Genomic DNA, 486353 nt, shown 5'->3' with positions numbered 1-486353 from the left:
AAGAGGAAAGTAGCAATTTGCTTGAATTATGAAATATGAAGACTTGAATCACAGGTAATCAAGACATTATTGAAGGCAATAAGGTAAAAAAGGAACAGTAGCAGTATTACAGCTCATGACAGTGAACACAACCAATGAATAAGAAAACTGTCTGTGACCAGTGTATTAATTAAAGTCTTTATAAAGTGATGAAATCTGGATAAAATTTTGAACACTTAGGTTCTTGATCTTCCTAGTCATCTTCACACACTTTCTGTATTAGTTTTTCCACACTGACAAAACTTAAAGGAACTTCAGCAGCCCCTCAGCAGTTACCACTTTCCCCTACAGGACTGGAGCCCTTGAATGTCCCAAGGACCACAGCCATCAAACCAAACAAAGTCCCTACAATAATTATACTTGGTTGTACTGCATTCTTCTTTATCCTGAATTAGTTTCCAGTCTTTGTTTTCTTCAACTTGTTTCTCAAACCTTACTTTTCAGCCAATCTCCATTTCCTCTTATCTCAAACTTACCCTCTTCCTATAATAAACCCCAGCCTCCATTTCCTTCATATCTAAGCTCTGCTCTCTCATCTGCTTCTTGACTGCTGTTTCTTTTATTTTGTTGGTTTCTGGCCACTGCATTGACTGTGAGCTCAAATGTCCATCCAATTCTGGATGTTGTCTATATTTCCTATCCACTTGTACATTCTAGATCTTTCTTCCATTTTCTGTCTCAATTTCTAATTTTCCTGCTCAGCCAATTCTTATCTTTCTCTGTTGTGCTCATGTGTCCCTCCTCCTCCCTACAGGAGAGGCTTGCCTTCAGGCCATGTTGTTCCATTGCTGGCGCCTGAGCAGAGCCTCTGTGAGCACCAGGGAGAAGATAGCTCGTACACACAGTCTGAGCAGCACCCCAAAAAAGCAGAGTCTGCTTGGTCCTTGGGCATGCCTCAGGACCTCTGGAAATACTAGCTGTCAAACTTGGCAGTAGTTTCATATGAACTGTTATTTCAAAGACAGAGAGGATAATAAAACTGTTTCCAGCCCCCTGCCAAACATGGTTTTCTACTTCTTGTATTTCTTCTATTTTGTCTTTAGACTTTTATATTGCATTTCCCACATGGTAGACCTTAAGAAAGTATTACAGCTTCTAATAACAGGATGGACTTCTAGAAATTTTAGCAAGTGTTGAACATCATGTTAATTCTTCACCTAGCTACATCCTTTTTTTAAGGTATTACGTTACTGTCAATTAAATTTTCTCAATCAAGTCATCCTGAGTCAGCATAGAAGATTTTGGCTCAATTTGCTAGTATCATCAATGTTTATAAATGAAGAAAATAAATCTTATAATAGGATGTATTAGTAACTGTTCCTGTGCCCACTCTTCATATGAATCTGAACTCCATAGGGAACTTGAAACACAAGTATCCCAGCACATGCAGCTACTGTGTCACAGCTAGCTGTACACGTTCCACTGATTGCAAGCATTTTCTTAATTCCAAGTTTCTGCCATTTTTTATGAAGTTGTGAAGAGTCTTTCAGACATAAGATATTCTCAGTCTTCCCTGAAATCAGGTCTTGCCATTTCTTACCTAGTACAAAGACCTAAAAATCTGCAAAAAGCTATATGAGCCAATTTATGCTGCAAATTCCCACGCCCAATTCCTCAGAACTTCACTGATATGAGAATACATGTGGTATGTTTTATAACAGCCACTTTAGTAGTTCGAAGTCCACATCACTCTCATGTACTCTCTTGTTTCCTCTAGAAACCAGAACTGCTGAGATGTTTCCTCCTTATCAATCTTATTTCTACAGACTTACCTTAAGACCAGTGCTGTCTTGCTTGTCCATCTTTTAAGCTTCTGTTTTTGTTAGTGCTTTATTTCCAGTGTCTGATCTGTCACCTCAACAGCAGTGCAGACAGCTCAGTTCTACGACACTCATTAGGAACAGTGCATCATCACATCTCTTGCTTTTCATGTCCTAAGTAAGTTAAATGTATACTTGTCAAAGTACGACTGCATTAATTCATTAATCACCTTGCATAGTTTACAAAGTCCAAGTGTACCAAAAAGCAATCTCAAAGGAGGATAATATGCTTAATACAAACACTTACCACAGAGGAATGGTTTTGTTTCTGTTGTTTCCATGGGTGGCCTGCAAAGGCATAAACATCCAGAGACCCAATCTGTTCTCTAAGATCTGTTATATCATACCTCATATCCAGCAAAATGAAATGTTTTTGGTGTTTTTTCCATCCATCACGTTTAATCAAGCAGAATCTACTAGATATTCATACAGAGTTCAGAATGAAAAAGCTCAAACTAATTTATATGTCAGGCACTAATCTGTTTTAGAGGGAACTCCCAGTTTCATTGTTTCATCGTGTCCAAGCACACTGAAGATACCGAGTTTCATAAGACTGTATACACACCTTTACCTTTGCCTTAGTGCCCTAGCAGACCTTCAAGAACTGATGATGCAGCAAAGAGAGGAGCAAGGAAAAAAAGTGGTAGGCTGCTTCTAGATTTCTCCCCATTTATATCATCATCAGCAAACCAACCTGCCTTCAGGCTTATCTTTATTCAATAAAACTAAAGGAGTAGTGTAAGTCAATCCAAGACCAAAGGCTGGCAGCAGATATATTGAACACACTCATCAGATGATTACTTATTTCAGCCTCTGCTTTAGCATGATCGGGAAAGGCATTGTGGCAGAATGTTGTTCATTATAGCACAAAATACAAATATTTTTTTACCATGCAGATTCTGAACTACAACAGAACAGAATTTTCTGCTTTGGTCTCTGCCTTCAACATACAGTGTATGAAGACAACCTCCTGGGAGCAAACTTAAGTCATGCTTTATTGCTTATTTCACAGTATGCATATATACAATGATTGTTCCAGGTCTGATCATAGTAAATCTTCTCTCCTGTTGCCCAATGCACACTGATATTAGAAACTTATCTGCCAGCAAAAGAGAACATTACTTCCCTCATCACAAATAGAATTTTTTTATTATTAAAAGATGATAGAACACAGACAGGGATATAAATGTCAGTCATTTACTTGTTCACATGATAAATGTGCTTCAACAGGAGACAAGAAAGAAGAGAATTTTGAATATAAGTGCCACATCTACACATCTTTTGAAAGCCTCCAGGGATGGTGACTCTATCACTTCTCTGAGCAGCCTGTCCTATTACTTGGCAGCCTTTCCAGGGAAGAAGGTTACCCTAATAAACAATCTAAGCCTCCCTGGCACAACTTGAGGCTTCATCTTGTCTTCTCTTGTTAATTGGGACAGAACTCCAACATCTGCCTCACTACAATCTCCTTTTAGGTAGTGAAGACACACACAAGGAAGATCCAGGATAAAAGGATAACATTGTGGTCTTTACCTCAACATCCAATGACTCATCAGGTAGTATGTGTAGCTAAACAGTATCACCTTTAAAAATGTCCACATTTCTGGGGAACCTTTATTGACCAATAACCCAATTCTTACTTCTAAGAATAAGCAGTCTTGAGGGTTTTGTAAAATCCTTCTCAGGGAATATTGCCTCTCTTCTGTAGCTCTCTCATTCCTGGTGTTTCTCAGAGTGGTCAACATATTTTTCAAAAGTACTTTCAGAGTACTGCTAGAAGGTAAGATTACTGTCTGACTTAGCTTCCTGGACTGTGTCAAATGACAGGCATGTGGATTCTTCAATGATATTTCTTCCAGACATTACCCCAGTGTTGCAGACATTTCTCCACAGAAATCCTTTCTTTCAGATTTCTGCGTCTTCGGGAGGCCAGAGGCCCACGAAGAGAAGGTAAACAATTATTATCAGCTGCTGTGGAATGCAACAGGGACACCTTGATTGGCTCATTTCCTATGTTTGTAATTAAGGGCCAATCACCAGTGCAAGCTAGGGGACTGAGTCCTTGAACACAACTTTGTTGTAGATTCTTTTCTATCTATTCTTAGCTTAGCTAGCAGCTCTGCAAAACCTCTCTCTATATTCTATTTAGTATAGTAATAATGTATTATATATAATATCTTAATAAATATGCCTTCTGATCAAGAAACAAGATTCACCGTCTCTCTCTCACCAGCCGCGCCCACTCAGGACGCTGTAATATCTGGTGACCCCTCGTGTAAGAGCAAAGATTAATCTGATAAGACCAGAGGAGCAAATTGCTGCACTGGGTAAAAATCCTGTATGTGTAGCATTTGATGGTTGCTCTGAAGTGATCAGAAAGTGGATTCAAGCCAGGAGCTGAAGAACTGAAGATCCTGATTTGGACAGAGTTCACAGCCAAGGCTGATCACAAGAGAATCTTTCTTCTGGAAAACCATCAGGAAAGATGATGGAAAAGAGCAGCAGACCTGTGGAGCTGGCCAGAGCAAGCTGGACTCTTTCAAAAGGTACTGTGGGCTTTTCTATCCCTGATGAACCAGCCCTTCGTAGCTTGTGGCTGTTCGTTTGGCAGACACATGCCTTGCCAGAAGAGATTCAATTCTCTCTTTCAGAGGAAAAGCTTATTGCCCTCTGGAAATATTGGTGCAGAGAAGACGGTTGCTTTTTGTCAGAAACAGATATCTATGGGTTCTTTAGATGGGCAAAGCTTTTTGGGTTCTTTACTGATATTCTGTATGCTTTAGATGCTTTTTGTCTGGGAGTGCATGGACTCCATTCTCCAGTTTGTCTGGAGCCAGGGACGTGTCCTGCCTTCTATCTACCCAGCATTTATAAAGCTTTTCCCAGTTCTGAAACACAGAGCAGCTCTTTTTCCATGGATCTCTAATTGTTATGGCCAAGCTCCGTTTCCACCACCTTTGGCAGAAGACGCGGTGGGGGAGGACATTTTTCTTCCCAGCCCCCCCTGCTTCATGGCGGGGGGGGGCGAAACTTCGCGGCGCGAAGAAGTTTTTTTACTCTTGCTACGGAGCATGCTCAGATGGAGTTTTCTCCTCCCCCCCCTTCTCTCTCTCTGGGGGGATGGGAGTGGCCGCTCAAGCCAGTGCCGGCCTCTCAGACTCCGCCTTCAGACATGGGGGCGGCACCGGTCTCTGAGGCTTCCTCCACGCCCCTGCTAGAGCCGTCACTCCAGGAGATCCTGCCCCCGCCAGAGCCTGTGCCTGAGACGGCAGAAGAGACAGCACTTTCTGCGATTGACCTGTTGCTAAGCAACAGCGCCGCTCCGCCGCTCCTCGTGGCTCCACTGCTGCCCGTGCCGCGCCTGCCGCCGCTTTCAGAGCCAAGGGACGCAGCAACAGCGTGTTCCCGCGCGTCCCCACTGCCTCCGCAGCGGACCCCAGAGTCAGCGGCAGAAAACGCCATTGAGCCCGCGGGACCCTCAGAGCAGCTCACGGCGGATCCCACGCTCAGCGCGGTTCCCTCCCCAGTTCCGGCTCCCTCCCCGCTGCTTCCACCGGACGTCCCAGCAGCCGTCCCGGAGCGGGGTCTCTCCTTCCGTGGAGCGGGGGCTGCCCGCCAGCTGACTGTTGTGGCAGTCCAGCTGCCTGTTTTTAAGATCAGCATTCTCGGCGGTTTGGGGGGTGGTTTTTCGGGGATTGTCCCATGGAGGCCGCCGCCTCTCTTGTGCCCTAGTGGCATGGGGGGGCAGGTGCATCCAGAGAGTTCTGCCTCTGATCCCCAGCCCGGAGGGGATGGGGATGATGCCACGGGGCGGATGAGAGACAAACCCGATGCATTGCAGAGGGAGAGAGCACAGTTGGAGGAGACCATAGCTGGTTTGCTGTGGGAAACAAACATCTCCAGACCCCAGATGGGATTGCTGGGGAAGGCTTCTATTTCCCTGCTGCTGGCATGCCTCAGTGGTTTAGGGGAAAGGAAGCATCTCACTACCCGTGCTGCCATTGTGCTGGCAGCAGGGTTCAGGCCTGCGGGAGTGCAGAGCCTTCCTCATGGGTTTGGCCTGGGCCGTTTGGCTCAGGAAATTTCTGGGCCGGGCCCACTGCGAGGCCTCCTTATGTTTTTGGGGATTCTGGTTTGTCCTACTGGTCCGGGTCCCCCTGTGTGAGCCAGTTTTGGGGTTCCTGGTCCAGCATGGGCCAGGGCCCCCAGGGCCTTTCGTTCTCTGGCACTGCTCTGCCCGGCTGCTGCTCTTTTGCTTTTCGATCAAAAAAAAAAAAAAAAAAAATAGAGGGCAGCAGCTCTGAAGTGCTGAAGCACTGAAAGGCCAGAAAGGACATTTCAAAATTGTTCAAATTGTTTTAAATTGTTTTAAATTGTTTAAAATTGTGTTAAGACTGTCAATGGTTTTTAATAACTATTGACGGGACTGTTTTGCAGAAGTCTGTTTCAGGACCAAAAGGACTCTCAGATATTCCAAGGGAAACAACTTCGGCTCTTGGACTGTTCCTGAAACTCAGCTGCATGGACTTGAATTCTCTTTGCATTGTTTCTTGCAATTTTCTTATATTGTAGGATTGTTTTAGTGATTTGTAAGTATTCTATATTTTATAGGTGAAGGAATTTCCTGTTCATTCCACATCAGCATTTTTCTTTTATTTTATACAATTTAGAAAGGTGAGATGTCGCAGACATTTCTCCACAGAAATCCTTTCTTTCAGATTTCTGCGTCTTCGGGAGGCCAGAGGCCCACGAAGAGAAGGTAAACAATTATTATCAGCTGCTGTGGAATGCAACAGGGACACCTTGATTGGCTCATTTCCTGTGTTTGTAATTAAGGGCCAATCACCAGTGCAAGCTAGGGGACTGAGTCCTTGAACACAACTTTGTTGTAGATTCTTTTCTATCTATTCTTAGCTTAGCTAGCAGCTCTGCAAAACCTCTCTCTATATTCTATTTAGTATAGTAATAATGTATTATATATAATATCTTAATAAATATGCCTTCTGATCAAGAAACAGAAGCCGCGCCCACTCAGGATGCTGTAATACCCCAGAGCTCTCAAAACCTCATTTTAAAACAATTTTCAAAATCTGTATTTTCCTTTCCCACCAGTTTTTTCACAGCACAAGCTGGGGTTGGTAGTGTGCAGATACTATTCAACATCTTATTGGTGACACAGATGCTGGGAGCAAGAGCACCCTAGCATGTTTGCCAGAGACACCAAGACGAGTTGTGTGGTCAAACTCACTGGAGGGAAGGGATGCCATCCAGAGGGACCTTGACAGGCTTGAGAGGCAAGCCAATGCAAACCTCATAAAGTTCAACAGACCTAAGTGCAAGGTCCTACACCTGGCTCAGGGCAATCCCAGACACACCCACAGGTTGGGCAGAGATGTAACTGAGAGCAGCCCTGTGGACAAAGATTTGGGGGATGATAGTTATGAAAAAACTCAGCATGGGCCAGCAGTGTGCATTTGCAGCCCAGAAAGCCGAATGCATTCCAGGCTCCATCCAAAGGAGTGTGGCCAGGAGATTAAAGGAGGTGATTCTGCCCCTCTGCTCTGCTCTTGTGTGACCCACCTGGACTCACCCACCCTGCATGCAGTTCTGGTGTCCCCAGCATAAGTAGGACATGGAGCTGTTGGAGCAAGTCCAGAGGAGGCCCATGAGGTTGGTGAGAGGACTGGAACATGTCCACTACAAAGACCAGCTGAGCAAGTTGGAACTGTGCAGCCTGGAGAGGAGACCTCATAGCAACCTTCCAGTATCTGAAAGGGACCTGCAGGGAAGCTGGAGATATCCCAGCCTGGCAGCGTTCTAGGCGAGATTGGAAAAGGCCTTGAGCAACCTGGTCTAGTGGCAGGTGTCCCTTTCCATGGCAGCAGGGATTTGAACAAGATTTTAAATCCCTTCAAAATTATTTTAAAGCCCTTCCAAACCCTTAACATTCTATGTGCTTATGGTATTTTTCTCACAGGGACTATACAGAAGTTAGAATTGGGAAAACAGAGGTATTCATATTCAAAGATGTGTCAAAGAAAATGCTTCGAGCTTTAGAGGAGACAAACAAAAACCTTTGAGCTTAAGACTGAAAAAAGAGCCCTGTCCACATGACTGATCTCTTTAATTTGAACTAACTGAAAATTATTTACCTAAAAATCACTATTCACAAAAAAAAGAAAAAACAATTTAAAAAGTTACCTACAAATCGAATGCCTGAAAATCAAGGGTTAAACAGTGATGAATGTACATGAAGCAGCACACTTCACTAAGAAAGAAGTCTGTCCTTTAGTGACAGACTAAAATAGAGAAAACCTGAATTTACTAGGGTATCTGTGAAGTACACTGAGCATACCCATTCTAAGAGTGGAATACAAGACTTAAAGCAATGCCAGATTATACAGTGCAAGAAGATGGACAGTTTCATGATTAATAATACTGTCTATTGTCGGTGCCAGCCTTCCAAGGGCTGAAGGCAGATTCCTGTTCATGAGACATGTGCATTTAATAACTGCTGGGTGCTCTGCAGGCAAGGGACAAACACTTGACTGTTGGCTTTCACAGGCTACCCAGCAGCTGTGGGGTCTGGGCAAGGGCTCCCCATCACGTACTGCCTGGTGGCCAAGCCATGGCAGAAAGGGCAGGGAACCATTTGGATTCACCTGCACGTGGCCTGCAGGCATGGCTTGGAGTACCCCGTGTTGAAAGCAGCAGTCAGTTATCAGCAGATGCTGGTGTCAGCTAGGCAGAGCACTGTTATGACAACTATTCTTTAAATAGTGTTTTGAGTAGCTATCCCATACTAAATAATAGAAATATACCATAATATTAACAGTCAAACTCATTAACTTGGTTGTTATTGCTGCTGCTCTAATTTCACCTTTAGGTACCCAGATTTCTAAAAGGAAAGTAAAGTAAATTTAAGCTTACTTCTATTCAAGAAATTAAGTTTACTCTTTCCTTACAGCAATCACCAATTTCTAAAACAATATTCTTCTCTTATAACCCAGTGTCTTAGTTCTTACATAATTTTTATACCAATCTGTTTGCTAATTGCTATAGTGTGCTTTTAAATTGTAGGTTTTTTTATCACAGGAATTAGCATAGGTGATATTTTAAGTTGTATTCTCTTAAATTCCTTCCTTATATGAAAACATCTTAAGTATTTTTCTTTTCTGAGGAAAAACTGACTAGCCTAGGAGACAGAATGAGTTTAGTTGCATCCTTGTGAAAATCACATCAAATTAGTGTGACTGATTTTTATTTTCATACGGTATTGCACAATCTTACTTCAGAATTATTTTTATGAGTTAAATTTCTAAAATGAAAAGCTGTCTTAGATGTCTCTGTATTTGCACATTACACATTTAGAAATATAGAAGTTTGTCTGAAGTACATTTTCCTCTTTTCAATCACAGGTTTCTCCAACTTCATAAAGGTAAAAGAAGAAAAACTATTACAGCATTCACAGATGTAATTTTTTGCGATTATTTGATTTTTTAAAAAAAATGTGATTTCCAACTGATGATCATGAAACCAAAGGATTTTGGTAGCTTACTTTATGCCAAAGTAGTTTTTACATAATAATTATGTAATCAGAAACAAAATAAGATGGTGCTTTTTGGGTTTTTTTTTTGTTTTTTTTTGTTTTTTTTTTTGTTTTTTTAATTCCAGGAATTAAAAGAAACTGAAAGCAATTTCCATACTCTACAAGTAGAAGCATCAAAAGAAAATATCCCGCATGCAGCATCAGGCTTCAGAGAGAGGTATTTGACACTTTGAGTAGATCCCATAAAATTTATTATTGTGTTTCAATTTAGGTAGAATGCATCTGTGTACTACTCAAATGAAGGATACAAAATTCACCTGTGGAAGAGAACAATGAATGGCTTATTTCCATTCATAGCTCTGCATGAAAGGCTTTTCTCTAGCTTAAACTTCACTGCAGATAGTACAATGCTATTTTTGTTTCATTTTCTCAACCTCATACTTGGTAAATCAATTAATCATATTCCAATCCAAATGTGAACTGCAAGTATTCACATAAAGAAAGTGGAAAAAAATTGAATGCTTAGCTAGTCCATATCCCTTCTTTCAAAGGTTCATTTTTGTAAAATAAGACAAAAAAAGCAGGTAAACAATCATCCACCATAACATTTTTTTAAAAAAGTAAACACAGAAATAAAAATTTAGCTTGCCTCCATCCTGCTTTCACATTTTTTCCCCTGGGAATGGTAACATATCACTAATAAAAAAAACTACTTCTTCCTTCAGTAGGGGAAAAAGTTATTGTCTGTATGGTTTTAAGAGGAGAATGAACAGTATTTTTAAAGTCCTTAGAAGTTACTAAGAAGTCATGAATACAAGAATATTTCACCAAGAACATTAAAACCATAATATACTACTGACTACAACTGCTATTTTCAAATACAACACTAATTAAAATATACTGTTAAAATATACTTTACATCACCATCAAATTCTCTAATACAAAAAGCATGAAGTAGGAATTTTATTCAGGAAATAGGAAAATAAGTATCTCCCTTCTCTAAATTTTTCTTCATACCCCGCAAATAATTTCTTATATACAAACATTTAAATACTTCTTTGTGAGTTAGTTTCTTTTGAATTAGCACTTACCTTTTTCTTCCTCATATTAGACATTTCAAGTAGCCTTCAGACACCAGCTGAGGTTTTCATCCAACACACAATCTGATAAAGCTTGTTCCCCAGTTCTAACTAAAGGAAACAGTGATACAAAGCAGTAACAACACAATCCCATGTATTAAATTGATAATTGGGTTTGGTTGACTGCTTTTTGGTTTTGGGGGGATGAGGAGATTTGAAGAGAATTAAGAGATGAATCAAAACTCCTTGACACAATGTTTTTACTCTAGTTATGCTGACAACCTTGTGTCACCTTATGATCAGGGACTTGAGTTGATCTGCCCTTATTTATGCATCAAGTAAGGACATGATTAGCATTCATGATGTCACTGCTTGAATTTTGAGTAGCAGTCTGGAGTAAAAGCATGCCCAAAACATTTTCCAGATTCATGGTAACTTGCTGTGAATGTGTATTGCCACCTAGAGTGTCAAAGTTATAACTGTAGGCATGGAAGTAATTAAGCCAGCCCAGGCATATTAGTTATTATGAAATGCTCCTTTGAGCACAAGTTTTGCTGCAGAAGCAGTGAGTCTGTGCAGTCCAACTCCTCTTCCCACAGTCAAGGTCAGAGGCTTTCAAAAAAGAATACCTTAATTTCCCCAAATGAATCTACTGCTCTGGTTAAAACATGCTGACAGATGCTGGACACTAATTAATCTTTAATTTCACCTGGTAACATATCCGTTTGCACACTTTTATCTTCTTTATGAAGGATCCTATATATTTTCCAAGTTCCTATATACAAGCATATTTTTTTAACATCCACTAAACTCCTGGCCAACAGGAAAAAAAATCAACCAGCAACTGTCAAAACAGTGAAAAACCAATTATTTTATCAACTATTTAGTTGATACTATATTCAAATTATTGTAATGTTGCTGTGCTGAAATGGAGCTAATGCTGAAAATATTGTCACTGATCTGCTGGCCAACTCACAGGCTGAGTTACTTGATGATCCACCTTCCATTCCCCATTTTCTCCCTTTCCTTCTACCACAGTCTACTGACCCAACACACGTTCACTTATGCAGCCTGTTTTTCTCAGTAGTTCTTCCCTTTCCTGATCTGGACTGAGCTCTAATCTCTTCCCAGAGACTTATCTATCTTAGGAACCATAGACATAATCCAACTCTTCAATAAACACAAATCAAACAATATAAATTAGGCCTTTAGTTTAGAATAATGCAAAAGACTTATTAATTGTTGGTCATGCTACTTTGCTGTTTGCTTTGAAACATATTTATCTTTCACATCTGACTTGCTATTATTCCTGCACCCTTACTGTGCAACTTGCTGATACTGCACCTGATCAGCCCGGGTGGTGTCTAGTTACCCCTTGCAAGTTCTTAAGCTTGTGACACTGGTCTTTCCTTTTAGAAAGAAATATTATAGAGAATACAAACTCCCAGTTAACTATAGAAAATATAAATCTTTTTTCATTCTGAAATTTAAAAACGTATCAAATTAAAACTGTCAGTCAGTATGCAGCTACTGAATTGCTGCAATGTGTGATGTCATTTCTTTATCCTAAAACGACATTTTCTTTTCACTGGATGTTAATGTATATGCAAATTAAAACTTACACTTACATACAGTTTATATACAGCTTTGGAATGAAAGGTCTCTAGAAAAATGGAGTCAGAAGTCAAGACCAGCAATTTGGCAGTTCAGTGTCACATGGCATCTGGAGACACCAGACACTGAGAAATGCAATTTCTTATACCTTTTGTCAGCTTTAGTGCAAAATTTATGTGATCTGTCATCACCCCTCATTACTGCTCCAGCCTTTTGCACAACCCAGACTCTCAAGAGTAATTTCAAACAGTTTTCCAAGGCTTTTAAATTTACTCTATTTGCAAAGAGATGAATGGAAAAAATGAATCAGCTCAGGAAACACTCTAAAAGTAACCATAACATTCCAGCCTGTAACAGAGTCCACAACTGGAAAAAACTATGAGGAAAGTGCTTGCCTACAGCACAATTGCAAATGAAGTAAACAGCACACTGCAAGCTTAATTTGTTGTAAAGGACTTATTTATCTGGTTATGGGATAGATAAACATGTATTTGAAAGACCATAATAAAACATCTTCTGTTCCATGAAAGGAGTGGAATGACAGATTTTAATCAAATGCAGGCTATTGCTAGGATGTACCTACCATGAATGAAGCACCAAGCTGATTTTAAATAAGCAGAGTGTTGCAAACATACTAGCTAATAATGCAAAAAACTGGATCCTGAGAAGAGTGGATGATCTGAAATATTATAAAACTCACAAATACAGGAAAGCATGTATTATAGAGGGTCGAAAACCCCTAATCATATAACCAATTCAAATACCTCAACAAATTAATAGATCTACTTTTTCACTAATTTATTTTGGTTATAGTTAACATGAAATAGCAGTTTTATAGCCTTCTTGCCAGAAAAGTAGTTTGTTTTTAAAAAAAAATTTCAAAGTATCTCCTAAAACAAGTTGGTGTATTTGAACTTAAACAAAATGTTAAAACTGAGAAAAATACATATTGTCCAAATATGTATCCAGCTAATCTGACAGAAGGTAGAAGGATATCCAAAGAGGCACCATGAACTGCTTAAGTCCCTAAGCCACCTCCTTTCTCCTGAAGGTTTGAGATCTTAACAAGCTAAATGAATAAGCAACAAATACAGATAACCTATGCAGCACAAACTGCAGAAAAAGTTTCCAAGTGTTTACCAAGGAAGCTGACAAGCTCACTATTTTAAGCAAAAAGACCTAGTAAAACAAAGATAGAGAAGCAGCAATCTTATGAAATAAAGTCAAGAGCTTCACATAGTAATAGTGACAAAATTTTCACATACACACAGGCAAAACTTTATTGTCCTTTAACAAACACATTATTAGAAAAAAATAAAATTCAAAAGTTGCCTTTTTCCATAGTGATTACAGAAAAAATACATTTTCTATCCTTAAAGACAAATCGTATTCCAAAATGTAAGTCTTCCCACACAACTTCAGTCTATTATTAAAGACGTCTTTCTAATTGTACTTCAATATGTAAATAAATTGCAAATCACAAACATCAAGTTCATATTACACAGCAAAAAACCACTATTTGAATGAACTTCTGCAAAAACTTTCTGCAAAATTCACAGTCTCTGCAAAAACCACACCTCCTTCAGTATAGTTTGAAAAAGTGTGTGTGGTCATTTTATATTGCACTAACTTTTCTTGACATATCTGCCCAAACCTGTCATTCAGATACTATCAACTGGTTCAGAGCAACATCACAAAGACTAAAAACAGCAGTAACTTTAAAATGAACCACAAACATTAAAAAATGGGTGCCCACTGCTGTCCATAATGCGAAAAAGAGAAGGTGAAAAAACTTTTTCACAATGAGAATGTGAAACTTTTCAGAACAGCAGCAGCTTTCAGCAGAAAGTAGCCCCTTTTCTTTCCCCTTCTCTGCCACACTCGGTTTTTGGTTTGCATAGAAAAGGGAATGTTTTGTCCAATTTTGATGGACTCATTTTTTGGTTTAGCTATTATACAGAAAAAAAAAAAAAGAACACATTGAAAATCACAAAAGTTTGTGTGCTTTATGATAAAATCACATGTTAAAATACTCCACTTTCAGGTACCACATGTTTTTTTGTTCAGGACAGACAAAATAATTCTGCACTTCAACATGTAACATATCCCCATTTTTTTTAATTGCATCCCGAAGTTCTCATTTTCTATATTCCTCTTTTAGTCTGCCTCCATGTCTTCAAGTATTCCTGTTAGACATTGTTGGCTCCTCCTTACTGCACACCTTCAGATAGCTTCCTCTTAAGTACCCAATATTGTTTATCCCATCCACTAAGGCAACTCAGATTTGCTTTTAAAGACTGCCACAACAGTTTCTCCAAGACCGCATAAGCATGCTTATTATTCACCCAAGGAACAAAACCCCATCTTAATGGAAACAAGTTCCCTGGGAACAGATGCACAGCTATGAAACAACTGATCAGGTTTCCATTTCAGTCTCTGCAGTATCAGTCCTTGCAGCAGTTTTGGCACCCGATGGAGTCTCTTCATCTAGGTTCTGAATATCAGACAAATCAATAGCAGGCAGTGGGGCTCTCCAGTACAGGAATGAGTTATATTGACAGAATTCCTCTTCTTGCTTTGAAAAGAGACAAATAAACAAAAAGTTAACAAAACATTAATGTCTATACCAGCAGCAGAAAATAATAAAAAGAAACTTTTTATATGAGAAACTGAAACTAGGAAGAGTTACTCAGCTATTACATATTAACAACTACTTTATGATTCTTAACTAGATCATGATTTACTTCTGCCTTTTCTAATAGTCTTGCAAAGAATTATGTAACAGCTTCCATATTCCACACATTTATTCAGCTTACGACTTTTGCACAGAAAAAAAGGTGTAAAACTTGTGCAATTACTGGACCTTGCATACAAAAATGGCTCACTGCTTTTTCTTCTTGTAATAGCATTCAATTTTCATGCACATTTAGAAACTGGTATTCAAAAGAATGTATTTAGCTACTTAACAGCAACTCAAAGGGATGATACATGCAGGATAAAGAAAGCATTTTAAACAACATTCTATTTCCTCTTTTCTGTATCCAAATTTTGTATTCAAGAGAGAAAGCTTAAGAATCACAGAATATTCTGAGCTGGAAGGGACTCTTAAGGATCAGCAAGTGCAGCTCTTAAATGAATACCTCATATGGGGAGCAAACCCACAACACCTTGGCATTATGAGCACAATGTTCCAACCTATCTAATTAGATAATATCTCAAAAAATTTTGGAGAAACAAACACACTCTCATCTACTAATTTAATATGGCATCACAATTTGAATTGTTTTTTAAATGTCTATGAGAAAGTGCAATGCCTGTTTATAGACATGTCACAGTTATCAATAATGGCTAAGCTGTACATGCTCTTATGGACATGATACATCTAGGCTGAGGAATGAATTAAGTGATTCCTTATGTCATGAGCATGTATTTTCTTCTGGTACATAAAAACAGTGTATGCTGACACATATATTAAAAAAATGCATTTTCATATTATATTGGGTTTGCATTTTTTCTAACATACAGTTAGAAGTTTTAAATATTTTACTTCACTGTCTCAGCTGTAATATAAACTGAACAGAAGTATTTTTAACAAATAAACCGGTGTAATTGTTTTGGTATTCCTGAGATACCAAAGTGCAGCCTGTGGGGGGTCAAAGCACCACTGCAATCTACGCTGTGACTAAGCCAACTTCAATGGGCCTCTACAGTGTGGCTCTTGAAAACATTAATTATTTGTCTGTTGGTTTTGCAACAGAATAAAAAAATAACCAGTAGCATCATCCCTACACCTTCACAAATACTGAAAAATTATGCTTTCCCACTCTTCCCAGAAGAGAGAAGTACATAAAATCACCATACTTCTCATTTAGAGAATACATTTTTCTATTTGTTACCACACAGACCTCTCCTGAACTACAATCTGTTGTACCAAGCAACATCTTCCTGCGACAAAACCCCTGCATGATTTAGAACCTGTAATAATTAGGAGAGGACGAAAGGTGTAGACATTTCATAGCAGTAAGATGGTTCCTTGCCTACAGAGTACTACTAATGTGGATTTCCTCACTGGGAAAGTCTGTCTTCAGAAAACATTAAAGAACAAAAGTTCCCATTAATTGAGACCAAAACCAATTAAATTACACCATGACACAAGAACAAAAGGACTGATTATACTGAAACTGGAAGAAAGCCAAACTACAAGTAGTTGCCCATTCTTGTAAACTGGAAGTTTTGTACTGCACAGCATTAACAATTGACAAGTGCGGAAAGGATGACTTTCCAATCTGTACTGCAGCACAGGCAATATCACTCACACAGAACTGTCCAGGGCAGGTGGCTAACAAATTATTTTAAAAAATCTCAGGCAGTGCAGTTTCAGAAACTGTCAACTAATTTTACAAATTCTCCTCTGCATTATTTGAATTCCCCTGACATTTTATTAATTTATTTTTTTTTTAACTGAGAGCTAAGTACTTAAAATCAGAACCCTGATGCTTTGTATGCATAAAGTGAATGACAGCACCCTTGTTTCAAAATTATTAGAGTCTAAGGGCTCATAAACACATACTCAATTTTGGACTAGGACTACATGCATAATTACTCTCAAAAGCTTTCAGGTTTACAGATCAGCAATACTGCAGTGTGAAAATGAAAAAAAAAAAGTACAAAAGACAGGCACAAATGCTAAATATTCATACCTAGAAGGCAAAATGAAACACCAAACATTCACCTTCAAGTAAGTAAGTTTCCACATAGATTTTGAGTAGAAATTCTATCAAGGCAGGCAACAAGGTAGGCAAGCTCAGAGATACAAAAGCCCAGCTTCTATAGACTAAGCTGCATAATATTTAAGGAGTTAGTTTTCCAACTCTAGTTGCAAAAGTATACTTTGAATTAAAATAACCTTTCTTCTCTGGCCAACTGCAATATGATGCTTTAAACTTTAACAAAAATACTGTGAAATTAACAGTATCCTGATCATACTTCTTAATGTAATGAAATACACAAGCCATAAACACCAAAGAATAATACCAACCTAGAGATTGTATTTTCAGAAAGGTTTAAAAATCATCATCAGAAATAGCATTATAAAGTATTTAAAATATACAGGTGGGACACACAAAAAACAGAAGAAATATCTCTAGCCCAAAGTGTTAATCAAGCTTTATTTTAAAACTAAAACATTTTTTACACAATACTGTGCTGACGAGAAACAACCTGTTAAAAATATTCTACATAAAGTACTAATCTTTACTGTGTGGAAATTCAAGGGGCTTGTGGCCTTCTGATCACTGCTAAAGCTTACAAAATTATGCCAAGTAACACCAAGAGCAAGTATACCTGTGATGGGAGTCAGACTGTACTGAAGAGGCTTGTTCAATTTGTTTGGTTACTACACTCGTGAATGTATGTGTTCCGTCTTCAAAACTAAAAGAAATGCTTGTGCTTAAAATGGCTGTATAATATTCATATGGCACAGAATTCTTTCTAAATTTCTTCCTGCCTTAATTTTACCATCCATCATCAATAAAACCCACTAACAAATCAATCAACCAAGAAAACACAAAAGGGCAGAGCATGAAAAACAAAAGCCACTGTTTTCTTTACAGATCGTATGTGGGTGTTATACTCTGAGAGGCCTCAAATTATTGAAATTAGAATCTACAACAGCCAATCAAAGCCCATCTAACCTGATCAGACTTTCTGCCACTTCCATATCACTGAGTCTAACACTTTGGTCTTTCAAGATCCAGGTGAGAGAAAAAGTTAGTTTAATATGTACCAAACTTCTATGTTTGAAATGTGTGAAATAGGATCACAATCTGCTTTGGTTGTGTAGAGTTTTTGGGTTTTTTTAATTACAATTTTCTTAGTATGTACCAAATTTTGTTTTCTGAACTACTGTGTAAAATGCAGTCAAGGCCAGGAAGAAAAACGTATATTATTCAAAGTTAACCAGAAAAGTCGTTTCAACATACTCTAATCATTACGACACTGCTGCGCTCCCTCAGACCACTGCCTCGGCTATATGTTTTGGTTAAAAGACAACTCTGGCATTGCTATTAAATGTCAAAACAATAAGTTAAGGAAGCTGACGCTGGAGTGAGCCTAACCCTCACCCTCACACAACAGAGGCGACCCCAGAATAACCTCTGCACGCTTCCACCGCACTGCTGGACGGGGAAAAAGCTGAGCATAACCTCGGGTGAGGTGGACAGGCTGTTTTATGGCACGGAGCGGGGAAGCAACCGGTAATGCTGGATGATACTTCTCTAGCCTCGAGGAAGACAAAAGCAAAAGGAGCTTTAAGATGCCGCGGCCACGAGGCGCAGATGAGCCCGGGCGGCGCTGAGCGTTCCCGGCGAAAGCCCGCCAGCACCCCCGGCGGGCACCCGCGTCCTGCAGACACGCTTCAGCCGCTACCGGCACCGCCCCCCGCTTCCCTCCCCGCGGACCGACTGACGCGGGCCCGTCCCGCACAGCTACCTCGGCGGCGGCGGCGGCCCGCTCTTTGCCCCGGTCGCCCGCGCGTCCCTCCGCCGCCGGCGCGTCCTGGGGCGCAACAGTCCCGCCGCGCCGCCGCCGCCCGCCGCCCGCGTCCCCCGGCTGCGCACGGGGGGCGCCGGGCCCGAGCCGCTTTCCCGGCGGCGCCTCCGCCTCCTCCAGCGGGCGCTTGAGCGCGGCGGGGCCGGCGCCGCCCGGCTCTGCCCGGGGCCGCCGCTCGCCCGCGCGGGGCAGCGCCGGCTCGCGCAGCAGCCGCTTCACGGGCACGTGGCACATCAGCGGCTCCGCGCGCCGCTTGGCCATGAGGGGCCGCGCGCCGGCGGCTCCGCGGGGCTCCTGTGCCCCTTCAGCGCATGCGCGCCACGCTCGGCGCAGCCGCGAGGGGCGGGGCTGCCCGCCGCACTGCCTGACGGGAGGAGCGGGCTGGCAGCGTCCTCACAGCCCAACCCTCACCCCGCCGGGAAGGGAGGAGCGGGGAGCGCCCGGGGAGTGCCCTCACAGCCCAACCCTCACCCCGCCGGGAAGGGTGGAGCGGGAAGCGCCCGGGGAGTGCCCTCACAGCACAACCCTCACCCCGCCGGGAAGGGAGGAGCGGGGAGCGCCCGGGGAGCGCCCTCACAGCCCAACCCTCACCCCACCGGGAAGGGAGGAGCGGGGAGCGCCCGGGGAGTGCCCTCACAGCACAACCCTCACCCCGCCGGGAAGGGGGGTGGGGGGAGCGCCCTCATCCGGCAGTGAAGGATGGAACCAAACACGCGAGACATCAAGCCTTACAGCAAGCTTTAATATCCAAAAAACCCAGTCCATTACACGCACTTTGAACAATGGGAAGTGCACAAGAGACACGAAACTTCCTATTCTTACCATCTCTGCAACAATTTTAGAATATAACACATTAAAAAATATACAGGACGTTTTACATTTATCAAATTCCAGATAGAGAAGTTTTGCACCGAGGATTATGCAGCATTTTTACACTTGTTACCATGTACAGTTAAAGAGTGACCTAAAATAAACAGTCTTAGCTGACGAACACCTTGAGCATTTCCCCCTGCATATAAAACTAAATAAAACAATGATCAAATTCTATAATACACAATTATCCCTGTGCATTACAGTACAAGTGGCGAATTCTAAAAACTCTTTAATGGGACTGAAGATAAAACGCTACTAACAGCTCATTCACAAGATTATTTTGCTTCCAACTCTTAATGTGACTGTTGCAATTTAAACGCAGAATGCTCTTGAAAAATCCCCTGCATTCTCTAGATCAGAAATAAAAGCATATCACTGTATTATACCACGTGCAAAAATATTTTCGGAGAACATACAAAAATGGCACCTGTGACACCATGGAATGGTATGGGAAAAAAACACCAGAACACAGGATATTGACACTCAACCATAAATAAGAGTTCCACTGCTTTTTTTTTTTAAAAACTGAACAGCATATTTCAAGTTACAGAGTGTATGGGGCAAAAACTGGGTAGTATTACAGACAGGTATGGTACTCAGCATCAGCTTAACTGACATTCAGCTAACCTCTGTCTTATTTCAAGAAACTTGAAAATCAAGTAAATTACTAATCATATTCTACCTAAGAGAAGAAAGCATAATGAAAGCAAAGAATCACAAATTTTCTCAAAAATTAAATGGTACAATGTAGAAATTAAAACATGTGTTTTTTTACTTTTAGCCACACAAGGACTTTTATTTTCTAACTCTTTGTTGAATAGCAGTGTTTAATCTTTTAACACATCTCCCTTGGAACAGAGTAGAACTTCGACAGTTCATGCACTTTTAGAAATAAGAGAGCTCAAAGAAGAGTAGTTTAAGCCAAACTTAAAAGCTTCTGTAGAGCAGAAGCCTCTGTTCTCAATCAGGATTCTGAGCAGACAGGAGCATAATAATACTGAAACATACACAAGCATGTGCTCTCCTATGCAGCGTTGAAAATATTTTTTAAAAAAAGGTTTGTTTTCCCTCCTTGCAGATTTTCAATTTAGGAATAAAGGCACAAATTTCCGGCCTTGATTAGAAAAATTGAAAAGCCAGTAACAGATCTATTAAAGAGATATGATTAGGACATCACCATGAAAGACAGGACAAAAAATAATCAGAAACAAACAACATACTGACCAGTGTCCTTTTAGCAAAAGCAGAAAAAAAATTCAGCCCTCATCATAATGGTTTTATATTTTAAACATATTTTTGAAAATGCATCCAAATGGCACTTAAGGTAATCAATATATTATGCAAACAGAATGCCTAACATGACACCTCATCTCAGACTACTGACTTCTAATTAGGGTTTTTCTCATTTCCTACATAACTTCAAAGTGACATGAGATTGTATGTGACATGACATCTTCTTGTATAGTATCATGACTTGTAGACTAAATATTCGCCTAAGCCACATCTGTTAGGGAAAAAAACACATTAGTAGGAGGAACCAAGAATTCGCAGGGGTAAAGTGAAGTTACAAAGAAATTGTCTACCATTTGGCCTGCCATATCCTGGCTCAGGTGGAAGTAATTATGTTATAGCACATATTTACATGTAACTTCACTGCTCCAACAGGTATTTTTGTGTTGTACTACCTACATGTGGCATGGATAACTCAGCTTATGTTTATCAACTTTAAAAGTTCCGTCTTAAATAGTAGAAGATGACTCAAAAATCAGTGTTATTTCAAGAAAGCAAAGCATCTAGCGCATTTCAGTTCCAACATTAAGATCAATCAAGACCAGTGTTTTCCTGAACTGAGGTTAACAGACTGCTTCTCTGTGATAGTCTGCGTTTTCTTCACTCAGTATTCTGCTTTCACATAGCATTTCTAATTTCCTATCAGTTATGGTTTTTGATTAAACCTTTAACAGTGATACAGCCAAAGATCAGAATTTGTAGATATCCTCCTTTACTTCAGTTGCACAGGAAATGCTCTAACAGTTCTGATAACAAATTTATTTGTTCAAGAATATTTTTACCACTTCCTAATAATTTTGGACTTCATAATTTAAGTATACATTTACAAACACTTCTCTAAAAGTGATACAGCTAGTACAGTAAGCACCTCCATGCATTCCTAATATCATCAAGTAGGAAAAAAAGCACTATAAATCTATGAAAAATGAGGCAGCATTTGCAGAGAATTAGCCTATTATGGCAAACATTACATTTTGTTCTCAAGAAAACACTTTTGCTTTTTTGTTTAATGCATTCCAAAGCACAAAGACAGTGCATGTGAACATTTAATCTTTCACAAGTGTATTATGAATATCCATGGCGCAGTAAATGTCTGAATAGCAACAGAGATATTAAGAAAATAGACACTATCTATATCCTCTTAGGAACAAGAAGGCACCACTGATTTGAGGTTGTGTCCATACATCACCAGACGATTTCATTCTCATTTCTAGCTTTCAAACCAACATTATTTTCTCATTAACCTATTCAAACCACTACTATTCTGGTTTTCTCACCACAAACAACACACATTCATAGTAGTATTTCATCATGGAGAGTTCATTCACAGTGTAAGTTGACAGTACAGATTCTTTCTCCACCTGAAAAGAAAGCAGCAGTTTCCAAGACAGCGGCACAGGAACTATACAAGAGAATGCTATATTGTTATTTGATTATAAGGCTTATCTATGCACTTCTTGTAAAATGAGAAAAGCAAGTAATTTGTAATAAACATAATACTCCTAGAAGTCATTAATATATATCATTATATTGAATGAAATTCAGGTGGTTTAATCAAAGCAGTTTGATTCATAACAATACTGCTTACTGCAAACCACACTATGTTCTTACCTCTATATGGAATCCATATTGCAGGATAACATTCTTTATATCCTCATAGCTTAATTCTATGGAAAGTTCATTTCCCAAGTTTTCAAAATGGTAGAGGAGAGGACCTGAAGCACAAAGATACAACAGAAATGGCTACCAAAAAGACAAAATATGTGTTAGAAGTCAAAAGTACACACTGATAGTGCAACAAACACTTTTATCAGATTCACATACTCAAAAATATGGAAGGTTCCCTGCCCATGAAGGGTTGGAACTAGATCATATTTAAGATCTCCTCCAAGCCAAACCATTCTATGATTCTATAAATACTGATAAAAACATATTGCTGTTACTTGAGTATGATTCCTATAATGAATACTAATTACTTTAGTTCTTATTCAACAATTTGCAACACTTCCTCCTAGATTTGGTTTTCTGTATCTTACCATTCCTTCAGTCAAGCATCACTGCTGTCTCCATAGCTAAGAATATTTAAATCTGCCTAGGAGCTCTGCTAGCACTCTGACTGGCTGGGACTGGTTGAGAGAGCAACCAATTGACCAGTTTTTACTGTGCATAATGTTTAATGCCTGTGTCTTGTATAACATTCTTTCACCATGGAAGACTCCAATCACATCACATTCCCAAAACTTCTGCTTCAAGGCAGAGTACCAAATAGACATTGGAAAAAAACCACAAAAAAGCAAGGATGTATTTTAAAGTTACATCGTCTTAGAAAAATAACAAAGATTGCCACAGAATACAACATTTGTCAAAAAACAAATACTTGATGAATGAATGTAAAACATGCCACTGGCAAGATTTACTTGCCTATTTAAAAATCACAGTGTTGACTTGATTGTAACTAGCAAACATCAGACCATATTTTGATAACTTCTGAGATCATTTCCAAGCCCTGTATTTTTTTAGCTATACAGTTTGCTCATAGACACAATTATTTGCACAGACTTCTCAAGTATATGATCAAAAATAAGTCAAAAAGAGCAGCTGGTCACACTTGCCTACATTTATCCATATTCCTCCAGGCTTTAGTATTTTCCATATAGTATCAATATAGTCAATAACATTATGTGCTGTATCTATGAAAAAGCAAGTTGCTACGCAGTCCCACGTATCTGCATGAAAAGAGCAAAGTATACAGAGATTAGTTTCAATGCTTTTAATCTTGAAAAAGTTAATAATTTAACCCTGGTATTTGTTGATACCCTCAGAATCACTATCAACTAATAGCAGCTGTTTTACAGGCAAGTTAACAAAGTATTTTGGTTTACATTAAAAACTGTTAACTTCGAGTTTATTTGGCCTGTATTCACATGTGTATATGTACACATACAAAGACTACAATATTACATACACTTACTACTTATGCACTTAACAAAACTGTTCATATATTATTTATATATTGTATCCTGTAAAATTATACACAAATGAAGCCCCAAGTGTGCTATTACTCACCTGTCCTATAAATTTAATTATGACAGCTGTTAAAAATACAACTGCAAAAATCCCTAATCATTTCAGGCCTCCCTAGTTAGTATCTAGAACAATACAAATCTGCACTAAAGTGTACTTTCATAAGTTACTTAGCTTTGAAACATTTTACTCAGTATCTGAACATCTCCCCAGCTGTTTTTAACTAGTCAATTCAACAGGCAGGATTTTTGAAGCCTATCTTTTAAAGCATGAGAATCCCTGTTTTCCCTAAACAGGTATTCTTGGATTAGCAGAAGTTTTAAGTCCTGTGACTAAAAAGTATTAGAAGTCTTAATTTATGCCAGTCTTGGATGTTCTACTGTTAAAGACAGAATCTTCAGAAAATTAAGCAGCTGTGGGGAAGGCTCCTGCAAGATCTGTTAGACAAGAAAGTGTCCACATTTGCTAAAAGTAGGAATGAAAGCTGATCTGGAGTAAGAAAGAGATCTATTGATACAGCTGGAGAAATATTCTGAGTATGAGAATCTTGCTACAGCTAGTTCTTTATACTTAATACTGGTAGACACACTTTGATTCTCTTCATAACCTGTCCCAAATACTCTGGCAGTCTGTACAGTTACATGGATAGCCTAGAAGTTTGCATTTACTCACTGCACTCAGAATAAATTTCCTGAAAATCCCCTGCTGTCATAGAGAAGTTTGAACCAGAAGGAAGACTGTGAGGATCAACATCTGGGAAATAAATTGGTCGTATCTGATCAGCAGATCTTCTGTTATTGCTAAATTGATGAATCCAGGGATAAAGCTTACATGAATTAATTTGAGAGCATCTGCAAAATATGAAAACCAGCAAAATTTGTTTCAACTAATTGTTTATCTAGAATCTAGAAATATAAGAGTCAAAGTTCTTGTAACAGCTCCATATTTCCCAGAAAATTTAATCTGGTTCACAACACTTTAGATCACCCATGATAACGAAGTGATCAAAAAATCTAATTTTAATCTGACAAAATCACTACTACAAAGGAACTGCCTTTTCCACTTTTAGAATTTTCTTTTATGACTTCTTGTCATTTTATCCAACTTATTTCTCTGCTGAGAACAAAACACATATGCTTATTTTGTAAGATTATTGAAGTTTGCAATCTGCTATATTCCACAAAGCTGAGACTTGCTGGATCATCTCTCTTCCTATTAAAAAAAAAGAAAAAATCAACCAAAAAACCAAAACCAGCAAACAAACAAACAAAAAGTAAAAATAGCTCCATGATTTTTTTTGAAATGCTTGTTATCATTCTGGACTTTTCTGAACCATAATTATAGGAAGTTTTGAAGCACTGCTAAACAAAAGCACTTTTCAGATGCTGACTGAAACGATGCTTTAAGAATTAAAAAAATAAACAAGCAGCATTTTGCATTAGCACAATAATGGTCATTTTAAGTTTGTAACACCTGGATCTTTGCAATCATGATAACTCAAGATGTCTTTGTAAAAACAGAGTTTCGGGATTGACATGACTAACAATTTGTATTTTAAAAAGTTATAAAACACAGCATTTAAGTTTAACAAGAAGCTTTTCCCACCATCCTGTAAATTAGTTTGTAATTAAAAGATGAAAAAAACATCTTCTTTCAAGGACAACAGAGGACACATCTGTCCCACAAAATACATATCATCAAGCATTTCATAAACTGCAAGCAATCTACTGGGTTATAGAAAGTGCACTATTTTGGGTGGTGATTAGAATATATTTGTGATACAGTGTTTGAAATATTTTTTACCTTCTCCATTTCATATTTCTGTTTCATTTTATCAGTTAAAAACTAAAACTTGAGCAGCAGTATATAGGGTTCATCGACTTTCTTCATGTATAAATAAATACCAGACATATGTAATTGGTTAAAGAAAGCAAACCCAAAATGAAACAACAAAAAAGCCCCCTAACCACTACAATAGCAATTAAAAGAAAAGATTAGAAAGGAGTTCATTGATCACATAGACTTTGAAACGGTTCCAATTTAATAGAAAAAGGCAATTTCTTTCATGTACAAGTTTGAAAACTTCCATTTCCAATTTCAACAATTTTTACTTCGAAACCAAGTACTCCAGTCCTTGGCAACTCCATTATTACAACAAAAGATGTGTAATACACATTCTATTATAAGCAACATATTTAAGTGTGACACACTTCATTATTTTCCATAGGGGTGGGGTATTCACTGTTCAACATTCAGCTTAAAAGACAGTTTTTGAAAAAAATGGGTAGGTCAAATCTCACTACTCACCACTGGTATACACATAAAAATGTAACTGTTTTCATCCTAAGGCATTAATAGACAAGCAACAAACACAACTAGTAGTCTCCTCCAAGTGTCAAGATTATTCTAAAATTATATTCTTTCCAAAAAGTAAAGAAGAAAAACACACCATGTAAGAACCTTAAGCACACAAGGGAAAGCTAAATGTCCCATACAATGACTGAAGCAGCCTTGGAACCACTGCAGGTTAACTAGACTAGGGCCACTTGATTCTCAAAGTAGAGTTTCCTCAACAGAATAACAAACTCTAAATAATTTCAGATATATATAGTGACCACAGTTACACTGTGACACACACTCTACATACCATACCATGCAGCTTTATCCACTGTAACAAAAGTTCACTATTTCAGAGATATGAAAGGTTTTTCAAAATGTGTAAAAATCAGCAAATATCACTTTGCACACAGAAGTATTAAGCCAATGTACCACATCTAGGAGCCTACTGTAGCAATGCTTGACATTAAAAACAGTACTTTGTCTTCCTAAATATAAAGCACTGTCAGAAAAAGAAGGTAAAGCTGTAAAACTCTTAAGTACAGACGAGCAAAATCCTCATGCTTTTATAAACTAAAAATAAGTATAAATTAAATTGAGACTACAGTTAAAAACTCACTGACAAATTCTTTTTTTTTTCTGACCACTCTTCTTTAGATACTATCTTCAGCTTATATGGATCACTGCTGTTACTTCCAGTTTCAGAAAAGCAAATGTGCATTTCAGAAGGCTAACCGTGAACAGCTACTTCAGACTTAATTGAAAGAATCTTCAAGTCCCTAAAACCTTCATAACAGAAGGTTACATCAAGCCCACAATTACATCTGCCAGAAAGGGATGCTTGGACTTCAACTAAATTGACTGCTGCTCAGTCATGCTAGCAGTATTCTCTTCCATGCTAACAATGTAACTGCTAAGATAAAGACTACAGCAGTTGCACAACACTCAATTTTCCTGTCCAAAATCTCATATTATTAGCAAATTTAATGTATATACACCTCTTCGCTAAATATTCTGCATAAACACTACATTCCTACATAGGAAACACTATTTAGCATTATATGCTAAATATAATTATTTCAGCATTATATGCTAAAATTACTACCGTTAGTGAAGCATGATTCTTTAGGATAATTTCACATATAGGCAAAGACTCTTTATTCACAGAAGCATGTCATCAGAGGGTAGGGCTGAAGTCAACTAACCTCTGCGACAGCTGACCAGTGCTCCAAAAGACAGGAAATTAAAGCTTTTATGCTGCTTTGAAATTCCAAAGCATGAGAGGAATAATGATTTTCTTTTAGTAGCTAAAAGGCATCAGTCACATCAATTGTAATATACAATTACACCACCAAATGAGTCACTTGAGAATAATGCAAGAAAAAAAGAACAAACGAACCTCCAGTAAACATTTATTATCATCACACAAAGCACTACTGCTATACGCAGATACTCAGCAGACACCATGCAGTGTTTTCCCCTTGTTTTTGAACAGTAAGCTGTGTGAGATGCAAGAGCATCACACTGCACTGTGGATAATCAGTCTATAAAACAGTCTCCAAAACAATATGGTAATACGGAAAAAAAGCCAATAGTTTAGGTATTTTCAGCAAAGGTGCATAATTTCAGACCTGATGAATGAAGTGTCAAATTCTGTCTTTGTGAACTTGGACTAATTGCCCCCCTCCTCCCCCCCACCCCAAACACCCTCCAGAACTCTTTCAATACTTGCCCACCTATAGCTTTGCCACTCTGTTTCTTAAGGGAACAGCTGCATGTGCTACCTTTTTTCTTCCCTAACAAAGTCATTTAGAAAACAGTAACTCCAATGCAAGTCGCAGAATACCAAATACAGAAATGTCACTTTAATTAAAACCTGTAACATGAAATTTACTACATTTAAATTTATTATCTGAGCATAACTGTGGAACTATTAACTCTTAACATCTTGCTCAGCATGCTTCAATTATTCTTTTTCTTGTCAAAACAGTGCCTAAAATTTTAGTACGGAAGGTGATGCTTTTTTTTTTAAAATAGGTATCCTCTGTTTATAATCACACCACTACATAACATGGACATATTTACTAGCCCATATTCAGTAATAGTAAGATAGGTGTCCATTTCACAGAAACAGATGTGAAATAAATCATAAAACCTAATCAAAATTTTGCAGAAAATCTGTTGTACAATTTAGATTTTAAATCTCACAACTTGAAAGCTATGCTTCCTGTAATTTTAATGACTCAGATACAATACTTCCTTCCCCATTTATCCCTAAGACTTTTTTCCTTAAAGCATTCTAAAAAGTGAGTATGTGTGCCTTGTAGTACAACTTATAAATCTATTATTTTGAGACATATATATTCAGATTTCTCTCATTTATAATTTTGCCTCTCTAGGTTTTATTCAGCAAGTAAAACATAAGCTATATACCTGTTGAGTACAAAGTTAGAAGAAAAGAGCATAAAGAGGCTCCATTCATTTCCTTGGCAAGCATAACCGAGCATAGCTATTTCCCACGCCAATCTACCTAGCCCAGCACCAGGTACCAGGATATTAACTTTGGAGAAATCCCTGCAACAGAACAAAAATAACAGTTAAGTCTTTATCTGAAACCCTTTAACACAACTTAAAGGTCCAGCCAAACATTTTTCCCACCATGCACTTAGATAATGTATTATGCTTCCTGTATGACTCACTTTTAAATGAAACCGAGCCTGCTCTGATCAGATTGGTTAATTGTACAGTCAAAATAATTTACAGAAATTACTCACAAGAACATATACAACCCTCATTCAGAACAGAGCATAAATGCTGTACACAATTTGTTTTCCTTAAAAGTTCTACAGTTACCCAGCCAAGAATTTCTCAAGTGAACTGAAGAATATCATCACTTAGCACAATGTATTTTTCTTTAAGCCCCACTGATAATCAGAAAGCATTCTAGACATATTTTTGTTACCTTGTAATAAAAAAAAAATCCCAAGTATTTTGACATAAGAAATAAAAACATAAAATCTGATGAACCATTCAGAATGTAAAAACCTTAAAGTAGTGACTGTTCCAGCAATGGTGAGTTCTGCATATGCTGCTCACTGGTTTTCCTAAAGTACTGTAAGTGACATATTTCCTAAATCAAAGTACATTGCAGCTCTCTAACCACTTACCCATAAATAGGCATCAAGTTGAAGACAACCAGAAAACATCCAGCAGTGTTTTCATTGAAATACTTAAGAGCAACTAACAAACAGAACTAAGAATCTCAAAAAGGAGTTGCTTCTCTTGGAGGCAGAGAAGGAAATAAGTACATATTCTGTCACACCTCCACCACAACGCAGTCAAACCTTCACTCACAAAACAGAAACCACTCGCATGCAAAACTGAAAATACTTAATCTTAACGGAAATAATTTTTCAGTCTCCAGTCATACACACGACTTCAAGAGTTCACAATTTCATACACCGACGTATGAATATTCATATACCTTCTGACACTGTTTTGCATATAACCTTCAGAGACAAAAAAATAACATCTACCAATGTATAAGCAAGTACACGAAGGAGGCCAGAACCAGCAGTTCCAAAGGATAAAAGGCACCAAAACACAAAGCCTTTGACTACTTCAAAATTCAGAATGCCAAGAAGGGTTCAGAAGAGTAAGGATGCTGCACAAGCATGAAGGTGATTAAAGGAGTTATATAAATCCTAAAAGCTGTACATTTCTAAACACTATTACCCAAAACCAGAAGTATTACTCTTTTCTAAAGGCCACACAATCTAACAAAGCAGTTTTAACAGTGCCTTCTGAGTTTTGATTTCATCATCTAATTAGTGAAGCTTCTGAAATGGAAAAACATCCCATTCATTTCCATTCCATTATACATTCAGGCTCTTTTTCTGACTTATCAAGAAGCTGGAAATCAAGACTTGGTTATTACTTAAGAGCACTCCTGTGAAGCAAGGATTCTCATTACCTCTCTTCTACAGGGGAAACCAGAAGCTAGCACAAAGTCCTACTGAAAAAAAAAAATACTTCAGGAGAAAACAACAGGCTCAATATGAAATTTTTGAAAATAGGGAACCACAAGAAGGAAAAAGAAAATGTGCGTTCTGGTAGAAGCCAGAAAAGCATCTACCTTACAGCTTTTCTTATTCATAATGGTACACCATTATTCCAAATGGATTTTCTAACTTAATCTACTTCTCCATTTCCTTACAATTTCACTTTATGAAATGCTTAGACTAGCTCTACACAGATTTTAGCATCCCCATGTGGACACTTCTGTGATAAATGGGATGATAAGCCATAAACTACTTTCACGATTACAAAACATTGATTAGAAGTCTTTTCTTAAAGCAACCTGGTAGCTAACTGATATTTAGGTACATTCACATTTGGAAATCTGCACCTTTATGCACTCTGAAAAAAGAAAAAATCTTTATCAGTCAAGTGAGTTGCTTTTAAATTGCCTGTAGTTGTCTTTATCCTTTCATTCACAATATACAAACAATATAAAGTTTTTGTACTTTTAAACAAATGTTCCATTCTCTCTTAGAAAATAGTTTTCTATTCTCTTTTTCGAGTGCAGACTTAACTGCACCTTCATTTGCACCTTTATTAAGGGATTAAATTGCTAACAAATTTCCAGAGTTTAATTTCTATCAGTTACTGGAGAATGCTCCTGCCACCAACTTCATTTCAGCAAAGAGCTCATCTAATAAAATACAATATACGTAAATCTCAGTCCACTAACATTCACACTTTCTGAGAGCCTATTTCTGAATTTAGAGACTGAGAAATTATGTATGTGGCTAACTTACTGTTGATAGTGTCCCCTCATTAGAAAAAAATTGTCTAACACTTTTTTCAAGACTTGAACTGTTTGCGACAAACTGTTAATTAATTACGTTTAATTCTGATTCCTTATAATAGCTAAAAATCTCTAACTGCACAGAAACTGCTTTTTTAATGGCTATAGTCCTTTAAGAGGCTAGAAAAGAGACCTTTCTCTGGTCGTTACATGATTACAGCAGTTACAAAGTTAACTAAAAAACCCCCAACAACTGTGGTAACATAATAACCCAAAATTATCCACAAGGAAAACTACCCTCCAACCAGCCAGCAAGGAAAGGATTTCCGTGCCACGCATCTAGCAGCGGTTAGGAACATAAATGAGCATCCAACAAGTACACACTGAATACCTGCGGGCCAACAGGGAAGCAGCACCAGCCTATTAATCTGACAGGTGCGGGGAAAGGTGCTGGCCAAGCAGCAGAGAGGGCTGCACACCACTATTCAGCTCAACTACTGAAACTGCAGAAGCCTCTTTAAAAAAACAATGGAGAAATATCAGAAACAAATCTTTCGTGCCCTTTTCACACTACATGTTTCAGTGTGATATATTTTCAGCTTTTAGAAGACTATTGATATTAATGAAGATTTAAACTTTTTTAAAGGTGTCCTTTTTAAAAGAGGGAAATCAAGCACTATAAAAATGGAGGCTTATTTCATGTGTATTGTGTTGTAAAAAAAAAAGTAATGGTGCTGAAGGGGTAAACATGCTTAGCAAAAAAAAAAAAAAAACAAAGGTGTCTGAACAAACACACTCCTCCTCCTCATTTCCATAAACTAGAAAGAGCAGTTCAATTTATCAAATGAAGTAATAAATACATATCTCACACTGAGATGGGCTTCTGATCAGTGGAAATACCAGCATAGGAACATACTGTGGGACTCCTTTCCTAGTGTTTATAAGGTCTGTAAATTTAAATAAACAGATCCAATTCTCAGTATTCCATATTTTGTTATTTTACTTCAACCATATTGTCGATGATTTTGTTTTTAAAGACAAGTGCTAAACAGCAAAATCATTTGAAGAGCAATTCTCTGAACTGGGCAGCTGAGTTTTATATACTTTCATTTAAAGACCTGCAAAGCACTGAGTGATGCAGTAACACTGACAATCTATTTGCTCTTAAATCCAATGTGTAAAGCAAAGTTTAGGCTAAGTACAAAGACCTGCAAGGACAAATGTATTTCATATAAAGTCAAATAAAATTTAAATAAAGCAGAAATTTCAACTCCACTATAAATGTGACGGAGCACATTCAAGAAGTATAGTCAAGCTCAGGCTCAGGATTAATAAGTTGTTTTTCATAGCAAAAGGAAACTAAGCTCTGACAATTTTTTTGGGCTGCTCTGTCAGCATCTTGGCAAATATATTTGATAGCTGGACAGCATGACACAGATGAATTTCAAGTTATAGTTCACTGTAGAGGCCTAGTTTATGAGAAAACTGGAAAAAATACCTAAGTACTTTGGTTTTGGCCATGGAATTAGCAAAAAAGTTAATTATTTCATAGATTTCTTTTGGATAAGAAGCTGATAATCTTTACATTGTTTCACCTAAGCAGGAAGAGCAACACCAGAAGTGAAAGGAAACCAAGATGATAAAAAGGGAAACAAAAAAAATTTATGAGTACGCTTATTTAGATTTTCAACTTAATACTCCCCTAAAAAATGCTTCAAAAAATACACAGATAAAGAAATAAAAAATGTATCTGTTTTCTCCTAAAGCAAGTACGTTCATTCTAATCCAAGAAACTTAAATAGTCCAGAGCTCCTACGAGCTGAAACATATATTTCAACATGAAGAATGCAAGAAATCTATAGTTGTTCAGGAAGACCTGATCTCATGGGATTTACTTAAAACTGCTTTGTTGACTCTGCTTACAGATTCTGTGTTAAGGTGCTAAGCAGAAAGAGGCAGGAACAGCTTTTGCCATTTAATTTACCTTTAGATGACAGCCTATCAGAAGACTAGACTGAAACACATGATACCACATGATAAGCAGCACCTACTAAATAACTATTCTGCTTTACAGCTGCTTTCAACCATTGCTTGCACTACTTCTACCTCCCAAAGAGCAAGCATATACAACACTTCCCTGCTTTTCCTGCTATTTACATACCAACTGAACCCATACACGTCAACTTTGCAAACTGCAATGCTATAAGGTGTGGAAGCACGGAGTGAAACATACTCCAGTAGTTTCAAAAATTTAAACTCCATCTTCACATTATTCCAATGCATGGAATTAATAAGATCAACAAATTATGTTAACTAGAAACAGTTCATTCCATTGAGTATTACAAATTTGACGAGTACTGCAATTCCTTTTATAAAGTAAAAGGTGACTAGCACTGACAGTTTAAAATTATTTATCATTTTCAACACAAAGTACATTTAGAAAAAAGTGGGTTTTTTTCACTCAGTACAGTTTTTCTCTTGCACTTTCATTTCATTCTTTCAGGAAACTTTAGTGCTCTGTGCTACAAAAGGAAACTCTAAAGCAATACAAAGCTGCATTCTGAGGTTCACTTACAGGCTGCTTTCTTTCACACATTATCTGTTGTTTATAGTGGGAGAGTCCGTGGTCAGTCCTCTCCCACTATAAACAACAGACAGAGTAACTCACTGTGTGCAGTTCAGGCCCCATCAATCTCTTCAAAATCCAAGAACTTGACCACTCCAAGATCACTGAACCACAGACTATGCCGAGCTAGAACAGATCTGTCAGGGTAAGACAGTCCAAATCCTGGCCCTATGCAGGACACTCCCAAGAGTCATACCATGTGCCTAAAAATATTATCCAAACACTTCCAGAACTCAGACAGGACAGTGCTGTAACCACCTCCCTGAAGAGCCTGTTCCAGTGTTCAACCACCCTCTGGGTGAAGAATTTTTTCCTGATATTTAACCTAAACCTCCCGTGACTCAGCTGCATGCCATTCCCTAAGGTGCTGTCACTGGAGAGTGAAGAGTTTGTATAAAATTTGTATAAAAAAACAGACTTACCAGCTAGCTACCCCGCCAGGGAAGTTATTTCTTGCACAAGGATGAAAAGGAACTGCCAGTTAAGCTTGGTAGTACATGACTCTGCTTGTTACCTCAAAAAGTACACCTAACCACGAGAGCCTTCCATCACCAGGAAAAATGAGTGAGCTAACATAGTAGCTAACAATATGTGAACTGAGAAAGGGTTTTACCTAAGTGCTACAACAGCTCCACAATGATAACTTAAGTAATACACATTTTAGAAATTAAAAAATGCTGTTCGACAAACTCAAACTTGTAGTAGAGATCTTTGATCTGTACAGTGATGTACTGAGATTTCAGCAGAGACAAAATAAAACTCAAATGGTACTTCAGAGCTACCACAATAGGGAGCAATGCCCTGTAAAGAAGCACAAAGCTGTCAACTTCAGACTCACCCCATCTGTTACCACATGTTGCTTCCTAATATCAGTGAAGGTTTTGAAATAGAATTCATTGATGACAAACGTAAAAGTCAAGATTTTCCAGCTTCAGTCATGAATCTCTTAAGATTTGACATAAGCTACCTCTGCCACAACCGAAATACATTAACAGATAGCAGACAAGAGAAAAAGTTGCATTGCTACTTTGGAGATTAGAATGATCTCTTGGAAAAATAACCATGAGTTTTCCTACACATCTACATGTCAGAAGTATACCTGCAGTATTTAATTCTTTTTTTTATCTTATGTAGGGCACCATTAGCACTAGAAAAATTGCAGAAAATTCACTTGCAGATGAAACATTCTAAAAGGTGTATGTATCTTTAGGTAAGTCAGTTCAAGGCAAAACAGGAACCATCTACGTCCCACGTTCTCCCACCACAAACTGTCTTTACCAATGAAACTAAACAATGGCCAGTGGAAGAAACTTTTTAAATTCACACAAGAGCATTATTAATAATTGCTGAGAGAGAAAAAACACAATAATGACCTGTTATATCAAATTTATGTAGTGGTCTGTTACACTTATGAATAAAAATTCTCAAATTTTCCCACTGTAAAAGACTACTAAGTTCAAACTAAAATGCACTTTAAGATGACTGGGTTGATAAATGGACAGAACCAATAAACATGGAATTCTTACAACACTATAACCTTTTGAGGCTTTACTAATATGCTTCCACTTAAATGACCTAAAACCCCTGCATCAGTGACTATTTTGGCACTGCTAACAAGCTAATACTTACAAAATGACCCTCACATGTGCAACTAAGCTTTAAGAATTGTCTTAGAACAACTGTCTGAAACTAAGGCTAGAATTTACTCTTTTCAAAGTAAATTCTTGCAATTAAGTGCAACTGCACTAAAGGTTAAGTCTTCCTCCTTCTTTCCACTATGAAGAGCAAAAGTCTTACTTCCTGCTGTCAGAGTCCTTCCTCTCATTTGCAGCAGACACACTGTGAGAATGTGCTAACCTGCAAACCTTCCCTCACTAAGCACAACTGAGCTAACTTACTGAAGACTCTTACTTGAAAGATTTACATATGTTGTTACACCTAGCTGCAGAACAACAACAAAAAATTATTACTGGTTTACCTGGTATTACTTTGTGAAGTTTACGATTACACTCTTTTCCAACATCTTGTATTAGAAATAAAAAAACTTTCTTGATTGAAAAATAAAGAAAGTTCATTTTTGAGTTCATAAAAAATTCTCTACTTTTGAAACAAAGCTTTTCATTACTCCATAAACTGTTTTAGATTTGTGCAACAGTGTAAGTCCACATAAATATAAGCTTTAAGACACTATTACCATCTTTCTTTTGGAAAGTTCTTTATAATTTCACTAATAATTGGCTGGTAGCAAGAATCCCGCTCTGACTTTCCCTCTTCACTCCAGTCTCTCACAAATTGCTTCAATGTGGACTTTAATTTATCCATGTCAAACGTTGAAGCTGGTGTAATCTTCCCACTTCCCTGAATAAAGTGGAGAGAAAAAAAATGTCAGTGGAAAATATACCAAGTATCTTGAGTCTTGCAGGGGGGAAAGCAAATTATGAAGAAAAAGAAGGCCATGCTGCAAGAACTGCTGTAAGTACCAGCTGACAAAGCACTTCCCTGTCACTCCTGAGACCTGGGCCTAAATCCACCTTAATATCTGGCCTCTCTTTGGCATTCAAAAGTCCAGTTTCCATACCAGACAAACAATACACAGCAAAGCACGATTGGTAGTCCCTATTCAGAAAAGGATCAGGGCTTAGCCAGTGCAGAGGCTGAACTGCATACCCTGAAAAAAGGATCCCTTTAGATACTGTAAGGCGAAGCTGAGAAGTTTACATTGGAGCTGCCCATTACTGTATCTTGCCTGTATAAAAGGAGGATTTCAGTTTCTATCTGTCAGTCCTTAAAGTCTTGGGGTAATTTTTTTTGATAGAAAGTAGGTCAAGTAGTAAAAAAGTGCATACAAATAACATTAAAATACTTACAATCTAGAATTGCAACCAATTTATAATTATGCATCATCTGAAGATATAAGATATATAAGAATCTATATAAAGACAGACAATATTACTTATATTCTATATAGTTAACAGAAAAAATAACTTTAAAATGTAATCAGGGTAAAGCTAGAACTCTGGAGTAAAAACAGTGATTTGCCAGATTCATAAGTGTAACTAACACAGTTTTCATAAGTGTAACTAACAGAACTAACAACAAACAGCTTCATTAAGCATCAGCTCTGCAAAATGTGAAAGACAGAGTGAGAAAAGTGTGAGCAAACAAGAATCAATAAAAAAGGCAAAAGAAAAGAAAGCTGTAGTTTTGAGGTATTAGTAACAAATGTAGAAAACCCCAAAGCATACAAGCAATCCCAAAGCAACTAATTTTGCAGCAAGAAAAAAGTCCATTTTAACATACATCTTCTCCATATTCCTTATTTTCAAACATATGAACACAGTCATTCACAATGGTTTGTAGTATTTCTTGATTATGATCAATGCACTTCCGGATCTTGTCAAGGTGAGGGAGAAATTGAGGAAGAAGACTCTGTTGGTTAGCTGGGAGAGACTTAAACTGCCTCTCTGTTCTGTTCACTCGTTCATGCATATTCGTTCTAAAAAGCAAAAGTTTTAAATATTTAGAAGCAATATACAGACATGTAAACAGTTCACTCTAAACTACTGCAATTAGAATTATTCTTTTTTTTATACACAGAAAGTGAAAGTTTTCCAGAATTTTTTTTTTGTTTTAAGCTCTAGTTCTACCTTACCACTCTATTTAACACATTCCAGTTTCAGAGGATTATCCTCTCCTCCTTACTCTTTCATCCTCAGCCACTCATTTCCAGAGCAGGTGATCACCTTAACACATGGATCCATAAAATTTAACAACCAACCATCTTCCAAGTGTGTTTCACAAATCAAATTTAAATTGAATGAATTTGAATGCAGTGGTAAGCTTCGGTTACAGAAATAACGAGATGTGGAGTGAGAATTGGGATCCTCAAAATCCACTGCTTCCAGGAGAACTGTGACAGTCTCAGCTGGACGATACCAGAGTTCTGGCAGTCACACTAAGATACTAAGCTACCTTCTTTTAACAGCATATTCCTCCTAAGTACTGTGAACCTGATCACATGACTGATGCAAGCTAAAAATAATTTTCCACTTCCCCAGGATAAAAGTTTCATAAAAATGGTGACTTTTCTGAGATTCTGCTAGATTTGACTTCTGTCTAAACTGAGAGAAGTATAGAAGTAAGGCCCTAGAGAGATAATTCAATAAGAAATACTGACCCTTTTGACCACCAAGTGATTTTAGTTGGTCAAGTCATACTGAAGTTTCCCAAATCTTGCGTCAGCATACAGCAGCACAAAGCTGAAAAACCTAGCCATTATGAGAGACAGCTGCAATTGCTGGTGCTCTAGTTACAGCCTCATTCTGGAAATTTGACCAGGTAGTATCTCATTCACGTGTTACTGAGAAGGGCTTGTTCAGTGCAATAGCTACACTGGTATAAAATTACATTCAAGGACCAGAAACAGAAAAAAAAAAAAAGAGAGAAAAAAATAAACTGATGCTCTACATAAAGCACATCAGCTTAGCTCAAAAACATCTTATTCTCCACCCTTTTATGCTAAATGACAACCATCTAGCAGAACAAGTAAGTGAAATCACAAAAACTACAAATAATTAAGTAATCTCATGTCTAGAAGACAAGAACAAGACCTGGGCTCATCTGAAAGTGTGTTACTGTCTTATTCAAACAGATGTTTCCAAGTTTACTGGAAATATCTGCACGAGGAAAGAAAAACTCCATTTATTAAGTACCAAGATATGCCATTCCACCAAAATTTAGAATTATTTCTTTAAGACAGAGATAATTTCATTGAAATTCTATACTGGAAATTTGAATCACATCTTTTTCTTATGTTTTTATGGAAACTAGCATTCAAAAGCAACCCACAGTCACATATCAGCAGAAGGCTGAGAAGGATATTCCCAGCTTCTAAGGCCTGAGGGTGCAATTATATCACTAATATAAATAAATTATAGGTCGGAATTGCACTGGTAGCAATCGGTATTAGATACTTTTAACTAACTAGGTCTTCAATACGTCCAAGCTGAATTAGAGAATTCACTTTGGAAGAGACATCAAAGCGTCACTCAGACTAACCTCCTGCTCAAACACTTGTCCTGGAAGACAATGAAACTTACATGGACAAACCTCAAACCGAAGAAATTATATAAGCATCACCCACTCCTACCAAGAACCTCACCACCATGTACATATTATTCCTGCGCTACACTGCCAAAAGAGGGTCCAGCACATAGCAATGAGCCGCATGATGGGGCTTCCTTAGCTGAAGTACAAACCTGCTTCCCAAACCTAGAAACAGGAAACGGTTTACCAAACACTCTTCCTTGCTGGACTTTTCCAGGCAGGCTCCACCACCTTGCAAGGCGAGTAACTTGCTTCCTTGTCTACTAAAACGGATTCAGTTATAAAACTAGGTGTCCCCACCACCGCTGGCTCATTTCTGTGGAGCCAGCAAATTGTGACTCAACAGTTGCTATTAAAAACGGCATCCATAATCCCTAATAATAGGTCTTATCTCTTCTGCAAAGTAAAATGTCTTTAAAGAATTCCCACCCATAATCGAAACACCATTCCGCAGGTGTTTGCCAGCAGGAGATACTATTGTTTTCTAGGCTGTTTTCTAGGCTGTACAGCGCCTCAGAGCATTTTATCTCCTAAGAGAGCTCAAGACACTCTTCTTAGTGTATCTTTTATGTCTTCAGCTTTCTTTTATGCTTTCTAACTGACAGGTATCGAGGCCACTGCGCTATCTCGAGAGGAAGCGGTGCAAAGCCCTTTGCCGAGGCGGGCCCGGCAGAGCGCGGCGCACGGAGCGCACACCCTCCGGCAGCCGGCCGCGCCAGGAGCGCCGCGCTCGGGGGCAGCTGCGAGCCCTGCCGGCCGCCCGGCGAGCCGAGGGACCCGGCAGGGCCCCACGCCCAGAGGGCAGGCCTCAATTACCCGTAATAGCGGAAAGCGTTGATGATCCTCCGAAAATGTTCCCGCTCCACACGTTCCTCCTCCTCCACCGCCCGGGCCGACGCTGTCGGCGGCGCCCTCGGCTCTAGAGGCGGCCGCCTCCGCCGCTCGTCGCTCAGCGGTGCCGCCCACTCCGCCTCGGCCTCCGCGCCCATGCCGCTCGCGCTCTCTCCCGACAACGGCAGCTGCTCCCGCTCCTCCTCGCGGCCTCGCCGGAGCCCCCTGCGCATCACCTTGGCGGGCGGCTCCCTCTCGCCCTGGGGACGCGGCCTTGGCAGCGGCGCTTTCCGGGACACGGCGCACGTGGCCGACATCCCCCGCGCCTCCTGCGCCCGCGGGCACGCCCGGCGCGCACGCGCACCGCCTCCCTTCCGGCGCGCGCCGGCGGCCCCGCGCAAGAGGGTATCTCGAGAGGGGGGCGGGGCCGGGGCGGGCATGCACATGCGCATCCAGCAGGCGGGGAGCCGCGCTGACACGCCGGTGTGACGGGGATCGGGAGCCGCTACGGAGCCAGTGTCACAGAGCTCGGGAGCCGGTGTCACGGGGATCGGGAGCCGCTGCCAGGCAGGGCGTCCCCTGGCATCACAGGGGACGCTGTCTGTGCCGCGGTGCCCGGCCCCGGTGTCGGAAGCGGCACGGCGGGGTGGGCCGCGAGCGGCAGTGATGCTGAGGCACCTCGGGCGTACCGGGAGGATGCATAGCTCCTCGGGGCTACCCGGGCACAGAAGTACCGGCTCAGCAGTCAAACGCCGCCCCTCCGCCCGGCTGCCGCTCCCGGCTGGGGTCAGGTGTACATCGGGCCCCGCTGGCAGCAGCCGGGCAGCGAGCTCCCCGTGCTGACAAGAGGCACTACTTCCCACTCTGCACCACGCTGAAGATGGATGATGTTTCCTGGGAGGATGAGCAAGGACCAGCTGTGGGCAGGGAAAAGCGAAGTGTCTAACTATGCATGAGTCACTAAATACTAGATTTCCCCACATAACAGACTTTGGCCTGGATGATGGGCACATCCTCCTCAATCTGACAAAACCTGTTTGACCAGGTGTAGACACCATGTCATGCAGCAAGCAGGTCACACCATACACCTTTGCACAGTGCTTTGAGAAGAGGTGGCTGATACAAGACTGCCTCATTTGTAGGGGCCCATCCCCTCAGTCTTAAAAGCCTAAAGAGCACTACCATTCCTTCTGTCTGTCTAAAGATGGGGCAGTCATTTAATAGTCCAAGTAAAGCAGCAGGAATAGGAAAGGGTTTTGGCACACTGACTTTCTCTCTGTGGAAGCAGGAGCATCAGCTTCCTAAAATAAACACTTTCACTTTACTCTCACACTGCTCCTGCTCTCTTGTAACAACAGTAACTGACCAGGCAGTGAATGGACACTGGACACTGTTCAGTGGCAATGCCAGAGAGAAACCAAAGACATACCCATCTTGATGGACAGAAAAGTCATTGTTCCCAAGTGGTTTGTAAAATAGGAAACACCTTGTGTGTGACAAAACCAACAGCTGAACCGTTTTGACGTGTGTAGTAATGGAGTGAGGAATCGGACAAGGATTGAGGAGACTAGTTTGGCTCCTAGCTTGTTTGGGACGGATTAGAGGATGGCGAAGGCAAATTCGGGTCTGATGTGGGGAGGAGTAACTAGAGGGTTGACTGGTGTAAAGTTTTCTGGGTCTCCTAGGAGGTTGGGGGAGAATAGGGACAGAGAGACAAGTAGGGAAAGTATTAGTGCAAATCCTAGAATATCTTTTATAGCATAGTATGGATGGAAGGGGATTTTGTCGCAGTCTGAGGGGATGCCTAGCGGGTTGTTTGATCCTGTTTTGTGGAAGAAGGTGAGAGGGACAAGTGTGAGGCCTACGATGATGAATGGGAAGAGGAAGTGAAGGGCAAAGAATCAAGTCAGTGTGGGGTTATCAACTGAGAATCCACCTCAGGCTCATTTGACTAATGTTTGTCTAATGTAGGGGATACATAGTCCAAAACAGAAATCCAGCTTTTAGACTTTCAAGGTTAGAGTAGGAATCATAAGTTCTGAGAGGTAAAAAGTTTGTTCCTACATCAGTGTTTATGAGTCGTCATGTTCTGTTATTTTAACATCAGAAAACCACCTTCTAAATATCAAATTAATAATATACTTGTATTTCTGTCCTTATATAAAATCCATTAGCCTTTTATTGAACACCACCATCTCTATCGCTCCACATGTCTGAATACATGCCAGACACTGAGCAAAGCTTTCTCTCACTTGTGACAGCCTGAAATTGCTGCCAGCAGATGATACCACTTCCAGAAAGTTATCTGTTCTTCAATAAAGGACCACAGGCTTCTGTCATGCAGCTCTCCCCAGCCACCTCACAGCTACCACAGCCCTGGCAATGCAAAAGCATTCACCAAGAGCAAACTTGAATTTTTTTTTTTTCCTGTCAAGGGCTGTACTACCTTCAAACCAAAAGCATTCTGCCAACATGCCAGGTAAGCTTTTATAATAGCACCTGAAATACTTTATCTACCAAACCAACTCTGAAGAGTTCATTATCTTTTGTGGCTGAGTTGCTGCAGCAACTGGCCAGAGCACACAACTTAGGACACCAGGTGAGCCTGGTCAGTTTCTACATCCACGCTATAGCACTGCTTGCTTCTTTTACTACTTCTTATGGGTGAAATGTCAATGAATTTTCTGTATCTCCTTTGAACTTGCTGGTTTTGTCTACCACCTTTGGCATTACCTCTCAGAAGGTCAGTGTCTGCAGCATAAAGTATCATTTCTACCTGTGTGAAATATTACCTTAATATAAATTGGTCAATCTGTTTCAAATGTGTATTTGTAAAATTTGGTAAATACTAGCTCTGCATCCACTCAACTCACAGCTTTCAAGATGTTGTAAACCATGGTCCATTTTCCCCTTGGTCTTCTCCACAGTGAGTGGTCCCACAATTTTCAGTCTCTCCTTGCAAAGCAGCGTCTCCATTCCCTTGAAATTTAGCTGCCCTTCTTTTAAGTCTACTATGGATTCCCTCCAAATGTAGAAACCAAAACTGCCCAGTTCTGAAAACATGGGTCCACTGGTCTTACACAGGAGCCAAGTAAGACCACCTGTTTTGTTTGCAAAAATAATAAAAAAAAACCCCACCCAATTTGATACAACTCCAAACTGTGGCAGGATTATAGAAGAACTGTGAAAGATCTGTGCCCTGAGCTCTTATTACAAGTTGCTGAAGCAACATGTTCAGTAACATGTATATTCCAATAATGATTTACAGCACAAATGCATAGATCTGCATTGGAGCTCATCTATCATTTTTCCCTGTAGGAGGATCTGACAAAACTGAGCTTCTTTCCTTAGCACTAATGTTGGGAATAAAGTCAGGTGATACCATTGCTCATTCCATTACCTCTTGTGAATCACCAGGCAGAGCAGTTGGAAGTGGAAGACTGTCCCTGTATGAGGGACCCCATTCTCGAGCAGCGGAAGTCTGTGAAGAGGAAGGACCAACACAATCCCCATCCACTTGTGCTGCTGGGAGACATGAGGTAGAGAATTTCTGCAGGAAGTCAAGCCCAGGAAGAAGGGAGAGGTGGAGGGAAGGTGTTTTATGATTTGTTCTTAATTCTCATTATTACTGATTTTATTGGCAGTAAATTCAAATAATTTCCCAAAACCACAACTGTTTTGACTGCATGTGAGTAACTGCTGAGTGATCTTCCTGTCTTATCTTGATGCAAGATAAGCCAAGATGCAAATCCATTGCATTTTTTCCCTTCTCCTGTAGAAGAGGGGCAAATAATAGAGCAGTTTTGGTGGCTAACCAAGGTCAGCCCACCACAGCCACTCCATGCATTAGCTAATCTCTTGCAATTGTATCCTTTCCAAAGGAAAATAAAAACAAAAATACAGTTTAAAGTCAGACAGTCCATCACAGCATATGAGCAAATGCAAGATGAAGAATTTTTAGTGCAAAATAATAAAACAAAATTGTTTTAAACACAGCTAAACACAGCTGTAATCTGATAACATCTTTTTCTAATACATAGATTTAGGACTTTTACTATAAAATACTACATTTCAATCACTGACTAGTTCAGCCATCACGTATCAAGTAATAAAATCCATCCTTTCCTTTCCATGTCTGTAGTTTTATTTTTATTCTGGCTCATAAAAATGCAACCAATTGTCTAGAAAACATAAGAGTTAAGATATTACTTATTCAGCAACAAACTATGATCCAATTTCCTAGTTTGCGTAAATATATATATACACAAATTCTATAACAAAGCTTTCACATTTGTCTGGCATTCTTGCTTTCTGAACATTCCATTCACAACATTTCAGTTTCATTTCACTTTCAATGTGAGTTACAAATATTAATAACAATTATTTCTTCCTTCTTTCTCCCTGAAGCATGGATTTATTATCTAGTCATCTGTGCCATCCTAGTCAATCTCTGCACAATATATGTATTTTATCTTGTTAATGATGCATCTCCATTCTCTACATCTTATTTTCCCACCTTTTTCCAACAATCTGAGTCCTCTTCAGGTTTGTTTTCATTTTCTTAACATCTATTCCCAACTGCTCTAAAGAATACACAACACAAAAATTACAGTGCAAACACCAGAGGTATTTAGCAAGTCTAAATAAGCTTAGCTGTGAAGTATTCAGTTACTGAATAAGCAGCATAACAACTTACATAAACTTACATATCTTACACAGCTAGTTTCTCTGAGCATGTTTATCAGTGATAATAAGCTCCTAAGAATATTAGAGGCAATCACTATCATTCCTATATGATCGTTTCAAATTGCAATCAAATCATCCATGTTCAGATAATGCTTATTAATCCAACAGAAGTGAATCTTTGTGGTTTAGTTTTATGCACAAAATCTTCATGTTTTAAAACATACACATTGAATCAGATTTAAAACTCAGCCAAAGCAGGATTGATTAAAGGAAATTTCAGGAACGCAGTGTTCATACTCCTAAATGGAGTCTCTGTCTCCATACCCAAGAGAGAGTTAATAATTACTTACAAAATCTCTTGTGTTACATGAAGTAGCATTATGGTCATACACACAGCATTTGCTCAGTTGGTTGGCTTGCCATGTATGACAGTCTTGGTGTTTTCAACTCATATCAAATGGAACCCAGGCTTTCTACATTGTCATGATGTGACCTGCTGATCTAAAATAAATACAAAGTACATATCTAATCTGCAGCGTTTGCAAACAACATCATTGTATATTAGTGATAATATAATTCCACTAACACATTTGTTTTCATTCATATTTTATCCCATATTCCTTCTCTTCCATGTTTTTATTATTATTTTATCATTAAGTAATTCAACTATGATCTTAGATCATCCCATTTCAAGGAACTCACAGTTTTAACTGAAATTGACTCAGAGTAATGAGCAAATGTGGTATTGTAGTACATAAAGAAATAGAAATCTCTATCATTCTTGTAGTACTTTCAAATAAAAGTATTAGCTTTTTGTTAACATGGAACAGGATACATAGATTCAATTTCCAGTAGCATTACTTACTTTCTTCCCTCAGCTTGTTTAATTCCTGTATTATATCACTATACACATAGGATAAAAGCTCCTCTTGGGATTTTGTTCCATCCAAATAATCTGAAGAAGAAAAAAGAAGTGTTCATGAGTTCTATGCCAGCTATCTGTAATGGAAATTGGCAAAGTTTTCAGTACTTCTATAGATGCCATCAGAAGAGAAGAAAAAAAAATCAAGAACAGGACCTCCCATTTTCCTCTTCCCCAAACTTGTTTTACATGTAAAAAACCGCAACATAATGGAAAATAATTCTAGTTAATAATTCATTTACAATTTTTTGTGGTACAAACTCTCCAAAAGGGTAATGGTAGTTATGTGAGGACAGTAGAGCAATGGAATAATTTGTCAAAAAGGTCCCTGTGCAGTAGATAATTTCAGGTTCCTCAGTTTCAGCCTTTGAGCAAGTTCCGGAAGAGCACTGCAGCTCTTATTCTTACTGCAGAGCAAGAAGCAGTGTGCTAATGATGAAGAGGCCACCCAACTTCCCTCCCCTTCCCTCTGGCCCCACTCCAGAAGCAGCTAGTCCAAGAGCTGTGTAAGTGTGAACATCACACAAACGTGTGGCACTGCCCCAACAGCTGGCCTAGCTTTGACACTTCTCATGCAAAACTGGTGACTGTAGTGTGGACAGTCAGCACCTAGAAAGTATCTTCAGTTTATTACAAGACTTCACCAGGATTTCAGTTTTGTTCTGAAGAACTCTGCCAGTGCATCAGCTATCATCTCAGAAGCTTCCTATTTAGACGTAAGTGTGTTATCTTGACAAGTTATCTTGTTAAGTGGACTTAATTAGTGATCAGAACATTTCCATTGTTTAACTTCCTAATTTTCATTATTAAATACAAAAATAAAATCCCTATAGGCTTGAAATATAAACTAACAGAAACATCAAAACCTACTAAATGCCACAAAAACACTTGAAGAAAATTTTGTCCCATTTTAAAAAAATCCCACAATTCAACAAAAACTGCACAAGTGCCATACTTAAGCATTTCATAAGTTTAAAATAAAGGATACCATACCAACTTGCATATTTGCATTCTCTTCCAATTCATTTTTATATTTCAAATACATAGGCCACACGTGTCCATCGAAGTACCCTGGTGTATCTGCTGGCTGGTAGACTCTGGTGCTACACAAAAATACATATGCGTTCCCATATAAGTTTTAAATTTTCCCCTAGTGTCAGCTGGTTAAATAACAGCTTTCATCCAAAATAAAAAAGAAAGGCTGGCTGTATTTCTATTGGAGCCAAGGAGGCTCCTCTGTTTTAATTCAGTCTGTGACACGGACTTCTGCTGTCTTTTGCTATCTTACCCATTCCTGCCAATCAAACCACATTTAAGATTAAGATAAAAGATAAGGTAAAAGTTTGGTGGTTTTAATTTTGTAAAAGGTATTGCAGGTAAATTAAACTGTATGGACACTACTACCAAAATACGCTACTTTATGTCTATTTACTAGGTATATAGATTTAAATTTAAGCTTTAAATGACTAGTTGTTTATCTAGACTCTTCCATTCTGGACACCAATGTCTTAGGTGAGTCTAGTGAGAAACCAAGAAAGTGGTATCACCCACAGCCAGCTGAATAGAAGATTTCTTCACTCAGCCAGCAAATTATGACATTATGCACATATATTATTCCAAGCATACAGTATTGCTCCAAATTGAGAGGCAAGTCAGACACTGGCTCAATAATCTAGTTTAGATCCACAGTAAAATTAATGGATCATCTAAACAAAACTGTACACTTAACCCAGACATGAACATTATTACTCTAAGAATAATCATCAATTAACTGTATTTAACCAAGAATAAGAGTGCTTAGTATTTTTTTAACCATTTCTCATTTTAGACATAATTTTACTCAACTATGCAATCAGGAATTAAATAATTTATCAGGACAACAAATTCTCTTTTTAGTGTTTGCAAAGCACTTAATACTTTAATAACCATGTGCTCTAAAATGAAAATCAAACCAAACAAACCTCAAACTAACAAAAAGAGGATAGATGTTCTTAATAGCTTACATTTTGCAAGCACTGAAGAAAAGCTAGCATAAAAGGACCACTTCAGTTCAGGGGGTGCGGTGACTCTTTTTAAACAAGAAGTCAATAATCTTACCTCCTTCTCCTTTTGCACTCTTCATAAGGCAGGGTCAAAAAATATCTTCTATTCCATAGCTCATTAAGGGGCCTAAGATAATAACATATTTAGTTCCCTCTTCAATTTTAGGGTTGTTTTTTATTTACCAGGTTACATATTACTGCTTACTCATAATTGTAAAGGAGAAAGCCTTCAACAATCAAAATATGAACATTTTTCAGATTGTCACAGGTATTCTCTGGCTCTTCTGTCACAACACCTGAGCTTGCTGGGCTTTTCATCCAATTGCGAATACTTGTCACCATTTCATCCATATAGAGGGCATCAAGTACTAGATGAAAACAAAGTTAAACATCCCTTAAAAACAAAGAATAAAAAAATAAAAAGAACCCTAAAGTATCCCTACATTAATCAGTAAGAATCAAATAATTTACATACAAATTTAAACAAAAGGGAACGGGATTATCCCAAAGATTATATCCGTAGTTCTGTGTTTGCTATTGATGTTTTACTGAAACCAAAGCTTGCACCAGTATTGGGGTATTTCTATTGGGTGTAGTCTCTCTGGACTTCACGGCATCTACTATTGTCTGAACAGAATTCACAGCTTTTCACTTCATAACAGAAACTTCAGGGACTGCTCTCCACTTACACAAAACTTATAAAAATTTACTAATCCTGAGATCTCCACCATTTTGTCAATAGTCAGAGGAGGGAGCAGACGCTCAGCATTTTTTGCTTTAGGTTTTTATAAGGTTTATCAGGTGGGCATAGAGAGAGTTAAAGGACCATGGTATACAATGCACAATGTAACATCTTTTTTTTCTGTAGACATGCAAGAATATATTGAGGAAGTATTCAAAGGTAGAAATAAGTTAGCTTTTGGATACCATAACAGCAAACACATTTTTAAAGACCTTTTAACAGCAGCATTAAACCTGGATATTTGAATAAGAATGTCCATTTTATCTCTCCAGTTTCACATTCCATTTACATGAAGTCTACAAGTTAAGTCAAAGATTGCATAGCTGGTAATGACCACTCTTCAGGTACAACTGAAGGGTCTGACCAATTTTCTCAGCGATACATTTTGTGATCACAAAGTATTATCAGAGATTAGCTATTAAGCAAGCAATTGTTTACAAGTAGGTATGACCTGACACAAAACACTGCCCTAAAGTGGATCTGGATCTACACATCACTAAGAATAAATTGAGCCAGCATTAATCATGAACTTAAAAATATATGTTCTTTATCTTAGATCTCACATCAAATAAAGGTGTCAGGATAAACCCAAGCTTTGACTGACTTGGAAAACCCAATATGAAATCCCATGAGCTCACCAGCCAAAGCAGAAAAAGGAGAGCCATTTCCGAGTGATGAGATTAAACTTATGCCAGTACTGCAAGCCAAGACTTCCAACTGAACAGTACCATTTGCTACTAAACCAGACACAAGTGAAGAAAGAGAGGAGAAGATTCAAAAGAGCAAATGAAAGACCAAGCCCTAGCGTGAGCTATTTACTTGTTAAGCAAGTTTGCTTAAATATGTCAGTGAGCTGAAGGAAATTAAGAGAAGGATTGCTCAGAAACAACCACTTGTTTACTGCCTAGCTCAGAAGGGAAGAGAGCGAGGGGATGGGGTGGAAGAAGTGTTGAAGCTCAGCACAACAACTTCAGTACCATGTTCAAAAGCAGTGCATCAGAATTACTGACCATCATATAGCTTAAATCCACGTTCATCTGTTTCTACTTCAGACTCTGGCTGAAGGAGGAAAAAAATTTAATTTTTTCAAGGTTGCTTTTATGACCATGCTGAGAGATACATACTCTGTTTATAAACGTAAGGGTTTACACTTTTGTATCCAATTAGTTAAATTTATCTGCAACATTAAACTGATGTAAACAACTGTTAAAATACACTACAAAAACTTTATTTAATCTAGACCAACAAACACTCCAAATCATATTACTTAAATTCATTAGAGCTATACTTGAGAAAACTGTGTGTCAAAACATAAGCTGTTTTTCTGTTTTGACTTAGAAGACAAAGAACTACTTATTGTTGTATGTGTGTAGGCTTAAGATAGTATGATTAAACTCATTAGCAAAAGGATCTTGAAAAATTCATCCATGCCTTATATTAAAAGAATGGCAAAGAAGAAAGGAAATTTCTATTGGCTGAGTATATCCAATAGTTTGGCCACTTAAATTTCAGTTACCACAGTGCTCATTTTATGAGTCTTATTAAATTAAATTACTTTAAAATTACTTTAATTTTTATTTTATTAAAGTAATCTTATTAAATTACTTTAAGCAGCACCAATTTTAAAAGTTCACCAACAGGAGAACTGAAAAAATAATTGAGACCTACTCTAGCCTCCTTTTACCTATCAGGTTTTTCCAATAAAACTGTTACCTTAAAGAAGTCATCTTGAGAGATTATATCACAGTTGGGAAGCATATTCTTAAGTTTTTCTGCTAGCGTTGTTTTCCCTCCATTTGTTACACTGTTAAAAACATTGCAAAAAGTTCACCAAGGCAAAATGTAATCTTTTAAACATATGTACAAGCTCACACATACATTTCTGTATAGTTATATGCAAATAAACAATACAACTTCTCCCAAATTTTAGTCACATTAAATACTCTCTACCTCTAGAAATTTTCTGGTATGTTTCATCAGTTTTCAATAATCAGTGCAGTAAATCAAGCAGTGCCAAGAAAGATGCTGCAGATACCTGCACCTAAGGTCTCCAACTGACACAGAACAATTTCTTGAGTTACATGCTATAAAACAACAAGTATATGTTGCATTTGTAATCCAGTTTGAAAAAAAATGTATTCAGAAATAGAAATTATATCACATCATTCTGAGAAGAAGACTAGTCTTAAGCTGTAGAGCAAATTTAATTTTGTATAACTTACCCCCCAAGGCCAATAACCAACACTTTCATAGCTTGTTTTCTCCTCAGTTCTTCCTTTTTCCTGTCAAAAACAACAGCCAGTGAAAAATCTTAATTCAGGAACAAGAAGGCAACTATGGTATTAAGAAATAACAATTATACAGTTAATTTATTTTCTTTCTGTTGTCCATAATTTTTCTTTTTGCAAAGGTACAGTCAGAATCTCAGCTGCTTGTTCTAATGCTAACCAAAAACCTGCAGTATATATACCCCATCTTAAATTCCAAGATTAGAAATTCCAAGGTACTTTATTTTTGACAGTATTTTAATAATTTGAAAGGAAATCTGGGAGACTTGATTCTAACAATGTTGGTATCATACAAGATCCTAAAGAAAAGCACAATCATTAGCTCAAGCCATAACAATATAAAAAAGACTAGGTAAACAGAAGTTGTGGTGGCAAAACAAACAAAATCATTAAGAAAGAAACAAGTGGCATGCTGAGGAGAAAGGCGTTTTATAGTTTCATGAAGACTTGTAACAAAGACTATGTTCAAAAACTCTTTTATGAACCTGGTATCACTGTGTGATTCACCACTCCCTTTCTGAGGGTGTTAACAGCACAGACCACACAAATCCCCTTCCTCTGCCCCACCACAGATTAATCTGAAAGCATTAAAACTACTGCAAGAGCAGTTTAAGCCATTCTAGCTGACTTAGCCCAGGTAGCACTTGATTTTCCCCTGAAAAGATCGAAGAGTAAACTCTAAAGGTTAATTTGTCCACCATATCCCTGCTGCTTCCACCATTTCCCACCAACTCTGAGGCACTGACTGCCTGAACACCTTCAGTACAGTCAGAGCTGCCAGGAGACACAATTACTGCCTTGCCCCAGCTCTCTCCCCCGAACTTTCTTCTGGAATGGGTGTTTGCGGAGTACATAATGAACTATCCAGGAAAAATACTGCAGCTGAAAAACAGTTCTGCAAAAGATAGGGGAAACAATGTTTGTTTTCAGTTTAACACATCAATTTATAACGATTTGCAAACACCCCTTTTTTCACCTGCTCTATCCTCCTAGGTCAAGCTTAAGGAAGTAAGACCTATGACACCTAAGACCTGAAAGGACTGAGCAGGTAAAACCCTCCCTACCTCCAACAAACAAGTATCTATACTGTATTAGGAAAAAGACTGGTACAGGGGATCAGTATGAAAACAAAACCACATTGTTTCTGTGAAAGTAAGCTTTAGACACATGTGGAGCCTGAAACAATATAATCGTCTTGCATTTGGTGCAACGACTGGAAGTTCCACTGTTTCACACATTTGTGATATGATTTTCGCATGCTTTTCCATGAATGGTTACGTTAAACAACCAAAAAAGACATATTGACTAGTCCAAGCCATCATCTGTATGACAGTCATTGCTTTGCAATGGTGCTGCTTATCTACAGTAGTTGGCATTTGTGAGTTTTTTAAGTTGGTACACATTGGTTTTCTAGGAATATTAAAATTTTCAAATTCAGTGATGCATTGAATGCTCATAGTACTGACTAACAATGCAAAGACGGAAGACAGATAACTTTTTCTTAAGAAGTGATGATACTCAGAGTACTTTAAAAATAGGATTAAAAAGTTGTAAATTTCTAAAAATCATCAGTAAGTTTTGTGTTGCAGAAGATTACCCTTTGTCCCACAAAGGGTGTTACGCAACAAACTGGACAAACACGTTCACCTTTGGACTTTAATTTATGTCATTATGCACATGCAAATTAATCCCAGTCTGCGGCAAAAAATACCATCATAAAAAAACACACCAACTCTTCTGCCGCCCTGAGTAGTGTGTAAAACAAATTTCAAAATCAAATTTGTCACAAATGCTGCAACACAGAAATCCTACGCTACTCTAGCTTGAGTCAATTTGTCTCTTTAAATAGAGCACAAACCCCATGGCATCGCTGCAGTCACCCCATTTTTAAGGGCATACCGCGGCAATGCTCCCACGCACGGAGCCACCCCCGGGCGTACCGGACCCGCACCGGGAACGTCTCTCACAGCTGCGGGCCCACACCGCGGGGCTGGCGGAGCTTCTCGGCCGCGCCTCCACCAGTTGCAGTTCCAACACCTTAGCGCCTCCGCAGTTCGCACTTTACTTCAACCACGCCGCGAGGGTGTTAGGAGCACATCCTTCCGCCAGCAGGGTTCCGCGCAGGCGGACCGCCTGCGTCCCGTCACGGAGCTGTGCGGGGCGCGCCCGCCTGCCAGCCGGGGCGGTCCGGCGCACACGACGCCCCAGCCGGCCCGCCGGGAGCAGCCCCCTCGCAGCCGCCAGGACCGCCCGGCCCGGCAGCGCGGCCTGGGCGACTCCTGCGGCCCGGGCCGAGCGCGGGCGGGGAAGCGGCGGGGCCCTGTCCGCGGCGCGCGCGCTGATTGGTCGCGTGCCGCCCGGCGCCGGCGGGGGTGGGCGGGGCCGGCCGGGACCCGCCCTTCGTCCCGGCTCCTGCCGCCGCCGCCGCTGCCGCCGCGCTGCGCCCGGGGACTGCCGGGCTTCGCACCGCCGCCTCTCACCGCCGGCCGCGCCCGGGCAGCCGATCGCCGTCGCGCCGCTCCCCCGTCCGTGCTTAGGCCAGCCATGTCCAAGCCGCCACCTAAACCGGCCAAGCCAGGTGAGGGAAGGACAGAGCGGCCTGGCCCGTCCTCGCCGTGCGGGGCGCGGGGCAGCCCGCTGCTGCCGACACGTGAATGGCTTGGGTTTCGGGTCTGCGCTCTCGAGCAGCCCGGGCGAGGGTGGGAGCGGGCACGGCCGTCCTTCCGTTCCGGACCGCACCCTGCCGCCATGAAGGCCGGCACCCTGCCCTCGGCGCCGGGTCTGGGCCCGACCCCGCGCCCGCTCTGGCTCGGGAGAAGGCTGGGGAATGCCCCCCGTTCGGAGCCATCGCCCAGGACGGGCTCCCCGTGTCACGGGCTGGCGGAGCCCTCCGGCCCCGGCTCGCTCGCCGGCAGCGCGGAGCCGCGGTGGCCGGCGGTGGCACTTGGCGCCGTGGCGTGCCCGGGCCCTGTGGCCCTCCGGGAGCTGCTTGCGTAGCCTGAAATGCACAGGAAGCCTTTTACCCTTTTAACTAACAGCGCTGAAGTGCTCCGAGGTTTGTCTCGTGATTGCTCGGATGGGCAATATACTAACGCATAAAACCAGTTTTATAGTGTAGTTGCATGCAACATTCTTCATCTTTACAGTTGGAATCTACTGTCTTCCCTTGTAGGACTCCTAACAGCCAAACTCTAAATGTGCTCTTGGAAATTCTGGTGTCAATGTGCACATCACCCTTTCTAGTGCATTTAGTCCTCAATGTGTAAGGTGTTGCACCTGTGTTTTTATCAGAAAAATTCACTGCAAAGCCAATTTTCTGAAATATTAATAGTAACCTTAGCTTCTTCTAAAAATAAATTGAAAAGCCATTGGAAGTTGCTCAGTTTTAAATCTTAGAATAGAAGTGGCATTTTTCAAGTAAATATACATTCTTCTGTGACAAATTTAACCATTAGCTTTAGGGTTTGGGGTTTTTTTTAAGTAAGGAATTGATCTGGAAAATTTAGTGGCTGTTTATCATGGTTTGTATCATCCATCACTGTAAGAGCTTAAATTCTTATTTAGAAATTAAAAACCCACTGTGACATCTCCCAAACCAGGACTGTCTGATACCTAAGTACATCCAAACTTCAACTTTTTTTGCACTTGGAATACTGTTTGAAATGCCCATGTAAAAAAATGCTTAGCCTAATTGAGTATTTTAACTAGACAGCTTATAAAACAGATTTTTAATTTGAAGTCACGTAAGTGCAGAAACAAGTTTAGACCATTTAAACCATCAGTCTCATCCTGCCTGCAGAAGCAAAATCTGCTAAAGCTCTCTGGCTGTAATTTCATCCTCATAAGAATTTCCTCTCCCTGTAGTTTGCTAAGCTGCTTTGAAAGCAGCTTACTTGAAATGAAAAAAACAGTAATAAAAGCATTGCTGTTGTGGACCCTTACCAAAAACAATCAGTACTGAGGAAGTCTGCAGGCTTCTGAAAGGATGTGGTGTTTCACAGCTGAATAGGTTTGAAAAATGGGATTTTCCTATGAAGTTGGTAACTCAGTTTTCTGTTTTTCAAGGAGATAAGTCAAATTTAACGTAAGTTTCTTAAGAGTTAGAGGCTGTAGGTCTGACTAACTTACAGGAGCTCTCAGACTGACTCAGACATGTTCTGTCAAAGCTAGGTTTCTCTCCCTAGTTTGGTGGGGTGCAGTTTGTGGTGTGCCTGATCTGATAAAATGTGGACTGTCATCAAAGGGACGTGTTCCCTACCCCCACCATCCTTTCTGTTCCATTTAGTTACGTGACAAGCTGATGGTGCTCTCTACTTTTTTATGTCCATTTATTTGTATGTCTATGTAAGGTTATTTTTATGTCTGATGAACTTGCTGAGCTGGTTTTCCAGCATGAGTGCTTGACACAGCAAAAGGAAATTCATAGGAGAAGGAACAAAGTAAGTAAGAAAGTAAGATTGTATTGCTAGCGACTTTCAGAGCCGATTAAGGGTAATAAGACTCATTTTTCCAAATCCCTGACTTTTGAGGAGAGAAAATTTAGTGGTGTCTGTTTTGTCAGATTTTTTCAAAGTAATTTTTCTGAAAGGCACTGCCTTCTCACATACTTAAATATTTCTGCAGTTGCATGTCTGACTTCTGTATGTTAACGCAGAATACAGATAGTACACCTTTGGTACTGTAATTGAATTTCTTGGGGTTATAGATAGATGTTATTTAAAGACATAAATATAGGAACTTCATGTGGTGACAGTTTCTACAGCAGTGGAAGGCTGTCTCTTTCAGTGGCATTTTGACTGCATTTACTCGAGTGTTTTGGTGCCTTTGGCCAAGCTGTGTTGATTTTTCTTCACTGGTTATTAGGTATCAAGTCTGTAAGCTCTGTCAGGAAACAGCAAGCCTGCTTGCATTGCTTATGAATTATGAAAGTGCAGGACAAACAGGAGAGAAAACCAGACATTAGTTTCTGTTATTCATTCCATTGTGTTTGGGAAATAGGAGATGCAGATTGGACAGAGAAAGAGGGAAATATTTTGGTGGTGGGGAAGTGAAAATATGTCGTGAAATAAATTTCCTTTTTAAAACACTGAGTCTTCACTGCTCAACTCAAGGATTTTGGACCTGAGTTTAGAGCTTTAAAAATGTGGGGAAAAGAGGTGATATGAAGGGGGAAAATCAACTAGCTGTGACACTGTCGTTTTCTTCAGTACATGAGAGCATTTTTTCTGACAGATTGCTTTTCTGTAAATCCTGTTGTGTGCACAGCACTTAAGGATTTCAGTTACAGAGATGGTTTTGAAATCAACATATGTTAGACAATTGTGTTTCTGAAAACTTGAGCTAGTCTTTTGGGTTTGTAGTCAGCCCTTGGGTAAGGGGACAAGATTGTTTATAGAGACTCTAAATGTCTTTTAGCTTATAGGGTTTTCAGGCCTTTTTTAAAGAAGTACTATACTTTTCCTGTGTAACTCTGTATTGTTACTGTTTTCTAGCTGTAGCTTTTGTTTAGACTCACTATCAAAAATAAAATGGAATGGAGTGGATGTTGAAAATAGCAGAAACATACTTTTTTTTCTTTCAGCATTATGCAAGAGTAGGGCTTCCCCTCCATCTTTTAAGAAATCTGTTGATGTCTCAAACTTCATTATTCTTTGCAGAGTTCATATCATGTTGGATATTAATCCTGTTAACAAACAGGATTAAGTCCTTTGGATTTGACAAGCTTTAATGGCTTCTCCTTAGTTGTCTGTTACTTAAACAGTGTTTTCTTGAAGAGTGCTAATTATCTGGTGATGCCTTTTTGATTAGAGCCTTATATAGTGTGCAGCAAAAGCTTTTGGGGAGACCGAAGGGGTGTACTGATATTTTTAAAAAGTCTTACTTTCATGTTCACGGTAAGGTTTGTTGATCCTGGCCTAGAGTTGAGACAACATTTATATTCTATAGAGAAAGACCAGCCTTTGTACCAAGGAAATTAGAGTTTTCAATTACTCCAGTTGACAGGGAGGCAGGAGGAAACATAAGGATTTAACATAAAGGGTTGCTACCTCACAATGCAGACTTGTTGACTTTTCTCCCGCTAGTAGCTGTCAGAGTTAAAAGTAGGATTCTTGACATAGATGCTTAGTTTGAGTCATAAACAAGTTCACCTTAGTTCTAAGGTGAAGTAGGAGCTGTGACAGCATTCACAGGAGCAGAACACTTGCATTGAGTCACATGCCTAAGGCCTCGGCAGTTGGCTTAAATTTGACATAAGTGATGGTGGTTTGGGTTTCTTCTGTACTCAAAGAAAGGTTTCTGTTAGCTAAGAAGATGTGAGCATGTGGATGTGGGGGATTATACTGCAGTCATCAGGTCTAAAGGGAGAAAAACGTCAGAGAAACAATTAAACAGTTCCCAGTCTGCTTTCAATATGAATTATAAACTTTCATTTCAAACCTCAAACCCTCTTATTACTGCAAGTTGCTGGGACCTCCAGCAAGCTTCCTGCAAGTGAAGGCATGCTGGTATTCATAAAAATGCAATTGATGAAAAACAGAGGATTTCAGATCAGGCTATGCCAGTGAGACTGTGTTCTCTTATATTTTCTGTGAGAATATTTTTACTTCTGATTTTCTCTAACGAAATGGCATTTGTTCCTTCCATTTCAGATACTGATTAGTGCAGTCCATGATTGTTCCTGGATACCTCAGTTTGTCATCTAGGCTGGCATCAGTTTGTCCTTTGCATTTTTTAGTATGCCCTTCTACCCCTCCCCCAACATGTATTCTCTGTGTTCACTTCCCCTTTCTGGTAAGCGTTACTTAGAAGTTGAAGATGGTTCTCTAAACACTGGAGGCTCCACCTTTTTCTGTCTCCATTGTGGCAATCCTTAAATGCTGTATTGGACTCTGCTGTGTCGGTGAGCAAAATGCCAAAGTACAAATGGCACTCCTGTCAAAAGTGTTTCCAGTACTTCTGTACCTGTTTGGAGACTTGTGTGCAAAGCACCTTGTTTTCCAGTTCCAAATGCTACAGGCTCGGGGCAGAGTCCAGAAAGCTTGCCGAGGAAAAGGACCTGAGGGTGTTGGTCAACAGCTGGCTGAGTATGAGCCATCCCAGGTAGCCAAGAAGGCCACTGGCATCCTGGCCTGCATGAAAAGTGGTGTGGACAGCAGACAGTACCTGTCCCCCTGTATTGGGTGGTGAGGCTGCACCTAAAGTCTTGTGTCCATTTCTGGGCCCCTCGCTACAAAAAAGACGTTGAGGTGCTGGAGAGACTCCAGAGAAGGGCAGCGGAGCTGATGGAGGGTCTGGAGAGTAGGTGGTGTGAACTGAGGGAGCTGGGGGTGTTTGTCCTGGAGGAAAGGAGTCGCGGGAGACCTTGTTTCTTTCTATGTCAGTCTGAAGAGAGATTGTTCAAAGGTGTGTGCTTTTCTCTTGTCCCAAGTGACAAGATGAGAAAAAATGGCCTCAAGTTGTGCCATGCAAGTTTAGGTTCAACATTAAGGAAAATTTCGTCACTGAAATTGATTGTCAGATATTGGAACAGGCTTTGCATATTTTCACCTTTTGGGACATTTGCTACAGGTAGGAGTTCAGGTTAAGTTGTTTTCAATCAAGTTGGTGCTTGAGTAACTGATTATGAACTGTTTCTGTCTAGCTTTCTGGCAGCAAGGAGAAAGGTGGCCCATGAGAGCCTAGGATTAGCTTGAACCATTTAAGAGGTTGACAGACTTGTGGTTTTTTAACTAACTGTAGACTACCATAGTCAATTCTGATTTTCTACAGCACAGAAATTATCCCTCCGTGTACTGTAGGCACTGACAATGCTTTGTGACACTCAGTGAGTCAATTCATCTTGAGTTAGTTATTGCGATTTTTATGGTAGTCTTGAGCTACTCAGTCTTAATATAGCTAATGAAAAGATGCTGCATCAGGATCAATATCTAAATAGTAGCACCTTATTCGAGTCAGTGAAATTTGATTATGGCAGTCTACAGCAGATGCTAACAAAAGACTCATATCAGTCCAATGGGGCCAAGCCTTGGTAAACGTTGATTTATCATTATTTTGTTTAAAATATGCGTGTTTTGAACCAAGGACTGTGTTGGGGTGGTTTTATGTTTGAGGATGTGATGTTAATTGACAGCTAATGAAATTCATTATCTCCCCTTTGGTGCTGAAATTTCAGCCTAACACAAATGCCTAAATAAGTAATGCCGTGCAGGTATAGGTCAGGTTTTGGTGTTTTTTTTCTTTTTTAGCTTTTCATTAGGTGGGTTGAAAGCAAATAAGAGAGTGGAGAATGTTTTGGTGGTAGAGGGGATTTTAATGCTAATGCTTGTGGCGGTTTGGAGAAGCTAGAGTAAAGGAACTGAAAGGAAGTGGGGAAAAAAAGTCACTGTGAGAGAAACAGTAACTCCTTGTTGCTGTGCTCCTTACTTAGCACTTCTTTGGAAGCAGTCTTCTGTTAATGATACTGCAATTGATTAAAAATAGACCTCAGAGTTGTAAGAAGAAAACGAAAATCTTTCAGTCTTTTTAGAAAATGGTGGTTTGGTTTTGTGAGGTCTTTTAATTACTTGGCATTGTGAAGCAGTGCTGGTATCTCTCTTCAGTATCAGAAGCTGCGTTTTTAAGCTGTCATTGCTGTTTAGTTTCTCTGCTTCATTGCTTTTATGCGCTTAGCAGGGAAAGGATCCTTTTAGAATTATGAGTTGCATGTTTCCCTTCCTCAGAAAGGCTGGAGAAGTTTATAGGTAAGTTATTCAAAATAAATTAAAAGGTGTGGGGTTGGCCCAACCTGACATTAGTTTTATGTTGCTAGCTACAGAGAGTGGAGGTTTGTACGCTAAGAGTATTTGTGTCTATTCAGTATGGATAATAAGTTACACTTTTTGCTTGTGAAGTAGTTGTTTTGCATACGTTTAATGCAAATTCCATAAGAAGGGAGAAGACAGTCTTATGACTAAAGTTTGGGATTTGTGAGACTAAAATATTACTAGTGACTGTCTCAAATTTGCAAAAGCAGGGTGTGCTTTGCTGATGATGTGGAAGATCAGGTGGAAAAAGTGTGAACTCCAGAGGATGGCCACAACAAATCAGCCCGTGTTTATCAAGAAACTGGGGTTTGAGCCAGATAAGGGAAGAGGCTATAAGTGTTTTATCATGTCTTCCCTTACTCATCTGGCTCAGGTGTGAAAATTCCCTTCTGTGAGGAAGGTGTCAGACATTCACACTAAGGCTGAAGATATTCATCCCTGCTGGTGGGGTATAACCAGCTCAGCTACACTGACTTGAAAGGCAGCTGTCATATCTTAGAAGGTGCCATAAACCATTCAGGCCCCAGACCAATTTCTGAGGCCTCCCACCAGAGACAACTGCGGATGATCCACAGAGAGTGTTAATTTAGTGTTATATCAGAGAGTGTTAATTTCTGCTCCCCCCTTGGAGATACCTGGTAATTCCCACCTGAACCTGAGCATATAATAATACATTTAACTTTGTGTTTCATGGGATTTTCCCTGTGGATCAAGGTTGTGGCTGTCACTTTGATGTGGACATCAAAATGGCTAGTCTTGTCCCCGGGTCCATAGGTGGTGATTTCTTTCTGTTATCTTATCCTTTCTTTCTGTATTTCTTCTCCTAACTTCTTCTGGAAATATATGGTAAACCAGATGAAAAAATTCCAATCAAGGCTTTAGTAAATGACCTGTATCTGGTTAAGTTAAAGTTTCTGAAGTGCCTTAGTTTGTGTGAATTTTGCTTTAAAATTTGTGAAGTATCTAATTCTACCTGAATGTTCTGAAAATTTGCATGTAAAGGCTTGTTATTGAAGATTTTTGTTCTTTCTCCTGTACACTGCTCTAAATGACTCAAACAACCTTCCCCTAAACCCACTGAGCAGACCAAGGCATAACAGGACTGAAAAGAAGACCCCTTTGAATCTGTCCCTATGCTTAGGAAAAGATTTGTTGTGGGACCTGTCACTGCCCTGTGCTTCCATGTGCTTTGTTTTTAAAAGGAAAACTCCTCTCATTAATCATGATGAGAATAAAGTAGTTAATGTGTGCCTGATGCCTTGAAATTTTAAAAAAGTACATGTGCTCTGTGTTCTAGTTACTTTGTCCTTTAAAAGTATGTTGTGGGGAGGTGCAGTCAGTCTACTTTGATAAGTTCAAATCTGTGCTAATTACTGGTTCACTGTCCTATGGGAATGTTGACACGTGGTTTGTACTAGAGAGATGGTAGTAAGTGGAAACAGAGGAAGACCTCAGGCACTTTCTATCTTTTTATGTCCTCCAAAGCAAAAATTACTGCCAATGCAAGCTCTGTCTGCATGCCTAGTGATAGGTATTGCTAGATAAAAAAACTCCCTGTGATTAGGCACCCATGTGCCTAATAAAATACAATTTCTCTTGTTTGCAGAACGAGGATTCAAGTCTGATGTGCCCTTTGCATGCTAACATTTTGTTATTTTAATCCTCTAGACTGTAAGTTGCATTAGAATTTGGTAACAAAAAAATCAAAATTTACAAATGCTAAAGTCCACTTGTTCTAAGCTCTTAAATAAAGCAAAGTGAACAGGCTAAATATCTTTTTATCAATAAATTTTTGAAATATCAATGCCAGTAATGAGCAGTGTTTAACTTCAATATAAAGTACTGTGAAATTAATATTAACGAGATCTGTTGTTCTAGAGATGCAGATCTGTACTTTGTATTTCATCACAGAAGAGTGTTTTAGCATGTGTTGGTCTGTCTATGACACTACAGTTGGACATTTGGGGAAGTAACTCCCTGTTTCAGGTTTATGCAATTTAAGAAAACCCCACAAACAAATGAAAAATTAATTTTGTTTACACAATGTGTTAGCCATACTGTAATCAGCATCGGTGTTTCCTATTTTCTTTGCCTCCACAGGTGTGATAGCTTTAGAAAATCTGTTGGCACATATGCAGTATGTTAGTATAAAAGACACATGAAACACACAAATGCACGTTTCTCCTTTTCCCTGTCTTCTGCCATCTTCTCATTTCCCCTTTTAATATTTCTCACTCTTCCCTTTTGTTGTCCATTTCCTCCTCTTACTTACATTAAACACTGAAGATGGGTGCATGATGGTTGCAGTCTCCATAGTTGTTAGTGTGCAGTTCTGTCTTTTGTTTTTGTGTCTTCTGTATGAGAAAGCCCAGGAGGAGGGTCAGTACTCCTGTCTTCCATCCTGTTGTGTCATTTCTTGTTCTTTGTTATTTTCTTTTTTGGTTTTTGGGTTTTTTTGTCGTTGTTGCTAGCTTCTCCCCAGCTGCAGTTCACGTTTCATGCTAAAGCTCTTTGGTCCAGGATGCATTACTGTGTGCTGTCCCTGTTCATCATCTCTGTATAGGTAGTAAACCACTCAGGTTTCATTCTTTTTAGCAGTTGCCGCAGTTGGAAGTATTTTGTTTCTGGGACAAAGGTTTGAGAAGTGTTGGACCTTTTATGTCTAGGAAATGGCTGCTATCTGAAAGAGAGAGCCAACCAATAAAGCGAAACCTAATTCCTGCTGTTAAAAATTAGAACTGGGATGAGCAATTACATATTGGGAAAAGAAATATGTACAGTATCTACATGCACTTGGCAAAGTGTTTACACATATTCATCTTATTTTTGTAGTTTTACGTACACTCAGTCACAAAAAAGCCTGAGAATAGAGAGCTAAGAAACGTCTTGCTTAGTTGTTATGCCTTGGCAAGTGTATCTTGGCATTACTGTTGCTAGGAAATATCCAGAAGCATTTGAAAATATAGTTTAAGAGCCACCCCAAGGGATGCTGCAAAATTGCAGTTGGGTACCATCCTCCTTTCTCAAGGTTAGCATATTCACCTCCAGAATCTCATAAAAGCCCTTAAGTTAGCATTCTAAAATGATTGCTTTTGTGGGTAGGATTTTAGATACTAAAGGGATAATAAAGACTACATCTAGTAGAAAAAAAAAGGACAAAATTCTAGAGATGATGGTTCTTAATTAGAAATGTAAAGGCTTGTTCTTGAGACCTACTCTGTCTTTACTTGCTTATCTCCGTTTAATAAACAACACAAAACATTGCATGTGTACACTTTATTTTACTGTATGGCCTTTGGTAGTAAGTTCATCAGTTTCTCTGAGTAGACAAAATAGTCTGGACCTAATGTGACCTAAGTAACACATTCTCCTGATAGATCAAACTCTGCAATTTTATACAAGTTAATCTATATAAACACATATAGTGTAAGAACCTGTGTGTAACCTACACTTGCAAGTTTAGAACATTTAAAAGTAAATAAAGGTACATACTTAGGACTTCAGATACCTAAAAGTAAACAATACAGAGCAGTCTGCCTAATATATTCCTCTAGTAAGTCCAATGGACTCCAGCAGCTCGGCTAATTAAATTATGTAACATACATGTTTCTTCTATATTTGTACTTTCTGTTCATGCTCTTGAAAAGTACCTTTTGAATTTTTAAAAAAGTTTGTAGGGAACCTTCTTTTTAATTTAAAGCTCTCTGCATTCAGGTTATTTTTTCTTGGCTTGAATGCTGGTGTCCGTCCCTTTGAAAGTGCCCTATTAAAGCATCTGTTAGCCACCTACTGGAATTGCAAACCCTATGCCTTGTGTTAAGCATCTGAACAGGACATCAGTTGTACATTAAATAGGGCTCTGTGACCATTTGTCATTTTTTCTTTATGAGTTCTGTGTTACTGCATTATTTTCCTAATAATGACTGCAAGTAAGTGTAAGAACATGTTGGTGTCATTGATCATTGGTTTGTTTATTTCTTCTTTCCTTAATTCTTTGTCATTTGACAGATTCGATGTTAGTAATCAAAGTACATACAAGAAGGTTCCCTACAGTATGAGTGTGTGAGTGTGTATATGAGTGAAATTACTCTTTTCCTCAGAAATCAATGACAGCACTTCTATTACCCAGTGAGCTGTAAAGACTGTATTAAGTGTGCAGAAGAGGCTGTTTAGATGTAATTGATCAGGTGGCCAGTTTCCTTCATAACCCATGTTGCTGGGTTTTTTAACTCACGATGCAGATACTCAGCAACCTGATGTTCTTTGATAGCACAAATTCATTCAGGAACCGGTGTTAAGCTTAAAGGAATGTATTTGGATTTAAAGGCATGGTACTGGTACTGACTTTTTAATTGGGTTGGTTTTTTTGTTTTGTTTTGTTTTTTTTAGGGCAGGTTAAAGTATTCAGGGCCCTGTATACGTTTGAGCCCAGAACGGTAAGTACATCTTTACTTCAGCAGTTTGAGAATCTTGCTTTTAACCTTGTCCATAATATTTCTTCAATTCTGCTATTATTGGCATGTTAGACTTACTGTACTTAAATTTTAATAAACTGTTGATGGATACTCATTCTTAATGTGAATAAAACTGTCTGATTAATCATAAGTCTCTTTTAAGAACAGCTCTGTTTAAAAGCAGCATGCTTTCTTCTGTAGTATGTTACCTACAATCAAGGATCAGAAATCTTGAATAATTTGTTTTTTCTTCCAAAGACAGCAATGATAGTTGACACCTAAGAGATCTGGAGAACTGGGACCAACCAAAAAGAGTCCCAAATGAAGTTGACAAACCTAAGAGATATTTCACTGCTTCCTATGCACAGTACTTTGTTGGAAAGGCCACAGTCTTCCTGTGTTGTTAGGAAAGTTAGTGATCCAGGAAGTTAGCTGTAAGTAAGTCGAACTATGGACTGTCAGGCTGTTGTCTCGGTGATAGAGAATTTGAGTTATCATTCTTTTGAATGAAGAGGTGAATGTATTCTGACTTATCCAGGCATTTGTTTTTCCTACATACACACATTCAGATATATTTGTTTCCTTTTTTTTTTTTATTAAAGCCAGATGAACTGTACTTTGAAGAAGGAGATATCATTTACATCTCAGACATGGTGAGTCTAAGACATCCCATACAGACTGAATATTTCTGAGATGCAATATATCCTATCTAAAATATTTTCCCTTTTTTCTGCAGAGTGATACAAATTGGTGGAAAGGAACTTGTAAGGGGAGAACTGGACTAATTCCAAGCAACTATGGTAAAGTCTAGAATATTTTTATTTGGTAAGATCATTCACAATTAAAGGAAATCACTAAATAAAAAGACATCATCTCAAAAATAGACCACAGTATTGGTGCTTAACAGTACTCCACCATGTATTTTAGAATACATCCATCTGCAGTAGCAGTTACCAGTGGTAACCACTGTAGGTACCACTACATCAGCAGTGCACAAGCTGTCTTGTATTTTTATAACCTAGGGACAGTTTGGGTTTGCTGAGTGTTCATGTTTCTGGTTATGCTCTTCAGAGATACTGAGATACTCTCAAGTTTTGAGGAGAAGAACACTTGGATCTAAAGGATGGAGTTTTGCTTGCCTTTTGTGGTTTTTTTAGTGAATATATTCTGCCACAGAAAATGTTGGTTTCTTGGGGTTTGCACCACGTTAAATATCCCGTGTGTGTTTGGACTGAATAGAAACAGCTTTTTCAGATTCAACGAAAATCACTGTTAAAAGCCATCAGTACAGACAACACAACACAATTCCTCCAAGTCCTGCCAGGAATTGTAGACAGAGTAGCAGTGTCTCATGACAGATTGCATCACAGCTGCCAATATGACTTAGGTTGATTCATGTTGTCCCTTCTTCAGTAGGAGACATTATGGTAGCAATGCTCTGTTTCCCTGCCCTGTAGTTAGTAGAAATATATTAATAGAAATCTGTGGTGTAATCATTGAGGCTGCATGAATTTTCACTTTAGTTTGTGACTTCCAAACTGACTCTACTCTTGCTGTCTGCCAGAGATCAGAGATCATGCACTGTTAATATGCAAGAAGGCTAATTTATACATGCTGCATATCTACATTCAAATTTCTTTTGAATATTGAAGTGAATATTGAAAATAAACCCAAAAATCTCTTAATTCATGTTCCCATTGAGATTATTTGTAAGGGTTCAGTTTTAGACCAGGGTTGGGGTGGTGTCTCTGTCCGCACATTTGCAAAAATTCCATGTATAAGCAGAACAGAAGCTTTTGCAGACCTTAAGAACAAAGAGTACTAGGAACACGTCTTCTTAGACCACTTGTGCAACGTGATGCTGTTTGAAGTTTTCACAAGGTTTTCTCTGAATTAGTTTCCCATACACTGGAAATTAAAGTGCGTCTCACTAGTCTGTCACTCACAAATCTGTTTTCATTTTAGAATCAAGTATGCTTTGTTTCCACACAGGTTTCAAGTACATGTTTCAGAAGTAGTTAGAATTTACTCTTTCGTTTCAGTGGCAGAGCAAGCAGAGTCTATTGATAATCCACTGCATGAAGCTGCCAAACGAGGTATGTTTGGTGTTTTAGTTGTGTGATGCCAAAGGATGATTTGCTTGTTTTCTACTGTAATAATAATGAGAGTAATAGTAATAATAATATATTTAGAATTAAGATGTTCTACTTGTTTTGGTTGTTTTGTTTCTTGAGCAAGTTTTTTGGTAAGTTTTATGGCTTTGAAAAGGTGAGATACTGCCTGGTGGAATTGCCGCTCTGTCTATACACAGAGGAATGGTGGTACCATCCATTGAACTACATATATAGGTATATATATATAGGATATAAAGGTCTTCTGGGAATAGGAGAAAAGATATTTGGTACTGGTTAGTATGACTTTGTCATGATTTGCTATGACTAGGTATGAGTGGTTGTTCAGTGAATTAAAAATTGCTGCTAATCGCTTCCTCTCTTCATAAGTTAATGGGAAGACTGACACCATTTAGACAGTACTATTTACCTGTAATGCTTCTCTTAACTTTGCAAAGAAAAAACAATAATCAAAACTGATTTTGTCTTTCAGGCAACCTGAGCTGGTTGAGAGAGTGTTTGGATAATCGAGTCGGTGTCAATGGTTTAGACAAAGCTGGAAACACAGCTCTGTATTGGGCATGCCATGGAGGCCATAAAGGTATCAGAGCATTAATTTGAAATTATTGTTGTCTGGTTTTCTTGTTATGCTTGTTAGGCTGATTGATAAAATTGTAGTGCTAAATAATAAAGCCAGTTTTTTTTCCATGTAATTCTATTTTTTATTTCTTTAATAAAAATCAGGCTAGGAGGTAGGTTCAGCTCTATCAAGTGCTGTGTGTTTTGTTGTTGCTCTTGAAGCAGGCAAGCTCATTAGTGTAACTTAGAGGAAAAGTGGAAGGAGGACAGATCAAAAAGAAATGCAGTATTATTTGGGGTACTTCATGCAGAAGCATTTTTTGTGACTAATTGTTGTTTGCTCAATGCAGTCTGATTTACAGATTTTCATTAGCTGATTTGATTGGTCTTTTGTTGAATCTTAACTACAATGAATGCAAAAACAGCATAATTCCTTTCCACTAAATTCTTCTCTTGCCATCTCTCCCTGCAGATGTAGTAGATGTGCTGCTTGCCCAGGCAAACCTAGAGTTAAACCAGCAGGTAGGTTGAACCCATAGACCCTTAGCGTAGAGGCGTGATGTTACTCACCTTTGGTAGAAGCTGAAAGGGTTTTTGCTGCATTTTAATCCTGTTGCTTTTCCCTCTAACTCCACAGAACAAATTGGGAGACACAGCTTTGCATGCTGCTGCATGGAAAGGTTATGCAGATATTGTAGAGATGCTGCTGGAAAAGGGTAAAGATCTTCACCAAGGTTTCGACAATCTGTGTAGAGACTAGATTCCTGAATGTTGTTTAATTTGTATTTCTTAAGTGTTTCTGTATAACTCAGCTACAGTCTTTAGCCAGCTCACCTGCCTGACTTGCAGGAAAAGTCTTGCAGAAAATTCTGGCAGCTGTTTGGAAGGTAGACATCTCACCTCAAGATAATTTCATCCTGCTTTACAGACAAAATCAGGCACTTTAACCCCAGAACAGCAATGACATCTGCTTCTTAAAAAGGAAGAGCAGCCAGCAAGTTTCCTAAACAACTGTAGCTTATGCAAGAGCATCCATAGCTTTTGGTCTGCTTCAGAGCAGTCAGTAGCTCAGATTCCCTTGTCTATTACTATTCTACCCACATTAGTGAAAGTCATATCATAATGGCATTGGTTGAGAAATAACTGGGATTGTGATTTCTGATTAAACTTTTCCTCATGAAGGGGCAAGAACAGATCTGAAAAACAACGAGAAGAAACTGGCTTTAGATATGGCAACGAACGCAGCTTGTGCTTCCTTGCTTAAGAAGAAACAGAGTGCAGGTATTTCTGGTTTTGTTTTTCTGATAATTTTACTTTTGGAGAAATAATACTTTAGTCAAATACCAATATACTGATAGCCATAAAAACCATTTGGGAGGTACGTGGGCTAAGACTTGTGTCTGGAAGGGCTTGCTTGAGAGAGTTAGTTTAGAGCTATGGTAGGAAGATGGTTTATCATATGCCATGCTGCTGACTCCACAGAAAATGGCACCTTGTATCAGCAAGAGGCATAAGAGTTCAGAAGAGTTCAGAAGGTGTGAAAATACTAAGGGAAGAGATGAAAATAGAAGACTGGCCCTTCAGACAAAATTAATGCAAGGATAGAAACTATTTTAAAAGTAACATACCAAAAGGGATAGGGTGCAAGAATAAAACAATGTTCTGTCTTTCTCCATGTGCTTGTCTGTTCTTCCAAACTTAAGCCAAAGAAGCGCCAACATATGATCCTCCTTTTCTTACTGCTAATTTTTTTCTTACTTTCTTTTTTCTATGTGTCTCTGAGTGACTGTCTAACCGAGAAATAAAGAATGCTTTCAGGTGTTAATTAAAATAGTCTCACTGCCTACCACTTGTCTTCATCTCTCCAAATAGCATAGTGTCCCTGTCCAAAAGAGTTAAAGAGGCTATTTTAAAAAGCTAAAGACTGAATTGTTCAGTATTCTGTAAGTACTATTGCCTGTAGCTTTCAGGAGGCTGAAGTAAGGGTGGAAACTCTTAAGTGGAATAAGAAATTACTTGAAAACACAGGCAGGGTTACAGTCAGGTTTGGTGGGATATGCAATACAGCAATTGCATCCTCACAGGCCTAGTGAGATCAGAGGGAATGCTAGCCTGTAGGGGCCTAGAGGTTATGGTAATTAAATGGAGGAATAGCTGACTGCAACTTTAGAAGGCCAGGAAGAGCAATTGCAGCAAAAATACTGTTCTGCTCTTTAGCAGAGGTGAAATCAGGATTTCCCAGAAACGTGGCAAATTTTTTCTCCCAATCTTAGTTCTTAAGAAAGGAGTATTAAAAAAGGGCAATATGTATATATAATATATATTATTATATATATATTATATAGTATTTTCCTAAAGTTACTTGATCCCTATTAGAAAAACTTTGTTCATCTTTGGTTGTTGATTGTAGGCACCTGGCACAGGTGCCTACAATCTCTCTTCTGATGTCCCAATAATTGTACCAATGTTTTATTTCCTGATGCTAAGTAACTAATCTACATAACTAATCTACTTCTTCACTCCCTTTAAATTAATTTTGTTTCAATGACTAACTGCTTTTTTGTCCTTAGTCCCCTTGTCTCTGTCTTAGTCATCAGTCTCTGGTAATTTCACTCCGTGTCTTTTTTCACTTGCCTTAATATAACAGCTGATGTTCTCAGTCTAATTGCAGTTTCAGTATTAGCATCTTTGTTCATTTTTCTATCTTAACTTGGGCTTTTATAATACTCTGACACCACCAATTCCTATACTTTCCTCACATTTTGTATTTTCTTGGTTATTTTCACTAATTTAATTTTTCTGTCTCTTGATTCTGCATTTAAATATTTCCAATGTCTGGATGTGAAATATTGTTCTTTTTCAGAGATTCAGTTCTATATCAGCAGTCACCTCTCCCTTGTTCCTGTTTACATATGGCTTCTATCACAGTCCATCTCTAAAACTGTTTTATTGGAGGAAGCTTACTTTGTCTCCAATGTTCAGATTTATGTTTTACTTGTACAGACAGATATTCAAATGCCAATTGCTGAAGTACATTTTAAAAAATTAAAATTATTAAAATCATGTCGTCGAAATATTAAAAGGTTGTGTTAATTGTGCCGCTAAACAGGGGAGCAGAAGAAATGTCATTTGTACTTGCTTGAAATATGGCCCCTTGAGCACAAGGCTCTGCAATTTCTTTTCTTCCTGTTCTCCGTTTGCTGCTTCTCCTCCTAAAAATGAGAAACGTTTTTTTCACTTAGCTTTTTTTTCCCAAAATGGTTGAGCAGGTTCATTTTAAACTTATTCATTATTCTTGTTCCAGAAATGTAGGATAACATGGTTGTCGCTTCTGTGAATTATGTCAGTCTTGTTGCCTCTGTGCCTGGTATTTTCAGTATTTTAAATTTTTTTAAATTTTGTTTTCTTTCCAGGTACAGTCCGAACATTGAGTAATGCAGAGGAATACCTTGATGATGAAGACTCCGATTAGGTTTTTGATTCCATATGGAAAACTATAACTTGCATTGCCTATGTCATTTTCAAAACATATCTTTACAACTGTAAAAATATCTCACTTAGAGTATCGCAGTATAGCATATTAATGAGAGGGTGAAATCATGCTTGCAAAGGAATAATCTTCATGTAGCCAGATAATGTCACATTTTAAGTTGGAGTTCCTTTTTGGAATTATCATAGAGAAAGTGTGGCACACCTTTAGCATTGAATATGGCAGAGGACCATCTTCTAAACTCACAGGTTTCATCTCAGGCCGTCCCAGCAAGTGCCTTGTATTTCTGGAATACTGAAAGGTCCATGTGGGACAGGAGGACACCACTGCTAACATTTCCCCAAATCCCTCTGGGTATATGTTCCTTCATGCAGCTAATACTGACAGTCAGTACTGGCTGGCAGGCATAAATGGAGATGCTGCCGTAGAGAGGGGCAATTGTTTGCCCGCATGGGAGACAGCATTGCAAGGTTTGGTTTTTAATTTTGGTAAATTTTTTTCCCTTCCTTCATCCCTCTTAAGTGAGATGCAAAATAACCTGAGACAATCTGCCTCAGGAGTGCTTTGTCTTCTCTATTGCTGTGGGCCCAGTCCCTGAAATGTAACACAGGTGAAAGGCTTGCTTAAGTCAGGTTTGCTTTAGAAATTCACTTGGACTTTGTGGCTTGATTATTTTGCTTTTTGAACTGTTATTATGCTGAAACCATTTGTAGTGAAAGGAACACAGAATATTTTTCTATTTATCCTGCCTAAAATTTTTTAATACAGATCTTTGCTTTTTTTTTTTGCAAGTGCTCTTATGTCTTGTCTTAAATTACCTCAAAGTTTAAGTGTGTTTGAAGTAATGAGGGAAGATGTGCATCAAATATGCCACAGGTATCTTTAGAAGAGACACCTGAAGCTGAATAAACATTTTTAAAATGTATTGCTGCTTCCTGTGAATTAAAGAAAAATGGAAAATAAATTCAGCTACTTTGAAGATTCCCTGCCAAGTTAAAAAATAACTTCCTTCAGATTGCTCAAGTAGCTGTAGCTGAATATTGCACATTACCAAGAGATACTTTCTTATTGTCATGGTAAGTAAATGTTACAAGTATTTGAGATACAATCTCATTTTCAATTTTTTATTGCTAACTTCTCTAATAGAGACTTCTGACAAATTCATTCTGACACAGCAGTCTGTGATACTAAAACAAAACCAAAAAATGGAGAAAAATAGGGACAAAAAAAAGCTCTTGTGAAAGACTGGGGATAAATGAAAAGCTCTTGTGGAAGTCTGGGGATAAATGAAAATCACACTAAGTATTTAAGATATTTTTAAAAGTCTAGAGCACTCCTAATTTCCAATTTTTAAAAATACATTGAGCCAGATTTTTTTTTTTATCGTCCTGCAAAGAACTAGATGCCAGTAAAGCTTGTTAAGCTCTTATCAAAGAAGGCAGTGTTTGATTGACCAGAAGTGTTTAAGATGGGTCATTGCACAAGCAATCATTTGCAGATGTAATTCTAGACTGTTTAAATGTTAAAACTATAGAACAAATGTTTTAGCCCTATGCAATACTGTGGTTAAATGAACAGTGATGTTTTATTTTGTGTGAACTTGAAGATCCTAGAGGGAAAGAAATAAAAACCAAAGCCACCAATTTTTCTCTCTAGCTTTCATTAGAACAGTTGTTGAACATAACTCATTATGTTTAAGACTGTTCTGCTTCTCATTTAATCAGCCAGCTCTTTTACTAGCTCAGCCTTTTATCATAGTTAAACCGCATGTTATGCTGCATACTGTTGATTAAAATTATGCAATTTCAAAATGCAAGCTTTAAAGTCCTGTAATGAGAGGCAAGAACCTTCAGGTATCTGTTGCATGAGTCTTTTTCCTGCAAAAAACAAAAAGCTCAGAAACTTAAAATTTTTCAGTGTCACAGGACATGGAGGGAATGGCTCAAGTCACTGTTTTTTCTGTGGAGCTTTGGAGGCAGTGTCTGTATTCATAAATAACTCTTGATGTAACGTCTTCTGCTGCCATGGATTCAGCAGCCTACAAGGAAGGGGTTATGCTCATGTCTGTGCAATTAACAGCTGCCAGGAGCCCCTGTGTTCTGCAGACAGATCTGAGTGCTGCATAGGAGTTGTGACAGAAGCACAAGTTGAGCCCAAGGATTGCACCCAAAGTCTTGCTGGAGTCCTGAAGGAAGCACATTTACATCGCAGGCACGCAGGGAGTGCTGTCATTTCTTTCCAGGACAAAAATTACTGCTTTTTGTTTTTTCCCACAACTTTGTTTTTCTTTATGAAACTGTCTGTTCATCTTGTGAAATACAAATCACTGTGAAAGCTTTCAGGCAATAAATTACTTTTTGTCTAACTCCAGGAGTAAAGTTTTGATTAAAAAAAAAAAAAAAAAAACAAAAAAACAAATACAACACAATAATTTTTTAAAAAATAAAAAAACCCCAAAACAAATGTCACACTAAAAGTTTTAACTGAGTGGCCCATTTTCTAACAGTCTCCAGCTTTTAACACGGACTTCTTTTTCCTGAAGACACTAATGTGTTTCTTGTGTTTGATGTTATATCAAGGACCAAAGATTGCTGAAAGTAAGTTAGCCTGACCTTGTGGTCATTTTATTTACATGCTACAAAGTCAGATGTTTGCACAAGCAGCACACATAAAAATTAAAAATTTGTTTGCCGTCATTGCCACTTTCTAAGGAAACTGTTGAAACCCCATGGAACAGAGTAAAAAATAATGGGCTGTCAGTCATCTGCTTCATGAGACAGATAAAAGCTGAACTTACTAGAAGTGTTTTAGGACAATATTAGTCAACTGTATGTACTTTGATCTTATCAGGAGTTAAAAACAAGCAGAAATTAAAAAAAAAAAAACACAAAACAAATTTCTTACAGCTAGATGAAATTACAGCTGGAGTAAGCTGATAATCTTAGTAGTTATGCAAACCTACTTGCTCTCCCTACTTTTCTTCTATGTTTGTACCACTACACTTATTTGACTTTAAGACTTTCCAAAGGCAGGTACATTCAGGTGTGTAACAATCAGAAAAAGAGGGGATTTAGGAACAGCGAACGGAAAGTTCTCAGGCTCATGGTATCTTATAACTGAACATTGAAGGATTTTTCTGTCTTTCATACTTCTGGTTAAATTAATGTGTGTGCCTTTCTATTGAAAATCAGCTGTGCTCCCATCAGAAATTTTGTACTGCTAGGGAATAGAAATTTCTGGATTGATTTGAGGCTCTTTGAAAAGAAATTAGTAAATTTTCTGTTGGCTTCATCAGAGGAATCAGATGCTTGATCCCTGTTTCATGGAAGGAAAAAGTGGGACATTTCTTGCATTGTCTTTAGTATAGTTACTGGATTCTTGATAATTTTCAAGTTGGTATACTGTTTTCCTAAGACAACCCCATCTTACTGAATTCCACTCATACACATCATGTCACCTGAAATGTAATTTGCCTAAAACAGAACAAGAAGAAATTGTTTTGAAGAACTTGGAACAGAAATCTTCATAAGAAATTAATTTGATACAAAATCAAATATCCTAATTTGCTAAATAAAAACGTAAGAGCTGGCTTGGTTTTGGTTGGTTGGGCTTTTTTTGAAGCTACACATTAAACCAATAGAGACTAAAAATAAGGCAATACTACAAAAGGAATTCAGAAAAAAGTGATTTTTACATCACTAATTCTGGAACAGAATGTGGACTGGTGGTAGTGTCTGCCTGTGGCAGAAAGAAACACCAAGGGTCCATTTACCTGCTGCCTGTTGTTTCCCAGCTGAAAGTTGATGCTGAAGATGATGTGTCCCACCTGCAGCCTTTTCTAGAAAGCCACATCAATATTTAATCCTCCTGCCAAGGTCAGTGGTCCTCCTTTGAGCTCTGTAGAGCAGTCCATAGAGCACCAGAGGGTTCTCCTGGAAGACATTCCTCAGTGGCTTTGTGACATTGCTAACCTGAGAGCAATGCCACTGGGAAAGTAGTGTGCTACAGCTAATGTTCACCCACACAGGTACAAAAACAGGGTTGTGAGCAACTCCTGAAATCAGAGGCTGAAGGAATCTCTTGCAGAGATGATGGTAATTTAGATGGGATTTTTAAAATGTGCAGCAGCACAGAACTTGGCAGGGTGCCAACACTCAGCTGTTATATGTGTCAAGTTTATGCAGCCAGAAAGGGTCTGTAACTTGCACTGTTCCCTTGTGAGTTGCTCCTTTCCCTGAAATTCTGAAGCATGCATTAGAGTAAATGTTTGTTCTGTTCTTTCTGTCTTTATCCAGAGATGGACTTCTAACTTCAAGGAAATTTATTGAGATTTAATATAAAACAGGTATGAAGACTCAAAGTGCCACAGGAAAATAGGACATTTGGAATTTTGATATAGCCATATTTCTGATTTGAAATCTCAAGCAAGTCTCAGGAATCCAGTGAAGATACATGGGCAGTGGAGGACCTCTGCTGTTTAGCTCAGCACATACCTGTATTAGTTTTCTTGATTTACGTTGCTTAATAGAGTATATTTTTGCTCACAGCTTTACTGCAGTCACACTGCCAATTAACTTAATGTCTACAGGGACATAGTGAAATTAATGACCATCTTCAGTCTGTCTTGAACATCTTCAGACATGCTCAACATAAAATTAGAATCAAATGCTCACAATTTATATTTAATTTTAATCCTTCCTGTTCAGCAGACAAGCACCAGTAGTTTCATAGTGTTAATAAATTACTCAGACTTCCTTAACTGAAAGTTCTATATTTTTCATGTAATTTCCCTTTTCTGGTAAAAGATGGCATATTTCATATAATCTGAAATTCATTAAAAACTAGTTTATATTCTTCTCAATCTATCATTTTTTCACTTCTTTTTTATATTTTTCCTGAAGATTTCTGTTTAAGCCATTATGCTGGAAAATTCCTGCTACATAGCTGTAAGTTTGAAATGGAAGAAGAATGAAGAAATAAAAATTATGTCTGGCCTACATGTGCTTACAATGAAAGCAAGAGCAATAAAACTTCTGTTGACCAGAACATTTGTGTTAGAGGTAGATTTAGCAGTGGCCATTAAAATTAGGAGAAACTTAGATTGATTAGAGCCTGAGCTAGCACTTACTTTAGCTTTGACAACTCCCATCTAATCAGAGAATGTGATTTCAGTTACAATTCTGTCAGTACTTTTCTAAAAGGTAGTTTCCACATGGAGTTTCACCAGTGGAGAGTCATGGTGTAATACAATTTCAACCAAATTTCATTCTGCTTAAAGATTACAGAGTGCTCTCTAGTCAGCCGAGAAGAATTCAAAAGTTCAAATCACTTCAGAGGCTTAACCACAGCAAATATTTTCTCATCTCTTGGACAATATCAGAAGAAGAGTTTTCATAGGCTTCTTCTAACTAGTGCTGAAAGTGTTTGAATTACTTTCAGTAGGTGCGACAAGATCATTCAAACTAAACGGGTTTGAAATGAAAAACCATTATTACAGAGGAGAAAATAAGTTGAAAGGGTCTGGTGGTGCTCATATTTAATTAGGAGCCACTTCCATTCAGTTTTAACTGAAGCCAGCCTACACCAGACACAGCTTCAGCAGTTTTGTAACCACTTAAAGGTTCTAGTTTTATTAATGTTGTTTTAGGGAAACTACAGTTTAGTTGTATGTTTCCGTTTTATGGGCTGTTAGCTGCTAATTATCTGAACTCTGGCTATGCACTTTTCCCTGTTGCACCAGTTGCTGCACCTACAAGCTATTACTCTTTCCATTTCAGTCTAGTACTCAGAAAATTTAAATGAAATTTAATGTTCTTGTGCTAGGCTTAGCTTTCCATTTGTTCAGACTGGCTGTCTGAAATGCACTGTAGCCATATCCTTACTGCATTTTAAAAGTATCTTGAAATTTTTTAAAAGGCGAAAAAATAAAGAAGTTTTTAAAAGCAAAACTCAAGCTTAGAGCACAGAAGCTTGTGTCAGATGCAAAAAAGTGAGACTGCAATATGGAATCTCTCTGGAAATGCAATAGAAAGGCCCACTATTTAAATACCTACACACCAATATAACAGCATTAATTTTGTGTAAATCCATACAGACAGCCTGAAATTTTTTTTACCTGCACGCACTTTTTTTCTTACCTAAAGCATGCACATATCTATTTTGGCTTTCTGAAATTTAGTTTAATTTGGTTTCTTAAATTACCGTTTGTCTGAAGTTACTTTATGATTTCCAGGATGAATTTGCTTTGGTCTTAAGTTAAAAGAAAGAATTTCAGTCTCATATGAGAAAAGTAAAAATATTTTTTCATATATCTGGTGTTTATATATACCTGTAATTTAATGCTTGGAGACATGAGTTGAAAAAAAATCTGCTTTGTACTTCATGTTTTAAGACACAAGTTGAAAAATTCTGCTTCTTACTAAGAGCTGTTGAGCATTACTAAAGTAATACTTCCCGCTTCCCTGTGTGAGAAGATAGTTTAATCCAAATTCTTGTATGATAATATATTACTGATTTTTGTTCCTAAATGTCTGAGGTTTATTATTTAATCAATCATTTTCATTTTATTTTAAGGAAAGTTATGTAAGCTAATTATTTCTTGCATGCTGTGCTCTAAAAATTGGTCACACATCTGATTTGATCTATCCAAGCACATCACTTCCATTACCTTTTGAAGTGGACTTTGCTAATGAGATAAATGGTTTTCTATTTGGTGATTTTTTAGTTTTCCATATCAACTCTGCAGGCCTCACTACATTCTCTCTGCAATTCTGTTTTGTGTGTTGAGCAGCCCCTGGTCATTGTGTGTACAAACAAACTCACTGTCTGTGCGCAGTGTCTGCAGACAGGCTTGGCAAAGTGCAGCTGCAGTCGAGGACACTGAAGCTGAAGAGCTGTGTCCAGTCTCTCAACTTCTGGTTAGGGGTGACATAACCTTCTTAATGTAAAAATAATTAGGCCTGATTTGTAGAGCAATGTCCTGATTGGTTCTCCTAATAAAAAGTCGTGTATCATTTTCCCGTATTGAGCAATTTTAATAAACACTTACATTTACCTGAATGTTTCCCCTGTGATTGCAGTGGAAATTGTTAATTTTGATTGAAAAAAAAAAGACCCAGGCACTTTGCAAAAATCTGTTAAACAATCCTTCAGTAGTTTACTTTCATTTCTCTAGAAAAATATGTCTTTGCCTACTTGACTGGTATTCTCATGATCTAAACTTGCAGTGAATGCAGAGCAGGGTGTGTAACTAAGTGTAACAAATGACTACATTTCCAGACTTAGAGTAGAAGTCCACACACGATCTGAAGTCAATCATATTGTTTCTACTACTCTTGCAAAACAGCTTTTTTCACATAAAGTATATAATGCTATATTTAATTACCTTTCTGTTTAGCCTAGCAAATGAAGAAGGAAATAGAAAAGAGAGGTAAGAGCCATGCCTTGCTTAGGTTTGTGGTTAATCAATTTCCTGCTCCCCAATGTTTCGAGATGCTCTCTCCTTAAAACAAGACAAAAACTTTTTTTCTACTAATTTGATTTCCAAGATGTCTACCAATTACTTAAGAAGATGACTTGGTTCTCAACTTTAAAGGCAGAAATAGACATAATTTGTAGGCAAGAGAAATCACTGCATTCTTAATCTTAATATTTATTGACATTATCTTAATATTATTGACATATGTAAGCATTTGACACAGTCTTTATGCAGCAGACACTTAACTGCACTGAGTTCTGCACTAGAGCAGGTGATTCTAGTGGGACAAAGGAGGGTTTGACTGGTTTTTGTGAAGCATCAAAAATCTGATAAAGTTTGACATGATATTCTGCTCACCCACCATCTGGACCATGAGCATACACATTGCCTTCTCATGATGTAACGTGCACAGCTTCACCACATGTCTAGAAAAAACATTATTTTCTGCTGCACTTTTCTTAAGCACGGGTTAATATTTGTGTTCTCATCCAGAGGCCTTTTGAGAAAGACACAGTAGACCATGGCCAGTATGGATGGTGTCACCTAAGCAAGCATGTAAAGGTATTAGAGTAAGCACAGCTCAGGATGCTGGAGAACCAAGACAGCTGTTCAAGGAAAAATTATTATATGACTATTATAATGCATTGATTTTAGAAGCCATGTTGAAGTATTTTCCAATTACTTAATGTGAAAGTCTATAAACATTCTTAACGATGAGTATTTAAAGTTTGAAGATAAGCCTGACTGCTAGAAAATTCCAGGGAGATAGAAGTAAATGAGTGTGTCAATACAAAGGAAGTAAAAGCAGCACACCTGCAGTAGGACTGCAGAAATTTGATACAATGGAATTTTTCAGTACAGGCCAGGATGACTCATTAAACTGATAGTGCTATTTGTGAAGAGGACCCATTTTCAGAACCAGCATATCTATTTTCATACTATATACAACATAATGTTGCATGATGTTCAAATATAATTACAGTGTAAAGTATGTCTTGCACCTCAGAGAAAGGTCTATTTTGGCAAACCTTTTAAATCCTAATAACTGTATAAAACCAGCTTTATAGGAATTTACAATCACTGTTGACCAGATCAGTGACTGCATTAGCAAACTTGTGAAATAGTAAATTATTATCCCGTTTCTTATTAATGAAGATTTTGAATTAGGAAATGGAGTGTATTTTAGAAAGCAGGGTGCAAAGTTCAGGACCTAGGAAGGAGAAGCAAAGAGAACACCACAAGAGAACAGTGAATGGTGATTTTGCTCAGGCTTCCACATATGAATTTCATCCTCTGTTCTTTTCCCAGTTCTTTCTAGTCCTTGCTGTGTTTGAAGGATAAGTCAGCCATTCTGTGTCTTTCAGCACACAGCAACTGAGGGTGATAAATTTGTTGTGGATTTGGGGGTTTTGTGGTTTTTGGTGTGGGGAAGAGGTTATGTCCAATGAGGATGAGATGTTATTCTGTTTTCACTAAATTATTGATTTGCAGCAGAAAAAGATATCAGTATGTAATATCAATGCAAAGCCAGCACTATGAGCTCACTTTAAAATCTTTCTCCACAAATGCTAGAGAACCTGTTGCAATCCAAGCAATCAGATTTTGTGACAGTATTTGGCTGATCTGCTGCAAAAGAATTCAGAAGTAAAATGAGAAAAAGGTCTGATTTAAAAAAGGACAAAAATACCCCAAAACTTTCTGATTCCCTTTTACTGGTATTTAAGTCTGCAAGACTGCCACACTTCATACATGACCATAGTCACATTTTAGAAATGACATTCTTACATGTGACTGTATTTTACCATTTCAACAAAATCTTTTCATACTAATATAAATTGTAAGTGTCAAACCTGCTGTTTCTAGTGTGATTTTACAGTGGGGTAGCATTTTTCTGTGATTGTGTATTATTGCTCTTGCAGGTCCATTTTTCTGCTAATTTTTAACTGGGTGTGTTTTTGCCCTCTTATACGCTCTGATGCATATTTCCACTGCAGCATTTTTTTTAAGCTGAAGCCAGTTCTTAGCTGAAGCTAAGAACATTCTTTAATAAATAAAAGTCCATTTAAGCTGTAGGATTCTCTTTCTTTGTCATTTTTATTTTTTCTTGATCACATCTTTTCCCTGTAAAAGATTGAAAACTTCTACATTCATGAAAAAAAATCAGATCAGCTTCCATTCCCTCTGTAGATATCCCTGGGTCACCATCCTTAAGCCAGCTAGCTCACACCTGGAGGTTAATAGCTGGGATTGTTTTTTATGTCTCACCATATAGAAACTTCTAAATGACTCAATAAACTTGATATAAACCTCTAGAAGAATAGCTTCATGTATGCTTGCTGCCTGTTTTTTATGTGAGCAGCAGATGACTGAAACCAATGGATTTGAGAGCAGACGTCTCCAACAGCTCTTTTGTGAAACCCAGCAATACAAAGTGTTATTTTGTACCATTTAATATGTTTGCAACACACATCCTTGGGCCTGTAGACAGCATATTCTGAAATCACCTACTTTTCCTAGAATCCTGGACGAAAACTCCCTGTTCCATTTTGGGATGACACCTATGGCTGCCGCGCAGTACACTAAAGAATATTTATTTTATGGCTCTGTGTCCACTATCAACTTTCCAGTATCAACTTTGTTTTTATCTGCTGCCCTACTGTGGGTTCACCTGTTCTGCTAAGCAGCATCAGTAACACGAAAGGTGACATCAGTCCTTCCTGACTTAGCTTCCAGTCTTTTCTTTTAACAGAACTTTTAACAACTTTACGTGAAAGATCTATTTCCATTTGTCTGAGAGGTCAATGTCATCACTCACTGATCAGACTTGCCTGCCAATATAAATGTCATTTACCATTTTGTAAAAGATGACAGAAACCACATGAATTCACCCAATGTGTTGCTAGGCTCATTTGTCCTCTGAATCACCTAGTTTACCTCACATCTAGATTATCTGTAGTGAGGTGAGGTGAGGTAGGAAATATCTGCAAGATTTCCTGTCCTCTTACCCGTGATATTGGAAGAATCTAAAGCTTGGTCCTCTTGGGTTTTCTCAGCCATGTGGTGGAAGGCAGGGAGGCTGGAACCATGGCAGGGAGGCTGGAACCATGGCAGGGAGGCTGGAACCACATTATCATTCAGGTCCCTTCCTAACCAAACTGTCCTCTGTTCCTGTGATTTGAAACCTGGGGTTAAAATTCCCAAAGGAGTTTTCACCCTTGCTGCTAGGAGACCTTTGGCCACCAGATGACTTTCCTATTCTAAGGTGACTGGTGTATATAAGAGTGAGATGAAGACCGTGGAAAGCAAAGTAGTTTAATTTTAAAATTTGGCCCAGACAATTGAAAGTCCTTTCCCATTCCTGGCTCACAGTTCTTCCTGCTTCCTAGTTCTCCCTCCTACATCTGCTCCAGTCCCTGGAAAGCAAATACTGATCCAGGGGCAAGCTGTTTATTCTCTGACTTGGGACACTCTCTTGCCTGAGCATACAGAGAGTGATAAGGTCCCCCCTGAGTCTCCTTTTCTCCAGGCTGAACACCCCCAGCTCTCTCACTTGTTCCTCACAGGGTTTGTGTTCCAGGCCCCTCACCAGCCCCGTTTCCCTCCTCTGGACGCGCTCAAGCGTCTCAATGTCCTTCCCAAACTGAGGGCCCAGAACTGGACACAGCAGCCAAGGTGTGCCCTCACCAGTGCCAGTACAGGGGCAGAATGACCTCCCTGCTCCTGCTGGCCACACCGTTCCTGACACAGGCCAGGATGCCATGGGCCTTCTTGGCCACCTGGGCACCTGCTGGCTCATGTTCAGCCGACTGTCAACCAGCACCCCCAGGTCCCTTTCTGCCTGGCCTCTGTCCAGCCACACTGTCCCCAGACTGCAGCATTGCAGGGGGTTGTTGTGGCAAGTAAATCTGTTTAATATAAAGTCCTCTCACTGAGGATGTATCAGATGTTAAACTGATAAGAATCTCAATTATCTACAGCTTTTCATAATAATTTCAAAGCGTGGTTCTTCTGCTTTGAAGAAACACTTAGAATGGTGTCAGTGGAATTATGTGAAAAGGGGCTGGTGCAGCAGCAAAAGAGCTCCAGGCAGAGTATAATGTATTCAAACATATCTACAGATAAATTGAGACATGCTTCAGATGCTGTATAGCAGCACAACAGTTTATAATTTATTGTCTTTATCTCACAGTTCACACTTGTTTTTTTAGATTTTGACAGACTTATTTGCAAAGAAAAGTTAAAAATATTCTAAGGATTACACAGTCAAGTCATAACCAACTTTGGGTGACAAACAGCACCTACATCTCCACATTGTGAAAGGAATTTGTTCTAATGGACTCCTTAAAGATTACTTGGTGCTTTTAAGTAGGGGGATTTCCTTCTGGCTTTTTCAATGAAAAAATAAGGCAGCTGGGAAATCTCTCTGCTGCTTTCTTTTCCCAGTCTTTCAATGGAGATAACAGTAGGTACCTGAAACTCTCAACTAACTTGAAACTAACAACAAATTTCTGATAACTAGTGGGCAGGAGCATCAGAAAGAGGGAGGACTAGAAATTAGTTAGTACAAAATGTCAAATATTCAAACAGTGCATTTTTAAATTTAAATGTAATTTAAAATGATGTAATGAAATTGTTGTACGACAAGGAGGGAAGGAGAGGATAATGCACAGCTAATGACTATAAAGGTCAGCTTGTGGTGAAATATACTCAGATAAAGCTCCTCTAAAAATCAGAACAATCTCAGGCACATGAAGGAAGAAAAGACTGTTTAAGGGAGCCTTCCAGAGTGCTTCTATTCCATTCAGCACACACTCTGTTTTTCCTTCTAAGCCTGAATTTCTACTGCCCCTCACCATGAAATCTGTTATTGTCTTTTTTCTGTAATTATTATCTTCTACAATTGATGAGACTATAAAAGCCATTTGCAATGCTTAATCTTTCCTTGCTTTCTTCTTCAGATTCCATATATGACAGAGACTGCCTTGTATTCTGAAGCTCAGCCTCAGCACAATCAGTATGTGCAGGTCTCCATGCTCTGTTCATGTCTTGTTTACAGGAGGGAAATATGATTTCCTCTTCTGCAGTGACATAAGAATGATGTAATAGTTTCCACACACTTTATCTCCAAACTGTGGTTATTTTTCAGTTTTTTTAAAACACTGAACATAAGTCTCCTAACATAAGGCTTGTGAAGCATTTGCACACTTCAGCATTTGCAAATTTTCCGTACCCCGTCTGCTATCAACTTTCAATCTTCCAACCGTGTTCAGGTTTTTAGAAGATTCAGTGGCACTCTGCTGTATCTATTCAAAGCAGCCACCTTGTGCTTTCCTGTGCTTTTCCTTTCAAATCTCTTTACAAAGCAGCTTCAGGAAGTGTGATCTAAAGGATCACAATAGACCTGTGTCTCTTTGGCAAGCTCCTCATGACAAGTTCCCAAAGAATCTCTTCAAGGAACATACAGCGAACTCAGAAACAACTGTTGCCATGATGAAACCTGGGGCAACTCCCTGACAGGTGGCCGTAGTCAGGTAGGAGCTGGTCTCTTCTCCTAGGAAACTGTAGGAGTTGCCTGGGGGGTCACGCACGGTCGGGACAGACGGAGACAAGATCTCTTTGAAGCCAAGTCGTATAACTTGTAGTTTATTAGAAAGGCCGTGGGTGAAGGGCCCTGCTGCGAGCTGCCAGCTGCAGCTTGGAGCAGGCCCGAGAGAAGAGAGGCTTAAAGTGTAAGAGAGTTAACGGCAAAGGTTTAAGAGCAGAGAGCATGTGGAAAGGAGGGAGTGAAGAAGTGCAGAGGGAAGACAAAGAGATAAAGAAAGAAAAGGGCGCGAAGAAGAGCACAAGAGCGAGCAAAGAGATAAGGGAGAAGAGAGATAAGAGAGGGCGAAAGAGACTGAAGTTCCCGTTACAATACAATAAATCATCTTCAGTGTTGAATATTCAGATTCTCATTAACCACTCTACCACAGCATATCTTATAACATTTCCATACAACCTATAAGAAACACTACATTACCATACTATGTTTATGTGTTAAACCCTAAATCTTATTCTCTGGGCCCCATCTGCCAAGCTGCAAGGCCTGCTCTGACTCTTAGGCCTGCCTGCTTGCAGAGGGAATTCACCAACAGGAAATTACTGACATAATGAGAGGACACAGTTGTGAGCTGCAACAAGGGAAGTTTAGGTTGGATGTTAGAAAAAATTCTTCACAGAAGGAGTGATTGCAGGCTGGAATCACCTGCCCGGGGAGGCGGTGGAGTCACGGTCCCCGGGCGTTTTCAAAGAGCACTGGACGTGGCGGCACTCAGTGCCATGGCTTAGTTGATGAGGAGGTGTTAGGTCACAGAGGGGACTAGATGACCTCAAAGGGTCATTTCTAACCTAGTTCATTCTGTGATTTAGCCAGCCTCTCTTACAAAGGACAGTTCTTGAGTCTGGTAAGATGATTGTTCTCAACAGAACACAAAAGCATGCCCTGGGTAAAAACCTAAATAAAGCTCAAGATAAGAGAAAAGCTGCTTGGGCTGAAGGCAGTGTCTGAATGTAACAAGGGGACTAAGAGGAACTAAAAGGAGAAATCTGGAAAAATTAAGAACTAATTAAGAAAATTAACACTTTTGATAAAGTGTTTTAATTCCCTTCTCAGCACACATTAGGGAGCCAAATGTACTCTTCTTGCATTAGGGTGTGTGATGACACCAGCAGGGTTTGATCTTGTGAATTGTATAATTATCAAAATTTCTATTTCTAGGAAAATATTAATTTAAGAATATTAAAACAATAATCTTCAAGGAAAGGAATCAGCAGTCGTTTCTTATGGGAAAGAAATGGGAAAGTGGAATAAAAGTTTTTTATCAGGAGAAACACTGACTATCCTTAAATCTTTCCTAAAAATCTTTTAGGCAATCTTATCTTTACAGATAAAAAAGAAAAGGGAAAAGAATCCACTTTCAGCATAACACATTTATAAAGCACATACATTATTTTCTGCACAATATTAAAACAGCTGTGATTACATTTATAGTAACTGATAAGATTCTTGCCTGAAAAGATAAGAGGTCAGCAGTTTAAAGGCTGACCTCTTATCTGGTTTTGTGGGGAATAAGTGGAACTTATTCCCCACAAAACCAAACCAAGGCAACAAAAAACCCCAAGGACAGGATTTCAAGGTATATCCTGGCTTGTTGTGCTCTACAGTTCCCAGGACATGTGATTCTTTGTGTTTAATTCTTTGTTAAATCATTACACCGTACCTTGTATTTTTTTTCTTTTTATTTTTTTCCTTCCTAGCTCTCTTTATTTCTTTCATCTTACAGCACACTTTTTTGAAAGAGTTAAGTTTACAGATGGAAAATGATGGTCAATGAAGAATTGTAGCTAAAAACATAGAAAACTTTATTCCATTGCCAGCTATCTGGATTTTGATGCAAGTTCTGTGATATTTGCCACTCTTCCTTTCAAGCCTGGGCTGATGGAAGTTAAAATCTTTTATAAGAACTTCAGTGCACTTTTTATCATAAGTTGAGACATTTCTAGCCCTCATAAAAACAAAACAAAACAAAACAAATACCAAGAAACAAACAAACAAACAAAAAGCCAACAACAAAAAAATGCACAAACCTCAAAAGAACAAAAGACGAACTGAAGGCTAAAAAGAAATGAAAAAAAATACACTATTTCCCTGCCAAATCTTTTTTTAAACAGGAGAAAAATGCTTTTCAAAGCATTTATATAATTCACAAAATATTCACCAAAAAATTTTAAAAAACTCCTCAAACAACTGCTGTTATCCCCATATTGCCACTGAATAGAAGAATACATTGTTTGAAATATTTTCTGTTTTCTAAGCAAACTATGGCTAAGCCCAGTGTGCAAATTAAGATAAAAATTAAGACATGCTTCCTAGCTGTGTAGCTTCAAGGCTTGCACAGAACAATTCCTATTTCCCATGGCAAAATGTAATCTCCAGGCAGAGGCCTTTGGTTTCCACTTGACCACCTAGCTCCCACAGGGAAATCCTGTGGGATTCTGTGGGATTCTGGGCCCTTACTCACAGAATGGTGCTGGTATTTCTCTATCACTAAAACACAAGTCTGAGCCGAGCATCAGCCCTGGATTCTACGCAAACAAAGCACTTTTAAAGACTGTAGTTTTGTATTTATAAAACCTCACATAGTTTTGCCCTGGATATACTGACCGCCATGCCAATGTTTTGGATTAGAATCTTGCAGTAGTTTCACTAGCATCATAACTCAGACCCAAGTACCAGATGCTTTTATCACATTTTGCATTTGTAAATGACAACTTCCACCTGTCTCATAGCCACTGTGATACAACATATATCACTGTGTGATATTTCTGCTTGTGGAGAAGACATATTGATGATGAAATAACCCAAGACAGCATATGTAGGACAGGAAAGGACTAACTTTGCCCTTACCCTCCTGTCAGGTGTTTGGGATGAGTTTAGCTTGATGTGGGCTCATAGTAAATCAGACTCTAAGAGGCTGTCAGGCCATCAGCTTTGCCAGTGGCCCACTCCTTGTCCATGTAATCACAGAGGGTGAGTTAACTGCCAGAATATTCTCTACATTCTTGTATGTGCTTGTGTCGTTCACATCATTGTCCTTCCAAAATGAGTTATGTCTCTAAACTAACCACAATATTTCAAGGGAATTTGACTGCACGTAGCAGTAGCAGATGTGACAGGGAAACTGACTCTTGCTATTTACTGGTACATCAGAAGGTGTCTGCACCATCGCTGTTTTCAGAAGGAGCATATACACATATATCCACACAAGCTCTCACCTGTTAGTGCACCGTTCATATACAAGAACAAATCCAGATTGTTGATGCTCTCCATGATAAGAAAGTTAAACTTTCTAGTCTTGGTAATGTTTATTGAAAGACACTATATCTGTCTCAGTCTGCAGCAACTAATCTCACCTCTGTCAAATGTTGCTATTTTTACATTTTGCTTAGTATGAGAAACATGTCTATTTACTATTTAAAATTTTTATAAAAGTTTATTAAGGGATAAAACAGATAAAATCCAGCGCTGGGGTGCTTGGCTTTTTGCCAAAAGCATACTGTTACCTTAAATCTTGTTCTCTATATACTGTTACATTACAGGGGGTATATGCATATGCATAAGAGCCTCTACATATCCAAACATTACTTTGAGTTTAGATGTTCTTTTGCTTAGTTTTAACCTTTGACTTGCCTTCACGCCATCTTGGAGAGTAAATCAACATATTTTATTTCTTCTTGTGGTTCCATCCTGTTGTATTTTCACTCCCTGATAACAAGGGTCAATAAATTCTTCTTTTCTTCGGTGCTCTGGTTTCCGTTTCCTTTATCTTGTCTTTCAGATGAGATAGCCCCCAAATGTGAGAAATCACCTAAATATTTTACACTATTTTCTGAGTTAGTTACATGAAAAATCATTTCAACATTTCAGTGTCTATTATCCTATGGTCTAAGATAGCATATCTTACACTTTTATTTATAAAAGCCATGCGGTGTATGCATAAACTGACAGATTACACTATATCAAAAGCAGTAATTACAAACTGTATTATATTAGGATTTGTGTGATAAATAATTACTTGTAAGACTAAAGTTAATACATAAATGCAAAAGCCAATAACTGTATTTGTATTTATAACACCAGCATTTAGAATCTGCCTACTTCTGTGATCTCATCTTCTTTTTAGGTAATTTTGATACTCATGCCGAATATGGAGTGAAGAGATGATTTCTTTCTGAAAGGCTTCCTTAATGGCAGAAGATGCTGATTTCTAAATCTCAGGCCTACAACCTCCCTAGGATGGCACTCCACTACACCTGAGAAGGCTGCAGTCAGTATCAAACTTGATCCTTGTGTGCAAGGTTCAGTTTACAGAGCAGCTCACGGAAGAGCCATTAATTGGTTTCCAGGTGTCCTTGTAGAGCATTCACAGAGCTGGCTGAGGTAAGCAGGCCTGGAGGTCCCCAGGATAATTACCTGGCTGACATTTGTGTCACAGCAGTGCTGAAGGGTCAGAAAGAATGAGACACAAACAAATCTCATGTGTAACCCCTTAAATACTGGCATGGCTTTACTTCTCACTACATCGTTCGTGTTTTCAATACTGCCTCTGCCAAAGCTCTTACTAAATATCACACGTCTTTATCAGCTGTTTTTTACCAAAATGCAAACTGAATATGCTCTAGATTTGGACAGAGACTTGTATTTCTTGCAGAATATCTGTGGCACATAATTTAAAATCTGATTGGAGTTTTAAATTGTGTTATGTAACCACCTTCATATTCAAGAGTTTTTTGGAATCTTTGTTCCCTACCTATCATGTACAAATAGGAAAAGGGAATAAATGAACTTGGAGTTCCTTAAGCATATGAGCTTCTGCAATGACCTGCTTACTTCTAGGGACATTTTCCCACTGGGGACTTGAAAGTTCAACTACCTGCATAAAATCAGAGCAATAAAATATGTACACACACATACACACACACACACACACACACACAAACATACACACACACACAAACATACACACACACACATACACTTTTATCAATGAGGGATTATCTCCAGGAGGATGTCTTCAAAATGATACAACTTTTAAAATTCTTTTAAGTAACTTTAGTCATGGGTTGCTCACCTCTGCCCAAGGGGAGGGGAATTGAAGTTTTTCTTCAAAATAATCTGTCCACTGATTGTTTGATATTTGCTGGGTGAAGCCCGATGGTCTTCAATGAAGAAAAAGGAAGATTCCTAGACTCTGAGAGTTTAACGTGTATAGGTTGAGACTAAGCAGAAGAGACAGAGGAGATAAAGGGACATTAACAAACATTACGCCACCCTGCATCCCCCCCTGCCATGCAGTTGGAGACACCTGGTCTGGGAAAAGATTGATAAGAGAACCAAAGAATGAGGACCAAATTAGCATCGAGAGTGGAAGGACCAAAAAACAATAGCAGAGTGAATGCTAAGAATTGTGTAATGCAGAATCAATAAACAAGAATTTCTTTGGAGTTTTTGTATCTAAATATGTGAAAATTCTGGTAACTAACCATGTGTGATGGAATGATTTCTACTGCACATTCTGGCATGTGGGGATGGAATGACTTCCATTGTATATCCTGGCCAGAATAAAGCAATTCCTGATTATCTAAAACTTATAAGATGTTGTTGGAGAATTTCTTTTATTCCTGCAGTTTCGCTGACAAATTTATGCTGCTGTAATTCTACCAGTATTTTTTTTCCTAGGCTGAAAAACTCTAGTAATGCAATAATCCATTATTTACAAAAAGTCTTCATTAAAAGCTGTTGGCTTTTCATGCAATTGCATGCTGTGGATGACAGAAACGCCAGAGAACTTCTATTAACTAAGTACTAAAATCTGTGTTCCCTTTCTTACAGTTGCATACCTCCCAGAAGCTATACAGTTTTCTATCAGTAGATGGCCGTGTCATTTTACAGCTATTATTCCATTATGGTTCTTTAGATGAAATGCTAAAAAGACAAAATATTATAGCTGGCCCAATGTGATCTCTTTAGGCTGAAAATTGTTATAGGTAAAGGAGTTCTAACTCTGCAGGGCAAAAAAAAAAGGTCTGCACAAAAAAAAGGAGGTTTCCAAAGTTCTTGCAGATGTGCCTCATATCAAAACCAGTGAGAAAAGTTAAAAAACTCTCCGTACAAACAGTTCATACTTCTCCAACTGCAGGCACTTTCATTTGGTTAAGATTATCATGCTGTCTGAAGTCTAAACCAAGGGATTAAACTAAACATGGAAGGACTAACCCATTAATCGTAGTCTTTCTGTCACAAGGCCTTCCTTCTTTAACCCATTAATCGTAGTCTTTCTGTCACAAGGCCTTCCTTCTTTTAAAGATTAGTTAGGTCAAGATTTTCTGTGTGCCTTCAATAAATGTTAAATATGAATCTGTAACCATTTCTTAAGGACAAGGTGATAGCTAAATACTCATTTAAAAAATCCTGGTCAGGCATTAGTACAAGAGGACCACTAACTGCTTTCAGATTCTTGAGGTTTATTAGAAATGCATCTAAAAACAAAGAAAAAACAATTGTCTTTAGCATTTCTTTTGCTCTGAATTGTGTTGGCAAAAAGACAGAAAGCTGTTCCTCAGACAAGTAAGACATCTGGTTGGTAATACAAGTCAGCCACAATAGAGAAAGCTCTGATCTGAGGCCTTTGGTTCCTGCTGGCAACAGATTTTATCCCAGGTCCAGAAAACCTCCTTAGTACAACAGCAAATCTCAAAAACCTTTTAATTAACATATGTGTATATATTGACTTTCTTACAAAAATATTTTGTTAAAAGTTCCTGCTTAGTGTCATGACCCGTTGGTACGTTGCGGGATGTTTGCTGTAAATTCTTGTCAGGCTGAACAAAAACATCAGACACACGTCAGAGAACTCTTGTGCTTTTATTGTAGCTGTAACTCTGGCAGCCAGCTTGCTCTTTAGACCAAAAGGTGTGGGCTAACAAGCCCTGAAATTCTTAGAATGTATTTTCTCGGAAGAAGTGGCTAGCAAGCCCTTAGTTTCGTACAGTATGCTTCAATCAGTTCTCAGCTCCCACAGCAAACTTGTCAAAGGTGCTGGCTACCAAGCCACAACTGGCAACCACAGTTGTTGGCTCAGGAGCCACAATACAGCTCTTCTTAAAGGTGCTGGTTAACAGGACACAATACTGCACTTCCTCAAGCTCCCACTCTCACAGCAAACTTTGGTACCAAGGATGGGGAAAAATATGATAGCCATGCTTTTCCCAGACAAAGCAAGGAAGGAGAGGAATAAAGGTGAGAAAGAAAAGCAAAGAATGAGTCCACAGCTACCACATTGGTTCTGCCATGTGGATGGACCAGAGATGGGGTAAACAATACAAGGGAAAGAGAAGAAAAAGAAAGCAAGGGGTCCTGATCCACTTAATTTTATATCTGACCTGATGCATGCCCCTTATGCAAACGAGACTTTTTCTGCTGTTTTGTTTATGCCTGCACAGACAGCCCCTTCAGCCCTCCCTCAGGGAGTGAGTCAAGAAAGAGGATCAAGCACAATGTCCAGGTGGAGCAGGAAGTTGGCTCAGAGCAAGTGCTGCCCCACCTTTGCAGGATCGTGGCCTCAAATCACATCTTTCCAGTTGTAACAGTCAGAATCTTTGAGACAAAACATGCTTGTGCCTGAACCTCCAGTTAGTTCTACATCGCATCACCACTTGTTCATAATAGGTAAGCATCCCAAATTGTGTCCAAGAATGCATATTTCTGGATAACAGAAATTAGGTCTCAATTTAGAATAATGTTATCTAACTGCAACATAACTTTATGTATTTTTTATACAAGATAAACACAGGAATGTTATTCTACAGTAAGCAGAGAAACATGTTAAGAGATTAGTTTCTCTAAAAGAAGGAAATATTGACAGCAGCACTTAGTGCCATGGCGGTAGTTTACATGGTGGTGTTAGGTCATAGGTTGGACTCAATGATCTCAGAGGTCTTTTCCAACATAATTGATTCTGTGATCCTGTGATCCTCCATTGTTGCAACAGCTCCAGGTCCTGGCTGTGCTGGGGGACCCCAGAGCTGGATGCAGCTCTCCAGGTGGGGATTCACCACATCAGAGAAGAGGGGCAGAACCACCTCTCTCACCTGTTGGCCACAGCACTCCTGGTGCAGACACAATTGCATTTCTGGGCTGGAAGAACAGCCAACTTTTGTCCAGCCTCTCATCCACCAGCAACCCCAAGTCCTTCTTGGCATGGCTGGTCTCAACCTGTTCATCCCCCAGCTTGTATTGATACCAAATACCCTGGGGTGATTCTTCCCTCTGCCTTCAATGGAGCCATGTGAACTGCATCAGCCAGGGTGCCCTGCACGGTTTGTGTATGGGCTGACGTCCTCAGAATGTGTGGAAATCACATCCTTGCACATGGATCTGCCTTCATGTTAGCATGTCTGAGCTTCCAGCTGCCAAATGGTGACAGCTGAACACTCACAATAGATGTCTTTTAAGAACACAAAAATAAATAAAGGAGCATCCTGGTTTCAGCCCAGGATAGAGTTAATTTCTTCTCAGTAGCTAGTACAGCACTGTGTTTTGTGTTCAGAATGGGAATAATATTGATACCATAGTGATGTTTTGAGGGTTGCTAAATTGTGTTTATCCATATAGGATTGGGGTTTTTTTAATAGAGGTTATTTTGTGTCTCATGCTGTGCCGGTGAGGAGGTACACAAAAATAAAATGGCAAAGCAGCGCAGGTGGGACAGGTGATCAATCCCACCAAAGGGATATTCCACACCATAGACTGTCATGCCCAGTATATAAATTGGGGTATTTACTTGGAAATGGGGCTGATCTGGGTTTGTGAACAGCATCTGGCATCAGTCAAAGAATTATGAGCAACTGTTTTGTGCTTCACTTGGTTGCTTATTTCTTTCCCTTTTAATTATTGTTGTTATTTTCTCTTATTATAATGTTTTACTTTGTTTTCAAACATTAAACTGTTCTTATGTCAACCTACAAATTTTGACTTGTGGGTCTCCTCCCTACTCACAGAGGTTGGGATTGTGAGAGGAAGGACTGAATGAGTGGCTGCATGGTGCTCAGTTGTCAGTTCAGCTTAAACAATGAGGAGATAACTCCCTTAGTAGATTTTTCTAAGATTTGCTGAATTACTACAAATAGACACTAACAAATATAATTTCTATTTACAGACCTCTTTGGCAAACAAACCCTATTTTCTACTCATCTGTGAAAACCCTATTTCCTCTCATCTGTGACAGCTTCCTTCTTTCCCTGTAGGTTTTAAGGAACTCCACCCAAGCAGAGACCCCATTTTGCATTGACCATTTCACCCCTTACAGTATTTGCTGGAAATGACCTCAAAGTTCCTTTGTAGGTGGGGTATGGGGGGGAAGTGCCAGTCTAAATTTCATTGGATGGAAGATAGTGTCATACATTAAAAGATCCTTTATAGACAAATCTTAACACTTGTGACTGACAACAAGATTCTGTTGAAGCAGGTATTAGCACAAAGACAAATGAGTCACACAAAGCACTGTACATGAGTCTCTTCAAATGATGAGCAAAAGTAGGATGCCCTGCCCTGAAGTAATCCCAACTTTTTATAAAATATAATTTTGTAGAACTTTAAGTCCCTTATTTGTCCTTTTTACAGCCACTTGCTGTCTGCATTGCATCACATCAGCCGCAAGATGCAAATGGAGTGCCATACCCACTGTGCAACAACCATTTTTACAGAGAAAAAGTTCTGCAACCTATTGCTCCTCTTTGGATTCACTATTGTCATAAATTAAGTTCCTGCCTGCTAGATTTGCATGTGAGGTTGATTACTTACAGGATGTTAGGCAAAATTATGTTTGCTCTTCCCCTTTAAAGTCTCATAATGCTATATTTCTGTGGGAAATGTCACATCTATTAGTGGTGGCAGGTGAAGCAAATTTCTGTTTTTTAGGCAGCAACACCAAGGCCTTTTGTCACTCCCATCCCACAGGTGCCTGACTGAGCATGGGCTGCTTCATGCAGTTATGGCCCACAGAGGAGGAACAGCAGTAGAGGAAAACCTACAAGACACACTGCACTGCACTGTAGTAATTTGTTAGAGGTCCTCTGATGATTGCTTAAAGGTAGGTTAGCTTTCCTTCCTTCCTCCCTTCCTCAGTGTCCTAAATTGGTATCTTTTGTCAAGAAGCAAAAATGCTATGTTCTGATGTAACGCTTTATTTCCACTCTGCCAATGAGTTGAGTATGGTTAAGTCTGAAAAATTCAGAAACCACTTGGACTTGAAACCTGGCATTTAACTTCTGAGACGAGCATAATTTTACCTGTTTGTCATTGTTCTTGCTGGGTACCCATGAGTGACCGCTCTGGCTGTTCGTCTCTGCACGGTCACGTGTAGCATGGCCTTGGGACAGCCTGCGCTTCAAAGGACGAGTCTGGACTCTTCAGATTTTCAGTCTTCAATATTGTTTATTATTTCTTATCTACAAAATTTTCTTCCAGCCTGACAGAGGTCTGACCAGCAAGGCAGCCAAGGGCACTCTGACCTCTCACTGGGTGGTCATCTATTTTTATACTAAAAACTACGTACATCATATTTACCTTTATTTCTCAACACCTTTCATCCATATTAGTAAGTGCACCTTCACCAAGAACCAATCCCAAAGTGCCAACAACACCACAGAAAATGGATGACAAGAAGAAGAAAGAAGAAGGACAAGACATGCCCTGATCCCTCCATCTTGTCTCCACAACCCCCCTGTACCAAAATCCTAAAATCTCTATTTCCACCCTGTAAATACTTAATTCTTACACCATTCATCCCCAAGTGACTCTCTTATCCTCAAACAGGTGGCACATCCCATTTGACCAGGTGGTTGGTCAAAATCCAACCACCAGGCACTTCTGGCAACATTCCAGGATTTCCGAGCCCCCCAAGGGCTGTCTCCGTAACTCTGGACATCCGGAGTGTTGTGCTGAGTTCCCACAATGAGCTGCCATGCAGCCTCAGCTGTGGAAGGGGCAGCCCACAAACTCCAGAAGCAGTTCTGCTTACACAAGCAACAAGTTCTCTCAGCATATCAGGGTCAGGGTTTGAATTGCAAGTCTGTGACTGAAGCTCTTGATGTAACAGCTCTGAGGAGCTGTTGTCAGAGGTGATTTGAAAGATGCTATTTAATCTGGAGTTTGAGCTCCCAAGGGAAGCACATGCAGGCCTTTCTTAAGACAGATGGAGAAGCTCTCACACTTCATGCCCACAAGGGGAGAAATGTGGTTAGGGTCTATACTGTACACACAAACCACAAAACACAGTTTCTTACATGACTAGGAAATTAGCAGAACAATTACTGAGGAATAACTTGGTCTCTCTCCTATCTGAAGAGAACTCACAAACTTTAATTACGAAGCTATTTCTTCAGTCTCAGTGTTCCTTGCAAAAAAAAAAAAAAAAAAAAAAAAAAAGAAAAGAAAAAAAACCAAAAAAAACCACACCAAAAAACCCTACATACCCTCCCAAAAGACCACCCCTGCCCCCAAACTCTTAACAAACAAACAAACAAAACACCCAGAAAAAACTTATTTGCTCCAAGGAAAGACAGTCATTAGATGGAACTTCCATACATCCTATCTCTCTTCTGCTGACACAGGAAAGAAAAAGGGTGTAATCTGTCCTTAAAATGAAAATTTAGTGGAGATGACCTGACATGTGGCATTAACATTCTCTGAAAAAATTCCTTCACCCAGGATTTTTCTCCTAGGAAGCTGAGAAGCCTCAGAGAAAAGGAAAACAATTTTAATTGCATTTGCTTCTCCTCTGTTTTGCTCATGTGGAATGAGTTTGGAGATTGTTTAGCCACAGGTGATTGTCTGATTGGACTCTGTTGTGAGTTGTTTTGACTCATTGGCCAATTACAGCCAAGCTGTGTTGGGACTCTGGAAAGAGTCACGAGTTTTCTTTATTATCTTTTTAGCATTCTGTAAGTATGCTTTCTATATTTTTTAGTATAGTACAGTATCCTTTAGCATAATATAGTATTATAAAGTAATAAATTAGCCCTCTGAGAACATGGAGTCAGGTTATCATTCCTTCATTGAGGCATTCCCTACAAATACAATACTGACACAATTTTTGCTCACAGAAGAAAATATAAAAAAATGAAGAAAGTCTTTATCTAGAGGGCCAAAAAGGATTTTAAACACAAGGAAGAAAGAGAAGAAAGGTGCAACATACATCAAAAGACAAATCCTACCTTAGGACACAATATTATATTGCAACTTAAAGTTTAGGAAGGGTATATGTCCTGTGGAGAATTTTATTAAAAATTCATGTGAGGTTTATCATGCACATTTATATTTCAACTTATGCTTGTAAAGATAGTACTGGAAAAATTAACTTAGAATCATCAATCTTGCTAAAAATCCATATGAAAATAGAAGCCACTAAAGGACAATTTACAGATCAAGAAAAGGTATATTGTCATTTTGGATGGGTTATCATATCACTGAAAAAATAAAATTGTTTGCAAATACAGTCTCATGTATAGCAGCTCCGCTATTGGCAAGGTGTCCAGAATGAATGCTCTAGCTTCAGCCCAGATCCTGTTATTCAAAACTGCCTTAAGTCATTGCCAGGGGTGCAGGGAATGAGTTTCTCTCTCCCTTCCAAGGAGAAGGGCAGACTTTCTGGTGGGGCAGGGAGGCGGAGGGAGCAGTGCGGGAGCTTGTCCCTGCTGGAGGGAGCAGTCTGCTGGCGTGGCTGCTGTCGCTGCCTGCAGTGCAGCTCTGCACTCCCGCTTTTCCTCGGGACTCTCGCTGGCCAGAGTGACCTCGAGAAATGTTAGAAAGTCTCTTTTCCCAGCCTGGCGCTTGAAGAAGGAGTCAGGGCTATTCAGTTCTCGGTCTCAAGGTTGTTTATTGTCCCTTCTCTATAAAATATTTTCTCCTGTCCAGCCAATGTCCGCTCAGCAAGACAGTCAGAGGCACTCTGCCTGCCTCCGGGGGGGTGTTATGGCTTTATACCAAAAACTACGTATACCATGTTTACAATTACTTCCCAATACCTATCACCTATGTTAGACAGTGAGCTTCTACTCTAATCCAATCTGTAAGTGCCAACATCACAGCAGAAGATGGAGGCCAAGAAGAAGAAGGAGAAAGGCTGGACACACCCAGTTCCCTCCATCTTGCCCCCTGAACCCCCATACCAAAACCCCTAAAATCTACTTTTCCACCCCTTGATAACTTCACTAATATTCTACTTAAACTGTTGTGGCTTGCTGATCTTCATCTAAGGTTGGTAATTTGCTCCATGGGTCATAACCAAAACCACAGGCATTTTGGGCTCTGTGCCAGGGTCTCTGAGACCATTGACAGGGGTCTTGGCTGCTCAGGACATCCAGAGGGATGTCCTGGGTCCTGACGGGTCACAAGAGGGGGACTTTTATGTGTCAGCTGTGGACAATCCTTTTTCCAATGCTTGCATTTATTACAGCATGCGCATTTGATTTCTACCAAGTCTTCTGGGGAAATTTGAGGTAGGTTGCCAATGTCCTCATCTCCTTCCTTTCCCCAGGGGCACCATTCCTTCCGAAATTCCTTCCATAACTACAACTACTTTTTGTTCCGTTATTTCTCACTCTCTTTGACTATTCTGATAAACTCCGCAAGCAACATCTAACAGCTTCCCTAAATCACACCTCTGCTGTTCCCAAGCCTTCTGCAGTTTCCTTCTAGTGTCATCTGAGGATTGCCCCAGATACTCTAATTGAGGTGGGGCATACTCTAATTGAGGTGGTGGCTAATTGAGTTTTTTCCTCCTCTTCTTCAGGATTCATATTAGTACATTTATTTCAGAGGACTTAAAAATCTGATAGTTGATTCCCTGCAATCCTGCTAAATTCCAAATTATTTAGACATATTGATAGCCTTTGGCATGACATGTCTAATTCCATATGATATCCATTGTTGATATCTATGTCATCTCTGTCTAAATATGGGCACATTAGGGTCCCACTCAGGACCTGCAATGCAAAAATTAATGTGCATCGTACCCAGCAAGTTACTTGATATAATTTGCTCTTCCACAAACCTCCTACAGCTTTTAACAACCACCTCTCCCTCGTGTACCGTCTGACAACATTTCGACCATTCCTAATCCTTCCAGTCAGAATCCTGAGTTTTCATCATAACTTCAGAAACTTTTGCCATTTTGTCTGGGTCAGCTCAGTAGGTGCCAGCCATTGCCTCCCAATTATTGAGGTCTGTTAGTGCAAATGTCACTTTTATTGTGGTTGAACTGTCTGTACCTACTTACTGCCTGATGGAGGCAGATACTATCACACCACTGTGTTTGGTTCTAGTCCTCCTAGTCCGGTCCTGGCCTAAAACCCTCTGCTCCTTGATACATCCTTGCCATCTCTAGCTTCTCCTCTGCTCCGCAAGAAAAGCCTCCCCAAGCACTGGGAGAAAAAAAAAATTACAATCTGAGTGACTGTGGTCTTGAATTGTGGACTCTGTATGTGTTTACAGATGAACAGTATGAAGAGAGAGAAAAAAATAATTATTACCTGTTAATAATTTCTTTACTGTAGAAGGGAAAGAAAAAGTATTTTTATTTTCATTAAAATTCAGCATGCACCAAAGTTCAAAACTAGAGCATGTTTCTTCAGTGCTGGAGATGAAGAGAAATTGATTATTTAGAATACTGATGTATGAAGCAAGGAGCCAGGCTAGGGATTTTCCTAACATGTAGAAACACACCTGAAGACAGCTAACAGGACTGTTATAAGATCATTTTGAAACATGATCACCATGAGCGAGACAGAAACATTTAAACACTCTGTCACTGCACAGGGGACATTTTAATGGGTCTGCAGAAATGTAAGCTTCTTTTCTCTTTAACTGATGGGACTTTTGTCTTCATCTCTACTTTGAAAATTGTTGTTGTTGTTGTATGAATTAATTACCAAATGCCTGGGGGTAAAAGGAATCTTTGGAACAGAAAGACAAGTAATCTTGGAGCACTCAAAACTCAAAAATCTCAACAATCTAAATTTTTCATGTCACTTTCCCATGATTGTAGATAGAAAAAACTATTATGCAAGCTTTATCATTATGGTGACATTTGTCATTACAGTACTTATTAAATATCTAAAGACAGAATTAAGTAAAAGATGAGTACCTATATTTATCTGCATTTGCCAGCGGAACACTTTTACCTGACAGGCCATTTTCTTCAATTATACCACATCAAGATCTGGATATTATATCCATAGTGCTTATATGCAAATATTTATTCTTTTATGACTACCTCATGGTAAATCTGTGTTATGGTGGGATTTTCCCACCAGTGCTGCTTTCACTACTAAAGCATGCTCTAGGTCCACCTGAGGACCTTTAGTAGTGAAAGCAACACTGAAATAGAGTAGGTTTTTAAGGAAACATGGAATAAACCCATAGAAGTCAATATTTAATTCCATACTTCTAGCAGAGCAAACCAAAGCAGGTTTACTCCAGAGCCCAACTCCACTTTTTCTTGTGACAGTGGGGTTATATCCACAAGGATCTGATGCAGATCTGATCTGATGGTTATATCCACAAGGATCTGATGGGAAGAGAATCAAGACACTCAAAACAACAGACCACACAATGCATAAATGCATCATTGCAGACATTTTAGATTGATGAAAGTACTTATCAGTTCGGACATAAAGACAGACATTATTCCTAGCTAATAACTTCTTCTTTCCTCACACTTGAGTGCTTTTGTTGCTGTCCATGAGCTTTGATTCTAATTTAACCTTCGGGCCTGCGCTTCATCTCAATTTATCAGAGACATCAGTTGTTATAACTGCATTTTGTGAAGAAGCTGTTTCTTCCTGCAAAGTCAGGGTTTTCCAGGCTGCATCTCCCCAAGAGTATTGAATATTTTCCCCTTATTAGCAGATGAGAAAAATTAGTCTTTTTTTTCTCTTAGAGATCTCATTTGCAGATAAGGTGCTTTTGATTAGAGCAAAAGACAGAACTGCACAGATATACATACAGATAAATAAAAAGGAAATGTTTTCTTTTCCTCTTTAATGCACAGAATATTCAATTAAACTTACTCCTCCTTGTTTATTTTCTCCACAATCTGGTGTGGCACACCCACGGGCTTCACTACCATGAACATTTAATGTAAGAAATTTTAAGTGCACTTTCTGTGCACCTCCTTGTCCTCATGTTCCCTTTAAAATTCACTGAAATAGGACATATTTCTTGGACATGGCAAACAGTTCTCTCTGTAAAGGAAAGTTATTGCTTTGTTTTAAACATAATTTCTGGTATTAAAATCTTTATCTTTCTTTAACTGAGGGACAGAGTGTTATTTTCTCTGCAAATGTGTTTGTTTACATCAATAAATCAGGACTGACTTTGAGTTGACTGCATATTGTACCCCTCAATGGAGATCTATGGAGGGATATTCATAATACTTGTGGACATCTTGCATTACACCAGTGAGATTTTTCATCATCAGTAGATGAATACCAAAAACATGGACAGAATAAAACATGGCAGATTTATGCAAAAGACAGATTGAAGTTGATTTACTTAGCAGTCTATTATTTACTATATCCATCCTCAATCTTCCCCTTGGGTATGTGGAATGGAATTATTTCCTGTGACTGTAAAATTAAAGGAAGGAAAAAGGAGGAAACAGAAAAAAGGAAGAAAAAGAAGGTCACAAAATAAAATGATTAAGAGCAGGAGGAGAGAGAACACTCTTCCTTCTGTCAGTTTGATAAAAAATAAATTTTTTCCCCTCACCAAAATCAGAGGGGATTGTGAAGAATTGGTAGATATAACATCTGGTTAGAAAGTCAGAGAAGAACAAAGGAGGAAAAAAGGTACAATCTATAATTTAAATGATCTGCCATTTATTTTAAAATATTAGACTTTTGCACTTAGGCACAAAACATTTGAAATTTGGGTCCCCCCAAAAGAATTATTGGGGCACAATTTTAGCAGTGGCAGCCCTAACAATGAATGAGGTTATACTTGTCAGAGTCCAAACCAGAGATCAACATGCACACCCAAGCGAGAAAAACAGTCTCCTGTAAGATCCACTCCTGGTCTGTGACAGAGGGGAAATGTCTGTGCCCTCCCAGACTGCTTCTTCCCTGTCAGTCTTCAAGTACCTGACGTTTTACTTCCAGAACTGGAGGAATATATGGAACAGGGTTTCCAAACTCACCTTTTTCCTGGAAGACAGGTACTGCATGTGCAGCACTACACACTGCTATAATTATTGTGTTGTGTGACACTCTTGTTCCTGGATACCTTTTCTCTAACCTATATAATCTACTTTTCCCCTTGTCAGCTGTTGAAGTGCTGCAGGGTTTATTGCACAGATGACTTTCAGAAAGTTAGCCACCTGAGATGGTGTTTAGCCTGATTCATCTTAATTTAAGCTGATAGAAAATCCTGCCCAGCCGTCAGTCATTTTCTCAATAGCTGAAACACCCAATTATTGTGACTAGGTTTAGTATGTTTTCTTGACCTAGACAAGGATAAAAGACTCTGCTATATTAGGTTTCTCACAGTATCATTGATCAACCAGAAAAATGGAAATTAATTGAAGAAAGAACTCAATGGGATATTTCATTTTCTCAGTAAGGAAGGTTACATTACTGGTCCTTCGTTTGTTTTGAAAAGAATCATCTGGAGTTCAGTTAAAACTATCCAAGCATGTTTTAAAATAGAAGTTATTTGATATTAATAGAATCAGGAGAGGCTAAATGAATAAACCCAACCCTTTAAACCCTTAGTTTAAAACTGGAGAGAAGCACTGCTCAGATACAAGCCCAATTCAATGACATTTCCCAGACTGAGAAGGAGTATGAAATTACAGCCACTCTTAGGAGTGCAGAGTCACCTTTAGTATTGGATTAAGATGAAAACCAACCCCAAGGTGCAGTGAGACAATGTAGCAGGCCAAATATGCATTTTTCCACGTTAAATTATGAAGGCCTCACACTTGTTCTGTGTTTAACAGATAACACTGTTTGGGCAGAGGTTTTCTGGGTCTTCTTTGCCTTTTCTTGCTTAGTTATTTCTTTTGGAAAAAATCTCCCCTGCAGACACAGTTAGAAGGCAGCATAACTCTCAAAATCACGTTGCTTCCTTGCTCTCAGAGAAAGCAGTAACCAAGTGAGCCCTGCCAGATCCATCTCTTGGGAATCGGGGTCGGATCTCTGCGGCTCTGGGAGGAGAGCGAAGTTTCTGCCTGATATTCTTGGGGAGCACACATGGTCTCAGGTTGACCTAATGTATTGCTATGAATCACTGACTGCCAGGCACAGGCAAGGAGCCAAAAGTCTCGTGAGACAATGGTAAGATGCAAAGAGTGAAAAAAAGCAATAGTATTTTGTTCTCTCACTGCAAACCACAAAACTTCCAAGTAAAACACACTTGAAGAAGAACAGTTTTAAAGGAAAACTACATGCAGAAGATATAGACACATTTTTTCTGTATATTTTACTGTATATAAACTCCTGGAAATTACCTAATCTTGTATTTTATTAAATATACTGTTTTCCTGTATATTATCACCTGTATATTATTTGGCTAAACTGGCTCTTCTGAGCTACTTTTAGCCAATTATTTTCTCACTGCTTACTGGTGTTTCATTCCCAGCACTTCCATTACATTTTTCAATAAAACTTTTGTCATGATAATAAACTTAATCTTTTCCTTTTGTTTAAGAAAAACTTTCCCCTAAGGAGCAGACTGAAGAGTATGAAGTTTTTACCAGTTAATAAAAAAAGCCTTCTGGAAAATATGTTTCACCTAATGTCAAAGGAATTAAAGATAGAATCCTTTATTCACAAACTTCTGCTTTGGTGATGCAAGAGAAATTCTGAACATCTGTAGATCCAGGAAAATTTCCTTTACACAGGGTGATCTCTAAGCTCACTAATACAGTGTTTCTCTATTTTTTATGGAAAAGTAAAGAAAAATCAAAACATTCATGAGTGATACAGACCAGAGCAATTGAAGACATAGTATGTGTACAATATGGACATGTTTACCACAGACCATATATTTGCAGAAGATGGTGCCTCCTCTGGTGTCTAAAAATATACCCAAAAGGGAATGAAAGGTCTTTCAGTTCCAGCAGGGAAAAAAATTACTGAAATAAACCCTTAGATCAGGAGAATCAAGAAGAAGGAATGTATAGCAAACACCACGGAAACATTTCCATTTACTTTTACACTGCTTCTCCCAGCGCATTTCTTTTGCCTCTTAGGATGTTCAACAACCCATAGGATGCTCTTGTTCTGTTTGAAACTAGAGAGTCACCAGTGTCCCAGACCATGGTCCTGAGCCATTCGTGGGCCAGGCTCAGCTAAGCCCTTTTGTCCTGCATTAGTTTGCTGCTGAACTTCCTATTGCAGACAGACAAGCACTTGTGCTCCGAGGCTCCTGTCTGCAGTGCTGCTCCTGAGCTCACGTTGTGAAATCAGGAGCTCTGGGAAAAGCTTTCTCAAAATAAACAAATAAAGAAGAGGCTCCCTTCTGAGCATGTTAGGCGATTTTCTGTTTGAACACAGGAACTACTACACTGTAGCCAAAAAAACTTCCCAAAGTGGGGGTGAGAGGAAGGAATAAAAGGGAGAAATCAGTAAAATGGAATTCAGAATTCTGTGTAGGTTAATGTTGTGTGGAAGCTTGTTTTAGGATAGTCTCAATGTATACTAAGCAAATAGTAGTCGCAGAAAAAAATGTTATGAAATATGGTCTGCCATGTTGCAAGTCAAACCTGATTTTACTCGCATATGTCTCCAAGTCTGAGGTTATAATTTAAATTACAGGTGGTACAGGTGGATTGTTCAGCCTTTAACTAGTGAAGAGATTGTAAATGCTATTCTAATACTCATTGGTACTGAAGCTAATTAAGTAATAGCAGAGATTTTCTTCAAGTTTATGGAGTATAATCAGTTCCCTTGTGTTCAATAAATGCCATAGCTAAAATGTGTGGTATTAATTTCACACTACAGCAGGAAATGGTGATTGTTGCCAAACATAATCATAATTCATGGCTAATTTTGATTATTACAGTCAGGTTCAATGCACAGAGAAATTATTTAGTCCCTAATAACTTTAAGAAGTCATAACCAGGCAATTAAAGGTTATGGCTTTTCCACCTCAACTATGCATTTCATGTTCTAGACCTGTAAGTGATCCAGAGGTAACACTGGATACTTAAACTTGCTATTCCAAAAACAACTGAATGCCGCTTGATTTTCTTGCATTTGTCAGGTGTAGGAAATCACATTAAGGTACGTGTGAGCTGTTAACAGGCGCAGGGAAGTTCCCATTCGTGGCAGAGGCTCTCACTGAGTCGGTGTTGTCTGGATTTTCCCACAGCAGAATGCTTCTAATGGAGAAGTGGACGGGTGCTCTCCTCCCTTTCTCTGCTCGTTGCTGATGCCAGGCAGACAGAATTCATTCTGATGGCAGGGCTTAATGCTGAGGCACTAATGGCCATTGTAAACGGCCTAGTAGGTGTTTTTCATTTTTAGAATGAATATATGTAGGCATTCAAATTAACTTCAGGGATCCTATTAAAAATGCACGCAGTCCACTGCTTTTACATGATGTAATTTTCTTTGATTTAGAATGAACTCAGAACTGCAATGTCATGGACGTCTTGGTCAGTAATATAAACAGCTTCACTTATTAACAGTTTTTTTGTCATAACAACCACCCTAGGTACTAAATAAATTAGTCCCAGGTCAAATCCAGTTTTCTGCAACATTATATATACCTTACTGCAGATGCTCACTCCAGACCAAATAGACCTCTTGCTTAAGCACTTTCATATTCCTTTGCAAGCATCTGTTCTTCCTTATGAAGACCCACAGGTGGGATTTTCATGTCCATGAACCCACAAGAGCTCACTGATCATCACCTTTTCATCCACTTTAGAGAAAACTAACCTATCACAATATTTTTTCCAAATGTTTGACTTTAAAAAAGAAAGCAAAAAACCCCAAGAGCACTCATGTTTGGTATGTGAATGGTAGATAAGTTTTGTTCATTACAGTTTCCATGTATTAGCAAGACAAGCATGTTGATATTAAACTTTGGAAACCCTATCAAGATCTTTGTCAAGAAAAGAGGGAGAAGGTTCAGAACAAAAGTACTGGCTCTAGGGAGCTGATGACCAAGGGGGATAGCTGTGTGTCCACATAAATGCATGGCATTAATCCTGCCTCAGTCCCTGAACCATGGGAGTAGCCAGCAGCTGGGGCTGGCAGTGTGTTCTAGACAGCCAGGCTCTGTGTGTGCTCCTGTGTGCACAATCACAGCTGTTTCACAGGCCTGCAGCCGTTCATCACACAGCTTTCATTCAGGCTGCCAACACTCACACCGCTCAAGTTTGTGAAATACATTGGTTTTCCCCCAGTATAATTCTAACCACCCAACAGGGGGTTCTACTCCCTCTGGGTGTTCCCAAGTAAAGTCAGCCCATGGCAGGGCTCCTCTCAGGTGATGGACAGCAGTGATCCAGGAATAGCATCACTTTATGGCACAATTCCCTGTCACGTGGAGAAATTTCCTTCCCCCACACAGAATTAACCAATATATTTAACAAAACATAGATACACATGGAAGATAAACTATACTTCAATTAGTGGGTGTGCAAAAAGTCATAATTCACAACAACAACAGAAGACTGAAATACTTTTGCAATAAAATTTTATTGCTTCTAATGGCAGTAGTGATTTTCCAAAATTTTTCTAAAGTATCTTATCTTATATTACTGAGAACAAATTTTAATTTAGAAGGCAGAGTAGAATAGAGCTTCCTAAAGAGACTTGTTAATTCAATGTATAGATACCTTTTTAGGAGAGAAACAATTGAAAGACACAGAGTAAATTCAGTGTGATGTTCTCTCCTGTGTAGTGCTTACAGTAATCAAGGCAGCAGTCTTGCTGAGGGGCTCGTCTAATGAAGTCATCCTTTGGCTTTCTTTTTGGTTTTGCCCTTTTAAACCTTTGAGTTTGCATATCAACTAATTATTCTACATAAGTGGAGACAGCTCCCTCAAGCACCTCTCTGGGAGACCTCTGAGTCTTGCCTTCAGAAGCCTGCCCCAAAAGCTACTGAGTGGTGGGAAAAGGTTTCTCCATACTGTTCAGAAAGATTGTACTTGAAGTGGTTGAAACCTGATAAAAGCCACAGGAAAGACTTACTTTAAGTAAAGGAAGTAAGAAGGAAATATTGAAAATATCATGGAGCAAAATTACTAGTTAAAGAACAACGAGACTTTTTTTCTGAAAGAAGCTGTCAAGGCGTGGTTTGGTTGTTCAGGTGTTTTCTTCATTAGTTTTAAATTTATTTGAATCTGCTGATGTAAATGGAATAACAGCAAAAGATTTTTCTAGAGAGCCTTACAGAGTGAATTGACGTTGTTCACTTATAGTCTGTGTGGTATCAAATCCAGTAATTACATGTACTGTGATGGAAGTTGCACATATGGTATGTGCAGATTAAACCACTTTACCACTTACTTAGGTTTTTTTTTTTTTTTTTTAACAGGAATGAACTAAGTATGCAAAACAAGAAATTCACTGTATGGGAAGAGTGGTTGCAGCTAAAAAATATTCATGAAAACCTTGTAAAATAATGCTGTCCACAGAACTAGAAACTGTTCTCAATTTTTTAAAGTTTTGCATGAAATAGACATATTTATGCTGGAGCAATGATGAATTTTTCTGAACAGAGAGACACCAAGTATTTTGTGCTCTATTATGCTTTACTAGATTTAGGCAGTTTTTGTCTTCTTTTTGAATTGGACCAGGCGAATTTATTTGAATTGTTTCTTCCCATACTAGCCAAAACATGAGTGTCTGATGTCTTCTGAAAGCAGAAGTGCGCTGTTTAGAGAAATATAAGTAAAATTATGAATGGGAAACATTGTAGCAGCACTCAGGAGACGATACTGGAAGCGGACGAAAATCCTGACAACAGCCACTCCCCTGACAAGACCCTGCTGGGGCAAGAGAAGCAGACAAAGCAAGGGCTAATACTTCATGTTTCGATATCATGACGTCTTTCAGTAAGCCAGCTCCCATTTCCCCAGTGTTGGATGAGGCCGCATCACTGCCGGCAAATCTGCGATCTTCCCAGAGGAGGGAGAGCGGCCGCGCTGGGGAGCTGCAGGAGGAGGTCGGTGCCGGAGAGTTCGCAGATCAACTTTCAGCAGAAAAAACCCCACACTGCGCTGTGGAGAATCAGAATTCAGAACCGCAGGATATCTTGCCTGGAGCTGTTATTAATCAGATCACATGCATTTGCCATCGTGGCCTTGTTTTGAAGAGAAAGCAATCCCTTGGTGGGAAAGGAAGTGAGGGTCAATAATAAAATCTACCTCGAAAAATAACATCAGCTTTGCAATAGGGTTTTTGCTTTTACATAGTTTACACAGGCAAATTACTTGACAAACTTCTTTCACAGCAGAAGAGCAGCCTTAGTTTGCTATTTTTGAGCCACTTATTCATCACAAGAGCTTTATCAAAATTATAATTTCCATTCTTCTGTGAACAAATGAAAAAAATCTGGTATCTGACGATAACAGAGTAACTAATTTTTGCAGCTGGCAGCACTGACTTGGGGAGAAGTTATGCATTATCTTATTTTTAGAGCAGACTTTTCATTTTCTCCACTGGAAATAATGAAATACTAAATATTGTATTAAAAAATAGTGTTTTGAAGGGAAGACAAAGAAGATCATACAATCTAACTCAAAACCATCACAGAGAATTCTTCTGGTGCTCTGGAGAGGCCAAAGAGAGTGAGGGTAGGGCATATCTACAGGCTAGCCCTCCTAATCTGACCCAGCACTAAAGAAATCAGTGTTTCCAGGGAAATAGCTTCTATGCCCTAAGAGCAGTGTGTGTAACAAACTCCAGCACAGCAGTTCCTCTCTGGTTAGCATGATCCACCACAGCCATTCCCTCAGCCAGGCTGCACACTCAGAGCAGGTGCACCTCGTGTTTATTTCACCAGAAATCAGCAGTGCCCAGTTTCAGCTCGCTTTGCTTGCTGTGGTGTAAAAGTCCTGCCTTCACCTGGGGTTCCTGCTGGTTTGCCTCTGCTTGGCACTGCTTTGCTTTCCACAGACATGACGGGAGTTTTCCAACAAGATTAAGTTCTTAACAAGGCTTCTTTTTTTTTTTTTTCATTTTGGTATTAAGGCTTAAATTTGACTCTTGAGATTAGAGAATTGTAATAGTCACGGATCAGGGAAATACGAAAAAGAAAGTTACAGCTGTTTGAACAACTAATACATTTATCCATTTCATTGCCTCCAAGTGTACTCACACAGCACCTTCATCAATACCTCAGACACAGAGTACAGGAAACTCCAATTTTCTCTTCCTCCCCCAGCAAGTCAGGGTAACAAGAACACTTTGTTCAAATTCAATATAAAGAAAAGGCAAACTAATAAAACCCCAGTGAAAGGTCTTACTCCTTATCAGCAAGGAACAAAGGCTTGATTCTATAAACTAGCTTCAGGTTTTTTCTTACCTGAGGTACAGGAAACAAAATTTGAGATCCACTAAAACACTTTGACTACCTTAACTGCAAACTAATTTGAAAAAGACCAGGAGTCATTCCCAGATGTCTGTTTAAACGGACCAAGGTCTTATCCCAGCAATTCCTCTGGGTAGCAGCACACGGTGCTATGGAGGCAGGCATGAGGAGAGGGTGGCCCTGCAGGTGCTGCTGTGTCCCCTCCAAGGTGCAGGGGCGAAGGCAGGGCCCTTCTGTGCCACGGCTGCTTGTGCAGCTCAGTCCTCCAGGCCCCATCACACTGGCTCCACTGGGCACTTGGACAATGCCAATCTGGATAAAGGCTCAGATTTACCCCTCTCACAACACCCATAGTGGAAAGATGAGACAGCAACCCAGGGATATTAATAAGGAAAGAAAAACCTACAGACATGGAGCTGGTTTAAGTCGATAAAGAGCTGTACTGCTGTTTGTAAATACAATCAGAGACAGAGAGGAAAGATTTGATCTATTAAAGCCTGGAAAATAGTGAGATGTTTTTCTGCTGCAAAAATGTAAATGTATGAAAGCATTGAGGCAGCAGGAATTGCCTGAGCTTTGAAAGAATCATTAGAAAATTGTGAGGCATCATGCTAACAGAATTTTTCCCACTACCTTTCCCATTGCAATATTATCTCTACTTCTAGAGATTTGTGGTCCCTCTTTAGGGTCCACCATAAGGCATTCAATGCCTACAGCCTATAAATAAAATCTATACATTAAGGCAAATTTCAGGGTTTGTTGCTAAATAAATGCTTTTCACATGTCCACACTTGGCTTCACAAAAACAATTTTTTCAAGGTTTGAAACAAGTGCATTCCGATATGAATGTTAAATAATTGATTACAAAATGTTCATTTGGTATTAAAAAATTATCCAGTTTTTCATATAAATCATCATTTATAGTTCCTATTCAACTGGATGAGTTAGACCTTATCCAGACGATAACTATATTTTCACAAACTTAAGGAGCATTTTGAGTTGGAAGGGACCCACAAGGATCATCAACTGCTCTTATCCTCAGGAGTTTCGTTGACTCAGCAAATTCTTCCTCTTACCTATAACAGGAATATAATTCTAAAACTAAATACCATTAACAGCAAAATCATATCTTCAAAGAAAAAAAAGTTATCTACCTATCTAACCGATCTATTTCCCTCCATTGGTAATGATGTAATTGTCCTAAATAATTTTTAATTATTTGTCTAAATTAATTGTAAGCAGTGCCCACCTTTAGGCAGTACTAGTTAAGTTTTTTCAGAGGCTCCTATTGTCACTTATGATATAAAATCACCAAAACTGTAAGTTTGCTAAAACTAACCCTGGCGAGCTTCAATAAACAGAGCCAAAGGCAGTTAAAGATTGAACATTTGGGACCTAAAATTTATGGCCCTTCAAGGATGTTGGAGTAACCAGAAGTTACAGAGAAGATTAAGGCCTGTAAACCTGGAGACTACCTGTCTGACAAAAAGATGAAAAAAAGACTAAAGAGTGCGGACCAAATTAGCATGAAGAGTGAGAAACCAACAACAAATAGAGGATAGAATAGTAATTAATGAAAAGAATTATGCAAATCAGAAATAGTAAGCATAAATTTCTTTGTTTTTTAAAAATGTATAAATAAGTGAAGAAGTTTTGTACTGGCGTGTGTGTGGAGAACTTTGTCAGCCACACACAACTCTTCACCAAGAATAAAGCAATGCCTTACTCCCTAAGAGTAACAAAGCAGTGCTAGAGAGTGTTCTCTATCCTGATGATTATGGAGGATTTCAGTGACAGCCCTGCCTGGAATGAAGTCGAATTTCTTATAATTCTGCAGGAGAAACCCTAATACTCTCGTGACCATAGAGATTCACAAATAAACAACTATATGTGTGGAAATTTTGGAAAGCTCATCCCATCTGTTAATTCATCTCATTTACATATAAGGGAGGAACAGCAATCAGGAAGCTGATTCCTTATCCCTGTGGTGATTCTCCATGAAAGGCCAGAGCAGATAAGGATAAGATGCCCACATGCAGCAGTAGCCTTCCATTTGGCCTTTTCAAGACTCCCTTTGGTGTCTGCATGCCAAGCAGCTGCATTAAAGGTCAATAGGGATCAAGGTGGCACTGAGTCACCCCTATGACAAGTCTATTAAGCACAATTCATAAGTGGGTAGGAGGATTTATTCCTAACTATCTTTAAATTCTGGGACATTTTTCCCAAATACTTAAGCAAAAGGAGCACCTCCAAACAAATGCTGGATGTATGTGATTTCACATTTGCTTTTTTGTATTTTTTCCTCCTATGAAGGAAGTTGGATATCCAGCCAAGGGGCAGATGTGAAGTTGAGCCCTGTATTTCAAGACACCTGTGTGCAGACAGTCTTTGTAAAGTGGAGAGATGTACATTCAAAAGAAATGGCAAACAATGGAACTAGATGAACTTTCATGTCCCTTCCAACCCAGACCGTTGTATGATTCTACATTAATCAACTTCTTCATCAAATATTAGTGCTTTATGAGAGCAACTGAAGAAACAGATATTACTTTTCAAATTATGCAAAAGCTTAATCTTATCTGGAACTGGTCAGATCTGTCCTGCTACAGAGCCAGCCCTCAGAATTACTGTCTGGCTGCCAACTGGGTGTGTTCACCCCACACTGTGGGCCCAGCCACGCAGACAGTTCCTAACCCAGAGAGGTGTGCGCTTGCCCAAGCCACGGGCTGCCAGATTCTGCAGGAGGGTGCTGGGGGAGACAGTGCCACAGGCGCTGCTCAAGTCCAGGCACACGCATCCCCGGGTTCCCCCCATGCCCCGGGCAGGTCACCTTGTCACAGAGGAGGTCAGGCAGGTCAGGCTGCCCTTCCCAAACCCCTGCTGGCTGTGCCTGGTGCTCTGATTGCTCTGTGTGTGCAGTGTGATTGCACTCAAGAGGATCTGCTCCATTATCTTGCCGGGCACCGAGGCCAGGCAAAGGCAGACTGATAAACTCCCACTTGTCCAGAGCACATTCATAAGTAGAGATGTGTATGTCTCACAACTCAGAGTATCAAATTAAAATTGCTAAAACCTTCATTATTATGCATTGAGATGCACATCACAGGTTTCTGATGATTCAGTTTATGAAGAAGTTTTGTTTCCTCTCATGGTAAAAGCCCTCAGCTTGCCACCTTGAGTGTCAGACTCAGAAATACCTGCCAGTTTTCACTGTGACAAAACCTACAAAAACACCCCTGGCCCACCACCAGTAACTTAATGCAATTTTCCTTTTCTCCTGGCAATGCAAACAAACTGCTTTCATCTCAGTCAGGTCTCCTTTGTTTTCTTCTTTTCCCCAATTGCAAGATAGTCAAAGGTAATGTGAACAATCATCATCAGCTGGTAAAGGCTAGGTTGGTTTAGGTAGAAGTTGGGTTAGTGAAATATTTTGATTGAATAGGATTTATATCAAAATTTTGAAGCAGACAGAATGAGTATGATGGACTCAAAGTGGGATAGCCAAAATTTTTTGCTATCTTATCCTGACATAATGTGACAATGAAAAACATTGAGTCAATGTGCATCATAATTAGTGTCAGGTATTGCAGCAAAAAGAGCACTGTCTTTCAAATCCTCCTCATTAGGCATTACCAGTACCCAGAAAACTATTCACAAAAAAAGATGTACAGTGAATTTAACTTTTTTTCTGGCCTGCTTTCAACAAAGATATTCACTATTCAATATTTGTTATTTCCCACAACCAGCCTGGCAAAGGCAATCTAATAGCTCTCATGTAACTCAGCTGCCACAACCCTTTGCTGGCCCTTCCCCAAAGTGCTTAACCTCCAAATATCAGCTGCTCTTCTGGTTAACAAGGAAAACAAGAGTACATCAGAGATTTACACTTCTCATATGCAAAATCAGAGTATGTGACAAACTTCTTTTCACTGCAGAAATTAATGATCCTGCTTATTAAAGGGAGGGGTTTATAACAGTTAATTGCTATTGGGTTTACTGTGTAAGAGGTATTTTAAGCACAGAAAAGAAAACAGGTCCTTGGAGGCTTTCATCTTAGCAGAACAACTTCCTTCTCCTTCCAATCACAAAAATAAATCTATTTTCTTGACACCTCATCTGTAAACAATCTGCAATTGTTGAGGCCTCCTTTTGAGGTGCCACGTGACCCATACACACCTGCAACCTGATCTGGTTACTGAAGTTCTTAGAAATGCCTCTGCCCAAATTAAGGTGCAAATGAGCCCATATGTCAGTGACAATAGTATGGGTTTTATTTGATAGTAAATATGGGGCGGAGAGAGAGAGAAAGAAACAAGAAATAGAAATAGATGGGGGGACAGAAGGGGGATGTCAGAGGCAGAATAAGGAAAATATCACCACTGGGTGGATGCCAACAGTGTTCCATTGATTCTGTCCCTGGTGGTGAAGGTTCCTCCTGAAAAGCACAGCATCGGATGGTAATGTACTGTGTGCTCTGGCCAGGTAGCAAAATCCAGGCACCTCCTTGCAGGGTGAGGGGGAGTTTGCCATTGTCTCTTTCAACAATCTCCACATTTGTTGCATTACATGCAGGCCTACGGTACAAGGCCTCAGGAATGACTCTGGGGGGCCCTTTGGGGAACCTTTGATGGATTAGGGCATCCCCTCAGCTGCCCCTCACATCAATGTCCCATGGATGTGGCCTTCCCAGGGCTGCGGGTTCCATAACCAATTTGTGTAAGGGAGGATTGGTCCCTTACACAAACTAGTTACAACACACCCAGACTTCCTCCCCCCACCTCACTGTGGAAACCTGCTCTGGTTGTAACTTCTTTATACAGTTTCTGTTAAAATGAGCAAAACCTTTTATCACTGTTTGAGGCAGAACTGTTTTGGTCTCTGACAACTTGTAGCGAAGAAAATTTGTTCAGTTGTTGAGTACTATAGTATTTCCAAAAGCCACATAACTTGCTAAAAGATTTCGTTTATTTCTTAAGGCTTGGAATAAGTTCCCCAAAGAGAAGGGGCAGGACTTTTTTCTTTTTTTTAGTACATTCAACACTCAATCTTTGCAAACAAGGAGGGCAAACCATTGAGTATAAGATCAACTATGCACAAATAAAGAAATAAACTTTTTTGATCAATGGAAAAGTAATGTTGTTTCAGTCTGTACAGGCGAAGGTTCACACAGGTTTTCCCTTGATATTACATGGCACGAAATGGATTAGATGTCTAAGGTTATTGCCTTTATGATAATAACAACCTAAAACCCTGGACACTATCACAGCCAAAAAAATTATGACTAAGTACATGCTCAAAGGTGACAATGACAAAAAGGTACCCTGCTGAACTCTTCACTGAAAACTGTGGGCCTAGAATAGAGCATAAAAACAACACTGACTTCCAAATAATTCCCATTTCCATAGCTACAGCCAGCTCCCCTGTCCTTTGCTTAAAAGACCTATGACAAAATTCAGAGGAACAAAAGGTTCCAGAAACATTTGTTGTGAACAAATACTTCACATTTTTCTTTTGTTTATCTCTAATGGCACTGTGTGCACTAGAATTGTGCACACAGCAAATGTGTTGGCCTGCAGTTCAAAATGTTGGGGTCTTGTGCCATCCCTTTGAAACCAGTCAGGTAAGCTAAAAACCTCTGGGAGAGTTACTGCTATAAAAGCCAACAGAAGGTTCGTCATTTATTTAAATTCATTGTTCTACTCTTCATAGTTCAGTAGGATCCTCATTAATATAATTGTTGGCAACTGAATAGCAGGAGTAAAATAATTAATTAATATAGCTATTTAACATGTTCAGCTTTTTGCCCTGACACTGAGGGTCCAAGTCTGCTCTCAGGCTCTCTGAGAAAATCCCATGGGCTTTGGTAGGATTCTATTGACTTTATGTTCTTGTTAATAACAAAGATGTTTAGTTTGCAGTTGGCTCACCTGAAGTATTTACTTCTTTTTCTGATGATTTTCTGACCATTTTGTGCAACTTGCTTAGTTAATCTTGCTAGAAACACTCAGTGAGATTCATCTGAATTTATATAATTAATCATGCTTACAGAGTATCCATTTAATAATTACTTCTTTTTAGGTCATTTATGTGAGTAATCCTAGTAAAATAAATTCATCCCCTGCTAGTCAATGCATCTGCCTCCATTCTGACTAGATCCTTTACATTCTTAGGTATTCTAAAAAGAGATTGAGTTTTACTACTACTGGGATGGACAAACTCCTCCTACACACCCTGCAGTGCACAAAGGAGACAGGTGCTATTCATGTAAAGTTAGCAAAACTTGTCTCCAAGCCTTACAATTGGGCTCTCCCTCCCTGGTGTTCCTTGTATCTGTTCCACACTGCCTTTTTTTTTTTTTCACCCTGAAAAAAAGAAAACCTTCTGTCTCTTCTTACTTGCCCTAGGAAGAAACATTTTCACAAGGCTATCCATCCAAAATCCATCCAAAGGGAAAGCTGAGTGATAGCTGTGTTAGGCAGCTTCATGGACTCCAGCCTTCCCCCTCCAACAGGAACAGGGTAAATCCCTTGTTTCAGTGCAGGGAAGGCAGCTGTGGCTCCTGGTGCACACCATTCATTTCCTAATGGTTTGTGTAGGTGGCTTGGAAAGCCTGGTGCTACATTTGTGTTAATGTGTGTGCACAGGCGAGCACACAGCCGTGAGGGAGAAACAGATCCTTCATGCTGGAATATCATTCCACATTCCCTAAAATCACTGCAGTGGCTATCAAGGAGGTATGTCAAATATCAGGGCTTCCCTAATAATAAAAAATAAAATAATTGATTGTATTGTGGGGAGGTAGAAAAAAGGGTAAAGGAATTTCAACATCCCTGAAGGGTAAGGTTAGTTCAGTGCTGAGGAGGTTGTTAGAGAGAATATAATTAGTGAATGTCTTAACATAGTAAAAAGGTTAAATCTTCATTACATTTAGAAATCAGTTTTGCTTCACATTTAAAATCTAGGCCATGATCTAAGGCAAATCTAAGCTCTCAATAGCTCAGTAGGAATAATGAATCCAAGGAAACCCTCTCCACACATCTACTGCAAAGCTTGTTCTTCTTTGTATGCACTGATTGTATCTTTTCTGACAACTAAGAGGGACAAAACCTGATCCACATCAGCAAAATTATATTCTCTGGTGCCATCTACCTAACTCATGTATTTCATTAGCATTCAGGAATGATTTGCAAGTTAATTGTGTTTGGAAATTCCCTTATACAGAAAAGTGTTCTGGAGTTTATCTCTCAAATCAATCCCTTTGTATGCACATGAGAGAGGCAATAATCTTTGGAAATGGCCAAGAATTTGAATTGCTTGTATCTATGATGATCTTAGCTTCTGGTGTAAGACTTGAAAATAATCCAATTACATTTCTTCAGGGAACAACATGGCATTATTTGGCTTCCTGCATGTGTGTGCAAGTGTCTGTGTGTGTCTGGGTGTGTGTACTCTCTAGAAAGCCAAAGCAAACACTTCAAAGGAAGAGAAGACAGTGTAAAGCAAAGAAGCATATTTCTTGGAAGAAGTATACAGATTGGGTACATTAAAATCAAATAATATTTATTGTAGCCTGACCCCTTGCAAAAACAAAGGGGGTGAACAAAAACACAGCTTGATGGTGAACACCTTGTTTTCTGCAAAACACCTTGTTTTCTGCCCATGGTGTTGAAGGACTGCTGGTCAAGGTGAGAAAGGTGAAATCATCTGTTTTGAGGTATTATCCCCTGCCTTTCACTAACAAAAGTAAGTTTCTTTCCACAGGACAGTCATTATTAATCTTTCAATCCTTTCAAAGATCCATGTAAATTTGCTTTACATATTGTTCACAGGAACTTCAGTCTCAAAATAATTCACAAGTATGAAAGAAAGAAGTAAAAAAGAAAGAAAGAAGAATCACATCAGGTTCCTTTCAAACATTTGACAACATCCTTGCCCCGCAAACTTTCTCAATACCTTTTCTTTTCCTCAAAAAGACATCATAAAACAAGACATAGATGAAGCAGGATTATCTCTAGTGTCAGAGAGATCTTGTTTTTTAGCTCATGATGAAATCTGCGCATAAAGATAGCAAAGGGGGAAAAATTACTAATAAACACCCACCTCCCTCCCCCAGTATTTTGTCCAAGCAGTAGCAGATATCACATGCACAAAGGAACTTTTTCCTTTTAGGTGTTATCTATATACTTTCAGTTGATTATAGACGTGATCACTGAGTTGTAACAAATAACACACTCCTAATTACACTGGCAAAGCACAGAACATTCTAATGGATAGAAATAGTCATGGTAGAGTTCATCTTGTCCCATTGGGGGAAAAGGAAGCAGGGTCAGGGTCTTTTCTAAGAATACTAATATGACTAGGAGGGGAGAGATTATTCCCTAAAAAGGCACTTGTCAGGCATATCCTCAGAGGCTTCACACCACTCCTTTGAAAGCAATGGTTGGTGAGACCTTCAGAGATCAGGGAGAGGCCACCTGGTTAGTCAACACCTGAGGCTGGCCAGCCAAAATTCCACACATGGCAGGAGGGGAGGTGCTCCCGTGGTCACTGGTGCCATCTGTCCCATCACTTGGGGCAATATCTGTTTGACTGGAGACAGGCATATGTGCAGTTCCTTCCTGTCACACAGTTTGCCACAGTGGGAATTTTTGTCTGGATGCACTAACCAGGATGTGGGAACCAGATCTCCCCTCTGCCAGGCCTGGAATTAGTGCCATCCTGAAACAAATTATTCCCTTCTGTGTTTGTCTCACTTTCCCACGGTGGCAGTTTATTTTACAGCAAGTTCCTACTGGGGCCTTGACAGTGTTTGAGACAAATAATTGTATTCTTTACAAGTGGTTAAACTTCAGGCTAAGAGGTTTACTTGTTCATAAGCACTTAATCTACTGTTAAAAAGCCATTTCTGATGGGGAAGGTGTGTTTGGCATATCCTTTTGTGTCCCTGTACTTCTTTTGCCTTTGTCTCCTGATCAAATCTTAAGCATCTTTAGAATTAAGTGTCCAGATTTTCTTTTTGATAGCACCAGTGTAACACAGAGAAACTGTGCTTCCCCTGGAGCCTTACCACTAGCAGTGTCATCATCCCCACCTTCTGACCCTGGCCCTTGCACTATGAGGAGCTTCCTGTGTAAAAAGCTTCCTGTCAGGAAACATTTCATACAATGGACCTCCATTTGCTATGGGGCATGGCACCAGGAAAAGTATAAACCAGGAAAATATTCCTACTGAGAAACACAGAACTCTTCTAAGTTTCACCTGAACTGAAATTCTGCTACCCAAAAGGGGATGGATGGATGGATGGATGGATGGATGGATGGATGGATGGATGGATAGATAGATAGATAGATAGATAGATAGATAGATAGATAGATAGATAGATAGATGGACAAACCCTGCAGTCTTCCTTAAACTTTGCATCTGCAATCTTCACTAGCACACCAGAAAGTAAGCCACAAGACATAGCTCACATATTTCTCACAAGATGCAACTCTTTTATTTTCATTTAGTATTTCCTACAATTTTAGTAATTAAAGAATAGAGTCATGTAGAGAAGACAAGAAATGTGAAAGATATTCAAATTTCATGAGAGAAAGAGCAAAAATACCTTCAAAAGTACATGAAAGGAAACAAAGAAAACAGTTTATGATGGTACAAATGATTACAAACTGGTCTGGAAATTCCAAGATGTTAACAAAGTCTGTGATTAGACATCATGTGTTGATCATGATGCCCCATGCCTTGAAAAAAGTCCTCATATCAAGACTGCTCAGAGCAAGGCCTGAAGCAAATTAACTTCTATGTCAAAAGCAGTTATCCTGTCTAGTCTCACTTGTATTAAATAAAGAATACAAAGTGCACTGCCCAGAAAAGCCAAGGCAGAAGTTCCTGGAACTGCAATACTGGTGTTACATTTGATATGGCACCCAAGCTCGATAATGACAACACTAAGAAGCATGCAGGGAGAGAAATAGTCTCATCCTTCAGGAAAAAGCTATCATACTTCAATACTTCACTTAAACCAGTTCTATAAAGTAAAAGCTCTTTCACAAGTGGCATTACTGACTCAAACTAACTCCTTGTATGAATGTTGGATATTGCAGGTGGAGACTATGACCAGCTAGGCCTGAATTTTTATTGGTTTTAAGTTGGACACTGGCAACTGATCTAGAAGTTGTAAAACTATTTTGATAGTTTGCATACACACACAAAAATGTCACAAGAAAATGTGTTGTAAGGGAGAGAGATCAGAGCTTCCATTACCAATTTCTTCCCTTTCAAAGCGTTGATAAACAGATTGGATAGAAACAAAACAAACAAACAAAACCAAAAAACCCCAACCAAACAAAACCAAAAAGCACTGCCAACAACAACAACAAAAACAAAAAAACCCAAACAACAAACCAACCAACCAACCAACCAACCAACCAAGCAACCAACCAACCAAAAAAAAACCAACCAAAAAAAACCCAGCCAAACAACCCAAACCAGAAAAACCAGTGCAGGTTGTAACATACTGTCATGTTAGCACTGACTTTTACAACTGTAGTGCACACTGCTTTCTGGACTTCATATTTTATAACCAGTTTCATCATCAGTGGCATTCAAAACTACAGGAATCATGATTCCCTTGTTTCTTTTTCTCTTCTAGTCAAATAATTTATATGAGCTTGACAATGCTGGTGGTGAAGCTTATTAAAACAGCTCACTACTATTAAAAACCCCAGTATAGCACAGGTCTGATGCCTTCTCTTACAGCAGCAATTAGCAGAGTAAAAGACAGCACAAATTTAATTTACCCCTGGTCATTGTGTTAGCCTCTTATTTCCAGTTCTGGGAACAGCTCTGAAGTGAACTGCCTTTTCTGCCAGCCCCTGCAGATCTGCCTCCTGAAGAACCCATCCATTTTCTTCTGGAATGAAGGTGAATTTTTTGTGCTTGTATTGGCCTTGAGCAGCAGCTTCGATCTTCCATGTGATGCATTGAAATGGAGATGCCAATTTAATTTGATTGCTACTCTGCTGGAAGAGTTCTACCTGCTTTCCTCACGTCACTAATAGCCTGCAGAGCATCCATGTGTCAGCGTAAGTGATCCAAACTTGGGTCTAGACAGTAACATATTTGAGGCGTCCAGAATACTGCCATTTTTCATGTTTTTTTATACCAATGAAAATAAATCCACTGTTCTTAGAAATCTTACATCTTGATACCTCCTAAGGCAGCAAAAAAGAAGATCTGGTATTGAGCTACCTCTGCTGGAAGGGTACTTTGTTTTGTCCAGATCACAAGGGTAAAGACTTTTTCTTGCTGCATAGTAGTCAAAGCATAACAATTGAATAACCTTGATTTTAGTCCACCATGGATAGGCTTTGATTGAAGCAGTAAAGAAAAACAAGTTGTCTTTGGGTGGTGTCTTTAAATTAATTTCTTATCTTTCTGTATCCCCCTGATAAAACCACTCATGTCTCTGTGCCTCAGTTTCCTCTCTATGAAAGAATGAATGCCTGTTAGTCTTTACTGTCTCAAACTGAAATTATACCTCAACAATGTTACTAATAAATAATAAAGGAAATTATTGCTGAATTAGACCTAATCTTTCAGCTGGCTATTTGTGTGTGTGTGTGTGTGTGTGTGTGTGTGTGTGTGTATGTATGTGTATGTGTGTATGTATTGTTTTGTTTAGATTTATTTTTTTTTAAATACTCATGCCTTCAAAAATCATTTGAAGAAGAGGAGTTTAAAACTATCAAAACAGTTTTTGAGGTGAATACAGACCCCAAGCTGTATTCAGACCCCAGGTGAAGCTCACCCCAAGCTCATTCACCCTGTGTAACTTTTGTCAGCCTGTGTGTTAAATGGACAAGGCACAGCCCTTCCTCAGACATTTGCTTAGCCTATTGCGGATGCTTGTTGATCAACTAACACCCCTATTTCCCTAATCAAGACACCTGAAAGCTACCAGCATGAAATCAGACTGCATGAATTGCCTTACAAAACAAAACAGTTCAAAGCAGCCTAAAGCCTCAAAAGACACCCCCAGAGCCTCAGCCCATGGCACCTGCCCCACCCCAGCCAAAGAGTGTTGCAACGCTGCCACAGCCCTGTGCAATCAAAGTTTCCTTTCAGCAGAAAGGAAGTCACTAACTGCAGCAGAGATGGAGTCTGAAATATTAGTGACTCTGTCAAACCAACATTTAAGGAGCAGACCAGCATCACTTCTGCAGCTGGCACTTCCAGGCCTTACTGAGCATCCACTCTAAGTGGAGAACCTGTGCTGACAAAGGGGTAGAGATTCAGAGCTGGCCGACAGTTCCGAATAGAAGAGATAGTTTCTTACTGAGAAACACTAGATATCGTGTTCTCACAAAGACATAAACTTCAGTGGTTTCTGTTAACCTTATCATGACTTTTAAATTTCACTTCTCACATCACTTCCTGGCTTTTCCACACAGATATTTATGTTACTGATGTTTACTCCCGAAGCTTATACCTCATCTTACAAAGGTGCCACAAGTCACACCACAAACAATGCTGCAAATAAATATTTCCATTTTCAGCAACTGGGTGTCATCAGTGAATAGGTGGGAATTTTATTTCTTCCCAAACTTCATGTCAAAACCCCCACAGCCCCAAGACATGAAACATCTAAAAGGTATTAAAAGAATCCATTCATCACAGAACAACAAAATTCTAGAATCTTACTGGGCAATCAACCTCAGATATCTTTTATCTGTGACTTCAGAAATACTAAGAATTTAATCTCTAGGCATTCACTTAACTACTGATCACACCTTCGAAACCTCTGGAGTTAAGGGGATATTTACGGTAGGAAGACGGACAAGGCGAGCCATACAACTATTTTCTGTGATCCACAAACCCCCAAATAACTTAAATAATTTCCTTAATCTGTCATTGTTGAACAAAATTGCTTTTACTTGGGGCTGATTTACCATGACCACAGAGTGATGACCTAAAACTAGTTTCTGAAATGCCTTTCACTCCAATGCAAGTACATTATCCAGGAAAAATGCATGTTCCCATTAAATAATATATTCCAGAAGAAAAACAAACATCCGCAGCAACTGATACCTTTTGCATCACAGTAGCTCCGTTGAGCTGTCTGAGTGCTCTAACTCCAAATGCTGCATTAAAATAGTCAAATGTATGAGTGGAGGTTTGGAGTGGGCAGTTTGTAACAGAGACAAAGAATAGTCATGGATCTTATAGAGGAATATATTTATGCATTCAAGTATTGCCAGGAAAAAGGGAAAGGAAGTGTCGGAAGGAAGTGTCGGAAGGAAGGAAGTGTCGGAAGGAAGAAAGGAAGGAAGGAAGGAAGGAAGGAAGGAAGGAAGGAAGGAAGGAAGGAAGGAAGGAAGGAAGGAAGGAAGGAAGGAAGGAAGGAAGGAAGGAAGGAAGGAAGGAAGGAAGGAAGGAAGGAAGTGTCGGAAGGAAGGAAGTGTCGGAAGGAAGTGCCGGAAGGAAGGAAGTGCCGGAAGGAAGTGTCGGAAGGAAGTGTCGGAAGGAAGGAAGGAAGTGTCGGAAGGAAGGAAGGAAGTGTCGGAAGGAAGTGTCGGAAGGAAGTGTCAGAAGGAAGTGTCGGAAGGAAGGAAGGAAGTGTCGGAAGGAAGTGTCGGAAGGAAGTGTCGGAAGGAAGGAAGGAAGGAAGTGTCGGAAGGAAGGAAGTGTCGGAAGGAAGGAAGTGTCGGAAGGAAGGAAGGAAGTGTCGGAAGGAAGGAAGTGTCGGAAGGAAGTGTCGGAAGGAAGGAAGGAAGGAAGGAAGGAAGGAAGGAAGGAAGGAAGTAAGTGTCGGAAGGAAGGAAGTGTCGGAAGGAAGTGTCGGAAGGAAGGAAGGAAGGAAGGAAGGAAGGAAGGAAGGAAGGAAGGAAGGAAGGAAGTGTCGGAAGGAAGGAAGGAAGTGTCGGAAGGAAGTGTCAGAAGGAAGTGTCGGAAGGAAGTGTCGGAAGGAAGTGTCGGAAGGAAGTGTCGGAAGGAAGTGTCGGAAGGAAGGAAGGAAGGAAGGAAGGAAGGAAGGAAGGAAGGAAGGAAGGAAGGAAGGAAGGAAGGAAGGAAGGAAGGAAGGAAGGAGAAGGAAGGAAGTGTCGGAAGGAAGTGTCGGAAGGAAGTGTCGGAAGGAAGTGTCGGAAGGAAGGAAGGAAGTGTCGGAAGGAAGTGTCGGAAGGAAGTGTCGGAAGGAAGGAAGGAAGTGTCGGAAGGAAGTGTCGGAAGGAAGTGTCGGAAGGAAGGAAGGAAGTGTCGGAAGGAAGGAAGGAAGTGTCGGAAGGAAGGAAGGAAGTGTCGGAAGGAAGTGTCGGAAGGAAGTGTCGGAAGGAAGTGTCGGAAGGAAGGAAGTGTCGGAAGGAAGGAAGGAAGGAAGGAAGGAAGGAAGGAAGGAAGGAAGGAAGGAAGGAAGGAAGGAAGTGTCGGAAGGAAGTGTCGGAAGGAAGGAAGGAAGTGTCGGAAGGAAGGAAGGGTCGGAAGGAAAAAAAGAAGGAAGTGTCGGAAGGAAGGAAATGTCGGAAGGAAGGAAGTGTCGGAAGGAAGTGTCGGAAGGAAGTGTCGGAAGGAAGGAAGTGTCGGAAGGAAGTGCCGGAAGGAAGTGTCGGAAGGAAGGAAAGAAGGAAGTGTCGGAAGGAAGGAAATGTCAGAAGGAAGGAAGTGTCGGAAGGAAGTGTCGGAAGGAAGTGTCGGAAGGAAGGAAGTGCCGGAAGGAAGTGTCGAAAGGAAGTGTCGGAAGGAAGGAAGGAAGTGTCGGAAGGAAGTGTCGGAAGGAAGGAAGGAAGTGTCGGAAGGAAGTGTCGGAAGGAAGTGTCGGAAGGAAGTGTCGGAAGGAAGGAAGGAAGGAAGGAAGGAAGGAAGGAAGGAAGGAAGGAAGGAAGGAAGGAAGGAAGGAAGGAAGTGTCGGAAGGAAGTGTCGGAAGGAAGTGTCGGAAGGAAGTGTCGGAAGGAAGTGTCGGAAGGAAGTGTCGGAAGGAAGGAAGTGTCGGAAGGAAGGAAGTGTCGGAAGGAAGGAAGTGTCGGAAGGAAGGAAGGAAGGAAGGAAGTGTCGGAAGGAAGTGTCGGAAGGAAGTGTCGGAAGGAAGGAAGGAAGGAAGGAAGGAAGGAAGGAAGGAAGGAAGGAAGGAAGTGTCGGAAGGAAGTGTCGGAAGGAAGTGTCGGAAGGAAGTGTCGGAAGGAAGTGTCGGAAGGAAGGAAGGAAGGAAGGAAGGAAGGAAGGAAGGAAGGAAGGAAGGAAGGAAGGAAGGAAGGAAGGAAGGAAGGAAGTGTCGGAAGGAAGGAAGGAAGTGTCGGAAGGAAGTGTCGGAAGGAAGTGTCGGAAGGAAGGAAGTGTCGGAAGGAAGTGTCGGAAGGAAGGAAGGAAGGAAGGAAGTGTCGGAAGGAAGTGTCGGAAGGAAGGAAGGAAGGAAGTGTCGGAAGGAAGTGTCGGAAGGAAGTGTCGGAAGGAAGTGTCGGAAGGAAGTGTCGGAAGGAAGGAAGGAAGGAAGGAAGGAAGGAAGGAAGGAAGGAAGTGTCGGAAGGAAGTGTCGGAAGGAAGGAAGGAAGGAAGCAAGGAAGGAAGGAAGGAAGGAAGGAAGGAAGTGTCGGAAGGAAGTGTCGGAAGGAAGGAAGGAAGGAAGGAAGGAAGGAAGGAAGGAAGGAAGGAAGGAAGTGTCGGAAGGAAGGAAGTGTCGGAAGGAAGGAAGTGTCGGAAGGAAGGAAGTGTCGGAAGGAAGTGTCGGAAGGAAGTGTCGGAAGGAAGGAAGGAAGTGTCGGAAGGAAGGAAGTGTCGGAAGGAAGGAAGGAAGTGTCGGAAGGAAGGAAGGAAGTGTCGGAAGGAAGGAAGTGTCGGAAGGAAGGAAGTGTCGGAAGGAAGGAAGGAAGTGTCGGAAGGAAGGAAGGAAGGAAGTGTCGGAAGGAAGGAAGTGTCGGAAGGAAGTGTCGGAAGGAAGTGTCGGAAGGAAGTGTCGGAAGGAAGGAAGGAAGTGTCGGAAGGAAGGAAGGAAGGAAGGAAGGAAGGAAGGAAGGAAGGAAGGAAGGAAGGAAGGAAGGAAGGAAGGAAGGAAGTGTCGGAAGGAAGGAAGGAAGTGTCGGAAGGAAGTGTCGGAAGGAAGGAAGGAAGTGTCGGAAGGAAGGAAGGAAGTGTCGGAAGGAAGGAAGTGTCGGAAGGAAGGAAGGAAGTGTCGGAAGGAAGGAAGGAAGTGTCGGAAGGAAGGAAGTGTCGGAAGGAAGGAAGTGTCGGAAGGAAGGAAGGAAGGAAGGAAGGAAGGAAGGAAGGAAGGAAGGAAGGAAGGAAGGAAGGAAGGAAGGAAGGAAGGAAGGAAGTGTCGGAAGGAAGGAAGGAAGGAAGTGTCGGAAGGAAGTGTCGGAAGGAAGGAAGGAAGGAAGTGTCGGAAGGAAGGAAGTGTCGGAAGGAAGGAAGGAAGTGTCGGAAGGAAGTGTCGGAAGGAAGTGTCGGAAGGAAGGAAGGAAGTGTCGGAAGGAAGGAAGGAAGTGTCGGAAGGAAGGAAGTGTCGGAAGGAAGTGTCGGAAGGAAGGAAGTGTCGGAAGGAAGGAAGTGTCGGAAGGAAGGAAGGATGGAAGGAAGGAAGGAAGGAAGGAAGGAAGGAAGGAAGGAAGGAAGGAAGGAAGGAAGGAAGGAAGGAAGGAAGGAAGGAAGGAAGTGTCGGAAGGAAGGAAGGAAGGAAGGAAGCAAGGAAGGAAGGAAGGAAGGAAGTGTCGGAAGGAAGTGTCGGAAGGAAGGAAGGAAGTGTCGGAAGGAAGTGTCGGAAGGAAGTGTCGGAAGGAAGGAAGGAAGGAAGGAAGGAAGGAAGGAAGGAAGGAAGGAAGGAAGTGTCGGAAGGAAGTGTCGGAAGGAAGGAAGTGTCGGAAGGAAGGAAGGAAGTGTCGGAAGGAAGGAAGGAAGTGTCGGAAGGAAGGAAGGAAGTGTCGGAAGGAAGGAAGTGTCGGAAGGAAGTGTCGGAAGGAAGTGTCGGAAGGAAGGAAGTGTCGGAAGGAAGGAAGGAAGTGTCGGAAGGAAGGAAGTGTCGGAAGGAAGGAAGTGTCGGAAGGAAGGAAGGAAGTGTCGGAAGGAAGGAAGGAAGGAAGGAAGTGTCGGAAGGAAGGAAGTGTCGGAAGGAAGTGTCGGAAGGAAGTGTCGGAAGGAAGTGTCGGAAGGAAGGAAGGAAGTGTCGGAAGGAAGGAAGGAAGGAAGGAAGGAAGGAAGGAAGGAAGGAAGGAAGGAAGGAAGGAAGGAAGGAAGTGTCGGAAGGAAGGAAGGAAGTGTCGGAAGGAAGGAAGGAAGGAAGGAAGTGTCGGAAGGAAGGAAGGAAGTGTCGGAAGGAAGTGTCGGAAGGAAGGAAGGAAGTGTCGGAAGGAAGGAAGGAAGTGTCGGAAGGAAGTGTCGGAAGGAAGGAAGGAAGTGTCGGAAGGAAGGAAGGAAGTGTCGGAAGGAAGGAAGTGTCGGAAGGAAGGAAGTGTCGGAAGGAAGGAAGGAAGGAAGGAAGTGTCGGAAGGAAGTGTCGGAAGGAAGTGTCGGAAGGAAGGAAGGAAGGAAGGAAGGAAGGAAGGAAGGAAGGAAGTGTCGGAAGGAAGGAAGTGTCGGAAGGAAGGAAGGAAGGAAGGAAGGAAGGAAGGAAGGAAGGAAGGAAGGAAGGAAGGAAGGAAGTGTCGGAAGGAAGGAAGGAAGGAAGGAAGGAAGGAAGGAAGGAAGGAAGGAAGGAAGGAAGGAAGGAAGGAAGGAAGGAAGGAAGGAAGGAAGGAAGGAAGTGTCGGAAGGAAGGAAGTGTCGGAAGGAAGGAAGGAAGTGTCGGAAGGAAGTGTCGGAAGGAAGTGTCGGAAGGAAGTGTCGGAAGGAAGTGTCGGAAGGAAGGAAGGAAGGAAGGAAGGAAGGAAGGAAGGAAGGAAGGAAGGAAGGAAGTGTCGGAAGGAAGGAAGTGTCGGAAGGAAGTGTCGGAAGGAAGGAAGTGTCGGAAGGAAGGAAGTGTCGGAAGGAAGGAAGTGTCGGAAGGAAGGAAGGAAGTGTCGGAAGGAAGGAAGTGTCGGAAGGAAGTGTCGGAAGGAAGGAAGGAAGGAAGGAAGGAAGGAAGGAAGGAAGGAAGGAAGGAAGGAAATATTCTTTCAGCCGTGCACTTTAGATGTTTAACTGCAAATGAACACTAGAGGGAAGCAGTATTTAAACCAGATCCTAATCCCAGAGCCGGGTGGGCCATCCAGGAAAGGAGAAGCACCAATTCTTCCTCTCACTAGTCTCAGTGAAAAAACCTTGTAATTTATTCTGTCCGATGTACAGCCTCCAAGCTATAAACTCAGTTATATATATGTTGTCTGAGTCCACTTAACTAGTTTCTGAGTTACACATCCTTGCTAAACTATACGTTTTGTAAGGCTGTTTACAAAGAAATCCAGTCACAACTCTTTTTTATTCCCATGATTTATCATTTTTGGGTTTTAAAAAAAGCCTTATATTGTAACTGAAATGTGTTTCACACAAGAAAGTTAGTTTTCCTTAGTTGAACTTCAATGTAAATTTGTTTTCTTTATACTCAGGTGCATTCTTCAACATAAATGAGTTTTGACATAATCTCAAATATTCATCAAATTACACACACAAAATCTTTTAGATAGTGAGTATAATTCACATTGCTCTTTCCAAACAATATTTTCTTAAAGTACTTGTGCAATTCATGGAGCAGAAATGCACAGGATTTCTGCTGGTTCAATCTAGTCCAGGTGCCAAATTTTCATTGACATGAAAGGGATTTAGATGTCTAACTAGCATGATAGACTTTGTTCTTCTTCCTTTATAAACCATTTACATGAGATCAAACTATTTTTGCTGCCTATCCATTGGTGCAAACTTCTGCAGACTCACTGAAAAATCCTGACGTCTGAAATATTATACACAGGGGGAGCATAATATGGGATGATTACAAATACGCTGAAATTTTGGGTTTGGGAAACACTCCTGACCACAGTACATTTGTCAGTCTGTGTCTCTTAGAGCTTCAGTTCCTTCTTTTCTGTGTCATGTAAGCACTCCCAGGAGCTCCGTTTGGGACTGATAATACTATCAGTCTATGAGGCACGGATCTTGTCTGAGATTTATCAGCAAAATGACACACATACATAACACAAGTGCCTGCCTGCCTGCTTTTTCACCTACTCCAGTAAGTACTATTAGTCTTCAGCTTTAAAGAGCAATTCAGCAAAAACATATTTAAAAAAAAATCAAGGGAGATTGCAAAATATCATGGTTCTGGCCCAGATCAACGGGAAAGGGCATGGGCAAGACATTCTGTTATTTGATACCACATTATGTCAGGGGCAGGGAAAAGGGACTGTCTCTCTCTTCGAAGAAGGGCGTTCCTTTCCGGGTGCAAAAAATGTGGCTGTGGTCAGGTCAGGCGGGCCCTGCAGTAAGCACTCTTGCATGTGCGTCATTCTCTCTTTTTGTATACTTTTGTTATTAATATTGTTGCTGTTAGTGTTTGTTTTCTTGTCTCAACCCACGGTCTTAGTCTTGTGTGCTCCCAATTCTTCTCTCCAGCCTCTTCTCCCCTGGGCAGGGCGAGCAAGCAAGTTTAGTTTGGAACATCTCAGTGGGAGAAGTAAATCAGGGAGTACCATTCCCAAATCACAACACAAAGGCAAGAAATTAAGATCATAAGATAGATAAGGGGAAGAATTTAAACTGAGTAGAGCAGAAGCCTCAGGCTGGCATTCTGAAAAGACTTCCCAATAAATTATTTAGTGCTGAGGATAATGCTGCCACTAAATATTGAAGATCTTTGCTCACAGACGTGATGAAAGACTGGCATCAATCAAAGTTAACTGTGGCATGATTTGTACCCTGGAGGACAGCCAGCTTGTGGCTCAGGTGTACCAAATTATGAGGCCATTGAGGACTGTGACAAGGACTGATTGACACAATTGTGCCAATGTTTGCTTATGAAGGCATTTTTGGTTTTGTCTCTCACCTATTTTTTCTTTGCTTTCTACATACAGTCTGTCCTTTTATTTCTTAATTGGAGCTTAATAAATATGCATACATCATCAAATTTCAAAAGCCAAATCTTATCGCTGAGGCTAATACTGATGGCATTCCCTTTTTCTCTGAGCTATCTTATCAGGACCCTTTATTCCTTTTTAATAGCCCCATACCTCCTTTGGAGAGGTTAAGGAGCCCAATTAACTTAGAATCCTTCTTTAAAATGGAATAACCCTCTATTCAGCTGATGTGGACCGAGAAGGAAATCCCATTCCCGGAGCATTACCACATTTACAGTTGATTTCAGTTGTTGTAACACTAAGGTTAAATATATAAAAAATGCCCAGACAGCAAAACTTCATAAACTGCACATAATGCCCACAAAGTACTCACAGTATTTATTGCATCTTATTAGCTTGCTCTCATATCCCTAGTTCATGCCAAAGGTTAATGGAAATCCCTAGTATTGGAGAGGATTTGTAGCCCAATGATGTAGAAGGGAAGACTGTAAGAATTGCTGTAAAATGTAAGCTTCATTTAGCTTTGGACACAGGATATGAAAAGGTCTCCAGCGCGTGCACCTCACTGGCAGTGTCAGCCTGCAGCAAGACCTCTTCTGCTGGGACACTGCACAGCAGCCAAGTAAAGATTCCTGGAAGATAAAAATGTAAGGAATTCAGTTTCTTCTTCTGCACTGGACAAAACAATGGCAATATAATTCTTGCAGTTCACTGTCTTCTCTTAAATAAAATAGCATGCTAATATCACATAAATGTCACCCAATGGTTGAGTTCTCAAGTTGTTCTCTAACTGGATCCCATAAGAGAAAAACCCCACATTTCCTCACCCTTAGGATGCTTCTCACCTTTCAAACACCTGCTATAAACACAACTTTGAAAAAGTCCTAGGGGTCTTTTGTCATAGGAGGTTTTAGGGATCACTATCAGCTTCTCTGTTATAATTGCACACCTGTTAAACCAGTTAGAGAAGAAACCGTTACTGTTATCCCAGGAATTTACATTATGTGACTCTCTTTAACACAAATGGTACAATAAATACCTCTGAAAAGATTCTTGCAAGGCATTTGGGAACTTGGAATTACTGTCTCTAACTGCTTTGCATTTCGCTTGCCGTCTCTGTTGGACTGGGACATAACTTTACATGTGTAGGCTTATGCCTTCACTTTTTTTACTTCAGTGGCAGAGGGTGAGTTGGCAAGCAACTGCATATATGGCACTAAATGTCTTTGGTATGGCACCACAGTATCAAGGGGTTGATTAGGGGGTATCTTACGTCTTTTGCTTCAAGTTCAGACCACCTGCTTTAAAAAGCTCATTTTTTGTCTTGACTGTTTTTATGTCTTCAATTTGTTCTTAGATGTGATGGTGACTTTTACACTTGGGTAAGTGACCGAGACTTGCTTTTCCTTCAAACAGATGCGGGAGCAATACATTCCCCCATGATAACTAGTACAGTCTAGCCCTAAACAGAGGAATTCAGCATGTGTAGAGAGACGTGCTTGTTGTCTCTCCACCTCGGTAAGTAGAAGTAATTCTACAATACTTCAGAGGGTTGAAGTATTAATAGGATATATTGATAGAATACCTGACTGAAGATAAACCCAGGAGAACCAGAGGAGGACCTAAGTGAGCCACGGATCTGCTCCTCAAGAATGCAGAGCTATGAAATAAAGTGCGCAGGTGGTAAGGGGGAACCCATGAGTAGTTTAACCAGTGACCAGCTGTTTCTCTAAGCTTGTGGATCAACATTCCCTAGTACAGCTGCCTTCTGCAGCTTAGATGGCACAGACTGTCATGAGTGTGCAGCTGCACCTGAATGAGCTGACTTCTCAAAAAAAATCAGTATCATTCACAATGCCCACAGTTACAGATCCCAGTCTTACTGTGATACAGGCTGAAGAAGCATATAGTTGAAGAGACTAGAAGTTACACAAAAATCCTTAACTCACTGAACTGTTTCTTGTCATTTCTTTCTTCCACACTATTGCCTACGCCTTGCTGTGCTTCAATGGCACTTGTCTGGTTCCACAAGTTGATTTACAAATGCTGCAGAACACCTTTTTATTATAAAACTTACAAATGGAACAGAGAATTAAAAGCTGAGGAGCATTTCACAAAAAAATGCTGATATGAGGTGTGGGGACATAACTGCACAACGGGTGGAGAGGGTGAAACTCAAAGACTGAACCCAATCTCAATTTAAATAGATGCAGAGATATTGGAAAATGTGTCACAACCCAGAGGTCTTTGACTCTACTTTTAAGTGAGTGTTTAACTCCAATTACATTGGTAACTATATAAAATCTGCTTGAAATTACATGGCTCCATTTTGTTTCAGTGAAACAAATTTTAACAAAGAAATGGTTATCACTTGGAATAAATGAGTTTTTCAGCTCTGAAAAGGAGGTGGCAAAAAACCACAAAACCAAACAACAAATAAGCTGTTGGGATAGTCGGGATAGGATAAAAACATATGAAGTGGATAGAACCACTTGATAAATGGGGATGCATGTTATAAACATAAATGGTCTGTCTATAAAACCCAGTTTCACTGTTAAGAAAAAGGTATCTTTTTTCCTTCTACAGATATACACTGGGGAACAAAATAGAAGAGACCAGGAGCAACAGAAGTTTAAAAAAATTCTAGAATAAAAGGCATGCTTTGCTTTGCTTTGCAGAAAAAGATACAGCTGGTTCATTCTGACCTGTGCTTAAAGAATGATTCATAGACGTGGATTGATTGAGGAATGAATGGATAAGCAGGTACCTCCTACCTTGCCCGTTTCTGCTTTTTTTGCTAGCTGTGCCTTCTGCGGGTAAACATGGAAGGCTTCTTTAGATATGAGAAAGCAGGAACCACTGGAAAATCACACAATCCATGTGGGTCTTTGAAGTGCAATGGAAGTAAATGTAAGTTTCTTTTATTTTTATTTTTTTTTTCAAAGCATGGTGTTTTCTAGAAAGCATGACAGAAAAATCTAAGGCAAAAGATACTGCAGCAGTTCATGGCCTAGGCAGCACTCAAAAGCAATGTATGAGGAAAACTATACCATGTGGTAGCCTGAACAGCTTAGTTAAAGACTCAATCAGAATCACCAGCTTACATCTTGTTTAATACAATTTTTACAGATGAAAGCACCATGCCACAAAATAACTGTGGATTGCATCAAAAGGAGGTAAAAACAAGAAAAAGGGAGGAAAAAGGAGTGACAGAAGAGAAGAACTAGGAAAAAAATCAAAGGACATAGAGAAATCTGAGGAATTGCAAAAGAAGAGTTTGTGAAAAACAGTGAAAGACTGAAAGAAATGTGTAGGATGCAGCAAACATAGAAGAAAAAGTGTACATGACTAACCAAAACTGCTGCCTGATGGCATTGGCATCTCTTTCAACCTCCCAATGGCTTAGCTTGAGGTGGTCCTGCATGCTCACTTCTCTGTTGCCCTCTGAGCCAAGGGGAACTGTCATGCCCCATCTCATGTTCCAGCCAGCAGTGGGCTCTCACAGATTCTCTATTTCTGTATAATCTAGAAGACTATGGTTATGAGCCACCTAAGTGGATACAAATTGTTCTTTTCTTTGGTTTTCTGCATACAGTTTGTGCTGTAGTTTATAACTGTGCATCACTACAGTTTGCTCTGCATCAAAGTGCTATTATCTATGCTGAAGTAGTGTAGAATGGCACCATGTCCGTGCTGCTACTTTTGCTGGATCAAACTGCTTCATCCGCTCTTTTCATTGAGGATGATGCCCTAAGTTTTAGCTTTCATATTTTCCAGATTCTGTACTGCATTAGTATATAACTCCGAACTTCATATAGAGTATTAGCAATTTCTCCTCACAGTTTAGTCAGACAAAACAATCCTTTTCCAGCCTGAGAACCAAGTACACCATTGCAGCTTCAGGCCCAAAAACTATAAACAACAGCAAACTAAGGAGAGCAATCTGGGAGGATGAGACTGCATAACTTGAAGCTGTAATTGGACACTTAACCCCAGTGTGTAAATGCACCAAAACCCATAAAAGTGTGAAAACCTGTGACTCAGTGTCCATCTTGGTCATAGCCATGGCCAGGATTTTGTACTGCCCAAGGTGTATCCTTTGAAGGCCTTTTTAATAAATACTTGCTTTATTCCTTTAACACTGTATAGCCTCTGTTCTAGGTAGTCTCTCTAGGCACCAAGGACTAATTTAAAATATAAATTTACTTTCAGTTCTTATATTGGGCTGTAGAGGGTAGTTCCTACCCTCTATCAATCCACTGTTCCTTTTGTCCTCAAAACAGCTATTGGGCAGAAGACAGACTAGGAATAGCTAAAATATTAATATGAACATACTGACTGCCTGAGGACATTAATTTGGATTTCTGTCCTTTTTAAAGTTAGTAATACCCTTGAAACATTCAGCAGCACCACTGTCTTTGAAGAGCACTGGCCAATGAATGAAATTTTCTTTTTCCAGGGGATGCATACTATAGCACAAGTATTATTTTGTTAGAGAATCACATTAAAAATTCTTATTATGTTGCTTCCCCTAATTGTAACAGTATTGTTGAATGTATGAAACAAGATAATGGACTGATACAAATTACTCCAAAACCAGTGCCATAACCATTGATTGTTTCTGACTGAAATGATACAGTTTTCCTTCATCCATGCATGAGATCTGCACTCTGTTTTGTTTACATCCATGTCCTTTAGTTCCTAACACCACTGACTCACAGGTGGCCCCAAGATAAAGGACAGAGAACAGATTTCTAACACTGCAAAGGAACATCTGTATCCAAATTTCTGGGTCAGCTCTTTATACAGAGGGAAACTAGAGGTATTTGCATTTCCCCACCTTCAGAACATTTAAGTAACCCTACTTTTATGTAACTCAAGTCCACATCTGCATCTGCCATCCAACACAGGCAGTAAACTGTCCCCATGCAGTAAACTTTTACTTTCAAAAGATCCATTCTGGGTAGGAATCCTATTGCATACATACTTTTTGTTTCAGTTAAAAAATGGCATTTTCCTGTGATTGGTAATTTTTATTTTGGAGGAAAATTATTACAGTTCACAGCTTTTATTGCTACAAGCAGAAGAGAAAAGCAAGATATGGACAGTTATATGTTAGAACAATAAATTGGGACAGAAAAGTCAAACAGGAAGATGGAACTGCTTCTTGCCTTCTGCTTCATAACTAGGCTGCCATATTAAATACCTTGGTGGAATAAACAGGGCAAAATAACCTCTTCCTATGGTACACTCTAGTCAAACCAGATAAGATAAAGAAGAGAGAATGAGAGGATTTTGCCAACACTTTCATCAGGGAAGCAGCCATTCCACTGTAACTTCACCAGAGACATTATGGCTGTGAGTTTACACTGCTGTGAGTTTATACAGTTATATTAATCAACACCATTAGAAATACGTTCCAACTACAGTTTTAACACAGAACAATATAAATGCAAAGTATTTTTATTATCCTTCCATCTGGTAGTCTTCAAGTGCTTTGCAGATGTTAGGAAGCCAAGCCCCATAATTCATGATGACATAATGTTTCAAAAAATCAAAGCAAGTTGCAATCCATGCTGCTTTTCTGGGTCAGATACTTGCTCAGGAGTTCACTGCATCAACGGGGCAGTTTAGTGAAATACACAGACCAGGAGTGAGAGAGGTTCTTCAAGAGGAAATGAGCCTTTTCTCTTCATCAAAAATTCTCCAATCTGTCTTAGAAATTATTTATATTGTCCTCAAATCTACACTACCCCAGCAACAGAGAGTGAAGGATAGAGAAGTCTCACTTTTCCAAGTTCAAACGGTGCTTTTCAAAGAGGGAAATGGAGGTAGAAATGTTTAGCAACTAGAATAATATAAAAACCAAAGAAATACTGCTGCTTCTAGAGGTACAAAAGGAGATCTCCTCTTGCTTTTGGCACTGGGATTTAATATTTTCCTTTACTCAGATTTTTAATATGTTCTGTTCAGTTCTGATGCCTGAGGAGTGTCCCCAATTCCTAGATAGTACTTAAAAAGAATCTGACCCACTGATTCTTTGGGAAAACAAGATAATTTACTTGCCCATACAAACCACAAACATAGCAAGGCTCTGTTAGGGATCCTGTGTACAACTGGTTTGTAAACAGAAAAAAGTAGTTAGAAATTCTCCCCACTTTTAAAACAAGAATATTGCAACAAAAAGGGCTTCTCTTACCCCAGGATATACAAACTCAGATGAGGTAAGGACACAGTGATGAGCAGATAGATTGTATCATATGAATGCTGCAAATTAGTCATTAGAAGATTCTAATGATCCCTCTTGACTTCCCTTTCAATTGCTACCAAGATAAAATGCCATTCTTGGAAGAGTGAATCTTGATAAAGATGTGGATGTGGAACAGTTGCCGCTGGATTTTAAACTCTTAGAAAGGTAAAGGGTGTAACTGCTTGTTGGGACCCAAGCCTGCTCAGTGACCTTTTAAAGAGGAATTTAGATTTAGATTTGTGATGTTCAGGGAAAACCGCAAATTTTGCAGGAGGTTGAATAAGAAATTTTTACTTGCAAACTTTAGAACATTAAGGTAGAAAAAGATACTTGGCAAATTTAAAACACCAAAGTAAGGCACTTCACAAAGCTGTGACTTCACATCATTAATTAATCCATCCAACTTTAAGTCATCCACATTTTGAGAAGAGGAAGTTAGAGGAAGAAAGAGAAAGAAGAGATAATAAATATGTGCAGCCATTCGTTTAGATCCAGAGCAGTCTCAGCTGCCTGTAAATCCAAGGCAGTGGGGCACATCAGTGTTACAACTGTGCCACTGCTTTTATCTGCTCTGGTCTGCAGGGCCCTCTCCCAGGCACCTGCCTGTGCTTTACTGTTCCCCAGGGGCCTGTGAAGTCTTGTTTCTCCACACAAACCACAGGACCTGTTTTGTTGCTCCACAAACCTGTGGCTACTAACCCTCCTGCTTACCATTAAACAACGTGACAAGATCTATAGACAAACCAACCCTCTTTCAAACCTACCTTCAAACAGAACAATTGCAACAACCACTTCACAACTTTGGCACAAATAGTTCTTCTAAAAATGCAATTTGAAATTTAAAACAAAAAAGCTCAGGTGGTAGTTTATAAATACTTTTAGATCTATTTCTGCTCATAAACCTGGAAATAATGGAATTAAAGACATATCTTCAAAAGCATGTGCATGTATTTGCATACAACATTTAAAATGTTTGTATTCCTGCATTTGGATAAAATGTGTTACCACATCAAAAGCAAAAGAGCAAATTGAGGTTCACCTTTGCAAATCTCAAGAATCTGATCCTTCTGGAGAGTATTCCCATGTATTCTTTGATATAACTGAAAAGGCCAGGATATACTGCTAATGATCTGTGTATTCAATGTTTCTAGAGGAATTCCAAAGAGGCATGGAAGTAGAAACTTACTACATAAGAAAACAGCAAGCAGTTAACAACTGAAAGAAGAGGAAAAGAGAAATGCAGTAGTCACTTATGCTCTGGCCTTGATACAGCCACACTAGTAGTCTCAAATTCTCTTCTATAGGAGGATTCACATTCTCACTTTCAAAAATGAGCTGCTAGGTTCACTTACTGTTGATTCATTTATGTTCAACACTTAGTACACATATTTCTTCTAATTTTCCATTATTTATATATCTTTATTTCCATGTAGCCTTTTTTCCTAAATAATCCATCTCTCACTATAATATCCATTAAAATTCTTAGGATGATTTGCACTGTGACCTTTACCACCTCAGTGAATGCTTTCTTGTGCCAGAAATCTGCATTCCTTTCTCAGTATACAAATTCCACTGCCTGAGCAAGGCTTGTTCACATTAAGCTCAAATCACAGGACTGAATCCTGCAAACCCTTCATATGCATAGTCATTCATAGGTCTCCTGTATATGTAAGGTTTAGACAATCAGGTTTCCAGTTTACATGCAATGCTTTTCTATTGGAAGCGTTTGGATTTCCATTTCTATCCTGGCTTTGCCTCACTGACATTTCCAATTCCATTTCTTTGTATGCAAAACACAAATTCACCCTGGGTTGAAACGTCATTAATATTTTTGTTTGCATGAATCTAGGGCATAACTCAAGTGATGCTACCAGGGTAACATTCTTAAATTATATTTTCTTTCTGCAGCTACTATTGGAGAAAGTTTGAATCGGTGTTATCCACCTAAATAACAAGCGGAATTTTAAAGCTCATTTCCACAGAAAAGGGTTAAATGTATTATTTTCAAATATCTGCAAGAGCAAAGACAGTATGCGTATTTTGAAATAGTAGCAGAATTTTGTATTTACATCAGAAGGACATTTTACATATGCAATGCAATATAGTCAAATCAAGGGAAAAATACTGATTATCAATGGACACTATCAGCTGTAACATAACTGGTAATTAAAATAAAATAAAGGCATGATAGTGAGAGCTCTATAAGCAGTGGAAGTTAAAAAATATGAAGAAGATGAAATAAAAGTGAGGTTCTTTTCAGGATGAAGAAATTACTATAAAAATTAAATTCAGAGAACAAGGAGGAATACATGTAAAATAAAGAACTCAGAAGGAATGCTTTAAGGTGAGAGGAAGGACAAAGGCAAAATAAGAAAAAGAGAGGAGACTGCCAGGTCGAGCAAAGGGAAAGGTCCTTGAGTGAAAGCAATGACTTTTTTTCCATCCTTTAAAAAGCCTGACAATTTCTTTGGCAGAAAATGCTTGGCAAAGGAGATAGGAATAGAGCAGGATGTTTTAGAGGAAATTCAGAAATAGCAAAGAATTGAAGGGACAAAGGTCATGCTAGTTCAAGAAAAAAGAAAAGTCTCAGAATATTCTGTGTTGGAAGGGACCCACAAGGATCATTTGGTCCAGTTCTTAAGTGAACAGCCCATATGGGGATTGAACACACAAACTTGATGTAAAATAAAGATATTGGTCAAGGGACAGAGAAATGGATTTAAAAACCTGAAAACTTTCTTGTGGAATTGGAAACTGCATGATGTTTACATTATCTTTCTTCAGCAAGTCATAGTAATATTAAAGTACATTGAAATCAAAGAAAAAAGGAGTGCTAAAATTATGCAAAGAATGGTGTCTTTTAAAAGAACCCCAAGGAAACAAAAAGGCAAGAGGAACAATGAAGGAGAGAAGATCAGGCAGGAGTGCTAACAAAATAGATGTAGAATAGATAAGAGGGTCAGAAGAAAGTCATTTAATGAAAAACTGCAGTATGCAGAAATCAAAATGGCTGGCATAGAGCATTGATCTGTCCAGGCAATGAGACCAAGAAACTGCAAGGGAGGGTAGGTGGGATACTGTGGAGTGACAAGGACCTTCACTGTGGAAGCCACCATTCCTTCAGCATGACTAGAGAGTTGAGGAGAGAGGGAGAGCCAGGATTACAGAAGGAATAGGAAGGAGACTCAAAAGAGCAGCAGGTGAGCACAACAGAGACAGATGAGCACAGAGGAACGAAGAATTTAGATATGACAGATCCTGTCTGCATTGATATATCATGTTACTGCTTAAGCAACTTGCAGTAGTACTTTGAAATATTTCAAAAAAGGAAGATAAGAAATTCCTAAAACATTTAAAAAAATCTTCCAGTAATCAAAGTCTATCTTGACTATAAACTGAGTTCATGTTTCAGGCTTTGAGTGAAAACCCAAAGTTATCTGAAATAAGGTTTTGTTGGTGGTTTAAAATATTTAAGGATTAAATGAAGACACTGTCCAAAAAATAGTGCACACACCTAAATACATTGTAAGGATAATGTGGTCTCTTTGAGATGCTACCACAGGGATGATGTGAAAACATCTGATGAAACCTGTAGGGTTCTCAAGCACATCTTAAAAGGGAATTGCATGGTAACTAAAAGTGCAAGAGATTTGACACAACATACCACATCTTAGTGCAGAAGAAATTACAAATGTTCATTTTAATGACAAATAATTGAAATCTACTATTCAGCTTTGTAATACTAAATAATAAGTTATCACAGATGCATTAAATCTCATTCTTTTTGTGGCTCAGAAAGGAACCAGCACACAATCAGTACACAACCTTTTCATTAAGCAGAGAATTCCTGGGGTGTTTTAAGAATTCAGCTGTGGCAGAAATAAAGGACACAAGCAGCAATCTGATGCTCTGTCACAGACAGCCTGTGGTAAGCCTTTTTGAATCACAACTCCAATACCCTGTCTTCCATCTGCACTGAGATACATCCAAAGACATGGTTATTCCTGCATGAAGGGTCTGCATTTACTAACCATTAGCTGCTTGTTCCTTCCAAAATCTCTGAAAGAAGATGAGAACGAAAACTGTCTGGTTCTTCAGCATTGCTGTTTTTCAGTGTTTATCAACACAGTAAGTATTTTGCCTTTTCTTTTCCTCTGGGAAACCATTTGATTTTGTAACTGTAGCATGTTTTTTCTGGACAGTCCCCCACTGTAAGAAACTAGCAAAATCAGTAGAAGGCTGTCGTGGTTTGAGACATTGACTGGAAGTAGGTTTTTTTTGGGGGGGGGGTATGCTGTGGCCACCAATAGGTGTTCAGATTTTAATATTGGCACCTGGTTTAGCCACTGAGGTTCGGACACACCTCTGAGAACACACAGGGGTTAAAAGCAAAGCTGCTCCTCTGGGAAGCTCTCTTGGGACTTGGAGGGAAAGAGGGCGGATCTCCCTCCCCTGTCCAGCTGCTGCTGCTGGGCGGGCAAGGGGCAGCCTGCGGTAGGCCTGGGGCTGGACAGAGATGGGGGGCGAAGAGGCCCTTGAGGATGGAAGGGTGGAGGAGCACCAAGAGACATCGGGCAGCCACTCCTCCGCCTCCCAGGGGAGAGAGAGGGAGAGCCGGCGTCTGAATTTGATAGCGGCCAGCCCAGGAGGAGAAGGGGGGAGTGCGGCGAGAAGGTGCCCGGCAGGGCAGCGTGGGAGTGCCGGAGCTCTGGGACAGGCAGAGACTGAAATTTTTAACCCTTTTCTTGCATGACTGAAACCTTGCAAATGCTGATCCTCCTGGAGCTGAATGAGAAGAGAGATAAGAGATGAGATAAGAGAGGATGGGCCACGAGGGAAGTGCAGAAGACTCTTGAGTGGGGGGAGAGATGATGGAGTGGCCTTTTGGCTGGACTTTTGTTGTGTGGCCATAGACTGAACCACTTTTTTTTCCCTGTGACACAGAGACTGCATTTAGGGGGAGGCAGTGCCTCAGAACCAGGAGGGTTCAGTGTGGGTACCCCTCGGCCCCAGGGGGTGCAAAAATTTGTGGGGGACAGATGTCCCGAAGGAGAGACTGTGGCTTTTTTGGAGTGAGACAAGGCAGCCTTGAGAGACAACCCTAGAAGCAGCTCTGGTCCATGCACAGTGGTGAGAGCACTGGGCATGGAAGGAAGATGTCACGATGGCAAAGGATTTTCCGGGCGGTGCTGAGTGACATGGAAACACACGAAGTTTCAACGTGTTTCCAGGGGAAGCCTATGGTGCCAGAAGGACTCCTCTCCTCTTCATGGACTGAAGATTGAGTATTCTAAAGGGTGGTGCCGGACTGAGAGTTGGTGATTTGGGGGAATGTATTGCATTGGGAAATTTGGTGGGGGGGTGGGGGGAGGAAAATGCTTTTGTAAGGTTTTCATTTTCCTTGGTTTTTTTTCCTTTTCTTGTAGTTTAGTTAATAAAGTTTTCTTTATTTCTAAGTAGGAGCCTGCTTTGCTTATTCCTGGTCACATCTCACAGCAGACACCAGGGAGCACTGGCATTGTGCCAGTGTCAAGCCATGACAAAGGCTCTGACATAATCTTGACTCACTCTACTTAGGCTTGATGCTGCAAATTAGCTTGCAAACTCCAGGGAGGCCCTCCAATCCATGATGGAGGCTTACTCCCCACTATTGACCTCAATCCTCATTCTACAAAAGACTGCTGACTAATTAGTGATTGGGCATGAACATCAAATAGCCCACTGTTTTTGGTGCTAATTTATAAACAATAGCTATTAAAGAGGAACACAAACTCAATTTCTGAGAGGCTTTTGAAATTATACCAAAGTTGGCCAGACAGAAAGTTTCTAACACTCCTGAGTATTAGAAAGAGAGCATACTTTATTGCAACACACTGGTCACTGAGAGGATTCTTCCTCTAGTCAAGTGCCCCAAGCACCAGGTAAGCAGATCTTTTATCGTAAGTAGTGATTACACACTCATCAGCTATCCCTGGTTACCTGATGTACATGTATTACTGTATTTTACATGTTGTACTTACCAGAAGTCCTTATGGGGTTCTTTGGCTTCTGTCTTTAACATCCAGTGTCCTTTATAGGTGGTTGTTCCTCAACCCCTCCTTGTGAGTAAGTGCAAAATCATTGTTTTCCAAAACTTCTGCTGTGTCAGTTTTGCAGAGCTGAGCTGGCATCCTGCTTGTGTTTGTGTGAACTTGCACAACTCCTGTTTGCCTAATCCGTTATCTATTTCTCCAGTGTTGTGCTATTCTGTTTGACTGTCCTTATGAGAGTAAAATGCTGTTCTGTTCCACTGCTCCAGTCTCCTTTTTCGTGAGACCATGTTCCTTATGGGAACTATTAATATCTGTATTTCATTTTTAAGCATAAGGCACTACAACAGCTATAACAATGAATCATGATGCAAGATAAAACATAAGCAATTATTAATGGAGATTATTATAAACAAATGTTTTAACCAAGCCCAGCTGGGTAGCCGTGAAGTAAATTGGGTCCTCCTGAGCCGCCTTCAAGAGCTCACACAGTGGCTTTACTTGCAACCCATAACTGCTGATCCACAGGTGACACCATCAGACCATCCCAAGAAATGCACACAACTCTCTTACCATTTGTGGCTGTGGAAGCTGGCCAATTGCTTCTTTTGTTCCTGTCCCAGCCTCCTTTGTCCTTGGAGGATTTTGATTACCAAGTAGATTAATGTGGTCTGGACTATTTGTGCTTTGTCTTTAAATACTCTGGATCCACTTAGTCACAGAAAATTCAACAATGCCACACTCTGACCCCAACACTGCTGTTTAGTTTCAATGGCTATCAGAATGTCATCTACATACTGTAACAAAACTCCAGGAGGGTTCTGGTTTTTCCATTCCTCCAGTTCTTTTGCTAATTGATTTCCGAACATAGTGGAGCTATTTTTAAATAACCTTCCTGTGGTAGTACTGTCCAAGTTAGATCCTTCTCCCTGTGTTTGTATTTTCCCATTCAAAAGCAAAAAGCTCTTGACTTTCAGTATTCAAAGGGACACAAAAGAAGGCTTATTTCAAATCTAATGCTGTAAACTATTTTTATTTTTCACTCAGGCTTGTTAGCAAGGTATAAGGACTTGGGTGTATATCTTCTACTAGGTATAAGGACTGCCAGGTGTATATCTTCTACTATCTGATTTACAGCCCTAGCATCCTGTACCAGCTGGTAATCCTCTCTGTTTGCCTTCTTAACTGGAAAATAGGGGTATTAATTTTGAATTCACAGTTCTTCAATAGGCCACATTTTATAAATTTTTCCACAAGAGAAAATAACCCCTTATGACTTTCTCTTTTCAAAGGAGATTGCTTTAGCCCTATTAGTCCCGCTCCAGGTTTCAACTTCATTCTTCCAGGCTCTGCTCTTCTGGATTGCCCAGACACCTCTCCAGCCCAGACTATGGGAATCACTGCATCCTCAAGTGATACTGGCAGATAGACCACATCCAGTTTCAGAGACTAGTACAAAAATAGAGGCTTCCACATAATGAGGTTGAGAAATAATAACCTGTATTTTGCCATTTTAAAATTTGATTTCAGCATTAAGTTTTTCCAATAAATCTCTCCCAAAGAGATGCTTTGGTGAATTGAGTAGATACTAAAAGGGTGAGTTTGTTTTCCTAATTCAAAATCAATGGACTTGAAAAACAGCTGAGATTTGCAATTCCCTTTTGCACCAATAATTGTTATAGAATCATTATTCAACTTTCCTTTTATTGTATTGAGCACAGAGTAACTAGCTCCTGTATCCACTAAAAATTCTACCTCCTCATTTACCTCTCATTTCCCAGCTTCGCTGTAAGCAGAGGTTGTGCTAGGGAAGAATCCTCTGGTCTCCCACAGTCATCATGGGTGATGGCCATGAGAGGCTTTTATGTTCCAACTGTGGACAATCCTTTTTCCAATGCCCTTCTTTATTACAGTATGTACATTTGATCAATACCTAGTCTCCCAAGGGGAAGATTCAAGGTGACCCCTTCCTTTCCCCAGGGGCATCATTCCTTTGGAAATCCTTCTATAATTGCAACCTTCTGAGGATTTTTGGAGGGTTTTTTGAGTATTAGAAGGTGATTCCAGCCACTGACTACCAATCATAAAAGTCTGCTACTGAAAATGAAACTTTTAGCATCTACCATCCAAGGGAGTCAGCTACTATCATATCTCTTGAGTTTAGCTCTAGTTCTCCCTGTAACAAGGCTAAAAACCTCTGCTCTTGGATACATTCTCCTTATCTCCTCTATCTTCTCATCTATATGTGCTAAATCTGCCTCTTTGTGCACCAGCTCCTTTGTGATATCAGTCTTGGCAGCCTGGTTATCTGTTCTCCTCTCTAAGCTGTGATTAGGACTGACCATAAGATCTAAATCATCCTCCTTACTGTGGAGATGTTTACAACAAATTTGTTATATGCTGCACGTAGAACAACAACATTTTAATGATTTTCCTTGACTCTCCCTTTCAAGACCCAGCACAAAAGAGTCTGAGGGAGTTGAATTCAAGCCACAAATTTTCTGCCGTTTCATCTGATTCCAGAAAGTGAAGAATATATCAGCATACATAACCTCATCCCATTTCTGTTCCCATCTTAAGAACAATATTAACTGTAACATTGTTCAAGGTTCCATTTTGTGGCCACTTTTTTCCCAGAGCATAGTTTGTACAATGGCCACCATTGATTACAAAGCTAAACTGAATTCTCCCTGGTAGACGTTTCCCCAGGGGACCGACATTTCTCCAATGTCAAAAATGCAATCAAGTGTGTCAGAATGCCCCCTTTAGGCTGTCCACTACCCACTTTCGAATAGTAGACACATAATGTTACAGTCCAGGAACAAATACAAACACAAAACTATTATCAGTTGAAAAAAAAACAAGTCAGATACCAAATTTCAGAGTACCAAATAACCCTCACACTGTGCTGGAAGACCAGCACATCTTATATGGACAGGATTCCCAAAAGAATGCCTTATTATTGAATGGGATCTTACCCATGTCCCAGACTGATCGGAGGTTCTTCTCCTGGTGCCAGCATGAAGATTCAGAGACCCCTCAGATCCACAGAAGATCAGGGGAAGTTTCTCATCTGAAGTTACCAAAAATATCAAAGTCAGCTAGTCTCTCATTTTTTTTAACAAAAAATGAAAGCTGAAAAATTAAATCCATATGACAATCTTGAGACTTATACAGAGTTTCTAGAAAATTAGAGAATGAAGAACAAAATCCAAGAAATTACCCTATTTCTTAAACACTCAATAGTTAACAAAACATGATTTAGGAATTGAGACAGTGGGGACGTACAGAGTCAAAGAATATTACTAAAGACACCACTGATCTGCTGTTTCTCTTACAAGGTCTCAGGCAGGTATTTTGGATAACCAAATGTATCAGTAATGAGTACCCCAATAAAACCCCAAGAAGTGGGAGCATCCAGAGGACAGCATAGGTGCAGTACAAACAGCAGCAGCCCTAAGTGACAATGAAACCTGTAAGCATGCTGATGGGGAAAGGGTTGGTGTCACATAGCCCTCTTCTCTCTTCCAGTTGTGTACAGTTGGTGCACTAGCAACAGCTCTGCCACATTTCTGACCCTCTAGGAGCTACATTAGCTCACCAAGCCACATCTCAGTTATTTGTTCTCTAAAAATCTCACAATTCCCAGGAACAAGAGAACAAAAGATCTGAAATTGGACAAAAGGTCTTTCCAGCATATCCATTCTGTCTTCACAGATGGTCATACATGACTGCCTAGGGAGAAAATACCTGAAATTCAGATAAAGAGTGGCATTCAGACCACAGATTTATTTTAAGAAAGGCAACATCATTTATCCTCCATTATTTCAGCTAAGCCAATGGATTTGCTTTTAATTCTCCCACTTCTCCTCCCCACAGAAATAAACTTTCCTATTACACAAAATAAAAAAAAGTCTCCCAAAATTATAGTACTTTTAAGTGTGCCAGTTCAAAAGTAAACCAGCAGGACAAACGAATCCCACACAAACACCTTGAGAGAGATTTCAGGTTGGAGTTACAATTTAATAGAAAGGTAACAATAAATGCAGTGATACAGAAACACTGGCTTAAACACACCAAGTCAGAGTACAACCTGGCACCCTGTTAGCAGTCAACCACCTGCTTAAGCAATTGTTGAAGTGAAGGTTGCAGGCTTGTTGAAAGTGGTGGTTCTGTGGAAAGCCTGGTCCTCCTGTGGAAGTTCAGGTCCTCCTTTGGGTCCACGGAGGGTGGTGGTGTCCCAAACCCACAAAACTCAAGAGTATATGCAGTAGAGCTCAGATGGTACCTGCCCCAGGAGGAGGGAGTTCACAATGGAGTGATGTGGTCCTGTGAGTTGTGGGGTATTTTTGGAGTGTCTTGAGGGTAGTTTCAGCAGCCTATTCTGCTGGTGTCTGCTCTGTTCATTATGGCCCATTAGCAGAGGTGACCCCATCAGGATGGCTGCTGCTGCTGCTTTCCCCGCAGGAGCTATCATGGGAGGAGTCACAAAGACACAAGAGTCTTCTCAGGGTTTGCCTCTTCTCATCTAACATCCAGCTTGTAGCCTGAGGGATCGGGTGTGCACGGGGCAGCTGCTGTGAATGACCCGTCATTAACAGTGCATCGGAAATTATGTAGATCAGAGTAGAATACACAGTCTGGTTACACCCATATTGGCACCACTAAGGAGGCCATCCATAGATATTCTGGATACTGAAAAATATGTGGAGCAATCAGCAAGATTGCACACGTGCAGCATCGTGCTTTTCAAAGAAAACAAAAGGAAACAGTAAACAGAAGTGGCCTGCCAAACAAAGCTGTGGACCAAGTAGCTATGCGTGATCTGTATCACCAGAGCTGCTTATCACTGTCATCACTACAAAGCCAGCTCCAGACAAGAAGAGCATGCTGGAAAAACAGAAGTTCTTGCAGAAATTTCAGCCTACATAGTAAAGATTAGAGCTTCGGCAGTTTAGAAAATGTTCCTGAATTTTCTATAGAGTGTCTTGTATCATAGCTTGGTCTTATCTTGATAAAATAACCTACTTACTCTTTTTCCCCATCCAGTGCTTCCTGCCTTCTCTTACGACTACAAGTTCTTTAGGAAAATGTGGGTGACATTTGTTGCAATCATTCAAGGGCTTAAGGTTCTTGCAAAAGATCTGGTTTTATTTCTATTTGGTTTTAATTAGCTGTGCACAACAACAAAGAGAACTTTACAGCCCCCAGTCCACAACCTCTGTCTGGCAACTTCAGCCTTTAATAGTACAGTCCACACTGCCACAGCATTCTCTCAAAGCTAAGAAAGTAACATTTTAAAATATACACAATAAAAATACTTACATCAACCTCATTAGCAGAGAAACTCTTCTCTCTGTAACAGTTCTGGTCAGTCATGTTTACAGTATGGTACACACTTAGCACCATCTGTGAACTAGCTTATCTGAGAACAACATATCTGTGACAAACCAAGGCCATTTTAAGATGAGCATGTTAATTACTGGTGACTAAAAAGTGTCAACCAAGTCAGAGTTTATTTTCCTCTTGTCATGGTTTAGGAACGGTACACCCAAGTTAGTACTACAAACAAAACCATCCTGCTGCTCACTCCCCTCTCTTCTCCCCCTCCCCACTGCGGGTGGCTGGAGAGAAGAATTGGACTTACAAAAGTTAAAGATCATGTGTTGAGATAGGAACTATTTACTGGAAACGACAACAAAACAAACAAACAGCAGCAATACCAAGAAAGAAAGTGTACAAAAGAGAGATGAGATTTTTGATTCACATGCAAAAAAAAAAAAAAGCTCACCACTGAGCCCGAAACAACAAACAATGCCCGACAGTTCTCCCTCCTGCCCTGCCACCCTGTTTTGTAGAGGGGACAGAACACCCTTCTCTCAGAAGTGAGAGTCCCCTTCCCTTTGCTCCTCACAGTGGTGTGAGGTAATAGAGAATAACCTCCACATCCTAGCCACATCCCTCAGCAATTCTCCTCCTCTGACTACTGAATCAGAATGCCTGCAGTGAAATGGATTGGGAAACCCATCTGAGATTAAATTAACTCAGCAAAGTAAAAGAGAGAAAGAGAGAAAGAAAGAACAGCTTTAACACCTTTAGGAAGAGCAAGAGAAACACCAAGGAAGAAAGCACAGGCTGGTTTGGAGTGTTCTTGCAAGACTGTCAGTCCATGCTGGCTTACTCTATTTGTGAAATCTTGGAATTGAGATATGAAATACGACATGTTTCATGTCATATTAAATCCACTTTAACTGTGGTATGCCCCCAAGTAGGGCAGTGCTATACTGTTTGCTTACATTTCTCCCTTTTCTTTTGCTGGATCTTGACGATGTGTGGCTATAACATACAGCATCTTTAGGAAGGCCAAAGCCCACCTGGAGTTGAGTCTGGCAAAGGATAAGAAGGGCTTCTAGAAATGTATCAGCAGCAAAAGGAAAATGTAGGGCCACTGATAAATCAGGTGGGCATCCTGGTAACAGAAAACACAGAGAAGACAAAATTATGAGGGGTTTTCTTTGCCCCAGTCTTTACTGCTGAGGATAGCTTTCAAGAGTCCTAGACTTTGGATGTAAGAGAAGAGGGCTACAGAAAGGAAGACTTCCCCTTGGTCACAGAGGTCAGCTTAGAGACCGGCTACACAGATTAAACACAGTAAATCCACAGGCCCTGTTGGGATGCACCCATGGTGCTCAGTAAACTGGAAGATGATGTTGGTCTGCTACTCTCAATCATCTTTGAAAAAGAATGGGAGAGGTGCCTGACAATTGTAGGAAGGACAAGGTTACCCCCATCTTCAAAAAAGGCAATAAGGAGAACCTGGGAAACTACTGGCCAGTCAGCTTCACATCCATCTCTGGTGATGGAACAGGGAATACTGGGACTCATCAAGATACATATAGAAGAAAAGAGGGTCAAAGAGGGGAAATCATGCTTGACAAATATGATAGTCTTCTATGATAGCATGGCAGGATGGGTTGACAAGGGGAGAGCATTGGATGTTGGCTACCTTGACTTCAGCAAGGTTTTTGGCACTGAGTCCCATAACATTCTTGTAGATAAGCTTAGGAATTGTGGGCTGGATGAATGGACAGTGAGGTGGATCAAGAGCTGTCTGAATGGCAGAGCTCAGAGGATCATGATCAGCAAAGTGGAATCCAATGTGAGTCAGTGATGTTCCCCAGGGATCAATACCAGGTCCATCTTGCTCATCTTGTTTTCCTGGATGAAGGGATCAAATGCACCCTCAGAAAGTTTGCTGATAATACAAAACTGTGGGGAGTGGCTGGTGCACTTGAAGGCTGTGCTGACATTCAGCAGGACAGGCTGGAGGAATGGGCAGACAGAAACCTAATGAGGGTTAACAAACCTAATGAGGTTCATGCACATGCAGGATCCTACACCTGGGGAGGAAGAGCCCCAAGCACCATTGCAGGTTTTATCTGCTAGAAGGACGAGGGAGTCTTTGTGGATAACAAGTTGATATATGCCAGGAGACTGCCCTTAAGGCCAGGAGAGCAAACCTTATCTTGGGGCTCATCAGGAAGAATGTGACCAGCAGGTCAAGTGACGTGATCCTCCCCCTCTACTTGGCTCCAGGTAAGGAATATTGTGTCCAGCTCTGGCCTCTCAGTACAGGAAAGAAAAGGAGCTAATGGAGACGGTCCAGTGGAGGCCACAAAGATAAGGAGGGGTATGAAGTATCTCTCTTATGAGGAGAGACTGTGGGAGCTGGTCCTCCTTAGTCTTGAGAAAATGAATAGGGGAATCACATAAACAGATACGAGTATCTCACAGGCTGGTGCTGACAGGATGGTGTCAGACTCCTTTTAATGGTGCCCAGTGACAGGACAAGGAGCAACACCCATAAACTAAAATAAAAGAAGTTCCACCTCAGTATGAGGAAGAACATCTCTACATTGAAGGTGGCAGAGCACCAGAACAGACTGCCCAGGGAGGTTGTGGAGTCTGCTTCTAAGGACCCGTGTCCGTCCCACATAGACACATTCCTGTGTGCTTTAGATGACCCTGCCCTGGCAGGGGAGCTGGACTCGATGATCTCCTAAGACCCCCTTTCAACACTAACAATTCTGTGACACCGTGATTTGTCTCACAAACTTCAGGGAAAACTTTTGCCACAAGTACACCGGCTGTCAGCTTTAGGACAGCCTGCCCTGCTTCTCCAGAAAAGGTTCACTTCTAGTTAAATAACTAAGAAACAGAAGTGCAATTACAATTCTGGTGGTTTTTTGTAATCTGGAGTATAACTAACAGTATAACATGCTGAAAGCATGTGCATTTATTCATTTTATCAATTGAGCTTAAAAACCTACCCTTATATTGACTTTAGCTTCCTGAAATATATTTAGGAACCTCAGAGTTTCCCTAAAATGCTAGCAATACTTCTGAGAGCATGTATGTGGTTGAGCAAAGTATTGGGGTTTTTAGCATGTGAAATATATTGCCTGTCTGGGCAAACTCTCAAATATGGTGTGTCTCCTCTTCCAAAAGGGAAGAAAGAGGGCCCCACCTTCCTAATGGTAATGCATTACATTCTATTTCCTACATATTTATTTCTTGGTAAATGAAATCTATACACAAGTGAAGGACATCCACTTTTTCCCCCATTTTCCACTTTTGTCCTCTTAGCCTTCTGATTCCTCAGCCATGCTTTCATGAAAATGGATGGATTAGGGCATATATGCTGGATCCAAAATATTGTGGATGCAAAAGAAAAAATGGTTTGGCTAGTTCAGACTTACTCTGTGGATCCAAATTTGTTCAAAACAAAAGTATTTAAAGGATAACATTGTCCTGGCAGATTTTCTGGCAGATCACATATCACCTGTCCTCCTGCAGTGACCATGAAGCCAGAATAAATACTGTACTGTGTATTCTAGCTGATTTGACAGAAATGCAGTCATACACTCAGGCCTGAGCCAGTCCAAATGTGTACTAGGAGGGGATCTAGTTGTGTACAGCTCTGGTATTCCTGAACCAGAGCAAATAAAACTAACTAAATCCTCTTTTAATCCTCCACCTAAAGCTTCAGGGAATTTTTAGGAGTACAAATCACACAACATGGCTTGTTTTGTCTTTTTTCAGTTATGGGCAGAGTGATTTGTATGAGGTCCTCAAATCTGTCTTCAGTTTTTCTGGGGTCTTCTACTGACAAGCTCCAGGGTTCAGCATAGAGTACTATAGCAAATTCCTGCCTATCCAAACATTTTATTTCCTTGTGCCTACAGTGAGGAGAAGCTTAGCAGAGGAAACCTACAGTTTAATTGTTTGCTTTCAGAGGTTTGGCTTCTCTTCAGTGTAAACAAAACACTTTTTAGGTCATTTGTTGCCAGAAACAATGTCCAAAGTAATTTAATAGATATTCTAATCACCGTCAAATTAATAGTCCAATAATTTCCCATATTGCTTAGCAGTCCCAGAGAAAATGCCCTAAATTAATGGTGCTGTTGTTATTCTCAGTGTCTGGTATGCTCCATATGCATACACTTAAGCACTAAAGCAAATGCTTGCTAAGTCCCAGTTCACACAGCCCATGCTGCTCTGCTGGGCTCTAAATGTGCACTACATGCAATCCTGTGTGTTTCTTTACATTTCTTTTTGTGTAACAGTTTTCATTTTCTCCACTTTACTGGAATACTGACTACCAACCACAAATTTTCAGCAGGGTATGGGGAAATATCTTTAGTGATTTTCAGGTATTTCCTCTGTCTTCTCTGTAGTACCCAGTATTCTGGAATGTTTGAAATTTGGCCTCCTCAGGGGACTCAGAATCTAAAATTTCTAAATCAATCTGAGTCTGCCTCACAAGAAGAAATTGTGAAATTTCCTGGTTTTCTACTTCCTTTCTGAATGCTCTACACCATCCATATATTTTTTTCAACTTCTACTGGGGTATATAATTTTTCAGCTAGAATTAATATTCTCAATATTCAATTCTGCCCTAATTCTAATTCAGAATTATTACACTTATCCATTCCTGAAGATAATGGGAACTTTTGTGTTCTTTGCTGCTTCCTTTATTTTCAATCTAAAGAAAATTGTATCTTCTTTGGTTATCCCCTTTGCTCACAGAATAATTAAGGTGCGAACACTTTCTAAAGTTTGTTCCTTCCACTCAGTTGTTTTCCTAGATTTGTTTTCTTTGTGGTACATCCAGGTCTCAGTTTTCCCCAGAGACAGCAGTTTTTGCATGACATCTGTTTTATTTGGTGCTCAGATTCAATTTAAAGTTCCAAGTGAAGATGGAGGAAAACTCCATCAGAAGGGGCCAGACAAGCAGCCACACTGAGCAATACAAAGGATGGTAAATGTCATCAGCAGAAACAGAAAGGTAAAATAGAATCAAGCTTTATTCTGGCTCAGCCTTGCAAGCCTGCAATTTATGGAGGCTGCGAGGGCACAAAACAACTGCAAACGCATTCCTGAAGCTGGTCTCTCTGCCTGTCTTCTGCAACTGCTCATTTATCCAGGAGAACTGAGGAAGGGTGTCATAAGTAAAGCCAACACCAGTATAAAGCTCTCAGTTTCACAGGTCAGGCTACCCTAAGGGTGCATGTTAGTACAACAGTGGGGAAAGAAGGTTAATATCACACACTAGAAAATATTAACTGAGGGAAACCATACCTTATAGTAGCTCGCATATTCTACATTCAGTCTGATTGTAACCTGACTCTACATCAGTATTCACTACCAAAGGCCACCCTGTTCCATAACTCTGATATCCATGATCACTTGATTATGAAAAAAAAAGATATTCTTTTCAAAGTACATTGTTTCAGTGTAAAGGGCCTACACAGGCACCAATATGTGCCCTATAGGCTAGTAGGGAGCAGGGGCTAAAGGATGTAAAAAGGGATGTGATGACAGGAACGGAACAAGGCAAATCCAGTTGACATTTTGAACATGCTTGTATTTTGATGTATAGTCAGGAAGATTGGATGGGAAATGCCATTAGCATAGGCTTTCTTTCTTTTTCTTATTAATTCACACTAATTCCCATCTCTTGACAGTCTGGATATTTCACCACAGCAGTTTCTTTAGCTTTCTATTATAGAAAGCCAAGAAAGTACAAAAATGCACAAAATAAAGAGATGAAAAATAGTTAGTTGAAAGTTTTCAATCTTTTAAAGAGGGTGGCACCCACTGCATCTTGGGTATTTTATTTTAGCATGCTTTCTTTTATTTTACCCATCTTCAATATAAGAGATGGTCCTAAAACATTAATCTCAAATGTAAATCTTAAATTTCCTAAATTTTGGGGTGTCTGAATCTAAGGATTTGATTCAGACTGGATATAAATATCCTTTGGTATGAATCTTCTATGTTGGAGTATGAGGTGCCTGGAACTAAGCTTAGAGGCATCTCAGTCCAATGTACACACACAGAATGAGAAGAAGACTAGAATTTTAGAAGGAACCCAAATACCATTTAAAAACCACTTTGAATAATGCAACGGTGTGCTGGGTCTGGCTGGGATGGAGTTAAATTTCTTCACAGCAGTAAGCATGCTTTTTGTGACCAAAACACTGCTGTAGACTCACCCACAATTTAGTTACTACAGAGCAGCGCTTGCACAGCATCGAGGATTTCTCTGTTTCTCACTCTGTCTGCTATGGGCAGGGGCCAGGGATTGGCAAGAGGCTGTGAGGGCACACGGCTGGGGCAGCTGACCCAAACAGACCAAAGGGATCTCCATGCCATCTAACATCATAGTTAGCAACAAAGAATTGGGGATGAGTCTTTTCAAAGTACTCATTACTCAGAGATTGGCTGGGCATCAGCCAATCTTTTTGGGATGGGGTGAGCCACAGCCTTTTAATCACATAGGTTTTCCCTTTTTTTGCACCTACCTCCCCCCACCTCCCTCCCGCCCCCCCCTTCATTTATTAAACTGTCTTTATGTTGATCTATGAGGTTTTTCTCACATTTGCTTTTCCAATCCACTCCCCCCTTCTGATGAAGGGGGAGTGAATTAGCAGCCGGTGGGTGCTTAATTGCTGATCAGGGTCAACCAACCTCAAAGATTAAAGCATCTAATTTTTCAAAGAGAAGAAAGGAAAATGGAATTATTTCTGTGCTATATTTACCAAACAGAAGTAGAAATGAAAGATAAAAAACATTACTCATTTTTCAAACCAGAGTATCTTCAGGGACCATACTCCATCGCTGTATAGGTGACAAACATTTCTCACAGGTGCCTTTTCTTTGTTACTAGACACTATATTTGGATAACCCTATTAGGTTTTCTCTCTGTAAACATGGGCTTCCTAAATATGAGCAGAAGTTTTATCACTGCTCATGTCTTAAGAAGAGATTTTGAAAGAGGCTTATAAATCTTTTGCTCCTCTACACCAAATGCATTCTCCAGACACTAAGTTTTGTAACACAGAATTAGGCAGGGAGTTGTGTTTTATTGTCCCAATTTTAAAAAATCAGGAAAAAACCACGGAGTTTCCTATGCAAGGCCATAGTAAACACTAGAGTCAGGCCTGCCTAGCTTTCCTTTCTCTAAACCCTGTCTCCAGGTCTGTGGATGACAATCTTGATTCTGACAATAGCCAAGATAGGTTTCATTATTTGTTACTTTGGGATTCCTGAGATAGTAGAACTTTTGGAGTAGTCTGTTTGATAGATGTTTTCCATCTACAACATTTTCTACAATTATGTTAAAAATCCCTTCTGACCACCACCTCTCTCTTGCATGACTGTATACCAATTTGTGTAACTCAGAAAGGACACAGAGGTGCATAGTTTAATTTTGTTTATTTATTCCTGCCAATTTAACCCTTTCTTCAATAATTAAACAATGGGACTGTTTACCCTCTCTCCTAATTAGTCACTGGCTCTTTAGACCGAATGGTAATGATCGTAAGAGTTTCTTTATGTCTTTCATGTTATAGTAAAGGACTCAGAGATATTTTTTTCTCCTAAGTCGTTGTTGAATTTGACATCAGGACTATTCATTGCAGAACTAGCTGCAATTAGAGCAATTATGCAGATCACATGTCTTTCCAGTTTAATAGCTGGCTTTTGTTTTGCTTCCTTTTTTCCTCTCTCTCTCTCTTTTTTTTTCTTTCCTCCTCTTACTGCAGCTTCTCTAAACCTAAGAGGAGGATAAGGAAAGACAGACAGACACTGAAGTGGACCACCTACTGACTAGGTCCCACCATGGAACTGGATAATTTGTTAAATACCTTTGTGCTGGAGGAAATTCCTACGGGGTGCTTTGGATCTCAGCTTGCCAAAGGTCATCATCACAACATCACCCCATGCTCTCTTTCTGCTTCCCAGGCAGGAAGGGGATGGCACACTCTGCAAACACTGATAAATGTCTGCTCTCTGCAAAGCGATTTGCAGTGGGTAACTAAACCAAACCATGAACAAGATGGGAAAAAGCACACACAAAAAAAGCAAATATAAAGCAGTTTGCATTGTAAAAGCTGTAGAAGGAAAAGATCTTAATCTCAGGTACCTGTTTATCTAGGCCCTGCCTCACAAAGAAAAAGCCCAGATCACTAATTAAGCCATGCATCACAATATAAGCTTACAGAGCACCTGTCACAAGTGTATCCACAGGCACACCAGATACCTCTATGCATGTGAGATCCTGATCTTCAAAGAGCAGTATAAACAAATTTTAAAAAACTGCAATCCTGCATGGCAAAGTCACAAGCACAATTCTGCTCCTGTATCTCCAAAACAACCCAAAAACCAAAGAACCAAACCAAAACCATAAAAAAACCTTACAAGGCTGGGTGTTGTCCTCAAATACTTAATTAAGAAGAAAATTAAGAGACCATAACATTACTTATTGCCAGTTTTTTCAGAATTGCTTTAAGAAAAGATCTCATACTCCCTGTGAGGCAAGCACTAGCATAATGTCCAGGCTTGAATATTATACAGATAACTTCACAAACAAGTAAGTAACTCTGACACATTTTCTAGCACACTAAAAAAATGGAGTCAGAAAATTGACCACCCCTAAAAAGATTGTGCTGTAAAAAGACAAATAATTGTTGGCATATCAATTGCATTTTATAATTGCATCCAAACTTTCAAATACACCTAAACTTAAATCTGATGGCACATATATTTTACAACCCATTTGAACCACTTGGCTGCACGGCAGAACTCAATTAGCCACAAACATTATGCATCAGTTGCAAAACATTTGAGACAACAATTCCATATAATAAGAGCAGAACTTTGAAAAATTTCCCTTTTACATTTGTGTAAATTTTCTGTAGACATCAGGTGAAGGTATTTATGAGATTAAACAGGATAGGTTCTATTATTTGTTAGTTCTTGAGGCGCAAAAATATACCTAACATGGGTGTGCATGTTATGCAGCCTTTTATCTCCTCTGTCCTGCTGCCTACATAGCTCACACACAGGGGATACAACCCCATCCAAAGTGAAATGAATATTATATATATGAAGTTCTAACAATGAGCTGCTGCACTCACATTCTCAGAACCTCCAGCACAATCAGCCCTTTTGTACTGTCTTGCTGGAAGAAACAGATTCAAGAAGGCTCAAATTTCACTACTCACTCTCCTGCTGAGAATGTAGTAAGAAATACATAATATTGACAGTTTTACATCTTAACAACTTGAGAACCTGCAGCTGTCTTTTGAGAGAATTTGGAACTAGTATAAGATAATGCCAGGGAAAAATTAAGGAGGTTTTCAGTAAAATCAGTGGGGTATAAAGGTGAGCAGCAAACTCTCCTCTGTATGTCTCCATATCTTCCTATTTTGTAAGCTATGCAGAACAACTGCATGAATAGGACTGAATTTACTGACAAATACATTACACACATACACACACACACACACACACACACAAGCACATGCATAGGCTTTCTTAACTTGGCCTGCATTTGTATATGGCACTGGTTTTAATGGCCTTTAATATAATTACTCTCACTAATGTCAAATGGCTTTTAGTCAGATCCCTGATCAAACAGTTTGACACTAATGAGACTCATTACATTAAGGACCTCCTAAAAGTTTGAGTTAAAATCTTGAGGTTTTTTTTTTTAATGATCAAATGATCAATAGTAAAATCACATGTGAAACACATAGAATAATGATACTGCCTCTAGTTAGATTTCAAAGAATTTAAGCATTTTTGCTACTTTGGCAGCCAATGAAGGACATTAGTTTACCATAAATATTTTAAAAGGGCAGGGTAAGCTTTTGACTTGTCATGTCTAAAGCACAAGATGCTCTTCATCTATTTGTACCTTCTGTTTACTCAGGCAAACAAAATAATAGTTACGTGGAACTTTCAGTGTTACAATAAACAAGGTCTGCAGCACAAGGAAAGTTTTAATTATGTTTGCAATACAGAGTTTCACATAGGCAAGTATGATGGGCATGAGAGGTGGCTCGCAGGTTACCTCAAGTCACCCCTTGTTATTTCCACGGTCTCCTAATGCAGACAGGAGGAAAAGGACAAGGAGAAATGCAATACCACACATCAAATATGTCTTAGATTTAGCTGCATTGTTGCATTGAGGTACTATATACTCCAGTTAGTTTAGACCCAGTATAGTAATCTCCTTCTGTAAGTCACCATTTCCTGGTTGCTCCAGGGGCAGCATAGCAGTCTAGTTTTCCTAAAAATGAGTTCATGGTAAAGCCAGAATTCTTTTCAGATAATGTCAGTTTTTCACAGAACATCCAGACCTGTTTCTGAATATAATTGTTTTCTGATTTTTTCTGAGTTTGTTTTATGTACTTTTACAGGTAATTTTCCAACATATTATGCAACTTGTTATCTCAAAAAACCCCAAAAAGCAAAAAACTTATTTGAACATCTGGAGATTAAAATCTGAATTAACAGTCACATTTTCATCATGTTTAGAATCTGTCGGCCTCTGAGTTTCACTTTCTTTCCTTTCCAAGAATAAATCTGGTAATCTCTTCTGAGTTTTATTAGGTCACTTGCGAATGGATTTCATTAACTAAGAACAAGTTTCCTTGAGACATTTAGTTGCTACAGCTGGCATCCACGTGTTAACTTCTCATCCCCACAGCATCTCCATATGACATTAAGAGATGAAAAGCTTGCCAGTTCTGTTATATTGTTTCCTCTGTTTATGTTTTCTGTTATGTCCTCACCTGTGGATTCCTGATGCTAAACAAAACATGTTCTGTTGGAGAAGGAATTATTGTTTTCCTAATGCTTACAGCAGTATTCAAGCATCATTTCCTGTACTTGAGGCAACAGTAAAAATATTATTCAGAAATGCTTGCACCACCTTCGTCATCTTGAGACCATCTTGCAGCAGTGTTAACAAAATGTGTCCGTGCATCCAAAGACTCTGAATTAGGAATTAATACATTTGGACCCACTCCAGAGACAGCCAGCACTGTGGTTATGACCTGAATCAGTGACCTTCTGCAGGTGTGCTGGGAACACATCATCCCGGTTCAGTGACCCAGATACTTCTCACTATTATATTCATGGAAAGGTGGATTATTTTTTTCTGATGGCAACAGAGAGTGACATACAGCTATGGTGTTGATCAGAAAACTGTCCAGAACTGGAGTTGACCAAGCAACTCAGATCATAAAATTGACTAAGTGAGCACATGACACAGTCCATTGGCTGTTGCTATATTCCTCTGCCACAGTGCAAGTAACAAGACTGAATTCCTTCTACTTTTTACTAAATATCTACCAGAAATTGTAATTTCTTATTCATTATTTTAGTGCTAGGAGTGATTATACACTTTTCTGATTTGGTTTACTTCACAGATGGATGGATAGATAAAGTAGAAAATGGCACAGGGTATAACAAAATCTGTATGTGCACAAAATCTAAATGGCACAGGGTGCAACAAAATCTATTTGTGCTGGCAAGTCCTAACTGTTGCTATAAATCAGAGTGTATTGCCTCTCTCTCTGATGGTACAAACACAACCCTTCTAGTTAGAAGCCTCAGTCTTTATCTTTCAGGAGGAGCTAGCACAGATTTTGTGGTGCTAGGTGTTTAAGGTGTTGTCTCTCAGAGTGACATAGACCATGTCCAAGGCACATTCCCAGAAAACAAACTGATGATTAAAGAGCTCATTTCCTAGGTATAGCTTCAAAATTAGCTTTTAAAGGTCACTTTCATAAAGTGTGTATCTGTGAGCAATGACTTGGTTGCATTGGTTGCAACCAATGACTTGGTTGCATTCAGGAAGTGCTCATGAAAGGCTAAGGGAACTTAATGAACTGGTATTTTGGCAGTGGTGATGAACTATATGCTATACATACATTGTTATAGCATACAACTATATGCTATTCTTACATAGTGAATATTCAAGCTGAGAGCTGCGACTCCAGAACAGACAAAAATCCATTCACTTTCCAACAGGCAAACATCACATTCAGGGTGGCTCTCCACAGATGCTCTTTTCTTTTAATGAAGATTTTTACAGTGTCTTTTGGAACTGTTAACAATCAGAACTATGCAGTCTGTATGCTAAACAGGTCTCTGCACCATATTTGTTTCATGGAATAATCAGCATTTTGCAGCATGAAGAAAAAAATGTAGGTGCAAAGGGTCACAGAAGCATCAGACTTTTAACAAGTATATTGGCAAATGTTCTCATTTGCACTGTTTGCTTTTGAGTTGTTCAGTTGCTGAATCAAAATTTAAAAACACAAATATGTGGCTCTGAATTATCCAACTGAGGAAACTCAGAAGAGACACACAAGAGACAAAGAAGAACTAAGGATGATGCAGAAGGGAAGAAAGAGTGAAGTGTTTATGTGTGCAGAAGAACTTGATGTAATTTAGTACCAGTGTTTTATATTTCTTCCAGAATGTGTGAAAATTTTCTGGGAGCAATCTAATCTTCTCATGAACTTTGCCAGTTTAATTTCCTAAGAGCAGAGAAAGACAGCAAAAACTGTCTTTTCCATCACTCACAATAAAATCCAAACCAAAAAGACTTTATTTTAAAAAACCAGTTACATAGAAAATGTACTTTATTGTGAATATCACATCATTTGCAAATGTGTGAGCATTTAACAGCAAGAAAATTAATACACAAAGAGATTGTAAATAATATATTAGCCTCATAGTAAAGCTGCACAGTATTCTTATCAGTTATTAAAAAAATATCCATTTCAGTCTTAAGTTGGACCAGGGGCTAAACTTCTCTAGCTTTTTTTTTTTTTAATTACTTTAAAAAAATTAATTCCTTACCTTTTCTCTCTCCTGTGCTCTTCTTTCTTACTCTTCTAATAGAACACAATGTAACAGAATCAAAAGACCATCTAAAAATTATCTGTAGATAAGAAACTAAGAATTTACCTAAACCTAAGATGATTTAGGCAAATCTATATAGCTTTGTGGCTATGGAGTCACTTGTGAGCTACCATCATTCTCCAGCCACTACATTTCACACAATGAACGCACAGGTGAGCAGAACTGGACACACAGGAAGCTTACGTACAATACAGCATTACCAGAACTTTCTGGGAGAAATGAATTGTCTGAATTAATGAGCAGCAAAGCACATCCAAATCCTTCTTCTCCCTCACCAGTTACTTCCTCCAGTGCTGGTTTACACAGACAAATCTCTGTGCTGAAGACTCACCAGTGTTGCAACTTTTGGTCCAGAGTTACCATTAACCATTAGGGTTGGATTCTGAACTTTGAACATGAACTACCAGTTATGGAGCACTAGTTTGTTCTCTACCAGGTAGATTATGATACCTTAGTAAGCATTTCTCAGCAATGCTATATTATTTGCCATCATGATCAATAGTATCCATGAAAACTTGCAGCTACAGTGGCTCTTGTTTTTCATGGTAAACAGAGGTAAGCGCAGAGAATAACGTAGTGTGAGTAGTATCTATGGAATAGAAGTCTTGGGGGACAATGAAGGAGAAAAATGATGAGCTGGACAAAAAGAGAAGAGAAAAATCTCTCCAGCAGCAGAAAGACAAGCAGAGAAGGAAAGGCTGATTGATTGCAGTTATGTGGGGAAAAAAAGAAAATTGAAGAAAAGGGTATGAGTATATGAAGAAGAAAATTTGGAAAAGGAAAGCTCTGTCATCAATATATTACTCTGTCCTTTGCATTAAGTCAAAGGACACAGAGAGGCCTTGACAGAAACTGTCAGTACACCTCTCTCTTTAGCAGGCAGAGTGGAGGCATCTGCAGAGATGTGCATTTCCTCTATTAATTTTAACAAAAGCACCAGAATTGTAAATTCCTTAGTAAATTGACACAGTAAAATGAGTTTCTGAGGTATGCAATCAGCATCACCTCATTGAAAACAAACACCTGCCACTCATAGTATCAGTCTTTGCAGATGGGCCATTCTTTCTGGTGTCTATGTTTCTGCTCTCCATTTCCATTCAGACTTAAAATCTGACAGGATGTATCAAACATAATTAATATTTTCCCATTTTTGTTTAAAACTAATGAAAATGAAAGAGAACTTCCATTTTTGCAGTCTTGGCATTGGTTTAATTACTCCACAACAGGGTAGAGCACACAGAGGTTTCCCTACTCTTATGATTGGTAAACTCTTTAAATTCTTCACTATTCAGGAGCAAGTAAGTTGTTGAATGGTATCTTATGAGAAAAGGCTATGCCACAGGTCTTGCCTTGACCTCCCTGAAGAGATTTTGACTGAATTATAACTGAATTATTATTCAATCACCTAGAAATAGAGGCTGTATGTCCTAATGTACCCTTTCCCAACTTGTTCCTTGCCTGGGACACAGAGTATAAAAACCTGCCATACTTCCTAAATAATAGGCTGATGTTCTTCCAGCCTCCTTTTCCATTAACAAACTCACCACTTCCAGGTCACATCTTCTGTTAAGACACTGGCTGTAGTAAATAAGCTCTTTTTCAATTCAAGGATCAACAAATTACACTGAGCAAGTTTCATGCAAAGAAATGCAGGCATATAATCCAAAGGAATTATACTGGGTGGACTGGAGAGTCCCAAGTTAAAAGGGATGCTCTTAAACTATAACTTCTACACATTTTTCTGTGGAAAAGGTCTTCAGGTTTTCTTACAGATTAAAGACATGACCTCTGCTTCCTCTCACAGAAAAGGGTAAAGAAGTCTAAATATAATCCATTATCATCATGAAGTTAGTTACTTCATGAACCTATCATGACAATAGGAGCTTCATGGAGCACCTGAACAAAGATAAGGGAACAAGGACTCAGAAGATAATTGCAAGTCTAAAGAAGCAGAATACTAGCTATACTAGTGGAGGGTCTATAGTAGTCTCTGAGAAGGATTGGGGCACAACTGGAACCAGCCCAACCGGAGCTCATGAAATGAGAGCAGGCCATGACAGAACATGTGAGATGAATTTTTTTTTTCCTTCAGGTAAGGACATTTAGCTACTATTCTTTATGTTTTTGAAATTGGGTTGGATTCTCACTTGCCACTGGTCATCCTTTTAGCAAGAATATTATCTCAGCTGTATGCTACCAAGAACATATTGGTACAAGAAAAGAACAATAGTATTTGATGGTTTCTATGATACTATGACAGGAAAGGAAAATACTACAGATACTTGCAGTACAGCTGAGTGAATTTTACAGAATAGGGTAGCTACAACAATTCTGACTCAGGGGGCAATTTAGGAACAAGTTAGCTGGAATGTTAACTCCAGTTAACTTGGGTGAACAAAAGCCTCATCTTCCACATGAATCAATTCATTCAGATAAGTAATTTCAGAAAAAAAAAAAATCCCCAAAACTTTCCAACATCATATCAAAGAGACTTGTGGTATTTTCCATAGCTAAAATTCATAGCTAAACACTGAAAATGTAATTTTTATACTTACTTTTTTCCACATATTTGAGATTCTGTGATTGAAACTTTACAAGCCAATGAGAAGTTGGAAGGGGAAAATGTGCAGTTCTTCTGAAAAGAACTTAGGGTTCACTGTCAGGAACTGAAGACAGCTGAAAGAGATGCCTGCTTCCACCATCCTTTTCTCTCTATGCCTTTGCCATTCATTCTAGGTATGCACTGTGTGTTGCCAGTAAAGTTAGTATGGCTATTGGCACTGTCAACTAGATCTCTGAAATAAAAATTGAAAAAAAAAATAAAACAAAAAGAGAAAATGAATATATAGAAAAATAATAATGACAGTTTAGATTAAAGCCCAAAGAGATGCATTTGCACAAATGAGAAGATGGCAAATAAGTATGCTGGCACAGGCAGCAGTACAAGTCTCTTCAGATGGTGTAACTAACACTAGCATAGTTTCAAATTATGCCTGCCAGTGTGGTAATAACTATAATTAGGAGAGAGATATTCTTTCAAAAAATTACAATAAACACAATCAAAGATGTAAAGGTAAGAGTGACATTCTGTTCATAGGGGGAAAAATAGGCAGTACAGCCTTATTCATAAAACTAAAAGGAAACCCACATCATACCTGAATAAGGCAGTATCAGTCCAATTATCAGCGACTAGGAAAAGCCCAGACACACACCTATTCCTAGATCCAGACATAAATGCTTTACTACCAACAGACAAGAAATAAAGGATCATTCTCTTTGATCCCTTACACTGAGCTTCTGACACTGAGCTCCGGGAAAAATTGAGGCTTGGCCTGGAGCACACCCTGACAGAGGCCAAATACCCATCCCAACTTCCTTCTGTTCATTGCTTTGTGCCGCCCCAGCTTCTTTATGCCAGTTGAGTACTTTTACCTGTCCTGTCTCTTATCTCCTCTACATTCAGGACAAAGGGCTTTCTTCCTTGGCATTCCCAGAAAGTTCAATAAAGTCTGCTATCAATTATCATGTTCACTCCCATAGTGACTAACAAGAAGTGGGAAGAGAAATAAGAGGTCATGATTTGCTGTGGACTGCACAAAGGGTTAGGTATACAGACCCTACACACACTGGGAACAGTGAGAGGTATCTCAGTGAGGGGGGTGAGCAACCTCAACTAATTGGCTGCTGAATGTAAAAAAAAGTCTAATGTACAGGTGAAAACTCTCACTCAAAATTTGGACCCACAAAGGTGGCTTTTCATGAGAACAGTGAAGTTTCTTAAAAACCAAATAAAAAACCCCAAAACTTAGTTCTATTCAAAAGCATTTGATGTTAATACGTAAAATCAGAGGCAAGCCTGAAGCATGGAAAACTGGAGATCAAAGAACTGTGTACCAGCAAATTGGATCGTACAGTGGCTGGTGTCAAGTGACCTAGCTGTACTGTTTATAAAAACCAGTAAAAACAGTTTATGCTTGAAACTAAGGAAATCTAAATTCTCCTTTGGATTCCAAAACTATCCATCTTTCTAAGGCAACCTCCAAACATCTCCTTGACACAACCTCCACTCCTTGGGAGTTTCCTTTCCTTCATCTACTATGGTCCAGACTCTTCCTCTCAAAGGCTGATGAACATATATTTCCAGTTTATTCTTAAAATAGTCTGTGTTCTGGAACATCTTCAGGGGCCAGCACATCTGCTTGCAGGACTTCTTCCTGGAAGATACTGAGCTGCCACTTTCCTTAAATTTATATATTCTATGTGGTTTCCTCCTTAATTATGACTCTGGGCTGCCTAACACATCTCTGGAGCACTGATCTGTGAAACATACAGGAGTGCTAGAAAGCTGACATGAAGCACAGCACCATAAAAAGGTTGCCAGAGCTGGTGAGCCAGAGGGATTTTCAGGCTGAGAAAGAACTAGAAAGGAAAGAATAATTTCAGGACTGGGTAGGCAAAACAGCAAAACAAGAGGCAATTAGAGCACATAGGAGAGAAGCAAGAACAGCCACTGAGGTCAGATTCTGGATCACTATTGCTTGGGATTAACAATAGAGGAGGGACTCACAGATTAGTATTAATAAGTAAAGGACGAGAGAGACCTCTGGAAATTTGCATTTTGAGCAGTCAGACAGATACTGACTTTTGTTATAGAAGAGAGGCAAGAAGGGGGTGGAGGGGTGTATGTGTCTGTTAACAAGAGGCACCAGTGTGACAATAGTGATGAAGTGAAGAAAATTAGTGCCCTTGCCAAGAGCAGATAAAAACTTTTCCTGTGGTGTACAGACAGACAAGCTATCAGGTCTCCCACAGAGTTCAAAAGCAAGCGCAGCTACCAGCTACATACAGTCCATATCCAGCAGGTACACTGAATAAAACTCCCACACTGCTGCCAGTCCCCTCAGCCTCTCCAATCCCCTGCTATACTTACTGCCTGGCTCTGTCCGAAAGCAACAGAATATGGCATGGCAGGAGTTTTCACCTCTTCACCTCTTTTTTCTTTTTTTTTCTTTTTTTTTTTTTTTTTTTTTTTTAGGGGATGTAAGGAGTGAAGTCCCTATGGATTTTGCTATGATTAGAACTTAGCAAAACTTTGCAGTCTGGAGTTCATATTGAAACATATTCAAATGTTTCACAACACAACCAATGTCCAAATGTTCTTATCACTAGCTATAATTGCCATCTAACACAGTGGCCTCAGCAAAGAGGACTATAATCACAGAGAAAAATGCCTCTGGGGACTATACCCCTCCTCCTCCAGAGGCTATTTTTATGTACAGTAAAATTTCCACAACGTTTTTGTTATGCTATGCAATAATATGCAGCTTTACAAAAAGATACTTGGAGACAACGATCTATTTATCAAATCAACTGATTCCTAGTGGCTTTGGTGCCTGTGTATAAAACACCATCAAAGTGAGACAAGTTGGAAGTAAGTACATGACAGTATGGCTTTTTCTTTGTAGTGTGCGCATTTTGTCCATCATCTATAGCAAAAACAATAGTAAAATTATCTGAGAAAAGACCAGAAATTAAATTTTTAATATACCATCTTCAGAAAAACAAACTGGGGTTGCATAAGGTTCAGATTTTGTGACCCATTGATTGCTATTTACTTCTGTAGGGTGGATATTCATGATAAAGCATCATTTAAGCCCTCCAGATATAGGATAAGAGCTGACTTGTGTAATTATCATTGAATCAACAAAAAAGGAGGGCTAATTGCTGGAGCATATTTAATGTCATATTCAAGGAATGTGTATTTATGAATATTAGCAACAATATTAGCTGTTAGGACTCCCTGGTCCTAACAGCTACAATTCATACGATGGCCTGCTGAATCCAATGAGAGTGTTGACTGTAGTTTCAGTAGAAGAACAATTTACTCAACAGTAAGCCACCATCTGTGAAATCCTAGGGAAGGCAAGCCATGAGGTCTTAAATGTACAAAGAGAACTTAAGCGTACATTGGAATATACTGAGAAAATGATCACGCAAACTACAAAAAAAACCCCAAACAACTAACAGAGAAGAAGCAATCTCTGGCAAATAAGTTCTTAGAAACGTCAAACAAACACGGAAGTAAAGAATGCATTTTCCTCCTTTCTACTCTTATCAAAAGATGTGGGAAGATGTTAATCACCACTATAATACCCAAGTGTAAAGGAAAAATTAATGAACCTAAAGCAGAGAAACACCTGAATTGGAAAACATAGCTTTCGGCGTTTTACTACTTCTACTTTTCAAGGGAATCAGCTGCTGTTAACGGTAGAGGTGTTTCCTCCACATTTTGGTGGAGGAAAAATGGAACTCCATGTTATTCTTTGACCTTCTGTAAAGTATGTAATTTCTCATACTTCAGCAAAAAAGCGAGTAACGGCTGCCTGACTGGCAAAGTCAGTCACCTTTGCTGACACCTTTTTCTCAGAGAAAAGTCATGAATTTACGTTAGTGTACTGCAATGGTACTTCTCACGTCCAAATTCCTTCAAAACTTGCAACAGATCCTCACAGTAGGTCTGTTGGACCAATCATCGTAACGTTCAGGCAAAATGAAGTAGATGTACAGGTAGTCCAAAGTTATTATGGTGGCTCAAATGCACAGACCATTAAACAAGAAGCTTGGACTGGAGTGGACACGAGTTTTCTCCCACCCCAGCCAAGCACCAGCTTGAGACAGCTGCTGATGACCAGCAGCATCTTCTCTAGGCCCAGAGGTGCTCTGTTTTTGGAAGCAGGTAGGAGATCTGTGCCAATGCTGCACAGGGACATGGATGAGGGAGCAGTGGGAGCTTTGTCTTCTCTGACTGGGTCTGGAACACCAATCCTCTGCCAAAGCAGCAGACACCCAGTTTTCTTTTTTGAAGGTGGTGACCACGGACAGACCGGTTGCACTAAAGGACGATGTAGGTGAAGCGCAGCCAGCAAACGGGCACACAGTAGCTGCCGGAGAGGCAGCTAGTGGGGCTGTTCCTGTCCTGCCTGGCAGCCGAGCAGTTTCTCCTGGGAACGGCAGGCCAGGGCAGACCCGGCCTACCCGAACAGCTGGGGCTCTCCCTCGGCCCCTCCTCGCCCGGGGCGCCCCGCGGGCGCAGGGCCGGCAGGCCGCCGCCGGTGCCGAACACGAGGCCTTGCCGCAGGCCTCGCACCTCGCCGCGCCTGCTGCAGCCCCGCCGGCGGGGCGGCGGCCTCCGGGGCCGGCAGGGGGGCAGACACAGCGCCCGGGGGCGGCGGCCGACGAGACCAGCAGTAGCCCGGGGCCCAGGAGCGCGGAGAGCGAGGCAACCCGGCGCCGGCTCGGCTGCCATTTCCCCTGGCCTTCGGCGCTGCGGGAGCGAGGGCGGGGAGAGGAGGCGGAGGAGAAGGAGGAGGGAGGGGAGAGGGAGGTGGCCGAGTCGGAGTGCACTGAGGCTACGAGCTGCCAACACTCACACATCGCCTGCCGTCGCAGCCGCGCTGCTCCCGGATTCCGGAGAGAGGGAGCGAGTAGAGGCGAAGAAAAGCCAGACGCGGGAGAGGAGGCAGAAGACCGCTGGCAGGGGGAAGGAAGTCAGAGAGGAGGGAAACGTAGGGAGAGGGATAAGGACCCCTCCTCCCCGCGGAGAGACGACTTCCCATGTAGCTAGGGATAGAGGGGGAAGCTGGCGCTCAGGAACAGTGAGAGAAGCTCTCACAAGCAAGTTACTAAATTCCGGGAGAGCGGCGGGAAGAGGGCACAGCAGCAATCACTGATCAGAACCACTATTCCCAGCCCCTCATCATTTAACCCCCGGGTGGTTCAATGCACTACTCCAAGCTCTTCCTAGTTTCTTCCTCGGGCTAACTTCGGAGGACGTACCGCCGGAGCGGCCCGGAGGGGAGGACAAGGGCCTCGGAAGAAGGAAGGAGAAGTTTTGTGGGGGTTGCGTGCAGAGGAGAAGATGGGCTGGAAGCGCCGCTGTTGCTGGGGAGGCGGAGGCGGCGGGGACCTTCTCTGCCGGCTCACCCTGGTGCTGGGGTTCCTGCTGCCCGCCTGCAGGACGCGCCTCTACACCAACCACTGGGCTGTGCGGATAACCGGGGGGCTCCCGGAGGCCAACAGGATAGCGAGCAAATACGGATACGTCAATATAGGACAGGTAACGCTAGTCACAACTACTTCCTAACGGGCACCGCCGCTGCGGCCGCCCTGCGCCGCCGGGGCAGGGACAACGACGAGGGCAAGGGACGGGCGGCCCCGCGGCCGCTGCCCGAGCACGGCCCCGCCGCAGGCCCCGCCGCCGCCGCGGGGCGGTCAGCGGAGCCGCCCCGGCTTCCCGCCGGGGGCCCCGGGAGGTGATGCGCGGGGACAGGTACGCCGGAGAGCTTGGGGTCGTGGCCTTCCCCTTCAAAGCCAGGTGTGAAACGGGGCGCGGGCAGGGAGCCGCCCGCGGGGCGGGAGGGGGAGGGCATCGCCGGGGGGCGTCCCGCCGCGGCTCTGCGCGCCGCCTCGCTGCGGCTGAACTTTGCGCTCCGCAGCGGACAGCCTCCGGTGTCCCCTTTCCGAGTTGAAAAGCGCTGGTACAAGACGAGCTCGTCCTGCTGCGAGCGCCGGTCTCTCTCGCCGGCAGCCAGGACGTGGCAGCCGCGGCCGCCGGCTGGGCGCGGAGGGCGTCCCGACCCCCGCGCTGGCGGGGCGTGCGGAAGGAGGCGGTGGCAGGGAGTCCCGCAGCGCTGCCAGGCGGGCGGCTGCCCGCGGCGTTCCCTGGGGAGGGAGAGCGCGCCGCTGGGGCCGAGGCCACACCTGGGCTTGGCTCGGTCCAGATATCACCACGTCAAAAAATTCTTGGATACAGTCAGGTTCATAAACTGCAAGTTAGCAAACACCTGGTTCTTACTGGATTCCATCACACTGAAAAATGCCCCTCTTCTACAAATAGGCACAGTTATCTTTAAAATGTCCTAACATCACTGCTTCTTAAGGAGTTTATACTCAGCGTTCTAGGCTTTCCTCGCTGTTGTTCTCAAAATCTAAGTTGCATATGTCGGGTTTACAAGGCGAGTGCCTACAAAATAAACAGTCCTGTTGCATGCTTGGGTGCAAACATCCAAGTACATTCTTTGTATACACTAGTTTATTCTACATGAATTGAAAGGTTAGAAATGAACATTTACAGGTACAGAAGGCTTCCTTTTGTGCATGAGAGTTACAAAAACGCAGCTGTGTTTACACTCCAGGCGTTTCATATCAACCAAATCAAAGTAAGGTCTGATTATTATTGTGTTTTAAAAAGGGTTCCCACTTACTACATCATTGAATCAAAAGTTTAAAGTACATCTCAATGTTCCCACTCATTGCAAGCCTGAATAAGACAGCTGTGTGGTCAATTAAGATAAATAATTTACATGAGAAAAGCTGGAAAATGTCACTGGGGTAGCACAAAACATGATGTGTAAGGATGCAGTTGCTTAGTAAAACTGAGTATCAACTTCTCTCGTGGAGCACTTAAGCAGGCAGGCAATACTACTTCCAGCTGGAGGCAGTAAAATTTGGGAGGAAGATTGCATGTCAAAATTGAAGTACTACTTCGGAACTAAAGTTTAGGAATCAAAATTTTTTGCATCAGCTTTCTTTTTAGTCTAACACGTTTTATGCTCAAGATGTTTGTGTTCCTATCTGGGCCCTTATAGTGCCAAAATTAGCAACAGCTAATTAGTGTCAGCTGCAGGATGCGCCTTTCCCCATTTTTTCTTTTGTCAGGCTGGCTGGTCAGTTCAGAGCCTGCCTTTTTGTACTTTGCATATGTAAGCCCCATCTTGAATTAAGGAAAGAATGCAGTAAGCTTCTGTTGTTTCTTATGTGTCAGTGAAAGTGTCTATGTACAGCTATGAAATATACAACTATGAATAATGCAGATTAGAAATACAGATGAGAATGAGAGAAAATAGACACTATAAGTAATTGAAAGCTGGAAAGTACTTTATTAGGTATATGGATGAAAAAATACTAGACTGTGTGTCTAGGTAAAGACGGGTAAATGGAGTTAAGGTATTAACTTTTGGAGAATAGGAATCAGGAACAATTTGGACAGACGAGGTGGGCTTGCCCATAGTGAGCTTTTTTCATAGATCTAGAAAAGCAGGAAAATATTTCATACAAAACAGGAAGTGCAAAAAGAAGATAAGAATGGGGCATAATCTTCTGGTTATTACTGAGTGACAATTGCAAGCAATTAAAAAAATTATTTTGTGTGAGATGTTGAAAGATATTTTCTTCGCTGAATATGCTCTGAAAACAAGAGACACCAGTAAGCAGAATTTTCTCATAGAGTTACACAATAGGCATAATGTTTTGGTTGCATTAAATTTATGAGCTCATCTTTAAAAAGAAAGTGCAAAAAGCCAAATCAAAATTCCACTGCAGCTGGTCCAAAGGACCAACTAACAAATTATCCGGAAAAATAATCTATTTAAAATATTCAAGATAAGAAGTAGTGAAACTGTATAAAAATGAAATTTGCAAACCAGGAGCATTCTGACAACAGTAAATTGCATTATTAGAGCTGCAGGAAACTGGGGGAAAAGAGGGGTTCTGAAGGGCTTGTTTCCACTGACTATAATTTTGTGTTTGTGGAAAAATGGCATTGAAAGGTTCATAAAGTTGATCAGTGGAGACAAGATGGTAGACCCAGGAAGGCTCTGAATTGTAAATACTGGCTAACACCCTTCTCCCAGTTTTTGTTATTTAGTGCATTCCTGGTGACAGGAGGAATTTAACTTACTGGTTTTTTGATGCTTGTGTGATTTGGAGAATATCCAGTTGAGTCTTGAAATACCTCTTGAGTAATTTTCATTGCCGTAGCAAACCTGCAACGTCTTGCTGAATGACTGGACAAGTGAATCAGAAATAGATGGCAGAAGGGGCTGTTAAAAGAGGCCTTGAGATGACCTGCTGGTGAGCAATTGAGAACTCTCTCTCACAGTTTCTGGTAAACTTTTATTGCTCTCAGACTTCTGTAGTCTTCGTGTCTTACTATGAAAACTCAAAGCTTTAGCTTCTGTATTCATTGAATAGAAGAATTTTCCATTAAATTTAGGGAACACAGCACAACAGAGAAAGAATCCTCTTTATGTTTTTCCAGGCTACATGTTCTGTTTCCTGTTTCCTACAAATTGCTCTGACATACTTCTTGTTTATCTTGTATTTCCTGTATTACCAATGAGAGATATGTCTTCTGTGTTTCACTGGACTTCAAAATTATACAAACATGTAATATCAGGACTTAAATGCATAGAGTTGACTTCTTTCCCCCTTTTCCAATGTAGGCTTTCTGACTTACCCTTGAAGTGCAATTAGTAATTTCTCTAGCATGAAGAAGTGTTGCATAGTTCTTTTTGCACAGGTCTTCTAAGACAGTGGTCTGGACCTGCAAGCCCTCTGGGACTGTGATAAGATAGCCTAACATAAAGCAGCTAGGGAGTTGTTCTAAGTTCCACACTGGATGGAGCAATTTGGGCTATAGTGCATCCCCAGCACCTCTTTGCTGGCTTGCTTTCTATTTTGCAGTGGCTACACAAAGCAGACCTTACCTTAGGGCAAAGTATCTGTCACTGACATTTAGGAACATTTCTTTCACTGTTGGCAGCTGTCAAGGGTTAAGCATATCGTCTGTGTAGCATTTTGTACAGTTGGTTTAAATATTGTGGCTATTTGCTGTCATCAGGTGCCAGGAGTTTCTTGTTCAGGCAGTGGATTTTCCTTTAAGATTGAGGAGCACAGGAAAGACAAATGGTTGGTACCCCAAATGTGATGGAAGAATGGAAGAGATAAAGATATCTGCGGTTGCAACGAGAGAAATGCTGCAATAGTAAACTTCAGATCCTGTTCTTCCTTTCTTCTTTCTTAATTCTAGGCATGAGCTGAGGGTGGGTGAGCACTTTCCCACATCACATCTTTTTTCTCCTGATAGTATTTGTTCAGGAATTTTACCTTTTTGATCTCTTCCAGAAGTGAGTAGCCTATTCCCTGCTCTTTGCGAGTGACTGTCCACCCAATCCCTACAGTTTTCTTCATACAAAGAATAGACACTATTAGCCAAAAGGCACATAAGCATTTTTAGCTTGAGGAATCACAGTAAGATAAACAGATCTGGCTTTCTAAATAATGTAAATGCTGATATCACTTGCCAGTAAGTGTTTTGTGGTGGGTTTGTTTGTTTGTTTGTTTTAACTGGGAGTATTATTTGAAGCCAGCAGATCACACAAAAGTTTAGTAAATAATATTTCAAACCTGTTCATTTCAACAGTTCATTTCAAACCTGACATTCTTTTGATGTCACAGAGAAGATGTTGTGTAACAAGGTCAATTGATAGAAAGAATGGGAGGAATGGCTGTTTTGCATTTTACAAATCTATTCCTGATGGAAGGCAGAAGTAAATTTTGCAAACTAAGTATTTCAAATTGCAAGACAAGGAAGCAGTTAAGGAAAAAAGGAACTTAATTTGAGATAAAAAGCCTAAACTACGGTGGTTGTCTTCAGCAAAGGAAGGAGCTTGCTGCCAAAAGTCTCCCACCACTTTACAATGATGTCTCAAAAAAGCAAGATGATAGGCCTTTGTGTAAAGTTCAAGCACCCCATAATATAGATAGATAATAGAAGAATCATACCTCTTAAGAGCCTGTGTGCTCACAGTATTGCAACAGAGTATGCCTTACTAAAATTTAATACTTGTAATAATTTTAATGAAGTCCTGAGTACTAAGGATGCAAGTATCAGGACAATGGTATCAAAAGAATTAAAGATAGGTGTACTCTAAGTTGTATGCATATGCAGATATTTTTACATATCAGCAAATGCAGATAGGTAAAAGTACACCAAGGAAAACAGAATTTTCTCTTTTACATAGAAGGAAAAAAGAGCCTTAAGGGGTGGTACAGAATAATCACTGGGAGACAAATATTTGGAAAATATAAGTTCTGAAAAACATTTTTTGCAAATGCTCAAAATGCCACAGAACCGGTACACCTGAACATATTGTAGTCTACAAAGGGTATACCATGGCTATTTCTTCATATTTAGTGGTAGTTTTCTCATTTCTGCAGTTAAAAATGGGAGGAAGGAGGGAGAGAGAGCACATTGTAGTTCTAGTAAATGTGAGCTTTTCATTAGGAGCTGGGTGAAGAAAAGGAATGCTTTCTGATCATGCAGGCAATCTAGCAGCATTTGTGTGTTGTTATAAAATGAGGGAAGATGATAATCTTGTGTAACAGAATAGTGGTCAAACTACAAATTGTGTGATGATTTTTTTATTTAAAGCCCTTAGGCAAGCACAAACTAAATTATATTTTTAAGAATAACAAGTAGTAGCTAGCTCAATTTACAAATGACAATATTTGTGCAAACTGTTTCTCTCAATCAAAGTGCAGGAGTGGAGCAGACTGAGTTCAATGGAAGAACTGGAAGAAATCTGTAAAATGTATTGATGTAAATCCATGGTGCAAGATACCTCTGGTATGACAACTGTCATGTCATGGTATGACAACCTCTGACTGACAATGGCTAAAGCTGTAGAAGTGAAGGGCGAGAGGGAAATCACTGCAGATTGGTTTGTCCACTGTAGTGCCTTTAGGAAAACCAGCTATGCCCACATGTTTCCTGGCTGATATGTAACCTGTTTTTGAAGGTCTTCAGTAATGAAGTTCCACAGTGTCAATGAAGCTAGTGGTTTTAGTGGTCTCTTATACTCTTTGCCCTGGTGAAGTCAAAACTGTATTAGTCTTTCTGCAATTCAAAGCTGGTGTTTCTTGTTTCTCTATGAATGTAAAGAGTAGCAACATCAGAAAAGTTGTAACATTTCCCTCTTCCAGACTTTTATGTTTTCGATCCAAGTTCAGTCCTTTCCTTTGTTTTATGTCAGTGAGGCCTTTCACTGACCAGTCATGCCGTTTGACTCTAGTCTTTCTAAGATGATCCTCATATTGAGCGAGGAGCTGCCAGAGCATTACAGCTGAGTACAGCATAAGGATTCCTTCAGCTGTCCTCAGGAAAGCACTCCTATTTATGTAACCCGTTATGGCATTTGTCTATCCTGTAGCCATATGCATTCTTGACAGAGTTCAGCCTGTGATCTGCTATGGTTCAGAGGTTGATTCTGCCAAATTCCTAGCCCATTGTTTTCCAGTCTGACTTTATTCAGTAGGTTGCTGCTTATTAGGTGTAGTACTTTGCTTATGCCTTTGCTAAATGTTGTCCTGCATTTCCAGACCATGTGTTATGGTGCCAGTTTGTTTTGAATTCAGTTCCTGCCCCTCAACATACGAGCATATAATCTCTGAGTCTTTATTATTTTAGTAGGTGTCTTTTCTGTGCCGGTATTCAGGTCACTAGTTGAAATATTGACCAAAACAATTTCAAGAGGAATTCTAGCTGGTAATTGTTTGCTGCCCTGCTGCAATAAATAGATAAATCTTATGAAGTTTTGACCTACTGTTCCATAGTTTAATTCTGTGCCCTACTTCAGGAATTTGGTGCTATTACTCAAGTAGTACTTGAAGATAGATACAGTTTTTATTTTGCCAAGTATCTACTCAAAATAAACATAAATAATGTAATAAATATAAAAATCTGAAGAATATTGGATTGAACAGAATCATGAGTGATATGTACCTTAAGGTGTTCATAAGTGGATTTTTAACCCCAGTTGCAAAAATGATTTCTTTTTCCTCCAACTTACAGACTAAATTTAGTCACAGCCAGTGTTATATATCTGCTCTTGTGCTTCATCTGTCTCTCTGTGACATTTTCAGGGTCAGCCTTTATTTTGCTTCTGTAGCTTCTGGTTTCCTATTAGGAGAGAGAAGATAGACCTCCCACTCCTACAGTCATCATAGTTACTGTGTTTTGATTGACATGTGTTTGCCTTGACCAGAAATTATGTCCTGTTTGTATATAACCTCCCCACTCCTTTGTACTCTTTTGCCATAAATAATGCTAGTTGTTCAGGTAAGACATTTCCAGTGTCCTATTTTCTTGTTTTACAGCTGTGTTCTGTGGTCTGTGATTGACCAGTACACCTTTTTCTTCTCCTCCAAATAATCAATTGTAAAATCAGCAAATGGGGAAATACATGATCAACCATATCATGTGGTACTCTTTGTCACCTGCCAAACGCAGGAAAATATATGATCAAACAGAATCCCACTTGCCAATGATACATACCTTAAGACAGTAAGTGTTTATTTGGCAACATACTGGGCTCAATTTGATTGATATTTCCAGAATGAAAAACTGTTTGGAATGAAACATTGGCAAGTCCAGCAGAGTATGAGAATTACAGAATGAAGTCCTGCCAGAACAGCTTGTTGTGGACATTCCTGTGTATTACAAGATGTTGCACAATGGAGGTGAGATTATGAAAAGCATGTTAATCAGGCAAGAGGGAATATACAGTTCTAAACAAATAATGAAAGAAAAAATTGTATGCACAGACTCTTCCAAAGAGAAGAAACCTGATCCCAAGGGGGATGGTATGCTTTTTAATAAGGGATAGCCATCAGGCCCATCTTTGCTCAAGTTACTTTTTTTTTTTCCCTTCTTGTTGTTTTTTTTTTCTTTTTTAGGATATTTCTGTGCCAGAGGGAACAGGCATCACTTAGGTTTGTGTTCTGGGGTCAGATTGGAGTTAAGAGATGCTGCAAGTCACAGCTAAAACGTGTGCTATATATTTTATTCAAACTAGAGCAAAACCAGTGGGTTTTGCGTAAGAGTGCTTAGAAGGCACTGTAGTGTTACAGAATAGTGCTGTGTCTCTGAAAGTCAATTAGAATTAGATAATGTTGTCCTTTTGGAAATATATAGTTTAATCAGTGGTAGCATGTAGTGATACTGAAATCAGCTTGAAAATAAACTTTCTACCACAATTTGAAGTGTTGGAATGCAGGCATTCTTTATTACAGTGCTGGACACCTTCAGAGGATTTTTCCTCTGTTTCAGTATGTGTTGTGAAACTTGACAACAAGCTCTTTATTCCATCATGATCATACATATTCATTAGAATGTAATTCCTAGCTAATACATTTGCTTCACTTCTCCTAGAACCAATTTACAGGCCTCCACCTGTTACTAGAAGTCGTTTGATGGTCCTCGAGCGTTTAATAAAGGGATCTCTGATGGTTGTATTCACTGAGTGTCCCCAGTATTGTAAACCTTGCCTGGAACTTCTCTGAGGGCATGTGCAGTTGTTTCTTGTAACTTTGCCACAAAACCTAGTAGGTTCCTTATTATATTTTTATCCACTGTTTCAAGCTATGTTTAGCATCCTGTATGCCTACTTTTACATTCTTTTATCTAATTTGCTAGTTAGTCTTCACGCTAAATATAAATATTTTGCAATTTCAAGGGAACTGAAAATTTCCATTTTCTGTGTTGTCTGTCAGTAGTTTCCCCTCTGGATAAACCTAGAGAATATTCCCTTTTCTTTGTGGAACAAACACATGTCTTAAAAACAGACAGGAAAGAAAATGCATGCTGTGTTGCACCTTTAAAGCCAGTAGTATGACATCTAGGGCATAGAGAAGTAGATCCTATAACATTTTTGTTCGCCTGAGCACCCTTATTGAAATAGGCCCAAAAGGATGAAAGGCCGATAGAAGATCTGTCTAGATGCCACTACCATAGGCATGGGCAGTGGTTTTAAGTTACTGCCCTGTGCAAGGAAGAAGAAAACAAGCATCCAGTGCTTCTCCCTAACACTGCCTTCAGCTGTTTTCAGATGGGGAGTCCAGCCTGAACTGGATATTGTTTCTGCATGCTTGGAAATCCACAATGTTTGCTTTGTCCAGATTCTTGTTCAGTCTTTGAAATAAAATGAAACTTCTAGCATCCGCAATATTCTGTGGCAAGGATTTTTAAGGTTTGCTACTCTTGTAACAAACTCTTTGCTAACACTACTACTCTTTCTTAAGACTGCTCTTTTGCTTGTTACTTACTAGCTTTGTTAGATGGCTACTGAAAGAGGTGGTGAAAGAAGATTTTTGTCCACTCTTACACCATACTTGGTTTTTTAGACTTTGAATATTGTCCCCTAAATTATGTTGTATCTAGGCTGAGGGGTCTTAATTTACTTTTTGTTATTGGTCATAAAACTTCTGTTGTACCATATCTTTGTCCTTTTCTTCTTCTCCTACTTGGAAACTTTTTCAGATCTCCCTGTTTGAATAGAGGGAACTAGAGCTGCACAGTATTTATTGTGAGAAAACCTTGCATTATTCTCATAATGCCATGTACTCTGCTTTATCCTTCATATGATAACTAATGTCTAGTATATCATTTACTGTGGGGACTTCTGCTGAGTTGAGTTCCTGTGGATTAGTCCGCCATAACCTTGAGGTTGTCACTCTTTAATGGTACGGTACTGGGCAGCTCTGAACAGTGCTTTTTAGTGTGACATTCGGTTTGTACGTAAGTTAATCTACTTTTGTCTATACTGGATTTCATTTGAAATTGTTGTCACTCAGTTTTGCAGGGTCCTTCTGCAGTTCATGCACAGTCAACTGTTGCAGTTTTTACATCTGTCATGGCTGATTTCTATACCTCATTGCTCACTCTTTTTCCCATGCATATATTTTGTAATGAAATAGTGTAGCTTCCAGAAGAGATTCTGCAATGGAACACAACAGAACTCCATCTGGAACCTCCACTCATTGCAAGAAGCTAATTGCTATTTAATAAAAAAGTAACAAATTTCTCCTAAGCTTTGCTTTCAGTTTTTTTTCTTTTGTTTTGATTGCTTACTTCTGCGAAGACCTTTTGCAATGGGTTCTTAAATTCTCAAAAAATTGTCAAAAGCCTTTTGGAAGTTCAACTAGAGTGTAACTATTTACCCATCTCTATCTATATGCTTGGCCTCTTCTAAGAACAGCAATAAATTTGTAAGGCAGAATTTTCTTCTGTTTAACTATTTCCAAAGCAGTGACTTTCTACCCAAGTGTCCCTTAATTATCTTATTTCTTAATTTCTATTCATTTTTCTAGTAGTGACTTGTAGCTCATCTCACATCTCCTTTTAAAAGTTGACATCACATTTGTTACGCAGCTGTTCTGAAAAGTGAAAACTGTTTTTAAAATGAGATTTTCAATAACTTTAATTTACTGAGTGTTTTTATTCAGTTATTCCACCCATAATCTTTCAACATTGTGAACTGCAGAATGTCAACTATTGTATCTTGAGTAACTGAGCTGAGCTGAACAGAGGCAAACAAATCAATCAAACAGTAAACTTTGAAAAAAATGGGATGCTTTTGTGGATATGCTGCACTCCAATGAGCCAAGCATAAATGAGCAACTTTAAGCTGGGGAAGTGCCCCTACCCCTCTTGAAAATTAGTAGACTCCTTCTCTGCAGGATTGGGCTGCAGCATAAGCTGTTTTCTCATGAGCAACTAAGCCCCACCTTGCACAACTGGCAGTTTTACCAATGGGGTGTAGAGTGAAACTAATGCAGATACACACAGAGTAGGTGTATGTAAAAGCAGATTAACTTCTTTTGTTTTTAAAGTATTATACTCCATGAAGTATTCATGAAGTAGCAGTTTAATAAAGTCTCAGTAGTCTCTTAGTAAGAACATTGAAAATGTTTTTGCATGTACCCAAGTTAAATCAGTAAGGTTGACAGACTAGATGTATCCTGTCACCACCACACAACACGAGCTCCAGCCCTAGCTAGCATGGCAGTATTAATTGTGATATTCTGTACAGTTTTCTTCCTTGCTCCTTTGTAAACAGAATAATTTGCTTTCCATGAATTGAAAGTGCAATAGTATTTTAGCCGTACCTAACTGAAATAAAAGTTAACTCCTGGAGGATACATGTATGACAATATCTGGAATTGCTTGGACACTTCTGACATGTGCCCATCACCACATCCTGTCATTACTCCTTTCTGCCTGTCTGATCAGGCTGAATGTTTTCTTCAGCTTGGAGTAGTTTAGATTTCCATTGTCAATGAACAACACACCCCTACCCACAGTCAGTTTTAGATCAGTGCATGATGAGGATTGCCAACTGACAAATCACAAAACCATCATCTGGAATTAACAGAGTTGTGGAGCTTTGTTTTCTACTAGAGTTAACTATTCCCTGACCCAAAAGGGCCCTGGACTCTGTTGGCATCAATAAATGGTTCTACCATTGCAACAGACTGCTCTTTTGGAAGCTTTCTTGTATATAAATGTCATTCCAATTGTGTGAAATTTGAGCAATTTCCATTTCTTGCCTGGAAAACAGAAATATTAATCTGACAAACATTACTGCACAGTGAGCAGTTCTAGTGGTGGTTGAAATTTGTATAGTTATTCTGATGTTTCTTGTCTTGTAGGACTCTGACACAATGTTTCAAAATAGAAATGAAAATCCATTTATAAAGAAAAATATATTGTTTTATCCAACGCATTGTTGTCATTTTAGCTATCTTTTTCCTATTTCAGTATTTTGGTATCAATATCAATGTATTAAATAAATGTAGAGTAGAAACTTTTATCCTTTCTCCAAGAAAAAATACTTTCAGACATTCTCTCAACCCTGAGATTGTAAGATTCGGCTTTCCAAATGCGAAGATCACCAAAGAATGTTCTTTATATGTGTGTAATAGATAGGGTCTGAGAGCTGTAACTTGTTTATCATTAGTTTTGGTAAATATAGATGTTTTGTAATGAATCAAGTGTCAGATGTCTTTGGCTTGTCTCTGTAGTGTGAAGTAATTTGGAAGCTTAAGTTAGTTCTTAGCTTAATGAGATTAACTACACTTAATCAAAAATATGGGCCTTGCTGGGGGTCTAGGTTAAAAAAGGATTACGTGTAGTTACCATTAAATACAATAAAAGATTCCAGTGAATCCAGTGAAAGCTTAATTGAATCTTCTAGGATTTTGAAAAATGGTACAGCAGGAGAGACATGTATATCTAAATTAATATCATTTTTGTGTCACTTTTTTGTCTATTTATTTTATTATTGTGACTGCAAATAGCAGCTTTACATGGAATATTGCAAGTCTGTGCTAGACATATGCTATGCTAGAATAGAGTTCTTTGGTATGCTGTAATACTTTGCAAATCCTTACTAAATGTTACTTATGATTATGTAGCTGTTTTATTTCTTACTATACTTGAACGGTACATGGCACAAATATTTTTTTGGTCTTATTTACTCACTTACTTGCTTTTTGTTTTGGTGTATCTTTAGATGCTGTCAGAGAGAATTTTTGTTTGCTTACTATTAAACTGTTACATGAACAGGTGATTCTCTAGTTGTCTTATCAAAGTCAATGGGCTTACAAATGGAGACATAAATAAAGAATACTGACAAATCTAACTTTTACACAAAAAGAGTATAAACTTTTTAAAGTATAAGCAATAACCAAGTAAAATAGATGAATATGTCAGTAACCTGACGTTCTGGACCAGTTGCATGCTTCTCTGTATTTGATTAAACATGTTGTACAGAGTGGAAGATACCAGATTCTGCTGGAGTACAAAGCTGAGGAAGTGTGATCTAGGTTAACTGTATAAGAGAGTTGGATTTACTGCCTACACACCCCACATAGATGAACTTAACTCAGTCTTAGATATTCCCATGAGCCACTTCTTTATAACTCTTTGGTAAATTATATCGGTAATAGAAGAGGAAATTGCTTAAATCAAGTCTCATGAGAAAGTCAGTTCAATGAAAACATTGTACTTCCTATGACCAGTAAGAGCTGAATTCAGGTTTGTAAGACAAAGTACAGCATGAAAAGGTTTATTGCTGGCAATATAAATGTTCGCTGTAAACAGTATGACTAGTGTAAGTCACCACATTAGTCATTTTGAACGGTATAAATTCCCTTGCTATTAATGTGCTTAGGAGTTTTATATTGATGTTTAAATAACTGGATGCAGATATAACAGTATTTCTACTGTTGTAGAAGAACTGCCTGGTTCTTAAATCTTTTACTCATGCAAGTAACTCCATTAGGTTAGACTGCTCTTGATTTATACCTCTGAAATTCATTAGTTTCAACAGTTATTTCTGACTTGCAGTTTTGTAAGTGAGAAGGTACTTGATCCCATGGGACTGGGTAGATGATTACAAGTTTCAGGACAGGGATGATGCCTATGAAATATTTCAGAATCAAGATTTAAAAGGAAATGAATATGCACTTTGTTTGTTGTGACAATTTTCTTGCAGTAGTTAAAAAAATAAAACCTGTTAGCTAACCTTTATGCTTTTCGCATGAGTGAAGTAGCCTGGTCAGAACTTCGTCAAGCCTCGTTCTTATGCTTTATTATAATTACATGTATGACAGCACAGGTGAAGAAACAAACACATAGCTAGTAATGTATGGTATATGGCGGTTCTATTTGTTACTTCAACAAACATTCATGTCACTGCATGAGTATGCATCCTCGTTTTACATTTGTTTTGTGATGCAATATAAAATAGGATTGGAAGTCAATGAAATAGAGGCAAAGCTCACTTCAGTTAATGCAGTATATAATTTAGACATTTTAAATTACAGATTATTGAGTTAGGAAAGGGAAAAAAAGATTTCAGAAGGCAGTGGCAGTTTAGTTGACTCTTCAAAATTAAAGGTTAAAGGTATTTGTTTCCTTTTTGATGGCTTCATCAAAATGATGACTGTGGTACTGAAACAAACATGACCATATTGCCTAATGGCTTCTTTGCAGATAAAAAATATGTTTGTTATGACTTGAACTTTCAAATTCATGATGACTGCATTGAAGTTGCTTTAAGTACTGCAGAGGTTACTTTTGTTTGTTCAGCATAATAAAAATATGCTTTGTTTCACTCCTTTTTACTTGCAGAAACAAGGTGGTGACTCACTGGGATTCACAAAAGGGGGCATAAACTACCAATTTATATTATGTTGTTTTTTGTGTTGAAAAGAAATTATAGAAAAGATGAATGAGAATGGAGGAAATAATTTATTTCCTTTTGAGCATTTTAATGAAAAATGTAATGTTGCCTGGAACTGCAAGCCCATGGTCACAGGTTTGCTGTGTAACATTGCATTACTTTATTTGGCAGGGATGTGAGCTTCCCAGTTCCTGCAGTGCTCATGAGGCAAAGCTTGCAGTTGCAGTTATTAATGCCTGTAATTACTGCACTTGAATTTTAACATTTCACGTGACAAATGTGGGAATGGCTTTCTTCACCATCTCCCCCCAGAGGGATGTTTTAGGCTGATATATCTGTTGGAGTCTACAATTCATAAAAACCCCTCTACCACTGTCTGTCCAATAATAAAGGACCTGTGTTCATTAATTTTTAGCTATTTTTTAAACATCATTCTAGTAGTCACAACCTGTTTATCAGTCCTAGAGAAGAGGTGGCTGAAACCCCTACCAACCTTCAAAGAAATTTTTCAAGTACTGTAGCGACATTTTTTTCAATTTAATGCTTGAACAATCAACACAGTGCCCAATTTATCTTCAGCTTCTCTCTTTTTATTCATTCTTAACATCTCTGATGGCATATCTGTATGCCCTCATCTATAGGGAAGTGTTCAAAGGGTGCCAATACACAGCACAGCTCAGATATTGTCCTCCCATGAAGACTGATGCATGTTTTTCTCAGAGCTGAAGCTACAACAGAGATGGGTAGGGGTCAAGCTCAAGCTCTACCTGTGTCATAACTTTTGCAAAGAATATATATTTACTGGGGGCTCCTGTTACCTGCAGCATGAAAGGCTTTGCTTCTCATCCACGTAGGACTCAAACATCATTTTCACAGTGTCTTTATTCAGGCAGCTTTTCCTTGGCTTTATTTACCTGATGGGGGTCTTTGGGATTTCTGTTTTTGTGATGTGGCTTCAATATTGCTTTTTTACTTGCACTTTTAGAAGTAGCACCATTTTTAATTAAATGTGATCAAAGCATAATTTATTTTTAAAAAATCAGTTAACCTTTCCCACTTTTCAGAACTCAGTAAGGCAGAGTTCATAATTTCAATAACAACAGGATTTACACAAACATATAATCTAAAAAAAGTTGCTACAGTCCTGTTAGAAAGGATTCTTCCTCCTGCATAGTAGTGTACATTCAATTAATAAATTTTAGTGTGATCTAGCATGGATTAGAATTAAGGCTATGATACAGTTTGAACTTATTCTTTTTAATACCTAAATTAATCTTACCTGCTGATTTTTACTAAAACTTGTTTGTGTTAGAAACTTTCTGGGTTTTTTAAATGATGTAAAACACTTTATATTGCTATTTGGTTGTTAGGTTTTTTTCTCTTTATTTTTCAGAGTAATTCCAAGTACTAAATAAAGTTGCCAAGAGAGCACTAAAGTACTGTAATTTCAAAAAGCAGAGTTTCATTTGACAATATTTGTTTTAAAATACAACTGTACAAAGTAACCTTTATGCAGAAAGTGTGATGTAGGAAGCTTTTTCCAATTCACCTCAACTTTTAAAAGTTATGGATCAGTTAGGAGTCTCAGAGGAAACATAATTCAGTTTATGTTGCTAAATCTATTTTATAATATATTTTTAGTTCAGCATTTCTCTATATAGAAAAGTAGAACTTTGATTTTTAAAAATAGTTTAGAAAAAATCTAACTAGGAATTTGGAACACCACATTTAAATGTAGCTTTTAGTTTACATTAAATTATATTTTAGAATTGAGACTATAAATGTGCTATAAAAGTTATGTTCTGTAATGCAGTAGAAAGCCCGGAAAAGTAAAATTATGAGAAAAACTATTTTTATAGATGTAATCTCAAATCAAATAAATCAACTATCTTGGTTTGAGACAATGGGCACTCTGAAATGAGTAACATACCCCTTGATTCCAACCAATCGCTTTCCACCAGTAAGGAAAGAGATATGAGTAGATAGAAGTGAAAAAATATGTCCCAAACCTGTTTAGTAACAGAATGCCAACAGGCAAGGGAAATAAAAGTAAGTAACTTTTTGACAGCAAACTGATAAATCTCACAACCCCCAGGGAAAAAAGAGAGGCCCCAGTGCTGGAAATGCCCTTTCACAAGACGTGTCCAGCTGGAGGACAAGGGGGAGGTGATGTCACACCTCCATAGGCACTCTCCGGACAACCACATCTTCCCCTCTGGAGCGGGAAGCCAACAGCTTGAGCTGCCTTGACCAGCAGGCACCTGTGGGACTTGGCCAAAGGCAGCTCAAAGCCACCAAATGCAGCCTCTCCAAGATGCGCAACACCCCCCCAAAATTAAAAGAGAATCCAAAAAGGAAAGGCAAAACCTTTGCCTGAGCAAAGACCAAACAGCCCACGAAGCATATATCACGCGGCAAAGAGCCGAAAGCTGCCCCTGAGAGAGGATTTTAAAATTGCCCAAGACAATGTTTCCAGGCACATGCACAGCATACCTGCTTTGTGGAATCTTACAGTAACAATTTTTGGGCATAGATGGATATGGAATACAATAACATAACTGTAAAAAATCCTAACTTAGATACTGAATTAGAATGATATAAAAAATTATAACCGACCTCAGAATATCAATGTGTTTTAATCCTACTAACAAATATGAAAATTAAAAGGCTGGAGTTTATTTTTCAATTGAAAGAATTAATGTGTTACTTTTTTCTTAAAACAAAATAAAGCAGCATGTAAGCAACAGAAGTGACAATATCTTGAAGAACATAAGGCTGAGCTACTTTATTTTAATGGTTGTTACTAATTTTCGGCATTAGCTATTTGAAAAGCCAAACTAGCTCCAGGCAAGTGCCCAGACAACATTTCTCCATTCAATTAACTGAAACATAAATGAAAAATACAACAGAAGGCTAAAATGGTGTATTTTAATTCAGTAAGGTGATATGCTTTCCTCTTGATTTGAACTTGAATGAAACAAACTCATTCATTTGAATGAGAAGAAATGCCAGTAGTTAAATGGTAAAGTGTTGTGTTCCCACCATGTTGAAGGGAGGCCGTACGATTTACTTCTATGGTATTGTGATGTTTCTGCCTAAATAGCCATGTGGTTTTTTTTAACTTCACTCTTTTGCAGTTTTCTTTATTTTTCATATGCAGATGGTTCAAAAGGGAATCTTAATTTTTCCACTTGAACCGTCCTGTCCTCCAGACTGAAGATTCAATAAACTGGGCTAGAACTCCTGCTTACAGTATAGCCTTTTTTCCATCTAAGAGACTCAAAAAATTCTTCAGGAAGAAGGGGTGTATGTAAGACCAAGCCCAACTTGGGCTTGTTCAGTTTCACTATTCAGAAGCAGCAACACTTTGCAGATATCATGTCCATTTAAAACAAACCTGAAGAAAAGGGAATATGGGAGAAGCAGATATGAATCTTGAGAACAAGGTTCCTGCCTCTATTATACAGAGATATCTCCACAATATGAGCAGTTGAATTTCTGTTAGTTAACCAATAAAAAAAAACTTTAAATTTCATATTATGTTTGGGAGAGACAGAGCCCTCATCTGAGTCTGCAGCTCAGATGTCTGAGCAGCTCTGCTGCTCTCCTTACGGTGATCGGTCCTTCAGCCTCAGTGTGCTGGAGATCTGTCGGGGCTGACCCAACAGTGGGGTTTTGGAGAAAACAGCTGGAGACTGAGAAAGTGTGGTCACTACTGTAGTACCTTACAGTGAAAAAACGCTATCCTAGTCCCCCCAAAACCTCCACTACACAGTTCTATTTCTTGCAGTATAAGTTGAGTTTAGGTTACAGGTCTGGAATGAACATGGACCTTTACGAGGTATGGGTGCTTTAATTTGGGTGGATCAGTGAACAGCTAACAGCTTCTGCAGAGCTTTTTTGCCCCTAAATGGTGAACCAGAATACTGGTTTTAAGATGCTTAAGACTTGCTTGTCTGGAGTGATTCAAGAAGGAAAGGGAGTGGCAGTTTTCTGCAGTATCATTGAACACCGTTACATGATAATGACGACGAGCCAACAGGGGTCAAAATTAAGGGCTATGAACTCTCCTTGTGAGATTTCAGATTTACATTTGAAGTTCATTTTTTTGCCTGGTTTTGTTAGACCTCTTAAAATCCCTACGGGCTCACTATTCAAGCTTGTCTTGGTCCCTCTTAATGGTATCACATTTGTCTGCTGTGTCAGCTGCACCACTCAGCTTGGTGTCTTCCAGGCCATTCTGTCATTCTGTTATTCTTGGTGTGCTGGTTTTACCAACAGGGAACTAAACTCCAAATATGCCACTTGCGCCCACCCCTTCTGATGAGGGAGGGACAATAAGGAGAGATAATGTGATGAAAATAACAATTTACTAAAATCACAATAACCACAGCAGTATCAATAGTAAAACGTATTCAAAAAGAAGGTGTCTTACCCACAAAAGAGCATTCACCACCAGGAACAAAGAAAAACACTTCTCAAAGATACCACTAGGTGTGGTCTCCAAACAAAGCCAATATGGTGAGGAGAGCTTCCACAGCATAGTGTTCTCTCCCACCCTTCCACCCAGCCCAAAAAGAATGAAAAGCAGGGACAAAACAAAACCGGGAGGCTAGTTCATCTGGAAAAAGGAATTGTGCAGCTGCTGGCCAAGCTCAGTCCTCTGCACTTGCTTGAACTGCCGCCTCCCACTCTGCTGCCTGGAGCTGCCCACCTCAATACTGCAGCTCCCATTGTAGAGCTACAGAGGAAAAATGGGAGAAGGGAAAAAAACAGGTGGGCAGCAGAAGAGACCAAGTCCTCCATGGTTTAAGAGCATAGTCCACTCTGCTTTTGTGACCAAGGCAAGAGTGGTAAATTCTCAGTTTCTGGCCCTGGCTTTTTCCTGCCAAAGCTCTGCCCCCCAAGCATGATGTGAGTAGTATCAAATGAACCATGCTAAAAACTCCACCCCCTTTTCTCTTTAACTGGAACACTATGAAAATGTTTTAAATATTGTCACATTATACAGAGTACACCAGAAATTATGTTTTGGAGACAAATGAAAATGCTTCAATCCAAAAAGAGTGTAAAAGTTTGAAATAGAGTTGAAATTACTTTGTTAAAATGAGATGATAAGGGTAAACTTCATAAAAATTCTTCATCTCTCTGTTTTTGATATTTTCTTCTGCCAAGGACTTTAAAACTTAGGAAATTTTTTGCAGTTCTAAAAAATGGGAAGTGTCATACCTTCATCTCCATGTGAAATACAATCCTGTGCCTATTTATAATGACTTATATTCTCTCCACAGGGGTAGCTGATGTGTGTTTCTTTGGCTCTTTTCCTATCTTACTGAGTTTGGAATTATATCTGTACCTATCTGTCTTCCTTTCCAAATCCATTTAGGAACAAATTCATTAAAGTTCAGGAGAAACAGGTAATCTTACAGTATGTCTTCCAGTTCACCAAATCAGCAGCATTTTGTTTACTACTCAGCCCTCTGGGAGAAGAGCACTTAGCACCTAGATGTTCAGAAGATTTGCTTCTTAAAAAAAAAAATTGTTTACTGGGTAAGAAGCATCTCTTAGGTTTTTGCCCAGTAGCTGGAATGATTTCCCTACTCTTGTTCAGCTACATAGAAGTTTCAGTCAGTTTAGTTTCAGAGCTTAGTCACATAGATCAGTTTGGTGACCATATCATGTGAATAAACATAGTATAGTATGTTTAGTTGTACTATAAACATAGTACAACTAAAGTGTATGTATAGATCTGTTGAAAATGTTTGTCTACAAAGACTACTTCTAAAGATATTAGGACTTCTCTACACCCACTATCCATTTTTTTTCCTTTGGCCAGGCAATATTTCCTTATTTCTTTTTTAAAGAAATTGTGCCCTCTGTGTAAAAAAAAAAAAGGAGAGTATAAGGATTTCTCAAGGATATATGAGTGAAACTGTCAGCAGTTTGTAGCAGTAGTAAAGTAGTTAGCTCTGGTGTTTCTGTCTTCAGACTGCTTTTCTGTGAGAGTGCCTCTAGGACCTGGGAGTTAAAAGTATAAAAAACAATTTAACAAGAACATACACAATGAGAAGTTTTATTGTGCTGTAGTTACATGGTTTCACTTCCTAGTGGTCCAAGAAATTGGAAGGTCTAAGTAAATTCCAGTTAAGGTAAGAGAAGGCAAAAAAGCTTTTAGTAATGCTGGTGTTACTTTGCTGTGAAAGCCACTGGCATTTAGTGAATATGAATTTAATTACACTTAAAAGATTTGGGCTTGTTTTAATTCCTTGTCAGTTATGAACTAAAGCTGTAGACCTCACAATTCTAAATGATCACTATTATTATCAGAAAATCAATGGTGTTTAGAAGACATTGCATTGCAATTACCACACATTATTCCAAGGGCTTAATTCTGTGTTCTCAGCCCAAGTTCTCAGAGGGAGTAGATCTGAACAAGGATTACAAAGCTTCATGCTGTCCCCCTTGGAATGGAAGCATGCAGATGCCTCCAATATGTTCCATGAATGGCTAGTTCTGCTAAACTGTAGAACCTCCAGGAGTACAGTTAAGTAAATTTAGGTAATCTCCTAAATTTGCTGGTTTGGATGCCCTCAGAGTGGTGAGCTAGAGTTAATCTTCAGTAAGTAACTAAATAAATAAACACCTTTAACTAGTGCAAGACAAAACACTGAGAGCTGGATGATATTGAGACCTTTGTAGCACAAAACAGGATGGATGCTTATTTTTGTTGAAATATGGCCTTTCTGTTTAAACAGTTCTGTGATGTTGTAAAATCCAGTTGCCTGTCTGAGCTGAGTCTTTTCAGTAATGTGTGCCTTCATAGACACACAAAGTAGTGGGTTTCTAATGCACTCTGAAGGCAGCAAAGTCTATAAAAGTTCAGTTACCTTTATAGGTTACTGATGGGGTGAGTACGCACTTTACAGGTCTCTGAAGACTTTCGAAGCAAGACTAGCATCACTTCAATCTTAGCTAGCACTAGCACTTCAGTCTTGGTTGAGACTAATGATAAGTCCAGGAAACACCCAGAAAGTAACTGATTACATCCCTCTGTCTCAGGGAAGCATGCCATCTCTTGCACTTGCACTAAGCTTGGCAGCAAATTTCAGTGGTTGTTATAAATAATAGAAATGTAGAAAGAGTTCAACAGTAACATGATGCTAGTGGACTGTGCTACAGGCTTTTAAAAACAGAGTAAACTTTAGTTGCTGTAGTCAAAAGTAATGGAGTAGAACAGAGTAGAAGAGAATAGAATAGGATAGAATAGAATTGGAAGGGATCTACAGTGCTCATCTAGTTGACAAATTCAGGGCTGACCAACAGTTCCAGCACGTTATTAAGGGCATTTTCCAAATGCTTCATAAATACTGAGAGGCTTGGGGCATTCACAGCCTCCCAAAAAGCCTGTTTGACTCTCCTCTTGGTAAAGAAAGTTCAGTGTGAACCTCCTTTGATGCCATTCTGAACCATTCTGACACATCCCTGAATCCTAGTGAGAAGAGATCAGCAGCTTCATCTCCTTGTCCCCTCCTCAGGAAGCTGTATAGAGCAATGGAGTTACACCTCAGCCTACCGTTCTCCAGGCTCAGCCCTACTTCACAAGCTATGCCTTCCAGGTTATTCCCCAGCTTTGTTGGCCTCCTCTGGACGCATTCAAGGAGCTTTACGTCCTTCTTAAATTGTGGGGTCCAGACCTGCAGAGAGTACTCTAAATGAGGCTTACCAATGCTGAGTATGATGAGATCACCACCTCCTTTGTCTGGCTGGTTATGCAGTATTTGAGGTACTCCAGGTACTGCAGTTTGGCCTCGTGGTTGCCCACATACATGGCTGACTCACACTTAGCTTCATATCAGCCAGCACCCATAGGTTGCTCTCTGCAGGGCTGTGCTCCAGCCACTTCACTCCTATTTTACACTTGTCCTGGTGTTACTTAATCCCCAGTGCAGAATCCAGCATTTCAGCTTTAAATTTCATCCTATTAATCATAGCTCTGACCTATCCAGATGCATCTGCAAGGCCTTTAGTCTCTCAAGAGGATCAACAGCAGCTCCCAGTTTGGTATCATCAGCAAACGTGCTAATGGAGCATTTAAATCCTGTATCCAGATTGTTGTTAAATATATTGAACAGAGCTGGTCCTAGGACTGAGCCCTGAGGAGCAGGACTGTTGACTGGCCACCAGCCAGATGTAACCTGGTTCGCTACAACTGAGCTCACTTGTGTTGTGGAGGTGTGCCAGTTCAGCTGGAATTGCGTTTCAGAGAGAAGGCAGCATGAAAATTACTCTACTACTGATATACTCATTAGTCTTAGACAAACCAATTCCTATTTAATTTATGATAAACTAAATTGATTTGGACTCGATGATCTTAAAGGTCTCTTCCAACCTAGAATTTCTGTGATTCTGTGATTTCTGTGATTTAACGGAATGTTTTGGTATTTTTGTTACACTAGACATAAGTTACTCTTCCAAAATAAAGATATTGATGGGCCACCCACACTGACTGGTGTTAATATCCTAGATCCAGTTTTTTTCTGTGAAGTGAATTAATTTAAATTGTTGCTTTTTTCTATCAATATCAGTCTTTTCTTTGTAGTCTACTTTCAAATTTTCCCAAGATTTTTGTTTTCTAATATTCTAAATATTCTTGGAATTTGTGAGTGACTTACTTCCACTTCTCTTCAAGTCGTTACTGCTGAGCTCTCAAGTTTCCTGCATGTGTATTCTTATAGATGCAAATTAAGAAATCTGAGGGGTTTTTTAAGGTGAAAGTTTTTAAGTGTTGCTCCATCCTCTTTGGTGATATCATTTACCTCTATTTGGAAAGCCAAGCCTGTTTCATGAAGTCACTGAGTTTTAACTTGAAATTACAGTAGTCTCAATTGTCCCTTTTTTGCTCATCATTGAGGAACTTGAAACTAAATCAGGAAATATCTTACAAGATTTGCAGTGTGCTAGTAGGTAAAATTCCAAATGAGCTGGAGGGGCATTCTCCCAAAGACAAGGAGATTGAATATTTGTAGGTGAGTGAAACTGAAGTTTCACATTAAAAATGAAAAATGAAAGCAGACATATTGATGACTGTGGAAAGGAAGATTTATTTTTCAAATTGTGAACGCCATGTCACTTCAGTATTTGTATTTCTATTGTGTACTGAAGAGATGAGTAAGAAGCATTTTTATTGCACCATTTGAAATTTGCATATTATCCTATGAAGTTACTATTTCCATCTTTCCTTCTTGTACTTTTTGCTCTCATTCGATAGAAGAGGAAAACTATTCCTGTTGTGTAGTCCAATGCTGTGAATGTCCTTTTTATAGTTTAATTATGTAAGTAACCAAGTCTAGTGTGTTTTACAGTACATTTCGTTAAGCAAACTAAATGGAATGCCATTTAATGATTTTTATACTTTCTGTTTGAGGACAAGTTTGGATATAGATTGATATAGAATTACCTGAAGTACTGCATATAAATTAAACATTAAAAAGGTAGATATAGCCAGACTAAGCAGCTCAGTTATAATCTTTGGTTGTGCAGTTACTGCCTCAAGGATACTTCATCTACTTCATATCATATGTCCTTCTTTTGAAAGATGATCAGTGGGTTCAAGTAACATTTCAGCTCAGAGGAAATTGCATAATTTATAGACTTTCCAAAATGAAAAACAGGAAACCAGTTTCATTAAATTAAGTCTTCCACTCCTTTTTTTTCTTTTCTGCTCTTACAGATTGGAACATTGAAGGACTACTACCACTTCTACCATAGTAAAACAATTAAAAGGTCAGTTCTCTCAAGTAGAGGTACCCACAGCTTCATTTCAATGGAACCAAAGGTAAGAAAATCCATGCATGTGTCTGAGGAAAAAGCCTTTGCATTTTTTATATGAAATACTGTACCAGAGGACATTCACCTGAATGGCATATAGCATTACAAGAATTACCCTATCTGTTTTCTAAGGTTCTACTTCTCATTAAAACAAAGTGAAGAAGATACCATGCTATTAAGTATATGCTATTCTTGGAACAGAAAGTGCACGATTGTTCCTAGATGAGTACTTGAATTTTGATAATGCACTAATTACTGTGCTTCTCTGCAAAACCACACACACACGTAAGATCTATGTCTGCAGATTTCTTCTGTGAAGCAACCAGCTTTAAAAATAAAAATGGGCAATGTGGGATGGTACACTGTTCAGAGGAAAGTTTCTCTTGCTTTTTTTCTTGCCTTCTTCTGGACTTGGTCTACAAGGGATTAAAAGGAGTACTCTTTTCTGTGGCCCTTTTGGTAGTTTAACTGATCTTAATTTTAAGATCTGCATGAAAAATGGTGCCTTTTTTTGTAGCATACACTATAATAGGTAGCTGTCAACACAATTTAATTACTGCTTATAGTTAAATATAATATCTTCATGTATCCTACCCACAACACACTTTTGTTTGAATTCTTTAGTTTCAGTGATTAGTAGCTTATTCACTGACTGCAGAATTGTATTGCCTCTGGTTTTCTTTTAGAAAAAAAGTTTATTGAGGATCCCATTAGCTTTTTTATGCTGTTCATGCAATGAAATCTTGCCAACAAACCCCCAGGCCCCTGGTGTGGTAATAACAGAGTCAAGCTTTTTTAAATTATTGGATGATGAATGTTCTCTGTGAAGGGTTTGTCAGGTTTTACTCAACAAATCATTTATGAGAAGTAAAAGTTACTGGTGAAAGAGTTTGAGCACTGTACAAATTGAGCATCATAGAGGAATACTTCTGCCATCTGGAAAACTGTGTTTAGGTCTGAAGTTCCTCTTGAGGATGGGACAATACTAGGAATGTGCACAAAAAAACTCTGCTCAATGCTCTGTTGATAGGCCTGAACTGCTTAACCCTTTGAGAGCACCAGCAGCTCTGCTGAGCAGTGTATACTGAGGGTTAGCATAAACCCTCAGTATACTGTATACCCTTTTATACTACCCTGAGGGTAAGTATAGGTAAAAATGCAAAAGGAAGAGTAAGTGTTCACATCTGCATCAGTCCATGCTCTTTCCATATGTACAAAGTGGAGCAATTAACACACCAATGCAGGAGTTGCATGCATGTACCACTGTAAACTGTGATGTTACACCCAGCTTCCAGATACTCCATCTGCACCTCTGGCAGGCAGTCCAGACTACTTTGGCTAGAATAGTGAGAGACTGAGGCAGAACACAGCAGAAAATCAAAATGATCATTTGTTTATTATGCTGTTTAGGTCTTGTCTCCAATCTGTGCTGCTTTTGGTATAGACTTTCTAAATTTCAGAACCGTTACGTATCACTTCAATATTGAGAAGTTCTAGTGAGGGTTGTACAAGGTACCCAACCCTGTTTATGATTCTGTACCCAAAGAGAAGCTGATGTTCTAATAACTATATCTGGCAAGAAGTGTTTGTGTGATTCACTTTGTGACTGCTTCACTGAACCTAGGTTTGGGAACTCTTATGTGGCTGCGGACATGTCAGTAAATGGACTTGTATTTGTAGCATAAAGGCAACTTTGTCCTCAGTGTGTATAACATTTAATGATTATTAAAGCAGACTGGCAAGTTAATTATTCTATATAAGCTAGTTCTTTTAAAACAAAAGGTGTAATATTATATATAAGGCACATTGCATTGCTGTGAGAATTTGCAAGTACTGCACACTACTGTATTTATGAGTGGAATGGTATCTAATGCAAATATTTGCTGCAGATTAGTCAGCGTGGCTATTTGGGAACAAAGAAACACTGAGGTTTCTTTACTTTCCAAATAATTTAATGGTAATTAACTTAATGCTGAAAAAGCTCTCCCTTTTACATGCACGTGGAATTAGCCTGTTCTGTGTTGCATCAAACATGGATCATTAATTTGTTCCTTTACAAAATTTTTAAGGATGGAATTCTGATTGAGTATCCATTTGTTATGTAAATAGCCTGCATATAATGGAAGAAATGATGAATTTTAGTATTTCTGAATTATTTTAATGGATAGTGTTTGATGTCATTGTGTGAATGCACAATGAAAGATGTAGAACTAATAGAAAATCTTGTTTTTGTGGATTTAAATTAATGAATTGTTTTGAAAATATTTTGTTTGATTTTCTTCTTCTGGAAAAGCCTCTTGACACTGTTATAAACAATATGAATAAATGCAACGGGGAACATAATAACTGGAGTGTGGCACATATTGCTGTGGCCTAGTTAACAAGATGGGGGTTGATCAAAGGTTGGACTTGATGATCTTTGAGGTGTTTATCAGCCTTTTGTGATTCTGTGATAAACTGAAGACATGTGGGTTGCACATTTTGACAGTTTCCCCAGCGTTAGCCTGTATTAACCTCATATCATCTGTATTTAGATGAAAAGGTAAAGGATATGCAATATAACACAGTTTTGTCAATTGTCATCCACATCCTTACCTCGCAGTGCTACGTGTTGTCATTTAGTGAAGAAAAAGATTAAAAAATTTTAGGAAAAGATGAATGAGAAAGGCTGTAATTCCCTTAACATAGATTGTAATGGAGAAAATTTGAAACGTGTCTTTTTTCTCATCATCTTTCTCAGCCAGTGAATAGTTATGTGGTGTTCTGCGTGTCCTAATGGGAAAACACAGAAGTGGAAGAAGTCTGTGGATTTAAAGGAGAGGCCAAAGCCAACTGAATGAAATCTATTAACAGAGGTTTCTGGTCTCCCTAGCCAGATGTGCTGTTTGTGGTTGGCCTTTGACAGGGGTCAATGAGAGCACCACACCACAAATCAAAAGCTTTTTTTAGCTTCACAGTTTGATCTGCAGAGTTATTTTGGTAATACTACAATGCATGAAACAATAGGAGTAGGAGCAAAAGATAAGTGGGAAGATGTACAGAATGAGTCCATAGTTGAAAGGTATCAGGAAGCTCTAATTCAGCTATTAAACAGTTGAGTGTATTGATGGTAGACAATCTACTGAAACCAGACTATTACAGCATTTCTAGGACTGAGAAGGAAGAGCTGAGGCATGCCTCTGGGTTTGCTGCAGTAGTGAAATCAAGAGTCATAAAGTGGGAAATATTTTAAGCAAAGATTGAAACTGCAGTCTGAAGGCCAGATTTTCATTAATAAAAATAATAAGGGAAACCAGGTGGAGCTTTTCTATTAGTAAAGAGATTGCAATTCCAATGAAATGTGAGAATTGAAGTGTGTATGCATGACAATAGTACATGCAAATTAAATGCACAGCACAGGTGGAATTTTTATTTTATTTATCTTTTTATTTTGAACTGTTACATAAAATGAAGAGTTTTTAGTGAAGAGCTGTGATAATCAAATTTGTGATTCATATGGCAAAAAATATCCCACAGAATTGGTAGCATAAATAATCCTAGAAGATGACTGTTCTTAAGGTAATAGACGGCAGATAAAAGATTGATAATATACTCAAATAGATGTACTAAAGTTTGTTCTGTTTTTCTCATGAGGTCCCCAGAGTTTCCCATCACAACAGAGATCTGAAAAAGACATCTGGCCCCCGTAATGCTAAAAACCAGGGAATGAATAATTTGTTTTCCTGTTAAGTATGACATCAGCCAACTTTGGAGCATAGTGCATCTTTATCAATCTCTACTAAGATGGCATCTCATATTTTTCTAATTTTAATGAATTTTGGGTAGGTTTATTTGGGGTTGGAATTCTGTTTGATGGGTCATAAAAACATAAAGACTACACAAGATAGGACCAGAAAGATTTACAGTCTTATTGAAATAAGAAATAAGGCTACCTTTACATAAGGAAGATACTCTGCTTGAGCACAATTTTGCAGTAGTGTCATGCCTTTGTCAGCTGTACGCCAGGATCAGAATACCTGGGAAAACATCACTCCCAGACACTAATATTTTATGCAGCCTGATCTAAGCTCACACAGAGTGTAGGAATATGATGGAGGAGAAAGCCTTATCTTTGCAAAATCAAGATAAACAGAACTCATGGTACCAGCATGTAAAATGCTGGCAAGCATAATTTCTTTGATTTCACAAATGATATGGGCTGTTTTCAGAGGATAGGAAAGTAATGCCAGAAGCCTGTCCTTATTATTGGTAGAACAGTTATGTTCATGAGATTGCAAAGGGAAGCAGAGCTGTAGTAGCCATGAGTAACCTGGGGCTTTTAAAGCCATCACCATGGATTTGAAGCTTGGAGAAATCAGATGAGAATGTTGTTATGGGTAAGGTGGTAGTTAGTTGTTAAACCTTAGTGAACAAAAATATTTTGTTAGGCATACAGGATAACACAACAGTTAAACAGGGGGACTAGGTAAGTTACCGATGTCTGCATGGTTAGCCATAAAATGTACAAACACACAGGGACCAATAATCAGTAAGATGCTACATGGTTGCAAAATAATAGGAACCGTCATGCTCTTTTCATGTTCAGAGTTTGACTGGAAGTTTAAGTAAGTGCTTAAATAATCCAATATTTACCACTGGGGTCCCTGTAATTAATTACCTGAAAAAGCTTGTACATGAGCAATCCTTACATCTTTAACTTAGTAAAAATCAAGAATAGGTTTGGCTGTTTTCCAAGAGCCTTCTCCTGGGTGAGTTAAAGCATGAACTGAATCACAATGAATCAGAGGAAATTGCAGTATCTCTCTATGTCACCTGCTTCTGGAGTATTAATTAGTTTCATGTAAATATGAGCAAATAGTCCTACAACTAGGATTTTTTTTTAGGGCTTTTTGAAATATGAAGTTGCTGTTCACTGATAAGAATTCTAGTAGATCCTGCTAGTTATTCTAACTGTTCATTGTGCTGTAAATTTTGTATTATTTGGTTGTTTGTTTGTTTTCTTTATGGTAATTAAAACCTGTACTTATAGGGGTGAATGTCATGTTAGTTTTAGTTCAAACTATATTCATCCCTGGGAAATAAGTGTTGCTTCAGCAGGAATCAAGAATATGTTTTGCGTGATGAGGCTGCATCACACTTGTTTTTATTCATGACTCAGTAATGACGATTCAGCAGTTCAGAATGCACCTAGACCTAGAATAAAGATGGAGATAAATCCCAGTGAGTATAGCAATAAAGGAGCTGCATTTTGTAGCAGGTTTTTCCCTTATCACAGAATTCTATAATGGTTCAAGTTGGAAGAAACTTTTTGGAAGTCGTCTAGTCCAACCTGCCTGCAATGAGCAGGGACATCTTAAACTAGATCAGGTTGCTCAGAGCTCTGTTTGTCCTGACCTTGAATGTTTCAAGGGATGGGACATCTGCCTATTCTCTCTAGAAAACTTGATCCAGGGTTTCACCACTCTCATTGTAAACAATTTCTTCCTTCTATCTAGTCTGAATCAACCCTCTTTCTGTTTAAAACCATTTCTCCTTGTCCTGTAGCAACAAGACCTCCTAAAAAGTTTGTCCCCATCTTATTTGTCCCCTACACATACTGAAAAGCCTCAATAAGGTCTCCCTGGAGCCTTCTTTTCCTGAGGATATACAGCCTCCCCTCTCTAAGCCTTTCCAAACAGAAGAGGTACCTCAGCTCACAAACCATTTTGCAGCCCTTCTCTGGGCTCAATCCCAGCAAGTTTTCTGGTACTGAGGACCCCAGAGTTGAATGCAGCACTCCAGGTGGGTTCTGCAGCAACACAAATGTTCAGTGCCTCACCCTTTTAATCAAGTTTTTGCAACATCACAGAAACCCGGTGCTGGACCAGAGCGTTGTTTCTTTCTCAAAAAGAACCCTGGTAAAAATCCTGACTCTTCTCCTTGCCATCCTGAGTTTTATCAGGTTCCTTCCTCATCTCTTTACTATCTTAAGAAAATAATTATATGAAAATAATTAAAGACTAGAATCCTGCAAAATAATGTTTTCGTTTTTTCCAATGGGTGGGAGAGGAGGATTTAATTCCTCATTTGCTGCATTAATTAGGAAGTCAGCAAGTTAAAACCCCTCAACTAATCTGCAATTCTTTTCCAGAAGATAACAATGAGATTTTAATTGCCAAGGAGTTTTGTAAAATGACATGACAAGTGAAAAAATGGAATCTAATCTAATACTTCTTTTTAATGTACTTGAAATTAGATATATTGAGGGGTCAAATCTCCTTTGAGGCAGATGCCAACAACTGATGAAATCATGATGAAATCATGTGAAATCATGATGAAAGGGAAATCTAAGTGTAGGTAACTGAATGCAGTAATATATTTCAATAAAAACTTCCATATTCCCCAACAGTGAATATTTTCCTCTTCTAAAACTATTACACTGAATTCCTGCTGGCCATTTTGGTGCTTCTAGTAGAATACATTAAAAGGTAATTCCACTAGGAAGCTTCAATGACTGTTTTTTTTGTTTGAGTACAAACAGCAAATCAGTTATTAGTTAGACATTAAAAAAGCTTTTGTTCTTCAGAAATAAACTTGTCTCACTAGTGCAACAATTAACTTCATTAAATGTTTCTACCTATTGTAAATAAAGAGAAATTACCATTATGTGACAAAATTTGTTGGCTGAAGAACAGATACTTCCTCTTATAGAAGCAATGGATTTGGCCAGTAGAATAAAAAGGGAAGGCCCTATATATTAATGTGATATTGGCTTTTCATTTTTAGATTACAGTCACCCGAGGTTCATTCTTACCCTGGTTTTGTATCCTCCACAGACAGAACACTGTTCCCTGTGCAGAAAACACCAAATTTTAGGTTGCTCTTCTTCCTAATGTTGGACCAGGTGTCCAACAGTGCTGGACAGCTGTCAGTAATCCCATTCCACTGCTCATCAGTCTTTAGGCATTGTGGTAGAGCTGCTATTAAGGTCTCTAGCCTACATGGTTAATGAGAGAGATTTTGGGTGACTCTAAAGTAGCAGGCAAGGACTCAGCAATCTCTTCACAGAAGTAACTAAAACTTTCTGGACCAGGAATAGTGGAAATGATACAGATTTTATTTGTCTCTGACTTTGATGTACTTGGAGCCTTCTGGTTTTAGAGAGGCAAAAGCAAAAGTCCCCATATATATGCAATGACCTGGGCCTTTGCAAGGGACTCATGCTATTAAGAGAAAAAATATATATAAATAGTCTATTCTGAATTTTGCAGACCAACATATGTCTTGAGCATGGTAAGTCTCAACGATTTAAAAACATTGGCTGAATTGTAGCTGGATTTTAGCTTAGAACTGTTCAAACTATAGGGGATTTTTCCTTTGAGAAATCATGTTCCTTACCCTGTCTGCACTTGGTGAATCTGGGGCTTGTGGCAATTGAAGTCCTTGGCTTTTGTTTTGTAGAGTGTATTCTCCTTTTAAAATTATTTCCTACAAACATGTTGAGCAGAGGTTAGGACCAGTGACATTATTTCCAACTATAGCCTAGATCTTGTTACAGAAACTTGTTTAAGAACCTTAAAAATATATAGAAATATTCTTTAGGAATAACTGGGGGGAAAACTCCCTTCAGGGCATGCTTTTGCTGTGTAGGGAACAAATACTTCTGAAAGTTGATGTAATGCAATGCTACGTTCACATAGTAAGATGAAGATTCTAAATGTAACATACCTCTTGAATTTGGGGGCAAAGTGGGGAAAAATGTCTTGTACTTTTCCCTTCACTGTCACTGTGTTTCCCTTCACTGTCACTAGAGGAACCTCAACAAAAACATATTTACGTACCTTAGGAACTGAATGTAGGGTTCATACGTGATAATAGTTACAATTTTCTTGTGCAAACTGCTGGAGCTGCAGTGCTAATCCCAGCAATGGATAAATTCAGAAAAACATCTTACTAGACCTAATTTCATTTAGCATTTGATATCTTGTTTTACAAAATTAAAGTACTTTAAATACAGATAATTAGTCATCAGTACTTCTTTTGGTTCCTTCCACCCTTATATTTTATAAGTGTTAAAACAGTCCAGGATATCATAAGTGCACAGTTGACTGTACATCAGTAAAATAACAAAAACAAGGAGGAAAAAAGACTTTGTCCATCTGTTGCTTCATCAGAGAACGTGTTAGCATCACACATGTTAGCATCATGGAGTTAAAGTCTGGAGAAGTTATTTGAGCAGCATACACATCAGTATGGTGCAGCACACTGTGAGAGTTAGCAGCTGATTTGAGCAGGGACTAGTAGAGTTTGTAGCTGCTTTTGCTGAGAGTGCAAAAGGTATGTGCAGCATGCAGAATGGCAAACTTAGACATCTTTGAGTTGGGTGACTTGGTTTGGTTAGAAGGGACCTTAAAAGTCACCTCGCTCCAGCTCCAGTTTAGATGCTTTTCTGTCCATTCTGGGATAAGATTTTCTCTGCACTACTCATGTCAGAATGCTTTCTTGCTTAATGGCACATCTGTCTGGTTTCTTTTCCTATGCAAACTGGAAACGGTCATCCTCACTCCAAGTGAGACCACTATTGGAGGGACCTACAATGCATATGAAGGCAGATCACAGACTTGTGCAATGTTATTTTATAAGTGCAAATGCCATTTGAAAACAAACTCATGAACAAGAAACACAAGGAAATCCATTTGGAACCTAAAAAGGAAAAGGGTGTTACATTCCTCACACAATTCAGGAAGCACTAAAGGATTTTGCTCAGCCTTAATGATGGCAAAAGCACTTTAGGTAAATATATGTGTGGGAAATTGAAAACCTTAAGAAGACAATTTCATCATAGCAGTTACAAACATGTAAAAGCAGAAGGTTGTAAAGAAAAGATATTTGCAGTCCTCAGTCCTTAGATGCTAGTAGATGTTAATACTTGAGTTTCTTTACAGTTCCAGTAAAGCAGTACTTGCTCCTATGTTTTTTAACAGCAAAGTGCATTTATAGGTAAAAAATGATAGGACAACTAAATATTTTTAAAAAAACCAAGGGGAGTTAGTCCTCTAATTTTTAATCTGTGTTCTAAGAGCTTGATAGTGAAGACAGCAGCTCTGACAGCTGCAGTGGTCTTGTGTTTCACTAAGTGTGCTTAAGCTGTTGTTAAAGTCAGTTTGCATTGAGAGTGTTAAGAAAGACAGCAAATTGGTGGTTTGGCTACTGGGCTGTAAAATTGCTGGGTGTCAGAAAGTGTCAGAATAGGAGGAACTGAAGAGAGCCTAGTTTTGAACTGTGGAAAGATGCAGCATTCTGGAAGCAGCTGATCCTGTGAGGCCAAACGCCAAAATATCAGCAGGAAAAGAAGGAGAAATGGAAAGAAAACACATTTTGGAAAGGCACATCTCAGAACTGACTGTATAGAAATTTAACAAAACAGCTTCTACACACCATTTCCTGAGGAGATCCAGCTTCCTCTGATGTTGATGATACAGGCTGTATTGCAGGACATTCATAAAAAAATGAATTAAAGTTTTTTTTCTCTCTCTCTTGCACTTGGAAAACATTGTGGCAGCAATGTGTACTCCCGACATAATGGCTCAAGATTTTTATGCATCTATCTTTCTGCTTCTGACAGGCAAGACCATAATATTTAATTCCAGTGCTTGTTATCTCACCCAGCTATTCTAAATGGTGGACAGCAAGAAATCATGAGACACATAGATAATTTGTCATATCTGGGATTATTGACAGGTTATTCACAGATTTTTGAAGGCAGGAAAAGGGAGCTGGAAAAACATCCTCCCCAAAACAATGCAAAAGAATCTCCCCTCTACCCAATTTTTTGTAATCCTTTCTTTTAGGATTATTTTGAAAAGCCAATGTCACTGAAAAGCCAGTCATCATCCTTGGCTGATCTGCTTACTCTTAACAGATCCTCACCAGTTTTAATGGTTCAGAGGAGGTGCCAGGCAGCTGTGTCCAGTTCACAGCTCTGCTGCTTGAATGTGTGCAGCCTTGATCAGACTACTTTGCTCCTTCCTGCTTCCGAGTCAAAACAGGGACAAGGCTGGAAGCTATAATAAAAGTTGAATAAAAATTCTGTCAAGTGGCAAATGCACACCAAGTGCTATGTATTTAATTCTGTGGAATTGTATTTCTCTTGTAATTACAAAAAAACCTACATTCTCCATGTAATCCACTTAAAGCAGTTGTATCTGTTGGTGTGTTGACTATCACTTATGTAACCTGTTTTTAACCTACATTATTGTTTGACCTTTTTGTTCCGTTTAAAAAAAAAATAATTATTTAGAGAGAGAGTAAATGCTGGCACTCTCATTAGTACTGAAGTTATATATAAATATCTATAAAGGCCAGAATAGTGGTTTAACTTTACTTTGTAAATGATGCAGATTAAAAATTTCTTTTTAAGTAGCTGTACTAAATTGTGACTCAATTCACTGTTTCATCTGTAGCTGTTATAACAACTTTGTGTTTATATATACATATATATGCGCGCGTGGGCACCCACACACACACGCACACACACACGCACATGCACACACACACACACTTTGTATTTATATATACTTTGTGTTTTATATGTAACAACTTTGTGTTATAACGGCTTTGTATAATGAAACCAGAATTTCTGGATTCCAAAGTTTTTTTTACTTCCAGGCTGTTGCTAAAAAACTAGTTCTCAAGAATGCAAATGCCAATAGACTCATAGCCTGTGAGATCAAAAGGAAATATTTTGATCATCCAGTCAAATCTCTTTTATTAGATGTCATGTGGCATCTGAATTAATTTCTATTTGATGCAGAGTGAAGGTTTTAGAAGTATTTTCAATTTTAGTTAAAAATCTGCCAGCAATACAAAGTATCCAGAAGTTTTAAAAATGTTCTGGTTTTGCTTTATGGCCAGTTATTTAACTTCAACTTTCAGACAGCTCACATTCCTGTAACTATTTGTGAGTTTGAAGAATCATATTGTACAGCAGTTTGGTGACCTGCATATTGTTTGGACACTGTGACCTCAAAAACTTCCTTGTCCTCAGCTAAGAAGACATCTGAATACCACTTTCTTGTGGATCTGTTTTTGTCTTCATCATATTTGGGCTTCTTTCCTGGGTCCTTGCCTTACTGACACACTTTCCTTGCCTTACATCAAGGAAACCAGCAGAGTTTTGCAGCCCTGCTCAGTGAAGATGTTTGTCATTTTATGAGCCAAATTACACTTTGAAGAGAGTCTGAAGAAGGAATTTTGATAATAGTTGACGTTGTGGGAGCCTGACATATCATCTCTCAACTTTCACACTGTCCTGGCGAATAGTGGAAAGGCAGTCAAGTGATTTTTAAGCTGTTGCCTGATGCTAATATATGTTTGTTTATGAACTAAAGTCCAGCATGTAAAGGAACTGAATGAATGATTAGAAATAAAATAGTACTAGTAATAGGAAGATTTATGAAAACCATTGCAGTTTTTGCAGCTTCTGAAATGTCTTCCCTCATGAAAGCAGACATCTTCTGCAGCACATCTGAGATTCTATCAAACAAAACTTCAGTTTGTATATTTCAAAAGATACACGTTTGTACATTTGAAGTTTATCTTTGTTAGAAAAAAGTTGTTTTATTAGTATAGAGAGTATTCCTATATTGTAATTATATGAAAAAAATCACATTTATATTAGACCATTTAAAGTCCTTTTCTCCTAATGAAAGACAGTGTAGAAATAGCCATAGAGATTGCTATCAAATGAAGTAAATATAGATGAAAGAAATTTTGTGAAGACTGTAGACACCACATTGCAACCCTGGAAGTCATGTGACTGGAGACCAAAAAGATCTAGTATATGCAATTTATCGCATAAATCATAGCTGTGGATATAACAATCTTTATTTTCTTTTTCTCAATTTATAATATGACCAGTGTTGTGAATTAGGAGTGACTGTTTGTGGACACACTTCAATTGCCAGAATGTGCACAGGGACCGTCCTGAAGCTGCAACAGTGATGTCACCCCTGGTTCATCTGGAGCTTTAAAATAAATGAAAGTAATCAGCCAGTTTGTTAATCAAGCATAATTAAGCATTACTCCAGCCTTTCTGTTATCTGATATGCAGAAATTGAGAGATATGGCCTCATTGGAGGCTGGCTGCATGTCTCTCACAGGTAGTTTTTGTCAGTTAATTTTGAATGGTGATGTTCATTTTGATAATGATGTTTAAGAGGGGTAGTAATCAAGCTTTTAATATCAGTGAAGTTCACTGACAAGTGTAAGACTGAGTTTCAGGGCAGAAAAAGGCAGCAGTTCCAAAGGTATCTGCTAACATTCTCCTCCATTGACCTGAACTGGTAGATCAGAGACAGAGTGGCCATGAAACGGTGGTGTTCCCCAATGCTCAGTGTTGGGATCAGCCCTATTTAGTATCTTCCTCGACAAACTGAGTGATGGGATCAAGTACACCCTCAGCAAGTTCACAGATGACACCAAGCTGGGTAGGAGTGTTGTTCTGCTGGAGGGTAGGAGGGTTCTGCAGAGGGATCTGGTCAGCTGAATCAGTAGGTTGAGGCCAATTGTGTGAGATTCAATATGGTGAAGTTCTGGGTCCAGCCCTTGGATCACAATAATCCATTGCAGCACTACAGGCAGGGGGAAGCGTGGTTGGAAAGCTGCCTGGTAGGAAGGGATCTGGGGTTGCTGTTGGACAGTGGCTGAACATTGGTCAGCAGTGTGCCCTTGGTGGCCAAGGCCAGTGGCATCCTTGGTTTATATCAAGAACTGTGTGGCCAGCAAGACCAGGGAGGTAACTGGTGAGGGCATACCCAAATCCTGTGTTCAGTTCTGGGTCCTTCACTTTTGTAGAGACACTGAGGTGCTGGAGCAAGTCCCAAGATGGACAATGAAGCTGGTGAAAGCTCTAGAGAGTAGGTCATATAAGGAGCAGCTGAGGCAGCTGGGGTTGTTTAGCTGGCAGAAAAACAGACTAAAGATCTTACTGCTCTGTATAACTACATGAAAGGAAGCTGTAGGAAACTGAGGGTTGGGCTTTTCCCCCAGGTAACAAATAACAGGATGAGAGGAAATGGTCTCAAGTCGTGCCAAGGGAGGTTTAGATTTCATATTTAAAAAAAAGAAAATATGGAAAGGTTTGTAAAGCATTGGAGCAGACAGCCCAGGAAAGTGGAGTCACCATCCCTGGATATACCATATCCCAGAGTCATAAGCCCTCTGGATATGACACTAAAGGACATGATTTAATGTTGAACAAAGTGGTAGTGGTAGATGGTTGGACTTGATTATTTCAAGAGTCTCTTCCAGCATTATGATTCCATGATTTTAAATAAGAGTAGTAATCAAGTACTACAAAGGCATCTGAAATGCCAAGGAACTAGGGAAATGGGATGCTGTAAAATATGCCACTGATACTTCTATTAAATGTAAAACGCAGCAAAACTCTAAAACCGAAGCTTAGTATACGCACTTTGCCTCAATTCTGAATTTTAAATACTACTTCTAAGTATATGCTATAAACAGAGTCAGCTTGGAAAAAAATACTTTATCCTTTTCCTATGATTTAGAATAGAAAATAGCAAGACAGACACAATCAAATAAACCCAAATGAAATCAAGGTTTTCTGTGATTTAAAGTACTCTGATCAGAAAATGGCTTAATTTGATATTTAGTATATGTTCTGTGACTGAATTTTTCCATGTCAGACTTATGTGACAAAACAACATTAAGCGAAAGTGCTGGAAATAGGTTATTTGTGATACTTCCTTACATTCTATTAAGGGGGTTCTGGTCAGTGAACAGTCTACTCAGGAGGTGTATTTACTATACGTCCAGTATACCACTGATGGATATTACATATCACTTAATTATGGAATACTTTTACTGTCTTGCTAACTCTCAGTGAATTTTCTAAATGACAGTTGAAACCATGGGAAACTCTTGACTGAATCAACACTTTTGGAATTACCCTGCTATTTTTGACATTTGAATTTAATCCTGTGGTAGAGATTTGTTTTCCTAAGATGTAACAAAATGAGTTAAGGCCACCCTAAAGTAGGCACATGCAGATGTCTGAAGAACTTAAATGATTTATGACATGAGTTGAAGGACTAACCTAAGAAAAGAAAAATATCACATCAGAAATCTCAACAGGTTTTTTTAATATATAAAATAATTGCTACAGTAATACAGACATGAAATCCAAGATATTTCAGCTGTCTAGGATGCCAGATGTTAGATTCCAAAGCTAATGAAGTTTAGAGAACTCAAAGTTGTATCCTCTAGTGGACACTGGATCAGCCTTTTAGTTTATTAAGAACATGAAGTTTTAGGGAGTTGTAACATGAAAGTTTACATTCAGAGTGATACTAATACTAATCCTCCCACTGTATGGAAATGGTGAAAAGATGGTTACATTATCCCACAACTAGGTATTTCTAGATACTAGTACTGATTGTATTCAATGGTGTAAGCAGAGCTTTAGGTACTGTACCAAACAGACCTATCAATTAGAGTTCTCTTAAAATTGTGTTCAGAATCATGAGCGTGTAGGTCTTGAGTTGTTCCAAGGTGAAGTGTTTGACCTATGGCTAAAAAATATAAACTACCTTGTATAAATATAGAAGTTGCTTTTAAGCTCATGCTCTAAAGACTTTTCCTCACTGTTCTAAGGCTGAGTTATTTTAGAAACAGAATCAGAGCATCCAGGCTGGTTAGGCCACTTCAGATCTGAGGAAGGGAAAAATCCCCAACTGCTTTAGATGCTTGTTCTTTGCTTATGACATCTGGGGCTGGTGCTGCTGGAAGCCACTGTCCAGGAGCCCAGACTCCCTGAAATTTGTCCTCAGCTCTCCCACAAGGCTGCTGTTTGATTTCAATCCTGTAATTTTGAGCTCCTTTATGGTCAGCTGTGGTACAATACACTAGAAGGGTGGAGGTTGGGCAGTGGCTGTAGCCATGTTCATCATCAGTTACTACAACTGTGTCTGCGAGTAGAAAACTTGTCAAGACTTCCCCAAGGAGAGAAAACGTGAGTCCTTTTGCTTCAGATTTTTCCCTGGTTTTCCAGTCGTACAGAGATCCTTGCCAGCAGCAGATATGCTGAGCTTCTCCTGAGTTTCAGTGTGATGCTTTTGTCTTTCCCAGCAGCTCTGGCTGCTATTAAATTACCTCAGTACAGAGCCTGTCTTCCTTCATCACTAGCCAGGTTGTTCCCTTTTTTCTTCACAATTTATTCCTCTACAGTCTTATTCATAAAGGAAGAAGACTTTTTTCCACATAGTTTTAGGCTGATATGTATGGGTTGAAGAACACTTCAGTCCCATTAAAATCCATAGCTGTGGATTCTTGTAACTCATGGATGTGGAACTATGGCTATACTGCTACAGTTGATCACAAATACATGGCAAAGCAGATAAAACCACTTAAGTCATACCAGGACTGACTGGTTTTTCTGTGGCTATGAGGTGGAAAAATGTGCATTGAATTTCAGCTTTGGTCCATGGGAGACACTGCAGTAGCTTGGCCTGCTGTTGCGCAAGATGTGTTTCTTTGGAGTTAAGTGGTAATTTAAAGGATTATCCGCTGTCTTTTCTTCTCTGCTTTTTTGGTTTCTGCTCTGCCTATATTAACATCTGTTTCTAATTTTATCTTGGTTTTTTTTCATAATCTGTAACATAATTTTGACAACTGCTTTGATTGTGGATTGTCATTGACCCTTGCTGAAGAAACAGTTTCTTTATTAGCAAGAATGCATCATATAGCACTGCTGGAGTCAATAACTTTTTATCTAACTTTAGACCCCTACATTTGTGAAATGGTATCTGCAGTAATTTTCCATGGTCTTGACATATGTCAACATCTACTTTACCAATTATCTTCATCTATTTTTATGGTGAAAAGGGGCTGTTGCTATTGTGAGTCGAAGAATAATAGGCTAAGAAGATAGCTGAGGTTTTAATTGTGATCAAAAATGACACAAAATTCTTTTTAGGATGAGAAGTCAAATTTTTGAGGGTCTCACTTTGTGACTGAACATAGTTAGCAAGAGGTGTGTCAATAGTCTTCATCATCTTTCCTGCACTCCTGAGTAATGGCTTGCATCTCTTGTTCACTAACCTAGGTGCGGCCCTTGGATATTAATATGTCATCCTCACTTTACCCTAAGTCATTGACCTTTTGTTTTCATTACAAGGTGAAATGGAAAAACAGAATGTTGTCAAATTATACACTAAAGTAGAGCTGGTAGCACAGAAAACTTAATGACAGGACAACTAAGATGCTTATTTGTTTTATTAGAAACATAGAATCGTAGAATCATTTGGGTTGGAAAGGATATTAAAGATCATCTCGTTCCAACTCTCCTGCCATAGGCAAGAACACCTTTCACTTGACCAGGCTGCTCAATCCAATGAGTCCAATCCAACATGGCCTTGAACACTTCCATGGATGGGGGCATCCACAGCCTCTCTGGGCAACCTATTCAGTACCTTACCACCCTCTGAGTAAAGAACATTCACATTACCTAATATCCCATCGAAACCTACTCTCTTTCTGTTTAAACCACTACCCCACATGCTAGACTGACTCCCTGATTGTGAGACCTTCCTATCCTTCCCATAGGTCCCCCTCGAGCAGGAAGGTTGAAATAAGATCTCCCCAAACACCTTTTCTAGGCTATACAATCCCAGCTGTCTCAGTTCTTCCTCATAGCAGAGGTTCTCAGCCATCTGACCGTCTTCGTGGCCTTCCTCTGCCTGTCTTATGCTGGGGAGGTGCTGCATCCAGAGGTGGATGCAGCACTCCAGAGGGTAAAGTAGAGAAGTATCTTCTGATATAGCCCAGCATACAGCTGGCTTTTTGGGATGTAAGTGAGAGTTGCTGGCTCATCTCCAGTTTTTCATCCACCCATATGCAAAGCTGCTCTCAATCCACTCATTTAACCTGTATTGAGGTTTAGGATTACCCTGACCCAGGTGCAGGACCTCACACTTGGTCTTGCTCACCTCATAACTCTGCCAATGTCCCTCTGGGTGGCAGGCAAATGTCTAGATGGAATAGACTACAGAACATTTCAGCTGTAATGGAGCTACACTGACCACTGGAGGTACACTGTAACTGTTGGAGCAATTTTTTTCCCATGGCCTATTCTGGGACAGAATAGCACAGTCTCATATTTTGTCTCGGAGTGGGCTATCCTCAATTCTGTCCTTTTGTAGCAGGGTCTTTCAGAACTCACATGTAGGAGAGTTGAGGACCCTTAGGCAAGTAAGGAGTGAAGTGTGGCAGATGCAGCATGAGGCCGTCTGACTGGGAGGGAGGGAGGGTGCTTGCCCGGAGCAGTCTGTCTGCAGACAAACTCCGAGTGACTGCTGCATTGCTCTTCAGTGCCTGCTCTCCATGGGGTGAGGTAGCCCCTCTTGATCTGTTTACTGGGCATTACCTTCCATGTGCTCTGTGTGTGTGTTCTCTCTCTTTTTCTCTTTAATCTGTAGTGTTCCTGTGGCGCCTCCTCCCTTGTTATCTGAGGAGGAATTTACAGTTTCTTCTTACAGGTGTAGGACAGATGGAGGTGAAGGAGGCAGTACAAGGGTTACAGTTACAGTTTCAATTAGGAGTGGCAGCCGAAGGATCTCTTTTTCACAGACTCTAGATCCACACCTTCACATTGAATTTTGTCATAAAAGTCACAGATTCTGGTATGAAATTTGTAACTTACTTCAGAATTAGAAAACTTTTCACCCCAAGCATGTTTTTCTTCAAAATGGGAAGGAATACACCTTCAGCTTGCCTGTAACTTCTGCTGTATAGTAGTGGCATTTTCACATATTAGAATTGACACATTTTTAATAAATCTGAAATGTTTATATAAGCAGACCCTGTCATAGTATGTTTGAAAAAATTATCTTTTCCAACCAAGTTTGTATGTGAAAAATCATGCTGCTTTGATAAATTGGTGGGTTTTTTCCCCCGCCATGTAAGGTTTTTTTCATCTATCATATTTTATTTTCACAGTTAGAGCTCTGGGTAAGAGAGGTCTTACTGCAGCATATCTACATGAGGTTTTTTCCCCAAGAATTCTATTGAATCAATGAGGCTAAAAATGGTAGAAAGTAGTTTTGATTCATTTCATTAAGAGGTAACATTTCATTTCAAATAAATGTCACTTAAAGAGAAAAAGAGTGCTTGAATTAGCTCAGACAGTTTTATTGCCATAGCAGTATTCCATGCAGGTCTGTGAAGAAGAGCTGGATCATGCACAAAACAATACTATGAGTGCTGAATTGAGGAGACTGAAAAGGGTGATTTTTAAAAGTAGTTTGGTCTCCAGTCTGGCTTGACTTTGATTTCTAGACACTTAGAAAATGGAACTTTTGAGGCTAAGGTCAATGGGAAAATGTCTTTTGTTACTTCTCAGTAAGTGTGACTTTATGGAAATGTTAAAATGAACTTCATTGTTTGCATAGACTCACCTTTTGGCAAGAAATGAGAATCTGTATAATTAATTATTCCAGAAATATTATTTTTATGTAAATGAGCTCCTTTCATACAGGATCAAACAAATCCAAAATATCCCAGGCATTCTACAGTAATTTGTGGATGAGTACCCATAAAATACTCAAAGGTAATGTGTTACAATAATAATATAACTTTTGAGTCTTGACCTTGTTTTCATTAATATAACCTAATGATTGTACAAGGTAGAGTAAACTATTCCATTTAAGTGGCAGTGATATTTTCGGTAAACAAAATTGTATGCATTGCCTTGTCAGATGAGTATATTGTCTTACAATGATGTTTAAATTAAGTTCTAAAAGGTTGCATCAATATAACCTGAGAATAAAAACAATTCATCAGCAGATCTCAACATAAGGGATTTGCTAAACACCTTCCAGGCAGAGCTATAATTAGGATGGTGATCAGGCATGTGGGATGTTTCAGGTTACTCTGTCTAACATCCTGCACTGTCTCCCTCATTGCAGTGCATGGTCACTGACTGAGAGTGGTTAGTTTGACTTCCCCCTTTCACTCATGTGGCTATTTGTACTATACAAAATGAGTCCTAATGGTTTACACTAGGTTCGTCTAGTTTGAAGAAAAGGAGACTCAGAAGCAGCCTCACTGCCCTGTACAGCTTCCTGAGGAGGGGCTGGAGAGAGGGAGATGCTGGTCTCTTCTTCCTGGTATCCAGTGATGGGGGATGTGGGAATAGTTCAGGGGAAGTTCACACTGGACTTCAGGAGGCATTTTTGTACCAAGAGGTTGATCAAAGAGATCAGTCTTCCTAGAGACATGCTGGATGCCCCAGGCCTGTCAGCGTTTAAGACACATTTGGACGAGGCCCTCAATACTGTGCTTTAACTTCTGTTCATCCTTGAATTGATCAGGCAGTTGGACTAGATGATCAGTGTACCTCCATTACAGCTGAAATGTTCTGTAGTCTATTCCATCTAGACATTTGCCTGCACTACCTTTCCATATGCATCCTTAGGCGAATGTGTCGTTTGCCCATATCTTTATTTGTATGAAATTAAACAGCTATTTTACTTAGAGCAATTCTGTGCATACATAAAATTATCATTAAGTCTTGTGGGAAGACAAGTTTTGTTTCTTTTACTGGGTTTGAGTCTGATCATACAAGCTGCACAGTCCTTCTGCAAAATTACTGTTTCATATGTTTCCCCTAATTTTGCTGGGAGCTGAGGAAATAGGAACTATGGGCAAATTCCAGCATGTAACGGGGGCATGCCCTGCAAGAGAGAGTCTTTTGTTAAAAGCTAGTGGAGAAAATACAGAAAAATATTTACCTATATTTCACTAAAATATAACCACCTACTATACTGCAGGCTTGCAGATTAGCTCAGTTGATACAAAATCTTGTACAAACACATGCATATATGTATACTGAATAATCTTTATGTGTCAAATGATGTATATTCCAGTTTATATAGGTATATATAAAATGGAAGTATGCAGTGCTGCAATGTTTATGATTGCTTGGACTGATAATATTCTCCATAATATTGTCTGAATTAAATGGAGAAAAGAAATTATTTGGGCTTTTTTTGAGGCAGCAATGCATACACCAGTCTCCACCAGTACTATGCTGCCTTTATATTTAAAACTTTTTATTGATCAGCAGATATTTGTCACTGAATAGGCAGTAATCAATGGAGACAACGTCGCAGTGAATGAGTAGAGAGTTTGGCTAAGAGTTTGTCTAGTCAGGAAAACTCCTTTCATTTTATCCATATGGAAATGGCATTCGGTTGCTGAAGTTCTTCTTTAACCTGTGTATTGCGCAGGCTTCAGGAATATGTTTACTTCTTTGGCTCCATTAAAAAGTAAGGGTGTTTTTCCAAAACTTCTCACAGTTGCTCATTGTAGTTCCTATAGAAGCCTTGACATGTGAGGGTCCCTGATGCCAAATTAGATGTCCTGGGTCTCTGATTTATGGCTCCTCTAGGCAATAGTAGTGTTGGTGAGTTCTTTCATTAATGTTCATGCATCTAAACTAAAGGCAGCAGTGGCAGAAGGTTTAATCCGCTTCAGCTGAGTCTGTCTCATTGGTTTGTCTTTTTGGACACTTCTGCAGCACTATCAGATCCTTAGATTCTGTTTGTGGTAGATTTAATACCTCCCTGCAGACTCAAGATAGAAGTTACCAAGCGTGGCGTGATGTGCTCTGTGTGGTTTTGGCCTGTAAAATGTTGAAATTTGTTGACTTACAACTTTCTCAGGGTGGTTAACATACTCATGTGGTTAATCCCTTCAGCAAAGGGCAAATCAAGATAACAGCAAATATTCTTGCAGCATAGAAGCTTTAGACCTCAGTCAGCTGAACGTGTTTCTAGCACTGAGACCCAAATCTCATAATGAGACTTGGAAGGTGGATCTGTGTAAGCCCCGAAAGGAATGGTTGATTTTTCAGACCTGTTGAAGCTTTTTTGTCATCTACCCAGTGAGGTGGTGGAGTAATCATCCCTCAAAGAGTTCAAAAAAAGACTGGATGTGGCACTTGCTGCCATGATCTAGTTGAATTGTTAGAACATGGGCTGGACTTGATGATCTTATAGGTCTCTTCCAGCCTTGAATTTCTGTGATTCTGTGATTCTGTGACTAAATAATAGTAATGGAAGGAGTAAATCCCATTGTCTGTGGCAGTCCAGGCAGGTGGGGAGTCAGAGACTAAACAATACATAGGATGCCAGTCTCTTTTTTTTTTATGTGTTGGTAGGCATGGGCTACCTGAAAAAAGAGAAGTTTTGAAGATCAACAAGCTGCTGTTGTGAGGGGTCTGGAAAAGAAAGCATATATTAGCAGCAAAGGTCAGGAGAACAGGGTTCATTATTCAGTTCATTATTAGAAATCAGTCTTTTTCATGGAGGAGAGAGGTAGAGAGTCTTGTTGATCCCAGCTTAAAGCAGCCATTAGACTTAGTGCCTACCAAAGTCTTTTGATTTGACTTTCTTTGGCCTTTGCTCAGACATGCTTTGTGTACCCTACAGGCCTCCAGTCTCTGTTACATCCAACGGCCTGAGACCAATTAGTTGTCACCTCTTGTCACCTGGATTCAGTCAGATCTGAAGGGAGCAGTTAGCTCTTGTCATGTTGTGGGGAATTTCAAATGGTATTGGAAGAGGGGACAATAAGCAAGAGAGAAACAATGTCAAATTTCTCCATTCTTATAGAACCAGAAAGCGACTAATGATTGTTCCTAGAAGATTTAACAGAGAAACGAGTTTCAGTGTCGGTTCTACCCAACAGTCTGTGTTCTTAGGCTGCATAATTTAGCCTCTAGAAGAATACTTTTGATCCTGAAGTTAGTTCTTGGGAAGGAGAAAATTTCATTTCATCTTTATGAAGAAAACCATGAAAACCATCCAGTCTCTATAAGGACTGCTGTAAGAATCCTCTCTGGACAAATTCAGACATGTCTTTCTCCATGTTTTTCTGACCAAGAAGTAGAGGCCAGAATGTTATGGTATGTTCTACCTAAGGATTTGAAGTTCTGCTGTGAATGCACAGTACAGAGATTAGCCTGCTAAAGAAAAATATTAATACTGTCTCTGACCAGTGACAAATATGTGAGCTGAAAGTAACTTCTTTGATATATTTTTATGTTTGTGTGCATACACAGATATTCAAACATCGCAAATAAAAGGTGCAAAGTTGGCTGCTAGGAGAAGACGACTGTCTTACTTGGAGAGATGTGAATTAATTTTTGTAGCTATATCCCTTGAAACAATTCAGCATAAATATATAAGCTGCTAGATGTGTGTGAATACAGCATGGGCTTTTTCTGTGGTTAGTTAATATTATTGACATTTATTGAAACTAGCTCCCTTTTAGAATAGCTAATACAGAAATAGCTGCAGAGTCCCCTCTGATCTAAGGTTGATGTCACTTTTGGTGTTGCCTTCCTTTGGATGTGTCATGAATGTTTGAAGAGGTGTCAGACACACAAAAATAACTTTCGGATTTTTAACCCCTAAATTTCTTTTCCTGTTTCAAACTCATTTTTGTGTTTGTTTTAATTAGAGCTGTTGCTCAGTATCACGCTGTTGCTCAGTATCCAGTATCCTGTTTCTCACAGGGGAGTGCTTAGTAAAATAAAATTCCAGAGTGCCTCTCTGAGACAATCTCGACACTTTACTTAAAATGAAGTTTAATTCTGGGGGGAGTTTTTTCTCTCTGAGTTGTGAAGATGATTTAGATATTGGTCTAAAAGCAAAACTTTTGAATGTATTTTTTAATGTTTTTGTTTTCTGGAAGAGAAAGATAGAAATAAAAACAAACTCATCCTTTTAGAAATGCACTTAATTCTTCATTGTAATATGCTGTTAGATTTTGTGTAGGAGTTGTTAAAAATTCAAGAGAAGAGTCAATCTGGGAAAGAAAAATTGGAAAAATAATAGTATTTAAAAGGTAATACCCAATGAAGTCCTTCTAGCAGGGTATTTAAGCAATTGTTTGGGTAGATTTGTAATGCTAGCTAAATTGAATGTATTCCTTAGTGAACAGTATTTCAAGATGATCTGCACAATTTCTACTGCCAAAATGAACTCTTTAATACGAAATATGCCTTGGAGTGTGGTAATGAGAACAATCCCAAGTTTTTGCACATTTCTTGATAATCTCCACAGAACTGTAACATTCTCCGTATGTTTTCCTGGTTGGCAGGTGGAGTGGATACAACAGCAGGTGGTTAAAAGAAGGATAAAGAGGGATTATAAGCCTGGTGGTACCCAATCCACTTATTTCAATGATCCCAAGTGGCCAAGCATGTGGTACATGGTAAGTACATGTAGGGTCATTGACTCCGTTTAATGCTAATGTTTAGTTGTCTGGTTTGATATTATGAAAAGGGGAGGAAGAGTATGTTCAGAAAAAGCAGATTTGGGGATTATTATGTAGCTAATAAAAGTCTGTTAACTCCTTAGAAGTATTAAAAAGAATTTGTGGTGAGCCGTGCAGTAGGAAGCATTTACTGATGCATTTATTCATTAATTATTCCTATGGAAAGATATCTTACTTACTTGAGGATAAATAAGCAATGAGAATGGAAGAACTTAGCCACAACGTGTGAGAACCCACTTGTATTTAATACATAATTCACTGTCCCCAACATAAATGTATTTTGCCCTGAAACAGAAGAAGTCCACCCGCACTGACCATTCATTTCCTGTCTGACAGAAGTTGTATTTTTCAAAAAAAAAGTTTGGTTTTTTTTTTTTTCCTAATAAAATCACAGTTAAAGTCTGGAGAGAAACTTTGTACTTATGATGTTTTAAAAAACATCCTCATTTTTGCCAGGTGAAAACCTTAGCATTACAGAATGGTTTGGGATGAAAGAGACCTTTAAAGGCCTTCTAGTCCAACCCACCTTTCAATGAGCAGGAGCATCTTAAGCTAGATCAAGTTGCTCAGAGCCACATTCGACCTGATCTTGAATGTTTCTAGTGATAGGGGACCTACCAGATCTCTGGGTTACCCAGTCCAGCATTTTACAACTCTTCTTGTAAACAATTTCTTCCTTAATTCTAACCTGAATCAACCCTCATTTGGTTTAAAGCCATTGCCCCTTGTCCTATAGCAACAGGTGCTGCTAAAAAGTTTGTCCTCATTTTTCTTAGTGATCCTCCTACAAATATCGAAAGGCTGCAGTAAGGTCTCCCTGGATCCTTCCCAGGAAAAACAAGCTTAATTCTCTCAGTCTTTCTTCATAGGACAGGTGCTCTGATAATAGATAATTACAGCAGTTGCCTCTAATTTTATCAGGAAGATAGCAGTCCCTATTTAAAAAATAGTTGTGTTGTCTAACCACACTACCCACAGCTGTGCCAGAATTGCCAGTGTAACACTGAACAGACTTTAGAGCATCAAATGGACTTCACTGCTTTTTTGTACAACTTTCATAATTCCTCATTTCTGTCCCAGTGGAAAAAAAATCCTTACTTTCAAACCTTCTGGGAAGAGACCATTCCTGAATGATTGCATTTACATCCACTGATAACTCTGTGTATTTGCAACATCACTAGTGATAGTGGTTTGATGACATTTTGTTGAAAGAGATGAGTAAAGTATTAGTGAACATGCTATCTCATCAGGGTGAATAGCTAAAAATATGTGAGTGGATTGACTTTAGGACTGACTTGAGACATAAAAGATATCCTCATATGACTGTGTTTATGATTGTTACCATAGCTGCTTTTGTTAATCTTTCTTAGCTTTATAAGATGAAGGGGAAAAAATGAGTTCAAGGTTGGTTAATGGTTTTAGTCTTTGCTGTGCTGGAAGAGGTTTTTAGGTTACTGGCTGCAGACATGTTGTTGAGAAAGTAGTAAGAGTAACAAGAAATTACTCTTGAGTAATTTCTTGAGAAAGTAATAAGTAAACTATCATATAGAGGGTTGTATTTTGATTAATAAGTAACTTTGTTGTGGGCTAAGACTGATACCTTTGCCCATTGAACTGGCACAATTTCTAACAAGGCCATAAGTGCAGTTCAGATTTGTTGACAGAAGTCCTGTTATTCAAAGACTTTGTCAAGCCATACCTGATTAATGTTTTTCCTCTCCAAGGCTTTTCTTCACAAGTACCACTTCTTGTAATTTTCATTTTCTAGGCTAGAAATAATAAATTTATTTATTTTTGTGTGTTATCCATGGCAAGAAGTTGCAAGAGAATCAGGCATTCTTTCTCTTTTGAGCCATCACAGCACTTCAGAGAAAGCAAAAGTTATTTTCTTCTGACTTCCCTCCCTCAAAGCAGGGAAAGTTGAACAAAACCCAACCATCTTTAGCATAACTTCTGAATCTTCAGGCATCTGTGCTTAAGAGTAAAATAGAATATTTTTATAGACTTATTAGCATATGAAACTTAACTAATCCAACTGTTACTCAAATGCCCTACAGAATCAGGTCCAGTTTGATCAGAATGGACTGATATCAAAGGAAAAAAAAAATCACTAGTTAGCATCCTCTTCAAAATTTTTGCCATTCCCAGAGCTCAGCTACCTTTGTACCATCATGTTAAATCTAATAAATTTCTTCTCTTCCACTGGTGTTGACAAAATAACCTTTTAGCCAATAGCTGGATGAACTATATACAGTCAGTTTGACGATTTTGGCTGAAAGAGGTTGGAGTCAGTTGTTCTGTATTTTTTTCAACTTGGAGCTAACAATAAGCAGAATGACTGAGGTAACTTTGTGCCTAATCAATTTCACTGTACCTGCCAGTTGTTTAAATGAATTTCTTTATCTAATCTGCAGAGGAAACTATAGAATGTAAATATATATATGTTTAAAAAAGAGAGGAAGTAAATATATTTAAAAAATAGAAATACATGCAAAGTTGTGGTTAATATAAATAACTTTGGTAGATTTCAGTCAGAGTACTGTTGTTGACCATTTCTTTTTATTCCCAACTTCAAGAACAGCTCCATAGTGTTAGGCTGAAACTGGAATCACACAGGCATAGAGGCACAGATTTCTACAGTTGTAGTTTACCTCTGCTGTGATGATGGGCTCCACTGGATGGGGTTTTTAAAAATAAGAAAAACATTTTGGATAAGCATAATGAAAACACTATTTTTTTTTTTAACTTCTGAAAACATACTCAAATAGAAGTTGGTAAACCTAAGAAAACATACAGTGCTTGGCTGTGCTGTTTCTCTGACAGGTTATGAGACCTAGTTCTGTGGGGTTTTCACAGAACTGGAGTGAAAGGAGAAGCAGATCAACAATTGTGAGGTGTTTTGGGTGTTCAGGGTGGAAGAGAATTATAGCAGCAAGGCACAGTAAAACCATGCGACTGAGCCATAGTGGAAATGAACATTTACCAGTTACTTGGTGAATAATAATAAAGTAAGTTATTGAACCAAACAGCTATTGTTGTGCAATTACAGAAGTAGAGTGATAGACTCTACATCTATAATTGTGCAACAATAGGGTTTTTAGAAAGTTGTTGAAGGTAAAAGATTTGCTGAGAAGCCTCATCAGTCAGTATTTATTGGTCATCAATCATCACATTTTTTGGTATATTTGCACTGTAGCATTTCTGATGTAAACAGGCGAAATGTACTTTATACCGCTATTGAGAGCAGGCCACACAAGCTGGTGTGTACTGAATTACTTGCATGTAGGGCTTGTTGCTTGAGCTCTAATGCTGAAACCAATACCTAGGGAAAATTGCTTACTTTTCACTTTCAGTGGGGATTGTGAAGCATGCATTGCTTTGAGCTTCCATGAAGTGTCTGGTGAAGCCAGTTACCTCATTTCTTTAGAAAATTCCTCCAGTATGCTACATAGTGCTCTCCAGTTATAGTTGTGAGTTCCCAGGTGAGCTGTTCATTCACAGGGAGGGACAGACCCTCTGCTCTGATACAGTATAGTTGACTCTGGATGGCAGCCAGAGCAGGACTAATAAACCTTTATCGGTAGTGAGTAATGTGAGTTTGCGAAGGTCCTGTAGCCATGAAATAAGGTGGAGGTGACGAGTTAGACAGGTGTGTTGCCTCCCTTGTGCTGCTCATGACATCTGTAGGAAGTTGGCTTACCTTGTGCCTCTCCTCCCAACTCAAGCAAGTGGCAGAGCAGAGAAAAAGATTTTACTTCCCTGGCCTTGTCCTTAATGAGGACACCTATGGTGGATGGGACTGTGAAAGGAGTCAGAGGGACAAAGGAAGGAGTCACAGAAGCCTGATAAGATGGACTGGAAAGAAGCCAAGGGAGAAGGAGAGGTCACAGTAGGTCTGAGTGCTGGCCCAGGTACAGGGAGGCGGAACTCAAGGAAGAATTTCCTTGAGTTTTCCTTGAATTTTACCTGCCATATGCTAACACCGCAGCAAATGAATACATGTCACTCTCCTTTGCGACCTCCTAAAAGTTTGTTTGAGAACTAAGGAAAAGCCTCACTCTTTTTATTGCCCTCCCAAGTACTGTTCTCTCCTTTCATCTGTGCAGTGGAAGCCAAATGGTTGTTCTTTCTGAGTTGGCACGGCATGCTTGAAAGTGTTTTGAGTATTTTGTAACTTGGTTTGGTTGTTGCATGCACTTTCATATTTTTGGGTTTTATTGCATGAGAAGATCAAGCTTTTGGTGTTCTGTAAAATTCAGAAGATGATCTGTGGCTTAACTTCAGCAGAAGTGCTGCTCAAAAGAACCCTCTGCCTGCCACACATTACTTTGCAAATCTGCCTGTGGAAACACATATTTTGTTGTTCTGTGTGGACAAGGCAGAACAATAACATGAAATCAAGTAATTCATAATTTGACCTGAATTAATTTCCCTTTGGAAACACTTTAGGTAATCAAAAAGCCTATAGAAGTGGATTTATCCATGCCTGCTGAAAAAAGATTATGAATGCAGATAGTTTAGCAAGATTAGCAAATAGTTTGAAGGCAGAACAGACTAGATAGGCTTCTTGGTTTGTTCCTTTGGGATATAGTTCTCCTGGATAAGCACACCTGGAAATGCCCAGAAAACAAAAAATGGAAGCCAGCACCTTCTGGGGGTTGTGCCAGCATTTTCACTGAAGCAAGAAGAAGCAATACCAAAATTCCTTCCACACTTGCTTTGGGAGAGCTTTTCCTGTGTGTCAGAGATTTAGTAATACATCATACAGCAAAAGCACACATTCTTCTGCCTACTTACTACTATTGTATCTTCAGAGGCAGAGCATCCACTCTTATCTTTATGGAATTTATTTGACATGATTTTTTTTTTTATAAGCAGCAACTGAGTTACATTAAGAAACTGTAGGTACTTGTTTGTATAATATTCTTCGTGAAATATCACTTGTGTATAATACTGTGTTTTTCTGCACTGCCTTTTTCTGAGTAGTTTTTGCAGTTAGTAAAGAAATGATAATGCCTCAAAATCTTTGAATTTCTAACAATATTTGATAAATATCTGATTTTAGCTTTTGTATGTCATACTGGGACACATTCTGCTAGATTTCAGTTTTTATCTTACATTGCACTTCAGCAGGAAAACCACTGATATAAACAGAGATGCGTAATTTCCTGGAAGTACATTTTTCCTCTTTACAAAGGAGAAGGAATTACTGCTTTCTAAGAGCAGTTTTCAGGAGCAGCTGCTTAGTTAACTATCTGCTTTTCAGATTTTTAAAAATCAAAATTAAGTAATGCCAAATAGCAAAACAATTTCTTATGCCACACAGTACTGAATAATCTATTAATTTACTAAAAAAGGGAGAGGTAATTTAATTAATAGAAAAAATTCTGATTTGTTTCAAACTTTATATCTTGTTTCGCTGTTGTTCACATACTAAAATTGCAGATACTTCTGGAAAAGTGTATCTACTTAACTAATATTTTATACATTATTTCACCTAAAGAACAAGCATCAGGAATTCAAAAATTACCAAAATACACAACGACAGTGTAGAATTAATTCTGAGGCTTGCCTGTCTTGTGGTCTGATTGATAAAAAATTAAATAGTGTGACATATGCAAGTGTAAGGCAATTTCCTAACTGTTCAGTCCATAGGATCAAGGAGAGTCTGAATAATGCTTTTGATCATATGATTTAGGTACTATTGCGAGGGGCAGGAAGTTGAATTTAATAATTCTTGTGGGTTCCTTCCAACCTGAGATATTCCATGATTCTTTGAGGAGAGCTTGATCTGTGTCAAAGAAGAAACTGGAGAACAATATTTGGCTCTAGAATGTTACGTCTTGTACTGGTCATTATAAATCAGTATGCCCATTTTAACTGAAGACACATTCCATATAGAGCCCATGGAGTGAGGTCATCAACACTCCAGCTTTCCAGATTCCAGCATCTATGTTCAATTGTGTCTTCCTTTATATCACATGAGCAAATGTTGTGACTAAAATTACCAGTTTGCAGAGCACCTTAGCTCTTGCTGAGCCTTTTTCAGCATTAATTTATGCACATTTTTTGTCCATGTTTTTAAAAAACCCACAAAGCGGATGGAAACCACCCCCCATCCCCCAAAAACAGAGGAAGCAAATGCACTGAGGACAGACACTCCAATAAAGTGCATTCTGCACTACTTCATTAAATGTAGGTCACCCTTGGCATTACTTTTAGATAATTCTGATGTAGTGAAATATCTGCTGTGCATTACTTCTGCTACTCTAGCCCTGTGGATAGGATTTTCTTCCCAACCAACAAAGAGCAGATAGCAGGAGAGACTACCAGTACACAAATTCTATCGGCACCATTTTGGAAAGAAGTCCAGCAGCTGTTTGCATATCTGCATGACTTCTAATAAGTTTTGATGAAAATTAATCTGAATAAATTAAGTAAGCATTTTGTACAGGACACTGACAGAGCAGGACCTCAAGTCTCCTCAAGGAAAGGCAGGTAGAGTTCTTTGAAAAATACTCCAATTCTAGTGTGTAGAGCAATATAGGCAGTATCTATGTTTACTCTTTTGCTGAGATTATAAATTCTGCAGAACTGGCTGTTTCAAAATGAACTCATTTCCAGCTAACAGCAGAAAAGAATGTGGTCAGGGAGAGGAAATGTGCAGGAATGAAGAGCCTCAGATATCCCCAAGAGATTAAAGTGTGAATCGTTTAAGGTATTAATACTACTTTTGTCTTACCCTTTCTATAGTGATAGAGTTCACTAAATCATGAATAGCATGCTATCTAAGCATCTTTCCTGTATTCATTGATTTTTATGTGAATTTCTAACAAAAAAGTAAGTTTTTTTCAGTTTTCAAAACAGTTTGAAACTATATTAAACCCATGTAGTATAAACACAGTCGCTTAATGACCAGCAGATACATGATAGACTAAATATGAAGTGTATCACAGGGTTTTCCCTCTCCTGTGTCTTCTGTTTATTAATAAACTAAAGACAGTTTATTAATAAACAGTGAACTAATGTTTGGGAGTAAAAAACTCCTGGTTTGGGTTTTATGAATACCAGCTCCTAATCATACAATTGTATTTGGAGCCAGAAATCCCATTTAGAAAAAAAATAACATAAGTTAAGCACAGAAAAAGCATTTCTGAAGTTACAAAAAACTCTTCCATAGCCTGGTTGAAGTTTGAATCACTTTTTCTCATTATAAGTCTCCTGGTCTGGCTGAAAATAAGCTGTTGAGGAAAGTTTGTTAAATGCAAGCTTTCACATGCTGTGTTTGGATGAGCTTTATATGATACCAGCTGCTGAAGCACTAAAATCCATATAACCTTTATTAACTAGGACCTCGTCTACACATGAATTGAAATGCAGATTAAGAAATTAATGTAGCCCACTTAGAAAGTGTTACAGCCCTTACATCTTGGTAAGGAGTCAGTCTGCTTAGAGAAAATATGATTCTGAAAAGAAAAATCCCAGTTCTTGTAGGCCACTGAATTGGTGCTGGAGAATCAACACCCTTTTCTGATGATGAAATTTCCCAAAACAGCACACAAGCTTGAGGCTCTGTGTTCACATCCTACCACCTACAGTATCTTTACCCCTAGCTCCTCAATCCTGTCTCCATGCTTTGCATCATCTCTTATGAATGACAGAGAAAAAACAAAATAAGAAACAAGCAAACAAAAAACCCTAACTAACTAAAGAAAAAACACCAACAAAAACCTCAAAAAGAAACTAAACGAAGATAGATCAAAATTTTCACTAACAACACTGAGGAGTTGGATTGGTCCAGCTTTCTTGGGGATCTTGACCCTCAGTTTAGGTAGCTATCTTGTTAGTTTTGATTTAATTATTAGATCTATTTGCTACTCTTAGGTGGTTGTCCTTTTTACATAATTTCCTCCTGCAATTTCTATCTGCTCCCACTCCAGACTGGTGATGGCATACTATATAAGAGGGTAAAAGTATTCTGAAATTGAAAGCATTATTCTACTTTGCGCCTGTCCTTTAAAAATGTTTGCCCAAACACACCATAACATTGACCCATTGTCATTGATAGTGACCAGTGAGAGGAAAGCAAGTTCTGAAAGGTTCCTGCCTTTTAAATCCACTCATACTGGCATGAGATGTGGTCTGTTTTCACTGTCTGGCTGCTGCTGCTCCACCAGTATTCAAAAATTGCAAGTATTGATCTCACTAGTGATACCCAAAGACCACATTGTGCATTATGTGAACTATAACCACAGACACATTCTGATTCTAATTCAGTATTTATTCTTCTGAATTAATCTACATGGGTGGCCAAATGCACTTTTTAAGCTTGGTTTGTTACGATGCCAAGGCCTAGAAAATATCTTCAGTGTTTTCAATATTTGAATGATTCACACACAAGATTTGTCCCATGGTCTAATAGGAGAAATCAAACTATGCCTGAGCCATGCATCTCTTCTAATCTCCTGGCATGCAGAAGTTCTAAATACGAGTGTGAGCATGAGGGGAATGGAGGTTATGACCCATGTTGCCTCCAGGCAGGCACCAAGCAGCAGAGGTCTCCTTATGCAGTCGTGTTCTTTGGGGAAGGACAGGGACAATTTACATGTCAGTAGATGCGTTTAGATTTTAAGAATAATAATAATTTAAAAATTCTAACTTATCAGTTATTCTAAGTTATTTTTCTTGTAGGCATTTGTCAGTAGGGATACTACTTGGAAATGGATTCATACAGGAAAATTCAATTAGAAGGAATGCATGCAATGACATATGAGGTGAATTTTCCCCATTTGTCCTTTTGGTGGCAAGGAGATTCTAATCATGCTGCATGTATTTGTTCATTTCATTCATGTGTTACATTGAGAGAGACAAGAAGGAAAGTACTTACTGTGTATTGAAAAGTTCTCACTTAAAATACTGTATCCATGTTAAATCCTGGCATCCATAAGTCAAAGGATGAAAGATTAAAGTGACTAAACAGGGGAAAAAGTGGCTAAATAGAGGGAAAAGAACATCTGTTTTGGCTGTTCATAAAAATAAAAAGAGATCTTTAATAATAAAGTGCTGCCTGTATGTTGTATTGCATAAAATAGTTTATTTAGTTGTTGTTTTGCACTGAGCGATTGGAGATTTGCACTGAGTAGTCTTTATATTGCACTGAATACTTTATGTTATATCACATGGTTTGTTCTCCTCCTCTCTTATCACGTGGTTTTTTCCCTCACCCACCCCTCTCCCCAATACCCTCTGGGGGTCTCTCCTCTGGTCAGACCTCCCCTCGCCCCTCCTCACTGGTATCCCATTGGCTGTGGTCCTCTTCCTCCACTCCCCATTCCCCCGGGATAAATGTCTCCCGCCATGAGGCAATGCTCTCTCTTCTACCTCGGCATCGCCTGTGTCTCCTCATAAGTCAATAAACAGAGGACATTCGTCCCCATGTGGAGAACAGCACTTCTGGCCTTTTGCCTTTGCCCATGTGAGATCCTGTGGGCTGGGGTCCATAGCTAGCCGGACTGGACCCCAACAGCCCGCCCAGACAGGGATTCTTGCACCCATAATGGTATTGTTACTGAGAATGTGTGCAGCAACATGTACAGGCACAGCATCAGATCCCCTACACCTGGCTGGCAATAGACATCCACCTGAATGCACTGCAGATCAAGGACAGATTTAAAGATATTCCTAAACGTAATGTACAGTTCTAAGTTCTGTTGATTTTTCCCAGTGTCCTCCAAGCCAACGTTAATTGGCTGCTAATTGGCCCAAATTTTGTGTTTTAATAAGCCTGTCATTACATTAGTTGGTTTTGTGGATTGTTGTATGTCAAATCGTCCATCTCTAGAGGAATTGATGAGGATGTCTGTAACAAGACTGAAATGGTTCTTCAGCTGAATTAATAGAAAACAATAGTATTTGTTATAATTTTTATTTTATCTATTTTTATTGTTTTTTAATATTTATATTTATATTACACAACTTCAATGTTATAAAATGAAAACTTTTTTTTGTTTTTTTTTTAAGAAATCTTTTTTCCTTGAAGACTCATATCAATAGCAGAGCAACCACACAAACCTGACTTTTTTTGTTTTAAAACAATCAGTATCTATGTAGTGATGCTTATCAACTAAAACTTCTAAAATTTTGCTCCAGAGGTAATTAAAATATTTTTTCAAAATTTTATTCAACTTCTTTTCAAAAATGTTGTCACCCACTCTTAAATGGAGCTGTGTTGCATTAACTTTGGCATAAAATAAACACCATTGCTTTCTAACTAGTTCTCAGAAATAAGAGAGGCTGGGTGTGGGTGGGCCTCATTTCTGATTAAAATGAATTTAACAGCATAATTCTGATTTAGTTCAATAAGAACTTACAAAAGCAGATTCACAAACAGGGAAATTAGTTATTGCAGTGCTGTAAGTCTGCTGGACTTCAATAGAAACTTTCACAAACTTAGAGTCACCAATAGTGCAGTTTATTGGAGCAGCAAATTATAGATTCTTTTAGATTACTGGTGATAAATTCACTAGACCTGCAAACTGTACTTTGTACATGTACTATATATACAGTCCTATGTATAAGTATTCCTGAGTATATTCCAACTCAGTTGGAGGTGCAGAACTCAGCCAAAGAGGTGCTCCTGCTCTTGGGAGATGAGCAAGCCCATTTACTTATCTGCAGAGTTGATTGTATTCTCATCCTCTGCCCTACAGAATTTCAAATGCCAATGTATACTTTCTGCAATAGTGAAGGTGAGACTGCATATTCTGTAATTTACATCACAAATGGTGGTGATGGGCAGCCACTTTATATGTAAAGGAGATGTCCACAGTAGCTCAGAGATTACAGACTATGGGTCTTGTGCAAAGGTGGAGCAGAACAGATGATGATTTAGCATCAATCACTCTCCCCACTGGCTGATGGCAGCATTAGGGGTCATTCTCTATCTGATAACCCAACACTCCATCGGCAGGCCATCATGGCCTTAGCCACACATCTCGGCTTGGCTGTAGCCCTCATTCCTGCAAGATGGCCAAAGGGGGAAAAGTACAAATCAGCTCATTTGGTTGTCTCATGTCAATTCTGTACTTAGATCCCCACAGCTACTCATCTGTGAACTGACAGGTGCATTTGAGTGGCGTGCTGCCTCTCCGAAGGCACGATGAATGGATTCCTGCTCACTGCAGTACAGTTTGACTAGATGACCTTTAAAATCATCTATTTGACTTTTGACATTCTTGCTTAGCATATCTGATTGAGATTTAGTCACAGTAATTAATGTTTCTTTGTGTATTCAGAGTGGAATTATTCATTATATGCTTATATTTAAGCCCACACCCAACTGCATAAACTGAATATTCCTCTCAAATTATTTGAAGGTAGTTAAATAGCAGAAAAAAGCTTAGTTCTCCCATATCATACTTCTTACTGAGGCTTCAGAGGAGTTCCTGACATTGAGCTACATTAGTCTCACAGAAATCAGCATCAGGATCTCAACTCCTTTGGTTAATTCTCCTTTAGTTTGATTAAGCCTTTTCTTGATGATTAAAAATCTTACAAATCTTAGTTGCATGTTTATCTTGGTCTGTACTAACCTTGTTAGGCCATTCTTTACTAGATTAAATAAATATTCCCCCTTCAAAAATATAATTGTTTTGAGTTATTTGCATGATGCAGTCAAGTCATGTCTTGACCCTCTCAGATAAAATAGGTTCTTTAACTTGTTAAGAATCACTGTAAGTTGTGTTTACACTACTTATTTCAGACAAGAAGCATCAAGAAAACAAGCAACAACTCTGTGTTCATTCTCCAGTAACATATCCTGTAAAACTTCAATACTGGGCACATGCATGCATTGTTCCAAAAATAGCATCACTACTGTCATTAAGAAAAACATCTTTACCCACTTTTTGCTATTCCACTGCTTTACCTATCAAAGAATAATATGTAGCTTCATAGAGCATCTTTTTTAAGCTGCAGATGACTGTCTACCTTAAGATTCTAAAAGGATCTTAAATCCTTTTAACTATTGCTGGTTTTCTGTAGATTCGCATTTTAACCCTTGCTATAGGCATAATTTTTTGCATGATTTTATAGAAAACTATATTATAAACACTCTGCTTAAGTAGGTTCACCTTCATAAGTGATCCAGATCACTGTGTCTGTTGCTCTCTGTACTTTCTGCCCCACTAACTTTTCTGTCATCAGATTTGAGTGTGCTATATAAGAACACTGTTTCAACTTTCCTGAGCTACAAGTAAACAGTGGAGCCTCTTAAGATTTGAGGCTTAGTAATTGCAATGTAATTGTAATTCTAAGCAATTGTAAATTGTAATTGTAATGCTAAGTAATGTTTCCTTGAACAAACTTTATGTTAAGGAGTCATAATGGATTCAAAGTACAAACTGATAGTCTAAATCTTCTGCTAGCTTCCTTATGAGTGGATATGTTAAGTGCTTACAGATTCATGCCATATCTCTAATGGACCCAAACACCTCACTACAGTTTTTAAGGGAGAAAAAACATTTGTGTAGAATGGTTGTTTTCATGGTAGAACATGGGAAAAATGTAGTTTACTGGAGGTACATTGTATTTCCCTGATAATTCCCCCCTTTTACTTGGAAGAACCTTTCTAACTTTGTAACATATTTTTGCTCATTCATTTTAAAATCATCTGTGCAGTTAAACAGCAGACTCTTTGTAGGAGAAACAAAGAGGGAAAAGATGATCCATTTACAGCTCAGATTTGAAAGTAGTGTAAGGTATAAAAGGTAACTGACAGGAATCATAGAAGATAATGATGGTAGGAGAGACAAGGGAGAATGCAGAAAGTGTTATAAAAAGTACAGAGAATATTTAATAGCAGTAGTACAAGAAAAAGTGATGGACACAGAGAAATTGTCAGCAATCATAAAATTAAACTCATACCTTTAGTTTATTTATGATTGTATATATTTTTTCCTTCTGACGATGCTCTAATCATAGCTTTCTTTAGTTCTTTCTTTGAGTGTTTTCTCTGCAGACTTCCTGGATTTGCAAAGATACCTGCAAATTCTGAAAGTTATCATGAATGGATATAATTTCAGTGCAAAGACTGTGTTATGTATAGTATAAGCCAATAGTATTTTCCTCCATTTGTTGTTAGACAAATGATATTTGATACAAATAAAAGGTGCATACACTGAGGTTGTATATTTTCTCTGTCTAAAGGAATACATTCCTCTAATATTAGTTTAAAACTGTGTTCTCAGATTAGTTCCATATATTCAATCACTTTGTTTGCAGCTGGCAAAAGTTCCTTCATAGCACTGTTGAGATGAATGGTATCTATGTGTCTTTAATGCTAAAGTCCGGATTTAGATTAGCAGCAGCTCCCCAAGACCCTTAAAGCTCAGTAGACATTTGTTTGCATCCAGTTCTCCGTAAAAATAGTGTTTTCAAATACACTGGACTTCTCCAGAACCTTTCCCAATATTTGTATTTTCTGAGTTAGCTAGAATCTTGACACTGTGCTGAGATTTCTGTAAGATTCTTTGCAATTCTGACAATGTTTTCACATTCATTGTCTTATTTTGCACAGTCTTTCTTGCACAGTTATGTCAAAAATCTCTAGAGTAACCTTGCTCAACATTGCAAAATTTGATCATCTGAGTCAAATTTCGTGAGACAATTACAAGAATAATTGTGTGATACTTCTTTATCATATGCAAAACTTTTTGGTGTTTCTTAGTTGGGTTTTTGTTGATGTTCTTGAGTAATCTTTCCTTTTACTTCCCAGGCCTCCTTTTCCTTCCCAGGCCTCCTTTTCCTTCCCAGGCCTCCCTTCTCTGGGCTAGTTCTCTCATTTAGACCTGATGATCTCAACTGCAAATTATAACTATCCACCCTCTCTAGTGATTTTGCCTTATCTTCCCAGGTTTCACTTATACTACACAGAGGGCCTTGCATTCATCAACCCTAGCATGCTCAAATGGTGAAAAGCCTGTTGATGCCCACGGCATTTACTTCCCTGTAGGCAAGCTAAATTAGCAGCCATCCATCTTAGTCTTAACCTCTACCATTAATGAATTTTCACAGCACGCATTTCCAGTGTTAGATGAAACACTTTTATAAGGCTGTCTAAGGAGGGCATGAAGTGATGTCTGCACTTGTGTCTCAAGGGAGTGTTTTCATGATCCTAAAGTTTGTCCTCTGGCAAGCTATAGTCTCCTCTGATATACCTGAACAAATAATGGACCAAGGCTACAATAACCTGATGGCTGTGGTTCTTAGAGAAAAGTATGCTAGGTATCAAGTAGCATAGATGTTTGTTCCTGTACTGAATGCACTGTGAAACAGTTTCAGCCTGAGAAACAACACATGCATTCTCCATTTGTAGTAGTGGAATATGGGGTTCTCTTCATATTCTTACCTAAAAATGCCCTGTATTTCCTACCTGCTTTTGTTCCTTGAGAAAGAATAGGACAGGTATCTTTCCTTCAGCCTCCTGAACATGTCCTGTTGTCTCACATCCCTCCCTCTCATTGTCCCTCTGTCCCTCCTTCTCCTCCTCCAGGACATCCCATTGAGACCAGATGTCAGCAGGGTATTGCCTCATGGATCAGAGGCACAATCAGACCACAACATAAAATAGAGAAAAAAGGACTGCAGCATTGCAAGAGTCCTTAAAAGTTGCATACAACTATTCAGAGTCAACATCTCTTCATCTTTTTCCTTGCAAATCCTCTTAGTCCTGCAAGTTCATAACATTCTTAACAAAAAAAGTTTCCTGGTCCAGCCCATATCAGTTCCCTGTCTTCCCCCAGCGTCCCAAAATAGTATATTCTTCTTAAGCACCACTCTTCCTTTTTCACTGTAAAATGAAAAAAGAGGGAAAGAGAAGGAAGAGTATTTGTGTAAGCCCCAGGCTCCTCCCACTCAGTCAATCTCTTGGAAGGTTAGTGCTTAATTGAAGCCATCTGCTCAGGGCCTTCTTTCCATGCAGTTATTGCAATTCTGTAACCTATGTTTACTCGAGGTCTAAATAAAACCACCTTCCTCTTCCAAGCCCTGTAACAAATGGATGTAGAACTAATGGTCTTTCATTGAAAACATCCTAAAAAGTAAATTGTGTCTTTAGTTGTGTGCAAGAATCTTTAGAAATTTATGAAAACTATTTTAAAGCAATCTTTGCCATCTCTCTAATTGTTTTCTTAGAAATAATGAAAATATCCAGTCTAGCTTGAAGAGAGAGAGAGAGAAATTTGTTCCTACTAGAGAACTGCAACTGCATGAACTGATGCATAAATAAAAAAGCATTTTTGGACTTTCTGTAAAACTGCCATATTTTTCTTTCTTTTTTGTGATTTAAGAGGGGTGAAATAAAAAATGAGTCAAAGGCCATGTAAAATGGAAAGCATTGTCTCTCTGAGGACTCATTTGTCCTTCATGAATACTGAATCCCCAGGCTTGGTGGTGCACTGCTGAGGCTGTTCTTCCCACATACTCTCTCTAATTAGTAAAAGGAGTTCCATACTTTCAAGACTTTGGACAAGGAAAAATGCATTTTCATGCTAACTAGGCTATTTATATGGTATTGATGGTATCAACAGGAGCAGCAGCAGTAAGTCATTGTGCAGTGATCTTGAGAAAAGATTGCCACATACATACCTTTCAGTGCCTGCTTCTTTCCTTCTGGCATTTTTTGGCAGTAACCACAGGAAATTGTTTATTTTTTTCTCACTCTCTGCCCATAATGTTCTGCATGCTGTTATATTTCTCCCAGTGCTTCTCAGGGAGAGTCCATACACTGACACATACCTTTATGTCAGCATATGATCTTTGACACATGAGCAGTGATGCAAGGACATACAAGGTGCACCAGGTCTAATATGCTGTTTATTATCATCACTGTTGTTGTTATCATTATTATGTTGTAGTGACCCTTTCAAAGTGGTTTAAAAAAGTTTTTAAAAGAAACTTTTCATATTTGCCTCTTAGTGGAGGTGGCAGTACATGCACAATAACCACAAAGCATTTTTAGCTGCTTTTCTTTCTCAGCCTGGAAGGAATCTCTCCTGTTGCCACCACATGGGAAAGAAATGGGACTAGAGGCAGATGTCCTGTTGGAGACACAGGTTATGGCTCATGTCAGAGGAGGTGATGTTAGAGGCAGTTGCAGCTGGGAGAGAAACTTTGCTGTCTGAAGTCCTAGAAGCAAGGGAGCTTCCCACCCCTAAAAAGAGTGCACTGTCATCAGCCTGTGTGAAATGGACATAAAGGGCTTCCCTAAATTAGTTCTTCTTTAAGCCAGCACACAGTTTACAGAAAAAAACCACAAATATTGCTTTTAAAAAGTGCCAGTGATGAAAAAGTGATGGACTTGTCTTGAACACAAATTTAACATGTTATGAATTATTCTGTTTTTGTTAAGAATAGCAGTTTGATCAGCACCAAAAAAACCCCCCAAACATTTAAACATATATTTTTCACTGTGAAAACCCATATATGTAGGTTTGTAAGTTATTCTTTTCTCTCTGTAGTCATGAAATACTCTTATGAAGTAAGAAGCCCTTTCATATTGATTTTCTGTTCTTCTTCATTGCTTAAAGAGGCAAAAAATAATGCATGTCTGTGATTGTTTTATTGGCCTCTAAGTGTATTCTTTGTTAATAAATCAGTAAGTTTAAGAATCAAATTCATCTCTAAAGTAAATTAACTGAACCCTCTGAAGCTGCATAAGCAATAAATCGGAATTAAATATTTAATATCATGTGGTGTTGAAATATTTCTCTTGCTACAGGTACAGATTTTAAAAAGTAGCAATTCAGCAAAGTATGACTCCAGAAGTTGGATGATACTTCCTGCAAAAGAATCTTGTATTTGAGATTAATCAGGCTCTATATTATCTGCCTGCTCCTGCTATATCTTAAACATATAGAGTGCAGCAACAATCAGAAATTATTTAAAGATGTAACTCAGAAGGAAATACCTTTTGTATACAGTTATCAAGTGCTTTTTGTCATGCACTAAGTATCAGATTATGCCTGAGAAAAATAAAGATCTGCAAGTGTTCCTCCTTCTAAAAATTCCTCATTGATCATATTTTTTTTTGTGATAAAATAATTTTAAAAAGTGAGAAATACTTTTTAAAAAGAAACATTATTTTAATAGTCTGTTTAGAAAATGTAGCTTTCAAGTGCATACTCTTGGCTTTTTGGAGAAGCCAAAAAGTCATTTCAGTAGATCACATGTCTTATGCCCATTTTAATAAGGACCCTAGCTTTCCAACTGTCTTGATTATTACCTTGCTTGCTTCTTTGATTCCCCTTTAAAATTGGATCACCTGAAAAGCATAATATTTTTTTCCAGGAAAAGAGAGAATAATTGGCAAGTTTTAACTTTAAACACTGCACAAATCCATACCTCAGAAAGTTGAATGTAGCATTAGGATGTCCCCTCTATTAAAAAGCATATGACCTTTGCTGCCTGTGCATTTGCCTGGACCCAAGCTAGGAGTGCCAAATGCCCCAAATTACATTCCCTTCACAGAAGAGGGAGAGAGCAATTTCTTTAACTGCACAGAATGTCAGAATCACCCCTGTGTGCTCCCTTTCTCTCTGCTTGTGTTGCTCGAGGTCAAGGCATAGGTCCTTGACTGTCCTTCCTCTACGAGCAATCTTGTGCAGTTTCTGTCTTCTCCACGCTTGCAAGTTAGTAGCTGACAAACCTCTGATGCAGAGAACATAACTGTAGTATTTTTGTTTCTGTATGTGTCAAAGACCATTTCACTATGACTCTAAGGAAACCAGACTTTGTTGTTGTTGCTGCTGTTGTTCTTCTCAATACCCAGAATCTATCTTTTCTAATCCCTAACTGGGATCTAGTATTTCAGAGCTTTCCCATGATCAGAAGTATAGGTATTCTAACACTAAATGAGAGCTGGGGCTTGTCAAACTCACAATTGGTTACTCTGATTATCGTGTTGTGTTTCTTTATATCCCCATAGATAAGGACTGGGTCTTGCCTAAGAACTCCTTCTAACTCAAAAACTGCAGGAAACCAGTGCAGTGAAGGCATGAAGTCATGAACTGTATGTCACAGAATTAGAAACTTCTGTTTCTATCCTGGTTTTGTAGACGAATAGGCATTGCTAAGCAAGACAGAACAGAATTTTACAGTTGTAATTTGATTTTAATCTTTGTAATTCCAAAATATTTTAATTATTGATATGTTCTTGATTCTTTAGTTAACTGTTCAGTTTTGTTCCTGATCTCTAAATGGACATACCAAGACTCCAACTACAAAATTAGTGCAGCCAACACATTAAGATAATCATCATAAGGTAGTTTTTACAGACATTTCACAAAATAAGCGTGTCTTGGTTTGAAAAGACAGGTGTCAGTTAAGGAAGGCAGGAGCCTCCCCTGAAACAGAAAATGCAAATCCCCTCCTCCAAATTGTTATAATTTTGAAATTAAGGGGGCTCTCATGCAAAGGTATGGGAGCAGGAATAACAGTTCTTTATTAGGGAAGGAAATAATAATAAAATAAAAATGTAGTATTACGAAACAACACTGACAGAGTCAGAATATAACCTGACACCCTATGGGTCAGGGTGTTGGTAGCAGTCTGATTAAATGGTGGCTGCAGTCCTCCTGGAGTAGCAGATGTGGTTCTGTTGGAGCAGTGATCCTGTAGAAGAGTGTAGTCTTCCTCTGAAGATCCACTGGAGAAGACAACTGCTTCTCTGGGAATCCAGTGGAAAAGGTTGTCTGTGGTATTCCAGATCTCTGATTATATCCAGGTAGGAATGCTTGGCTCCTGCCCCTGGGAGTTTCTCTCAATAGGATGATGTAATTTTATCAGTCATAGAGTGACACTCAGTGGCCCATGAACAGAAGATATCTCCCCTGAGGGAAGATGGCTTGTGGAAGAGAAAAAGAAAACTGACTAATTAACAGAAGATAACTGCTCCATCAGATAGGAATAGAATACACCCCCCTATTTCCTAAGACAAAGCATGAGAATCCATGCCCATGTCTTATACTGTCTGCAACATGCAAACTTCAGAAAATCTTTCTAAAGTTATGTCTATTTGTTAATTGTGAAAAGGCAGGCTCCCAAAATGTCTGTCCAAAGGTATCAAAGATATATCTAGAACAAGATATATTTTGTCTTTTTATGCTCATAAGTGTTGAGTTTCAAGTATGGGAAAAGTTCAATATTTGAAATTTTTCATACAATATTCCCCCTTCTTCTATGTGTACTTCGGAGGTTTTTCCACCTTGTACATAGTTTTTATGAAATACCATTGGTTGTATAATTGGCATTTTCAAATTTAACATTCCAAAGAAAAACATCATGATTTGAATGCCCTTTTAAAATCGTAGTAAAATCTTTAAAATCTTAGTGGAATTACTCTAAATAACGGGGCAAGAGTTTGTTTATTCCTTTCGGTGGTATTCTCCAGGCTATGGATGAAAGCAATGTATGTTGAAGTAGTGCTGATTTCAAGAGGTAGAAAATACAGTAGAATAGTCTATTTTATACTGTTTCCTTTAAAATTCAGAAAACAACAGTTCAAAGATTGACAGATCTAGTAAAAGCTTGCAACCACTGTATTTGTACATGATCATCGCAAAAAAATGTTTTCATCCTAACAAAATTCTTATTCAAGTAAAATTTTAACAAGAAAGAGTATGGAAAATTGATTGAAAGTAAACCATAAAATTCAGTATTTGCTCATTTGATACAAAATTCAGTCACTCTGGATCATGGAACGCTTATTTTCATGACAGATGTTTAGTAGTTCTTTATTTGCGTAACGCCATAAATTGAAAAACTGCTTCCAAATTAATTAAAACCAGCCCTCTGCTAGCAACCTGACAATGTAATTTGGATTGGTGGTAGAGAAGCAGCAGGTGCTTAAAGAAAATTTAAGGAAATTTCCTTGCAGGAAGTGTTTTTTGAAGGGAAGAGGAATTTTTACCCAATCCAGCAGCTAAGCACCACACAGCTGCTTATTCACTCCCCCAACAGAGGGATCAGAGAGAGAAATGAGAAGGGTAAAAGCAAGAAAATATATGCATTGAGATAAAAAGAGCTTAATAGGAAAAGCAAAATCTGCACACAATAGCAAAACAGACGAGGGAATTCATTCACCACTTCCCAGGTGTTCAAACATCTTCAGGAAGCAGGGCTCCATTGTGTAAAAATTACTTGGGAAGGCAAATGCCATAACTTGGAACATTTTCCCCTTCATCCTCCCCCTCCCCAGCTCTAAGTAGTGAGCATGACATCTTATGATATGGTCAGTTGAGTTCACCTGTGTCCCAGCTGTGACCTCACCCACCTTCTTGTCCACCCCCAGCCTCCTCACTGAGAGAATGATGTGAAGAGAAAAAAAGGCTTTGGCTCTGGTAACCACTTCTAAGCATTAACAAAAACATCCCTTTTTTATCCCAGCTCTGTTCATCACAAACCCTAAACAGCCCTATACTAGCCTAACTGTGAAGAGAATTAACTCTATCTCAGCCAAAATCAGTCTAAGGGGACAGAAAAGAGTGCAAGTGAAGCCAAGTAATAGCTGGCGTATTAGATGTTGTGGTATGTGGAGTGGCATATCTGTACCATATACCATAAAAGATAGTACTTGAAGAGTAATTCCACTCTCAGATTCAAAGTGTTCTTGATTAAAGACCAATCAGACTGCTCCAAGAGGAAAATGCCCATTCTGATTTATCTGGAGAAATACAGACACAAATATGAGGGAAAGTCTAATTTGTGATTAAAATACAGAAATCTTGGATCAGATGTTGAATTAAACAAAACTGGTGCTTCAGTAAAAGACAGTATTGAAAGAGAAATAAAGGCTAGAAACAGGGCAGAGATTAAAAAATGCATAAATAAATAATTGAATAGAAGAAAAAACAGTAGGGAGTAGAAATGAAAAAACCCAGATGCTCTTCTAAATAGGAAAAGAGAAGTTGTTTTTTTTTGTAATGATAATAACTGAACTTGTCATCTGTTTTGAATGACTCCCATTTGGATGCTTCTTTATTGCCTTTACATTTTGTATTAACATTCCTATGTTAACTTACGCTGTGTGCTAAAGTTAGAAGTGGGCTCACAGTTACAACTGCTTTACCCTTCCTTAATCAATTTGACCTCGTGTGTCTCTTGAGAGAACCATCAGAGCACACAGTAAGGCAAGATGTCTTTCATGGCTGTCTCCATGCACGTAGCAAAGGCCCCTTCAGTCACCACCACAAAAGAAAATATTCAAGTAAGACAAGTGAGGGCAATGGACTCATTAAGGGAAGTACTGGTGACCTTCTGGCAGAAATCCAAAGAGCTTGCAAAGGAATGGGGAATAAAATACCCATATGCTTGCTCAGCCTGTGTGGTTTAGCTGGCATGAAAGCAAAATAACAAGCTCATCCCTTAGGAAGAGAGGACAAGACATTAAGCAAAGCAGTTGAGGGTCATTTGGCATTTCAGAAATGGGGATAAAGGCATAGTGTAATGGTCCAGTAAATCTGACTGGAGGCTAGAGCCAGGAATCCTGATTGGCTGTTGTAGCTCACCCTGTGGCCGAAGGCTGGTAGTTCCATCTTCCTGTCTCTTTGTCTTCACATCAGAACATGGCAGGGATGTTACTAAAAACTTTGGCAGGTATTTTCTGATACTTAATTTAGTAACATTTTGAAAAAGACAGATGTACCTAGAAACATTAAATTTGTTAAACCATCTTGTTTGTACATTAGAAATCCTCGTGTGTACAACTATTACACTCAGACAGCAAGTTTACACTGTAATTAATTTCATAAAGCCAGCAGTATGAGTATTTCCAAGCAATACAGAGAACAAAAGCTACACATTCCTTGGAACTGGTCCCTGAAGTCCTTTGTGTGGGGATGGATAGACAGAGCGAGACACATATTTGTGGGCACAATGGAAAAACCCTGAGAGAGACTTTATATTATGTATAATAATATAACCTTGCTCTAGTAATAACAAATGACCACTCTTAAATCTTCTGATTTGGGTGGTAAAACGGAGAAAAAGAAAGAGAAGGAAAAATATGATTTAATAGAATCAGTTTGCACATAGGTTTGCTAATGGAGACTGAGAAAGTTTGGTGACTGGAGAAGACTAAGTCAAGGTGGAGTACACCCTCCAAATCTATTTACTCCATAGAAGCAGTAGAGTGACAAGACGAGAGGCTGAAGTGGGGACATGAGGTGGAGACACAGGGAATGAGGTGGAGCATGTTCTACAGCCACTGGTGGCTCTACAGCCATCATTTGTTATAATACAAATTTCTTCTTTAATTTCTTTTTTCTTCCTCCCACGCTTTACTTTTATTCTTTCCTGTACCCCCTCTTTTTTCTGTTTTTGCCTATTGCTCTGTCTGAGCCTGGCAGAGCTGCAGGAAGGCCGAACTCATGAGAGAGGCTCATTGAACTAATTTCACAGGGGAGGGCTCTGCGTGTGGATTAGAGAGTGGCTAATGGGGCATTACAAATACCTGAGGGTCATGTCTCATTGCCATGGCAAGCCAGATTTCTTCACATGAACTGGGTGCATTTGTGTCTAGGAAGAGGCTTTCAGCTTTAATGTACGCTAAACTCTTCCTCCATGATACTGGACTTGGTTGCTCTGAAAGCTGTACCCCAGGCTGCTGTCAATCAGCACTATCTACAATTCATCCAACCCCCCAAGATGCAAGTTTTTCAGGGTGGTGTTTTCATTACAGGTTCTTAACTGTGGCTCATCTCCTGCTGATACTGCACAAAACATGCCAAAAGCCTTCTTTTGTAGATAGAAATGAATCTTGATTGGTTTCCAAACATTCTGTCAGGAAATTGTACACAGCATATAAGCTCTAAAAGGCAAGGTGGTTCTTTTTTTTCCATTAGCATTTCATACAGGCATTTGTCTACTTTTATCCACATATGGTTTAGTTTTTTTAAAAAAAAAAAAATTCAAATATTTCAAATTCAGTACAGCTGAATGCTTCCTTTTGTATTGCTTAGCATGAAGAGTAATCAGAAAGAGAAATAAGTGGGACTAGCAGTTTTTGTACAATTTGCATTTTTTAAAATTGTTTTCTCTCTAAATAAAGGTGTTGATGTTGTATAGTTCCTATTCAAATCAATATGTTCATGTGTGATTTTAAATAGTAATGTTAATGTCAGTAGGACAGTATCTCAATCCCTCACTGCTCAGTAACCTCCGATATACAACATCTTTGTCTCCTCTTCTTTCCCCAGCACTGCAGTGACAACACCCACCATTGCCAATCAGATATGAATATAGTAGGTGCTTGGAAGAGAGGTTACACTGGAAAGAATGTTGTGGTCACCATCCTGGATGACGGCATTGAAAGGAACCACCCAGACTTGATGCAGAATTATGTGAGTGTCCACAGGAGCCCAGATTTCCTGCTTTGTTATTACTCAAAAATAATTTGCTGCTTCTAGAAAGATGGAGAAAAAGAGGAGGGAAGGGGGAAGAATCATGCAAGTGTTTCCTCAAATGTTAATACCAATGGGTAGAAGGAAAACAGGTTTTGATAATATGCATTGTTTTAGTTAAGACTGTGTTTCATCTGAATGTATTTAATATCTGGATGCTTCTTGTAGCTGAGTCCTGAATTTCTGAAGAACTGGAACCAATTATTGGATATTTTTTTTTCTCTTCTGCAATTTTTTTTACTTAATATCTTCACACTCTCAGAACTTAGAAATGGAATACACTGCTTTTCAGCTAACACATACAGCTGAATTCCATATTTGGCCAGTACATTTAGTCAGTGAGACAGAAGCTTTTCTCAAAGACAGAAATTTTACAGTAATCCTTCCATGCATTAATTTTTAAAGCTGTTTGTCATACTGCTAGAAACAATATGAAAGGAAAATATGTGACCTTTCATGATTCACTGAGTTAAGAACAGGTATAGAATATTCTGTTCTAGAATATTCTTTCTAATAACTCTCTTTTAACTCTACTGAGTCCCCTCACAATTTGTGATAGAGCTGCATCCATTGTTTTCCATGTTCTGTGTCCCATTTTGCCTAACAAGATTTCTGTTTGCTTGTGGTTCACCATATTTAGGTGACTGATTTAATCTGTCTTGGAAGCTGATAACATAAGGAGAATCTTCTTCTCTAGTGGGTTAGTTCCTGTGTTGGTGTCAGAGTTTGAAGCTGTTCAGAGCATCAGGTCCACATTTTGCTGGAGTGATTTGTCCTATCTTTTGGAAGTAGGCATTAGTTGAAGGCATGTAACCGTGAGGACCTTATTATTTGTTTGAAATAAAGTGTGCAAGGTGTACTTCTACACAGAGTAATAAAAGAAGCAAATATATTTGGATTGAGCTGGAGTGGTGAAGATGACCAGTTCAAGGCATGCACATACCTTAATTCCCATTACAAATGTAGATCTTATTAAAGAGCCCTAAACAAAGGCTTCTTGCCAGCAACTTTACTTCTTGATAGAGCATTAAGAGATTGTGACAAAAACATCTTTAACGACCCATTAAAAACCACAATGGTGTCCAGTTTAAAGCCACTTATTTTAAATTAGCCATATTTACATATGTATCCTTCCCTATGGTACATGTGGAACTAACATGTGAAAACAACTGGGGGGCAATTGCCTAATTTGTCAATGTATGCTTAGTCCTATCACATGACACATCTTTCATTTTAATATCTTATATTATTTAAATAAAGCAGATAAAATTTTACCTCCTCAGTGAATGACTCGGATTATATCATGTCACCTCATTCCAGTACTGCCCTACCACTGAATTGAAAGCAACAATTTCTATCCTTACTGCTCCTCTCTCCCTTTCCTGATGCCAGCTAGGAATTCCCCAAATTCACAAGCAATACACCTTGCTTGTTTGATCACATATGTGTTCTGTATCTCAGATTATAGCTGATGGGGCTGCAAATAGGAATATTTGAGGTGGATGTGTAACTGGTTTTGAATAAACAAGAGTTTAAAAATTGCTGCTTGCCATGTCAGCACAGCACATGTCACTGCATCGATTAATGAGAGCCATACAAACCAGCAGCCGTTCACTCTATGAACTCTTTTTAGCTGTAAGACCCATGATAAATATGGAACAAAAGGACAGATATCTTGCAGATATTTGAAACAGATATACTCTCAAGGAAATGGGGAAGCAGTTTGTGTTGCTTTCCAAGATGTAATTTTATAACAATATTCTTAAGAAAATTATATTATTCTTATTTCTTGAAACAATGTCTGAAATTTCAGTCATAGTCATGAAGATAATTTTTTGAATCTTAAAACATTCAGCAAAATCTCAGTTTTGAGAATGAACTTTCTTAACTTCCTAAAGATTTTTAGAAGAGAAGTAGTCTTCTGGTTAAATGAAACACCATTTTCTATTTCTTCCCTAGTGCTGGACCTATACTTTTTCAGAGCATTTTTTATCCTTATGTGTTTTCCAAAATTAAAATAAAATATATAATTTCCATATATAATGCTTTCCTAAAAGACAATCACCATAAAACCACAGGAGTATTAAGTTAACTTCTTTACTCTTTTGTAGGAACCTGCTAATGAATATATAGGTCACAGGAGTAGATGGCTAATTAATTAGCAACTGGTTTTCTTTCTTCTGTTGGATACAGGATTCGCAAGCCAGTTTTGATGTAAATGGAAATGATTTTGACCCTATGCCTCGATATGATGCCAGCAACGAGAACAAGTAAGGCACTATGACACCCTTCACATTTCCAATCTGAGCCACCAGATAGAAAGTACCAATTACTCTATGAAACTCTACAAAACTTTATTCCTCATAAAACAGAATGATCTGCATTAAAATCTTTGTGAAATACATGTTTTTGTTTTTTCCATGCACACATATGACTCTTTGAAATCATTTGAAACTATCTGAAAATACATAAAAATTGTTCTGAGAGTTCTGGGCATGTGAAATGAACCATTTTCAATCCCTTTGGGAGGCAGAATGTATGGGATGACTTGCTTTTCTTAAATATAATGTCATTGAATTATTAGGGTGTTATTATATGTTACAACTGTCCTAGTTTCTGAGTCTCTTGAACTTTGTAGAATTTTTTTATTGAAATAGGCAAATTAGTGGAGATTGTTGGGTTTTTTTCCCCTGCAACAATGTGATGGAGATAAAGTGATGGAGATTTTTCATTTGGAGTTAGATAAAATCACAGAAGTGGGAATTCTGGCAGGTTATATCTGTGTCAGATGACTAGTTTGAGATATCTCAATGAATGACATATTTCCCCTACAGAGTTCTGCTTTCTGATATTTCTCATTCCATCTTGCTCTTTAGATGTGCCACAGTTAAGGCTTGGAGAAAATCAGGGAGGACACTTCGCCTCAGGAAGTGGGCCACCTTTCTGTTCAGTGGATATTTGAGGGCAGTTATTTGTTGATAACATTTTATTAGCTAGGTACTTGGCAGAAAGAAACAACTTTCTGTGGAATTGCATCTTTTGAAGGAAGGAGAATACTCTTGTTTCAATATGTTGACTATACATTTTGTTTTCTTGAGGTTTGGGTGCTTGTTTTTGTTTTTTTTTTTTTAATTGTGAAAAGCATTTAATGCTTTCACAGAAAAGAAACTACAAATGTTGAAACCTTGTCCTTTACACAACTAAAATGCTTTGAGGGTTGTGTTGTTTCTTTCCTACAAACAAATTTTGTCCAGAAGAATGCAGCAGGTGAAAGCTGGGAGTCAGTTACAAAACTTAACGTTGATTAAACTGCAGAAACAAGTTGGAGCAACGTTGAATCACACTTAGATGGGAGAATCCTCTCCTTGTCAAAACCTTCTTCATAAAGGCAGGAAAAGCTGTTACATCATAATAGGACAGGCAGAAGAACAGGGCCTTGTTACTTGCCCTCTGCAAATACTCTTCAGCTGAGCTGCTGTGTTTGCATCACAGCACATCCCTCTCTTCTGCTGTCCAGCACACACCTATACCTACACACACCTCAGGGATGCATCCTGGCTCATCTGTGAAAAGATGTTCCTCTTCTTGGACTTGGGGCGTAACTTGGAGACTTTGAAATTTCAGTGGACTTCAAGGACTTCTGGGTGCAGCAAGAAGCCACATACTTTTACCTGTGAAATTGAATCTTTTTTCTTTGACTGAGAAGAACTGAAGTTACTTTCTTAAAAAGCATGTCCAGAAAAGGGAGTCTGCTTTCTGTTTTACTAGTAGTTAAAGTTTTATACAGAATATAAATTTGGACTGCTTCTTTTATGTCCTAGAGCCTAGAGGGTTTTGGTTTTCATACCCTGCCTCCCCCTTAAGTACTTTACCTGCCCAGCTTCCAAGATTCTGCACTGAAATGTGGGTGATAGGAGGGCAGAAGCTGTGCTGTACTGAGCTTTGTCAGTGTTATCAGGAGGTGCAGTGTCAGTGTAGAGTCAGCTTTTGGACACCAAGGATACATGAAGCATGTTTTCAGTGCAAGATTATTTGGCAGCCTAACATCTTCTAAGGACTTGGAGGCTCAATGTTTCAGTTGGCATACGCACAAAGTGTGATAATCAGCAGCTAACCACCTTCAGTGTTTGCTGCTCTTGCCCTTTTTCCCTAGTTGTCCCTAGACTAAACAAAGAGTTAAACCACTGCATGATTACTGAAAAGCATTACTAATAGCCTGTCTATATTTTTTGTATCTAAAATACCTTCAGAAATTGGAGCAGGAATTCAGATTGTCCAGCATACATGGCCGTTTGGCACTAGATACTCAAGTTGTGTCAGAAGTCGAGCTAAACACAGGCAGGGTACATTCTGAAAGCCATGCATTACAAAGAATTCATAATGTGTAGATCAGTTTGGTTGATTCCTGCTTCCTGCGGTAGCAGCTGGACAGACAAAATTGCTTTATAGGGATTTGTGTTTTTCAATGAAGGTGGGATGTACAAATGCGCTGTAATTTTCATGATGATGTAGTTTATTCTGCCTCATTTCATAATCCAACTTTAAGGGATGGAATGATAAAGAGCAAAAGGAATTGCTATAAAAATAAACAGGTGTCTGGGCGGTTCTGCATGCAGCTGTGAAACATCAGAGTATTGGATCTGTGTGCTAGCTTTTCACTTTTAATTAGAGTGAAGACTTTCTGTTGCTGAGACTTATTGGTGAGTGAAAAGGGGCAAGAAAAATGATTGTAGATTACTTTAATGTGAGTACCAGCATGGCACTTTCTAAAATTACATTTTGGAAGTTCTATGTTAAATCTTCTATTAGCTAAGGAGAACAGGAGGGTAGGAAGAAACATTAGACTAGTATTTCAAGGCCTGTAGTCAAAATGGGTGGGATGATAGTTTCTTTAACTACTATGGTATGTAGGCATACTGCCAAAAGTTTCCTTTGGTTTCTACAAATTGCCAGCAAATCACAAAGCTTCTAAATGGTACAGACTTACACTAGAGTTTCCTTTTGCTCAGAGGCAGTCAGCTGTGGATGAAGTAACTTGTGCTATGCAAGGCATCTTGTTTTGGTTTACTGCTTTATTCTTTTTTCTGTTATTCCATTGCTATTTGTTAACATCTATGTTTATAAAACTAGGCATTATCGGTCTCAGGTCCATAACAGAATGCAAATGGGATCACTGAAATGGTACTGTGCTTATTGTATAGCCTCAGGCAAAAACCAGAAATGTTCATAGTATTTTTTGATTTTGACCAAACAAAAATTACTTCTTCTGTTTCATAAGAAATTTCTTAGGGATCGTATTTCAAAGCTTAGATTTTACTATGGTGATGGGTACTTTTATAAAACAGAGGGACTTCTAAAAAAACTCCTTTAAATAATACCAGTTGACTTTAATGCAGTTCTTATTAAACTTACATAAGAAAAAGTAAAAGGAGCTGTTATTTCTGTTTTGGAGATACTGAGTCACTCTTTGGATGCCTCTTCAACATTTTTCAATGATGCATCCCACTACATAAATAATTTATTTCAATAACCTCCTAAATTGCTTTTTAATGAGTGTAAGATTTTGAGAGACAACAATTCTTGTCATTCAAAAGTTATTAGAAACAGAATTTCTTATGTCTAAACTTTGCAATATGGGGAGAACTTCACAGCATTTCTCACAAACAAAAAGTTAGTGAGTTGGTGAGTTTCAGTCCTGTTTGATCCAACACACTGGCATTGTCTTGCCATGGCATCCATTATGATTCATTATTACTTCCATTTGCCAGTCACATTAACATAGATGCCAAATAAAACACCAAAATCTTAATTTTCTTCATAGAATGACAGACTGCTGGTTTATACTCTCTGCTTAGGGTGAAGGCCTGTAGTACCTCCAGAGTCATTTAATCATATTTGGTACAAGATACTTGACAGGCAGATCATCTTCTGTTTCTGCCTGGATAATCAATAGAAGAAAATTGAAAAGCTTTTTGCCTGCTGTGACACTCTTCAGTGCAGATACCTGAAGAACTGAGCACAGCAAACACAGAGAGCCTCAAGTCTCTCACTGGTGATGTGAAAGATCATTTCAAAAGGTTCCACAGCAGCAGTGTGACAGAAAGGAATGCTAAGAACTGGCAGTATCTTTCTATATAGTTTGAGTGCTGGTATGCACCTGTTGCTATTGATTTTAAATTTGCTGTATTGTGTCCTGCAGACAAAGCAGAAGGGAAGATAAACTATAAAGAGAAGCACTGCTCTTTCTTGTGCTTTCAGTTGGAGTAAGGTATTAGCTCTTAGGTAAAGGCTTTTTTGTCAGAGGGAATCTCATTTGTTTTTGGTATTCTCCTGGTACCCTGACTTTTCAACATGACATTCTCCTGCCTCTGGAGGCTGAAAAACCAAAAGCATAAAGTGGTGTTGTCAACTGGCTAAGTGCAGTCTTTAATGCCAGAAAAGCATCTCTGATAGCTCAGAAATACTCCTTAAGGGGGAGGTAATTTAGGCTAGAGAATTCACTTAATGTGTATATGTGTTTCAGATCAACAGAATTAAATACTTACACTGAGTCTGGTATTGTTGATTCCAGGTACCAATGACTAAATGTCAGGTGTCTAGTGTATCTCAGTGTCACTGCAAATTTCATGGACTTTAGTTAGGATTCTTAGGAAACTGCAGATTTTGGATTGTTTTCTCTAACTGGTGATGTGTTCATTTGTGAAAACCAGGGTCTGAACCAAGGAGTCAGAGGTCATTGGTATAGAAGCTGCAGTCAATGACTGCAATCCTATTTATTGTGTTTTATTGTGTTTTGGTTGTATTCTGGTTCTAAACTCATTGCTGTTATGGCCACATCCTATTGCGCTGCAATTTTAGCAGATGTTAGTAATGAAGTTCAGTCTGTTTCAGCTTACAGACTGAGATGCCACTTTTTGTAAGGAACATTGTTGGCGATTTATCAGCTAATCTCCAAGTTACAATCGATTGACCAGTCATGGTTTAGAAGTGGTATTCCACAGTTTACCATTCTCAATAAATACTAAAGACCTTGTGTCACTCCTTTCACTTCTTCCTGCTCCCTTGCAGTGGGGCTAGAGAGGAGAATTGGAGACACAGGAGGTGAAGATCATTGGCCGAGATAAAAACAGTTTACTGGGAACAGCAAGGAAATAAGAAGGCCAATAAGAGAGTGTGCAAGATAGGTGAACAGTCCACATGTGATTGCTCACTGCAGACCCCAGCACTAGACATCGAAGTTCTACAAACCAGCAGTCCCACAAACAACACCCCTTTGAACAACACTCCTCTCCCCTTCATGGCTCAAGGTGGTATCAAATAGCTGGTGGCCTCATCCCTCCTGGCTGCTGCAAAAATTAACCCTCTCCTGGCCAGAACCAAGTCATGACCCAACTAAGTGCCATGGGGCATGATGGTGCGTGGAGAATATCTTACTGCATGACATACCAGATGTTGCCAGTAGTTGTTGCTTGCTTGCCATAGTTAAATGTTCCAGGGTAAAATTGTAAAGATAAGGAAGATAAAATTTGCAGCTTGCAGAATTGTACTGTGATGAAGTATAATAATTTTACAGGTTCATTTGGAGCAATTTTTTCTTCACTTTCTGTTTTAACTGTTACTTAGAGTCTTTGGGTGCTGTTATACAACATGCTTATCCTTCAGATTGCTATACTTCAGGGGCAATCATCATACATGCTTTATTTCTTCTCTCTCAGGGTTGAACTGAAAACATGTGGATAGAATCTTTAAGCATAAAACTTTATTTTCTTGAAAGGAAATTGTTGTAAAAACATGGAGCACAAATTGTTACTATATATTGCATTTGATAATGTTTTTCTTTTAATGCAAAACAGGTGTTTAACCTATAGGATGAGATGAGGTGTGCAATAAAACAGAACAGACAACAAACTAACAGTTGATGTCTTGAAGTTCTCATGCTTTGCTATTTCAGAAGAAAATGTTTGTCCATTTGAAGTTTTCTGAAAGACTTGCTGGAAGCTGAGGACAATTAGCCAGGCTAGAGGAGGCGCAGTCTCTCTTAAGTCAATTCACCTACCCATGGTAGGCACCCCTCATCACTGGTGTTTGATCAGTCCTTGATGACAGCATTTCATATTCACAAGGCACAAAAAATTCATTGGACTACAAGCCTTGGTTAAGTAGCCTTTTGATCCAGGTTCCAGCTTCAGTAGTAGAAAATCTTATCATGAAGGTTTTGTCAGACTGCCAAAAATTGTCCTTTTGTTAAACTCTTCTAATCTGCTCACTATGTTATCACACTGTGTTACATAGTGCTGTCTGACAACCATAAGTGTTATATTTTATAATTTTTGAGAGCCATAGAAAGAAAATTTTTGAGTAGTCATTGAAAGTGAGAGGAGTGAAACAGAGGAATAAAGAAAACACAAGTTCCACTAGAATTTCAGTTGAAATATGAAAAAATAGTCTTTTTTCTATACCCTGGTATCAGTCACTGAGCAGTATTGTTTACTACTTAACTGGTGTTTGAGGAACAGTGCTCTTCCTTTGTATGATGTATAAGACTCTCATGGTCTCAAAACATTTAACCACAACACTTAAGGAAAGCCTTCTTTCTGTTTCTAATTACTGAAGTACCAGACAATGAGCTCACAAATAAAATTAAGTTCTGAAGCATTATGCAATTGCTTCTAGTGCTTTTATGTAAATTACTGATCACAATGAGTCAGATATTCCCTTACAATTCAAAGTTAACAACAGGAGGGATACAAACTTTTCTGAATTCTTTTCTATCAAAAGTTAGATGTGAAAGGCTTTTTTCAGATGTTCTTTTTCCCAGATTATTTTTTTTTTAATGCATGTGTCTGTATTTTGAGGTTTTGAACTTAGCAGGGGGGAATTTGCAGCTACAGTAGGCTGGTCTTGATGTGGTAAAATGACAAACCACTTTCAAGTTGCATGCATACATACATATACAGCTGAATAGAATTTTAGAGCACAAATACATTTTTCTGTGCTTTCCACTTTTCAGACAATATAGGTATGGGAGAAAGTTAAAGAGTGAATCCATGGTCATGGATTTTGCCAGATGATTTCACAGTTAGTCAGCACAGTCAAAGGTAGTGCAAAATGTGGTTCATTGAGATTTTTCAGCTGGCAGTAGTGTAGCATTGATTGCTCTTCTAATGTTTGTGGCATCAAGGCTGACCTCTAATTATAGGTTTGACAGAGCAATTCTGAATCCAGTATCAAAAGCTTTTAAATGGAAGCATTTTATAAATATATTATTAATGGCTGAACTTTGGCAAAGTTATGATAGAAATGAATGTCTTAATGGCATTACTAGGGGTTTTTTATAAGAAATTTTCAGATGCTGCTTTTCTTTACAAATTAAAATATGTGCATTTATAAGGTTATTGCCGCTGGCAGGTTTATTTTTATAGCCTTGATTTATATTTCTGTGATTCTGTAATTTTTCTTAAAGATATGGTCAGATTATTACCTCAGACGTTTTATCCAGGTCAGATTACTCTCTCAAAGATGAATTGTCTTTTTCTTTTTCCTGAAGGAAAATAATCAAGATAGAGAAATTCAGAAATAGAAGTAAAGGAATGCATATCACAGATGTAGATTGCAGTGATGAGTACAACCTGGTTTAAAAATTACTTGTACTGCTGTATAGACTCAAAGCAACCATCAAATATCTGGTGTTAGAAAACTTAGAAGGAGACTATGGCTTGCTTACTTAGCCAAAATGCGTGATGGTGAGGCTGTTGGCTAGGTTTGTCAAGGAATGGCTTGGTTTGTCAAGGAATGGCAAAGACAGTGTAGTGAGAAGGTATGTTTTACTTCTCCTTTCAGCCCAAACTTCTGTCCCTGCACTTCTCTTCTTAAACTCCATGAACATCAGATGAACAGCTGCTAACTTGTTCTGCACTGAAGTGAGTGTGTGAGAATTAGACTTCCAATGCTGAAACCCTTTTTCCAAGTAAAAGGAAACTTTACTGCTGCTGAATCAATTACATAAGTTTCATTAAAAAGCAATTACCAACACAGATGAGAGTAGGACTTGCATTTATTTCAGCAATTTCCTCATTCATCTTTGAAATGCATCTTTAAGGAGAAATGGAAGGTCCGTTTAATGCAGAACAGCATCAATTGAAATTTAGGATTAAGCACAGTACATATCTTGCACAGCACAGTTGAAATTACACTCAGAATTTAAGATGGGTAGGAAGTATGTCTCTGAGTTGGAATATGTTGCAGATCCAGAGGTACATAGTCTTAATTTCTTTAAAATATTTCACAGCAGTCATCCACTATGAAAAATGGAGTATGCAGACTAGAAGAAGATCCATCCATGACCTGTGTGCACATCACTGTATTGCTCCTCCTTTTTGTGTTGTGACTTTGGTGTCCTTGCATCTGTCAGTAGCTTCTTTGCATGAAAGAAAATTTTCCCTAAGATGGTTCCCCTAAACTGGTCTTGGGATCTCCAGAGGCTTCTAGGACTTCTTTTCCTGCAAAGGACATCTAAGCATGAAACTCCAGATTTGCATTCTTGTATTCATAAGATATTTTTCATTTCTGCTTAGGTCTGATTTCAGTAGAACTGATGAAAAACATTTTTGAAAAACATTTTTTTCTGTGTTGTTGGGACTTCCGTTACACAGAAGTGTGGAGATTTTAAGTTGTCTGCCTGGACTGCAACAGAGCCTTTAATACTGTCTCCCATGTTATTCTCCTGTAAAAGCTGACAGGTCACAGCTTGGGCAGGTGCCCTCTTCTCTGGGTTGAAAACCTGACTGGCTGTCCAGGCCCAGAATATGGTGGTGAATGATGCTGCATCCAGGTGACATCTAGTCACTAGTGGTGCTCCCAGAGCTCTGTGTTAGGCTCAGTCCTGTTCCATATCTTCATATCATATCCTGTTCAATATCTTTATTGATGATTTGGAAGAGGTAATGGAGTGTAAACTGGTAATTTGTGGGTGGTGCCAGGATGGGTGCATGTTGATCTGCTGAAGGGCAGGCAGGCTCTGCAGAGGAATCCGGACAAGATGGATTGATAATGTGAGGCCAACTGTGAGGTTCAACCAGGCCAAGTGCCAAGTCCTGCCCTTTGGTTACAGCACCCCATGCACCACCACAGGCTGGGGACAGAGTGGCTGGAAAGTGGCCCAGGCAAAAGGACTGGGGGTGCTGGTTGACAGCCACCTAAACCTGAGCCAGAGTGTGGCCAGGTGGCCAAGAAAGCCAAGGGCATCCTGGCCTGTGTCAAGAATAGTGGTCAGCAGAACCAGGGAAGTGATTGCCCCCCTGTGCTTGACCCTGGTGATGCTGCTTCTGGAGTTCTATTTCCAATCTGGGCCCCTCACGTGAAGAAAGACAATGAGGTGCTGGAATGCGTCCAGAAAAGGGCAGCAGAGCTGATGGAGGGGCTAGAGGCTAAGTCCCGTGAGGAGCTGCTGAGGGTAGGGGTATTTAGCCTGGAGAAAAGGAGGCTCAGGGGAGGCCTTGTTGCTCTCCACTATTGCCTGAAAGGAGGTCATAGTAAGGTGGGGGTTGGCTTCTTCTCTGAGGCAACCAGCAACAGGATGAAGACATAGTCCCAAACCGCACCAGGGGAGCTTCATGGAGGACATCAGAAATAATTTCTTCACGGATGGGATTGTTTAAACATTGGAAGAGACTGCCTAGAGCGGTGGTAGAGTCAGTTTCCCCAGAGGCATTCAAGAAAAAGCTGGATGTGGCACAGAATGCCATGATCTAGTTTACATAGTGGTGATCAGTCAAAGGTTGACTTCACTTGTCCTGAAAGTCTTTTCCAACTTAAATTATTCTGTGAAAGAACATAGACATTGGTTTACATCATGGTTCTATGTTTTGTACTTGTGACCAGAACAGTGTTGATAATGCATATTTTAGCTGCTGCTGAGCTGTGCTTACAGAGCACCAAGGCGTTCTCAGTAACTCACACTGCCATCTCATTCAAAGAGCCTGATCAGGGACAAGAGGCTCAAAAGAGGCACAGCTGGGACAACAGGTTCCAGCTGGTCAGAGATAACCTGTGGCTTTTAATAGTGTGCTCCGAACTAAAGCTGGGGAGGTTATTGCCAAAGTAAGTGTTGATGGGAGAGTGGCTGGGCATTAAGTCTGCTTGTGGTACATGCTGAGTAATTGTCTATGGCTCACTTAATTGTGTTTTACTTCTTTTCTTTGCCTTTATTTATTGAACTGCTTTTATCTAAAATGATAAGTTTTTCTCTCATCTGTTCCTTCAGTTCTCCCACCAATCCCAATAGGAAGGAGGAAATAACTGACTGGGTGGGAGCCAGCTGTCTGCCAGGGTCAATATCTCAGCCTTTTAATAACGTACTAGATCTCAGGAGTTTAGTAACTAATAGCTTTGGAAAGCTTCTTTATGGCAACAGATATCTCAAGCATTATTCCTGCAAGCTCAGTTTCAGTGATAAGTTGACCAAGGAATCTTTGGTAGTATAAGCTACATTTTGCATACATAGTAGACACATTCTACAGTCCAGGGAAATATTCAAACATGGAGCTGGTGCAGAGTTGCTGATCCCACAGTTGCTGTGCTGGTCCATTTGTCTTTGTAAGCATCATATAAACATAATGTAACTGTCAGGGCAATGGAGGTGGAAGAAAAAAAAAGAAAAGTAGAAAACCAACTTTACTCCTTTGATTCCTTTAACTCATATAATTTCAGGTATTACATGTAACAACAGCAGATACACTTGTCAGAGGAAATTGTGGTGTCTACAGATATATAAGACACTTCAAATACATAGGAAACTATCTATCTCCAAACCAGGTGAAGGACCCCTGAAACCTAAGAAATCAACTTGGCAGCTATAAGAACAGATAGATGAAAATCTTAAACCCAGTAAATCACATCACTTGGTTTCTTCATGCTCAATTAGGTTGCAGTATCAAGTCTTCTAATTCACAAAGCAAACATCTACCATAGGCAAGAATAATGTGGAAGAAAACATTCTTGCTTCTCATTGAAATTTTCCTGCCTCTCACTGGCTTAAATGTTGTTAGCTAGTTTGTGCAGGGTTGCTAAGAAACTTCAGTCCAAAGTTTTATTCCTGGCTTTGTTTACAGAAGTTATATGGTGATTTGCTTACAGAACAAAGAAAATTGTGTAGAACTTAAATATTTGTTCTGAAAGTTTTAATTAAGATGTGGCTATTCTAATAGAGGTGTTTCCTTTAGTCTCAGATTTGCAGTTCAAGCTTTTGGTACCTCTTCATTAGAATGAGAATGGAAGTCTCTTCTTACATCCAAAAAGTATTACTTTTTAAATACTTTAGATGTTATAGTAAAAGTGATGAAATTAATGCAAGTACAAAATGAAATTTGTGTGGTTTAATCACTTTTACAAAAAACAGATGAAAAACTGCTTCACCTGTATCCATCTCAACCAAAGCTTTCTTGCTGCACAGATATCGTAGTGCAGCCAGTATATAGTAACCTTTCCCAAGTATAAGAGTGTTCACTGTAGGTGGTACCTTTGGAATTTTCAGCAGCAACTTTCTAACAAGCTTTATTCATTGTGTCCAAGAGTTTGTTTTCTAAGGATATCTTGGGTAAATATGGGTGGACTTTCCTCGGAATATAAATATATGGCATAGCCAAAATAATAATTCTGTCATGTTCCAGTTCATACTCTAAAGGTTTCAAAGACTATTGAAAATTTTAATAGATCATTGACTTTGGATAGCCATATTCAGAAACACTGATAACAGTTCATTAGTGAAAGAGGATATAAACCAGAAGATTAAATTTATAGGAACCATTCATAAAGCATACTAAGAGTTTCTGATTTGTGTAAATGAACATTGGGAGTGACACTAACTTGGTTTGCAATCTGAGGCCTTGTTCCCAAATTAGGATTAATTTTAGACTCAAAAGACAAAACCTGAAACTATGTTCATTATCCATATCTTTTTGTGAAGAATTACTGTGAGAGATCATTTTTCAAATCTCATCCTGAATATACATATATCAGGTATATTCATTTTTCATATTTCATTTTCATTTTTCGTATTTCATTTTTGAGACGAACAAGGGTAAATTAAAATGAAGTAAAATATTGTTAAAATAGTATAAGAAGCTGTCTGCAAAGATTTTTTCTCATTTAATACACTTTCTTTACTTACGTGAGAGTTTTTGTCAAGTCTTTCAAGAAAACTCTTAGAGGGGCAAGTGTATACCCACCTTTCTGCCTTCTTCTCCCCAAAGAAGCAAGGTATTTGTTTTTTGTGGAAATACTGTGGATTTCAGCTAGAGAGACCTGAAGTCCTGAATGATCCAATATAGGTTACTTTACTGCTGTCATCTTCTGGCACTTCTCTGATGTGAGAGAGGGCTGGTATCCCAAAGAAGGAGGAGATGTACTGAGAAAGTGGTTTATTCTGTTTGTTATTTTTAGCAGTTGCCTTGGGAAGTTTCAAGGATACCTTTATTGGGCAAGAGTATAGTATCACCCTGCTGTTATTCAAAGTTAAGCAAGTAATGTTATTAGGATACTGCAAGATCTTCAGTTCTAGGACTGTGTTCTAGTCACTGAGGCTGTTGTAAACTCAGAGGATTAGGAACAGAGAATTTAAACTTTATGTTGAAGCAGTAATCCCAAGTATAAGGAATTAGCTAAATTAACTATTTTTAAAAAGTACTTCCATTTTTTTCTTTGTATAAAAACACATTCCTGATTTTGTCCTTTTTCCCTCATTAAGATGCATAATGTAGTTGTTCTCCTTACCATTTTGCTAGCCAAGATTTGAACTTAAGCTTTTTTTGGTCTTTTTTTTGGTACGTCATGAGCAAAGTGATAAAGCTATCTAATCTCTGAGATATCAGAGCCACATCCAGTCTTTTCTTAAACACTTCCAGGGGTAGTGACTCCACCACCTCCCAGGGCAGCCAATTCCAATGCCCATCACTCCTTCTGTGAAGAAATTCTTCCTAATGTCCAGCCTAAACCCTTCCTGGTGCATCTCAAGCCTGTGTCTTCTTGCTGTTGCCTGGGAGAAGAAACCAACCTGATCTGCTACATCCTCCTTTCAGGGAGCTGTAGAGAGTGATAATGTCTCCCCTGAGCCTCCTTTTCTTCTCTATTCTTTCAGCTGTACAAAAAGAGACTGCCAGAATTGCTTGTAGCATCCTTGTTCTAGGATTTTCCACCCTTTCTACAGCCTCTCAACTAACCTGGTTGAGAGGTTATAAAAAGAACTGGCATTTGGTTATAAAAAGAACTTTTTGCTTATGTGGCGGGGGAATCTTGAAGTCTAAGAAGCCTCATATGCTTCTATTTCAAAAGCAGACAAAGTAGTGCTTTTCATTAGGTATATCTAGGTAGTCATATACTCTTCCAAGGTAATACTAGCCTTGATGTTACTGTTGAATAAGTTTAATTCCAGAACACAGGAGCTGATCTGTGCAAGTTTTACTTGCGATTTGCTTTTGTGACTTAAGAGCAAGAGTTGGATTGCCCACCTTGAGAAGGTTACTGTACAGTTAGTATGAAAGTCAGTATGAGAAAAAAAGCTCAGCTGAAAGTTTTGCTGTGTTGGTGAATGAACTGTTGTATTTCTTCCTACCAGTGATTTTTTTCCTTCCTGAAAAGAGGCTGGATAAAAATTTTGTCTTGGATTAAAGTATATTATGACATCAGTAATTTTTAAAAAATTTTTCATACATTAGACTCTATACTTGGCTAAATATAAATTATTTACTGATTTTGTTTGATATTTTTATTCTACATCTTATTTCATTGGCTCCCTCAGACCATCTATTCATTGTTTGTTTTGAAAAGAAAGAAAAAAGGCATATTTGTTTTATATGTTCAGTAATTTTCCCACTCACAAAAATAACACTGTAAAAGGCTAATGAAAGTGTAGAGGCATATTCCTTTCCTAGGCTTGCATCAGAACTTCACAGTTGTGACAAATTGACTGCTAATAGCGAACAAATGCTGAGAGTGGCAAGTCAGCATTGCTGCTACCCATGCTGTTAAGTTTAAAATTTGCGTGTCTGACGTGTGAAGTGTTCCATGTGTTTGTTTTAATGCTGTCATCTTTGATTTTGTGAGAAATAGATGAGATATTTTCAAGTTGTCCTAAAAGCAACTTCCCATAATCATGCAAAAAGTCATTAGCCCTGGGGACGTTGACTGGAGATCTTCCAGTCCTGTGCTGTAACCACATTACAACACCGTGATGCTGAGAAACAGTATTCTGCCTGTGATGACACCCAGGTCTTTGGCATTTTTCTTGATATCTCACATTAAAGATTTGTGTAACTTGTTTTTCATATTTACTCTGTCATCTTTCTCCCCTGTTAATGTCCAAATATCTCTCCTTTGGGAAGTAGTTTTATTATTGCTGTTTTTCAGCTGTAGCAGATTATGTTCTGAAGGCAAAATATTGATATTTTGCCTGTCTGTGCTTTTAATGTGTGACAGTTCCTTTTTATGTCCTTACTCAGATGTACCTAGAAAATAATCTCAACTTCATGTCAATTTGGAAAGTGTTTTCCACCCTCCAGATTATTAGAGAACATTTATAGATGAACAGCTCTAAAATAATATTTTTTCAGTGCTATGTAAGACATAAGTCTGGGATGCAGTAAAGTGCATTTCTAATGATTGCTGTTAAAACATGTTTTTTCTCCAGCCCCAATAAGTTATTACATTGTAACCCTTCAGATACCACACTTCCTGTTGAGGATTATATTGCAGTTTAGGAGATAACTTTAAAAACATTTGAATGTTTAAGTGACCAAGAGTTTTGCGAAAAATAAATTCCAGCTCAGGAATTTTCCTGCAAATACCAATAGATACCCAAATTTCTATTCTCTCTCTTTCAAGAGGACTGAAGTTGTTATAATATTTAAAATTCCTTTATTCCTATAATTTTCAATCTCCACCAACCACATAACTTAGTTCATGCTACAGGCTACATCCCTGGGATTCTACTCTAATTTATAATAATGACTAAGTTGGATTTTTATTTCTTACTACTAATGTACTGTCTTTATGCGTAGGAAGTTTCCCTCTCTGAGAAAAAGGGCATACCAAGAGGGCATGTTAAAGCACATACAACTGTACTCTAGAAATGTAGAAATACCTACAGACATCAGCTTAGTGCATGTAATTCATTAATAAATCATTCCCTGCCTGGTGAAAGGCATATGGCTAAACTGCAGCTTCCCAGACAGAGACTGCATTTGCCCAGAAATCCCTCGTAGGTACCAAGTTTGGGAAGATGTCACGGCAGGAAGGTCTTTCAGTAGAGAAAGTGAGCAGAACTGGTGTTGCGCACATTACTTGGCCATGGGGTAACCATCATGTTAGATGATACAGTGGAAATGTAATCTTTTTGACAGGGTCTGTTGGATGTAGCTACCAAAGTAGCAGGTATCCGTATATTCCATCTGGAGCCAAGGGGAAGTTCGAGCTATTTGTTCCATTCTTCTCCATGCGTGGCTTTTACCCATTCACTTTCTCTACCAAAAGACATTCCTCCATCCTTCCCAAACTTTGTACCTATGAGGGATTTGTTGGCAATGCGGTCTCTGTCTGGGAAGTTACAGTTTAGCCACATGCCTTTCACCAGGCAGGTAATGATTTCTTAATTAATTATATGCACTAAGCTGATGTCTGTAGGTATTTCTACATTTCTAAAGTATAATTGCATGTACTTTGATGTTTGAGTGATAATACCTCAAAACTTGCATGTGACACCTAACAAAACCATAACAAAAAGAAGGGATATAACATCTTGTAAAACTTCTTAAGACAGGTCTTTTCATTTCAGTATTAAGACATTGTTAAAAGGCATTACTTCAAACACAGAGCTAGAAGACTATTTGGAAATACTTTAAAATAAAAAAGGGATCTTTTCAAAACTTGTTTTCCTATGTGATTTTTGAATTATTTACTTCAGGCTTTTCAAATTAATTCTATAAATTGGTACGACATTTATTTGCCAATTAAAGGAAGCAGGTTTTTTTTATCAAATTAAGCCGAATTAGGCTTTAAAATTAGTCTTCATATGAAAAATAAACTTCAAATTTAGTCTTGAAAAATTCTCTGGTCAAGTTTGGCAACCAAATAATGAATTGTGACAGATCAATAGAAAATTTCTTGAGATAATATTATTGTGAAATCTTGAGCCAGCTTTAGAATTAATCAGTTTCCAACTTTTCAGTTTGATTTCGTGAATAAATTACACTTTTCTCATAGGTTATGTATATATTGCCTGTCAAATAAACTGAATTATGGTCTTTGACATTTTAGCAGTTTAGCATTGATCATTTATATTGCTTATTTTTTTGTTTCGTCTCTTTTTTCCTAGTCCTAGATTTACATTAATCCATTCCAAACAAGTCATCTTAGTGTCTCCCATCTAAATGTCTTAAAAGAGTAAGGGCAAAAAATTAATAATAAAGAAATAAGGAATAACTCTATGCAAATGAGCTGTACCAAAGGAAAGCAGCAGTGATTCTTGTCTGTAATATGAGCATCAACTTTAATTAAAAAGCACATGTGTTGTCCAAATGTGTGTGCAAGCAAGTCTGTCAACCACCACCAGGAGAAGAGTGTCTGTGTACACAGCTGATCTCAGCCTCTTCTGAAGTGCTTGCTGTGTAGTTTTTTATTTCTCCTTTTGACTTAAACTTCTTTCTTTTTGGCTACTCAAGCCTTACATTATCTTTCTGTCTACGTCCTATCAAGTTCCCATCTCTTTTGTTGTGTGGGCTGGAACTCTTATATCTCCTCTTAATAACACCTCTCTGAAGTTCCCTGCCTGCTCCATCTTGCTTGTGTCACATTTCTGCAATGGAGCTGCTAACTGCTCAAGGATGAGGGCATGACTTATTAGTAGAAAACACCCTGTGAAATCCATGTTAAAGGCAAAACCTGCAAATCATAAGGACAGCTTTCCTACCGTGGGTACAATATGGATGGCCACCGTCACCTTGTAGAGTGCATGGAGCAGGGCTAGGCAAAACATCCCACTGTGGCTTTGCACAGTGGGGAAGGGGCTGAGCAGCCACTGAGCATTTCTTGTTTTCCTTCAGCAGCTTCTTGACATTGAACACTTGCAGCTTAGCTCTGCTTCCAGGCACAGAGCATACCACTCATGCGACGGGTACTTCTGACATTTTTACTGCTCCCAGAGAGGCAAATAGGCTTGCAGGGTTGGCCCAAGGCAGGACCAAGATGTGCCTGAACTTTGAGCATACCTGGCATACAGTCTTAGACTCACCTCTAAACACCAGTGTGTGCATTGGTGCAACCTCATCTTCCTCATGCCATATTGTGCATAGTAGAGGTTGGATGAACTCACACATACCAGCAATAGGAGTAGTTGTTGGATAATTCTGGACAAACATTTTGTTTAAATGTAAGATTTTGTTCAAAATTGAGAGCCAATATCTAAGACTCCTTACTGTTGCTGTGAATTACGTATCATTGCTGTATGTCTTTATTACAAACTGTGTTTCCAGTAGGCATGAAGAGTTTAAAGTGTTGCTGATAATATTAAAACATGTTCAGAGGAATATTTTAACATGGGTATACATTACTGTGAGGGGTTAAATAGCGCGATACATAATGAGTAGTTGTTCATTTAGCACCTGAGGATAAGCAAAATCAAAGCCTTTAATCCCAATGGTTTGTGCTTACTTGGAAAAATGTTTGTCTGACTGCAGGCATGGAACCCGTTGTGCTGGAGAAGTGGCAGCCACGGCAAACAACTCACACTGCACAGTAGGAATCGCCTTTAATGCCAAGATTGGAGGTATGTGAAACAATCTCCCACAGAAAAAAAAGTGTAACCCAAAAGCCATTTGTGCTAAATGGTACGTTCAGACATTTCTCATAAGAGAAGGAGATTTGTATGAATAAGCCTCCCTGTGTTAGCTGTAAAGCTCAGTTTAGAGTGGTCGTTCAATATCAGTACTGAAGGAGTTTGTCTGTGGTGGCCCTTTTGCAGTGCTCTCTGGAACACTGCCTCCCAGTACACATCAAAAAATAAAAGGTCAAACTTTTGATGAAAACATGACCCCAGAATTAGGACACAGGGGTTTTCTCACAGATTCAGAGCTCTTAAGCCATGAACTTTGACAAACCATGAGTAAAGGTACACATCAGTTACATTGCCTTACATATTGATCCCAAATGAAACACTCTCAAAACATAATGCTTTATTTTTTGTCTGTGGTTGGTGAGAATTTTCTTTTGATCCCTATGGGTGGTAAGATTATTGCCTGAAAATCAATGTATGATCACATATTTTTGTTCATTCAGCCAAGAAGTTTCAAGTATTTTCTGTGAATTCTTTGTCATTGGCTTCTAGTGAAGTTTATTCTGAACTTTTTATTAAGTCATGGGATTGGTATATTGGCTTTCAGCTGAAAGTCTCATAGCTCAAACTCAGTAATTGTTGCCTTTTGAAACAGAGCCTAAAATAGAGCCCATCTGTAAAAATAGAAACATGTTTACCTATTTGTACACCAGAGGACAGTTCAAATATACAAGCGGGCAGAATTGAGACCATCTTTTCGTTATTAAAAATACTGCATCTATTCTCTGCTGGATCAGTACAAGTTTGATCCAAATCTCATGTAAGCACAGATACATTTCAAATTACCCAAAGCACACAACTTCATCCTCACGTCAGCTTTCTGTTTTCCTGCTGGGTAAACAAAATTAGGGTAGATAATCCCAGATCCAGGATAGGGTTACAATGATGCAGAAAAAAAAATTCCCTTGAGGTGAAGAGCCTTCCTGCACAAAACTATCCTGTCAGAGTAGTTTAGAAAATCAGAACTGCTCAAGTAAGGAAGTTTGTGACAGATGAACAGGTTGTCTCATGTGAACATGTCATTTAACTGTGAACCAGCAGTTATGATATCAGGTCTGTTGAGTTGTCAAACCAAAGTCAGAAGAGAGTTGGTGTACAGTTGGAAATAAGAGATGCCTTCCGGAGAAGTTTCATTTTTAGGTAGAATAGTCACACAACCTGCAACAACTTTGACATGGCTTTGAAAAATTCTCCAGAAGTAACAATGACTTCTTCATAGTTTATTAATTATTAAGCATTTTATTTAAGCATTATTAATTATTAAACGTGCAATAATAATAAATATCCTCCAGGCATATTAGCTGACTCACAGTTTTTTCTAAATATAGTGTAAAAACTGATTCAGATGGACACAGTATACAGGTAACAGAAACAGTAAAGCCTAGATACTTGTGCCTTTTTATTATTTATTCCTAAAAGAAAGCTGGAAATTAGTAACAGTATATTAAACCTCACTTGAGGTGCCACCTTTTAAAAGGATCAGCATTTGGAAATAAGACTTCAGGAAGCTCAACAAATAATCTGCAGAAAATCAGAGTTAAGAGGAAGTTCCAGGGAAGATAGGTTAAGCTTCCTCTTCCACTAAATGAATATGTTTGAGATCTTTGCTGCTGCTGACCTCTACTTGGCATGCCTCATTCCTTTCCTTCAGAGCTGCCATAACTACTCGTGTGAATATACTGTGGTTGTGTCAGCTCACTTGTTTCCCAGGGATTTAAAGGCCCTCCTGGGGTATTTTTGGAGAATAAGCTAGAGTTGAGGTAAAGCAATTACATTCTTATATAGAGGAGCACCTGCTGACAATGATGTTGGATTTGGTCCACCAAGATAAGTATCTTTTGCTTCAAACCAGAAAGCATTTCTGAACACATAAGGGATACTAATGTATCAAGCAGAAGGGAAAAAAAATCTGTCCCATCAATATGCCATAAAATACTGGCAGTTGAACAAATCCAGTTAATGATGTTTCTGATGCTGAGTTGTTAACAAGATATCCATTAATAATGCTAATTTTCTTCTAAATAGCGTACTTTTGTACTCCTTGTCTCATTTCCAAATATTTAAGAACATCTGATGACCAAATTTCTAGGAAAGTCTGAGCCTTCTTTTAAAATAGCATAAATGGAGTTGTAACTTATAGAAAAGAAAATTTTAGTAAAATTGCAATCTGAGTCTTTAGTTTTTTTACAGGTTATGACAAGTTTCTTATAAAAAATTGTATAGGTTTCTGTGCAGCAGAGCTACAGATCCCTCTCACTAAAAGACAAACCAGTTCACCAAAGAGATGGATCTTTTTTTAGATTTAAACTCTGAAATAATCATTCAAAACAAATTACCACATACAGAGCTTGTGAGATTTTTTATAGGAAGGCTTGGTTAGTTTGCTGTTATTATTGCAAACTGATTGTGGAAGTTGTAAAACATCTCTGGGGATTTGGGTGCTTAGTTACTTGGCTGGGCTCAAGTCCTGATGGGAAAACAGTTACACTGAATTATGGCACAACAGATGTATATTGTCTTCAGTTGACAAGGATTAGTTCAGCTGTTTCTTTAAGTTTAAGTCAGTTGAATAAAAACAAGCATTTTAAAAGAAAACTTCTTTCAGCTCAGTTTTGAATGTTTCCTATGATTCATTGAAAATTTGTTCTGAGTAAAAAGCCAATTACATTTTGCAATTACTGCAAATGTTAGAAAAAGTTTATAGGGCTCTGAAGTCTTGGAACAATCTGCAAACACAGTCTGCTAATTGCCTTTTGGATAGCTTTTGTTGTGCTATCACCACATGCCAAATGCAGTTTGGCGGATGTGTGATCAGCAGACATAACCACGGCAGACTTTGGGGGGCGGGAATAGAAAGGCAGGGAGGAAGGAAGGAGCATATTTTCAGTGCAAATATCCAGTGAGATGTCTGTTGTTCAGAGTCATCTTGCACAGAATTACAGAGTCATTTCTGTTGGATAAGACCATGGTTGTCAAGTCCAAATTTGACTGATCACCACCACTTCGTAAACTAGATCAAAGCACTAAGTGCCGTGTCCTGTTGTTTCTTGAACACTTCCAGGGATGGTGACTCCACCACTTCCCTGAGCAATCTGCTCCACTGCTTAAACAACCCCATCCATGAAGAAATTATTTCTGATGTCCTCCATGAAGCTCCCCTGGTGCAGTTTGGGACTATGTCCTCTCATCCTGTTGCTGGTTGCCTCAGAGAAGAAGCCAACCCCCACCTTACTATGACCTCCTTTCAGGCAATAGTGGAGAGCAACAAGGCCTCCCCTGAGCCTCCTTTTCTCCAGGCTAAATACCCCTACCCTCAGCAGCTCCTCACGGGACTTAGCCTCTAGCCCCTCCATCAGCTCTGCTGCCCTTTTCTGGACGCATTCCAGCACCTCATTGTCTTTCTTCACGTGAGGGGCCCAGATTGGAAATAGAACTCCAGAAGCAGCATCACCAGGGTCAAGCACAGGGGGGCAATCACTTCCCTGGTTCTGCTGACCACTATTCTTGACACAGGCCAGGATGCCCTTGGCTTTCTTGGCCACCTGGCCACACTCTGGCTCAGGTTTAGGTGGCTGTCAACCAGCACCCCCAGTTCTTTTGCCTGGGCCACTTTCCAGCCACTCTGTCCCCAGCCTGTGGTGGTGCATGGGGTGCTGTAACCAAAGGGCAGGACTTGGCACTTGGCCTGGTTGAACCTCACAGTTGGTCTTGGCCAACAGCTTTGCAGCATGTGTGTCCATTGCTGGCTAGAGAGAACAGCACCTAAGTCACAACCTTGTCTGTGTTGCTTGAAAAATAGACCGCTTCACCATTACAAAAAAAAAAAATAAATTAAAATCATGTGATTTACTTTAGGTGACAGTGGCAGCATTTGAGATTTGAATTATTATTCATTGGTTTAATATAATATTTAGACTGGCTAACAAAGTCATAAAGGAACGCTTTATTTTCCTTCTTTCAAAACCAGCATACCTTTATTATCTTTATTCAGAATGAGAGAGATACTTTAATATACTTTAAAGGAATTGAGCACACAACTTTCACCCGTCATTAATTTTCTATGGTGAGAAGAAAATACAATCCTAGAATCCCAGAGTTGGTTTAATGATTCTTTTTCATAAAGCAAAGTTCATAGTGAGATCACAGTTTGTACAAGTTTATTATCTCACAAAACATAGGCAACTTTTGTGTGAACTGAGAAATACAATCACTTTTCATTTTTAAGTCAAATAGAATAAGGGGGAAAAAAGTATTAATATTTTTTCAACAAAGCAGTCCTTATGCCTCTTGTCAGTTAAAAGTTAAAGTCTTGGTAAACACACAAACTTCTTTAATCTGAGCTCATAAGCAAAATGCAGTGTGTCTGTAATTAACAACATGTAAATTTGGCTTAAAAATAGGAGTAGCCTTTTAAATCAGAAAGAACATCTAACTTGTAAATTGTGAGAGTGATCATCCCTCTATCATACAATTTTATTAAATTTTTATTTAATATTTAGTGTCCCTTTGATCACATGTCTCACTAGCTGTGTGTAGGTCTTTTTTCTTGTTTAAGTTAAAACTGGCATTGGTAGTTTTCTCAGATTTAACCACAAAGTCTTACAGATAGGAAAAAACCCACCTTCTGTATTTTCTCAGTTTTCAGATTTTAGCATGCTATATTCAGCCTAGTAAACTTAAAACAGTGTGAAGCATTGGCACATTGACTTGTCCAAACCCACATGAATGGATTCTTTTAACATAAAAATTCCAGATTATACCTCAAAAAAGCTTCTTCTGAAGAGAAGGATGTTCACCATATTGTAATTTCAGGTTGAACAACATTACATATTTGTTCAAAACCTCTTGTAATTGCCATGCTACAGTGTGTGGTAATCATTCTGTACACAAGAAGGTTCTCCCCAGTTTTTTGATTGCAGCCTCATACAATGAGGAAATGATGCCAAGGTTACTTGTCTATAGGGATCCTTTTATTACATCTGTTAACATGATTGAAACTGTGAATGACTCAAGAAAGGTAATGCAGTTTCACTGTTGTATAAAATTGTTATCTTTGAGTGACATAAAAGCATTTCAAAATTCAGGTATTTTTAAAAATTTTATTTAGCGTAAAACTTTGTTGTTGAAGTTTGAAGACTGTATAGTGGATAAATTACTTATAATTTTTAAAACTTGAAGAAGGGTGAAAATATTCGTATCTTCTCATATTTTTCCATCTAGAGACATTGGGAAAACAGATACCCAAACAGATTTTGTTGGTGGTGGTTTTTTCTTTAACAGTAGGAATTCTTGTAGTTATTCAGTTCAGTGTCATACACAACAATTTGCTCTGTGGGGGGAATAAAACAAAGAAACATTTTGAGTTTGTCTGTACAGTTCATTGTATTTTTCATTCTGAAGGTGTACGGATGCTGGATGGAGATGTGACAGATATGGTGGAAGCAAAGTCCCTAAGCCTTAATCCCCAGCACATCCACATCTACAGTGCCAGCTGGGGGCCCGATGACGACGGTAAGACCGTGGATGGACCCGCTTCTCTAGCACGTCAGGCCTTTGAGAACGGCATCAGAATGGTAGGTTGGCTTCACACGTGCCTGGATCTGCTCTCATGTGCACCTCTAAGGGTACCTGTGTCCACTGCATGCAAGTGCTCAGCATGGGGAGAGGCAAACGACTTGGAAGGAAAGAAGAAAACTTCCTTTGCATAAAATTGGAAACACATTTTTCTTTTGTAGTGACCTGATGATCACTGTCATCTGAAGTATGAGCTCTGTTCATTTTCATCTGGAATACATAATCCTCAGTGTCTTTTAAAACTGCTCTGAGGGAGTGATGTAATTAGAAATAAATTGACTGAGAAATGCTACTTTGCACATCAGGGCTAACTCATCAAATCTGAGGTGCAAAGAAATTTTAAAGCAAAACCTTTGACTGTGTTTCCTTCTTTCTTCATTTCTATTTTGCTTTGTTTTGCATGATTTCTTAATGTAAGTTTGATGATTTTAATAGGGAGCTGGGGGGCAGAAAAAGGTCTATACCCATGGTTCTTTTACCATTTATGTCTGGTCTCAGAGAATTTACAGTACTGTAATGAGGGGAACACTAATGGAACTGCAAGAATGCAGGGGATCTTGCTCCAGGAAGTTTTTTGTTTAAGCATATATATGTGTTTGTTTAAATGTTGTATTTCATGTAGGGAACACAACTGTGAAAAGTTCAGCCTGAATTTCTGTACCAGAAGGACTCAGCCGTTTCCTCATTGAAATCTCAAGTTCTCAAACTAGGGATAAATATGTGGAATAACTTTCCAAGAGCGTAGATCTTGCCTACAAGCTTTATTGTTCCACTGTTATTATGAGCAGTAATTTGAGAAGATACCCTACAGAACCCAGATGAATTTCATTTTACCAGCACATTGTTCTGTATGTGAAATAAGCACCAGTCTATAGTGAAAACATAGCATTTAATTTTCAGAGGTAGGCTTTTTCTGATAACAATGCAGAAAAAGGTTGGTATATTTTTTTTGAGCAATAATAGAAGTCATATTTGATACAAGTCGAATTATTATGTTTTACAATGTAACTTTCATGTCATTTGATCAAACTTTATTCTGCCTGAAGCTGCCCATGAGGTCTTGAATAGATCTAAATATTTCCATGTATTTGGATATTTTATCCGTCTCTGACTACGAAAGCTTCATTTCTACTCAAGAAATAGAAGTACTTTTAAAAACTTACATTAAAATGTACTGCTACAAAATACAAAACATTTAAAGTTAACCTCTAATTTTCATTCTTTAAAATATAATATAGACTGAAAGATTGTAAATGCATGTTTTAGGAATTACCACCTTCCCTGTTAAGCTGTTTCCAGACCAAGAATTACTTCAAGATGAACTCTTTTTTTTAATAAGTAATGTCTTTCTGTATTCAGATAAAGGTACTTTCTCTGTATTTCCTTATATGTAAGGTTTTCTGTGTTGCTGTTCTGGTGGCCTGGAAAGGCCCAGGGATGGCCTTGGAGAGCCGACGCTTCAAAGGACGAGGAGAGACTTCTGATCTTGTCTCGGTCTTGGTGTTTATTAATTGTTTATCTAAAAGATTTTCTTTCAGCCCGACAGAGGTCTGCACAGCAAGTCAGCCATGGGCACACTCCCGAAGCCCCCGGGCGGTCACTTATCTTTATACCCTAAGTTACGTGAACAATATTTATCATTTTTCTCCAATACTTTCTACTCTTATTAACCTGTGCACTTCTAGTAATGACCAATCCCAAAGTGCCACCACCACCACAGAAGATGGAGGCCAAGAAGAAGAAGAAGAAGGACAGGACACGCCCCAATTCCTCCATCTTACTTCTTTAGACCCCCCTGTACCAAAATCCTAAACCCTGTGTTTTACACTTTAACTAACTTATCCCTTCACCATTCACCCAGTGAATTCCTCCCAGTCCTCATACAGGTCTCATCTCCTGTGTAGGATCAAAATCCTGCCACCAGACACTTCTGGCAACATTCCAGGATTCCCGAGCCCCCCAAGGGTGGTCTCGGCCTCTCTGCACCTCCATCCTGAGGTGCTGAGATCCCACACTTATACTGTCATAAGCTGTGTCATTTTAAAAGATGAGGCAAATGGAAGAAGAAAAGATGAATTTTCTTGGACTGAATATGCCAGAAATGGGCTGATTATTCAAGGTCGTGTTTACATACTCAGTCAAACATAAATTTCCCTGAGGAGTCATAATAATTGTGCAGTAATAATAGGCAGACAAAAATGCTTATTGTGTTGTATACAGATCTTTACTCTCCTTTTTCAGAAATATTGAACTGAACAGCAACAGTATAACATCTGTGGCGTAAATTGAAGTAACATTGTGTCTTGGTTTTGGACAATTAAAGTGGGCGGACACTCCAGTTACCTTCCCTTTTAGTTTTGACACTCCCCATTCACCAATAAGGAGAGATGAATGCAAGAAGGTATAACTGTGAAATAATAACAGTTTAAAACAGTCATTAAAAAATGAAATAGGAACAGGAAAAACTGACTGTGATAATCAGTAGTTATAATGTTGCTGAATTTCATGGATTCCTCATGGACTCCCCAAAAACAAAGAAAAGCAAAAACAGCAGAGAAACTCTCCCCTGAGATGGCACTCTCCATGTATGACCATGTGTGTGGAGAGATAAGGGGAAAATGGCAAACAACTGTTACCCCCAGGATGGTTCCCTCTGCAAACAGCCTGGGGTGGAGAGAGAGAGAAGAGAGGACAAGAACAGCACAGCAATCAAACCTGAGCAAGTAAAAATCTCCCTCTTCTCCCCAGATATCAACCAACGGGGAAAAAGAACAAAACTGAAAGAAAACCTAGAGTCCCTGGGTCAACAGCTGGAACTCATGGAGGAACTTTGCCTTCTCTTTATCAAAAATAGCAGCAGGGGCTTGGACAACTTGTATTCCACGCCCTCCTGCTTTGACCAGGCACTGCTGGCAGTTTGGGGCAACCATATGGAGTGGGGGCTGTTCTATTTATCTTGGCTTGGTGGTGTGGCTGCTGTCTGCCTTGTGCTATCTCAGCTCACCCAGCAAGATCAAAAGAGAAAGAGCACTTTTTCCTGAATGCCCCCAACTTTCAAAAAGGACTAACAGACAGCCTGACCTCACTGTTCCTTTTCTGGCCACTGGGTCTCAAAGAGACAGCAGCAACTTTGGGCACAGATAGATATGGAATACAGTAACATTTTGGGTTACCCAGAACACATCAGTGCAGGAAAACCTGGCAAAACCTTCTTTCAGACCTACACAAAGTCTGAAGATTGATTATTCTTAATCTATTATGCAAGTATCCACACAATTGTACATTATAATTTTAAAATGGAACAGCAAAAGGAAATGCCAAGATTTTTTAAAAACATCTGAAAAGGAAATTATGCCTGGCTGGCTTTATTAGGAAAATCAAAGGTAGTGCTGAATAATAACTTTGATTAGATCATAATCAAGCTCAATTATTATTTTAAATTTATTATAATTATTGTATAAAAATGAAATGGATGCAAGAACCATCCATTGTTGAGTTTCCTGAGAGACTTGGTTCCATGAAAAAAGCACCTGAAGCACATATTATTCCAATTAACAGCTTGTGCTCTGTGTTTCACAACTATTATTATTTTTAAATCTGTTGAACTAATATATGGTTACACCTTTCAAATCCTGCATAAAATAATAAAGATGACTGCATAGTTTTTGTGCAGAATTACAGAGAGACAACACATATCTTGAATTGAAACAGACAAATCTGTTTAAAGAAAGGCTGCTAAGGAATAAATGAATTCATGAAATGAACATGTAAGTTAAATATACCTAAAAATTCTGCCCAGGATCAAGGTAACGAAAAAGGAAACCAGTTTTTAAAACTGTCACAAGTACTATGATTTTATGTCATCTTTAAGGGTATTTAATGTAATTTTATTAAATTTGCATACTTGAGTTCAAAGAGAAGCCTTGGATATTTTACTGTCAAACAATTTCTGTGCAAATAGAGAACTCCCACTATATCATGCTTTCAGTTGAGAAGATCCTTTTCTTGAAAATAGCATAGTTGTGTGGAAAATTCTAGATGTCTGTGTTTTAAATACTAATGCATTAGAACTTGTAGACTGAATAATATCAAGAAAGAATCCATTGTAATTATGCAGAATTTGCCTGAAAAAAAGCCAAACAAATGGTGGTATATCAAAAAGTAACATATTCAAGGAAAGATTAGGTATCTAATGTCACATTTCACCCTGTGCTCAAGAGCAAAGCTTAGCATTGCATAATGTGATTGTGGCCAAATCATGTCATAAGACTGTGCTGAATCGGGGCAAAATGGAGAACACAAAAGCCTTCCTTGATTCATAAATATGAAATCTAAGTATATTTTTAAGATGCCTGTTGGTGTCTCACAGTCAATAAGCACAATGCTATAAGCGCTTGATGGAGTTGAGTTTGCTGATACATGGCTCCGCCATGCAGCGTTCAGACTAGCTCATTTGTATTCATACAAATAAGTCTGGTATTCTGCAATGGTGTCAACATTGTTTGGAGAGGAAAGCATTTCAGATATTCAGACTTGTTCTCTCATTGTTGTTTGGCAAAGACCAAATAATCAAGTTTCTGGGTATGTGAGCACTGTAGATATTGAGCAATTTAGCAATCTTCAGTATGAAACGTTCTCCAAATAGCCTTCATTACCATGCATGACCAGGAAAAAGTGCTTCTTTTTGTAGCAGTTCTTGAGGACAGGATGTGCCAAAGCCATATGTGCATCAGTGTGTGTGGTATGTTACTGAAGCATCTGAAGCAAAGTTTCTCTGACAAAGTAGAGCAGGAGCAGACCATGGGCAATAAAAACACACTACAACACTGACACCTGAAAAGCAGACAATCCTTACATTGAAGGATTACAAAGAGCTGGTTATCTCACTCTCCAGTGTCTCACCAATTGCATGTTTTATATTGTTTCTGTAGTACACATCCTTGAAACACATAAGGAAGTGTATATAAATCAGCAACTGGTCAGGTCATCCTTAATACAACCTAGAGAGGGTGGAGAGGAAGGGAAATCTGCATGGAAACTTTGGGCACAAGCACCTTCATCTTATTGCTGTGACACCACTCTGTTTAGTGAGCTGGACTCAAGCCAAAATATTTGATGGACATTAATGATCAGATGCTTTGTGGCTGAACCTCTTGTGCAAACTCAGCTTCATGCCTTCCCACCCATCATCATTGCCCCTTCTCATCTCTTTTGCTTCAACAGCTTTGGCTTCAGAGCGTTTGTTCCAAGTGCTTACTGGGTGCAAGCACTTAAATCACTTAAAGTATCCGACCCACATGGAAGAGTGAGGGAGAAAGAGGAAGAAAAGGAGAAATCAAGAAGAAGGATTTAACAGTTATTATTATCATCATTATCATTACTGTATGTTTCTGCTCCAAAAATGGAAGAGATTTTTCATCATTTGCAGGTGTCTAGGCAGAGGTTTGCTCCCAGTGTTCTACCAAAGATGTTTCTATTACATTTATTTGTCCTGTCATTATCTCTCCGCATTATTCTCAGGAGGATGTGTTGCCTACACCAAGAGGAATTATTCCCTTTTACTTTGCCAGAGAACCGCATTTCAGAAATCTAAGGCAGAAATTACATCAGGAAGACTTCTAGTCAAATGTGTCAAAATGGCTGGGTTTGAATACATTTCATGTGGTACCCAGCAGATTTTTTAAATTATTTTTTAAACTGTGTATTGTGTGTTTTCACCTTGTACAGCTGTTGTTTAAGTTTAAATAACACATATCAGTGTTTATGCGTGTCTGCGATCTTATATGGATACGTTTTGCATGCACAAGACCTCCTGCACATTTCCAATAAGTAGGCAAAAAATACTTGTTGAAAATCAATCAGAGGAGTTAGCGCTGTACTTAGGGATGGTCTTAGAAGATATGACTTCCAGTATGCTGATATAATCTCGTGCTAGGTCTTGGCATTTATCTATAAATATATATATTTGCATATATACTATGTATCCTGGTTGCATCTATGATATAAAGTGAACATGAACATCTGATGAAAAACATGAAGTATATGTCTATATCCATATATTTATCTTATCTATATTTAGATAAGATCTAAATATAGATATATAGATATAGACGTATGCTTCAACATACTAAGTTAAACTTCGATTGGCTCTGTGCTAGAAGTGGATGCTGATTACATAATAGAACTTTAAAAGTCCTTCAATTTTTTATCATTCTATTTCTTCTTGCTGATGTCACAAGACATAACACCATTGGCTTGATATTCATAGTTCTAACATCTAAGCACCTGCCTTTTGTCATAAGCCCAATCAGCAAAATTCCATCCAGTTGTTGTTTCATCTATATCCCTGTTTTCCTGATCCATCTATTATTTTCTGGTTTCTGTACATCTTTTGAGAAGAGCCAGTCTTAACTGAAATCTCATGTCCATGTTTTTGCAAGGCAGTAGCAATCTTCACTATTGACAATAATATAGCTTATTACTCATCTAAGTCTCTGACTTTTATTTCCACTGTAAACTGCCTCTTTTGCTGTATTTATGGTGCATCTTATGGTGTTAGAAAACTTGACATCTAATCATTACAGATTTTGAGCAAGGGATCTCTTAGATAAATTGAATTGGACCATAGGACATAAGAGAGGAAATGACAGCATAGGTCATCCAGTACAGCTTTCTACCACCACAGGGATTGTGCCATTTAAATACATTGAGCCTTTTATGTTGAATAACAAATCAGATTCTTTTCCCCTCTGATTCTGTTGGTAGAACATTTCATGGCCAAAGTTAATTATTGGTTAGAGATTTTCTTTTAAGTAAGTTACAATAGGGTTTCCTCATGTGCAGTTTTCTGCCCATTTGTTCCTGGATATAAATTGTGCCTCATCTTAAATAACTTCCCTCCCTCCATTTTTTTGTTTCTGATACATTTTTTGATTAGTCTCCTTTCAAATTTCATTTCGATATGATAGACATGCGACATTCACTGGTCACTTAGAAACTACTCTGTCCATCTCCTTGCTCAATAGAGTAGTGCTTCTCCACATCTTCCAGACTGAATTCTTTATTTGAATGCACGTGATGGTGATTACTAGACCCACTAAGGTGCTCTTTCACTTTTAGGTCAAAATACCTAATAACTTTGTTTCCCGACCTCATCCTTGAAATACTCTACCCAGAATTTCCTTCACCTCTATGTTTTTCTAGTAAAGCCTGAATTATTTCCTGTACAATAATTTCCAGTCTCACCTTAATATTACAGTAATGTTCATTTTCTTTTGTTTCATTACTGATTTTTTGCAGGGCTCATCACATCTTTGCAGAAGCCTCACAATCCGGCTCTAATACATTTCTCTGCATAAAATAAGTTACCAGACAAAAACTTCACAGGTTTATCTGAAATTCTGAAGTGTTTGTTGCATTTTGAGCTTTTGTAAAGAAATGCAGGCATCACTTACTGACCTTTAAAATCTGTTCTGCAATCTTAAAAGTGATGTTTTTGTATATTAAGTTTCTTTCTGTTAGTCAGAATTTACAAATCAGATTTCATTCTTTCTGTTTTCTGGCATTATTATTTCCAGTGTGGATGCCAGAATGGGGCATACAAGTTTAAGGATTTTCCACGCGTGCATAGTATTGCTTCTATATTCCCTGGATGGGTTCATATAGACCTGACTTACTAATTCAATGGACAGACTATTTTAGGGTAGCTCATTCCCAGCTGATTATCTTCCATAGCCCTAAACTTCCTAAGCCACCACTTTGCAAAATTTGTTCACCTTTCTTTATTTCTTACCAATAAGCCTAATTTCTAGGTCTGACTGCCTTCTATTTTGCTGATGTATTTCAGATGCCTTAATGACTTTACAGATGTGGTTTAAACTTGATATGATGTAGTTTTCTATGGATGGGGGTTGCCCAGCAAAAATTAAGTTAGGTGATAACACATTATTAAGCTAATAATAGTAATCCTTTGCTCTGCTGTTTGCACACAGTTATCAACTTCTTGCATTCAAACAAAGTAGAATATTGCCTTCCAGTAAATGAAATAATATTTACGCTCAGTGATACCTGAGCCTTTATTTTGTTTGGGAAGTATGTGAACAAAGTGTGTGAATCAAATGTATGCAGCTAACACCAAGACAACCACAACCCACATCTGAAGTGCAGAGAATAGATTTATTCCATCGCCTCACTGGCTGCAGAATTACAAAGAAACAAAGGGATATACATACATTGCTGAGCTCATTTTAGCAGGGCCTGACCCCTGCATTACATATCAAAGAGCCTGGAGCATGCATAAGTCTTCACCAGGCTGTGTTTTACAATCTCAAAACCTCTTATCTCCCTTCCCCCCTTACAAAGAGGCCCCCAGCCTACAGGAAGAATGCTTTTAGGTCTTTAACAACATTGTGTTATCTACTCTGTGAAAATTTAATTTCTTCTTCAGCAGACAGAAAACAACCCAAAGCAAACACAAATACGTGAATTCTCTCACACTGAGTATTTTCTAACATCTCCCAGGTGCAAGGTTGGTCTCTGAGCAAAAACAATTCTGAAAAGAACTTACTTTACTCTCTCTCCTCACCTATCTTTGGTTTTCAACCATTTCCGCTCCACACAAAGCTAACTTAAAATCTCACTCCTTTGCCTTCTGTGAAAAGATGAGCTTTTATCATAATCAGCGTGTAGTACAAAATTATGCAGAAAAATAATTAATATATCAGAAATGTTCTTACATTGCATTCATTGAAATAAAAGAATCCTGAAAGATAGGAAAATTTGTAATGAGAGTTACAGGAAAATATAACCAAAATGTCCATTTACCTTACAATGTCACAAAGTGTACTGAAAATCAAAACTGTTTGGTTACCTCATCCCATCTCACACATGCATAGAAACTGTTGAAACAAGCCAGAATAGCATTGCTGGTTTTGGACTTGCCAAAATGCCTCTGGTTTTACATGCACACCCTGAAACAGGTGATATATTGAACATTAAAAAATAAACAAAACCAAAACCCACTCCATTCTTTTTGTGGAGTAAATCTTAATTTGAAAAAACAATACTGAAAAACAGCTTTGGCAAATTAATCTCTTTCCATACAGTGAAGTATATAGATTTCAGACCATGCCTTTTTGAAACATGAATCTGGTTTCTGTGTGTGAACAAATCACATATACATTTCACTCATATATTTGAACAGTAGTATATATGTATTTCTATGTGTCACATAGGAAAAAAGAGATTTCTGGAAAGGAAATCACTGGAATTTTGGCGTCAAAAGTTTTCTGTGCAAAGAATTTAACAGTTTAAGGCACAAAACTGTGAGGGCAATGACTTTCCACACAGCCTGTACGTTGTTTCTTAAATGAACACTGTGGGAGACAAACTGAGCAAAGTTGTTCCCTAAGTCCTCAGTCTGCAAAAGTAGAAGTGAAGCAGCCGTATTTTCATGTTTATCTAGAAGAGAAACTATTTTTGCAGAAAATAGGAGGGTTTTTTTGTTAAACCCCAGAGTTCAATAGACATCTCACAAGGAAGAGTCTGTTGTAAGTCATGAAAGACAGCTGTGTGGATCTAGTGGCCCTGGGCTCCTTTCTAGAGTGATTAATCAGATAGCAGTATAAAGGCAATGAGAACTGCCTGAACCCATCCCATATAATGGGTGTTTGTGTATAACATCAGTCGCATACCCAATTCTCACACTGATAGCTTTCCTGTGCACTGCTTGTTTATTTTGGCTTTGCATGCAGGGACAATTTCACCTCTGATTAACCAGAGACTCTTCGGACAACAGAAATTTTGGCAAAGCAAGCTCTTGTGTTATCACATTGTGTTTGCCATAGACAATTTGTTTTATCCTGGTAACAATAGTAATGATACTGTAGAGAGAGAGCCTCAACCATAACTTGCAGTCCTTGAGCTGGCTCTGTTTTGTTTAGGTAAATGAGAAATTCATTCCAATATTCCACATGTTCATATTTCAGGTTTCAGCCAACAGTTCTTTTGGTTGCACTTCAGGCACTAATTATAGCTCTGTGGGGAATATCTTGGAGCTATTTAAACTGCTTTTCTCCTGAAGAATAAAGTAAAAAATACACTTCATGAAGCCTACATATTGAATTGTTCCACTGATATGTCCTGATAATTAGTGTGTAAATAGGTACATGCTTGTGGTTATTCAATATTATGTGTACATTAGAATGTTTTGTAGCTTCAATGTTTCAAAGGTACCATATCCTAAGAGATAACAAAATACTTTTTTTCCTCTTTTTTTAGCATGGTTAATTATTTTGTCTTTTGTTTTCTTAATTAAGGAGCTAGTTCAGAAGTAGCCAGTAACCTTTCTTAGCAATCACTTCCCTTTCCAAAAATATAAGATAATATTGTTTTATGTAGGTAGTCATATATTTTTGCATTGCATATATATTATGTGTATATAGATTGCTGTGTTTCAGAAACAGGAAAGATTTTCTTTACTTCCTAGTTTTCCTAAGAGTAAAAATGTAACTTCTAATTTTAAAGTACACGTCTATTTTTGTTCATTCCCCCAAACATGCATCTTAATTTATGCATACCTGTTTGGCTAATTACTCATCTCCTCATGGATACTGTGGGTGTGCATTTTTAATAAATAGAGGCACAAACGTTATTTTTCTGAAAGTGTGGAGACTCAACATAATTAATGGCCTGAGAAATATTTCCTTTTGTTTGTGAATTTTTTCTTTCATATCCAAGAAGACTGTTAAAAAAAATCTGTTTGGCTGTCTTCTGGTAGCAATTTAGAATTGCTGACTTGGACTCTCAACATACCATTATCTGTTTTTGGAGAGATGCCTACTTTAAAATTCAGTGCTGTGCAGTCTGCAAAAGAGTCTTTTAAGAATGTTGTGCCAAACTATTTTTCATTCCCAGATAAGAGGTTAAATGGACTGGTAGAAACTCAGCAGGAGCTAGGGGCTGCTACTGGTCAAAAGCAAAATGCTGACAGTGAGCAGCTTGGCAGTGCTGTGTCCCTGCATAGGGCAGCACTGTCCAGATCCTATAGAGTGCAGAAATCAGCAGAAACTGGAAGAAAGGGGATGTATCTTACAGGTGGATTTCTCAGGATGCTGTGATCCTTGGTGCTTGGCACTACAGTGATTGTACTATGCTGCAGCTAAAAGCCATGCCTGCATAGTAGGATTTTTAGGTCTCCAGAATGCTGTCCTCTGTTCTGCACATTCAGTTATGAACATTTCCTCTTTAGGAATTAAGGAAGAAGTCATACCATGGGCTTCTTTTTCCAGCTTCCACTTCAGGATCAATTTCACTTTCTGGCAGTAGTTTTTTGTTCTTGGAAACATGAAGTAATTTTAGGACAGTATCGGGGAGAATAGAGGAAATTAAATGTTTAGGCTCTAGGTGTGGATAGAGTATCCTTCTTTCTCTCTCCATTTTATATATTCATGGTTTGTTTTCTGCTCTAGTGTGCAATTTCCAGCATACTGGTGCCACATTATCTCTCCCTGGCTGCCACCTCTGTAGCTCTTAATTACTCCAGTTCAGCTGTTCTGTCCTCTGCTTTTCCTGCTCCTTCACATTTTCTTCCTTGTTCCTTGGTAAATTTGATCATACCTATCAAGTCAGTAACTCACTTCACAGTCAGAGAGGGTTATTGGGACACTTGATTCCTGGGCTGGAAGTAATCAGGATTCACAGGCTGGATTAAGGCAACTTGACTTGTAAAGCAGTGAATGAATGTAAAGTCTAAAATTTATAAAATAGTGTGATTAAAATTTACTCGGCTGGCTCTTGCTGTATCTACTGCATCTTTATTATTTTTAAAAAGTGCTGTAAGCATCTTAAAAGTGTGTGGGACTGCTGGTTGTCTTTATTTGAATGTGTGAAAACCTCTACCTTAAAACGGTTCCTGCCAGTACTGCTAGTTCATTCACTCATAAAGATGTGGTGCATACACAAACACACGCACTTGGAGCAGGGGATGTTTCTGTAATAGTATAAGGAAATTCTGCAGATGTCATTATAAGCGTGTTCATACTGGCTCTCATTCTTGGCAGACTTGACCTGTCCATGCTGGTGAACTGGAAAAAGCAAAAAGGGGCTTTTGTATCATTTACCTGCTTGCAATTTGCTGACCAAGGAAAAGGAGGCATTAGCAGAAAAAAGACAGAATGGCCCAAGATTCTTCTTTCATGCTTTTACAAGTGCAATTTCTGCCTTTGGGCCTCTTTGAAAACGACCTGAGTCCATTTCATTTAAGCTGTCTGTTGAGTACTCTGGCTTTGTCTAGAAAATGTACTAGAAAATTGTACTGTGGCTGGGTCAATAGCAAGTCAGAGGCATCAGTGAAACAGTTTTGTTTTGCATAATGGGACAGTTGATTTTTTTCTTTTAAATGATACAACATTTTATGCAATTTAAGAAAGTAGACAAGAAAAAAGGATAACTTTTCATAGTGGTCTGATTTGGTGCACTGACAAGCCCAAGTGTGGAATTATGGATGCCATTCAGAGTTTATAGGAGGCAGCCCCTAGCTGTCATTGCAAATGGAAGAGCAGGAACAGCTTTGTGCCTAGAGGGGAGGGAATTAAATTTTAAAATCATAAGACAAACATTGGGCATACTTTGCTGGACATGCATTCAACACTGGTCTATACCTCTTCTATACCAACTCTTAGTTTTGCTCAAGTTCTGTCCATATGATTTGTACATGCACCTTTGCTATTGGCTAATAAATGACACATGGCTTCTTGTCATCTTATGGCTTGACTTTTTGTCTGATACCCTTGGGCACCTGGCAGATGACAAATGATAGATTTAGATAAAAAATAAATAAAAGCTACATAGCATGTACATAGCATTGCATGTGTGTTTGCCTTAATTTTGTAACACAGTCCAACTATTATTTAACTGTTTATTTAGATGATACCAGCTGGGAATAACATTCACATACAGTAGAACAGCTGACACTCTTGCTCTACTTACTTGGTGGGCATAGTTACTAACAAGTTTGTATTTTCCTAAGCATGTTTGGGACTGCTTAATTGAGAAATTAATTAATTTTAGTCAAGTTCATAGAATCATAGGATTATGTAATCATCAAGGTTGGAAGAGGCCTTCAAGATCAGCCAGTCCAACTGTCCATGTACCACTACTTCTGTAGCCCCTCAACCATCTATATTGCACAGCACCAGATCCAGACTTCTGAACACAAGTGTTGAAATTAATTTGGAGGGTTGAGTTTTTTATTGTTTTTAAGACTGCCATTTGCCTTCCAAATATCTTTTAGAAACAAGATGTCTAGCATGTTTTCTGATCTGAAGGTAATGCTGTTGTTTTCTGTGAACGGCTGGGCTCATGTATATGTGCACTTTTGCAATGCATTAGAGGAATGGCAATTCTCACTTTGTATATAGAAAGTACTCTTTTCCATTGGTCAATGCATCTGGTATTTACTTTTTATTGCAATAACAGAGACATTGATCCTTTACATATTTGCAGGAGTCATTAGTTTTAAAGATATATTAGCCATAACCTGTTTACCAAAAAAGAACCTTAGCATGAAAACATAAATCCAGGGGCAAATGGCTATTAGTTTTAAGGCCTTGCCCTTACAATCAAAAATCTAAGTTGATGTTTGTCATGTTTAAATTATAAATACATTTCTAAACTCCATTGGCATGTTTTCACCATTTTTTCAAAATTTTGGCCAAAAATTATTCAAATACCTTTTTCTGCAGCTTGTTCATTATTAGCACAGCAGCATAAGTACACATCTAATGAAATAGATTACACAGAGAAGAGATTGCACAGAGAATAAACACTGTCTGTGCAAACAGACTAATAATACAGTCATACCCTGCAGTGAAAAGGTTTGTATTGCATGGGACAAATCATGTTATTCTGCTGTTTGCATGCAGAACCATCTGATGGTAACAGCAGAAAAATGATGGATAGACTGCTACTAGTAGGACATTTTTCTTTATGCATCTTTTTGAGAAGTTCTTTTACAATTTTTTAATTTTTTTTTCTTCTTTTATAAGTGGAAGCTATGGTTTGATTACCCTGAATTCTCATTTCTTTGTCTTGGTTGTATTGTTGGTTATATCAAATTTCCCATGGGGTTTAGCCATAATATACTGCTTTCAAGGCCTGTGTGTGAAGAAGAAAGGTGGAAAAGGGAGCTGTAACACTTCATAAAGGTTGTCTTGAAAACAAAAAACAAAAAATAAAAACAAAACAAACCCAAAAAATTGCAATATTTAGACAGATTGTGTCTGGCGAATGTGGATCTCACGTACGTTAAACTTGGTACCTTGGGATTTTTCTCACTACTTGAAATGTTTCTCAATGAAAATTTGAATTTTAGAGACATAACTTCATTTAGACATTAGTCAAAAGAATTAACTTACTTTGCTGGAAAGTCTTTCCAGGTAGTATACTTTTATTAAACTCACAAATTATCTCCATGATAATTGAGCAGCCTCTTGGCAGTCTGGTGAAGGCCTAGATGACTGGGAAAAGGGAAACATTGTCCTCATCCCCAAAAAGGGTAGAAACGAGAGCCCTGGCAACCACCAACTGGTCAGCCTCACCTCTCTTCCTGGGAAGATTATGAAATAAATTCTCTTAGAAGCTCTGCTAAGACACATGGAGGTCAGGGACATGATTTGGGATAGCCAGCACAACCTCACCAAGGACATTGGTATTATTATCTGGTGTTATTTACTGTCTTCATTAATGACATGGATGAAGGAATCTAGTGCATTTTCAACAAATTTGCAGATGACACCAAACTGAGGAGTGCAGTCGATACTCTTGAAAGATGAAACCTGACCCAGAGTTACCTGGACAAGCTCAAGAAATGGGCCAGTGGAAGTCTTACGAGGTTTAATAGGACCAAGTACAAGATGATGCACTTGCATCAGAGCAACCCTCAATGTCCATACCAGCTGTGGGATGAAGAGATCAAAAGCAGTCTTACTAAGGACTGAAGAGCAACTTGGGGGTGGTAGTGAATGAGAGGCTAACATAAGCCAACAATGTGTGCTTGCAACCCAGAAAGCTCACCCAGTATGATACTTTACTACTTCATCTGAGTTTTCAGCATTACTTTCTTGGTACATCTGGATAATATAGATGCAGACCAACAAACACTGTATAAAAGTTGTTTCTAAAGCTGTGCTCATACCACTCATTTTCTTCATTTTTCTAATGTCTGATTCTGAAATCTGCTAAATCCTGTTCTCATTTCAAATTCTTCTCAGGGTAGTTGGTTTTTTTATTTTCTTCTTCTCATGAGATGTCTTTTTGGGGAAAAAGACCTGGCTATTAAGCAGTTGAGAAGAATTATTAATCAAATCTTTTGTACTGTTTCCAAACAGGGACGAAGAGGCTTAGGTTCAGTCTTTGTTTGGGCTTCTGGAAATGGTGGAAGAAGTCGAGACCACTGCTCCTGTGATGGGTACACCAACAGCATCTACACTATCTCCATAAGCAGCACAGCTGAAAGTGGAAAAAAGCCGTGGTATCTGGAAGAATGTGCATCCACACTAGCTACAACGTACAGCAGTGGAGAATCCTATGACAGGAAAATAGTATGGGTTTTATTTGTTTTTTCATGTATATGTGTTCGTATTTGGCACAGTGACTTTGGGGGATGGAGAGAAAGGGAAACCATTCACACAAATATCTTCCTTTTGTTTTAAATCTAGTTATCAATAGTTTTTACATTTTACATACATATTAGCAGTTTACCTAGATACCTATTTTCTCATATTTGTTTTGACACAGCACCAGTCCTCTTTTACATTCAGTGACTGTCACTTACTACTCATATTGCTTTCCATTCTGGAAATATATTGGAAGGAAAATTCAGCTCAGTGCTCATCTTTTCTGTATTGCTCCTCTTCTTATTCCTAAGCAGACAGCATCCATTTTACCTAATGTTCCCATCTTTACTGGAGAATGAAAATAGTTTTAATTCTGTTGGATAATCTGTTGATATTATTAGTATTTGTACATCCTATGTGCCTTTGCAAAATGAATGCATTCCCAATACTTTCCAGTACTCAACATTCTACTCCTTTTAACCTTTTAGTCCTTTATTCTCAGGTGGATGAGGTTTGCTAATATTGTCCTCTTCTCTGCTTATTTATTCAAGTGTTTAACTTACAGAAATTTATTACTTCTGGATCAGAAAACTGAAGGATTTGGAGGGGTTTTTTTCTTCCTTATGTTTTCTTAAGGACTCATCTAACCTTTCTCTCTGGTCCTTAGCATATTCTTCTCTTGGTGTCAATAAAGAGTTACAAATATTTGGTTCTATGTTTTTTCTTTTAATACTGTCTGCCTTGTCTTTCAGGATTCTGGGATGCTGGCCATCCCTTCTTGGATTATTTGTTATTTTCAGATGGTCTAATTTTTGTTTTAAACTTGTTCTGAGATCTTTCTTCATTCCAGTGATTTTTCTGTTATTTAGTTGCTGCTCCTCACTGTAGTCTTCTCTCCCTTCCTGACATGTTTCTTGTTATCCCTGATAAATAATAATAAATTTTAAAATTACTGTATCTACTAGGAGTCCTCAGTTCTGTGGTTAAATTCCCTTCACTTTCCTTTAAAAGACGTTCACTAACTTCTTCATGTTTCAGTGAGACTAACAAGCTGAGCAGATGGGATTGTGGTCCTCCAACCTGACCTCTTACTTAGCCAAGTCTGTAGAACTTCCCTGAGTCCTTTGAATCCAGCAGTTGCTGTCAAGTCAACAACAATTTTTATAAGCAAAATCAATATTGGTCTCAAAGTTTTCTGTGACAAAAAATTACCTGAAATTTAGTGTAAGTGCTTTTAATTATTCATTGCCATTAAAAGATCTCTCTTGTTTGCTCTCTGGGCCCCTTTAGCTTTGATTTCTAAGCATTTGGTGTCACAGATTTCATTGCTAATATGAAGACCACTCCAGTTGTCTGTCTTCTCTCTGCCAATGTAGTTCAGACAGTTAATCCCTTTTGATAATGGAAGGTAAGCTTCTTGTATCATCCTGTCTAAGTCATATTTACTTATAAACCCTATTTCACATTACAAGCTTCTAAAATCTAAACTAGACACACCAGGCAGGCAGCAGCAGTATTCAGTGACAAAAGCACTGGAAAATGGGTGCCGGGTCAGTTTTCTTCTGTTTATATACTGACCCTGACTGAGACTTGTTAGCTTCACTGTCATGTGATGTGTTTATCACTGTGTGATGCCCAGCCCACTTTCAGAGCTGCTGCTTCTCTTTTCCAAAGCTGGTGGTTCAAGGAAATATGTAAGGGTAGTTAGGGTCTCCTTATCCCGCTGTTAACAACTGGCTGGTTTAGTACTCACCTTCAGACCAGCTGTCATCAGCACTTTGTCATTTTCCATGTTTCTCCTATGCTCATCTGAAGGTGCTGGTGTTTTCTTCCGTGTCTTTGGTAAAATCTTTAGGTCATACTGTGGCCAAGAACCAAATTGTAGAAGACAATTGGTTAGCTCTTGAATGATAAGTCATTTGGAATGACTTATCACAGGAATCCTGTCAGAGGGGGGAGGCCTGCAAGGGAGAGTAGGGCTAGGAGTAGTGCATTTAAGGATGGGATTTTGGTTCTTGCAGTTATTAGGATGGATAGTTTCAGCACTTTGATTGTGTTTAAGGTGAGGAAGACGGTTGCGGTTATCATGGCGTACAGGTAGGAGTTGAGGAGGGTGAGTTTAGGGTTGTAGATGATGATAATTGCTATTCAACCTAGGTGGGAGACAGAAGAAAAGGCTAGGATTTTTCAGATTTGTGTTTGGTTGAGGCCCATTCGTCCTCCAAGGGCTGCTGAGAGGATGGCTAGGGTGGTTAAGAGTGTGGGGTTAAGTGAGGAGGAGGTCATGTAGAGTAGTGTGATTGGGGGAAGTTTTATGAGGGTGGGTAGGAGGAGGCCAGTGGTGAGAGGAGAGCCTTGGAGTACTTCTGGGAATCAGAAGTGGAATGGTACTAGTCCTAGTTTAATTGCGATTGCTGCAGTGAGAACCAGGCAGGATGTTGGGTGGGTAAGTTGGGTGATGTCTCACTGTCCGGTGTACCATGCATTGGTTATGATTAGAAACAGCAATCATGTCTTCCATATGCTATCTTCTATATGCTATAAGAGTGTATATAATTTCTCTGCTTCTAATTTTTATTCATGCTTACTTTTTTGGACCATATAATTATCCCAGTTTAAATGAATGTATTATACATCATGTACATTTTAAATCTCTTAAATTTTAATACTTTTTAAGAAAAAACACTCTGTATTGCGTGATGTGTCTTGTAAAATCTTGAGTATATTACTTTTAGCCAAATTGATGGCCAGAAAAAAAATACTACAGTACTTTGGCACATTTCTTTTCCAACATCTTATCCACCATTGAGTATACTACTAGCTAATTAATCTATTAGTAATTAGTTTAAATTCTGTATCAGCTGTTTTACACTAGATAAAAAGGTGGCAAATAGATGACATTAGTAGGACAATACTGCTTACCCTTTTTAAAATAATGACACTATGCAGATTTTCTGTCAGTCTTCTGGAATTTGTGCAGTGTTCAAACATTTGCTAAAAAAACACAGTAGTTCCCTTTTCAGCTCTTGTAAGAGGCTTTAGCACTTCTAATCTTTCTAATATTAACTTGTTATTTAAAATAGGGATAAATAGGACGATGATTTATCATCTTTCTATGCTCTGAAAAATTAGACTTTTTTTTTTCCAAAAAGAAACATTCCATGAAATAGCTGTTTACTGTAAACTGTTATCTTTGGACAATTAAAACAGTATTGTTTTGGGGATTATTTTGCTTGTGACGTATTTGAAAATAAAACACGTATTATTTTTTAGGGTTCACCATTTAATCTTATCTTTCCTTATTGACTTTCTGCATCTTTTATCCTCAAAAGTAATTAATTGCTGTTTCTTTATATCCTTGCTCGTGTTTTTAATATCAAGTAGTATATCTCTGTATTTCTCAGTCCTTATTTGTACTTTCCTACATTGCCAATTTAAGCTTTGTGCATTCCTCTGATTTCTTAATAGATGTAATTTTCTTGATTGTCATCCATTCTTTTCAATTAATGCACACTTTCTGCTTTCACAGAATTACTATTTCAGTAAGAGAACATTGCTAATTTCTGACATTTCACTCTCTTACGTCTTGTACTAGGATCAAAAACACCTGGAGGTGAGGTGATCTCACCTTTGTTGTTAAAGACTTCTCATGAAACACAAGCATATAATTTTTTAGTTTACTGAAGTATAGTACCCACCACTTCTGGAACTTTGCAGTGTGCTAATACAGGCAGGGTAATCTCTTATTATAAGATTTTTGAAAAGTATACCTTACAAAGGAGATAATAATTATATGTATATAGAATGCACATAAATTACCCCATAATTAGAAAATTAAGGAAGATAATACATAACATTGCATAAACATTATTGAAAAGAATTTAAAATATTACTCTAAAAATTTTGTTAACTGGAGTCTCCCTTGGAGATCTCACATTAAATATCAGAGATAAGTAAAAATAATTTTTAATTTAATTCCATGAGTTCTATAAGCACTGTTTGTTTTTACTAAACAGATGAATTGTTTTTACTATTCAGATCAGCAATTCAGTTCCGTATGCCAGTTTTAGTTTAGTCCTACAGTGTGCATCATTTTGCACAGTAAATGGCAAAAGTCTGAGTAGCCATAAGAATTAACCCAGGTCTGTTGACCATTTGTTTACCCGAATGTAATTTATCCTTGACTACTCTTGTGCAAACCAACCTTCCAGTTGCAGTTGCAAGAGTCACTGATCCCAAATGCTTGACAATCAGACTATAAAAATTCCTACCAAGATTCTTTTTCCTGCACTTTATTATCACTTGACTTTTGAAACACACAACTCTTCCATGTTTTACTGGTGGTACTTGGTATTTAAAGCCATGCAAGGCTGTTCCCTTTCCAGATACTTTCAACGATGAAGTGATAAGCATAGTGGAGATAAATAGCTTCTGTTTGTGTTGTGTGTAAACCAGTTGTCCACATAAGGGATAAGTATGTGACTCTATTATGCTACAACCCAGTGAGAAATTCCATGAAATTGACACTAGCTTTTCAAACTGATTGTTGAGAAGTCCTTTAAGCATACACACCTTTGCATGGAGACAGGAATATTGCTATTACCTGTGTGGCTCTCTTGCTTATAGTCTGTTTTAAGAGCATTAATGATTGTATTGCTATTCTTGTCTCAAATTCAGTCCTCCTAAAGTCCTATCACGTATCATTTACCTTGAAAGGAAGTCTTATTTGAAACGAAAAGTGAACTCAAGACAGAACTGAATATTTCAAATAATAAGCTTTTTAAACTGCTGTTAAGTGCTAGAAGAGTCTAGAAACTATGTTTTCACTGATGTACCATGCATCCTTTTCCCTGCATTATATCTCACACTTTTGTTTAAACTGGTGCTCCTTTTGAGTCAGAGGTTGTCTTCATATCTTTCCACAAGAAACTGAGAGCTTGCAGCAATTTTAAGGAGAAAAATAACAATATTAGGTGAATAGAAAGATTATTATCAAATTTAAATTATCCAAATTCTATTATGCTTATAAATTTATATGCAGTTGACAAACAATGCAGGGTTGAGCTCTATCCCAAAATTTGAAGAGTAACAATACTTGATCAGATCATAAGATGATTTTGTTTGTTGGAGTGAGACTCCTACATTCAAATAGGATTTACAACCAACATCAAATGAACTAACTTTTTCTCTTTCTTTTTTTTTTCTTTTTTTCTTTTTTTCTTTTTTTTTTTTTTTTTCATGTAACACAGCACAGATTTCAGTATCATGTGAGATTCTACAGTGTTGTGGTACAGAAATACTTACCCAAGACTTAGGAACAGTGAATGAGTTACAGTTGTATAATGTCATGTTTCACAGGTCCTTCCTGTTTTTCCTTGCAATTCTTTACCTGAATATCTTTTTTTTCTTTTCCTCTCTGTTTTTCTATCCAGTAAGTATATGCAGAATGTATTATAAGGTAAATGAAAAAACAGTAACCAAGTATTACAAACTCACTTTGTAGACTAAAAATTGTTATAAAAATGATTCGATTTCAATATGGAGTAATAGGATCACAAACACTTTTATAACTACACAAAACACTATTTTTTCTCTTTTTATTACTATAAACTTTTTATAATTCCTTGTTAAAAATATATGATGTAACATAATTTTAGAAGATTTTCTAGTCTTGAGGGGTTTTCTTGTCATATACAATGACAGCTTAAAATATTTTAAGCTAACAGTTACAGGTAGACATACCTTCCTGGAAGAGTTCCTTGCTGTTGAGGAAAGTACACCAAGTGTACTTGACTTTATACTGTACTGAGTTTTATTGCAGTGATAGCCTCTTATGAACCAAGTTTCCACCCTCTGGATATATTAAAAGCATGCATATATTCCAAAGATGCCAATAGATGTATGCCTTTTACATAGACTCTTATGGAAAAGGACTAGAATTACTTTTAGGTGTTTTCAAATGCAGCTGCAAAGTGCTGGCACAGTTATAGGCATAGAAACTCTCACAGAGACAAATGGAGAGTAGGTAAAGACTATAAAATTATAGTTCTTTAGAGATGTTGCCTCTCATACTCAGTGTGTACAGAAGTATTCACTAGTCATATGCAGTTATCAAGGTATTTTTTCATATTATTCTCTTCTTTGCTACTTTGAATGCCGTAGGACCGTGCTTAAAGATAGGTTGCCCCTGCCAGACCATGTGGCTAGGACAGGTTAAGCACCATGTAATAGAGGTATCTATATGGTTCTTATCAAACATATTGCACAAATGAATTTCCTTTGAATTTGTTTTTCAAATGATTTCATAACATACTAAGATTTTGATATCAGAAACTTCCCCATAGATATGATTTATAAGCCTATTAAATTACTTATCTCCTCTAAATAATGTGTCTACTTCATGTTCCACCTGTTTTGTTGTCTTTTGATAAATAGTAATTCATCTGCTGATGTTCTGTCTCTTCTTGTTGATAAACTTCTATTCTCAGCAAAACTTAAAACTGAAACAACAAAAGAAAGCCCATCCTATCTCCTGCCAGTTCTTAAAACACAAAAGCCTGCTCTCCTTCAGAAACTCACTCAGGTTATCAAGATATGCACCCGATAATCACAGGGCACAATGTGACATCTTCTCTTCTGGGTACATACAGATGCATAGGCTGTGTAGAATATAGAATAGATTTTTGTTAAAATCTTTTCATTTCTAGGGACACATTCACAGAAATCAATATGTCTTGAAGAACTGTAGCAGAAGGTAAAAGTTATTCAATCACTTTGGAAAACTCATGTCATGAAATATGAAATACAAAGAAATGCAGAGGCTTGAGAGAGGGTATGTGAGCTTGTTCTCTGCTAAGAGAAATCCCATTTTTTACTTTATTCATTAATTTCCCAGTTGGTAAAACTATGGGAAGATTGATGATTCAGCCTTAATAATAACTGTACAAAATTGACATCTCCTTCAGAAAGCAAGTTGCTCAGAGCAAGTTGCTTCTATGAAACTGTTACAGTGTGTCTAGATTTTTTCCTTTAATAAATGCCTGTTTTTTCTGAAAACTTTGCACCAATGCCTGTGGGAGGTATTACAGTGCGTTGCAATGATTTTTATAATTTATCTTTGCTTTTCATCAAGGTGTCTGTGGCTAATTTCATGTTGATTAAACTAGACAAATACCAGAAACTTTATCATTGTCTTCAAATAAACCTCATTGATTCAGCTTATTTAGAAGTTGTTGTAACTCTTGGCCCTAGAAATACTGCATGGACTTTTCTTGCAAAGTTGAATCAGCATTTTTGCAGATCAACGGCTGTGTTATACTCAATGAAAGATTTAAAAATTTCTCCTTCCCCCCACCCTAACAATCAGAATGACTGCTAATATGCTCTAATGGCAGCTTCATGGTGCTATCAAACACTACATCTTTTTATTGTGATTGATGATCTTATGTTGCTCAGGAATTTGGACATAATTTTTTTCTTGAAATTTTCTCACCTTGTGGTGATCATGTACTCTTTTTTCTTGGGGTAAATGCAACAGTTCTCTGACAGTCAATCCATAGTGCTGAAAAACATGCCTCGGATCTTGGAGGTAATCTACACTTAAACATCTTAGCTCCTGTCAGCAACTTTCCTTTGAATTAGTTCAAATGGCGTTCACACATACAAAGCTTTCTTAACACATTTTCAGTTGAAGAGTCTGCTGTAAGCAAGACAAGCATTCAAATCACTACCACAGTATCCATTTAGAAGAAGTTAGAGAGATGTCAGGGCTTGTTGTGCTTGATATCTGTAGTGACAGGACAGTGAAATTTATCTGGAAGGACAGTCTTCCAGAGGATGAGAAACAAGGATAGCACAATTCAGGTGAGTTTCACTGTATTGACAGAAGTCCACTCCTGTGACAGCACTTTTTTTTCCTGCCCGAGCTCCTGGATGCTTTGTTGCCGTTTATGCTCTTTGCGGTGCCACTTTTATGCAGGGCATAAAGTACCAGGATATGAAAGACATGAGCATGTATTAATCCCTTTTCACTCTCTCTGTTTCCTGGCCTTCCTTCTGGTCCTTGCCACAGCTCTGACCAGTATTTTCCAAATGGGACATCTGCATCTTATATATCTCTGGGTGCATGTCATCATCTAGTATTCAGACTTCTTAATTCCACCTGGAAAATCCCCACTTGAATTTGCACATATAGGCAATGCAGTGTCAGGGCTGTTCCTGCTGCAGTTTCCTCTCTTTGTCACAGTTCATTGTCACAACACTGATAATTTTCATAATCTAAATGAATAGACAGTCAATAGGTGAGGGGGCAACAGAGATGGAAGTTACACAAACATTTTATTTATGGGGTTTCAACTTCTAGCCAATGACAGACAGAAGAAATTATTTAACAAGATGTGCACTAATGAAGAATATTATATAAAAGGGGGGGAAAAGTTCTGTTTAGACTTCAATAGTCAAGAAACCCAGCCCCTGGTAAGTTTATTCATTTAAGGATCCAACATTATAAATGCTTTCACGTGTCTTATTCAATTTTTAGAAGCTTCCATATTGTTTCACTTGCTCCCTAATGGTTTTCAGCATCTTTTGGTGCTGTTAGCTCCTTTTCTGTTAAAAATCTTCTGTGTTAACTTGCATATGCTTACATGTTGTGTGAATTTTCATCAAGTGTGAAACCTATCCTTCCTGCACACATTTGCTTATATTCTACCCAGATGAGATGCAGCTGTTTTTTTAAATCACATTTCATGTATCTTGAGGCTTCAGAGCTGTGCTCTGTGCTTTTTTGTGATTTTTTTGATCATCTGATCCTCTCCTTCTCCCACCTTTGTGCAAATCTGTGTTAGAAATTAAGTACAATACTGGTGAATTAGAACACAATAATTCCATGTTCTTAGATAAAATGTTATGTAAGCAACTTCTCTGCCCCTCAGAGGGGCAGTGACTGAAATTCTCAGATTAAGTTTGGACATCACAGGTCATGCACCTTCATGGAGTTTCCCTGCTGTAGACTGCTGTCTTCAAACAATTGTTCTCCAGTCTGCATGGGTTTTGCCTGAGCTTCTGCTAGGTAGAAGTGACATCCTACCTCTGCTGCATTGCTCCTGCAAAGAACTACTTCTTCAGGAAGACAAGCACAGAGTAGAATCACTTTAGATTGACATTGCCTTGAAAGAAATAAGGTTTAGAATAAACACATTTTTGTGTGTTTTTTACATTCTTACAAAAATCATCTGTCTAAAGTCATTATTGGATAGAAACATCCTAACACTAAGTAGAAGGCTGTATGTCTAGTTGGTATTGCACGTTATAGTTTGTACATGCACTTAGATTACATACAAAATTACATATGTGCAGCATGTAATTATCTATACATAAGATGTAACAATTTAAAACTGAAAACATCTAATTGGCTGGTGATGGCTGGGCCAAATTTGTGATCACATCAGGATTTTCTGATTAATTACTGCTTAATTTCATGTGATTTATTGCATAAAGAGTAAATGAAAGATTAAACATTTTAGCATGAGCAAAACTGAATTCTCTTGTGTCACATAATTCCACTGTGACTTCAGGCAACCTAATAAAACCCTCCATACCTCTATATAGTCTCTGAAATGTGCATAAGCAGGCTGTATATAAGATTTAGTTCCTTCATGTTTGTAAAGCACTTTGAGATTCTTGGAGGGAAAGTCCTCTGTAAATCCATATAGAATGAAAGAATTGCAGTTGTGCAGTTTCAAACCCCTCTGCATGTTTTTCTGGTTTAAAAGTGTCTTTTTGATTGGAGCAATATAGAGAATACTGTCTAAATTCACGAGTGACTTCAAGTTCAGAACGTCTAACATCATGTATCTTCCTTTGCTTGCAATTAAAGAAGAAAATACCCTTCACATATATATGACTCATTCAAGTATACGAAACATGCTCTGATTTCTGAAGTTGTATTCTAATTTCACACATTCAATTTCTTCCAGATTACTACAGACCTGAGGCAGCGTTGCACAGATAGCCATACTGGAACCTCAGCCTCTGCACCTATGGCTGCAGGCATCATTGCCCTGGCACTGGAAGCAAAGTAAGATCTGAGATATATTCTGAAACAAAAATTAAGCATGCAGGAAGATATTTCTTGTTCATCCAGCACCTTTTTGCAGACTTCACACAGTGCTTTGGAAACTTTCTTGTGACAATACACTGTGACCTCCTAAGGGGAGGAAAGATCTCCATGCTTACTTCACATGAAGGAAGGCTGGCACTGTGCAGATACTGACAGAGTACTCAGTGTTGAAGTAACATGAAACACTGTTGAGCACAGGTGGTTTCCATTAAATTATGTATAGCATCCTCTCAATATCTTACAGTTCAGTCAGAAAGCTGCCTAGGTCTACTGTACCCTGCAGGGTACTGTAGGTCACCTCCTCCATTCACCAGGCTCTTCTTAGCAATGTCTCTTCTTGAACACTGAAAGAGGTTTGGGAGGTGTAGGTTAACCTGAATATAAGTAAATGTAGTATGTAAAATAAAATTGTGATTTCTGCATGCTGACACAAGTCTGTTTTTTAACACAGATCAAGTTCGTCAGCTCTAAAAATCACTAATAGTGTAGCTCCATAGTCCTTGTACCTTTAGCTCAAAAAATTTCCAGTCTTAAAAGCATTTTTTTAGTTGCATGATTTGGCTCTTTATGCTTAATATGTATCCACGATGTGCTTCATGGAGCAGCAGAAATGTGGGTGATCTTGAGGTAAATCTGTATTTAAGAACCTTTTGCATTACTTTGTACTCTGTTGGATAAAACCTGCAGGTCTAAGATGGAATGCTTCACCCCAAATCCTATTCAATCTTTTTAAGTTCTAGGAGATTGATTCTATTAAATTCTGAAGAAAACTAGTTTCCTGTGGGGTCAGCCATTTTCTTTGAAGGAAGTAAGAAATTTGCACACAATAGTAGATTCAAATTGTGTGTAGTTTGTAACACTAGAATTATGTTTTCATCTTTCATGTTGCTTTCTTTGAAGACGGCTTGACCCAATATTTGGCACAGAATACTTTTTGCCATTGAGTTATAAGCATAAGAATTTTGTAAATAAAGACCTGACATAATCATAAGTAGTGTGGCACGTGTAGCATTATAATTGTGTGTTCTTAACGCAGTTATCAGAGACAAAGATATTTAGGGAAGTTAATATAGTGTTATTGTGGGAAGTTTTTAACTTTTAAATCTCCTCTTAACCCCGGTTTTAAAATCCTTAAGTTCATTTCAAACAATCTGCAAATGCAGATAAGACTCTGTCTGTGTACATTCCAACTTGCTGTAAGTTTTTCTCACTATTCTCGCTTAATGAACTGAAATTGGTAATTGATTAATTCTGTTTTGTTGTGGTTGAAAGATTCAGAAAAGTTATATCTTACAAGACCTGCAACAAAGCAGATTGTGACATCTTAAAACAGACTGAGAAGCTTACCCTTTTCTCTCAGTGACTCTACCAGGGGGAAATCCATATTAGTGTATATGGACTAGCATTTTTTTCCAAAACTAATAGTAGCTATAATAGACATAAAGACAAAACTGTGGTAAAGCTTTATGTGTGGTGATGGAAACAAAATGTGCCAGTGACTAAATATCCTAGAAACACTTTTGTATTTGTAGTACTCCATTGCATGGTACTAAAAAGGGTTTCAGAGTGAAAATGTGTTGACTTTGCCTCCTTTTAGAATCTGTTCCATTTCATTAAATGGAAGGTTCTGTTTCTAGATCTTAGCCTTTGTATTAGGAATTATATTAATAATACCAATATCATAGGAATTATATAATACCATATAATATGGGTAATATAATTATAATAATACCATAAATATGGGTTTTTATTCATTTCAGTTTCATTCATTAACTTTTCTCTCTTATGTGCTCTTAAAATCTGCCACTGCTGCTAACCACAGCCACTAAATAAAACAGAAAAAAAAAAAGTAGTTAAAAAGCAGAGAGAAACTAGGGAGAAAAATAGTTCTCATGCTATGGCTTCCTGTAGAATGGTTTTCTTCACCAGTTTGGAGACATCTTTGGTGTTGTGACATTATAGATCATGAAATACAGCCTTTAGTATTATAGGGAGATCATATTGTGATCTATTAAGTTTTAATGTCTTGGGTTCTTATGTATGGAATCTGTTTAATTTATTTCATGCAGTTTCTGGATTTCTTATTCATGTGATTTGAAATTTCAGGTTGTATTTTTCACCAGTGATGCCTCTCAGTTTAGGTGACCCTAGGTAAATATTAGGAAGTTTTGAAGACATTGAAGTATTTTCTACAGTACTTTTAAAATGTGATATAAAGGACACATGATATTGTGTCTCAGTTAACTGCCTATTGGAACTATTTTATTTCAAACAGAGTTTGCATTTTCATAAATTCTTCATTAGATTCTGTATTAGTGCCTCTGCTAATGGCAGTGTTTATGTGAGATTTTTTAAAAGACAAGTTGGAGAAGGGTTTTGCAAGGTAAACTATATTCTTTGTACAGCAAGCTGCTTAAAAATTAGAGCACTTAGTCCTAAACACTTCTTGACTATGTTTGTAATAAGGTATTGTTTCATTCCACTTTGTGCTGGAAAACACAGCACTTTATACCATGGGTGGGTTTTGAGTCTGTGGAAGTCATAGAACTTGCCCAGTGGGTGAGTTCTATTCCTGGGAGACCATCACGAGTTGAGCAGAGCACTAATATTGCCTGGGTGTGAGTTGGAACAGCCAAGAGGTTGCTTCAGCTCACACACAAAGGTATGTTCAACCAAACAAAGAAAAAGCAAGACGTATGTCTTGCTCACACTTTCTTTGACAAGCCCCTATGGTAGGATTGGCAAATAGCTGATGCAGGATCTCTTATCTGCCTACTGATTTGAACCCTCCACTTAGCCATTTCTTCCAACAGGGATTGCTTATGAAATCCTGGTAACAAGTTGTTTGAGGGTGTTGTTATGCATAACATGGTCACATTTTTATTATTTTCATCTAGTATTTGAGTATCAAAGTGGCACATTTTTCCTCAGGTATCAGAGAATTGTAACTGAGTTTCGGACTGCTTGTTTGGAATCCCTGAGGTTGCAGTGCATGGTTGCAAATACACAACAACTATCACACAGACATATCTTAATTTTCATGTTCTGCAGTTTTCTTTTATGATATTTAGGGAGTAAATTGCTTTTCACATGTACGCAGTAGATGTTTCCTAGTACCTTAATCAGATCCTGTGAATAAATGCTTGTGTGTTGCACTTAATCATTACATAATGTCAAAATCTTCTAATTGTAAATGAGAAAATAAGTAAAAACAATTTAGTGCACAGAGACAGCAATTTTCTTACTAAAAAGAATATATTTTCATTGCATAGTACCATCTGTTGTTGGTAGCAGAGATACCTTTCTCATTGATAAAAAGGTTGGATTTGGGATTTGAGGAAATCAGAGTCAGGAGAGACAATGGCCCTGTATTTGTTCCAGAGACCATTGTGCCATGTTCCTTGAAGAAGCCAAATTTAAATAAAAACGCTTATGTTGCTGACAGAAGAATACATTATACATCCCCAACTGAACTGTGTGTTCCTGTCTGTAAGCCAATGCATATTTTCCAGCATGTGGTGTACAATAAACTAGTTTCATTAGTAAGAAGCAGCAACTGAAATGGAAGTATTAGTCTCCTACCTTTCTACCATGTGGTATACTCAGTGGTAGAGCCTTGGAGAGAGTCTCAGTCTGTTTTAAGATGTCACAATCTGCTTTGTTGCAGGTCTTGTAAGATATAACTTTTCTGAATCTTTCAACCACAACAAAACAGAATTAATCAATTACCTCCATGATTCTCTTCACTTGAGTGATATGGAATCTTAGAATTATTTCATTTGGAAGGGACCTTAAGGATCATCTCATTCCAGCCCCCTGCCATCAGCTGAAACACTTTTCACTAGACCAGGTTGCTCAGAGCCCCATCCAGCCTGGCCCTGGAACAATTCCAAGGAGAGGGGTGCCCTCCACTTCTCTAGGCACCCTGTGCCAGCGCTTTACCACCTTGCCAGCCAAGATGTAATCTAAACCCACTATCTGAAAGAATGTATCTTCTCCTCAAAGGAGAGGTGCTTCATCCCTCTAATAATTTTCCTGGCCCTCTTCTGGACTTGCTCCAAAAGATCAATGTCATTCCTGCATTTGCTGTTTTTTGCATGAACCAAGGCTAGAACAAGGTAGTTCTGGGAAGAACAAAAAAATTTTAGTGAATTTGGATAATAGACAGAGAAGTGATAATGTACCACATTCTTCTAGAAGACAGTACCACCAAGTGTAATCACTGAGATAAAAGGAAAATGGAGTTCACATTGTAAGGGGTCAGCAGTGTCAGAGTTAGTTTGGATTTCTAGCAGCTGAACAGATATTTGCATACTTCCCAGACTGATTGATTTTCTTACAGAAAGGAGAAAAGCAGTGCACCAATCTAGCAAGGTACAACTTTGGATACAGAGAACATATTTCTGTGTTATCAAAGTTATGAGGGCTTTGTCATAAATATAGTCAGAGGTTAAAAGTGATGAGACAGCTGAGGTAAATTGAGGAAGTGCTGTCAAGTGTCCTCTATAGCTAGAATTCGAGTGCAGGAGGAGAGGTTATCATTTACTGCTTTAGCTAGGTCTTTGCTTCATTGATTGACTGACTGTTGTGGAAGGCCATGCTAGAATGTGTGAGTTAAAAATCTCCTTCTGAATTTTTGCATTTTTTGAGTAGTTTGCTCATAATATTGAAGTATTTGAAAAACATAACCATTAATAAATGCTCACTTTAGATCTTGAGGTTTAACTACCTATGCCAATTGCGGAATTTCAGTTACTATATTGACGTTGATTTGGGTGTACTTTAGCTCCTGTTCCTGTGTTCAGTTACATAAAAATTTGCCAAAGAATAGCCATTCAGGCTGAAAGTTTCCATTTAACTTGCATTTAAAAGGTTTTAAGAAAATTCAATTTAGACATTTCTTAAACTCCAACAAGGTTAAAAACAAGTAATGTCTGATTGTGATGATTTTTAACTCCTTCATTGAGTTTTTCTGTGTCTGTGCTTTGGAGCAACAGCTAGAAGTAAAAGTAGTGGATAGCTGTTGTTCTGGTGCCAGCACAATGCCTTTAATTTGTATAAGCTTTTCAGAAATCTCAGTTGGCATTTTCTCAGTTGAGACTTTTAAGCTCTATCCCCTGTAGTTTCTTGGCTCTCCAAGTGTTTTCCAGCATCAGCTTTTATAGGCTAGTCTCTCAAGTTACTCTTGAGATGCTTCTGGCTGTTCACCTTGAGAGCAGGGATCCCAGCTGTTCTTCCTGTCAGTTCCTTGTGGGAGTAAAATGACGAAGGTGGAAGAGGGGCAGTTTGACTGAATTGCAGTGTCTCTGTAGTGAGTCTTTTGGAAAGCGGAAGACAGGTCAAAAGGCCTGTGTACTATAGCTAATGCTAACCATAGCTTCCTTTATTAACCTAAGACAATGTTAGCCTTCTCCATCTTCACAGTCAAGCTGATTCTAAGAGTGGCTATTAACCTAAGGTTTTGTTGCTGCTCTTTCCATGTTGTTATTAAGCAGACAGTGAGCATTGTCTTTTGGACAGTCTTATTTTACTGTTCCTTTGGAGATGACACAACAAAATATGTCATTCAGATGCCTTTCTCTCAGGGGTTTTCTCCTCCCAATTTCATCATTATCAGCTTGCAAATAAGGTCATTGTGTGTTAGGTTTTTGGCACTTAAGATTTTTTATCTCTGTGTGCACTGCAGATTTGACACAGGTACACTAGAACACCGTTGCTGGTGGATGTATAGCTGCCTACCCCACTGTTCATCTAAAGGAATACATCATGCCCTATCACAGCTTGTCTGCATTTTATCCTAAAAACCAGTATAAAGATAATGCAAAAGATGGATTTTTTTTCCCCTTTACAATAAGAGTGGTAAAACATGGAAACACACTGCCACAGAGGTGGTAGGTGTCCCATGCCTGGCAACACTCAAAGTCAGTTCAGACAGGGTTCTGAGCAACTTGGTCTGGTTGAACATGTCCCTGCTGATTGCTGGGTACTTGGGCTTTTAAAGGTCCCTTCCAGCCCAAACCATTGTGTGATTCTGTGGCTGCAGATTCTATGGCAAAGCTTTTCAGTGCTGCCTCATGAGGAGATCAGGATGCATTGCGGAAATTGTGGACATGTGGCATGAATATAAACTGAATGTTGTGAAAGAGATCTACAAATTGATTAAAATGATGTTGTACAGGACATTGTAGAAGCACAAACCCTTAATGTGCCTTACTTCTGCCATGAATTTTTTTAATCTTTATGTCAGTAATTTTTACTGGCCCAACTGGATAAACAATTACTGTCATTCTACTCCAGAAGTCTAGTGTGAGAAACTGCATCATAAGTAAAAGAGCTACCTATAGGCATAGTACTGTTTTTTAAAAATGCTCAGGGAGAGAAGGCATCTGTTCTAATTAAATACAACAGAATATCTAAATATGTTAAGAATCTGGTTTAAGAACCAAAGTTTCCCTGGTTTTGAATGACTGCATAGTCCTGGGCAGTGTAGGCAGCCAATTCTGGGTCTTATAAATTTCATTCTGGTCTCTTTTCAGCTGAGGGGAATTATGGAAGGGTGTGCAATAGGGACAGATAATGATGCTCTGAGAATGCTACTTAGTGCCTGGTGTTCTGCACCACAATGCTTTTTTCCTCTTCATTGTTTACTGGCTCAGTTTATTATTCCCTCTACTACACTGCATTTTTAAAGAGAATACTATTCATCTTCTTGCAGGTAATAGAAAAACTGGAAAATTGGAAGGAGAAAGAAAAGATAGCTGAATGTTGGCACCTTTAGATCGCCTTCTAAGAAAATAAATTCTCCCTGTTGTAGATATAGAGGAAACAGGAAAACTGCAGTCCCTGAAGATTTGCCCTAGTCCTAGAAGATAAATGTGTATTAATGTCACAGTGAGGATAGAACCAGCATCTTTTTCACCTTGCAGGTGGAGAGGTTATTAGGAATCCCTTAAAGGAATACTTATTTGTGTAATGAGGCCCTTGCTTTGCAACTCACCAGCCATCCAACTGTTTGGAATTCTTGAAGAATACTCATAAACTCTCAGTGAATTCCAAGACTGGGATAGTAGACAAATTAATAGCAACAGAAACACATGGAATAGCTTCAATAGGAACTGAAAGTCTAGAGGAATTTCCAGTTTGAGCAGCAGTTAGTGAGATTTGGTAGAGATTTTCAGCAAGCCAAAAGTTTGATTTCTTCTCCTTTGCACTCATTAGGATACAGTAGTTGATGGTCGTAAAAATTGCCTCTGTGTGAAATGTACTCATTCATCTTCCCTTAAGTTTCATATAACAGAATATTATCATATATTGTTACAGTCTGCTTATGGCAAACCTCCCAGTTGTATGAATAATATCATACAGCTTTTCTGTAAAATTGGAACATGTATTTTGAGTGAAGCAAAGGAAAGTAGAGATGATAAATGAAAGTTGTTTTGCTTTGGATACTTTTCAGCTTACATGACCTTGTATCCTTACATCCTGGTAAAATGTCTGATGTGTGACTTTGTTTTATCCCTATTTCATAGTCCATTTCTGACCTGGAGAGACGTACAGCACATTATTGTCAGGACTTCACGTGCAGGACATCTGAATGCTAATGACTGGAAAACCAATGCAGCTGGTTATAAGGGTGAGAGCTTTCTTTCTTCTTTGCTATCACAAGCAAACTAATATTTGATAATTTTGTTTGACACTATGCTGTGCATAGTTTGGAGACCTTTCAGCCTTGATCTGAAGGGGCCTCTCTTCTCTCATACAAGGAAAACCTTTTAGAATGACTAATGCACAAAACTGTTGAGTGTGAAATGCATTGGCCCGATCTTCTTAGTTCCTTTCAGTTCCATATCATACACACTGCTGCCAGAAAACTAAGCAAATTTTTGGTGTTTTTCTTTTTATATCTAGTATTCTGATAAAGTAGTATAGAGTTGAAGATGTAGCAGTTCTGGATTCCAGCCATGTTCTCACTCAGAATTATTGTCAGTTTCAATTTCAAATGATGAAACAGTATTTTCAAATTTCATTTTTATATGATAAATCTTACATTATTTATATGTGAGAATTCTGTCAGATTTTGGATAAAATTGAATTTTGAGCTGTCATGACTATTCCTGAGACATGTAATCATTTTTCAATGACCTGTCGCGTAGATTTCTAAAATTTTGTACTGTCTCTAAAATTTGATAAAAGCTACATCCTAAAACATTTTTTCACTTTTGTAATGCAAGCAGAAGTAAATACTTGTGCCCTTAAATAGGATATATATTTTTAGAATGGGTTAAAATGGAACCTTGAATCTGTACATTTTATTTCAGCACAGTTTTTCTTCTGATTCCCATTCACTACGTTCTTTCTGCTTTCACTTTGTATTGCATCCTAAACAAAACCCTGGAATGGCTTATTTCTGGTTCTCTTTTCATAAGAATTCCACCCAATACTGACATACCTCTTATAAGATGAGAGTTGATCTGTTTGTGCTTGAATCTCCTGAGATAAAATGTAATATAAAAGAGTTATCAAATCTTTGCCCTGGTTTCACTTTAAAACTGAAGCCTGTATTTAATCTATTTTGGATCAAGGCACTGCTACTGTAGAGCATCTTTAATATATAATTCTGACCTATGCCATTGTTGCAATGGCATAGAAACCAAACCAAAAAAAAAAACCTTTTTATTTTTGGACCTAAATCAGTCTCTAACTACAGAGAATGTGTTTAGAAATAGATATTTGATCAGGACCTCCTAATCATATGAAGGTTCTGATGTTCAAGAGCCTGGTTTTATCACATTTACAATTGTATGCCACACAAAAAACATAAATAGATACTTCCTTAATTGCAATAACATTACAGTATTTGTTATTGCAAAACATCTCCCAGGATTTAAAAGTTTTATCAGGAGATGGTGACTCTATCATCAGTTTATTGGGGGTATATGAGGGTTAAATACTACTTTTCAAGTAACATAAAGCAGAGCTAATTTTTTTCATATCTTACTTCCAAAATTCTATATTTTTAATGTTTTTCCACTTGTTGCCCAAGAGAGGCAAACACCCTGTGAGTCATTTCACAGCAGCTGTCACTCATTATCAAAAGACAGGTCACACTAAGGTCACACCAGCAGCAGCACTGGCAGCAGGACTTGCACTGTTGAATCACTGTGCTACCACTGCTAGTTCTGAATCCTTGGAACCATTTTTCTATGCACTGTAACACATATATAGTAAGCAAAAGGGATGAAAAAAGGTTTTGTCTCCACTCATGGAAAGTCACAAACATAGATAAGCTCAGCTTGGTAACTTGGATTCAGGAAAAACAACTTGAACTGGCTGAACTCTGCTGTAGACTCTGTGGTGAAATTGAAAAAGAGGAAGATGGGCTAAATGCTTGACCTCTGCACAGCTCAGGAATCAACCTTAACCCAAATAAAAGCATTAGTTTTAGCTAAATTATTTTGGCAACTTAGGTTGAACACATGGTTCCAATAAAAATACATCTCTTTTTAAACTCCTGTTGGTTTTGGAAGAAGGAGAAGCAAAAGATTTAGTTTAAATCACAACATCCGAACTTGAATTCAAAAGGGGATTTGCACACCACTGCTGGCAAGACTGGAAGAGGTTTTTTTATTGCACGTGGCAATATTTAGTATAATATTACACTATTATCCTTCACTAACGCCAAGAGTAACAATTAAAGTATGGTTTTTCATAGATGAACTACTCTGATCAGACTGAGTTCCTTAAGGAATTGTATCATAATCTTGTTGATAACAAGATCCATGGTTCTTCCACAGCATGTTCTTAAGAGGGGGTGAAAGATTTTTTTAAATTATCTACAGCAGACAGTCACAAGAAACAATCTACCTATCTTCAGTGCATACTGCTGGAGAAAGAGGAAAACAAGAATAAAGAGAAAAACAGGTCTGCTGCTTTAAAAATAAGAACTGAAAGGGTGAAAACCAGCAAAAACCTGAAAAAAACCTTTCACTCAACAAAGAGTCAGCAAGAGCTGGTAGTTGAAAGTGGGTCAGCATGCCCACTTTCAGAGGGCTGTTTTGCTGGTCTGCATGGCAACCCTCTCCCTTGCCATAGTCCCTGGCAGTGTTTTGCCATTGCAGAACACACAGAAAGAGCTCACAGATGTCATTACTGGTTTCAAGATCTCCTTTTTTTACTCCTTACATTTATACAAAGAAGGATTAATTCATGAAAAACACTTAGGACAGCTAGGGATTTGCTAAAGCAGTGCTTGTTATTTGTTTAATTTTCTGGCAAGTAAACAGTGCTCATTAAATTCATGTCAATAGAATTAACTCAGGAATGAGCAAGAATTTTTACTTGGTAGGAGTTTTTTTGTTGTTTTCTTGTCAGACAGCATGCATCTTTTCTCAGGAACTTGTTATTTTGTAGTCTAAAAAGAAAGACTTGAATACTCAGGCTATTCTCTGTTTAGTCAATTGTACATATAATTTGTCAATAGAGGGATTTTTAATAATTAAAGCAGTTAATTAGCTGATTTTATGAAAAAACACATGAGAGCATCTGTTTTTGTGAAGATATCAAAACTGTTGATCTGTTTCTGCTATGGCAGATTGGATGCAAATCCTTGTTCTGTCATCTGTTTAGTCAACAACAGAGCATGCAAGTGCATTCATAACAAGGAAACTGCATTAATGCTGACTTGTCTCTGAGTGGAAAGATAGAGAATGAAACACTGCAGTTTTAAGAGCAAGGATCAAATCATATAAACAGTTCTTTGTCTGCAAGTGAAGGTCCACATACTGTGAAATTCTGTCTGGAGAAATAGACCATTCATAGCGAGTGCTACTGATTTGCAGGGAAATTTCTGGAGAATGTACTTCACTCTTCCTGGCTCTGAAGCACAGAAAATAACACTTCAGTATGCTGAAATAAAATTCTACTGAAAAATGACATAAAATGAAATTAAATTCTACCTAGTTTTTTCATTTTTGGGGCACTCCTGAGCCCTAGAGGAGACACTTTTTCCTAGAGAAACCAAATTGCCTCAATTTCCAGGGAGTAAAAACAGAGTTATGTCACATCCCTTTAGTTTAGCTAAAGTATCTGCTGCTTTCATTGAAGAGTGACCACTGAAAAGGATTAGGCACTTAATGTTTTTGAGCCTTTTAATATAATTGCTTAATATTTCATAAAACTGGTGACTATATTAGTTGTGAGCAGAGCATTCGCAGAGCATTAATCTGGGAGTGAGAATGAGGTGAGTATATATGGGCTTCTATTCAGGGGACCTAGACTGGACAGATTTATCAGTAGCCAGGCAGGAATTCAGAAATGAGGAAGATATCTTTACAACATGTGCATTTCTGAGAAGACAAATAAACTATTCATAAACACTGTACTGCATGTTTTCAATAACTTTAAAATGTAAATAAATTTTAAATTATATTTTTAATACATTGTCAGAAGCTGGCATAAGACTTTTGGAAAACAGGGAGCTCATAACTCATTGTGGGATCTCAGCACCTCAGGACGGAGGTGCAGAGAGGCCGAGACCGCCCTTGGGGGGCTCAGGAGCCCTGGAATGTTGCCAGAAGTGTCTGGTGGCTGGACTTTGATCCTACACGGGAGACGACACCTGTATGAGGATGGGAGGATTTCACTGGGTGCACGGTGAAGGGATAAGTTAATTAGAGTGTAAGACACAGGGTTTAGGATTTCTGTACAGGAAGGTCTAAAGAAGTAAGATGGAGGAATTGGGGCATGTCCTGTTCTTCTTCTTCTTCTTCTTGGCCTCCATCTTCTGTGGTGATGTTGACACTTTGGGATTGGTTATTACTAAAAGTGCACTGGTTAATAAGGGTAGAAGGTATTGGGGAAAAATAATAAATATTGTGTACGTAACTTGGAGTATAAAGATAGGTGACCACCCCGGGGGTTCTCAGAGTGTGCTCATGGCTGACTTGCTGTGCAGACCTCTGTCGGGCCGAAAGAAAATCTTTTAGATAAACAATTAATAAACACCAAGACCGAGAAAAGATCTGAAGTCTCTTCTCGTCCTTTGAAGCGCGAGCTCTTCAAGGCCATCCCTGGGCCTTTCCAGGTCACCTAAACAGCCGAGAAACCGACAACTCATAAATGGTTATGTCAAACAATCAAAGCTGTTCATCTATAAAAAGATTTCTACTCTTACAGATACTTCCTGGTATTTTCACATGGTACCGTCAGCCAATATCAACTCATACACTCGTAACGCTCATACACACAGTGGGTGGAGCAAGTGAAACTGAAGTTTTGAGTTTAGCTATTGTAATATGCCAGCTTTCTTTAGTTGTCAATAAGACACCAAACACATGAAGTTGCATTGGTCTGTGTAGGAGAGAGGAATACCTGCTACCTGTGCTAGCGAGACTAGTGGATTTTTGTCCTTGAAATATTAAAGGATGACCAGCCTGGCTGAACAGGTAGCTTTGGCTGGAACTCAGGAGAAAATAAAGGAGTTTATCATCTTAGGGAGACTACTCAGGCAGAATATTCAAGAGAAGCACAAGGATGTCATGAGTTTATGCATTGAGAAAACTGGAAGGGCCAAAGCCCAACTAGACTACAATTTGGCTCCTGCAGTAAAAGGCAATTAGAAAATGTTTCTAAAAATACATTGTATTGTACAAATACATTGTATTTCTATGAATACAATGAATAAATGCATTGTTCCTACAAACAAAGGGAGGGTTAAGGGCAGTCTCTATCCTTTATTGGTTGCAGGGGGAAAGACAATAACAAAAGATGAGGAAACGAATGAAGTAGTTAATACCTTTTTACCTTTTAATACCTCTCCTATAATAAGACTCATTGTTCTCTGGGTACCTAAACTGGAAGGTGGGAATGGGAAAAAGAATTAAACCCCCATAATCCAAGGGGAAATGGTCACACCACTTAGATACATACAATCATAGGTGGTCAGTTCTGTATGGGATCCACACAAAGGCACTGAGGGAGCTGGTGCAAGAGCTCACCACTCAGTCATTTACCAACTGTCCTGGTTAACCAGAGAGGTCCCAGTTGAAGGGTCTAGAAAAAGGATCTGTCAGTCTGACCTCTGTGCCAGGGAAGGTCATGGGCTAGGTCATCTTGAGTGCCATCATGTGACACGTACTGAGCAACCTTTGACACTGTTTCCCACAGTATTCTTCTGGAGAAACTGGCTGCTCATGGTTCAGATGGATGCACAGTTCACTGGATGAAAAAATGACTGAGAGCCCAGAGAGTAGTGGGGATTGAGTTAAATTCAGCTGCAACTACTGGTATTCCCCAGGACTGAGTACTGGGGCCAGTTCTGTTTAATGTCTTTATCAATAACCTGGACAAGGAAATCAAGTGCACCCTCATTCAGTTTGCAGATGGTACCAAGTTGGATGGAAATGCTGATCTGCTGGAGAGGAAGGAAGGATCTGCAGAGGAATCTGGTCAGGCTGGATTAATGGGCCAATTTGTGAAATGCAGCAAGGTGGCATTCTGGGTTCTGCACTTGGGTCACAACAACCCTTGTGCAGCACTTCATGCCAGGAGAACAGTGGCTGGGAAGCTGCCTGACATAAAAGAACCTGGGGTGCTGATCAACATTAGCAGAGTTGGAACATGAGCCAGTAGTTGCCCAGGTGGCCAGGAAGGCCAGTGACATCCCGGTTTGGATCAGGAATAGTGTGGCCAGCAGGACCGGAGCAGCCACTATTCTCCTTTACTTGGCAGTGGTGAGGCTGCACGGCAAGTCCTGTGTTAAGCTTTGGAGCCCTCACAACAAGACATTGAGGGCAGAAGCATGTCCAGAAAAAGGCAACAGAGCTATTGAGTCTGATGAGAAGCTGTTGAGGGAGCTCTTGTTTTTTCTCACATGTAAGAGGCCAAGAACCAGAAGAATTGTGACAGGGAGGTTTAGATTGGATATTAGGGAAAATTTCTTCTATGAAATGGTTGTCAAGCATTGGAACAGACTTCCCAGGCAAGTGGTGGAATCGCCATCCCAGGAAGTGTTTAAAAGATGTATAGATCTGGCATCTGGGGACATGGTTTAGCAGTTGACTTGGCAGTGTCAGGTTAGTGGTTGGACTCAATCATAGGATTTTTTCCAGCCCAAATGATTCTGTGATTCTAAGTCGGCTGACAGCAAACATATTCTTGGAAAAGGCAATCTAACTCTGTATACATGATTGTCTTTAACAGATTGGTGGATTTAAAGTCTGAGAGAGATATTGTCCTCACATAGGTAGGCATTAGCCTTCTGTTAGCTGAACTGATTAGATTAATCTGAACTTTTTGCATCATAGCTCCTGACTGAAAGTTGTTTGAAGTCAGCGCAGTATTTAGTTTAGCACCAGGAAAGGATAGAAGTAAACAAGCTACAATTATAGCTTGTCTAACAGTGGCTGAAAGTGTCTCCCCCAGCGCTGATAGGACATGTATGATTGGAAGGATCTGTGTCCTCAAGAATCTCATCCACATTTAACTACCAGATGAGTCACAGATCAACATCATAACCTTTATAAGTGCTTCGTACAGAAATCCTTGCTGCAGCTAGAGAAAATATGTGTGGTTGGATTTGGAAATTAAGATAGCTGAGGAAAGGTGGAATAAAAACATGCGTGTTTTAGCAGCAACTCTAAAATTACTAAAATTATAGTCTTTTCACTGGATGGTCACTGTGATCTTTCCAGGTGATTCTTGTTTACTTATTGCATACAGCAGTTCAATTTCTGTCTATAAATAAAATTTTCTTTAACTTAGTATTAAAATTGCATTAGGGTTTTTTCAGGTATGTTAAACCCAAGCAAATTGCCAGGTAACTGAGTTCTGCTTGCCTTGAGTAAGAACTGAAATACCTCTTTAGGATTTGGGAAAGGGAGCTGGAAAATATCTTGAATTATGCAGCCTAAATTGTAATTTTTTTTTCTTCCTGACAAAACTGAAGTTACAGACAATATTGTTTCCAGTTGAAAGACATATAAGGCCAGAAATTTGTCAGTATAGTTCCAGAAATGAGGATGTACAAAGTAGGAGAAGGAATCTTTCAGAGAAGCCAGGCAGGCATTATTACTTTTCCCAGCCTCAAATTCTTCATCATCAGTGCTTCTCATTTACTTTTTGGATCTGCAACACTGATTTCTGTTCCCTCTGAAAAGTAAGGAATGAAGCTGTAAAAATGTAAAAACAGAGTTCAAGCAGAAGCTTCAAGCCTGAGTTGGGATACATAAAGGAAAATGGATGGACATCCATCATGATTTTGTCTTAGAGTTGATTGCTTTCCTGGGGTCATATATTGTAAGTCAAAATTACACATGTTCTGAAGTGTACATTAAATGGCTCTAAACTGGGAGTAACAGCAGGCAAAAGGCAAAATTAGGCTTTAATGTTCTTCTATAATTGCACTCAGAATTGTCACCAAAGCATGATCAGCATAGGAGACAAAGAATTTAAATTAGTGCCTCAGCTCAACAACTGAGATAACTTCCTGTCTGTTTGTCTTAGATATAAAGGTATACACAATTTCTCTGCAGCTCTCTAGTATTCCAAACATTGCCAAGTGGGCTGACAGCTCTAACAGGATGCACACCATGAGAGTGATAACCTTTGACATTGTTTCCTTTTAACAAGCCCAACTCAGACATTTATGAAAACCCTGTAAAGAACTGGGGCACAGGGAGGAAGCAGAGGTTTGAAAGTCTTCCCCTGTGGACTTATAACCATAAGAGTCTTGCACTTACTGTGAAATGTAAATTTCTATTTTGCAGTATTAAGAAAGAAAAACTGGGATCGATAAATTTCAAAAATTACTGATAAACTGATAAAATTCTCCAAAGCAGAAGGTTTTAATTGCAGACATTGAACACTGATTTTTAAAAAAATGTCCTTGGAAGTTACATGACCTCTTTATGTACTAATTATCAATGTGGTACGCTTGTAAGAATGTTGTAAGCAAATATCTGTCCTGCTTGTATCCATCCGTAGCAATAGTGAACATCTTTTGAGTGTGGTAGGTCTGTCTTTTTAAAAAAATGACAAACAATTGCCTTTATGAACACCAAAGCTCTTCTTCACTGCTGTTGCATTGCTATAATGCCTTTCAGTAGTTACAAAACTGGCAGTTGTTTTATTATCAGAGTGTGTCCACTTTAATGGAACTAGGATTCAGGCCAGTTGGGAAACAGATCACACTATCTTCAACGAAGTATTTTAATGTACCCCGTCAGGATGTAGAATTTCATGTAATAATAGGGAAAGATAAGGGTCTACATAGGACAACTCAGCTCAGTTAGATGCCTGAAGTTATTTATAACAGTATCCTTTTTGCCCTCCAGAAAAATCAGCTTTTGAGGATTTGCTTTTAAGTCAGGGGATGAAGAACCTCACCCACCACTCTGACATTACTGGCCAACTATTTCTGTAAACAGTAGCTGGCTTACTCTTTAACTTCCTTTTGCTTCAGGTTACTGATCAGCATCTACTACATAGCTCCACAGGGATACTGTGAAGTTGGCTTAGTTAATTAATAATTTATCTAGTTATTCTATTCAGCATCATTATCATTAAACAATTTGCAATGCACTTTTTCTGTGATTTACTGCATGTTTGTATATCCTTTTTCTGACAAAATCTGAGGGAGCAGAATGCTCAGTCAGGAATTAGTGTAAATATCCTGCTGGAGTTCCAATACTTCAGGACACACAGAGCCTCAGAGTGGAATGGAACAAGAGGGATGCCATGTGTCTGATACATCTGACAGGACAGAAATGCTATCTATGTGCCTTCTGCTAACAATCTGTCAGGATTTCCAGTTACAGTGCCTTTGACTCACCTGTCATTATCTGTTCTGAGATGAAGACTAGAACAGACACTCTCACCAAAAGAGGTTTTTATTGTTTGATAGAAGGACATTGTATTTGTCCACTTCTGAGATATCAAGGAATCCTAAATATATCTCCTAGGGTGAATTTCCTCCTAATAGAGGAGATGGGTGCATTATTTTGCAAGGTGTTGCACAATGTAGTCACAAAATACATTTTTTCTTTAAAAAAAGTTGCAAACCACCATGTTTTCCAGTGCTAAAAATCCTCATGCTAAAAATAAAAATTGAAAAAAAACCCAATTCAGTTTAAAAAGAATACCACTAGTTAAAAAACTATAGCTTCTATTACTGCAGATGCTCCTTAGCCAACTTTATTTCAGCAAACATTTTTTTCACCCTTCTAAACCCATATAACCTTCAGATTTATTCCATTCACATAAGCTGTCTTATTTCAAGTGAATTAATGTCTTCAGTAAAGGCTTTATGATTTACAGCCAAATGCTGCTGCAGAGAAGTCTTAGAATCCTGCTGCAGAATTTTCATAGCAATCCCCAGTCAGCAGTAGTCAGGTTTTCTGTTTCCATCACAACTCTGCTGCTTCAAAGGCAGAGAAGTAAGCCAGTATCCCTGGTCACTCTGCCGAGGTTTTCAGCAAAGCTCACTGGTGTTTTCTCTGACTCTGGGTAAGATATCCCCATATGCAGGGCACAGTCTATGTGTGAACACCATCTGTTCCGAAGACTTCATTAACTTGCTTTACTCGCTCCTAAACAAGCTTTGAGAAGTAAATCAGGAACTGTTGGCATGGCTGTGCTTGGTACTCATGGATGCTCACTGCTGACCTCAGACCCGCTGAATCCCAAGACTGAGGCCCTCTGCCTGGGAGCTGCTTATGCTCATGAGAGGTGGGAACTATTTGGGTGGCATGTGCTGTCACTACCAGCAGAGCCTGACTCTGGGAGACCAAAAGGGTGCTTTGCTCCTCGTGCCTTATGTCAACCAGTGTCTCTTTAATAACCACTTGAGTTTTAAATTCCTGAAATAGATAAAATAAGTAAGGATCTGAAGGAAAATAGAATCTTGTTATTTAATTTCTCAGTGTTTTAAGATGGTATGTTCTAAGGCTATTTTTTTAATGACTGCAAAGCCTCATAGCAGTGTCAGAGTTACACACAAGCTACTCAAAAAGGTAGACTGGTTAGTGGAGTTTTAGTTTCTAATAGCTATCCTGCTAGCTTTTCTTGGCGGTCTGTATTTTATTTTATCAATTAATAGGAGCTTTTTGGCAAAAAGAAAAATGTAAAATCCAGAAGTCTCTTCTTTTTTGTCAAATCTATTATCAGGTAAAGCCACGGTTAGTATATTACTGGAGAAATTATTTGTACTATTGCAAAAATCAGAAACAGACATAGACATAACTGGAATCTCAATAAAAGCACTTTTGAAGTATTCTGTTAGCACCTTTCTGACTATGAAAATAATCAAAGCCTTGGAGCACCTCTCCTATGAAAAAGACAAGGAAGGGTGGGGTTGTTCAGCCTGAAGAGAAGGCTCCAGTGAGACCTTGTGTTGGCCTTTCAATATATAAAAGGTTTCTAGAAGAAAGACAGAAAGAAATTTTTTAGGAAGGTCTTTTGTAAAAAGACATGGGGCAATAGTTTTAATTTGAAAAAGAGTATATTTAGACTGGACATAATGCAGGACATTTTTATACATGGTGCTTGGTAACAGTCAACATGGCTTTACACGGGGGAAATCATGCCTGACAAATTTGCTGACCTTCTGTGATAGGCCTACAGGATTGATGGATAGGGGCAGAGCAGAGCAACTGACATCGTCTACCTGGACTTGTGCAAAGTATTTGACATTGTACCACTGAATATCCTTTTCTTCAAAGTGAAGAGACATGGATTTGATGGATACGCCACTTGGGTGAAAAACTAGCTAAAAATGGCCGCACACTCAGAATTGTGTCCAGTGTCCACATGGAAACCAGTGACAAGCAGTGTCCCTCCACAGTCAGCACTGTGGCAGATACTGTTCAACATCTTTGTTTTTGTTGGTGACAGGGACAGTGCAATCAAGTGCACCCTCATCATATTTGCTGACAACATGAAGCAGTGTGGTACAGTCAACACACTGGAGAGAAGGGATGCCATCATAGGTCCCCTGAAGGGCTTGAGAGGTGGGTTTGTGTGAACCTCATGGAGTTCAACAAAGCAGAGTGCAAGGTCTTTACACCTGAATTGTGGCAATGCCAGACACACTCAGAGGTTGGGCAGAGAAGTGATTGAGCCCTGTGGAGAGGGATTTGAGAGTAACTGTTGATGAAAAACTCAACACGGGCCAGCAGTGTGGAGTTACAGCCCAGAAAGCCGATCCAATCCTTGGCTGCATTTTTAAAGGAGTGTGGCCAGCAGGTCAGAGGAGGTCATTCTGCCCTCTATTCTGCTCTGGTGAGATCCTACCTGGAGTGCTGTATACAGGCCACAATATAAGAAGGACATGGAACTTGTTGGAGCAAGTCCAGAGGAGGGCTGATAAATTCATACAAGGACTGGAGCATCTTCTCTGTGAAGATAGGGTGAGAAAGTTGAGGCTGTTCAGCCTGGAGAAAGGAAGGTTGTGTGGAATCTTAGAGCAACCTTACAGCATCTGAAGGGGGCCTACAGGGAAGCTGAAGAGGGACTCTTCATCAGGATCTGTAGTGATAGGACAAGGTATAATGGGAGAATATTGAAAGAAAGGAAATTTAGATTAGATACTAGGAAAAAATTCTTTACTGTGAGCGTGGTGAGACACAGGTTGCCCAGGGAGGCTGTGGATGCCCAACCCTGTCAGTGTTCAAAACCAGGTTGGATAAGGCCTTGAGCAACGTGAGGGGTAAATTTCCTTGCCCATAGCAGAGAGTATTGGGACCAGTTGATCTTTAAGGTCCTTTCCAACCCCTTAATATTCTGTGATTCTATGATTTGAATGGTGAGGTTTCCCAGAGTCGCTGTGAATGCCTTATCCCTGGAAGTGCCTCAGGGCCAGATTGGACAGGGCGTTCAGCAGCCTGGTGTCCCTGCTCATGGTGGAGAGGTCAGACTAGATGAGCTTTAAATGTCCCTTGCAACCCACATCATACTGTGCTTCTATGATCCTATGCTGTAGAGGCCCTTCAGATTCTCATTGTGCGTCTTTGTAGCTGCCACTTTTTAAACAAATCTGTTGGGCAACTGTATGCTTTTCACAACCTTCTCTAGTGTGGTGATAGGTGTAAGAGCACAATCTTCCCACTTCCATACTGAGTCTATAAAAATGCCTGGATTTCAGGGACTTTGAGGAGCAAATACTTTGTTTGCTGTTTCATTTGGTTTTAGGTACAGAAATTGAGGAATTGTTCTCTGTAGAATACAGAAACACAAATAATGTGCTTAATTTGAAAACCATGAGTGAGTTGGTTTTAAAAGCAATAATGAAAAAGCATCTTTTTGCACACTTGTGTTACTGGCCTGTAAAGCAGTTATGTGTTTATGAAATCACACTCAGTTGTCACAGGTTACTGGTGCCAAGTTGGCATGAAATAGGAATACGGCTGAAACAAGATGAATTATTAAAGATCAGTGTTGTCTTAGAGAGGACATGACAAAACAAAACAGTTTAAGCTGTGTTATCATGACATTTCTCCACTTTTTGTCTAATTCTTGTTATGCAGTTGTTTATCCTTGTTGAAATATTTCAGTATTCCAAGCAAATGACAGAAAAGCAATATGAAATTGTTAAAGCATTATAGAATTAGTTCATTCTATTTGCAATTAAAATGTCAAATGTAAAAGATTGGTGTAGATCAGTCAAAAGTATTTATGGGCTGAGAGTAACTCAAGAGGCTTACATATTCTAGACCTGCTAAGCAATATTTAAGAAACCATAGTATTAATGGACATTTTAGTCTCCTATTCTGTCAATCTCATTTTGAATCAAGTTCCTATTGTGGCATAAATACACAGATCATTACAGTTGACATACCAAACAGATTAATCTAGTTGAGGAAGCTGCATATTCCTCATTTGTCACACTGAAATTATTACTATTTCTCTCCTGATTTGGCATTTGATATGTGTATACAAAATGTTTATATTTCAAATGCTGCTTTCACAGTACATAGGTCATGGTGTATAAAATGCCAAAAATATAGTAGGGAGAAAATTTTATGCAGGCCTTTTGTCACATGAGTAAAATAGCAGGGAAGGCTTAGTGTTTAAGTTACTGATGAGACATCTTGATGACAGGCAATGAAACTGCAGCCTAACAAATCAAGTTTAGCTACACTGGAAATGTTGTGTTTAGTGTCTGGGCCAAATTTTTCTGAAGTCTGCATGATTCTATGTTATGATTTATGAACACCAGCTCTTCATATTTCTCATAGTCAAGTCAAATGGGATATGCATCCTAACTTTAGATTTGAGGGTAGCTTTGTATGTAAATGAGAAAGTTTCTGAATTTTCAACAGCAATTTCAGACAAAAGCAAGGAGATTATGAAAAAGCTGGGGAAGTCTCTCCAGCAGCTCAGAAGGCCTTGTTTTCGCAGTGTACTGATGAAGGAACTGCACTAGGGGTAAATAAATGGACTTAAGCCATGACAAATGTTGTTTCATCTTTAAGATGAAAACATCTTTAAGAAAGATTAAAGAGATCAGATAAAACTTAGTATTTACTTCATGTTGTGGGAGGGAAGTTTTTCTCTGAAACATGCCCTGCACCTGTAAGACTCTGTGTAGGCCTGTGATTTTGCAGAAATAAAATTGATCAATTAGTACAGCTGCCTGACAGGAGAGAGAATTCAAGATAGCTCTACTGATGCACACTTTGGTCACACAAGGAGATCACATTTTCAACCCTTCAGCTTAATAAAAGCAACAGTCTAGTCCTCAGCCACCAGCTTACATTGTATCATATTATTATATTATATTCATATTATATTCATATTTCGTTTGTGAAGGAAAAGTACCTTTGTACAAAACAGCCCAATACCCACTCTGACATATGTAATGATTCCTAGCAAGAGCTGAGCCCAGTAGCAATTCACAGCAGTGGTAATGCAGAGCACATAAGTAGGTAGATGCAAGGTCTGGTGGCATTTTACACTTTGCTCTCTGCAGTCATCATGACCTTTCAGACAGTGCTTTTGATTAATCTGGGTTAACAATGTCAATTCAGTATGTTTTGCATACAAATCAGAGGCAGTTCCAGGGCGTTTCTTAGAAGACATTTATAGCTCCATGTAGACCACCAGGCTATTGTTAACCTTTGGGACAGGCATCTTGGCATATAGCTCATGGGAATACAAGGATGTACACAGATGAAGAAGCACAATCTGAAGATAGCAGAGAGAAAAATCTCTTTTCTTCTCTAAGACACAACTACTTTGTTTAACTATGTGATTATCTCCTAAATTGCTGTAATTTGGTCTTTGAAAATTATGGGCCTCTGCTTGTACCTTCAGCTGCAAACCAGCCCATTGGATCAAGGGCTTTGAATGGAAATGTTTTGGACAGCCAAATGTCAGTCTACATGGGAGGATTTAAAAGTAACCCTCTCTGTCAGGAAGTTTTTTATTTCAATGGGAAGGCCTTTCAAGGAAAAAAAGTATTTCTTTTTCAACTGAAAAAACCACATCAGCTGCAGAACTTATCACTACACTGCTGCTCTCATGCAAGACATTTTAAACATTGAGTCATGGACAAATACCACAACCACAAAACCTTGAGTGGTAAGTTTTTCTCCTGGATGACAATTCTTCCTAAATTCTGTCTTCCAAGTATTTGTTAGGGTAGGGAGGATAGAAAGTTCACTCCATAGATTTTATTTGCATTTTTAATGTGCATACTAGGGAAAAAATTATATGGGTAAATAGCTTAAAAGTTACATAAGTTTCCATTTGAAGGTCACTGACTGGTGGTGGCAATGTTACATGTTTTTCTGCCCTTATTTCTTATCAAGAAAAGATGAGGTGCATTGAAGAATCCTTTTCAGCTGGCAGTTTTGGACAGTGCTAGATATTTGGAAGATGTAATCCTTAAGCTTTGGACTGTATTTGTTTGAGAAGGCGGGTTTTTTTTTTTTAGGTAGAGTCCTTTGAATTTTGGTTTGGCAATATAGAGAATGCTTTCACAAACCCTCTACAACATGCATTTGGAAGGATTTATACCATGCTTTGTTGCATTGCTGGTTAAATTTGCACTTACAATTTTCTGTGAGTTTCTGTGGTAGCAAGAAAAACTGATTTACTAATATTTGCAATCTAAACTCCTCCTGTGGAAGCTTTTTTGTTTCACCTTCTGCTGTTGGAATTTTATCAAGAGCACCAGTTTGTCACAATGGCACATCATGGCTAAAAGCTCTTCTAATTCACCAAAACCCTTTTGCAAGTCTCTATTTCAATTGGAATAGCAATCAAAAACACACAGCTGATTCAGTAAGTGCTTTTCACCCTCATCAAGCAGACAGGTTTAGGGAGAGGGTGGGTCTACCTAGTTGGTTGGGCAATGACAAACATACCATATACAGGAAGAGAAGAACATTCACTAGTGCTGCTTACACTCAGGGAAGTTCAGAGGATACGACAGCTACAAAGTGGTCTGTTCATTCTCAAATTTGTCTCAGTTAGCTTCCCAGAATACACATGCATGTGTTTGGCATTTGAGTAATGGAAGTAACCTTCCTCTCATTCATTATGCTCATATATCCCTTTGTCATACAAAAGGGCTAATTGAGGCACATGGACTCAGGGCAGCCAGAGGCAATTTTAGTCACTGGCATTCTGTAGTTTTCATAGTAGGCAGTGTAGGTAGTGCCTCATGCCACTTCTGTAATAAAGCAGTGAACAGATTTGTTGAACAAATTAGATATTGTCATTACTGTTCTTGGCAATGAGATTTTGGAGCTTTGAGTGAAAGTAAGAAAGAAGAGAAAAGAAGTAACTCCTGTTAGGATATGACACTCTGGAGTTAGTCTATGATGAAACCCAAGGGTTTATGCTATAACTGTATCCATTCTGTTTGTACCTTGCAGTGAGCCACCTTTATGGATTTGGACTGATGGATGCTGAAGCAATGGTGACAGAAGCAGAAAAGTGGACAACGGTGCCTCCACAGCATGTGTGTGTGGAGAACACAGATCGGCAAATCAAGTAATACCCGCTACCAAAACTTTTGCTGGCTTAAATTTATGGAAAAAAAATTGGCTATAATTTACCCCTCCCTTGCATTGCGTATAATGTATCATTTTTAAAGCCATCCAAGAGAGTCTGTCACATTTACACATGTAGTGCATGGGAAAAGGCCCTAGTTTAAAGAACATTGCAGAAGGTGAAGGTGTAAAACAGTCCAGACTGGGTAATGATGGATTTTTATGTAGATGATACACCAAAGAATATTTGGTTGAATGCATTTCAATCACCTTTGCAAGAAGAGATAGATTTAACAGTCCAGGATGTAAAAAGCAAATATGCTTTTGAAACAATGTGATAATGTGTCTCTCCAATGGTCTTAGGAGGGTCTCTAGTTCAGAGGCCAAAACTGAACTGCTTTGCACTTGCTAAGTTAGGGTCTCTGTAGAACCAGGCTTAAGAGCAAAACTCTGTTATGTGTACTCCATGGACCTAGAGGCAGCATCAAGCATGAGGTGGACTTCCTCATGCACTAAGAATATTGTTTGCTAATTATATTTGAAAGGCTTGATCTGTAACTGGTGTAGTCTGCAAGGATGTCATACCAATTTAAACCAGCTGAGTCAGATGCCTTTTGGTACAGTTAACATGTAATACTTGCTGTTACGTAAGCTAGGATTAGCTATGCCAGGCATTTCCTGGGGTTTAGCAACCAGCTGTGATCCCATGACAATCTCAGCATTTCTCAGCTGGCCACTAATCTACAATAATGCTCTGTCCCAAAGGCTTATTCCTATTTTACCTTGTGTATGTGCTTAACAGAAACCCAAGCAGTTGCCATTAGTCATTATCTGCAGTGAAATAATTACCCTATAGTGGTATTTTCAGCTAGGAAGCACATGTCAAAACTAATGATTATAGGCTATTGACTTTACAGTTATCAAACCCTGTCATTCTCTACTGAGCAAAAAAGATGGGGTTGTATATTTTACACAAAAAGCAAGAAATGCTAATGTTGTTTGCTATGCTTCTGTTATAGAACAATACGACCTGACAGCATTGTCCGTTCAATTTACAAAGCCACTGGCTGTTCAGATAATCCTAACCACCATGTGATCTACTTGGAGCACGTTGTTGTACGTATCACTATTACTCACCCTCGACGTGGAGACTTGGCAATTTACCTAACCTCTCCTTCTGGAACTAGGTCACAGCTCTTGGCCAACAGGTATAGTATGACAACCCAATTTCACAGTACAGTCAGCATGTAGAGCCTGCATAGACATGTCCATGTCAGCAAAGAGCAGTCAAGTCATTACAGCAGTGATACTAGAAGTCATAGGCTAATTACTTTTTCGTAGAGAGATGGGCAGAATGAAGTACAAATGAACTCAGAGATGAATAGAATACAGTCTCAGTATTTAAAAGAGTATGTTAAAACTGTTGAGCTCCAAGACAAAGATTAGTCAATTTCAATAGTTCTTGTGTGGCTCACCATTTATTAGATTGCTGGAAAATGTGAAGAAAACAGATTCAGTTCAGCTTCATAAGGAAGCTGAATCAAAGTGTTTATACATATTGCCACTTATTTTTCGTTTTTCTCTTTTCTTATCGTTTTTTAAATAGCAATGAAAGTCAGATAGAATAGTGTATATTTACCACTATTTTTTAAATCCCTGATATTACCTGTTTCCAAATCCTTTTTTTCTAAGTAAACATACTCAATCCATGAAAGGCTTATATGACAGTGCTGAAAAGTAGCACTAGCACTTGAAATTAAAGGCTTCATTTGTAAATTGCAGATTAAAGCTTTTAAAAGTTAGCCATCGCCTTCAAAAATTTTTAAAAGTTAGACATCAGTTCAGTGATGGATACTTGCTTTCAAATGTCCAGCCATTTTTACAACAGCTACTAAGAATGATCAGTCTTCTTCCCCATCACCTCTACGTTATGCTCTTGGAGAAACTGTCATAGTGTGTCATATTGTCTTTTTTATTCTGATTATTGAACTCAAAGTATCTCTTTGTCCAATATATCATTGGACAAATAATAAGTGGAGGGAATCATTACCAAACTGGAAGATTTCTCAGTCATGATTCTTTTTCTCTGATCTACTAGCAGAGATTTTCTTCAAAGAAAACATCGGCAGTCTTTCCCATGTAAATCTCACTAAATCCATGGTCATCCACCTCCTACCAGACGTGGTTAAGGCATTAAGAAACATCAGAAAACTTTCCAAATTTTACGCCAGTTACAAATATGCAAATAAGTTACATTTACAGTAAGAAATGCTTGTATACTTCTCCAACTAGCTAGAAATCTTCTTCCTCATGGGACCATAGGTAATTCTTGTTCCTTGATGACTTGATGTAGATGACTGCCATTCTGCTTGACACAGAGCATGGCTCCCACAGAAAAGTTTATGTTTACTGATGTTATGTATCAGAAACTGCAAAAAAGGCCATCTATCAAACCTGTGTTGTGAGAACTCTTCTGCCATCATGCTTAAATCTTCACAAAATTAATATCCCTCGTCCTATTCTTCAGAGCTTTTAATGGATTGAGAGTGGCCTGCTTTCCAGACTGCTTTTCATCCATGCTTCCTCAGTCAGAAATGCTCATTATCTAGATCTGGAGACTTGCATGTCCTCCTCTATCTTAATGATATCTCAATGAACCATGAATGCACATTTTCATTAGAGATTATGTTAAATTAAAAGAAAAGGTAAATTGAAAATGTTCTTCAAGCTGTAGACACTAATTCACCAAATGGAGAGGAAGTTGTCCTGGAAGTTTGGGCTCCTCTAGAATATCTCCTGTGTTCTATTGTGAGTTCTGTCATAGGTTGCTAATAAAGCACTTAGGCACACATATCCATGTCTTCCTGCTGCACTACTGCACTGAACAAAGAATTTGTCTTCTGCTAATGAGTGTGAGACAGGTTTCTCCTATTAGTTATGAAACAGGGTTTTGTTTTTCTGTTTGAAGAAATCCTTCTTTAGTTTTCTCTTCCATTTGCATGCAGTAGTTCTTCCTCAGTTCAAAATGAAAAAACATGAAAGCCATCCAACTAGGTATCCAAACAAAACAATCTTGTGTAAACCCAGTGGTCTTAACGCAGCTAACTTTTGGCTCTAGGCTGTCATGTGCTGCAGCTGACTCACAGCAAGTGGGAAATACATTCCAGGATTCACAGTTCACCTCTGGTGATGATTGGTGTGTGGGATAGGTACAAAATTTAATTCAATCAGTGTCTTTGTAACCCCTGCACCTTAAAAAGAATTATTTTCTGTATGGGCAGAAGAGAAACGGTATGCAAGTATATGTAATAAAATAAGAGGATGTTCAGCTCTTTCTTATATGTTAGTATCAGAAGACTAAACAGAAAACAAAGAAACCTTAAAGGTCTTTTCACATTTTGTTACTTCCCAGGAAACAAATTATTCATGAGAGAGCTTATAGAGTCTCACCAGAAATTCCCTTCCCATGGAAACTTCAGAAATATTCGGACTTGCCATCACATTGGGCTGATGGGTTACTAAACAACTCTGGGCTTCTAATATTAGGGATAAACGTATCTTGCAAATGCTAGGTCTGAAAAACCTAGAGCCTTCATGAGGCCTTTCTTAGGGTAAAGTGAGGGATATGAACAAAATACTTTCTGAAATGATGTTTCAAGGCTTACTTCATTTATCCTTGCTGTAAGAAGTCATACAGCTTAGAGATAGTAATTTCTTGACACTAGGAGTATGCTGTGTGTTGTCAACGTATATGTTTTAGAATCATGTTATGAACTAAAACTTGAAATGGGATGGATTTTCCAGTATGAAAAATTAGTTATGAGGCATTTGATTTTTAATGTATCAGTAATACTGAATATCAGTGAATAAATGCATTCAGTTTATAAGCATGCATACAGAGATACATTGGCAGCAAATGGTCTGGTTTTTCTGCTATAGGCAAAGGCTCCAGAGGCTGTTGTACATTGCTACTACCTGACTGGGATGTTTTTCTCAGATATACAAGACTTTTTAATGTACATGTACAGGATTAATAGCAGCAATACCAGCTGTTTTTACTGAAACCCGGGAAAGTCCCATTGTTTTACAGTTACTCATTTGGGTTTAATTTGAAACAGTTCGCTTGGTAAAATGTTTTTAAATCCAAAAGGTATATTTTACATGTGCACTTCTCCACCAATTCTGGAAGAAAAGTAATTGTGTGTAATTTCTGGTGCATTGACAAGTAGTTCCCTCAAGGCAATATTTGGCCTTTTTTCTGCATATTTTATCCTTAATGTTGGCACCCCCTAAAATGACTTCAGTAAGAAAACTTGTTAGTCTGAGATGATGTGGATTCCTTTGCAGGCATTTGGTGGATAACACTGTCACTGGTTTAAGCCTTATGTGCATTCTTCAAAATCTGCATTACAGGGAACATCTGCTTTGTTGTTTGGAAAGTACTAAACATGATTACATTGGATGCACTGCACTAGAGGAAAATACAGGCTGGAAGTGTATTGGCTGGTGTGAGGATGAGGCTAGAGTTAAGTCGAAGGGGGAACAGTATCCTCTTTCCAAAAACAATTGGCCAGTGGATTTGGCAGTGTGGGTTTCTGAGTGTTTTTTGAGACATACCAAGGTCAGTTCTAACAAACATTCACTACAGGCAGGCTATGGAGGAGAAGCTAGATACAAAAGGAGTAGGAGAAACAAACTTAGGGCTCATTTGTCTCCCACTGAAGTCATGGCTTATTTAATTCTTGCCCTTTAAATTTAAAGCAGCTGTTGCCATTTGAACTGCGTAACTGAAATATTTCAGCCACATGGTGGCAACTTTCCAGGCCACTAGCTACATAAGCTTATATAGCCGTGGTATTAATAATACTTCTCTTCAGTAACAAAAGAATGTATCCTCATGACCATCTTTTTCCTATCATGAAACCTTAGACAATCAGTAAATTTTAATAATATCCTCCTCTGCAGAACTCTTAGACCAAATCCAGGTTATTCTTATCTAATCTTACTCAATTGTTTGCTTCATAAAATGCCTCGGTGATCTGAAATAGGGCAAAATTTTCTTTATAAGTATGCATCTTTTTTCCAGCTTGCATGTTATACTCTTATATTAAAGAAAACTAACATTTTAATTCTAATAGGATGAAACATAAGGGCCAACTTCATGCTGAGTGTCACTGAAAAGGTCTCTGATGTGGTAGTAATCTAAGTCCACAACGAGCTAATAACCCTGTGCTTGTACTGTGTCTACAGGGTGAAACAGTTCTTGGAAAACCATTTCTCCCAACTCATACTTGCTGTGTTTTGTTTCATTCATGTTAGCTGTATTTTTTTTTTCCCTTTGTGGGGTTGATGAATAGATATCCCACTACCAAGCATCTGGCTGACCAGTGGAGTGTGTGGAGCTCCTCAGCCTGACATGTTTGCAAGTAATGATGGATCGTTTAATGTGGATATGCTGGGGACAAGCACTCTGCCTTTAAAGATGGTGATTGCCATGCTAGCCACTGTTTCAGGTTGGCAGGATTGTACACTATTGTTCATGTTACTCCAAACAACTTTATCATGATAGTTCAGAGATAGCCATTGTTTCATAAAACTAACTGTGATAACCAGATGTAACATGGAAATGAAAAAAAAAGTTTGTATGCGAATACTTTAAATATGTTTTCTTTAGCTCCAAATCCATAAATTTTAAGTGATCTCCCGTATGTAGGTAAGAAAGCTTCTGAAATGCCTAGTGTGTTCTCTGACCATTTATTTTTTCCCAATACTTCAGTGCAGATGTGCAGTAGGGTCTGGCCGAAGCTTTGGTTAAGTCAGTTTGAGCTGTCTGCAATTTCTCAGGGGCTACATCTCACAGGGAGCTGATGATTCAACCCTGTGGAGAAGAGATGCTTTAAATAGAATAGTTGACCAAAGCCCTTTCAGGTGCGCAGCTTGGGAAGGCACTATGTAGTCTCTTCAAACTGTAAGTGCATTTGAAGTCTGGTGGCTGTGCAGACTTCTGGGCAAGGACCACTTGCCCATGAGGCTGCCAGTTTGTGTGCTGGAGCACATCATAACAAAGACAGCTGCTGTAGGAGAAGAAAATTCTTACCTCTTTCCAGCTACTCTACTGCAGCTGCAGCCACTAGCTAGTGCAGGGTTTCCATGCTCTTAATGCATTGAGTTCAGTGTACAACCATTGCTCTCAGTCAGGTGCAGCTGCACCTTCTCAGCTGAAACAAACAATCTTGATAACTGAAAAAAGCTCCTTTTATGTGTTTACTTCTTAGTGTTCATAATGGGTGATGCTGGTGTTGCTAAACAAATCCACAACCTTCACTGCCTTTCCTCACATGAAATTAAAAATTGAAACAAATTCTTCCAAGCATTTAGGAATTTAAGGATTCTTTGCTGAAAAGCTGAGACATTTGTTTGTTGGGTTTTTTAATGCTATTAGAAAGTGGCTAATTGCCTTCCACTGGGTCTAAAGTTTGATCACAGAATAATATTTCTGCTTAAATTATGTTATTGAAGAGAAAGGTTATGCAATTTTTAGGCTGAAGTGGTGGCAGTGGAAGAGATCAACACTCTTGAATTTGTTTTAAGAAAAATAGTCATTTTATTCTACACTAGTAGTATAACATATATTCTTATCTAGACACACATATGGTATGTTATGAGTATGGCATAAAACTCCTTCGAAAGAGAAGAGCAAGATTTTTTTTTAAATTTAATGCTGTCATTCATTGTAGACAGCAGCTTATAATTATACAGTCAATCATTCAGTAACATCCACTCCATGTTGAGTGTTCTGTTTCTAAGAAAGGTCCCCTGAGTAATTGAGTAACAGAATTGGCATTCTGTTGTGGTTATGTTAGCAAATAAGTTTTGAAAATTCAAATGTTTTCAATCACTTTGGTCTTTAAAAGCATGTTACATTCACAAGTGCAGCTATATGATCATGATCATAAAAAACCATCAGCTTATTCTAGTTAACTTGTTTAAGTATTTTAGTCTATAATAATCTGTAATAATCAATTAGCAGTTCATCAGACCATGTATTAAATTTTATTAATCCAGGATAATCTGTGTCATAAGTGTTTTTGATAGGAATTTTGACAAATTGCAAAATTAAATTCTGGACTGGCTGCATGTTCCTTAAAAGATCCTATGCATTTCTTTCTGAATGAGGAATGTACATCTGAACATTTGATCATTTCATTAATTTATTTCACTGAAAGTGAAATCCCTGCATTGTCTCATAGGTTCGTTGATTTGAGAGTTTAGTGCATAAACAAAGCAAAGCAAAAGTACTTGGACAATTTTGTATGTCCAAAATACATACACAGACTCAGAGTCAGTATGTTTCTACTTTGTTTTTTACTATTCTTTTGACCTGTCTCTAGCTTTTTGACTTATTTGTAGAATCTTTTGTGGAACCACAGTTCATACATTCAAAGATTCCAATTTAGACCTTATTTTATAAAATTCAAATCTTTCTCAAAGAGATATTCTTTAAAAAAACAGTAAATTCTCTCAGAAGTAATATTACCCAATTTTCCCCATTTCCATGGATGAAAGCTTACAGTTCCAGTCACAGTATATTATAGGTAACTGTGTTTTTAAAAACAAGACACATGGACTTTTTTCTCTTCTACCCAAAATTACTTAAAAGAATTATTAAAATGGATATCCAACAACACTTTAAAATTTCAAAACAAGACACACCTAGTTATCCAAAAAGTAATGTGGAAAATATCAGACTAAGTACAGTAAAAATAAAGAGAAACTTATGTTTCTAATGTATATGAACAAGACCTCAGTGAATACAAATTTGTAATTGCACAGTACTTGCATAATACTATATAATTTAGTTGCTATAATGGCAAAGATAAATACTGGTGTCCTGTTGGATTGATGAGGTGTTTAGAAAGTAATACATAATCTATCAGAAAACAACAGTATGGCAATTCAAATAACAGTTGGAAATAGTCTACATAACTTAAATTGAACAACCTACTTGCATGCAAATTCTGGATAATGACTGTGTAATGATTTCTACCATTTCAGGAAATGGTATGTGCCATACCTTTGTGAGATTTCCTGTATTCACACAACTGATTTAACAGTGACATGAAATAGGCCCATTCTGCAACCCAAATATGTCCACATACACTCTTACAGGCACATACACAGAAGCACAGAACTGTATCAGAAGAAAATCTCACACAATTATCAGTGAAAATGAATCCCAACATGTATTTTAATTTTGTTTTATAAGTGCTAAGGTATTCATTTAAAATGGGAAAAGGTAGCCCAAACTGAATGACAAGTTGAACATGAGCCAGCAGTGCCCTGGCAGCCAGGAGGGCCAAGCGTGTCCTGGGGGGCATCAGGCCCAGCATTGCCAGCCAGGCAAGGGAGGGGATTGTCCTGCTCTGCTCTGGGGCAGCCTCACCTCAAGCACTGGGGGCAGTTCTGGGCATCAGAGTGTAAGAAGGTTATAAAGCTGTTAGAGAGTGTCCAAAGGAGGCTGAAAAGATTGTGAAGGGTCAGAAGGGAAATCCATACATGGAGTGGCTGAGGTCACTTTTCATGCTCAGCCTGGAGGACACTAAGGGGAGACTTCATCACAGTCTGCATCTTCCTTCTGAGGGGAGCCAAGGGGCAGACACCAATCTCCTCTGTGGTGACCAGTGACAGGATCTGAGGGGATGGCCTGACATTGTGTCAGGGGAGTTAGGCTGTGTATTAGGAAAAGATTCTTCATCCAGGGGTAGTTGTGCATTGGAGCAGACTCTCAGAGATATGGTGTAATCCTTGGGGCTGTCCTGTGTAGTGCCAGGAGTTGGATTTTGATCATCCTTCCCAACTCAGGATACTCTCTGATCCTGTGATTTTATGTTTGAAATAAAACCATGAAAATCAGGTTTTGGATGAGCCCTATGAAGTATGGACCAATCCTGTAGGTCCATACAAGAAGTGTTGGACGCAGTACCTGACCCCATGCCTCTGACTGACCAAAGCTTCCCGCAAGAACTATGGCATTTTATTTCTATCCAGTGTGGCAATATCCACCAGGAATGTACCTGCACAAGCATCCTGTTTTCCTGTTTGCTGAATTTCACAACCTTTTGAGAATAAAGCTTGAAACTAGCTTGGAAAAGAACAGATTGACCTGAATTAAAATATAATATTTATGCTGTCTAATGCTAGCCTTTTCTCTGTTTTATGGAAAAGCATTCTCAATCCATTGGATTTTCTACTGTAGAGATTCTTGTCTTCTAAAAATATTTAATTGCAGCTATTAACAGTGGAGCTTTCATACATAAAGATCAAATTTAAATAGTGATAGATATTACACACACATATGTATGTATATACCTGCATATATAAATTGACATGTATACATATCTCTGTGTGTATATGTAATCAAAAATATATATAAATAAAATGCAGAAACACAAATATATATACACAAAAATATATATAAAAATACATATATGTGAATGTATATTTATATTTTTTTTTTTAAGTTGAACCACATGATTTTGTTGGAGGCAGCAGTCCTACTGAGAGTGCTCTTCTCATCAATAGTTTTAGGGTACCATGCAACACACTGTGAACACTAAATTAAAGTGCAAATTCTCTTGTGTCTAATCTCCTGCCCGGAAGGGTCCTCCTTCCCTGTCTCACAGAGGATCACAATCACATTGCAGTATCTGAAATAGGCCTGGATTATGATAATTTCTAGTACAGGGAGACCAAAGTTCTAATGTCTTCAGCCACAACCTAAGTAATTAAGTTATGGTAATGGTATTGGTTTGATTAAACTATCAGATTTCATTAGTCTCTCAGTTTTACCCAAACTGAATTCTGTGAAATGTTTGAAGAAAATGATACCTTGATTGTTAAAGGATTGAGGCCAATGTCTCAGTTGCATATTATTTCTTCACAAGAAGCAATGTATTGAATCACTATTGTCTTAAACTTATAGATTTATTGGGTTTAAACCCCTTTTAACTATTCCAATCCAAAGCCAAAAATAAACGTTACTGAGATTTTCCAGCTTACAAGTTATTTATAATTACATCATGCTGTTAAAGCAATGGAATTCTGTATTATATGCAGGTTTTCCAAGACCCAGAAATCATATTAAAGAGCATTAGCAATTATGGTGTTATTGCAATGAATTTTCTTGCCATTCTCTTTTTCATTATAAAAACATGATGGCATGTAAAGACTCTCTTCCATCAAGCAACAAAGAGCTGTTGAATGTGCTTGTAATCCGTGTGAGAGAACCATCATGAATAATGTTATATGAAGGTACAGATGAACAAACTGGCTGATTATTTAAGAGTTATTATTCAAGAGTTTGCACACTTGGAGGCATAGCTCCTCAGGAAAAAAAGAATGTTTGCTTGAAATAATGTCACCATTTGTTTTAGGCTATTTGATCATTCCATGGAAGGATTCAAAAACTGGGAGTTTATGACTACTCACTGCTGGAGTGAAAAAGCAGCAGGTGATTGGATCTTGGAAATCTGTGACACTCCATCTCAGCTGAGAAATTTCAAGACTCCAGGTAGGACTCTAACATTTATGTGGGCTGTGTGAATTCTGAAAAGTGCTTGCTGTTTTCCACCTTTTATTTACAGCTGGAACATCTCACTGGTTTTAGTGTGAAGCCATAGCTGGAAAAAGCACTATCTAAATTTGTTATCAGCACACTCTTCATTTTTATGTTACTGTTATTTACCTTTTAAGATACATGGTCCACTTTTGTTCTGAACTTATTTCTGTGCTTTTTTTAGATGATCTGTTTAAAAAAAATTAATATACAGATCAGTCTTACTCCATCACTGTTGATAAAATTGAATGAGAATTTTGATTCTTTATTTCTACTCTACTTTAGCTGTGTTATGTTCCAATAGCCAGTCTCAACTTTTAAAAAAAGGTTCTTTGTCCAGCCATCAAATCTATTGTCCTATTGCCTGACTCGCTGGTCTACATAACCTGAGTTTAGTTTTTTAGGATAGTAAACCAGCAATCATAAGCCAAATTTGAAAAGCTTTTACACAATATGTGGTCGATATGGTCTAATGAAAACCAAGATAAATGATGATTTTCAAAATTTCTGAGCAGAAAACATCTTCTAGACTCTGGTAACTTTTTACACCATGGCCAGTGTTATTTAAATGTTAGCTGTATAATCATGTGGTTAACTTTAGGCGCAGCATTTTGAAAATCTTGATTATCTTCCCCTAGAGCTCTGAAAAGAAACACCAATATTGCCAGTGTTTTAAATTTCACTTTATCACCACTGGTGGCTTCTCACCATAGCTTTCCAGCTATGATTTGATCTTAACCAAACGATGTTAAATGCACCACTAAATGAAAAGCAAGGTTTCCAGTACACTAAAAAAGGGGTACTCACTAAATGTCTTTGGAAAAGCAGCCACAGAGAATAAGCAAAACTAGTCAGAGATTCAGGAGGAGGTTTTGTGTTTGTGGGTTTTTTTTAGTTTTCAATGCTTTAGAATTTGATAGACAGGGATGTATTAAGCAGCAAATAAGTAATTTAATTTTAATCAAATTACTGAAAAGAGACAAAAATCAAGTATTTTCAACTCCATTTTACACTTGTCATTCCTGACACATCCAGGAACATCTCTGGTGTGAAGGACAAGTTAGAGTAGCTCTTCACCTTTGTGTGTACTGGAACCCATTGGTTCCTCCAATAAGGCATCAAGGACAACGACAGAGCAACACATTTCAGCTATTTCCCTCTTCCCTGACACACGCCTTGCACTAAAAAAGAGGCAGCATGGAGCCATTTTGCAAACTTTTATTCTGGACAATCCTCCAGCTATATTGTACAGGCCTTTTACACTACCAGGATGATCTCAAAGTGGCCTGCTACATTTCCAGCTTTACATTTCAAGGTCTGTTCCTGCACAGTCCTACACACTACAACTACATATATAGTTATATAGGTTTATTGATTTCAATACATTATGTATAGTCTCTCAGTGCTACAGTAGCTAATCTAATGGAACTGATTTCCTTTCCTCCATCAGAACTAAAGCCTAAAGATGCAACTCTGGAAAAGGCACAGTAAGGCTAGGGGATTGGGAGAAAGGGGTCTGTAAAACCTAGGGGTGTGGAGGAAGCTGATTTACTGACAAAATCCTGCTGGAGAGCTTATCCTCTACTTTTTTTTTTAACCACAATGTGAAACACTGCTTGAGACTAGTTTGGTTTTTGTGTGCATTTGGTTTTCACAAGATGCAGTGTGGTTGTGAATTTGGATCCTGGTTCATTGTATACTGTCTAGTAATGTATCCCCCATCTTTCTAGAGCAGTGGTTGCCCTCTGATGAAAGCTGTCCAGTAACTCTTCTGTTCAAAAAGATTTGGAAGTGCCTGCCATATGTTAGTGGTGGATAAATTCAGCTGTTTGGGCATATCGGGATTAGTCTCTGCACTGAAGAGAACATGAAGTAAACAAAAGGTGCTTAAACGTAATTTATGCCTGGTGCCTCTCCAGTTCATGGTGCCTCTCCAGTTTATCACCATAGCCTGCAGTTTATCACACTGATATCATCATCATGCCTGTTTCTTGTTTGTGTTCTGTGCATGTGTTTACTCAGCTCTTGAAAGGTCTTATAATTTAGAGTCACCATTTTTCTGTAATCAAATTAAAAAGGACCCAATGTGTAATCATATCCCTGCATTAGCAAGGTAATGCCATATGTATTACCTGAAAAGAAATTAAGAGTCCAGTTCATGATAGTAATGCATGTGATTTCTACATTTAATTCTGAAGAGTTTATGTTTGCTCTGAAACATTGCAATATACCCTTTCTTCTATAGATACAACATGGGACTTTTGTTACACATTCTAAATACAAGCAGGGAAAGGATTATTCTAGCCAGATTACCTGATGGAATCAGCCAAAAAATGGGGAAAGAAAGATTTTGGCTTAAATGGGCATACTTTGTTTATTCATTATAAAAGTGTGTGTGTGTGTATATATACTTAGTTATCGAAAATATTTTCATTGTGCAAATTAAACCCACCTTGAGGCAGTCCTAATTTATTTGCTGGCAAGTCACATGAATTTTTCCCCTCCTTATTTACTGAACCATTCTTAAAAGGCAACTAATCTCCTGGGAGACCCTACATTATTCCCCTTGCTGTCCTTTTGCATTATATATGCATTCAGAGTAATCATCCTTCCTGCAGTGATGTTAGTACAAGATCTTCTGTATGTGTAAAATCCAAATGCAATGTGCTGTTCCTTAGGAGCATCTTTACCTGTGGTTATTTGTAGTAGGTTCTTGCAAATACTTTTACCAGTGTTCTGGGAGAAATAGAAAAAATTATATTTTTCTATCTGAGTGAGTTTTGGCTCATAGTAAATGGGGATAAAAAGATCTGAATAACTTAGCAAAACAAACAATTTTTTAAAATTGCATCCAATATATTATGATTTGTACGCTCAGGAAGTGGTTTAGAACACAAAAAAAGGCAGGGACTGGATATGAAGAAGATGTATCTTTGAAAGGGCTATAGAGATGACTGCATAGTTGGTTAAAAATTATCTCCCTGTGTGACTTCATTTTAAAAAGAAAAGTGCCATTAAGGACATAGTTGGATCAGTCTAAGGAACATCAAGACGTAACTTGATTCCCACATGTCTTTAAAGGAAGAAAATGCATAATTTGGATCTTTTTAATCCAATGGGTCTTTAGGAGTTACATGTCTGTGGGTAGGAAAAGAAATTGAAAACAAAGTGTATCCAGTTTTACCACGAAGGTAATTAGCCAACAGTTTAACAGCAGGTGTGGTAGATTCATCAGCTGTTAATTTTTTAAATCAAGATCAAATGTTTCTTTAAAGAAAGTAATAATTCAGATGTAAAAAGTTGAAAGCTACTATGTGACACAACTGCCACATGATATAGTTTCTGGTTTGCAGTTTCTACTCAAAAACTGAATATACAGCAGAGAAGGTTTCATATGAAGTGTAGAAATTTTTGTCTCAAAAAGATTAAATTGGATTGGCAAGAGACATAGAGATAACAGAGATTTCCATCTTCAGCCCTAGTATAAGTTATTTAAAATAATTAGCTTATGATCTGTCAGGTAGTGTATTTGGGTATTGTTGCTTAATGCTAGAAGTATGCATGTACGAGCACAGAGATACTTGTCTTTGTCATGTCAGTGGAAGCTACCAGATGACACTGGGAAAAATCTACAGAAAATCTTGTAAGGGTCAAATTAATTTGATTTTATAGATTGAGAAGTCCAAATGAATAATATTTCAAGTTACTGAATATCATTAAAATGAAAGAAGAGGAAGATTGCTTGAATTTAATTTTACATGAAGTATACTACATTATTTTCTTGAAAAGTGTCATACCTGGATTACATTTCTTATTAAATAATAAGTTCTCCTTGCAAAGAGTTTTAACCACAAAACAGCCTCCAAATCAGGATCATTGAAATTCTCCCTGCTTCTCTGATTTCTCATTGTTCTAATGAAAATTTGACACTTACAACTAGCTCTTCCAGGACAGAGTAACATAACCAAGATGATGGGCTGATACCAAACTTTGTTTGCACCTTTTCAAGTAGGGATGTGGTTTTTATGCATCTTTTCTTTAGGCATTATTTCAGGCCTGAATGCTTTTGCTCTTTCTCCAAATTTTTACACCTAGTAGTATAGAAAGAAAGCTGGGGACTGAAAGTTCACCCTTTATGTTCTGATAGCATGAACTGATGACTTGATACACCTTTATATTCTTATTCTTCCCCAAAAAAACTTACCAGAAAGTCAGATAATGCTTCAGGTGGTCCGATGTTTTTTTTTGTCTTCATTCAAATATTACAAGGATAAAATATCAGTGACGATTGCAGACAGTGGAGTAATATATTTGCCAAATAATTGGCACAAATAAATTAGAAATTATGCTGATTTGAGGGGGACAGTGATGTTCTTCCATGGAAATTTTATGAGGAGATGTTTCTTGTTCATCAAGTTGTGTCCTAAAAGTCAATGAAATCCCTTCCTTAAGTCAAAATTCTGAATACAGCTACTTATCTAAAAGATCTCAAATAATAATTACTTGGACAATAGTGTTCTGAGGGGATAGTGAAATCCAGAGCAAAACCACATGTACATATTCCAAATAACTGTATGCCCAGATAATTTGTTTGTTGTTTATATTGAGTTCAGCCCATGGGGCAAACCTTTTCTAGATTACAAGATATTGGAGTGCAATGAAAATACAGTGTGAAGATATGATTGAAGAAAATATGCTTTCTCAGCTTATATTAAAACAATTATTGCACTTACTTGAAAAGCAATGTCTTCCATACCTACTCATAATAACATGCTTAAAAGTTGCATACTTTTGTAAGACACAGAGAAGAGTAGTTCTGAAAACAGTTTTATAATACTTAACTTCCAGGCAAATTGAAAGAGTGGTCCTTAGTACTGTATGGAACATCCATCCAGCCTTACTCACCAAGAAATGATTTTTCCAAAGTGGAAAGAGTGCGCTCCAGTCCAGTTGAAGACCCTACAGAAGATTATGCAACAGATGACTATTCAGGTGCGTACATTCATTTTCTCTGTTTGTGCATTTAGTGAACCCTTAACAGCTTTAAGGATGACCTGAGAATTGGCACATATAAAATGTTCAGTGAATTGGATTCTTCACTGAAGATGAGAAGTACTTGTTTCATAATTGAAAGTTGGGTCTTTGAGTTTGCATGCATTGAGTTATGTATTTTCAAGCTACTCTTAACATGCTATGAAGAATGTACTGTTTTGCATATAAGGATATAAAGCTAGGTGTATACTTATGCATATATATATGAGAAGAACATTATCTTCTACATGTGTGTTGTTTCTCACTGATCCCTACAGAAGTTTTTCAACCTTGTCATTAGACTTTAGTAGAGTTAGATTTTTAGCACTGCAAAATAAGTCAGTTTCTTACATGCAATCCAGCATTAGCAGTACCATGTGATGAATCTGAAGTATATCTCTGGCCAGCAAAAGGGAGGAGAAAGTTCAATTTAGTATTTTCTATTATTCCATTCTCCTTTCATAGCTTGTCAGTTGTGCAGTCTCTATTTTAGATGGACAGCTGCAGAACTCCTTGTTTTGGTAGGTAATGGAACACTACTATCTCTACTGTAAAGGTCACTAGCTTAAAACTTCTTAAGTTTTTATATGAAACAAACTCAACACATTTCATTCAGGAGAGATCAAAGATCCTGAAGGCTGTAACTTAGCCCACAGTCATTGTTCATCTGCATAAAGGGCAAGACTTGATGGTTCTCTCTTCCCATAGAAGGAAGTATCTATTTGAAAACTGTAAGAACTAAATAATCGAAAATACTAAGTTGGAACAGATCCAAAGCATAATCAAGCCTAATATGAGTGCAGGTAATACAGGGGACTGACTTGGGAATCAGCAAGTACTAGCTTAGGCTTTTGTAGTGTGTAGGAGCAGAGGGCATCAAGGCCCTGGTGTCTGGTTCATTGGCTCATGGTAGCCACTTGGACCAGCTGATACTCACTCGGGAACCAGGGTAGCCACTGATCATGATATTCATCATTGTCCTTCTTTTTAGAAGTTATTTTGCTAATCATTCTTAATTATGAATTACAGAGGTCTTTATACATTTCCACATGAAGTGAGGATGTCATACTTGTTTGAAAAGCTTGGCTTTTTTTCTGAATTTTTGAAGTCAAATCTTGTGGGTATTCAGGAAACCTCCTTGTCCAACCATCCAGGAGCCACTCTGGATGTCATACTCTCAACACCTGAGCTAGGACCAAGGTCCCTTCATGGACATACACCCACACTCACATAATCAGGCCAGGCTTCCTCACTAGCTCAACCCCAGTTTTCCCTTAGCAGAGTCTCAGACTTCCCAGTCCTTAGAATAACTTAATCTTGGTGCAATAACTAAATAACACAATAACAGCTTGAGCTGAGTGCCTCTAAGGAGAGACACTGAGCAAGGGAAACCGTGGGCTTTTGTACCCTTAGAAACATGAAAGTCTCACGGTTTCTGGCTCCTGCTGTGTCTCTACATGTCTGGTCACCTGAATGGTATGTCGTTTTTTATGCATAGGGTCTGTGCAGCCTCTTGCTTGGAGCTTCTGCCATCCAGAGCTCAATCTTGAGCTCGCAGTGCAAGTAGCAAACCAAGCTACCTGTGCTAGGTGTAGTCCTCAACAGAGGGAAACAGAGTAATTGCATTCTGCAATGAAATCATGTGTTTTAAGATGTCCCTTAAATGAGAAGTTTTAACCCCTTTGTCGCTCTGTACTCTGTTTTTATTACAGGTCCCTGTAATGCAGAATGCAGTAAAGTAGGGTGTGATGGGCCAGGACCAGATCATTGTACTGACTGTCTGCACTATTACTACAAATCTAAAAACAACACAAGGTAAGAGCAAGAGAAAAAAACTTCATTGATTTCTTATTTATGTCTCTTAAGTTTCTTTCCTCTTCTCTTCTTTACAGTCATGGATAATTAATTTTCCCCTGATTTTGAAAAATTTTCTTTGGAGTTTAAAAAAACCCAAATCCTAGCTAACCAGTATTTAAAAAACAGCTTTGGAAAACCCTTCTCTGATTAAATCCCCACCTCTTTTTTTTTTCTCCCTAAGAAGCTTTCTCTATATATATATGTGTTCATAGATTCTCATAGCTACTACAGCTGATGTAGTGATTTCGTGAATAAGATAGGAAGAAATGTAGATGGTTGAAATTATACTGTAGACTGTCTGACATATGCTGGTGAGATAGCATGTGTAGGGACATAAATGCAAGAGATCAGCTTGATACAGTGCTTTGAAGGCTTATATCTTAGTAAGTACATGATCATTAGAAAAGCAACAATGCTGAGAAATACTTCTGCTTTGCAGTCATGGTCCAGGAATGTGGTGGCAGGCTATTTCATTAACAATTCTGCCTTCTCTTCCCTGCTGTCTGCAGGATCTGTGTTTCGACCTGCCCACCTGGTCACTACAATGCAGACAAGAAACGATGTAAAAAATGCTCACCCAATTGTGAAACCTGTGTTGGAGGCCATAGTGACCAGTGCATGACCTGTAAATCTGGCTACTACCTGAATGAAGTAACCAATAGCTGTATTACCAACTGCCCTGACGGGTTTTACCTGGACAAGAGTTAGTATTTCTTGTTGGTTTTGTATTGTGGGCTACAGAATTTCATCTGGGGAGGTTGCTGGAATGCTTATGAGCAGGAAAAGTGTATGTTGATCTCTTATCCTTTTCCTTTTATTAAATTGTTGCCAAGCATGATCAAGAATATCCTGAATAATCTTCCTTTATTTTAAAAACCATGCTTATTGCAGGATGTCTTTTCAGCTGGGGGTACCTGGGAGTAACAGTAGCAGAACCAGGGCAGTTCAAGAGCAAGTCAGCTGAAGGACAGCAAACGTTGTCATACTTGGGGAAGGGACAGACAGCACCCATTCTGACGTGATTCCCCATTCAGCCAGATTGTATGGCCCCAGAAGTGAGAGCTGAGACACTGGCCAAGGCCAGTGAACCAGAGCTCTGCCAAACCAGGCTGTTCAGATGTAACATGGTTGCAAATAATGTTTCAGACAGACCTAAGCACCTCCAGTGATGTCACTGCCCAAGAGCAGCAATCCTCAGCCGTGACAGGTATCTGCCTTCAGCTTCCTCCTGTGATTGGCAAGTACACGGTCCGTGTTTAATTTCCAGCTTTGGCCAACAAAAATACATGTATTCAAATGGGCTTAAAACTACAGTGACATCTGTTATCTTTAGACTCCCCTTAGGAGATAAATATGTTCTCAGGAGCTTTGTTCATCTAGGTACCTAACATTCTGCTTTCTCCAGCATGAAGCTGTGTGCATTTTTTTGAGAATTAGAAAAACAGGTCCTACCCTAATTCCAGCATTTTCACTGTGTGAAAACTACAGTAAAGAGAACTCTTTCCCGTCCAAATTAAGACGGATAGATGAAAATTTAGGATTAAATGGGGAAATTGAGATTTTCTTCTTAAAATGGTCTGTGTCACTCACTGCATGTCAAAAGACAGCAGGGCTGAAGAGAGAGAAGGGGTTTTTTAAAGAAGGGATCTCCAGAGATAAAAAACCAGTTGTTAAGTAATTTATATATTTACTTTGTTAAGATCAGATCTGTTTATGCAGGTGTGTCTTTAGCACCAAATCAGGAAGACAGGACAGACTGCTGGCATGGAAGGTGTAAGATTGCAGGACAGTCTCCAGAACATATGGCAATTATTAGTACATATTCTACTATATGGGAAGGGGACTTAAGTCCATGTTATAAATAGTGAATGTAAATTTTAAGTGTTTATGAAAAATTTTTAATGGCCTCAAAACATATTTTTTTCCTGGGGTGCAACTATAACTTCAGATTTATGGAAATATTGTAAATCATTTGATATTTGATGGAAAAAGGTAATGATAGGCAGCATTTTGCTGGTTTAGTCTAGTTTGATGTTGATGTCAAACTAGAAAGTAGTAAGTCATGTAATAATATATTCATACAATTTTATCAAACAAAACTGACCAAGGTTTTCTGGGTTGTTTTCTTTTTTTCTCTTGTAGATAAGATTGTTTGTCGTAAATGTAGTGAAAACTGCAAGACCTGTGTTGAATTCCAAATCTGCACAGAGTGCAAGCATGGACTAAGGTAAGGAAATTATGTATGCCTCTAAACATAGTATTTGACGAGGTAGACAACTCTGGAGATGCACAATGAAGAACATCAGATAGCTGTTTAACCTTGCATGGCCCTCATTTCGTCTGTTCCAATGCTGCTTAGTCTGTAATTGTGATCCTGTGTGCCTATTTGGCTGACAACAGATTTTTAGAAGGCTTTTCATATCAGGTAACATAAAAGCCACAGTCATGTGGAAAGCTGGCTTCTTCAATTTTTGACCTACATTATGTCAGTGAAGGATTATTTCAGAAGTAGAGCTAATGAATTGTATTAATCTTTCTGATTTATTAATTTGGTAGTTAGAAATTATTTTCTTATCTTTATTGTATTTCTTCACATAGCCAGCCATTCACTTAACTCAAGCACTGAGGCTCAATTCTATTACAGTACAGTGATCATGTATTTTAAACAGCAGGTGAGATTTTTTTCCTTCAGAGGAGAACTTAATTATTCTTTAAAATTATAGATAAACATACAAAGCAGCAGCACACATTTCAAGCTTCTTTGTAAAGAATGACATTCTGGTCCAAGTAGCAAAGGCCAAAAATCATATAATATTTATGACAGATTGTATGCTGGCTTAGTGCCACAAAAATATGAAGTCAGTATTCAGTATCTGTAGGTATTCTTTTGAATACAAGTATTGTGTTAATGTTTCAACACTGAGGATTCCTATTGCATTAAAGTGGTTTTTCATCTTTTAGTAAAAGCTTTTGCTTCTAGAACATCAATAGCTGAATTCCTTTATTGAAATGGAATTGCTAAAAAATTTAAAACCTAACCTTCATTGTTTCATTTGTTCAACCTAACCTTGTTTTTTGGGCAATTTTAGCAAATAGTCATTTTTGGTAACAGTTTTTAAAAAATGTGTGTTTATTTCAGATTAATGGAGCCTTTCAGGACATATATTTCACATTCCATAGTTGTTCCATACTTTCTGCATTTTCTTGGCAGAAGCATCAATGAGCAGGGCCTTCCTTGAGTGGGTCTTGAGAGACCTGAATTCCAGATCTACTCCGTTACTGGCCCATTAAATAAACCTGGGCAAATTATTTTCTCATCTGTAAAAACATGATAATGCTATGTTTATTGTAAAGGTCTTTGAGGTTTTTCACTGAGGAAAGACAAGAGAAAAGCAGAGGTTATGAAGTTTTGTTCTATTCCTAGTTTATTTTCTAAACTGGGACTGAATACACTCTTGAAAATTGTCACTGGTGCTGAACTTACCTGGCTCTTGCTGGATCCAATCTGTAAAAACATGGTTAGCACTCAGAGTGGGAAACCCCAGAGCTGATGAACATTTTTGGAGAAAGTGTTAAATTGGATGAATCCTGAGATTCTGCAGAAGATGGTAAACATGGCAGAGATATCCTAGTTTAAAAAAATTAATTTCAAACAAACAAAAAACCCCCAAACCCCAGCAAACTGCTATAGGCACCATATAACATGAAAGCAATAAACAACTACTTCAAGAAATACATAAAAATGTGACTTATTACTCATATTTTGTTCTCTCTCAAAAGTGCCTGCAGGCAGAATACCTCCATCTGTAATCTCAACAAATCTCACAAGCCACACAGCATTTAGTTAACAAGTCCCTTAGCATTTTTTTAATGCTGACCCTGTGCCAAATTCCTCGATAATTGCATTTTACATGCCTAAATTTTTAGTGCTGCTTGTCATTGTTAATTTTTCTTCTGTCCCATATTACTTGGTAGTATTTATAAAGAGTTTGTAAACAGCTTCTTTACTCCACCATGGGGAAAACTGCTTTGCATTCACTCTTTAAGTGATTGGTGTCTCTAAATTTATGAAATATGACCATTGAAGGAAGCTGATGAAACGTAATATATGGGTTATTCTTTAATTAAAAGAAAATTATTGGCTTGTGCACGATCTTCTTGTCCTCTGTTGCCATTATCTGCTCTGTCCTTTTTTTCCTTTTTTATGATAGTTTGCATGGCACCAGATGTGCTATCCGCTGTGAAGAAGGAAAATACCATAATGGCAGAGAATGTGAGCCATGCCACCGTTCCTGTGCAACATGTGCAGGTACCCCACTGACATTTGTCTGCATAATTTTCATTCCTTATGATTTTACCTCTGATTTTATTCCACTATATACCACACTTACAGTATAGCATCATTGTTTACATGTGAATCCTTCATTCTGTTAGTAGCTTTTAATTACATTTCAAATATGGCAAACTTCTTTCAGCTAGCATAGAAATCTAGGTTTTTAATTGAAAGAGTTCATAAATTCCTCTTTCTTTTTTCTTTTTTTTTTTTCTTTTTCTTTTTTTTTCTTTTTTAAATTTTAGTAGAACTTACTATGATTTCCAGTAATGCCTTCCATTTTCTTCCAGGAATGGAATAATGACTGGTAGATTTTGTGGGAGCTTTAGAACTGCAGCCATGTATTTCAGAAAAAGATACACTGAAATGATGTAATTATTTATTTTAACAATGTACCTGCCTTCTAAACATTTCTCTTCTGACTAAGGTGCTGGAGTAGATGCCTGTATAAACTGCACACAGGGTTACTTTATGGAAGATGGAAGATGTGTGCTGTCCTGTAGCAGTGGTTATTACCTTGATCACTCTGCTGAAAGTGGATACAAAAGCTGCAAAAGGTATGATCAGTGGGTGATATATCTGATATTTGGCAGTATATTAGCTATTACTGTGTTGGAAATGACCACACTTATTAAAGATAAAACACTGTTGACATCAAAACTTAAAAAAAATACTTAATGCTAAGTAAATAAGAAAAATATTTTGGTTTTGTTGTTATTATTATTACCATTATTGTTATTTTATGATTTTTATTCATACAGGTCCTATAAAAGTATTTTTTCTGGTATATGTGTGTGACCTTCACTTTAAAGTGAGCCTTAGTGAGCCTGTAAGTAGATTTGCATAGAAGCATAAAATTTACAAATCTGACAGAGGATCTGCATTTTTTAATAGCAAACAAAAACAATCAAACTACAGGTTTTTTCATTGCAAGTTAGTTCCTATTTATAAAGACCATTTCAGTTCTTCTGCTGCATATTCACAAACATAGTGCAGGTGGATTCCAAACTACTGTCCAGAGTAGCTTACCTGACTCAAGTGCACAAATGACTAGATAAATTCTGGGCAAAGTTGTGCTGTGCAAGGAAGGAACATTTTCTCTATTCCATACTTTGTTAAACAAATATCATTTGTTGCCCTTTGGAATAATTTATTGTTGACTCAGATCTAAGCTCAGGGCAGAAAGGGAATCCCTGTGTGTTTCAGTGTGTTCTACAAAAAAAGGCAATCAATATATAATGAAAAGACAATGGAGCTAGATGGGTGGTGAAGGGACTGGGCACCATGTCAGTCATTTCTGTCCTGTGGCCTTAGTTCATGCCTTTAACATGCACATGTTTGCACCATCAGCTTGATACTTTTGCTGATTATTTATGCATTGTTGCAACACACTAGAACAATACAGCTGCCTAGTAAAAACTCTGGAATAGAAATTTGTTGATGGAAAGAAACAGGACTGAGTTGCAGGGGTAGTCCATTATTTATAATCAAAATTAGTAGTAGTAACATTATAGTACCTTGTACCTCTAGAAAGAGCAAACAAGTGCTTTGCAATACAGAAGAGGTGTCCTAGCAAGTGTTGTATTTGGTGAGGCCAGAAGGCCAACTCCTGCCATTGTCTTTCAGATGTGATGCCAGCTGTTTGGATTGCAGTGGCCAAGGAGACAGAAACTGTACAAGCTGTCCAAGTGGCTATAACCTAGACACTGGTGTCTGTGTCATTGGAACAGTATGCAAGGATGGTGAGTGCAAGTCTCTGAAAAGATCCATTTTATCACTGCCAGCTTCTTTTTTTACATGTACGGAGTTCGTTTGGCCTGCTTTTCTTCTTAAGTATGGTGTACATTACTTTTTAAAATTTTCAGGTGTGTGAAAAGGAGAAATTTACATTTGCATGTGCTAGCAAGATTAGTCACACCCATTTTACCTGAATTTTCCTAAAATAATATTTCCCCTTGCCAACAACCTACTTTTCCTTCCTTAGCATTTGTTCAAAAGCTTTTGCTTTCAACAGATTTTTATATGAGGAACCCTAGAGTACTATTAATAGAATTACATTTATCTATCTCGGCACTTTAAACTCTGAAAATGCTGGTAAGTAAAAACAATTTAAAGCACCCGCAGGATTGCTTGACTTGTATGAAAGGGTAGTGAGAAAAAAGGGATTCTGAAACAGGGAACATACAATTTAGGGTGGAGATTTGAACTTCCTTCAAATTCTCTGTAACAACCAAGATAGCCTCCTTACTGCATATGATTGTCTTAATTATTCACTAATAATAATTCCTTTTAAATGTCACAATTACAGAAACATTTAGATAACATTGTACTTCCCTAAACATGTTACCGTGTGAATTACTTGTAAATAGAGCCTAACAAGACCAATCCAACAGGAAAATCATATCAGAACAAAGTCTGGGAAGATACCTGACATCGGGTATAGTAAAACCTAACAGTGACTCTTGGGTCCAGCTTATTTCCACTGGATTTACTAAGAGTTAAAGAAGACTGTAAAAAGAAAAAAGAAAGAGCACAGGCATGAGTCTTATTCCTGTGGACCTTTGCACTTCCTGTTGGAATATAGGCTCCCAAACATTGAAAATTATCCTGTTCATTGTAAAGTTACATTGCAGATATTGGTGAACTAGTCATGAGCCCTTTTCATGTCTGGACATTGGAAGAGTTATTGTCTTAAGCAAGTCCAGAAGAGGACAGATATACATAGACAAATTCAGAAGTGTAATCGTAATATGGTATTGCAATTGATTTCTGCAATGCAAACATTTGAGATACCAGTTTTGTCTTTGTACAGCTGCATAAATCCATCTTCATTTGTACACATGCAGCCTCAATCACACCCCTGTAGTTCCCACAGGTGAGGACACCCCATCTCAGTACTGTCACCACCATTCTTCCAAATGCAGCTCTCATGGAAGGGCAGCACATGGATGTGCAGGCCTTCAGGCACTTGCAGTGCACCATGCAGGATCACACCACACAGCACATGTTCTCAGCAATCATGGGCAACAAGGAAAGTCCAGGAGGGTGTGGGGTTTTTTTTTCTGCTAATTTGCAAAAGCAGAGATTTCAATGCCTTACAATGAACTCACTCTATAGGATTTGCATTTCTGTTGAGAATTTTTTACTCTTTTTCTGTGGTTTTATTGTTTTATTCTTTTAATTCATAAAGATTGAGAACAAAATCCTTTGCTGTAAACATCACTGTATTCTAATTATTCTCTTTCTAATCTTTTTTTCCTTTTCATAAATGGATACCAATCATTCCCTGTTGGACCACACAATATCTCTTCCTGAAAAAAAAAAAAATGCTGTTGACTGAAATTCCTTTTGATGGACCAAATTTCCTACTTCCTGCTCCTGAATGGTCTCTTCAACCAAATCTGCATGTCTGACCAATTAAACCTTCCTCCATTGTACACGCCGTGCTCTCCAAACCTTCAACCTCCCCTCCTTCTCTTGCTGCTACCCTCTGGAAGCCACGGAAGAGTCCTGGGCCGAGGGAGGATTCTGTATGCTGGTGAAAAAGAACAATCTCTGCCAGAGGAAAGTGCTTCAGCAATTGTGCTGCAGAACATGTAAACAAAAGGGGTGAACTGACACCTCCCAGCATCCTCCTCCTCCTGTTGACTTACAGATTAATTCATATTACTGAAAAAGGAAAAAAAAAAGAAAGAAAAAGAAAGCAAGCCACCTTTCTCCCTCTCCCCCCTCTTTGTCTGGGGAGATGGCGAACTGTTTGTTGGAACTTAAATGGAAAAACTACAACACGCCTACCTTTCATAACTGGGTGTCTAGAGCTGAGCATCCAGGATCACAGAGTCAGTATTGTGTGACCAAAGCATTTGATGCCAAAATTAACATTTAACTCTTGATTTGATTTCCTGTCAACGTTAGGATTATTCCTGTTTTTTGAAGGCTCTTTTTCTTCCCATCTTTCCTGCTTCTTTCCACTTCAAGATGTTTAAATAGTGTTTCAAGAATACAACACAAGTTTACATGGATTAAAACTAAACAATACAAAAAAATTTGCATTAGTCTTTTTTTGTGCTGTATGTATTGACAGGGGGAACTTGAGTTCCTGAGGGGATCAGAAACATCATTAGTGCAGGACTAAGTTCTACCCCTTTTCTAACACTATTTTAAAAAATGGAAAGTGAACATTTCTGCACACCTTTCCTACTTCCTCTGCTGTATGCTTTTTTTTGTATCACATGCGGTATGTATATATGTTTGCCCAAAATGTGGTTTTGGTCATATAGATTTCATTTTTAGACAGGTGGCTTATTAACAGATATGCTAGGATTTTTATTTTATTTTTTTAAATTGTCAAAGCTATTTCAAATAAACATAAGAAACCCATTGTTCCTGTAGTGGACAAATTTAGAATATACTACTTCTCTTGATTTGCATAAGTGAGAGTAATGTATATGCTCAGCAGTCAGAAAACATTGCTAACATGTAAGAAGTATTCATAAATTATTGTTGTCTTGTATTGTTCATTTAAAAAGGGGATATTATCATACAGATATGTGGAACTGTTTCATAGTGCCCATATGTAAATGCCAGTGTGACTATATACAACAGGATGTGTTTACAGGACTGGATTTATAATTGTGCCAAATACACCTCCAGGAAAAAATTGCATATAGGGCAATAAATCAGTGGTTCTCTTGGTGCCATGATGGGACTGAATCTGCCTTTAACTGCTCACAGTAGAAATTTCAGCAGGAGTAGTCCTGCTAAGGCCAATGGAGTTACCTCGCTGTAAAATGGTCCTGAGTGATAAGAGAAGTGGCCCCAGCCTCACTCTTTTTCTACCCAGGCACATGGCTGCCAGTACAAATTTCTGTTTAATTTGTCTTCTTCAGCTTCACTCAGCATACTGTTCAAAAGACAGTCGTTTCACATAAAACAGCAAATTGAACTTCAAAGATACTGTTTACTGGGGATAATACTTAAAACATGCAAAGTGTCTTTCTCAGTTAGTTTTCCAGAACACACAAACAGAAAATGGATTTCAGCTGTTTAAGCATGTAAATCCTGGAAAATAAAGGGGATCAAAAATGACTGTGGATGTTTTACAAACTAATTCAAACCTTTAGAGGTAATGTCCTCTTAGCAGAGAGCAAATAAACTATTTCAGTATGGTTCAGTATGAGAGAGTGCAGTTAAGCTCCTTTGGTGCCCATTACAAATTTCCTGATAAACATTCAAATTTGTGCTAGTTTAACTACTAGTCTGTTACTGCCTCATTTCTCAGTATAGCGTGTTTAAATAGAACATAATGCTTTCAAAGTTTAAGTTAATATTATATATGTTATATATAAATATATATTCACTATTGAGATTTAATTATGTAATGGATTGTAAAGAATCTGTTTGGATACTTACAAATGTCTCTAACACTATTATAGAGAAGAAATTAATAACTTTGTTTTCTTTTAAAAAAAACTGACATTGTTATAACGAAATCCATTTTTACTGAAAAAATACTGTACATGTGTAAAATGTTCAGTTGTTATTTGTAAAATAGGGTAGTTCTGTTGTAATTGATACTGGCCAAAATCAATGTTATTCCATATTTTATTTTTTCTATTAAATTAACCTAAATTCCTGTTCTTTTGGTCTGAAAAAACATGTTGCTCCATATATTAAACATCTTTGTTGAAGGATGTAGGTAGCTCTGTGGTATAGAGCACTTAGATATCTGGGGATTTAGTTACAGACTTCTTTTAGTTTAAGTGATCGAATTTGTGATTTCAGAAATACCTGGTTTAAGTGGAAATCACTTTTTGTGTAGTAACACTAGAGCCATATGTTTGTGATGGGTCTAATCTGTTGTGTGTTCAGGATTAAAATCAGAATTTGCAACTACCTAATGTCTCAGGCAGTTGAGAAGGAAGGTCTCATCTCTGCAGTCATGCAGAGAGGCCTCTTGCACAGCGCGGTGTCAATGTCTGTTCTCGTGCTCGCCTGCAGTGCCACTCAGGGCACAGCCAGAGTGTCCCTTCAACAGCACCTCCTGTGCCAGCCCTGCAGGGTGAGCTCCTTCACTGGCACCAGCTGATGCCCCTGTCCATTCACCACTTAGTCCCACAGCCTGAGTGCAGAGCAAAAGGGCAGTTTGTCCATATGTTCACATGGCATGTTAAGCACATTTGAGGCCATGTAAGGAATTTCCTGGAAAAAAACCCCACCACTTTTTGGCCTTAGGCATCTCATTGTCACTGACCTGTTTTGACCTGGTTTCAAAACAAGGAGTTAGTCATCATTCCCACAGTTTCCCTGTGAGTCCCCAGAAGCATGCATATGTGGGATGGCGCATTCTTAGCAGTAGTTTAGTGAGACCACACCTGGAGAAAAGGTTGCCTACCTTAATAAAGTGTTGTATGAAGAACTGCTTGTTTCTGCTCCCACCTCACCTTCATCTTCCAAATGGGCAGACAAGTAAGGATAAATCTGTGATTTAGGCTGAAAACTGGAATTTTCTGGTGTCAGCTCAGACTTTTTGGCGATCCTTCTTTGTTTTGCCTTAATAGCTGTTGTCAGAGACATGCAAAATTTGTAAGCAGCCTCTATCTAGTACTTGCACTAGAGGATCACTGCAGCAGCAGGATTGCTATTGAAACTTAGCTTGTTCCCAGCTGCAGAGTTTTCTTAGGTGATTGCTCCTCCTTATCCGATTCAATGTTGAGTAGTTTGGTGTGATCGGTATATCACACTTGATGGTGTGCAGAAAGGATACAGACTATTTCAAAAAAACCAGAAGATACTGAGTATGAACAAAATAATAATTTTCCCTATGTCAGGGAAGACTGTGTATGGCATCATTTTAAATCTGCTCATCAATTTCATTTTATTTATATCACAAGTCAGAAAGAAATGACAAATTGAAGATGCCACTATAGTTAGAACATGGTATTTCCCAGTTCAGGGATATACTAGTCTAGGAGAAACCTTGATTTAAATGCAAATTGGACACACTTGTAGACCTTTTCTTCACTAAAAGTTCCAAAGTTTTTAAATAAAGACAACTATGGTCAAAAAGCAACAAAAAAAAGTAGTCATACATGCTTAAAAAGTTTACCATGCCCCAGACCTTCAGAACATCCTGCAGAAGCCTGTTATGTGAGAGTGTCATGTTATGTTTCCTTTTCTGCAATGGATTTCCAGCCTTACTCCCTTTTCAGCTGCAGCTCTTCACCTCAGCCACACACCAGTACTGTAGGATCAGATGCCAGAAGAGGTCAATGGCAATCTTGTGCTTCTGACCAGCAGCTCCTGGGATGTTTGGCTTAGCCCCTGCCTGCCCACCCGCACCTGTATCCATTGGCACTCCCTGCCTCGTCCTGGGGAGGCTTTGCAAACTTTCTCTCTGTGAAGCACGCTGTTTTCTAGTAAAGATTTCCCTGTTAGACCTTACAGGCTACCTCAGTCTCTGCTGTGACTGCAGCTTTCCAATGCCATGCCCAATTCCTTGCCACTGAACCTTTTATGTAATAGGCTGCTGCTTGTGGCACACTGCTGATCCCAAGAGGTTTGACAGAGGTGTGAGCCAACCTATGTGCAGAAGCACTAGAGATACCTACAGCAATTTCACCCCTCACTAAATGCAAGTTACAGCTGTTGATGACCAAGTTAATTCTCTTCATAGCCATCTGTTACTTTTTAATGAATATATTCAATGAACTGAATGGTTGTAAGAAGGCCTATTATAAATTCAAGATTCCTGTAAAGACATGTAAGAGATTGCTTGTATGAGTCAAAGCTTTTAATTTGCAGTGCAACTTGCTGAACAATAACTTGTCTATGATTCATTACCATGCCTTATATAAGATATGCCATTGTACTGTCAATGGTACAGAATGAACCAAGAAAATTTTGCCATTAGATTTTTGTGCAAGATATTTTAAGCAAGCATTAAAAAAGTTTTACAGCATACAAATAAAAACCCTAGTCAAGTTTTCATCAAAAGGAAACTGATGCACAACAACTTGCATGACCTTTTCCAGAATAGGGAATTCAATAAGTAAAAAAAAAAGGGGTTGAAAATATATTTTTGCTGAGCATTTTCTTTACTAGAGAAAAAAAAACTATTTCTGTTTAATGTAATTTTAATTACATGCCTTACTTAAACTAATTTGTGAGATTTCAGGGTTTTATTGAAATATATTATTATCTTATTATTTACTACCACCTGTCATGATGATCTGTTGAGGCTTAAATCCTCCCCTTTAGCAAGAATTATGGAGTTGTGAGTGTAGTGTCCCTAAGAACAAACTGCAAATTGAAATTATACTGAATAACTTCCTTTCTGGATTGAAAAGAAGTGTTTGTGCATAAGAACAGAGACAATTGTTACTTCTGCAATAGGAGTTGTAGTCAAAGGAAAACATATTATGGGAAGGAAGCTCTGACTATTTTTTAAAAATAATTGGAGTAAGCAACAAGTGCAGGCTCTTTGTGCTGCACCAAAGGCTGGACTTTGTTGGGTTTTGGCAGCAAATTCATGAGCAGGTCATATATTTGCTGCCAAAGATGACCAGGGAAGCTTAGAAGAATGACCCTCATACAATCATCTATTGGTTTTTCTGAGTGTTAATGGGATGGATTTGTTGAAGGTCTTCTGGGAAACCAGCAAAACTTTTCAAAGCCAAAAAACACTCAACCATCAGAAAATGCAGTAGAGAGCAATGAGGTGATTAAGGACCCATTTTCCAATCAATCTGGCAGTGAGAAGCCAGAACACTGATGAGCAGTGAGTACTTATTTACCCAAGGAGAATTGATGGCTCTATCATGCAAATTCAACAGTAACACTGATAATGTGATTTAAATATAATTCAGATAATACAGCATAACTTTGGCATTTACAATTGTCCTTGGCCTGCCCACTGCCCTCCTTCTGATGCCTACAGATATTCTTTGAGATGTGGGTTGGAAGGAAAGTCTAGCTCTGTCCCCATGGATCAGGTTGCTGTCAGTGGTTGTGCTTATGACTTTGCTAATGGACCATTCTGTGCAATGCCACTGGATAAAAATACAAAAATAACTCAAATATTCATTCCCAAATAAAAACTAGCCCCTTTTCATACTACAAGAGCAAGGCCATACGAAAATGAAGTTGTGTAAATGTTGGTCTTGCTGTGTCTGCCTTTTAACAGAGCCTCTCTGAACACTTTCAAGGCTGAAAGGAGGATTTGAAATTAGTTCCTGCTGCTGAACAGTGCCACAAACTCTCTTTGCAGGTGTATCTGAATTAGAAGAGCTGTGTCATCAACATGGAATATGTGATTGTTAAAGGGAATGTAATCTGTAATAACTAAAAAATATCCAGAGGTGCTTATAGCAGAGACCAGGAACCAGGGAAGATTTCAAGCAGGGGAAGATCACCAGTGTAAGTGTATTGAGGAGGCCGAACACCTACAGAAGAGAATAGTTTACACTTTTATATCCTAATTAAAAGATTTAATTTGATCTGCTCCTTACTTCCAAGGACGTACTTGAATCTTTATGGAAGGTTTCTTTCAGGCTTTAATATTAGTCTTCATCTCTGCAAATTAAACAGAAATTGCATTTGATTAATAGTATGCATCTATTGTACTAGTTGTTACATCTTGGGACAATAGTTGTCCTGCTCAAATCTGCCCAATTATCAACAGATCTCTGCTCATTTCCTCATTAAGTTAGGATGTCCAGTAATAACAGCCTGTGCAGGAGTTTCTTAGCTTAAGATGGATGACACCACTGAAATACTGCACCAAAACATCCAGCTCTTCTCACTTCAGGTTTGTGTCTATTCAAATCAGACTACAGAAATCCTGCAGTGGTCAGAGAAGGCTCCCTGTACACAAAGTATATACTCCTTGCTTTATAACAGAGGAGAGAGACACACTGTTGTTACTTTGGTTGCCTCTGATTTGTGTTTTCCTCCAGCACTGAGAGACTCTATCTTTAATGTACTCCATGTGCAAATAATGTCAGCTTTACTCAAAGCATACTACATTTGGGTTTTGTATTTCACGTGCAACTACCTAGCTTTCCAAAGCAGTACGATCAGCACTGTGCAGTAGTTTTCAGTTAGGTTCAGGTGTTTCTGTTCCACTCCTCTTTAGAAGATAGTCAGCTACTGATTATTATGAAGAATGGGAAGATTGAAAACATAAAACAGGAAAATTTCTAGCTGGGAAGCTCAAGAAATGGACAGGCTGAGCATATTTTTCCCATTGTGAATCTAAACTTTTGAGAGTGCTTTAGTATTTCTCCCTCCTTCAACAAGTGATAACGGTACAAACCAAAGCTTTATTGATATAGATCCACAGAGATTGTTTCATTTCCCTTCCCCCTTTCTTTTGGGACTGTCAGGTTTCAGGCTATAGGTGAGCAGCAGAACCCATTGCCAGGCTCTGACATAGGTGTTTACACAGGCACGAGGAGAAACCATGAACCTAGCCAGCTTATGCTTCCAGGCAGCCACATAATTAGAACAAATGCGGTTTTAAAACAAATTCTTAAAATACCTAAAAATTTAGTCGAAATGGAGATTCAAAGGTTAAAGGTGATTTCTTTAAAAAAAAAAGCCTTTCTGGGGTCTTTTTTATGCCCACTGAGTACTGCTGAGGGCTCTGGCTCTTCAATGGGTTTCTAACAACAATTGTATTAATACCACATAGAAATGGGGGTGAGAAGTACACATTGCAAAGGGAAGGGAAAATCCCTTTGTGTCAGAAATAAATAAGGCAGCTTTGGCTAATGTGAATGGTTTTATTCTGCAGGGAATAGCATAGAGGGCTGTGTAAGACAGCAGATCTGATAAAGGCAATTTCTTCACTCCTGACCATCATGATTACAGCTAACCTGAGTCTCTCTGTGTGATCTCACCTAATCCTGCAACAAAGGAGCCTTTCATCCTAAAATCATTATATCACACTCAGCACACAGCCATTCAGGGAAGAGATGTTCAATCCTTTTCAAGGTTCTGCTTTACCCCTTGGCACAAGAGGGAGATTTAGTGACTTAGGAATCAATATCCTATTTTCAGCCTTCTCATTTGTCACTGCCTAGAGCACTTCTGAAAAGAAGACTTCCAATGCTGAATCCTTCTCATCACCTCAAATCATAATACCCAAAAGTTTTGTCCCTTCTGCACATCTGAATAGAGAGACAGAAATTTGGACATTGTGTAATTAGCAGGAGACTGAAAACTGAAGCTAGACAAATAATTGGAAACCAGATGCAAATTTTGTACAACTGCCAAATCTGAGGGCAAAGGAAATGTCTTCATTTTGAAAATGTTACATCATGGACATTATGGCAAGATTTCTTTCTGGGAGCTATAATCTCTTAAACACTGAGAGCTTGGGCTAAGCAAAGGAGTAACTTTAAAAAGACTCTTTAGAGTGAATTTACATGTATTTTTATATGCAAGTTAGTTTTAGTTATCTACTTACGCTTTATGAGTAAATGTTTCTTCAAAAAATTCAAGGAGCAAGCCAGACAAAATAAAATGTATCACAGCCAAACATGAGAAAAAGCAGAGAGCTCTGTAAGACCAACTTATTTCAGTTCTCACAGCTGATGGATGAAAAGCAATTCTGAGCAGTTTTTATCTGCTTCGTCAAACCTTTATAACCCATAAGATAACATACAAAGAACCCCAGTATGAAATCTATATCCAGATTTTCATGAAAGTAAACAAGTAAAATGGAGGAAATAAGGTCATTTTTTCCATTGATTTTAAGGAAAAGCCCTTGCAGCAATGCTATAGACAATAAAGAACATTTTAAAACTAGATAAAGTTTTGATCAAACAAAGTGGAGAAGTAACAAACGACTTGCAGTGACTAAGTCTCACAGAGGGACTACAAGAGAAAAGGACTTATGGCAGCCAGCACATGAAACCTCCCTGCATAAGTGACAAGGACATTCACACCCTGATCTGATTGATCTCCTGAAACACCATGTGCTGCCACAGGTGTTGGAAAGCAAGAGAGAAAAAGTGACAAGCTAAAGGTACACGTGATGCTGTTTATGGAAAAACATAGAACGCCTTGGCAACTATGACCAGTGCTCCAGACTGGGACCCAGGAAAGACAGGCTCTAGTTTGCTATTGCAAAATAATTTGATTATATTATTGCAACTCAGGTTTCTACCTCCTTAATGGGAGAAATAGTTCTTACCTCACTTTAAAATGCATCATATGAACTGATAGGAACCGAGCATTAAGTGTAGGGATTTTGTATGCAGTTAAAGGCACAACCTGAAACCTGATGTAGCCCAAATACGGAGTTAAACATTTCTAACTATGGACACAAAAATTATACATTAAAATCTTCCTATTATGAGAAATCAAGTCTGTTAACATATCATTATTTCCACAATATCTCAAATTCCTTTTTATTCCAAACACCGTGATAGATGTTTTTAAACAAGGTAACAAGGTAGCAGAATTAACACAATAATGAATGATAAATATCAGATGATCCAAAGTAACTGATGATCATTGCCTGATTGAAAGCTACATGAAGACACATTGTTGAGAGTATTTATCAAGTATGTTAGATACATATTTTAATACAGAAAATAATAAAAGGACTGAGGCTTTGGCAGCCTGTATTTATCTAGGTGAATTGCTCACAAGGAATTCTGGCAGATGGTTGAACTGCCCTGTGGAATAGTTTAAAAGTCTTTCTTGAATTCCAGTGTTAACTCTTTGAATATCCACCAAAACTTATTTTGTTAGAGTGTTAGATCTACAGTTCTAGATGTGATTTGCAATTCAGATGGCCAAATATGTAAGTATTTTATGGTGCACATTCTTGTAATAGTATTCATTAAAATCCTTCAGTTCAGAGCCACAGAACTGGTCTTCCTGGCACTATTCCAAGCACAGCTGAAATGAATTACACCACTTCCAATGAAAGGAATAACATAGAAAGAACTAAACCCTTTAAAAACTAAAGTACTTCTGCTATATGTGAATGCATAGCTGAGGTGTATGAATTATTAGCTTAGGTACAGTGGATAGGCACATAGGATAAGCATTCAGGTTGTGAGTGAAAATAAAGTAAAGCAGAAATAGAAAAGTTTTCTAATACATATCACAAAACATCATCAGAGAAACAATAATGTGATAAAGCCACTCTGACAGATTTCCCAGTGATGTAAATCCAATAGAAAAAGCCTTCAAACATTAAACCTGCAAAGGAAAATCTTTTCAGATACTGCATTTTTTTTCTTGGTTGTATTATTGTCCAAATATATATGTCTGTGTGTCAATAGATAGATAGATAGATAGATAGATAGATAGACAGACAGACAGACAGATAGATAGATAGATAGATAGATAGATAGATAGATAGATAGATAGGAATAATATATATTATATATATATTATATATATAAAATTTGTCTTAGTTTCAGGCAGGACAAAGTTAATTTTCCATACTATCTGGGAAGGGGGCATGGCCAGACCCTTATATTATTGGATACCACCTCACATCACTTTTGAGGGGCAAGCAAAGGGACTTGTTATCGCCTTCCACAGGCAAGAGAAAGGGTGGAGGGCAAAGCAGTCCAGTATTGTTTTATTTTCCATGTAATAATTTCAACCTTTAGTTATTAACATCGTAGCTGTTACTGTTTTATTATCTCATTGCTGCTTCCAGTAAATTGTTCATATCTCAGCCTGGGATTTTCACATTTTTGTGCCTCTAATTTTCAACTCCATCCCTGGAGGGGAAAGGGGGAGGGGAAAGAGCAGGGGAAGGAAGGAAAGCAAGTGGTTTAGGTATCTGGCTTAGGTAAATCTCAGTGAGGTCAGAGAATTGGGGAGTACTATTCCTAGACCAGGACACAATTATATGTTAAAACTCCATAAAACATTTGAGAATGTGGGATTCCATGTTACATCCTCTGGCTACATATCAAAAAGGCTCGAGAGGTTTACATTAACCATATCTGTCTATGGCCTGAAAGCCACATCATTTTTTTCTAGAAGGTGAGAATTATAAATATTTGGTATTATGATAGATATGCATTAATACAACAATGTTATCTGGGCAACATCTAGAAAAATTTAGAATCCTACTGAATTGTTTGTCTGACAGCTTTTCTAATGTTTTTAGGTTTAGTCCACTATAAAATAATTACTCATAAAAGAGGCAGTGTTGCAGTTCAGAAATGCTGCACCAGTTCCATGGAACTAGTCAGTTTACACAATTCAAGTTTTGGCCTTTATGGGCATGCAAGGGATTACAGAAATGCATGGAAATAGAAACATGGATATATAGAGAGATATAGAGATAGATGTATACAAATAGCTCTTTGGATAAGGAGAACTATAAAAATGTCTGAACGTGTTTGCATTCAAAGACTTTTGTTTCCCTGATCTCATCAGACCAGCTAGCACTGATCCCAGACCAGCCTCTGAGAAGCATTATCTTCATGGTTTATGTGGTTATATCTCTGGCTTTTGGTTTGTCTTTTACTTTTTTCCTCTCTTTAGAAGACACACAAACCATTACAAAACAATTACATCTCTGCCTACATTTTGGGTACCCCAGGTTTCACCCAGGGCAGTCAGTTTGCCTTTACAACTTTGCTGTTCCCATCCCCTTAGGTATGTAAGTACTATCCTAGCTCACATCTCATACCAGAGGTTTCAACTATTATAATTTTTTTATTGCTGTTTAATATGTAAAAACACAACTGTTCAAAACACAACAGACAAAAAACATAATTTGCAGTATTTCAGAAAATATTTCCTCCCTACATTGTTTTGAGTTGGTATAAGTGTTTGCTTGTATGGTGCCTTTGCTCTTCAAATGTAAGGAACTGACTGCAAGTGAGAGCCAAACCCCAGTCATTCCATATTTGTGTTTTGATTCCTAAAGTTCACTGTATTTGCCAGATCTGGATTTTCCAGCAGCAATGCAAGTGGAAAGAGTTGCTTGATATTGAAGTATCCATAGAAACTGCAGGTTTTATGTATTATATAGGACTTTTTGTCCAGCCTCTTCCATTACTCAAGAATGAAGGAACAGCCAATTCCTTAAATATATACACTCGGTTATAATAAATTTTCCCAAAACAAAGTGACATAAAAGATCCAATGTTGAGCTTTATAAAACTGCATGATAAATCAATTTACTGTCCCCACATGATGCTGCACAGAGATAAAGTATTCATACTACTTACCAAATCTCTGCCCTAAGAGTTAGTAGGCATGCAGCTTACCAATTTGTACCAGTGTTTTAATTAATATTCAGTAAGTAAAGAGCCAAACTTTGCACTTCAGCAGCATGGTAGTAATCGTGTACTCATGATCTGGAAATGTTTACATCTTTATCTCAATTGTGAGGTAGAAATTCGTATAATATAAAATCTTTTTCAAGTCAAAATTGTGCACTTTTGCACCAAGTTTCAATCCAGCCAAAATTAAAGCCTATGTCCTTTAGGAAGGGAGTCTGCCATCAGCAGCCCAGGGCTGAGACAAGCTATGCTACAGCTGGAGCTTTGGGAAGCACCAACAGGTGATGGAAGCTTGCTGAAGTCCATCTCCTCACGTAACATACCCACACCCATGACAGCAAACTCTCTAACCTTGAAAGCGAGCTCAAAAGACATGACATAATGAATACCCCTCAGCAGCACTAATTTTGATGTAACTAGTGAATCTTAAGAGTCTCATTACTTCAACTGATGCAAAATAAATTAACAAAAACAACAAAACCCACTCTTTCTCAAATTCATGTGGAAAAGAATAAACAAACAAACAAACAGGTGTGATTATCCTGGTTCCCCAAGGGAGCCAGTACTTGTTTTCCTGATGTCACAGGGAAATGTGCTCATTTCAGTTATTTAAAATAGATCCAATTCCTCTTCATCACTATGTTTTCCAGCCTGGAAAGATTGGTTCTTTCTTCTCTTCCTTTTGTTTTTTGTTTTTTCTAATTGTGAGAAGGTTGATCTGAAATAAACCATTTTTCCTACCAGGGGAATATCTTGATGATTCCCAAGAATGCCAGTTGTGTGACACATCCTGTCAGAAATGCATTGGACCTGAGCCAGACAACTGCATCAGCTGCCCACTCACAAGGTAATTGTCTCCCATCACCAGTGCAGTACAAAGATCTCACATTATCATCTGGAGAAGGGGCTGTGTTCTTTTTAGCAGAGAATAAGGAAGCAAGAAGTGTCTAGGGCAAAAAAATCCACAGGACTTGAGAAAAAAATTTTTATGTGAACAAAATAGCTGGCTGCACAAGCAATTAATGTTTAGCAGCATCATTCCCACAGATAAAGAAAAAATTCTTTTCTATATGTAAAATAGACTTTCTTTCATCTTCATCCTTTTTAAACCATAATTCTTGGAATCACAACTGGTAATTTTAATGACAAAACTTAGGGTATCTGTAGCTCTACACAGCTATGAGGACTGGCTCAAGGCATGAGCAGGGATGCTGAGGCTAATTCTGGGAGACATTCATAGCACCTAAAAATCATTCCCTAGCTGAGGTGTTGTGGGCTAGGCCAATACTTCTAACCTGACATGAGGATTGAAGACAACAAGAAGGAAGTTTTCCACAGGGCTTCACAAATCAGAGCTTTATGTTTAGGTCACGTCACTCCTATTCCAGAAGACCACTGGTTTTATACACGTCCTGTGCACAGCTCTGTTCTCACACAAATAACTCTGGTTCTGTTGCATTGGATTGTTTTGTAGCCAGCTGGTGTTTCCACTGGTATGAAAACAGGATCAGATCATCTAAGGCAAGGAAAGAAAATCCCTAAGCAATTCTGCAGTTTGCCCTGAAAATATCTATTATATGACTATGCCAATGAAAGACAAACCAGGAGCAATGGAGTCCAAACAAATTTGTAAGTGAGGAAGCATTATCAAATTCTGTGACATCAAAAATGAGACCAGAGGAAATCTGGACAGAAATTTGGACTGTGTAGTGGATTTCTCCTATTCACAATGGCATTTAAATTAGATTGCCTGTTGCAACTTATTTTGTGAGCCTCACATGCAGGTATTTACAAAGCAAAGAGGTGTTTGCAGTAATGAGGTCTCAGAGACCTTTCGGAAGGATGTTGTTCTAACCACTATGATAAATTCTCTAAAAATTCTGAATTTTGGTATTTAAGGTTTCAAAAAATTTTATAAGACCCTTCTGTACATTATGAAAGCTGCTAGAAAAAGTCATATTAAATGGAACAGTCTATTGTGAAAGAAATAATATTACAGAGAAACCTTGCCAGAGGCAAGAGCTCCTTATGAAAATTCAGGATAGATGTCAATTTATTTTAATAAATAAAATTTCTGTCAGATTGTTTGATACATGAAAATGCTGCTACCTGGGTTTGTCTTGCTATTTTTGATTTTTTGAAAGAAAAAATAAGAAACTGTTGGTTTTTACCCAGACAAACTGATTATCACAAAATTTCTTGTCCATCTGTTTATAGTTTGAGCCAGGGTTAGTGACAAGATCTGACCAGGTGTTTCCCATTAGGGGAAACATAACAAAGAGGAAGAAAATGTAGTTTACCACTGTGAGAGCTGCTTTTGAGGATGGCTATCATTAGAGCTAGCACATGTAGTTGAACTAATATTTGCATGCCATATAAGCATAGTGCAGCTACCTCCAGCACCTCTGTCACATTTCTTCTTTTCTTTCAGAATAAATCTGAAAATGATCATAGCAAATGAAATTTATGGAGATGTATTGCAGATATTCTCTAATGCCATTGACTGACTCCAAGAAAACATGCCCTATCTTAATAGAATGGAAAGCCTTTTGCTGTCTAGGTGCAATCAAAGTCCTGTACTAATGGCCTAAATGGCACTCAACCTCTCTAGAAACTGAGTCCCAGGGCCTCAGACAGCAAAGTGGTGAAAGCAGTTACGTGTAGAGGATTACAGCATTTCCTTTCCTATTTTCTTAGGAGGAACAACACTTGAAACAGTTGAAATCTAGCCAACTTGTTTTCTGTTCTTTCAGTAGTCTTTGAATGATGCACGAATTGATGCATTTCTATTTTCTCCCAAGCAGATTAAAACATTAGACATTAAGAAAATGTGAAAAATGGACCATAAATTTTCATCATAAAGAAGGATTCTTTAGCAAATATTTAATTATTCAGCAAAAGGAAATAATTTAGCAGCCAGACTCCTACATACTTATGGATAGATGTATGTCCTGATTCCAGCCAGGATGGAGTTAATTTTTGCAGTAGACAGGAGCATGGCTAGGGCTGGAGGTTTTTCCATGCTACCTGACCTAATTTCCAGGGGAGGGAGAAGGGGTCCCTTTACAGCCCGGAGCTTTTGTCAGGGGCTCCACGACACAGAGGGAGTGCAGGCACGGGAATCATCCCACTGCAGTGCACCCCACTGTTGATATTCTTGCTGCCAGTCTTCATTTGCATTTTTCACTGCTGTTTCCAGTAAATTGTTCTTATCTCAGCCCATGTTCTTCACCTTTCATGCCTCCTGTTCTCCTCTCCATCCCACCTCGGGGGACAGGGATGGGAGAGTGAGGAAGAAGCATGTGGCTTGGAGTGTTTCGGTGGGAGCACTAAATCCCATTGCTAAATCAATTTCCCATTGGGAAATCTCATTGCTAAACCACAGCAGCCTTGTTTGGCATCCAGTGTGGGGCATGAAGGGTTGATGTAACAACAGACCTGAGCATTTGTCTAATCTGTGGAACCTGACCCTGTCTGTGCCTCCATATGTGCTCGAGATGCTCCTCGCTGTGTTCTGTTTTGGAGCAGGGAGGAGGATCAGGATTGCTCTCTTGCTGTTCTGTGTGATAGCAGCCTATGACATAACAACATCAGGGGAAGTGAGGGTTATCTGGGATGTGCATCCAAAGCTCCTCTTCTACCCTTATCTCAGGGAATCTTCTACCTTTATCTACTTTTGGGAACTCATGAATAGTCATACCCAGCCTGTGGGAGAAAAGGACAGGATTATTTTCCCCGTGTTTTCACCTCCTTTTTCTCCATCAGAATTTTTTATTTCCTTTGGATATTAAAGAATGCATGTTCATATTTCTGCATCTGGTATGTCTCCTTGGTGTGGTCTACACCATGTTTAGGGTCAAGAAAGCAATTTCTGGGAAGGTCATTCAAAGATTTGCCCTGCATGTGGGTAGATTTGAGTGGCATAGAATATGGGACAAAATGGCACTGTTTGGGGGAAAATTCTCTCTTACAATGGTTTGGAAGTTCATCCTCGAACAACTACAGGACCCTAATAAACTGAGAGAATATTTGCAAGAAAAATGCTGGAGCAACTCCATAGATGAGCAACTTATTGCAGTGTGCTAGACCCTGGCTACTCTTTACTGGACACAGGTCAACATCAGACAGTGCCCTCAGGGAAAGGAGGAGGAAATCAGACCAACCAGCACCACGGCCACTCAAATTCCAGCTGAAACAGGGGAACAACGCACACAGGTAGCAGCTGCCCCTATACTACACAAAAGTAGAAATCCAAGACCAATTCAGTTTGTTTTGTGATGAATGAAGAGGAATCAGGAAATCCTTGTGGAAAGATTGTCCAAGACTGGTTTGGAAGTCTCAAGAAAGTTAGAGAGTCCCATGCCCCACCAATACAGAGCAGAGCCTCTGCTACCCGGAGTAGGTGTCCCACTGTGTGGAAGAGACAGTACACACAACAAAAAACTCCTGTGTTTTTTCCTGTGTGACTACAGAGAAGACATGAGGAAGTGGGATGGAAAACCCCCTTCTGCCCTGGCCACATAGGTACCTGAGCTGAGAGGAAGAGCAACCATCACAGGAAATTCTTCAAGGATCAATGCCACGCCAGTTCCCACTGGACAAGCACTCAGACAAGAGCAAGAGAGATGATGTTACTTCCAATCCTCTTGAAGTTCTCCAGTGGATATTTACAAGAAGCAAGCAATGAGTACCATGACCAGGCCTGGAGGGCCCTGTCTCCAGCCAGGGGGAGGAAAAGGACAATCAGACCTATTGGACTGTGTGGATCCCATGACCTGGCATAGAGTGTAAGGTTGTAGCTGGCACTAGTGCACAGTGTACCCTGATGCCATCAAGATATTGAGGGGCAGAATCCGTCTCTATTTCTGGGGGGACAGGGGGATCCCAACACATGACCGTTCTGGAAACTGAAGTGAAACTGAAGTGACTGGGAACAAATGGCAAACACACCCCACTGTGACTGGCCCATGAACCCTAATTCCTGATGTAGCAACCAGCTGACAGCACACCAGCCCTCCTGTCCTGGAAGGTCTAGGATGGGCAGAACCCACAGTCTTGGGCTAGATGAATTTCACAGACATATTGGAGGGACAGCTGTTGACGATGGAAATTATGCCTGTGCTCCTGTGTGTATACATATATATAGTGTGTGTGTGTATATATATATATATATATATATATACGTACATATATCTGTTTGTGTGTGTGTGTGTATAACTGGAAGGTGTCAGATGGGCAAGACACAGATGATACAGAGATGAATCATGTCCTGGTTCCAGCCAGGATGGAGTTAATTTCTGCAGTAGTCAGAGGAGGCAGGGTCAGGACTTGGGAAGATTTTCTAAACTGCTGCACTGTTAGTTCCAGTGGTGGGGGAAGGGGTCCCTTTCCAGTGGAAATTTCTTGGAACCCCCTTTCCAGGGGTCCCTTTCCAGGGCAGGTATTGTCAGGGGTTCCCTGCAGTATAGTTGTGAGCACTGGCATGAGAATTTCTCACCTGTTGTGAGCTTTATAGTAATTTATACTGTTCCTGTTTCTGTTCATCATCTTATTTCTCTGCTGTTTCCAGTAAATTGGTCTTATCTCAGCCTCAGCCGGTGATCTTTACCTTTAGTCCATCCAATTCTCCTCTCCATCCCCAGCAGAGGAGGGGAACAGGCAGCTGAGCATGGTTTGGAGTGTTTCAGTGGGAAAACTAAATTGTTAAATACCATTCCTAAGTCACAACAACATGTAAGACTAAAAACACAGTTCCTGAAGGCCAATATTCAGACAGATATTTGACTTCATGTACAAGGTCATAGTACTCAAGCCATAGCACTTTTTAAAGGTTTAAAAATCTTAAAACAGACGGGTTATTCCTTCACAAAGACCAAGTATTTCTTCCCTTTTAGAAGACACATGGGACCACTGTCAGAGACTGTGACCATAAGGACATCTAGGTAAAGGACCAAAAAGTGGTCTTTGAAGTCTAAGATTCATGTTTAAAACATTTTCATATAGTAAATGCTATGAATAAAATCAGGAAGACAAAATCTTGAAGTTCAAGGATTTGTAAATAGAGTGAGAGAAGAATTTATTGAGTTTCTTTTTAGTTTCCTTTAGATTTAAAGAACAAACAGTGGCTAGATTGGTAATTATGCCTCTGTCTTCTTTAAAAGAGTCTTTGATGACGGGGGCTGTGTTGTGCAGTGCCCCAGGGGAAAGTTTGAATTCAAGCAGCACTGTCACCTGTGCCATCACACCTGCCTGGACTGCGCTGGCAGTGAGCCTAACAAATGCACCGCTTGTGGAACAGGTAAGTGAGATTTCATTTTGCCAGCTTTTCCCCTCCCTTGGCCTCTAAATTCTCTTTTCCCTCAGCACTCAAGGGCCAGTTGTTAGATCCAATAAAATGAGTAGTGCTTTTACTACCAATCTGTATCACAATCTTCTTGTGACTCGGAACGGGATTGGAGCTTAATTTTTTTTTTTTTTGAAGTGCAAGAAAACACAACTATGTATTGTCCTTTCAACTTAATGCATTTCCCTTGGTGTGTTTTCAATAGGAGCTCTGTTAACAGAAACTGAAACAAAAAAAAAAAAAAAAAAGGAATAAAAACCTACATAGCTTGCTTCTGGAAAAGAAAGCTTCATACATGCTTCCCCCACCCACTGCACAGGATGTGCTACACTGAAATGGAGCCAGTTTGCTCAAGCAGGCAGGGAGCCAGGCTGCTTTCCTAAGCATCCCTCTGGGAGAGGCTAAAAAATAAGTGTGGTGGGTTCCACTGGATGTTGCTGTGTCCCTAGAGCTGAACAAACAGGGTTTGCAAAGAGAAGCTTATCACCAATACACATTTTTATAGACCTTAGGTTGAGAGGAATGCTAATGTAGCTAATTTTGTGGAAATTCCAAAAAGCCACTCTTCTCCTTTTGAAATTCTGTTTTAAAAATTATTTCCTGTTGTCTCTCTAATGCCTGATCAGCAAAAACCTGAGGCCATTACCTCCAAGTAATGGAGGTAATGTGCAACTAGTAATGTGCAACTAGTCTGAACTGTCCTTGGAAATGAGTATTTAAGATGTAATTTATAATAGAGAGTAATTTTTTATGAGCTGTGTTCTGAGGGTTCACAATGGATTCACAGCCTTTTCATTTCAGTTACTACTTCATTTCAGTCCTAATCAACCATGGCATGGACTTCATTTAGTAATAAGTGTCTAAACTACAAGTAAACGCTCATATGGCTGCCTTAATTAGTCGTACTGATGATGAGACTGACTATCTTACTTTGGGAAATCTGGCTCAGTAGATGAAGTTTTCAAACGGAACTTCAGGTCTAATGTGAGACCAAGTTTTCATAATTGTTCCCCAAGTCTCTCCCTTATGGAGGACAGCAAGATATATTTCTGTTTTTCTGTAAATCAGGAAAGATGCTGATGAGACTCACACCCTAAGGAGGCAGGAAAATTAAAGATTTGTGTATGAAAAGGAAAACAAACAAACAAACAAACAAACAAATTTCAACTTGTGCTACGGTGCAGCATTGTTGCCTAGTATAGATGCTTTCTCTGCATTTTCAAAAATAAATTCTGGTCAGCAAATTCTTGCTCTGCACTTAAGGCAATGAAATACACTTTGCATGGCTGTATGTGTACTTTCTGCTGTGGGGTAACTGATTAGAAATCTCCCCATGCTGCAGCACATGGCACATGAAGTTATCTGAGTTTTCACAGGCTTGACTCAGCAGGATTTGGAGCAGGGCGCCTCCCAGTTCTCATGCATTAGAGAATGTTTGTGCTTTAATAGCTAGTAGCTGCACATCTGCTATTTAAATTCAAATCTAGGTTATTCCACTAAACTGATTACAGTTTAATCTTCTAGGGACACAGATTGACTCTTTCCAAAGGTGAAGTGAGCCATTTTGCTTTACAAAAAATAACTGTATATTTATTGTACATTTGCAATGTATTGCAAATACTTGCCTGTTCTCTGCAAGAGAACTCAGTGGTGGAAAAATCTTGAATTTTTTTTTATTAGATTGATGAATGTAAAGAGTAATTGGTCTCTCGCATGACATTTTATATGCCATAAATCCCCAGGAATGTGAGAAGTTTGAGGTCCTGAGACTTTTATACATCTCATTTGGTGTAAAACTGTAAAATGCAGCAGTCAGTATCTCTACTGCAGCACTACAACTTCATAAAGCTCCTTCTCATGCCACAAATGCCCTCTGTGGCTGACAGCTTTTCCCCATTTGTTTGCCACAGACAGCAGAGGGGTGGAACGTTTCCTGTACCATGGGGAGTGCAGAGACCATTGTCCTCCAGGCCACTTCCACTTGGAGCACACCTGCGTGCCTTGCCCTGGCCACTGCGAGGTGTGCCTGAACTCCAGCCACTGCAAAAGATGTTCCAGAGGCTACTACCTTGCTCAAAACGTGTGTGAGAAGCACAGCTGTAGACAAGGTAAGTGTCCTTCAGTAGGAGATAACAAGCACTCTATTGAAACTATTACAGAAATCTGCTTGAGCATATTAAAAAATGTTTTGAAACACACACCTGACTCTGAGGTCCTCAAGTACCAGCTCTGATCCTCTTCTAGTATCATGTTATTGTAAAGTAAGAATGTTTTCCTCAAATTGAGTGGGTTATGCAAAAACAAATGAGAAAACAAATTTCCATGGGTCTTTCTCCTTTTCTGATTTGAATCAAGTTTATTTCCAGGAACCTTGCTGAGTGGTTCCAAATGTTGCATTATCTAGAATTAAACTGATGATTTGCAAAACACAGGTGAAGTGGAAGATCCTGACTCTGAAGACTGCATACCATGTTCAGATGGATGCCAGAGCTGCAGACAGGGTAAATAATCCCTTCATCAACCTTATTGTTATTCTAAAGTAGTGACAATTTAGTTCCCCTCACTCTTGTCATCATCTTAAGCGCATGCTGCTGAGCAGCTACTTACTGGTGCAGGTGGTTTCTCAACAAATAATTATATTCCATACTATATTTATTTTTGAAATAAATTTCTAAAATTTATATTCAGCATAAAGAAGAATAATTTTCTAATAATTTAGCTATTAAAATTTGCAGAACTTTTATTTTTTTCCTGTTTGAATGCCATACTCAGACTGAAAGACTTACTGACTTTAGAAAGCTATTGAACTATTATCAGACTCAGAATTTTCTATGCCTCAAAACAGATTGCCACCCTATCCTTTTTCTTCAGGAATATAGGCATAAGGACAATCTTTTAATTTCATTCAAGAGCAAGGTATTGCAATAACAATGCTGCTGCCCTAAAAAATTCCTTGTATACATTTCTAGGATGGTACAGGCTAATTCATCCATGTGCAGTTTATTTGGTGTTCCTGTTGAAACGGAAAAGAAAGGAAATGCACTGAGTTGAAAATGCAACCAGCAGTCTTAAATAAAAAGAGGGGTTTGGGATTCAGGTGGAATCTCAGCTTGCCATGTGGCTGTTGCAGCTGCCCTACAGTTTCAGGGGGTTCTCCTCCTACCCGAATATCCAGAGAAAGTGAGACTGTTTGCAAGGAGTCAGCAAGTGCAGAGGGTGCAATCACGGGTGAACGCTTATAGTCCCATGGAGGTCTGCTAAGAGGGTGTGGAACTCCCCTTCAGGCAAGCACAGATTCTGCTTTGTCATGTTCCAGAAGTGAAAACCTTGGATACAAAAAATATGCCCTTTCCGTAAAAACTGTATTGCTCACATTCAGAACTACCATCCATGCTTGGGACATTTTCTGGATTTGAGTTACCAGTTCTGAAAAACTTGGAACAGCACAGTATTGGCATGCCACTGTCTGCAACAAACTCTAAACCACAACTGTCTGTGCAGCTCTTCTTCTGGCTGCACTAACTGTCACATAATTCATCACATAATTCCTTCTTCCTGCCAGTTGTCCAATCTAGTGTGTGATACCATAAAACATTTCCTGTGATGCTGGTGACCAGCCATTCCCTGTGAATTCAGCCAAGCCCAAGGTTTTCCTCTGTGACTACAACTGCCCCGTCCAAATTGTTGAATGAAGAGATGGTTTTAACATGAATGCAACTACACTGTGTTCTGTTTTTGTATGGTGTGTTTTCCAGATCCATGGCAGCTGCCTGCTTGGCAGAGCGGAGGAGAAGTTAAGGGAGAGTTTATGTTTCAATACCTATCTTTATTGGTGCTATCAGATGTCACTTCCCCATGCTAACATTTTCTGTGATTTTTACAGTGATTGTGACTTCAAATTACTTGGTTTTTTTCTGAAACGGTGTAGTGGCAATCAGTGTTTTGAATTGGGTAGATATTTAATATGTATGAATAGATGAATAGCAACTTTTTAAAAAATATAATAATTTCAAGTTATTCAGAGGAAGATTTTCTTTATTATGAACTTAATAGGTGTTCATAAGGAGACTGAAAGGCTGTTCATGGTCAGCTGGCATACAGAAAAAGGGGCTGTACTCTTTTGCCTTTTTCCTGGGAGGGTCACCAGTCTCCTAAATATTAATCATCCATAACATTACATACTTTCAACTTCTTGCACTCAAAGTTCTGATTTAAAAGAGGGCTTTTAAGAGCTTCAACATTCAGTACAATGGCTGCAGGTAAAACAAAGACTGAATTAATTTTCACTGCTGTATAAAGTCAGAAGTATTAAGACGCCAGAGTTTATTTACAGGCATTCTATTAAGGAAAGATTTTGGTGCTCATGATGCATATATTACTGAGAGTCAGAGGTTGGTTTGCTGTTCTACTTGGAAAAGAAGAACAGTAGTGGCCTAAAAGCACAGTCACAAGCAGATTTTCCAAACTATAATGTGTTCTTGAATTAAATAAGGACCTGTCAGCTTTAACTTAAAATAAGTCAGGTAGCTATGGTAGATACCTATATCTACCTACATTGTATGGCAAATATTTGCTTGTATTTTCGCTTTTAACATTCAGTGAGTTTTCGGGCATATCAACAACTTCATTCTTAGTTAAGTACAGTAATGACTTTCTCATGTCTAATCAGAAAGCTGATGTATTTAGAAACTTTCATAAAAAACATGAAAAGCAAAATTTTTAATTCCTGTCTCCTACAAGAAGTTTATTATTTTGCAAACTCTAGAGAAATTACGCTGCCATAAAAATAACATAAAATACTACAATTTCAAGGTGAGAAAATAAGGAACGTGCTACATTTAGTTTCACAGTTTCATAGTCTTTCTACAGACTCCATTTTAAAGCTAAGTGGATGCTGCATGGCCTTGCAGTTTCTTTTTCCTATCTTCCCTTTAACACAACAGAATAATTTATTCTAGGAACTGTAGAGAAGGTGTGGGAAAAGTTCAATGCTATGAAAATTTCAGGTAAAACTGCAGTGGGGAAAAAAGGTAGTAATCATAGCAATTGGAATAAACATTTACATAGTTCACATACCGAAAAGTAGTTCTTCATACACACAGCTGCAAATATATTTTGTGCATATTTATGGATCCTCAGCTGACTGAAGACCATTCTCTCATAGAAAATCATTCAGCACCTGCTTCTTCTAAATGCTTTAAGATCCTTCAATATAAACTCTAAGAAGTAAAAATAAATAACTTCTTCAGTTTATGCTGAGCACAGGGTCACTTACAGAAGCTTTATTCCATTTAAATTCTAAACATTCTAAACCAGCAAAATGCAAAGCATTCTCTTACTGTCTACAAATTACAAAGATTATTATATTTTTCTTTTTCCTTGTAGACAGAACTCCAGTTTTTTGGAGGAATATATATTCATATTAAGGTAACTGAACTGCCTGTTTTCCTACTGGCTTGAAAGAGTTTTGCTCAAAAGATCATTTTCACAAGGCACAAATGATAGATCAAACCACCAGCTGCAGCCTCTGGCATTGTTGTCCTGCTTTGCGCAGACAGGAAAATTAATAATATTTGCTTTCTTCTGGCCTGATGCCATATGCCAGCAGAATAGAGCAAGTCTGCATGGGCAGTCGCTCTCTTTGATCAGTAGTGACACTACATCCAGATTAAGACAGAGGTATCATACTTTTGTAATGGTTGCATGCTTTGCATCCCATATCAGGCATTTCAGAGAAGAAAGTAAAACCCACGCAGTAAGTAACACTGCAGGTTTTTCTTCACCAGGAGGAATAGTAAAGTGTGAGGATACTAAAATAGATAATGTTTGTTTGTAAGACCTCCTGGAATCCTCAAGGAATGTAGTCAAATCTATTTGGTTTCCTCCAAGTTTGGAGTGGGTTTTGTTTTAAGGCACCAGTGTGGCAATATATCTTCATTGTATCAACACTGAAAGTCTAAGAGCAGACATAGGAACTGAGGGAGAAACTAAATCAATCACAGGTAAGTCTATGTAGTTAAAATACAAATTATGCCTTCTTTTAAATTCAGTTATTATCTTCTTTCTGTTTCACTTCATTAATTCAGAGGCCACTAATATTTTAGGATGTAAAGAATCTTTAGTGCTCACAGGTACCATTCTGCCTGCAGACACTAAGTCCTGCATGTGCTGATAGGAGCTTTGCCTTAGAAAGCACTAACCTCCAGAAAATCTACAGCTTTGTGTGCACAGTGTCCAAACAATGGCTGTGCACATCAGGGCTCACCTCCTCTCTTTGTCCTGCCCTCAGGCTCTGGGGTGCACTGGCTCTGTAGATGCCACAGGAGCACAATTGTCATCCTCGTGCACAACTCCCCACGAGACCTGAAAGGCACAAGACTCTAGCACAGGCACAAGCCAAGGCTTAAGGGTGACCTCAGTACCTATGTTTAAATTCTTAAGAACTTCAAATAGATCCCTATTTCGGTGGAAGCAAATATTGGACAGACCAAGTGTCCAAGAAAGTGTGCTCGATACATCACAAGTCCACACAGCCAAGATTATCTTTATGATACCTTATGTCTTTGGTACCTCAGCTCCTGTAACCCAGTTTTGGACACGCTGAGTTTACTTTTCAGAGCAGCAATGAATGGCTGCTCCCTCTGATGCAGAAAGCTGGGAACTGCAGCTTTTCATTACCTTTGGCCATCAGGTTTTGATTAAATTTTAATGTCTTTTTTCTGGTGGGTGCCAGTAAACATCATGAAGTCTACAAAATTAAGTCCAGTTTCCTCAACAAAAGCAGCTTTAGAAAGACAAAATTCTGCTGCAGAAAATATTAAGGAAGAGGATTTTCTCTATGCCATTGCAGCATTCACCTTCCACCTCTCAATGCAGGCTCACTTAGATATCATCTAGATAACTGCAGGATAGCATTCATATTTTCTCAAGACTTTTAAAACCATAATGAACTTCAGACACCTTCTTCAAAGCTAAACTTTCCTTTTTAGAAAGCCTGTGGCTGTAAGCCAACACTCAGAACAAGAGAAAAAAATAAGGTAAAACTGTAGATTCTGAGCCACTTATAGTAATTATTCAAAGAGAACTTCAGAGTTAATAAAACACAAAAACATAAAAGTCTTGGCTCCTAGTTCTTATGTTTAAAATACATGTGGACTAAAGTGTTTTCTCAAACAACTTTAGCTCTCTCTCTAATCATACAATTTGCATATGCCCTTTTGCACTTACACAATGAGCAGATACCAAATTTGGCTACCTTTGAAGGTGATAAGTGACAAAATTCTCTGATACGCCTTATCTACTGGCTTGCATATGTACATTTCACAAGCAGAAATTGCCACACCAGTGACTAATAATGCTGAATAAATAGACACACCTAGCTCACTGAGCAGGTGAACATTTGCAGCACAGGGACCTCTCACAGATAACTCATAGGAACCAGTGGAGGAAGGTCTTCCTCTCAGAATTGAGTCAGGCATCCTCTCAATTTCCACTGCCAGTCTTCCTGACAGTTTGCTCCCAAGGAGTCACACGTTCCTGAGCCAGTTCTTAATCACTTCTGGGCTCTCTTCCACTCACCTCACCCAACCTGTGGAAGTAAAACATCTTATGTTATGAATAGTTCTTATGGATTCCTACAGAGTATTTCATCTCCATGCAGCAAAATACAGTATATCCCAACTCCTGATCCATCCAAATTTCCACAGTGAACACCATGACATGGCTTTGCAACCTTTGCACTAGGACTGTTTTCAAAGGCTAACACTGACAGTAAAGTACTCCTCAATTGGGTGCAGAGTGAAAAGTGTTCAGCAAAGTTATAACACTTTTCTCTTTCAAAGATATCTTACAAAAGAAATTGAGAAAACCCAAGGAGCCATGTCCCCGAGAATAAAGGCCTGCCAAAGAGGCATTTAGGCCCAAGCGTGGCATTTAGCCTCTTTGATCTAGCAAGGTAAATTCTGAGACACTCTCAAAGGTCATCCAGAACCTAACTATTTAATTTGGTTGAGGTTACAAGGTCTATGTGAAAAACATAAAGTTATAAAGGCTGAAAGTGAGAATAAATAATACACAAATGATCAACAAGATCCATTATACAGCATGGAATAGAGGAATATGGAGTTTATAAAGCTGTGGGAGTGAGAAGAGAAGTATTTGGAGAAGATTTAAGGAAGTGTGAGGCAGCTGAAAGTGCAGCACTGTCCACGGACTCAGACTTACAGACACAGATTTATCATTACATGATAAAAGAGTGAAAACTCCTCTGGTTCCCATAGCAACCTAAGAAAGAGAAAGGAAGACTTCATTTCTTCAATCCGTCCCTGATGATGAATAGACTTTGGCTTTCAAGACAAAATTATCATAAGGATCTCAGAGTAAATCTTCCACAAAAAAGTTAGTCTTGCAGAAGGGGTTTAAGATTTTCAGATAGTAAGACTTTTTTTCTACAAGCTTCTGTGGTGGTAATATGCAATCTGTGCAGAAACAAATGCCCAACAAGTTTTGGAACTTTTCTCTGATTTTCAGTCCTGACATTTCAGGGTAAGCAGAACATTACATTGGAGCATGCTGTCTTCCCTTGAGTGTAGGTAAAAGAGAATTTCGTTCCACATTGAAGATATAAAGTGCATGTATTGAAAAAAACTTTCTTTCTTTGATTTTTTTTCATTTTCTGAGAAAGAAAAAACTATTTCCTGTGTAAAATCTGGGCTTGGGAAAAATCACTGGAAAAGCTCAAGATATGAGACCAAACCTTGAATTCTGCAAGTACAGAATATTCCAAATTTTACTTTAAAGTTCTCCATAGAAATAAGAGCATAGAAGAAAACTACTCAGATTAGACCAGAAATTCACCTAGCTCAGAAGCCACTGACCAAACATACTTCAAAAATTACATATACAAACAAAGCATGTATTTTTTACTCCTTCAACAATTTGCAGTTCAGAAACTTCATGAATCAAAACAGTCAAGAAATGTTAACTGCTGAATCTTTTTGCTGGAATTACTGAAGAAAATATACATTAAAACAAATATAATCTAAACCATCTGCAGACCAGATCTTCTTTTCAGGGAAGTTTGCTGCCTCCTTGGGGCCGAAATCAGGAACCTCACCAAAAAAATGAAGGGGTTAATAGAGCCTTCGAAATACTGCTTACTATTGCTCTCACAGGAGTGCCAGTGATATTTCAACAAGAAGCTCAAGGTTAATGAAAAGAGATTTCAGGGCACTGGAAACATCAAGTGCCAGACCCTGTGCTTTGGCCACAACAACCCCGTGCAGCTGAGAGAGCTGGAATTGTTTAGCCTGCAGAAAAGGATACTCAGGGGGAACTTCTGAACTCTCTACAACTGCGTGTAAGGGCGTTGTAGCCAGGTGTAGGTCAGCCTCTGCTCTCAGCCAGCTAGCAGCAGGATGAGAAGATGTAGCTCTTGTCTGCACATGGGGAGGTTTAGATTGGATACTAGGAAGAATTTCATCACAGAAACTGTGGTTACACCTAATGGACAGTGTTGAAAGCGAAGGGAGACAACCCATCCTTTGATTCAGCATCGAACTCCGGTTTATTGATCTCACTTACACACTTTTATAGTGGTGTCAATTAAGCTCATGCATATTGCAAAATCTGAGCTCCTCATAGGCTACAGCTAAAACATTAATCCCTCCTTTTGTTTCCAATACCTGTGGTTTGTTATTGAAACCAAGATTTTTGTTCTCACCCTGATATGAAGGGTTCTCAGCCTCCATGTCTGTTCCCAAGGACAGAATGTTTACCTGTTATGAGAAGACTGTCTGAGAATCCTGCTGTTTATAAAATGTGCCTGAGAACCTAGTTATTTACAGATACGGGCTTGAGAACTGCTGCTTTACAGCTGCCTTTTACTTTTCCATCAGCTGTATATTTTCATGGCCTCTTTCTTTAAGCCATGTCTGAGCAAAATTCTCCAACAGGACAGGGAGGTGGTAGAATCACTATGCCTAGAAGTGTTTGTGGAAAGACAACATGGCATCTAGTGTTGACAGGGTGCTTGGTCAAAAGTTGGACTTGCTGATCTCAGAGGTCTTTTCCAAACTAATTGATTCCATGATTCCTTGATTCAGAAGGGGAGGTGGCACTCTCTTCAATTATCCCAGAAATGAAGAGCATAGTCTCTAACAAAATTCTTCTGGACAAAACTTCCAGCACACAGCTGGATAAGCACATCATGGGGTGGGTGAGCAGTTGGCTCATGGGTCAGGCACAAAGGGCAAGACTGGTGGCCTGTCACCAGTGGGGCTCCACAGGGCTCCATTCTTGATCCTGTACTCTCCAACATTGCCATAAAGGAGCTGGATGCAGGACCAGAAGCGATCCTAAGCAAGTTTGTTGATGATACAAAACTGGGAGGAGCTGTTGAATTAATCAAAGGGAGGTCCTGCAGAGACACCTCAATGACTGGGCAATAACCAACCATGTGAAGTTCAGCAAGGGAAAGGTGCAGCCCCCCTTAAGGACTGTGAGCAGTTTGGGCCCCACAAAATTAAAAAGACATTAAGCTATTAGAGAGCATCCAAAGGAGGGCCATAGGCATGGTGATGAATCTGGAGGGGAGGCTTTATGAGGAGCAGCTGAAGCCAGTTGTTTTATTCAGGCCAAAGAAGAGGAGACTGAGGAGAGACATGGCTACAATCTACAGCTTCTTCATGAGGAGAAGAGGAGGGCCAGATATCGAACTCTTCTCTGTGGTGACCAGTAACCAGTGACAGCCCAAGATAATGGGCTGCGATGGTGTCAGGGAAGGTTTAGGTGTGATATCAGGAAAAGGTTCCTCAGCCGGAGGTGGCTGGGCACTGTAACAGGCTCCCCAGGGAAGAGATCCAAGCACCAAGCCTGACAGGGTTCAGGAAGCGCTTGCACAACACTCGGGCACATGGTGTGAGTCTTGGGGATGGTGCTTTGCAGGGCCAGCAGTTGGACTCAATGATCCTTCTGCCTCCCTTCCAACTCAGAATATTCTGGGATTCTGTAATTCTCTTTATAATACAGAATGCTTTCACCCAGGTTGTTCTATTTTCTCCCATTCTGCTGCTTCTGGGATATTTTGTTAAAGGGGAAAGAAATAGTGAGTAGAAGATGATAGAAGAAATTTTATAAAAAATGTTCCTAATTTTGGGAGTCACATCCATAATTTTATGAGTTTTAAAATTGTGTGACACTTTCCTGTTCGTTCAACACATTTTTTAAATATAAAAATTAGTTTTCTGGTGGGAAGGTTTACCCAAAAGGTTTGCACTACCACTATCTCTTCCACCATTGCCCCCTCTCCAAATATAAAAACAGTCTTGTCTAGCTCAGGATTTTAAAATTTAAACTGATTAGTATGCTTCCAGAGGCGTCAAAAGTTTTTAACTTACCTTTGCAACAAATAGAGAAATAGGATGAAATTATTGCTTCAGATAAGTTGCAGTCTCTTTTTAACAGTTTCATTTGACCCAACCTGAGCCCCTGTGAAGGTTTTGCTTTTCAGATCACCACTTCCTAGGGACTTTGCTCCCTCCAGATACCTGGTACCTAGATTGTGCTGAGGACTAAAAAGCCACAGGTTACTGTGAAAATACAGTCCAGGATCTGTGGAAGATTCCATCTCAAAATAAATGTGAACAGAGATTCAGAGACAACAATGTTCTTTTTATGACTGTAATTATTTAAGTGTTAGAAACATTAACATAAAATTGCTGTCAAAAAAGTTATTTTTGGCACTCTGGTTTTTACTCTGAAAATTATTTACATAATTTTATATCTTAAATTTCAGATGATCCAAGAATTTGTATAACATGCATTCAAAACTATTACATGTAAGTATAGCTGTATATGTATTGCTCTTCACGACTACACATTTTCTGAAGCAAAAATATGCACTTTACTACATAGATCTGTGCTGTGTACATTGTCTCATGCTTTAAATTGCTTGTGTGAGAAACAGTAAATGGGAAAAAGACTTGGGAAATGTCAGAAGACTAGCTAGTCAGTCAGTATTGAGACCTGTTAAAACTTATGGACTGGTGGGACCTTCAGATATCAGAATATGGAACAAAAAGTGTCAAAAAGTTAAACAGTGCATATGGACTTGGAACAAATTTGCTTTTAGTATGTTGTGTCTAGTTCTGGTATGTGAAGTTCATAAGAATAATAAATGTATGGAGTTTATGCAAATGAATAAAAAAATTAATTTAGCACTTACATGGAGAGAAAAGAACATTACTGCTTTTCAAAGACAGTATTCATAGATCTCTGAAAAATTGGAAAAGAAAATGTTGACTAAGTTGACTTTATAAACAAAGGCAGTGGATTATGTTTTTACACACAATCAGCTCTTTAAAATCATGATATAATATTTTTTAATGAAGCATGTATTCAGGTTTCTGCCTACTTTTGAAAAATAAAATAAAATTAATCATATTTAAGAATCCTGAGATTAGGAAACACGACTTTGCTAGATGAATAAACAACATAACCACAACTACACTTTAAATCCTCATTATAGGAATAATTTCTGTTCATTATGCTAATCATGCTTTATCATTACCATCCCTAGAAACACACAGAAAGCAAACTCAATGACCTTCAAAATAAACTTACTAACGGTGTTCAATTTATCTTACAGGTATGAGCAGCATTGCTATAAATACTGTCCAGAAAACACCTACAGAGATGAAAGTTCTTGGCAGTGCAGAGATTGTCCTAGCAACTGTGACAGCTGTGACAAGGACGGGTGTGACTGGTGCAAGGAAGGCTTCTATCTCTCAGGTAAGCAAAGTGCTAATAATGGCATAGTACACAAGAATATTTTAGACTAGTTCTTTTAAAAAATGCTCTCAGTCCAAACTCTCAAATTCATGAATCTGTTCTATGGGAGACAGTTGGAGGCTCTTTGCAAAATCAGGCATTTGCCTTAATGTAAGGTGGGTACGTTACCCAGTAGCATAATTTGGTTCAAAGGGTCTATATAGTTAAATTTCAGCTCTTTCAGGCACGTTTTAAAAATGCATTTGATTCAGACTTTGTGAAAGGAGGGGTTTTTAACTACAGAAAGACATTTAAATGTTTTCCTACTATTTGCAAGTCCAGTTTTACTTTGACTTTTAAACACTCTAAAAAAAGCTCAGTTAAAACCACCAAGTTCCACACCAGAATCACACAAGAGTAGGAATCTCCCAGCTTTTTATGGAAGCCATAAATCAGGCAGGTCTGGTTCAGACGTGGTGCCAAAAATGAACCACAGGAATTCCTGAGGTTACAGTATTTTCTTGCCCTGGCTGTTGAAAGTGCCCAGTCGTGGCACCTTGCTCTGTGAAAAACTCTGTGATCAAAACCAAGGGTCTATGATCTCTTTAAACTGAAATTAGACAAAACTCAAAAAGCCATAAGTGCTACAACTTCCAGAGGTTTTGATGAGGTGTGCAAAACCTTAATCTGGATCAGCTTTAAACCTGAACTTAACTTCATATTCAGCAGAAACTGGAATCCTATAAATTTGCATATGTCTAAAATTTGCAATATCTAAAAATCTTAAAGGCACCTAGTCTTTAATTTTTTATTGAGACAGTGTAATTGTTAAGAGTAAACCATAAAACTTTTACCCAGGCATGGACTTCCATTAGATTTGTATGCACTCATATTTAGTACATTGATTAAAGCCAAGTTAGAGGTATATATAAATGTAGATTGGTTTGAAGTTTGTGGAGTTTCTCATATGCAACTGAACTGAATTTAGATTTCATGGTAAAAAAAAAAGAGTTTTTATAGCTGCAAAATTTTTCATAAGTTCTTACATACTGCTTTCTCTTAAACCGTTTCTGCTGGAGACAGAGGGATGGACAGGAGTCATTGTGCTTCCAGGCTCTGTTTCTGTTGCAGATGGCACCTGTGTGAGTGAGTGTGGAGATGGCTTCTTTGCTGATGGCATCTCTAGAGAGTGTGAGCCCTGCCACAGGAGCTGTGTAACCTGTGCTGGGCACAGCTACAAGGACTGCACTGCGTGCAAAGACAGTTTCCAGCTGTCTCATGGGCAGTGCCTGAACCCAAGAAATTCTCTGCCAGGTGGGAAGTTATGGAGGGGTAAGTTTGAAACAGGTCTCATAATCTTCTCTGTTTCTCTGAAGGCTACTAATTTAAAATTTAGAAAGACTATAGCAAGATCTTGCAGATTGCTTGAAACTGGACTTTTGTAATTTTAAAAGTATACTGACCAAACCCATTGGTTCCACAAACTGAAATTCATTCTCCTGCAAATAGTAGAACATGTCCATACAATGTAGGTGTTTCTTAGCTATCTTATCTGAATAAAGATTAAAAATATAATTAAGAAAAAAAATTTAAAATATAAAAGATGTGTAAGAGATTCAGTTATGGGGAGTTAAAAAACTCTGGGTGCATTGAAGATCAGGTTTTAGACCAGCTTTGTGGCCATTTGTTCCCTCCAGAGAAGTCAATATAAGTTGGAAGAAATAGAAAATAATATTGTGTGTGACTATTTGTGTGTGTAATGTGAAAAAAAAAATCTATCCTCTCTTTTTTCCTTTCTCTGTGTACATCTGCAATGCTTTCTGAGAGACCAAATATGAGCTGTAGGGCTACATTCTGACTTTCTGGTCCCATGCTGGCCATTCCACATCTTTGACAAAGTAATTACTTTTTTCTTGGTGGTCTCATCCATAGCATGAGGGGAGCAATTCTCTGTTCCAAAAAAGCTCCCAAAAATCCAAAAGGTATTTGGAACAAAAATGCCTTTATTTAGGGATGTTCAGAGGACCACTGCAATAATTTAAAAAATTATTTTCCTTCCTATCTATCTATCTATCTTCAAATGCAACCTAGTACTGTCACAAATTTCTTATTTAAAAAGTTTTAAATGAAGAGGGCATATATAGACTATTTCCTATGTTTTCACTTGAATCAAACACATCCAAGAATGACAATCCTTAGATCAATATGATCTTGTATTAGAAACTAAAATACTGTAATTAATACTTTCAGAAAAAATTTTGACCATTTCAATTAATTGCCTATCTGTTGGAGAAATTGCGTATTATAGATTATAGGAATAACTTTTCTTCAGTTCAAAAAAATATCAGAGAGACATAAAAATAAGAATATCAATAGAAAGTTTGTCTCCTACTTGCATTTTCTTGCGTTTAATCCACAGAAGCAAGTTTGGGGTTTTTCTCAACTTAAGACTACATATACATCAGTGCCATGAAAAGACCATATCTGTAGTATGATCTATCTATTGATTATCTCTTTCTCACACTGTTGAACATGGTGACTTCTTGTCAACTTTTTTCATTTGAGCAGACATCTGATGCAGTTCTACATAAATGAACATTCCTGTCCTGTGAAACTTCTTTCTCTGTCTTGCACACCATTCACTTTCCCTTCCAGTAGCAAAAATACATCTGTCTCAGGGACATTTCAGACTGAAAGGCATGTCTCACTCAGAGCTGTTCTGGCTTGGACATTAATGACTGTTCCAAAGACACAGGATTCCTGCTGCAGCTGGTGATGGGACCCCAGGGAACACGGCTGGTGGCTGTACAGCTCCTCTTGGACAGCCCTGCAGGGATTCCTTCCGTGTGGCAACTGCTGTACCATGTAACTACCGGGAAAGTGATGTGAAGCTGGGGATGTCCTGAGCCTTTTCCCCCAGGCTTCCACATAGAAGTAATCTTTGAGTCAAAACATAATGAAGTTGTCACTGTGTTTATTGAAGTTACATCCTTTAGTAACTACATTTATTGACATTTTCTGAAGCTTCCCATTCAGAGACTGTAGTCTCATACAGTTCTCATCAAAATAATTGTCATTGTTTAAAAACAACGCAACTTGAATTGTTGATTTTTATTTTGAATATCACTCACTCATTTATTTTGATGATTTCATTCAAGGGGCAGATGTCAGCTGAGTCCAGATTTGCAACCGTACTGTGTATGCTGGAAATTCTTGTTGCATGCTAAAGGTCCTCAACAAAAAACATAGGATCCAGGAAGGCAGAGAGAAAACACATTTAGCTCTAGCAGTGCATCACACTGCTAAGGTTGCTCCTGGTTAGAGATGGCAGTGCATTTCATACCCTGATAACATTTTGATATACATGGATCATTTTAAAAGGGAAAAAAGAAAGCAAACTAAACAACCAAAACCATTCTGTGTTTCACAATTTGTCACAATCCTTTTCTTTCTAATCCATTTCTTCTTATCTAAATGTTCCTGAAAATCAATAAAATTTAAGGAATGCAGTCACTATCATTGTCCACACAATTCTGTAGGATTAATACAAGAATGGATAAAACCTATCTCTGCTCCTTGAAATTTATATGAGTGAGTATTCTGGCTCTCATACCTGTACAGAAAACATCCCTGGGTGAAGAACATATAATCCCTCTCCAGCTTATTTTAAGCATACCTGTAGGTCCTCCTCCTCTTCCATTGTATATTTCAAAGATATACCTAATATATACAGATATACGGAGAAAATAATTTTTCTTTCATAATTGAGGGCAAAACCAAAGCATCCTTCCAAGTCTTTCACCATCTACTGTGGACAAATGTATCTGGGAATCTTTTATCTCACTTTACCTTTTTTTTGATATGGTGGTTTTTTATGTACTCTTTGATTTTATTCACAGTTACTTTTTCTTACCAAAATACAAGGAGACCTCCACCTCATCTGTTTTCAAACTCATTTTCCAAGGGTAGCCTGTCATGCAGCATGGCAGGCATGACTCAGGTAGCTTGTCCAAGCTGTAGGGGTTATTAGAATAGTTCCATGATTTTCACCAGCCCTACATGAGCAAGGTTGTGGCTGAGGTTTGAGTTTTGACTTGCATCTTCTCTGGCTCTTCATCAGTATAAGCTTCTTACAGTGCATCTTCCTCAGCATGCTCAGCATATTTACCTTACTGCAGCACCGTGGTAGAGCTGCCTCTGATCTTCGGTGGCCTGAATTAAAGAATCTGATTTAAAAATACAGGCCAGATGATTTCTAGTCCTACCAATTTGGGGAATTGAGCTGGGTCTGAGGAGGTTGGGATTAAATAAACAACCTTGCCCTTGCCACGGGAGTGAAGGAAGGAGAGCACCAAATGCATCCCCAGTACATGGCCTGCTCCAGGCTTGCAGGAGGACAACTCAAGTAGGAAGACAAACAAAACTTCCTCATCTAATAGTTTACATCAGCTTTTACGATGTTACTCTTCCATTTACTCTTTTTCTTCAGAAATGTACTAATTAAGAGTTGAGGTATCAGACCTTGAATTGCATGACAAACAATGAAACAATTTCTCTTTGGCCCTCCCAACCACATTAATTCAGTGGGTTCCACTGTGGGTTTAGTGAGTATGTTGACATACCATGGGAACAATGTGACTTTTGGGAAACGTTTTGCTGGTTACAAGGCTAACATAGTTTAAAGGGCAGTACATCAGAACCCTCCATGGAGAAAACAAGTCAGGGTCTGACTGCCTTTGCAAGTTGAGAGACTAGTCCATTTAGGTTAGAACTAAAATCATTGTGAATGTGGAATATTTTCTATCATGTTCAAGGTTTCACTTCCATTTTTTTATGCAAGGATAAATTATAGACCATCTCACAATTTTTTTATGAGCAAACACTTCAGCATTCAAAACTATTAAAAAATCTATTTAAATTTCTATTTACTTTGCTGGTATACTCTGCTGAGCAAACTAGTATATTCTGCTGAATCCCTGAAAGGTCATATTCAGGTCTGAAATAATGCAACATCATTATATCTGTTACTCAGGCTTTTAAAAAGACAGGGCAAGCCAAGAAAAGGAGAAAGGGAAAAAACTCAACAACTGAACTCTAGGTTTCCAGCATGAAATATCTATATTTTCTCTCATGTACCAGATGATCAATGTGGAAGCCAGGAAACACACTAGTATAAACTTAATTTACCAAGGGAGCACATGGCCCCTTTTAACTGGATTAGATATTTTGCGAATTATGATGGGGTCTTTGTTTTGCCATGTCACTAAAGGGCTGCACCCTTAAAAACAGTCATTCCTTGGTTTAATATGCTACATTGTAATGAAAATTAAAAATGGGAAAAAAAGAGGTACGGAATGGGATCAATTTCTAATGATGGAATGTGTGTTTCTTTACATGTAGATAAATAGCAGCAGTTCACTGTTATGTGCCATCCCCAATAATAAGAGCAACCTCCCACAAGCACCATTAATCAGTTGTATTTTCCTTTACTAAATAAAAAGCAAAATAAAATCAGTAAAAATATACTGGTTGTGAGAAAACAATAATTAAGGCTGTAAAAGGACCTTAATGCAGTTCTGCATATATACATATAAAGGTTTCAGAATATGGGAAGGGAAAAAAAAGCAATGGGCTATGCAGAATACAGGAGAGAAATCAGAAGTAGGAGGGAACGGGTAACAGTCTTTAAACATGAGAATGTTTTGCCATTTAAAGTGCAGAATTGCACCACCATGGGAAGAGGTAGAAGCCCTTTTAATCACCATCCAAATGTGAAATTTCAAGTTGCTAGAAGCAAGCAAAAATGATCCATTATCAAATATGTTCTTATGCATGACAGTTTCATGTTCTGGTTATTTGTTTGTATGTTTTATTGATACCAATAAATTCTGGTATTTATTTGTAAAATAATGTAGTTGTTACAAGACAACTAAATTGATAACTAATGGTTATTGGGGAGTGTCATTTACTTCCCAGCACTCCTATAATTTCTTTAAATTTACAGTTCATGTAAGTCTTCACAATGGGAGAAGTTGAGCATTTTATTACATATGTTTATAGTTTTCAATATATTTTACTATATTTATATAATTGCTATTACCTCATGGGGACATGTAAACTGTTTCGGTTTTTTTTATTCATGGTTGTATTAGTTTTGCAAGAACAGTGCCATGCAAAGAATAAAATCTAACAAGCTAAGCCACGCTTCAACTGGATCACATTCAAACCATGTATTACTACACAGCATAAAAGCTAGACAGGTCACCTTCTAAAACGAATACCATACCAGTAAGAAACAGTACTCCATTCTCTTCTGCATCCCTCACTAGAGTAGTTGTACTACGGTCCAGTAACAAAATATATTGTAAATATACAAATCCTTTCAGAAAATAATATCTAGGAGTTACAAATATTACAAATGTACACAGAGACCTAGTTTGATAGCAACTAAAATACAAGGTTTTAAATCCCCTCTTTACTCATAGAAAAGCAAGAATACATAGGATTTAAATGGAAGGAAATAAAACATCTTTTGCTTCCTGATTGCACTACCTGGCCTAATGATCCATTTTCTAAAAGAGCAGGGAGAGAGAGAGAGGTGGACATCACAAAGGAAATGGGAAACTAAAAAGAACTCTTATAACACCATTGTGGTTCTGAATGAAATTAAGGAGGGATTATAAATGCTTTTGTATGTCAAGCCGTACTTCTTTATATATGGTCATATCTCTGCTCACATGCCTTGGACTTTGTAGAGGGTTTCAGCTTTTTTTTTTTTTTTTAATAAACTTTACATTTTCCAGAACAAGTGGTGAGCATGTGAAGAGGACCATACTTGTTTTCATATGAACCCATGGTTTTCACCCTAAATATTTTTGAGAACTTATTTAATTTTTCTCTGACAGCAGATTGAAAAAAATGTTGAGATCTCAAAGGAACATAACTGAAGGAAAAAAAAAAAGGAAATATGGGGACATTGTGTTAATTGGAAATAAAATTTCACTCCTTCTTTCCTTAATTAATTTTGGGGTCACATCTTACAGTGGCATTTCAAGAAAATCTACCATTGTCTCACTCATGATGCATGATCCCAAATGAGAAAAAAGAATAAGGAAAAAATATTTCACAGTCTTTCTGCACACTTCCAGTTTTATAATCCCTTGAATAGAATGAATGGACAAGAGCACTGTGGCAGCTTCAAAGTTGCAGTAAAATTTAGCTCAAGAAATAATGAGGATCAGTTTTTCAGATTCTATAAAAGAATAACAGAGACTTAGCTGGGCCAAAGATGTTACTCATTCTGTGAAAGACACAAGAATAAAGATGGTCTTGACTCAGATTCTGACCCGAGTTTAAATAAAGGCCTTTTGCTTTTGAAAATAAAAAAAATGGATGTTGATTTTTTTTAAAAAGTAATAGAAGTTTAAGGATAAAAGCAACTCAGTAGATCTCCAAAGATCATTCATTTTGTTGAACACTCAGGTCTTTTCTTTCCTCAGGTAAGGAAAATATAACCCAACAGCTTAAACCCAGTAATTTTCAACCTTTCCATTTGCAATCAGTCCAAAGACTGAGAAAGTACATGTTGCACGACCATTTCTTCAGCTGTATGAGGTTATTCTCTGGAAAGATCTTACATTTAAAGTGAAGGAAATTTACATTTAAGAAGTTCATATTATTCTAAATGTGTGCTTTATTTCAGGTTTTTTTGGTAAATGAAAACCAGTCACAAGAAAGACTCATTTTACCTATGCAGAATTTTTTTTTAAAATAATTTTTACAAATTTCTTCTGTCAATATTTAAATTGGGAAATTAAAATTCTTATATGTGACTGGAAGTTAAATGTTGTTTCTGTTGTCTGCAGAAGCCTAATTGCTTATGTACATTCCCCTCTGGTGGCAACTAGTAACTATTACAAAAAAGAGGACATAGTGCAAAAGGGAAAGAGAAATAAAAAGAAATAAAAACTAGTTCACAAAAAGAAATCTTTATTTTGCATTGTAAGGCTTCAAACATTTAGAAAGAATGAGCTCCTTTAAATATTCTTCAGCAGTAGTTAACAACTTAATTTCACCTGATCCTCTGCTTAATTTCACCTGATCCTCACTCAAAAACAACAAAAGAGAGAGGCTCTGTAAAAATAAAGTTAGGATAATAGAAAACCTTAAAACAGCCAACTTTTCTGGAGTATTTCTTGTGTTCTTGCAGTCAACATTAATGACACTTCTTAATATTTTGTTAAATACTGATAAGTAATGAAAAACATGAAGCTAAGGAGTGGTGTCTCCAAAAAAGTCTTTGACAGTGAATCTCAAAAAAGTAAGCAATTATCTATTTGAGGATTATTTGCATAAGAGAAATAAAAATGCTTTTAAAAAGGTATTCAGCAGGGGGAAAAGAGCTGTAGAAATTATGCTAGCAAGAGTCAGTGTTAGTGTGGGAATACTTACTGGACCCTTAGTGTTTGATTTGTCTGTCAGCGTCCCAGGAAAGGTGAGACCCTTGTGCACTCTGCCAGTGTCCCGGGGGGAACCTTCACTGGGCAGTCCTGCTGGGTGGGAAGGTGGTTCCACTGACTCAGTCAGGGAAACCAGCAGTGTAAGGGAGACCCCTCAGCAGATCTCCCTCCTTTGGACTGTGTTACCCACTGCCAGCCACTGCTAGTGCCCATGAAGGACACACACCGACAGTTTATGGAGTAACACTCTTTATTCGTGTAAAGTTGTGACAGCTTAAGGTTCAAAGGCTGTGGTGATAGTGCCTGACTGAAAAGAAATGTGTTCAAAGGAATCCACAGACAAGCTGCAGTTCCCAGTAAACCAGCAGAGAACAGGATTCTTGCCCAACAGGAGTCACTGTGGGGGAGAAGACCGGTTCAGCCCTTTGGCTGATCCCAGCAGTTATGATGGACTCTTCCCTACCTTTTCCCCCATTCTCAACTTAATTTTGTACTATTTCTCTGTGTTTAGGTGCATCTTGAGTGACTCTAGTCATGCATACCTTTGTTACTGATTGGTGTAATGTTCTCTCACTTTACTTTTAAAGATGCAGCTGTATCTGGAGAAATTTTATATTGCACTAGTTGCCAGGAAGAGTAACAACACAACAGGCTTTCATTATCCTGTAGAAGCAGTACTCACAAGTAGTCCTGGTAAAGAGTGACTAACCATGTCCTTGCTGAATGACCTACTGTTAAGCACCCAGACTGTGATTGGCTGCAATCATTACATTAAGACTCTTTTTTTACTTTAATGAGTTTTTGAGGCTTCTCACCCAATGGTAGTGTCAGATGTGGTTATTACATACTGTTGTAGAACAACCCCAGTCACGCTGAATGTGGACCTAACTTGTCTCATTCATATCTTTACTATTATTGTCTCTTCTTGCCCTGTGGTATTGATAGGGGAGCCCTGGGAAATGTTAAAAATAGTCTTTGAAGAAGTTAGGCTTTGTGTTTTCTCAGATCACTGCACCTGCATAAGCAGTATGATAAATGATATAATTGTTAGACGTGATGATTGTTTAGTAATTAAATATGATTATTATATAATTATAAGAAGAATAATGAGAAACTATGTTGGAAATCTAAAGGGGGGCTATGTTTAGCTGAAATTTATGTATACAATAGAACAATATAAGTTTAATAATTAACATGAACGTTATATAACGATAGAGTACAAAAACATGATCATCTCAGATGTGTAGTTGGAATCAGATTTGGGTGGAAAAACTACCCCGATTCCCAGAGCTCTTAATAAAAAGCACCACATATAATCACTTATGTGATTATGTGTTTTTGAATGCTAACAGTATGGTACACATATACACACTTTGTATATGTGTACCATATGTACACACACTATCGTACAATTTTCATCTGCTTAGTATAATGCCCATCATTTCACCTTATGGGAAAGGGCTTTATTTAAGTTTCCTGCTCTCTTGCCTTGTCTTTATACTTGAAGCATTTGCTTCCATGGTTTTCATTCAAAATTTCAGTATTCTAAACAATCTTACCATAACAGGCAGAACAAAAGAATTTTGTGATATGTTGCATTTGGTTAATCATGACTGTCATCAATTAACCTACAAAAATCATACATATTTAACTGACAGGATGAGCTGGGTATGTTAAATGAGGTGCACAGCTCAACCTGCAAGTAACTTTTGGCTTTGTCTCTATTTTCTCTTTTCAGCAAAATCATGAAGTTTCTGTGTGTTGTCTGTTTGTCCATAATTATTTTTTCATTAGACCTACATTTAGCCATTGTTGTAATTTGCTGGTATCAAAATACAGAGCTGTATGCGGGGTATATGGTCACATTGCACAGCAGAGTTTTTTCTGTTAGGTATGATGCTCCAATGTCCTTGTCATTTTTTAGCTGATGGTTCTGCAAAGAGTAATCAAAATTTGCTTTTCCACAGTCATAAGAACTCCACTTGACACTCATTGGGCCCCCTTTTGGAGGGAAACTGCAGGCAGAAGTAAGTTTGGGGAGAACTATTTAATAGGTGTTATTCTCAAACCTTGATAAGTTAGAGAGATAACCAATCACCAACTCTATGAATTTTGATTTGGGCAAGTGCTGGATTCAGCACCATGGGACAGTGCAACCCCAGCTTCTTATACAGACTACAGAACAAGAGGCTGAAGAGAAGTGCTGTGGGAAGGGACCAAGGTACTCAGACTGATGGCAAGCTGAATGTGAGTGAACAGGGAGCCCTGGCAGCCAGCAGGGCCAAGTGTGTGCTATAAGCACAGCAGTGACAAGTGGTCAAGAAGGGGATTGTCCTGCTCTTCTCCACACTGATGCAGACTCAGTTTGAGGACTGTGCGCAGATTTGGGCACCACAATATGAAAAAGACAATAAGCTGTTAGAGAACATCCAAAGGTGGGCCATGAGGATGGTGAAGGGTCTGGAAGGAAAGCTTTACAGGAAGAGACCGAGGTAATCTAGGTTTGCTCAGCTTAAAGTCGAGGAGACTTCATTGTGGTTTTCATATTCTCACAAGGAGAAGTGGAGCAGCAGGTATGGAACTCTTCAGTCTTGTGACCAGTGACAGGACACAAGAAAAAGGCATGAAGCTTAGTCAGGGTGGGTTTACACAAGGAAATATTTTTTACCCAGAGAGTGATTGAGTACTGGAACATGCTCTCCAGGGAAATGTACACAGCACCAAGTTTGACAAAGTTCAAGAAACATTTGAACAACACTCTCAGCTGATGACGTGTCCTGCACAGGGCCAGGAGTTAGATATTGATGATACTGATGGTCCCTTCCAAAGCAACATATTCTATGATTATATGATTTCTACCTCCTTCTGACTCAGAACTTTTAAGTTACAAGGTAATGGTGGTCTACAACAATTTCGTTCAGAATGTCCAAGAAGTATATCATTAAACCAAGTCCCCAAATGTACATACTTTCTAGATCTTTCTGTTTGCAATCTATTAGTATAACATATCCATATTTGGGTTTGGAGCACTACATTGAAACTAAGATTATTGGGTTAACTATTAACAACATTACTATTATTATTCTGATTTGTGATGAGCAGTCCAGAACAATGCCTTAGTGAACATGAGTAAAACATTCATATTTTCCTTTAATACAACCCATAACTTATCATTTAGAAGAGAGGAGTCAATCATTAAGTTCTTCAACTTTGTGAACTCCAAAAATTCGCAAAGATGCATTTTCAAAGTGTCCCTTCTAAAGGGAGGAGAAATTAAGAAAACCAGATGGTAAAAAAAGGAACTCTTTTCCCTTTCATCCCAGATGGAAATAGAAAATTGCTGTCCTGTGACTCTTCGTGTTTGACCTGTGAGAAATCTGCTGATGTGTGTACTTCATGTCTGAAAGGTAACATTTCAGCTTCCTTGGATAAGTTTGCAATGACTATAGTATTTCATATCCAACATGCTTCCAGAGAATGTTTTTATCAGTGGTCACTACAAAGTCCATTAACAGCTTAAGAGGCAATCAGCCAATGAACAATTGAATTCAGGCTACAGCAATATGGGTCAAAATATTGTTGGTATTTGTTTTCTTTCCTTTCAATTAAAATTTGTCAGATATCATGCAGGAATTACTGAATAGGGATTTCTTCAGCAAGACATCCTAGATAATCCTTATGATTCCTTCTGTCGATGTCAGTGAGGTCTGAGCAAAATATTCTGGGAAATATCTTAAGAAAGCATGTTTTATTCATGCTTGTAAGAATCAAAGTTGAATTTTGAGAAGTTGAAAGCTTTTTTTGTAGCCATCCAAGGCAGAAATCTTTTAAATGTATGTCTAATTGATGTCTTTACCCCCCTGGGTTGCTCTTCTGCCAGGAAAATTTCTTATCCATGACACCTGTGTTTCTCTGTGCCCTTCAAAATATTTTGGCAACATTGCAAGCGGAAAGTGTGAGGAGTGCGGGCAGGATTGTGAGGTGTGCTCTGACCAGTGGCACTGTCAGAAGTGTCAGGCTGAACAGAACCAGCTGCTCTTCCTCCACAAAGGCAGATGTTTACAGGAGTGCCCTGAGTAAGTAACCCCTCTTATATTATCCCTGATCTTTTCTCTGTGTTCTCTTTAAAGTTCAGATCCATTATTAAACTTTCAAGGAAGAACTTTATGTAACACATGCTACCAGAAATTAAGGTAAATGTCGTTTTTCAGACTGCCTGAATAAACAGTATTTTCTTTTGGTTAGAGAAAAAGTAAAAAATTCAAAAGTGAAGGTAAGACATTAAATCCTATGAAAGATGGAACAGCTCTCAAGGACTTTAATAGGAACATGGTACTTCATGGCAAATGATAATAAAAATTCTAGACATCGTCCAGTTTGTTCCTTCCTCCTCCAAGTATTACATAGCAGAGATATACACTCAGACAGTGAACATATTAGAGTCCTGATATGTAAATACAGTGCTTAATGATGTGTGTTTCTGTCTTTAGCTCATATTTATTTTTATACACTTTTACGTGTGAAATTTAAAAATATTCCCATTTGACTGCAATAGATATTAGATCAGGCACATGAGAAATTCAGGTATTCTTTTTTCTATGTTTTTTTTTTTAAATCAGCATTCATCTTATATATATACACATAAAACCAATGCTATGCAGAAAAAAAGTCTTGCTTGGTTAACCCTTTTTCTTCAGAAAATTGTGAAGCTTACACTTTTCCTGCAGTCTCTGCCACTGCCTTCCTGGTAATTTTGCTGAATATGTCAATGAGGGCCAGTGGAACAGGTTTTCTTCATGAAAAATCACAGTGAGTGCAAGATAATTGCAATGAAGCCAACTCTACTTCAGAAACAATTTTTAATATTAGAAACTGAGGCATACAATCATTAATTGTGTTTTGACATCAATGTCTCTTGTCAGTACTATTTTCCCAGTTATCCCACCTAGAGTCAGCATAACAAAATTAAAACTTTATATAGTAGTAATTTCAGATGTTATTATCCCGCTTTTTTTCCCCTAATTCAAGACTGTAAATAATAGCTTCCCAGCAATGAGCAAAATTCACAGGGTTTAAACTCCAGTTTCAGACTCTGAGGTAAAGTTCTTGAGACACAACTACTCTCCACTGGAACAAAAAATGAGACTATTTATTAAGGGGGTTGGCTTGGATTTGGGGACATGTTTTTAAGGGATAAAAAAGGGATAAAAAGATTTTACTTGCTGCACAATTAATTTCTGACAGAGGAATTTTGAAAGACTGGGCTAACCAGGTACTCAACATTGGAACAAGAAAAGAGGACAGGACTGTAAGAAGCAGTTACAGAACCTTGAAAAAAGTTGGAAGATAAAAAATACGAGAATAGGTGACAGGCATGGCTCCTCCTATCTTTTCTCTAACCTTGCTTCTAATGCATCTCCCCAGACTTTCTTTGGAAAAACCATGTCAAAGAACAGAAGGAGAAGCATTCTTCAATCAAAAGTAACAAATTTGTTAATATAAAGTACAGATTGTGGGAATACTTTCTGTCCCAACTTCTTATTTAGTTTTCATCCATGGCTCTGTGGATTAGCAACCATCTCAAAATGTCGACTTACCCATCCTTTAACCTTTCAACAATTTGATTCTGAGAGTGTAGACAGATTGAATTCAACATCTCCTCTATGCATCTTTACCTGAAGCAGAGGTGCAGATTTTTTTCTATATTTATGACTAGTATTCCCAGCAGCGGCTCTCCATATTTGCTCTCACACCACAGATACCAGCAAAATGTACTCCCTCTTTGCCATCTCTTGCCTGCTGTCGCTAAGGCAAGGTGTTATGTCAATATCCTGCTTTTCTTTATTTTCAATCCCTGCCCTCATTCTTCCTACCCTTCACATTTCCAGAGTTGTCTCTTCTCTTTCTCCTCTCTAGAGCCACCAAGGTTACTCTTCTCTCTCTTTCCTTGATATCAGTATTGCAGGTCAGTTGCACAGGACTAGAGACTGCATGTTTTCCTAAATGTTATATATCTTTCTATCTCATATAAGGGGGAAATTAAGACCAAATAGTTCAACATCACTTAGACAGCAGGTACAAGAAGAAAGGAAAGCCTTCACATAGCACTGACCATGTATACTTTCTGCTTTCAGACACAGGGGAAGTTAAGTGGAAGATGAGAAAAAATTGTGTGAGAAACCTGCTCAATCTAGCGAAGTGTATGTGCTGTGAGAGTCTCATTTAGAGTTGTAATTCTCATAGCCTGGAGTGACCAACAGTTTGTTTTGTGTTTTTTTTCATTCCATAGGGGATATTTTAATGATTCTGAGACTTGCAAGGAATGCAGTGGATCCTGTAAGACATGCATGGGAAGTGCCACCCAATGCCTTTCCTGTAAAAGTCCTTTGCTTCTGGAGCACTGGGAATGTAAATCTACTTGTTCAGAGAAGCATTTTGCCTCTGAAGGAATCTGCAAACATTGCCCTGAAATGTGCCAGGAATGTATTCACAATGAAATATGCACAGGTATTACAAAGAACTGCTGTTGTGTAGAATAAAATCCACCTGTCTGAAGGGAGACAGAAAACCAAATCCGAATTCAGTAATGCGCAAAGAAAAAAAAGTTATGTGCATATCATTGTTAATCTCTAAAATAGATCATGATGAGACTAAATGTACAGTAACAATCTGTAAAGATTTCACATTGCTTTGCCTGGTCCTGCGGTTCTTCAGAGACATCTGCTAGTTTGATTTTATTTTTGATCTAATGTATCCAACGTTGAAAACTTGGATATGTGCACCAATGTGAAATACAGAATGTTTCTTTCCTAGCATAGTTGAATTTCACATCTCTTTTCCATTTTTGCAAATGACCACTCCTGTTAGAGAAAGAAACCCCTGGAAAGAAAGGTATTAGGAAAGTCTTTGTTACTCAGGTGTGGCTAAATGCAACCCACCCTCCAAAATTACCCCTCACCCCACCCCCCCCAAAATATTAAGGATGGTTAATATTGAGCAAGCCATTCTAGAAACATAAACATGGATGAAATAAAAAACCAACAATCAACAAACCAAACTATAAACAACCATATTAAACCCAATACTCACAATAAAAAACCAACTTATTCACAGCTCTAGGCAAAGACAACCCTTTAGGTCAATACACTCTAGGTAAACTCATATTTCAATAATAAATGAAACAAAACTTCAGATACATTCCCGATTTTGCAGGAAGTTCATAATGCAGAAAAATGTCAGAAAAAGGCCATATTAGTGTCAAATGGTTTGGTTAATATCACCAAAGCTGAGCAAGTGACTTTTTTTTCAGAGTTCCTTGCTGTAACACAGAAGATACCATTTGAGGGTTGGGCCAATATAGGTCTTTTGGCGGAAAAATATTTGAAAAAGGAGGTCCTACCTTCTCAAGGTGTTCTGATGACTTCTGTGATGACATACAATCCAGAATGCAACGTTTCCTAGCACCCACCTTCTCTTGCACTTAGGTCAGAATTTGCTGCCCACTTGCTTACCGATGTTCTGCTGTCCCCTGCAGAGTGTATGGATGAGTTTTTCCTGCACGACGGGAAGTGTGTACAGGAATGCCCTTCACGCTTCTACCCTGAAGACAAGCACTGCTTTCCCTGCCATGCCGACTGCAAGGACTGCAATGGGCCAGAGTCTGATGACTGCACAGCATGCACTTACAGCGTATTTTTCCTCTACAATGGCATGTGTTTTAAAGAGTGCCCTGAGGGGAGTTACTATGAAGAAGCCACCAAAGACTGCCAAGGTTGGCAACTGTTGTTTTCCCCAGAAGAGTACTGAGATGCAAGTGGGTCTATTTAAGGGTCACCCCCTAAGGGCCTGCATGTGACAGCTAATGTTGTTACCAGTGTCTTGGAGTTGAAGAGGACAGCTAAGGCAGAAAAAGAATCTGTCTTATTGTAGATCAGCAAAAATTAAAGAAAGCAGAGAGGGAGGTAGCCAGGATACTTATGTTTATTATTCAAGGCAACCATTGTGGTAAAATGCAGAGAATAGCTACAGAACCACTGAGAATTGCTGGAGACACTATTCACTGTTGCAGTGAAAAGCAGTGTTGATGCAAAAGCAAACCTAAGGAGCTCCTTGCATAAGATTGAAGATTACTTCCCACAGGCTTTCATCCTGAGAAAAGAGCTGTTCCTTCAAAAATTAAAACTGTAATAACACTCGGAGATAAATTCAGTAAAGGTGAAATTCCTACTGTTTGTCCTTTTCAGCATGCAACAGGACATGCCAGACTTGTTCCTCTTCCACCACCTGCCTAACTTGCAGAAATGGGTGGATATTGAACCATGATGGGCACTGTATGTTATCTGGATACTGTCCTCCCACTGAGTACTACCTTGAGGAAATTCAGACCTGCAAATCTTGCCACAAGAAATGCTTCCACTGCTCAGGACCTACTGAACACCAGTGTCTTAGCTGTGCAAATAACCAGTATCTTCTCAGTAAGTATCTCTCTACTCTCTCTAGATTTCACTCTACACAGAAAGCATGGAATAGACAAGTTTTTGTCATATTTGCAAAGCATTTGTCTGCATCAACCAATCTAAATACTGTAAGGAGGACATGACAAGTTGTTAAATTGTGCAGAGATAATTTCTTCAGCAGGGCTATGTGGAAACTTTGTGAAGCAGGGCTTGCTGGGGCTCACAGGACTAATGCAGGATTTCTAAATAGCAGCAAACACCATGACTGAACAAAACGTGGATGTTTCACTTAGTTGCTATGTACTCTTCTATTGTTTCCTACGAAGACTTAAGAGAGCTATCCTTAGGTTTGTTGTTGTTGTTGCTGCTGTTAATGTATCTATAAAACATGCACATTTTCATGTTGCTTTCTTTAATCCCTGCAGCAATCTGATGAGCAAAGGAATACTTAACCAACTGTTAAAAGGGATCACTAAGACAGCATCTAATGGGTGGCTAAGATGCAAAATTACTTTCCTAACTTTGGAGGTCAGAGTAGGTTTAAGACTGTACAGTCTCAGAAACAAACAGGCAAAGAATTCTAAAATCCCCATAATAAAACATTTCTTCTCTACATATTCTTCTAAAAGCAAACAAAAATTTTAGAAAATCATTGGGAGAAAAATGTAACAGAAAAAATATTAAATAATTCTTCATGCAAGAAAGAGCTAAAAACCAGTGTAAATTAAAAGTGAATCTAAGCTTTTTTAGTCTAATTCTAAAGCAGATTTTACATCCCTGTATTTCTGAGACCTGGCATCAGACTTACCTTTTTTATCTACACACTCTGCTGTTTTGCACCATTACAAATGGTAAAGTTGATGGACAAATGCAGATATTGGAACTGAGAATAAAATGAAAAAACCCTGAACCTGAAAGTTCCTTTGCCCAATTGCAACCCAAACAGCAAAATTATCAAGACAAATATGTAGCAAGCACAAGCAGCTTGTAATCTACTACTTTATTAGCTTTATGCACTTGCAGCTAATTCCAGCACTACTAACTTCTCATTCAGGATTCCTACTACAACTGAAAAAAGTGGGACTTATCTGGCTTTGCAGCATTAAAGACACTTAATTCGGTAACATAATGTAGAAGCCACAGACAAGGGTAAAGTTCAGTAAACAGATGTCATTAAATCTCAAATTTACCATCAGATTCATCATCTACACAGAATGAAATTAGATTGATGCTTAGAGTGAAATATATGGAAAACAGCAATGCAGATAAAAACCTGCCTTACTACTTTTGATTATACAAAGGAAATCACATCTGCTGTTCATTATTACGCTACTTTATTTTTCACAAAGATAAAAATTTGCCTATCTTGAAGAGCTTGCCAATATGCATTAAACAAAGAAATGAGGACTAAAGAATTTACAAGAATCAAAAAGAAATTACTGTTCCCCAACACTGGGTTTTCTTGTTCTGATACATTATCTCTCAGCACCTCAGGCTGTTTGCTCTAACACAGCTGCACGAGATGTTTTATAGTAGCAAATACTGAATACGATGTGCTACTTTGCATTGTTGTCTCTGCAGACAGAACCTGTGTTGAAACATGCCCAGATGGATATTATGCTGACAGCACAGAGAGGCAATGTTCTGCATGCCACAGCACCTGCGACACTTGCACTGGGAAACACAGCTCACAGTGCCTTTCCTGCAAACTGGGTTGGTACAGACAAGGAAAAGGATGTGTAACCCATTGTCCAGCAGGGTAAGGCCCAAGATCTTGTGCTAAGAGCTGCATCACAGAGAGAGCTTTGAGAAATTAGAGCATTCCATGTCAATCTGAAATAGGACTGTTTTCAGGAGAAAATTTCTTGTATTATCACAGTACTCTAATGGTGGAAAACCTCCTTTCCCTGTAGAAAACTCCAAAATTGGTGCCCAGATGGGGACTGCTTAGATGTGGTGTGGACATGCTCAGAATATGCTCTTGGCTATTTCTGTACAGTACAGTGTGAAACAGAACAAGTATACCAAGTTATAGGTCAGTCAGCCTGAGCACAGGCAGAAGAGCCTCCAAGCACAACTCTGGCCTCCATTTAACGAGGAGAAGTTTGGATAAGGTTATATTTTTTTTTGCGTTGAGTTAATGCTTACAGTGGGTGATAACAAAAACCATTAAAACGTCTTTGAACTGAGCACTCATAATTCTAGAGAGAAGTTTTATAATTAATCCATTTCAGTTCAAAATGTGAATTCAGTGTTTTGGGAAATTCAGTTTTGAGAAATTCAAATTTAGAATGTTAACCTATGATTTCTCTTTCAGGTCCATTTAAATTAAAACTAGAGTTCAATGGATCACACTGGCTGTCCCTCCCATTAAACTGGAAAACTCTAATGACCATATCTCAGCAAAATCACACACACCTTCTCTACTTCCAATACTTTGTATCTCAATTCAACTCAGATTTTAGAAATTTTTGCTGTAAAAACTATACAGAGTCATGCTTTGTAGCTGAATTCCAATGGCCGAAGGGAATGAAATTAATTCAATTTCCACTGAGATTACAAACACCTGTGTTCATTTTAGTATGATTTTTATACATGGATGTAATCACGATAAAAAGCTAAGGATTAAAAATATGTTGGTTTTTCTATCACTGCTGGCCTTTATGCCTATCTGATCTATCGCAGGTATTTTGCACAAAATTCCACTGGATCATGTGAGAGGTGCCACAAGAGTTGTAAGGAGTGTACAGGGCCTCGAGCCACAGACTGTCTTTCCTGTAATATGTATTTCTACCTGCTGCACGCCACGAATGAATGTGTTAGCTCTTGTCCTCAGTACTACTATGAAAACAAGGACAACAACATCTGTGAGAGATGCCACTCTTCCTGTTTAACTTGTGACGGTAAAAGTATATGTTCTGCTTTGAGCAAAAAAAAGGGGTCATCAAAACACCTGGAATCTCAGCTCCATGATCTGGGAACACTTCACAAAGATACTAACCACATATAGTGCTACCAACCTGTCCATGACTCTGGGTGTCCATCACCCACAGTGGGTGATGTAGACCTCTCCCAGGGGCTGCTGAGCTTTTCCTGTCTCTTGGTGACTTGTTGCACACATGCTCCATTGATTCATATCTACTGCATTGATAATTGAGGTTAAATCAAGTATATGAATTCCTGCCAAGCTTTCTTCAGAACTGCTTCCAGCAGAGAGAACAAACAGAGAGACAGCACTTAACAGGGAGGGTTAGGACCAAGTCACATGTTGCCAAGTCAGTGAATGGAAAAAAATGGAGAACGGTAATGAATCTACCATCAGCCAGGCCTCTCATAAAAATGCTCATCATAAAAAAATGGGCTTACAGAGACGGACCCCATTTTTCACATGAATGTTAAGAATGACTGAAAAATATCTCACTCCTTGAGCTGCCCTACTGTCTGTTACTCCATGAAAGCCAAGGAAATTAATTCCAACTACACATCATTACAGTCTACAATGGGAAGAGTAAGGACCCATAAAGCACATCTCTAGATTGAAAGGAAAATGGAAATCAAAAGCACAGTGATGTTTGTTGCTTTTAATATAGTTATGTATTTCACAAAGTTAATTTTCAGAGACTGTCTATTTTGCTCTGTGAGACAGTGGCTTTAGTTTCTCAATTTTCCTTATTAAACCACTTCTGAAACAAAACCCATTAATCCTCTTGGACCCATTTGGTGTCCTTTTTTACCTGAACAACACAAGATTATAGCTAATGGGTTCCATGCTGCAGCTTAGAAGAGCATGCATTGTAACACACAAACTGTTTTGGATAGTGGATTGCAACAAAATTATATATGAAGCACTTAGAATGAAGCCACATTCAAGAATGTTTACAACCTAATTGTGTAACAATATTATGAAAATTAGCAGAAATATGTTTGTTTTGACTTGCAACAAAAAAAGATAGGCATTTTAATTTACAGACCACCTCCTGTGTTTTTCACATTCTTTGGCATAAATACTACAGGACAGAATTTTTACCATCATTAAAAAGACAGAATTATAAAACGCAAGCCAGTCTGAAATGCATCTGCATTGCTGGTATATCAGCAAAGAGCATGGTGTCTCTTTGTCAAGAGCAGTAAGGAAAATCATGCATTGCACAGTAATTTAGGAAGTCCTCTGTGTTATAGAAGGTTTCTTTCTTCAGCAGTTTAATGTCTGCTAATGTCAGTTCCTTGCATTTTCATTTTCTTCCTTTCAGACAATGGCAGAAAATGTCTGTGTGCAGGGAAATGGATGGATGCATCTTGACACTTAGGACAAACCCATCCCCTCAGTGTTTCACAGAAATACTGCATGCAGCATCTGTCTTTAAAAAGAGTCTTTGACACACAAGGTGCATATGGTCCTCTGGCTGTACCTAGTGAAAAATGGTTTATTTCTTATGCAACTAAACAAGTTATTTTTCTATTCAAATATAAACATTGCTTAATTCATGGTTGTCTGAAAATAGTTAACAGGGCAAATAAGTATGGATTTTGTGAAGGACAGAATTTGGAGAAAGTTCTCCACATTTTACCTCAGTGCTCTGATCTAATTTATTTTCCTGAATATATCAGAGTTCCCTGTACAACTGATTGTGAAATCATCTTTTCATGACTATCAAAACACTTAAGAAATAAATTTTGTTTGCACATAAAACCCCAGGACTAGGCACAAGCTTTTTCTAATACCAACTGACAAACATACTTTTGCTTCATAGCAGTGGTCAGTATAATTTTTAAAGGAAGTTAACTGACATTTCCTGTTGTAATATTGTTGTTTTGTTTGCCTGTCTAGGGAAGGGAGCACTCAGCTGCACATCTTGTGTATGGAGCTACAGTTTATTAAATGGAATGTGCAACTCAGACTGTTTTGTAGGTGAATACAAAGTCCAGGAGACTCCAGGACAGAAGGTAGCTACTTCAAGGATTTTTGTACAAAATACAAACATCACGTGGCTCTTCTATGAGTTTTTAATGGGGCCTATCTTTAAGTATGCTTACTTTTTTCTTCTTTTAGCAGAGGAAGCCTTGTTTCTCTTTCTGGGGTTTCCTTATAGTCAACAAAGATATCAAAACCACATGAACAAATCAGTTCTATTAATGATACAGTGTTGTTTTCTTCCAATATAACAGATTTCCTCTTGGATTTCTGATGCTTTTTCTGTAAGAAATTCTTCTGCATTTTTGATTGACAGTTTTTCTGGCCGAAAGCTCTAGTAGAAGGATAGGCTGAAATTAACACAGCTGTATATTTAATTGAATAGGATAAGGTTTGGGTCTGCACCATAAGCCTGGGCATTCCACCTTCCCGATTTCCACACCAATTGCCTTCTAAAGATATTCAAGAATATAGCAGCAAGGCATGCCCGGGATGCTACAAACCCTGGAGTCTCTGTCCTATAATATCTTCTTGACAGTCCTACTTCATAGCACTGATCTGAGAAAACAGCATTATTTGAGGCTGGGGACCACACAGGTGTGCAGGTCTTTGCAAGAGCTTTGACTCTAAGAAATTAACAGCAGCTATGATCCTGCAATCTTGCACTGGTTCTTCCATCCAGGATGAACAGCCTTGCAATCCTAACTGCAAATGTGGTGAAAGTTTATTGGAGTCTCCAGATGTTCACAGTGAAGACGTGCCATGGCCAGGAACTGTGAGCATTGCAAATACTGAAACCACTGACTTCAGAGCGTTCTGCAAGGCAGGTGTGATCACAGTGACCGCTGGTAGTCTCTGTAAACAGAGGTCCCCAGAAGCCTGGACTTTAGGAAGAGTATTTGAATCTAAGCTGTTTCCATAGGAAAAAAAAGCCACATAATTTAAGAGTAATTGGTTTTGCTAAAAAATTTCCAACCACCTTTAATCCTTACTTCTGCTTCTTCGGGGTAAAGAGAAAATTCATACTCTCAGCTTTTACCCAGAATATTTCATATTGCTTCTTCCACATCACTTACTTTTTTGGCCCAAAAAGCTTAAAAGAATGAGTAAATTTTAACACCCTGCTTAGCTAGGTGAGATCTCTAAGCTTTTACAACCCTTTACATCCCACAAGCAGATCACTGAGAAATCAGAAAACAGGAAATTTTGAATTTGGTATTGTATCCTCACATTGACACTCATGGTGCCTAGAGATGACAACCACGATGGTCAATGATAGGACAGAACTACCAGGTCAGGTACAAATCACACAAAATTGGAGGTGCATTTCTTGTGTTCTGTGTTTAAAGGAGAGCAAACCCAAGTGTGAGAGATGTGACAGCTCATGCGTTGAGTGCAAGGGACCTGGTCCTCTCAACTGCACAGTCTGTCCAGCCAGCATGCAGCTCTTCCTGGAGGAAAGCCGCTGCCTGCCCTGCTGCAGCAACACTGACCCAGCAGAAACCCCAGAGTGCTGTGACTGCAGTGAAACACAAGGTAGGACCACGCTGAAAAGCAGGAATAGTGCTAAGTGTTTTATGGTTGATTTTGCTGACATTATGCTGCTTGAAAACTGGACTAGAGCAAAAATGTACTATTGATAAACAGTGTGTTCCTACTGCTTCATCGAAAATCGGGAAGGTTTTACTCAAATAACAACCATTATGTCTGGTGTTGGAGATGCCAACTTCTCACACTCTCAACTACTATGTTAAATGGCCTGGCATTTCATAAACTTACTGGTTTATGAATTAGCTTACTTCAGTGAAGAGACATCTGAATCTCATTGCATTTATGTGCCTGCTAGCTTTTCAGCTTCTTTCTCATTATTTTAAATAAAATACTAAACAACAGATAGCCCAACAACCTTATTGATATACTTGCTGCATAAGAACACCAAAACTATCATTGTGATACCAGAAAAGCTAGGTGTTTTGTTGACTGCTATTACTGCACCAGACACACTGTACCAGACTTTTAAGACACACACACACAAATGCAAGCTCATTTCACCCTTTTTTTTGTTGTTCTTTTGTTTTTATTTGCTGTTGTAGATGACTGCGTATTACAGACAACTCTACCACCTGGACAAAAAAGCAAAACTATTTTATTTGTTATCACTTGCATTTTGCTTCTGCTTATCATTGGAGCCATTGTATTCATCTGGAGAAAGGCACGAACCAAAACCCAGCCTGTCAATAAAGGACGATATGAGAAGCTGACAAATCACTCCAAAACCTTTCCCTCCTCTGCGAGCAACTATCACAAGAATCCCAGTCACCATGAGGATCAAGTGATTGAATACAGAGACAGAGATTATGAAGATGATGATGATGAAGATGACATTGTATACATGGGCAAGGATGGCACAATTTATCACAAATTTAAATATGGACTTTTGGAGGATGATGAGGAAGATGAGCTAGAATATGATGATGAAAGTTACTCATTTAGATAACTTTTTACTAGTTTACTCACAGTAAATTAGTCCTATTCTACTGTTTTTCCTATGAAATTATAGCTATTTAGTTAATATGTTTTGTTACTGGATAACACTCTGACCTCCAATTTTTTTGCTATTAATTATTGTGAAAGAAGAATAATTTCTAGAAGTATTTCTAGAAATTCCTTTTTTCTAAATAAATCTTTTCTAGGCTGTTAAGTAGCACTACGGATACAATCTGGTTAAGAGACCAAGTTTCTATGCATTTGTGTGGAGAATAATCCTTTCCCAATATGTATTTGTGTAACTAACACAAACTCTTCTTCAGACCTTTTTGAAGAACCCTGCCAATCACTACTAGAAATGTGATAAGCATGATGGGTGCATCTACTTGATGAATGCCACTGGGAGAGGATGCCAGTAGTTCACTAATTTGTAATTAGAGTTACTCAGCAATTCATAATAGAAGAGGCAACTTGGAGGAATTTACTTAGATTTTATTCATAATCACCTGGTGTTCCCTGAACATAATCTTCATAATCTTTACAGCATAATTTCCTGTGAATTCATGTATCTATGACGTGATATTTTAAGACTTAGGATTCTAACTACTTCTCATAACTATATCTTATTCACAGTTTGTATGAAATAGAAGAAAAATATTTTATATATCAGCCTCTGATCAATCTTTACTGCAGAGTTTGTCAAAAAATCTTGCATTTTACAGATGAATTCCTTGGTTTACAACAAAGGGCAATATTGTCTATAAGCATGGCACACACACACCAATTCTGCACCATGAGCAGGTGGTGTTTATACTGTAAATGGCTCAGGATGCTCAGATAATGGCAAAGGGGATATTTGCACTTTTCTGGTAATTTTTATTATTATTATTATTATTACATAAATAAAAATTTACAATTCTGAAGAAAAGAATGGCTGTTTGTTGTGAATAAATTCTTTAGCCATCTTATATACGCTGTTACTTATTACATTTCATTAAATCTCAGAGTTTCTCTAGGTTTCCAGTAAGGAGTTGCTCTAAAAACAATAAGGGTATATATATATAGACTTACTGTTTACAAGGAATTGTGTAAAAATACGAGCTTTCCATGACTCAAAGCATCAGTGGAATTTTCAGTATTATATAAGCCTAAAGATCTAAGGATAGTTCAATCTGTAAGATTAAAGATGTTTTATGGAGAGGTTTATTGCTTCCAATTTTAATTTTAACCTTCTAATCATTGCAGCTTCAGTAAGAGAGAGGAATTAAAGGTAATGTGACTTCACAAAAGCTGAAACAAGTACCTAAGTTTAGCAAAAGCTATAATACAGCATTTGACAGCAAGGAACTTCAGAAAGATACATGTTATCTTTCACTTTAAAATCTAATAAAACAGAAGAGGAAAAGAAGAGTGAAAAATCAGTTTGAAAGGTGACACTGCTATCCTGGTTTTCTAAACTTTTTTAAATTAACAATATGCTTTATTCTTGTTGCTAATGGCTTATAGCACAACTCTGAGGATAAGCTTTGACACACTTCCTCACATTTCAAAGGCCTATTCTTAGCTATGCCTGAGCAATCTGAAACCACAATGATAATGTGCATTTTCTTTATGGGCTCACAGATTATGAAATTATATTATTATGAAAGGGCCAGATGACCCTGGAGGGGCAAAAAATGATTGAAACCATGGTGCCATAGTCAGGACTTAGGTTACTCAGCCCTTTTCCCATCCCTGGCTTCCTGAGGGCAATGGGGCCCATCTGACAAAGCAGGGAAAAAGAATCTTTGGTCAGAGACTTGCCAAACTCCTCAAGAGGGCTTTAACTTAGATTTGTTGAGGAAGGGTGTCTGTCCATCCCAATCCTGCCAGTCAAATATCAACACCTTTAATCAATGCCCATCATCAACATCTCCTATAGCATCAACATCTCCTATAAAAGAAGATCACTTTCAATATTTTTGCAAGTGTTAAGTTTGAAAATAGTACTCAAGAAGACACAAATTTAGGAACCTGTATTCCTTTACAGTGTCTACAACTAGAAATCTCTGCTAAGAGTCTAAAAGAAGACCAAGAAAATAAAAGCACAAGGAAATAATTCTAGTCTTGCTTCTAAAGAAACTTCATGGAAAACCGGTAGAACCAAGTAAGACATTAAAAAAATTACAGAGAACACAATAGTACAAAAAGGAAATTCTGTTTTTCTGAATTATTTTATACCTTCTATTAATCTAAGTTCCTTACACTTTTTCCTGAAATAAAGGCATCCAATTATTTTTTAATCTTTTCTAGTCCTTTTTACCTATCATCACCATTTCCCAGCTCTGACTCCCATTGTCACAAACATTCACAAAGTTCTGGTCTCCTGGAAAACACAAATCTTTCTAATTATTCCTCAAGACTAACAGATACTAGAACTCTTCTAAATACCACACTAGCAAGTGCAGCCTTCTGTTTTAATAATTTCTCTTTCATCTTTCTACTTTGCGTTTTTGGAGGATACCTATTCCATATTACAATCAGACTGCAAGATATGTGACCCAGCAAAAGAATGATTTTACCTGGTCTCCTGAACAACAACAAGCTCTGTTCTGTGAGCTGGCCCATTCCTGGAGTTTCCTGAATTTTCAAGAAGCCTGTCCCCATGCACTTGGCTTCTCTGGACAGTCTGTAGCACAAGATGTGGTTGCAAGATTTTTTACCTATTTGTTCCTCCATTTCAGAGAGTATCACAAATGGCACTTTTGTAAACCTAACATCAGTGAGTCTTAAAAGCTCATCTTTGCAAGGAAAGTACTGTTCACAGAACTGACAAAATACAGTTTTCCCTACATTTTAAACATTCATTCATTAAAAAGCACACACACAAAACACATCCAGTTCACCATAATTTTATTTTACTCCATTTTGGACAATGTACTGCATTCTGTCCAGACCTCTGTAAAGTGGGAAAATTTTGCTATTCTTTTTTCTCTGGAACAAATTTTCATATGGATATAAATAGTTCCTCTAATTATGCAGCCCATTTATTTTGTTTAAGTAATTTCAGCTGTACCTGAACTCATTTTAATAAGAATTATAATGGCATGTGCTACAGGGTTTCAAGATTTTTTAATTCTGTGTGGGAAGTTGCTCACAAAATGAGTGTGTGGAGCCATCAGAAAATATGTCTCATTTTAACGTTTATTTTTACTGGCTTACTGCTACTACTGAGCATTTAACAACAGCTTCCAGAAAACATTATGTATGAAGTATGTCATTCTGAACTGGTATATAGCAGCAAATGATGGTGACCAAGAATTAGCAAACCTAAGCACCGCTGTAATTACATATTCCCATAAGTGAAAGAGTTGCTACCTAAATCTTACCTTCTTCCAAAACTACTTTCTTTTTGTCAGGTCACTGGAAAAATGGGAAACAGTATTTTTCTGTTAACTCTTCCTGCAAGCTTCAATTGTATCTCCACTGTGTACATTTTAGGTTTCAATTCTCCACTCGCTGATGTGCATTAAAGCATTTACTTGCAGAATCTAACTGCATTCAAACCGTTTTTATTTTATGTTACACAAATCACACTGTCATTTTTCAGAGAACTGTTCTGTTCATAGGCTTGGCAAGAAGGGTTTTTCTTTTTAATTTATGATGATGAGCAGAGAGGAGCAAGAAATTAGCAGGCAGACCTTGCAAACATAGGGAGTCAGTCACATATATAGTTAAGCACTTGCATGAACCTCATCTATGTTCAGACCTGTACTGGTTGCCAACTTTTTGATGAAGTCTATTCAATCTAGACTTACAATACACACAGGAAATTCCACTATAACTGGTACTTCACTAAGTTTTATAATCCTTGCTTTTCCTTATAAATAGAAGTTCTTATTGAGTTTGAATGCTTAATACTCAGGACTTTTGCAATTAGCTAAATATTACCTAAATATTACACACAATTAATATTTGCACACCACCCTTTCTATATACACTTACTTACACCTATAGAATAAAACTCTAGTTTAGAGTGCTGGCTAAAGTTTTAGTGCTGGCTAGTTATATAACATCTAAAACTCTAGTTTTAGAGTGCTGGCTAAAGTTTTAGTGCTGGCTTAGTTATATAAAGTGCTCTTTGCTGTCACAGACATATTTTATGAAAAATCCTTTTGCCAAGGTTTTTTCTCCTGAGAAGCCTCAGAGGAAAAGAAAACCAATAATTATCTGCAGCTGTGGAATGCAACAGGTGCATCATCTTTGATTGGTCTGATGTGGCTGCTTTTAATTGATGGCCAATCACAGTCCAGATGTCTTGGACTCTCTGGTCAGTCACAAGATTTTATTATCATTCTATTCCTTTCCTTCCTTTCAAGCCTTCTGATGAAATCCTTTGTTCTATTCTTTTAGTATAATTTTAATATATAATTTTCTTTTAATATAATATGTATCATAAAATAATAAATCGGCCTTCTGAAACATGGAGTCAAGATTCTCATCTCTTCCCTCATCCTGGGACCTCTGTGAATACCATCACACTTGGCTTTCTGACACAAAGCAGTAATGGTTCAATTATCTTTACTTTCAAGAGGTTATATAAGAAAATAATTATATCATTTGAAATACAGCATAATATTACAAATGCATTATGTTTTTATCCTCATTCATATGAAATCCCCAGGTTGTCCCTATCTACTTACCAAGCCACTTGTCAATTGCATTCTCATACTTTTTTTGGTCCTTTAACCAGTCTTGATGCCACCTAAGGTTTGCAATAACACTTGAGTAATTTTGACCCAAACTTTGTTTCCAACCGATAAACTGTTGCTTGTTGTACTCATGAACAGAAGAAGAAACCTTTGGATAGTTTACTATAGAGCGAAGTATTTTGTCCAAAGAATGTACAGTTACTGGGAATTTTATGGCAAGATTTGTAAGCTCATCTGGATCAGCAGTAAGGTCTGCAACAAACAAAAGTCAGTTAAGATTCAATTTGCACTAAAGTTAATTAACGAGCCAGTCAAGATATAAAAGCAGCATACCAAAGAGTTGGGGCAGTACTGAAGAGCCATCCGAGTACGTGATGTATTTCCACTTGCCAGTTCTCAGCATATACACAGAGGAATTCACATTGCACCCGTGGAACTCACTCAGCACCCACGAGGGCCGAGGTCCTCTGGGTGACACCTCACTCTCAGCCTTTTCACGTAGCAGCGGTATAAGAGAATATCCACTGAGGTTCTGTGGCACAGGAATTCTTGCTATATCTAAGGAAAGACAGACAAAACCAAAATGTTACTGCAGTTTTCAGTTTTAAAAAACTCTAACGCAATGCAACCGATGTCTGAATGTTGATAATAAAATGTGCTGTCCTAATTATTATCCCAAAATACATAATAAAAAATACCTTAAGGAATTTCCCAAGGCAAGCTGCCCAGCATCTTGATCAAATATATCATCTATGTATAACTTAAACCTTTAACAGAAGTTCGTGAAAATTATCACAATAGTCTCCTTTGACAGTTGGTGCTGTTTTATTCCTTAATCACGTTTGCAAACATTTCTCCTTTGCTCTGACTATATCAGGCAGAAGAAAAAGAATAATACAGCATGAAAGGGCCCTAAAAGCTTCACACCCAACATGTTGTAGCTGTTTATTACTTGAACAATAATGGTGCTAAGCTCATCTGTAGCATTCTTCATTAGTGAATAAGGAAATGCTTCATAAAAGGTGGCCTTTATTATCAACTATAATTGGTGGGGACACTTGCTTCTCTGGCAGGACTGGAGAAAAAGATGGTATTTGAGGTGGTATAATCAAAGTGCATGTACAGAAAACACTGGATGACTCCACAGCCTACCAGATGGCCACTAGGAGATGCTGTAATATCCATAAGCTCTGCAGCATCAAATTATACCACAAGTTTCTCTAGCTCCCAAAGATCAGGTTAAAAGACTGAAAAGGTTTTTCAGAAACATTCTGAAAAACATAGCTGAGAGTCCCAAGCATGTCCTAAAAACCATGTATGACAGTACTGCTATTTTTAATCACCCCACTACACATTGTTTATAGTAATTCAAAATTCAAAACTTTCCATTTCACAAAGCACCGTGGCAGTATTTAGTCTGTTCTGTGTTGAGTGGTCATACTCTGTGCTTATAAAGTGCTCAAAGGTGACTCTTTCCTTCATCAGCACAGATCTTCCTCTTTGTCCTCTGCCCAGCCAGCATCTGACAAAGTACTAGGAAGACCCACAACGTGTAAACCCAGCAAGCAGCTCTTGATCATGCATGGGCAAAAAAAATTTTGAACAAATACACACGACATTCCAACAAACGAAAAAGGGATATGGGCTCTTCTGTCATCCTAAATCAGTAACACTATTACTTGCAGTAACTGGATTTTCTATGTGTGAAGCATGTTCCAGCCATTCAGCAGCTCCTGCTTTTCCAATAGGGAGCCAAAGGTATTTCCACACTGACCAACAATGCTAGTGCTGCCTGGAGATTATGCTACATCCTGTTACAAAAAGCAAGAGCTGTTTCAGGTCCAACTGTACATTCCTATCACACAGATTCTGCTGGAATCAAAACATTTGCACTTATTCTCAAAGCCAGTGCAGGCGGCAGTCTTGACCAAAGCATTTGGATGGCATCTTAAGAGAGATTATTTCCCTGTGACAATCCAAAGCAAAGCCATTAAATTTCTCACAAAAATAGACTTGAAATCTGTTTCCTCACTAGTCAGCAGCAGCATGCAGACTGAGAACATAATACTTTATAGAGATGGCTCTTCAGGTTTTCATTTTCATCATACATGCCTTTTTGACATTGAGAGTACAGAGAAGGGAAACTGCCAGAACAGAAGGAATGAATTATGCAACAAAGTTCTGGGGAAAAAAAGCTCAAATGAAAAACCCCCAGGGGGAAAAGACAGAAGGATGTTAAACCATCTGACCAAATATGTCACTTGGGAAAGAGAAATAAATAAGAGATTTTTAGCGATTTACATAGGATAACATAAATTGTATAAGATCCACATGTAGTACAGATATATATACATAACAAATTGATGCCAAAATTTGGAAGAGAAAGCCACTCAGATTTTATATCCTATTTTTCCCTGGATAACTGGTTCAAAAGTTTTGAGAAGACATAAACAGATAAATAACTTCTGTTTACTTTTTAGAAAATTAACCTAAAACAATATAGAAGTGAATTTTTCACTGATATTTTTTGCTGGATGTACAGTTTTATTCACTCATGTTCTCCAAGTATTGCAGTGTACATGTGACACAAGCCCTCCAGATTGGTTTGAAAAAAATATTTCTTCTGATAGGGAGCCTAAAAGATCACAGATAAAGCCTCAAAAGAAAACTTTACCTGATATTTAATTCCAATTAGAATTGTCTCTTGCATGATTTACCACAGATAACTGTTTAAAAATTCCCTCCTAAAAGTGATTTCCATCTAAGTAATTTAAGTTCAGTTCTTTTTATTTTCTGTCCAATACTGAGTATTTTCATATCTCATAAGGTAAGAATGGATATCCATTATCACATCTTTATACGTGTGTCCAGATCATTTTTACATTTCCTATACAAACCTTTCATCACACTTCTTCCACATGACCCTTCGTAAAAGACATTCCTTTACTAAGTTAGTGAACCTGTCCTCCTCCTTTCAAGTTTAATCTCATCTTTGGATGCATTTACACTGTAATTTCTACAGTAAACTGTTGAGTGTGAAGGCTAGCAAGGATTATTCATATCCAAAATGGGCTTTATTCCTTTTTTTACTAACAAATAATCCTATATATATAGTAAGTCAATGTAATTATGTGGAAGACAGTTACAGTAATAAGGAAGACAATCAGTTTCTTTATTTTTTCATCCATTTTTTACTTTTTCTGTTAAGTCCATATACATGGTCCACAGATAAATTATCTCCTGTAGTGTTACTGTGTTGTGCCTCAAAGTCGAGACATCATTCTGACTATTATGATACAAATGCAGAATAGTAATGGTAACAGGGAAAAAAAATTGTCACCTGGAATTACTTAACTCACCAAGCATAGTAGGATAGATATCCACAAGAGATACTACGTTTGGTATTTGTTGCTGTTCTCTTAAACCTGGTCCCATAACTAAAAGAGGAATGTGGGAACTTCCCTCATACATGCTCATTTTATAAAACTGACGGTGTTCCATAGCAAGTTCTCCATGATCTGCAGTGAATATAACAATTGTTTTTCCAAGAAGCCCAGTATCTCGCAGAGCTGAAATAATCTCTCCTGCAACATCAAAAAGATACTGAAAAAGATACATTCAAAATATTTCTTTCAAGGTCTGTATCTGCAAAGCAGCATGCAAATTTCAAGGAATTCTCCTAATCCAGTGGAGGAAACTCTTCTTTTGTTGCACATATATTTGTGCAATGAAAAGAGAACATATACTCCTCTATTTTTGTACGTACATTTGTGCAACAAAGACAGGGCCAAGATCAATGAAGATGGTAGTTAAGCAAAGCACTTAGGCATCTTAAATATTGAAACTTCAGGATGACTCATGCCTAAACATACTAGTTAAAAGATGTTATAAAATTACAACAGCAGTGCAGTTACTTTGCAATCCCTTATTTCCTAAACCTGTAAGGCTTCCATTGTTTCATTCATAAAATGAGGAGGAGCAATTCTGTGTCTTTTAATTCACTTTGCCAATCTAATACGGTGTCCTGGTTTAGGTCATATGCCTAAAAGATTAGCTTATTTGGTCATTAATTTCAAATTCTTGTTCATTCATGGTCACTTTTCAAATCAAAAAATAAAATGCTGTAAATTAAGACCAACTTGCATTGTAAATTTTCTATCTGTAGACCTGCCTGCAATGTCTGAAGAATTCTAAATGTACAATTAATTATTTCTTCACAACTTTCAATAATGTGCTTTTAAGGCACATTCCAAATGTAACTTTATTCTTCAGTCAATGTGTAACAATTGTTATCCAGTCTACACATTTGAAATCAGCTTCTAAGGAAAACAACTTAAGCCCTAAAATTCATCTTTTCTTCCACCTCAGCTTTTACAGTCCCCTTCACCAAAGTGTCTCCATTATTTCAGTTAGCACTTAATCAAAGAGATTTAGTTTCTCTTGTACATGGGTATCCTGGGTACAGAGGAAAAGAAGGGTGGAATTTCCAGCACTATTTAATAACATTACCACCTATGTCATGGAGGGGGCATGGTTTTCAGCAGGAGACACTTAGGTGTGTTGTAAGCGATTACCTTCGTGCAGGAAATGCGTGAACTGCTCCCTTAACTGTTGCTAAAATCAAGGGAGGCTGTAACTGTTTCAGAAACTCTGACAAGCTGTAACTATTCCTGGAGCAGCAGGAAGATGCTGCTGCCACCACTGCTGCTAGTGCTTCTGCCACTGCTGCCACTGTCAAGGCCAGCACTTACAGAACCCTTTATGTGGATTAATTAGGTCTCCAGGCTTTGTTTTGTCCCTGTTTTCCATTGTTTCCTCCAGGCTGGAGAAAGGATAATAAATTGCAGAAACTCTTTTGCCTCATTGCTTCCATTTTTCAGAGCTGCATGGTCCAGTGTGGAGGAGATGGAGATGACAGGTGCCATCTTGCCTTTGTCTGGGAAAACCACACTACATACTCTCTTTGGGGGGTATTTTTGCTTTTTTGTTGGTGAACACTCTTCCTCTTGGTGGAGCATGCTCCTTTTGAGTCCTCTTTTATCTATACAGTCTTTATTACAAGTTTTTTGGTAAAATTGTTGCTCCCACTTTTGGTCTCTCCTAGTATTTCCTGTGCTGGGAAGGGGATGGAGGAGGAGGGGCAGCTTGCATGGGGTATTTTTCTCAGTGGGTTTTAAACCAGAGCAATGGATCATGCCATACTTTGCTGCAGTCAATGGCTTTCTACAGAGCTTCAAATTACTGGCTGTGATTACTTTTCAGAGTACTCCCAACTCACCTAAAAGGGTATCCTCTCATTTATCATATAGATTGAATGAGCAACTTCCACAACTTACTCCCAGATGTTTTGTTTTCTATTTTTTTCCTCCAAAGATCAGCCCTATCAGCACTTTCTTTAAAAAAAATCAGAACTAGAAAATCCACTGTGTAATAAAACATTACCTACCCAGCATGGCATCTGTCTCTGCACACATAGCATAATAAAATGCTCTAATATTTCTGACTTCTTCCTTTGTAAACTCTCCTGTGCAATTCTTGGTGTACGATGAGTAATAGTCTACAGGATGCATCTCTGAAAGAGAAGACCACTTGGGTATTTTAATAGCTTCATAATTTACCTAAGAAATAAAGAGAAAATGAGCATTACTTTAGCAACTGAATTAAACAAGTTTTTTAATACAGATTTAATTTCAAAAAGTATAGCATAAATTCACAGTTCTCAATTTATGGCCCAGGAAACAGTAGCTGCTTATTTGTTACACCATGCAGTTACCTCCTCCATAGCTCACCACAGTTCCACAGGTAAATTGTTTTTTAAAAACCTATGAAAATCAACTAGAAACTAAGGCTAGGAGCCACAAATATGTGCTTCACCAACTGCTGTATATTTTTAAGAGACATATCACAGAACACTCTTCTAGAGTAGGTACAGAATACCAGCAGAGAGTCTTTGTAACTGTAGAATAAGTATAAACCTATGGATCTAAAAGATTGGATGTTATGTGGGACTAGAGAACAACATGGAAAACCATGTAGTCTGGGAAAGCCTCCAAGACAGTGATGACAAGTCTTGGCAACTTAATAAAAAGAACTCACTACATTAATCCAATTTTCCAGAACTTTCTACATGTTTATGTTTCTACATATGTCAATCCATTTAGTTATAAAGAAATGTAACATCAGTATGAAGCCAAAATGCCAATCTATTTGTATATTCAAACTACGCGTAGTCACAGATATTGTCTGCTTCAGTACTGGCTTTAGAGTCGTGAAATTTGACATACACATTTAGCCTTGGCTGTCATACTTGTAAATATTCCCTTAAATAAAAGGGAACTTGAGGCAATTTCCTCTTGTACCTTCACTTGTTACTTGGAGGAAAAGCCAGCCAGCTAAACAAGTTGATATATCTGCAAGAGTTCTACTGCCCACAGAAGTAAAACCTGGCTTTGTGACAGTCAAATAGATACAACAAAATGTAAGTTTCCTTAGGATCTATAGAAAACACACTGCTAGAAAAAATCATTAAGATAAAATAATAATGATTCAGTCATTTTCTTACTGCTCAAGGTCCTTGGCTACATTTTGGAGTTACATTTTGGACTTTGCAAATGGTATTTATTAGCTGCTTAAGAGAGCAAAAAGTGTTCCTTTCTAGCCATGACTCTTCTCTACAGGACTTCAGTCTAGTTTTAAATATTCACAAAGCCACAATCCCTTTGTCTGTCTATGGTAATGTCCTGGGTTACCCAAAATGTATTCCATATCTATCTGTGCCATAAGATTGTTACTGTGCCTTAAAGACCTGAAGCATGGCTGGAACCAGAACTGCAGGGCAGCTGGGAAATGCCAGTCCCTTTAAAAGGTCAAGAAACCCAAGGCAACTTCCTCTTCTGCTGAAGGAGGAGACTCCACTTCAGAGGGGCCTGATATGGGTGAGTTTCTGGGCTTCCAACTGTAGCAACTTGGAAGAACTGCATTTAGTGAACAGAAACTGTATTCCCAGTGATCTTTGCAAACTCCATAGGCAGTGAAGCTTGATCACGGGGTGATCAAGCCCATCAGTGTCCAGAGACCAGTTTCCCCTTCTCCCTTCCCGAGCACACCAGCAGATCAGAAGGCACCAGCATCAACACCAGTAGAATCCAGCTGGTGCAAGAGGAAGCAGCGAACAGCGGTGCTGACCCCACATGTGCCAGAACTTCCCATCTGCCACTAGACCTTCATAATCTCCAACCTTCCCAGGAGGGTTTGCTGCCATCCATCCCCTTTGTCTCTTGGAGTGCATGGTGGCAGGTGCCACCTTGGAAAGAGCCTGACACCACTTTCCCTTTGCCCCCCGCAGACAGTCAGCAGTGGGGGGCTGTCAGATTAGAAGGGAGCTGCGCCCCACCAGTTTGGGATCTCTTTGTTCCTGTGGAGCTCTTGGGATTCAGCAAGTTTGCATCTAGTGATTATTCACTGCTATTTTTTGCATGTTGCTGTTTCACTTGTTAGTAAACTTATGTTTTCTAATGTTGTATCTAATGGTATTGGTTCCTTATTGGTGGAAAGGGATTGGTTGAAACTAAGGGGAGAACTCATTTCAGAATGTCTACCTCTTTGAATTGTCTTAAACCAAGACACATAATTCACAACTAGGAAAGAAGCCACATGCCCTGAAAAATGACAACTTGTGCGAAACACAGGGGACCATCTGGTTGACAACACAATGTTTCACAGACATACATGTTGATACTCTGCTCTGTATTACAGCCCAAATAAACAGGACATTTAATTCAGTTATTCACCTATGTGATCAAACTTCTTCATGAGATTACCTCTGTGATTTTAAAAGACTGTTTCTTCCATGACCAAAAAAGAGCTACATTGCAGAAGAACTGGCCAATGGTCAGTAAATGGTAATATGTGGCACAAGGCAGTATGTATACACAGTGGTGGGAAGGAGCCCAGCAAACTGTGCAGTTAAGGTATTCTGACTGGATAAAAGATGGCAAAAATTTGTCAAAGATGTTATAACTGTTTGTGACTCAAAAAAAGCACCTATGCTTCCCAAGATACATCTAACCTAGCAATCAGCACCCAGAAAGTTTTCCTTAATAACTAAGCCAGATCTCGCTTTTTGTAATTGAAAGGGCTTTTTTCCCAAGTTCTTCCTCTCCCCACAAACTTCTCACCATTCCCAGAAGAACCTACAACCCTCACTATCATGACAAAAAATTCACATCTCTCAACCTTCATTTGTAAACCTTTTTTTTGTAAGTATTTGTATTTTTGGCACACCTAGATAAAGATGTTTAGCAGTTTTGTTGTGGAAAAGGCCACAAGTTACATAAATTGCATACAGAGGATTTTTTTGAAGTATAAAGTCTTATCAACCTAATTCTAATTCTGCAGCTGCAGAGAGTATTAATGCCTTTCTGCAATTAAATCTATTGTAGTAAATTTGTATTTTAAGGCAGTTAATGTCAACTGGAAACTATACAAGACTGAAAAAAATATCTCTCTTTGGAATGGAGTGCTATATTTTAGTTTTACACATACAGACATAAGAACACTTTCTTGTGCTGGAAAACATACAGTAGCACAGAAGAAGTTAACAGAAAAGGAAGACTTCTGTTGTGTCTTATGTTGCTTTATGTTCTAGGTCCATAGTGCAGAAAAAGTCAATCTTTCACTGTAAAACTCAGACAAAATTATTACATATAGCATCATTTCTAACAAGCAAAATACAGAATGTTCATAACATTAAGCTTCAGACCATTACCAAAATTAATTTACAGCTAAGAAGAGCAACAATCTCATTTTTCTTAATGTGTTTCTAGCTATTGAACTCTGTACTTATCGATTCAATGACTACTGCTAACAAACCTTTTCCCACAACAGAGAGAAATTTGTCACTTGTATTTTCTTAGCCTTTAATCAGAAATCTAATATCTCATTCAAGTATTTTCTTACTGTGTAGTGATATATCAAAACTGGGTCTATCTTGAAAAATCAGGAATAAAATATTGTATTAAAATACAGTTATTAATAAATTAGCATTTAAATTTTATATTCACATACCTTTTCAAGCCAATAGGGAGATGTTAAAAATGTAGAGGATCCAAAATTTTCTCCTGCATAGGGTGATGGATATGGGTGTGGTAAATTTAGTCCCAAGTAAAGAATAAAAGGTTGAGTAAAGTTAACAGCTTCTTCCTTTATCCAATTTACTGCTTTATCAGTATTCTGCCAATCTTTTTCCATTACTCTAAACTGCTTCCTATGGCCTGTAAGTTTCACCATGGGTCTTCCTTCTTGTCGGAGCAGGAAGTTAACATCCCTAGTCCAAGCTTCCACACGGTTACTGAAAATACATACACAAGTCACACACTCAACAGAAAATGTTTTCTTCACTTTTTCTCCAAGCAAAAAGCATTATGAATTCCTGAAGAACTTCCCCTATACTTTCAGTTGCAATCTATTTGCAATACCTGCAAAAAGGAGAATTGTTATTCAATTGAGCAATAATGATTGTGCATCTATTTTATAATCAGACCTTCAGACTTTTTATGTCTGCTTCTGAATCTTTTTTCTTATTTATTACCCATTTATGTCAGAATGGCTCTTGTCACATCTACAAAATAATACTTAGAAATACCATTCCATCTTGTGGACCTCTCTCCACTTTTTGGCACAGATTCACACACTATTTATTTGTAAACTGGGCCAGAGATTTTTATGTGAAAGAGTATAGTGGGAAATAACTTTACTGGTGAGGCTGCCTTTAGAAACAACATTCTGGATGTGGCTTGTACTATTAATTAAACACACTTTAGACAAAAATATGTAAGAATTATTTCTCTTGTATAAATCCTATCAAACAATAATAGAAAAGAGTGTAAAGAAAGCAAGAAGGAGGGGAAAACGGCAACATTTTAATGACAAAATATTTTTGAACATATTTTCTAACGTCATGGCAATTGTTGTCTCTCTAAAACACTAAAAAAAATCTGAGCCGCAAATGTTCTTGTTTCTTTGCTAGAGTGAATGATGGTGGACATTGGTAAGAGGCAGACCACCTAAAACCTTGACTAATCTTCATCTTGTTCATGGCAACTTCAATATAACCAAGAAATTACAAAGGAAAGTATAAAACTGCTCAAAGATTGATCACATTGAAACACAGCATTATTACTGTTTAAAGAGCATCTAACTAGTTTTATCCCCAAAGGAATTTTACCAAAGCACTTTAACTTCTAGAAAAGCTATCTGCAACAATTTTTTTATTGTTTTAACTTCTTGTTTAGGCTCACACTCTCAACCTACACAGGCTTAAATAAATTACTTAGAATAATATAAGGTATCTGGTTTACAGAGAAAGCATGTTTCATAAACATTAAAATGAAATTATGATAAAGGAGTGTGTGGGTGTGTCTAATTGTACCTAATGTCATAATACTGATTTATACAGAAAAAAAAATACTACGTAGGCCATAGGTCAATCTGATTATCCAGTCAGTCTGAGATTAGGATCAATTTTAAAGAACCAAATCCCCTCATAACTAAAAAGGAAGCATTAAATAACTCTGACCTGTTTGTCATTAAAGAAAAAGCTTCTCTTTATTATTATTTTAACAACGGACATTATTATTAGTCAGTGAGACAGAGCATGTTCATAAAAACAACACAGAACGAAGATTCCCCAGCAGCCCATGGAGAAGATGGTGAGGAAGGCTGTACCCCTGCAGTCCATGGAACAGATATCCACTTGCAGCCTATTAAGTACCCCACACCAAAGCAAATGGATATCCAAAGAAGGCTGTGATCCTGTGGAAAGCCTGCACTGGACTTCCAGCAGGACCTGTGGACCTGCAGGGAAAGGAATGCAGGCTGAAGCAGGTTTACTGGCAGGACATGTCACCCCCTAGGGAGACCCACACTGGAGCAGTTTGTTCCGGAAGGAGTGAATCCCATGGAAGGAACCCATGCTAGAGCACTTTGTAAAGAACATAAGCCCATGGGAAGGACTCACTTTGGAGAAATCAGTGGGAGAGGGACCCCACACTGAAGCAGAAGAAGGTAAGGAGTTTTCCCCTAATGAGGAGTGAGTGGCAGAGACAATGTGTCATGAACTGACCACAGTCCTCACTCCCAAACCCCTGTGAGTAGACGTAGTAGAGAATTTGGAAGTTAAGCTTGGGTAGAAGGGTGGTGGAAAGGTGTTCTAAGATTTGGGTTTACTTCTCATTGCCTTACTCTGGCTTCTAATTAGCAATAAAAGAAATTAATTTTCCTAAGTTAAGTCTGTTTTGTTGTGTACCTGAGTGATCTCTCTCAGTCCTTAACTTCATCAAGTCGTTGTTTTTTCTCCTTCCTGCTCACTGGAGGAGGTGGAGTCACAGAACAGTTTGTTCTATCATGGTGGCCCTGGTGTGTCCATCTGGGGTCAACCCACCACAACAACACAAGTCTTTGAACACTTACAGCCTTCAAAAAAAACCCTCAAAACCTCTGACATTTTGTGACAGTAGGCTTAATATTTAATTATTATAAATAGGGGGTTTCATTCTGCTTTTCCTACACTGTTAGTATTACCAGGAAGTCAGGAAGTCTTAAGGCAAGGCAAAAACAGTTTATGAATTTCACTTAGGGAGCAATAATACCAGTGTTAGAAAATAACCATTCATGTTGGGCAAACCAGTTTCTGTATTACCTTTCAACTACAGGTAAAAGCCAAAGTACAGCTGCAAGAGATAGACTTGCTTCTCCATGAAGTTGCAAGACAGATCTCTGCCAAGCACCCAACACAATTTCTTTTAAGTTAAAGCTACTATCATTTCACCTGGAGACTGAAACCACGCGACAGCACACTACATGATTTGCTCACTGCTGCCCATTTCACAGCAGGAGAATCTACCTGATTACCTTACTGAATGATGTCCAGAAGTAAAGTCCAATTTCCCAAACTTCTGCGTACGGTAGCCATGCTTCTCCATAAGATCCATCCATGTTACATAATCTGGATCTAGACCTTTGAAGTTATTCCAAGATTCTGTTATATGAGTGAAAAGACCACTCCACATAGCTGGGGGAAAAAATGATGAGTGATTAGTACTCCCCACCTATAAGGTTGGGAAGGGATTAATCTTCTCATTATTACAGAAGTAGAAAGTCCAAACTGTGATACAATAGAACAAGGAATACAAAGTATTACTCTTACAAATCTTATTTCATTATCAATACAAGTTTCAAAATTTACTCGAATAATCTCCAGAATTGCAGAAGAAGGTCCTGTCTTTCCAGGTACTATGCAATCATTAAATCAATCTGTAATTAGATCAGAAAATATTCTTCTTGATTTCTCAAAGAATCTGTTAGCACAGATTCTGATTAAACAATGCCGTATTTACATGTGTTTCAGAATGTTAGTTACCCTTATTACAGTTAAATTTAATGCAAGTTTAAAGTTAAGTATATTTGGGGAGAGAATTACAATACAGTATTCTCATAAATACAATATGCCCTCAATTTTATTCTTTTTAGGTAATCTACTTCACTACCACTTGCAGAAACAGAGTGAGAACATTAAAGAAGATACCAAGAAGAAAGGCAATCAAGGCAAGAGTTGCAAAGGAACTACGAGGAAAGATTTTAAAAGTGAATTCCTATTTCATTGCAGCTTATAAAGAATCATTCACTCTTTCCAGTGCTAATTCAGAGTTAAAGGTAGTTCCAAAATAGAACTAAGTCACTTCACAAGCAATAGAAATATCCTGTAAGCAAAGTGCATCAACCCCATATGGCAATACCAGTCCTTTCCCCACCCCAAAGCCCTCCTTCCCACTATATCTCTTCTGGTATCATCCCTGACACCTCCACAATAGATGTACCCTCAGCTCCTTGAAGGTATCCAAGCTCCTGGCTATGCAAAAGATATCCTGCTGGTTCAGAGCCCCACATATGAGCTCAGTAGTCACAGCTACCTACAACACTACACAAGTGATGAGTTTAATTCCCTATGCACTTTCTTTCTCACAGGAGTACTAACCTGCCATTTGCGCAAACTTCTTAAAATTTAATAATATTAAGTATTGGTCTTAGCAATAAAAAATGGCTGAAAGACTCAAGCATCAAGAAAAGGAAAGGAAGGCTGACTGTTTGTTCATGTAACGTCACTTAAAATGTGACCATAAGAAAAAGAAATGGGGACTAGGTAATCAATAAAGAGAATATTAAAAATGTAACACTATATATGACTGTCTTTGTCTGCTGCTTCTTTCAGTGTATGCTTTGAGAAGGAGGAGGACCTCTCTATAGCTAGATCAAGGAGTATTTAGATTTTACACAGATTAAGCAGGGTCTTTTCAACAATTGAAAAATGTTTTAAGATGTAATCTTTGATTAAGGAATATAGTTTCCTTCTATCTTCCTAACAAATTCTGCAAGTGGGAAATTGAACACAGAACAAGAATTGCATTAAGTAAAGAAAAACATGGCAGTATTCAATTAAAGCTACTGAAAGATGCATCATGTATCTAGAAGACAGTGGAAACTGCTACCACTTTATTCAGTTATTATTATTTATCACTCTTTGCTGAATACAGGAAAGATATTTATTAACTTTGTACTAGGAAGAGAGAGTAGTTCTGAGCATAGTTTCAGCACTGCAGCAGAACAAATTGATGATTTATCTACAAATCCTGAAGATGTTTTAAAATCTGAAGCTTCAGTCCCAAAAAGATTTGGGAGCTTAGACTTAATTGAAAAAATGAGAAACAAAAGAAAAAAGGAAGAAACATAAGAAACAGAAGAGATAAACAAATGAAAGAGAAGAATACCATAAGAATTCAAACACAAGCTAAAAAAAAAAGTATCTTATTGAAAAACAAAACAAATCCCTCCCCACTAAATAATTTCAAATTTCCCATAATTACCACATATTTAAATTGACATATTGCAAGCATTTGTCTGGTGTTTTGCTTGGTTTTACCTGCACGCGAAGGACAACAAATTGGAGAATTGGTGTAGGCATTGAGAAAGAGAGTGCCACGTCTTTTCATAAAATTTATGGAAGGTAAATCCACAGTCTGATTTCCGGGGAAAAATGTCAAGCGTCCATCCTGCAATGAGACAAAAGCAACAATGCAAATGTTGCAAACTATCGGCCACATTAATTCATGTATTTGTTACCGTGGACTGGTGTTGCTCAAATGCTGCCGATTCTATGCAGGTTTGGAAAACAGTGTTGAGAAGCCCTAAGTAGGACAATATAAAAAGGATCACTTTTGAAAAAGTGCAATGGAAATATTAACTGGGCTTCTTTATAGTAAAATTAATTCCACTGCATCACTATACATATTCCAAGCTCCAGTTCTTCAGGGGTGGGGTTGTACCATGACACATTCAATGGGAATAGGTGCAGTGAACAATAAGGCTGGATCCCAATTTAGAGGTGTGCACTAGCACATATTTCTGTGAAACCATCATTGATTCCTCCTCCTTTCTAAAGGTTTATCCATACTACTTCTCTGTGAACTTATTTGAAACTATGGACTGGAAAAGGGATCAGAAAGCTAAAGAAAGGCTATTCTCCCACAGAAATCTCACCCACAATGATTCCCTTTTGATACTTCCATAATGCTAATTTTGATGCTTTCATAATGCTTATTTCATTTCAATAACCTATTTGTTTAGACAGTTTTTTCAATCAGTAACTGAAAAAAGATTAAATATTTTGAATAGGTAATTTTACAGTAAAATCATCACATGAAACCAGGTTTCATGCATATTTCATGTCACTGTGTTTCATCTGTCACTTTTATTCCCTTCCTTGGTTGAATAAGATGAGCCAACACAGCCCTAGCCTGACTGGCTCTTCAGTGAACAGATAGACAGCAGTACATCTGCAGTTTTAACTGCAGAAAAATGTAATTCCCAGCATTCGGTTTCGGGCAGAAATACTCTTGGATAACCCAGCAATGTAGAGAGTCACTTCATTTGGCACCAGTAGAGCTAACTGCAGCATCCCAGCCTCTGAACTCAGCTCATATCAGAACATGCTAAATGAGCAATCACCTAATCTCGTATACTACTACAAATGGCATCTTGATCAAGCACTCAGTAGGACAAACTGGAAATAAAGCTGTAATACACAATAAGAACTTGAACAAAACTTTGGACTGAAAGCGCTCTTTAGAAAGTTGTCCTGGTTCCAGCCAGGATAGGGTTCATTTTGGCAGTAGTCAGGAGGGGACAAGGCTAAGACATGGAGGTTATTGTGTAACACATGACATTTTCCAGGAACAGGGAAAGGGGTCCTTTCCAGGTCAGAGCAGTGTGGCAGCCAACAGACACTGTCAGGCTCTGCATAGTATAGCGGTGAGCATTCAAATGTGAATTGCTCACCACTCTTGTACATTTTTGTTATTCATGTCATCGCTGTTACTGTTCTAGTAAATTGTTCTAGTTCTGCCGTTTCTAGTAAATCGTTCTGACCCCAATCCATGACCTTTATCTTTTGTGTCTCCAATTCTCTGCTCCAGCCTGCCGCAGAAGAATGGGAGGGGGACAGAGAAGTGAGCAAGTGGCACACGGTTTGAAGTGATTTCAGTGGGAATACTAAATTAGAGAATACTACTCCTAAACCATGACAAAAGTACTCAACTGCTGCGCAGTCCTGTCAACAACACACTATTAAATTTCTCCAACAAACTCTTGTTTGAACAGCTGGAGACAAGAGTTTCTTACATTGATACTGTGATACCATATTCAATGACACAGCAGCAAAATAACTCCGTATTCTTGGTGTCACAGTGCACTTAGGGTACTGTAACATAATTGTTGTTTCTACAGATGATAGGGTATTCAGTGAAAGTAGTAAGGCTGAGAAGGTGGAAGCTTAACAACTATTTCAGGAAATCCATCCCCTAAGAACTGTGTAGGATTTCCAGGTTTTGAAATACCTAAGGAAATAAAATTACTTCAACACAAACAAGCACCTTTCATGCAGAAACTTGAGCTGCATTGCAAGCAAAGCCTGTCATCCATCACACAGTAAATTTCAAGTAGCAATTCAGGAGCTGAATTGCCTACTAGCACATTTCAGCAGGAAACCCTTTGAATAGCACAATGCCTGGTGTGACACAGCAGCAGAAAGCTGGCTGTTCAAGTAAGAGGTCACTGTTCTGCAGGCCAAACACAATCCAGCATCACTGTGAAGAAAATTCTTGTCCCACTTGGCAAAATAGCTGTGATTCGTTCATAGGCAGTGTGACCCACAACAAAGGCAGGCATACTTTCTAATAAAAACCCAGACCTTTTAACAGCTTGCAGGACTTCAGCTTTTTCCCAGAAAAACTGCTAGTTTCAACAGTACCCCATCCTTCCTATTGTCTACTAGTGATGTAATCAAAATGGTTAATCTATTTCTACCTTCAAATCAATATCAGAAAAAAAGCTTACACAACACATTTCTTTTACTCTTCTTTGTATGCACTATGCAAAGATGACACTTTTCAAAAACAGCACCCTGCTCTTAAGTGTTTCCATAAGAATTCCACAAAAATTGTGGGTTTTATCTTTTTCTTTTTTAAGGGTTACCTCATTAATCACTGTAATACAGTTTACAAGAATCTCCCCGCTTAAAGGAGATATATAAAAGTTCACCTAAGGTTTGTTTACAGCCTCTGCTAACATCTGGATATAAAATGGACATTGACTAACCCTCACGATCTTGAATACTGTAATTTTAACTATTGGTAAATAGACTTCCATTAAAAGGTGAAAATCTGGAGAAAAAACCCACATATTATTTTGGAATATTAAGAGAGACTATTTACTGAAAATAAAACTAACAGAGAATAGAGTCAAAGGAAGGAAAGTCAATAAGGAGCTATTACATAAATAAAGAAGAAGCTATTTCTTTGTCTTTGAAATCACAATGAATGTGTTTAAAGACAGGGTTTGAAAAAAGATAATACATGTTTACCAAATATTTAGGAGAAAATCATCCCAAGAAAAACAGGCAGCAGACAAGAAGCTTTTACCTGCGCAGTCAAGGAGGGAAGACCAAGAAGGTTAGGGATCAAAACTTCCTCATAGTTAAAGAGAAGTGATGAAATGTGAAAGCACCTGGAGCTTAACACCACAGAGCTTATGTTTGATTCTACAAGGTGAGTTCAGGTGAGTTAGAGAAACTAAGGCTCCCTGGAGTAAAACACACCAAAGCATTCTTGGTATGCTGGTGGGCACAATGAGACAACTGTGAAGATACACGAAGGATTAGTATTTGTGAGTGGGAAAATTTATTTGTCTGAAGGGTAAACCAAATATATTAATAAATCACTGATGATTTATTAATATATTTGATGAATATATGTGATGAAGCTGCTACATGCCTACTGCTAGAGACACACGCCTGACAAGTTTACTGTGTTGTTATACCTTACAAGAGCCTCAATAAACCAGTACTTGGCACTCAGTAAGTCAGGAATTTCATCTGTGATTCTAGAAATTCGCTATCCCATTTGTTGTGGAGACTTAACAGCCATAGGACTTACAATGGGAAGGGTAACATGGTTTAGTGACCTTGCTTGCCATTAGGCTTTTCAAGCGAACCGAAGAGCATTGACTGTACACACCAGCCCTGCTCCAGGGACAGCTGCCCGGCCAGGGAGTCCTGCTGGCTCGTCCCCCTCCCGGGCGACAAGCTCTATGACCCCAGACCAAGGGAGCCACCTGCGCAGAGGTTTTCGGCTGCTGGGAAGCCCCTGATGCGAGCAATGCGCACCCTTCTGGGAAGCGGGCCGCGTCTGCGTCGGAACACTGGGGTAAACGGTCGGGGTGCGGCTGTCTCGTCGCACGGCGGGCGCGCTGCTAACGCTGTTGCTGCTGCAGCCGTTGCCGCTGCCGCTGTTGGTGCTGCTGCAGCTCCCGCCGAGCCACGGGCGGCCCGCGCAGTGAAATCGCGCTTGCGCATGCCCGTGCCTCTGGCCTAGGTAATACTTCCATGGGGCCGCGGTGTCTCATCCTCGCTAGTTCCGTCCAGGCCACCGCCGAGGATTTCCCCCCCCGCCCCGCCCTTACCTGTCAGCGTGTCCTTCCACGCCCCAATCACTCACCAAGGAGTCGCAGGCCACCAACACCACGTTAGATCGGTGCTGGTCCCCGGGGACGGCGGGCCGTGGCCTTGCTCCCGACCCGGCGGCCATGAGGAGCAGCGCCACGCCAGCTAGCCCCAGCGGCCCGCCGTCTCGCAGCGGCCCGCAGTCTCGCATCGCCCCTCCACCGTGGCCCCCAGCTCTCTAACCGAGGAGCAGCAGCTCCGAAAGCAGATTCCGGGGCTCTGGCCACAGCGAAAGATTTGGCCCAGCGCACGCTACCCGCTCACTGCGGCCTACAACTCCCACGATGCCCAGTGCGGCGGCCTGCAATTCCCAGCGCGCCCCGGGAAGCGGGAACTACATCTCCCACGGTGCCCCAAAAGAAAATGGCGGCTGCCGCGGCGTGTCACTGCCCCGCGTCGCAGTGTGCATGCGCCCTGGTGGCGGCTGAGGTGGCGGACGCGGCGGCGGCTGCAGGTGCGGCAGCGGCGGGCGGCGGGCGGCGGCGCGCCCTGGGGCCGGGCTCGGTCCGCCCTGGGCGCCGGGCTCGGGGCTCGGCCCGCCGCGGCTTTCCCTGGGTGGGGGGCTGCAGGCGTGGGTTGCCTCCGCAGGCGGTTCGCGGCCCCGGAGGCCGGGCTGGATGGCCTTCCCGGTGCCCAGGTTTGCGCCGCAGGGTGTTTTGCCTGTAGGTGACTGTGCAGCTCAGGCTGGACAGTGCCCGCGGTGGGGTGCGTTTGTGACGGCCGAAGCATCTGTTCCCTCGTAGGAAGCAAATTTATCTCCAGGAGCTGCTGAGCGATTCAAGTCCGACAGATTTCTTTATAGGTTCCGAGGAAATCTTTGAAATTCGATGTCGTCCTATGTCCAACCATTCCTTTATTTTTGCTTTGCAACTCCTAAAAAGTTTTTTTGTTCTTCAGCTGGTGGCGTTTTTCATCTTTTTGAGTCCTGGCAGCAGTAGTGTTGTTTCTCAGTCTCATCCTATCTCGGCAGCTTTGACTGTGGTGTTTCTAAAGTTCATTTTGGTGTACAACATACACCAAAACATTGCAAGATTGTGTTAAAAAGCGTCAATGCCTCTTGCTGTGTTCTTAAATGCTTTTTCTTTTTTGATTCGTGGCAGTAGTCAGAGGCAGAATCTGCTGTGACTGTGTGTGAAGGGCGGGCCGCGCCGAGGTGTGACAGATAGCCACGGTGCTGCTGTGAACGCTCACAGAGAAAACCCTGATTCTTAGCAGCCTCTGGGACACATTTCTCGGGCCATAGGTGTCTTAAACACGGTTCACTGCTTAGTTTGTTTTTAAAAAGGATCTGCTATGTGTGGCCTAACTACAGGCTCTCAAAACACCTCTTCCTTAAATTTATCTTAACTTGTACAAAAAGTTTCACTCTTGGATAGCTACTTTGTATCATGTAACTCTTTGGAATAATGAGTGAATTCTGCATTGGAGCTAAATCATAGTAGTTTCAACTATGCCATCTTTTTCATTAGTTTCTGGTGCTGTATGCATTTTTGGCATACTGCACTAAATTTCTCTGTTTAAAATAACCGCTCTGCAATAAAGGTATAAACATTTTGTATGTGTCAGAATATCTGTTTTTACAAGAACTGATGATATGTCCTTTGTATTTAGCAGCCACAATGTCAAATAAGGAGGTGAAGGCAGCGTTGAAGAGTGCTAGAGATGCAATAAGAAATAAACAGTACAAGGAGGCCTTAAAACATTGCAAGGTAATTAATTTTATACTTGGAAGGCAAGTTTGGGGCTTTTTGCACATTTTGTTCTTTTTCCCATACCTCCACAGCTGTATAATTAAGAGTACAGAATGTAGAGTACCTTATTGATGTGATAGTTGAGATGGATTTTCAGAATTAACTTAATTGATTGTTTGTGTTAGTTTCCCCCATGTAAACTTTTATTCCCTTTTTTTTTTAATTTGCTGACATGTGGCCGTAAGAGAATTAAGTCTAGAATGATAGAGATAAAAATCCATTTCTAATCCAGACCTCCTAGGAGTGCTTTAATTGCTGAGCTACAGCACTAACTCAACACATGAGGTGTGAAGCATCCTCTAGTATAAGAAACTGAAGTTACTAATCTCAGTGTCTTCCTTAAAATTACTTAACTCCTAATATTGCCATATAAAATAATTCACCAAACTGTAGTGATAAAACTCAGTACATGAATGTGTAAGTTACATTTCTTTAATCAGATTAATGTGTAATCATTTCTTTAATCATTTTTTGCTTAAAATTGTGTGGTTTAGGCAGTCTTGAAGCAAGAAAAAAATAACTACAATGCTTGGGTATTCATTGGCCTGGCAGCTGCTGAGTTAGAGCAGCCTGATCAGGCCAAAGGAGCATACAAGAAGGCTATTGAACTTGAACCAAACCAGTTACTGGCATGGCAGGTATGTGAATATCCAATTTTTGTTTCCCTCAAAGGTATCACTATGGAGTTAAATATAGGAATAAAGCAGAGTTAAGACTTGTATCTTGTTTTCTTGAGGCCCTTAAGTTCCAGAGAAGCTTTGGAGTAGATGGGGTTTCCTGTTAGTTGTGTGTCCAATGTAAAATCATGGTGAACTTTATTTTCAGTACATCTGAGTTTGTATTTCTTATGTAGACTACACAGCGGTGAGGCATGCAAGGGAGAACACTAATTGAAACAAATACAGTAAATTTGTCCAAAAATTTCTATGCTTGTAGCTCAATGAACACCTGACAGTTCTTCTCTTACGGATAGAAAATGTTTTATCTGATGCTTTCAGCATCAAGTGGATTGTTAATGAATGTTATTGTTACTTGAAATCAAAAAGTTTACATTTAAAACAGCTGTGTGGTGTGTGCATTAGAGCCTATTGCAATGTAGATTTACAACCTACAATTTTGTTATGTATTAATTCATGAAACATAAGGTTTCATATTATATATCTGTTGCTGATATCAACAGTCAATGTTTCTCTAAGATAATAAAGTTCTTAGTATTTTCAGTATAAATGGTATTTTAAAGTATAACTGTTGGGGCTTGAATTCAGTGTATGTTGAAATTTCCTCACTTTTGCTATTAGGTTCTGGCTTTCTTGATACAATACTTGGGTGTGTATATATGTTGTTATGTATTTTGCATATTACATATACATATATATGGTTATAAGGCCTAGTGAAGTTTTATACTGTCTTTTGTGCAGACCAGATCAAGTAACCGATACAAGTTTCAAAAAATTGTTGTTATTAGTAAAGAAATTGAAGAAAGCTTTTCACTTAAAATAAGTGGATTGAGTGGGCTGTGCAGAATTCTGCATAGTGATTACTGCCTTTACACTTGACCCCACTGAAGGCAATGGAATATTTTTTGTATACAGAACAGGTAGCATTCTCATAAAACATAAGCATTGTCATAAAATCTTGCTTCCTTTACTTTTTTTTTGTTGGTTTTTTTTCTTAAGGGATTAGCAAATTTGTATGAGAAACCCAACCAAACAGATGTCAAAAGAGACTTAGCAGATGTGTACCAAAAACTCTTGGAACTTCATGAAAGGTAAAGAATATTGAATGCTATAAATTCAGTCTAAAGATCTCTAGTTGGTCAATGCCATTGGAGGTATAGAGTATAGACTTTGAGTTTTTGAAGCCTTCTCACATCAGTAGTTCAGCCCTTGTGCTAAGGTTTTCTCTGCTTAGGTAAGTTTTCTTTTTCCTGTTCCTTTCGGTAGAGCAAAAACTCTCTTAGCTTACCCGTACTTGAGGCTAGTAGTTTATGGAATTCCATGTTATCCTATTCCTGTCCAAACTTGAAGCATTTGTCTCTGATAGGTGATTGCCTGCATTAATAAGAAGGCTTATTTTTCACTGCTTTAAGATCACAGAATATGTGTCATGCAATCTGTAGAGGCACAGTTCTAAACAAATCTAGCTCAGCTGTCACTGTAGCTGACTGGAGTGCTTGGTTACTTTGAAAACTGATCCAAAAGTCCATAAAAGTTTTTTTTTTTTTTTGTTCAGAGCAGCAATGAGTAAAACTTATAGGGCAATTTTTAGTATGTAGTCCAAATATGAGTTTGACAACTGAACTTACTGAAAATTATTTGTCAGAATTTGAAAAGCATTACACTGTTATATAAAAACTTAGCTTGTTTTGGGGGGATTTTCTTCCTTTCTAGTGGTGACAAGCAGAAATGGTGTGATATATGTAACAAGCTTGTGGAACTATACCATCAAGAAAAGAAATATTTAGAGGTAGGTCAAGCACTTTCTTCTAACAATTATTTTCCGTTTGATCTAACTTTTCATCAAGGAACCCCCATTCTTATGGGCCACAGACCACTTAAGATCTCCTTGTGGACCACAACCAGGAGGAACTGATTTTAACTGTATTTTGTCTTTTCCACTGGGTGAGACTTAGATGCAATCCATTAAACTGACAGAAATGGCAAAGACTATTATTTTTGAGAATGAAAGGGCAGAATATCATCCTTCTGTTGTATTTCTAGAAGTCAAAAGTGGTATCAAATGCAGTATGTGTGAGTCAGGTGTCCTTTGCCTGGCTTGGCCAGTGCTGTGTGTCCGATGAGCCTTTCACTAGTGGGGTGATCCCTTCCTAGGCTATTACTGAAGCTTCGTTCTAGAGGGTAAGATGGGGTATGTACACAACCTGAACTTGATTGCATATGTCTTCTGTACTGCATTCCCAACACAATGATAAGGACACAAAAAACCTCTTCAGAGCAACACAAGCTTTGCAGAAATCGACTCTAGTCAGTACCGGGAGGGGGAGTTGTCAACAGTCATGTTTCCTGCGATCTCTGTAGTATTGTTACAGAATGTCTATTTTGGAGGTATGCACTTTGCTCTTTCAAAAGGCTGTTTTCTTACCTGGTGGTGCATGATTGTATTGTATGTCATCTTCCCACCTCTCCTCCAGCAATGGAACATGGAAAATTTTACATAGCACGGAGCATGGGGCTGAAGGCTATCAGTTAACTCCAAAGCCTCATTGTATACCAGCTTCTTAAACTAAATTTAATGCTGATAGTTTAGCATATGAAGGCAGACTTACTCTATATGGAACAAGAACCTGAAGTTAGGCTTCAGGGTCCTATTTTTTCTTTCCATTTCTGTTGACTTTTCCATGCTGGAATTTCAGTGTGGACTGCTCCTTTTGTTCTCTTTCTGTTTGTAGTGCCCTAGATATTTAGGTTTACTTTTACTGTTGGTTTCCTCCAAGAACCAGAGTTAGAATTCATATACTCTTGATGTTCTCTAGCTTACTTACTGTGGAAGGTAGAGAGGTTGCACACAATGCATTGGGACTTGCTATTTATTTAATCAGAAAGCAAGTAAATCTGGGTTACTAGGTAACTGTAAATGTTACTATGTTGTCTACCCTAGAGTGATAGAGTTTGATACCAAAGGGGTAACCCAAGAATGAGGAGTTCTACTGTGTGTGTGCACTTTTGGCCAAGAAACAGGGTGTACAGGATCTGCTTTCTGAGCAAGGACAAAAGGAAGATAAGGGGAGGTCATCTGGCTTAGGAATGCAGCCACTGCCTAAACAAGACTATAAAAGACTGAACCAGGGGAGGGATTTATGGTAATAAGCAATTATAATATGTATTATGACTGTGTGTAAACAATGCACTTGCAGAGGATCGGAATGCACACCAGGCAGAGCAGTCCCCCATGCATCCCTGACCCAGTAAATTAAATAATGCTGATTTCTTAAGGCTGCATTGGTATTAAGGAGTTTATTTACCCAGTTTTCAGTGAATTTTGGTGACAAGTTGACTACTTATATCGGACTTTCAGCTCTTTAAAGAGTAATCGGCATGGGTCATTTGTTCCTGTTTACAGGTGGCTGAAACTTGGCAGAAACTAATAAGGATGAAACAGGAGGAAGGTGCAGAAAAGGCAGAGCTTCATCAGCTTTGGAAGAAGATGATCCAGTTACTGAAAGACAGTACAAGGAACAAGGATAATAAGACTGGGCAGTTGGTAATGTTTCTCACTCCTTGTTCAGCTAGGTACATATATATGTCCAGTGCACCTAGTAATTGCAGCCTGTTTGTCTGAGTTGACTGTCTCAATGTTCAGAGGTACTAAACTTCTGAGGAAAAGTTGGGCAGCTTTACATTTTGACAGAAACAGCAACTGTGCAGCAGCCTGAGATGAGCCTTAGGTGTAACGAGTCACCTAAGTTCTTCACAAATTGTTCTAGCATGGTTTGTTCTACTGGGTGTAGTCCTTCACTAGCAGATTTCTCCAGCACGGGTCTTTTTCTTACTCTCACATATTCTTATTTCTCTCTCTGCCTGCAATTGCTATTGCACTGGTTTCTTCCCCTTCTTGAATCTGTTATTCCAGAGGGACTCCCAGCATTGCTGATGCTCTTGACCTCAGCCAAGCATGTCTGTCTTGAAGCCAGCTGCATCAACTCTGTTGGACATGGGGGAGGTTTCTAGCAGCTTCTCATAGAACCCACCCCACTTAGCTGCCCTCTTGCCACACATAACCAATACAGATGTTCTTCAAAAAAACAAACTCCCCCCTACTTTCATCCAAGTAGGAAGAGATGGATTTGTGAGGTTTTTCTGTTTCTTTGTACATATGCTTTTTCCTAGACAGAAATATTTTGGATGAAATTTTCTTTTCTCCTCTAGGTATTAAGCTTTAACTTCTTAGGAAAGTGACAAAGCTGATTGAAACCAAACAGAATGATCATGAGTCCTCTGTGGACAAAGTTAATTTTGTTTTATCTGATTTATCTGTTCTTGGAAGATGAACTTCCTTCAGCATGAAAGGTGGAAATGTATCACCTGATAGCAGTGTTTCAGAAAGGAGAAAATACAAATTGAAGTTATTTCAGATAGCAGAAAATTGAATCTGTATCTCTACTTTTAAAAAAGCAAAGGCTTTGACTTCAAGCTAGTGTAGAAAAGAGGAACTGCAGGCAACACTGCTTTTTTGGAAAGGAAAAATAACTTCAAAATATTTTTTAAATAGCATAAACCTCAGGAATAAGTTTCACATGCAAATCCACAGCTTATTGCAGTTTCAAGTAAAGCACTTGAATCTGGAACCCTGCGGACCTGAAAGCAACACACTTCAGTATTTCTGTAGTGACAAGCTGTGTACAACTTTGTTTAGCATGGTTGTCTGTAAGCCTGCATTCTGGTGCCTGTGTTCCCCAAAGCGTCAAGAAAAAAAGATTAGACTAGACTTCTAGATTTCTAGACCAGAGTGGGGCGAGAGGCTGACAGCTAACCTTACAGGATAGTAACCTAATTTCCTTCTTTGAATTGGGATTAGGTTTGAAGAACAATCTATGTTCTTAAAAATTTTACCTTCCTTGTACCATCTTATGTTTTGTGGCATCATATTATTGCTTCATCTTGTACTAGACAATTTAGATGCTTTAGATGCTGAGTGCTGCTTCATGATAAGAAACTTGCTTCATGTCTTTCTCTGTTCATAGCACTAGTGTAAACTTTTAAAGTAGGATCTAGGTAATAACATATAAGTACCCACTTTAATATGGAAGGGCTGGAAAGCATGTTATCTCCTCTAAGGAGCAGATAACTTTAGGTTTTCCAAGTTTGGAGGAGACTGAGGGGTGCCTCTATTGTCTGCAGTTTCCTGAGCAGAGGAAGTGGAGAAGGAGGTGCTGAGCTATTCTTTCTGGCATCTAGTGATGGAATGTGTGGGATGGGTTCACCAGACTTGACATGTGGCATCATTTCTTTACCAAAAGGCTGGTCAAGCATTGAAGCAGCCTTCCTAGAAATTCAGTTATGTCCCAAATCTATCAGCATTCAAGAGGCACTTGGTCATTGCCCTTAATAACATGTTTTAGCTTTTGGTCAGATCTAAAGTGCTGAGGCATGTGGACTAGATGATTGTTGTATGTTCCTTCCAACTGAAATATTCTATTCTATGAAGATAACATTTCCCTAGAATATTTGTTTTGCACTCCTGATTTTTTGTTATTTCAGCTTTTGACTGCATTTGAACATGCACTGCATTCTGCTGACACTGTTCCTGGTGAAGACCACCAAAATCTTTACAAAGACTTCATACAGTGCTTGTCTAAAGTAAGGTTATGTCAAAGCATCTTTCTAGTAAGAAAATAGATCAGTTATTTCACATCTGAGAACTCACATAAATAACTGTTTACTCTTTTTTCCTTTCTAGTTTCCTCATGAAGTCACTAGGTTGGAAAAGGCTTGTGATGACATGATGGCTTTGTACCCTTCTATGACTTACCCTTTGGAAGTACTTTGCTTGCACTTTGTTCAGTCAGGTGAGTAGGATGGATTTAGGCATTTTGAGGGCTGAAATTTTTTAAATAGTTGATTTAGTTGACAAACTGTTTGCAAGTTTTTACCTTTCACAAGGACTGTACAAGTACTTTCTTTACTTCTGTGTTATGTTTCTGAAAATAAAGTGTTTGGTCCTATGACTTGTCATTTCCTTGCCCTGTAACTGAGTAGTGACTGTAAGTGACAAAAACCTGCTGTAAGGGAAGTCCAGCTCTTTGAAGTTTCAAAGAAAAATGCCTCACTTGAAAGCAGCCTCTCTGGATAAATGAATAGTAGCTTCTTGACCTTTTAAGAAAAAGTGAAAGAGTGTTAGCCAGTGCTCTGAGGTTCACGATGAGCTATGCTGAGGTTATTCTTGACACAGATTCTCTTCCATCACAAAAAAAACCCACAAAAACCCAAAAAAACCAAAACAAAACAAAAACAAACAAACAAAAAAACCCCACAAACAAATAACCCCCAGATAAGCATTTGTGCAACTATGTTAGAGAGTGTGCCTTGTGAGTAGGGAATAACAGATCTGTTTAGATATATATTCTGAGTAGAAAAGGAGACTCTTTGAGGGGAAAAAGACAAAACCTGGTGTGTTCAGAAGTGCAGGGATCTGAAACTATGCATTACAATTTTTTAGTCATTTACTAAACAACATTGCAATAGCATTGGACACTTTCTCATAATTTTCAAAGGTAATTATTAGAATTTAGCTTTTTGTTTTGTTATTTAAGTCATCAGAAGTTATTTTGTTTCTTTTTAAAGCAAGGAGACCAAGTCAGGAAAAAAAACCCTCTAGAAATAACTTTCATCTTAGGTAGAAAAAGGGGTTTTCCTGTTTTGAAAAAATGGAATATGATAGCAAAATACAGCAAGTGAGAATTTTTCACTTTGTTTTGGAAGCATGAAGACAAATGAGGCCCAGACTCACAATTTGTAAAATATTTGAAAATGCTTTACATTTTGGAGAAATGGGCAGAAACTAATTTTCAAAAGAAAAGGTTAGTGCAGTTCTTGTATACTAGCACTCTGGCAATATCTCATCGTCCTACAAGCTTCTTGTAGGGGAAGGATGCTGCTTGTGTTTTAGAAAGGCTGTTTCTTTAGGTCTGAGTCATGTGTTTTAATCCTTCATGTCCTGCACTTCTCACAGGGTTGTTAATTTAGGTGCATTGTAAAGTCACCTTTAGCAAATGCAGATGAAATCAACTGTTATGCCACATAAATCAATAATTCCTTAAAGAAAATAATAGCTTGAAGGTTGTTGCAACAAGTCACAAAGTTCCTGTCAGTATTGCCAAGTCTACAATTGCAGCTAAATGCAGGCATCAAAAGTTAGTGGCGTCAGTTAAAATTAAGCTAAAACATTAAATGATATGGTTTCACAGCAAGGTAATTTCAAAAAGCTTATCACAGCAAATTAGCAGGTACACAATGTCTCTTCTGGAAGAAAATTTTATTGATTTATTTGTGACAGATTCTGGCATGTACACTTTCAGCTGAACTTACATGAAAAGCATATTATTATTTAACAATATTTTATATTATTATATTAATTATTTATTAATAAAGGGAGTATACCTGGAGTAATTTAGCAAAAGTGATTATTCAGGTTTCAGACTGTCAGTTTATTTTGTGGACACAGTACTGAGTATTTAGGTTACTTCTTGGGTTTTGGTTCTTTTATGGGATAGGGATAGTAAGTGTGTAGAGCCTTTGGAAAATCACTTTGAACTCAAAAGGATAATGATCATTTATATGAATAAGGTAAGCTGTTGCAGTTATTCTTTTAATCTAAAACCCTACAAAACGTGTCTTTTTCTGAAACCAGGTACTTTACCGGAAAAGGCCCTGACCTGTTTCTCTAAACTTTTGGAGATGGATGCAAGCAGTGGTCCAGGCATCATTGGTTTTGGTATAAAATGCCTCAAAGAAAATAAATACAAGGAGGCTGTTAAGAGTCTTACTGAAGGTAAATGTGTAGTATGAGATGTGAGTAGTCTGTAACTTGAACACTAGATTATGTTCAAAATTTAGGGAATCTTATACTTGCGTATTAGTTTGAAAATTCTAAGACCAGCTAGATTTTAAAAGAATGCTGAACACTTCATCTGATTTGTTTGAAATATAGCTTTAAGTGTAGCATCTCTAAAGCCTTTCATTTGTGTTATAGTAAGCTCTGTAGTGTTTGAAGGTAAACCGTTTTTAATCCTACTGTTATTGGGAAAATAATTATATGAAACACTAACTGGAACAATAGCAGTAAATGAAGGAATGTGAAATTTATGAAGTAAAATGTAATGCAACCTCTCTAGTAGAGTCACTGCATTTCTCTGCTTGAGCAAAGATGACTTTTCTCTGAAGTTACTTCATTTTCAGTTGGGTAAAGACTCACGCTGAGTATTTAGAGAGAAATATTGTAAGAGTTTTTTTCTGTTTTGTTGTTCTACAGTAACTATATTTGCTGAAGACTTGGCTTACTCATCTGTAAATTGACTTGCTTGTATTGAAATGGCAAAACTCTTTCTAAAATACTCATTAAGTATACTAGTGGGAAAATGAGACTGCCCACCCTCACTAGCTGCTGTGGCAGCTAACAGTGGAAACTGGGTAAATAATTGGGATGTATGCATTCATGAGTCAGTTAGACTATGCTGTGATGTCCTCCTGCATCCATTCTTCTAGATTTAGAATAAGATTGTTTCTGAAATTTAATTTTGGAATATTCTACAGTGAAACAACATCTTGCCTAAAATATGAAATAAAAGTTTCATGTGCCTAAGAGCACATGAAGAGGAAAAGGTATTCCTTGGAAAACAAATTATTTTTGCTTAAATGACCATGTTTTGAAAAAGATAGTATTCTATTTTAATTAATATTAAGTTGTTTTTCTGTTTTTACTTTTACACATAGACTTTGCTTACAGCAGAGGGAATGCAAAGAGAAGGCTCTTGGTATAATGCGTAAATGTAGAAAGTTTGAAAATCATGTCTCTTCCAATGAGCTATGTGTTTGTATCTTAGGTGTTGAGGCTTCCAGGCATTACTTGGTAATTATACATCAGAAGACAGAAATTCAGTTTTATTAGCAAGTCTTAATTAAGGCAGATTCATCAGAAAGTTTCAGTATATATAATGTTATATGCAAAATTGAGCCTAACTTACATGCTTTCTGCTTTTTGCCTTGTTGCATGGAGGCTTCTGTGTCCAAAACAGTCTAAAAAAAGACTCAGAAAAGATTACGGCAAGTCTTAACTATCTGATTGATAATATGTTTTTGATGGCATTATATGGAAATAATATGTATCTACTTGCTATGTGTTTTTGCAACTCTAAGCAATTTTTAAAAGTGTCTTTTTTAAACTCTTACTAGGTTTGCAGAAGACTAAGCAGTGTCCAGCTGCATGGTATTATCTAGCAGAGGCACAGATGAAGATCCATGAACACAGGAATGCTGTCCTGTCCTGCAATCAAGGTAACTGCCTGCTACTTTAAAGAGCAGTTCCAGTGCTGCACTGCTTTATGTAGTCCAGCCAACATGGCCTTGGTATGGTAGGTCTGAGTTAGCAGTAGTCACAGTCCCTTGCTTCTTGCAGTCTCAAGCTTGTGCTGTCTCTCTTGGTTTATGAGAGCTGAAAAGCACCTTATGGTGCTTAGTCTCAGGAACAGAGAAAATACTTGGCTAAGTGGATCCAGAAAGCTGTCTGATGGTTAATATTTGGAAGGTTTACGTTTTCTGCTGTGCTGCTTCTGCTGGTGGTTGACCAATGCTGGCAAATGACAGATAGCCTGAAATCACAAGGTAGGTGTCACAAATATTTAGCCTGGCAGATAATCATGTTTTAATGTGAAAAACAAATTTTTAATCAAATTAAGGTAAAACGCAGAAAGGATGTGTAGTATAGCTGCATCTGAAGAAACTCACTGAGTATAAAACTTCATCTTTGCTAGCTGGCAGCGAGGGCAATTATTGCCATCTAGGATGCATATCTCAACTGAACAGGGCCACTCTCTGGTGGTTATAAATGAAGGGGCAGCTGAAGTGGACTTCTTTTGTGGCAGGGAGAAATGCAGTGAAAAGTTTTTAAGAAAGACTGGAAGAAGTAAAAGAAGCCAAACAGACCTGGCCAAATAGTTATGGGAAATCAAGCAAAAGTAGTTACTGGTGAGGGGAATTCAAAAGACTTATGAACTTGAGTGGAGGAAAAATGAAAGCTGAACAAAATAGGTTCGAAAAGAAATTTATTGGTGAAAGAATGAAAATAAGGAAGTTCTTTTCCCATCTGTGTTCAGTGTGGAAGATCTCGGGGTGACTTTGTACCGTGACTTCTTTTCAGCAGATTGATCTAACAACTTGTCTATGATTACAGTGTTAACAAGGGCATGTCTAAAACAAGACAAGGAAACATAGCATAAAGGAACTATGAGATACCAACTTAGGAATTGACTGAGATGAAAATACTGAAGTTTTAAGGGGTTCCATAATTGATTACTGAAACTGTCTTGGCACCCAAATACTTGAAAGTAGGTGGCATGGCTCTGAATTTTAAAAAGGAAAGTTGAGGGAAAACACTGACAGGTCTGGTATATTTAGTGGTTGAAATAGTGTAAACTGAAACAGTAGAGTTAAAGAATTTATGTAGAAAAATGTTTTGGGGTAGACAGCATGGTCTTTTGAGAGTTGCTAATTTAGAACTCCTTCAAGGAGCTTATGAGCTCATAAATAAAGGAGGTTTCCAGGTGGTAATTGGTAAGATCCCTTACTTGACTGTTAGTAGCCTTGGTTTAAGAAGCAAAGCTGTAACTTTGGGTTTTTTCTTGTAAGTTAAAAGGTAGAGCACAGTATAGTAATTATGTCTGTTTTCAAGCTGGAAGGAGGTATCCCTTGACATTTTCCCTGATACCTGTGCTGTTTATGAATGCTGAGTAATAGGGTTATAGTTTGCTGCTATGTAAAGTAGACTGCAAAACTTTTAGATGTTTACCAGAGTGCATAACTGAGTGTCAAGACTATAGAATTTTATTCATTATTTTAAATGCAGAATAATAGAGTTGTGGGAAGAAGTGTTCTCACAAAGCTACCTGACACTCTCACTGAAGAAAAGTGCAGAAGGTCCTCATTCGGTATGAAAAAGTAGGACTGTTTCTTTCCCCTGGTGTGCTTTACAGGCAAGTCAAATATTAGCAAGTTCAGAGAAGGGAATCGTTAGTGAAACGTACCATCAACACACAGTAGCTTTAAGAACTTCAGCAGCTTAATAAAATCCCTGTGTAGTTTTGGTAACTATCTACTCCATTTCAAAAAGAAAATAAGAGTAGAAGTTAATAGACTAGAAGTGAGGTTGGTCACATGGGCTAAAAACCACAACATATGAGAACAAGTAAATAATCTGTCAAGTCCTTTTCTAGCCTGGAGAAGAGATCATTTTGAACTCTGTGAAGATACAAATGATGTGGAATATAAATAAAGATTGAGTGTTTTGTTTTCATATGTGAGGTCTGGCTAGTGCCAAATGCAGCTAAAATGTCAAGCTCAGAGCAAACAAAACAAGTTTTGTTTTTCAATGCAAAAAGTTAAGTTCCTTGCTGAAAAGTGCTGTTGATGCAGAAATTTCACTTGAGTCCAAAACGTGTAGAAAGTCAGAGATAATTTTGAAAAAACGTTGCTTTTTACTTGTCCTGTCTTAGTGACTGTATCAAATGAGACAACAGCTCATTGTACATGAAAATAAATACAATTAATTGAGTTACTCAGGAAGTTCTTGCCTTTAAAGAATGGTGGTGCTCAACAGAGATGCCTTCCATCTCTGAGGTGAGATGATACTGTGTATTCAAAAAGTAATTGGAACTCTGTGAGGGTTACTTTGTAACTTTTACAGGCATCAAGGTAAATCCCTGTTTTCAGTAGTATTCTTTCATTTGAACACTGAAATGCGGAACGATTTGTCTGTTGAAAGGTCGTTTTTTCCTTAGAACTCTAATGAGCAAAATTATAGCACTTAATTTTTAAAGTCAGCAGCTAAAAAGCAATCAGTATACATACATCTGAGATGACCTCCTAGAATTGACTAAATTGTTAAACTTGAATGGATAGAAATTTTACAGGGCAATTTGTTATTTATGGGGGAGAGCAGTCTGAATGGTGTTCTATTAGGCAGAAAAAATATAGTTAACAAGGTTTTAGAAATATTTGGAAGAATGCTGCTCTGTGTACTTCTTCTTTTCTCATTTAACTTGATGAAAGGTTCTTCTTGTCAACAGCTCTTGAGGCTCTTGGAACTCCTGAGGGTCCTAATCTTCAGTGGAAGAACCTTGTCTTTCAGTTGAAAGCAGAGACTTTGATTAAAATAGCTGATGCTGATGCTGCAGAAGAAGCCATTAAAGCACTTGAGCAGGTATTTTTATTGACTAAAATGTTTGGGGTTTTTTTTAATATTACAAGGTGCCCTTATCTTTCTGTACTTAAGGTAAGTATTTCTACCCTGGCCTCCTTTCAACTTGGTGGTTTAGACCATTCCTACCAGCTGTCATGTAATTCAGACATGTCTTCCATTCCTGTTTTTCCAGGCTTTGCTGCAGCTCTTTTTCATTTGCAGTTTTAATTTTGGAAGCTGTCACTTTTGACTTTGCCTGGTCTTGCTCACTGTTGCTGGTTCTGTGCTGTTACCCATCTTAATTTGAATTCATGTTATAATCTCCCTAGTTCTTGCTAGTTCTGTGCTGTTACCCATCTTAATTTGAATTCATGTTATAATCTCCCATGTCCATCATTCCCTTGTGATTAGTCATGAAGAAAAACACATTACTTTAAGATTGAATGTTTAAGCTTTGGCAGAAGTTGCTTCCCCCCTGTTTTTGTCACACAGTTTCATTCTTTGTTGTTCTTCATATTTCTGCACCTTTGTTCTTACAATCTTCTACTTGCTCTTCATCAGAATTGTCCTAAATTTTCTCAGGGATAATAGAGAAAACTTCTAAATGCTTTCTTCAGGCAGTCTGTCTGCTTTTAACAACTTTAACTTCTTAATGTGGGGAGATAATAAATTAATTGTGTTTATTATTTGGTGTTCTAGATTGTAGATGGAGCCAGTGATCCAGTGATTTCAGCTCTCAGGGGTCAGGCTTATCTGAACAAAGGTTTAATGGATCAGGCTTCAAAGGTTAGTGATTTTTGTCATTCCTGTGAGCTAAGTACAGCTCTTGGTTTCATAGAGGAAGTAACTAGAGAAAAATGACATCCTTTTGCAGGTTTCACAAGAGCTTCTCTTGTCCCACCCTGATCTGGCTGAGGCCCATGCTCTAGAGGGTTTCATCCATTATTCCCAAAAGAACTATGAGCAGGCAGAAAAAAGGTAGACTTTTGTTTTCTTTCCTGTAACAGGGAAGTGTTATGGGATAGTAAAATGTAGTGTTTTGCAGCTTTTGGGAATTTGTCTGACCTGACCTGTTTTCATTTTATTTAGTTTTCTACATGCTATTGAAAGAAAGGCTGGAATTGCAGAGTATCATCAGTACCTGGGGCTCACATACTGGTTCATGAGTGATGAGACAAGAAAAGACAAAGGAAAAGCACTCACTCAGTTCTTGAAGGTAAAGACTCCTTTGACTGTTGATGTAGAATTAGTGTTTTCCTACATCAGAAGCCAAATATGAAAAACATACTGACAGGAATGAGACTTGAGTATTCTCCTTTGTACAATGTATGAGCCTCCAGAGCCTGCAAACTAGGTTCTGCTGTGCAAAAAGGCATTGCAGGGAGCTGTGCAGTTACCTTGAATCTCTCCACTTCTGTTTTCCTCTTTTCAACTAATTCTTTAGGCTTTTGAATTGGCAAAACTTAGTGGTGATTCCCTCAACCTTTTCTCCTTCGGGAAAGTGGAGGCCTCTACGCAAGCAGCAAATGTCTTTGAAGACCTTTTGAATGGGGGAGGGCGGAATTCAAATTCAAAAAACATGAAGGAAAAAAAGTTGATAATGGTGTTAGGGTTTCATTGTCTGTCCCAGGATGTAAGTTGGTAAAGCCCCATAATTTATATGCTTTTCCTGATCTTTGGGATTTTAGTAATTGTGGCTTTTTCGCTGAACATAGATAATAACATGAATCCAAAAGTTTTAGTTTGACATCTGTGTTAGTAACTTGAAATTGTACAAAATAGAACTTTAGGCACTGTGAACTCATCATGTAACTTCATTATAGGTATTGATAACTCAAATCATTACCTGCTGCTTGCACTTTAATACACAGCTGAGTATAGTGGCAAATGTAGTTGAACAGTTCTTTTGGTTCTAAACCATTATATGCAATCTTTATTATTATTGACAAAGCTGTTTTCTGCTGCTTGAAGGCTGTCAATTTCTTAACTATAAGCAAATCTGCCAAATGCATCTAAGAAGGAACTGAAACTTTATACATGGCTGGAGTTAATTATGGTGTTATATGGTAAGAGTATGAACATAATGATTGAAACAGAGTAGAAGATGAAATAAAGATTTACTTTCTCCTAGCACAACTATTTTAGTACTTTGAGTACAAAATGTTTTGTGTCATGGGATTTGTAGCAGATTTTCCAGATATTTAAAGCTCAGGTAATCTGTGCAATTTTATAATAAAGTTTGGCAGCTCAAATATATCACAGAAGGGGCTTAAAAATATGATAAGCAGAGGCTGAACAAGTAGCTGTCACTGAACCTGTCTATGCGTATAATCCTTTAGAATGCTGTCTGATAGTGTGTTGGTATTTCCTTATAGGCTGCAAAATTGGACAGCTACTTGGGAAGTGCCTTTTGTTATCTAGGTAACTACTACAGAGACATTGCTGGAGACAAAAGCAGAGCTCGTGGTTGCTATAAAAAGGCTTTTGAACTGGATGAGACGAATGAAGAATCTGGAACAGCAGCTGTCAATTTAAGTGTGGAACTTGGAGACATGGTATTGTACATTCAGAATGTCAGATTACTGCTGCTTTGTTGTTCTTCTATTAATCCTCCTTTTTAAAGAATCACTTCAGGTTTCCTCTATATTTAAGATCAGAAAACAAATGTTCTGTCATTGCTTAGCAGCTTTTATAGTTGGGCTTGCTTCAATTTTATGTTCCAATTCCAAATTAAATTTGTCTTGGGAGAAGGTTGGGAGAACCAAGTATTACATTAGGGTCATCGGGTGTGATATAGATGAAGCATTTTTTTCAGTAGGGGGCATAAGGAGAAAGTTGGGGATTTTCTTTATTTAGCTTGTGTAACTTCTTTTTTCCATCCTTCACCTTGCTGCTTTAGAAAGTTATAAGAATATTTTTAAATGGTTTTTGTTTACTAATTTGGCATTTATTGCTTTGTTAGGACACTGCTTTGTCAATCCTGAATGAGGTAACTGAAAAAGCAAGACCTGGTACAGCAAAATGGGCCTGGCTTCATCGTGGACTTTACTACTTGAGAACTGGTCAGCCGTCACAAGCAGTGGCTGAGTAAGACAACTGGTGGTTGGTTTAAGTCCTTTTCTACCAATCCCAATAAAATAGTCTTTGCTCATAGCAAGTTTTCAAATTAAGTTAGGTAATTATACCTTGTACTTAACAAAGGGAAATGGGTCTGAGTGAGTCTCTCTTCAGTTCTAGAATTCACAGAATGTAGTCCTGTTAACACAGCAGTGTTTTGTACTAACAAGCTTTGTGACAGGCACAGACAAGCTGCTATAGCACTGAATAGCCAGGGCGAGATACAATTCCTAAAATTTCCTCTGAAGATGAAAAACCTACTATGCTTTGTTTAAAAGTTCCATGTAATTGTGAATTTGTGTCCTGAAGAGTATATAATGCAAAATTAGTGTCCTGAGCATATACAATGAAAGTAAATAATTATGTTGAATTGTATCATATTTCATTTAAATAAATGTATGTCTTGATATCTTCAGTTTGCAGGCAGCTCTCAGGGCTGATCCAAAGGATTCCAACTGCTGGGAGTCTCTAGGGGAGGCTTACTTCAACAGAGGTAGCTACTCAACAGCTCTGAAATCCTTCAGGAAAGCAAGTGAGCTGAACCCAGGGCTTGTGTACAGCATTTACAGAGCTGCAGCACTTGAGCAGATTCTAGGCAAATACGAAAATGCTATAGCTACCTATCAACAAATATTAAAGAAGACAGAAAACTATGTGCCTGCACTGAAAGGTATTATGCCTGAATTTGAAAGTGTTCACTTTTCCTCCCTTTACACACTGTAGTGTTTCAGTCTTTTGGAGGAGTTTTTGATGTATTGAGGTTTTCTTGTGGTGTGTTGAGGTTTTCTTGTATGGAAGGATACAGTTGTATGTAGGGCCATGAGGTTCCTCGCATGAAAGTTGATTTGTAGTATTACAAATTCCTGAAAAACTCTTAAATTATGATGAATGTGAGTAATTATTTCTCTTTCAAGTAAGTATGAAAGGTAGTTAATTCTATGTGGCTACCAGGCCAAAGGAGTAGGAGAACTGAAGAGACACAGAGGAAGCCCACTAACAGGGCTGCAGTTTTACTTAAGCTGTAAAATACTGGCTCAACAGGCAATGAAATCAGATTGCCATTTCAAAGAGGTGGGCTGATTTCCTTCTGCTCCTGACCAAGCATTCCTCACTTCTTGTGTTAGTCTAGTGATTCAGACCCTTCTGAACTTTTTCAAGTGGTGAAAAAGAGCAGTGAATCCCAAGAGATCTCCCAAGCATTACAGGTGGCAGGGGTAGAGACCTTCAGTATATAGGTAGGAGTAGAGAGAAATGGAGCAATTGAAACTTCTTCATTATGGAACTGTGATTCTGAAGTTATATAATGCAGGTAGTGTATAAAATTTTGATTAAAAATGAATAATTGCTCTGTTTGCATTCTCCCTGCCACTTAGTTTTCAATCATTCTCACCTCATATACCAATCTGAAGCAGGTGCTGCTTGATGGCTAGTTTGAATTTGTAATTATTTTTTTCATTGTATGTAAGGCCTTCTGGTTTCTGGATGAATCTAAACTGATTCTTGGAAGAGTTAATTCAGAAATGTAGAGTTATTATTACAACAGTGGGCTTTTAATCTGAAAAAGTTACAGTGTGGTTGATTATCTACCTCCTCCTCTATAACTCCTCTAGGTTTTTTCAAGACCAAAGTGACGTGGTAAAAGCTCCGTAATGGAGTTGGAGTGTATTGCATTTAGGCAGTTTTACTAGTTGTTGGGCAAGAAGGGAAGAGCTGACTGTAGCAGCAGTTTGCAAAGGTGCTGTATGTGCATATGCATATGGTTTTTTCAGTGTCTGTAGGTAACAGTTGACAGTGTTACTAGTACTAAAATGCTTTGAGTACTTAAGTACATGGTATCAAGATTCCTCCTCATAGTTGCCTTTATACTGTTTTCTTACACCTCCTGAGTCTTCTTTCATAAAGGCTCACATTGTAATCTCTGGTCTGTTAGCTGTAAATCCTTTTAAGTCTCCAAACAGCCTTCACTTTCTTTGAGACTTCTTATGATGTTTGGACCAATTTTGTAAATTTTGTGGACCTTCTTAAAACTCTCTGAAGTTCTTTGACTGTCCCATCAGTGTTTATTTTCAACTGTTCTGATCCATTTGAACAGTTTCTGAGTTGAGCTGTTGGAAGTATGGTATCTGGTAGCTGAGTCAATAACTTCACTGGTGTTACTTCACTGCATCTTTTCAATGTGTTTTGATTTTGTGCTACTGAATACTTATTCTGCCTCTGTTGTAGCGTATCTTTCATGTAATTTTAGGGAATAAAATCAATTTTGTTTTTTGATCTTGACATCTGATAAGCTTATGATCTTGGTCTTCTGGGGAGCCAAGATAAAGACTCTTGCAAAACTCTATTTTGGTATAGGTGGAGGATTACAATAGCATGAGGAGGGTAGCTTCAGAACTCTAAAAATAATCTGAGAATGAATGGTACTCATATCCGATGATTTACAGCTGGACAGAATCACTGCTAGTGCCAGCAAATGTGTAAACCAAGCAGTTACTATTTCCAAAATGTTAGAAATTGTAACCTATGATGCAGTTCCTTTTTCATAGTGGGAATTATTTCCAGTTGTGGTGGTTTGACCCTGTCTAGGCATCAACTGCCCACCAAGCTACTCTGTCACTCACCTTGTCAGCAGGATGTGAACAAAAGACAAAATAAGATTGAAGAAATTAATAGGTCGAGATAAATGTGGTTTAATAAAGCAAATGCAGAGGCCCCATGAAGAAGCAAATGAAAACAAAATTTATTATCAACTTCCTATGAACAGGTGATGTCCAGCTACTTCTCGTGAAGTAGGACTTCAGTCTGCCTAGTCATTGCTTCAGAAAACAAATGTGATAACAAGTGCCCCCCCCCCGCAATCTCTTCCACATTTATCTCAGCTTTTATGCTGAACAGATAAGGATGTGGTATGGAATATCCCTCTGATCAGTTTAGGTCAGCTGTCCTGGCTATGTCTCCTCTCAGGATTCTGACTAATCCTAATGCTGAAGGAGCGAATTTTGTATAGACTGCCTGGATGCTGTTCCAAACACTGTTCAGCAGCAGCCAAAACACTGGTTCCTTATCAGCACCTTTCCAGTTACCAGTACATAGCACAGCACTATAAGGGTTCCTACGGGACAAGTTAACTCCATCTCAGCCAGATTCAATACACCATATGAAGTAAATTCATATATAAATAGAATTAAATAATGCTGGCTTCAGGTTTTCTTCATTGAAGACTTTCCTTTTTGCCTACCCTGTCCTTCTTTATTCCTTTTGTTTCTCAGGATTGATTTTTTCACGCATGTAAACTGCAAATTGGTGTATTTGTCAAAGGTGTAACAATGCAGATTTCTCAGATTTACTTAATATTTGAAGATAAATGCAAAGTTTAAATGCTATTTTTTAACTAATGAATTTGGTTTATTTTAATAGCCAAATGATCCTACAGTTCACACTTCACAAGATAGATGAAAAGCAGTCTTTGTTGGGAGCATTGTAGGTGTTTTGATTTTGTTACAGTGTATGCAGGGTATAGACTTTTGCACAAGGCAGAAATGCTGACCTGGCTTCCAGGCTCCTTCCCCACTGCACTTTTAATCATATCATAAAAGCATTTATTTTCACAGAGAATATTTTCTCTTACTTTCAGGACTTGGTGAGTGTTATCTCATGCTGGCAAGATCAGCCCTTGATAACTATTTCGATAGGAAGGCTGTGGATTACATAGAGCAGGCCCTTGCATATTTTACAAGGTTGGTACGAAACGTTCACTTACTTAATTTCTGCTGTGATTGTGGGTTGACAGGCAGAAAAAGAAGAGTTAAATTTTTAAATTTATTTAAAAATAAGAGTTTGAAAATTTTCAGTTAGACTGAATCAAATGGACTAGAACTTCTAATCTAGAAGTAAGAATGTGTTTATTAAAAATGGTTTGAGTAATAGATTCTAAACATAGGCTGCTTAAATGAGTGGCAATTACAGAGTTTTATGTTTTTCTTTTCAAATATAGAGAGTCATTTGAAAATGTGTGAAGTGACACAGAGTTCTCTTGTGTAGTCCTGCTGATATATGGATCTGGGAGGAGTGTATTCCTACAAAAATAATGGATAAGAGGAAAATTATTCCTTCCTTCTCTCAGTCTTTTTGTTTTGAATTTCATACAAGATGTGCTAAATTAAACCTTGGAATAACTGCTGTTAGAGGAGAAAGTCCATCAAGTTTCTGCAGATGAGTAGTGTCTTTTAATATGACAAATGCAAGAGTGCATGTAGTCAGCTGACATGTTGGGGTGTTTTTTGTTTGGTTGCTTTTTATTGTTATTTCTTTTCAAATTTTGATCTTTTAGACTTGTAACTTGAATAGGAAGAAACTGAATTAAATCAAACACCTTACTGATTAATTGCATTTGAGGTTGTGCTGCTATTCAAAGTGGCACTTTTATTCAGAAAAGGATGTTGAAGTATCTGAGTAGGTGTTACATGTGTTTTCTTAATAATTGTAGGGCAGTAAAGCACCGTCCTGATGTATCTTGCCTCTGGAAACTGTTAGGAGATACCTGTACTATTGTACATGTTATTTCACCAGCCAAAGTGAATGTTCAAGTGCTAGGATCCCTTCTGAGTAAAAATGCGACCAAACAGGTGCTGACGAAAAATGAGCTTCTCATACTGGGAGGAAGGTAATATTCTTTTATTGTTAAGAGCTTCTCTGCTGTTTAAGACTCCGTAGAGTCTCAAATATTCTAGACTATTTAATTTGTAGAAAATGGAAGACATGCTGATCTGTTGATACCTACATATTGGGTAAATGGATTCTCATGATTCTTCCAAATTACACTACTTATTTCAGGATATGTTTCCTGTATTGCCACAGTGCTGTCAGCAGCTGCTCTTCTCCTTTCTGTCTCCAGGTGCATGACTACATTCTCCCTGCTGTTCCACAAATCACATCTGTTTAAATGCAGTGGTTGGGGTATTTGCTGACTAATTCTCCCAGGACAATGGAAGTCTAAGATAATACTTCCAGCTTTCTGTCTGTGCCTCTTTCTTGTAAAAAATTTCTTGTGACAAATTTGCTGTTCTGTGACTCCCTCTAAAATTTTTTCAGCTGGATCTGTAAGGCAGGAAATTCATCTGCTTGGTGAATCTTAACCATGATCTGTAAAGTCCAGTATTTCCTAGGAGAAGCCTGAGGAACTGTAAAAATGATTGATGTTTGTTTTAAGTAAACGCATGCATAATGTAACTGACAGAGCTTTGATTTAATACACACCTACATAACCACACCTGTGGCTTCATTAGTGGTGAGCACTACAGATTACCCTTAGACCAGATTCAGAAACACAATAAGTGTCTGAATGAAAATATATTAGTTGGGTTTTTTTGTTTTAAGTTCTTGTCTGGTTTTGTTTGTATTTATGTATGTTTACTTCGTTTAGGTTTCTAAGCACTCTTTTGAAGCTTTGTCAGCTTTCTGCTCTTCGTGCAGAGACTCGGAATAATGATTCTATGATTCATGTTTCTGTAGGTGTTATGGCAGAGCTTTAAAACTGATGTCTTTGCCGAGCATATGGTGTGATCTTGGAATAAATTATTATCGCCAAGCGGAGCACCTCACAGCAGTGGGCACTGACATGAATGAGATCAGTGAACTGTTAGAGAAGTCTTTGCAGGTATTGCCTGTATTTCCTAGTACATTTTTTAAACTGGTGTTCATGCTTCTCTGCATATTCTCTTGAATAAGTGCATAAAGTCATAATTTTGCTCTCCTAATCATTATAATCCACATTTCATTTTCTTCCAGTGTCTCAAAAAAGCTGTGAGACTTGACAGCAAAAATCATCTTTATTGGAATGCACTTGGTGTAGTTGCTTCTTGTAGTGGTAAGTCTTCAGTGACAGCCCTAGATCTCTAACATCCTAAATTAGAAGGAGGCTTGACTAATGGTGTTTTGAAATTCAGTTACATCTAGGTCTCCATTTTTTTTTCTTCCCCCAGCTATTGGGAATTATGCTCTTGCACAACATTCGTTCATCAAATCTGTTCAAGCTGAGCAAATTGTAAGTGCTGTAGGCAGCTGCCATCTGTTTCAAGTGGGCATTTAAGACATTTCCCCTGATGCACTGCTATTTCTGAGGAGTGTAATAATATATTGGTTTTAACTTTATTTGTTTTGTTTAGAATGTTGTTGCCTGGACCAACTTGGGGGTTTTATATCTGGCAACTGGAAACATTGAGGTAATCTATTTCCCATCCTCAAGTATAGTTTTCCTTTCTGTTTTTTTTTTAAGGGTGTATATATGGGAATGGGAGTGTCAGTTTCAAATGTCCCTTTGAAATTCAAAAAATATACATCCTTCAAAAGAAATTAGATTGGCACTTGAGAAATGCAGATAAATTAAAAATTTGTTCTGGAGGGTTAAGATTAGGTGAATTGTGAACTTCTGCTGAATTGACAAAACTGCTTTCCAACAGCTGGAATGAAAACTTAATGGAAGGACAGAGAAGTGGTTAGTCAAATCAAGGCATGCCAGGTTTGGCCAAGAACTTCTAGTTGTAGGTCATGGACTGAACTCCCAGTGTTTGAGTTCCCATAGATACCTACTTTCTGCTCATCAGCAAATGTATGATTTACTGTAACACTCTAATTTTCAGAGTTTCTCTGGAGAAAAATTTGAGTGCATATTAAGTGAAGTCTGGAGCTCTCATGCAGTTAAAGTGCATCCTGTCCTATTTGCTCGTTGAAATTACAGAAATCTTGTTTGATTGGAAATGTGATGGTCAAAATTATTTTTAAGAAAAATAGCTTGATAGTACAGACTGCTTACTGCTAACACTGCTAATGCTAAGACTTGGTTCCCCTTGTGCCAAATTGAGGGAGGAACTCTTAAGCATGTATAGGCCATAGGGAAATGACTTGTGGATGATAATCAGTTTTATCCTTTTGAAAATACATTTGTATTATAAAAAAGTGAATTTTCAAAACTGGATCTTCCAAGAGTCAGATTTTTAAATTGTTCCAATTTTAAATTGTTTATTTAGCTTCTGAATTCTCTAGCTGGGAAGGAAGCATATTTAGAAGGGAGGGAAACTTTGATATTGTGAAGTTTTCTAATTTTTTTTTTTGTTTTCTAATTTTTTTTTTTGTTGTTTTCTTTAAGACTAAACTGGTTTATTTCTCTGGGCAATGCGTTGTTCTCTGTGGAACAGAAGGTGTTTTTAGTAGTGACCTAATTCAGTCCATTAAGTCTCTTCTAATACTATTGCATGTTAATACTTGTGTGTAGTCAGAAGTGCTCTGTTACCATACCAGGCAGTTCAACAGCAGTGTTTTATTTGGTTCTACAGCAAGCTCATGAAGCCTTCAAGGTAGCCCAGTCTCTGGAACCTTCTTACCTCTTGTGTTGGATTGGACAGGTATGATGAAAAATTATGAAACTGCACACAAAAAACATTTGTTGAAGAACCTTAACTTCAGCCTAGTAACGGGCACTAATTCATGCTCCTAAAAATTGTGTTTATGAGTGCTTCTACTTCCTTTGTTTCCATAGTGGTAATACAATGGAAGCTACTGTGTTCATCAGACACACTCATATGGTGTTTTTCTGGCCGATATTGTGAGTTCTCTAACAAGCTATTAACCAAACAATCACTATGCTCTGAGGCTTTTTATAGACAGCTATCCACAAAGCACTGTCTTTATAAGGTGATAGTTATTTCAGCTTCAGCTGTACCAGTAGTTCATTAAATGGCACAACCCAACTCTCATCTCAGTTCCCCCTTTCTAATGCCACTGTCAGAATAAGTAAGCTTCTAATGTACCTGGGACAAAGCATTTTTTTCTGGGAAGTCCCTTCCTCCCCTGCCACTGATAGCTCACATGCTCCTTCTGATATCTAGGTTATTTGTGAATAGTTGAGATACTTGTGGCTTTTATGATTGTTATAGGTGAATTTCATAATGCCATGCTGCTCACCTGCTAATGATATCTAATTGAAAACTGGATTCTAGAAAAGAACTAGCACCGTCACATGTTGAAATTCAGCTCTTGTCAGATGTTGTTATAAATTGTTCTAATACATGCAAGTCTTTGTTCTGAAGATAGAGTTAGCAGCCAAAGTTTAAATTACTGATACAGTGGAGACTGCTTGTGTTTCTCCTGAGTTAATTTTGGTTTTAAAACCAATCTTGCTTGTAGGCTATGAGAAAAAAGTGTGTTCATGTTGAATGTTTTAGATATGCCTGACATAATATGGGCTAAGGTTTTTGTCATTGTCATAATTTTTAAGTACATGATCACAGCAGCTCTTGCTTCTCTCTAGGCTCTTATTGCAGAGACTGTAGGCAGCTATGATACCATGGATCTCTTCAGGCACACAACTGAACTCAGTATGCATGTAAGTGTAACAGTTGTATTGTTCTGAAGTTTTTGTACATCCAGTCTCTCTACTTAGGAGATTATTTTTTTTAAATAGGCGTGTCTTGAGTTTTGAAACTGCTACAGTCATGTTTCAAATGAGATTGTATGGCTTCCATGTTGTTGCTGACTTATGCTGATATTGTATAGCAGGCAGTTACTTTATAAAATTTTTTAGTCCCAAGGGTTCAAGAAATCAGCTCTTTAAGTCATGAAAAAACATTCTCCATGTTCCACAGAATTGGACATAGATCAAAGGCATAAAATATTTCTGGAGAGAGCAAGGATACTGCCAGGACCCTGTGTTCCAAAAAAAGTGGAGGATTTAGTCTTTCATAGCTTTTTTTTTTTTTTGCCTATTGTGTATACAGTCATGCAGCACATTATATGAAAATGTAAGGATTTGCTTTGCTCAGATGGCAAGTTAAAAGTATATGTGGAGGGATTCAATTTGGTGTGTTCTTCTGTTTAACACTGATGCAGATTTATAGCCAAAACTCTGTCCTAAAACAAAGAATTAGTATTATTATAATCTGCAATTATTTTGCTGTATCTTGAGTGGGTTTAATGATTCCTGTTTTGGGGGGTGTCTCTTTGTTTCTTGAGACTGAGGGAGCAAAAGGCTATGCCCACTGGGTATGTTCAACGCTGCAGGATGAAGCCAACAGAAACACTGAACTGTATCTGTATAATATTGTTCAAATGAATGCTATACCAGCAGCCCAAGTGGTCTTGAGCAAATATACAGGTAGGTAATTTAAATACCTCTCTAACCTGTCACACCTAACATGCATTCAGAAGGAATAAATACACCTGCACTAGTTCTAAACAAGAGAGGTCTGGCTGAGGTGGTGAGAGGCTTTTTAGCTTAAACTAACTGAAACAGGGTAAGCAGACCACACAGCGATGAAATGGATGTGAGTTCTGTTCTGCTTACTCCTTCTAGTTGTTTCAAATACCAACGAAAATAGGGACCAGAGCCTTGCATGCTTCTCATAGGGTGTTTGCTCTCAGACTCCCTTTGCATGTGTCTGTATGTGCAGGTGAAAATAAGTGCCAGGTCCTCTGCCTCTGTGATGTGAAGCTTGGTGCACAGGATTGTTCCTGTGTGCTGTGTAACTCAATATTCACAAGCATATGATTTTGGTAACCTTCAGCAGGTGATGGACTCTGGTTTTGTGCATGATTCCAAACCAGCCTCCCCATTGGATATGTCTAGCCTGGAAAGCAGGTAGAGGAAATGCAGATTTTCATTAGTCTGCAAGTATTCCTGTAAAGAAATCATTTGAGTAATCTGTTGCTGACTTTTGAGAGCTAGAAAATATAGCTCACAGTAAATGAGACGTGAATGTGAGACTGTTATTTCTTTGTGCCTTGTTCTTAAGGGGACTCTGGAGAGCCTTCCTTCCTCTTCTGGGGAGAAAAGTTACCAGTCTGAGATGAGTTGACAGCTGACAAATTTGTGCCTTAGCAATTACTTAAAAATTACTAATCTTGGAAGGGACCATAATGGTCATCTGGTCTTACCTCCCTGCTCGAGCAGGGGTGTCCTACAGCACATTGTACAGAATTGTTTCAGAATGTATTAAGAATAAAACATAAGATTCTACTGGTATTTTACTAGAGTCAATGCAAGATGAATACTTTCCCATTTCATTAAAAAAAATCTGCCTGCTGAAAAACTTAAAATACATTGAGTGCATTATGCATTAGTGTTACATCATAACATTTTAAACATTTTTCAGCCACTCTGATGTCATATTTTGGGTTGTCTGTCTCTTCTGTATTTGCCTGCAAGCCGGTCAAAATTATTCTCTTGACCAGCTGACAGAAGCATTTGGCAAAGTGTTCAGCGCATGTACTGTAGCTTCAATGTAGCAATGTTTTTGTAATGCTTTTTCACAGCTTACTGATCTTGTTTTCCTACATTGTCAATTCTGACTTTCTAGAAAGAAATCCAGATGATGCTTCTGCTTTCACAATGTTTGGGTTTTTGAATGAGTATCTGGATCTAAAACAGCAGGCAGCCTATGCCTATGAGAGGTAAACTGTACACCCTTGGAAAGCTCAGAGAAGCTCCTTTTCCATGAACCAGCTGAAAAACCTAAGGGTTTTTCTTTTCCTTAGATAAACTTTACTTTCTCTGTTCAACAGTATATTTGAACTAAGTGTTTATAGGGTGGATGTGTGGAGGTTCCTATATCAAATTTGGAAAGGCAGAACGCAGAAAAGTAAAGATGTCCTAAGACTTGTATATCTTACCATTACATTAACTAATTCACTGTGTGTGATTTAAATGAAATTGAAGGAGAAAGCAAGCTTGGTTTTAGCTTTATTCTCTATCCCACTCTAATTAATGGAGATGGTTGACCTTTGGGTTTGTTTTGGGGGTTTTTTTCTTCTCTCTTCTTTTCAAAGAGGGGAAGGTGGCAAATGAAAGTATTTGGTGAACATGTGTGTTGATGCATTAAAACAGTAAAATAGGCTCTGTTTATGTTTAATTAGCATAGAAAAGCTTTTGTATAAACCAGTTATCCATTTTGCTCTGAAAACTGTGCTCAAAATATGCACCTTGTAGTCACATGATAAGTAACATTCATTGTGGTTAATTTTAGGGCAGCTTCACTGCTGAAAAACTCAGAGGATACTGAGAAATACAATACAGCAATGCAAAACTATGGCAGGTCACTCTGGTAAGTGTCTGTTGACTTTCTGAGCCCCTAACTTCAGCTTTGGAGGTAGTGAATGCAGCAGTGCAAAATATGGTGAGGCTTAAGGTGAAAGATGGTTGCTAAAAATCATCTATTAAACATTATTCCTAATTGGAGACAGGTTTGACTGAACTTTGTATTTGCCCCAGAAATGGGTAGTGTAATAAAAAAAAATCATATTGTAAGGAATTGCTGTATGTCTTCACAGGCTGTAGTGTATCAGTGATTCCCTTATCCTTTGCTTGGTACTAACATGTCATAGTGTAGTCTGTTATATTGTCTGCACAATAAGCTGTGGGATTTTTTTAAATGGTTTTTTTACAATCTTGACCCTTGAGCTGTGTAATAGGCTTAGTCTGAATAAAATTGCTGCTTCGAGGTTTGTTCAAAAGCCCTTCTATCTAGCCTTTGAATTTATATTGACTTTTACAAGCTGAAGCATGTGAGGCTGGGGTGTTGTGTACCTGTGTGTGGTCTTTCTGCTGATGAATCTCTTTACTGTAGTCCTACTCAGAATTCTAAGTTCCTTTCTGCTTTCTGGTTCTGAGGGAATGCAGGACTTAGGTATGTAGACTTTCAAATTTGTCATTGATATGAGATAGCTCAAGGTCTACTAATTAAATATTTGTCAGCTCCCTGGGGAAACCTCATATGTTTTTGTATGTGACACTGAAACTTGTAACCTGTGACAAAGTGATAATTCATTAACTTCAGGGAAGGTTTTAGAACCAACTCTTTAGACTCCTGAAATCTCACATCCAAGCTGTATGTCTGTTAGTTCATATGTGCAACTTACACAAGATCAAATCTCTAGTAACTGATAAGTAGTTCTAATAAATACAATCCTCAATTATTCTTTTCATAGTGGTCTTAGAACAAGAATGCTGTAATCTTTCTGTGTGTGCATTTTCCTGTCTGTGTGCATGATTTGCTTTTTTCCAAACAAATTCTTGATTTGCATTTTGCATGTTTCTCCTTTGCTGTTTTCTCCCCCTGCACTGTGATGATCATTAAGTCATTTGCCTTATATACAGCTGTCATGCAGATATGGAGGACTTCTTCCTATAGTTGTTCTTCATGCAACAGATAGCTGGAGAGAGTAACTGCTATACCAGGCAAAGGGTGGGGATTACTGCACATTCTTGTCCTAATACTGCTCTTTTCTAGGTGTCTCTTTAAAACTGCTGTGGAATAGAGGGCACTGGTCCTCAAGGACAGTTTGTCTGAATTATAACAGCTGTTTCTGCATCCTTCCCACCAGTGACTGGGTGTTTTTTTTGCAGTGCTCTTGGGCGGTGTGATGAGGCCATTGAAGTTTATACATCAATACCCCTAACAGAGTTTGATGGCATTGTGGGGCTAGCATTAGCTTACTTCAAGAAAGGACTCTTAGAAGAAAGTATCAAAGGTAAAATTCAGAGCATTATGGAACACTTCTTTTGCAGTTAATCTTAACAAAATTTGTTGTCTAACCAACCTAGCTGACATTCAGTATTTTGCTCTTTTGGTCCTATTGTGTAAGTATAAATGCCACAACTATTTTAATACCTTGAGTACTATGTGCAGGTTTGGACACCACAATAAAATAAAGACATTAGGCTGTCCAAGAGCATCCAGAGGAGGGCTATAAAGATGGTGAAGGGTCTAGAGAGGAAGTCTTATGAGGAGCAGCTGAGGTCCCTTGATTTGTTTGGCCTGGAGGAAACTAAGAGGAGACTTCATTATGGTCTTCATCCTCACGAGGAAGTGAAGGGGAAAGTACTGATCTCTTTGTTCTCACGACCATTGACAGGACTCTAGGAAATGGCCTGAAGCTGAGTCAGGGGAGGTTTGGGTTGAATATCAGGAAAAGATTTTTCACCCAGAGAGTGGTTGAGTACTTCAACAGGCTCCCAAGGGAAGTCATCACAGTACCAATGTTTTCTTCAGATCAAGAACCTTTGGACAATGCTCTAGGCACATGATGTGATTCTTCAAGTGTCCTGCACAGTTGTACTTCGTGATGTGGATGGGTCCCTTCCAACTCAGCCTATTCTATAATTCTGTGAAAATCTATTAGTCCTAGTATCGCTCAAATGTAGTAAGGAAAAATAAATTTCTTCAAGTGTGGGATTCTTGTCCATTAAGCTGTTTTTCTCTGAGCCTCCCTTGTTCTCAAATTAAATTGTTTTTCTGGAAGAATCAATTGTAGTGTAGAGTAGAAAAGACAGAGGTGATGTCATCAATACAAGTGTCTCAAAAGCAGGTGTCAAGAGGCTGGTGGCAAGGCATGGTGGACATCAACAGGGCAAGGCATGGTGGACATCATCTAAAATACAGATTCCACCTCAACATGAGGAAGAACTTTTTACACTGAGGATGGCTCTAAAATAGGCTACACAGTGAGGTTGTGGAGTTTCTCCCCTCTGGAGACATTCAAAACCCACCTGCAAGGTCCTGTGTCACCTTCTGTAGGTGGCCCTGCTGTGGTAGAGGTGTTGATCTCTAGAGGTCCTTTCCAGCCCTAATTATTCAATGATTCTCTCATAGGAGATAATTGTGGTGTTGAAAGCACTTTAGCTTTAGTGGTAAATATAATTGTACTGTCATGTTGCACACTTCTGAGATGTGGAACTTCATGAAAAGGTATATGCAACAATCAGTGTAGAAGTGCTCACAAAGGAACAGTCAGCTCAGTGTTTTAAATAATTTTATTTTGTATTTGGAATGAGTGTGCCCATCTGAACTACTGTTTCGTAAATGAACTGTCACAGGGTTCATTTTTACCATGTTCTAGCAGGAATTTTCTGAATGTCCCAATGCTGCTTTTCATTTCTGTTTCTACTTGCTATGTGTTAAACAACTCCCAGGCTCTAAAGAGTAAATCTGGTGTTTCCAAACATAGTTACTTCCAAAGTCTTAGTCAATTTACTTTTATCTTCTGCTTATGATTTGAGTTGGGAAAATACAGTGAACCTGAACCTAAAGTAGTCTCTCTGTTGTAATATCGTGCTATCCTAAAGGCTGTACAAATGTTGTGTTTTTTCTTCTCTCTCAATTAATTTTTACCAGCCTATGAAAAAGCGTTGTCTGTTGCTGAGTCTGAAAAAGATAAAGCACATATCCTGACTGCCTTGGCAATAATAGAATATAAACTGAACAAAGTGGATGCTGCAAAGACACTACTGTTTAAATGGTGAGTAGAGGGAATAATCAGAATGTGATATTTTATTGTTTTTGTGGGAACTCAGGTGGATATTTTCTTTGTGTATTGCAGCATAGAAGTGGAAATGGATGCAGTTTACTTATTCATGTGATACATCTGGTTTTATGGTCTGTTGCTTCCACTTTCTTAAAGGAGTTTTGAGTGGAAGGGCTGAGCAGTTTGGATGTCCAACATCCCTGAAGTTTTAAAAACTTTATCTTTTAAGATAATAGTACTTTGTAGTTGTTGTAAGCACTATTTTTGCTCATTGTTTTTGCTCATTAGCTGTAAGAACTCTGAATGACCAGTGAAAATAGTTTAAGCAGTCAAAAATCTCAGAAATTATTGTGTTCCCAGCAACATAGACCAGGACAGCCCTGTACCTTTCCCATTAAAAGAAACAGATCTTTACTAGTTGTGCAATTAAGTGGTGAATGCCTGTTATTTTTCAAATCTGTGGAAGCCAAATCGCCTGTGCATCATTGTTAGGCTCCTAGCAGCTAGAAATTAAGTTACCATCTCACCTCCCAGGAGCAGCTCTCTGTCAGCAGAGAACTCTAGTAGTGGCAGTGCAGCGCCCATCAGCAGATTCCTGAAGTTACTAACACAGAGAAGGTCTATTACCTTTCCTGGCCGTGGTTAGTTGGCTAGGAAACTGGTATTTCCTACATCTTATAAATCACTGCAGGCCTCTAGTTTTGTCAAAAACATGAACAATGAGAGTTTTTAATGACATTATATGTTTGTGTTTGAAAAGAAAAGGTAGTGAATGGCTTAGGAAAGAAATATCACAATGAATACATCTAGACTTGAATTGATAACCTATAATCTGTGCTACAAACAGATTTTGGTGGATAATAGGAACAAAAATCTTGCATTCTGGTGCAGTAGATAAATGTTTCTCTTGACTGGAATTTGTGCTAGATGACTTGAAGTGCCCAAGTAGGACCTTGAACATGAAGCTCCTTTTCTCATTTCTCATAACCAGCTTAGCACAGAGATTCTTAACAGTGGGTATGTCTGGATAACCAGTATCATAGAATACCATTTCCTACTTGTCAAAGGGTCCTTTTGCTGGCTGTTCAAGTTCAATTAACAGCTTTTTTCTTTTCTTGCTAGGGACTGAAAACAAAACATAGAATCAGAAGCTTACATTCTTGTCTTTTTTTGAAGGCAAAAGTAATCATTAAGAGCTTGATTAGGTGCCTGTAACCTGGCCTTCAAGGATATAGATTTAGCCTGATCCAGGATCCCACAGAGAGTATTAATTCTGTATACCTTTCATGATACATAGGTGCAAGAGGACTCAAATGTAACGAGCACTCTCATGTTATCAGGAAGCTTAGTTTGTGCTCCAAAATGGTTGTCTCTTTCCCTCTCTTTGATTCAACAGCTCATTAAAGGAACCTAGTACGGAAAGTCTGAAGGCTTTGTGCACATTGGGATTGGTAAAGCAGGATGCAACACTTGCAACAGCAGCTCTAAAAGAATTACTGAAGCATGAAAAAGGAAATGATGGGATTTATGAGAGGTGTCTCATTGCATCTGCTGTTTATGCATTACAAGGTAGAAATGTGGCAATCCAGAGGGAAGTCTCCAAAGCAATACACAGGTATATAGTTCGTCTTGCTTTAAATTGCCATGTAAATGTATTGCTTTGATTTCATTGAAGAGTAAGCAAACCTGTTTCTTTGAATTTGAATAAAAATTCATTTTCAAAGATGAAGTCCTCACCTATGGTTGTACCTTTAGCTGGCAAGTTTGCTTTCTTATTTATGGAATCAGCAGAAGTTTCATAGCTCATTCAGTGTTTTCTGATTTTGTTTGGGGGACTTTTCTGATAGGTAGGTTAGTTTACTCTTCTGTGAAAGAATTTTTCATCCTGTGTAGTATAACCTTCAGCCTAGAAAAGTCCCATGGGTTTTTATTTAATATTTAGCATTCTTTGAAGCTGTTTCTTCCATTAGCTAAGTGTCTGTGTTTAAATTTGATTTGATTAGCCTTAGCATTCTGAGCCTTTCAGGAAGGCACACATTATAGTCTCTCCAAAGGTCTATTTTCATGCAATTGTTTTTTTCCAACTACAACTAAATTTCTTGTTCTTCATGCTATGAAGACAAGATCTGTAGGCCTAAAGTTGTTTTTCTTCCTATGAATATTTATATGCATGCTGTACATTTTATTTCTTTAGCTAGCAGTATAATTTCAATGTTGTGTTGTTTGTTTTTTCCCCATGCCTATCTTTTAATACACTGCATTGTATTCTCAATAGAAAAAGCTCTATTTGTATTCATAGCAAGTGCCTACTGAGTCCTGGAAGACCAGGTGCATATCTAAACCAGAGAGTTTAATACCCTTTTCTTTCCCTAGTTACCCTGATAATCCTGCCCTTTGGTCTCTTCTATCTCGACTAGTTCCACTGTATGCATCAAAAAAGCCTAAAGTAAGTAAGTGTAATACACATGTGCTGTTTACATTCCAAGTAGTCTGTGTCGTTTCTTACCTGAAAAAACCCCACCCTTCAGTGTGTGGACTTGCCCCAGTTAAAAGGAAAATGTATGGCTTACATTCAAAGCAGTGCACTGCTACATACTGAATTTATATACCATTATTTCGATCTTCCATGAGGTAACCATTCTTGAAGTAAACTTAGAGGAATGATCTGCTAGAATTGTGCTAACAACAAAAGGCTATACTATGTATAACTATGTATAATTTCTTCCATTTAGTTTTATATAGATGTATATATTTAAATAAATATTTATATTAAGATTTACCTATTTTTAATTTGGTTAATGTAGTCATCTTCACTTTTCACATTAGGCAGTGTTTCCTTGCCACTTTTCTGCTTATAAGTAGTTTTCCTTCAAATAAATGCTCCTTGTCCTAATTTATGCTAATTATATAAACAGAAATAGCACCTGAAAAGAAACTCTTTTCAATATGGGGCTGAAATTAGAAACCAATCATATAGATAAACTCTAGTCTAGAATGTGTCTTGCTAATTTTTTAATAAAAAGATCATGCCATAAGCAAGGACATTGACTCATTGTGCAAATTTTGTACTTGTGAATAACAAAGATAAAATTATTTTGGCATTGTATTTTGCATAAAATTAATTAGCCATGTAATTTAATCAATTGTTTGTTTTTTTAATCTTGCAGGGAGGAGCTGTGGCAGGAAGTGTTGCACATACACTTGATGTAAACTGTGGAAAGGTTTGACTGACTATCTTAAAATGTAGATTTTGTAATTCCATAAGCAGTCCTAAAATTAATTCTCTCTGATCACTTACACTCTTGTGTTCTTTTTATAGGAAGTCCTGCTGAATATCGCAGTTAATCAGTTGGTAGCAGGATGTCACATGTTAGAAGATAAGAAAAACAATCCTCTGAAAAATATTCAGAAGGCCATCCATGTCTGTCCAGGTTATTCCTGTTCTCAAACACAGTAGTGATTGTTTGTCTTTTTATCCATCAGAAGCAAAAATCACTGGATTTTAAAGTAAAATCTGCTTTTGTTGGGTTGATTTGTTGTTTAGGGTTATCCATCTGTCTTTTGGGGAAGATGCTTAGAGTGAAAATTGTCACTTTTCTTCCAAATTTAGTGGTATGGGAATTAAGCCAGACAATAAGAAAAATATCACTGAGTTTTAAGGCTTGTTATAAACCATGAGTAATTTCTTAATCACAAGGAAAAGACATAAGTATTATTTAGTATACTAGACAAATTGAAAAACATATGTTCCCTCAGTATGCAGCACCAGACAGAAGAGAATTATTCATCTCCCTTGAGATTTTTTATTAGAAAAGTTCTGTTAAAATGTGTGGTTTATGAACTACAGATAATTCTGTGGTTGTATTACTAAATAGTCTTCTTCCTATAGCATATGAAGTGCAAGCCTGGTGGGGTTTTTAGTTGCTAATTGGTACTTGATAGTGAAATACTAAAAAATTGCTTTTTCTAGAGTAATTTTGTTCTGATGCACAGGGCTGGCTGGCAAGTTCAAAATGTCAATTACTTTCCTACAGGAAATATGAGTGTATGACTGCTGTTTAAAAGCAGTATACTTTACATTTTACTTTGTTAGATCTTCAAGCTTTGTTTCTTTTTGCCAGCAAAAGTAATTATTTTATGGATGAAAATTTAAATAAATAAAATCTTTAACTGAGCTCTGTCCAATTCAGGACAGAGATTGCTCTTACAGTAGTAGGTGTTCTTCACAGGGCTATTTAAAGGTGAAGCTGACACAGGAATTAGCTGGCAGTGGAAGTAGGCACCTATTGCTATAACTTTCATGCTGGTGGGCAGAACAGACTGAGTCTGCCACTTTGTGTTTTGTTACAACTCTTCAGTGAAAGCCAAGATTAATCTGTGTAGTGAAAAATAAATTGGCGGCTTCAGGTTAGCACACTGAAGCTATCTGTGAAAAATACATTAGCTGGCTTTAAGAACAGCGTCTTCCTTTTATAATCTGATGTGTCTTACTAGTTAGAAGCAAGTAGTTATCACCTTCCTTGATTTAAAATCAATTACTTCTCTTATTTTTGGTATCTTATTTACAGTGTATGGTTCCATTGATAGGTATGCTTTTATGCTTTATCTGATAAATCCCATTCTAAGTGAACTACCAGCATGTTTAGAATGGGCATGAGTTCCCTTTTACCATTCTTTTCTAGATAATCCTGTTGCTTGGGCAGTGCTAATGGCAGCCTGTCATGCTGAAAACACTGTTGTCTGTCTAAACAACACTGAACCGAAACGAACAGGCCTAGAGATGACACTTGTGTCTACAGTTTCAGCCAAAAGTAAGCTATATGAGTTTCCTGTTTTAAAAAGTCAAAATAAAATTGAAATTGTCTAAGCTTGCAATGCTGTTCTGAACTTGCAAATAGGCTGAGGAGTACTCAATAGTGGTAATTAAACAATAGCTGTAATTGTATTTTACACAAAAAACCCATTAAATTCTGATATATAGATGGGTTTAGATATTTAATGATAGCTTGCTTTCCTCTCCAAAGCTTCAAATGGTTTTGTGAAATAGTATTTCTGAGCTCTGATGCCTACACTCATGAAGGTTGTGGATGTATTACATTGCAGCAGCAGTACTTTACAGGAAAAGGCTAAAGTAATTTTGAGTTCTGTAACTCTTCCAATAGGTGCTCATTCTTGCTCAATGCCCATAGTGTTTTCAAAACTGGAATTAAAAGTCCATGTTTGATTGATCTCAAGCCATTAACTCAAATGGTGTATGCTTATTTCCCCTCTTGCTTTTGATTTTGCCATGTTTCAATGTTCCTACTGATGAAGGGAGCCATGTCACATTAAAACTCATAAAAATTCTCCCTTAGCAGATCTAGAGCCTGTGACCATGGTATTGTACTACAGCATAAATACTAATCTGTTTAAGTGTGTTGTCTGTCTTTACAGCTGGAGAAAGTAATCTTCCACATAATTATGTCCGTACTCTTGAAGACTGGTGTCTGTGTCAAGCTATTACCAGTCTAGGGGAGACTGGTAAACTGTCAGAAGCTGAAGCTCTTTGTAACAAGGTATGATGGGCTCACACTGGCAGATTGTGGTAGAATTGACAGAAGCCATTATTTTTGTGCATTATACAGTAAGGTAATGTTTGAATTAGCAACTGTCTGTTCCATCAGAGATACAAAATATAATAGTTCACAGAATCACTGAGTATTCTGAGTTGAAAGGGACCCACAAAGATCAGATCATCAAGTCCAGCTCTGAAGTGAATGGCCTGTATGGGGATCAAACCTTCAACTCTGGCGGTATTAACAGCATGCTCTGACCAACTGAACTGATGGTTGGCATATCCTCCCCTCCCCAGTATATTGTTTGCAGCACCAGAACTATGTTAATAGTTGAAACAAGTAGTGTATGTGTCATGATAAAGCTGAAGTCTGTTCTTCCTGCCTAGAATTAAGCAAAACATTACTAGAATTCAGGGCAAGAAGTCAGGATAGGAGACATCCATGGGACTTCGATTTCTTCTGGGTTGTATTGGTTGTTTCAGAGCTCCAAGTGGATGCTACAAGTTCAATTATTAAAAAAGAGAGGTCTTGCTGCAACACAGCTATGGAAGGGAGCTGGGCTGTTAGCACCATTCAGTGGGGTGTTCATAAGCAGAAGACTTGGCAAAAGATAAACAAAAAAGCACACATCCATGATTTTCATTAAGGAAAATTACTAATCACGTGCAAATGTGATCCTTGTTTTTGGTATATTTCATTAAAGTGGATGGAAGTTAAAAAGAAAACACCAACAACAAACAACAAAAAACCTAAACCACACAAGCAGATTGATTGAACAGGCTGGTTTTCAGCAGGAAGTACTTTCTTTCCTCTTTGTTTGCTTGGTGAGGGGTTTTCCTTTGCTGGCCAACTTGTCTACTGACCTGCCTTATATTAACAATCATCAGAGATTTTGAGACATACAAGATCTATCCTTCCCTCAGTTTGGCAGGGGTGAAGGTTGTGGTGGATTTTGCTTGTATTATGCTGATTTTTGTTTAATTAAATAGCCTGGGGAGAGGACAGTCAGGGTCTGCAATTAGTGTAGATAAAAGTAGATAAAAGGATAGCATTCCCTAGTACCACAAGCCTTCAGTGGTAGTTTCAGACCCCAAAATCCTCAGAAAGCAGTGTAACTGGGAGTCGAGAGTCAGATACTGCTGTCAGTCAGTTGTGAAGGATTCACAGGCAACATACTTTGTTAAAAAATATGTGAAAAATACAAATATTGTTCGTTAACACAAATCTGGTTTGAGTTATAATTCTTGGAATATTGAGATTTCAGCACAGAAAATAACATGCAGTGAGGTTTGCAAAAACTTCACATTTCACCTGAGCAGAGTAAAGCAACACATAGCTAGTTTTCTGTCTTTTCTGTTTTGTGTTGGTTCAAAGAAATACTCTATGGATGCCTGCTGTTTATGAATAGGAGATGTTTAGTAAAGACCTTCTGTTCCAGTGAAAATAAAGTGTCTTATTTGGGAGAGCTAAAATTTCTTGAAGCATAATCAGGGTCCTTTTTAGCCCCAAGACAGGTTTTTGCCTATGTTAATAAGCCCAGAATTTTTAATAATTGTCCAACCAAGTGACAGCTGTCTTTCAGAAACCAGTAAGAGTAGGAAATATAAAATGTAAATGTAAAATATAAAATTAAGCTTAGACTTCAAATGTATTTTGAGAACAGTAAAAATATTTTATGTTTTTATGGTTCAGTCCTGAAATACTGCTTTGTGCAGTGGAGGAGAAAAATGCTGTGTTTCAAGCACCCTGAGAAGGCTTTCAATGTTGTTTTCTATAAAGAGCAGAATGGAAAATCTAAGTGGTCCTTGATACTGGAGAATGATAATTCTGATTGGTTTGGTTTTAGGGTTTAAAAAGCTGCCCTGAACACCCAGCTCTGTTTTTGCTTTTGAGACAAATTCAGTGTAAGCAGCTGTTGCAGTCTCACAAAGAACTTCCAGACAACATCCTGGAGGAACTTCGCAAGACAGTCATGTCCAGTTCATCCTCAGCTGCAGCCTGGCAAGTAAGTGTCAATCTTTTCCCTGACTGGTGTGCCACTCTCACACCTGCTGTAAGGGAGTGAGCATTCGTTTCACTGCTTGATTCTACTTATCTGCTGACAGTCAGTGACAGAAAAAACAGCTTAAATTCTATTTGTTCCAAAGTTGAAATATCATGTTAACCTCTATAAAAGTTGGAATATTAAGGACTGCTAGTAAGACCAGACATAGAGGCAGGAGAACTAAAAGTTCGAGATAAATGTCTTTAGGTATCTGTGATTTGACATGTCAGCAGAAACCAATGAAATACTTCATAACTTCATAAAAATAAATGGAGGTAAAGGGTTTCCTGTTGTAGTAATACACAATTTCTTATTTAAGGGTCTGAAAAGCTGAATATGTCTCTTTCTCCATAATGTCCTGACTTCAGGTGTCACTGTACTTTTGAGTAATTTGACTGCAGAGAATCACTCCCAGTAACATTGTTCACTAATTCCCTTCCATGGCATGATGAGTAATCATTTTTAGTTGACAGAAAAGTGCTAAATCTCTCTTCATATGCTGCTTCTGTGAGTCAGTCTGAGAAGTCTCACACATACCATAAGATCCTTTTGGTGATACAACACCAAATATGTTCATTTTCTAACAGCTGCTTTTTTGTTTACAGTTACTATCTGTCTTTACCAATGTAAGTAGCACATTGTTTAAAAAAATTACATGAATTTTTAGAGTCCTTTATGTAGCTGAATGATTTATGAGGCTCCTCTGCGTGTTGATAAAATAAAACCCTGCTTATGGTAAGATTCATTGGAGTTGTTTTCACTCTTAGAAGATCAGTGCAAGGCTGCTTTACAGATCATGATCTTGCTTCTTGGAAGGCTGCAGATACTCTTCTCTACAGAAACACCAGGAGCATTATTTCTGGGGAAAATGCTTTTTTGATGCATTTTTCTGTGATTTGTGAGACTTCATCTTTCAGAATATAGAACTCATTCAGGTTGAATTTGCAAAATAGGGAACATGCAAGATCCTATCGTATCCTCTTTTTTAATAACATTTTTTAAGTTAATTTAGAGTTTGTGTACATCCTTTAAGTGTCCCTTGCATAGCCAAGTCATCTTCCTTACAACAGGGAGAATAAGTGAAATGAGTGCATGTAATGTGGGGAGTGGGAGGGGATGATTTGTTTTAGTCTTTTTAATCCAGGCCACAGGTAAGATACCTGTGAGGAAGATCTTTTTAGTCTTCAAGGAAATATTTCTCAGGGCTTAGATAGCATTCTGAAAAACTTGGCTGCTACATTTGCTTCTAGTGGATTAATGTATGTTTTTATGTTTTCTGTCTCTGGACTTCCTGTGAGTTTGATTTATCCATTGTGATGCCTTACAGTTTTACTACATTAGAGGGGCCATTAACTTTTCTTTCTGATTAAGTTTTTGGCTTTTGTCTAAATTGTTATGTGGGATTTAAGGGTGCCACTGAACTTCTGCTCTGATGGCTGTTCTACTTTTTGTGCTGTGACTTGTCAGGAAAATAGAGAAAAGTAGATCTGGCAAAACTGCCTTTGTGCTTTTGCAGGGGTTCTCTTCTTAACTTCTAGCGTGCTAGACATCTTCAGCTGCAAAGAGCTGAGGCTGAGGGAAGCTTTTTTCCCTTCACATGGATGAATGTTTTACTCTAAAAAGCAGGCCTGCAGCCTGATGTCTAGAATGCAATGTCTCACTAGTGCTAATTAGTACTTTCCAGTGTGTTGCTCTTTGTAATTGGGAGTAACTTCTATGACCAGAAAGCATTAATAATTTTTGCCTCCTCTGACACCCTGCAGTCCTTAGCTAGGAAAAGTCTAGAGGCCTTTGCTCAAAAGCAAAGGAATTACTTTGTTTACTTTGTGATCCAGCAAACAGTATTTCTAAATATAGCTTGCACATCTTCATGCATATCATGTACATGACAAGGATTTGCAAATATGGCTGCATCTGCTTCAAAAAATGTGTGATGACTACAGAATTAAAGACAGAGAAGCTAGAATCCTTTTCCTTCTCTTCATGAGGAAGTCCAGGACATCTTGTGCTGGCAGAGCTGGCAGCAGCTGAGACAACCTATCAAAAAAAGTCTGTGAGTAGGCTAGGGAACTCTCAAAATAATTTACTGTGGTGAGGTGTACTGCCAGCTCTGCAGCAGACTAATTTTTCTGCAGGGCAATGCACAGTGTGTTGTTGGAATGAGGACTGGGTGCGTGGTGTCAGCTAATATTATGCTCTCATAAATTGGACTACTAATGGATGTGTGTTTTGGTGGCTCCATAACTGATTTTGTTGGATGTTTATTTTCAGTGGCTGGCGAAAATATATCAGTCTCAGAGAATGATGACTGGAGCAGAGATGTGTTACAGAAGGAGTCTGCAGTTGGCATCACAGCAGGGCAGCTGGAACGGGAAGTTATCCAGTCTGCTCAGGCTAGCTATGCTCGCACTGGAAATCTGCATGGTAGGATAACCAGCATAACATTACTGCATGATTTCACAGAAGATGGTGGAATAGAAGGCTTCTGTAGTCATTAAATTATACCCCTGTTACGTTTTATGAATGACAGCTAGGGAATAAAATGAGACTTCAAGGGGCAGTGGAGTATTCGTAGAACATGTCTTTGTAAGACAGGTTGCAACATAATAATCACCTAGAGCCACTTTGTGCCTAAGAGGCTCACTTGCTCAGTGAGGCTTGTCCATAACAGTTTTAGTTTGATCACCAAATTGGCATACCTCTCAAATGTCTGTCTTGTTCAGACAACTGCCTCAACAGATGCTTTTTGTTCATTGGTGCCTGGAGGAGTCAGTCAGTCATGTTTCAAATATTTTTATGCTGTATGGTGATTTCCAGATATGATGCCTTGCACTGAAGCCTAAGAACAATCTAAGAGAATTATATCTTGTGGAATAAAGAAAATTACTCTATTCCTTGCACTGGGGGGGCAAAGTAAACATATCTCAGGATCTTGGCAAGTGTTTATTATCTTCAAGCAGTGTCACTCTAGAAACTTGAAGTGCACTACCAGAATTTAAATTCTGCTGTAAAATGTAGATACTGCTGTGATCTTGGCAAATGCTTTTTCACAAATTATTGAATGACCCAGTGGTAATCAAAATCAGGCAAAGCAATCCCCATATATCCTGAGATCTTGTGTAAGAAAAGACAGTCAGATTTACTGAGGATAAAGCTGCAAAACTCTTCTCCATTTTGGAGAAGAGAGTTGTCCTCCAAAGTCAGAATTTGTCAAGTGACAATATTTTTCCTGCTGTAATTCTGTCAGTTTTTGGTCTGCTTTGTTTCTTTTTGCTCCTAAATGCTTACAGAGGTCTCAAGTTACTGCCTAAATTGATTAATACTATTTCTTCAAGGGCTGGCCTGAATTGCCTAAGAATAAACAAGACTTTGTTTAAAGATGAGATTAGTATGAATTTGATTATCTCATCTCAACTTTTTAAGCGAGCAGAGAAGCTGTAGGTGGATATTTTTTTGGCATTTCTGCACTGGTTTAATGAAATGTATAAAAGCCTGGTGAAAAACTTGCTTAGGTCCAAGAAAGGTCTGTATTTGAAAATTGCTTGTCTCCCAGTTATCTTCTAAGAAAAGATTTGGTTACCCTTTCAAGTACACTGATTTGAATGCTATCCAGACACAATGGGGATAATAAGGTTTTTCTAAAGCCAGTTTTTCTTCCTTTGCGTTGCTTATATTCTTAAGATATATGCCTTTGCTCAATAGTTGCTCTGTTAGGTGATTACAGTCTAGAAGTTGGTTTTGACTTCTGATAAAAATTATGTCACTTCTGGGGATAAATTTTACATTCTTGAATAGTTTTATATGTGGTATGAAGATTTGCAAGGGTTTCTGAAGCACTAGTAAAATCTGTATGAAAAAACAAAAGACTATGCGCACAAATTAGCACGGGGGAATACTGGCAAGGCTGATCCTAAATAAGTTAATATGACTTTTCTAGGCACTTCTAACCACTGTTAGTCTGGAGGATTTTTTATACAAGTGTCTTTCTAACCTGCCAAAGCTTCTCAGAACAGCTTGAATAAAACCTGCTTTCTAGAGAGATGCAAATATACTACCATAAAGTACTTTTTCCACTGATTTTTCTTCTTTTTATTTTTTAAAATTTCTTTTTTATTACTCTGTCTTTATTTTTTTCTTAACTTTTATAATAGGCTAATGTCTCAAATGAACACTGGCCATCCTTGGTTCAGGAGGCAACGACTGAAGCTTTGAAACTTTCACCTTCCCCTTTGGCAGTTCTGCTTCAAGCCCTGCTACAATATAATCGCAAAATGGGAGCAAGGTATGCATGATCTGTTAAGTTGTCAGTGGAATACCATGTCTAAAAATACAAGTAGTCATTATCTGCAGATCTAAGTTCAGGAACTTAAACAAACTTGAAAGTGGAAATTAATTCTTGAAATAGTGTGGCAAATAAAGGGAGACGGGAGAAAGGGTTATGATGTGGGGAGCAACCAAATCTTCCATTATTTGTGAAAAAAAAGCTGATGGAGCACCACTGAATGAATATGACATTCCTACATGTAGTTGCCAGTTTTTACCAGACTTCTAATGGCGCTGTGAATTTGAAAATCTCTTTGTTAGGTGTTTTTGTTGTTGTTGTTGGAAGGTAGTATCAGCCAAACGGAATTTTACACTTTGTGTCTAAAATAGTCACTTTGTCTCTATTCCAATTACCTTCTCTTCTGCATTTTCATATCTTGTCTCTGTTTGCAGGAACTGCAATAAGGCCTTACCCGTATATTGCTTCTGGCCATTGTTGCTTGCTCTGTTGTGTTACATGGGGCCTGTTCAGTAGAATTTGATTTGGATTATGTTTTGATTATGTTTCCAGGGAAACTCGGCGAATGTTGGAGAGAATTGTTTACCAACCAGCCAATCCAGAAACCATAGTGTCAGTGGCACGCTGGTACCTCCTGCAACATCTGTATGCCAAAGATGATTGTGAATTAATAGATGTAAGACTGTCCACCTTATACAGAACCTCTGTCTATTTACGTTTGGTATTATACTTGCAACTGGGAAGTGGGGTAGAAGGAGGCTAGGAAGATGTTGCTCTAGAGGTGCAAATGTACTACAGGTTTTGAAATCAACACCAGTTTGTTTGAATATCTTCCATTCCTCCATGCAGTAATGAAAAATAAATAGTAAAGTCTCCAGTCCAAACTTGGAACAGTTTTAATGGTAATTCTTCAGTAGACATGAGGACCATTTAATTAAAATATTAGCAATAATAATGTTAATTCCCTCTAGCCTGGCTGGAACATGTCATGTCCCTGGCCCAAAAGATCTGAGCAGTAGAATCTCTGTACTCTCTCTTAAAGGCTTGTGTGTAATGGTAGATTATTTTCAGTACATAGTAGATGCTGCATTAGTTTTTGTTGGCAGTACTTCACTAATGTATTTGATCAAACTCACAAATCCATGCAGCTCTTTGATGTAGTGCAAGTGGGGTGTCATTCATTTTGGCTTATAATGAGAACTGCTTTTCTCCTCAAAATCTGAATGCACTCTGAATGACTCAATGAAGACTGGTGATGAAGTCTTTTGCCCATATTATCAGCTGTTCCCTGGTGAAATGTTGAATCCAATACGAAGTAGATCTGGAGGTACATATAAAAATGTGTAGACAAAAATCCATACACAGACATGCATAGACACAGATTAAAAAAGCTAGATTTAATGAGTTCAGAAGATCCTGGTGTGATCTCCTTGCACTTGCTTCTGCAGAGTCCCTGCTGATGAGATGATAGTCCCTGCTGATGAGATTATAATAATGGCTGGAGATTTGCTTGGTTCTGCTTAATGGTTTTCCTTTTCAGTATGTATAATGTCATTGGGTTACAAGAGATGTGCCAGAAGCTTATGAACATTAGGTTACTGTGGGACCTCCTTTTAAGGTCCCTAACAGAAAAGATCCAAATATGATGTGTGGAAAATAAATCAGGGAAGTGTGAATTTAACTGGGGGAGGGAAAAGGATGTGGCAGTTTTTTTAAAGCAGCTGCAGAGAACACTTGAGTTTGGCAAATGGAGATTATATAAAGGTAAGATTTATACAAAGCAGGGGACTAGTGTGTGTCAGCAGGAAAATAGGTCTGCTTGTTTAATTGCCAGCAGGTAACTACTTGTCAAAGTAATTAGTGATGCTTTTACAGAGCACTGGAAGTGATTACAGCCACTGTAGCGCAGAGTTTGGATCTTTTAAGCAAGTTGATGTATAATGTTGAGTACTTCCTATCTGGGGATTATGGGTTAGATGATCTTTTAGCAAAACTGTTTAACAGGAATTTAAAAAGTACATTTCAGATTGCCATTAAGACAATAACAGAAAATCTTAAATTCTCAAGTTGTTCTTTATTTTTCTCTGCAGGTGCTTATAGAAAATGCCAAAGCTAATGGAGATGTTAGAGCTCTGGAACTAAATGAGAAATTATCATCAAGTGCCTAGAATGGACTATCTGAAGCAAAACACTCTTATGTTCATCTAGTTGAATTAGTTCACCTTCCACAAGTGTATAGAGTTTGGGCTGTTTTGTTTATTGTGTCTGATTTATTTTTTTCTGTTTCATCAACTGCAGCCTTGTCTTTAGTTTTGCTTTTTCTTGAACAAAAGTAGGTTATTTTCATGTTGAGTTACACATATAAAATCACATTTATTTGGAAAAGAAAATCCTGAAATTTGCTTTTGTTTGCTTCCCCCACTTAAACTTTGTTGCTATTCACAATAGAGTATTTCCCCCCTAACTTATGTAGCAAACAGAATTCCCCTTTATCTACTCATGTGTCTCTGTCAGGTCTGAGGGTTCTTGGGCTCTGATAACTCCTGGACAGCAGCTGCAGCAGCTGGGGCCCCCCTTCTGGGAGTGCTGGGTCACCAGAACTGATGCCTTGTGTAGGCTGACCTAGAACAGAGACTAGATGGAGTTAAAGAATAAAATAGGTATTTATTGGAAGGCCTCAATGGATACACCTTGGGCAGTACAAGAGCCCAGCCAGGGCTACACCCCAGATGAACCCAAAAATGGTCACAAAATGGATGACTGATCACGAGGTCTCTCACTTTTATAAGTTCTGGTCCATTGCCATATTGGAGTTAATTGTCCATTTACAGCTTTAGATCATGAACCCCATCCTTCTTGTTTTTCTCTCTTCAGGCCACATTTATGCTCTTGGCCCTGAGATTTGTGGTGTTGTCCTTGGTCCCAGGCTAGGAAAGGAATTGTTTTGTCTACCTACTCTGTGAGGACTAGGTAGACAAGAGCTTACCATCCTTTAATATGAAGCTCAGAACTAGACACGAAAGCAGCAGAGAATCCGAAAAATATAAAAGCTAAAATCTGAGGCATCATTTGGATGCACACAGAAGTACAATTATTAACACCACTGCCAGGTTTTCTTGGCACAGAATCTTAAGAGCTGGGTAGCAGACAGCTTCTGTCATCTTTTGGTAATTCAGCAGCTGATTACTTAATTATGATAGCCGTTCTTCAGATATGTTATTTTACTTTTATGTACATGAAAATATAAAATAAATAAAGCAATGACTCTGACCTGTGAAAGCTACCATGAGGATGTTCACTCTGTTGACAGGAGTCATGATAGTGGTCAGTTTTTTTGTTAAAATCTTCTTAAAATTTCTGTCCAGCAGAGTTTTACAATGGCTTATACAATCCTGTGTTATAGGCAGGAAAGGGCACTTCAAGAGTGTGCAGTGGGACAGCATTGAACATGCACTTGCTTTTGGAACCACTTGTTCTGGGCTTACAGAAAAGAGGATGCTGAGCTAGAGTGCAAGTCACACACGCTAATCTCTGGAGAGTGTGCCACTCTCATTTTAACAGGAAAACTCAGCTCAGTGGACTGGGGCTTCTAGTCTGTGGAGGGAAGATGGAACCTCTAAATAGCAAGAATCTCCTTATCTTCCACAATTTCATTCTCTCACTTTTCCTTAAAATTATTTTCTTTAAATTTACATTGATTATACTTCCCTTCACAGAGCTGCAGTCAAATAGCCTTGAACTATCAGTAACTGCAAATCTTAAATGGAAATGCTGCAAAAGCCAGACATGACTCTCAAGAGTGGCTGTAACTTTTTTTAGCTTGCTGCTGTTAAAAACCTGGAGAAATTCTTGCAGCCTATGGTTTGTATCCTTGGCATATAGTCTTGGTATGTGTGCCACCCACTCTAGTGGTGGAAAAGCTGTCATCACCAGCCTCTTGGCAGCACAGTAGGCAACTGCCTGCCCCTCTTAATCCTTCTGTGCGAGCGTTAGCCTAGACTTTGCTGGTACTGAGCCCTGGATGCCTTCTAGCATCTAGGAGAGCCAACAGGTGACCACAGCCCAGAGAGATGCCAGCTGAGTAATTGTCAACTGTGAACATTCTGCATTAGGAAAAAAAATGTTGTAGTATGGTGCTTTTCTGCTCAAAACACCATGAAATTGCTTTTACTGTCAACAGTGATGAGCTCCTTGAATAAGATAATAATACAGCCTGAAGTTGTATTACATGCAATGTAGGAAAACTCCACAAATCTCTGTGAGTTGTGAAGTACTCAGTTAAAAGTGCTCAGGGAAGATGAGTTTAAATTTAAGCTTTTGTAAAATCCAACAACATGAGGTAAAAGTCTTGCTCTCCTGATTTTTAAGCAATGTATGGCCTCTACAAAATTGCACATTGTAGCAAGTCTGCTGTAACACTGGCAAAGCTTGTAAATTCCTGCAACTTGAGGCAACCGTGTCTTTTATGTAATGTAGAGCACAGCAAAATACAAAGCCATGTATGCATCATTGATTTGGGTAATTGAGAATTGCTTATGGATTTCACTGCCTAGAAGTCAGTGTTCTTTGGCTCTTGCTGTAAAGTGGGGAAAAAATAAACATGCCAACTGTAAGTTATTATGTTGGTTTATGCTGAAGGCAGAATGGAATGAGATCTAATGAATTGAAGGTAGATCATTTCATGGCTGCAGATACTAGAGGTTGCTTTTTTAACCCCATGCTGGTTCTCACTAGAGAGAGCACCTCTAAGACTTGACAGGGCTTGCTCTTGGTGGTCACTCTTCTGGGAGGTCACTTGGATAGTGGTTTTTTCATGTCTTTCTGATTTTTTTTTTTTAAGTTTCATTTTGTGTTCTGTATTTGAGCAGCTCCATAGATTAATGAACAGGACTTCATTTACTGAAGTCCTGTAAAAGAATAGGAACAATGCATTAAATAGTGGTTGCTTTCAACACATTAAAAGTTGATTCTTTGTCTCTGCAAAGATTTCTGACCCATGTTTAATACAAATCACGTTAAATCCAATCTATCCCATTATTTAATTGTATCTTGTGAAAACACAATAGCAGCTTGGGTTGCAAACTTCTTGTTACTGGGAGCTGTCTTCCAATACATTGGACAATACTAAGCATAATTATGGCTGTGATTGACCTCAGGCATGTGACACGGCAGAAAAAAGACACTGTCTGTCTTTTAAAAAGGGGGGAATTGTTTGCTTTTAGTGCTATTTTTTTCATCAAGCATTGGGAGTTTCTTGTTGGTTTGTTTTTTTTCAAGACCACAATCAAAAACTCTGGGTTTTCCATCAGATGCTGATACTGTGGCTCTGCAGTTTGCCTACCAGATAGCAGAGTTGGTGCTGTGGATTTCCCGAAGTTGTAGGAAGTATAAATAGACTTACTCCTCATCTGAGATGAACACTGTTCTGTTGTGCACTTCTAGGAGAATGGGAGCTCAGCTTCCCCAGCTGTTTGTGCTAAGTGTATAAAAAGGGAGAGACAGGAGTGTGCAGACACAGTTTTTCCAAAACAGTTACAGAGCACCTGATAACACATTTTTTGCACCACTGTACAGTCAACTACTGTCAATAAAGTCTGAAGAATTGTAAGCTGCTGTTACCTCACTGATTGCAGTAACTTTCAAATTACAGTGCAGTAGCTCTTTGTGTTTGTTCTGCATCTGACATAGGTGTTAACTGCTTAGGAAGTAAGAACTGAACTTCTATTTTTTTCTTGAAGTGCATATTGTAACGTGGCTGCCAATTGCATGTTTTTCTTTTTGGAGCAGTTCTTTAATATGGATTCGTTTTGTCACTGCTGCAGTCAAAACGAACTGCTTCATAGTGCTTGGAATTTACAGATTCCAGACACATCTCTGATTTCCAGAACACCAATCTGTGCTGAAGCACCAACAGCTGCTGAGACAGTCAAGAGGCTGCCTCTGTCCCCTTCAAGCTGCTCTCACCTCTTCAGCAGCCTCCTTCTCCCCTGTTGCAGGGTCAGCCCTGCCAGAGGACTGTCAAGGGGAAGCAGTCCTTGGACTTGAGTTTGAACACAAGCATGGCCAAAGTTTGATAAACAGAGTTCTTCTGTCCTCATTTTCCACAGGTTTATTTTCAACTTCCTTGAAGTAAAGAACTCTCTCAGTACCAAGATCTTTTATTCTGAAATTTCTTAGCCGTGACTTTCTTTGAGAGCTATCTTGTGCTCACTCAGAAGGTCTTGTAGACAGCTAAGCCTTGTCTTGTCAAGCTGCACAAAGACCTTAAATAACAGAGAGCTTAGTTTACTACAGCCCTGGGGCAAGGCTTACTGGTGTGTTGCAGATGATGAAGGAATTGGAGGGGGAGTAAAGAGCTGGAGTACTTGATCACAAACATCCTGAAAGATGAGAAACCAGATGCTCAGGTTTTAGGTTGAGACCATGTAAAATGTGAAATACTCATGCAGTGATTTTCAGACTTCTGTTCCTTTGGAGAGAGGGCTGAGTGATTTTATATATATAACCTGCTACATCCACTGTGTTTCCACCATCAGCTGCAAATGGGAGAGTATTACAATGGAAAAGGTCTGAGTCACACAGAACAGATTACAGTGAGTGAAATCTTCCTGGAGCAGACCAGGTACTCAGTGACTCGGGAGAAAGTCTTTGTAATTGCTGTGAACAGTCAGAATCATCTGGTGAAGCTCCTTATGCTTTGTGAGATACATCACTGTGACTGTCCCCATAAGAAGCAGCCACCATGTACCAGCAATACCATCTGATGGCTTCCCTCTTCATTTACACAATGCATGCTCTATGTTGAGTAGCTGCAACTCATCCAGTTGCCTCTTTGTCCAGCTACTGTTGGTGAAGAATGGGGAATAAAGTATTGAAATAACATAAAACTATTGAATATGATCACAGCAGCAAGATCTATATGAGAGAGAATCACTGCTGCCTCCATATGAAGATTAGGGATCTTTCTAAAAAGAAATGGGTGCTCTAAAAAAGCTGGAAAACAGATTATGACATTACCTTTAAATGAAAGACCATTACCTTGAAACTCTTGTGCAAAAGTCATGCTGGCTGTTTGCAAAGACAGGTGGACTAAACTGAGAGATGGCTGTGTGAGGGGTTTTCGAGAGAGACAGAGTCACTTCAATATCTTTTTGTCCTTGTTGGAAAGTGGTTTCTGCAGCAGCAGGTTACTGTAAAAATATATTTTAAAATAAATTGAATGAAATCCCATTCTCATATGATCTCTTCATTTTGCACTTCCTCAAGCTCTTTCCAGATCTGTCTTTTAAGTTTGGCAGTTCTTGCATGCAGTTTTTTAAATCACTTTTCATCTGATACAACTTTTCATACTTCTGTGGTTTATCAATTTTTTCTGGTTTTAGTGATGGAAATACCAGCTTTTCTTCTGCTCTTTTTTCTGCTCTTCCTTTTAAATACATAATACAGGTTCATGAACACGTTAACCTGTCTTCTGCTCTCCATATGTTCAGTTGGTCTAGCTTTCTAATCCTATGTGGGACGGCACTCCATAAATTGCAAGGGTAGGTCTGGTACCCCAGAGAAAGTGTCAATTGTCTTTTCCATAATGAACCAAGTAAACCAGGAAATTTCTTTTCCTGCCTGGGCCAGGACAAATGTGTTTTAAAATATCTATTTATTTATTTTTATTCAATCATTTAAATCCAGTGATTTCATCTCAGACTGTGCAGTGTGAGACTCTGAACATAAATAATCCTTTTCAAGTTGCTTTCATGAGCCCATCTCAAGCTTTCCAACCAAAGAAGTACAATGCAGTGGTGCAAACCCAGCCCAGCTGCTGGCACAAATAATGAGGCTGAGCCCTGAAAGAGCTGTCTGTCTGGGGGATGGCAAGCTGTGCACTCCCACTTCCGAGCCAGTACAGCTCTTGGGGGCAATTCCCCTTGCTGGTGTGCTCAAACCTGAGCTGCCCGCCCCTTGGTCTTCAAGTTGCACCACATCCTCTGGTCAACTCCAAGTCTTGTCAATAGGGTCAAACTCCTCAGACCTTCTTTAGCCCTTGCAACACAGGGGAGTCCTGTGGCTCTGCCTCCCAGGGAAGGTGTTTGCCAACCTGGCAGAATTGTTGTGTTGGAACAGGGCTCTGAGTTTACGAACACTGCTGCGGGGCACAGGTGGCTGATGGAGTGAATCATTTCCGTGAGTAACGGAGCTTCTGCCCTGCGCTCCTAGGATGGCTCCATCACCCACAGACAGCCTGCCAGATCCATCATCCCTCGGGATGGCATTCCCTCTCAGACTGATGTGCAAAGCAGCGTTGCTGAGGACAGCTGCCAGAGCAGGATCTGCTGAGCAGAGCTGCCCTCCTGATGCTGGCTGAAGCTCATCACCTGCATTTCTCTAGCACCCCTGCTGAGGTGTCCTTCAGCTCCCAGGGCCTGAGCTGTGCTTCCACTGAAATGACATGCAAAGGAGCACCATACATGCCTCTGTGTGCTTGTATGTGTACACACAATAATGCATTCCTTATTCAACTTATTTAAGAGGGGCTTTGAAATATTTAATTCCTGGTAATGCTGTATTTTTTTTGTCACAGCATTCTGTCTTAGGGGAGGGTAACCACATTTATTGTGTGCTTTCTGCAAAATAATCACTAAATCTGTTAGTGGAGGAAGGAAATTCAAATGATACCTTTGAGATACCAACTGAGAAATCAAAAATATTTTTAATATCTTCCTGGCTGCACTAAGTGTTGCTTGCCTTGAGTACAAAAGATTATTGAGTACAAAAGATCAGGCTCAATAAATGGAGAATAAAGTCTAGGAGCATAATAGTTCTAAGCAATTTCTAAATCTGATTTTAATCTGCAGCCTTTACCCTGATGCTAAGATAGAGTGATCATGTTCTAATTGCTTTTGAATTCTGGAAGCAAAGGAAGAGAAACTAAAAGCTGTGAAGAAATTAATTGAAAGGCTTGGTTCTGTGCCAAGGACTAACTGCTGCTGTGAAACAGAAACATGCCATATTATTACTGACCACACGATGGTGAGCGCTTGTTTAAGTTTAAAACCTGGAAAAGACAATCTTTTCCTTTTCTAAGGAAGAGAGATCATCATTCTACCATTCCTTGTCAATGAATGATACTGGATGGTGCTCTGTGGTGGCACCAGTGCTCACCTTGGTGCAGGGAAACACCATGGCTGAGTACATTGGTGTTACACAGATGTAAAGTTGTGCCATAATCCAGGATTACTTCCTTTCCCAGGATGTCCAGTGCTCTGTGTGATCTCTGTCTTTGGGAACAAAAACCCCTCGGATGAGGATCAGGCACTGACTTTACTGTTGGCCCTGCTTGATCAAAGGGTTGAACCTTATCTTGCAGATTTCCCTTACAAAATTAATGTCTGTATACTCTGATTATAACTCACCATTTTGCTGGCTGTGTCCTAAGGCACCTGGTTTTGTGTTGGATCTCAGGTTTTGTGTGCATGGTTTGGTACCTCCTGGGATCAGGGTGAAGGAGTGTTGCTGCCCATTCCTGTCCCTGGCCTGCCTGGAGGCCACCCCAGTGTAGTGGGATGTCATCCTGGAGAGTCTCACCAGTCTCTCCTTTACCAAGCCAATGCCTGTGCTAGGCTTGGTTTTCCTGAGACCATGTCACTGGTGCTTCTGTGCACATCTGGTGAAAGGGTAGCTGATCCCTGAAGTCATTTAGAATACTTGTCAACCTAAAATTATGACTACGTCTGTGTCAGACCATGGAGTAGTCTTGAGTCACTTGAGTAAAAGGTTTAAATTACTCCAAATGCCCTCAATAGCTCCTAGCGACTCCTAAATTTTTTTTTTCATCGGTCCTTGTCTTGAAGGTTGCACCTACATGCCAAAATACAATTTCTGCAGTGTGTCTACTTTAGGGAAATTCCTGAGGGGTGAAAAGTGTGAATTTCACATTTGATTTAACTCTGTTGGAAGAAACGACACCATCCCATTTAACATAGACTGTGTTGTTGGGCATCTGTGAATGCAGTTTGAAAATCAGGTTTGTAAGTATAAAAATGCTTGGAAGTAAAACAAAAAGTGAATGCAGAGTTGCCTTTAAGGCAGCTGTTGGACAGACATGTGAAAGCCCACACAAAGGCATTAAAGCAGGCAGAACCTGAAGACAGGCAAGTATCACAAAAATTTTAATGTCATTGTGTTAATTTCAAACATATGCTTGCTAGTAAGCAATGATCACTTACAATTTGTTTGGGCCTCAGTTAGGATGAAAAGCCTGCTTGCTTCCAGTCCTTCTAATATTTAATACCACTTTCCAAAAGGATGTTTGAACTGAAGTGTTTGATATAAGAGAGCAAGTAATAACAGCTCTGCATCAGTCAAATGAAGTGATAATGACTGTAAGAGTGGGAAAAAACCCTAACAATAGCAAAATCTATCCAATTCATATGTTATTTCAGTTTGTTATAGGCAGTATCTTTTCAAAATCAAAGAATCATAGAACAGTTTGGGTTGGAAGGGCCCTTAGAGATCATCTTGTCCCAAGCCCTCCACCGTGTCCCGGGACACATCCCCCAGCCCAGCTTGCTCCAAGCCCTGTCCAGCCTGGTTTCAACAGCTCCAGGGAAGGGTTATCCACAGCTTCTCCAAGCAACCTCTACTAGCACTTCACCACCCCCACAATAAACAATTTATTCCTAACACATCATCTGAAGCTCTCTTTTATGTTCAAACAGTTCCCTTACAGAAGCAGTTGTTAAGTCAGTTTATCACTATTTGTCATTTGAGTAGTTCTAAGATTTAATATTTCAAGAACAAAAGATTGTTGCATTGGGTTTGGTATTTTTAGTTTAAACCAAGCACCTGTGGTCAAAAAGTTTGTTTCCTGAGGCACTAATCTTTGTTCAAAAGAATATAAAACGCTGCTGTGATCGTGTGTTTGTGATGCAGAGGAGTTTCCCACCTCAGCAGAGGAAGGAGAGGTTCACAGGGCTGTTTGTTACATGCATGGTGTCCAACAACCTCTGTGTTCCAGTCAGGCCCCTCCTGGTTACTGCAAAAATTAACCCTGTCCTGACCAGACCCAGGACACTGGAATAAGGTGAATAAATTATGCATAAACTAGAATCAATGGTCAGTTTTGTTCAAAGGCTCAAAACCAAACCCTGGAAGCTGGCATCTGATTCTACTTCAATTTCTGTGCAAATGGAAAAGGAGAAAGAAGATATTTATACCTAAAAATTAGTTATTTGAGACTGTGTTTAGGTGACTTAGGAAAGACTTGGTAAAGTCTGCCTTGAGGAGAAAGGGAGAGCTGTGGATATAATTGACTTTTTATAAAGTTATGTACGACACTAGTGGTTACCTTATGAGGTTACATGGCCTCTGTGGTTCAGATCAAATGAGCATAAGGGTCCCTTTGGGATCTTTGGGATGCAGATCCTGCCAGCCTCAGCCAAGATGCTGAGGAGAATGAAGGTGGCCGGGCTCAATCTTGAGGGACACACTTGCCCATGACAAAATTATTATTATTATTATTATTATTATTATTATTATTATTATTATTATTATTATTGGTGGTGGTGGTGGAGGTGGTGGTGGTATTGGTATTATTATTATTGATGATGATGATGATGATGATGATGTAATTATTTTACTTTTTAAACTTTCTCCCTCTTACATGGAGCTTACAACTGTATATATATATATATATATATCAGGAGTAAGGCCACAGACAGTTTACTGCACTCTTTGGCCCAGCAAAGACTTGAAATATTAATGAAGAGATACTCATGGATATTTAATAAGAGCATACTCCAGTAGTACTACAGTTAATTTTCATATGTGAAAATTGATCTATCTAATATATCTATTGAAATTACTCTAGGCAGCAGAATGCAGCTATTCTAATCTAACTGACTCCAAGAAAGAAGAGATAAGCATCCACTCTTCTGTGAAAGGTCAAATTTCTGAGCAAGGCTCAATTACCATGAAATCCTGCAATGTGTTTAAAATTCATCTGTATTTCAGTAAAAATATCAGTTTGTACATTTTCAGCACAACTGCAGACTGCAGTCAAAGATGACTGGGTCCCTGACAGCTGCACATTAATTGAGGAGGTAACAGGGCTTTAAAACTGCTTTTGATTTGGCAAGTTATATGCAGAAGATCCAGTCTGTTCCAGAAGTTAAATTTTATTTCAGTTCTATAAAAAGAGCACATAAATTTGGTAGACTTCTAAAGCAGAAGTGTGAAAGGAGACAGATATTCCCTAAAGGACATTGAATTTATTTAAATTTTATATTAACTGGAAAAATATCTTGATATTTAGTAAATAAATACTAAATATTTTAAATATTCAATGCCAACACATCTTTCTGTCTACAAAGCCTCCTCTCCAAGATTTCTATTTCTGATCACAACATCAGTAGGGTCTCATTAGCTTTTGATAATCTCAGCTTTTACTTCTATTCAGTTTCTAGTTTCTTTTCTGACATTTTTCTGGTTTTTCTTCCCTCTTAGATTGGTGACATTTCGTGTGCCTTTCACATCATCTTGATCTCTATCATTTACTGCTCTCCATCTCCCTGTTTCTCCTTCTCTTTCCCCAACTTTAATATGCTGACCACTTTAGCCTGTTATTGCCTCATTCACCTATATTCATTTTCCTTTCTCTTGATGAGAATTTTCTTTTAAAGTTCTAGTCTATTTTTACTGCTGAATATATACCAGATTAAGTTTTACTTAAAATAATTCTTTACTCAATTACTTATGATTTTACGGGGTAGAACTATGGCCTTTGAAATATTGTTAGTGAATAATTGTTATAGTCAGATTTTAAATTTTTTGCACTAGGTCTGCTATTCAGTGCTTAGCTGTTTTTCATTGTTCTGAATATGGATGCAAGATACTTCTGTTCATTGCATCCTTTCCTGGAGCTCCCTCTTCTCTAAACCTTCACAAGAGTAACATCTCACCCCAAAAGTATTTCTGAATCCACAGTAGCAAACATGCACTAAGTAAATGATAAACAAATAAATCACAAAACTGTGGGCTCATGAGGTTGTGCAGCCACTCTAAGGTGTGCTCACCTTTCTTCATCAGCAGCATCACTGTCCCAGGCAGCTGTCTGAGAAGTGGGTAGGTGTGCAAATGCATAAAGATTTTTTTCTTTTCTATATTAGGCAAGTCACAAATTAACCACAATTATAAAGGTAAATAGAACCTTTGTATTTTGTACCTTTCTTTAAAGTATGGAAAGTTAATTGGTCTATACCTTTCTTACAGATGGCATTTAGTGCCTGACTTTGTTAATTAGCTTGTGGGACAACACACTTTCATTTTGTGTTTTCATTATAATTCTTTTATGGCATAGATCTTCATTAGCTTTCTCTTAGTGTTTCAAATGGATGCTGATTAAGAGGTTTGTTCTGCTGCTTCATGGCAACCTGTTCATCACATTAAAGCAGTCAGAGTGAATTACCATGATGAAAAGCCCTCAATCACTTTGCTGACAGCCTAAATAGACCAGCTTTTTGTCAGCACCTGGTGATGCATTGGTGATGCATGGACACTAAGGTACACCTCTGGAGTGCATAGAGCAAGCAAATACAAGTTAAATGCAGATAAGAGAGGCAAAGGCCAGAGCTGCAGTCAAAGGAGGCATGGATTTGAAGAACCAGGGGACCAGGGCTCATCGCTCCCCTGGGAAACCCAAGGCAAGAGCTGCAAGGCTTCACAAGCAGCACACAAGGTAAGAAAGAAGAGGATTAATGGAGCAGACATCCAGTTACAAAAGAAAGAATACTGAATATTCTCTACAGGGAATTCTTACCAATAGGCAGTTTGAAGAGAGAAGAAGGTTTCAGCATGGAGTTAATGCAACTACATCCACAGTACTGCGTAGCTGGAGGGTTGAGAGCCCTGCCTGAGGACCCACAGATATGGAAAGCTTTGCAAAGACCCTCAAGTGCCTTCGAGTGTCTCAAGACTTGATGCACCTTTGTGCCTTCTGACATCTCATTTTCCCTTCACATAACATCATTATTGTGTGCAAAGTGGTTAAATGCATTATTGCAGTTTGGCAGACTGCTTGAGGAAGAGAATGGGGATGCTTGGGATTTGTATACATGTTACTCTAATTTGTTGTTTCCCAGAGGAGACATTCCACAGCTTACAGTGAGATCATGATTTTCCAGTTACAGAAAACAGAATCTGAGGAGAATGCCAGCACCAATGCAGATGGACTGGGAATAGTGCAGAAAATGTGAGCTTTGAATATAGATTAAAAAGTATAAGGAAATTAAAACCTCTGATGATTATATCAAAGCATTTAATTAGAGATGAAAGTCATCTATATATTTCAAGGACCTTTATAATTTAAAATCATGGGAAGAACAGTGTATATTAGACACCTGTATTTCCCAAAGTATTGCATTTCATGAAGAGTTGAACAACCTCACAGGTGCACACCAGGGCTTTTGATTGCATAGTATTGTGTTGGACCTTTTCCCTGAGCAACAAAAATGTCTATGAGATAAAGTAATACACATTTAACCATCTGTGGATTGTTTATTCATTTTTTAATTCATTTATTCTTTTCTCAGCGTGACTGAAAAAAATGAATCTGTATTTATCAGAAGAGTGGTTTTTTTAGAGTTTATTACCTAATTCTTGTTACTGTAACAGATATTCCCACACCAAAAGAAATTCTTATTAAGAGGCAGAATGCAAATTAAATATAATTTCATTCAATGGGAATGCCAGTATAGCTGAAATGTTGAAGGCTGTTCTTAAAAGATCACTGCTACTTGACACATAAATGTTTACATAATGTAGAAATGTACTCAGAAGGTCCAAACGTTAACAAAACACACCACAGTCAGCAAGTATCCATCTCTTTTTCAAGGGACAAGACAGCAAAAGAATAGACACAATTTGAATTAAGAACCAGTCCACATTAATATTTTATATATGACAGAATATAGGAGAATATATCATCTGCTGTGAGAAAGAGCAGTTACTCCCTTTAAAGTTTATTTATTCCCAGATGGTATTGGATTAAGGTTGGGCTACAAATAAAGAGGAAAGCTGCCATTACAAGTTTGCATTTGGAAGGTCTCATCTGACTCAATAGTGTAAATTACATAAACATGAGCATTTGTCTCCGATCACTCTGTACTGTTCTGAAAGTACATAACAATTTCAAATCCTGAAACTTGAGAACAGGAAAATGTGAAAAATTAATGATGCGGTGGCAGTCCTTTGTCAGTTCCGGCTCGCATCTCAACCACAGTGCTGGTGGCAGGAACGCAGTTAAAGCTTAGCATTTCCCAAGGGGAACTTCAGCAGCCAAAAAACCCAAGAAAACACTGATGAATCCTGAATCACACCAAACTACACTATGCCTTAGCTTTATGGCAATCATTCATGTAAAACTGTATTATAATGTTGCCATTGAAATGCCATTGAAATGGCAGGTCTGGAAGTGCAATTCCAGTTGCTTTTAATGAAGCTTTCCTTTAATGTCATTTTCCTTTAATGTCATTTTCCTTTTTCTCACCTTAAAAAAAAAAGGGCTAAGGACTTTGTTTCTAGCATCATACAATGATTACTTAGGTGCCTTCATTGTACATTTTCTATTTTCATTTGTTTCACTTGTTCTGAGATCCCCCTTTTCAGATGTGGGAAACACTAACCAGTGCACCTAATACATGGACAAGGAAGGAAGAGGGGGCCCCATAACATTGTTGTGGCGCTTGGTGAGTGCTCAGCCTGTTGTTTCTTCTGAGCGTGGGTTGACTTTGTCCTTCTTCGTGCAAGTAGAAGTGGACTGGCTTTTTTCCCACAATGATCATCTTGTCCTCCTTTCCCAAACTGCTCTTCTTTCCTGTGCTGCAGACAGACACCCCAGCATAGAAGATGGGACCAAGCTCCAGTGCAGATGATGAAGTGAAGCATCACACCTAGGAAAACACTGGAGAATGACGTCATGGCTTTCCTAAAAGCATAAGCGTAGAAAGTCTGTCAACCTGAATGTAAAAACATCAGGAGACTCTTGCAGGTTCATCTATTTTGTTCTAATGTAAATCAACCACAGAATTAAAATGCCCCCACATCTTTCTTTGCCCATTTTGGATGTGTTGGCATCAATTTCTCATCTTGGATTCCCTGTCTCTCTCTTCAGTGGTCTGGAATCCTTTGGTACCCTATGATTTTTTTCCTTGCTCTCCTGGTAATTATACACAGAAAGGAAGACATCTTTGGATGCATTTCTGTTTTATAAATTGTGCATAGACCCTCACACAGCAATTTTCCCTATCTTGCCATTGCATTCCTGGCTCTTCTTTACACCACATAATTTTCTTAATTTCAGAAAGGTGACACTGGGGTTGGTACACTATGCCATGCCATATGAAGAGTGTTTTTAAGCTCCATGTTTCTCTGTGCCTCTCTTGCCCAAGGCCAGACTACTGGCATTTCTTATGCTGCATGATTACAAAAGTTATTTAATTATTTACTTTCTGTATTCCCCAAACTTTTCAGGGGACACTCAGTCATGAAATATCACTTGTTTGCAATTTCTCATATTAACAATATTACTGGTTATTCTTTATTATTGCCTCGTTCTTGCTTGATCTATTTTTGTGTTATCCAAAAATGTCAACAGCGGAGTTTTATGGGAAAAGTGTGTAAGTGGCCTCCGGAGTTAAAACAAAAAAGAAGCAAGCTAGTTCAAGAAGATTTCTTCCTTAATAGTTGCTTTTTCTGATATATCCATTCAGACAATTGTTGATCTATGTGTTCTCTTACATAGCACAGTTCCACTTTGTCTTTCTTTTTGAATCATAGTATTTTTAGTTACAAAGTGCCCTATGAAAGTCCACACATGTTAAATACAGCCAGTTACTTGTGTCAATGGAAATTTATAATCTCACCAAAGGAACAACTCAAGTTTCCTCAGCAAGACCTACTTTCCAAAAGAAAAGTACAGATTTTACTGAAAAAAACTGCGGAGTTTTATGAGTAGGAAGAAATAACTACTTCAGATGAAATCCAGACAAGATAGAAAGGAAAAAAAATCACCAAAATTTTAAGTGTGTGATGAAGAATAAGACAGGAAAGTATAGTTACTTTTTCCTGGCTTGAAATTTTTTCTAACATGACAGAGAGAAAGCTTATATCTGGTACTAAAATGGAGATATAAAATGAGTGTGAAGTACATTTATGCTATTCCGAATTGTCTCTGCACCAATGGGCTAGCAGAAATTAAAATGAGTGTCCTAGGATAACCCAAATGCTGCTGTATTCCACATCCATTTCTGCCAAAAATTTGTTACTTTAATGCCATTCGGAAATGGAATTCCAAGGCTTGGAGGTTTGCCATGGTCCCTTTAGAAGGTCAAAGCGCCAGGAGGGAAGGCAAGCTCTCTCTACTTTGTTTATTTTTAAATATTTTTTTCTCCCTTGTAGTGCCTCCAGGGAACTTCTGCAAGTGTTTGCCTGCAGCTGCAGCTCCTCTGGGCCAGGTGGCTTCGCTCCGTGCCTGGCCAAGGAGCCCTTGTGACTGTGCCCTTGCCTTGCCTTGCCCTGCCTTGCCCTGAACTGGCCTGGCCTGGCCTGCCTTGCCTTGCTTTGCCTTGCCTTGCCCTGCCTCCTTGCCTTGTCTTGCTCTGCCTTGCCCTGCCCTGCCCTGCCCAGCCCTGCCTTGCCCTGCCTTGCATTGCCCTGCCTTGTCTGCCCCTGCCTTGCCTGCCTTGCCTTGCCTTGCCCTGCCTTGCCCTGCCCTGCCTTGCCCTGCCCTGCCCTGCCCTGCCCTGCCCTGCCTTGCCCTGCCCTGCCCTGCCCTGCCCTGCCCTGCCTTGCCCTGCCCTGCCCTGCCTTGCCCTGCCCTGCCTTGCCCTGCCCTGCCCTGCCCTGCCCTGCCCTGCCCTACCTTGCCCTGCCCTGCCTTGCCCTGCCCTGCCTTGCCCTGCCCTGCCCTGCCTTGCCTTGGCCTCCCTTGCCCTGCCCTGCCCTGCCTTGCCTGCCCCTGCCCTGCCCTGCCCTGCCCTGCCCTGCCTTGCCTTGCCCTGCCCTGCCTTGCCCTGCCCTGCCTTGCCTTGCCCTGCCCTGCCCTGCCCTGCCTTGCCTTGCCCTGCCCTGCCCTGCCCTGCCCTGCCTTGCCTTGCCCTGCCTTGCCCTGCCCTGCCCTGCCCTGCCTTGCCTTGCCCTGCCCTGCCCTGCCCTGCCTTGCCCTGCCCTGCCCTGCCCTGCCCTGCCTTGCCTTGCCCTGCCCTGCCTTGCCCTGCCCTGCCCTGCCTTGCCCTGCCCTGCCTTGCCCTGCCCTGCCCTGCCCTGCCCTGCCTTGGCCTCCCTTGCCCTGCCCTGCCCTGCCTTGCCTGCCCCTGCCCTGCCCTGCCCTGCCCTGCCCTGCCTTGCCTTGCCCTGCCCTGCCTTGCCCTGCCCTGCCCTGCCCTGCCCTGCCCTGCCTTGGCCTCCCTTGCCCTGCCCTGCCCTGCCTTGCCTTGCCCTGCCCTGCCTTGCCCTGCCCTGCCCTGCCCTGCCCTGCCCTGCCCTGCCCTGCCTTGCCTTGCCTTGCCTTGCCCTGCCTTGCCCTGCCCTGCCCTGCCCTGCCCTGCCTTGCCCTGCCCTGCCCTGCCCTGCCCTGTGCCGCTGTCCCAGGCCATGGGAAGGCAAAGCCCCTGGATGAGTTCCAGACCCTGACCGAGTGCCTTTCTCAGCAGAGGTGCTGCTGCTCTGAGGGATAAGCAGTAAAGAGGGGGAGAAAGGCTGAAGCCACTTCCCTTTTTCTCCTTACACGAGGTTGCCCGTGGAAGCCTTCATCTTGGGAAGGGTGGGAATTACCCTGCCATTCTGGGTTTCTCTTTGTTCCTGAGGGGTTCATGAGATCTGGAGATTTCATACCTAGTGATTATCCACTTTTTTCCTGTTGCTGCTTTGCTTGTTAGTAAACTGTTGGTTTTTTTCCCTTCTTTCTGCACTTATTAATTTTCTCCTTGTTGATGGAAAGGGATTGGTTGAAACTAAGGGGAGGTAACTCATTTTAGAGTGTCCACCTTTTAAACTGTCTTAAACAACACATTGTCATTCTTCCACATAGGTCTCCAATACTAGATCTATTTATGGTCAGACTTTGAACTGCCAAATTAGTTTCCATAGTGGCACAATCCCATATCCTTGTTTGCATCTCAAAATGAGCATTTCATACAACTCAAAGTACCATTTCTGGGAGCAGGTCACAGAATCACAGAATCACACAATGGGTTGGAAAGGACCTTAAAGGTTGTCTTATTCCAGCTTCCCTGGGAGACATTCCATTAGACCAGGCTGCTCAAAGCCCATCCAATCTGGCTTTGAACAGATGGGGCATCTACAACTTCTGTGGAAAGCCTTTTTCAGTGCCTCAACTTGTTTTTCTCTCTTGGAAAAAGTAACTACATTTTTTTTCTCAAAAATTTATATCTGCACAAATAATGCATCCATTTTCCCTTTAGAAACACACTTTAGGTTGAAAAGTGTACAAGAAACTAGAAAATGCAAAAATTGGGAAATTAATTTTATTCTCCCCCTCAAACTCCTGCAGTACAGTGCTGTCCTTAAGGAATAACACACTACTTTGGCTTCCTTTTAGCAGGGAACACCGGGTGTTTCCTAGGAGGGCGTCAATGGCTAAGTGGAGAAGGCATTTGCATGAAGGGACGTCCTTATTGTGTGCAGGGCAGGGTTTGGTTCCAGTGAAAGCACAGACCTGCTGCCAAAGTGCTTCTGGATGCACCCTACCCGCTCTGAACCAGGACAGAGCCCAGCAGAAGTAGGCCTTTGACATCTCGTCCTACCCTTATAATTCAGTATGTGTCCTGATTTGTGATTCATTGCAGTTTTAGAAGTCTGACCTAAAGATGGAAGGAGTAGGCTCTTCTGAAGTGACTCATCCTGATGGTATCTGAATAGGTCACAAATATTAATTTAAGGAAACCCTTGTCCAGTTTCTGCGACCTTTAACAGATACAGACAGGAGCCAGGGAATGGTTTTTAAAAATCTGATTTTACTTGCCAGGCTGAAAAGAGAGGCCTGAGGCTGATATTTCAGTGTAATTCAGCACTACACAACACTCATCCAGTCAAAGCACAGCTCTAACCCTTGAAAAATAAATACCCTGTTCTGTAAAATACAGTTTCTTTTATTGGCTTTTTAGTTGAAATGTTCCCAACTGAGTGGATTTTATTTTTTAATAATATAGAAAAGGACAAATATGAAGGAAAATTTCAATTGTAAATGCCTAAAGTTTGCAAGAATTCTTGCTGACGGGTTTGTCAGTCCCACAGGCTTGGAGCTGTGGTTGGGCACAGGGACAGTCCTGCTGGGTTGTGTCATAGCTGTGCCAGTCGCACTTTTCCAGCAAAGGGAGACAATTCAACCTCCACCAAACCTGGGGCACAGGTGATGGAGAAAGCTGTAATAACTCTGAAATAAAATATGATTTTAAATCTGTCATTTATGCCCCTGTTCCTCGCCCCCCTTGCACACAGAGTATGGACAACAAAAATTCTGAGTATCCTGGGCATTCCCATTTTTGTTCTGCATCGGAAAATAACGTTCTTAAAGGGTGGAATGTACTGCATAACACCAGTGTATTTTTGGCAGTGCATTTAACACTCATGCAAGCCTGATACCACAAGTCCATGAAGACAGAGACACAGAATGGGACCACCAAACCCTTGCTTCAAAAGCAGGATGAGATACAGCCATTCGTTACGATGAAAAGCAGCTGCCTTTTATTTATTGAGGGAAATCAAAATCCTCCTTCTCCATCTTGTTCCCTGGACTCCTGCCAGCATTACTGTCCTAGAGCTCACCATCCCTGGGTAAAATGGAGCCATGCTGCTCCTGGCTGATGGTCACCCCGAGGCTGTGTGCAGATTCTCAATTGTTTATCTCAAGATAAACAATTATCTTATGGGTGTTGTCAGAACTGATGGCGGGCACATCTCTCCTCTACCCCAAGACTTTTAGTAGAAATGTTTTTCTCTTGCAGTTTGCAATCCTGTCCTGGTCTGATGAAGGATGTCTAATCAAAGGTCTGATCTTTAAGACCCTTTCCATCGACAACCATTCTATGATTTTCCACTTGGCACTAGTTCCTTTCATGTCCCTGATTAACTGGGACATTTCTCTGCCTCTGTCTTTAGTCTCAAGAGGATTGTGTTAAGAGGAGTGTCTTTAGTCAGGCTCAGTTTCATTCTTAGTGGGAACAGCAAACCAGCATTTTCTCCAACACAGGCTTTTTTGAAGGATATTCTTCCTGCTTTGGGGAAGATTTAGAGTATGAGTGAATCAGATTTTCTCGTGGAACCTTTCTCTTTAAGTTAATGCTTGAGAAATCAACATTGATCAGCCACTCTGATTTGCTACATGCCAAAAGCAATTCTCCAAAGCTCTGCTAATTCTTTAGAGGCTTTGACATGTTCTCATTTCATTGTTTTCTGTGTTGTCAGTGCTCTACCCTTATCAAATCCTCACAACCATAGTACACTAAGCAAACCCTCGCCCCCTTTGCACACAGAGTATGGACAACCAAAACCCTTATCAAGTCCTCACAACCATAATACACTAAGCAAACAAGCACCTGGGATTAGGACCTAGAGAAGAGCAATTTAAAACAACAAAGGAAAATATTACCTTTGGATGCTTACAGCATATTTAGATGCTTAGAGCATATTTCTAGCAAAGCTGTACTGCAGATACTTGATCTGCAGATGGTGTTAGAGGAACTGGATAGTCTAAAATAAGGAAGTAGTTTTATAGCATTGCTTACTACCATACTATCAAATTCTTGGAAAAAAAATCAGTATGAAATTAGCATAGACCCTAATTTTAACTCAAATTAAATTCAGATGAGCCACAACTGCATAGTTCTTGAGATAAGTGTATAGAAGATCAATTATTTACTGAAGTACACAGAAAAGTAATTGAATTTAGTGGCATTTGTACGACATTTGAGGCTTCAAAAACAACAACAAAAAAGTCTGAAATTCTATTTCTGAATATTTTTGTATTTTACATCTTTGCCTGAAACAGGGGCTGGTAAATGTCACATATAAATTTGACAAATAATAGTAAATAATCAAAGGTCTTTAGGCAGAAGGGAAACCCATTATGCATCTCCAGTACAAAACCATCTTAGGCAGAAGGGAAACCCATTATGCATCTCCAGTACAAAACCATCTATCAGTTTCAATAGAAAGTGAGCCTGAACTTTCATTTCCATCTGTACTGAACTTTGTGAAGAGTTCTGGTTATGAAAAAGTTTGTATAGATTAGAATATTTGAGTAAGGAAAAGTAAGAAGTAAACCAAAGCTTGAGTCTTGATGTTACACTTTAGATAGAAATACATTCACTCTTTATTTCCCTTGAAAAAAATACCTTGCACTATCTGTATTTCCCTTGAGCTCAGTCTCCACACTCCAACAAACATACTGAAGAAAAATAGAATCTAAGCCTTTGAACCAAAACACCACCAAGACTCATTAATCTGCTTTCAATTTCATATGACTTTTTTTCCTTTACTTTCCCTAGTCCCCTCTCCTTGGTTTTCATGAGTAACTGCAAGTGCCATTATACAAGACAAAAATCAGAATTTAACTGCAATGTGGTGGCCATGGTGAGAACTTTGCTGCCACTGGAGATTTAGTGCTGGATGGACCATGGGCCAGAGCTGCACTACTAGCGGAAGGGAAATGCTCTTTGCTACCTCAATATCCCGGCTGAGCTTTTTGTGATGTGGCTCCTCAGCAGCTGGGCATCAGTCTCCTTGTGCTGAGAACCTTTGCTTCCCTCGAGGTAGGAGACATGGGAAGCCACAGTCCTCTCCTGACTGGATAATTGCTCTTCCAGCAGGCGAGCCCTGTCTCCAAGGCAAGGAGGAGGGGAAGGGTCTATGCTATGAAAACATAGAACCCCTGTGTCATGCTAGACATGGTCAGCACGGTCTCCTATCAGCAGTGGGGCCAGTCTCACCCCAGCTGTCAAGGCTGGCTGCTGTGCTGGGGCTTTGATCCTCCCCCACACAGCTGACGTATCTCTGCAATAGCTCTAGAAACAGCAATGTGGAGGGCTAATTTGGGCATTGGCCCCCTTAATGGCCTTGGAGATGTAAGTGATATTTTGGTAGCAATTACACAAAACCCAGATAGCATCAGGATCTAGGCTAATGTTCAGAGGCAGAGGTTTTGAGGTGCTTCTGTAATGCTATTATTGAAATCCTCATTTTAAGCTCTTCCTGTGTCAATTCAAATAAAGACAAAAATAACATGGTCAGTGACCAAGTTCAAAAACACCCTAGTGGATTTGGTGGTGCTTGTACAGAACATCCCCAGGTTCCTGACTGAGAGTGGGCAAAAGGGGAGCACATGCCAAAACCAGCAGCTCCTGTGCTTGGCATGCTTTACATACAGCTACCCAACGTGAAGAGGTCTGAAATCCTACAAGTGTTCTTACAACTACTGCCTCCTCTGAAGCTGCTGCCAAAAACCCCTGCTGAGCCAGGGGCTCAAATATGTTTATCCTGCTGTTCTCTGGTAGGATAAACATGAAAGTGCTTCTTTATAGCAGCCCCACCATCTCTCTTACCCTTTACAAGTGGCACTGGACAAACACAGAGGCACCTACAGGTCCCAGTGGAACTGACTGACATTCATATCCCTCTTCTGGAAGTCTCTTCAGGACAGTCAAAACCAGGGCTTGCCACAGGCTGCTGGGGTCCCCACTATGCTTATACCAAGCAGAACCCCACTCAAAAACACTGTCTAGTAAACAGAATGCCAGCCCCAAAATCTGCAGCTTTACAGCCTCTCGCCAAAATAACCCCTTTTCCTTTCCCCCTTTCCCAGGACCCTTCCCATCCCTCCTGCTGGGGTGCCCTCATTTTCCCGTGGTGGCCCAGAGACATTCCCCTCACTGCTTCCCTTCCTCTTTTCCTTCTTCCCTCCTTCACTCTCAGTAACATAGCCTGTGAATCTTCTCCACCAGCATAAAGATAGCACAGCTAGGGTAGCTTCAAGCTGTTTTTCCACTTCTATCTGGTCAGAAGACCAAATAAAATTAGGCAAAATTATATAAAATTAAATAAATTACTTCCATGGCAAAGGTCAGTAGTGACACTTCTATGCAGCCCTGGATGACTAATAATTCTCTCTAAACTTGCAGAAAATTCAAGACTTTGAAGTTCTCAAAAAGAAACTTTCACAGCTGTTCACAGTTTTTTAACAATTTTCTAATTTCTTGGTCATGTTAAACAGATCTGATGTCAGTTTGTCTTGACATTGCTTGATGAGCACACTAACAGCAATATAGGGATATGTACAAAGAATGTATCTTCTTTTGCACAAGGAGAAAACTATCCAAATTGAGCATCTAGATTTTCTCTTTTTATTATTGTTACTTCTGAGTGTTTTAGGGAAAAAAAACCAACAACTTGAAAACATTTCCTAACAGACTTTTCTGGTGTCACAGCCACATTTTCAACTTTGGGAAACCCAAGCTTAAGTCAGGAGCCCTCAAGATTAAAGTGACGGCATTAAATTCAGAGGACAAACATTTATAAATTTGACATCAAGTGTAGCTGATCAATTTGTCCTTACTTAAATTTGTTCCCTCCATTTTATAACAGGAAAGGCAATCTACTGTGGTGACACCTCAAAAGGCTGTGAGAAATGAACATGTGCCCTCAACTCACAACAAACTTGGACAGTTCTGCCCTCACATCTCTGCTTATTCAGCAGAGAGCAGGCAGGAATATGGCTAAAGGGGAATCTGGACTTTTTTTCCAGTCAAGCTGCTGACAGTAGTGTAGGTGAAAATATATCCAAGACATAAATGTTGTTCCAGGACACTGCTGTTGCTCCTGACACAGAGACTCTCTCACAGTATGTGCCTTCCTGAGCAGCCACTTCCACCATCCCTGCATGGTGCCAATTACAAAAATGAGTCCTGCTCACTGGTCAAAGGACAGGACTGAGAAAGTAGGTATGCTTTTCAGAACCGAAGAATGGCTCCTGTACAACCTGAGTTGTTGAGTTGTTGACTGAGTTGATTAACATATTTCATAAACCACTTCTTTTGGTTCAACTTTTGGAAATCCATACCCAAGGAAGAACTTTTATAACCAATGAAGATCAGTTCACAGTGACTTGCATACTGAAATTTTTGCCTGTAGGGAGTAGAACAGTTTGCCCTGTTGATGTGGGTCACAGTGACCTTCCTGCAGTGTCTCAGCCACTCCTTCTTTCTCATTATAACCCAGCTGCAATTTTTTCCTGTGTTCTCTGAGAACCAGGGGCCATACCTGCTGTGCAGAGCTCAGTTAAAAGACACCAAAATTATTTGTCAGGACCGGAATGGTTTCAATGGAGCTATTTTAACACTGATCTTGAAAGAGCCTTCCAAACCTTGCAGGAATTTACTACATAACAACATAAATTATGTGCAGCTGCTGTCTAAATATAGTGATTGGCGTTCAGCTCCTAGACCAATTACTACAAACATTTACTGTATTTCAGCATGGGGAAAAAATGCCTGTACAAAAAAATAGCTGAAAGTTGGTCCTGTAGGAGCTTCCATGCCTGCAGAAGCTCCAGACAAAATCCAGAGAGGGAGTCTAGTTAGCTGTGAGACTCAACTGCTTTGAAAGAGATTATCTTGAAGAGTCATTGAAACTAATGGCTTAAAATTTGGCCAATAAAATAAAGAAATTACAGTGTCAGCATTTTTTGAAGTTCATATTAGTTTACTCTTCTGGCTAGTGAAATTAGCAGGTCAGATGTTTCAGATATGTGACTGAGATTTTTTCCTCAAGCAGCAGCCACATGATGTCAACCAAAGCATGACTTGTGAGGCAGACAAGGGGCCTTGTGTCAGAAACAGCGCTCAGCATCACCACAGGGCAAGAGCTCCAGCAGCATCCACCACAGAAAACCTGCTGTACCTAGGTAGGACATGGGTTAGACTCATCTTTGTGTTAACTCCAGAGTGAAATAAGTGCTGTGACTCTACCTCCCTTGGTCATTGTGATGTTTCTAGCAGAAGTGCAAGGGCAGCATCTCTGCTGCAGACACGTAAAGGTAGACATGGGTGACCCTGAGGACGGGAGAAGGGAAAGGAATCAGTGGCCATGCAAGAGGGATCCAGAGGATCTAAAACAATTGTGCATAGGCTTGTGCAGAGATACAAGCCCATGTGGGACCTCAGCATTCCCAAAACTCTTAATATTCATTGTCTGTCTATGAAACATGTTTGGTCTAGTGGCAGGAGATTGTTCAGTGACGTGATGAGAAGCCAGGAGCTTTGTAGGTCTCTATAAACAGCACAGGAAGCCAATCCTTGCCCAGCTGTAGTGTCCTGTTCCATCCAGGACAGGAGCAGCTTCTCCAGGACAGGAGAGCTAACTTTTGCAGCAGGCAGGAGTAGCACAGCCCAGACCCTGAGGTTATTTGATATCACCTCACACCATGTCCTGGGGGAGTGGAGTAGGGGAGTGTTCTCCAGTTTTGTTGGGTGTGTGGTCAGGGTGTCAGGAAAATTAATCCACAAACACCAGACATTTATGTTTAAAAAGGAGACATAGGAGTCCTGTAACTTTATTAGAATAAAGGGAGAAGCCATGGGGAGTTTCCCTTGGGGTCTCAACAATTTTTGGAGGACGCAGCCTCCTTTCTTTTTATCCTAATTTCCGAACCACATGTCCCTGTCTCTTTCCCCTTTGGCTGAGGTACTTGAGAGATACAGACTTCCCAAAACGCCTAAGACCCCCTTCTAATGTATGTGCCCCCGCTTTGTCTTTTCCTTGTATCACTCAATGGAATTCTTTATGGAACTTATTGTTCTTCCCATTGCTTCTTTCATCTCTCAGTATCAATTTTATTCATCACCTAGAGTTTGTTTGTGAAGACAAATCTCTCATTCCATTTATCAATCGGTGAAATCCTTCCCATTGTTTTTTTTTTTTTATCTCTCAGTATCTAACTTTATTTACCAGCAGACCCACAGTTTGTTTGAAAAGATGAGTCTGTTATTCCTTTCAAGGCGTTGCTAAGTTCCACATTGTGAAAAGTACGCATTACACGGTTGGCTCTGCGCAGATATTAAAATGAATATTATATATGTTATGTTAGAAAGTTATACTGCATTAATATTTTTAAGTAGTTTTAGGTTATAACATAATGCTAAAATAGAAACAATGCAATGTAAGATACTTTTTTTAACTAGCACAAGAAAGGGATGAGACAACCAAGAAATTATTTGTACAGAGATAACAGCAACAAGACACCTAAACCTCCAAAAGAAGAATTATTTCCTCCTTCCCACCTCTGAGGAGCCAAGAGAATTAAAGGGGAGAAGTTGACAATAACCAGAGAACATCCTTTATTTGAAAAGAATTTATGCATCATGTATGGGATATATGAATATGCAGCAGGCTATTGTTTTTAAGGGTTAATCCTCTGTTAGTGAGTGTGCTTTCAGGGCTTAATTGCCCTAGGAAAGCATCCAGACAACTGTATTTCTTTGCTTTTTATTGTCCTCTATTGTCCTAACTCTGACTGT

The 486353-nt window shown here is 38.7% G+C and overlaps 7 protein-coding genes across 12 annotated transcripts; 3 read left to right on the top strand and 4 right to left on the bottom strand.

The window, feature by feature from the left end:
- Nucleotides 1-13352: 13352 nt before the first annotated feature.
- On the bottom strand, nucleotides 13353-18941 carry CZH9orf40 (chromosome Z C9orf40 homolog). Its single transcript, XM_058824080.1, has 2 exons — nucleotides 18591-18941; nucleotides 13353-14676 (listed from the first exon to the last, which is right to left on the bottom strand). The coding sequence occupies exons 1-2, from the start codon at nucleotides 18909-18911 to the stop codon at nucleotides 14518-14520; spliced, it is 480 nt and encodes a 159-aa protein (XP_058680063.1). The 5' UTR covers nucleotides 18912-18941; the 3' UTR covers nucleotides 13353-14517.
- Nucleotides 18942-19389: 448 nt separating this feature from the next.
- CARNMT1 (carnosine N-methyltransferase 1) lies at nucleotides 19390-39864 on the bottom strand. Its single transcript, XM_058823556.1, has 8 exons — nucleotides 39533-39864; nucleotides 36911-37106; nucleotides 35805-35968; nucleotides 28608-28748; nucleotides 24510-24688; nucleotides 23426-23539; nucleotides 22425-22528; nucleotides 19390-22174 (listed from the first exon to the last, which is right to left on the bottom strand). Exons 1-8 carry the CDS (start codon nucleotides 39862-39864, stop codon nucleotides 22073-22075), a joined length of 1332 nt encoding a protein of 443 aa, XP_058679539.1. The 3' UTR covers nucleotides 19390-22072.
- A 3458-nt stretch (nucleotides 39865-43322) lies between these two features.
- Nucleotides 43323-52403, bottom strand: NMRK1 (nicotinamide riboside kinase 1). 4 transcript variants are annotated; one of them, XR_009275936.1, is made up of 10 exons: nucleotides 52127-52403; nucleotides 50162-50221; nucleotides 49653-49743; nucleotides 48950-48998; nucleotides 47403-47565; nucleotides 47253-47324; nucleotides 46149-46258; nucleotides 45099-45188; nucleotides 44584-44734; nucleotides 43323-44130 (listed from the first exon to the last, which is right to left on the bottom strand). XR_009275936.1 is itself a non-coding variant. In XM_058823557.1 (9 exons), the coding sequence occupies exons 2-9, from the start codon at nucleotides 50188-50190 to the stop codon at nucleotides 44715-44717; spliced, it is 624 nt and encodes a 207-aa protein (XP_058679540.1). In that variant the 5' UTR covers nucleotides 50191-50221; nucleotides 52127-52403; the 3' UTR covers nucleotides 43323-44714. The 4 variants fall into 4 exon arrangements, 3 of the variants coding, with proteins under 3 accessions (XP_058679540.1, XP_058679541.1, XP_058679542.1); XM_058823557.1 differs by having other exon boundaries at nucleotides 43323-44734; XM_058823558.1 differs by having other exon boundaries at nucleotides 43323-44734; nucleotides 52168-52403.
- Nucleotides 52404-52656: 253 nt separating this feature from the next.
- Nucleotides 52657-72030, top strand: OSTF1 (osteoclast stimulating factor 1). 2 transcript variants are annotated; one of them, XR_009275928.1, is made up of 11 exons: nucleotides 52657-52805; nucleotides 63421-63467; nucleotides 64088-64138; nucleotides 64222-64285; nucleotides 65528-65581; nucleotides 66090-66197; nucleotides 66648-66697; nucleotides 66813-66891; nucleotides 67358-67456; nucleotides 69589-70741; nucleotides 71583-72030. XR_009275928.1 is itself a non-coding variant. In XM_058823354.1 (10 exons), exons 1-10 carry the CDS (start codon nucleotides 52772-52774, stop codon nucleotides 69645-69647), a joined length of 645 nt encoding a protein of 214 aa, XP_058679337.1. In that variant the 5' UTR covers nucleotides 52657-52771; the 3' UTR covers nucleotides 69648-72030. The 2 variants fall into 2 exon arrangements, 1 of the variants encoding a protein (XP_058679337.1); XM_058823354.1 differs by having other exon boundaries at nucleotides 69589-72030.
- A 93317-nt stretch (nucleotides 72031-165347) lies between these two features.
- On the top strand, nucleotides 165348-392038 carry PCSK5 (proprotein convertase subtilisin/kexin type 5). 2 transcript variants are annotated; one of them, XM_058824331.1, is made up of 37 exons: nucleotides 165348-165938; nucleotides 189419-189523; nucleotides 212683-212796; nucleotides 236112-236255; nucleotides 238509-238585; nucleotides 256040-256128; nucleotides 261595-261767; nucleotides 277155-277367; nucleotides 287360-287460; nucleotides 295032-295135; nucleotides 311379-311496; nucleotides 312515-312703; nucleotides 321929-322065; nucleotides 326959-327102; nucleotides 328854-328956; nucleotides 329508-329701; nucleotides 331141-331225; nucleotides 333210-333307; nucleotides 333759-333888; nucleotides 334958-335073; nucleotides 349348-349450; nucleotides 354765-354901; nucleotides 356857-357054; nucleotides 357379-357447; nucleotides 366741-366783; nucleotides 367593-367735; nucleotides 368846-369046; nucleotides 379497-379580; nucleotides 380054-380249; nucleotides 382463-382680; nucleotides 383708-383944; nucleotides 384417-384647; nucleotides 386211-386388; nucleotides 387315-387532; nucleotides 389458-389573; nucleotides 390891-391077; nucleotides 391635-392038. In XM_058824331.1, exons 1-37 carry the CDS (start codon nucleotides 165741-165743, stop codon nucleotides 392036-392038), a joined length of 5595 nt encoding a protein of 1864 aa, XP_058680314.1. In that variant the 5' UTR covers nucleotides 165348-165740. The 2 variants fall into 2 exon arrangements, with proteins under 2 accessions (XP_058680314.1, XP_058680316.1); XM_058824333.1 differs by lacking the exons at nucleotides 349348-349450; nucleotides 354765-354901; nucleotides 356857-357054; ... (12 more) ...; nucleotides 390891-391077; nucleotides 391635-392038 and adding an exon at nucleotides 336829-338962.
- Nucleotides 392039-395193: 3155 nt separating this feature from the next.
- Nucleotides 395194-414999, bottom strand: ARSK (arylsulfatase family member K). The gene is made up of 8 exons (XM_058823961.1): nucleotides 414824-414999; nucleotides 410695-410824; nucleotides 408630-408789; nucleotides 405786-406068; nucleotides 402166-402337; nucleotides 400079-400303; nucleotides 397053-397277; nucleotides 395194-396971 (listed from the first exon to the last, which is right to left on the bottom strand). The coding sequence occupies exons 1-8, from the start codon at nucleotides 414977-414979 to the stop codon at nucleotides 396703-396705; spliced, it is 1620 nt and encodes a 539-aa protein (XP_058679944.1). The 5' UTR covers nucleotides 414980-414999; the 3' UTR covers nucleotides 395194-396702.
- A 1448-nt stretch (nucleotides 415000-416447) lies between these two features.
- Nucleotides 416448-462001, top strand: SKIC3 (SKI3 subunit of superkiller complex). Its single transcript, XM_058823319.1, has 40 exons — nucleotides 416448-416537; nucleotides 417074-417217; nucleotides 418256-418347; nucleotides 418970-419045; nucleotides 420660-420800; nucleotides 422798-422896; nucleotides 422997-423105; nucleotides 424947-425087; nucleotides 426488-426589; nucleotides 429376-429509; nucleotides 430188-430274; nucleotides 430363-430466; nucleotides 430578-430704; nucleotides 431864-432043; nucleotides 432451-432575; nucleotides 433022-433275; nucleotides 436237-436339; nucleotides 437089-437265; nucleotides 438114-438258; nucleotides 438390-438468; nucleotides 438584-438645; nucleotides 438767-438823; nucleotides 439934-440002; nucleotides 440908-440982; nucleotides 441609-441750; nucleotides 442952-443045; nucleotides 443618-443695; nucleotides 444997-445121; nucleotides 446765-446888; nucleotides 448291-448509; nucleotides 449268-449340; nucleotides 450062-450115; nucleotides 450214-450325; nucleotides 451577-451705; nucleotides 452328-452449; nucleotides 454296-454454; nucleotides 456765-456917; nucleotides 458645-458775; nucleotides 459328-459451; nucleotides 460866-462001. The coding sequence occupies exons 1-40, from the start codon at nucleotides 416448-416450 to the stop codon at nucleotides 460941-460943; spliced, it is 4689 nt and encodes a 1562-aa protein (XP_058679302.1). The 3' UTR covers nucleotides 460944-462001.
- The last annotated feature ends 24352 nt before the right edge of the window (nucleotides 462002-486353 follow it).

This window comes from Ammospiza caudacuta, chromosome Z (assembly GCF_027887145.1).
Source record: "Ammospiza caudacuta isolate bAmmCau1 chromosome Z, bAmmCau1.pri, whole genome shotgun sequence".
NCBI classification, from domain to species: Eukaryota; Metazoa; Chordata; class Aves; order Passeriformes; family Passerellidae; genus Ammospiza; species Ammospiza caudacuta.
This window is presented reverse-complemented; position numbering and strand designations above follow the sequence as displayed.

Bases quoted from the DNA above. Each gene is read 5' to 3' on its own strand.
- NMRK1 (XM_058823557.1), bottom strand. From the start codon at position 50,190: ATGAAAGTGTTGGTTATTGGCCTTGGGGG. The intron at 46,259-47,252 runs GTAAGATTATTG...ATTTTTGTGTAG, and splicing joins GAGTGCAAAAGGAGAAGGAG to CACCAGAGTCTACCAGCCAG. The intron at 44,735-45,098 runs GTAAGTAATGCT...TATTTATTTTAG, and splicing joins AAACAAGCTGAGGGAAGAAA to ATCAGCAGGTCACATCATGA.
- CZH9orf40 (XM_058824080.1), bottom strand. From the start codon at position 18,911: ATGGCCAAGCGGCGCGCGGAGCCGCTGATGTGCCACGTGCCCGTGAAG. The intron at 14,677-18,590 runs GTAGCTGTGCGG...CTCTTTTCAAAG, and splicing joins GGGCCGCCGCCGCCGCCGAG to CAAGAAGAGGAATTCTGTCA.
- ARSK (XM_058823961.1), bottom strand. From the start codon at position 414,979: ATGCGAGACTGCGGGCCGCTGCGAGACGGCGGGCCGCTGGGGCTAGCT. The intron at 402,338-405,785 runs GTATGTGAATAT...TTTATTTCTTAG, and splicing joins CTCCCTATTGGCTTGAAAAG to GTAAATTATGAAGCTATTAA. The intron at 400,304-402,165 runs GTAGGTAATGTT...TTGATGTTGCAG, and splicing joins AGAGACAGATGCCATGCTGG to GAGAGATTATTTCAGCTCTG.
- CARNMT1 (XM_058823556.1), bottom strand. From the start codon at position 39,864: ATGTCGGCCACGTGCGCCGTGTCCCGGAAAGCGCCGCTGCCAAGGCCG. The intron at 22,529-23,425 runs GCAAGTGTGACC...TTTGTGCTTCAG, and splicing joins AGGAATATGGATAAATGTAG to GTCCTCTCCTCTACCATTTT. The intron at 22,175-22,424 runs GTAAGAACATAG...CTTTCTTTTCAG, and splicing joins AATATGGATTCCATATAGAG to GTGGAGAAAGAATCTGTACT.
- SKIC3 (XM_058823319.1), top strand. From the start codon at position 416,448: ATGTCAAATAAGGAGGTGAAGGCAGCGTTGAAGAGTGCTAGAGATGCA. The intron at 440,983-441,608 runs GTAAGTGTAACA...TTGTTTCTTGAG, and splicing joins CAACTGAACTCAGTATGCAT to ACTGAGGGAGCAAAAGGCTA. The intron at 443,046-443,617 runs GTAAACTGTACA...GGTTAATTTTAG, and splicing joins GCAGCCTATGCCTATGAGAG to GGCAGCTTCACTGCTGAAAA.
- PCSK5 (XM_058824331.1), top strand. From the start codon at position 165,741: ATGGGCTGGAAGCGCCGCTGTTGCTGGGGAGGCGGAGGCGGCGGGGAC. The intron at 357,055-357,378 runs GTAAGTGTCCTT...TGCAAAACACAG, and splicing joins GAAGCACAGCTGTAGACAAG to GTGAAGTGGAAGATCCTGAC. The intron at 386,389-387,314 runs GTAAGGCCCAAG...GATCTATCGCAG, and splicing joins GTAACCCATTGTCCAGCAGG to GTATTTTGCACAAAATTCCA.
- OSTF1 (XM_058823354.1), top strand. From the start codon at position 52,772: ATGTCCAAGCCGCCACCTAAACCGGCCAAGCCAG. The intron at 64,286-65,527 runs GTAAAGTCTAGA...CTTTCGTTTCAG, and splicing joins ACTAATTCCAAGCAACTATG to TGGCAGAGCAAGCAGAGTCT. The intron at 67,457-69,588 runs GTATTTCTGGTT...TTTTCTTTCCAG, and splicing joins TAAGAAGAAACAGAGTGCAG to GTACAGTCCGAACATTGAGT.